The sequence below is a fragment of the Panthera onca genome, chromosome B4 (genome assembly GCF_046562875.1).
Source record: "Panthera onca isolate mPanOnc1 chromosome B4, mPanOnc1 haplotype 2, whole genome shotgun sequence".
Classification (NCBI taxonomy): domain Eukaryota; kingdom Metazoa; phylum Chordata; class Mammalia; order Carnivora; family Felidae; genus Panthera; species Panthera onca.
In genome coordinates this window covers 276,087-776,846 of record NC_138345.1, presented here as the reverse complement: position 1 = coordinate 776,846, position 500,760 = coordinate 276,087, and the positions used below count along the sequence as shown (strand labels likewise).

Below are 500,760 nucleotides of genomic sequence, written 5' to 3'. Positions count from 1 at the left end.
TTCTGAGAGAGAGAGAGCTGGGGAGGGGCAGAGAGAGAGGGAATCTCCAGCAGGCTCCCCGCTGCCAGAGCAGAGCCTGACTCCAGGCTGGATCTCACCATCTGAGCTGAAAATCAAGAGTTGGAAGCTTAACCCACTGAGCCAAACAGGCGTCCGCCAACTTTTAATTTAAATGGTTGCAAAAGGCCCCAAATTCTTCTGTCCCCCTGCCTGTGCAGCTTCTCACCGTAGTGGCTTCCAGACTTGAAAGTGCTTCATTAGAAAGTCTTGGGGCGCCTGGGTGGCGCAGTCGGTTAAGCGTCCGACTTCAGCCAGGTCACGATCTCGCGGTCTGTGAGTTCGAGCCCCGTGTCGGGCTCTGGGCTGATGGCTCGGAGCCTGGAGCCTGTTTCCGATTCTGTGTCTCCCTCTCTCTCTGCCCCTCCCCCGTTCATGCTCTGTCTCTCTCTGTCCCAAAAATAAATAAAAAACGTTGAAAAAAAAAAATTTAAAAAAAAGAAAGTCTCAGTAAGGAATCACGTGTGGTCACTTCAGGGAAAAACCATGATGTACAGAGGCTATGTTTTCTAAAGCAAGTCTCACAATAAGATTTTGGGAGATTTCATTTGGAAGTGAATATGTTTATTATGATGACTATTAACTATTGAAAAAACATAATCTTGGGGCACCTGGGAGGCTCAGTCGGTTAAGCGTCTGCCTTCAGCTCGGGTCACGATCTCACAGTCTGTGGGTTCAAGCCCCACATCGGCTCTGACTTTCTGCATGGAGTCTGCTTTAGATCCCCTGTCCCCTGTCTCTGCTCCTCCCCTGCTTCAGATCCTCTTCCCCCCACCCCCGTCTCCCCCATGCTTCAGAATCTCTGTCCCCCTCTCTCTGCCTCTCCCCTGCTTCAGATCCTCTGTACCCCCGCCTCTCCCCTGCTTCAGATCCTCTGTCCCCCCCACCCCTCCCCTGCTTCAGATCCTCTGTCCCCCCATGCTTCAGAACCTCTGTCCCCCTCTCTCTGCCCCCCCCCTGCTTCAGATCCTCTGTCCCCCCCTGCCTCTCTTGTGCTTCAGAATCTCTGTCCCCTCTCTCTGTCTCTCCCCTGCTTCAGATCCCCTGTCCCCCCTCCCCGCCTCTCCCCTGCTCCATATCCTCTGTCCCCCTCTCTGTCTCTCCCGTGCTTCAGAACCTCTGTCCCCCCTCTCTTTGCCTCTCCCCTGCTTCAGATCCTGTGCCCCCCCTCTTGCCTCTCCCCTGCTTCAGATCCTCTGTTCCCCTCTCCATCTGCCCCTCCCCTGCTCAAAAAAAAAAAAAAAAAAAAAAAAGAAAAGAAAAGAAAAAGAGAAAAAGAAAAGAAAAAGCTCACAGTCTTTTCCCCCAGTTCCATATCCTGCCACCAATGTCCGCAGCTGGCCCCGGGTGCCCCGCCACAACCACCGCCATCCAGACACAGGATTAGCTGGTCAGCACCCACTTCTCTACCTCTTCAGTCTCTGTTTCCATCCCATTCTGAAGTGAATATGCTTTTTAAACAAATTGTCAGCTCCCGTCTCCTAAATTCTGTAGCAGAACCGGGCAGGTGACTTTTGAACCGAGGTCTATGCAGCCAGGGGTCTGTCCACACCTCATCCTCGGTGGGCGCCTCCTGCGGCCGTGCGAGGTGAGCCGGGAGGTCCGGGCCGTGATCTGCTCCACGGGGCAGGTGTGGTGGTGAGGGGCAGGTAAGGGGTGGCAGAACAGTAAGATTTCTGTGTGTCCAGGCCGGGCCACCTGCTGCCTCTGGGTGGCCGCTAGAGGAGGCGCTGAGTCTTGCCGGGACGGCGGTGCTGGCGTCACTGGGTCCGTCTCCACATTTGCCGCCGTCTGGTTGCACAAGCAGGCCGACCTGGCTGCAGCGTGACATTTACGGGGTATGAGGTGAGAGGGAACCCTGCAAAGTGACCGGGGATGTCTGGGCGCAGAGGTGGGGAAATGCCAGCGGTGGGACCATGAGCCTCCAGAGTCGGCCTCGCTCCTAGCCGCGGACTTGAAGGCTAACAGCATGATCGGGGAGGTCTTACCGGTGCCGGCAGCACACAGAAAGGAAGGCCCTTTTGCAAAAGTTTTAGAGAGCTTACCGTTTAACGTTTAGGTAAGAAGACGGTTCTGGAAGGTGCCAGATACCCAGGGCAGGCGGCTGCCTCAAACCCCTTGTCGGTTGGGGCGGAAGATAGAGCGCAGAGCACAAGACGTACCTGGGACGTGCCACGGATGCAAGGGCAGCTTCTGCTCAGCACCTGGCTTCGGTTTAGCTCACAACACACTCGCTGTGCTCTCTCTGGTCCAACAGTCAGCAGAGGAAGGAGGTGTTCTGGACTTGTGGGCGGGGCCAGGAGCGCAGATGGGGCGGGGGAACAGGCCTCAAGTGACATCCACCCAGGCTCTTCCAGCCCACGAGCCCCGCCTGACTGCTGGCCAAGTTCCAAAGGGGGCCTGGGGAGGCGTTAGCGAGCAGGTCAAGGGCATGACCTCTGCTGTTGGTGGCAGAGGCCGCCAGGCAAGCAGGTCAGCTGCCGGTGGGAGCCCTGGGCAGCCGAAGGACACTTTGTCCACTAGCTGCAGTGTCACGGGCTTGAACCCCAGCCGCACGGCCTGGGCTGGGCACGTCTGTCTCCACATTCTCCACACTGCCGTACAGCTTGTGTTTGCAAGTGAAGTCTCACAGGATGCGGAGCAGGTGCTGGGGCTTGGAGCCTCTGTCCTCCCTGCCTCCCGCCCCAGGCACCTGAGCTGGGCCACAAGGACCCCTGCCTGCCGTGGGCCCGGGGAAGTGGCCCCTGCCGCTCAGAACAAGGGATGCGCTCTTCTTGGCCCCCTTCCAACCTTCCACAGTCTGTCTCGTTTTGTCTCACTGCCATCGGGAGGCATCATCTGGGGTCCAGCCAGCAAACAGAATCGTGTCATTTCAGTGATTCTGCATATAAGTTAAATGCTCTGGTCTTTGCATTTAAAACTACGTTGTACAATATAAAGATGAGTGGTAACACTCATGCTAATAATTGAAATTTTTAGATTTTCTAAGAACAATGATAAATAGCAAATAAAAATAACACCAGTCCAGAGAGGGTGTTGGCAGAAGAAAGCCCAGGCTTTAATGCAGGTTTCGGCACACTTCCTGCCTGGGTACGAGGGGCCTGCATCGGTCAAAGATGCCATAACACGGAGCTTGGGCCCCCGTGTCTGCCGACGGACGCACGCCTACATCGCACACCCACGCACACACGAGAGGGACGGAGACCACCTTGCCAGAGCCGCACATTCATACGTGCAGATTCAGAGACAGGGCTCTCCAAGGTGTCTTCCCGAACTTGTGCACCGATCCAAGAACTGAAAGTATATCAGATTTCAGTGCTTGACCTGAACCACGGTCGGGGCTGCAGTCACTTCTGAGAGAGGCGAGCTTCACTTGGTGATGTTTTCAAAAGGAAAATAGGTTTTCAACCCAGGTGTCCATTGACAGATGGATAAACCAAATGAGGTCCGTTCGTACAGTAGAACGTGACTCAGCCTCGAAGAGGCTGCGACATGGGTGAACGTGGAGGGCACAAATTCCAGTGACATAAGCCAGAAGCGGAACGACAAACACTGTGCTCCCACTGTCGAGAGATGTCTGGGGCGATCAGATTCACGGGGATAGAAGGCGGAATGGTGGGTTCTGGGGAGGGGGCGGGGGGGCAGTTATCGTTGAACGGGGACAGGGTTTACTAGGGAGGGTGATGTGCGGAAGGATGGTGGGGGTGCGATATGGCAGTGAGTGTGCTTCACGGCACTGAGCTGTGCCCTACGAGCAGTTAAGACGGCAGATTTTTGGCATGTGTATTTCACCCCCGTAAATCCAGTGGCACGTATGTACCACACGAGTGAAGAGCGGACACCGTAGCAGAGGCTGCAGATGGGAAGATGGGCAGGAAGGGCCCACCAGATGCCGGGTCTGGCTCACCAGGTCCCCCTGAACCTGCCAGGGCCCTGGACCGCACAGGACAAGGACCCGTCAGCCTTCCTTGGGCCGGGGTCCCCGGCTGGGTGGCGAGGGTTGCTGGCGAGCCGTCCCGCAGGGAGAGTCCTCCACAGCGGGGTGTCGAGTCACTGTTGAGGTGTACCTTAACCAATTCCCAGTGTTTAAAGACACAGGCATTGGCTTCCAACTGGGCTCGTCCTAGCTCCCAGAGGGCCTGCGGGCACCTGCCAGCTTTCCCAAAGGCCGTTCTCTCTGGAAGCATGGGGAGGACTTCAATTTTGCAGAGATGAGGGGGAGGGTGCCCCTAAGGTACTCCTCCCTGGCCGCACGGTTTACCTTCATAAGAAACTGCCAGGCTGATCTGCAGGGTAGCTGTGCCATTGCATTTCCCACAGTGGTAACCGGCTTCGGGTGCCCACGTTCCCATCAGCGCTTGATGTTGTGAGCATTCGAAACCTCAGCCACCTAGGAGGTGCTTAGTACACTCTCCTCACGGTTTTAATTTGCACCATGTTAGGCATATTTTCTGGTACTTACTGACCATTTGCATACTTTATTTTATGAACTGTCTGTCCAAATATTTTTTCCGTTGGAAAAAAAACTGAGTTGTCTTATTACCGAATCGTAAGAGCTGTTCGTACATTCTAGGTGCAAGTTCATTGTCAGATAAATGTGTTAGGTATTTTCTCCCAGTCCGAGGCTTGCTCTCTTCACTTCTTCATGGAGTCTTTTTAAAGTGCAGAAGTTCTCTCCCCCTCACCCCCCTTTTTCTTTGCCAGTTTGCTGTCGGAGTATCCGTGTTTCAAAAGTGGGCTCTACGTCCAACACGGGGCTCAAACTCATGACCCCGAGATCAAGAGTTGCACACTCCAGTGACTGAGCCCATCGGGCCCCCCACAAGTGTTCATCTTAAGTCCAATTTATGCTTTTTAAAAAAACTGCTGTGTCAATTTTCTTTGGTTGCCTTGAAGATTTTGTTTCTTATCTCTAGTTTTTTTTTTAACTTTTTTTTTTACATTTATTTATTTTTTGAGAGACAGAGAGAGACAGAGCACAAGTTGGGGAGGAGCGGAGAGAGGAGACACAGATTCTGAAGCAGGCTCCAGGCTCTAAGCTGTCAGCACAGAGTCTGATGCGGAGCTCGAACTCACGAACCATGAGCCGAAGTCGGACGCTTAACTGACTGAGCCACCCAGGCACCCCTTTTATCTCTAGTTTTAAATGCTTTTATTATTTTGCTTTGTGGTTTTGTGTTTATACTTGTCGGGGTTTTGTTGAGTTTCTAGGATACAGGCTTATACACTTTACCAAATTTGGAAAATTACATCATTAATATTTTCTGCACCTCCGCCACTTTCCAGCTGGGCCTCCGACCACGCACCTGTTTGACCACTGGATTTCCCCGTTGGTGTGCTAGGCTTTGCTTACCATTTTTCTCTCTGTTTTATTTCAGTTGCCTTCTTTTGCTGTATGTTTGGTTCACCGAGCTGTCCTTCTTCATATCCCATCTGGTGTTAATAACATTTCATATAATTTTTGTTTTAGTTATTGAATTTTTCATCTCTAGAATTTCCATTTGGTTCTTTTTTTTTTTTTTTTTTTCATCTTCCATGTCTTCCTTTCTTCCCTCCTCAGGCACGTGTGCTCTGTCACATTCTCGAGCATAGTGAGCACATCTGTAACTTTTACGTTCGTGTGTGATAATCCCTTCATCTCTGTCATTTCTAGGTGTGTTTCTATTGACTGACTTTTCTTCTGATTGTCTCACATTTTCATGTGTCTGTGCATATGTAGGAATGCTTTCATTGGATACCAGCCATTGTGAGTTGAGATTCTCAATTACTAGATTTTGTTGTATTTCCTTAAAGTGTTGAAGCTATTTTCAGTCCTGTCAGATTCCCTCACGGCTTGTTTTGAAGCTATTTTAAGGCAGGCCTAGATTAGTCTTTCCTACAGGACTATGTTAGCCTCACTACTCAGGCCATCTACTGGTTGCCCATGTGTTCAGCAAGGTCTGTCCGCCCTGACCACAGGGAATATGAGCAATTGCCAGCCCCGAGTAAGCTCTTGAAATTGTTCTGCAGTAGAGTCTCAATACCCCTTCTTTCTCTGGGATTTGCTCTGCACGAAGGAGTTTTACCTTGATCATGAACAAGTGGTTTCCAGCAGAAGACTCAGAAAACACATTTCTTTCTTTTTTAAAATTTTTTAGTGTTTATTTATTTTTGAGAGAGAGAGAGAGACAGAGCATGAGCAGAGGAGGAGCAGAGAGAGAGGGAGACACAGAATTCCAAGCAGGCCCCAGGCTCTGAGCTGTCAGCACAGAGCCTGATGAGGGGCTCAAACTCACAAACTGTGAGATTGTGACCTGGGCTGAAGTCAGATGCTTAACTGACTGAGCCACCCAGGCACCCCATCTGGTGCACATTTCTAAGCCCTTGGCTTGTGTCACCTTCTCTTCCTCCTCAGTATTTTGCCTCACACACTTCGGCTGCATCAGCGTCCCTGGGTCCCCAATCTGTGCCTCCCCAACTCAGTGCAACCCCAGCCATGCTTTTCCTCCCATGCCAAGACCACACCTTGCCTTCAGGGAGAAATCCAGGTTGCTGAAGGCTCATCTCCCTTGCTTCCCTTGTTCTAGGAATGACAGTCCTGCATGGTCTGTTGTTCAACATTCAGAACCAATTTTATGTACTGTGGCTGTTTGCAGATGGTTTGTTTAACACGTTACGTCTAATTTTTAGCTGTTACAATAGGAAGACAAGTCTGGACGCTGTTACTCCCTTACAGTCAGAAGTGGAAAACTCAGTTTTATTTTTTAAAATATTTTTTTATTAATTACAAAAATAACACATGTTCATTTTAGAAAATTTAGAGATCATAACTAGATACACAAAAATAAAATAAAAATTACATATACTCCAAAAATTAACCACTAATGTTGTGGTATACACCTTTCTGATGGAGTGCGTATGCATATGCGTATATGCGTGTGACTGTATACATGTGTGTATATATACATGGGTGCATATATACATGTGTGTATAAAAAATATATATTTTTTGCAAAAATAGGACATCATTGCACATTCTATTTTATAATCTGATTTCTTTCACTAATGTTCTATCATGAATAAGTTTCTGTGTCATTAAAGTCTTGAGACCCTCTGCCTCATGTCTTTTATACCCCTCCATCTACCTTCCCTCCTGGTGTCTGTTCTTCCTCCTGCCCTAATTCTTCCTTAAAACTTGTCTGGGGGAGGGGTGCGTGGGGGGCTCAGGTGAGCCTCTGACTCTTGATTTTCGCTCAGGTCATGGTCCCAGGGTTGTGGGTTCCAGCCCCGCGTCGGGCTCCACACACTCAGCATGGCACCTGCTTCAGATTCTCCCTCCCACTCCCTCTCCCCTCTCCCCAGCTCCTGCTCTCGCTCTCTCTAAAAATAACCTCTCCGTAGTGTCTATCCATCCCTAATAGCACTTACACACTACAGTGCACATGAGGGGAGGCCATGTCTCTGCCCATCTGCACAACACCAGCAGAGCAGTGTAGACAAGCTCCACAGAGAGAAGTCTTTCACAGCAACGGGAAAGATTGTTGAAGAAGGAGAGTCCCAGATTGAAAAGAAATTCACTCAGAGATCTCACAAAATTCCCCACTTTGGAGAGTTTTTGCCGTATTGGAGCAATGGAGCCAATCATCAGTGTGTGGGATTTCTAAAGCTTTGGACTTTGGAGAGTTTTTCTCTCTTCATAGGAAAGATGGTTTTGCCTCGCCCAGGCTCAAAATCTGCCATGATCCTGTTGCTTAAATTAGTAAAATATAAACAAACAAACAAACAAATAAATAAATTCATAATCCTACTAATTTCTTCACTTAAAACAGTGCACTATAGTATCTTGATAACACATTATTAGGACCCCTAAAAATGTGAATGTGAGACTTTTGCTTGTGGGATGTTAATCACGGCTAAATTAACAACAATAAAAACCAACCTCCCGATTACGTGGGAGGTAAAGTAAGGTGAAGGGCTAACATTCGGAAGGCTTCTCTTTCCTTGTGGTGTATTCTTTGATATACTAATTAAATTTCTGTATTTTTTAAAGCTTATTTATTTTGAAATAGCATGAGCCGGGGCGCCTGGGTGGCTCAGTAGGTTAAGCGGCCGACTTCGGCTCAGGTCATGATCTCGCGGTCCGTGAGTTCGAGCCCCGCGTCGGGCTCTGTGCTGACAGCTCAGAGCCTGGAGCCTGTTTCAGATTCTGTGTCTCCCTCTCTCTGACCGTCCCTGGTTCATGCTCTGTCTCTCTCTGTCTCAAAAATAAATAAACGTTAAAAAAAAAAAAAGAAAAAGAAATAGCATGAGCATTGGTGGGGCAGAGAGAAAGGGAGACAGAGAATCCCAAACAGGCTCCATGCTGTCAGGGCAGAGCCCAACACGGGGCTTGAACCCACGAACCACAATATCATGACCTGAGCCAAAATCAAGAGTTGGATGCTTAAGTAACTGAGCCACCCAGGGCCCCAAAATTTCTGTATTTTTTAATGGCTTTAATAATTTTTAAAATTTAATAATTTTCATCTTGCTCATCAACCACCCAGGGCCCCAAAATTTCTGTATTTTTTAATGGCTTTAATAATTTTTAAAATTTAATAATTTTCATCTTGCTCATCAATAGGTATTCATATTTTAAAATTACAAAAATTCTAATTCACAAATATGTACAGTTCTACTTCTGAGCTCTCTTTTCTGGTCCATCTGTCCATCCGTGAGCCAACACCACCACACGGGGCTACATCCTTCAACTTGACAAGTCTTGATATTAGGCACATCTCTATCGGGCAGGTCTTCAGGAGTGTCCTAGCTGTTCTTGCCTCTTTGCCCTTCCATACAAATTTTAGAATGAACTCCTCAAATTACCCAAATCCCTCTTGGAATTTTGATTACACTCATATTGGATCTACATAACAATTTGGGGGAAAATAACATCTTTATGATCTTCAGTCTTCCTAGTTGTAACTATATTTCTCTCTTTTAAGTCATTCTGTAATGGTTTTCAAATAAGTTTCAAGATTTTCTCTGTAAGTCTTGCAAATAATTTTATGGGCATATTTGGAGTGGCTAGAAACGCATCAAATACATTTTTTGCCAAATAACAAATAGCCCGCTGTCAAAGCAGATACTTGATCAAAGCCACGGCTAAAGCTGAACATCAGAGGGGCGCCTGGCTGGCTCATCTGGTGGAGCATGCAACTCTTGCCATCAGGGGCGTGAGTTCAAGCCCCACGTTGGGTGTGAAGCCTACTTTAAAAAAGGGTAATTAAAACCAAGGTAATACAAAAATAAAGCTGAACATCAGAAAACTGATATCTGAAACACACGGACAAACATAAAATTTTATCAGAAAACTGATTCACTCAGCGTCATGTCCTCAGGGATCATGCGTGCTGCAGCAGGTGGCAGAATTTCATTCCCTTTTAAGGCTGAATAATATTCCACTTGAGGTAAACACCACATTTTGTTTCTTTCCTCGGCCATTGATGCTTTGCCCCCCTCCTGGCTGCTGTAAGTCATGCTGCTGGAGCCCCTGTTTTCATGCCCTTCGGGTTTAGACCGAGAAATGGGATTGCTGGATTGTAAGCTCATTCTAAGTTTTTCATTGTTTTGAGGAATCGCCATATTGTTTTCCACAGCAGCTGCACCGTTTTACATTCCCATCGGCAGTGGACAAGGATTCCAATTTCTCTGTATCCTGCCACCACGTGTGTGTTTCTATGACAGTAACCATCCTGGTGGGTGTGAGCTGGTATCTTACTGTGGTATCGATTCACATTCACCTAGTGAGTAGAAATGTTGAGAATATTTTCATGGTCATTTGTTATCTTCGGAGAAATGTCTATTCAAGTCTTTGCCTATTTTTTTGGTTGGGTTGTTTTTTGTTGCGGGAGTTCTTTGTATATTCTGGGTATTCACTCCTTATCAGATATATGATTTCCAAGTATTTTCTTCCATTGCATGGGTCGCCTTTTCACTCTGCTGATTGTGGATTTTGCTGCACAGAAGTTTACATTTTAATCAGCCCTGTTTATCTACCTTTAAGTTTGTCGCCTATGCTTTTGGTGTCATATCCCAGGAATCATTGCCAAATCCAAAATCATGAACAGTTCCCTGTGTTTTCTTCTAAGAAAGTTTTACAGTTTTAACTCTTCATGTAGGTCTTTGGTTCATTTTGAGTTAGTGTTTGTATATGGCATATGTTAGGGCCCAGCTTCATTCTTTTGTTTGTGGATATCCAGGTTTCCCAACATCATTTATTGAAAAGCCTGTTCTTTCCCCTATTTAATGGGCTTGGCACCCTGTTGACAATCGCTTGACTATGAATGCAAGGATTTATTTCTGGGCTCTCGACTGTTTTATCTGTGGGTTTGCCACTGTTTGGAAAACTGCAGCTTTGTAGTAAGTTTTGAAATCAGCAAGTCTGAGCCCTCCAGTTTTTTTCTTTTTCAGGATTGTCTTGGCTCTTCAGGGACCCTTGGCATTCCATACAAGTTTTAGGATGGATTTTTCTGTTTCTGCAAAAACTGTCATTGGGATTTTGAGAAAGATTTTGCATCGAATCTGTAAGAGGATGTAAATCTTGGCGCAACTCGGGTCAGGGTCCTCTTGTGTTGGCATTTATAAGATTTAGAGGTCAAGGACCTCTTATGTTCCAGATCTTACGCTAGGGACTTGGCATGTGTCACTGTTCTGGATCCTACACTAGGGACATGGCTTGTGTCGCTGTTCTGGGTCTTATGGTAAGGACATGGAGTACTTGTATCTTAGAAGCTCCTTTTTGTGTCGTCTAGAACTCACATACTTACTTTCAAATAATCTTCTGTGGAATATAACAGTCTTGATGTTACATATACTAATTGCTTGTCCTGGGAAACTGCATTTTCTGCCACCTCACTTGTCTGTAAGGAGATTTGTAGCCTTTTAGTAACAAGAAACCTTCAAGACCACTGTCCGGATTTCCCAGTTCAAGCTTGACTGCAGCAAATTGGGAACTCGTCCTGATTTTAGCTCTTAAAAGTCCATGTGACAGATTTTTGTTTATACTCTCTGTCATGTGAGGGAAGCTCCCACCCATGCCCAGGTTGTTGAAAGACACTGTCATAAATGGGTGTTGAGTTTTAACAAATACTTTTTTTGGAATTTGCTGAGAGGGTGACATGAGATTTCTCTCATTTAACTTCTAAAGGTGGTAAATTGCATTAGTCAATTTTTTTTTTTATTTATTTTGAGAGAGAGGGCATGAGAGAACATGTGCAAGAGCAGGGGAGGAACAGAGAGAGAATCCCAAGCAGGCTCCGCACTGGCAGCGAGGAGCCCCACGTGGGGTTCAAGCCCACGAACCTCGAGATCATGACCTGAGCTGAAATCAACAGTTGGACACTTAACTGACTGAGCCACCCAGGCGCCCCGCATCACTTGATTTTCTATGCAAAACTACTTTACAACCTCAGAATAAGTCTAACTGGTTCACCATTACCTTTCTTATATGGTGCTGAGTTCTGTTGCTAAAATTCGGTTTAGAGTTTGTCCTCTGTGTTCGTAAGTGATGACGCCCTCCTCGAAGACAAACCATGTCTCCCAGAACTCACGCCCCGTGTCGCTGGCCCCTTCCTGTCAAATCTGGAGTGGTGCTACAGCTCAGTTTAAACATTCCAGTGCGGGGGCACCTGGGTGGCTCAGTCGATTGAGCGTCCGACTTCAGCTCAGGTCATGATCTCACAGTCCATGAGTTTGAGCCCCGCGTCCGGCTCTGGGCTGACAGCTCAGAGCCAGGAGCCTGCTTCAGATTCTGTGTCTCCCTCTTTCTCTGCCCCTCCCCTACTCATGCTCTGTCTCTCTCTGTCTCAAAAATAAATAAAAACATTAAAAAAAATTGAAACATTCCAGTGCTGCAGAATTAACGTGTGCTGGTTCTGGGCGCAGGTCTTAGAAAGGATTTGTAGGTTCGGTGGTCTCGCCTTTGAGAACATCAGATGCCATGCACCACGCCTGGCTAACTTGCTGGAGAATCCACAGAGAGAGGCCACGTGGTAGAGTACAGGCTCTGAGACCATGTGGTGGGGGGGGTCCCGTCGTCCCCTCACACCAGCTGACCCGACCTTGCAGGCACCACTCCCCAAGCCACACCTGTGCGATGGAGCCATCTTGGGCATCACAGCCCCGTTGGGCCCTGTGACCGCACAGTCCCAGGAACCTTATGTGGAGCAGGAGAGCCCATGTGAGTCCTGCCGACCATGGAACGATGAGAGATCATAAATGTTTGGTGTGTCAGCCACAAGGTTTTCAAGTGGTTTGCTAGGCACCAATATACCACCTAAACACTGTTTTTGTTTGTTGTTTGTTTTTTTTTTTTGTATTAAAAAATAAAATTAAGTCAGCTTCATGAAATTAGTTGGGAGTATTCTCTCTCTCTTTTTCTGTTTCCTGGAAGAGTTTATGTAATGTTGGAATTAACTGTTCCTTCCCTGTAGGTTTAGTAGAACTTGATTATAAAACTTCCTGGCTTTGATATTTACTTTATGTGAAGATTTTTTAACCATTGGTTCTATTTGTTTATTGATTAAATCTGTGGTTCTCCAGCTGCGCACAAAGCCTTCCCAGAGTGCTGCGGGGTAAGTCATAGCATGGGATTTTGCAATTTTAGAGGGAAACATACTGTTATCTGACAGCTGTAGGACACTGCACATACTTTTTTTTTTTTAATGTTTTTATTTATTTTTGAGACAGAGACAGACAGAGCATGAGCACAGCATGAGCAGGGGAGGGGCAGAGGGAGAAGGAGACACAGAATCTGAAACAGGCTCCCGGCTCCGAGCTGTCAGAACAGAGCCTGACACGGGGCTCAAACTCACGGACTGTGAGATCATGACCTGAGCTGAGGTCGGACGCCCAACCGACTGAGCCACCCAGGAGCCCCTACACACTTCTAACTTGGAGTACTTTATGGTCTCAACATCAGATCGCACTGTATTCCTACTGATGACATATCTTTATGAAGCTGGTTTTAGGATGTGGAAGACCCTGTGTTCCTCTCTGTTATCTTTGCCGACCTGCTAGAGGTTTATGAGTTTTACTGATCTTTTCAAAGAACCAGCTTTTGATTTTATTGACGTTCTGTGGCGACTTTCTATTTTCAGTTTCTTTGATTTTCTGGCTCTTATGTTTTTATTTTCTTCCCTTGACTTCCCTTGGGTTTATTTTGCTCCTTTTTTTCCTCATTTCTTATGGTGTAAACTTTGATGATTCATTTGAGAATTTGTCTTTCTCTAATATAACCATTTAATGCTTTCATTTTCCCTCGAAAGCACTGCTTCAGCTGTATCCTACAAATTTTGGTCCCTTGTATTTTCATTTTCATTTAGTTCGAAACATTTTCTAACTTTGAGACTTGATTCCATTATTGTCAGAGAGCGCATTTAAATGATTTTGCTCTTTTAAGTGTGAGATTGTTTTCCACAGCAGCACCAACATGTGTGAGGGTTCTATTATCTCCACATCCTCACCAACTCTTGGTATTTCCCGTTTTTGTTAGTCATCTTCGTCACTGTGAAGCTGTGTCTCATAGTGCTCTGGTCTTGACTTTCCTAATGACCAAGGCTGGGCATCTTCTCATGTGCTTATAGGCCATTTGTACATATTTTTTGGAGAAATGTTGACGTTAGTCCTTTGCTCACGTTTCAGCTAAGTTCTTTGTCTTTTGGTGTTGGGTAATAGGGGTTACTTATATGTTCTGGATAGTAAATCCTCATCAGATATATGATTTGCAAACATTTTCTCCCATTCTATAGGTTGTCTTTTCATTTCTTGATGTGTTTTGATATACAAAAGTTTTAAATTTTGATGAAGTACAACGTATCTCTTTGTTCTTTTGCTGATCATTCTTTTGTTGTCCTCTCTGAGAATCCATCCCCAAAGTCAAGACCGTGATGATTTACCTCACTGTGTTTCTATTGGGAGTTTTGTGGGTTCAGTTCCTGTATTCAGGTCACTGATCCATTTTGAGTTAATATTTATATCCGGTGTGAGGTAAGGGCCAAATTCATTCTGTTCTGTGTGGAAATCTAGTTGTCCCCACTCCATCTGTTGAAGAGACTGCTCTTTCCCCATTGAGCAGACTTGACTCCCTTGTCCAAGGTCAGTCGGCTGTGGACACACACCTAGTTTTATACCTGGACTCAGTTCTGTTCCCTTAGGCCCCACGTATTCCTCCTGTCTTATGCAAATGCCACACTGGTTGGATGACTATAGCTTTGTAATGAATTTGGAAATCAAGTAGGAGTCCTCTAACTTTGTTTTTTTCAAGGTTGTTTTGGCCTTTTAGGGTCTACTGAAATATCACACAAATTTGAGGATCACCTTCATTTCTGCAAAAAAGACTGTTGGAATTTTTTTAAAACTTTTTAACATTTATTTATTTTTGAGAGAGAGAGAAAGAGAGACAGAGCATGAGTGGGGGAGGGGCAGAGAGAGAGGGAGACACAGAATCTGAAGCAGGCTCCCGGCTCTGAGCTGTCAGCACAGAGCCCGACATGGGGCTCGAACCTATGAGCCGCGAGATCATGACCTGAGCTCAAATTGGACCTCAACGTACACCCAGGTGCCCTTGTATGGAATCTGTTTAGGCATTTGTGTGTTTCTAGGAATTTGTCCATTTCATTTAGGTGATGCGGTTTGTTAGCAAAGAATTGTTCATAATGTTTTCTCCTAATCCTTTTATTTCCATAAGGTCAGTAGGACTGTCCCACTTTCGTTTCTAATTTTAGTGATCTGCATCTTCTCTCCTTTGTGTCTATCTGTCTAGGGTTGTTAATTTTGTTGATCTTTTCAAAAGAACCTTTTTTTGTTTTGTTGATTTCATTGTTTCTCTATTCTCTGGTTTACTTACCTCATCTCTAATCCTTATTATTTCCTTTCTTCTGCTAGCTTTGGGTTTAGTCTCCTTCACCTGTTTTGTCCCTCCCAATACCACCTCCCTTCTGGCAACCACTAGTTTGTTCTCTGGGTTTATGAGTCTGTTTTGTTTGTTCACTTGTTTTGTTTTGTTTTGTATTCCCACGTATAAGTGGAATCATACAGTATTTGTCTTTCTCTGACTGACTTATCTCAGCATAATACCCTTTAGGTCCATCCACGTTGTCACAGATGGCAAGATTTCATTCTTTTTATAGTTAAGTTTCCAGTGTGTATACACACCACATCTTTTTTATCCATTCATTCATCGATGGACATTTAGGTTGTTTCATACCTTGACTATTGTAGATAATACTGCAGTAAATACAGGGGTGCATATATATTTTCAAATTAGTGTTTTTATTTCCTTCAGTGAAATACTCAGAAGTAGAATTACTGGATCATATGGTAATCCTATTTTTAACCTTTTGAGGAACCTCCATACTGTTTTCCACAGTGGCTGAACCAGTTTGCATTCCCACCAACAGTGCACAAGAGATTCCTTTTTCCCACATTGTCGCCAACACTTGTTATTTCTGGTCTTTTTGATGTTAGCTGTGTAAGGTATATCTCATTATGGGTGCTTTTTAAAGTTTTTACTTATACTCCAGCTAGTTAACAGTGTTCTACTGGTTTCAGTTACACTGCAGTGAGTCAACACTTCCATACATCACCCGTGCTCATCACAAGTGGATCCTTCGTCCCCATCACCTATTTAGTTCACCCCCAGCCATCTCCTCTCTGATAACCATCAGTCTGTTCTCTTTAAGAGTTTGTTCTTGGTTTGCCTCTCTTTCTTTTTCCCTTTGCTTCTCTGTTTTGTTTCTTAAATTCCACATATGAGTGAAATCATATGATACTTGTCTTTCTCTGGCTGACTTAATTTCACTTAGCATAATACTCTCTAGTTCCATCCATGTCATTGCAAATGGCAAAATATCATTCCTTTTTATGGCTGAGTAATATTCCATTGTGTGTGTGTCTGTGTATGTATGTGTATATATATATATATATATATATATATATATATATATATATATATCACATCTATCTATATCTGTATCTATATCTATATCTATATCTATATCTATATCTATATCTATATATCTATATACACATACATACCACATCTTTATCCATTCATCAGTCGATGGACATTTGGGCTATTTCCAGAGTTTGGCTATTGTTGATAGTGCTGCTATAAACATAGTGGTGCATGTATCCCTTTGAATTAGGATCTTTGTATCCTTTGGGTAAATATCTAGTAATGCAATTACTGGACCACAGGGTGGTTCTATTTTTAACTTTTTGAGAAACCTCCATACTGTTTTCCAGAGTGGCTGCACCAGTTTGCGTTCCCACCAGCAATGCAAGAGGGTTCCCCTTTCTCCTTATTCTCACCAATATCTGTTGTTTCTTGTGTTGTTAATTTTAGCCATCATGACTGGCGTGAGGTGGTATCTCAGTGTGGCTTTGATTTGTGTTTCCCTGATGATGAGTGATGTCGAGCATCTTTTTATGTGCCTGTTGGCCGTCTGGATGTCTTCTTTGGAAAAGTGTCTATTCATGCCTTCTGCCCATTCATTAACTGGATTATCCACTTTTTGGGTGTTGAGTTGTATCAGTTCTTTATATATTTTGGCTACTAACCCTTTATTAGTGGTTTTGATTTATATTCCCCTGAAGTCTTTTTTTTTTAATTCAGGCATTTACAACTATACATTTCACTCTGTGTACTACCTTTGCTGTGTCCTGTAAGTTTTGGTGCATTGTGTTGTGTTTTCACTCATCTCTAAGTATTTCTTCATTTCCTTTTTGATGATTTCTTTGGCCCATTGATTGTATAAGACTGTATTTACCACATGTTAGCGGATTTTTCCTGTTTTCTTTTCTAGCTTCATTTCTTTGTGATCAGAAAAGATACGTTGCATGCCTTCAGTTATTCTATTTATTGGGACTTATTTTGTGGCCTAATGCATGCTTTATTGTGGAGCTTGTGTTCTGTGTGCTGTCAAGAAACATGCACTCTGTCATTGGGTGGAATGTTCTGTAGGTATCTGTTGCAAACAGAGTGTTGTTCAAGTCTTTCCTCCCTTTAAGTCTGCATTGTCTATGCTTTGTTGCATTTTACTGTGTAGTCCTTTATGTCTCCTTTCAACTCCATCAGTGCCTGTTCTGTATATTTTGGACCTCTGTTGTTTGATGCACATATTAATATAGAATGTCTTTCTCTGTCTCTTTTAACAGGTTTGAAATTTTAAATATTTCCACCATGTAAACATTTTTATTGTTTTCATTTTTAAGTTTATTTATTTTGAGAGAGAGAGCAAGAGAACACGTGTGTGTGGGGGGGGGGGGAGGGGCAGAGACAGAGGAGAGAGAGAATCCAAAACAAGCTCCACACTCTCAGTGTAGAGCCGGACGAAGGGCTTGATCCCACGAACTGTGAGATTATGACTTGAGCTGAAGTCAAGAGTTGGACACCCAACCAACCCAGGTGCCCCCATTTTTTTTTTAACTTTTATTTATTAAATAATCTCTTCATCCAATGTGGGGCTCCACTCATGACCTTGAGATCAAGAGTCACATGGTCCACCAACTGAGCCAGCCAATAGTCCAACGTTTTTTTATTTATTTATTTATTTATTTAAAAAAAATTTTTTTTCAACGTTTTTTATTTATTTTTGGGACAGAGAGAGACAGAGCATGAACGGGGGAGGGGCAGAGAGAGAGGGAGACACAGAATCGGAAACAGGCTCCAGGCTCCGAGCCATCAGCCCAGAGCCTGACGCGGGGCTCGAACTCACGGACCGCGAGATCGTGACCTGGCTGAAGTCGGACACTTAACCGACTGCGCCACCCAGGCGCCCCAGTCCAACGTTTTTTTAATTTGAAGTCTGTTTTGTCAGATGATAGTATACCCATCCAGCTCTCTTATGGTTGCTATTTCTATGGAATATCTTTCCAATATTTACTTTCAATCTATTTGTGTCTTTGGATCTCAGGTGAGTCTCTTGTAAACATCATATAGTTGGATCATGGTTTTTGTTGTTGTTGTTTTTAATCCATTCTACCTATCTCTGTCTTTTGATTGGAGAGTTTAAAGTAACTACTGATAAGAAAGAATTCTGCCATTTTGCTATTTTCTTTGTGTCTTACATCTTTTTGTGTCCCTCATTTTCTCCTTATTGCCTTCTGTTGTGTTTAGTTGATCTTTTTCTTAAAAATAGTGAACCATTTGCTTCTCTTTCCATTTCCTTTTGTGTATATATTTTTAAAAAGATATTTTCTTTTGGTTACCATAGAGATTATGTTTATCAACCTAAATTTAAAATTTTTTTTAGTTGTTAGCAATCCATACTCAAAAGCACATACAACTGCTCCTGTACAATTCTGCCCTCTCCTGTTTATGATGTCACAAATTATATCTTTATACATTCATAAATTTAAAAAAATCCTATGGGAAGTAAAAAGTAGAAATACAAACCAAACCAAACACAATATACTCACTTTTTTTTTTTTAGCGTAGAAATACATTTGTTTAGCAACTTAGAAGCATGTTCTTATCCTGTAATATAAAAATAGCATGCTAAATAGATGTCTCTGATAATAACTCACTGCGTATGCCTTATTGGAGATAGAGATCATTTTATTTTATAAATTTGCATTTCTATAGCATTTTTAAAATTACATTTTAGTATTTGTATTTTTATTTATTTTTTCATTTCCATGGAATTATTTTAGTTCTTCTATTATTTTTTAAAAATTAATTTATTTAAATTCAAGTTAGTTAACATACAGTGTAGTAATGGTTTCAGGAGTAGAATCCAGTGATTCATCACTTACATATGACACCCAGTGCTCATCCCGACAAGTGTCCTCCTTAGTGCCCATCACCCACTTAGAGCACCCCCCACCGCCACCCACCTCCCCTCCAGAAACCCTCAGTTCTCTGTACTTAAGAGTCTCTTATGTTTGTCTTCCTCACTGTTTTTATCTTATTTTTCCTTCCCTGCCCCTACCGTTCATCTGTTGTGTTTCTTAAATTCCACATATGAGTGAAATCATATGATATCTGTCTTTCTCTGGCTTATTTAGCTTCACATAATACACTCTAGTTCCATCCATGTTGTTGCAAACATACGATGTCACTTTTGTGTTTGTATGTGCTCTTACCTTCACTGGAAGTCTTCACTTCTGTATACGGCTGTGAGCGGTTGTCTTCTGTTCTTTCATTTCTACCCACGTGGCAAGTCTAATAGTAGTGGATTCCCTCAGACTTCAGTTTTCTGGGACGGTCTTATTTCTCCCTCCTTTTTAATAGACAGTTTTGCCAGATATAGGATTCTCGGTTGACATTTTCTTTCAGCTCTTTAAATATGCCAACCCACTGTCTTTTGGCTGCCGAAGTTTCTGGTGAGAAATGGCCACTAATCTTGTGAGGATTCCTGGTACATGATGAGTCACTCTGCTCTTGCTGCTGTCAACATTCTCTTTCTGTCTGTCTTTCTACAGTTTAATTACAGTGACTCTCACGTATGTCTCTTTGAGTTTAACCTACTTGGAGCTTATTGAACATCCTGGATTTGTAGGGTTATGGGTTTTTTTTTTTAATCAAATTTGTACATTTTTGATCATTATTCCTTTAAATACTCTTCCAGACTGCTCCTGTCTGTATTTCTTTCTGGGATTTCTGTATGTGTGTACTGGTTCATATACATATATACATATAGAATATGCATATATACATATGTTGGCTGTTCCACCAAGTCCCTTCAGCTTTGTTCTTTACTTTTACTTTATTTTATTATTTTATTTATTTTTAAGTAGGCTTCACACCCAGTGTGGAGCCAACACAGAGCTTGAACTCACAATCCTGAGGCTAGGACCTGAGCTAAGATCAAGATTCAGATGCTTAACTGACTGAGCCACCCAGGCACTCCTGTTCTTTTTTTCTTTTCTTCTTCTTCTTCAGACTCAATAACTTTCATTTTCCTCTTGTACATTTGTTGATTCATCCACCTGCTTAAACTTGCTGTTGAACCTATCTAGTGAATTTTTTATTTTGTTTGCTGTATTCTGCTCCAGAATTTCTCTTTGGTTCCTTTTTATGGCATCTACCTCTTTGTTGATATTCTCTTTTTGTTTGTACATCATTTTCCTGATTTGTGTTGGCTCTTTGTATTCTCCTTCAGAATTCCTTGAGAATAGTTAAAACAGTTATTTTAAAGTTTTTGTCTAATAAGTCTGAAGTCTGGACTTCCACAAGATGATTTCTGTTGATTATTTTGTTCCTTTCAATGGCCCATGCTTTCCTGTTTCTTTGTATGCCTTTTGTTGCTGCTGCTGCTAAGAATGATACTTGATTATAATAAAGCGGTAACTCTCAAAATCAGAGTCTTTGCTTGCTTTTTTTTTAGGTTGTTGAAGATTAGGTTACTTGATTTGAGACTTTCTCACACTGCTGTTTCAAAGACATTGTATTCCTTGTTGATGTGCTCCCTGAAGTCTCTGATCCTCAGCTTGTGTGCAGCCAGTGTCTTGATGAGATTTTCTAGAACTGTGGGAATTAAGAAACAAACAAAAACAGAGAGAGAGAGAGAGTGACAGAGACAAAGAGACAAAGGGAGAGATAGAGATAGAGGAGACAGAGATAGAGAGAGGGAGACAGACACACAGAGATACAGGGAGGGTGAGCATGACCTCTCCCAGTCTTTGCAAATTGGTGCTGTGCCAAGACCCTCCTTCAACTGTTAGCCAGGCTTGCACTGAATAAGCCCCAGGTGAGAGTTTCGGGTCCTCTCAGGTTTTTCTGAGCACGCATCGTGCCGGGCCATGTGTGCTGCTTTCTAAATTTGCCAGTATTCATGGCTCCTTTTGCATGTCCTGGTTTCCCTAGGAAACCCCCCCCAGCTTATGCCTTAGGCAAGTTATTGTATATTTTATACTGCAAAAGTTTTATCCAGGTAGCTGAGGGCTTTTGGTTTGGCTTGTGGTATTTTCATGCATTTCTTATCATTTTTCTAGCCTGACTTCCAAGTTAGGTGACCCTGACTTAACTGCCTTGTGTTGGTCCTTCAGGTAGACCCCAGACAGGTAACACAGACATACACAGTAATTTGGTACTAAGGTCTGCTCTGCTCCTGCCAGGCCCCGGGAAAGGGTTCCCCAATGGGAACATGGGCTACTGCTTTAAAACTGCTGCCACGCTAAGATGGTTACTGACCCAAGACTGCTGCCGTGCCAGCGAGGGAGCGGGGCCAGGACAAGGAAAATCACCACTACCATTTGAAGTGCTGTTTTCTTGATTTAGTGTTTGCATAGCTGCTGTAAACTTTTACTATATTCCAGAGTTCTCAGAAAATTGGTTCCTACAGTTTCTGCTGGTTGTTCAATGTTTCTTTAGAGAGAGGAGAACCTGGAGCTGCCTACTCCACCACTTTCCGATGTCACTTTCAAGCTTTATTTCCATTAGAATTTTCATAGAATATTTTTTCCATCCATTTACTCTTCAACTGTCTATATCACTATATCTGAAGTTAATTTCTGGTCAGCAGCACATATTTAGTCATTTCCCCCCTATATTCTGAAAGTCTCTGTCTTTAATTTGTGTTTTTAAGTGACTTCATTTAATGTAATTATTGATATGCTTAGACTGAGGTCCATGATTTTATTAGTTGTTTTCTTATTTCCTCTGGTTTTTACTCCTCTGTTTCTCCTTTTCTCCTTGCTGTTTTTGTTATTTGAATACATATTTTTTTTAATTTTGAGAGAGAGAGTGAGTGCACGAGCAAGGGAGAGGAGCAGAGAGAGACAGAGAGAGAGAGAGAGAGAGAGAGAATCTTAAGCAGGCTCCATGCTCAACATGGAGCCCAACATGGGGCTCAGTCCCATGACCCTGGGATCATGGCCCAAGCTGGAATCAAGAGTTGGACGCTCAACCAACTGAGCCACCGAGACACTCCTGTTACTTGAATATCTTAAATATTTAATTTATCTGTTGCAGTTTTTATTTTATCTCTCTGTGTAGTTTTTTAAAAATATTTTATTTTTAAGTAATCTATACACCCACGGTGACGCTCAAACTCAACCCCAAGATCAAGAATTACTCACTCCACTGACTGAGCCAGCCAGACACCCCTCTCTGTATAGTTTCTTTTTTTATTATTAAAAAATTTTTTAATGTTTTTATTTATTTATGAGAGAGAGACAGACAGACAGACAAACAGAGTGTAAATGGGGGAAGGGCAGAGGGAGAGGGAGACACAGAATCCAAAACAGACTCCAGGCTTTGAGGTGTCAGCACATGGGATCATAACCTGAGCCCAAGTCGGACACTCAACTCAAAGGAATATTATAGGACTAGAATATACATAACTTTTCACAGTCAAGTTATAACTTGACTGCTTCAAATGGAACGCAGAAGCCTTATCACTACATGGGCCCTCTCACCCTCCCCACTTTATTTTGCACTTGTCATATGTATTACATCCACCTGTGCTAGAAAACCAATCAGTATTGTAATTTTTGCTTTCAACTGCCAAACACATTTTCAGGAACTGAAGAAAAATAGTCTATTATATTTACCCAGATGTTCTAAGGTTCTTTTTGGTATCATTTCCTTCTGTCTGAGGGATCCCCTTTAGCATTTCTTTCATAGCAGGCCTGTTGGCAAGGGATTCTCTTTGTTTTGTCATAGTCTTTACGGCATCTTAATTCTCGAAGGATATTTTTTCACTGGCTATATGGTTCTGAGGTGACAGCCTTTTCCTTCCAGCACTTAAAAAATGTGTCACTTCTTTCTGGCCTCTGTGGTTTCTGATGTGAAATCTTCAGTCATTTGAATCCTTGTTCCCATATAAGTAACGTGCCATTTTACTATGGTTGCTTTCAAAGCTTTTTCTTTGTCATTAGTTTTCATCTGTGTAATTATGATGTGTTTGAATGTGCATTTCTTTAGGTTTATCATATTTGGGGTTTACTGAGTTTCTTAAAACTCAAAAAGACACCGAGGCTTCTGTCTTTTGTCAAATGTGGAAATTTCCCAGCTATTACACTTCAAGTGCTTTTTTCTGACCGTGTTCTTTCTTCTCTCCTGGGACTCAGGTGGCACGAATGTTGGACATTTTGATGTTGGCCTCCAAATCTCTGAAATGATCTTTTTTTAAAAAAAAATCCTTTTCTGTCTGTTTTTCGGGTTGGAAAATTTCTATTAATTCTCCTTCAAGTTCACTGTCTCTTTCCTCTGTCATCTCCATTCTGTTACTGAGACTAACCACTGAGTTTTAAGTTTTTCTGTGATTGTATTTTTCATTTATAAATTATCCATTTAGTTTTTATTTATATCTTCTATTTCTTTGCTGTGACTTTCTATCTTTCCATTCATTTCAAGAGACTTAACCCTTACTTCTTGGAGCATTTTTGTAATAGTTGACTTAAAATCTCAGAAAGTCTTTTCCCATGCAACTTGAGATTTTACTGGTTCTTCTTATGTCAAGCAATTTTGGATTGTATGTTGCACAATTTGAATATTATGTTATGGGACTCTAGGTCTTGCTTAAATCCTGTGGAAATTGTATACATGTTTAAGGTCATATGCGTGCATATTTCAGAGGTGCACCCAGATGTTCACAAACAACTTTATGGATTCATTTTCCTGAGATTCTCCTTCTCCACAATTTCCTTGGCACTTTTCAAATTTCCCAGAGCTCTCCGTTTCAATCTTCCAACCAGAAAATGGGAGCTTTACTTAACAGTCCTCTGCTCTATGCTTCATGTCACTGTTCATGTGTCCAGAACCAATAATCCAGAGAAGAACAAGAAAAAGCAATAGCATTTGCTTTTGTCTATCACACCATCTCCAAATGGAGAGACGTGTCCTCTCCCTCAGTTAAGCTCCTGCAGTGGGCCCTTATTGTTGCTGTTGCCACTGCTACAGAATTGCTTAAAGATTGGGATGTGTGTAAATAGATAAAATAAAAAGTAGGAGATTTCTCAGCATTGGGACACTCTGGTTTTATTACTCATGCCAGAGTTAGACACCTTCTTCCAGAGCCCTCTCTATCTGCACTCTCTCTTCTAGATTGTAGGCTAGCCAGAGTCCAGGCTGGACAACACTGAAAGAAAACAGGAGTAAACTCACTGTTTATTGGTGATAATTCAGATTCCACTCTTCTTCTCAGTCTGCCTGCTACTGGCTGTTTTCAGGGACTTCAATTAGCTGCTCCATGCATTATGTTGTTGTTGCTGTTGTTTAATAGTTGCATTTAGTGGAAAAGACAAGGTAGAGCATGACTATTCCATTAGAACAGGAACCTGTATATTATGTCCTTAACTCTTCACATTGTAATTACAGTCACCGTTTTAATATGTCACATAAAATGCAGAAATCTTGTAATTATATAGGTCTGTATTTCTTGTACCCCACATCCTTTATCTTATAGCTGTTAGATATATTTTATCCACATGTGTTATGAATTCCAAAGGTACTGTTATAGTATTTGCTTTAAATAGGTGTTTGTGGTATATAGAAATTAAAGACAAAGAAAGCAAAGAAATACTTGTATTTAGCCAGATATTTATTATTTCTTATGCTCTTTACTCATTTCTGACAATCCAAGTTTCCATCTGATACCAACTCCTTTCATTGTGGAGAACTGGCTTTCTCATTTCTTGCAGTGTTAGTTTTCTGGTGGCAAATTCACTTTTTTTATTCTTCCTTTTTAAAAAAGGTTTTATTTATTTTTGAGAGAGAGGTGGGGAGAGAAGGAGGGAGGGAGGGAGAGAGAGAGAGAGAGAGAGAGAGAGAATGAGCGGGGGAGGGGCAGAGAGAGAGAGGGAGCCATAGACTCTGAAGCAGGCTCCAGGCTCTGAGCTGTCAGAGCAGAAGCCAACATGGGACTTGAACTCAGGAACTGTGAGATCATGACCCCAGCCAAAGTCAGACACTTAGCTGACTGAACCACCCAGGCACCCTAGCAAATTCATTTATATTATATGAGCAGATATTTTGCCTTGATTCTTTTTTTTTTGACATTATTTTTTATTAAAGTAGTTTTAGGTTTACAGTCAAGTTGAGAGGAAGGCACAGAGATTCCCCATACATTCCCTGCCCCCCCCCCCCACACACACACAAAGACTCCACCACTACCAACATCACTTCCAGAATGGTACATTTTTTCACCAGGGACAGACCTACAGTGACACATCATAATCATCCTGAGTCCACAGTTTGCCTAAGTAAGGGCTCACACGTGGTACTGTAAATCTAATGGGTTTGGACAGGTGTATAATGACATAAAACTGTTATTATTTCATACAGAGTAGTGTCACTGCCTTAAAAACCCTCCGTACTTTAGCTAATCATCCCTCCCCACTTCCACCCTTGGCGACCAGCGATCTTTTTATTGTCCTCATGTTTTGCCTTTTCCAGAATGTCATTAATTCACATCATACAGAATGTAGCCTTCTCAGATATGTTTCTTTCACTGAGTCACGTGCATTTAAGACTCCTCCATGCCTTTTCATGGCTTGAGAGCTCACTCGCTCTCGCTCTTGTTGGCTCTCTCGCTCTCTCTCCTTTTTTTCCTTAGTGCTGAATGATATTATATTTCAATGTCTGCATACACCAGTCTATTTATGCATTCACCTATTAAAGGACATCCTGTCATTGCTTCTTGGCCTTTTGGCCAAGATCAAGTGAAGGACAAACTGGTTGCTTCCAAGTTTGGGCAATTATAAGTAAAACTGCAGTTAGCATCTGGGTACAGGTTTCTGTGTCAACATGTTTTCATATCCTTTAGGTAAATACAAAGGAGCATGATTGCTTGGTTGTGCAGTAAGGGTATATGTCTATTTTTATAAGAAACTGTCAAACTGTCTTCCAAAGTGGCTGTGCCATTTTGCATTCCCATCACCAATGTCTGAGAGTTTCTATTGCCCCACATCCTTCCTAGCATTTAGTGTTGTCAGTGTTCCAGATTTTGGTCATTCTAATAGGTATACGGTGGTATCTCATTGCTGTTTTAATTTCCATTTCCCCGATGATATAAGATGTGGAGCATATTTTCATATACTTATTTTCCATCTGTTATATCTTCCTAGGTAAGGTTTTGGTCAGGTATTTGACCCATTTTTAACTGGGTGATTTTTTTTCCCTTACTATTGAGTTTTAAAATTTATCTTTGTACATATTTTTGATAATAGTCCTTTATTAAATGCATCTTTTGCAAATATTTTCTCCCAGTTGTGGATTGTCTTCTAATTCTCTTGATATTGCCTTTTGCAGAGCAGAAGTTTTAAATTTTAATGAAGTCCAGTTTGTCGATTATTTCTTTGATGGATCATGTCTTTGGTCTTATGTCTAAAAAGGCGAAACCAAACCGAAGGTCATCTAGGTTTTCTGCTACATTATCTTCTAAGAATTGTAAAGTTTGTGTTCTACATTGAGGGTGATCCAGGTCACTAATTGTAGTGAAGAGTGTAAGATCTGTGTCTACATTCATTTTCTGGTTGTGGATGTCCAGTTGTCCAAACATCATTTGTTGAAAAGATTATCTTTGTTCCATTGTGTTGTCATTGCTTCATTGTCAGAAGTCAGTTGACTATATTTATGTGGCCTATTCCTGGTTCTCTGTTTTGTTCAATGATCTATTTGTGTATTCTTTCTTCAGTACTACATTGTCATGGTTACTGTAGCTTTTTACTAAGTCTTGAAGTCAGGTTACATTAGAAGAACTTTGTTCTCCTTCAGTATTGTATTGGGTATTGTGGATCTTTTGTCTCTTCCTATGAACTTCAGAATTAGTTTGTAGATATCCACAAAATAACTTGCTGGTGTTTTTCATGGGTGTTGCATTAAATCTGTACATCAAGTTGGGAAAAATTGACATCTTGGCAATATTGGATTTTCCCATCCATGAACATGGAATATGTCTCCATTTAATTAGTTCTTTAATTTCATTTATCAGAGTTTTGTAGTTTTCCTCATACAGATCTTACATATGTTTTGTTTGATATATACCTAAGTATTTAATTTTGGGGAGTGCCAACGTAAATGGTGTTATGTTTTTATTTTCAGTTTCCACTTGCTCATACAGGAAGACAATTGACTATTGTATATTAATCATGTAACCTAAAACCTTGCTATAATCCTTTATTAGTTCCAGGGTTGTTTTTGTTGTTGATTCTTTCAGATTTTCTACATAGATGATTATGTCATCTGCAAACAAAGACAATTTTATGACTTTCTTCCTGATCTATATACATTTTATTTCCTTTTCCTACCTTATTGCATTAGCTAGGACCTCTAGCATGATGTTGAAAAAGAATCATGAAGGAAATTTCTTGCCTTGTTTCTGGTCTTAGTGGAAAATTTTTAATTTGATCACCATAAAGTATAATGTTTATTGTAAGTTTTTTTGTAGATAGACTTTATCAAGTAGAGAGAGCCCCCTGTGTTCTTAGTTTACCGAGAATTGTTACCACGAATACATTATTAGATTTTGTAAGTTCTTTTCCTGCATCTAGTGATATGCTCATGTGATTTTTCTTTTTTTGCCTGTTAATGTGATAGATTATGTCATTTGAATTTTGGATGTTGAGCCAGCCTTGCACACCTGGGATAAATCCCACTTGGTCATGATATGTATTTCTTTTTACATATTTTTAAAATTCAATTCTGTAACATTGTGCTGAACATTTTTATGTCCATGTCATAATATTAATGTCCATATCATAATATATATTAATAAGCCCATCAAAGGTAGTCTTTGTGTCTATTACAGGGCTTTTTATCCCCAGCATTTCTTTACTGGTTCTCAGGATTTCCATCTCTCTGTTTACATTGCCCATCTGTTCTTGCCTGCTGTCTACTTTATCCATTAGAACACTTAGCATATTAATCATAGTTGTTTTAAATTCCTTTCCTGATAATTTCAACATCCCTGCCATGAATGGTTCTAATGCTCGCTCTGTCTCTGTTTTTTTTGTCTTTTGATATGCCTTGAATTTTTTTTTCTTGAAATCTGGACATGATGTACTGCTCTAAATAGGCCTGTAGTGGTGCAGTGGTGAGGTGTGTGGGAGGGAAAGTGTTCCACAGTCCTGATTGGAGCTCAGTCTTTTGGTGACTTTGTGCCCCTGGACTGTGACCTTCACAAATGCTTCTCAGGGTTTTTTTTCTCAGGATGGCTAGAGTGGCTGGACTTGGCCATTTTCCTTCCTTAGGTCATTTAGGCTCTGATGAAACTCTAGCAGGTTAGGATCTGGTTAGCTAGTTTCCTGACACAAACCTTGTTCAGAACAGAGTATTCTGGTTCCTTTCCTTCCCTCCTGCTGGAACTGTGAGGGAGTGTTTCTCTGATATTTACTGTGAAAACCTGGTTGAGCTCCTGGAAGTGAAACTCACGCTGTTGTGCCCCACCCCCCACACACCTAGGACTGGATCCCTCTGGAGTTTTAACTCTCAGAGTTGTGCACACCGAATGGCTTGCACTTAATCACAGGTCAGGTCACAGGTCAGGTTTCATACCCTGGTGCAGTTTCCTCAGGGGGTTTCTGCTTGGGAGTCTCTCCTTGGCGGGTTGTCATTCTCCGTGTTCCATGCCTGTCTCTCCAATTTGGGGGCTGTGGTTTGTCCTGTTCCCCACACTCCCCCACAACCATGGATCCAAGAAGAGTGTTAATTTTTCAGTCTGCTCAGCTTTTTACTTGCTGTTAGGACCGAGTGGTGAATTGGAAGGGGAACTGGAAACTGGAATTTCCCAGATGCCTTTTTGCAAAAATAGACCCAATTTTGCCTTGAAAGACATTTTCACTAGAGAGAACTCTGGGTTGACAGCTTTTTTTTTTTTTTCCCTTTCAGCACTCTTCCTGGCCCCATTCATAGCCATGAAACGTCAGCCACTAATTGGAGCGTGGCTCCCCATATCTAATGTTGCATTTCTCTTGTTATTTCAAGATTGAGTCTTCATATTTAGCTGTAGCTGTTTGTGCCCCAGCACAGCCTTCTTTGTATTTATCCAGCTTCATGTTTACTGAGCATCTTCAATCTGTAAATTTATGTCTTTTATAAGATGGGAAATCTCAGCCATTATTTCTTCAAATACTTGTTCTGTCCCTTTATGCAGTTTTGCATAAGATCATTTGATGTCACCTTCTAGGTCCTTTGAGTTTTCATCTTTGTTTTTTTTTTTAATCCTTATGCTTTTTCTCACTATGCCATTTGTATTTATTGATCTTCAGGGTTACTTATCCTTTCCTCTGTCAGCTCCATTTGGCTATTAAGTCCACCTGTGAAATTTTTATTTCGGACAGGTTTTTTCAGTTCTAGAAATTTTCTTTTTCTTTCTTTCTTTCTTTCTTTCTTTCTTTCTTTCTTTCTTTTTTGTCATTTCTATTGTTCTGTGTTATACTTCGCTGAGGATAGTTATAGTAGCCATTTCAAAACCTTGGCCTGTTAGTTCCAACACCTGCTCATCTCAGGTTTTATATCAGTCTGTTTTATTTTCTCTGGAGGATGGGTTCCATTCGCCTAGGTGTGTGTGTTTGTTTATAAGGCATTTTTGGAAATCCTGGAAATTCAAGACGTGAACCTCTGCCGCCTGTTCATTCTCTCTGGGGAGTGCTGCTTCTTGGTCTCAGAAGGCAGTCATCTTGTTGGACTGCAAACCAGTCTTGGTTCAGACTTTCTGTCTTGAGCGGATATTCTTAGCTTCTGCCCACACATGTGCAGTTTAGAGACAGACAGGGTTTGAGGCTCCCCTCTGTGGATTTCCCTTCTGGATTCTCTCTCTCTCTTGTGGTTTCCCTGGACTGTTGTGTGGTGCTCCAAGCCATAAAGTGTGGGGTTTCCCGCCGGCACCCTTGGGGGCTGTGCGCCCTGCTTTTCGCAGCGGCCCCGTGTGGAGGCTGCAGAAACAGGTGTCGTCTGGTGTGGGCTGCTCCGCCCTCTATGTGCTTGTCATCGCTGGGCCTGCAGGCCGCCACTTCTGTGTGCTCTCCGAATGTTGTGGTTTTCCTGTGAGTGTGTTGGTCCAGTTGGATCTTATTAGCCACAATTAGAAAGAGAAGGACTTCCTGATCTCATAAGGATGCTCCGCAGTTTTTGTCAGCCAAGGTATTCACCTTTTTCTTTAAAACTTGCAAAGATGTTTTATATTTTTAGGTCCTGTCAAGAATGGTAGCACACTCATGCATGTGCGCTCTCTCTTTTCCCTCTTTCCACATTTTCTAATTAGTCATTCTTGCTAGTATCTAGGCATGCTATTGAATTTCTTTTTGCGAGAGAGCACAAGCGAGGTAGAGGACAGAGAGAGAAAATCTTAAGCAGGCTCCATGCTCAGCACAGAGCCCAACACGGGGTTCAGTCCTGCAACTCCGGGGTCATGACCTGAGCTGAGACCAAGAGTCAGACACAACCAGCTGAGCCCCCTGGGGGGCCCCTAATTTTAAAAGTTGATTTACACGCAGCCACTTTCCCCCCAGATTTTATTTTAATTATTTTAAGTTGGTGTTTCCCATTTCTAGAGGGAAAATTGTAACCTCTGAAAGTAGTGATTGCATCTTCTATTATTTTTATTGCCCTTCTTATTGGAATATCCTATCTTTTTGCTTTTTACCCTTCTCTGACGTCTGGGCACTGCCTCCACTCCCGGCCACATACCTCTCTCTGAGGCCATGCCCGACCTCCTGAAAGAAGGATGAGAGTTTGGAAGAGGCCATCCAGAACAGAGAGGAATTGAGACCCATTTTTCTTCTCCAACTTGACTCATTAGTTCAGCCAAAAGGGCCAAAAAGAACATGCCCAAATACAAAGCCTTGGAAGATTTCAGGTAAAATCAGTAAGAAAGGCTTTGTTAGACACACCTACTGAAATCAGAAGAGGTGGAATTAATTTCTAGTAAGGGGAATTTTGCTAAGGGGAAAATGGAGCGATGTTTTAGTTTTAAATTATTTGGTCTAAGTACAATGAAAATAATCTAGCTTTTGTTGGATGAAGCTGCAAATTAAGCAGAGAACTAAAGAAATTGCAGAGGTAATTCATATCAAAATTTGTCCTTGGAATATCCAGATAATTGAGTGCATGATGCAGATTTTATTTGCTTGAATTACCTGAAAAATTGTCTTATCTTTCATTTTGCCTTTATAAATAAAACAGTGGTCTGGGGAGGAAAATTGGGTCCTTGCTTTCCTGGAAAAAAAATTAAACATCATAAAAAACAATAGAGAAATAGGAAAAGTATATGAAAAGGCAATTCACAGAAGAAATATAAACAGCCAGTTTGCACATAGAAAAAAAACATATCTCACTAGTAGTGTGGGAAATAGAAATTAAAGTGATGATCAGTATGATTTTCTTTGCCTGCTAGATTAGCAAACATTTTAAAAGCTGATAATATCCAATGTTGATGAGCCTGTGGTAGAATACACGTTCGTTCTTATTTGATATTGGGGGACCGTAAATGTGCTCACACTATCTGAAGAGTCCAGTTCCACATTCCTCCCTAAATCAGCACCCCTTCTCTCCCAATTTTGTGGTATATCTGAGTCTAGGCTCAGTGTGTGACTTATGGCAGTCCACGGGGTATTGGCAAAACACAAGCAGGAACTCGACAGGTGGGCATTGGAGTTGCCCTCTCTCTGCACCCCTCCCTGTACGTGGAGAACATGCCAGGGCCAAACTGTTGGAGGGCGATATACAGGTAGGTGGAGTGGAGTGGCCCAGACCACCCAACCGGGGCCACCCAAGATCACTGGCCCAGGCTATCTGCGGACACACAGGCAAGCCAGCCAGCCACACACATGCACAAGAGACGCTCAGTATCAGATGCAATGTTTGTGGTACTTTGTTACACGGCATTACTGGGGGAGAAGGTAACTGAATCAGGAGGCAATATGATACTCCAGCAAGATTTTTATTTTTATTAGAAACATTTTTTTAATGTTTATTTAGTTTGGGGAGAGAGAGCGAGCAGGGGAGGAGCAGAGAGACGAAGATAAGAGAATCCAAAGCAGGCTGCAGGTTCTGAGCCGTCAGAACAGAGCCCGACGCGGGGCTTGAACACACAGACTGTGAGATCATGTCCTGAGCCGAAATCAGATGCTTAACCGACTGAGCCACCCATGTGCTCCCAGAGAGATTTTTAAATTTTTTTTTCAACGTTTTTTATTTATTTTTGGGACAGAGAGAGACAGAGCATGAACGGGGGAGGGGCAGAGAGAGAGGGAGACACAGAATCGGAAACAGGCTCCAGGCTCCGAGCCATCAGCCCAGAGCCTGACGCGGGGCTCGAACTCACGGACCGCGAGATCGTGACCTGGCTGAAGTCGGACGCTTAGCCGACTGCGCCACCCAGGCGCCCCCCAGAGAGATTTTTAAAATACATAACCCTGGCAATCATATTTCAAGGAAAAGGTAGAAATGCAGATAAACTTTCAGGCTTGCAAGATGCCCAGGGAGCATTATTTGTTATAGAAAAATTGTTAAAATGTCTTAAATTTATATCACTAGAGAAGGGTTAAATAAATTAGGATATATCTGAACAAGAGAATATTATATAGCTATTCAAAAGAATAAAGTAGATTTATATAAACTGATATGTAAAATGTTTATAATGTCTTTAAAAATGTTATCAAGCAGTAAGCATAATAAAAGAGCATTTTGTTTTTAAAAGTTACTTATATAAAAGCATAGAAAAAGATCTGGACAGCAGAAAAAAGCACCATTTCTAACTTCTAAGAAGTTGCATTTAAGGGAGTGACTTTATCTGTGTATACATTTAACATTTTTATAATGACCACGAATTACTATTGTGATTCAAAACAAATGAGACAAATAACTATCACATTTTTTTCAGTTGGTTTTTATTTATTTTATTCTTTTTTCCAGTCTTATTGAGATAGTCGAAATGCAGCCCTGTATTAGTTAAGGTGTATGGCGTAATGACTTGACCTACACATATTGGGAAATGATCATCACATTTAGTTAACGTCCATCCTGTATGGTTACAGAGAGGTGTTCTTGTGATGGGAACTTTGAGAACCTTCTCTTGGATCAACTTTCACATACACCCACAGCAGTGTTAGCCACAGCCACTGTGTTGTACATTAGATCCCAGTGCCCTATAACTGGAAGCTGATGTCTCTTTACCACCTCCTCCAATTCCCTCACCCCCACCCTCCACCTCTGGTAACCACAAATCTGATCTCTGTTTCTGAGTTTGATTTTGTTTTTTATTTCACATACAAATGAGACCATATAGTATTTGTCTTTTTCTTTTTTAAAAAAAAAATTTTTTTAACATTTATTTATTTTTGAGACAGGGAGAGACAGCATGAACGGGGGAGGGTCAGAGAGAGGGAGGGAGACACAGAATCTGAAACAGGCTCCAGGCTCTGAGCTGTCAGCACAGAGCCTGACGCGGGGCTCGAACTCACGGACCGCGAGATCATGACCTGAGCCGAAGTCGGATGCTTCACCGACTGAGCCACCCAGGCGCCCCATATTTGTCTTTTTCTATCTGACTTACTTTGTTCATCATAATGCCCTCAAGGTCCATCTCAAAATGGACACATTTCCTTCTTTTTATGGCTTTTTTAATGGCTGAATGGTATTCCCATATGTATATATAAAATATAGCTATATATATCCCATTTTCTCTATCCATTCACCCATCGATGGTCACTCAGGTTGACTCCATGTCTTGGCTACTGTGAATAACACTGCAGTGAACATGGTGGGACAGATATCTCTTTGAGTTACTAATTTCTTTTCCTTTGGATAGATGAGCAATGGTAGGATTGCTGGATCATATGGTGTTTACATTTTTAATTTTTTGAGGCACCTCCACACTGTTTTCCAGAGCGGCTGCACCAGTTTGCATTTCCACCAACAGTGCATGAGGGTACCCTTTTCTCCACATCCTACCCAACACTTACTATTTCTTATCTTTTTGGTACTAGCAATTTTATTTATTTAATTTATTTATTTATTTATTTATTTTTATAATTTATTGTCAAATTGGTTTCCATACAACACCCAGTGCTCATCCCAACAGGTGCCCTCATCAGTGCCCATCACCCACTTTGCCCTCTCCCTCACCCCTCATCAATCCTCGGTTTGTTCTCAGTATTTAAGAGTCTCTTATGGTTTGCCTCCTTCCCTCTCTGTAACTATTTTTCCCCCCTCAACTCCCCCCTGGTCTTCTGTTAAGTTTCTCAGGATCCACATATGAGTGAAAACATATGGTATCTATCTATGACTTATTTCACTTAGAATAATAAGCTCCAGTTCCATCCACATTGCTACAAATGGCCATATTTCATTCTTTCTCATTGCCAAGTAGTATTCCATTGTATATATAAACCATATCTTCTTTATTCATTTGTCAGCTGATGGACATTTAGGCTCTTTCCATAATTTGGCTATTGTTGAAAGTGCTGCTGTAAACATTAGGGTGCAAGTGCCCCTGTGCATCAGCACTGCTGTATCCCTTGGGTAAATTCCTAGCAGTGCTATTGCTGGGTCATAGGGTAGTTCTATTTTTAATGTTTTGAGGAACCTCCACACTGTTTTCCAGAGTGACTGCACCAGTTTGAATTCTCACCAACAGTGCAAGAGGGTTCCTGTTTCTCCACATCCTCTCCAGCATCTCTAGTCTCCTGATTTGTTCATTTTAGCCACTCTGACTGGCATGAGGTGGTATCTCAGTGTGGTTTTGATTTGTATTTCCCTGATGAGGAGTGACGTTGAGCATCTTTTCGTGTGCCTGTTGGCCATCTGGATGTGTTCTTTAGAAAAGTGTCTATTCATGTCTTCTGCCCATTTCTTCACTGGATTATTTGTTTTTCAGGTGTGGAGTTTGGTGAGTTCTTTAATCAGACAACAAAATGAAATCAAAGAGACTAGCAATTTTAACAGGTATGAGGTGATATCTTATTGTGGTTTCGATTTACATTTCCCTGATGATTAGTGATAACAAGCATCTTTTCATGTACCTGTTTACCATTTGGATATCTTCTGTGGAAAAATGTCTTTTCAGGTTGTTTTCCCATTTTTAGTTGGACTGTAGATTTTTTTTGCTATTGAGTTATATGAGTTCTTCATACATTTTGGACTTTAACATCTTATCAAACATGGTCTGTAAATATTTTCTCCTGTTTGTAGGTTGCCTTTCACTTTGTTGAAAGTTTCTTTGTTCTGAGCAGAAGCTTTTAGTGTGCTGTAGTCCCACCTGTTTGTTTTTTTATCTTGTTGCTTGTGTTTTAGGTGTCATATCTAAAAAAATCACTACTAAGACCCATGTCAAGGAGCTTTTTTCCCAATGATTTCTTCTAGGACTTTTATGGTTTCAGGCCTTATGTTTTAAATCTTTAATCCATTTCAAGTTATTTTTTTTGTGAGTGGTGTGAAAATAGGGGTCTAGTTTCATCCCTTGTGAATACCCCATTTCCCCAGCATCATTTATTAAAGAGACTGTTTTCTCCATAGAGTAGTCTTGACTTTCCTGTCCAAAATAGTAGTTGACTGTATATGCTTGGGTTTATTTCTGGGCTCATGAGTGTATTCCATTGACCTATGTGTCTGTTGTTATGCTGATACCATACTGTTTTCATGACTTAGTTTTGTAGTATAGTTTGTAAGCAGGAAATATGATGTCTTCTGCTTTGTTCTTCTTTCTCAGGCTTGCTATCACTATTCAAGGTCTTATGTGGTTCCATATGAATTTTAGGATTTATTTTCTTCTTTAAAAAATGCCATTGGAATTTTTATAGGGGTTGCATTAAATCTATAGATTTTGGATACTATAAACATGTTAGCCATATTCATTCTTCCAATCCATGATCATGGTATGTGTTTCCACTTATTTGTGTCTTCTTCAGCTTCTTTCATCACTGTCTTACAGTTTTCAGTATATGGATCTTTCACCTCCTTGGTTAAATGTATTCCTAAATATTTTATTGTTTTTGATGCTACTGCAAATGGAATCACTTTCTTTCTTTCTTTTTCAGATATTTCAATGTATAGGGATGCAACTAATTTTTGTATCCTGCAACTTTACTAAATTCATGGATTGGATTTAACTTTCAGTTTTTTTGGTGAAGACTTTAGGATTTACTATACATAAAATCATGTCATCTTCAAATTGAGACAGTTCTTTTTAAATGTTTATTTATTTTTGAGAGAGGGAGAGAGAGAGAGTACAAGCAGGGGAGGGACAGAGAGAGAGAGAGGGAGAAACAGAATCTGAAGCAGGCTCCAGGCTCTGAGCTGTCAGCACAAAGCTCAGTGCGGGGATCAAACTCATGAACCATGAAATCATGACCTGAGCTTAAGTCAGACGCTTAACCGACTGAGCCACCCAAGTGCCCCAATTGAGACAGTTTTACTTTTTCCTTTCCAATGCCTTTTGTTTCTTTTTCTTGCCTGATTATTCTGTCTAGGACTTCCAGGACCCTTTTGAACAGAAGTGGTGTGAGCAGGAACCCTGTCTTCTTCCTGATCTCAGAGGAAGGGCTTGTCATATATGGCCTTTATTATGTTGAGGTACATTTCTACTATAGCTAATTTGTTGATAGTTTTTTAATCATGAACAGATGTTAAATTTTGTCAAATGCTTTTTTGCATCTATTGAGATGCGCATATGATTTTTATCCTTTGTTGTGTTAATGTGGTGTACTGCTATTGATTTGCATATATTGAACCATCCTTGCATCTCAGGGAACAAATCCTACTTGATCATGGTGTATGATTTTTTTTAATAATATTGAACTATTTAAGATTTTATTTTTTTGTGTAATTTCTACACCCAGTATGGGGGGGTGGTGAACTTATAACTCTTAGATCAAGAATTTCATGCTGTATTGACTGAGCCAGCTAAGCACCCCTTGGTGTATGATTTTTATAATGTACTGTTGATTTTGGTTTACTGCTATTTTCTTGAGAATTTTTGCATCTATAATCAGGGATACTGGCCTGTTGTTTTATTTTCTTAAAGTGTCCTTATCTGACTTTGGTATAGAGTAATGCTGGCCTTGTAAAGTGAGTTTGGGAGTTTTCCTCCTATGCTAATTTTTGGAAAAGCATGAGAAGGATTGACATTAATTTTTCTTTAAACGTGTGATAGAATTCACCAGTGAAGCCATCTGGTTTTGGACTTTTGTTTCTTGGAATGTTTTTGATTACTAATTCAATGTCCTTACTAGTAATTGCTCAAACTTTCTACTTCTTCTGATTCAGTTATGGTAGGTTATATGTTTCTAGAATTTATCCATTTTTTCTAGGTTGTCCAATTACTTGACATATAATTGTTCTTGGTAGTCTCTTTTGATCCTTTGTATTTCTGGGTATCAGATGTAATGTCTCCTCTTTCAGTCATAATTTTATTGATTTATGTCCTCTCTTTTTTTAATGATTAGTTAAATATCAATTTTGTTTGTCCTTTCAAAGAACCAACTGTTAGTTTTATCTTTTCTATTGTTTCCTTTTCTCTATTTTATTTATCTCTTCTCTGATCTTTATTTCCTTCCTTCTGCTAACTTTGGGCTTGGTTTGTTCTTCTGTTTCTAGTTACTTGATGTGTAGACTTTTAAAATTATAATAAATTTAATAATTTAAAAGTAATAGATACCATATACACAAGTGAATTGGCTATTACTTTAAAAGCCAAAATATGATTTTTGTTTTATAAAAATGAAGTTTCATTATCTATTATTCTGCCAGTTTGTTTTTGCAATATACACCATAGATATTTCTGTCTCAGACTAGGTGTCATTTAAAAGTATTTCTTTAAAAAGTCTCTTTCAGGGTTTCCAAAATGCCACCAACTCATGAACACCCTCTAAGAGCCTAGCACAGTGCCTGGCATACAACAGGTAGCATGGGAAGCTGACTGAGTAAACACAATATTGATGATCGAAGTGCCTCAAAATGCCTCTTGTTAATTATTATTTACAAATCACGCAATCCAAACTGTAATGCTAAATGTAGCTTTAGTGGCAAAATTAAAACCCTGGTGTATTTCAAATACTTGTTAAAAAGCTTTTCTGGGGAGCCTGGGTGGCTCAATTGGTTGGGTGTCTGAATCTTGATTTTGGCTCAGGTCCTGATCCCAGTGTCATGGGAGGGAGCCCTGTGTCCGGCTCTGTGTTGAGCATGGAGTCTGTTTGAGATTCTCTCACTCGCTTGCTCACTTGCTGTCAGATAGGGAGAGGATGAAAAAGAAAAGTTTTTCTAAAGAGCTTAATGTGGAAGTATTCACTTAAAATGCATGGTTCACCTCCACCACATTTAGATTCTGGAATTCAGATCTGATTTGGAAGGATTCATTGTGCTCTCTTTCCCTTAGGTGCCCCTGAGGGCTCCCTTTGTTGATCTGTGGCTAGTAAGAGAGACAGTGACACTTGTGACCTAAAATTCTGTCCCAGGTCTGCACAGCGAATGAGGTTTTTACCTTTGGGGAAATGGCCGCGTTTCCCTTTTTCTCCTCTTTCTCCATGTGAGAGTGGATGATGAACTCCTTCTGAAGAGCTGGGATCCCGGGGTGGACGTCGAGGCTGCCTCTGCGGTGGGGAGCAGCCCCCCACACCTCTGCAGACCACGGAGCCCTGGCGCTGGGGTGTCCTGGGGCGTTGCCTTCTGCTCCCTCTGCCCCTACTGGCGTCCTCCTCTCTTCCTCTTTCTCCCTCCCTCTGTATCACTGTCATTCTCCCTCCATCTCCCTTTCCAGACAGCTGACAGCCACAGTGCCCCCAGGAGGGTCCCCAGGAGCCTTCCTCAGGTGTCCTCAGGTGTTCAGGTTTGTCACAGGTAACGTCGTGCTGCACAGCGGTATCCTTCACTCTTTTCAGAATCAACATCCACCTGCCTGGGCTGGCCATCCTGCACCCAGAATTCACCCCTCTGGGCAGCACCCAGGGCCGACTGGCCCCTTTGACCTCTGGCTTCTGGCTTGGGCTCAGGCTGTGGGGGAAACGGCAGGAGATCGGACAGTCCAGGAACATGCAGGAGGCCTTCATTCTCTCCCTCTCTCTCCCTCCCTCTCTCTCTCTCTCCCCCTCTTCCTCTTGCCTCTGCAGGACCATGATGGCTCAGCTTCCCTGAAGCTGCTGCCCTGCCCACCACCGGGTTTCACTCTTCTTTAACCGCACTCACACCTTTGTGATGGCCCCATCCGCTCACCTGACCCCCTGGCAGCTGCCACGTGCACGGGGGGAGCAGACCCTGAGATTTGCTTGGGGGGGTTGCTGGAGCGTGTTCTCGGGGACAGTTCCTCTCGGGGCGAGGGGCCCCCGGGCAGGCTGCTGGAGGCTCGCTGAGCGCCACATGGGCTATGCCTCGGCCACGTGGCGGTGTGGACGGTGTGGACGGTGGAGGCCCCTAACCTGTGTCTTTATGACGTGGTTTCGGCGAGCGGACCTGAGCCCCTGACAACTTCCGAGGGGCCTTTGGGGCACGCCCACCTGCACGTCAGTGGCGGATTCTACATCAGTCCCTGCCCACGGCTGGCCTGCGTGAAGGAATGTGCCCCCCGCACTGGCTGCCTCTCAGCTCCGACGATTCAGGCTCTGGGCCCCGTCCTGAGGTAGCAGTCGGACAAAAGCCTCAAAACTGTTTCCAGCTTCCTACTGAGAAGAGCTCCACCCGCCTGGGTTAAATCTATGAACCCGGCGTCCAGGCCTCGGCACCGCAGGGCGTTTATTGTGTTCTTATTTCAGTCATTAAACGCCAACAGCTCTGAGCGGTGCACGGCCTCGCACTGGATACTGCCCAGCAAACTTAGAATCCAATATAAATTATTTACTTATTACTCATTCTCTCTGCCCCAGGACAAACGTCTGCTCTTTCTTTTAAAAGTGATTAAGTTCTTCCCATGTGGGTTTAAAGTCTGGTGTTCCATAATTGACTCGATCTATCAGATTCCTGGAAACTCTGCCGTATGGGCGCATTTCCTCGCCGAGGAGCAGAGACATTCATCCTCCCTTGGTGTCTGTCGCCTGGGGCCCAGGAGGAGCGGAGACGGAGGCCAGTGATTCAGAGAGGGCTGTGTACCGCTAAGCTGGTGCCTGGACAGTTCAGGGGGCGTCCGGACAGGGTTTCTGGTGGAAATAACATGCGTGTCCCTCACAAGAGAATGATGTGTGCTTTCTGTCCTGGGTGCTCCCCAAAGATGTGGAACAGGAAAGCAGTGTTGACTGAATGTCCTGGGTCAGCTCGGTGACCATGACCTTGTTGCCACTTTATCCAGCGTGTCAGGCGCTGGGGGCCGTATGTCCTTTGCTCCGACCATCGGGGGGTGTGGTAACCTTGCCCGTCTGACATGACCAGTCTGACATTCCCGATGGTTTAACCACCTTTGCTTTGGGCCCCTTGCCTTTCCGTCTGGATGCCCTGGGAGCAACGAGCTGTCCCTTCACTGGGGTCTCAGTGGGGCCTTTCCGCGGCCTCCCCTTCCTCCTCCCCCTCCAGTCTCCACCGTGTGCACCTCCGCCTGCCGCACACGCGCCCTTTATGACAGAAGCTTCTCCCCAAACCCCCGAACAGAAGGAGCAAGACAGTGCTGTCATGTCACCACCGTTACCTCCGTGGCCTCGTGAGCATGTGCCCCATGCCGGTCACCAGAGGACGAGAGCAAACCACCCGTGTCCTGAGCTCCAGGAGTGTGAGCATGTAGACATTCCAGCTGCAGAGAGAGAGGCTGCAGGTGCAGGGGGCAGTAGGCACCCTGTGCGGGGTGCACGGGTGCGGAGAAGGGTCGGGCAACGGTGGCCGAGGGGCCTGGCAGGGAACCTGTCCCTGTGAAGCGTGAAGGCCAGTGTCGTGGGGCTGAGGGTGCCCAGACAGAGAAACGTCACTTCTGCGTGACTCGGTGGGCTGAGGAAAGATCACCAGCGGCGGGAATCAGTCAGTCCCTTGAGGGCTGAGGTAGAACCAAAAGGCGGACGAAGGGAGAAACGCTCTTTCTGTTGAGCTGGGCGCCCATCTTCCAGCCCTCAGGCACGCAGCCCTGTTCAGCCTCGGACCGTGGGCGCCCCTGCAGACCTCAGTCCGTGGGACTTCCCAGCCGCCAGAATCACGTGAGCCAGTTCCCATACTGAACGTCCCCTTGCCTGTGTCCGTATATGCCCCGTTGCTCTCTTGCTCTGGAGAACCCCGGCGAACACGAGGGTCTTCCTTATTGTCCCGACACCTGCTGAATGCACTGTGAGGCAGAGGTGCCGTGGGAATGTTCTCTGTCAGGTGAGGAGACGCTCCTTAGAGAAGGGAGCTCTCCGTGACAGCCGGGTCGCACCGCACACAGTGACACTCAAGGCGGTGGCGAGGACAATTCTCCTCCAGATGTAAGCTAAGGGACAGGGAGGACCCCAGAAGGAGAGCCCGTAGAGTCAGGCCAGGCCTGTTCCCACGGCCGTACCCGGAGTGTGAAGTAGGCGGGTCTGGGGGCTCCGCGTCAGCTGGCCCCCGTCCAGGTCTCCATGCTGAGCCCCTAGAAAATGCCCCCGGACAGGGCAGGTGGCTTCGCCTGGGACACGCCACACCACGCGGCAGCGGTCGGGGTCCCCCGTTCCCTCCGGGAGCAGAGAGCCCACAGCCACGTGGCCATGCAGCCGGGCAGGGCTGGCAGCTGGCGAGGCTGAGAACCGTGTGCGCATCACGGAAAACGTGGATGCTCATTCTTGAAGCGGAATGACACCTCAGAGCACCCGCAAGGGCGGCAGAAGGCAGACCCCGACCTCTTCGCACTCTCTAGTCCAGGAATCCGCCCGTTTTTCGGTAAAGGCCCAGAGATAATCATTTTGGCTTTTGTGGCCACGCGGTCTCCGTCGCACCTCAGCTCTGCCGCCCGGCAGGAGCGGCATAGATGGAACAGAAACTGATGAGGTGGCCCCGCGCCAGCGAAGCTGTATGTACAGAAGCAGGTGTGGCCCGCTGGCCCGAGCCGGGCTCACTGGTGCCTCGTCTCCTCTGCAGGCAGGCTGCTGCCAGGACGCGCCTTTATCGGGTCCTTCCAGAACATTTGACTTACTTTGGAGACGGTGCAACCCGTCAGCAAATGATGCCCCCGTGGAAACTGCCGCTTTACCAGGCGTGCCCTGCTCGCACCTCTGCATCTGTCCCAACCACGTGGTCCGCGTGGCCCTTCCTGGGCCTCAAGGACTCGCAGGCCACGGCCACCTGCACAACCTCCGTCTGACCTCTCACCGGCCCCACCCCTTCACCTGCAGCCCCGTCGGAGCCCAGGTCAAGGGCGTGTGGCTCAAGATGCTCAGCTCTGTCCTGCCTCTGGCCGGCTTCCCAGCAGAGACAGCTGTGGCCATGACGAAGGACCAGGTGCGGATTCACATTTGGACTTCGCAGCTCACACTGGTTCGGGTTCGGAGGATGCACCCAGGCTGGGCTCGGTGTGCCAGAGAGTGACGGTCACTGAAGAGTCCGAGGCTGTAAGTCGATGGGAAAGACGCTACAGGTGGACAGGTGCTGGGTCTGGGCACTGAAACACGCTGCTGGGTGGACAGATGGGCTGGACCCCACCAACCAGTGTGCTCACCACCCCCCTCCCCAGGTGGGTCCCCTGGACGAAAGGTGGGGTATGCACAAACTGGGTGATTGGAGGTCAGCTTAATAAATATGGGCTTTTCACCAGGGATGGTGCGGGAGCCCGAGGTACAAGACAGACCAGCAGAGAGAGCCACGTGATGTGACAAGAGCGGTCACCCCTGGGGGATACCTGGCAGGACTCCCGTGAGGCCCACACCACCAGCTGGCTGGTCGAATCCACATGGCTAGTGTCCTGGGGCACAGAGCAGGAAGCTGGAGAGTAGACGAAGCATTTGGGGTTGGGGACAGGGAGAGAGTGTCCCACATGAAGGAGGTCGTGGCCACCGAGTTTGGGGAGGCGATGAGACCCAATGGGTGACTGAACAGGGGCATCTGTGACCTCTGTCAGAGCTCTGAGCGGGAAGTGTAGACGTGAATCCACAATGTTGCCGATGCCAGTGTAGACAGCGAGGAGTCAAGAACCCTGGAACCACATACACTGACGGGTCAGGCTAGTGGGAGTCTGGGGGAGAAGCAGAGGCCGTGGGTCCAATCAGAAAACATGGAGGAAACTTGAAGAAGCCGGTGTGGTCAGTGACACCAAAAGGCTGTCCCACCCCCTACCACCACCCCCCTTCCCGCTGCTGTGAGGCCGTCCTTCCCCCCCCCCCCCCATGTGAGGCCCTCCCACCCCCCCTCTGGCTGTGAGATCGTTCCCCACCCCCCTGCTTTGTGGCCCCCCCCACCATCCCCACACCTGCCTGGAGCCCTTTCTCTGGCGGAGCCGCACCTCTGTGGCCTGAGCTCTGGGTCCCCATTCCCTGCTGGCTCTGCCTGTGCAGATGGGACACCTCCAGCTGCATCGTGTGAGGGCCCGTGGCCACGTCTTCTGGCGACAGTGCTCCCGCTGCACCATCTGAAGGCCATCCCCATGGTGGCGTGAGCCAGGACGTCCTTCCTCCGAAATCTGAGTACCCGCCATTGGATACACACTGGGGTCACCCACGGAGGCGTGGTGACAGAAAACCATCTGATATTTTCGGACAGAAAATAGATGTCCGAATAGATGGACAGAAACCATCGCCTCTGTCTGTGGACATGTGCCATCTGATGGTGGACACCTGCCATCTGTCAGTGGACACCCGTGCCTCTGTCCGTAGACACCAGCACCTCTGTCCGTGGACGCCCGCCGTCTGTCCGTGGACACCCGCCGTCTGTCTGTGGACACTCGCGCCTCTGTTCATAGACACCAGCACCTCTGTCCGTGGACACCCGCCGTCTGTCCGTGGACGCCCGCCGTCTGTCCGTGGACACTCGCACCTCTGTTCATAGACACCAGCACCTCTGTCCGTGGACGCCCGCCGTCTGTCTGTGGACACTCGCACCTCTGTCCATAGACACCAGCACCTCTGTCTGTGGACACCTGCCGTCTGTCCGTGGACACCCACCGTCTGTCCGTGGATGCCCGCCGTCTGTCCGTGGACGCCCGCCGTCTGTCTGTGGACACTCGCACCTCTGTCCATAGACACCAGCACCTCTGTCTGTGGACACCCGCCGTCTGTCCGTGGACACCCACCGTCTGTCCGTGGACACTCACACCTCTGTTCATAGACACCAGCACCTCTGTCCGTGGACACCCGCCGTCTGTCCGTGGACACCCGCTGTCTCTGTCACCCATGCCTCTGTCCATGGACACCCACCGTCTGTCCGTGGACACTCACACCTCTGTCCATAGACCCCAGCACCTCTGTCTGTGGACACCCGCCGTCTGTCCGTGGACACCTGCCGTCTGTCCGTGGACACCCTCTGTCTTTGTCACCCATGCCTCTGTCCATGGACACCTGCCGTCTGCCGGTGGACACTTGCGCTTCTGTCCATGGACACCCGTGCGTCTACACCTTGGGGCCTTTACTTTGAAGGGCTGGTTCTGGGAGTGATTTTCGCCGGTGCTGCCACAAATATCAGCTGAGCTCAGTAACGAGGGACAGTGTCCTTTAGTAATTGTGGCCTCCCCGCTTTGCATTTCCAAGGAAACTTTTTTTTTAAGTTTTTATGTGAATAAATCATAAGTCAATGAAAGTGTTGGTTGAAACACTTCCAAACAAAATGTTTCTGTTTTGGGGATTTTTTTTAAAAGGAATTTGTTTTTAGAGCAGTTTAAGGTTCACAGCAACATTGGAAGAAGGTACCGAGACTCCCACACATGTCCCCGCCCCCCCACCTCCCCCACCGTCAACACCCCCACCAGATGGTGCATTTGTTACAACTGACAGATCGTCAACGTTCAAAAGTAATCACCAAAACCAAACATACTCTCACCATATGATCCGGTAATTGTGCTCCTACTTTTGGTATTTAACAACAAAAAATTAGAAGCCTGTGATCACCCAGCTAGAAACCAAGATGTCCCTCAGTAGGTGATAGATAAGTCACCTGTGGTCCAGCCAGACGACGGGACATGATCCGGTGCTGGAAGGAGATGAGCGCTTGAGCCGTGAAGGGGCACGGAGGAGCCGTAAAGGAGTACGACCAAGTGGAAGACGCCAGTCTGAAAAGGCCGCGCGCTGCATGACCCTACCTCTAGGACATTCTAGAAAAAGCAGAACCGTGAGACAGCGAAAACATCAGGGGTTGCCAGGTGTTGGCAGGGAGGGGTGACCAGGTGGGACGCAGAGGACATTTGGGGGGCAGTGAAACCACTCCGTGTGACATCGTGATGACAGACACGTGTCCTCGTGTGTTTGTCGAAACCCACAGAACGCACGACGCCAGGAGCGACGCTAGTGTGAGCCACGGCTTCTGCTTATTTTTAGTTTTTAGGAATGTCCTTTACAGAAGTTAACTGGTTGCGTTGACTGGTGTGATGGAGGAAACACGTGGAACATCAAGCGAGGCCACAGCACAGCTTAAACGAGTGCAGGGTTCCCGGAGGCCCCCCTGGCTTGGGCTCGGGAGTATAGTGTGAATTCCCGTTGTCCCTACTGCCTGCGGGCCCCCGTACCACGCAGAGCTGGGGTTCTGGAGGCTGCAAAGCCAAGTGAAAGCACCGCAGGGCCTCAGGAGCTCCCCGAGGGGACGGTGGCAGCTGTTCGTGGTCGGCAGAGGCAGCCGGGCACCGTGTCAAATTCAAGGGACACCACCGGAGGCAGGCGTCACGTGACCATGCAGTGATGAGTCAGCGCCCAGATTAGAAGGACGGCCTGCGGGCGGAGGAAGCGCTTAGTCTAAATCGGTCAGCCGGCGTTTGCGAGTTCAAACACACACAGCAAGTCAGCGCCGGGCTAGCCTGACGGAGCCCTAGCCTGGGACACCCACCCCGTGAGCCGGGAAGTAAAATCAGCCCGCCAAACAGAAAGGAGGTGGGCCACCTCTCACCCACAGGTGTGGACGTTGGTGGCCGGCACAGAGGGGGCCACGGGCACAGCCTCGGATCCTGCCCTTGCCCCTCGACGCCGAGGAGCAGCCTGGGAATCCCCGCTAACGCCCAACAGCGGCGGGCGAGCAGACTGTCCGCCGGGTGGACCATCCGGCCGAGTGAGGCCGGTCCTCGGGAGCAGGAGGGGTAGGAGCGCCGGGGGCCCTTTCCGGTGCTTGCCAGCCCCGGAGGAGCCCTGAGGCCTGCTGGCTTCCAGAACTTTCCGCCAGGTTGGACACATGTCCTGGCTGAGCAGGGCGGGGGGAAACGTGGCTGGAGGAGCAGCCGTCACAGAGCCGGTTACCTGGACGTGGGAAGAGAACACGGGCCCCGGGCCGCCCCCCGGAGGTGCCTCAGAGCCCGGGGTGCTCTTCCCGCCGACCCCTCTGGCCCCACACGAGCCCACACGTGCCCCCGGCTGGACCGCGGCAGCTCCCGTGCTCCGAAGGAGGGGACAGCGGCCTCCGACGAGGTCGGGACGGTGCGAGAGCTCCCTCACGTGTGCGAGGGCAAGCGCAGCGCCGCCGGAGTGCGCGGCGAGTGAGGTGGAGACGGGAGCGCATCCCGGAAACTGGGGAAGGAGGGAGCACGGTGGGCCAAAGACCAGCAGCCCAGGCGAAGAAGCAAGCTCTCTGCAGGTGCTTCTTGCTTCCTAGGGAAATGCATAACTGCACGGACCCGATGAAGCAGAAGTTCCCACGAGGCGGTAAGACGACATGACGCGGAGCAGAGCGCCATAGCGCCAACCAAGCGAAACTTCGCAGACGAGTATCTTTTATTCGCAAAAAGGGAACAGACAGACGCGACTGAAGAGCCAAATTGATGGCATGGGGAGAAGGCTGAGATCGTCAGAGCGACACAGAGAGAGGTCCGAGCGGTTCAAGAGCTAGCGATGACGTTACGGAGAGATGTACATGATCCTACACGAGGGTAGCTTCCGTCCTGACACAGCCATCCCATAAATGGAACGGAACGTCCATTTAGTGACTTCAGAGGAAACGTTCTTTTCTAGAGACTTCCAAAATAATGTTTACCAAATGTCAATTCTGTTTATTTCTCAACGGAGGGATTTACGATGACATTTTTTTAAATGTGTATTTATTTTTGAGAGACAGAGAAAGAGCATGAGCAGGGGAGGGGCAGAGAGAGAGGGAGACACAGAATCCGAAGCAGAATCCAGGCTCCGAGCTGTCAGCGCAGAGCCCGAACTGGGGCTCGAACCCATGAACCACAAAATCATGACTTGAGCTGAAGTCAGATGTTTAACTAACTGAGCCACCCAGCCATGCTAACATTTTTTAAAAGTTTTGTTTTGTTTTTTAATATCACCTTTTGGTAATTTCTGTAAGTTGTGAATGTGCATAAATCACTTTTTTAAAAACAAAATTTCATTACTTAAAAACATGCGCAGGATATGGAGATAAAAAATAGACTTTGGATTATGAGAAAAGGTTTTTGCTTTTTTTACTTATCCCAGGAGATTGAGCAGAGCACATACTGAAATTTCTATCTCCATTAGTGCTGCTTGAAGCATATAAGAAAGTCCGTAAGGAATGATTACGTTTCATGGAACCCAAGATGCCTTCAACCACAAGGCACACCACTATCGTGTGAGTCACAAAGAAAGGAAACATTCTGCCAGCCAAACTACGACAGGCTATCATTTTAAGATACAGTGTATCACACAGAAGTTAAAATGTGAAAAAAAGCACTTAGATACAGTATCCAACTTCCGGGGCAGAGTAAAATCCGAGTTGTTCATCCGCCTCCCTTCTGCACATCACAGTGCCTCCTACCAACGTTTCCAACATGTTCACCTACATCAGAGAGTTGAGGAACTCATGGAAAACAAGCAGTTGGTAGGTACGTTACAGGCAGTGGCTAATGATTTTGACAAATGAAAGAACAACTTATGTGAGCAAGAATTTCCACAAATATTTTTACTAATTCCTAGTATATAGGGAATATCTACTTATGAAGCATCTACAGTGTGGACACTGGAGGAAAATAAGAAAATCTGGACAGCGATTCACAAGGGGCCAAAAGAGATGTTCCTCACTTGTACGTACCTCTGCCAGCGATAACGATTCAACATCCATCCACGGACGACAGTGTCTTTGTGGGAGCCAGGGGGCCAGCAGGGGAACCTTGGGAAACAGGTTCACAGACCTTGGTCCTAGCGGCGGACCAGCTCCAGCCCCTTTTGGCCACGGTCCTGGGGTCCCTGGAGAACACTGTCTTAGACCATCACCTGTAGACGACAGAGCCTAGTGGGCGTCCAGGAGTTCCGTGGAGAAGCTCCGGATACCAAAGGAGCAGAAAACTCTGAGACTGGTGCCCTGGGGAGGGGATAGGAACAGTTTACAGCCTCGCCACCACTCAGCAGCACAGCTCAGGCCAACGTCGCCTTTCTCAGCCCGCGCTTTCTTCTCGGGGGAAGCGAGAGGCTTGAGTGAGCAGCCAGCTCCCCTCCGTGCAGGAGCTGCCAACGAGCCCATCTCCCTCCTGCTCCACCCGGACGGCTGAGCCGGGAGCTACACGACTTGGGGTGGGGGTGGCTCGGAAAACCACAGCCAGGGCACAGATGGCACTGAGACACATAGATCCTACTGATCTTGTCAGGTTTTCATCAGGAGGCCTGCCTGCAGACTGCGGGGACACCCCATCCATGGACCCCCCTCCTGGCCCCTGGTGCCGCCAGCACTCGGTATGCCTCACCCGCAGACCCCCCTTGTCCATGGCCAGCCCCCTGTGCACACTCCTAGTGGGGAGGCTGACCCTTGCAGATAGCTAGTGAGCGTGCACAGAAAGCCGTCCTGAATCTGCGGGCCTGGGAGAGACCACAAAGCTGAGAATTAGCACCACCTCTGGGCAAGTGAGAGAGACTATGAACACCTGGCCTGGTGCACTGCAGGGGGGAGAGGAGGCACGCGAGCCTGAGGGTTTTGCTGTAAGAGTGATGGAGAAGCATGGAGCAGGCGTACGCGTAGGGGGTCTGAGACAGCATCGGAATCCCTAGCGGGGCTGACAGAAGGCATTTCTCTCCCGCAAGCAGGTAGTAAAGACCAGAACTGATACTTCAGATGTGAAGACGGCAATTCGGGAACGTGGACAAACAAGGAAACAGACACCCCCAGAAGATCACAGTGACTTCCAGTAACCGCAAGACGCCACAGACGTGCAGCTCTGGGATTTACGGATAAAAAATTCAAAATAGCTGTTTCAAGGAAACTCAGCGGCCATAAGAAAAGAACAATTCAACAAAATCAGGAGAACGATACATGAACAAAATTGGAAGTTTAGAAAAGATAAAAATCATAAAAAAAAAAAAAAAAGCCCCCAACCAGAAATTCTGGAGCGGAAGAATTCACTGAGTGGCCTGAAAACTGCAGCAGATTTGATGGGTCAGGTGAAAGAATCTGTGAAGTTGGAGGTGGGAACTTTGAAACTCTTCAGTCAGAGGAGAACGAAGAAGACCCATGTGAACCATGAGATAATCAAGAAAAGCTATCTGTAGGTTATTGGAGCCCTGGAGGAGAAGGGGACAGAAGCTTGTGTAAAGAAATAATGGCTGAGAACAGCCTAAATCTGGGGAGAGATCGGGACGTTTGAGTTCATGAAAAAAATTCAACCTAAAAATATCTTTTCTAGGGCGCATTATAATAAAATTAAAGTCAAAGAGAGAATCTTTTTTTTTTTTTTTTACATGAATGAATCTTTTTTTTAAAAAAGTTTTGTCCTTAATTTATTTTGAGAGAGAGAGAGCATGAGCAGGGGAGTGGCAGAGAGAGAGAGAGAGAGAGAGAGAGAGAGAAGATCCCAAGCAGTCTCCTTGCAGTTAGCACAGAGCCAGACATGGGGCTCGATCCCATGACTGTGAGATCATGACCTGAGCCAAAGTTAAGAGTTGGATGTTTAACCGGCTAAGCCCCCCAGGAACCCCTCAATGAGAGAATCTTAAAAGCAGCAAGAGAAGAGAACCTGACCTCCTACAGGGGAGCCCACAAGATTATCTGTGCATTTCTCTGCAGAAACCGTGAGGCTGGAGGCAGCGGGAATGTGCAGAAGAGGAAACGGGCCCCATGAACACTGTTCCTGGCAAATCCGCCCTTCAGAAATGAAGGACAAAGAGACGCTTGCAGACAAACAGAAGCAGAAGGAGACTGCCAGCAGACCTGCCTCAGGAGAAGTGCTGCGAGAGGGTCTCCAGGCTAATTAGCAACATGTGAGTGTTGAATATCTGAGAATGAGCTGCCCTGGCAAACACCCACAACCGTCTAGTCATGTGATCTGCTTGTGTGTTAGCCAACTCTAGTAAAGAGAAGATAAGTGTATTAAAAATATAGCTACGATCATGGACACACGCTATAAAAAGATATAAATTGTGACCTCAACAACATAAAAGGGGAGGGAATCCAAGGGCAGAGTGTTGGATATCAAAGTGAAGTTGTTACCAGAGCAGAATTCATTGTTCTAGGATGTTTTTTTTTTCTGTAAGCCTCATATTAATCACAAAGCCAAAACCTATAGTAGATGAATAGGACAGAAAGAAGAAAATCAAAGCATAGCACTATGGAAAATCATCCATTCACAAGGGAGGGCACCAAGAGATAAAGAAAGGGACAGGAAGCTATAAAGCACAAGAAACCAATGAATAAGACAGCATTAGTACGTCCTTACCTATTATTAATTACTTGAAGTGTAAAAGGATCAAATTTTCGATCAAAAGGCATGGAGTGCCTGAATGGATTTGGAAGCGTGAGACCAAACCATAGTCTGCCTACGACTCATTTCAGCTTCGAGGACATACAGAGGCTCAAATGGATGGAATAAGATGGTCTGTGCAAAGTGCAAAGCAGAGGAGGGTGAGGGTAGCCGTACCTCTATCAGACCAAATAGACTCTAACTGTAGTAAGAGAAGATTATTATATAATGATAAAGGGATCGGTGCATTAGGAGGATAAAATAATTGTAAATATCTATGCATCCAGCATTGGAGCACTTAACTATATTAAACAAATACCACCAGGTTGGAAGGCAGAAATAGCACAGTAACAGTAGGGGACTCCGGTACCTGACTATTGTCAATGGACAGACAGAAAATCAACAAGGAAACACTGGGATTGAACCACACTTTAGAACAAATGGACCTAACAGACACATACAGAACATTCTATCCAGCAGAATGCACATTCTTGTCGAGTGCTCACTGAAAACTCTCCAGGATAGATCATGTATTAGGCCACAAAAAACGGTCTCAGCAAATTTAAGACTAAAGTCATACCAAGTATCTTTTCTGACCACAATAATTAGAAATCATTAAGAGGGGGAAAGTTGGATTTTTACAGATGAGTTGGAATTTACACACCCTGGAGTCAAAGAAGAAATCAAAACAGAAATAAAAATATTGTAAAGCAAAAACAGAAACACAACATATGAAAACACATGAAATGCAACCAATACAGTTCTAAGAGCAAAGTTTACAGTGTTAAATGCTTACATGAAGAAAAATGAAAGATCTCAAATAAACAACCTAACTTGGGACCTCAATGAACTGCAAAAAGAACAAACTAAGCCCAAAGTTAGCAGGAGGAAGGAAATAACAAAGATCAGAGCAGAAATAAATGAAATAGAGATCAGGAAAATGATAGAAAAGATCAACAAAATTAAGAACTGTTTTTTTTTTTAAAAAGATAAACAAAACTGACAAACCTTTACCTAGACTAAGAAAAAAAGATGACTCAGATCAGAAATGAAAGAGGAGACCTCACAACTAATACCACAGAAATACAAAGGATCATAAGAATCTACCAAAAACAATCATATGCCCAAAATTGAACCACCTAGAAAAAAAGGATAATATTCTATAAAGATACAACCTACCAATATTGACTCATGAAAAACTAGAAAATCTGAACAGACCGAAATAAGTAAGGAGACTGAATCAGTAGTCAAAAATCTCCCAACAAAGAAAAGCCTAGCCCGGACGGTTTCCCTGGAGAATTTCTTCCCTGGAGAAACACTTAAAGATTTCATTCTAATTCTCAAACTCAAAAAATTAAAGAGGGAACACTTCCAAACTCATGATATAGGGCCAGCATTACAGTGATAGCAAAGCCAGATAAGGACAGTACGAGATAAGAAAACACTTTAAGATAAGACCAATATCCCTGAAAAACATAGGTACAAATAATCTCAACAGAATATTAGCAAACCAAATTCAGCGGCACATTTAGAGGATCATACGCTAGGATCAAGTGGGACCATCCCTGGGATGCAAGGATGATTCAATATACACAAATCAATGAATGTGACACACAGTGTTAACAAAATGAAGGATAAAAATCCTATGGTCATCTATTAGAACCAGAAAAAGCATTTGACAACATTCAGCATCTTTTCATGATAAAAACTTTCAACAAATTGGGTGTAGAAGGAACATACCGCGACATAATAAATGCCACGTGTGACCAGCCTACAGTTTCTATCATACTCAACAGCAAAAGGGTGAACGCTTTTCCTCTAAGATCAGGAACAAGAGAAAGATGCCCACACTCACCACTTCCATTATCATAGCACTGGGAGTTCGTCTCAGTGCTTAGGTGGGAAGAAGAAATAGACAACCAAATTGGAAAGAAAGAAGTAAAATTGTCTCTGTTTGCAGATGAGATGAACTTATATTTAGAAAATTCTAAAGACTCCACCAAAAAAGCCTGTTAGATCTAATCAACAGATTCAGTACAGTTACAGGATACAAAATCAACATAGAGAAATCAGTTGTGTTTCTATACACTGAAATGAAATACCTAAATGAGAAAATTTTTATTCCATTTATAACAGCATCAAAAGGAACAAAATACCCAGGAATAAATTTAACCAGGAGAGGAAATATCTGTACACTGAAAACTGTAAGACTTTGAAGAAAAAAATAAAAGAAAAAACAAAAGGAAAAATATCCTGTCTTCATGGAAGAGTTAATATTGTTTATTTTTTTAAGTTTATGTATTTATTTTGGGAGAGAAAGAGACAGCATGAGTGGAGGAAGGGCAGAGAGAGGGAGATAGAGAATCCCAAGCAGGGTCTGCACTGTCAGCACGGAGCCCGATGTGGGGCTCGAACCCACGAAACTGGGAGATCATGATCTGATGAAACCAAGAGTTGGATGCCTAACTGACTGACCCACACAGGTGCTGCGAGAGTTAATATTGTTTCAAATGTTCATATTACCCAAAGCTATCTGTAGATTCAATGCAATCCCTATCAAAATTCCAATGGCAATTTTCACAGCATTCTTAAAATTCACATGTAACCACAATAAGAGCAATCTTGAGAAAGAACAAAACCGGAGACATCACACTTTCTGATTTCAAACTATCACAAAATTAAGTCATCAAAACCGTGTGATACTGGCATAAAAACAGGCACATAGACCCATGTGAACAGAATAGAGAGCCTAGAAATGACCCCACACATATACGGTCGACTAATTTTCATTGTGGGACGATAGTCCATTCAATAAATGTTGGAAAAACCAGATAATCACAGAATGAGATTGGACACCTATCTTATACCACTCGCAAAAACTAACTGGAAATGGATTAAAGACTAAAACACGGGACCTGAAACAATACATCTCCTGGAAGAAAATGGGAAAATCTCCCCGACATCGATCTTGGCAACATTTTTTGAATATGACAATGAAGGCACAAGCAACAAAAGCAAAAATCATCAAATAGGACTTTTTCAAACTAAAAGCTTCTGCACACAAAGCAAATAATCAACAAAATGAAAAAGCAACCTACGAAATGGGGAAAACATTGGCAAACCATGTATCTGGTAAATAGTTAATGTACAACTCAAATCAAAAACAAATAGTCCAATTAAAATATGGGCAGAGGACCTGAATAGACATTTTTTTCAAAGAGGACATCCAGATGGCCAACAGGTGGTACTCAACATCACTAAACATTGGAGAAATACAAATCAAAACCACAATGGGCTATCACTTCACACCTGTGAAGTTATCAAACCGGTAAGAGATAACAAGTGTTGGTGAGGATGTGAAGTAAAGAGAACCTCATGCACTGTTGGTGGGAATGTAAATTGGTGCAGCCATAGTGGAAAACAGTATGGAGGTCCATCAAAAAAAATTAAAAATAGGAGTACCTGGCTGGCTCAGTCGGTAAACCATGTGACTCTTGATTTTGGGATTGTGAGTTTGAGCCCCACACTGGGCTTCACAAATTAAAGTGAGCCCCACACTTTAAAAATTAAAAATAGAGGTGCCTGGGTGGCTCAGTCAGTTAAGTGTCTGTCTCTTGATCTCGGCTCAGGTCATGATCTCACGGTCACTGAGCCCTGCATCGGGCTCTGTGCTGACAGTGTGGAGCCTGCTTGGGACTCTCTGTCTCCCTCTCTCTCTGCTCCTCCCACCTCAGATAAAAATAAAATAAATTAAAAATAAAACTACCATATTATCTAGCAATCCTAAATCTGGGTGTGCATCTGAAGGAAACAAGATCATGATATTGAAGAGATGTCTACCCGTGTTCATTGCGCCATTATTCACGATAACCAAGATATACAAACAACTTGAGTGTCAGTCTATGGATGAATTGATCAAGAATCCAGTGTGTGTGTGTGTGTGTGTGTGTGTGTGTGTGTGTGTGTGTGTTTAATGGAATATTATTCAGCTCTGAGAGAAAGGAAATCCTGCCATTTGTGACAACATGGATGAAACTTCAAGGCATCTTGACTTGTGAAAGAAGTCAGAGAAAGACAAACATAATAATATGATCTCACATGCGCAATCTAAAAAAGCTGAAATTAAAGAAAATTAAAAAGGTGAATGTGTAGAAGCAGAGTGTATGGTGGTGATTGCCATGGGCTGGGGGTGGGGGCAGTGGGGGGATGTGGGTCAAACAACGCAAACTCCAAGTTGTAAGGTGGATAAGTTCTGGGGATGTAATGTATAGTCACAGCATGGTGACTATAGCTAACAGTACAGTATTATATACTTGAAATTTGCTAAGAGCGTAGATCTTAAATGTTCTCTTCACACACACACACACACACACACACACACACACGCACGCACGATAATTATGTGAGATAATAAGGGTGTTAACCATTTAACACTACAAATGTGTATCAAATCATCCCATTTTACACCTGACACAATGCTACATATATATCAAATATATCTCAATAAAGCTGAAAAAAGGAAACCCTCCACAATATCTTTCCAATTTTTACTTCTTCCAATTTTTAAAATGACTGTGTAAGATTACATAGATGAGCTTATACATGGAATTTTATATATTTTGAGCACTTCCCATGTTAACAAAAATTTGGATGCCATCCCATCATCACTTTGTGTGAATACATCGTAAGTCATTTAACAATTACTCTACTATTGAGGATGTATGTAGTCTCCAATTTTTTCTCTCAAAATGGGCACATTCCAGACACATAAGTAATTTCCCTTGAGGGAAGCTCAGAGGACACAGATCTAGAACTTGTGTAGAATTTCACATGGCAGAATGTCATTCTGGAACCTTACGCTTAATAGATGACTAGTTTATAAAATATATACTATGGAGCAATGAAATTTCGTGTCCTCACAAGATAGCAAAATACTTGTCTATACGAATTTTGACAGTTCCTTAAAAAATAGAGTGTAGAGCATTGCATAACTTATAAAGAAGTCGAACCACTATGTTGGACACCTGAAACCGATATAATATTGTGTGTCAGCTATACTCAAATTTAAAAGTTAAACAAAGAGGGGCGCCTGAGTGGCTCAGTCAGTTAGGTGTCCGACTTCAGCTCAGGTCATGATCTCACAGCTTGTAAGTTCGAGCCCCACATGGGGCCCTGTGCTGACAGCTCAGAGCCTGGAGCCTGCTTCAGATTCTGTGTCTTCCCCTCCCCTGCTCATGCTCTGTCTCTGTCTCAAAAATAAATAAAAACATTTAAAAATTTTTTAAGTTAAATAAAAAGAATAATAGTTTGAATAGATACTTTTTCTTTAAAGTTTTTTTTTTTTAATCTTTATTTTTGAGAGAGAGAGTACGAGCGGGGGAGGAACAGAGAGAGAGGGAGACACAGAATCCGAAGCAGGCTCCAGGCTCTGAGCTGTCAGCACAGAGCCCGACGTGAGGCTGAAACTCACGAACCAAACCGTGAGATCATGACCTGAGCTGAAGTCAGCCACTTAACCAACTGAGCCACCCAGGAGCCCCAAATAGATACTTTTTCTTAAGTTGGAGGTCAACTCCTTCCTATTTCTATGGGTCAATCATGCACATAACCTGTTTCGTGGATTTAATCATTATTGCAGTTGTGCAGGAAAGGTAGAGACCAGTTGTGGTATAACATCTCCCCATTTTCATGGCCACGAGGGCAAGGGTATGGCGGTTGGAATGAAACGTGCCTCCTACCATGTGACATATGACCCTTTTTTATTCTTCTAACGTTCAAGAAAGGTCAAGGGGTGTGAATTAGAAGAACGTGGTCAGGGTGTGAAGGTTTACATACAAGGTGCTTATCTGAGGTTTTTGGGTGTCTGCGAAAAAACACAGGTACTGTGGTAGGAAATCAGTTGATATACTTTAAATTTTTATCAATGGACAAGTGAAAAAGAGCTGATAATTTATTACCCAAACATTCAACATTAAATCCCAGATGAATTTCATTTACATTCATAAGACCAGTATTAATGGGAAGAACAAGGAGAAGGAGGTAAAGGTGTCCCAAATTGACTTCTTTGAAGCACTAACCGTATTGGTATTTGACCCTTCCCAACGTGGTCATGGCCCTCCCCTCCCGAGGACGTATCTGAGGTCCTGTCCATGCTGGAGCCACGGAATGAACTGCTGTGTCTGAAATGGAAAGACGTTTCCTCCAATGACATTGTCCCTACGTGTCTGGATACATTTTGGAGATTCTGCTTTTTATGTGCCCCCTCAGAGTTTCATTTCACAGTAGCATATACAAATATGAGAAATTCTCTAATTGTAAGAAAATCATTTAAGTTTGTTCAAGCTAGCTTATTCACACTTGGTTGACCTGAGAACCATCTTCTTCAGTTCTCCTGTTGGCATTTCTGGGACCCCTGCTTGGGAAGAGCTTTGCCCCACTGCTCCCACCGTGGTGTGTTTGACTATGGTACCGTGGTTGCTTGGCAGCCATGGCAAATCACACCGTGGGGCATTTCAACGACGGACACTCACTGTCCCACGTCCTGGAAGCTGGATCCAGGCATGGGCAGAGCTGGTGTCTCCCAAGACCTCTCTCCTAGACGCGCAGATGCTATCTCTTCCCGTGTCCTCACGTGGTCGGCCCTCTGTGCACGTGTATGTGTGTGTCCTGATCTCCTTTTCTTACAAGGACACCAGTCACGTTGGATGAGGACCCACCGTAGTGATCTCACTTTACCTTATTCACCTCTTCCGAGACTCCGTCTCCAGATATGGTCGTATTCTGAGGTCCTCATGTGAATTTCGGGGGCACACAAGTCAGCCCGTAACAGGTATGAAGAGCTTCGGAGTAAGACCCAGACGTTTGCTAGCTGTATTCACCTCCTTTGGTCTTGGTTTTCTTCTTTGAAAAGTGGGAATAGCATTATCTCCTTCATAGATTGTGTGAGGATATCCACAGCGTGTATCCACAGTGCCAACTTCGGTGCTTGACACGGAGAGGGTGAGTACTCAGTAAATCTCGGTCCCTTGACCTACGTTCCTTTTTTCTTACCTCTTTCTCCCAACGTCCACCTACCGCCTTCCCACATATCCTGAGATGTTAGTGTCAGGAGATCAGCCACAGCACCGTCATCTACATGCATGCCTCCCTTGGGCCTGCGTCCAACTCTGCATGTGTTCTTTTATGTACGCATTCAGAGGGTGAGGGTGTCTCCTTTTATTTATTTTTGTTTTTTTAATTTTTTAATGTTTACTTATTTTTGAGAGAGAGACTGAGTGCTAGCGGGGGAAAGGCAGAGAGAGGGAGACACAGAATCCAAAGCAGGCTCCAGGCTCTGAGCTGTCAGCACAGAGCCCGACACGGGGCTCGAACCCATAGACTGTGAGATCATGACCTGAGCTGAAGTCGGATGCTTAACCAACTGAGCCACCCAGGTGCCCCAAGATGATTGTTTTAAAGTTTTTTGTGGAATAAATCTCATGTGTAAGCTTTCTCAGGGATAGTGAATTCTGTTCCTTTGAATGAGCCGTGTTTTCCTGTTTCATTCTATGCCTTGTGAGTTTTTGTCCTTGTTGCTGAGAATTGGGTGTTTGATTTTATTTATTTATTTAAAAATGTTTATTTATTTTTGAGAGAGCGAGCACAAGCAGGGGAGGGGCAGAGAGAGAGAGAGAGAGAGACAGAATCTGAAGCAGGCTCCAGGCTCTGAGCTGTCAGTACAGAGCCTGACTCGGGGCTCCAACTCATGAACTGTGAGATCATGACCTGAGCCAAAGTCAGACGCTTAACCTACTGAGCCCCTCAGGCGCCCAAGCATCCAACTCTTGATTTCACCTCAGGTCATGATCCCAGAGTCATGGGATCGAGCCTGTGTCAGGCTCTGTGCTGAGAGTGGGGAGCCTGTTTGGGATTCTCTTTCTCTCCCTCTGCCCCTCTCCCCTGCTCACACACTCTCTCTCAAATAAAACAAATTTTTTAAAAAAGAAAACAAAACATCTCTTCTAAATTGATACTCAAAAAATAGTGCAAGGGCAGGAAGGGGCCAGAGGATTTCACATATCCCAGGAAGATATATGGTTGTCTAAAAAAACCAGTAAGTCTCTTCATTTTTCCAATGGAAAACTATTTTAAGAACCAGACATGATAACCCTTGTAAATTGTCTCAGTTAACTGCTTGTGGTCGAGCTTGTGAGGCGTCTCACCAGAAGCAATTTTAGTCCTAAGAGCACGTGAACACAGATCTTTGACAGACCTGAACCAAGCCTGTTGCTTGCCTGGTGCAGTGGGCAGGAGAGAGGGGAAAAGAGGCTGCATTATGGGTGCCGCTCTCGGTTTCTGCTTCATGAGAAGAGAAATCATATTTTATCCAACAGCTTTATTCATCTTGGCTTCAGAAGAGAAGATTCAAGGTCGGCTCTGAGTTTACTTGGTTCACATGCTGAAGAGCGGCCTGGTCGGCTGGTGCTCCCGGCTCGTGTGGCTGTAACCACAGGGAGGTGGTCGGGGGGGGGGGGTCCCCGTAAATAGCGGCAGAGAGGGCTCGAGCCATGGCGTGGATAACACGCTCCTCTCAGGGAGAAGCCACTTCTCAGGTTCTGTCCACGTGGGCACGAGGAGCTTTGGAAGGAACGTGAATCAATTGCTTATTCAGGGTGTGAACTGTCACCGTCTCCTGGCAAGGCCCCTGCTGCGGTTTGACAGGTGTCCCGTGTCCTTTCCTGCTGAGACACACAGGAAGCTTCTTGCCACGTGGACCTCGTGTCCGCCACAGTGCGGGCATGCTGTTGGGCATATGGTGGGCGTCAGGAATGTTCCTTGCCTGCTATCGTTTGGCTGGTGTTCACAGCAGCCAGGATTGATCAGAAGTGGCTTGTACCTGGTTCAGAAGGTTCTTACTCCGTGTTTTTCGAGCTGTGTTCTGCAGAGACTTACGGGATCTTTGCTGAGTTGCTGGGGTGGGGAGGAGAATGACGCTGCAGAAGAGGGTGCTCAGAGCAGTTGGGAGTGTCCTGCACATACGGTCGTGAGGGAACGACCTCACAGTCCCACAGGGGACGTTCGCCTTACAGACACCGCAGGCCAGGGAACACTTCATGACAGTTTCCCAGAAAACCTCAGTGACGGGTCTCGTTGTAATCCAGGCAGTTCATCGCAACCGTTCTCTGCACAATGCAGGCGGTGTCTTCGGGGAACGGCCCCGTCCGTGGAGCCACCCTCCCTGCCGTGTCCGTGCCCTGGTGGAGCTCCCTCCTTTCCACGTTGGGACAGCAGCCAGCTTGCTCACTCTGTCTCTGTCTTGGGGCTTCTGGGGTCCAGCTCTTGTGGGGAGAAGCCCAGCTGATCTTCCGGAGACACACGGCCCCTCCGACAGCCAGAGCCAGCTTCGAGCGTCGGAATCCACGCAGCCACGGTGCGGCTGGGTGTCCAGCCAGGTGAGCAGAGAAGGCCCTCAGCGTTTGGCCACGGCGCCGGGTTGCGGGGCGGCAACAGGCTCCCGCCGTCTTTCTGACTCGCACGTCGGTGCTGACGGGGCTAGAAATGGACATCTAATCAGAGCTCCTCAAACAGCGCTGCGCAGCCCGAGTTCTGCTTGGAAAAGCCGCCCTGGTCAATCGTGCGTACGAGACATTTCTAGCGTAAGTGATCAGCTGTTTGGAGAAGTTGAGAACTGATAATGTTCAAATACGGCAAAATGCATAATACGGGCATCACACCGAAGGGGTCTCTGGTTCTGCGGGATGCGGCACTTTGATTTATTCATTTGGTAACCGTTACTTAATCTTCCTCAACTTCCGCTTTTCGTTGGTGTGTGTGTTTGACCATTTAGCTCACTGATGGCTTTTTGTTCTTTTGCTTCTAACTGAATACATTTTCCCCACATCTGCTAGGATACCCCCCCGCCCCCGCCCCCCCCGACGGTCGAAGGTTTTAACTCCACCTGTGTTTGTCCCCTCGCTAGCCCGAGGGGCCCCTTGGAAGGTTCAAATGTGTTTCAGAAACTCCTGCTCTGAGTCCTGCCCGAGCTCTGCCACGTCAGGAGCAACTGTCCTCTGCTGAGCTTGTGGCTCCTCTTTGGCTCTGTGTCTGCGGGGGGCTCACTGCCGTCACACATGGCCCCTCAGGAGCCATGCGGGGAGCCACAGCGTCTGGGAGGCCCCGCCGGTTGGAGCGACCCCAAGGCTCACCGAAAGGTCTGTCTCTTCCAGGTGCCTTCCCAAGGCATGGTGTTGGCAGAGCCGTTCCGTGCTTGTCCTGGGAACGCCAGGGTTACATGTGCATCCTGACAGCCGTGTTACCAGGCACACCCTTCCCATATGTGACGTTGCCTTTTTCTTTCAAGGTGAGTTAAAACATGTTAAAATATGTTAAGATACGCCCTTTTGACAAGAAGGTCACACAGAGTCAGTTTCCATTGCAGTGGCAGGAGGAGACATAAAGGGTGATGGGCACACAGCAAAGGCAGTGTGTCAAGACAGGGATCCAGGAGGGGCCAGCGAGGGTGTAGGGCAGTGCCCGTGGGCAGGGATGAAGCCCAGGGGCCACGGGCCCTCATGCTCGAATCTCTTGCATTTTTCCTTTGGTGCAAACGGCTATCAAGAATGCTGTGTTAACATGCAAACGCTCCCAGAAGGAGAAGGATGCTTTCCCAGGGATCTGACTGCAGAACATTCAGGTCCCCAAGTGGCAGCTGCCTGACAGGGGGCTCGGACCCAGATCCTGAGGGGCTCGGAGGACCTGAGCGCTTGGGCAGGTTTGCTGGATGGGGCTTCTGGGGCCAAGCCCAGGATGGGGACCAAGAGGGAAAGGGCTACAGATGGCGAGGACTGTACAGGTGGCCAGGGCTGACCCGGCCGTGGACAGTGGACAGGGGTGAGCATCAGGAAGGCCTTGGGACCCTGACATGCATCCAGTTAAGGCTCCTCTGTGGTTCCGTCCACAATGTGTCTACTATAATATGCCCACTTTCACGCACAAACGGGTCCTATCCTCTTGGAATCTCCAAAGGAGAACCGAGGTGACTTCTCTCCCTCACTCAGGCACTGTAGATTTCAACATATAGGGACAGTGTGCCACAGGGCTGTTCTAAGAATGGCCCTTGATGGGGCTGAGCGTGGCCTGCCGGTTTGGGTTTTGTGCACAGGGGCCGGGACTGGGCTTGGTTGGGCTGAGTTGCTGAGGTCACGGCACAGCTGGTTTTACAGCAAAGCCTTTGCCACCGTGGCCCTGGAGAAGAGTCTGAGCTCACGGGGCCTCGTAGGGTGGGGAGGTCTGCGGACGGCAGGGGCTCTGTCGTTTCCACGTCCACATTCCTAGGGCTGAGCACGATGGCTTTAATAATAAATGTTGCACAAGCTCATACCATTCCGAGGCTTTTCTGATTGGTGAAGCAATGCTTTCTCATTTCCAGAACTCTATTTTCAGAAAACAATCAGAAATATACATAAAGTATCACATATAAGGATTTCATTGTGGATTTATTTATAAGAGCAAAGAATCTGAAGGAAGGAAAAGTGAATTGCTATGCGACTGATAAAATTGCGTGTAGCAACATCGCTCATCATCAGGGAAACGCAAGTCAAACTTGCAGTGAGATATTACCTCCCACCTGCCAGAGTGATAGTATCAAGAAGAAAGAAATAACAAGTGTTGCTGAGGATGTGGAGAAAGGGGACCCTCCTGCCCTGCTGGTGCGAGTGGAGTCGGAATGTCCACTGCAGAAAACAGTAATGAGGTTCCTCACAAAATTAGAAATAGAACCACCACCCAGTAGAGCCACTCCACTTCTGGGCACATGTCCAAAGGAAATGAAAACAGGATCTCAAAGAGATGTCTATATTCCCGTGTGCTTTGAAACATTATTCACAATAGCCAAGAAATAGAGGCAATTTAAACGTCCATCAATGGGTGAATAAGGAGGATGTGGTATATGCACACACTTACTCAGCAATAAGAAATAAGGCCGTCCCGACATTTGCAACAACATGACGGACTTGAGGGCGTTACACTAGGTGAGATAAGTGAGACAGAGAAAGACTGACTGCACAGTGAAATTACGGAAACAGTAGGGGCACCTGGGGGGCTCAGCCGGTTGAGCGTCCGACTTCAGCTCAGGTCATGATCTCGAGGTTTGTGAGTTCGAGCCCCGCGTCGGGCTCTGTGCTGACAGCTCAGGGCCTGGAGCCCGCTTCGGGTTCTGTGTCTCCCTCTCTCTCTGCCCCTCCCCTGCTCACGCTCTCTCTTTCCCTCAAAAATAAACATTTAATAAATGAATAAATAAAAAGCATCCACCAAATGGTGTCATGCTTTCTGTAGCTGTCCCCTGGTGACATAACCTCCAATAAAGGAACGCGTGTGTGAGTGACATATCCTCTCAGAGAACACACGGGCCCGTCTGCTCTGCACCAGCCCTTAATAGGAGTGGGCTGCGATTTAGAAAACCCACTGCACGTTATTTCCAGAACTCCCTTCCTGACTCTTTCTTTTATTTTAAATAACAATGACTTTGGATTCAGACTGAAGAAAGTCCATGTTCTTTTGTCGTGGAAAAAGCAATAATACCTTAGTGTTGCTAAATTTACACAGGTCTCTCACAGCAAAGTGGAACAAAGATTCAGACACATCATCATATTGTTTTTCTTTATTCAAGGAACATTGAAAATTGTGAATATTATAGACACTAAACCCCAGGAACGAAAACAGATAAAATTTACGGGCATTTTGATGAAAGCCAGGCATAGCTGAACATTTTCTTTCTCCTTGCAAGCACATGAGCAAATATGCAGTCGTAGACTTTGCTGGTACTTCTGACTCTGGTTCTATTACTCTGAGATGTGCATCTTGAAGACATTTATTACAGGACTTTCTCAGATCAGACAACTGAAACTAAGCTTTCCATTTTTATTCATTTAAGGAAGGACACGAACACATTTGCTAACTCACAAAATGTTTAAATATGAGCTTTTTTCCCTGCTCAGCCTTTGCCCATTTGATTGGAATTTGTGATTGGGTGTGAAGACAGACCTGCCTCCAGCCTCTGCTGATGTTGTTGCACAGAGAAGAAAAAAGAGTTACCGTCCCACCTCCTGTCATGACACCAGGGTACAGACGTACCTCTGACATGAAAAATGGGGAAGCATAGATGATGCTTCTGGTGTCTGGCTCACCCTTCCTGCTGAAGGGAAAGGAAATGAAAAGGAGCACGTTTAGGGACAGAAAATACCATGGAAGTGCTAAAGATCTGAAGCAGTGGGAACTCCGAGGTCAGTTTTGGACACAAACAGAAAGCTACGGGAAAGCCAGAGTAGCACAGCCATTTCTGTCCCAAGGTGCTGCCCTCTGCACCCCCACCTGGGGCAGCAAGTCCTGTCGGGGGTGTGTGCACGTCAAGACGGGCTGTGGTTCCTGCTGAAACCCTGGCGCTCCTGAGAGAGATGCCTCAGTGCTGAGCCCCCAGCAGAGAGAAACAGGCTGCCCTGAGAGCCACCCGGCCAGCATTTGCTCCACTGAGCAGCCTTGACCTTGGTGAGCTCTCGGAAGCCTTTCGGGAATGCCAACACCGACCTTGCACACATGATTTCAGGGAACAGAAAGAGAAGAAACACCCGCAACCTGCTGCACAAGCCTGGCACAACCTTGGTATAGAAACCAGAGGAGGGCTTCCCCAGAAAGGAGAAGTACAAGCCAGTTTGTCTCCGGAGCTCGGATGCAGGCAACCCGGACAAAATATTGAGGAACTGAGATCAGTAAAACAAGCAGGAAAGACACCTCATCACCAAGAGGAATGTATCCCAGGAAGAGATTAGCATTAGAAAATCAATCAAAATAGTTCATCACATTGACACATTAAATTAGAAACATAAGATGGTCACCTCAGTAGACTTACAAAAAGCATTCAATAAAGTTGACCATGCATTCATAATAAAAAAACCAACTCTTAGCAAACTAAGAGTAATCAGGAACTTATTTAGTCTCATAAAAGATAGCAAGAGGGCCTCCAGCAAGTACCATACTCAATGGTGCAATGTAGCAAGTGGGCCTGAGAGCTGAAAACCGGATAAGAGTGTCAGCTCACACCGTCTCAGAGGCCTCGGCCAATGCAATCAGGACTAAAAGACATGAAGGTTATAAAACTGTAAAGCAATAAATGAAAGTGATTTATGGTCATGGGATGTGTGGCAGATCAGTGGGGTTTTTCCATAAACACTATTGGGAAAATTGACTAGCCAAACAGGGAGGGAGGAAGAAGAGATCCTTACTAACACTATATACAAAAGTTAATAGAAAGACCAAAGACTGAAGTATTAAATTTCAACATCTAGAAGCAAACTTGGAATCCAACTCAACTGATTTTCTTTTCTCTTGAAAATGTGTCCTCTTTCCTTGGTTCTTCAGGGTTGGGTAGTTTTGGATTGTATTTGGGTCTTTATGAAAATTAAACTGTGGGCTTCAGAACTCTGTTACTTTGGCATGGGTACTGCTTTCTCTCCCTGGTGGGTAGTTTTCTTGGCAGAAATGGGGCACAGACGGCTTCAATCTGTTTGGATGTTTTGTCTTCAGTGGGGGGACTTCTGCTGTGTGCATGCGTGGTTCGGGGTCAGTGGCCATATGGGAAGCAGGATATGGGGACCCCGTCTGGCCTTCTCATCTATGGGGCTCCTCTGCTGTAGTCCTGGCTACACGTCTCTGGTTCCCCATGCCAAAGAGACTATGTTTGCTGTGTAGACCACACTCAGTCCCAGATCGAAAGACCTGGAAACATAGCTTCCCATCTCCCTCCTCCAAAGAGCATGAACCTCTATCAGTCTGTGTGGGGTCCCCCCAACAGTATTTGCTTCTTGCTTTTGGTAATGCTTCCAGGTTTTATGATTGTTTTCTCCAGGGGAGGGGAGGCCATCCCATGGGTCTTAGTCCATGATTACCAGAAGTAGAAAACATAGCAGCCCAGATGGGGAAGTAAAAGCTTCTAGAAAGCGATTCCAGAGAATATCTTCGTGGCCTTGGGATAAGAAGGATTTCTTTTTTTTTTTATTTTATTTTTTTAATTTACATCCAAATTAGTTAGCATATAGTGCAACAATGATTTCAGGAGTAAATTCCTTAATGCTCCTTACTCATTTAGCCCATCCCCCCTCCCACAACCCCTCCACTAACCCTCTGTTTGTTCTCCATATTTAAGAGTCTCTTATGTTTTGTCCCCCTCCCTGTTTTTATATAATTTTTGCTTCCCTTCCCTTATGTTCATCTGTTCTGTGTCTTAAATTTCTCATATGAGTGAAGTCATATGATGTTTGTCTCTGACTAATTTCGCTTAGCATAATATCCTCCCATAATACCCATCCACAAAGGTGACAATGGCAAAATTTCATTCTTTTTGGTTGCCAAATAATATTCCATTGTATACATATACCACATCTTCTTTATCCATTCATATGTCGATGGATATTTGGGCTCTTTCCATACTTTGGCTATTGTTGATAGTGCTGCTATAAACATGGGGGTGCATGTGCCCCTTCAAAACAGCACACCTGGGCGCCTGGGTGGCGCAGTTGGTTAAGCGTCCGACTTCAGCCAGGTCACGATCTCGCGGTCCGTGAGTTCGAGCCCCGCGTCAGGCTCTGGGCTGATGGCTCGGAGCCTGGAGCCTGTTTCCGATTCTGTGTCTCCCTCTCTCTCTGCCCCTCCCCGGTTCATGCTCTGTCTCTCTCTGTCCCAAAAATAAATAAAAAAAAGTTGAAAAAAAAAAAACAAAAAAAAAAACAAAACAGCACACCTGTATCCCTTGTATAGATACCTAAGTGAAATTGCTTAGTCATAGGGTAGTTCTATTTGTAATTTTTTGAGGAATCTCCATACTGTTTTCCAGAAGGGCTGCACCAGCTTGCATTCCCACCAATAATGCAAAAGAGATCCTCTTTCTCCACATCCTCACCAACATCTGTTGTTGCCTAAGTTGTTAATGTTAGGTGTGAGGTGGTATCTCATTGTGGTTTGATTTGTATTTCCTTGACGATGAGTGATGTTGAGCATTTTTTCATGTGTCAGTTGGCCATCTGGATGTCTTCTTCGGAGAATTGTCTATTCATGTCTCCTGCCCATTTCTTCACTGGATTATTTGGTTTTTGGGTGTTGAGTTTGATAAGTTCTTTATAGATTTTGGATACTAACCCTTTATCTGATATGTCATTTGCAAATATCTTCTCCCATTCTGTTGGTTGCCTTTTAGTTTTGCTGATTGTTTCCTTCTCTGTACAGAAGCTTTTTATTTTGATGAGGTCCCAGTAGTTCATTTTTGCTTCTGTTTCCCTTGCTTTTGGAGACGTTCTGAGTAAGAAGTTGCTGCAGCCAAGATCAAAGAGGTTTTTGCCTGCTTTCTCCTCAAGGATTTTGATGGCTTCCTGTCTTACATTCAGGTCTTTCATCCATTTTGAGTTTATTTTTGTGTCTGGTGTAAGAAGGTGGCCCAGGTTCATTCTTCTGCATGTCGCCATCCAGTTTTCCCAGCACCACTTGCTGAAAAGACTGTCTTTATTCCATTGGATATTCTTTCCTGCTTTGTCAAAGTTTAGTTGGCCATACATTTGTGGGTCCATTTCTGGGTTCTTTATTCTGTTCCATTGATCTGAGTGTCTGTTTTTGTGCCATAGGAAGGATTTCTTAAACAAAATGCAGTAAGCTCTAATGACACACACACACAAGAAGATTACTAAATTTAACACATTAAAATTAAGAACTCTGTTCATCAAAGCATGCTATAAAAAATAATGGAAATGCAAGCTGGCCTGTGGGAAAAGATATTTGACAAAGGACTAGTATCTAGAATATACAAAGAACTTCTGCAAGTTAGCCAGAAAAACCAGAATGACCAAAAAGTCTCTAATGAACATATCACAGAAAGGTGATCCAAAGACCAATGAACATATGACCATGTGCTGAATCTCATCAGCCATCAGGGAAATAAAAAATAAAACCTTAAACACAACACAGATATACTATTGTTTTGCTATCTTACCGTAACGCTTAAAGTTTGGCCCCATCAAATGTTGGCAAGGACATGACATGTCAGGATCTGTCACCTGGGGCTGAGGGGAGGCTGAGTGGGTGCAATCGCTTGGGAACAGTTTAGTATTATCTAGTAGAGCTGAAGATAATCATACACTATTACTAAATAACCCACCCCCAGATGAGCCTCCAAGATATGAGTGCTTATGTGTGTAAAGATACATGTGTAAAGATGTGTGTACAAGCACATTCCAAGTGGCATTATTCAGAATAACCCTGAATGGAAAGAACTCACATGCCTGCCAACAGCTGAATGGATATATAAGTTGAAGATTATTTATCCAATAGGATTCTAAGCCACAATGAAATTAAACAAACACCAGACACAGATAACAACAGGATGACCCATATAAACAATATTGGGAAAAAAACAAGTTCCAAAAGAATATGTACAGTGTCGGGGTGCCTAGGTGTCTCAATCGGTTGAGCATCCGGCTTCAGCTCAGGTCATGATCTCATAGCTCGTGAGTTCGAGCCCTGCGTTGGCCTCTGTGCTGACAGCTCGGGGCCTGGAGCCTGCTTTGGATTCTGTGTCTCCCTCTCTCTCTGCCCCTGCCCTGCTCACGCTCTGTCTCTCTGTCTCTCTGTCTCTCTCTCTCTCACAAAAATAAATCAAGATGAAAAAAATTAAAAAAAAAAAAGAATATGTACGGTGTGATTAATTTATATAAAATCCCAAAACAGACAAAACTAAACTATAGATTCTGGTAATAAGTTAGACCTTTTAAGACACTGCATCACCTCCTGCTATCCGAGATCAGAGCAAGCTGAAGCAGTGGCCCAGGCTCCTCAGTCGTTGGCTGCCATTGTCATTCCTCTTCCGACCATTAAGTGTTGGTGGTCTCTAGATTCATTCTGGGGTCACCGATCTTATTTCACATGACCCAGCGAGGCTTCCCAAGGTTTCGGTTACCAGGGGTGTAATCTAATCACTCTTAAGTCTTTTCTCTCATTCCAAGTATTCTTCTGAGTTCTGGACTCGTAGATCCGACGGCTTCCTCAAACTTTCAGTTTCACAAACTCTGTGTGCTTCAGATATGACTCAGCTTCTTCCCTCACAAGCCACTTCTCTTCTCTCAGGGTCCTGGTGATTGGCACCATCAGTTGTCACAGGAAGGACCACAGGGGTGCAAATTGGTTGGCACCAGGACTTTCATTTTAGATCAAAAACCAACCAAGGGGCCAAGACCGCAAAATCAGAGGGTGATTGCTGTGAGGGCTGGTGCAGGAAAAGCCTTCCTACTGATTCTGATGAGTGGGGGCAGGGCAGAAATGGGGGATGAATTCACATCAGGTCAGTGAGGAGGCAGTGACCACAACAGGACCAAGTCAGAAGGTATCCACGCTCAAGAGCCTCCAGCTGTCCCTGTGAGCTCCCGGCTGCAGGATGGAACCTCACCACGTGGCCTCCCTGACTGTGCTCTGCCCCACACCTCTTGCTTTTGCATTTGCTGCTGACTCTTCTTGGGTCCACATTTTCATCTTTGTCTGGATTTTTGTTCTCATTTTCCAAGACTCGGCCGAAGACAGTCTCCTTCTCTACACTGTGTCTGTCTCGTTCATAGCTCCTTCTCTGCAGTCCACACATTCTTTATGTCTGTGTATGTGTCTCTTTTACTTTTAGTAAAAGAAACATAAAAATACTTTGAAGTTCAAGAGTGGCTTCTGGTTTCCAGAAACACCAGTCTGGATTAGTCAAATTAATCCTCCAGCTAAAAACAATGAAAAATATTATATGACCCAGTTTTCCATGTTTTTCAAAAATTACTTTAAATGTCTCAAAAATCTGAAGACAGTAGTAAATTATTTTATGAAAGTCTGTAATGAGAGCTATAAGCACGAGTATACACTGTTTATACATGAGAGCAAACATGGCCATCAAAAGTACTCATGCCCTGAGGACATTTGTTATACTTACATGTGAGTTTTACTTTGGTGAGCGTTTTGTTCCTACAAGGCAGAAGGAAGAGAAGAAGTCAGGCCCGATATCCAAGCCTTTAAAGGAGACGTCCAGACCTTAACCTGGGGCCCCCAAAAGGGCAATCACACTTAGAGTAAGAATAAACCATATCTAAACCCACTCTGTACCCTAGCCATGGGTGATTTTAAGGAAGCTGCCTTAGAAGGAAACAGAGCAGAGAAAAAAAAAGGCAAGAAAAAAATTCTGGGGAATTTGGGGCCACAGATCAGCTCTTTGTACTTGAATACACATGATCTGGAACACAGAAGCCAAGAAAAATGGGGTTATAGAATTGGTTTGAGATGGTTGCAACTGTTAGTATCCCCAGCAATCTTAGGAACAAAGATGAGCTCTGAGGGAAGACAAATCCATTCTAGATCTTGGGTGACCAACAAACAAAGGTACTTTTCAAGGGCAATGACAAACAGGATGTCAGAGATAGCAAGACACCAGAGTGAGTGTTCTTGAGTCATTCTTGGTAGAATCTCCCCCAAATTGTCCACCTCATCTACATCTTCATTTTTTGGGTCAATCCTCAATTTGTGAAGGAAGAATAAAGTAAGTAATGAAGATAAGAGCAGTAATTAAGTAAAATAAAACCAAAAATTAAATAGCTAAAAGTTTGGTCTTTAGTAGCATTAATAAAACTGACAAAACCACTTGTGAAACTGATAAAAAATAGAAGTTGCAAATAACCAACTATAAAACACTGATGAAAAATTTTAAGATGACACAAACAAATGGGAAGATATTCCATGCTCATGGATTGGAGGAATTAATATTGTTAAAATGTCTATGTTAACCACAGCAATCTATGGATTCAACGCAGTCTCTATCAAAATACCAACAGCATTTTTCACAGAACTGGAACAAAAGATACTAAAATTTGTGTAGAACCACAAAAGACCCTGAAGAGCCAAAGCAATCATCAGAAAGAACAAAGCTGGAGGTATCACAATCTCAGATTTGAAGTTACACCAAAAATTTATAGTATTCAAAACAGTATGGCACTGGTACAAAAATAGACACAGATCTATGGAACAGAACAGGGTGCCCAGAAGTAAACCCACACTTTTATGGTCAATTAATCTACAACAAAGGAAGGAATGGAGGAAAGATGGTCTCTTCAACAAATGGTGCTGGGAAAACTGGGCAGCAACATCCCAAAGAATGAAACTGGACCACTTTCTTACATCATACACAAAATAAATTCAAGATGGATTAAGTGTAAGACCTGAAACCAAAAAAATCCTAGAAGAAAACATAGGCACTAATCTCTTTGACATTGGCCTTAGCAGTATTTTTCTAGATATGTTTTCTCAGACAAGGGAAACAAAAGCAAAAATAAACTATTGGGACTACACCAAAATAAAAGGCTTTCGTACAGCAAAGGAAACCATCAACAAAACAAAAAGGCAACCTATGGAATGGGAGAAGATATTTGCCAATGATATATCTGATGAGGGGGTTAATATCCAAACTATATAAAGATCTCCTACAACTCAACACACACAAATCTGATTAAAAGATGGGCAGAATGTCTTTTTTCAAAGAAGACATTCAGATGGCCAACAGACATGTGAAAATGTGCTCAACATCACTCCTCGTCAGGGAAATGCAAATCAAAACCACATTGAGATATCACTTCACGCCTGTCAGAATGGCTAAAATCAACAACGCAAGAAACAACAGGTGTTGAAAAGGTTGTGGAGAAAAAGGAACACTCATGCCCTGTAGGTGGGAACGCAAACTAGTACAGCCACTCTGGAAAACCGTATGGAGGTTCCTCAAAAAATTAAAAATAGAAGTACCCTGTGATCCAGGAATTGCACTGCTCGGTATTTGCCCAAAGAAAATAAAAATATTAATTTGAAAAGACATGCATCCTGATGTTTTTTGCGGCATTATTTACAGTAGCCAAGATATGAAAGCAACCCAAGTGTCCATCAGTAGATGAGTAGGTAAAGATGAGTAGGTGTGTGTGTGTGTGTGTGTGTGTGTGTGTGTGTGTATCCCAGCCATAATAAAGAAAGAAATCTTGCCATTTGCAACAATATAGATGGACCTTGAGGGTATTATGCTAAGTGAAGTCAGAGAGAAAAATGCCATATGATCTCACTTATATGTGGAATTTAAAAAACAAAACACACAATAAAATAGAAAGAGAGTCATAAATACAGAGAACAAATTGGTGGTTGACAGAGGGGGAGGGGTTGGGAGGTGAGCAAAATAGGATTAAAAGGTACAAATGTCCAGTTATAAAATAAATAGGTCATGGGAATGAAAAGTACGGCATAGGGAACATAGTAGATAATATTGTAATAACTTCTTATGGTGACAGATTGTGACACCACTTGCCCTGGCGAGCAACAAGTCATGTATAGAATTGTTAAATCACTGTGCTGTGCACATGAAACTAATATAACATTGTACATCAACTATACTTCAATTGAAAAAAAAAAAAAGAATATCACCACAGATGCCTCACACACACCCACTTTAGAAAGAAGGTATTATTAACAACTTTATGCCAATAAATTTGAAAATGAGAGGAAGTGGACAAATTTGGGAGGAAGTATATCAAGACTGACTCAAGAAGAAACAGAACTGCAACAATGTAAAACCCGTAAAGAATTAAATGGGCACCACCTGTGTTCCCTTAAAAGAAAGCTCCAGGCCAGCTGGTTTCACTAGATAGTTATTTGATATGCTCAAGGAAGAAAGGATTCCATCCCTACCCTCCTCCAGACAGCAGAAGAAGCGCTTTGCAACTTATTTAATGATCTGGTAAAACTTGATCCCAAGGACAGATGCATAAGGAATATTTCTAGGCTAATTTCACTCATGGACACAAATGTAAAAATTTTAAGAACAGGCTAAAGCCCCACCACAATGGGGTAATGAGATCCCAATAAATCCTTTGTATAAACACACATCCCTTGATTTCTTCCAGACTTCTGGGGAGGGCTATGGAATTGCAAATATGCCTCAGCCCCTGCTGTTGTTTTATGTGTGGGGTATTTTTCATCTTTTATGCTTTCCTGTCTTTTCTCCCCCCCTCCCCTTTTCCTTTCTGTTTTTGTTTGTCAACTTTTGGCTTATCAGTGGGGAAAACTCTGATAGCTATGGCACCTGGACTTTCAAAGGTGCCTACAGATTAGGATTCAGGGATCTCTCCCCTACTTCTCCACCTCTTAGGAAACGATGCAGTACTGACAGCTGCCCTAACCCTGTCCACAACCCCTGAAGAGGTTAAAAACTTTAATCAGCCTCTGAGAAAGGAAAAGGGAAAAAAATGACCAAGTATTACTTTTAATTTCAGTTTATTTTGGGGGGAGTTGTTGATGAGTTTTACTGTAATATTAAGCCAAATTCAGCAATTATGTTAAAAGGATAATAGACTTCGACTAAGTCAGATTTGTCCTAGGAATACAAGGTTGGTTTAACATTTAAAACAATCAGTTAATTGTTTTCCATATTAGCAGGTCAATACAGGAAAAACTGTAATCCTCCCAATAATGCAAGAAAAGCATTTGCTAAATTTCAGTATCAGCTTAAAAACTGAGTAAACTAGGGCTTTCTTAATCAGATGAAGAGAAGCTACAAAAATCTACAATCAACACTGTATTTAACAAGTGTTTGAAAACCTCCCCTTTGCAAGGTGGGCAAGAAAAGGACGTCTCCTATCCCTGGGATCACCACTGCCATGCAGCACTAAGCAGGATGTCCTGGCTGTTACAGTAAGAGAAGAAAAAAATCAGGACTGGTAACTTAAAAAAAATTTTTTTTTTCAAACTTTACGGAGAAGAGAGAGAGTGAGAGAGCGTGCGCACAAGGAGGGGAGGGGCAGAGGCAGAGAGAGAGAGAGAGAGAGAGAATCTTAGGTTCCATGCCCAGCACAGAGCCCAATGTGGGGCCGGATCCCACAACCCTGGGATCATGACCCGAGCCAAATCAAGAGTCAGATGCTCAATTGACTGAGACATCCAGGCGCCCCAGGACTGGTAACTTTGGAAAGGAAGACAGCAAATTATCATTGTTTTCAGATGAAATGATTGCATATATATTAAACAAAAATTTCTTGCAAATAAAATATTAGAATTAATAATATTTAACAAAATATAAATTATAAAAATTATAAATAAAGTAATTTGATAAAAATAAAATTGTTCAATTGTTTTTCTATATAAGAGCAACAAATAGAAAATGTAATTTTAGGGATGCCTGGCGGGGGGCCTCAGTCGGTTAAGTGTCCGACTCCTGATTTCAGCTCAGGTCATGATCTCACAATTTGTGGGATCAAGTCCCGCATTAAGCTCAGTGCCGACAGTGTGGATCCTGCTTGGGATTTTCTCTCTCCCTTTCTCTGTCCCTCACCTGCACGCGCTCTCTCTCTCAAAATAAACTTAAAAAAAAAGAAGGAAATGTGAAATGTAATTTTAAAATATGCCATTTACAAATAGCATACAAAAATGGCAAACAAAAGAAGTATAAAAGGATGACGTGAAAGATCTTTATGAGGAATATTCTATAACTTTACTGAAAGACATTATTGAAAAACGGAGAGATACGCTGTTTGTAGAATGGAAGTTTCAAAATGCAAACAGGCCATTTATCTGTATGTTGACTTCCAGGTTGGGTGCAGCCCCACTCAGAATCCCAGGAGTATTTTGCAGGAGTGACACAAGAGAGAGAGTTTAAAATATAAACAAAAATGCAGGGAGTAGTACAGCCAAGCTTGAAGAAGGAGGAGAGCAGAGGAGGGGAAGGAAGAGGTGAAGCTCAGTGTGTCAGATGTTTAGGTGTCGTATCAGTACTGTGCTCTATCAGTGCAGGGACAGACCAATAGATGAGTGGAACAGAAAAGAGCCTATGTGTGCGGGTAACATACGGCACAGGGAGCAATTCAGAGCAGGGGGGAAAGTTGCACTGTATTCACCAGCATATCATATCTGAAATAATGTAATATTTGATCATAGATAAGTATAACTATTAAACAACATTAATTATTAACATGTAACAATCATCAAACAGCATTTATTAAATATAAATATTAAATAAAATGTTTAATAATAATAGGGTATATTATATTGCTATATTTTTCTCGTAAGAGCCCAAACCTGGGAGCAGCCCAAGTGCCCACCAATGAGTGGAATGATAAAATGGATCAATAAACTCTTGACACATTCATTCAAAGAATATTTGCTTAGAGGAAAAGAAAAAGTAGACGACATGGAACAATATGGATAAATCTACAAACCTACAGTTGAATGAATAAAAACAAAACATATAAATTATAATTATGGTATAATTCTATCATATAAAGTTCAAAAGTAAGCAAAATTAGACTGTATTTTATAGGGATGCATCCAATGCTGGTTAAGAAAAGCAGAGAAATAATTACAAGTCAGAAGAATGTCTTGGTGAGAACGAGGGCATTGTAGTTAGGAGGGACTTCTGGGAAGTACATAATGTTTAATTTCTTGAGTTGGTTCACAGTTACTTGGCTTTCTAAGTAGTTGAATGTTACCAATAACATTTATGCACATTTCTGTATGTTACATTTTGCAATAGAAATGTTTAAAAAATGATCTAGTTAGACTTGCAATGAAAATCAATTTTCTAACATAGTTGAGAATTAGTTGGCTTTCTACTTTCTTTGTTAAGTGCCAAAGCATGTATGCACATTTCTGTAGACGTTACTTTTCACAGTGAAAGTATGTGATTGTACCAGGAGACTTGTGATAAAAACAGGCGTCCCCAGAGCCTTCCCATCTTCCTTCCTGAAGGAAGCACAGTCACATTTATGGTGATGCTTTTGGTGTTTCCCTCTGTATTTCTAAATAATAAGCTTATAGTGCTATGTCTGTATTTTTCACCTTTCCATAAAACTACTTATTGACGGGGCGCCTGGGTGGCTCAGTTGGTTAAGCGTCTGACTTTGGCTCAGGTCATGATCTCACACTTTGTGGGTTCGAGCCCCGCAGCACACTCTCCATCATCAGCACGGAGCCTGCTTTGGATCCTCTGTCCCCCCCCTCTCTCTGCCCCTCCCCTGCTGGTTCTCTCTCTCTCTCTCAAAATAAACTTGGGGCGCCTGGGTGGCTCCGTCAGTTGAGCGTCCGACTTCAGCTCAGGTCATAATCTCATGGTTTGTGGGTTCGAGCCCCATGTTGGGCTTTGTGCTGACAGCTCGGAGCCTGGAGCCTGCTTTGGATCTGGTGTCTCCCTCTCTCTCTTCCCCTCCCCTGCTTATGCTCTGTCTCTCTCTCTCTGTCTCTCAAAAATAAATAAAAAATGTCAAAAAATTAACATTAAAAATTAAAAAAAACACAAACTACTTATTGATATTGACTGTCTACATCCACAAGATGAGGACCTAGCTTTCTTATCTACCTCTTTTTCTCTAAGCTGACACACATTAATGTCCTGCTCTCTTCCTCCCCAACTATATTGCTTTTTATGCCAATTTTCAGAATTTACATTATTACAACTATGTAAATCAAAATAAATCACCAAAATAAATCAATCTCAAACTGTTATCAGTGTGTTCATTCTATTAATTAATTTATTTTTCCCCCTGGAACCATCCCTTTAGAATCCCTCATTCTTTGTCTCCAGTTTGGACTGGTGTGTACATTATTATGCTTACGAAATATTTTTCAGAGACTCCTACTACCAGCCATGACACAGCACCTGATGCCAGACTTTCTCTCCACTGACAACTACATAATACAGCCGAGACACTGACTTCTGTTCCTCTTGGGGGTGAGCCGTGTGCTGAGAACACACGCGGGTACCGTCCACGTGCACCGTCCATCTCTGGTAGACCCTACTTTCAAGAGGAGGCCTGTCCCACCATGCTGCCTCTTGCAGTAGTAAGTTTCTGTGGCCAGTGCCAGGAAGTCCACTTACCTGCAGATAAAATACGTTCACTATAATACAGTGATATTATAATAAAAGTTAATGGTTTGGTCTCCTAAAAAATTGCAGAACCAGAGGCCTTCTTCAAGCAGGTTTCCATCTGCTAATGTGACTTAAAATGTGGTGACATTAATGTGAAACTCTTAGGTGACAAAGAATAGTAGCTTTATCAGTTGGTCAACTGATGATAACCACCGAGCACTATTAGGAAGAAACCTACACATCTTCCTTGACTTACAATGTCTCTCAATAGACCTATTGTAACTTGAACACACTGTCAACTCAAAAATGCATTTAGTACACCTAACCTCAAACATCACAGCTTAGACTAGCTTATGTTAATGTGCTCAGAACATTTTCATCCACCGACAGTTGGGCAAAATCACCTAACACAAAGCCTCTTGCATAAAAAAGTGGTGAATATCTCATGTAATCTACTGAATATTGAAAGTAACAAACAGAATGGCGGTGTGGGTGCAGGACGACTGTCAGTGCATCGGTTGTTAACTCTCATGATCACGGGGCTGACTAGAAGCTGCTCACAAGGGAGAATCATCCCACACGCCGCCAGCCTGGGACCAGGTCCAAATTCAAAGTTCGAGGTGTGGTTTGTACTGAATGCGTGTGGCTTTTGTGCCCTCATAAAGTGTAAAAGCTGGAAAATGATACGTGGAGCCTCTATAAGTTGGGGACTGTTAACAATCCCTTTTTAAAATTGTGTTTCGTTGCTTTTGTTTTAGTTTATCGTTTCTTGTTATTCAAAAATGTTTGAACTTACATATAAGGTGTTACTTAAAATTTCTGCTGCTGCTTCAATTCCCCAATTTTGGCTTGTTGGTCTTATAATTTGCTCCTATGTAGTTAGCCCTTTGTAATTTCTTGGTGTTTGGGATGTAAAGTTTTCATCTAGATTGGTTTTTTTCCCATATTAACATCTGTTATGGTTGGATGTGTGACCCAAAATATGTGTTGAAGTCCGAACCCCAGGACCTCAGACTGTGACTTGGTTTGGAAACAGGGTCTTTGCAGTGTCAACCAAGTTCAGAGGAGGTCACTAGGGTGGGCCCTAATCCAACAGGATTGGTGTCCCTATAAAAAAGGGGAATCCTGGAGAGAGACACAGACAGAGGGAAGACAACATAAAAATGCCTGTGTGACAGTGGAGTCAGGAGGGATTGTCCCCCAGCCATCAGAGGGCATGGCTTTCCTGACACCTAGACTTCAGACTTCCAGTCTCTAAATTAAAAAAAATTTTTAATGGTTTTATGTTTGTTTGTTTGTTTGTTTATTTTTGAGATAGAGAGAGCACAAGCAGGGGAGAGGCAGAGAGAGACACACACACAGAAACCGAAGCAGGCTCCAGGTTCTGAGCTGTCAAGCACAAGCCCAATGAGGGGCATGAAGGCACAAACCGCAAGATCATGACCTGAGCCAAAGTCAGACGCTCAACTGACTGAGCCACCCAGGCGCCCCCAGACATCCAGCCTCTAGACTGTGAGACAACACGTGTCTCTTGTTCAAAGCCACCCAGTTTGTGCCACGTTGTTAAGCCCTAAGAGCCTAACACAACATCCAATTTCCACAGCAATGTTTCAGAATAGTATTTCGCTTGCCTGTTTTTAAATTTTTTATCGGATCTGTCACGTCCTTAAAATCACTGGTTTGGAGCTCTGTCTGCCTGCACCTGTGTTTTCTTCTATCAGTCTCCCTTTCTGTTCTAACACGGTTCTGTTTCCTTGCACGCATGTTCCTTGGGAGGGGAGGGGTCCACGTGTTACTCTCCCTGGCTTCTCTGCTGCCTCCTCTGTTTCTTTCTCTTACCCTTCCTCCACCCATTATCTTTCTCTTTCCACCTTTCAACCTTTCTTGTGCTTAAGAGTGAGTTGACCCTTGAACAATGCGGGGTTAAGGGCATCGACCCCTGCACAGTCGAAAACCCATGTATAACTCTGACTCCCCCCAAAACTAATGGCTACTAGCCTACTGTTGGCCTTACTGATAACATGAACCGTTGACTAACTCCTACTTTGTATGTTATGTATAGTATATAGTGTATTTTTATAATAGAGAAGTGAAAATGCTGTTAAGAAAAATCATCAGGAAGAGAAGATACATTTACAGTCCTGTCCAAAAAATCCACATAGAAGTGGACCCGTGTAGTTCATGCTGCACAGACAACTGCCCCATCAGTCTATGGATTGGGCCACTGTAGTCTGCTCTCTTCCTTCTGCCGTTATGTGTTCACTCCCTACAGGTTCTTGTAACATGCCTTCAATCAAGCAAGTGCCTCTGGATCCTTGCCTCAGGCTCTGCTTCTTGGGAACCTGCCCTACCTCACCCCAGTCCATTATATGACTGTGAGCATGGCAGGAAGAGGAAATACCAGCACCAACTAGGGTAAAATTTCTACTGTAACTGGGATTTGGCTTTCCCTGGATTGCCTGTGTCCTCCTGTTCCTGCCTAGTCCCATTCTCAAAGGATGAACTTTATCTTGCTGTGCAGGGAAAGGTGATGGTGAGGAAGCTGAGTCCTTGGGATTCTCTCAGACTGGTGTACCGTCTTCTGTGGACAGTATAAGCATCATGATCTTTGTTTTTACTTACTTTTGTAGGGTGTGTGGGCAAGCCAGTACAGACTCACTCAAAAACACTGCTTTTAATTAGCTTCCTAATAGCAAGATTCTGGATTTTACACAAGTGGATTTTTTAGAGTCTGCAACAGACATTGTGGTAGAATGTTACCTGGCATAGTGGAAGCCATTCAGGAGTGTGCTGAACTTGGTATATACAGATATTTTCCATTTTGAAAGGATGAGGTCAATTTGAAAATTTTCTTTTATGATGCTGTTTCACTTTGTGGATTTTTTTTTATTTTTTATTAAAAAAAATTTTTTTTAACGTTTATTTATTTTTGACACAGAGAGAGAGCATGAACGGGGGAGGGTCAGAGAGAGGGAGACACAGAATCTGAAACAGGCTCCAGGCTCTGAGCTGTCAGCACAGAGCCTGACACGGGGCTTGAACTCACGGACCGCAAGATCATGACCTGAGCCGAAGTCGGCCGCTTAACCAACTGAGCCACCCAGGTGCCCCACACTTTGTGGATTTTAAAAAATATTTAAGTTTTCTTTTTTTTTGAGAGTCACAGAGAATGCAAGCAGGGGCGGGTCCTGGGGGGGGGGGGGGGGACAGGGGATCTGAAGCAGGCTCCAGGCTCTGAGCTGTCAGCTGAGCCCGATGTGGGGCTTGAACTCACAAACCGTGAGATCATGACCTGAGTCGAAGTTGGACACTTAACCGACTGAGCCACCCAGGCGTCCCCACTTTGTGGATTTGATGGCAAGATTAAAAAAAAAAAAATTTTTTTTAATGTTTATTTTATTATTTTTGAGACAGAGAATGAACGGGGGAGGGGCAGAGAGAGAGGGAGACACAGAATCGGAAGCAGGCTCCAGGCTCTGAGCCACCAGCCCAGAGCCCGACGCGGGGCTCGAACTCACAGACCGCGAGATCGTGACCTGAGCCGAAGTCGGACGCTTAACCAGCTGAGCCACCCAGGAGCCCCTGATGGCAAGATTTTAGTCTTCAACCACTCTCCTCTCTTCTACCTCCAAAACTTATGTTTTAAGCCCTTAAAAAAACCTTATATCTGAGAACACTTTGTAAAACCTTGAATAAAAAAAGCCTATGTGTGACTTGTCTCAGCAATTAATTGATACGATTTCTGGGAATGACAATTAATCTTGACATTAGCTTAATTAAGCTAGACATTAGTCAATCATAATTGGCAGAGGAAATATGCTATAAAAATATGATGCGATCTAAGACCAAACAGGATGAATCTTTGGATAATTTGTTGTTTTGTGTTCCCACATCACCTTTAGTAGAAGTGATTAACAATTCACTAAAATGATCAGAAATAATTACCTTATTGATAATTGCAAATTGATTTGTAATAATGAATATAAGGAAACACCCGGGCTGTTTGTCGAGGATAAATTTCACACACTTGTGTTTCCATCAACATCTTTGACTCAGGTGAATCGTCATCACTTCCGGCAATGGCAAGGAAAAGCAAATTAACTGTGCTGTGGGGTTCTTTGGGATTACTTCTCTCTTCTCCTTCGCCCACACTCTTGTTCTTGTGTCTTCACTTCCAGAGGAGGACAGTCAGCACAGGCGAGATGCAAATACCCGTGTGGTTCACCAAACTTAGTCACATGCATATAATTTAGTTAATTCTGTAAGGATGTAAGAAAAATCATAAAATGTTAATGGCTTCTTGCTTGCATAGAATAGTCTCATTCAAGGTTTCAAGCTGCTTTCTAAGTACTGACTAATTAAACCCAAACTTTCTGTACCAGATTATTCACTTTTTTCCTTTCTTTAAACCCAACTCACTTCACCCAAGTTGAAGTGCTGATAATATGGTAAGACCCAAATGAAACTTGACCCCACACAGAAATTGCCAGGCATGTTCTGTAGGAGGACTTCAGCCGTGGAAGGCTGGGGCATAGGAGGGCTGTGGGCACCGCAGCCCCCAGGATTTATGATAGAAAAACTTGGAGAAAACCCACCGTGGTATTTTACAACCAGCAATTCCTAGTGGCTTTGGAAAAGGTAAAAAATTCACAAGATTGGGGTATGCAGGAGAAAGCATAGGATTAACAAATCCCTCATGAATCTGATGAGGAGTGAACTGATCAACTTTTATCAGCAGTAAGGCTTCGGAAGTCGAGGTACGAACTCTGAGATACGCATCTGTGAGCGAGGCTGTCACCTGCCTGTCTTTACCTACAGTTACCTCATTAATAAGTAAGCCCTCTCTGCCTGGTTTAGTACGTTCCTTTACTGCTCTCTTCCATCCCCACCAGATTGTCTGAAATCTAGAGCCGAGTGATATGTGAACGGTTGAGTTCTCACTCAGAAGTGGCTGGGAGCTCGGCGAAACAGAAAACAGTAGAGGTGAGCTGTCATACGTGGGCAAATAATTGTGACACATCACCCATGGCAGGCAGTACAGCAAGACACAGACAGAGGCCCCCAAATCCTAGCTGGCATGATGGTTAAGTAATTAGGTCTATGTAGCTGCCCCGCATGGAACTCCAAACACTGTCTCCGGGACGGGCCTCACTGGGACGGAATGGGAGCAGAGAGCTGACCGCTTCATGTTTCAGAGTTTCTTTAATCCACTGGCCTCGGCCAAGCTGCCTCCGAGTCGGCCAGGATCACCACTGTGGGGCCGCTCTCTCCTCACCCGGGAATGTTCTGTGCTGTGTCTCAGACCCTCTGGGTTTTGTTACGTAAAGATGGCTTGTTTGGTAAATTAAACCATGCCGGTGTGTTAATAAATGCCATTGATGTGTAACCACTCTCAGGTAGCTGTCTTAAGATTTTCCAGTGACTTTTTGAAAATAATCGACCGTAGTGCAAAGATGCAACTCAGATGATGGAATTTTCAGGGCTTTTGGCAGACTTTTGAAGCAAATAACCCTTCACGCTTATTCAATTCATTCTAATAAGCCTCTGTTGGGTATTGTTATGTCCACCTCGACACACATTTGAACCCGGTTTTTATCCATAGACTCACACACATACATACCCACAAGCATAACAGAAACAATATGCTGTTTATGTGTCATTAAACAACACAGTGGGAAGGTTGTAGACTAGCTGTCAGGTAAGACGCACACATAGACTATGAATCCAGGTGGCACAGGTAGAAAAAGAGGCGTGTGATTCAAGAAGTGGGCTCGAATCTTCCCAATGAGGAGGTTAGGAAGGAAGCTTCACGGAAGAAGTGGCATGTGAAGTGGACAGGAACGGGTGCGATCGGAGGTGTGGCTGTGACACAGGTGGGGTGAGGGAGGCTGACAGGAAGGTGGAGGAACTCTGCAGGTGAATGCAGGTGCGTGGTGGGGAGTCGTGGAGCAGAAGGTAGGGAAGGAAACCGTGCCAGGCCTGTGAGCCTTCAATGTCAAAACAAGGAGGCTTTCAGCTTGCAGGCAGAGAGTCAGGATAGATTGTAGAGCAAAGGGACTCTGGCCTGTTCGAAGTGGCACTTGGAAAGATCACTGTAGCAGCCGTGGTAGGAAAGATTAGAAGGAAGAGACTGCTGGGGTGGGGGGGGGAGTGTGCTGGAGGCCTGACTTAGGTGGTGGCAGCGCACAGAAGCGGGGGAATGTGTGAGGTTGCTAAGAGGCAGGGCTCAGAGCACGGATCACTAGGAGCGAGGCTGCATTCGGAGGTCATGAGCAGAGGTCGAGGATCGGCAGTAGGCGGGGTCGGATTTCGGACATAGCGTGCTTTGAGGACATGGCAGGATTTCCAGATAAAATTGTCAGGCCGTTGGAAAAGCCAAGTGTACACCACCCCTTGTGTGTGTGTGTGTGTGTGTGTGTGTGTGTGTAGGGACACAAGAGCCTGCTCAAGCGAAGAGCCATCAACTCAGAATCGAACTATCAGACCGTAGTCTTCTTTGGAGCTGACCTGAGTTCCAGCGTCATACGTGAATGACCCAGACCCATCCATGCATTAAGAAGGGAATCTGTAGTCTTACTGGGACATCATCCTGCCCTCCACTGACTTGACCTCACTTACTGTTTGAGGCACAGCCCCACTTTGCTGTAAGGGACCCAGGGCTTTGCTCTGCAGACGGGCTGTGAATCCCAGTTCTGCTGAGCGTTATTTCTGTAAAGCCTTCCACCTGCAGCATGAACAGACTGGACTGCAGGGCTCTCTGCAACATGGTGGTCTGTCTATCATGAACAGGGGACAGGAATGGCGTATACAGGTTGGCTCCCACGGTCCACTGGACTCACGCCCGTAGAACATGAAGCAGAGGAGTTTGGGGTTCACCCTTCTCAGGCTTGTCATTGCAGATATCTGCTGCTCCCTCACAATTCCCCACTGGCAAGACAGCTCTGTGTGAGAAAAGCCAACACCTAAGTTGTCACAACGGCCACATCAAGGGAAAGGACAAAGATGAGGAGGAAGCCTTGGTGTTGAGGGGCCTCCACCAGTGAAGAAGAGAAATAAAAAGGTCAAATATGATAAGGGCAGCAAGTCTCAGGAGCACAGCAAAGGAGGAAGAGATTTTCTGGGGTTGATGTTAGGCATGCATGTGGGAGGGTGTGGGCAGAGCAGGGGAGTGGGTGCTCAGGGAAAGCCACACCATGAAGAAAGGCGCTAAAGAGAAGAAAGAGCAAGCCTCCTGAGGAGGAGCACACCAGCTCCTTGGGATGCACTGCCTGTGGGATGCAGCCGGGACTGCAGGGTGGAGCTGGTGGCGGAGGGTCTCCAGTCTGGCAGAGCTGGGCTTGTGTTCAGTAGATCGTTCCTGGGCTGGGAAGGAATGGCAGTGTGCTTCTGGGAGCCAACCCCAGCCACAGCGTGGAGTGCGAACTCGCAGGCGAACTGAGTGGGAAGGCTTCAGGGGAGCAGCAGGGGGCGACCAGGAGTGACCATGAGCTCAGTTGATTCAGTCCTTGTGCCAGAGCCTTGAGAGGACTGGAAAGCAGAGGGTGCATGGAGACTGAGGAAGAGAAGTGTCCAGGACTCTTCCCGGTGGAAGTAAACAGTCAGAAGGAGCTGGCTTACTTTGGGTTTTTGGGGTTTGGGTATGGGGGCATCTCAGCAGGCTCTTTAGTTGGACAGTGGGATGTGTGAGAGAGCCTCTCAAAATCAGGACAGAGGCACAGACTTGGTCATCAGCGGTGCCACGGTGACCCCGATGTGGTGGGAGCTGACCCACCAAGAGGAAAGCATACAAGGAGTGCAAAAGAAAAGGGCCGAGGGCCATGTCACAGGACCATCGTGGCCAGGGCGTGGGGAAATACAGGAGCCGAGGGTCTGAGGACGGCCGGGTCCCCCTGACCATGTGCCACCGGGTCACAGCCTGGTGGCGCTGATGTGGGAAGTGGGGGCTGGGCCACGCCGTCGCTCCTCTTTTCCTCAGGTGGGGAAGTGGAGCCCAGTCTGGGACGCTGATCACCCCAAGGGCACGGGCTGGCAGGTTCTGGATCCAGAATTAGGAACTTGGCATCTAGCGCCTAGTCCACGGCCGCACTGTCATTACACCCTCACCCCCAAGGATCCACAGAAAATCGTTCAGCTAAGACCCAGAACACTTCAGTGTTAACTGCACGTTAGGCCCGGGCTCCAGCAGGCATTTTTGTCTTAAGCCGGGAGGAGGCGGAGGCGGGGCTGGGCCGGTGCGCGCGCCCCGCGCCCCCGAGCGCGCCCCCGGAGCGCGCGCTGCGCCGGCCCGTCCGGCCCGACCCACCTCCCGCGCGCGGCCTCGCGCTCATCCCCGCGCCCCCGCCTCATCCCCCGGTGCGCGCCCCCGGCCGAAAGCTCACCACCCCCCACCCCTGCCGCCCGCGGACGCGGCCCCGCCAGCCCCTCCCTAGCCCCCGCGCGCGTCCTCGTCCTCGTTCTCGGTCCCCGGTTCCCCATCCCCGCCCGGCCCCCGCCCGGCCCCCCGAGCGCGCCCCTACCCCCACAATCGTTCCCCATCACCGTCTTCTGCCAGGCCCCCCCCACCGAGGGCGCTCCCCCCCCATTCCCGGGCGCCCCCCACCACTCTTTCCCCATCTCCACCCCCGCGCGCCCCCAGCCCGGTCCCCGTGCGACCCCCGCCCCGGCCCCCCCGAGCGCCTTTCCCCCTTTCCCGGGCGCCCCCCTTCGTTCCCCATCTTCGCCCCCGCGGCCCCCCTTTCGCGGACGCCTCCCCACACTCATTCCCTATTCCCGCTCCCGCGCGCCCTCCGCCCAGCTCCCCCCGAGCGCTCCCCCTCGCCGTTCCTGGGCGACCCCCACACTCATTCCCCATCTCCGCCCCCGCGCGCCCCCCCCCCCCCCGCACCGGTCCCCGAGCGCGCCCCCCCCCACTCGTTCCCTATCCCCGCCCCCGCGCGCCCCCCGCCCAGCCCCCCGAGCGACCCCCCCCCCCTTCTCGTTCCTGGGCGACCCCCACACTCGTTCCCCATCCTCACCCCCGCGCGCCCCCGCCCGGACCCCGAGCGTCCCTCCCCCCACCCCTCCCCCCACCCCCGCGCGCCCCCCGCCCGGGCCGCATTCCCCGCGCGCCCCGGGCCCCCGCCCCGCCCCCGAGCGCGCCCCCGCCGCCAGCGCGCCCCGGAGCAGCGGCGGGTCCGGGGGCGCGCTCGGGGGGCCGGGCGGGGGCGCGGGCGCGAGGCCGCGTGGCGGGGCCGCGCCGAGGAGGCGCCGGGGGAGGAGCGCTCGCTGCGCCGCGCCCGGCCTGCCGCTCGGTGCGGGTCCGCGGGGCGCGAGGAGCGGCCAGACCGCGGCCTGCGAACAAAGGGAGGCGGCCGGGGCGGGGGCGCCGCGAGCATGGCGGACCGCGGCCTGGAGGGTACGGCGCTGCCGCTGGAGGTGCGGGCGCGGCTGGCCGAGCTGGAGCTCGAGCTGTCGGAAGGTAACAGGCCCGGCCGGGCCGCGCGGGCGCGGGGGCGCGGGGGGGGGGCCGGGGCGCGGGGGGGAGGACGGGGCGGCGGGCGGCGGGCGGGGGGGAGCGGGCGGGGGGCGCCGGGCGGGGGTGCGCGCGGCCCTGTTCCCGCCCCGGGCCCGGGTCCCCTGCGCTGCGGGTGCCTGCGGGTGTCCGCGCTGCGGCGGGGCCTGGGGCGGGGACGGGGGGCGCGGGGCGCGGGGCGCGGGGCGCGGGGGGCGGGGGGGGGTGCTGAGCCGTGTGGGGGGGGAACCTGGGCCGCGGGTCGCCCGCCTGGCGGGGAGCCGTGTCCTTGGTGCGCGTCCGTGCGCTCGCCCCGCGGCCGGCGCTGGGGACACGTCCGCGTCGCGCGGCCTGGGGTGCCGGCCGGCCTGGTTCTAACGCGAAACTTGGCGTTGCACTTGGGGGCTGGAGGCGGCGCGGGGCGCGCACTATTGTTCCGTGTGTCGTGCTGGGCAGGGCGGGGGCCGCGGCCGCCCCCCCCCCCCCCCCCACAACCCCCCCGCAGCAGCTCTGCTGTCGCGCGCTCATCTCGCACATCCACACTGGTGACAGATTTGCTACAGGGACCGCACGGAGTGTTAGATGCGGCTTCTCATCTGCTGTTAGTGGCGGGGTCATGTGCTCAACTGTCATAAGTTTAGGTCGCGTTTTGCGGCCTCTCAAGAAAGGAACCACCAAAGTTCCGAAATGTGAAGTGTTTAATATGTATTTCGTGTCCCCGGCTCGCCCTGCAGAGGCCACCCCATGATGTGGGGTGGGGACAGGCCGGCCGGCTTTGAATTTACATTTGGGGCCCTTCGGCCTGGTGAACTTTTGTGTGTGTGAGTGTGTGCGCGCGTGTGTAACGGTTCTGTTAGGGCGGGGAGCCAGAACGCACGTTCACTCGTGCCAATTTTCATCGGCAGGGAGGAGCTAATGTTGACTTTATGTTTTCCTTTTTAACACGTTCAGGGCAAGGGAGGGATTGGTGTGGGGGCTGTGGTGTCGTGTTAACTGCCTTTTCAGGGTTACAGGCACTGGACGCCTTTCTATTTTTCTGTTTCAAACTTGGGGTTCTGCAGGGCACTGTAATGTTCTGTAATGTGAAGCAGCCCCGTGGGAGGAGAGGAGGCTGTTTCCTGGACTGTGTGTGCTCAGCAGACACTATTCTGGCTGCTGGAAGGCGAGAGGGCTTTGCTAGTGCCTCCCAGGACCCCAAGGCAGGGCACACGAGGAGTAGCCTGCTGAGAACAGTATTTAGACTCAAACTGGTGGATAAAGTGTGCGGTGTGGGCAGATTGCTTGAACGGATGGAGTCTCCACTGGAAAGTATTTGCCCAAGTTCTGCGATTTTGTCAGTGTTTAGATGGGGTTCGCCCCACTTTGAGGCACCCCCCCCCCCCCCCCCCCCGGCCCTAGTCATGTTTGCCCTGCTCAGTATTCCTTATGGGACCCTGACATTCGTGCTTTACCCCCACACACTTTTGCTGTGTCTGCGTTCCCCTGACATTTTGTGTCGGTACCCCATCTGTGTTAGCAAAGTGGGAAGCCGTCTGAGCTCCACAGGATTGCTCCACCTCCCCCGTCAGCCTGGACATCAGCTTGCGTTTGCTCCTCGAGTCTGGGACAGTGCTGAGGACATGTGTCCTGGCCCCGTGCTGCACGGGGCTGTGGCTTAGGCACCCGAACCTGGGGGCACGCTTACCTGTTAGATGACACTCACCTGTCACCAGCCATCACTCTTGTTCCCGCTGACCAGAGGGTGGCAAAAACACTTTAGACCAAGGGTTGCTCAGTCTGATTCTCCGTGAACACCTTCTGTCTGTACAGGTTTTTCAAAGGGGCTTCGTCAACTTCCCATTGGGTGTCAGGGTGGAGAGAGGGGTATGTGTCTGCATATGGGAAGTACATTATTGTCTTTCTGTGTAAGCCTTGTGAGACTTGGCCTGAACACTGAAGAATGAAACAAGAGGGTTGGCGCACTGACCTGTCCAGCCCTACCCCCTCTGCCCTGGCTCGTTAGCCGTGTCGTGTTTGACTTGCTTTGTTCATGCTGAACTGGTGGAGTCTTCTTTGGAATCTCGGGTCTTGTAACCACATAGAGTAGTTGTTCCTGGCTTAAATTGGTGAATCAACTTGTTTTTCAGTATTGCATCAGAGAAGCCAAAGATTGGAAGGGTCAGAAATCTGTCTTTTTACATCGTGGAACTTAAAACTCCCTCAGCACATCCGCTTGCAAAGTGAAATGTTCAAATAACTCTGATCACATTTAACCCTCGGTCATGATTCATGTGGAGAGAATTCTGTGAGTTAGTCTTCATCATTTTATTGTAATATCAGAAAATATTGTGGAAACACATGCAATCTCCAGTGCTCGGTTCCTGCTGAGGAGGGTGGAAAACAATGTGTATATAGATTGAAGAAACACGTTCCTGTATGGCCTGCCAGCCCCTAATGGGAGTCTTGGTGTGGACTTCTCTGCACCAGTGCAGTATGGGTTTGTGCTGTCTGCTGGGCGTTGTTACGGATGCTGGTGCTGTGTTGTTTTCGAGGGTCACTGTTAAAGGGTTGCAGATTGACTTCTCAAGCTTCAGAACTCCGATTTTTCCGTCCTGCTCTGCTGGTTGCCTCCTTTTTTCTTTCTGCTGTGTGTGACTACCCTGTGCCTCCCTCGCTGGGGAAAGCCTCTCACTGTAGAACGGCATCGTCAGCAAAGTGCAGGAGTTTTCTGTGGGGAGATGTGGCAGGCGGCCCCTCCTCGGGGCACTGACAGCCTCCGGTCCACATGTCTGGGTAGAGTCGTGGGTGTGGGCCGTGTCTGTCTGCTCAAACACGGGCCTGCAGGGGAGATGCCGGTGAGCTGGCTGGCTGCAGGGCACCAGGTGGGGTGACCGGCCGAGGCTCCTCTCCCCTCAATCATTTCCTCTTCCCTCCCCTTCGCGACATCTCACCTTTTGGAATGGTGCGTTTTTACTATTTGGCTTTAAGAAGGCCCCCAAATAATTTCATTTTGGCTTAAGGAAAAACTTTAAATGGAAACACCAAGAAAAGTAGAGAAGAAACGGAAAACTTAAAAAAGACTCAGGTCTTAAAAAAATTTTCAGTTGTTGATCGAAATGTAGCAATACGTTTGTGTGTTCCCTGATGGTTGTGTCCCGGTCTGTGTGTACCCTGCGCTTGCCACAGATGGAGGCCTTCTCTCCCCCAGGACTGGCTGAATTCTTATTTTGGTAGAACTTAGGGAAACCACCTCCCGATACAGCCTGTGAAAATTGGTTGGTGTTTGTAGAAGAGCAGGTTTTAAGAAATCCACGTTCTACATTTTGTGGTTGTTGTTACTTTGCTCACTTCCTAATTTTTGCTTATGGGGTTACTCAGTTCATGCTCTGCTTTGCTAATTAATACACCAAATTACTTTACCTGTTAGGATCTGGAGCAGAGTCTGGTGGGACACTTTCTTAGTGAGTGGCTACCTAAGGAGGCAAGTGAAAGGTAATCTAACGTCGGTTCTTTGTGTCGGTCAAGGGACCAATGACTTTTTTTTTTTTTTTTAAGTAATTGCGGGCGAGCAGTTCATATGCACATTCCTGTCACCAAAGAATAAAATCTGAAAGGGATGGCCAGTCGGAATGTTTGTTGACTTTCAGTGTGGCATTTTCGGGGCCGTTGGGCACAAGATAAGAGAGGCACTTAGCTCTGGAACTCGAGTCCTACCCCTGTGTTCTCGGAGGCCCCGCTCTACAGACTTCAGGGCTCTGCCCTGGCTGACACCTTTAGGACCACCCTCCAAAGCTGTGAGGCCCGGCCATCTCTAATGCGACCCACACTTTGTGTACGTTACCCTCATTGAAAGGATATAGTTGACTCTTCAGAACAAGTGTGTGGAAAAACTGTTTTCCTTCAGGCGCTCATTGATAATTTGTTGTCATTGGAGGAGAGGAAGGGAGGGGTCCCCAGAGTGGGGAAATGACAGCTGTGAGGCCACGTGGACCACACCCTGAATCAGACCTCAAATTTGGTAACAGAATTTGTTTACTTTGTTACATCTGCCTCAAAGTTGTCAAATACCTATAAGTATTGTGGTGAATGAAATGGAATGCTTGGCATGATAAACCCACAATATTGTTACCTGTATTTAAAAAAAATATTTACAAAATGGCAGCGTTGATATGTGTGGGATTTGAAATGTGTGGATTTAAATTATAAGAGTTCTTCAGAGTTAGGAAAATAGTTAAATTTGAGTGTTCTTTTCTCGATGAATAAATATAGATGTCAGATTTAGCCCGGAAGCTGGAAGAGTAAACACGCACACATTAAAGGCATAGACCTGTAAAATTGTTCTGAGTGCTCATAACATATTTGCAGCGCTGTAGTTACGCCTAGATCTGAGCTTTATGAGGTCAAAGCGGTAACAATGACTCTATTTTGTTTTATACTGGGCCCACTGGTTTTATACTCTTGTTATGGTTTGGAGGCTACAAGCTGTTGGATGTTATGAGTCACTCTCTGCCTCTTCCTCATCCCAGCCGTTTTCACATGGGTTGTCGCTTTTTTTAGAGCTGGTTTTTTTTTTTTTTTTTTTTTTAAGCAGTGATTTATGGGATGAGTTGTATTCTTCTGGATGGTAAAGAGAATGTGTTGAATAATCTTCGTTTTGATGGCCTATATCTATAGGCTGACTCACTAGTTCAAATCCTATATTATTAAGCTCATTTCCAGTCCTTGTCATAATCGCTCAAGCATGCTGAAGAAGAATCAAATTCTTGGCTGCAGGTACTTGACTTGGTTTTGCGTATCGCTGTTGACCCTGGGAGCGGGGGACGTTTGATCTGTTGTAACATGCGCCTTGGGCGCCGCGGTGGATTTCTGGACGCTTTACAGGGTTGGCGCTCCCCTGATGCTTCGCTTTCTCCTTCTCCACCTCTGCTGTCAAGGTCTCCAACTTGAGTTTTTTGTGATTTTCTTTCCTTCCTTCTCTTTCTTTCTCTCTATTCTTCCTTCTTTTGTGTTATTTCTTTTCTTTCTTTCTCTTTCCTTCTTTTCTTTTCTTTCTTTCTTTCTTTCCCTCCCTCCCTCCTTTCTTTCCTCCCTTCCTTCCTTCCTTCCTTCCTTCCTTCCTTCCTTCTTGCCATTCAGAGATGACCTATTGTTACCAGTGCTCTGTTCTTTTCTGCTAAGAGGGTCAAAAACTTGTCATGTCTCAAAAGAAGTAATTGCTTCCGTTTGCTGGTGATGATAATAAATAGCGCTCTCAAAGAGGAGACTCTGGGAACCCCAGCCGGTGTGGGGTAAGAAAGTAGGAGTCAGCATGCCGGAGACACCAGTGTTTGTCCTCCGAACACACGTAAAGTGCACTCCTTTCTTCTGGACCCAATTGGGGTTTTTAATGTTAATAATCCCTCGAGACAAAGTGGGGAAGCGCTAAGGTCCTGAGTTGTAAAAGATAACACGGCAGCAAGCAGTCCCCTTGGGGGAGGAGGCTGCTAGTCAGTGCTGTTGCTGTTGAAAATCCTGGAGAGTAAAATGGGCTCTCTGTGCTGTGTGCTTTGCAAATCGAGAGCGTTCCTTACTGAAGGGCTTTGTCCAGTGGGTATTAAAAATCAGAAAAAAAAAAAAAAAAAAAAAAAAAAAAAAAAAAAAAAAGACCAAACTATCCAAGATAAAGAGAAGTGAAGGGATTCTGTGATTGATACCAGGTTAGAAGTATGTCTTTTTCTTCTGGGCTGATGGTTGTAAGTTGGGTGTTTGCTGATTGGGTTGGAAATCTGTGTCCTAATGAAAAGATTGGAGCCCACGGGCCAGATCCAATCTAGTTCTGTCAGCTCCAGAGAGAGGATTCCTCACATACTTATTCACAATTGTGAACAGCTAATTTTTTTAACTCAATTATCTGGTTAGTCAAGTCATTTAATAATTTAATAACACATATAATAACTTTTAAGCTATTTAAAAATTACGTGTAAGCTTCAGATCCACCTGGCTCAGGGCTGAGTGTCTGGTTTGGGAGGAAGGCGTTCACAGCTATGGCTCCTGCTCTGGGGACGTGGTCCTGTGCCGAGGAACACCTGGTTCCAAGAGCGCAGGAAGGGTTCTGCTTGTGTTGTGACCAGACCTCACACGGGTGGGGCTTGCCCTGTGCCAGGAGTGCATGGGACAAATGAAAGCCTGCAGAGGGGGAGGCCAACATGTCCCAGAGTTTCTTTAGCGAGCACACTTTTGTCCCCTGATGTGGGAGGTCTGATCGTGCTCTCATTCTGACCCGGAGCCACGTACCCTGACTCCGGCACTCTCGAGAAACACAGGAGCATCTATTTTGAATCCTGTGTTATCCCCTGTTCCCCCTCTTCGCCAAGCTGAAATTCCCTTCTCGATAAAGAGGAAGTTGGCACGGATTCACCCTGATGGTCTTTCTGAGGAAGTATCAAGAGATACTTCTTGGGAAAAATAGACTTTGTAGGCTGCTCTACCTGAAATGAAAACGGAAATGTAAACTGTATCGTTATTAATTAACCTTCTGGGGAGATTCCGAAGCTGCTTCATGAATAAGTTAACACAGATAGAGATTACTTCTTAAAAAAAATTTTTTTAATGTTTATTGATTTTTGACAGAGACAGAGCATGAGCAGGGGAGGGGCAGAGAGAGAGGGAGACACAGGATCTGAAGCAGGCTGCAGGCTCTGAGCCATCAGCACAGAGCCCGATGCGGGGCTTGAACTCACAGACCGCGAGATCGTGACCTGAGCCGAAGCCGGATGCTCAACCGACTGAGCCACCCAGGTGCCCCTAGAGATTACCTCTTGTGTTGCAGACAGAGCATGGCCAGTCACTTCGGTGTGACAGTTACCTGTATGCTGACAAAATGTAGCTTACAAATCCTCAGGTAAGGATGTCAAGTATATTTAAGAGCAGTTGCAAAGCCTGCTCTTGTCAGAGGAAAGGAACAGATGAAATATTTTAGTTGGCCACGTGCTTTAGAAAGGACAGGTTTGCTAAGGAGCCATCAGCTGGAGGGGGCTGGATTTTAGTAGAGTGGGAATTCAGAGCACAAAATTCCATTTTTAACTTATGGATGACCTTCTTCTATGCTTCCTGAATCTCTTTGGATGTTTTCCTAAATCCTATTTGTAGGGCTTTGTGGGAGGATCTTGAGGTGTGTCTGTTGAGAAGACCTCTTCCTGATCTCCGTCCAGGTGGAGAGGATGTGTGGGCCCATCCTGGGTGAGCTGGCTCGTCTCCCTAGCCTCAGTTTCCTCAGCTGTCAGGGGGAGCACCTGACCCTACCTCCGGGGTGGTATCGAGGCTCAGTGAGGTGATGACGTGTTATCTGCTTGGTAAACATCCGGGTCTGCTTTCTGTCCCAGGTGTGTCCACTGGGCTAGAGCACCTGGTGCTTGTTGGCCCTGGCCGGCCGTGAGTGAGTTTATCCAGGTGGACTGAGGTTAGAGTGACTTCTGAGCAGCCTTGTGAGAACAGAAGTGGAAGGAGGGTGTGGGAGGGCACACTTCTTAACTGATGTTACCTGAGCACTTGCTGTGAACCAATGGTGTCAGAGCCTAATGCCCCCCCTTTTTTTAAAATTTTTTTTTAACGTTTTATTTATTTTTGAGACAGAGAGAGACAGAGCATGAACGGCGCAGGGACAGAGAGAGAGGGAGACACAGAATCGGAAACAGGCTCCAGGTTCTGAGCCATCAGCCCAGAGCCCGACGCGGGGCTCAAACTCACGGACCGCGAGATCGTGACCTGAGCTGAAGTCGGACGCTTTAACCGACTGAGCCACCCAGGCACCCCAATGCCCCCCCCCCCCTTTTTAAAGACAAAACTTCTTCCTTCCTGATGGGCTCTTTGGTCAGTACACCTTTAAGCCTATTTTTGGGGGGGGAAGTAGGAGAGGCACATCCTATTTAGGTTCTGGTCCAGGTGTTCCTGGGAAGCACGTCCTACTTACGTTCTAGCCCAGGTGTTCCTGGGAAGCACGTCCTACTTACATTCTGGCCCGGGTGTTCCTGGGAAGCACGTCCCACATAAGTTCTAGTCCCACCGCGTCTCTGCACTGCGTTGGGCTTCCAGTTGGAGTTATTCCCAAAGCTTCCTGGAGGAGTGGCCTGGATCTGCCCCCTGATGACGAGGCTCAGAGCCCCACTGGCTGTGACTTTGGGACTCTTTCTTCTGGACACGCGTGTTCGTCAGCCTTCAGCATGTGGGGAGGTGCTGGGCTGAACGTCCCTTCTCATGCCCTGTGTCTGGTGATTCGTGAGTACAGATATCGTTTGACAAGCCCCACAGGTGAGACCCTGTGGGCCTCGGGTCGTTCTGAGAGGCCAGGCCCCTCCCAAGATTCAGAGCTTGGCATTGGGGATGGGCAGGGTTGCTGTGGCGATGGCCCTGTGCCCCGCTTGCTGAACGCCCGAGGGCTTCACCCTGTGTGATGACATCTGTGACGTTTTGGGGCTTTGGCCTGCACACTTGCCTTGCCAGTCACATGGATTGAGCACTGTTTCGGTTTGTGTGTCGGCTCTCATAAGCATCTTTTACTTTTCCTGTTTTCATAAGCTGCTTTTAAAATAAAAACTAGGGGTAGGGTTTTTAGGCAGCTCCCCCACCCTGGTACCACATGGACTTAATGCTATCTCGAAGTTGTGGCTTCAATTATATACAATGACTACTTAAAAGTAACATGAAACAAGGTACAGATGGGCTTTGTGCTAGATTAAGTGAGCGTGACCAGGCTTCAAAACAATTCTTGTATTCCAACATAGTGGATGTTAAGAGCTGGTGAGATTTAGTAACATAAAGCAGTCTTTAAGGCACTCTTTAAGCAAGGGCATGATTAAATTTAAGTCGTTAAAATACACACCTTTAAAATTCAGGAAATAGCCTACCAGCTTTCCAGGACTGAAACTTTGTTACTAATGTGCGTTGTACTGTCCCTCCACGGCCACAAGTTACTGCGGTGGTGTGATACCATGTCAGGAAATTCGTAAAAATAAGGTTTTGCGGGTGGATTGGGAGTTCATTTCGCTTTTTAGCACAGGTGACTCTAGGCCTCCTTTGATGGCCACGCTTTCCCCGTGGACCACAGCAGGACGCAGTCACACGAGCACTCGCCCTTGGGGCTGTTTTGCTGTTGATATCAGCGTGCAGACTTCGAGACGTTTCTCTCTCACTTGTACACAAATATGAAAAGTAGAATTTGCTTTTCTTTTTTCATATGTAGATGTGAGCAGTTATTATTTAGATCCCCGATGAGGAAGGGATTTATGACAGTTGGTAATTTAGAATTCTTCCCTTGTATTAGGAAGACCTGGCCCCGGACCCAGGCAGGAAGTAGCCTTGACTTTGTTTGATGACTTTGTTTAGTGTTTGGCACAAATAGGATTCTGGGTGAGGTCTGCCCTTGATGGAAAGCGTGTGAGCGAAAGGGGCGCTCTGACGGTGTTCTGTTCTGCGTCCCGTGCTTCGAGAGGGCAAGGCCTTGGGAAAGGAATGTGCAGGGCGGATTGCGCGGGTGGGCGCGTTCCGTGGCCGTTGGGCAGGTGACCGGCCGCTGGTTGGGAGTGCTGTCACCGGAGACGGGTGGCTCACAAGGTAGTGTGGGCCGCACAGCACTGGGAACGCTAACGTTCCTGGAAACCGGGGTGCGAAGTCAACTTCGTAATTCCTTGGTGCCTTGGAGGCTTTGTATTGATGGGTTTGAGTCCTTTTAAAACAGTTTCTGAGGGGATGACCTCCTCTTTGAACAGACGAGGAGACTAGATTGCTCATGTTTAGAAGCTCATTAGTAGCGTCTTCCTGACGGTTCTCGGTATCCTCGACTGTGGGTCTGCCTTTCCCGTGAACCACGCCTGGGGATCCGGCCTTTGATCTGGGCTCCGATAGAGGAGCTCTGTGGCGCCCGCGGGTGCTCTGGGGCGGGGGGCCCGGCGGTGGCCGTCCCTCCTGAAGCCGCGAGCCGGGGAGGACGCTCACGTCCTCGCCCTGCTTGGCGGTGATGGGGCGGGTTCACTCCGGACATCGTCTTAGCGGGCTGCCTCCCCGACTCGGCGTTTAAAATTGAATCTGCCGCCCAGGGGCGGATACAAGGGTGTCTGTTACACGACCCTGCACGTTTTCTGTGTGTTCGCAACTCCCGTCTCGTGGCAAGTGGACAGAAAACGCAGCCCCTCTGCAGAGGCTAACCTTTCTGTTCTGCATCCGTTAGAACCAGGAGGCTGCGTGTGTGATTTTTGTCAGAAATCTTCATTGTTTTGGTCAAGAGACCATGCTGTTAATTCTTGGTCCTGTGTCTGGGAAAAGTCTTCTAAGTGAGGATCCAGGAGTAGTGTCTTCAGCGTCTCTACAAGGAAAGGGTGACCTCTCAGCTTCCCCGTTACCAGGAGGGCGTCGATTGTGTTTAAGCCGCCAGCGGTCGCTCAGGAGGCGATCGGTTTCTAGCTTCAGGTAGAGAACTCTCGCTCCGAGTGCCCCTTCTGATCCCCAGCTCTTGCGGGGCTGAGGGCCACACCTACCGAGCCGTGCTTCTCTCTGGTCCCCAGAGAATTGGAGTCTTGTCAGTAGGAACGGGTGGTGCACGGTTTGGACGGTGAAATCTGACGTTGCAGACGGAGCTCTGTTTGGACGCGGGCGGTCCCTCCATCCGCGCCCAGCGGTTGCCCTCTGTGCGCTAGGCCCCGCTCTAGGCGCCACTTTCTCAGCACTCCTGACCCGAGTTACACGTGCCTCCTGAGAAGCCACCCTGCTCGGGAGCTTGCTCGAAGCCAGGTGGCTGGGGGTTAGGTCCGCGTCAGCCTGCTTTGCCCTTCAAGCCCTTCCTGACCCTGGTTTTCACTCCCGCCTCCCTGACCCCAGGCCCACCCTCATGGAGAACGTTAACCAGGTCCAAAGTAGCAAATACGATTTTTTAAAAGATGACAGGTTTCATGGTATCCGTGGTTTTTAAGAGCTATTTACTCCCATAGAACCTGAATATTTCTTCCACCTGATGTAACCATTGCCAGCTGGTACAGTTCTTCGAAGGATATTTTAGGAATGTAGCCTCAAACATCCTTTATTTTCATAACTATAATCTGCTTAATAAAGTCGTCAGGATGTGGCTTTCTTTTGTTCTCCTATTTTTAGTTTGGGATCCTTGAGAGGAAGCTATTTAGTGGTTACTCATAATTGTGAAGATAATCTAGTGATTAGAGAATCTTGTTAGGGCAAATCTTTTTTTAATTGAAGTATGGTTGACATACAATGCTATATGAGTTTCGGGTGCACAGTACAACATAATGATTTGACAATTCTATGCATTATGAAATGCGCACCATGATAAGTGTAGTCTCCTCTGTCGCCAGAGTTATTACGGTATTGACTGTAGTCTCTGTTGACTTCTCCTCCCTGCAAAGACTTGTTTTATAGCTAGAAGTGTGTACTCCACCCCCCCCCACCCCCCTCCCCCACTGACAACACCCAGTTCTTTACTATGTCTCCATTTTGTTCATTTGTTTTTTTAGATTCCACTCATAAGTGATATCGGGATATGGGCGCCTGGGTGGCTCAGTTGGTTAAGCGTCTGACTTTGGCTCAGGTCGTTATCTTGCGGTTTGCGAGTAGGAGCCCTGTGTTGGGCTCTGTGCTGACCGCTCAGAGCCTGGAGCTGCCTCGGAATCTTGTGTCTCCCTCTCTCTGTCCCTCCTTGGCCCATGCTCTCTCACTCTCTGTCAAAGAACAAGTAAACATTAAAAAATTAAAAAATCAGGACAAATCTTCCAGCTTCCTTTGCTGTATATAAGTAAGTCTTAATCCAGGTAAATGTTGGCAGGAATAACCGTGTTTAAAACAGGTAAGATTTTTGTGTGAAAATGTGTGGCTATCCTGGGGATACTGTCTCAAGAAATTTTCTAAAACATCCAGCTTTGTTTTCACTAGTTACACCCTCCCCTATTCCCTGATTATTCCTGTTTGCATCAGAATTTTGAATGTATGTATCTAAGCTGGTGCTTAAACAGTGTGCATATACAGGCATGTAGGCCTTTTCCTAGAATGTGGGCCATTTGAGTATTTTTGGACAGTACAACTTCCCATTTCCTTGGTTAGAATACATGTAGCTCTTCATTAATAAAGATAAATGTTCTGGTATCAGAGACCCTTGACGACTTCTCTTGTTAAATAAATGCCAGTGCCAAGGTGGTTTTCTGTGCTGTGTGTTTAGAGATATCTCTTTCTCCCCCCCCATATATATACATACATACACATACATATATGTATATATATATATATATATATATATATATATATATAATTTTAATGTGTGTTTTTGAGAGAGAATGCAAGTGGGTTAGGGGCAGAGAGAGAGGGAGACACAGAATCCAAAGCAGGCTCCAGGCTCTGAGCTGTCAGCACAGAGCCTGACGCGGGGCTCGAACTCATGAGACGTGAGATCATGACCTGAGCCAAAGTCGGACGCTGAACCGACTGAGCCCCCCAGGCGCCCCATGTGCTGTGTGTTTACCATAGACTTGTCTTGTGAGAGTGCCACTACTGTTAGAAGTCCCGTGACTTGTTGGGACAGGACATGGAGCATTCATTCTGTCTTTGGGTCATTTGTGCATAGCTGGGTTGCACCTGTTCTGTAAGCCAGGAAAGCTGCTCTGCTTTGGACTCACGAGGGCCGTGGTTATCAGAACGAAGGGAAACAAGATCATTTTCTAGTTTATCTTAAATCTGAAATTGCCCCCGAGCTGCAGAATAACCCAATCTTAAAGAAAGATACGATTTGACTTTTAGTAGATTATACTAATTTGGTTAGTCTGGCTGAGTCATTATTCTGCATTGTGAATTGACTTTCTCTTTCGATTTATCCTTCTAATGGAGTGGTTCCAGATCACCTGTAGGCTCAGAATTAAGTGTGAATGTTGCTACTTGTAATTTAGACTAACTTGGTCTCTGAGATAACCAGAGGCCTGTATTTAATTTCCATTTATGCCTTTGTTGTAAACCCTAAGTTCAGTCCTCTCTTCCTCCTCCCTTCTGTCTTCTTTCTGACCCATAGCTGTCATATATGGGGGGGGGGTGTGGGTGGGGAGGGGTCCAGACTGTCTGAATCCTTGACAACCTTTGGAAAGGACCTGTTTTGAGCAAGACACCTTGAACAAACTTCCAGTTGTCTAGGCATCGCCAGTTTTGTTGGCCTCTGGAAAATCGTAACGCTCTTCCCAGGCTTTTGGCTGACCTTTCGTGGCTGTGCCAATGCTTCCCCACATGGGGCCACGCGTATGGAGGCTCTGCAAGCCTGTTGGAGCACCGGCTGTATGCAGAAAAACTAAATAGTTCTATAATTAAGAAACCATACGTTGCTATAGCGGGGGCACAGGGGTGCAAGTACACCTGGCTCTGGGGGTCCCCAACACCCCAGGTTTTGGCCCCTTGCCGCTGACAGAATCCGAAGGCAGAGAAGTGAGTAGTGGTGAGATAGGAAAGGAATTTATTTCAGCGAGGCCAGCGTCAGGAAGACCGAGGACTAGTGTTTCAAAGATGGTCTCCACTCTTGAAAACTGAGAACAAACTGAGGGTTGATGGGGGGGTGGGAGGAAGGGGAGGGTGGGTGATGGGTATTGAGGAGGGCACCTGCTGGGATGAGCACTGGGTGTTGTATGGAAACCAATTGGACAATAAACTTCATATATTGAAAAAAAAAAAAAAAAGAAATTTGGCATAGAGGGGGAAAAAAAAAAAAAGATGGTCTCCAAAGTGCCAGAAATCCTTCCAAGTTCATGGCGGGGGGGAGGGGGGGTGCAAAGGAGGGTGGGCACCTGCTGATGGTAGTGAACACTAGATCAATCCCTGTCTTGGGGTCTATCAGGGGAGGGGTCTGCTGGCTCCAGGTGGCCCTAGTGCCTCAAGGGGTAGTGTCTGTTCCCTCAGGAGATGCTCTGCCCTCAGGGTCCCCTGTCTGAGCCCAGAGACCAGCTGGGAAGTCAGGTCTGCATGGAGGCAGTGGGGGGCCTGTTTCCCTGCCATAAGTCCCCTCCCCTGGCTTGGAGCAGGATCGTATTTTGTTCCTGTGGGTGACCGTGAGGGTCCTGGCCTCGGTTTAGCGCCTTGTGCTGAAGTGGGTATAAAATGGAAGATTGGCACATGCTCCATGAGCTACAGGGACCAGAGGTGCTCTAATCTGGTGTCGGCTGGGATGTTGGACGACCTTTTTGTCCTACCTTGTGGGGTTTCTGTGGTTCCTAAGGGAGGTATAGTGATAAATGTGAAGATTGGGGTTGGGGGAGTTCGCCCTGGGACATGTGTACTGTTTAACACCAGCTCGAGTGGACTTTTCGGCGGAGCACGCCCGGCCCCACCCCGGGGGAAGGGCGCGTGTGCACCTGCAAACCTCCATCCTGGGAGGCCAGTTACACCTGATTCCAGACTCAGCTGGAGGCTTCCTTTGCTGCCCGAGTGCTTCTGAATTGTCCTCCTTTTCTTAAGCATTCATTCAGTTGACTGTGTGAGCGTCTGCACCGGATACTGAGGGAGCGGTGAGAGCCGTTCCTATAACCCGGCAGGACCCGGAACCTAAGCCTGTCGATGGGGCAGAGAGCCTAGTGGGACCCGCCACCAGCCAGCGCAGGGTTAGGTGAGGATTGAGCCCTCCAGGGAGTGGAAGAAGGCGCTCCTGGGGCCCAGGGTGCTGGCTGTGGCTGCACTCTGCCCCCGGGGCTGCTGGGTTCCGCCTTCTCCTGCTCCCCTGGCTGGCCGTCTTCAGGCTGAGGCAGGGGGCTTCTTGGGCCAGGGGTCCTGGGCACTGAGCCTAATGAGAGGTGGCATCTGGGGCTTTCCTGGTTTTCAAGAGCACGCGTGAGTGGTTGGGGGCCCTGCTTGTGTGTTCTCTCCACGTAAGTCCTAGCTGGCGAGCTGACTGTACAAGGCTCAATGTGTACTTTTCAGCAGGATGACTTTTGAGTAGAAAGCTACACCGAAGCATGAGGCCACATCCGTGGAGATGACCTTATCCGACCTTCCTACTTTGTATGCGAGTTTACGGAAGTGCAGGGACTTGGGACCGGCCTCCTTCCAGCCCAGCCCAGCCCAGCCCAGCCCAGATTGCTTCCTTCCAGGTGCTGGACTCGGGCAGGGGTGAATCATTAACAGCAGAGCCGCCAGCTCCTGAGGCTGTGGGCGTGCGTGGTGCACGGACTGTGTGTGCGGAATGTGTGCAGAGGGGAGTCTGTGCTGTGTTTCGGGTTCCTGTGGACGCTGGGCCCTCCCCACCTGGGGGGCAGCGGGGTGGGGTGACTCCTGTGCCCTGGCTGCTCCCTCCTCCGGCCATCCGGCTGGCGCCGTCCTCCCTCCGCCCTGTAGCACCACCCTCGCTTTGGTGGAGAGGCTCGGTGTTCTCCCCGGCTGCTCCCTCGTCCCCATGGCCGGGTGGTCCCTGGTCACTGGGGAGCCACCGAGTGGTTTCTGTGTAGGGAGGTGCTGTGTCTAACCTCAGGGACCCCCTGGGTTCTCCGTGTGGCCAGCCTGTCCCCTCCCACCCTGGTCCCTGGCTGTGGTCTGGAGCAGCGGAGGCTCTGTTACTGTGCGCAAGACTGAGCTAAGCCCTCAATCGTCTGGGCTGTGAAGGAGAGACTGTTTTGTAAGATCAGAGGTTGTCTGCCTCCTTGTTAGCATGTGAATGTTTGTTTTAGGTTCTACTTTTCCTAGGTGGGGAGGAGAGCCCTGCGTGGGGCTGCTGTCGCCGTTCTGTTAGGTGCAGATGGGGAGTCTGCAGGCTGGTCCTGCAGCTCCGAGGTGGCCACGGTGTCACGTGTGACTGACGACCCAGCTGTGGCTGAGGACTTGCAGGGTCGGTTCTGGCCCTGACAGCTGAGGCATTACTCTCCGTAACATTTGACACGTAAACATTTTTAAGTCTGTAAAACGGAAAAGGGCAGTAAGTGGCCTAGACCTCTCTCCTTTGCAGGTCTGCGAGGACGGTTGGAGAGTGTCAGGGAAGCTTCCCGGTGAGCCCTGACCTGCCATCCACTCCCCACCTGTCCTGCCTGTCCTGGCCTCTCTGCCCGGAGGGCCCCAGTTTTCCTCTGCTGTGGTCTTGCCCATCTGCTGGAGGACTGCTGTACCTTGCTGGGGTCTTGGTCTTTCTAAAGTGTATTTGTCAGCAGAGACTAGTAAAAATGGACTCTAGTGCAAACACTTGTTATGTGTTTCACAACACCAAACCTGTGACCCTGTTCTTGGTAAGAAATTTCCTCGTGGCAGAATACGATGTACGTTGTAATCCCACTTCTATAAGCAATCTGTAAACTGTTCCTGGTGGTCCTGTTAGGATACTAGTGGTGAGAGCATTTTTCCCTTGCCTCTTGCACATTTCCATATGTATTTAAAAGTTTTTTTTAACTGTTTGTTTTTGAAAGCGAGACGGAGAGCTGAGAGCAAGTGGGGGAGGGACAGAGAGGGAGGGAGACACAGAATCCGAAGCAGGCTCCAGGCTCTGAGCTGTCAGCACAGAGCCTGATGTGGGGCTCGAACCCATGAATCGTGAGATCATGACCCAAGCCCAAGTCAGACGCTTAAAGGACTGAGCCACCCAGGCGCCCCTTTCCACAGGTATTTTTAACCAAAGTACTTCTGTATTCCAGTAGAGTGAAAGTTATGATTAATGTCATTAAATCTTTTGACACGGTGCTGAAAAGGTTGATAATAAAAAGCACAACAATAGTTGGTCCTTACAAATTAGCATTTTTGTTCAAACAAATTTTTCCTTGTCTTCCCTGCTGCCAGAGGAAGGTGCTGTGGCCGCAGACGTCCTGGGGACTTCCGCTCTTTTTTGGCCTCTGGAGGTGTGATGGCTCTGGTCATGCACCTCAACAAAGGCACTGTCACCTGGCCCGTGAGCCGTGTCCACACCCAGCTGGCAGTCTGACGGCCAGCGGTCCGTGGGACACTCCTGCAGCCACCTGCAGAAAGCCAGGCCAGTGGGAACTGCCATTGCGGTTGAAACTTTGAACAGGTGCAGGCAAATACTTGGGCCAGCACGTTGGCCTGAGCTCTGCTTTATTACCTGTCTGTTCTGCGGTGCGGAAACCTGGCCATTTGTTGCAATCACTTGGGAAACTGGTTTCAGGCCGTTAACCCTGGCCTTTAGAACCCAGCCCAGGGGCGGGGCCGGGGCGTGGCTCCGTGAGGGTTTCCAGCGCAGCTGGCCAGCCTTTGGGAGCCAGTGGCTTCTCCCCCTTGAAGATAATCCTCTGTCTTCCTGTAAGTGTATCCTGCCAAGGAGGCAGGTGTTTTGACCGGTGGGCTTGGCTGTGCCAGCCTTTGGGGGAAGGTAATGGTGTCCTCTGCTGTGTTTTCAATTTTCCTGGTAGGTACTAAGGGAGAGGCTGTTCGTAGAAGACCACTTGGAAGAGAATGGATTTTCAGGTGTCTGTTGGGTGAAACTTTCTTTAAATAAACGCACCCCTGCCCCAGCGGCGGAGGAAGGACACGAGCGGTTCCTGTGCTGTGACAGCTGTGTGTCATGTGCACAACAGTGACCCCTGCCCTTTTCCACCACACTTACCCCCAGGGTCAAGGGTCAAGCACCGGGGGAGCAGGAAGGTGAAGGCCCGCACCCTCTGCAGACCTTCTGTGGGTGACCTCCACCTGATGACTTCCCTGGGTCAGCAGGTTCTGTTCAGGGGTTCGTGGGTCCCAAGTAAGATTGGTGGGGTGGCTTGGCATTCAAGCCCTTAGAGGAGCCTAGCTGCTGTTTTCACTTTCCTCTGGGGCACCTTTTTGCTGCGATTGGTTGCCTTTGTGGGAAACAGTGTGAGGCCCTTGCTCAGGGAGGGTTCCCTCGTGGGAAGGACCCAGCCCTGTCCCAGGTTCTGCAGCATTTCGTATGGGTGCGTGGGCAGGAGCAAGGCTCCCTCAACTTGCGCCTTGTCACAGGTGTTTGAAAAGGTAGAATCTACCAGACTTCTGTTAAAGAAAACTCGATCTTTTGAACAGTTCTGAGTGTTCCTGTTTTGGAAAGCTAACTTCTATCCTGCTGTACTTAGAGTTTATTTAGTGTTTCTTAGGTGAATTTTCCCCATTTTCCCAACTAGATATTCTTACTGGACTTCTAGGATTAAAAGTCTTTAAATTGTGGAGGGGTGCCTGGGTGGCTCAGTTGGTTGAGCGTCCGACTTCAGCTCAGGTCACGATCTCACGGTTCATGAGTTCCAGCCCTGTCTCAGGCTCTGTGCTGACAGCTCGGAGCCTGGAGCCTGCTTCGGATTCTGTGTCTCCCTCTCTCTCTGCCCCTCCCCTGCTCATGCTCTGTCTCTCACTCTCTCGAAAATAATAAACATTAAAAAAAATCATTTGTAATCTTAAAACTGCAAAATTTTTATTTCTACAATACCGTTTTATTTTTCCATAGCGTTTTAAAGTTAATTCGGAAGATTAACGATGATAAAACAATGTTTTGCTGGCTAGTTTACAACGTAGTTTCAGATGTATCATTTTATTGGATAATCCCTTAACCACAGGAAACAAGTAGTGTTAAGAAGGAAAACATAGGGTTAAAGGTTAAATGTCCAGGCCTCATGGGTGGGAAAGGTGGCTTGGGACCCACATCCAGGACTGCCAGCTGGATGATTTCTAGTGAGGAAGTCACAGAATTTCAGTGCATCTCCCCAAACCACGGTTTTCTCCCACCCGGAGCAAAATGTAATCGCTAGGTCCTTCTATTGAATCTCATAAAGGCTTGTCTCCTGCAAAGCACCCCACTTTGCAAAAAAGAACTTTACATATTATGATGCATCTGAGTTGAACTATGTTGAAAACAAAATGTTGATCCTTTCTATTTTGGATAGAAATCCTTGTCCGGTAGAAGGATGGAAAATCCTTTCTCCCACTCTGGAGGTTGCCTTTTCAATTCCCTGATGCTTTCCTTTGCTGTGCAGAAGCTCTTATAAGTTTACTCCCAACTGTTTAATTTTACTTTTGCTTTTGTTGCCGTTGATATTGGTGTCTTATCCACGAAATCGTTGCCAAGGCCAATGTCAAGGATCTTTTTCTCTGTATTACTTGTAGGGGTCTCACCGTTTCAGGTCTTCTGGTTTTGTGAGGGACACAAGGGAAGGGTCCAGTTTCCTCCTCCTGTGTGTGATTCTCCAGTATACCCCGATAGTACTTACTGAACACACCCTCCTTTCTCCATTGTATGTGTACAACTCCGTAGCAATAAGCAAATAAGCCAGTTAAAAAAAAAACCAGCAAAGGACCTGAATAGACATTTTTCCAAAGACGACCTACAGAAGGCGAACAGGTCCATGAAAAGACGCCCAACATCCCTCCTCATCAGGGAAATGCAAATCGAAACCACAGTGTGATATTATCTCACACCTGTTAGAATGGCTTTTATCAACAAGTGTTGGCAAGGATGTGGGGAAGAGGGATCCCTCGTGCCCTGTTGTGGAAACGCAGATTGGTTTGGGACCCTGTATGGGGAGGGTAGCCAGGCCTCCTGTTAGCCTGTACTTCTCCATCTGCCCAGGCCTAAATTTGTGTGCATCTTTGTTTCACAGAAATGGCAGCCTTTTGATGCATGGATCTTGAAGTGTTTGCACAGCTCTGCTGGCACATGGGCTAGATGCTTCTCCATCTGTGTCTCTGTGGGCACTCTGACCTTCCAGCTGCCCAGGATGCAGGGCTATGGGGGTTTCTGCTGTGCTTTGTGAAGAAAATTCTAGGGAGGGAGGTTCTGAGATCTCTTTACATGCTTGGACCCACCCCAAACAGCTTTTAGTCAGGGGAGCTATTCTCCCTCCTCTTCTCGCTCTCTGTTCGGGGGCGCGGGGTGAAGAACACCATCCCCCGTGTAGCGGCCTCGACTATGTGCCTTTGGCCTTGGTTGTCCCAAACCAGCTCTAGCCTGTCCAGCCTGCCTTCTGTGCTGTTCTGTTCATCAGTTTGGTTGCTTTCTTTCACCGTGTGTGAAAATTCTACCCTTTCTTGAAACTGCGATTCAAAAGCTGGATGTCGAATTACAAGAGAGACCCAGCCCCTCCTGTGTTCGGTGAGGAAGCTACCCCAAGTCCCTCTCCGCCCGGACCATGCTGGCCTCCTGGAGAGGACCAGTCCATTCATGTCAGTGCCGACAGGGCCAGGATCCCGTGACGTCTTTCCTGGACAGTAGGAACTCTTCTGTCTGATGTTTTGTGAGCTGAAGAGGTCTGAACGATGAATCTTGGAGATGGTACGTAGATACCTTACCTCCAAAGCCTGGACATGACTTTCTTGCCTAAACCATGCCTGTGGCCGTGCCCTCTCATGTCACAGTTTAGAGTCCCAGGTTTTAATAATGTATTTCCCCTAACGTTTTACTGTGGTTTTCTCCATACCTAATTTGAAGGCACTTTCTTTTTTTTTTTTTTAATTAAAAAAATAAATTTTCCTATATCTAGTTTTTGCCAAACATCCTACTTTTCATTGGATTAGTTTCTCCTCATGGGGTTGTAGTTTATCAGTTGAGTAATCTAACAGGACGACTGGCGCAAACAGCTTTAGGACCAGACCCGTTTCCCTGTCACTGTGTGGGTACGCTGGCGCCCAGGTGGCGGAGGTGAGCCCTCTGTGGCGGCCGGGGGATGCCAGCTGCCCAAAAGGGTGGGCTCTTCATGCCCCTGGTCCTCGCCTCTTGCTTCTCGGCATTTCATGGCAAGGTCCCGAAGTTCTCAGAAAGGCGTTTGCTTTAAGAAGGCATGTTCACCTACACTTAAAGGTATGAAGTGCTTGTTTGGGGCACGGGGCCACCACCCCTGTGGGGCGATAACCTCTGTATCGACAAAACTGAGGCCAGAACACAGGAGTCCTCAGCTGTCAGGTGATTGGGGCACCACGAGGGGTTTGGAGGTGTTCCCAGGAGAGGAGCCGGGCTGTGCTTCGGGTGGAGAGTGGGCTGGGGGGCCATGTCCTGGTGCAGTATCAGCATCACTGCTGATCAAGGCCCGAGCTGGCTGGGGGAAGAGGAGGGAGCGTGGGGGTGGGGAAGCAAACGAAGGAGCCTTAACGATGAGAGTCTGGGGGGAGAAGGGAGGCGTGGGCTGGGTGGTGGCGGTTTCCAGGCCGCTGGTGGTGGTTGTGGGAAACGAGAGAATCGGGGAGGTGAGCTCGTTTTGGACATGACCTTGAAATGCTTCTGGACGCCATGTGAGCTGGGAGTTTGAAGACGGGGAGCTGTGCTTGGAGAGAGCACACGGGCTGGAGTGGGTAGAGGACCAGGGTGGACAAGGGCCCACGCGTGGAGGCAAGGAGGCCAGAGTCCGTGGAGGGAGGAAAAAGCCCTGTGTGAGGGGGAGGGACCTGGACGGTGTAGCTCATCAAGGCCCAGAGGAAGGAGGTTTTCCAGAAGACAATTTGAAGCGTGGCTGAGAACCAGGAGGGCAGGGACTCGTTTGTGCCTGAGCAGAGCAGCTGGGTGGGGGCCGGGGGTGACCACCCGTCCAGAGGGTGTCCATTCCCTTGGGGAGGTGCCGTGGGGGAAGACGCTAGTGCGGGTCGGGGCTGAGCTGGTGAGGCAGGAGAGGAGAGGCCACGATCCGTGGAAGAAGGGGAGCTGGTGGAGCCGGGCCCCACATGGACACGGTCTTTTCCCACGTGTGTCTGAACTGGGTGCTTCTGCAGGCTCACAAACCGGGCAGAGGGGAGGTTCCAGAAGGGCCTCCAGGTGGGGGTTGGACCACGTGCGCAGATTCTGGCATTGCGCCGATGCTAAACTCCGAGCGGGCCCCGTTGGGGTCTGCGGGCAGCCTCCGCCAGCGTGATCTGGGAGTGCGTGCAGCTGGCTGGCCACCGCCCTGCCGTTTGGAAGGGGCACCTGCCGCTGGGAATAGTGGGGGTTTAGTGTGAATGTGTAATTCCTGCATTTCTGGAGCCTCATCTCACCTACGTGGTGGATGAGTGGGGAGGTGCCCTTGTGGCACGGAGCTGACAGCGTCCGCGGGGACCAAGGCACCTCTTGCTCTCGGGTCCCGCCTGCAGTTACTGCCTGCCTTTCTTCAGTCCTGTGTGTCTGTCCTAACAGATGGGTTAGCAGTCAGGGCTGTGACGCAGGCCTCAGCCCCTCGCTCAGGGCTCTGAGAGGCAAACAGAAGGCGGAAGATGCGGGGAGGGGACGCTCGAGCCCCTGGGGGGTGAGGGGAGGGGGGGACACACAGAACTTTTATAGTGCAGGTGGGAGGTCCTTCTAGAAAAGAGAGTCTTGGCATTTCCACTAAAGTATTTAACTATTGTGACTGTGATCATCGTTGTTCTATGGGGGTGAGCGTAGCTGAAGGGGAAAAAAAAAAAGGGTTTTTGAAGAGCTTTAGGATATAACTCTGTTCTTCTAATTCCAGGGTTTTGCCTGAAATGCCACTTTTATTTTTGGTTAGGTTTGTTTTTTTTTTTTTTTTTAGCACTTGTGCTACAATGTTCCAAATGCTGTATTTTTGTGATCTGTTAGCTGTGAAGATGTTTAAAATTAGATTCCTAGAAATCAGGTTATGGGAGCTCTTGGCCATGCTGCACAGGTCATGTTTGGAGCACCTGGTACTGAAGTCTGTACTCGCTGCCCCTCGTGTTGGTAGGACAGCTGAGTCGTGATGCTGTGAGGGCGCGGTTTTCTCCGTGAGCCCAAGACGGCCGTGTGGCCTTCGAGGGCTCTCTCCTAGGCACTCTGGTGTCCGGTCCCTCATAAAGCAGGTGCAGGTCTTAAAATTTACCGCCCTGCGGGGGCGTGGCATGCGTGTGTCTCCGTCTTTCTTCACTGCTGCTCCGTGAATGAGTAACACAGGACACAGTCGTCGTTTTGTGCCCACGACGCCGGGCTGGGCCGCACGCTGGTCCCCATCACGTCTGGGCATCTCTGACTTGAGAGGGACCCAGGGCTCCTGACTTGGAGTTTTGTGTGTTTCCGGAGAACGTTCCTCTGTCCCTGGCTCCTCCTGCTGTGGTATTAGTTCTGAAGGCTGTTTCTTTGCCTTTGGTTTTGACAACTATGATTTGGCTTCTGAGATGATGAAAGGGCATGGAAAGAAAGAGCAGGAAGGGAAGGAATTATCTCATGATTTTAGTCAGGAGGAAATCACTCAGACAGAAAAAACATTGTAAGTGGGTCAGATCCCAGGAAGTACTATTGAATAAGTGACCCCATATTGCACAGCCCTGCTTCGCAGAAGTGCTGTTACCCAGGGAACGGGGAGAATGAATACATTCAGTCTGGGGTCAAAACACACGTCTTTGCGGACTCTGACTAATCAGCAGAGTCTGCTCGATTCAAGTTTGAGAGACCGTGGAGAAGACGGTGTTGGCCTGGCCTCGTTACCTGAGAGCGAGCCAGGTGCAGTAAAGTGGGCTCGTTAATTTCTAGAAGACCCTCGGGGAGGATGCGACGCTTCTAATACTCGGCCCTCCTCTGAGTGTGCGCGACTGCGTGCGTGTGCGCATCTTTGTGTGACTGTGTGAGCATGTGGTGTGTGTGATGTTGTTTTTGTCTCCATGACTTAATTCTCTTACAACTGGAACTTTGTACCTTTTAATTCCCTTTATCTATCTTGCCCATCCCCCACCTACCTCCCCTGAGGCAACCACCAGTTTATTCTCTGTAACAATGTTATCTTTTTAAGATTATGTATGAGTCGAATCACATGGCATTTGTCTTTCTCTGACTTCTTTCACTTAGCACTGTGCTCTCTAGCTCTCCGTTGTCACAGATGGCAAGACTTCATTCTATTTATGGCTGAGTAATATTCCATTGTAATTATAAGCCACGTTTTCCTTATCCACTTGTCTACTGATGGACACTTGGGCTGCTTCCGTATCTCGGCTATTGTCAGTAATGCTGCAGTGCACATCAGGGTGCACGTATCCCTTTGAATTAATGTTTTCGTTTTCTTTGGGTAAATGGCAGTGCAATTGCTGGGTTGTAGGGTAGTTCTATTTTTAACCTTCTGAGGAACCTCCGTCCTCTTTTCCAGAGCGGCTGCACCAGTTTGCATTCCCACCAACAGTGCACGAGGGTTCCCCTTTCTCCTCATCCTCTCCAACATTTGTTATTTCTTGTGTTTGTGATTTTAGCCATTCTGACAGGCGTGAGGTGGTATCTCATAGTGGGTTTGATGTGCATTCCCCTGATAATGAGTGATGTTGAGCTTCTTTTCATGTCTCTATCGGCCATCTGAATGTTGTCTTTGGAAAAATGTTCAGGTCCTATGGCCCATCTTTTAATCAGATTTGGGGGTGTGTGTGTGTGTGTGTGTGTGTGTGTGTTTTAGGAGGTCTTTATATATTTTGCATGTTAACCCCTTATCAAATACAGCATTTGCAAATATCTTCTCACATTCTGTAGGTTGTCTTTTTTTGTTGGTTTCCTTTGCTGTGCAAAAACTTAAAACAAAATTTTTTGTTTATTTTTAAGAGAGACTGAGCATGAGAGGGGGAGGGGCAGAAAAAGAGAGAGGGAGACACAGAATCTGAAGCAGGCTTCAGGCTCTGAGCTGTCAGCACAGAGCCCACTACAGGCCTGGAACCCATGGAACTGTGGGATCATGACCTGAGCGAAGCCGGATGCTTAGCCAAGTGAGCCACCCAGGCGCCCCCTGCTTTTGGTATTTTGATAGGGAGTGTGTTACATGTGTAGATTGCTTTGAGTAGTATGGACATTTTTTATTTAAAATTTTTTAACATTTATTCATTTTTGAAAGACAGAGTGTGAGTGGGGGAGGGGCAGAGAGAGAGGGAGACACAAAATCCATGGCAGGCCTCCAGGCTCTTGTCAGCCCAGAGCCCAACACGGGGCTCGAACTCACAGACTGTGAGATATCATGACCTGAGCCGAAGTCAGACACTTAACCCACTGAGTCACTCAGGCGCCCCGAGTAGTATGGACATTTTAATAACATTTGTTATTCCAATCGATGAGCATGAAATATCTTCCCAGGTTGTGTTTTCAGTTTTTTTCATCAAGGTGTCCTAGTTTTCAGAGTGTAGGTCTTACACCTCCTTGGTTATGTTTATTCCTAGGTATCTTACTGTTTTTGGTGCTGTTGTAAAAGGGGTTGTTTTAATTTCTCTTTCTGTTATTTTTAGTGTATAGAAATGAAACAGATTTCTGTATATTAGTTTTGTATCCTGCAACTTTATAGAATTCATTTACCAATTCTAGTTTTTTGGTGGAGTTTAGCGTTTTCTACATAGACTGTCATGTCGTCTGCAAATAGTCAAAGTCTTACTTCCTCCTTGCTGGTTTGGATGCCTTTGATTTCTTGCTCTTGTCTGATTGCCGTGGCCAGGACTTGCAGCACTGTGTTACGTAGTAATGTGAGAGTGTACATCGCTGCCTTGTTCCTGACTGTGGAGGAAAAGCTCTGTTTTTTCCCCATTTAAGATATTAGCTGTGGGTTTTTCATATATGGCCCTTTGTTGGGGTATGTTCCCTCTAAACTAACTTTGTTGAGGGTTTTTATCATGAATGGATGTTGTACTTTGTCAAGTGGTTTTTTTCTGCATCTGTTGAGATGATTCTATGGTTTTCATTCTTGTTGATGTGATTTATCACATTGATTTGTGAATATTGAACCACCCTTGCATCCCTGGGATAAATTCCACTTGATCATGCTGAAAGGTTTTTTTAATGTACTGTTGAATTTGGTTTGCGAATATTTTGTTGAGGATTTTTGCATCTATGTTCAACAAGGATATTGGCCCGTAGTTTGCTTTTTTGTAGTGTCTTTATTTGGTTTTGGTATTTGGGTAATGTTGGCATCATACAATAAATATGAAAGTTTTCTGTTTTTCAGAGTAGCTTGTGAACAATAGGTATTAACTCTTACCTATTACAATAGATATTAACTCTCAGTATTTGGTACCATTTTTCTGTGAAGCCATCTGGTTCTGGACTTTTGTTTTCTGGGAGTTTTTTGATTACTGATTGAATTTCTTTGCTGATCATTGCTTCTGGACTTTGTTTTCTGAAATTTTTTTGATTCCTGATTCAATTTCTTTGCTGATAATAGGTCTGTTCAAATTTTTTATTCCTTCCTAATTCTGTTCTGGAAGATTGTTTTTAGGAATTTATTTCTTTTAGGTTGTCCATTTTGTTGGCTATAAAAAAATTTAACCAAATTTGTTGGTTAAAAATTTTTTTTTAACGTTTATTCATTTTCTGAGAGACAGAGACAGAGCATGAGCAGGGGAGGGGCAGAGAGAGAGGGAGACACAGAATCCAAAGCTGGCTCCAGGCTCTGAACTGACAACACAGAGCCCAATGCAGGGCTCGAACCCACGGACGGTGAGATCATAACTTGAGCTGAAGTGGGATGCTTAACCAACTGAGCCACCTAGGCACCCCTGTTGACTATAATTTTTAACAATATTCTCTTCTAATCCTTTTGTTTTCGTGCTGTCAGTTGTTATTTCTCTTTTATTTCTGATTTGGTTTGGGCCCTTTCCCTCTCTCTCTCTCTCTTTTTTTTTTTTTTTTTCTCGCTAAGTCTGGTTAAAGGTTTATCAATTTTGTTTATCTTTCCAAAGAACCCGCTCTTGGTTCTTCCATTGATCTGTTCTATTATTTTATTTTATTTTTTTCTGGTCTCAATTTATTTCTGCTCTGATCTTTATCTCTTTCAACTAATCTTGGGCTTTGTTTTTCCTTTTTTCTAGTGTATTTAGATGTAAGGTTAGGTTGGTTATTTGGAGGTTTTTCTTGTTTCTTGGGATAGACCTATATTGCTATAAACTTCCCTCTTAAAACTGCTTTTGCTGTGTCCCAAAGATTTTGGACTGTTGTGTTTTTTGTTTTTTGTTTTTTAGTTTTTTTAATGTTTACTTTTGAGATGGGGCGGGGGGGGGGGGGTGGGGTGGGGTAGAGATTGAGCGGGTGAGGGGCAGAGAGAGAGGGAGACACAGAATCTGAAGTAGGCTCCAGGCTCTGAGCTGTCAGCACAGAGCCTGATGCAGGACTTGAACCCACAAATCCTGAAGTATGACCTGAGCTGAAGTCAGATGCTTAACCGACTGAACCACCCAGGTGGCCCAGGACAAATTTTCATTTGTTTTGATGTATTTTTTGATTTAATCTTTGATTTTCTGGTTAACCTATTCATTGTTTAGAAGCATGTTGTTGAAACTCCATGTATGTGTGTTGTTTCCAGGTTTTCTTACAGATGATTTTTAGTTTCATACTATTGTGGTCAGAAAAGATACTCAACATGATTTCAATCTTTCTGAATTTATTGATATTTGTTTTGTGGCCAAACATGATCTATCTTAGAGAATGTTCCATGTGAACTTGAAAAGAATGCATATTCTGTTTTTGGGTGAAATGTTCTGGATGTATCCATTAGGTCAGTCTGGTCTAATTTATCATCCAAAGCCATGGATTCCTCATTGGTTTTCTTTGTGATGATCTATCTATAGATGTAAGTGGGGTGTCAACGTTCGCTACTCTTACGTTACTGTCAATTTCTCCCATTGTGTCTGTTGTTATTTAGACATATCTTTTTATTGGATTGATCTCATTATCGTTATATAGTGTCCTTTTTTGTCTTTTGTTCTAGCCTTTGTTTTAAAGTCTGTTTTGTCTAAGTCATGACATCCTGGCTCCCCCGCTTCCATTTGCAGTGTATGTTTTTCTAGTCCTTCTTTTTCAGTCTGTATGTCTCTTTAGGTCTGAGGTGAGTCTCTTGTAGGCAGCATGTAGATGGATCTTGTTTTTTTTTATCCATTTAGTTACCCTATTTCTTCTGGAGCATTTAATTTATTTACATTTAAACTAATTACTGATAGGCATGTAATTGCCTTTTGTTTTCCAGTTTTTGCAGTTCTTTACTTTTCCGTGTGTGTGTGTGTGTGTGTGTGTGTGTGTGTGTATGTGTACAAGAGAGATTTGTACACTCCTGTCTGGTAGGGGCCTCTCACTGGTCAGCCCTTGCCTGCAACCCCTTGGCTCTCTGCTCAGGGAGGGAGGGATAGCACATGTAAACAGCCCAGCCATTAGGCAGAGGTGCCTGAAAGTATGTGAAATCTGTATCTACCTGTGTTGTAGGAGTTGATGTTGTAATGGTGGAGAGGCATCACAGACATCAAGAGAAAAGTAACATCCTTAGTTGTTATGAGCTTTGCATGTGATTTCCTGCACACATGATAGAGTATGCTGTACAGAATGCAGATGGGTTAATGGTAGTGTTTGCCAGGGAGGACTGGATAGTGGTTAGTGTTCCTGGTAACAAACAGACTGTATGATCTTCAACGCTTAAAGATTTCCCAGCTTAACAACTATACCGGCTTAACAGCACAGTTTCTGTTTCTTCCTCCTCCTGTTGGCTTTGGCTGGAGCTGGGACATCTGCTGTCAGGTTCTTTCACTTTTCCCTATAAATCTACAGCGTTGGTGTCCCTTGAATCCAGTGGGAGGTCAGTGCTCCCTTCCAAGGGGCCCCACTTTTGAAGCCAGTTGTCAACACTTGTAAGACCGCCTCCTGCCGTCTTCTCGGTCTCCTTAGGGCATTTGTGATTTGAAGCAAAGCTCCACGCTGAGCTGGGGTTTTTGATCAACCCTCTGCTCAACCCAGAGCATTGGATCCCCCCTCCATTCTGCCATTTTGGAGTCTACTGTGTGCCTGATGCCCATCATCCGCCGACCTCCTTGACATGGGGCCACGGGGGTACATGCTGATGATTCCGGGTCAGTGCTGGTTTTCTAGCATCCCACTGCATGCTGTATGCCTTTCTTCACTAGGAAACCAGACTGCAAAAGACAGGCGAAAGCCCATAGAAGCTGGCTGTAAGAAAGAGTTAATTCTATGAGGTAGGTAATGGCAGTGGTTATAGTGAATATGCATGTGCATATTAGCAAACATTCTTTAAAAATATAATGAAAAATTGCATTTGGATATTGTCTTTGAAAAGAGCTTAGAAAAAAGGTATCATAAAATCATAACTTTCGTGAAGTGTGACCCCAGTATATGCTAGCAGAGTCAGCGGAGCACGGTGTTCTATAGAACAGACCAAATAGCATAGCGCTGTACCGTGTGGTATAAAACAGACTACTCTAGCATTGTATAGGATACAACAGACCGCACAGCACAGCAGAACACAGCATTGTGTAGCGTAGTATAGAAGATAGCACAGCACGGTATTGTGTAGTATAGTGTAGAAGAGTCTAGAACAGCACAGAGCCACAGAGCACTGCGTAGTACAGAACAGACCAGCACAGCACAACTTTGCGTCTCTGCCCTGGACGTTTCTGTGGTGTACTCAGACTCAGGACTGAGAGCCAGGAGTATGACAAGGCTATTTTCTAGGAGCCATTTATATACTTCCTGGGGTCATTTGACGGCCCTGTTTATTTGGTAGTCCTCTGTGTGGCCGTCTGCTCTGAGTGGTAGGGTTGGTAAATGGGGAGTTTGTAAATCTAGGCATCGTGCCTGGCATGTGTCCAGTGCTCGGTGGAGTTTAGTCATTGTTAATACTCTAATTACTTCTAAAGTATGCTTTCTCTCACCCGAAAGCAGGCATGCCATCCGTACCACAGGATGTGGGAAATCGGCCTTTTGAGAACGAGGGCTTCTTTTGAACAAAAGTAGGACTTTATTGGGAAGGAGCCCCGCTGGATTCTGAATGCTGGGGCTCTCTGGTGCTGTGCACGGGATGGTCTCCCCTGCAAAGGACTCGTGGCTCTCTGCACCCTTCATCCGGCCGTCCTTACAGGGAGACTGAGTTGTTGACGACACGCCCATCGGCACTGGCAGGCAGTTGTGGAGCGTGCAGGGGGGAGGCAGCATGTCGCCACCGTCCCTTGGCTCGTCCCTGGCTCGTCCTGTGGCCGTGTGGGCTCCTTGTGGCCTCTGGCCGGAGCCCTCCCAGAGGTGGGGGTGGGACAGCCAGTGTCCGGTGGCCCCGGGAAGTGCACACGATGCTGTAGTTGGTGGTCATCGCCTGTCTGAGGAGCCCCGTCTCGAGTTGGGACAGCCCAGACCCGAGAGCACAGGGTCCTTTCGGGGCGGAGTGCCGCACGTCCCCTCCGAGCCGGCCCTAGTCTCATCCCTGCTGGGTCTCAGGGAAGGGAACTTGGGTCCCTGGGGCTTGAGAACCCTTAAGGGTCGTTGCTTCCCATTCAGGGGGACACTTCTTTTCTCCAAAGTTGTACCTCCTCTCAAGTTTCTGAATTGGGAGATTCTAGAGACACAGTTATGGTTTGAGTTTGTGACTGGTGATTCCCCAGCAAGCCTCCGGGTCACAGTTGTGGCCGTTCACAGGCAGCTGCCCTGGGAGCCCACATCCTGGCCTTGAGCCCGAGCTGTTGCCCGGAGGCCTGACTCCCTGGGGAAGTCCCGTGCTCTCAGAACAGCCTCCCCTGTCTGCGGTGCTTCTGATTGCCCCCCAGCACTTGGGCCTTGCTGCTCCAGAGGCCTGAAGGGCAGGGCGGCTGAGACCCTGGGGGAGTCCTCAGAGCTCTTTGGCTTCAGGGATGTGTGCCGGTCAGGACCTCGCGTCCTGAACTTAGCCCCGACCCCAGGGATTGTTCAGTGTCCTTGCTTCCTGTCACCTTGATTCAATGGCACCGGCACGTCTTGCACCTTTTCTATGGGCCCCAGGCTGTCGATTAGTCGTTGGGAGCTTCACGTGTAGGCTCCTGGTGGTCTGGTCATGTGGTTCTCAAAGCACATTCTTGAAAAACTGCCCGCGGCCCAAAGTGTCCACGTGGGAAAGCTCACCTTTCCAGGAGCAGACCCCGTGGTGGAAACAGGCCGTCACGCCGGGGGGCAGGGCGGGGTTGGGTGATGCTGGCCAGGAGGGCTGCGGGCTCGCCCCCCCAGGTTTACTGATGAGCCTCTGATGGTTACTGATTTGCCACGCAGGTTGTGGGATCTCTTAACTGTGACACTTTTAGGCTGTGATGGGCATAGAACGAGGGTGCCCCGTGCCCGTGCTTACTCCTGGCTGACGGCCGGGTCCTGCCCGGGGGCCTGTCGCTGCTGCGTCTTCTGTACAAACACGCGCCTGGCCCTGATCTCCGTCCTCTCGAGTACCCTCCCTGGGAGTCCTCTGCTGGGTGCATCCTGTCCAGCGGTTGTCCCACGCGCTGGACGGCATCCAGGGCTGCCTCCGAGTCTGAGGGGGGGCGTCTCCTGAGTTCCCGGAGTGCTGAGCTGGGTGCTTTTGGGTCTCCTGGTGGGAAGTGGGGTGGGGTCACAGATGGGGGCCCTTGCCTCCCCCTTTAGCTGAGGTCCAGAGGGCCTGGGGGTGGGCTCAGGTCAGCATGTGGCTCCCCTCCCCTCCCCGTGCCCATCCGAAAGCGCAGGCCTGGAGAGCTGCCTGGGATAAAGTGGAGGGGCTGCTAGGAGGCCTCCCCGGGCCGTGCTCCTCCTGCTACTGCTTCACGAGAGGAGCAGGGCCCCTCCCCTGTGCTGTGGGCAGTTTGGATCGTGAGCACATCTTTCTCGGAAAATCGTTGTCTCCAGACAACCAGATGTTGGCTTCTGACAGACGGGTGGTTTAGAACACGAGGAAACACGAGTGCTGGTTCTTAGTGACGTGCCTGAACCAAGGCCTTCCCAGCTCCTCCCCCCCCCCCCCCCCCCCCCAAGCCTGGAGTATTTGGTGTGGAGTGGGGCCACGTTCCCAGCTGCCCCGGGAGCCACCACAGTGGACATGTTTGGGTGTTCAGCTCCCACGCCGAGCAGGATAGTGGAACCAATCACTCGTGTTAGAAGAGAAAACAACTCGGCTGTGAAACGGGAGCATGACAGAAACCCCTACCCCGGGTTTTGACCCGTAAATCAGTCTTGAGTCAACATGAGCATTGGAGCTGCAGGAGGGGATGGCCGCTGGTGGCAGAGACACCAGCTTTCCCCCTTGGGTCCGGGCCGTGCACAAGACACTGGTGAGGACAGCACGTTTGTGACCACAGAAGGGACTCGGCTGGGTGAAGGCCCTGGGGAAGGACGAGCCGGGCGGGCCCGACCCAGCACCGTCCTGGGCGAGGCTGTCTGAGGGCCACGGCCTGCAGTCCTGGGAGGCACCGGGCCCTGCTTTGCAAGGAAAGATTCTTGTTTTGTTAGGAAAGGTGACCGATGTCCAGCACAGAACTTTCTGGTTCCCTGCATGTGTTCATGGAAGTTTGTGAACGTCACCTCAAACGTCTGCGTTTCCCTTTGCTTTTTTTTTTATTTTTTATTTTTATTTATTTACTTTTATTTATTTATTTAAAAAAAATTTTTTTTTCAACGTTTTTTTTTTTTTTTAATTTATTTTTGGGACAGAGACACAGAGCATGAACGGGGGAGGGGCAGAGAGAGAGGGAGACACAGAATCGGAAACAGGCTCCAGGCTCCGAGCCATCAGCCCAGAGCCCGACGCGGGGCTCGAACTCACGGACCGCGAGATCGTGACCTGGCTGAAGTCGGACGCTTAACCGACTGCGCCACCCAGGCGCCCCTCCCTTTCCTTTTTAAGGAAATCCCAGCAGCGTGCCCGGCACGTCTGCTCACGGTTTGGGCCGTGTGGGACACAGGCGGCTGTTGGGTTGGACAGCCTAGCTGAGGGTCTGGGCCGCGCACCTGGAGCGAGGGTGGCCAGCGGCTCTCTCCCGCAGGTGCGCCGAACCCCCTCGGGTGCGCGGCCCAGAGGCCGCCAGGCACTGGACGCACCCCGGGAAAATGGCAGAAGTTACAGCCCGGCTCGTCACAGACCACGCAGAGCCGGCAAGAAGGGAGTGGGGTGTGGATTTGCTGGTCTGCACAGGTGCCGAGAACGAACGGCTAGCAGCTCAACAGGGTCCTCTGCCATGATGCCGTCTCTGTGCGAAAGACGCGGCCCCGCGTGGGTTCTGTGCTTTCAGCGTAGACACACAGAGTCGGGGTCTGGGCACGGCGGCTTGCCCTGGGAGGGGCTGGGGGTGCTTGGGTCACGTGGTTTTTATTTCTCACGGCGGGAGATCAAAGTTAAGTGTGGGTGCTGGGTCGGCCTGGCTGTGGTGGCCAATCGCAAGCTTGTGGTGGCTTCAAGTGACGGCGGCTTGTTCCTTGACCACAGAGCGAGCCGGGGGTCCCAGGTCTCCAGCGTGTCTGCGTCCTGCACAGTCCGGGGTGGCAGCCTGGCCGCCCTCTGTGGCTCATGCGGCCCTGCCTGGGGCTCAGTGCCGCCCGAGGGGGCGGGTGGAGAAGGAAGCTGGTCGCGTCTGCAGCCAATGGCTTCTTTACCGCCTGTGGTGCACGTTCAAGACTCTTGCTGAGGGGCGCCTGGGTGGCGCAGTCGGTTAAGCGTCCGACTTCAGCCAGGTCACGGTCTCGCGGTCCGTGAGTTCGAGCCCCGCGTCAGGCTCTGGGCTGATGGCTTGGAGCCTGTTTCCGATTCTGTGTCTCCCTCTCTCTCTGACCCTCCCCCGTTCATGCTCTGTCTCTCTCTGTCCCAAAAATAAATAAAAAACGTTGGGAAAAAAAAAAAAAAAAAAAAAAAGACTCTTGCTGAAATACGACTGTTCCGGGTTCTGATTTGTCCGTTTTATTTACTGCGTCGGCTCTGACACGAGGGCATCACAAGCTGGGATCCGGGTTAGCTAACGTGAGCTAGCGTGAGCAGGGTCGATAGCATCTTCCTCGGGATGCGGCGGTGTCCCTTTCATTTCGTACCCCGAGGGGTCTGCGGATTACTCCTTAGGCGGTTCTCTTTGCGGTTCCTCCTCCCGCTCTCCCTTTCACTGTGGCGACGGGCCACCTGGTGGAGATCCCACCTCGCTGGTCCAGCAGCTACGTGCCCGGTGCGGCTTTCGACCGAGACTTTTTTTGTTCCGAGGACGGTATTTAGAAAACTTCGAGGATGTGAATGCGTGTGGATGTTCAGAGTTGCTGTCAGAGGCCTGTGTTCTTATATTGTCAAAGCTGTACATCCTGGGGAAATGTTTTTTTTTGAATACATTTCATTGGGAGGCATGAAACAAGTTAAAGAAAAATTCCGTTTTTTACCTAATCCCTTTTGTAGGAATACGTAGCCTTTAACTGCCTCACGTATTTTTTATTTTGTGTTTTTAAAAATTTATTCAGTCATCCATGCATTCGTTCCAGCTGTCTGTGGTGCATTCTCCCAGGCAGAGGGCAGAGTGGGGGACAGATATGGTCCCAGATCTGTGCTGGGGGTGCTGACTGGTGCTCACTGGGGTGATGCAGGTGGGGCAGAGGCTGGTGGTCGTGGAAGGCAGCGCTGGGTGCAGAGGTGAAGGCCCTGGGCTCTGGTGGGCGTCAGGGCCAGGAGCTGGCTGGGAGGAGGTTCCAGGAGACGCAGCTGGAGGGCCAGCAGGTGAGGCTGGGAAGGGTGTCCAGGGGGTGCTGACCCTGGGCGGTTGGGGGGGGGGCATGTGTACCGGCCCGAGGTGGGGGCGGGGGAGGACAGCAGAGCACAGCCCAGTGTCTGTCCTCTGCAGATGCTTGTAGGACTCTGGGACTTCAGGTTTCCTCTGAGCACACCTGTGATGTGCCTGGAGGTCAGGGAAACGTTGGGGGGTCTGCAGTGTCTTCGGTGAGCAGGTGGGTGTACGTGCGGAAGACCTGAGCTGTGGTGAAGCAGAGTCCTGGCTGCAGGGTGGTGGCTTTGAGGGCTCTGGCGGCAAGATGCAGAAAACAGCTGAGCCAGGGGCCCTGGGTGGCTCAGTTGGTTGAGCGTCTGACTCTTGATTTCAGCTCACGTCCTGATGTCGTGGTTCGTGGGTTTGAGCCCTGCGTGGATCGGGCTCTGTGCGGACAGTGCAGAGCCTGCTTGGGATTCTGTCCCCTCTCTCTCTGCCCCTCACCCGCTTGTGTGCGTGTGTGCTCTCTCTCTCAACATAAATAAACTCAAGAAGTGAAAACCGCTCAGCTAACTTACACAGAGAGCAGGAGTGAGCTTGAGGACAGGGATGACCCAGGAGCGGTCCGAGGCAGGACCCACTGGCTCCAAGGCTGAGACCCGGGTGTGTGGCCTCAGTGGGCGGGTGGCGTCGTGAGTCCTGTGTGTGGCCGTTTCCTTCTCTGCAGACCACAGCCCTGGCCCCTGAAGGTGCCTGCGGTGTGTTGTCCCAGTGGGAGCGAGGTCCCAGCCCCCACCTGGAGCAGGGGCGCCTGGCACGTGCTTCTGGACTTGACTCTCCGCAGGCAGGCAGCCCACGGGAGCGTCTCCTTGTGGAACCAGGAGGCGGTGGGCGCGTGTGTGTCTCTCCCTGGGCCTGTGTCCTCCGCGACGCGGGATGCCCTTCCCGGTAAGGAAATCGTGTGCCTGTAGACGGCGGGAGTCCATGTGAACTTTGGACAGCAAATACGGTCTAAAGTTTCTCTTAAGTTTCGACGTGTTGATGGTTCAAAGCGCCAAACGCTTGAATGTGGGTGACAGATGGTCCCCTGCAAGGGAGCCGTGTGCGTGTTTGTTACGAGAACAGTGTTGCTTCTCTTACCTCAGATACAAAGTTTGATTTTCTGCCAGAAAGAACCTATACTTTATGTAAAACAGAGTATCGTTTGCCAAGTGACTTGAGAAATTGGTTTAAACTATAAATTCATTTCATCTTCTAGCATTCAACATACTCTGGTTATTAAGAATTCAAATAACACATGCTGTGTTCTGACTTCTGATTTCCGTCTAATTCACAGCATTTGCTGGAACACGACACAACCCCAAATCTGAAAATTATTGGGTAACATGAGGAAAGGAAAGCTGCTTCTGGTATTTTGCTTTACAGAAGATACATTTTATGCTTACTTTATTCTAATAAGAAAATCATTTCCTTATTAGATAGGAACTTCAGTTAAGTAACACAGCGTGCATATAATTATGATAAATATAATACTTCTAATTAAAAAGTATCCTATTGCTATAGAATAATTGTGATGTTCGTGTCCTCTGCCCTTCCCCACCCTGCCACTATGGGTCATGTTCAAATTGGCTGGTGAAAAAGCAAACGTTACCGTTCATACATGTTAATGCAGTGGTTTTCAGCCTCAGGAATATGTACTTCCGGTGAAGGAAATTCTCAACTGAGTGGGTCTGTGTGAAGTTAGGAAGAAAAAACATTTTTAAACTGCCCCCTCTAATGCCCCCATCTAGAGAATCAGATTTAATTAGCTTAATTTCCAATTTAAAGTAATTTGACAGTTTAAGAAAAACCTCTTTCTATAAAATTTTTCTGGTGTGTTTTGTATTTTTAAGTTGCTTGGCTAATCATAAATGCAAAATGAAATGTTTTGGTAACTGCTGTAAAAATGTTATGACCCAGGGGCACTTGGGTGGCTCAGTCGGTTAAGCGTCCGACGTCAGCTCAGGTCACGATCTCACGGTCCGTGAGTTCGAGCCCCGCATTGGGCTCTGGGATGATGGCTTGGAGCCTGGAGCCTCCTTCCGATTCTGTGTCTCCCTCTCTCTCTGCCCCTCCCCCGTTCATGCTCTGTCTCTCTCTGTCTCAAAAATAAACAAACATTAAAAAAAAAATTAGAAAAAAATGTTATGACCCAGTATCATGGAGTTAACGAAGTGGGGAGAAAATCCTGCCTGTCGCTCCGGTGGTGGTGCAGAGACCGTGGGCCTGCCACCCTTTATTTTGGGTCTGTAGATCGTGGTGTGTTTTCTGGGTGGTGGGGTCGTGGGCGCCTGTGCTCTGGCACAGAGGCAGGAACGGTGGACCCTGGACATTGTCACCGTTGAGCGAGGCGGTGTGGGGAGCAGTGAGGGGCCGGCCAGGGTGGCGTCTGGGCATCAGGAGCACAGCCTGGCCACCGTGCTGTTCCAGGGCTCCAGTCGGGGCTGGTGGGAGTTGGCGCAGGCCAGAGTTCGCTGGAGAACGTGATTCCCGTTAACTCCCCCGTATCCTCTTTCCAAAATGTATCTGGTTCAGCATGAATGTTAATTCGCTTTAGTCTAAAAAGTAATTACACTATGCGTAATTTTCTAGGGGGAAAAACCCACTTGATTTAAAAACCAAAACCAGAATGATGGGTGGGAAAACATTTTGAGGGAGCTTATGTGGTGGTGATTGACAGTGTTTCCTAAACTATGGCGTTTGTTTTCTGTTCGCATTTGAAATAACATTTGTCACACAGGAGGATGGAGGGGAAAAGGCATCCCCAAGCCCTCTGTTGGGGGGGGACGCAGTACTGGTTCGCAGTGCACTGCCTTCTGGTGCGTTCCGTGTTTGGTTGCGCGATGATTGTGTGACAGGTGAGCAGACATTTAAAAGGCGTGTTTACGGTTTTCGTTGTGGAAAATTGAGACTTGTTTAAAAATTACTTTTAACTGCCCCCGTCCAGTCCGTGTTTGGTAAGTTTTCCCGGTCTCCTTATGCCCTTGAGGATGAGCTGGTGTGAACGGTGCATCTTCTTGGCTGGGGGAGGCAGGCGGCCCACGGGACCAAGTCCTGCAGCGATTCGGGACAGGGAGGCTCCCGGTGTGCCGTGCCTCCCGCACCCCATTCCTGGCTTTGGTGTCCCTCTGGATGAGAGCCCGTCCTCGCAGGGACGCGGACCATGGGGCTCTGAGCCCCTTCCTGCTGCCTCCAGTCCCGCGTGACTGCCGCCACCCACTGCCCCGTAGTTCTTCGCGACGCCCGCTCGATGCTCTGCCGTCCTTTTGGATTCTGTTTGTGGACGGAAATCCGAGATTTTTGTCTCCTGGTACGAGACCTGTTTTCCTCCTGAACGTTTTTTGCAGTTTTCTCCCCCTTTGTCGTCACGGAAAGCTGACGTTTAGCTTCAACTTGTTGGGGTCTTTGTCGTGTTTTCTGGAACGTTACCGCCCATCACAGGTGCCTGGTTGGGTCGTGAGCCCCGTGTTTTGTGTCCTTTCCTCCTGAGTGGTCTGTTTTACTTTCACGGTTTAAAGTTTTGATGCCGACCATCCTGTCCGAGGCCTGGCTGTCGCTTCATTGGTGCTGCGGTTGCGACGTTTTCATGGCCTGACTGTGTGTCTCAGGTTGTGGTCGCTGTTCTTGCTCCTCCGAGAATGACTGGGGGTGGGGAGGTTACAGCAGGGCCGTGGACTGGAGGGGCTTTGCGGCCCCGCCTGGCCCTCTGCAGGGAGGTGGCATGGGGGGGGACCCTGAACCCCCAGGCCCCTTGTGTGTTGGCCGAGGTGGAGCTGGTCCCATCCCACATGGGAGACGGGGGCCGTGTGCGGGGCAGGAGCAGCTGTGACGGCCCCTCTGCTCTCTGAAACCTGCCTGCAGACTTCCCAGAGGGTCTGTGGGGGTCTCCATCAGCAAGCCTCCCTTGGGGTGGAGACCTCGGCTTGATTCGCTGTCTCCGCCTGTGGACTGACCCTCCCGTGAGGCCTCCTGCCCCGCACCCCTGCCCTCTCCCCAGGGCTCGTGCTCTACCCCCCTGTGGCGTGTCGTCGTCTTTTCAGCCAGGAGTGAGTGTAGAGAATCCTGATCTTTCACCTCGTTTCCCCTTGAAAACTTGGCTTCTTCCTAAGGCTTCTTGTGTCTCTGCACTAAGTGCGAACCTCTCGTCCTCTCCCCGTGAGTGCACGCGCACCCTGGGGTCCAGGCGGTGGGCGAGGGAGAGGGGTGCCTGTTTCCATTTCTTCCCCTCCCCCTGCAGGCCACCCCTGTGCTCTCGACCCTGCGTTCCAGGTCTGTGACCTCCCCCACTCATCCCTGGAGCATCCCAGTAATTGTTCCTTGTAATTCAAAAGTGTGCAGTAGGATTTAATAAAGCAAATGCATCAAATGAGAGTTCTTTTAAAAACTGGGGGAAAAAAACCCAGAAGTGCTGATATGTGTAACATTACAAACCAGCCAGAATTCAATAAAAAAATTTTTTTTGATGCTCTGAATGGATAGCCCGGAACCCTGCAGGGAGGGGATTCTCTATGCATCGTCGGTGCCTAATGCACGTTTATCGAATAAAACGGGCCTAATGGAGGGGTAACGATGAAGGCCAAGCCCCTTCCTGCTCAAAGTGCTGTGATTTGAATAACAAGTAGTTTTGGTGAGCTGGGTTGCAGACTCCCTCCCTCTGCACATCATAGGTGACCTCATGACCTCACGAGTGTGGGACTGCACTGGCCCTTTGCCCGCACTCCTGCACTGGGTTGTTGAATCTCTTTCTCTGGCGAGCACGTGGGGGGAGTTCAGCGCGACTCACGTGGATTCGTATCACATTCCTTTCTTAAATTAGCTCCACGGACACCAGCTGCAGTTGACAGAAGGCGGAAGGGACTGTCCTGTCCGTGTGAGAACACGGGGGCCTGTTGTGTCTCAGGTGCAGACGTGCGTGCCCCACGCGTGGGGCCCGTGTGGGGAGCCTTGGGCCCCGACCCTTCGAGCCGGTCTTCTGACCAAAGTCGCAGTGGGGCGGAAGACACGAGTACGACTGATGCGTATGTGCCCGAGTTGGCCGACGTGTCCCTGGGGACGTAAATCTAGTCAACCAAGCCTGCGCGGCCATTTTTGTTTTTAATTTGGGAATCGGCAGTCATGGCGTCGGGGCATTCGTGCCCTAGATGTGCCCCGCCTGGCATACCCAGGTGTATCCTAGTGTGTCCAGAAATGCGGACTCCTCAGCCCCACCCAGAAGAGCAGAGATTCTAGGGAGGGCGTGCCCCGCAGACGATTCTGGTGGAGTTTCCAGAACCTCCCGTATGCGGGCTGCCAGTGAGTGGTGCTTGCTGAATTTTCAGCGTGAAACGGCCAGGTTCTGAAGTAGCCATTTGTAGTATTTGTGCAACAGGAATAGAAATGTTTTCTTAAAACGGGCATGGTCAGAAAAATGATGTCCTTCATCACATTTGGCAAAGACTACGAATTAGTAGGCACTATTTCTTGTCTTTGCTTCTTGCAGCAGGGATATAAACCCATTCATCTAATCGAGTTAAATACATGTTGATTTTTTTTTTCCCACTAAGTAATAGGACTTTACGCCAGTGATGTTGGCTACGATAGCTTTGATTGACTAGTAGATCACGTTAAAATGCGGTCCGTTTTGGGGTGCCTGGGTGGTTCAGTTGGTTAAGCGTATGACTTTGGGTTTTGGCTCAGGACATGATCTCCAGGTTCATGGGTTTGAGCCCTGCATCGGGCTCTGTGCTGAAAGCATGGAGCTTGTTTGGAATCCTCTTCCTCTCTCTCTGCTCCTTCCTTGCTCATGCTTGTGCTGTCTCTTACACATTTTAAGAAAAGTGAATTCTCTGCAGTTACACAGAGTGAGTAAAGTCGGTGAGGAGAGTCTCACTTCTGACCCGGCATGAGGTACTACCTAGAGATCCTTTGGGACCAGAAGAGATGTGACTGACCGTGGTCTGTTGTGAATCATCTTGGACCTGTATTCCCCCCTCTTCTGATAGAACGGAGGAAGAGAGTGTCAGCGTGCCAGCCAGGTGCGGCTGGGAAAGCCTCAGAAGAGGAATGTGGCGATCGGGTTGTGTAACGATGCGTGTGCAGCCCCGTTGGCATGTCCAGTCAGGTGCCAGGCCTCGTGGGCTCTCTGCTGCCTTGCCACGAGGCCCCAAGGGCCTGAAGGCCGTCTCAGGAGTGTGGGCCTGTGGGGGTGCAGCCCTGTTTGAGTCGGGCCTTCCTGGTTTCTGTCCTCACTTGAGCACCTCTGCCCCCTGTCAACTGGGAGCTGACGTGTGTTGCTGCTTGGAGGCCGCTTGGCTTTTTCTGTGCCGCACGTGGGGGTGGGCTTGCCCGTCGGTGCCTTTCCCCTACCTGTAGGGGTCCCCACACTGGCCGCCGTGTGTGCCGTCCCTGGGGGGGTCCTGAATGTGGACACCACGCTCGTGCAGCGGTGGTTTTGCAGCAGGAGGCAGCCTGTTGCGCGGCCCCCCCCCACCCCGGCACGGGTGCTGGGTGCCCTCCTGTCTATGGGGCGGTCAGGTGGGGGCCGGGCCTGGCAGGACGGTGACCCCCTGGCTGTGCGGTTCACGGCGGGACCGACCCCTCACACGGGGAGGATGAATTCTAGCACTGCTTCTCATGTGTGACTGTCCTGGGCCTCCGTGTGGCCCGTGAGCAGGTGCACTGCGGAGAACGCTGGGTGCTCGCCAACTGTGAATCCCAGGCAGGCCCATGGGAGCTGAGTGAGCCCCTTCGCACGCTGGTTTCTGTACAGACCATGCGTGTGCCGGGAAGCTCGAGGGCAGGGGAGAGGACGGTCCCGTGTGTCCCTTACGGGCCTGGGAACAAGTGGGCCACTACTGTGAGAAAGCGATGAGGTTGGCTCTCTTTCCTTATTTTGCTGTGACAAATAGCGTCAGTAACCATAGCCCAGCAGGCCCTCGCGTCCTGGTGGCCCTTCCTCTGCTCTGGGGGGTCCCCGCAGGGTGAAGCAGGAAGGACAAAAGCGTTTCTAAAGTGGGAAATGAACGGTGTGGATTGCTTCGTGGCATAAGAAGAATTGCTTCTTTTGTGACATCGCTGACATGGTGGCTCCCTACTTTTCGGGACGGGGGACCTTTCTCACTTAGGCGTGAGGTGACCTCACCCAGACCTCGGGAGGGAGAGCTTAAGTTCAACGCGTGGGTTTTACAGTTCCTTTTCCTGAGCTGTTCCCTCCCGGCGGTCACGGGTCTGCCTTGAGGACATCTCACGGAATAATCCCAACATGACGTTGGAATCTGCACAGTAGATGATGCCTCCCCTGTCCGCACTTTGCACCAGGCAAGTGTTGGTGTGATTCTAAACCTGCACACCCTGGAGACCTCCAGCTTTCTAGCTTTCTGGGGTAGAAGTGCTAGAAACCTCCAAGTGGCCGTAAACCTGAAACCCTAGTCTCACTGCATGAACAGGCTGTAAGAGGAAGAGCCTCTTCTACCTGGATGGCCCTTTCTTGTGACTCACAGTCCAACTGTCACCTTCTGGGAGAAGGCGGCCTTTTCTCGCGTTAAGGTGATTATTTGTGTTAATGTCTCATTTTGCAAGAATGGTGCTTCAGGAATTTAAGCATTCAGGCTACGTTGTCCTGTGTGATTGGATCTGCACTGTACTTTTGCTCTTGGTAAAGCCTTGTCTTGCCGTTAGAATGTCGTCTTCTTGAGTTAGCTGATGCGAGATCTACCCGTATGAGGAAGCAGCCATGTAGTAGAATGTCATAGCAGAGAGCGTTTTCCTAAACAGTGCACGCTCTTCTCATAAACGTTGGAAATTCATTCATGCGTCATGCATGGGTTCAGTGCTTTGTCCCAGTTCCCCAGTCACGCTGATGTCTCTACAGAGTCCCTTCTGACTGGTCCTGCAATAAGGTCACGTGTAGACCTGGGCTGGGGTTGATCAGGGAGGGTGCAGCCCTACAGCACACCCTCTAAAGTTTGCAGAATCTACTCCTGAGATGAGGCGCACGGCAGGGGTTGGCCCTTCTTGCTGGCACTCTCCCATTCTGCCCGAGTAGGCCTGTGGCTCCCCGTCTTGTGGAAGGAAGCATCGGTAGATACCTGGCCCTTTCACATTTCCGTGGAGGGATTAGTCCTGGGCAAGAGCTTGGGTTGTTTTCCACTGGGTTGGTTGTTGCCTCTGAGTTAAATCTCTCTTGTTCGTCTTTGGAAAAGAGAGAATGAATTGGAATCGTGAGTACTGTGGAGAGCTGGCCCTTGGAATAGCGAAAACACGAGAACTCGGGAATCTGTAGTCAGCAGGTCTGGGTACAAGTGGCGGGTATGAATGGTTTGTCCCTCGGGGAAGACACCCAGTTTACTTCTCTAGGGCTTCTCTCCGTGTGGTCCTTTGATGGTCCCATCTCTGTGGTGACCTGGTGGCCTTTTCCATCAGGAGTTGACTCTTCCTCTCTTGAGGTGTGTGCCCCTCCCACCTTCCCTCCCCAGTGTGTGGATCCTTCTGGAGTCCAGTGTCACAGTGAGATTTGACCCAGTTCTCACCCCGCTTTGAAACTTGATGCTTCATTGGATGAACATCTGATAACCTGTCACAGAGCAAAATCAAGGCAATGTCCTATCAGGTGTGTAGATGTATTTTGAGGATTAACGTGTGGATGAAATCTGGCAGCAGCCATTGGCGAATATGGAAACCCTCCGCAGAAGGTGGGGAAAACTCACAAATTCTTGTGGAGAATGAAGACGTCTTGCCCCTTCAGTGTCGGCCTCGTAAGCATCCCCCAAACGTGGCTGAGGCTATGGCCTCGACACTGCTGTGTCTCCACAGTTTTGTGGAAGAAGGAATGTTAACCACTCAGATGTTAGGAATGTAGGGAATGGATCTGGAAAAAAAACCCAGCCCAAAGTCCTGGAGAAATGTGGGTTAGGATGATGTAAACCATCTTGTGATTCTATAAAGTCTTGTGAAAATAATGTCAATCGTCACCCTATTGCATATTAGGTCTTCCCAGCAATATTTACATAAGAGCAGAAGTTAATGCCAAATTTTGTGTCAGAACAACGATTACTCACCACATCGCACTGAAGAGATAAAAGTCTACAGGGTAAATAAAGGGAAATAAAAATCCATAAGCTCAAAAACAAGGTTGGGGGAGGGAACTTTTGTTGGCCGGAGGCAGCGGACCAAGGGAGCAGGTGATGGAAGTAGACGGTGTCCACCTTTAAGCCCAGCGGTGCTGAGGCCGGCTGGGAGGCGTCTTCACTGGACTCTGGGACCTTGGGAGCTGGTTGGCCAGTGGTGTTCCTTGCCGATGGAGCGGGAGGATGCCCTTGTCCACGGAGAGGTTGCCGGGCACACCTGTGCGCGGGCTGCAGCGGCGGCTCTGGGCTGAAGGTGCACCTGCCCGGCGTGGGCTCTGCGGCCAGAGCCTCCCTGGATATGCCGTTTTGGGGGCTGTGAGTCTGCGCTCTGCGGAGAGTGCGTGACCTTAAGCAGCAAGGTTACTGAGCCACATTCTGGCCACAAAGCATTTGGGATCAGGTGGAGTGGGGAGCCTCATGCCCCTGAGAAGTCGGGGTGGATAGAGGAGCAACTCCTGACCCCGCAGGAGACACCCGTGGATCGGGCCGCTGACCTGGATGCCTGAAGGAGTGAGGATCCTGAAAACTAAGTGTGGGGTGAAGGCTGGGGGCTGTTGCAGATGAAAGAGAAGAGAGAATGACCAAAGGCAGTGCGTGACCTTGGCTGGGTTGGTTTGGAGAAGAAAAAGAGCTGTAAGAGCCGTTTTTTGGGAACAATTGAGTTAATTTGAATATAAGCTAGACCGTGATAATAGGAAACTGTTAATTATGTGTGATGATGGCTTCCGGTTGTAGCTTCCTTGTCCCTAAGACTGTATCTGGCTGAGTAATTAGGGGTGACAGCGGGCAGCGCAGGTCGATGCGGGCGGGCGCGGCACGAGAGTGTTGGCGGCTGGTCCTCGTGGAGAAACGTGAGGCATTTTCATGGTATCATTCTCTCAACTTTAAGTATGTTTGAGACTTTTCATGATAAAGAGTGGGAGAAAATCTGGAAATTAAAAGGGAAGTCCAGATCAAAGCTACTGTTTCTGGATTCAGACGTGAGGAACTTGAGCGTTCGTGATGTTCTCGTTCGATGTAGGATTTCATCCCTTGGATTCGCCACCTAGTTTGCGTTTGGTGTGAAATCTGCATCTCTGGAAGAAGGGGGGGGCACGTCCAGTGAAAACCTTATCCTTAGTGTCATTTTGGACTCCCTTGAGCTGATGTCACGTGAGTCGGGAGTGACCTCGTGGCCGAAAGTGCAGCTGTTCGATGCAGGCAGGTTAAAAATAACAAATCATCATAACAGGCCAGTAGGATGTCGAGAGAGGTTAGGATAGGTGTGTTCCCTTGGCTGGCTATTCCTGGGAAGTCTGACTGTCTGAAGGACCGTGTTTCTGTAGATGCTAATGTTTCTGTTAGGGTTCCTTCCCACGAAATGCTGCTAGTGTGGCTGGTAAGCCGGGGTTGCCCTGACCGATCGCTGGGGTTTGCAGCACGGCTCAGCCTGGCTAACCGGTGGGAGTGTGCAGTGGTGCCGACTGGGAGGTTCTGCATGCTGGGGCTGGGGGACTGTCCCTTCAATAGGCAAGGCTGGGAGAGAGCTTCCAGAAGAGGTTCTGGGAGGAGAGCTGTACTTGTGTCTGTCTGGGGAGTCGAGTGTGTTTTCCCACATCACTTCAGAGATAGTCTTGGCCGCTCACTGTGCCAGCTGCCCTGCTGGGAGCAGGGTTACCCAGTGAAAAAGTTGCAGTAAAATTCCTCTTCGGTAATGTCACTGAGACACTGTATGTATATTTGGTGCCTATTTGGCTTTTCCTTGATCGCAGCTTTGGTTCTGTTTTCTTAATCCACGGTATTACCGTCATAAGTCCCAGATTTTAGCAGTTGTTTTTGTTTTTCTTTTTTTAACAAGTCTTTGTTTTTTGTGTGGAGAGCGGTCCAGTGGTGAGGGCATTTTGTCCCCCTGGGGCCCACTCTGCAGGTGGCTCGAATGCCAGGGGTCCAGACAGTGGCTTTGGGTGGCCGGCTGGGTCTGAGGAGACTCCCTTACCTGGAATAGATGAGGAACAGCTTTGTGCCCTAACCTTTCACCCTTTGCCAGTGACGTGAGCACCTGCACGTGTAGTCTGGTTATGGGAGGACAGGGTTCGACTGCTGACAGGAGACGCCCGAGCCTTTGTTGTGATCGTTGCACAAATGAGAGGCTTATTGAGGTGGTTTTGGAATGTGTCTCCTTCAGACTTTAGCACTTCTTTGGAGGCCAGAGTCCAGCTTTATCAGCTTGGTAGAGCCATTATGTTTGTTTTGTTTAAAGTTTATTTGTTTTGAGAGAGGGAGGGAGAGAGTATGCAAGCAGTGGAGGGGCAGAGAATCTCAGACGGCTGATGGTGCAGAGCCTGACATGGGCTCAAACTCTCGAACCGTGAGATCATGACCTGAGCCGCAGTCAAGAGTCAGACACTTAACCGACTGAGCCACCCGGGCGGCCAGGACCATTATATTTTAGGCCAGGGAGCCAGGAAGTAGGCAGGCAAGGTGTTGCTGAGTGCAGTCGCTCGTGTCTGCCATCAGGCAGGGCCTAGTAGACTCAGCTGATGTGAATAAACGTGGAAAGGGCCGTGTTTACCTCGGGGGACTGAGGGCGGCCCCGAAGCCGGAGGGAGAGCTGAGCCTCAGCCCGAGCCGTACGTTACGGCCGCCGTGGTGGGGGTCTGCTGTCTGTTCTGGAAGGGTGTGACGTGCGGCTGGTGTGGAGAAGCCCTTCTTTACACGAGTATCTTAGTGAGCATCGAGCGAGGATATCGGTTCCGTCGTGCAGCCGGCAGCCGGGTGAACCCGACCCTGGTTCGCTCCCAGGCCGGCCGGATTACTTTTAACGCCTCAGCGCTCTGGGAGCGGTGGCAGGTGGTGGAGAGGCCTGGCCGTGTGATGGGAAGCGGTGGCCGCTCCTCCCCTCCGTCGTGCTCAGAGCTCCCGGTCGGATCTCTTGAGGGCCCGAGTGCGCGTCCTCGCAAAGGCACCGCGCGGAGGTCAGACTCGCCAGAAAGCTGCCGCGCCGCCTCCCGCCTCGAGTGGCCCGCGCCCCTCCCTGGTCTCCGAGGGGACTTGGGGGAAGCACGTCCGGGTCGCGTGGGCCGGCGGGTGCCGCTTCAGGCAGACTCGGGTGGACACGTGCTCTCCCCCAAGTGACCGCTGCTTGCGCCACGAGCCGGTGCGCCCCGAGGTGTGGGAGGCGACTGCGGAACAGGAGTCACGGGGACACAGGTTGTCCCCGTTAACTTTACCGCCCCTCCAGCAACCGTCCAGACGCAAATTCCGATCCTGCCGCACCTTTCTGAGAAATTAGAACCGTAATTTGCCCCGAGGCACCACTTTCGAGAGTTTATTTTCTCAGACCTGGCGGCAGAGGGAACCCTCAGTGTTTTTTATGACTAGCTTTGCCTTTTTGGGGAGCTCTTTAGGTGATTTTTACAGAATGGCATGGACTCTTCTGTTAATCCTGTTGTATTCTTTACTTAAATCTGGGCATTCATGCGCTTTGGTGCCTTCCCAGAAACAGGTTCTGCTCAGCTTAACAATTGAAAACATTCTTAGTCTGTGTGCTGCCGGCAGCGAGCGCGACAATTAAAAACATTCTTAAATCATGTTTAGTTTCTAAAGGTTTCAAAGTCCGTTGGACTATTGGTTATTGAGTATTGGTCCTTCACTTACTAGAAAACCACATCTTTGAGTATAAAGTGGAAGTGAGGATTGGATCCTGTCATGGATTCCTGTGAAGTAGGAAATGTCTTCACTGAACTGTGTACAAATGCCCAGCTCCCCTTGTAGGCCCCGGCCCGGAGTCACTGGGGTCTGCACGCATTTGCCGTTCATTCCTAAATTTTCGATTTCTCTGGCGGGGTTGGCTGGAGAAGGGGGCTGTTCAGCGCTGGGTGAACATTTGATGAAGATGTGTCCCCGTGTCAGATTAGAGTTCCCTCTACAGGTCTGCTCGTTAAAGACCGCTCCCGTCAACACGTTTTACGTGTTCTGACCTCTCCGGGTACTCAGTACTAACGGTCCCACCCTGTTGTCACTTGTCACAAGGTGACACATTTAGGCAGCATTGATGTTGATGGCTAACCATGTATCAGATGCGATCATAGGACTCCGTTTTGAAGCAGAATCCAGTCCCTGCAGATAACCTATTCTTACACAGATTTAATTAAAATGAAGATTGCTACAAGGCTATAAGCGCCCCAAGGGACCGATAAAAGGATGGGAACATAAGACTCCAGAATACTCGCTATTCTTTCCCTAAAAGATGGGAAATGGAGTAAATACAAGATATTTTACTACATCAAATATTTTCCTACATTAGTTAAAGTAATAAAGTAATAGCATTAATTTTAATTATCTTCAGTCTGTAAATGAAATAATTGTAGTTGTTTGAATTATTTGAAATACTTTGTTATTTTCAGTAAGTCATCCAGGAAATAACTTTAATTGTTGATTTGAACTGTTTGGATTGCTTTGCCCTCCTCGGAGACCTCGGGTTCTCGGAGGGTGGGCATCCAGCCTGAGGCTTCTCTGCTCAGTTCGGTGCCCCTTTCCTGAAAGTTTTTTCGTGTGATAAGGTGTTCCCATAACACAGTACAACAGAAGGTAAACAGAGTCCCAGAACGCTTGTCACAAATACGTTGTGTCTGTTCTGTGCCACGAGGCACTTAAGTCATCATGCCTCATGTTTTGTGTATCTAAGTATGCAACCATTGGAAAATGCGCAGCCCTGTTTTTGAGGCAGGGTTAAATGCTTATTAAAAACTGCTTTTGGTAGCAGATATGCGATTTATTCAGGAGAATTATCCCTGTACCAAAGAGACAGAGCCTATTAGCGCTGTGTCCCTGGTCTCAACCAGATCAAAGAGGCCTTATTAATTATTCATTATGACATTTTATATATTATTTTACTTTTCATAATTACTCCAGTCTGTATAATTAACCTCTCATTTAGTTGAAGTGCTTAACGTTAAGTATGGTTATAATTACAACTATTAAAAAAAGTATATGGAAGAATTTAAAAATCTTTAATTAGAAAGAAAACTTTTTTTTTTTGTTCAGTTTTGTAGCGCATTTTTTCCTTGTCGACAAGTGTCTTGAATTATGTGAACAAAGGAAAAGCGGAGAGCCCCGCGGAGGGAGTGCTCTGGCAGGAGTTGAGTGGCCCATCTCCTGGATGGGAGGCGTGGTCAGCCCGTGATCTTGTATCACGCGTTTGAGTGTGGAGCGGGGTGCAGCCAGCGGTGCCGTTTCCTGCAGAGAAGGTGAATCCTCGGCAGTTGGGCCCTGGGGTCCCCGTGAGCGGTGAGCCAGAGGGCCAACTGGTGCCATGCCGGGGCCACTCCCCTCTGCCAGGCTCTTTCTCGTGTGCCACAAATTGGAGAGAGTTCAGTCCAGATCTGGGTCCAGGGGACCCAACAGAAGCAAGACGGAACTGATGGCAGATGGCGAGGTTTCTGTGAAGCAGTGTGTGTTGAGGGGAGACCATCACCCCTCCTTGGGGACACGTGCCGCCTGGAACTCTGGCCACGACGTCTCCCGTTTGGTGACCTTCATGCTGAGTCCCAGTAACGAGATTCCGTGGAAGGGCAGTGTGGTGTGTCAAGCAGGGCTGAGTCCACAGAAGCGTGGTGGGCAGTCTTCTGTGTCATCAGAGCTTCATCCTGTGGACGCTGGTTCTGTCTAGAACAGGTCCGGTTCTGGAGTTTCTGTGTGGGGCATCGCCCTCGAGCTGACATTTGGGGCATGGAGCCGGGTGCTTGCCAACACCCAGACCTTGGGCTTCACCCTCCACTCCGGTGGCACCAGGGTGGCCCTGATGCCCCGTGGGACCCAGGCTGTGGAAGGACCACATATTGTGCTCCTGTTCATCTTGGATCTGCTCCTTTGTCAGGAGAGGGGCGGCCACGGCCACGTGCCCACATTATTGTCAGAATTCGTACATCGGCAAACAGCCCCTGGCTTGGCATGCCTGAGGGTTGGGGTCTGTCCCCCGTGGCCTGCTGTTTCCTACTGCTGCCGCGTGGCAACCATGTGTCTCGTGCTCCGTGGAACCAGGCAGTGAGAAGCCTCTCTAATCCGTCCTACACGCTCTCCCAGGGAGCCCTGGTCGTGCTGTTCCTGGGATTGAAACCCACAGAAACAAAACCCGACTCCTGGTTGAGCTGTCGGGAGCCGTGAATCTGCTCGGTGGCTCCCAGCTCGGCAATCTTGACCCCAGGGCAGGGCGTTTGTGCTGATGTCTGGAGACAGCTTTGGTCACTGGGACAGGGTTGGGGTGGTACGGGAGTCCATGGAGAGAGGGACGCTGCCGCTCCCCTGCCCTGCAGAGGGCAGCCCCACACGATGACCAAGCACCGTGGCACCCTGCGGGGCTAGTGAAAGAAGCGTGCTCATTCTCCTGCCCTCCCCACTCCCACCCCCACCCCCATGTTCTTCTCTCCCTCTGAGGCAGGGTCCTGCTTCTCTTGTCTTGCTGGTTAATGGTTTGCCCGTCCTTCAGGGCTCCTGCAGGGTGGCGTCGCCTGATAGAGGGCAAAGCAGGCAGGATCTCAGTGCCGAAAGTAAGCTTGTTTGGGCTATTTAAAAATTCTTGGGGGGCACCCGGGGGCTCAGTCTGTTAAGTGTCCAACTTCAGCTCAGGTCATGATCTCACGGTCTGTGGGCTGGAGCCCCACACGTCGGGCTCTGTGCTGACAGCTTGGAGCCTGGAGCCTGCTTCGGATTCCGTGTCTCCCTCTCTCTGCCTCTCCCTCTCTCTCAAAAATAAACATTAGAAAAAATTTTAGGGCCGCCTGGTTGGTTCTGTCGGTTGAGGGTCCGACTTTGGCTCAGGTCATGATGTCACGGTTCGTGAGTTTGAGCCCCACGTTGGACTCTGTGCTGACAGCTTAAGCCTGGAACTTGCTTCGGATTCCGTGTCTCCCTCTCTCTGCCTCTCCCTGCTCTCTCTCTCTCTCTCTCTCTCTCTCTCTCAAAAATAAACGTTTAAAACGATTCTGGGGCATGTGCACATTTGAGTTTGGCGCTGGGAGGCTCTTGAACACACGGGTGTCAGCGTGCAGTGAAGGAGTAAACCACCCAGGGCCGTGCACAGCGGTCCTCTTTGGCTCGTGTGCAGCAATGTTGTATGTCCTTGAACCTCGGGTGTTACTTCAGCCTAGAGAGAGGTCGGCGCGAGGTCAGCCTCCTCATCTCGACCTCCGTTCTGCTGCTTACTCACCAGATAACTCCCTGCAGCTACTCAAACGTACTGTTTCAGACGCTGATGACCTTTCAGGTTTGTGGTTCTGCATGTTCGTATCTGGGTAAATCCCCAAATCGTGAACAAAAACCAGACTGCATGTGCCATGAACTTGCGGTGGATTCGTCATGGCCGTGGTGAGGCGGACAGCAGATGAGCTGCGTGGGACCCCGGCATCCTGGCCAGAGCTGCGACGCACTGCCGAGGGGGGCCTTCCCGTAAAGGTCCGGGGTGGTTGGCGGGGTCGGGGGGCCCGTCCCGTCCCTGGGGGGCTCTGCCTGGTTTGCACCTGCCCCGAGGTGGCCATGCTGGGGCCGAAGCAGGCAGCGCTCTCGATCCTCCTGGGCCTTCAGGGAGGCCGAGGGATTTTCTTAACCCAGGTGAAGTCTGATGTGCTTGGCAAACCCATGGTTTCCTGGGTGGTGTCCGAGTGGAGGCAGGGTTCGTGCCTCCTGGTGAAAGCATCAAGTGACCATGGTCTGGGTTGGAGATGTTCCTGTGCTCAGATGAGATGCTCGCGGCGACTCCTGGGTTTGCCGAGAACCAGGATGCCAGCACTGCTGGTCTCCACGATGACAACCATGTGTTTTCCCCCAGCTTTCTTCCTCAGAATGCTCCGGTTTTGTTTGGGGAAGAAGTGGCCCCACCTGAAAGTCCCTTACGCAACCAGGGGTGGCTGGGTTACCTTCCTAGAGAAGGGGATGTCGATCAGAATTCCTGGGGTGGAGGATGTCCCTCTCTGGGTTAAAACGTGTAACCCTCCCCCTCTCTCCTTGCCGGGGCCACGGCGCAATGTCTGGTGAAGAAGCAGCCTCTTGGGGCGCCTGGGTGGCGCAGTCGGTTAAGCGTCCGACTTCAGCCAGGTCACGATCTCGCGGTCCGTGAGTTCGAGCCCCGCGTCGGGCTCTGGGCTGATGGCTCGGAGCCTGGAGCCTGTTTCCGATTCTGTGCCTCCCTCTCTCTCTGACCCTCCCCCGTTCATGCTCTGTCTCTCTCTGTCCCCAAAATAAATAAAAAACGTTGAAAAAAAAAAAATTTAAGAAGCAGCCTCTTGGTGCGAGGAGGAGCAGGTCCTGGAGGTCTGTCCTGGGGCTGCCGCTGCATACCAACCCTTCTCTGGACCTTTACCGCATGAGGCAAACGGATCCTTGTTGACATCAGCCACTCTCAGATTTTCTCTTAAAGCTGTGAGAACTGTCACAGTGAGAGACTCGATCAGATCTCACTTTAATGATGGGGGCAGAGTCAGAAGGAAGGACACGAGTTGTTCTGTAATAGATGGGACTGTTGATCTGGTTTCTCATGAGTAGTTTGTAGGAGAACGTCCCCTAAGCGGAGAGTAGATATGAACAGTTATTAGGGCTAAAATCAATGGGTTTGTTTGTGAATAAGACAAGTTGAGGGTTCTGTGATGAACAGAGACGGGGGGTTTGCTCCTGACACCCTGTCTGGTGGGACCTGAGGTGGTTTTGTCCTTCGTGGGCTCAGCTCCTCCAGACGTGAGGGTCACCTGGATGGTCTCCTTGTCCTGCTCGGGCACCTTCCCAGCTCTGGCACCTTCCCAGCTCTGGCACCTTCCCAGCTCTGGCACCTTCCCAGCTCTGGCATCCTGGCCTGAAGAGGCAGACAGAGTATCTTCTGTCAGAGGGTCAGCACGGACCCTCTTCAAACTAGTGGAGCCATCTGAGGAGCTCGTGGTAAAAAGGAAGAAGGTGAAACGTGCCGGGAGAAGAAAGGGCAGAAACGAGGGAGCAGAAGGGGACTGTAGCTGTTCCCGGGTGCTGCTGGACGAGACGGTGCATGGTCCCACCCCAACCCCATCTTGGGCACGGTCGCTGCTGAAGGTGCACACAGGGAGTTCTGGCAGCAGGTGCAGTTTGAGGTGATGCTCAGGGGCCCTGCAGCTGGTGGCCCAGCGGCCCTCATCACCGGTGTGACCTTGGCAGGACCCTTGACTATTCCTTGCCTCTGTTTTGCCATCTGTAAAACGGGGATCGTAAGTGTAGCTCGGTCAGAAGGTGGTCATGAAAATACCACATGCTGTGCACTGAAAATACCCAGCACATAAGCACTTGATAAGAGTGACGTGATTGAAGTTTGGCAAGAGAGCCCCGTGGAAATAGTAGCTCCGTGTTAGTAGGTGGTTTTCATCTATTCATAGCTTACTGGCTTTTCTTGGTGAACATAATGTTTAAGTAGGTTCTTATTTTGGAATGATTTGTCGTGTGTTTCATTTAGATGCAGTTATTCTAGTTTTCCAGGCTATGAAAATGTCTTCTGACATGTCATTTAAGAAAATCTCGCTGGCCCCTTTTCAGGGAAATTCAGTGGTAATCCTCCTTGCTTTATTCCACTGCCATCTGATGCCATGTCCTCCAGTATTTAATTACCTTAAATTGATGGGTTGTCACTTAAAAACTTATAGACAATTTCACATTAATTTTCCTAGAAAATTTTTGGCATTTTAGGCAACTGTTGCCCATCTGTAAGTAATCAGAGATTCAGTAGATTTAAAAGGTGGTGTATTTATTTGGATGTAGCAAGAGCCGCTGAGTGCAGTCACCCGATGGAAATGACAGCGCGTGTGTGTGAGGTCAGACGTGGCAGGAGTCCTTGGTGTTCTTCCTGTTCTTCCCCAAGCCTTCTCCTCCTGCCCCTCTCCTCTGTGCCAACCCAGCATTCCGGAGCCGGGTGTGGTGTGGCTGGGGCTGGCCGGGCCCGGGCATACCCGCCCCCTAACGGCCTTCCCGACCCCGTGGAGCGCCCTAGCCCGTCGTCAGCGCTGTGCAGACTGTGAAGGACGGCCTCTGAGCCGTGTTTGATCTAGGAATTGGCTCCTACCAACTGCCCGCTTTTAGGACACATTTAGACTTGATGTGCTTTTCCTCTGCTGAGCTAGTTGTGGCTGTTAGTTAGCCTCACGAGACGCACGTCAGTCTGCCTGAGGCCGGCAGACATGGGAAGGCTGCCGGTGTCGTTGTTGAGGAATCCCCTTGGGCCGGCGGGTGGTAGAGGGTCTGTCTCCTGGTGCTGTCCCAGCTGTTTGCTGATGCTTAGCACGAACAGTGGCCAGAAGCGGTTGTGATCGAGGCCCGCGAGTTTTACTGTTCATAGCTGACCTCGGGAACCCAGATGGAAAATGCAGGAGGCTGTCTGGCAGAAGGGCGTCCACGGCAATCTTTCCCCGGTGTCTGCCTGGAGGTGGGAGCGGTTCTCACTTCTGTGGTTCTGCTCGTAGAAACCGGGGTGGGCAAAGGTGGGTCCCGCCTGGGTGCATGCCAGAGGAGTGGCGGGAGGAGAGCGACTGGGGTTTTACCCGCTGCCTGGGACCCAGCCCTTCTGCCCCAAGGCTGACGGTCCCCCAACCTGTGTCGTCGTGGCGATGTGCATGCAGGCTGCCTGGTCCCGGGGCTCACGCTGCCACTCTCTCCTCGGCCCCTACTGGGCTCTCCCTCTCTGCATTCTCTTCAGCTGTACCTGTGAGCAGGGCAGCGAATCCTCCTTGAACGGGCAGGCGGCCTGGTTATGTGTCTTGTGTCATTGAGGTGTTTATGAAGGGCTTTCTCGGGGCTTTGCAGCCAACCTGAGGAGGCTGTCCTGGAAAGGCCGGTGCATTGGAGTGGGGTCCGGGTCACTCAAGGACATGCTGCTCTGACACCAGTACTCCATAAAAACGCAATTGGATTAAAATCTAACATAGCAGCTCTTTGTGCCTTTTGATGTGGTGTGGACCAAGTGGAACGAAAGAGCCGGGTTTCCAGACGCAGCTGAGTGGCCAAGTCAATATCTGTCCTTCTGTCCTGTCCATGCTCCGAAGCTTTCAGGAGAACTCCGTGTTGACCGTGTCATCTGCTCTGGGGCCCGTCGGCGTGTGCTGGCGAGATGTGTTCTCCGCTTACGGGTGTGATTTGTGGCCTCCAAGGCCGTGCCTTCTCCTTGAAGCACGCTGACGCTGGGAGGGGTGGCACTGAACGTGACCAGTGAAATGGATGTCCTGAAGAAGCTTTACAGAAGCTTGCTCTTCCCTGACGATCTTCAAACAAACGGAAAGCTATTAGCAAGTCATGTTAATTGAAAATTATTTGGCAAACCCCACAGGTGATGCCACCACTGGAAATAACTGTTATTAATATTGTAACGCGTATTCTTGCAGGTTTTTCCCCAGGGTCTGTCCCCCCCATCCACCTGTCTGTATTTTAAACCAATACTTCTGTGTTCTGAAATAGTTTCATCACTCGTTTCTTATCAGCTGTTTTTTCTAGCCAGTAATCTATCCTGTAAGGTTTGTGTTGATAAGTGTGGTCGTGAAAGGTCCTTCTTAATGGCTGCTGACCTGGGGCCGACCTGAGTCATGGGCATGACTGTTTTAGACCAAGTAGATGGGGCAACTGTGGCTGGGAAGTTGGGGAGAGCGTCTTCACATGGTGCAAACTGTACAGAGTTAGCCTGGGGCCGTGTGGGGACGGACCTGACGGAAGCCTGGGGTGTGTGTGGGGTGGGGGGGGCTGCCAGGAGCACCAGCATCTCCTGGGAACCTGTCAGAAGCACACGTGACTCGCCCCAGCCCAGCCCAGCCCTACTGACCAGAAGCCGGCGAGGGGAGGAGAGGTCTAGCAGTCAGTCGTGTGGCACCAGGAATTCTCTGGTTCCCGAGCTGACTCAGGTTTGAGGGCCACGACTGCAAGTCGGGCCAGCCGGGTGCAGACCCACCGGGAGCAGGAGCTGCTTGGCCGCACCGTGTCTGCACGTGTGGTGTGAGTGCCGTGTGCACACACGGTGCAGCTGACCATGTCGGAGAGCGAGGTGTGGCCGGGCAAGTCGGGGGGCCGGGGCGAAGGCCCAGGCAGGTAGAGAACCGTAAGTGACGGTCGTGCCTGTGCCCCAGGAAGAGGGCCTGTGGGCTTGGGGTCCAGACCCATCCGGCCGAACAAGATTTGAACACTCCCTGCTGTGCAGCGGACGCTGAGCGAGAGATTGTGGCCGAAGCAACTGAGTGGAAAAGGGAGAATGCGTTCGCCTGGAGCGGCTTCCTTGCCCGGAGGTACCTCAGCCGCCGTGGGGTGAATCCTGTGACGTCAGCACGTGACTTCCTGGAGTGCTTACATCCTGGTGCTCTGCGCGGGCAGCCAGATGTCCCAGCTTCAGGATGGGAGTCGGTCCTACGTCCTATGTGATCAGAAACGGATTTAACCCTTTTGGATATATAAGGAACTCGTACAAATGATGGCCAAAAAAAAAAAATCACAATCCGCTAAATGTGCTCAGCCCCCCTGATTAGGAAATCAAACTCATAGTGAGATTGTAGCCATTCTAACGGGTGAAGACGGTAATCTATCAAAAAGATGAGAAATAACTAGTGTTGGGGAGGATGATGGAGAAAAAAGTTAAAACCAGAAACCCCATATGATCCAGCGGTCCTACTTTGGAGCATATATTCAGAGGAAGTCAGTCAGTAGCCAAGACAAGCAATCCACGTGTCCATCGAGGGGATGAATGGAGAGAGAGAGCATGTTGCACACACACAGGCAAGAATATTAGCCACAAAGAGAAGGGAATCCTGCCATCTGTAACGACATGGACAAGTATGAAAGGCTGAGTGAGATCAGCCGGGGAGACAAATTCTTCGGTGACTCCATATGCACTCCACGTTCAGTCTAAAACTGAACAAGAAGCAGCATATAATGGTGGTTGCTGGTGGTGGGGGGATGGGGAGAGGTTGGTTGAAGGGGATAAATTTCCAGTTGGAAGATGAGTAAGTTCTGGTAACTAGTGTGCACCGTGGTGGCTTAGTGATACTGCATTATGTTTGTGAAAGTTGCTGAGAGTATCTTCCGTGTTTAGGCCACACACACACACACACACACACACACACAAAGGGCACCTGTGTAAGGTGAGGGAAGCATTGACTAGCCCTCGCTGGTGATCGTTTTGCTACACATACACACATCAGATCATCATGTTGTACGCCTGAAGCTTTGACAGCATTTGGTCAAGTACATCTCAAAGCTGGAAAAAAAACACCGTGTGAATTTGTGTCTCAGGAGCCCCCGAATTACAGCCGACCAGCGACAGCCCTGCTGCTTCCTGAAGGGGCTGGAGTCGGACGCTTTGGTTTAAACCATTTGGCACCCATTCCTGAGGCCAAGTTCTGTACACCATGGCTGAGAGGGTCCAGGAGAGTGGATGCCAAAGAGGAAGCAGGCCTGTTCCTGTTATGGTCTAAACATCCTACTTAGAGTGTTTCCTTTGTGATCTGGTGGCAAGCATGAAGTGAAAGGTTCAGATGTGTCTCTGAGGCCTTTTTCAATCTTAGGATTTGCGGTAATACAAATAATTCCATCTGTTTGCTGACCCTGTGGCTGGTGGACCGTGCTCCTGGGGCGTGCGGCAGCGGCCTCACCTGGGCCGGTTAGAGGTGTGTGTGCAGGTGAGAGGGGGAAGTGCTGAGGGAGGCAGGAGAGTGGACTTGCTTGCACACAAGGAACTCAGGTGCAAATGCACGTGGTTGGTGGGTCCAGTAGCAGAGTAGGGCTTTGAGCTCAACCGTTCTGGCTTGGTCTGCTAGATTTCTTCTTGGGATATCCTCTTGCTGTCGTAGACACTTTCAGAGATTGATCTATTAAAGTACGTTTACCACGGAAACAAAGTCTGGGGGCTCATGCTATTTACTTGTGCCTTCTTCCCCTCGGAGTGCATTCCGGCTGCACGGAGAAGCTTCTGACTAGCGGCTCTTGCTTTCCTGGCATCCTGCTTCTGTGGCCTGTGTCTCCTCTCCCCTGCCTCTCCGCCAGCTGCAGCCACGACGCCCCCCTTCTCAGAGCCGGCCGCATCCAATGCCTACACACTCGTGATCTCTTGATGTCTAACGTTGTTTCTCTTGGGTGGTTTTGGCTCTTCCCATACTTGAGCTTTGTCCGATTCAATGCTCTGGGGACCCTTGGGTAGTCCCGCACCCCATTCTTGCTGAAGCCTTTCTATCTGCTCAGTGTTCTGAACGGAAAAATGACCCGGTGCGTGCTGATGCTTTGCAGTTTAGGATTAGAATACGGGATCTAAATAGTGCGATCCTTGGGTTGATGTTGGGTAACGAGCTTAAGCACTTCTAGGAAATTTGCGATCTGGAATTTACGTTGAGAACATTTAAGCTGCTCAAGGTCTAACTGACTGTCTTTGTCCCAGCAACAAATACAGCTCCTGGTCTAGCGGTTTCTCGATAAATGCTGGTGTACTTGGACCGAGTGCCATCTGCTCCCGTTGCCCTGGTGGACTGACCCCGCCCCCGGTGGAGCCGGAGCTGGGGGCCAGCCGGCTCGCCGCCCACCCGTCCTGTCCCTCCTCTCCCATCCCTCCCCGTGCATCCAAGTGACGCGTGTGTGCGTGCGTGTTGTTTCATAGACCGTTACTGTTCCGTCAGGGTGGTCGTGCTCTCGGTGTGAACCCGTCAGTGGCCCTCAGGCTTGTGTCTCTCCCAGTCTCCCCAAAACTGAACACAAGCGTCTTGAAGGTTTTGATTCTTCCTCTCTGGGGACCTGGGTCTCCTCAGAACCAGGTAACTGCAACCATGAGAATGTTCACATGCGTCTTCAGTGGGAAAAGCAAAACCAGAAAGTCTAGTGTAGTTTGCCACAATGACTAAATGATTAGTCCCATCCCTATGTTGATAGGAGAGCCAGTGAATAAACTAAGGGTCCAGAGAAAACACATTTATTTAAAAATTCAGATACTTTCTACTCTGCTTCAGAACAATCAAAAGTAGTAAAGTGACTAAATTCAGTTTTGTCCTACGAGACCCATCACAACAAGGAGAAAAACATAAGAGGCCATTTTTCCTCTGTTGTTCCGAGCACCGTTTTCATTCCGTTCCTCCCCTCCCCCTCACTTCCAGGTATCCATTCTCTTTAGACAAAAACTGTTGTGGGTGGTTTTTATTCGTGCTTCGGTTAATCTAAGTCTGGAGCCCGAATTTACCCAAATGGCCTTGTCTCCGAGTCTGGCGGTGCTGTAGCCCCACTGCCCTGTCTCCACACGTCGCGGTCTGCCCGGAGGGCCCCGCGTGTAGGTTTTGCAAGTGGAGACCCTCCGTACGTGTTGTTGTTTGGAGTTCAATGTGGGTTTGCTGTGCGGGAGGAGACGGCCTCTTCTCCATGTGCCTCTTTGCTGCTTTCTTGTCGAGTACGGAGTGATCGAGCGCAGTTAGAAGCTACTTTTGTAAACTTATGGTTGAAGTATCTCCGCAGTTGAAAGAGTGGGAAATACTCCCATAAAGCAGACGGGGTAAGAAGCCACAGAAACATAACGAAACACGCGTGAAATCTTTGGTGTTAGAAACAATAGAAAGTCCATCGGTCCGGCTGAGTGGCCTTCCAAGCCCTTGTGTACCTGGGTCTTAGCTGCACGTGACCCTGATGATACCGGGCACAGAACATTCTAGTGGGGCTCACCCTGGCTGTGCAAGCACTCATGCTGGGCACGGTTACGGTGATTTATTCCAAGTGGCAGTTCCCGGGCCGGCGGGGCTGCAGGTCTGATATCACAGGTGTGATGGCACATGGTTTTCAGTCCTGTGTGTGGTGTCACTCAACCACCTGGGCATTTATTATTATTTAAAAAAAATTTTTTTTAACGTTTATTTATTTTTGAGACAGAGACAGAGCATGAATGGGGGAGGGTCAGAGAGAGGGAGACACAGAATCTGAAACAGGCTCCAGGCTCTGAGCTGTCAGCCCAGAGCCCGACGCAGGGCTCGAACTCACGACCCGCGAGATCACGACCCGAGCCGAAGTCGGGTGCTTAACCGACTGAGCCACCCGGGCACCCCCACCTCGGCATTTAAAACCCTGCGAGCCCCTCTGTGAGCAGATGGCTCTGCTGACGTTGCCACTTCTAACCCTGTGTCGTCCTCTGTGTAGAGCCTGGGCCGGGGTGAGCTCCGGTCCACTGGTGGCTGCTGACCTGGTGCCACGCTGGGTCTTGCGGTCGGGGGCATGAGTGTGCATGTCCCAGGCCTGCTCTTGGTGTCCCTGCGTGTCATGGAGTAGCTCCTGGCTCCTTGGTTCTGGGAGCTGGGGCATGGGCTCCTGCCTCCTAGGGAGGCTGTTGTGGGTTCCTTCAGGGTCCAGGGGCCACAGGCTGCCTGTGACCTACTGGCTGCCCTTCCACACACACCGCATCCTCCTTACCCAAGTCCCCTGTGGCCTGTCGACTTCGTGACCTATCAGAAGGTCTCTTTGCTCAGTGCCGACTTTTTCCCAGTAGAGATTGAAGGTGTACCGAACGTGGCTGTGAGGCAGCTGTGTTCTCTGTGAGTGCCCTTTGGATGTGGCAATGGATAGATCTTTTATACGTGCACGCAAACCCTCTCTCACCTGGTCTGACCCCTTGCCGGGTAAGCGGGGGCACCCGTCTGTCAAGCCCCCTTGTTCTCAGCACCCATGTGCGGGAGTGGGAGGTTCTGTTTGTGATGGCAAATGGAGCCCTGGGTCTACAGAAAGTAAGGGACTTCCTGTGCTTTGACACAGAGTCCTTATAAGTGATTATTATTCATACATTAAAAAACTGGAACTTTGTCACTGAGGATGGCCTCCGACATGCACGTCCACCCTGAGTAGCCCGTGCCAAAGGGGGACAGAGGTTGCTGGTCAGGTGACCGGCATGGACCGGCCCTGATTGCTGGGATGAGGGTCCATGAAGGTGGAGAGGGGGGCCGGGGAGGCAGATGGAGGGGGACGGGACTGGGGAGGCACCAGAGTGTGATCCCTGGGGCATCCGGCGTCGCTGGCTGTGAAGACGGGTGGAGGGTGGGCACCCACAGAAGTGGGAAGAGGCACGAAGACCGGTTCTCCGTGGAGCCTCCGAAGGACCAGCCCTGGACGTCGGCCCTGAGGCCCACCTGTACCATCTCCAAGCTCCAGAGTTGTAAGATAAGCTGGTGGTGTTTGAGCTGCTCCGTTTCTAGCAATTCCTTACAGCTGCGAGGAAACTCCAACACCAAGGTACACATACAGAAATACAATTCGCCAGACGGCTCACACCCAAGCTAGGTAAATAGCATGATGAGACGTTCTGGTGACAACATGCTTTTCTGATTCAGTGAGGGGAGCTCACTGTGTTGTCCTTACAGCAAAGGTTTTCAGGGTTAGAGAGAGTGTCTGCCCCAGCCCCGGAGGCAGTCACAAGGATTCTGATTTTCTCCATTTCGTGGAAAAACAGCTGTATTAAAGTGATCATGACCTTACTGAATTCTGAATTGGAAAAAAAAAATGGAATTGTGATTGTGTGTGTGTGTGTGTGTGTGTGTTAACGTACATCATCCTTTCAGATTTAACATTGTGGAAAAAGAAAGCTTGAACTTTAATGAAGGAAAGTGCTTCTGGGCCATAATGTGGCTGCTGTTCAGCTGTGTGCACATGTGGGGGCTCTGTGCCCAGCAAAGCCCTCTGGGGTGTTTCTCCTGATGGGCATAGGCGGAGTGTGGTTTTGTACCCAGGGAAACTGCTGGGTGATGTGCTCGAGTGCTGATAAATCCCTAGAGAGGCTTTGTTCCCCAAATCAGTTATTCCATGGTTTTGGAGTCTATAACATTATAGTTTTTAACTTACTTGCAAAAAAGCAAACAGAACCTGTGATGACTTAAAAATTATTATTCAGTAGTCACAGCTATAAATACACATAATTTATGGGTATGGCCGCGGAATCAGCTGCAGTGTGGCTTTAACCCATGTGACCTGTGACACAGAGCACTCATTGGCAGTATTTTTAACACGGGGCGGGAGTGTGCACATGCCAGGGCTCCATCTAAAATGTGAGCTGCAGCTGTGTGCGGGGCCTCTGAGAAACGTGGGCTGGCCGGCTGAGCCAGCCCGGGCCGTGCGCTGGGAGGGACCCGGACGAGGCCGCACCACTGGCCAACAGCTCCGTTTTTGTCTCCGCAAACGGACCATCTGCTTTGACGAGCCCGCAGGTCTGCCAGAACTCAGCTCAAGGCTTGCCTTTGCTTCTCTCGTGCCAGATACACATGTCTCAGAGGGATATTTGTAATTCACGTAAATGTGAGGCATTTGAATACCCAGAATGCATCAGATGTTATCAGTTTAAAAACTGCAAAAAATCTTATTTGGCAAATTTGTAACTTTGTCATCATTACTTATTGTGTAAACAATTTGAAGGCATTTGTTTTACATGTCAATTTTTAGCAATTTATGCACAAAGTACATTTCAGCATTTTATTCTAAAATTTTTATTTTATTTTTTATTTTTTAACGTTTTTATTTATTTTTGAGAGATAGAGACGGAGTGCAAGTGGGGGGAGGGGCAGAGAGAAGGAGACACAGAATCAGAAGCAGGCTCCCAGCTGTCAGCACAGAGCCCAACATGGGGCTTGAACTCACAAACTACAAGATCATGACCAGAGCCGAAGTCAGACACCCAACCAACTGAGCCACCCGCATTTTATTTTTAATAAATGCAGGTGACCCGCATTTTATTTATTTTTAAATTTATTTTAGAGAGCAGGGGAGAGGGGCAGAGGGAGAGAGAGGGAGAATCTTAATCTCAGCGTGGAGCCCAACACAGGGCTCAATCCCACAGCCCTGGGATCATGACCTGAGCCGAAATCAAGAGTCAGATGTCCAACTGACTGAACCACCCAGGTGCCCCCCAGCAGCATTTTATTTATTTTTAATTTTTTAAAGTTGGTTCATTTATTTTGAGAGAGAGAACAAGCAGAGGGGCAGAGAGAAGGAGAGACAGAATCTCAAGCAGGCTTCACGGCATCAGTGCAGAACCTGATGGTGGGGCTCAAACTCCCAGACCATGAGATCATGACCCGAGTGGAGATCAAGAGTCGGATGCTAACCTACTGTGTCACCCAGGATCCCCCTGTCCCCACAGCAGCATTTTAAAACGAAATATTTCGGATTGAAAAACAGAATCTTAGGAGAGACATGGTTGGGGGTCTGTGTGCGCGCTGGTCAGCGACTTGCTGTCCTGGGGCTGGCAAGCCAGGACACTGCCATTCTCGTAGCGAATGCACGCTGTGCTTGAAAGCAAAGTGAAATTGCTTCAGCAGTAGGATTGATCCCGCTACACGCCTATTAGAATGGCCACAGTCCTGGCCCGACAACGGCAAATCCTGACACGGGTGTGCAGCGACAGGAACTCTGTGGCTGGTGGGAACGCAGAATGGTGGAGCCACTTGGGAAGACAGTTTGGCCGATTCTTAGAAAACTAAACATGCCCTTAGCGCACGATCCAGCAATCACAGCCCTTGGTAGTCACTCACAGAGTTGAAGACTTACATCCACAAAAACTTGCATGTGAATGTTCCCAGTGGCTTTAATCAGAATCGCCCAAACTCGGAAGCAACTAAGATGTCCTTCAGTAGGTGATGGCTAAATAAGCTTACATCCAGACAGTGGAACATCAGTGAGTGATGAAAAGGAATGGGCTGTCAAGCCAGGGGGAGGCCTGGAGGAATCCGAAGTGCACGTTACTAAGTCAAAGATGCCAATCTGAAAAGGCTCCGTGCTGTGACCCCAGCTGTGTGATCTTCTTGAAAGGTAAAACGATGGAGACGGTAAAAGATCAGGACTTGGGAGGGAGGGATGGGTGGTGGAGCACAGGGGATTTTTAGGGCAGTGGAACTACCGGTGTTAATACTACAGTGGTGGACACATGCCGTCACGCATCTGAACAGACCCCAGAATGCAGGGCACCGAGAGCGAGCCTCATGTAAACTGAGGACTCGGGGTGATGAGGCCGTGTCCATGTGGGTTCATCCTTGATAACGATGTACCATCAGGTGGGGATGTGGATAATGGCGGAGGTTGTGCGTATGTGGAGGACAGGAGGTGTGTGGGAAATCTCTGTACCTTTTTCTCATTTTTTCTATGAACCTTAAACTGCTCTAAAAAACTCTCTAAAAAAGGAGGGGTCGGTACATGCAGGATGAGCAGACAGGCCTACACAGGAAGGGAATATTTCCCGGAAAGGGTGTTCTTGTCGCGGAAGGGGGTGCCTGAGACCCGGGAGCACAGGAAGGGAGCCCGCATGTGTGAGCTGGGTGCACTGTGTTCTTGTCAGGGGCAGTAGGTGAGAGTGGGGGTGTTCAGGATGGGATTGGGGAGAGGGTTGTGGTAGGCAGTGTTTATGTTGACGGTTGGTGTGTCACGGTGAGCATTGCCCTGTGTCCGCGCGGTTCAGGTTGTATTTTCGGTGGCGGTGGGGAATCCTGACACATAGGCACCTGTCTCGTTAGCATGCGTGGAGGGCTGTGATGTCATCCAGGCTTCACACAACCCTCTGAGGGAGGCTCAGTTGCCCCAGTTTACATTTGAGAAACCCAAGAGTCCAACTTGTCTTTAAGGTTCCATAGCTGGTTAGTGGCGGAACCAGTATGAGGGCAGGTCCTGACTCCACACCCTCACCTCTGTCTACGGACAGTGTAGATAGTCACAGGGGCCTGGGGGAGGGGCTTCGGGGAAGGGGCGTGGCCGCGGCCTGGGGAGGTGCTTCGGGGAAGGGGGCGTGGCCGCGGAGTGAGGCCGGCGTGTGCCAGTCATTAAAGCAGCTGGTGGCTGCGTGGAGGGGCGCACAGAACGTTTATGGGGTGTCGAGCAGACAGACCACGCTTGGTGGCTGTGTGGACTGAGGGATGAGAAGAACAGGAGTGCAGGATGAATCGCCGATCTTCCGTCTGGAGAAGTTGTGGTCTCTGCGGAGCAAGGGCTGCCCTAACTGGCTCGTGTGCACAGGAGTGTGCCGCGGGGGGGGGTGTGTGGGGGGGGATGTGCATGCACGCTGGCATCCCGAGGATGTGTGAGCACAGGGAACGGGGAGCCAGGCGGGCCTGATGTTTAGGGTTGGGAATGTGCTGATGAGGCCTCCAGTGTGGCCTCTGCGGCCTCCACAGGCACGTGCACTACATGTGTATCGCGGTGACTGTCTTTGATCCGGCCTGCCGACGTGTGCACAGCTCTTTAGCTGGCGCCTGAGATGATCAGAATGATGGCTCCTCAGCTGTGATAACGTCTTTAATCCCCAGCGTTTGTGGACCCACGGTTAGACCTTTCTCTCCTTGTTGGCTTTCTTGAAGTGAGGTTCTTCCAACCAGACTTGGGCTCGGATAACTGTAACTGGCTTCTTAAAATTTATCATAGGAAGAGACCGTCCTCTCAGATTTAAAAAGAAAATTTCTTTGGTAGGTCTCCTGTCCCACGGAGGCACTGGATAGGTTTTGTTGATTTTATTTGCTTCTGTCTGGAGTGAGCCCGACATGTGTTCTGTCTCAACTGTCATTTTAAAGTGCTTGGATCTGAATGATTTTTAACCAGTTTCCCCTGATCCAGCATACCTGAAGGACACAGATTTGCTAAGGCAAGGATTTTTTTGCAAAGGGAATCTGGGATGTGTATAGTTGGACAGAGCTCTCCAGATAATTCTGCTGTTTCCCTGAAGGCTAATCTCTTACTGTTGAGAATAACCACACAAAAATGGTGTGGGTTTTCCTGCTCAAGGTTCTCTGAGCTTCTGGAATCTGTGGTTTTATGTCTTTCATTAGTTTTGGGGATCCTTGGTGGTTGTCTCTTTAGATATTTCCTTTCCCTACTTTTCCCTGTTCCACATGGATGCCCCCACGTGGACACCCTCCTTTCACTTCGAGCTTCAGTTGGGTGACTCTTGACCCGTGTTCAGGCCTCCCCCTCACTTGGGTTGAATCCACTGATGAGTGTGTGGAAGGCCTTCTCCATCTCTTACCATGGGTTCCTTTTCTTGCCTCCTTATGGTTTCCTCCTCATTGCCAGAGTTACTTATCTGTTCATGTGTTGGCCGCATGTCCCGTTAGAACCCTTAACACATTGATTGTAAGTTTGAAAACTTCCCCTTCTGTTGGCTGTGACTTCTGAGACCTCTCTGCTCTGGGTCTGTGCGTTGTTTTGTTTTTTGGTTGTGGTGTTTTTTTTTTGTTTGTTTGTTTGTTTTTTTTAATTGCTTTCTTCATGTGTCTTCAATTTTTTTTTTCTTTTAAGTTTTTAAGTTCCAGTGTAGTTAATGTAACGTGTATGTTCTTGATGGAACACCAGCGGGGGAGGGTAGAGACTAAAGGGAAGGGTGTTTGTGCTGAGATGGCCCCACTCTCCCGCACAGTCACTGCTGTGGGAGGGGGCTTTGGGGTCTGTTGTCACAGCCCCTTCAGTTCCTGTGACCCCACCTTGTTCTTGGGCTGGGGGGTCTGGAGGTTTTCCCAGTGTTCCTGATCCAGCCTCGGGCCAGAAGCTAGGGTGTCTCTCCATGCCCTGCCTCCATAGGCTGCGGCTGCTGGTCACGGGGCAGGGGAGCGCCGCCTGGCCCATTCTCAGCCCCCAGTCTCTTGGGGGAGACTTTCTCATGGCAGCCAGTCTCCTGTTATTGTTGGCAGGAGATTCCCCCCGCCCCCCACCCCTTCCCGGGAAGGGACCTGTTTTTCTGCCTTTTCTCTTGGCTCTGGGTCTCACCCTGTGCCGTGGGGGTCCACAGGGCAGCTGCCCTCCCGCCAGTGGCTGAAGACACCACTCTGTTGAGGGTCCTGTCTCCCCTCTTTGCGTTCTCCCGGCAGCCTGTCCCCCAGGCCCATCCTGAGGGCCCCAGGGAGGCCCGCGAGCGGGGTCCCTGAGCCTGGGGAGGCCTGTGCAGGCTGTGACTTCAGCACTTTGCTACTCGGTTAGGTGAGATATTCTGTCTCTCTGGCCTGGAGCAGGCACCTTTCCCCTCGGGCCTTGCCTCTCCCTGGAGCTTCTGTGATTGCCCTGTCCAGCCCCCCGTCTGCCTCCCAAACCTGCCCTTTGGGGTCTGGTACACGAATCACCATCCTTTCAGGGCATGAGGATGATCGAGTCCAGTCTGGCAGGGCTGAGTTGGATCAACCGCGTGGTGCTCGAGCTTTGTAGCCATAGAATCAGTAACATGCAGGTCACTGGGAGCCCCACAGCATATCTGTGTGTGCGCCCGAGTATTGTTTGTAATGTTTGTTTTTGTGAGAGGGAGGGAGGGGGCAGAGCGTGAGTCGGGGAGAAGGAGACACAGAATCCCAAGCAGGCTCCAGGCTCTAAGCTGTCAGCACAGAGCCCAATGTGGGGTTCGAACTCACGAACTGTGAGATTATGACCTGAGCTGAAATTGGACACTTAGGTGCCTGGTGGCTCAGTCGGTTGCCTCGGTGGGAGATGCAGGTTCAGCGAGGTTTCTTTCTTTGCCTCAGGCCGATGGTCTCTCCAGTGTGGGGCTGGCTTCCCGTAGGAGGGTCCCATCCGAGAAGGCGGACACAGGCCTACTCAGGACAAACACACATTTGTGAATTTTCCCTAACGCTAAAATTCTTACTGGAAAAGAGAAAAAAAGTCTTTCATAAAGAAAGCAAATTAATTTGCATTTGACTGAAAACACTCATTGATTGAGTAGTTGGTTTGTTTGCGAAGCCGTCCTGTGAACTGATCTACACATTAGTTGGCGCTCTCATCTGGGTTTATCTGTAACGTGAATTGGACCTACTGTTGCAGCCCAGTGAGTTGTGAATTTTGCATCAGTTTGTAGTTCAGATCATAAACTGCTGCTTGAAAATCTAATTGATGAAACTGTTAGAAATTCAGTGCTTGTTTTGGAGCCCAAAGTGAGAAATGATTTTCTTCCCCCCACAAAAGCGTACAATTCAGGGTTAGACTGGGTGGTGGGGAGATGTGAGCCTGACTTTCGCGCTAAAGCAGGAGCAGAGCTCGGCTGTTTCTCCGCGGTCGTTGGGGACGACGCTGGGAGAAAGGGAGCCCCAGGTGAAGAATTCCACCAACCGTGTCTTTCCCTAAACCCTGAGCCTCTCCTGTGGTGGTAGAAGCCGACTCTGGAATCCGGAATCCGGAATCCGAGCAAGCAACCATCCTGCGCTCATAGAGGAACTGATTTGGAAACAAAATAGCTGGTGGCGTTTGATCTCTGGATAGCATCTCCTCAGCCCTTGGGGACGATGCGAGGGGGGGTCAAATTTCTGCTGCTTTGAGGATGAGTGTAACTTGATGCACCAGGTCTGGGTTTTCGTTGCCAACTAAACTCCAGTGAAAATGGCAGAAAGGGATTTTCAGCGACAGCCTAGCATCTCTTCCCAGCGGGTGGCTGTGTGCGGGTGTTTCCTCCACTGGTGAAGCGATCGGCACGTGGTACATCTCTTCACATCTCTCCTGGGACTGGATGGGAGTGACCTTGATGTTGGCGCTGGTTGGATGTATCTGGGGAGGCAAACCCTCGGCGAGGAAGCTGTTCCTTGGTCCCGTCCACCCGCCTGCAGAGCTTCTGCACGTTTCCAGGCCTGCGGAGGCGGCCATGGTAGTCCTTGGTGATTAGGCTGAAGATAGAAGCTGTTTGCTCTCTTTTAACAGCTGTGCAAATGGTTTCTCCTCAAAGGAAGAAGCGAGTGACGCACACGAGATTTCTATTTTGGTCGCTTGGATTTTGGCAGAAAGAGCCGCCTGCAGGAGCCCACCTGGGGCTGTTCAGATCCTACACCACTTCACTGTGATTTCCATTTATGTTTCATTGAGGAGCACGGGAAACAGTCTCCCCAGTCCTTCTTCTTGTGACAGTCTGGGGCAGCAGTTGCCTGGTTTGCAAAGGGTGACAACTGGGAGTGTGTGGCGGGCAGGCTCCGTCATCCTGTCCTTCCTTCCCCGGTGCACTGTCCCCGCTTTCGGCGGGAGTTGGAGATGGGTCGTGTACATGTTAGGACTGGGATTCAGAGCTAGGCGCTCTGACTGTGGATGGGTTCTTCCCATCACACCTGTTGTCTCCTGTTCCCTGGGGACGTCCTTCGTGGTGACGATGGGGTGAGCTACTTTGGAGAACCGGATGAGCTGCTGGGCGTCCACCTCCTCCCACACGGACTCTCTCCAGATGCGGTGTCTGCTGTGGTGGCCAGTAGCCACCGGCTCCCTTATATTTAATCACGTGAATTGAATACATTGCGAAAGAAGCTTGTTAATCAAAAGTTCAGTCCCTCAGTCACACTCAGTGTGTTTCAGGAGCTCAGCAACCCCGTGTGCCCTTTGGCCTCTATTTGGACAGAGCAGGTAAGGGTCGACTCTGTCCCGTCAGGCTGTCCCAGTAATGACACCTGCACAGAAGGGCCGTGGGCGCCCCGAGGTCTTTGCTGGCTGGGGCAGGGGTGGACAGCTGCAGCCCTGCTCCGGCTCCTCAGGGCACACGCAGGTCTGAATGGCCTCTTTTCTCCTCTGAGCCGCTCACAGCATTTTTGTTTATTGGTCTCAGGTGGGGGCTGCGGGCAGCTCCTGGCTTCCCTCCCGGCCCCATCCCGGTGAGTCTCCAGTAGTATTTTGATGGGAAGCCCCAGCCCCCATGGTCTACACCATGTGGTGTTGTGTTGACCTCGTACTGCGAACACAGGTGGAGCCCTGCTTTGATTCCTGGCCAAGTACAGAACCCTTACACCTATTAGTCCGTATTACTGGTTCTGTAAAATAAATGTGTGGTTGCTACTTTGAATTCAGAAGTATGGTAAAACCTTGGATTGCAAAGAACCTGTTCTGCAAGCATTCCACAAGATGAGCAAATATTTCTAATAAATTTTCACTTGATGAACGAGCGATGTCTTGCAATACAAGTCGCATGTGATGCTGAATGTCACGTGATCACAACTGAGCCAATGGTTCTGGAAATTCGCTTTGGATTATAAGTATGTTCCCAGAACGAATCATGCTCACAAACCAAGGTTTTACTGTAGCTGTGTTTTGAAATCCTGGATTTCAAAATTGAAATCCAGAGATCCTGGCAGTGATAACTGAGCTAGCTCTTCTGGTCCTCAGTGCTACAGACTTGGTGGTGGTGTAGGCATTGGCATGGGGTGACCCAGGCCTCTTGGCCATCTGCGTGGAAAAACAATGTCCCTGAGTCTTAGGGTGGAGGAAGGCAGGGCGGGGGCCCGGAGTGGGGAACATGTTGGGGTTGCAAAGGGCGAAGGGCAGGTGCACAGGGAAAGCTGGGATCTCTCTGCTCGGGAGACTCTGGGCCTGAAGGAGTGGCTGCAGTGGCCACATTTCCAGCCACGAGGAGAAGCCTGGTGGACCCCATTTCCAGGCACAGTCCCTGGTATAACGTCCACTTTTGTTAGGACTCTGTGGCTTTGAAATTCAGTAGCAAATTGTGCACTTGCTCTAATTCCCTGCTGTTAAGTTCCCATCGCAATGATCACGAGTTGGGAACGGTGAGAGTTAATAAAAGGTGAGGAATCCACGCCATCAGGGTGAGGAAAGTGGGTGCCGTTGTGTGCTCGCTCCAGCCTCGCCAGGAATGTGAAGCCAGTGGAACCGTGTTCGGTGCCTTGACTCCCCTCCAAGTGGGATTCCTTCGCCAGCTGGTATGACCTCAGCTGTGCCGTCCCTCCCACGTCCGCGGGCACATTCCACTCGGATGCCAGGACGTGCTGCTTATTTATAGAAGCAACAGCACCTTATTTTACCTGTTGGACTGGAATTCTCAGAGACACGGAGGCCGAGGGGAGATGCCCTGGCTGAGTGGGGCGGGGGGGCTTTCCAGGAGAGGAGGTGAACAAGGAGGTTACGGGTGCCTTCCGACGTGCGTCTGCTGACATGGCCTCTGTTACTTGAGCAGAGAGTGCCGGTGTCGGCCTGGGGTGTGGGGCCGTCTGGGGACCGGCGACATGCATCTGTGTGGATCTCTTCATGACTTGTTAGGTGAGCTGCAGTCTCCTTTGGTTATCTGGCAGGTCTCACACTGAGGTACTGCCCGTCCGAGGACAGGGTATTCTGCAACTGGACGTCCGTCCCTGGCTCAGCCTGAGCAGACCTCCGACGTGAAGTGCTGAAAGGTTGGGTTTCTGTTCATTAGCTTCTGGGAATCCACACACCCTGGCGCTCATCAGTCACCACCTTAGGGCCTGAGAACCGCCCCGGGGCCCACACCCAGAGGCTCAGCGTCCCTGGCGGTGGGAGGGGTGGGAGCGGTGGGAGCGTGTGCTGACTGCACAAGCTCGGGGACCTCCTGTCCGGACCCCCTCCCACTGGCTTGTAGGGAGCAGGTACGCTTAGATTTCTGCACCCCTGCTCCTCAGAGTCCTTCTGGAATGGAATCAGAAGTCTTATAGTCGTCTGTTCTAAATGCCATCTATAGGCGCTGCCTGTGCAAAACCGGGACTGATGTCCTCCTGTAGAGCAGGCAGCACACAGCTCTGCCGTTGACCATCCCAGTGTCTGTCCCGTGCCACCCTTTCACAGGTGTGAAGGTGCATTTTAAGGACAACCAGGGCAAAGCATGGGGCCGAAACCTACCAAAGCGTACATCGACCTGCAGAGAATGGTCACTAGTCACTTCAAATTCTAAGTTTATTTAAGGATGAAACCAGCAAGGAAGCAAGTGTTTCTAATAACAGAACCCCGTGTCTCCTGTGAAACCTGGCCCTCTTGACTTTGAAGAAACACACCCTTGGCTCTGGAACTTGACCGTTGGTTTTGTTTCTTGAGGGTTTGTGCAAGTTCAAGGCAGTGAGCAGCTCCTTGTGAATGATCCTTTCTATCAGGTATGCGTGGAGTTCTGTCTGTAGGATGGCCAGGATGAGAAAGTATGGCTTTGAAGGTGCTGCCTTGATGTGACCTGCCTGTCGTGCTCCTCGGATCTCCTCGGGGCGGGGGGGGGGGGGGGGGTGTGCAGCAATACAGAGTACAGATGACAGCTCATTTAGGCACCTCTGCTCTTTTGAAATCAAAACTCGGAGAACAATTTTGCCTTGCAGTCCTACCCCATACTTGACTCCTTGAGGTTTTAGGTTCTCTGGTAACTGAATCCTTGGGTGACTTCTTCCCAACGTCACATCCTCATTTAAAGATCGAGCTACACTCAATGTACCGGATTTAAAAATACCTTCACATGTTATTTGTCACCGTCTTTTTAAAAAACATTTTTTAATGCTTAGAGCAAGCCAGCATGAACAGGGGAGGGGCAGACAGACAGGGAGACACAGAATCTGAAGCAGGCTCCAAGCTCTGAACTGTCTGCATAGAACCTGACATGGGGCTTGAATTTACAAACTGTGAGCTCATGACCTGAGCCAAAGTCAGAGGCCTAACTGACTGAGTCACCCAGGCACCCCAATTTGTCACCATCTTTTACCTGATATATTTGACATTTTATTTGTGAAAAGTAGGTGAATGGGTTTATTCTTGGTGGTAAGTGATGTAAAAGATTTCTTAAAACAAAACAAAATAAAGAAACCAAAATAATAACCGAAGCAGCTGTGTCTGGAAAGCCCTGAAATGAAAAGACCCATTTGGACAGGATTTGGAAACCACTTGTGAATGGCCCCAGTGCACACTGTGGTCCTGTGGGCGCCTCAACCCATGGATCCAGATCCAGTGGTCTGAAGTCACAGATGGTTTTCAACCTCTACACAAAATATTGATCTTAATTCAGCTAATAACTGCGGAGTGTCAGGCCGTTCTCGGAGGTGGGAGTCAGTCATGAGTGAACAAGTCCCAGGCTTCTTTTTACCTTTTAGTTAAATAGAAAGCATAAACTGTTTTGTTGCCCAGAGTAAGTGAATGAAAGTAAACGTTCAGATTTTCGTTTGATAAATCGAGGAAGGCTTCATGAAGGAGAGTTTTAGACATTGTTGGTGAGAGGACTCTTGGCAGGAAGTGTATTTTAGGGACGTGGTTCTTCTTTGACAAAGACCACATGGGACCCAGAGGGTAGGCAGGCCTGGTTCCCTGGGATGGGAAAAGTAGACTTCCTGGAACAGCCTCAGGAATTCTGGCAGAGGGCTTCCAAAAAATAGGCGGAAACCAGCAACTTGACAGTTGTTGCAGAGAAGAAGAAAAATTTGCCGATCGTGGGGCGTTTTGTCCCTTCTATGCACGTCAACCAGTTCTGCCTTTAGTTTTATTTACTTACATTTATTTTATTTTTTGTCATTGGTTCTCTTTGGGAAATATTGGCCACTGTAATATTAGCTCAAGCTAGATACCCACTGCCCAACACTTGAAAAAAATGTCAATTAAAAATGGGCAGAAGACACGAACAGGGACTTTTCCAACGAAGACATGCAGGTGGCCAACAGACGCAGGAAAAGGTGCTTGACATCACTCCTCATCAGAGAAATACAAATCAAAACCTTGTTGAGACACCACCTCATACCTGTCAGAATGGCTAAAATTAACAACACAAGAAACAACAGGTGCTGGCGAGGATGTGGAGAAAAGGAGCCCTCATGCACCGTTGGTGGGAATGCAAACTGGTGCAGCCACTGTGGAGAGCAGTATGGAGGTTACTCAAAAAATTAAAAATAGAGTTACCCTATGATCCAGTATTTCCACTACTGAGTATTTACTGGAAGAAAACAAAAACACTAATTGGGGAAGATCTATGCAGCCCTGTGTTCACAGCAGCATTATTTACAGTAGCCAAGATATGGAAGCAGCCCAAATGTCCATTGACTAATGAATGGATAGCTGTGGCATGTATACAATGGAATATTAGCCGTAAAAATGAGATCTTGTCATTTGCAACAAATGGATGGATCTAGAGAGTATAATTGTAGTGAAGTCAATCAGAAAAAGAGAAATACCGTATGATTTCACTCCTATGTGGAGTAGGAGAAATAAAAGACAAAAACAAAACCCAGACTCTTAACTCTAGAGAACGCCCTGATGGTCACCAGAGGGGACGTGGTGGGGACAGGTAAATGGGTGAAGGGCGTGAAGAGCACACTTGTCACGAAGAGCACTGAGAAATGTATAGAATTGTTGAATCGGTGTATTGTACACCTGAAGCTGATAGAGCTCTGTATCTTCAGTTAGAAAAGCCAAGGAACATGAGAGTATCCTGTTAAATAGTCTCAACTTTAGATTAAACAGAATCATTTGAAGGAAAGGGAAACTGTTGGGGGGGGGGGCGGCGGAAGTTATCCTCTTTTTTTTTTCCCCAAGATAAAAGAATGACTTATGTCGTTTTCTGAGTTAATTATCAGATCGTATGAACTCATTTTGAAAAGGCATCATGGAGGCTATTATTCATTCAGGAAACCACCTTGATCTTAATTTGAGTATCGGCTTTGTTACAAAACCCTGCCCAGTGTTTCCAGTCCATTTCACTTTGCTGCCTGGGGTGAACAAAGGGCATGGATCCTTCCCTTCTTTGATACTTCACAAACGAACAGTTCCTGACAGCTGAGGGAATAGCCTTCTGCGAATTTCATCTCGATTCCAGAACTGGAAAAAGTTGTCGTCTTGTTAAGTCTAGAGCTCACTTTTGGGAAGTTTGTACAATTAGAGAAAAGGTCACAGTGCTTAACAGGGACTTGAATTTAGGTGGAAATAGTTAAATATATTGTAGTCGTAGTTGTCTCTTGATAATTTTAGATGTTTTACGTTAAATTTAGAGCAGTGAGTCATGGCAGCTAAATGTGTTCTTACCTTTTCCTTTTCTGGTGGAATATTCTGTTTATATGATGACCATGATAAGGAATGATGAGGACTAGGCTTGCAGTACAGGGTTTTCTGTTTTAAACATGTTCAGAATTTCAGCAGAGCAAGTTAGTCATATTTTTAATAAATATTGTGCTGTGTGTCGGGGTAAGGAGTGCGTTAATTGTGTCACGGGGATGATGATCTCATGAAATGGCCATGTTTTTATACACGATCACCTGTGCAGTGAACCTGCTTGGGTTGTGTCTTTGAAGGTATGCAGCAGGCTTGAGGGAGGTTTACCTCCAGAAAGTCTGTTCTGAGTGGCAAGAACCGAATGCGAGTGCTAACATGTTTTCCAGCCGAGCTTTGTGTGTGGTGACTTCTTTTCCGGGTGACGGGAGGGAGACGGGTGTTCTGTCAGACTTGCTGGCGAGCATTTGTGCGTATTTCAGGGAGAACCTGGCACCGGGGCTTCTGTCTGGCCCTGGTGTCCTCTGGAATGCTCACCCTGTGGGATAGTGGCAACAGCCGTAAGGACCCTGCAGGTTCGTGTGGCTTAGTGACGTGGCGCAGAGGGCCTTCAAAACCTCTTTTGACTTCGTCTGAACCCGTAAAATGCTCAAATCCAATTGTCGGTTTCCCCCTTATCTGCTCTGAGGAGTGTAAATCGTGATTCCCTGGGTCTCTGTTGATGAAGGCGGTAGCTGTAGTTTATCCACGAAAGTAGACACCGTCTGGTGGGGAGTCCTGGACATAAATGGTCGTGAACAGTCCTCTCCACGTCTGCCTGCAAACCTGAAAGGGGTTGGTGTGGTCAGCTCCTGGTCAAGGATGCAGACTCTTGATGTGTCTTTGCCCTAATCCCAGCTGTGTTTTCGTTGAAGCTCGGTGGGTTAGTACGTGTTGGGGTTAGTACATGTTTACGTTAGTACCTGGTCACTCAGGTTAGAGGTACCGTCGTCTTCTGCCTCAGAGTCGGGCATATACTTGAATTGTCTTGTGGATCCAGGTCGAGTCTGTGTCCTCAAGGCCTTCTGGGATGAAAACGAGGGAAGATGTTCCAGAGCCTTAAACACCAGGCTGAGCACCAAGCACCCTCCTCCCTTGGGCTGGAGAACCCAGTCCAATAGGGTGCTGTGGGGCCTGCTCTGTGCTTGGCCCTGTATTGGGTGTGATTAAGGGCTCATAAGATCAAATCAGTGTTACCTCTCGGTGTGGGGCTCGTGTGTGTGTGTGTGCATGTGTGCATGTGTAGCAGAAGATTGGGGATGTCATGAATACAGGAACTTGTGTTTGGGGATTTTTTTGGTAAGTTCTGGCTGTCTGTCAAATTATTGCTGAAAACCCTTTTCAGATTCTAGTTGGGTTCTCTGCGGTAAAGCTCCGAAGTGGAAATGAGCCGTGGTGATCTGAGATAGGGGATGAGCTAGGGATCCCACAAATCTGTGTGCAGGTGTCTTTTTTGATCTTGGGATGAGTCTGATTTCTGAAACTGGAGAAACATTACCCTTATAGAAGGTTGGTCTAGGGAGGGGGGGATAGCAAGATCTTGAGTACTGGGACACTCCTCTTCATTACGGAGAAGTCAAGTCCCAGAAGGGAAGTCGGGTGGGTGGTGGCTGCAGGGGTCCCTGCTGTGCCTTCTGGAGGCAGAGGGGAGCCTGCCGGCATCTAAATGAGGACCCTGAGTGTGGAGCTTGTGAGCTGATGTCCGGGCTGTGATGGGCGGGTCTCACGCGGCAGGCCCTTCCTCATTTACACAGAATTCGCCTGGAAGAGACCACTGAGCATTTGCAGAGCAGAATGAAGAGAAGGGACTGGTTGGTTCTCCCTTCCTGAAACTTCCCAGTGGGGAACTCTGCCTCTGGCTCCCGGGGTCCATGTAGGAAGACCACGGCCTTCGGGTGTTACCAGGCGAGTGTGGGACCTGGCTGCTGTGGGGCCTGGGACAGACCATTGGGTTGCTCGGGGGAGGGGGTGCTTCCCAAGAGGGGACCCGTGAGATGGGCCCAGAATGGCGTGTACACAGAACTGGTGTATTCCTGGAGGGCTGTTGTCCCCGGGGCTGGGGAGCAGAGAGCCACCGTGCTCTGGTGGTTCCGCTCGGTGGGGGATTCCCTGCACACCCCCGCCCTTCCTCGTTTACTTCCGAGTGTGAGAGACACTCCCAAGAAGGCAGTTTTATGGCTTGATCATTGTGTAACCTTTGTGGCTGGGTCAGTGACCCGCAAGTATTGGTGGACTGTGGTTTGCAGTCGTGGGAGGAACCAGTTCCCCAAACAGAGGGGGCTGTGAACTAAAGTGCATATCCTACTTTAGACACGTGTGTTCTGAGACTCCGAGACCCGGTTCGGCAATAGCCTTCACATCCAAATCGGAAAAGGGGATGATGATGAGATTTCACGGCTTCTGGTTTCCGCTGAGATTTTGCCTCAAGTACCATCTTGTACAAATGACGGTTTATATATTTAGACCAGGGCTGAGGGCAGGGCATCCATTCATCTTGTGATTTGTGGTGACGTGATGTTTTGGTCAGGGATTTAGACTTCACTGGATTTGGCGAGAGAATCCTGACTGGCAAACTGAAAGGAACGTTTCAGGACATTCTGGAATCTGGTGTGAAACTGACAGATTCGGATTCTCATGATGTCCTAAGATCCCTGAGGCCAGTGGTTGAGATGGTGGTAGAAATCCCATCATGCGGCCCTGATTTCCCATTTTAGGAAGAAAACATTGCATGGATGTGAAATGTCACGTGTTTGAGTCCTGGCGCCTGACTGCCCGGAGTCCCGACACTCTGCATTGGGGGGTGGGGGGTGGGTTGTAATTCTCAGGTCACAGGTCAGGAGCGTACCCCCCCCCCCCCACACCCACATCCCTGTTCTCAGGGTCCCCGTGAGCACCCACAGGCAGCCGTCCGCCTGGGGTACTTAGATGTTCTGTCTTGTCGTAAAGCAGTTGCACTGTCTCTCTCTCGATTGGCCCGCACCTATGTTTCAGATAGTGATGGCCATTTCCGTGCCCTTGAACTATAATTTCTGTGATAGACTGGTTTTGAGAATGCCTAGGAAAAGTGGAAGCCAGCAATTTGATAGAGAAAACCTGGAACATGTGGCCTGGGCCTGAGTGAGATCATGTGTTCCCCCCCCCCACCCCCCACCCCCCACCCCCGGATTGGGTACTGCTGCTCCCTGACTGGCCAGGGGTACGTCCTGCGTGGCCAGGTTAACTAAATTAACTCAAGTTAATTTAACTAAATTAACTCAAATTAACTAAAAAGTTCTTGTCCTTGTTCTTTGCCTTTTTAGTTAATGTGGGACCATAGAATTGAGAAATGTGTTTTGTGGAGGCAATTCATGTCTGTAATTGTGGAGAACTGTGTGTGTGTGTGTGTGTGTGTGTGTGTGTGTGTGTGTGTGTGTATGTATGTATGTATGTGTATGTTATAGTTACTTATAAAAGCTCCAAACTGTAGGGGTGCCTGGATGGCTCAGTTGGTTAAGCATCCAACCCTTGATTTCAGCTCAGGTCATGATCTCATGGTTCATGGGTTTGAGCCCTGCATTGGGCTCTGTGTTGACAGCTCAGAGCCTGGAGCCTGCTTGGGATTTTCTCTCCCCCCCCACCTCCACTCATGTGTGCGTGTGCGCGCGCGCTCTCTCTCTCTCTCTCTCTCTCTCTCAAAATAAAAATAAACTTAAAAAAAATAAAAGCTCCAAACTGTAAACATTTATATAATCAGACTCTGTTTTATTGTAATGAGATAAGATTTAGCCGCACTGTTACAGGGAGGGCAGAGGTGTGTGAGGCCTGCTGTTAGTCAAGGAGTCTCAGGCATCCCTAGAGCCTGGAAAGGAGGGGGCCTGGTGCTCCTGGAGCTTCTGGAGGAACCCGCCCTGCCCGCACCTTGAGTTTAGCCTGGTAAGATTTCTGATCTCTGCAACTGTAGGAGAAGAAATTTGGGGGTTAGAAGCCATTACGCTTGTGGTGATTTGTTACAGCAGAAGTAGGAACTAATACAGCATTTCTGCTCTTTACCTCTGAGTGTTTTAGGAAGAACTACATTGTGTCAGCCTTTCCTGTGCCTTAAATGATCATGAGAGGTGGTTTCTAAGAAATAGGTGTTTAAACTTTGCAAAAGAAAATCGAACAGACTACTCTCATCTTTGCGTCTGTTGTTTGAGCCTTTAAAAAACCCTACGCTGTGTACACAGTCCATTCCTGCCGTTAACGTGCGTTGTACGGGATCACTGGGAGACTAGGCTTTCACACGTTGTGTGTTAGAATGAAAAATTAAAGCATATTAGGGATCCACAGAAGTCCTGAGTCGGCACTGATCCAGGTTTGGGTATCGGCGTGCAGAACTCACCCGCTTAACTGTTGAGAAGGGTAAAAAGGCTTGTTGAATGTTCCTGTTTTCCTGGTTTATGTACTTGGCACTCAGGTTCACGTAGGTCTCATGCGTGCACCTCCACATCGGAACTGAAACGTGAATGTCTGACATCTTTGCAGCAAGCTGGGGGTGGCGCATTCCTGGGACAGGTTTCGGCTTGTTTCCGAGCCCCCCCCCCCCCCCCCCCCCCCCCCCCGCCCGCCCTGAGACAACAGTCCCTACAAATCAGCACGAGTAGGTCTCCCACTTCTGTGGGTGTGTCTGCTTGCCGTTCCCCAGCGCTCTGCCAGCCTCTGCCGCAGAAGCTCCGGCCCTGGTGGGGGGCGCACGTCTCTGCGGGCCCCCTGCCACGCTCCGGGGAGGCTCGGCTGCGGCTGTAGGGTCCCCTTGAGCCCCGGCCCGTTGAGAAGCCGGGTCTGGGCTGCAGAACACGGTCTCCTCCTGCCGTGCTCCTGAAGGGAGAGTAGGAGCAGCTTGTGTGGGTTGAGGGGTTAGAGCCAGATGCTTCCATGGAAATATGGCATGGGGACTTCGTGCAGGTGGCCGTAGGGGTCTGTCCGCTGCTCTGTGCTCCAGACCTCACAGACCTTCGTGTCTGACACCAAGGAGCTCTCCCGAGCCCTGTGTCCTGCAGGACAGGTCGGCTAAGCCGTGCCGACCCCAAGGAACCCCGTCCCCAGAGACCTAAGGACCCTGACGCCCCTGTGCACCCTTCTCACTCCCACCTTCGCACGTGTGATGAGGTCCGCCGCTTGCCCCACTGCCCGGGGGTGGGTAGAGTGCCTGCTAGCCAAGCTCGGAGCAGGCCTCCCGCCTTCCCATGGCCCCTGCTCTCCCTGTTGTGGTGCTTGCTTCCCCCACCCTGGTAAGCCCTCCGCGTAGTCTCTGCTTAGCACATTCCGATTTTATTTTTACCTGATGTGAGGCTCTCAGAGCAGTGAGCTGCATTCCAGACCGTGTTGGAGCACACGGGGAACCCGCGTGTCTGGGAGGCATATTTTTAGTTTTTAGCTTCAGCTGGAATTGAAATCGAGCGAGCCAATGCACAGCATCCGGCTGGATCCACAGACTTATTGTAGTTCTAAAAGTAGCCATTTCTTAAAACTGTAAAAAGTGGTCATTTCTGTTTTAAGAAAAATCAAGAGCATTTCCACTTTTCTCATGCAGTTAGATGTCTAAAATGGGAATGGTGATTTTCAAAGCATGGCTGTATTTATTGGAGAGTGTTGTAAACCTTAATGTAGCTTTATTTTTGATTTTTACCTGGTTATCTAGAAATTTACTGAAAACTTGAAGTGGTGACAATACTAGTTGCATTTGTAGGACTTTTTTAGAAGGAAAGTGTTGTAATTTAAACTATGTACAGTTGACCCTTGAGCATCATGGGTTTTAAGTACGTGGGTCCATTTCTATAGATTTTTTTTCCCCATAAATACAAAACAGTACTGTAAATGCATTTTTAAAGTTTATTTTGAGAGAGAGAGAGAGAGAGAGAGAGAGAGAGAGAGAGAGAGAGAGGGAGACCACGAGAGTGGGGGAGGGACAGAGAGAGGAGACAAAAAATCCCAAACAGGCTCCGTGCTGTCAGCACAGAGCCCAGCATGGGGCTCGAACCCACAAACTGCGAGATCCTGACCTGAGCCGGAATCAAGAGTGGGAGGCTCAACTGACTGAGCCCCCAGGAGCCCCTGTAAATGTATTGTCTCTTAAAATTTCCTTGCATTTTCTTTTCTCTAGCCTACTTTATTGTGAGAATACAGTATGTAATATCACATGTGAAGTCTGTGTTAATATTATCAGTAAGGTGTCCTGTCGACAGTAGGCTGTTTGTAAAGTTTTTGGGGGAGTCACAGGAGGGGGAGTCCTCCACGTGGGGGAGTCACGTGGATATTTCGGAGCACAAGTGTCGTCAGCCCTGACCCCCACGCTGTTCATGGGTTAACTGTAGTGCAAAGTAGGATGATTGGCTAGAAAGAAAGAAAACTCTTTGGTTTTCTTTGTGAGCAGGCGTGGGGCCGGGGTGTGGACAGGCGCGGGGGGCCGGGGAGCAGACAGGTGTGGACAGGCATGGAGATGGGGTGGGGGGTGGCCTGGTTTCTCACGTGCACGTGCAGCACACTCACATGTAACACGTCACACGTAAATCTTGGCAGGGTGGGTTCTGGACACGCGGTTTATCATGCAGTGAAGGCATGGCTGGAGGCTTGGGAAATGTTCGTCCACATCACTGCCTGGCTTTGGTCCTGAGATGGCTTCGAGCCTGTTGTGACCCTGACTCGGCCACGGCACGTTTCGTGGGAGCCAGCTGGTGTCTGCCCAAGCTGGGCTTTGCCAAGCACAGACCAGAGGGATGTGTGTGGGGAAGTGCATCGTGCAGCAAGTGGCTGAGGGTGCGGAGGACGTCCTTGCTACTGAGACGGTCACACGTGTGCCCCATGCAGGCTCCGGTGGCCGTCACATGTTGCCCGTCCCTTCTGCTCTGTGTCCTCCCCAGGCTCTGGGCCATTTTTGGCCCGGGCGGCCCTTCTCTGGGGCTGGAAGGGAGCACGAAGTGGGGAGATGGTTTCGAAGCTCAGCTGGGAGGTCATGTTGATTTCTGCTCCGGTGAAAGTGGGGGGAGGTGGGTGGCGGCCATTGTGTGCGGGTGCAGTGGCCCCTACACACAGGCCCTTCCAGGCGTCAGCTCGGGCCGCAGTAACAAAGGACCCCAGATGGGGGCTCTAGCATTGGTGGCTCGTGGCTCTGCAGGCTGGAGTCCACGTGTGGTCAGTTCAGGTGCAGGAAGCGGGGGTCCCTCTGGTTCTCACTCTGGCTGCACCTGCCGGGGCGGGAGGGAGGGGAGCCTGAACGCAACCTCCAGCGGCCAGCTCCCTGGCCTCTTCTTACACGGATATTAACCACCAAATCAGGGGCCCTCACGACCCCCCATTACCTCCCATGGCCCCCCCTGACTTCCTTGCCTCCCACAGGCCGCCTGTGACTCTGTCACGTGGGAGGGTGGGCTTCAACACCTGAATTCTGGTAGGATGGACACTGGATTCCATGGCACAGGCGTCTGCCTGCCGACGGCGGGAAGGGAGGACGGAGCCCTCCTGTGACCCAGCGACAAGGCTGGTGTCCCTGAAACGCGCGGCACTTCGGAGGGACCGAATCCTTGTGTGGTCTCGACAGGTGGTGCCATGGGGGCTCATGTAATCATCCAGGCGTGGCCGTGCCACGAACTGAGGTCCTCTGAGTGGGGTCCTCTGCGTGTTGGGGTGCCTGTGGACATGTACACCAGGTGCTCTGAAAACAGCACCTGGGGGCGGCTTCCAGTGACCCTACACGTCCTGAGGTCACCAGGTGCTGTCCCTCTGCCACCACAGTGGACCCCTGAGACACACACCTGGCAGAACGGTCTTCATGACGCCTCTGCCTGAAATTCTCAGGTGTCCAGTGTTCCTGCCTGGCATCAAACTGGAGTCCCGACGGCGCTAGCACCTTGCTTGAGCTGCATCTTACGGGGAGCCCGGAATACCAGGACCAAAGGCTTCTGGCCAGCGCCACGCACGGGGTGTCTGTGCCCTCTTGTCTGTCTGATGACGAGAGCCCGCCACCCACCCTCGGTCGCTGGTCCCAGGCTCCCTCTGGAGCACGTGGTCCTCCCTGGACTTGCTCTGCAGTGGGGGTGGTTTTCCCAGCTCAGCCCTTCCTCTGGATTGGGGGTCAGCGTGAGTCTGAGACGAGCGGGTGTAGACCAGTCTTAGTAGCGGCCTCAGGAGCACACGACCCAGCCCAGCCGGTAACACATGGTGGCCCAGGACGGCAGCAGCTCCCGTGTGCCCTACGCTCTGCTGCGCCCCACACGAGGCTGGTTTCCTGGAGCCCTCCGGCCCTCCTACCTGGGTGCTAATATTTCTGCTTCAGTTTAAGCAAGGAAGGGAAGGCCAGGACGTGAAGCGCCTTGAGCCCAGCAGATGCGGAGCCACTCAACAAGGGATGGGGTCCAGGCTGTGCTGCACGTTTCTGAGATTCATGTAGATGGTGTGTGGGTGTGTGCGTTTGTGTGGGTGGGTGGTGTGTGGCTTTTTGTTGAGAACGCAGTGACCTGGATGGTCTCCCTTCTCTTGAAGCCCCATCCAGACTTTATCAGCTATTAGTCATTTCAACCAAATGGTTTCCCTTGTTTTGCTTGTGGCCTCGGTGCTGTGCCTTTCGCTAAGGGTGTGTCCGTAAACATGCCCTTGTGAGTGAGGGGACCAGCGCCCCCTTGGCAGCCCCTGCATGGGGACTTGGGGCCTGAGAGGGGAGCACAAACGGAGACGAGCCAGCACAAATGCATATGGCGGCAGCCATGTGACATCTCGGGCAGGTCCAGAGAGAGGGTGTCCCCGCTAAGCTGATGGGCGTGCACGTGGGCAGTGGCGGGAGGAGGGGTCAGGGTCAGCGGTTGTTTCTGCATGAAAACCATTTTATCTTCTCTAAAAATCATCCTCCCCCTTCCCAGACAACCACTGTACTCCTATCTGAGTCCTTAAAAAGGACTCATCCTGTGAGTGGAGAATTTGGGAATGTGTGCAGTTTGTGGGTTTACACATATGCCTCTCAGCCCAACCTCTGCATTCCACAGCAATTACTGGAAAACTTACAGAAGCTTTATGGATGTGTCTCTCAAAGAACATTCTAGAAAAGTTCAGGGTACCCATAATAAAAGGAGCTAATTTCTGTTAGAGTCCCGCATTTGGATTCTAAAGATAAACCATTTGTAAACCCTTCAGCTTAGTTTCAGTGGAATCAAAGATAAATATGTTGAAATTATCTTGCAGGTTTTGTTTGGTTGATGTTGATAAGAAGGAGGTGGTTAGAAATCACTCGTGTGAGGAATACTTGTTTGGGGGGGGGGGGAATGGGACATTTACTTAGCTTTTTTTTTCCCCTCTGGGTGACAGCAAAGATAGAATATTTAGGTGACCTACACTTTGCTGTTAAAACATGTGTTCTGTGGGTTCTGAAAACTCAGACTGAGTGTTTTCTGACTTTCCCATGTCTGTTCACATAAATGCTGTTGAACAGAAGCTGTCCTGTAGATGCTTGAAGTTGAATAGGCCTTTTATTATAAGGCACAGAGATGAATGAGAATGTGGTGTTTTGTTGTATGGACTTTAAAAATGGTTTCAGTCTTTTCCCTGAAACGAAATAACTACTTACTGGATTGTTCATCTATTAAGAGGGAAAAGGGAACTCTGTAAACCCAAGTGAAACTTTAAGAAATGGTTGAGGCTGAATTCGTCACCTCTCCTTTGGGAGGGTTGGTGTGTGAGTTTGGGGATTCAGTAAACCATATTTGGGAGAATTTGCAAAGCTTCTTGGCCATTCATCCTTGCTTTTTTAGCTTCCGTCTTATGCTCTCAATCTAAACGTGTTATTTTGAAACCTATGATTTTTATATTTCTTTTAGTACTCATAAATGCCATGAGCTGGGAAGACAGGTGGAGGTGGGTGGTGGGGAATCGGGTGCCTGGTTTGCCCTTCATTTCTGCTCAACGTCCAGTGAGGGACTTAGGGCTCCACGTGTGGTGGCTGGATTTGGTGGCCTGAGGGCGTGTGTCAGCCCCTGTTGGGTTTTCATCCCTGACCTACTGACTGGCAGGCTGGCTCCAGACCACTAGATTTGTTGCTAAGTAAATACCTTCCTGGCAGCAGGAGGAGAAAGGCACTCGAAGGAGTTGACGTTTCTGTGAATCCTTTTAAAAATGTCTGTTTTTGTGGGTGTTGTGTTCCAATGGGAACGCTCCATGCACACAGTGGACTAATTCTAATCATTTCAATGAAGCCTCGCTTCTCTTGGCATTGAGCAAATGAGAGGCTGCTCTTCCCTGCCGCCCCCCCCCCCCCCCCCCCCCCGTCACCGCCAAAACCAGGGGGCAATGGCATTTATTCTGTTCAGTGGTGAGAAGTCAGGGACTCTGGCTCTGGACTTCGTTCACAACCAGGAAAGGTGTGGTTTGCGGGCTGACTTGTTCCTTCTTATTTCTGGGGTCCTGGTTTCACGTGGCCTGTGTCACCTCCGTGTATGAAGCAGGGATGAGGCTCCACGTGTGTGCCTGATGCAGACATTTCTAGGTGTGGGAAGATGTCCCTGGGTGTGGCTGTAGAGATTTATGCTCTGTAAACAGAAAAGCTAATGTCCACGAGCTTCTGTTTTGCCAGGAGTGGCTTAAGATAAGCTGCAGATTTACCACTGGTGTCAGAGATCCCAGTAACCACCTCTCCCTGGCCGCAGAGATTTTGCTGTTTCGACTGCTGTCACGTTCCCATCAAATGAGGATTCTTTGTTCTCACTCTTAAGAACGTCAGCACATAAGCGAGGCATGGGGTGGGTTTTCTTTTACGCCCCCGTACCCTGCTTTGCTTTGGATTTGGGGACTGAGTGGCTTCATTGAGCTGTGCGGCCCCAGTGGCCCCTGGGGGTGCAGGATGGGAGGGGTCTCTGGGGCACAGCTGATGGTGGTGGGAGGGGACAAGGCGTCCTTGTGGTGTCTGGATGGGATCTCAATGGTTTCCTCCAGGAAATGTGTATCGTAGTTGTATGCTTTGTATGTTTTTTGCGGGGGAGGGGTGGATTTAGATTTCGGGAGAGAAAGTCCATGTTGAGATTCTTTATTGATTTCAAGGCTTGAACCAGAGGGTTTGGGCACAATTTGGGGATCTCTGGGAAAGGCAGCAAAGTGCTCCCTTGTAGTGGTGCTGGAGGGCAAGGGCAGGGAAGACGCCCCTGCAGTGGAGGCTGGAGCGTGTGTGTGTGTGTGTGTGCGTGTGTGTGTGTGTGCGCGCGCGCGTGCGCGTGCCACATTGGCCCAATGGCGGCTCTCACCTGTTCCTTTTTTTATGTGTGAGCTAAATGCTTTACCCTTAAGTTGATTCGCTGGACACCCGTGGCTCCTTGTCTGGAAGGACGTGTGGGTCTTCTCCACGGAGGAGTGGTTATCCGATCGGCTTCTTCTACCCTTGACCTGCCTGCAGGCTAACAGTGTTCTCTGGCACCTGCTGTGGTCCTGAGCGGTGACGTGTGCAGAGGCTTGAGCTCTCTGGAGCCGTGAGGTGGGGCTGGGGGCGAGCATCCTGGCTGTGGGTCTGTTTGCCGGGTAGCGGTGACCCCCCGGGATGCTGGCAGTCAGGGGCTGGTCCACACTCCTTCCTAACTCCTGGATTCTTGGTGTTTGCGTGTGAGGGAAGGAGAGGAATTGGGGTCAGTCCCTTGTGGGGGCAAGTCCTGCCCTCGTCATCTCAGCTGCTATCAGTGGTATTTTTTGTGCTCCTCTAACCTTAGGCTTATTGTATACAAGAATAAGAAGGGACAGAAACAGTTCAAGGGTATTTGAAGACTTACATAATAGAAGCCTAGTTTTATCATGTCTCATTAGGAGCAAATCATGAGACAAATCCATTAAAACAAATTTTTTTTAACATTTATTTATTTTTGAAGGAGAGAGAGAAAAAGTGTAAGCAGGGGAGGAGCAGAGAGCGAGGGAGACAGAATCCAAAGCAGGCTCCAAGCTGTCAGCACAGAGCCCGACACAGGGCTCGAACCCATAAACTGTGAGCTCATGACCTGAGCCGAAGTGGGGCACTTAACTGACTAAGCCACCCAGGTGCCCTGAGACAAATTAATTTAAATAGTTAAAAAATATCTTTACTATTTGCATCTGTGGTGGCAAGCATTGATTATTGATTGATACTCAGTAAAAATGTTTATCACCTTTGTCACTAAAGCCGTTGTGCACCCTGTCTGCACGGGGGCTCCTCACTCTGAGTGGCCCGGGAGGGGTGGGAGCACTGGGTCTCGGGGCGAGGCCAGGCCACGGGTGGTCTTCCCTTCAGGGGGGTAATCTGGGCCAGGTCCTGGGGTGGATTTAAGTGCGGTTTGCTTGTCTGTCTCCGCCTTCCTCCCCTGCACTGGCTTTGGGAGCTCGTCCAGGGAGGTCCTGCTGTGTCTCACGTGCTGGTCGAAACGCTCGGGAAGCCGGTTGTGGGCAGCACAGGTGGAGCAGGAGGCAGTGGGCGAGGACGCAGGCGGGTTCTCTGGATGCCACTCGCCCTCTGACGGGCTGCCTCACGTGGCTCAGTGAGCGTGGGCTTTCCACTTGGGGTTTGGTCTTCCTTCAGGGGAAACTGTCTTGTCGTGTCTCCTAATGTATAATTTTCTCAAGAGTTGAGTAAATACCTATGGAATAAACAGGTAAATAAATGCTACGTCTCATGAAGATGAAAGTTTAGTACCAAGTGTTACATGACTTAGTCAATATTTGTATCGATACAGTGAATTCCATTAAAAGGCAGGGATTTTTTTTTTTTTATGGGATCTTTTCCGCAACACCTTTCACTCATGTCTCCATGCTCGTTGGTAGTGTGGGAAGGTGTTACTGTCCCGTCACAGAAGAGGAAACTGAGGACCCACCGTAGTGACCCAGGCACTTGAAGCTGGTCAGTGACCAGGTTGGGGCCTGGGACCCTGGGCTCTGCGAGTTCATGTTTGTGATCTTTTATTTCGTTGTCAGCCTGATGGTAAGCTTCTCCTGCGTAAGCGTTGTGGATATGCCAGTTAATCTGTTAGGGGCCCGTCCCCTCACCTTTCCCTCTGCCTTGAAGCTCGGTAAGGTCCTCTGAAAGGTGTGCGGGCACGTCACGGAGGCACATGCTGCAGGCTGCTGCGGTTGGGGAGCACTCGGCTGCAGATTTGCTGTGGATAGTCTGTAGGGGGAGCCCCCACACGTGTGTTAAGTCAGACGGAGGAGGGCACGCACCGGATTGGGCCTGGTACAGCGGTTAGAGGAATGTTTCAAAAAGTGAAAGCGTGACTCCTACAGATAGGATGTTTGACGGTGAAGTCTTGCTTATGAAACCCGTAAGATTTACGAGCAGTGCGGAGGGGACGTTGCAGAAGCACCTGTGTGTGGAGTAAAGGACGGGGGGAAATGAAGGGCGGGCTTGTGCTGTGGGAGGAGGACGACGTGTTCGCGTGTCTGTGGCAGGATCCACGTGCACTGCTTGGGGCCCCTGCAGTTCTGGGAGCTGCAGATAGCTCCTTGGGGCAGAATCCTCGGACCCAGAGGGCCAGCCCCCTGCGCTCTGGCAGTCGTGGGGCCTCGAGGCGGGGTCACCCGGCACAGCCCGCCCTGGCCGGCTCGCCCACGAGGCGTTCTCTCTGCGGCCAGCACAGGTGCCGGTGGCCGAGAGGCTTCAGACACGTGCCGGGGAGCGATGGTCGACGCGGGAAGCTCTAACAGGAGCCTGCGTGCCCTCCCGCCTCCAGCGATGCCCCCACCCCACGCTGGGGGGGCTGTGTGCTCACACCCCACCAGCTGGCGTCCAGCTCCCGTCTGGGGGTCGGCAGTGCCTCTGGGGCGCTCGGCTTGCTGACTGTTGCCCCGTTGCTGGTGCGTTGAGTCTCTGCTGTGCTGAAACTTGACGGGCGTCAGTTCCAAAGTCGTTTCAGTCATTTTTGTGTTTGATGCTTTGAAGACCGTTTCCGGTTGCTTCCCTGTATTCAGGATGGACCTAGTTTTTTACCCTCACAGGGGAAGCTGGACTCTTTCAGGGGGATAGCGATGTTTCTAGTGTCCTGGGGATAGAAATGAGCATCGCACGGCGTGGGGTGGGCCAGGTGCTGTCCCGAGGGAGCTCAGCAACCCCGGGACGTTTCCTACATCATGCTGGTTGCTCCAGCAGACGAGAAAGGCTGGGGTCAGGCAGCCTCCTGAAATGCAGCAGCCTGGACACGATTCTGTTGCCCCACTCACGGCCTCCGGGTCAGACCCGGGGCCACGGGGCCTCACCCCACATCCGCCCTGTTGGACAGAAGAGCCGCCCGACATCGTGGCTGCTAGAGCACGTGGGCTGCTGTCTGGGGTGGGCAGGACAGTGGACAGACGCTTCTGGTTTGGGGGGAAGCCCAGTGAGGTCCTGGGGGGAGTGCCGCTGGGGGTGGGTATGATGGAGTCCAGTCCTGTCACACAGGGCACAGTCTGGGGTCTTTGTGATGTCAGTTCTGGAGACTAAAGCTAGTTTCCTCAATATCAATATGTGAAAATATTCATATAACTTGTAGCACAGGGAAATACTTAGAATTGTCAAATCATTATTTTGTGTACCCGAAACTAATGGAACGCTGTATGTTAACTCTGTTTGAATTTTAAAAAGTCCACCTTTTAAGACGTTCATTTCTTTAACATTATTTTCTTTTGGGAAGGTGCCTTAAAAATTTACTGTGTGAGCTCAAGCAGTTTTGAGTGAAAGCGGTCTTAATGAAGACTCATCTTTGCGGCAAAATCTAACTTGTGTCGTGTGCATGCTGCGATGCCAGACTCGTCATCCTGACCCTCCAGCTTAGGGTTAAGTGTCCGTGGGGACAAATGACCCAGTGCCCACTTGATGACTCTTGCAGGTGTGGCTGTGTCCTGGGAACAGCCAGCCCTCCGTCCCTGCACGGCGGCGTCTCCCCCGGCTGCCCTCCGACGTCGTGCCTGCACAGAGCCAGGCTGAGGCCAGGCCCTCCCTCTCCCTGGGCCGGGGCTGCGTCAGGCCGCTGTGTCACAGCCTTGGCCGCTTCCCCGCGTGATGCTGTGGGTGTTTGCCTGCCTGTGAAACAGAGGGGCATCTGCAGGATCCTGGGGTCTGGCCAGCTGTGAGCCAGCCTCGAAGCACCACTTGGGTTGTGTGGGGACAGGCTTGCGGTGCTTGGAGCGGGGTGGCCCCTGCTGATCTGCGAGCAGGTGGGGCACACAGCAGTGTCTCCACTGGTCCTGGGCCGCATGTCCAGGGGCCCATACACAGCACCGGCAGGATGAGGCTCCGTGGCTGTTTCTACCCGGTGGTGTTCCTCACGCTGTATGCACACAGGTCTTGTCCCTCCACATAGAGGCCAGGGGACTGAGCACTCGCGGTGTCATCATCCCGTTCCTTCTGACGGTCCGAGGGACCCTCTTGAAGGAGGTGAGCTCACTGTCTTGCCTTCTGCTGTAGGAGCAGGCTCTGAGTCATCCCTGTTCACATGCGTCTTCTGGGTGAACATCCCACGAGGGTCCCAGACGCTTGCTGTGAACTCACCGATGGCTGTGTGTCTGCAGGGGTGAGAAGGTCTGTCTTCAGCTGGCCTCTGTCTTCCCCGCAGTCATGTACCTGGCTCCGGATGTGACTCCAGTAGAGGACACATGCCGCTCCCTCAGAAGCCTGTCCAGAGAGCTGGGGCTGCCCCGCCTGGAGCCTGGAGGGGATCCCGTGGGACTCCTTTCCCGGCATTCTAGAGCCTGCGTCCTGGCTGCCCCCAATCCCATGCATGGAGAAGTCTCCCTCTACCGGGTCCCGGACACCTCTCCATGGCAGCCCCAAAGTGGCCGATACTCGGGAAGTACGGTGTCAGATTTAGGGCTGTTTACAGGGCAGAGACCCCAGCATCTTCTGGGTCACCGGGTGTTGAAGCCCAGAGGATCCAGGATGGCCATCTCTCGTGGCGTCAGTGGCACCGAATAGCGTAAATGCAGCTCGACCCCAGAAAGCTGGGCGTCAAGGCCCTGCTTCGTGGTTCAGCGCTTGTGTGATCTTGAGAAAATACCTAATTTTTGTACTCGTTTTCGTAACTCTGTGATGGGGCCTTTCCCAGTGCTGAGGACGTCGTGTCAGGAAGCACTGAATACTCAGGAATGGCTCCTCTTGTCTCCCCACGCCCTTGTGTGTGAAATAATTGCTCAAAGAGCCCGTGCAGATCGGGGTGGGGTCTAAAATGGGAAGTTTCTCCTTGGGTTGTATGATACCTGTTAAATTTTTTTCCTCATGTAAACGTGGATGCAGGAAGATTTGGGAATTTGTGCAGTTAAAAAAGGCTTTTGTAAGGAAGGGTGTTGCTTTATAAACAGTTGAGGTGGCCCATGACCTTCACGGCGTCCATTCCTGGCTAGTGCTTGCAAAATGCGACAGGAGTTTTTAAGTTATCTTACTATATACAGTGAGCTCTTTCAGTTACCGTTACTAGATTCTGTATAGGATTCGCGCACTGCTGCTTGGTTACAGCGAGCTGTGATGAGCCGAGCTGGGCGCATTCCTGCACTGGTGACTCAGCTATGACTGTTGTCAGTAATAAATGGGGTGTTTTGATTGCTGCAGGAAGGGCCTGCTGCACACTGTCCCCCAGCCCGTCACCCCTGTGGGCCCTCGTTTGACCTTGGAAGTTCACAGGTGAACGACAGAACCTTCTCCCATGGAGTGGACCTCCAGTGGGGAAACCGAGGTTGACCCCCAAATGCACCACAGTCGGGCTGTCCTTCTAGGGGATCGGCATGGGCTTGATTTCTGCAGCACTTGCTGCCCTTAGGGGACCCTCTTGTGACTCTCCTGAAGACCCTTAGCTCTCTGCAGAGACTCGGTGATCACGGGACCACGAGATCATGACCTGAGCTGAAGTCGGACGCTTAACCGACTTGAACCCCCCAGGCACCCCTGGAAATTACACGTTAAGAACAGAAAGAAACTGCATTTTAATTCATATCCCAAATATATGACCTGTTAGTTTTTTCTTCTTCCTATGTGACCACTGTGTTTTTTGCTAGAAATGTAAAATTATATTTGAATATAGTGTTCTAGCTCTTCTCCAAGACTGGCACATAATTTTTGAATGAAATGTAAAAATCAGTTGTACAGAACCTTCACCATTTGTGGCCCAGAATTTCCCAGTAAGCAGCGTGTTGTATGTCTCTACATGGTTCCTCTGCATTGCGTGACCTGGTGGTTTGCCCCTCAGGTGGCCTTGAACTTGTAGGGACTAAGGTTTCTGATGACCCTCTGAGTCTCACTGTCCCGCAGTCCCTAGATGTGGGGGCGGGGAGTATGCTGCTTCTCCGCTGAACCCAAGTTTTATTTGCCTGACGAGTCTTATTTGCCTTTCTGTCCTGTGGACTTTGTGCTTTTTCCAACCTGGAATGTAAATAAATGAAAAGGGATGTTCTCTTCCATCACCAGCCTCTGTTTATGTGCAGGGCTCAGATCAGCTGGGTATTTGGAAGTTTCTGTGCACATCGATGGCATTTTTTGTTTTTAAGAATAATTTAAAAGTGTGGTTATTTGTCCTCCAAATGGGTAACTATCTGGTTCTATCAAGAAAAATGTAGCCATGAGACTAGTTTTATGTATGTATGTATGTATGTATTTATTGAGAGGGCAAGTGGGGGAGGGGTGGGGAGAAGGGGACAGAGAATCTTAAGTGGGCTCCAGGGTGGCAGCAGCGAGCCTGATGCGGGGCTTGAACTCATGAACTGTGAGATCATGACCTGGGCTGAAGTCAGATACTCAACCGACTGAGTTGCCCAGGTGCCCGAGACTAGTTTTAAAAGATGCAAGTGTGGGTGTGCACTTGGCTTACCAGTTACACTAATAATGCAAAGCACCTGCACGGTCTCTGATAAATGGAGATCGTTGTTTTGTTTTTATGACAAAACGTGTGGAATCCATGTTGCAGTGCTGATCTTGACCAGGGAAAGGTGAGAGCTTGAGCCTGGACATTCTTAGATGACTTCCTGGGTCCCTGGAGCTCAGCTCGGGGGTCTGGGACTAAGGAGCAAAGAACAGGCACACGGGAGGGCGATGACCATCTCCAGGTCTGGGCGGATCCAGCGGGGCCAGAGGCAGATTCCTTCTGGCCCCTGGGGCTCAGCGTGTGCGTTGTGACTGTGTGACCGGAGCCTCCAGAGGTGCCTGCAGGTGACTGTGGGGGTGGAGGGGGCCTGGTCACGGATTCTGGTCACGGAGCCCCCAGAATAGGACGACAGGGCTGGGGTGCCAAGGGCAGAGAGCCATTGTTTCCGGGGGGAGTTCGTGGAAGATGGTCCCAGCCAGAGGCAGTTGGGCAGGATGAGGTGAAGAATGGCTTTGGGGCTCCACTTCCTTCCTCCTCCCGGGTCCAGGGAGGTGGAGGGAACTCCAAGAGGCCATCTCAGAGGCTGCCTCTCGGTCACCAGCCCCAAGGAGGAGGCGCAGTCTCAACCAGGGCTCCCGTCGTTTCCACGACACTGGCTGCTTGCTCCGTCTTTAAGTCCGGTTTCCTCAGGGGTCAGACTTCGAGTTACTTTCTTCCCTTCAGTCGTTCCCTTTGTCCAGCTTATTCACCATGCGTTACAAGCCGGGACACTAGTTTAAGTCACCAGAGATAGTTTGTCTCACTCTCGATTCTGTATAAAAATCCAGTTCTTAGAACAAAGGTGTGTCATTGTCGGACACAAGACACAACATGCCAAAGGGCCACTGGTTTGGGGACCCTGTTATTTTACGTCCTACACTAACAGTGAAGATTTATGGTTAAAGAAGGAGATGCCTGACGTCTTTCTTAGTGCAGAGATTTTTATGAATTTTGTTTCGGGCTGTTTGGGCTGGAAGGGAAAGGTGGCATCAAGAACAGTTCCAGAGGGGCGCTTGGGTGGCTCAGTCGGTTGAGTGTCCGACTTCGGCTCAGGTCATGATCTCATGGTCCATGAATTCGAGCCCCACATCAGGCTCTGTGCTGACAGCTCGGAGCCTGGAGCCTGTTTCAATTTCTGTGTCTCCCTCTCTCTCTGCCCCTCCCCCATTCATGCTCTGTGTCTCTCTTTCTCAAAAATAAATAAACCTTAAAAAAAAAAAAAAAGAACAGTTCCAGAGATGTTTGGGGCCATGCCGTTCACTCCTTGGAAGATGGTGTAATGTTCCCTGGTGGCTCTTTCCAAAGAGACAACACGTGGGATGCGTGCCCTTTGTTATGTTTGCTACGGAAACATGGCCGCCCCGCGGGCTCTGCGCAGTGGGCAGGGGGCATTGCTGTGCAGCGTTGGTGACGATGGGGTAGAGGGTTTCCCAGACCAGCATCTTGATAGCAGTTGGTGTGGACTGATGTGTATGCTACTCCCTTGAGGCGGGAATGGTCCCCCTCCAAGCGCTTCCTCAGGATGACGTGTACTGCTGGAGACTTCATTCTCGTGTCCTACTAGTTTCCAGCTTCCTTCTCCTATTTCTAACTGAATTTCTGGCGCTGTGAAGGCAAAGGCGTGGGGAGCATCCCGTCTGACTCTCAGGGACAGGACACCGTGGACAAATAGTGAGGAGCCGCTCTCGGTGTGTGTCTTTAAGGACTAATGAGCCCTTCTCTCAGCCGGTCAGGGCCTGAGGTGCTGGCCCTAGATAGGGAAGCCTCCAGGCTGGCGTGTGCATAGCTCATGGCATGCTAGGTTTTAAAGGAGAGCATTCTGGGGAGAAGGGTCGGTGTCCGAGATCTTGTTGGACTTCTGGGTTAGAAGGAAGTGAGGGCCTTGCCATCCAGAGCCGTCATCCAGGGAGGGGAAGGCCGGCACTGTGTGGGCGTCAGTAATCTCCACCTTTCTGGGGCCGGGTAGCAGCTGTGTGTCCGTATGCATGTTGTGTCTTGAGGCCATGTGTCCCCCAAGGCAGCGTCCGGTCCTAGGCCCTTACAGCACCACACGCTAGTTCTATGCTTTCCCCCAATAATTACTTGTTTTTGTTGTTGCTCTTGTCCCAGCAGTCGAGCCCTCTCTTCAGGGGACCGGACAGGCCATCAGGTCTGAGGCCTTCAGGGGGCAGGCCCTCGGCCACCACTCTGGTCCCCAGTTTGGTTTATAAAGTTACTCTCAGGATCGGTTTAGAGATAGTGTCTGTGCTCCTGCTCTGTCAGGTTCGTTCCTCTGGAAGCCACTCCCAGCTTCTGACCTGTCTGTACTGTCCTTGTAGGCGTTTATGATCTAGTCTGCATAGATCCCCCAGTCTTCATCTGCGAATATGTTCGTATTATAATTTTAATTAACAGATTTTGAGTAGTTCCTTATGACTTTCAGGCTGTTGCTGAATGGATGGTGTTTGCGCGGAGAAACTGGCTCCACGCTGACAGCCTTTGGAAGCTATTTTGAAATGAATTGCTTTCACCCTAAATGTTTTCAGGTTTTACATGTGTATGTGCCTGAGAGCCATGAAGGCATCTAAGTGTTCAGGGCTTTGCACCTTCCTTACAAGAAGAGTAATGTCATGTAGAGCGTTATTAGTTTGTTTTTGCTTCCAGACAATAATGTTATTTTTTTTTTTCCACAAAGAGACACTTGCTAAAGTAAGTCGCGAATTATAATATACTCAGGAAGGAACATGGATCAATAGAGCATAGAGTTTATAAATAGACCCGCATAAATGTGGCCATTGATTTCTGACAAGGTGCAAAAGCAGTTCAGCGGACAGCAGAGTATCTCCTCCACAAATGGTGCAGGAAGCATCGGGCGTCCATGTGCAACAAAGTGAAAAGTGCCATATCCACGAGTCAACTGTAATGGGGTCATAGCTCCAATGTAAAACTCTAAAGCTTCCAGAACACAACATCAGAGGAACTCTTTTTACCCTGAAGGTAGCATTCTGGACATAATACGGCGGCTCACAAAAGAAGAACCTAAGTGTAGTTCGCCAAAACGAAAAACTTCTGCTCTGTAGAGACATTGTTAAGGAAAAAAGCAGAAGCCACCTACACGCTGGGAGAAAGTATCCACAAACCACACACCCTACGAAGGGCTTGCTCCCGGAGTATGTAAAGGACCCCACAGTTCCATACAAAGAACACAAATGAGATAATTCACACACAATATTCGAATGGATGCTTGATCAACAAGGACATAAGGACATAAGCACAGGAACTGTTGGCCATGACCAGTCCCACAGAGAGGCACATGACAGCCAGGGCATGACGCTTTTACGTGCCGAAGCGTGGCTGGGACGGAGGCACGGCCGGTACCGAGTGCTGGCGAGGATGGGGCTACTGGTATGTGTGGTTGCTGCTGGTGGGAACTCAGGCTGGCACGGCTGCTCCAGAAATGGCACTTTCTTACAAAAGTGAACATGTGCTTCACCTGTGACCCGGCGGTCTGCGCCTGGATGTCTCCCCAACAAAAACCTGTCCTGGAGCCCTTACAGAAGCTCCGTTCGTAGTTGCCGAAGAGAGATGAACAGGCCAACTGTGGTACGGCCATCTAGACCGTGGAATACTAACTACCCCGCTGTCAAATGAAACAAGTTATTGACACAGCAGCTTGGATGATTCGCAAAGGCTTGGTGTTGAATGAAAGAATACGGTCTCACACATTACATTCTATAAAATCCCATTTACATGGCATTCTGGAAAAGACAAAACCATAGAAAGAGAGGACGCATCTCAATTTGAGTTTTGCTTTTTTAGAGTCCACATGGGGGTGAGATGATCCAGGGGTTGCCTTCCTCCGTCTGGCTTGTATTGGTTAGCACAACATTTTCCAGGTTTATATATGTTATTGCAAAGGACAGAATCTCCTTTTTATGGCTGAATAATACTCCACCGTGTATGTGCCCAGTCACCCCTTCATGGACTCTTGGCTTCTGTGAATAATACTGCAGGGAGTGTCGGGGCACGGATGTCTTAGACCCAGTGTTTTTACTTCCTTCAGAGGAACACTCAGATGTGGGATTGCGGGGTCATAGGGTAGTTCTGTTTTTAAGTTTTTGGGGAACCTGCACACTGTTCTCCAGAGCAGCCGCACCAGTTTGCATTCCTACCAGCAGTGCGAGACGGCTCCCCTTTCTCTGCATCCTCACCAACACTTGTTTCTTGTGTCGTTGAGCTTAGCCATTTTGACAGGTATGAGGTGGTACCTCATCGTGGGTTTGATTTGTATTTCCTTGATGAAGAGTGATGTCCAGCATCTATGTGTCTGTTGGCATCTGGATGTCTTTGGAAAAAGAAATGTCTGTTGAAGCCTTTTGCCCAATTCTTAACTGTTTTTTTGCAGTTGAGTGGTAGGAGTCCCTTCTGTATTTTGGATATCAGCCCCTTATCGGATGGGTGACTCACCAGTATCTTCTCCCATTCCGTGGGCTGTCTTCATTTTGCTGCTTGTTTCTTTCGTAGCACAGATGCTTTTAGTTTGTGGTCCTCTTGTTTGGTTTTGCTTTTGGTGTCAGGTTAAAAAAAAAAACAAACAAAAAACCTGTTGCCAAGATGAATGTTGAGGACCTTTTTCCCTGTGTTTTCTTCTAGGAGTACTGTAGTTTCAGGTTTTACATTTTAGGTCTTTGATGCATTTTTGAGTTAACTGCTGTGCGTAGTGTAAGATAGGGATCGAACTTCATTTTTCTTCGTGTGGACGTCCAGTTTTCCCAGCGCCATTTGTTGAGGAGATGATACATCCCCCAATTGTGTGTTCTTGGTGCCTGGTTGAACAGTTGGGTGTATGTGCATGGGTTTATTTTGGGCTCTTGATTCCGTTTTCTTGATCTTCTGTGTCTGTTTTTGTGATGATGCCATACTGTTTAGATTGCTCCAGCTTTGTAACATAGCTTCCAATCAGGAAGTGGGATGCATCCAGCTTTGATTTTCTTTCTCAGTATTGCTTTGGCTATCCTGGCTCTTTTGTGGTTCCATACAAATTTGGGGATTGTTTTTTCTATATTTGTGGAAAATGCATTGGGATTCTGATAATCACACTGAAAGTATAGATGCTTTTGTGTAGCGTGAACATTTTCGCAATATTCTTATCTGTGAATGCAAGGTATCTTGTTTATTTTTCTCGTTTCGCTCATCACTGCTTTGTAATATTTAGGAAATATGTGTATTTCCAATATGACAAAATGGAATTCATGATGATTCTATTTTTTTCTTTTTCTTGGAGTCTTAGTTGATAAGGGAAGATGGCATAAAAAAACAGTTTTATTTTTTTAATTTTAAAATCTTCATCTTTCTATTTATTTTTAGAGAGAGCGAGCGAGTGAGTGCAAGTGGGGGAGAGGGCCAGAGAGAGAATCTTATGTCTCCCAAGTGGGGCTTGATCCCAGGACCCTGGGACCGTGACCTGAGCTGAGTCACGACTCTAAACTGACTGAGCCACCCAGGTGCCCTGAAACAAATTTAAAGTCACTTTTAACAGCAATGGCAATAGTTCTGGTGAAAGTTACCCTAAGTTACTTTTGAAAAAAACTTGTTTCCTTAATATAACTGTGTATGGAGTTTTATTTTTATGTTTTGATGTGGTGAATTGAAAGAAAAGTCACAAATACTGGGGGAGGGCTGTCGATGGGGGCTGTTGAAGGGGACGCAGGCTGCCCAGTGGTCTGGAGTACTCGGTAAACCGGACTGTGCTGTTGGAGGGGCTGTGGTCAGTGCATGTGAGTCAGTGCATGTGAGGCGGCACTGGCCTAAGGTGACCCTGTGGCTTTGGTACTTTCACGAGGAGGCTGTGTAGGTCTTGGTACCCCCAGCACCTCGGTGTCGTCCCTGGCAGTGGTCCGCAAGCCTGGGTGCTTGCACCTGCCTCCAGGAGGGTCCTTTCCACTCTGGACATGCAGAGCCTTGGCTGAGAGGGGTCTTGGCAAAGGTTTCCTTGGGGAGAGGGTGGGCGCACAGCCCTTGGCCCTGGCAGCATGCAGCACCTTAAGCCCTGCAGACAGCATCTTCACCCGGTTATTGGGGACACGTATGTGCATTGAGTGCACAGCACTGACTTCAGACTCAACCCCTTTAGCTTAAATCCTGAAGCTGCAGTCCTGGCCCTTAGTCTGTCCTTCTGCATCACTGGAAGTGGTTTGTGGGATGTCACACGGAGAAGGCTTGATGGGCGGGGGCTTTCCTGCTTGGTTGGGGGGGTGGTCAGACTAGAGCCTATGCACAGGACGACTCTGTATTTGCTGCTTAACAGCTCAAAGGTAAGATTGATGATTTTTATAGACGTGTAAGACTTTCTGGTTTTCGCTAAATCCTCGGTGTTGATTTTTCATACATAATGCTGATGGCCTGCTCTGTTAGCGCAGCCCCAGTGAGTTGCGTGTTGACAGCTGACGCTGTGTGTTAACCCTGTGACCCAGGAGGAAGCTACTGTCATCCACATTTTACTGAAAAGGAAATTAAAGCTTAGGAGATTCAGATAATTTGTGTAAACTTCACAATGACTTGGGTAGTTGGGCTTTGGAATTCATGCCCTTGACCATCCCCAAGCCCCTGGGTTTCCCCAGCTTCCAGGTAGCATTTGTGGGTTTGTGGGACAGGACCGGGACTTCCTATTAATGGATGAGATGTTAGCATTTTGAGATGCATGCGTTCCCTGAAACAGGCATGTCTGGGATGGGGAACAGAGGCGATGGAAATGTGCTGGATATGTGTGTGTGTTGTATTTCATCAGAGCTCCTGAAAATCTGTTTTCCACAGTAGGAATTTTACTTGTGAAGTTCTGTTTACTAAATATTCCGTACAGGAACAGGTTTTTGTGGGTTCTAGTTTGAAAAGTTTTTGGAGCGACGTGGGTGAATGGGCTACGCATGATATAGCCAAGCGGGTTCTGCTCACAGGTGACTTCGTCAGCTTGGACACAGTCTCCCCAGGGCGTGATTCACTGCAGGGGTGGCCCGTTTGCAGCCTTGTCCAGCGTGGTCTCGTTCCTCCAGAGCCGAGGGCTGAGAGCGGGGTCTCTGGTCCAGCCTGCAGCAAGAACTCCCAGCAGGAACGTGGGACCCTCAGGTTCCCTACCGAGTTCACCACCATGGACCTGACTCCCCCTTTACAGTCTGGGCTTTCTGGGTCTCACACATGCTTGCTCTCTAATCTTATGCCAGTCTCTACCAGTTTGGAAGGAAATTTGGGGTTTTAACAAGAATACAGTACTGGAACCCTGTTCTCAGCCTTTGCAGAAGCTTAAGTTCGGTGCTTTCCTTTTGTTTACCTGTTAAGAGAGGCTCAGGTGATTGAATTCTCATTCCCTCCTGGAGATGGTTCAGAGCTAATTAGGTGGAAACCTAAAAAGAACTGAAGAAGCGATGGCAGACAGACCCTAGTAAGGATGGAGTGTGGTGCCGCTTTGCTGAGCCCTCACCAGGGTGGCAGGGCCATTTCTGTCCCATCCATGCTGTGATCGCCCTGCCCTCTTGGTTTCAAGGCCATAGTGTCTCAGGGGCCTTTTGGGTCTCTAAAAGACCCTGTTTTCTGGCTGGGCAAATTGCTTTCCCCTCTCATGTGACAGTCAGAAATGTGTGATGCGAAATGAACAGTGAACGTCCTCTCTCCCCCAATGTTTTAATGTGGTGATTTAGGTGTGTTTATGTGTATTGAGGTGTGGGTCAAGGTCATTCTTCAAGGGTCAGGGTTTTTTCATCCTCGGGTCTTGCCGTTGGTGCCACCCCTGATGAATGCACTTTGCCACACTCCTCACGTGTGGATGACTGTCTTCTCAGACCTGCCTGGGATGGCGTTGGCAAGCCCAGGGACGTGAGGGTGTTGCCATGTGAGCAGCACAGGCTTCGGGCCGGCTTCCTGCCTCCCTGGGCGCTGACCCGGCTCAGTTCCCTGGCCCCACTGCAGCAAACAGGGCTTTGGGACGTATGCCATTGAAGCCAGACCCATGGCCTGTGGAGCTAATAAGGCTGTGGTTGTTGGTTTTATGGAATTATGCACTCTAGGGTAATTAAAAGCAGTCGCGCTGAGAGAGCTTTGGATGTTATTTGCTCGACGTAATTCAGGTCCAGTTTTTCAGGAACATCCTGACTCGGGCGACGGATGCTCCCCTGTACTCACACACGTGCTGGGCAGCTCCCTTTACATTAGGCTGGACGTTTCTTTAAGCGAGGATTTTCTGGTGTTCTCCTAAATTCTGTTATCGTCCGAATCCCTAAGAGGATGCTGTTTTATCCTGTGTCTTCTCAGGTTCCCTCTTGTCTCAGCTCAGGCTGCTGGGCCCCAACACCACAGATGGGCTCAGAAACCAACTGGTTCCTCACAGCTCTGGAGGCTTCAAGGTCCAGGCGCCAGCAGATTCTGTGTCCGGTGGGGACCCTTCCCGGTTCACAGCATCTTCTCCTGGGTCCTCACATGGCAAAGAGGCGAGGGAGCGTCCTGGGGCCTCTTTTACAAGGACACTGATCCCATCATGGAGGTTCCACCTTCAAACCCCCCTCCCCTCCCAAAGACCCCCATCTCCTAACATCATCACCTGGGTGTTCAGTTTCCACATAGGAGTTTAGGGGGAACACAAAGACTCTATAACATCTATGGTCTTTTAAAAATTTTTAAAAATTTTCGAGAGACAGCGCAAGCAAGCAGGGGCAGGGCAGAGAGAGAATCCCAAGCAGGCTTCGCACTGTCAGCACAGAACCCGACTTGGGCTCGATCCCACCAGCTGTGAGATCATGACCTGAGCCAAAATCGAGTCTGATGTTTAACCGACTAAGCCCCCTAGGTTCCCCTCTAACATTTCTACTTTAAGGACTTCCCTTGTCTTGTGGACATGATAGGCCCAAATGTCTGTGGGATTTCCTATTAGAACCTCCCACGCCTCACTTGTCATGTTATCTGGATTCACCTGGGCATCTGCTGGGTGCCCCGGGTAGGGGTCGTGTCACCAGTGTTTTGTAACACGATGCTCTGGGAGAAAGTAGGTCCCTAACAAACACCGTGAATGATCCGTGGCTAACTGTCCGACTTTTCTGGCGGTTAAAACAGGCTGAGGCCTGAGCCTTACTTCAAGATGAGGGTTGAGAACCCCAGTTCCCGCGGAGGTGTGATCCTGTGTCCTCTCCGGCCTTCCTCAGGGTGGGTTTGGGTGTCGTCAGCATCCGGTTCTCTTGGTGCTGGACCATCGACCACCTCCTCGGCCTCGTGAGGACGGCCCGTCGGCCGCTGGAGTCATCGGGCCCTTGTTGGCAAGTGGCTGTGGCCTCGGATGGCTAAGTCGTCCTGGTGGCTGCTTGGTGGGAGCTGTGGCAAGGCCACGTCCTCCCTCAGCCTCCTCCCTGGTGCCACGTGTCCTGCTCTTCTCGCTGGGGAGCAGGAGTGCACAACTGGGTGTCAGCCTGGAACCGGTGTCCTCTCCAAGCAGACGCTTCTGCAGGGGAGGTGGGCCACATTCGGGGTCCCGCCCCTGCCATTGGTGCTGGGAAGGAACCGGCTTCACCTAGGTGGAGGCTGGAATGCGTGGCTGGACGATGCCTTGGGGGAGAGTGAGTGGCGTTTGCTGGTTCCTCTTTCTGCGCCATGGCGGGCCGTGCTCCCGGTGGTGCTCCTGGCGAGCTCGCCTGCGAGCTGAGAGCCAGTGACTCGTTTCCTCCGTGTGGCTGTCATGCTGGGGCGGGTGTGGGTGGGCAGGGGTCTCCTCCCCCGTGCTCGTGGCCCGCACACGCGCCTCTTCCCGACAGACCCATCGGACGGCCGGGAGGGAGGGAGGGCTCCGCGTGGGCCGCCTCCGTCCCGTCCCAGGGGCATGTGAGTGCGTCCCTTAGCCCCGCACTCGCAGACATGGCCTCCCTCCCTGCACAGCCTGAGCTGCTTTTAGAGGTTTGGAGATGTAATTTAACTCGTCTTCGATTCGGAGTGTTATTAAATTTTAATGTTTAAATTGGTGGCTGTATTTTATGGCCTTTGCGTTCTCTCCCGATTGATTTTTCTTTTCCCCGTAAGAGAGGAGGTGTGTGCAGGAGAAAGCTGCATGAGACCCCCATTCTGAGGGTCGAAGTGAATTCTGAAAGCTCTTCATCCAGGTAGCGAGCCGATCCAGAGCCTCGATTCCAGTTGGGCCTGTCAGCTCAGCAGAACCGGGCCCTGTGGGGAAAGCAGCCGCTTAGCGCTGTTCCGGATCCTTCTCCAGAGAGACGCTGGCCGGCCGCCACCTGCCTATCGCCCCGCTGTTAGCGCTCGGTGTGCATGTCTGTCTGCCGTCCCTGAGGTGGCCGGGGCTGTCCTCACTGACCCATGTGTGACTCCGGCTCCAGGGTGTGGGGTGCAAAGTGTCACGCACAGCCTTCCGAACGGGAGTCAGTCGTGAGCTGATTCCAGTAAAACTAAACCAGGGAGTGGTTCTTGTCCCAGCTTCGGAGCCCCCGGAGCCTGTAGACTGGACCCTGTAACCCCAAGGGCCATCCAAAGAGACCTCGAAGCTGCCGGGATCACAACCCCGACCCACCCTGGCCGTTCCCATTTTCACCTACTGTAATTGCACACATGTGTAGACGCTGCTCAGTGGAGCCAGGTTTTGGGTGAGCTTTGCCCTGGAGAGAGTGGCAGCTCCAGCTCTGGAGCCTTGGGGGTGCAGACCGCAGACCCTGCTGCCTTCAGTGGGGGACTTGCAGGCCTGCCCTACCACGCGGGAGGTGACGGCCGCTGCTCCCCGTGGGAGCTCCCCACCCGCCGGTGGTTACTGATGTGTCACTGCTCGGGACGTCTGGGGCCACAGCTGGGCGTGGGCAGACCTGGGGCCCAGAGCCACCTGGAGGCCGCTTCCCTCCGCGCCTGTGGCTGAGAGTCCCTTGTGTGGCGGCTTGGTGGCTGTGGCTGTGGCCCTCCCCGCGTGCCATCACATGGCTCCCTGGGCCGGTGTCCTGGCCAAAGTGGAAGCCACGTGGTCTAGCCCTGGGGGGTGCGTCGGGTCCCATCCCCAAGCCCAACGTGGATCACGAGGCGGCAAATGCACCGTCAGGGAATCTGTGACCCTGGGTTAAAGCGATCCTGCTAGGCCCCTTCTGTTTTTTAGTTTTTAATAAAGTGTATTTTCTCCTTTCAAAATCAAATAGGAGCCCCAGCCCAGCTCGGCTGGTTTACGTATCGAGTGGAGCACAGTTCTTCCTGCCGGACGCTGAGAAAAGTCGGCCAGAGCTTGAGAATGTGGCAGAGGGGAGCACCGTGCCTGTCAGGTGGGGCGGGACACATGTGACAGGCCCACTCGTGGCTTGATAATCCAAGCTTGGTTTGGCCCAGTGTTAGTCGCTGCCGACGAAAGGCCAGGAGTGACGTTTCCGTCACTTGTGCGTTTTTTTCCGGTAGCGACACATCTGGTTTGTGTCCTGACCCCAGCCTCTGCCCCATCTAGCCGGCCCTCTGAGGCCGCCGTCATTGTCCCAAGTGCCTGTAAGTAATTCCCCAAATGTTCTTTGAACCAGCTTTACCACCTGGCGGCTGCCCATTAATGATCGAATACGCTTTTGAAGGTGTTCATCCCAATGTTTTTTTTTTTTTTTTTTTTCCTGTGTGGGGATTGTTTTTAGCTTTTTGAAAATTCTCTGGGATGTAGAACACTCAAGTGTCTGGAGCCTGGCGTTTCCATTCCTGCTTCTTGGGTTGGGCTCTGCTGACGTTGCAGTTCAGAAGAGCGGAGCGTTCAAGAGTCTGTGTGTCTGTGTGTCAGCTTTACAGCCCTGTGGTCGGTCCGATCGCGGGCGAGCTGCGGTGAGCGTGGGAAGCAGAGCCCAGGGCACGGTGGAGGCGCTTTGGGAACCGCGGGTGACGGGTCAGAGCTTCCGAAGCATCGGTTCCTGTCGAGTAAGCCAGCCAGTTGGTACTATGCATACTGAAAAAAATCCTCTTTGTCTGGTAACAGGATGTGTCTTAAGTAAGCAGGCCTTTATCCTTTAATTCAGAGACACCACGTGCTTCATTTGTTTAAATCGGCCACAAACTGTGGTGAATAATTAGTGTGTCAAGCACAGTTTAGGTGCTAAGGAGACCAGATAAACAGGAAGTCCTCAGCAAACAGGCGGGCTCGGAGGGCGAGCCGCGTGGGCGCAGACGTGTATAACATGCGCTGGGAGCCGGAGGCGCGAGGCGGGCCTGCAGGTGGGCAGGGCTGGCCGAGTGGAAGGGCTTGGGGTGCCTGTGGACGGCGGTGGGAGCAGGCCCACCCGCACGATGTCCCACCGGACCCTGAAGGAGGCCAGGCGTCTCCACGAGCCCGTCAACAGCAACACGGTAGAACAGCGTGCCGTGCAGGAGAGAAACCGTATTGCTGCTGCTGGAGGAGTAACCTGGTCGCCACGCACACACGCAGTCACACGTCTGCGCACACGCTGCTCTTAGTGGCATTTTAAAAATCGTATTAAGTACAGAAGACGCCGAGGAGACGACACTCGGTCCTTGTTCTGTGGCGAGTGTCGTTGATGTAAATCAACACCCCTGTTACTCAACGGAGGGCGTCCGGCCTCCCTGCTCGGTGGGTGGGGTGGTCTCTCTGGAGGAGGGAGGGTTTGCACAGTGCTGGAGAGCTGTAGGCAGCAGAGGATCCAGAATCTTTGAGGCCTCACGTCTGCACGTGTTCGAACCGCGTCGCGGGTGTGTGAGGTGCCACCCCTGGTTGGCGGAGCGAGCGCAGGACGTCCACGATGTGCCAGGTGCTCTTGTCTGTGCCTGGCATCACCTGGGTCACGTCGAGAGTCGTTGGCTACTTAGATTCGTGTAGTTTTCTCAGGAAACGCACTTTTCGGTTTAGGTTGCAGTGTCTCTAAGAGCCGCGTGAAAGTGGCTGAAGGGATTCCAGGAGGTAATCGTCTGCCAGGGAGACCCTGACCGTGCCAGGCTGGGAGCAGAGGGCACCTGTCTCACGTTTATAGCTGTATGACCTTCGGGAGAATTTTGACCCTCTCCTTTGTTTTAGACCACTTAACTAAGCCGCTGTTAAGCAAGGCAGTGGCAGAAAGACTTTTCTGTTACAAAAATTCCCTTTACAACTTCAGAGTCAGGGCAAAATATACCCAAGTTAGTGTTACATTAAATCTTTCTTTTAATTGTTAATTTTTTTTCTTTTTTCTTTTTTTTGGAGAGAGAGCTTACCTGCCTGAGTGAGCAGGGAAGGAGCAGAGAGAGAGAGAGAGAGAGAGAGAGAGAGAGAGAGAGAGAATCCTAAGTGGGCTCCACACTATCAGCAGAGCCCCGTGCGAGGCCCGAACTCAGGACTGTAAGATCGAGCCCCCAGGTGCCCTGGTGTTACATTAATTCTATTTGAAGTTTGTTAGACTCTTAGAAAGTAGAAAAAAACGGTGTTATCTGCCACTTTGGAATTCGGCCAGTAATGGAGGTCATACCCAGTCATTTTAATGACTGTAAGACTTTTAACTTTTTTTTTTTTTTTTTTTTTTTAACCCTGTAATAAAAGATATTGAAAAGGCAGAACAGAGCATCCTTTCAGGTCAAAGATCTGTTGCTCAGAATTTGTGGGGACCAAGCAGGAGAGTAGGGTCTGGAGACCCCTCCTGCCCTTGACCTGCAGGGCTCTCAGACTAGGGCGTTTCTTGCTGCCTCTGTCACACACTTGTGAGGACCGGCCGCGGTAACGCACGGGCAGGGTTCAGCCCAGCACCGTCGGACATCGAGTGCCCAGCCACGGCCTGCACCTTATCCCTGGCAAAGGCAGTCTTTCTCCATTTTAGTACTAGAAAAAGTACAGTTCCTAACTTAAAAAAATTTTTTTTTAACTTAAAACTTTTAAGGGCTGTGGTGTGTTACTCTATGGAAACCAAAAATAAACGATATTTTTCTAAATTTTTATAAATTCTGTTTGGAGTAGCTCTTACCTATTATTTTCCGAAGGACTGGGGAAAGCTCTCAAGCCCTTCCTAATCTCCGAATTTTGTATGTGTGGTTTAACAGTAGATGTTTCTTTGTAGTTCCTTTTTTATCAGAAGAAGGAAATGAATGATGAAATGTTTTTATTTATTTTTAAAAGAGACCGAGTGCAGGCAAGGCAGGGGCAGAGAGGGAGACCCAGAATCCCAAGCAGGCCCCACGCTGTCAGCACAGAGCCCAATGTGGGGCTTGAACCCACAAACCACGAGATCATGACCTGAGCCGAAGTCAGCAGTCCTGGGCTCGGGCTCCGACTCCGTCACGTCCTGTCCAGCTTTGTGCTTTGCAATTTGCTTACTCGTTTGTGCCTTTTCATAGAAGACGATGGTTCTCTGAGGGGATGGAAAAGTCTATCTGGAAACTCTCCGTTGCACAGTGAAAAAAAAACCTTGGTGAAAGTGTTCTTCATAAGCACCCTCTGTGCGCAGAGTCCCTGCCCTCATCCCGGGGTCATTGCCACCGTGATGGTTGTCATCCATGCTGGGTCTGTACCAGCCCAAGTGCGGGGCAGTCTGTGGTGGGACTGTTCCTTTTTGCATCACTTACAAACATAATGATGGACCTTTAGGCTGTGGGGCCACTTTATGAAGTCTGATCAGAGCTAGACCAGCTTCTTTTCAGGTTGTGGTAATAATTTTATTTTCATTTAAAGTGGTAGAAGGCCAGTGGAACAACATTTTTAAAATTAGAATCCTAGGGGCTCCTGGGTGGCTCAGTCGGTTGAGCATCTGACTTCGGCTCAGGTCACGATCTCCCAGGAGTTCAAGGCCCATGTTGGGCTCTGTGCTGACAGCTCAGAGCCTGGAGCCTGCTTCAGATTCTGTGTCTCTCTCTCTCTCTCTCTCTCTCTACCCCTCCCCTGCTTGCACTCTGTGTCTCAAAAATAAATAAACATTCAAAAATTAGAAAATTAGTTAGAAGTCCTAGGAAACTTAAAATCAGATCATACCTAATGGTTTTGTTTTCACATCAGTATACTGCCTTATCTTCTTGATTCTTACAAATTACTCTGCCTACTTTTCTGAGTCCTGGCATAATGGTTAAGGAATTCCCAAGAAAAAAAACTCCAGAAATATGTGTGTCATCCTCTCCTCTTTGTCTTTTTTAATAGTCCCCAAAAAAGGGAAGTTTTTCCAATAGTGAAGTAAGGTGTGAGTGGTGACAGATTCTTTCATCCCGCTGTATCTTTCCTTGGGTGTTGACACAGCTCGGTCCATGGTTTTCTCTCATTTCCTCGTTGCAAGGCAGCATGAGCTGGGACTCGCGAGGGCTGGTGTCTTCTGTGCTGAACCCCAAAGAACAAGCCACAGTCCTGCAGCTTCTGGCCACAGTCCTGCAGTGTCAAAGTCCCGGTTATTAAATGGTCTCCAGAGACACCTTCATTTTTTCCGTATCCTAACAGAGCTCTCGCACTGTGCTGAGACGCACCTTCAGCTTGTGGTCTTAACTTTGTGTCTATAGTTTATCCTGAAGTACATGCCAGCAGTCATAGTTTGAGATGATAGCTGTGCTGGCTGATATCCTTTGGAGGATATTATTTTTCCATTTCTATTCTTCAAATCAAAGCTTTGCGATAAATAGGCATTTCACGATGCATTTCAGGTGAACCTCACGTGATCTCGTTCAGATGTTCATTAAGCATTTCATAATTTAACATAGAATTCATTCTGAAAACAGATTTGGCCCAAAATCTTCCTGATAAAATTTTTTATTGTTTTTGAGTACCTGGTACAAAGTCCCAGGGAACAGTCAGTATTCACGATTGCTGATAAATGCGATGTTTTGAAGCTGATGATGGCAGCAATCGTACGTTGCCTGTTCACAGAAGGGCTCTGTCGTGAAGCGGATGGAAAGGCCGAGTCCCCACTTGGTCCCCCGTGTAACCTTGTCTCTGGCGTCTCAGCTCTAGGACATAGCTGCCGGCATCCACACACCTCGCTGCTCCCTCCTGGCCTCTGTACAGCTGGACGCGTTCTTGATTCTGGAGACCTGAGCGGGTCTCCACAGCGGTTATTACAAGCTGCACACCTGCAGTGGCCTGTGGTCTGTGGAGAGACTGGGGGCGGTGGCGTCCAGCCAGCAGGCAAGCAGCCACTGGCGTGGTTCTCCTGAGGTGACCCTCACTGCCTGCAGCAGCACATATCCAGTGGCCCGGCCAGGGAATGCCGAGCTCCCGTGGGTCATCTCATCTCTGGGGCCCCGTTCTGTCCCCTTTCTCTTGTTTGGGAAGGTTCCAAGCAGAGCCTGGGATGAGGCCATCCCCAGCTTCCTCCTGCCACAGCACCACGTGCGGTGATGGGGTGGCCTCGCCAAGCTCTTGTCACCGGCTCCCGAGGGGCAGTGGGTCTGGCCAGCCTGCGGGACTGTCCTGGGGGTGCCCGGAGGAAGCAGCTTCGGGAAGTGCCAAAGTCCGAACCAAGCACAGAATGGATTCTCCCCAGCCTTGCTGTTTTTCTGGAAGTATTAGATAATCAGAAATTGAGTTTCTCTTTTTTTTTTTTTTTTTTTTAAATTTTTTTTTTTTTTTTTTCAACGTTTATTTATCTTTGGGACAGAGAGAGACAGAGCATGAACGGGGGAGGGACAGAGAGAGAGGGAGACACAGAATCGGAAACAGGCTCCAGGCTCTGAGCCATCAGCCCAGAGCCTGACGCGGGGCTCGAACTCACGGACCGTGAGATCGTGACCTGGCTGAAGTCGGACGCTTAACCGACTGCGCCACCCAGGCGCCCCGAGTTTCTCTTTAAAAACTGTTTGCTGAGTATCGTCCTGATGTTCCTGATGGGCAGAGTTGGGGTCTTTGAGGAGTGGGCCTCGTGTGACGTGAATTTGGAGAATCAGGAGGTATCTGTGAGCTTCGTGCCTCCCTAGCTGGAGACACTTCTCACAGGAGGAAAGATAAAGTGTAAATAGTAGCATTTGTTTGTTTAACAAGGTCAGTGGGAGACTTTAAAAACATGAACGTAGTTATTCTTTGAGCTTGGAGAGGTCACATGTTTTGTATTGTGGAGAGGGAAACCCTCATGTGTCCTCAGTCCTTGAATAGAGTCCGTGGCTTTTCCACCACAAAAGGTGATCTCTTTGAGTGAGGGTCAGCGTGCAGGCTTTGAGATCACGTGGGACCTGTCGGCTGAGTTCCTAAAAAAACATTCTTGGTGAAGATGGTCCTGATCAGCTGAAACATTTCAAAAGCACACATTAGATTTTTTTTTAACCTTTTTTTTTTTTTGAGAGTGAGAGACTGAGCACAAGCAGGGGAGGGGCAGAGAGAGAGGGAGACAGAATCCAAGAAGCCGGCTCCAGGCTCTGAGCTGTCAGCACAGAGCCCGACATGGGGCTTGAACCCACGAACCATGAGATCGTGACCTGAGCCGAGGTCAGACACTCAGCCACCCAGGTACCCCTCAAAAACACATGTTAAATGGTTGTTGCTGTTGTTTTAGTGATTATCATAACTTTCTCGTTGTTTTAGGAACAAAATGTCTCTTGAGTAGGACAGGGTTTGCAGGTGTTTTTCATTTCCTATCTGAGTGTTTGGTTTTTGTCCTTGTTGACAGTTAGGTGGGACTGTAGTTAAGATGATTTAAAACCAGCATTTGGCCCCAGTGGAACCTACTGTGGGGAAAAGGCAGAGTCGGTGCTGGGGCACTAAGGGCCGTGTGCGGACTGCTGTGCGGGACGGACGCTGAGGCCAGAGGCCAGCGATTTTACACACGGTCAAGAATAACGGTGGTGGCAAACCACAGCCAGTGCCCTGGTCTTCACACACAGGTTGCTTCCATGCTTCATGGGTGATACCAGAATACGTGGTTCTTCCAGAAGAGCATCTGGCCGTGGTCGTTGATGACGGCCCTCTAGATTTCTGCATTTTTAAGTTCACAACAGATTTCTCAGTGAATTTTTTATTGGGGTGATGAATAAACTAGAATTTGGCTTTTCTGACATTTGGCTCTACACTTCATATTTGTTAATTTTTTGTATTTAATATTAATATTAAATATAATAATAATAGTGAAATAAATTACATCGAGAGCTTCTTAGGAGCTAAGCATTTGCACACTTTTAAACTTGATCTTCAGAGAAACCAGTGAACTAGGCAATGTCATTTTCATTTGACTTACATAGAAAATGAGAGTTCTAGATTAATTAATAAATCTGTCCAAGGCATGTAGCCGGCCCCGTGTCTCTGCCCCATAGCACGTGCCTCACCTCCTGGCTGTTTTCTTTCTGAACTTGTTACAGCGTCGCATCTACAGATCTTCCTCAACCTACGGTGGGGTCACATCCCTCCAAAATCCTCCCTAAATACCGTAAGTGGTAAGTGCATCCAGTGCCCTAACCTTGAGCGCTCACCGCTTAGCCGGGTCTACTTAGACGTTCTCAGAGCACTTACCTCAGCCTAGGTTTGGGCAGAGTCCTTAAAGCCACGCCTGTTTGATGATGACGTGTTGACTGTCTCACGTAGTGGGCTGAATCCTGCGCTCGCGGTGAGGAGCAGAGTGGTGGTGTGGGCGTGGACGATTGTCATTGTCCGTGCATCCGTTGTCACTCTCGTGATCGCGGGGCTGACAGCCACTCGTGAGGGGGCATCATCCCACATGCCGCTTACCCGGGACAAGATCCAAATTCAAAATTCAAGGAATTGTTTCTACCGAATGCATATTGCTTTTGCGTCATTGTAAAGTCTAAACATTGAAAAATCGTAAGTGGAACCATCACAAGCCATAACCAGAGTATTTAAAATTATAGCTCTTACTGTAAATCTTGGGTAAAGAGTACTTCTACAGAGTACTTGATTGGCTTGTGTGTTCTGTAGTTCCTAAATAACTTCTTCCAGGTGAACCTTTCCTTAATCTTATTCCCAAAGTAACTTTTATGTGCACTGGACACTCAGAAACTTCCTTCCACTTGTGTTCTTGCAGTCTTGAGCCAGACTTTGCAACTGAATCATAGACACATACATACGTTTGTTTCTTTTTGATAAGCAGGCAATCCGAGAGCCTAGGAAGACTTCTCACAGCTGGCGTTAGGGCAGTGTTGGGCCCCATTTTACCTAAAAAACAAGAATAGGTGGAAACCTGCGGCCTTGCCAGTGACTCCCAAGGACAGGACAGGGTCTCATGGCCAGTTGGCTGTGCACACTCCATTTGGAAACCTGTTGTTATTAGTATAAACTATATAACATTGTTTTTTTCCTCCACTTCAGGGTCACTAGGTTTCCTTAGGTTTTTCTAGGGAATTGACTGTGGGTTTTTTTTTTTTTTAAGGAGAATTTTCTGTATCTATTAAATTGGATCAGGCCCAAAGAGAATTGCCAAGATCGGGAGCTCTCCCTCGGATTTCCCTCGGACCAGTGAGGGTAGCAGGAGACATCTTGTATGGGCTGTGGTGGGCTGAGTTTGTTGGACGGTCTATCTTGTCAGAGTCCGTGTGGACTCTTCTTTGAGCTTCTCGGGTAACTATACACACTTAATAAGCGCATGCGGGCTCGGATGTTAGTAGATGGGCTCAGGCCGCTTTTGGAGAAGCTAAATTGGAGAGATTTGGGAGATCAATAGCTTCTAAAGCTGGGTTCTCTCTCTTGTAGCCTGGCAGAGCCTGAGGATGGAATGCACACAGAACTTAATGACCTCAGGCTCAGGTGCAGCTTCCTGTCTGCGTCCTGCAGACATGACCTTACTCCCTCCTGGTTATTAACCCCATTCAGAGCTTCAAATAAAGAATAACCAAGTCCATTACCTACAGGATTTGGTTTTATTTGTATCAAAAACACACAAAAACAACTTTGTAGGAATCTTCCAGGTACTGGTATATTTGTTCCTAATTTTCACCCTCGGTGTCCAAATATTGCAGTGAGAAAATGTTGAAAAAAATCTCCAAGTACATATTTGACTCATAGCTTTGATGAATAATTTGATGGACAGGTTTCCTTAGGTAAGTTTCCTTGATTTTTGTATTTTCAGAAGCTTGTTTATGTTTGGAGACTTTGAGCCTTTATTTCACAGGGGCCACATTTTTAGTGAATGTTGATGGTATACTGCTGATGGATACCAGTCTTTGGTTTAGAAAGTTTTAATTTTTTAAAAATACGAACATGTGGGCTGTTTTTATTCATTTATTCACTCATTTCAGATTGGAGGGAGTGAGCATGTGCATGAGTGGGAGAGGAAGGCAGAGGGGGAGAGAGAGAGATCCCACCACCCTGGGGTCAAGACCTGAGTCGAAATCAAGAGTCAGATGCTCAACTGAGCCCCCCAGGCACTGGGCTATTCTTTTTTTTTTTTTTTTTCTTGTGCAATTCAAGAAACAAGGAGGTATAAAATAAAAACAGAAATATGTCAGAATAGTTACTGACGCTGAGCGGCTGGCAGCAGGCCCCTCAGGACAGAGCCCTGCCTGGCTCAGGCTGCGCTCTGCGTTGTGTGGCTGCTGGCCGTCAACTCTGACGCCTGGCAGGTGGCCTTGTTCTGGGACATTTGTCTGTTTCATCAAAAAATGAAGAATAATCTGACACAGAATCTACAGCTCAAGCAGCTTAGTAGGAACTTTATCAAGTATGAGGGTTTGTCTCAGAAGAGGGGGACAAAATTATTTTTAAAAACACTGAGTTCTGGGGGCGCCTGGGTGGCGCAGTCGGTTGGGCGTCCGACTTCAGCCAGGTCACGATCTCACGGTCCGTGAGTTCGAGCCCCGCGTCGGGCTCTGGGCTGATGGCTCGGAGCCTGGAGCCTGTTTCCGATTCTGTGTCTCCCTCTCTCTCTGCCCCTCCCCCGTTCATGCTCTGTCTCTCTCTGTCCCAAAAATAAATTAAAAAAAAAAAAATACTTTAATAAAAAAAAACCACTGAGTTCTGGGGGCACATAGGTGGCTCAGTCAGTTGAGCATCTGACTTCAGCTCGGGTCATGATCTCGCTGTTCGTGAGTTCGAGCCCGTGTTGGGCTGTATGCTGTCAGCACTGTGCCTGCTTTGGATCCTCTGCCTCCCTCTCTCTGCCCCTGTGCTGCTCATGCTCTCTCTCTCAAAAATAAAAATAAATTTTAAAAACTTAAGAAAAATAAAAACAAAAAGCAAAAAAACATTGAGTTCTGATTTGGAAAAAAGTCACTTACATAGAACTGGCAACTCTTGTATGGAATGTAAAAGGGTGACATTTAAGCAAGGACCTTCCATCGGGTTGGTGTATCTGCTGTGCGTGTGCATGTGCGTGCATGTACACCGCATGTACTTATAGCTGCATGTGTGTGTACGTTGTATATGTGTACTGTGAGTGTGCATGTGTACCATGTGTACATTGTGTGTGCATATACACTGTGTACATCATTTACACGTGTACTGTATATGACCCTATGGCTATAAGCTGTATGTACACCATTTGTATGTGTGTACATTATATGCATATGCCTTATATATGGATATTTTACATATACTGTGTACACTATTTATATATGTTATACATAGTTTGTATACTGTGGGTATATATGCATTCACTGTAAATGCATGTGTATACACTATGCATATGTTTTTTTGCTGTTTTTGCCTATATATATGCTGTATGTATGTATGCTATGTACACTGTATATATATGCATCATGGATACATTATATGCATGCACACTGTATAGACACAAGTACATACTCTATGTGTAGGGACTATACATATGCATAATATTTACGTATATATATAAACTATTATACACTACATGGACGTGTGTATTATATACACATACACTATGGGTTTATATGTGCATATACTGTATATGCATACACTATACACTATTTTTGTGGACACTGTGTATTTACATAGTGCATGGATATATATTATGTACAGATACACTATGTGTGCAGTATGTGTGTACTGTGTATGTGTGTGTGCTCTGTAAGCACTACGAATTGTGGACATCGTATGCACTGTATATGTATATATGCTATATGGTTAAAAGCTATGTGTACGTACGCTACATACACTTAGGCACTGTACGCACGTGTTCTCTATATGTGCATGCGCTCTATGGGCACCTGTGTGTGTACGCGTATGGTCAGGCACCGTACGCATGTGCTCTGTACATGTGCATGTGCTCTATGGGCGTGTATGTGTTTACGCATATGGTCAGGCACAGTATGCACGTGCTCTGTACATGTGCATGTGCTCTATGGACGTGTATGTGTGTACGCGTATGGTCAGGCACCGTACGCATGTGCTCTGTACATGTGCGTGTGCTCTATGGGCGCGTGTGTGTGTACGCGTATGGTCAGGCACTGTATGTACATGCTCTGTACATGTGCGTGCGCTCTATGGACATGTATGTATGTACGCGTATGGTCAGGCACTGTATGCATGTTCTCTGTACATGCGCGTGTGCTCTATGGATGCGTACGTGTGTACGCATTTGGTCAGGCACTGTACGCACGTTCTCTGTACATGCGCATGTGCTCTATGGGCACGTATGTGTGTACGTGTATGGTCAGGCACAGTACGCACGTGCTCTGTACATGTGTGGGCTCTCTATGGACGTATATGTGTGTGTGCGTATGGTCAGGTGCTGTACACGTGCTCTGTACATGTGCGTGCGCCATATGGACGTGTATGTGTGTACGCGTATGGTCAGGCGCTGTACGCACGTTCTCTGTACATGTGCGTGTGCTCTATGGGCGCGTATGTGTGTACGCATATGGTCAGGAGTTGTACGCACGTGTTCTGTACATGCGCATGTGCTCTATGGGCAGGTATGTGTGTACGCGTATGGTCAGGCACAGTACGCACGTGCTCTGTACATGTGCGTGCGCTCTATGGACGTATATGTGTGTATGGGTATGGTCAGGTGCTGTACACGTGCTCTACATGTGCGTGCGCCATGTGGACGTGTATGTGTGCACACCACGCATTAGCAGGAACGTGGCTCCAGTAGGGCTCTGGTGAGGCACCAGGCGGCTAGCGCAGGCATAGTGTAGGGTAAAACATTTGTTCTCTGCCGGCTGCATACAGCATGGAACTGGGCGAGGTTTTGTACCTTTGGAGTAATGTGGGAACGATCCCTATCACGTAATTGACATGCGGGCGTGTGTTTGCTTACTCTTCGTAACAGCGCTACGAAGTGGGTTTTGTCCCCAGAAGGGAAGACCGACTTCACCGTGCCCGGGGTAGCTTGTAGACGCGAAGGGACCGATCAGCTCTCTTGTTCCTTCACTTCTTTGTCACACAACCTTTGTTGGTAGCCGCTTAACAGTTACCAGCTGCCAGGAAACGTTCGTCTTCCTCCTGCTGCTTTTTGTTCGGAGGGAGACGAGTGTGCTGTGCTCTGTCACTAAGTAGCAGAATCTTTGTGATGTTGCTCATGGAAGCAGTTAAAAATCAACACAGTTATCACTGTGTTGAAAATGACACATAAGCTCATTTTTAGGGATTGTTTGGAAGGAGGAGTAGGACTTTCAGGATGAGAGAAGGGTGGAGGGCATTTAAGTAAACCGGGAAAATAAGAAGTTTGTGTGAAAAACATGTCCAGGTCTGAGATTTGACAGTAGGATGTCTCAAATCTTACAATATTTGTCTGAAGTTTTCTATTTTTAAATAAGTAATGTCTGTTTGCCATTTCTTGGGGGAACTGTGCTTTTGACGGACTACTGCTAGGATATTCTGCTTTCTTAGAACAAAAGAACAGGCTGTGTCAGAGGCAGACTTCAGGTTCTGCTTCTGGAGAAACAAGTTACAACATTTTAAAAGACGCCATCTCAGCTCCTTTCTCCGACAGTGAAAAATGATCTTTATGTTTAGTTATGGCCAAGTTCACCTTACTGAACGTGTGTTCCCAGTCTCTTAAAAAAATTGTGCGTGTGTGTGTGTCTGAACGTTTCACAGAAAGAAAATCTTAAACTGGTTAAATGTAAGTACCTTTGAGGCAGGAAGGTACTCTACGTTTCATGAGCCCCAGGGCCGGTGACAGCGTAGCAAACCCTTTATTCATCCCTTTATTCCCTTGACAGACATTCACAAGCTCTTACTGTGTGCCTCACGTGGTGCTTGCTGCTTGGGGCACAGAGACGAGCCCGAGGTTCTGTTCTTGGGGAGGCCGTCCTCACACACGGCACATCACAACCAGTGTGTTCAAGTCTAAGAAACCGGCGTGCGGGCATCTTTATGGCACAGGGAAAACGGCATTGACCTGAATGTGACAGATTTTTCAAGTTTCCATTTGCCTGTATTAATTCCTATTTATAATCCCGATGTTTCCCTTTTCTCCCTTTAAAAACAAATCATTGCTAATCACTGATGGATGTGCCCTAAAATCTAGTGGTTTATTCACTTCATTGGATACTATGGTCCGTGATCGGTACCTTTTAAAAACAAGGCTGCCTCGACCAGCCAAAAGAAGTTTCCGCAGATATACTTAGTGCCAATTACTGCTGGTATTTGAGACCATCAGTTAATGTACATGACCCTCAAATGAGAATTTACTTTCTATAAAAGCAATCCCAAAAGATCTTGCTAAATGTTTTATATATACTTAGTGAATTATACTCATAATAAAGTTTGTTGTCTAATTCTCTGAGTTTCAAAGGCTTTTAATGTTTTTTTTTTCCTAATGTTTATTTGAAAGATAGAATGTGAGCGGGGGAGGGGCAGAGAGAGAGGGAGACACAGAACCCGAAGCGGGCTCCAGGCTCTGAGCTGTCAGCACAGAGCCTGATGCGGGGCTCGAACCATGAGATCATGACCTGAGCTGAAGTCAGATGCTTAACAGACTGAGCCACCAAGGCACCCCAGTTCTCTGAGTTTCAAATAAGTGTTCACAACGTCATGCTCTAGTTTTTTACAAGGTGAAGTTGAAAACACAGCCATATTGGATGGAACAGGTTTAGTTCCATCCTGGGGTCTGTTTCTCTGTAAGCCAGGCCTGCACACTGATGGGTGGTATCGGTTCTGAGTGCCCAGCATCAGAGCAGCTCTCCTGGGTCTCCCCAGCTCTGCTCAGTATATTGAAGCCATTCTGCCATGTTGGTGAGAAGAATTGGCATGTCGAATTTCACAAATCTCTTCTCTGGTGAATGGAATCCTATTAAACCAAGTAAGTTTTAAATTTTTTAATGTTTATTTATTTTTGAGACAGAGAGAGACAGAGCATGAACAGGGGAGGGGCAGAGAGAGAGGGAGACACAGAATCCGAAAAAGGCTCCAGGCTCTGAGCTGTCAGCACAGAGCCCGACACGGGGCTCGAACTCACGGACCGTGAGATCATGACCTGAGCCGAAGTCGGATGCTCAACCGACCAAGCCACCCAGGCGCCCCCCAAGTAAGTTTTAAGAGCTGACTTTGTATATATAAAGCACCAAGTGCTGGGAGAGGCCGATGACCAAGGAGGTTCTACTTGGCCTGCATGAGACCTTGGTGTGATAGCAACTTCACGACAACTGGCTTTGAGCATTTGAAAAACTGTGTACCTTCCACACTCTGGTTTCCGAGAACCTGCCTGAGAACCTCTGTGGTTGTGCCATGTTTTGTGTTACTAAGAGCTTAAGGATGTTTGCAGTGGGGCAGATTGTTTTCCTTTTTTATCCATATCTCTCAAAAAAGAGTGTTGCTTTTCCCATCAAGAAGATGGAGGAATTGTTGCCACTTCTCCCGGTTCCCAGCCTGTTATGATGACCCTCTGGGCCTAGTGCTTTTTTTTTGTGTTTCTCAGTTAATAAGCTTGGGTTTGGGACTGGGTACTTCACTTGTCACATGCCACGTGAGGCTGTCACCTGAGGACTAGTTTTCTATTTCACTGTTCCCATTACTGGAAATGCTGTTTTCCAAAGCATAACTCTACTGAATTTTTTCATTTGAATTTATGTATATGTAAAACAACACAAGCGTTCTAATAAGCAATATGTAGTTCCCTCTTCTTAATTATTTAGTTGTGGAAAGACTGTTATGGAGTTTTTCTTGCTATAATCTGTGCTAGGAGTTGTGCAAAGTCTTTATGGAAAATGATCAGTCTATTACATTACTGATGTTAATGTGTAAAAGAGGAAGTTTTATTGCTAAAAGGAATGGTTCTCTTTATTGATGTGGGTAAATGTTTAAACATTTTTGACCATCTAGTCAGTAAGATACATTATAATGTGATTTAATATAAGAAAAGCATCAGTTTTAAAAAATTATCTGTGACATTTTCTTAGAGTCCTCTGCAAAATATTTGAGTGGAAAACAGAATCAAGAGTCATCAGGAGGACCATTCAGAATGAGTTCAGACCTCCAGAGCATGGCCCGAGTTTTCTAGAAATAGTCTCGTTACTCTTGAGTTTGTAGTTGCTACTGGTAGGGTCCACAGAATGACTTCTGTAGTAATTTCAGAAAGCTGCTTTCATGAATAAAATACAGCTTGTTTTTTCCTAGCATGTCAATTGTGAGGTTTTGTTTTAATGTTTATTATTTTTTTTAATACTTATTTATTATTGAGAGAGAGACAGACCATGAGCAGGGGAGGGGCAGAGAGAGAGGGAGACACAGAATCCGAAGCGGGATCCAGGCTCTGAGCTGTCAGCACAGAGCCCGATGTGGGGCTCGAACTCATGAGCCGTGAGATCATGACCTGAGCTGAAGTCAGACGCTTAACTGACTGAGCCACCCAGGTGCCCAAATGTTTATTTTTGAGAGAGAGACAGAGTGTGAGCAGGGGAGGGGCAGAGCGAGAGGGAGGCGCAGAATCCGAAGCAGGCGCCAGGCTCTGAGCTATCAGCACAGTGCCCACCGCGGGGCTCGAACCCATGGACCGCGAGATCATGCCCTGAACTAGTCAGATGCTTAACTGAGTGAGCCACCCAGGTGCCCCTTCAGTTGTGAGTTTGAGATGTGTGAAAACTCTGTTAACAGTTTCTTTCTCTTATAAAATTACTGTACTTGGCTTAGTTTGGAAAATGTATGTGAATGCCATTAATAATTTGAAGCAGTTAATCATAAAATAGATATATAATAGAATTCGGATGTGAATGAACTGTATCGGATGTGATACTCTGTATCATTTGAGAGTCATGTAAATTTAACAATGTTTAGTCTCTCACTAATATTGGAAATTTCATTATTCCAATTTCTTTAGTGTATCGTTGTTTATAGTCTGAACAATTGGACCCCTTGAGCAGGGTTCTTATATGATTGCTAATAACTGGGATTATTTTTCATTTCCTTGGATGTGAGTTACATGACTTTGACTTTTGGAATGATATACTACATTTGATAACAGAAGCAATGAAACCCGAGGAGTTCACGTTTGTTAAAATTTATGTGCTTTAAAATATCTCCCTTGTAGAATGACAGCGGTACCTTTTATGGGTGATTGTCTTGTTTTCTGCAAATATTTTTATCTTTACATCTTAGTATTCGGGCATAATGCCCTGTTGTTTGTAGAAAAATCCACAGTGGATAGGACTTCTGAGAGGTCCCAATCTCTGGCCTACTTAGTTGGTCTAATAGGATTGGCTACTATTTAGTTGAACATTGGACACAGTGGGCTTCTGACACACTGGTCGCAGAGGGTGGTGGCTTTCCAGACGTTCACCTGTGGGGCTGGAGGGAGCCATTTTCTCACCTGGGCTCACACGTTTAAACCTTGCCTACTGGTCTTTTGGAGCTTTATGCAAGAAAACGTACATATGCCTGTTGGATTTGTAGAAGTTACAGAAAAAGGGTGCTCGATTATTTTGTCTTGGGGGCCACTGGGAAGTTTTATCCTTGGTAATCTTAAATCCACTCCACTGTAGAGCTGATCTGTCGCAAGTTACAGACACACCTTGGCGATACCTTGGGTTCGTTCCAGACCACCTAAGTGACGCAGCATGCAAGTTAAATAGCAGAACTGTATAATCTCCGAAATCAAGGTCAATTTAAAGGACGTTTTGCGGAAATAGCTGCTTGCATCTTGAGTGTGGTTGATCTGTCCCTTGTGTGCCCTGTGCCTCCCCAACAGCTGCCTTAGCAGGTGGGCCTGTGCACATGTGACATGGCAATCCCAGGGCAGAAGTCGGTTACGGGCAGCTATGGGGGGCGGGGCTGGAGCATGCATATTTAGATTAAGGTTAAGGGTGATCATTGCTGTGAAAACACAGGAGGAAAAGCATTTCCCAGCGAACCTGGTGGATCCTGCCAATACCCTGCCTCACTCGGACTGAGAAATTGATCCCGGGACAAGTGAGAGACAGAAGAGGGGAGAGGCTGGGGAAGGGAGAAGGGAGAGGGGATAGGTGGAGGGAGGCGGTAAAAGTCACCTGTTCTGGGAAGTGGGCAGCGTGGTGGGTGTGGTGCCACCTGTGGAGGTCGCTCGTGAGGCCAGCTTGAGGAGTCAGGCTTCTGGCGCATGTGGGGAGGGCGCTCTGATGAGGGTTTCTGCTTCATCAGTGGGCGACTGTTACGGGGACTCAACGGTGATAAATGTCCGCCAAACAGATGATTGCCATGGCGGTTGTCACTTGTTGCGTCCGCCTGGGAAGGGCTCTCCTCCCGGTGGGTCATACTTGAGCGGCGATGTTTACCCTGGTCAGCTGAGCAGCTTCTCCGTGGGACTGTCAGGGTTTAATGATGTCTCTGTATCATTGCACACCAATTGGCCAGTTCAGATTCTTGAATTCTTGCTGGAGAAAGTACTGAGGTTTGTTGGACTCAGGCCGGTCCAATTGTGGCAACGCCGAGGTGATGTATGATGCCCTTGTTGTACAGGAATCCTGATAAATGATTTCTTTTGAAAAAATAGGCTCTTACCAAAGCTAAATGAGGAATAGTATGTTTTCATCACGATGTAGCAAACAATTTTTAATGACTAATGGAACTTTTCAGTATTACTAAAGTCCCTTGTGATCTTTTCTTTCTTTGAAAGGGAGTATTTTGCTGATACTTAATTCTAGAATTAATTGGTTGCTTAGCTTGTGTAGGGCAATGTTCTGGGAGGGATAGGAATTTGTGGAGACCAGTGTCTCTGACTCTATCCAGTCCCATGGTGCTGCACAGGAATTTGTAACAACCCCTGTAATGACCGGAAGGCCGTGGATCATACTGAATACAGGGGAGGGCCTGTGGATCATGCTGCGTACAGGGGAGGGGCTGTGGACTCATGCCGTGTACAGGGGAGGGGCCGTGGACTCATGCCGTGTACAGGGGAGGGGCCGTGGACTCATGCTGCGTACAGGGGAGGGGCTGTAGATCATGCTAGTAGAGGGAAGGGGCCGTGGATCATGCTGCGTACAGGGGAGGGGCTGTGGGCTCCTGCTGCGTACAGGGGAGGGGTGCCGCCTCTGCATGGGGTGGTGCTGGGTCCTTGTGGAGAGTTGGAAACGTGTGGGTGTGGCCTGTGCGACAGCAAGAATGGGAGCTGCAGGCTGTGTTTTGGGAATGGCAGGGGATGGGCTCATGTGGTTGGTGATGGGTGTGGAGACCGGGAGGCCTCGGACAGAGGTCCCCCTCCGGCCCAGAGTCAGCAGGGCCTCTGCTGGGCTCCTCCGTGTGTCATTCTGGACGGCACTCTCAGCGAACCGGAAGGCCGTTTCCGTGTCTGCAGAGGACACAGTGCACCTCTGGAGCAGGTGTTTTCCTCTGTGGCACATATGGGCGGGCCAGGAGGTGGCTGGGCTGATGCTGGAGCTGTGCAGGGCAGGGGAAGCGCATGGACTCGTTGGTGCAAGACTGAGTCTCTGCCCGTTGGAGGGACCCCCTCCAAGTGGCACCGAGGTCACTGGTCTGTGGTGTGCATGGTGCGCGACTGCCGAGAGGCTGCAGAAATAGTTGCAGGAGTGAGCGGCTCAGGTACGTGACGTAGGTCCAGGCAGAGGAGTCGCAGGGAAGGTCCGTGGGTGAAATGGTGGGACTTCTGAGTGCTGGCACTTGTCGGCTCATAGACATGGGACGTGAGGGGGTTACACTGGCCACAGGGTCCTGCACGTCAGACGTGTGGCTTCACTCTGATGGCCGTGTGCAGGTATGTTCGCCTGCATTACAGTGATGCCCAGGTCACCCTGAGCACGGACCGTAAGCCTTCAACCTCGGTTGTGCCGTCCTGCCACTGGGCGTCGTCCAGCCGTGCTTTGGGTGGTTGGGCACTTGGCTTTGGGCTGGTTATCGCCGCACAGGGACACCTGCTCACTGCCTCACCAGCGCATGCTCTTATGGGTCCCGAGCTGTACTACTTCTCAGATGAACCGCCTTCCTTGTAGCTTTTACAAAAATCAAATGTGAGCTAAGGATGGGACCTTATGTACCTATTGAGGGTGTTTGGAAGCGTCTCCTCCAGCCCTAGATGCCCCAGTGCTTTGGTTTTAGAGAGTCGGTGACCTTGTTTTGTAGAAACATGGTGGCTGGAGCTGGGAACTTTCTGTGAGGACGCAGAGGGCACATGTCTTAGGCTGTACTAGCCACGTCTGGGTCTCTTATGTAGTCATGTTTGTTGTTTGCTTTCAAGAACCCATGAAAAATGTAAAACTCACTCTGAGCTCATTGGATTTCTTCCAGGGACCATAGTTTGAAGACCTTTGGTCACTCAGGTTTGTTCTTGGTGCTGGGAGCAGTAGGGCCATTGGCTACTTTGTTCCTTGACTGCTTGGGCTAAGAAGCACTCGCCCTGGGGTGGGAAGTTTCCTGGGCAGCCCCCTTCCCTTTCTGTGAGGCCAGTGTCGCTCCTGAGTCTGGAGGGCTGCTGACGCCCACACTGTCTCAGGCCCAAGAAACTACGGGCAGGCCTTGGTGGTCTAGCCATGCTGTTCACTTCTCCCGGGAACATCTCTCGGAGGCATCTGCAGAAACATTCTGGAAGATCCACAGCTGATCTCTAGGTCAGAAAGGAGCTTAATCTTCTCCCTAAGTACACGTGTACCTTCCTGCTCCCATTTGGATCTGAGACTTGTTGAAGATAGGCTTTTTCTGCCTAACTTAGACCTTGAGCTCTGATTTCACAAGTGGGTTAGTATTTACTCTTTTTTTTAGGGCTATAGAAATGAACAAAAACCATTTTCCTTCCTCCACGCCTGAACGTGGAAAAGGGACCATGTTCCTTGTTGACTGTTCCCACGCTGCCGTGGGTCTCCCTCCTGGGGTCAGGCAATGTCATGTCAGTTTGTAGAGCCCCGTCCTCCTCCTTGTGTCCCCAATAACTCTTAAGCTCAGGATGGCGACTGATGGCCCAGGACACCCCTTCTGTGCCATAAAGCTGACCCCAGAACTGTGCTCTGAGCCTTGATCAGAAACTCTTGCTGATGCTCAAGGCATGTAAGTGAAGCTGCGAACAGTTTCTCCAGAAACACTCAGACGACTTAGGAAGCACTTTTGACCAAGAGGAACCACAGCCAGGTTAATTTTCTGCTGTTTCTCCCCTTTGTGTGTTAGCTACAGCCTCACAGATGCCAGGTTACTGTCCTTGGGCCAGAGTTTCTGATATCGTGGGTCTGGAATGGGCCCAAATATGTGCCTTTCTAACAAGTTCCCAGGCTTGTTGAGAACCACTGATCTACGCTCTGGGAGCCCACTTTGTGGTGGAGTTTAGCGTCTTATTTCCATTTACTTAGAATTACTTTTCCAGAATAGGTCAGTTATCACAAATAGATTTAAACTCCTGGAGCGTCAGTTCTGAGGCTGTGTGGCTGTCATTTCATGGTTTGTGGAGGAGGATGTCTCTCATCTGAGTCTTGATTCAGAGGAAGGGCTTTGGGGGAGCAGGGGTGTGGTGTGCAGAGCCCCATTCTCATCTGGCCCTCAGGTTCACCCTAGCTGCCCTGTTAGCCTGTCCACATGGCCCTGGCCTGTCCAGTGAGCGGCCATTTCTGCAGATGAGGATCGACAGAGGCCACAACTACACTCCCGTTTGGGCCGCTCTGTGGTGCCCGTGGCGTCGTAGAAGCCTTGTCTCTGTGGTGAGATACTCAAGGACCCTGAGCCGCTCGCTATTCAGACAGGCTCCTGTTTTCCACCTGCCGCTGGCCTGGGAGCCTACTGTGGGTGCCCACAGCTGGAACCGGCCGGCCCGTCCCCTCCACACCGAGTGTCACTGCTGCCTTCTGAGTGTGACAGCTTCAAGTCTAAATGAGCTGTAAAAATAGCAACTGTGCCAGAGAGTTAGCACTGTTTATTCTTGGAATGGTTTTTAAAATAAAAGAAGAAAGCCAAGTGTAGAAGTAAAGGCTTTGGTCGTGTCTCCTGGTGGCCAATGTTTGTGTATCATGTGAACAGACGAGTAATAGTACAGCCTTCTAAAGAAAAGCATATTTGTAGGATTCCTTTTTTAAAGGTCTATTAAAAGTAAGCTTTCAATAAATAGTAGTCATGATTTAGTTTCCAATTGGCAAAAATTACATGGCAGCTCTTTTGAGAAGTGACCAGGTAAGCTGTTACATTGTTTGGACTGAAGATTTTAATATAAGAATGCTCTAAAAGAAGCACTGATTTTAGAACTTTTTTAGAGGGGCACCTGGGTAGCTCAGTTGGTTAAACGTCGGCTCAGGTCGTGATCTCACGGTTTGTGAGTTCAAGCCCACGTCTCAGCCTGTATGCTGACAGTGTGGAGCCTGCTTGGAGTTTTCCCTCTCCCTATCTCTCTGCCTCTCCCCATCTCTCTGCCTCTCCCCATCTCTCTGCCTCTCCCCTGCATGCAGGCACCTGCTCTCTAAAACAAACAAACAAAAAAACCCTTTTAATGTATCTCTTAAAAACGATTTCGGATTTTGAAAAGCACCTTCTTGTTTCTCTGATGTGGTTTGGAATCTTCTTTCTATTTGTAAAGTTGCAAGGGTGTCAGGATGGAGGTGTGCTGTGGTGACAGGCGAACCAGCAGAGGAGGACACGTGCTGCTAAGGCAGCCACTTGAGTTTAACAATAAGTCACAGACGCAGCTTTTGTGCTAAATGATGTTCCATTTTCCTGGATGTGTTGTAAGTACTAATCAAGTTTCTTTGTTTATTCAGACTCAGCAATATTTTTTTTTCTTTTTAATTTTCTTGAATGTTTATTTATTTTTGAGAGAGAGAAAGAGTGTGAGTGGGGAAGGGGCAGAGAGAGGGAGTCACAGAATCCGAAGCAGGCTCCAGGCTCTGAGCTGTCAGCACAGAGCCTGACGCGGGGCTGGAACCCACGAACTGTGAGATCATGACCTGAGCTGAAGTTGGACACTTAACCAACGGAGCCACCCAGGCTCAGCAGTATTTCTATTACGTTATTAAGCTATTGGATACTTGTGAGCAGAGCACTGTGTTGGAGTGTGTATAATTCCCGTGTTAAAGTTTTCTTTGCGATGGTGAGTTTCTGTGACTGTGTGTAACAGTGCTTCTCTCTCCATGGGTTTGAAATTTAAGTGCATTTGGTGATGTGGTAGAAACTAAACTTGCACGTATCAAGTGGAAAAGCATGGTTTTGTGTCTTGGTGCTTGTGAATTCTGGGTGTAACCAGCATAGTAGGCTGTGGAAAATGCCTTCTTTTAAAATGGGAAAAACTGATTACTCCTCATATTCATTGTTTAAAAAAGCAGAACCAAGATGGAAAAGAAACTTTCTGGGCTAATTCTAGTTGAAGGCCATTTCACTCATGTAGAATGTATATTTTTGAAAGTGTAGGTGGTGACCTTGCAGTAGTGTGCCTTAAGTGAATTAAACATTTTGGAGGACAGTACTCACTTTATACTTACAGATGTGCGAATACTCTAGTGTAATTCTTGGTGCAGGGATGTTCCTGACCGTCAACACTTGGTCAGTTGATGGAAGGCTGTGTTCCCCTCCTGGCCCGTGGGCAGCCGGGGCCCTAACGCCGACCAGGGCGGCCCCGGGCTTGAGCTGGCCCAGCTGCCCATAGGCGGGGGTGTCCTTCCAGCTCCCCAGTGACGCTGCGGTCCTGTACCTGCAGCATAGGGCAGCTTGGTGCCTTTCCCCTCAACAGCAGTAGGCAAATCTGTAGCAGATAAGGGGGCAGGTAAGTTTTTTCCTCTTCTCTTCACCTTCAAGAAGGCTCTGTGTGGCATTGCCAGGCTTTGTAGTAGAAGACTGAACTGAGTCGCGATGCAGTTTTGCTCGAATATGATAGAAGGGCAAAATGAGAGAGAGAGAGAGAGGAAAATAACTTTTGTTGTCTGGTTGTTTGAGTTTTCCAACAAGTCAGGGTGAAAATATATTTCTTGTTTTCTTGTTTATATCTGTACGTTTTTAAAATGTCAAATGCAGTAGTGCCTGGGTAGCTCAGTTGGTTGGGCATCCGACTTCGACCCAGGTCAGGCCCCACGTCGGGCTCTGTGCCGACAGCTCGGAGCCTGGAGCCTGCTTCAGAGTCTGTCTCTCTCTTTCTCTGCCCCTCCCCTGCTTGCACTCTGTCTCCCCAAAATAAATACATATTAAAAATCTTTTTAAAAAAATGTCAAAAGCAAATGGGTGGTTTTAGCCGAAGTGGCCTCCAAAATAGCAGTTTTTAATGTAATACCTGCTATATGTCAGGCACTGTTCTAAGTGCTTCGTAAAGATGTCATTGATTCCTTTAATCCTCCTAAAAACCTTAACAGGCAAATACTATTACCTGTATTTGCACAAGTGAATTGTCAGTGTAATTGGGATAGTCGGCTGTGGAAAACGCCTTCTTTTAAAATTGGAACTCACAGGTAAAGACCATGATGCCAAAAGGTTCAAACATGCCTTGGAGATATTGTGGGTTTGGGTCTAGACTCACTGCAAGAAAGCAAATATTGCAACAAAGTGAGTGAAATGAACTCTCTGGTTTCCGAGTGCATACCTGTTATGTTTACTCTATATGGTAATTAAGTGTGCAGTGGCATTATGTCTAAAAAATGTAAACACCCAAGTTAAAAAATACTTGATTGACAAAAAATGCTAATTATCATCTGAGCTTTCGACAAGTCATAATCACCGATCAGGGGTCACCATAACAAATATAATAATAATGAAAAGTATGAAATATTATGAGAATGACCAAAATGTGATAGAGACCTGAAGTGAGCGAGTACTGTTGGAAAAATGGTGCCAATAGACTTGCTTGACACAGAGTTGCCACAAACTTTCAATTAAAAGAGGAAAAAGAAAAAATCTAGAGAGTTCAATAAAACGAGGTATGCCTGTCCTTGCAAAAAAGATGACAAAGCAGAGGTTTAACACAGGCGTCTGGCTTTGGAGCTGGTGCAAATCACTGAGTAACCGTGGACTCCAGCTTCTATCCAAGGTGGGGTGACCCCCCCCCCCCTCCGGCAGCATCACCCTTCTGCCTCAAAGCACAACAAAGGATGTGGACAATCAGTTTCCAAAGGACTTGACCTGACAGACGGGAAACGAGGCAGGTGAGCCCTGTGGTGAGCTCCTCCTGCCTTGAGGTCCCTGGTCCTCCATGTGCGGAGGGGACCCAGGCAGAGCCCAGGGAATCGTGACCGAGGAGACTGGCTGATCGGCCCTGGACACTAAAGGACGGAAGCTGGTTCAGCCCACGAGAGCCAGAGAGGTTCACGTGACCCCACTCCTCCGCTAAAGCAGGAGGGATTAAAATCTTCCCCCAGCATAGCTGCAGGTAAATGATACAGTGAGCACCCTGTACCTTAAATGCTGGGTGATTCCACAAGCCCCGTAAATTTGTCCTCCGATGCCTTTCCCTTGCACGCCGTCCCCGCGATGACTTCTAACACTTCTCAGCAGATCCCACTTCAGGTTGTTCTGAACAAGTGTCATCTCAGCTTTGAAAATACCGTCCTTTGTAGTTGGTCCATCCAGAGTATTCCTAGGGGACAGTTCTGGCATCTGAGACTCCGATCCTTTGAATAAACACTGAGCAGTGTTGGAACTATTGGTTCGTTAAGAGCCAAGGAAAACTTGGAATAATTTGCCGTGTTAATTGTCGATGTTGCTTCGTGTTCTGAAGCGTCAAATGGCTGCTGTTGCTGGAAGGTTGCTGCTCTTTACAAAGTTTATTTTCCTCTGGACACAGGTCCTGAGTCGCTGTGGTCAGACACAATTTATCTCACTGCTGCTGACCGCCTTTCCCTGCCTGGCTGACAGACGTGCCTCTGAGACATCGGCTGCAGTTTCAGTTTTGTTCTTGGTGGAATTCTGCTGTGATGTAGTTAGTGTTAGAGTTTGGGCACGTTGGCCCAGCTGTCGTGTGCTGGCCTCGTGAGCACAGTGCTTTGTCATTCATCTCTGTGACTAAGTATTGCCCGCTCTTCTGTGCTGAAAAGGATCATATTTATGTGTGTTTAAAATTTTTTTTAAGTTTTATTTATTTAGAATCTCTACACCCAACATGGGGCTGGAACTCGACCCCGAGATCAAGAGTTACACGCTCCTCTGACTGAGCCCGCCAGGCGCCATAAAAGGGGTGCATCTGAAATCCACTTTACTCTTTTTGTTTTGACGTGATGATGTAAGATATTACACACAGGATTTACGTGGCACTCGAGGTAGAACCGCCTCCCGTGCGTCGTCGTGAGGCGCACGTAGCTCCCGTCACAGCACTGCAGAGTGACAGAGTCACGTGCCAGGCACAAGGAGTGTGGCTGTGCCCCAGGGTGACTGCGGTTAGGGACACTTAGATTTGAACTTGGTAGAATCTTAATGTGTCACAAAATAATATTCTTCTGATTCTTTCCACCACCTGAGAGTAGACGCCCAGTTTTCAGCTCATAACTGTGCAAAAGCAGGGTGTTGACTGGATTTGGCCCCCAGGCTCAGGTTTCTTGGTCCCTGACTTAAATAGTTTTGAGAAAGTCTGTTGAATACCTGTGTATAATTCTCATTTTCTCCTGAAGATCGGTCTGACTCAGTTTGGTAAATTCTGTTAATTAATTTCCTTTTATTTACAGGGGGTAAAACACAGCTGCTATTGGTAGGAGATGTTTTAGGATGAAGGATACTTGAAAACTTTCTATTCTCACTAAGGAACAAATACAAAAAATAGGGAAAGCTTGCAGCTTTAAGAACACTTAAGTATTCACCTATAATGGGGGAAAAAATAAACCCCAAGCCAGACCTTATAACCGTACGCATAGCAGAGCCAGCCTGCAGGACGCCTCAGGAAAAGCTGTGGGTGTTGGTCGCCATTGGCCGTGAGCCCTGAGGGACTTGCGGGCTGGATGACGGGAAGGCATTTGACTCAGATTTCAGTGCAGTAGGTGGATCTAAGCCTGGGACGGTTTCCAGGAGGTGGATGCAGGGGGTATGGAGGCTGTAGTGTGTGGTTGTTAGGCGGGTCCACACGGGCCAGAGCCCTGTCCGTAGACACCCTGCAGGTCAGTGGGGGCTCTGCCCAGGTCGTGTACAGATCAACACATGCGAACCTTGACCTGTGTTTGTTCCTTTTAAAAGCGGGCAAGTTGAGGGGGCACCGGATGGCTCAGTTGTTAAGCGTCCGACTTCATCTCAGGTCACGATCTCCCAGTTCGTGAGTTTGAGCCCCGCGTCCGGCTCTGTGCTGACAGCTCGGAGCCTGGAACCTGCTTTGGATTCTGTGTCTCCCTCTCTCCCTCTGCCCCTCCCCTCCTCAAAAAAATGAATAAACATTTAGTTCTGCCCTATTGTTAGAATGCTGCTGGCCTGTCATAATTATGTTCACTGTTGAAAACTATTTTGGTTTCTGGAATTTTCTGCAGTGGATTGTTTATCGATGAAAACATGAGAAGTTGGTTAAGCAAGAGAAAATGGTTTGGAATACATTGGTTTTCAGTGAGGAAGAAATCTGGAAGACTGTTCACACAAATCCCATTACAAATGTGTAGTAATAGAACATTTAACATTCGAACAATGTTTAAAATGGAAAGCATCTTAATTTGGGATGGTCAAGTTAAAATTGCAGTCATAAGTACACGTGTATACTCACGTGCTCACACACACACATGTGGGGTGAAAAAAATGGTGGTATCTGCTAAAAAAAAAAAAAAAAGGGAATTTTGTCTGGTTAGTAGAGATTTTATAGTTTATCCGGAGTCTCTTCATGTGTCAGATACTTGAAACTGAAATTAGAGAAAATGATAAATCACATTTCTTTACAGCAAAGTGATGTCTTTGAATAGAGAGCCACCATTCTTAAAATAACGATTCACAGACAGAAACATCCATACACAACTTCGTCAAGAGCATAGTTGTGGTTCTGGAGCTCCGTTTTCTCAACAGGAAAATTTACCTTGTTTGGTGTTACTGACAGAAAGTTCTTGAGGGTGGACCTCTTTACAGCGTTTTAAACATTAGAAAATAGCCTGATGCCTGTCCTTTTGTACTTGGGACCCTCGCGGCGAGGATCATTTTTGGAACCTTGGGAAAATCAAAACTGGGAATAACAAAAGATACAGCAGACTTCCTGCAGTAAAATTCCTGCTTTTTTGTAAAGAAATATCTTGCTGAAACATGCCCGCACCCGACCCTGGTGGTGTGCCTTCTCTGTCCACAGTCCCGTTAACAGGAGTGGGGCGGGCACGCGGCTGAGCAGACAGCAAGAAGCGTGGAGAACCAGGGGGCGCGAGGAGACCAGGAAGAGACCCTTCTGTCATCACTCAAGGTCGTGGTGGCCACCAAGCCCGGAATGTGGCTTCCGTGCTGGTCATGTGCAGATGGTATTGACAACGGTGAATCGGTGGTTTCGCAGGAGGGCGAGTGTTAACTCCGGAAGGACTTTGTCTTCCAGTGGTTACAACCGGAACAGGAACCTCCTGGTGTCTGGAGGTTCCTTCCCAGCAGACAAGCTGCACTGGCACCAAGAGTGAGGGGCTGCGGTCACTTGCTTGAAGAGGTTCCCTGCCCGTGAAGTCCAGTGTGAGTGCAAGGAGACTGCGGGGAACGGGACCACGGGACCACGCTCGCGAGCCAGGGAGACTCGCCGCGGGTGCGGGCCCACGCGTACAGCTGTCTGAGGTGTGGACTCCAGGGGAAGCCAAAGAAGAAAAAATACACAGTAGGCCTGAACAGATAGCCTGCCATGTGGTCAAGTTCGGGGGCTTTATTACTGGGGCTTTGAAACGAGAAACCCTACCAGGTGCCGATCCGCCAGTACCCCACCGAGTGTGTGTGTACATGCATGAACACGTACGTACACGTGTGTGAGAACATCTCCTTCAGGCGGTGTGGAATCCCCTGGCCAGATGCTGATCATCAGCCCTACTTTGTGAGGCTTCTTCCCCTCCAAGAACAAGAAAACACACGTATGAAAAAGAACCAGAAAGCCATTTGTTGCTGAGGGCACTGTGTGGTAATTAATACTTGCTGAAATTAGCTGATCTTTCTGGCCATCAGTGGGTTTTCAAGCATGTTAGTTATTGAGTTACAGCCAAGGGGCTAAGTTTGCTTAGAAACCAGCCTGAGAACTCATGACGCATCGAGTGGGCCTCTTCCCGGGAGCGACTCGGGTTGGTTGCCAGCAAGTGGAGGACATCGGAGAAGCTTGCACGGTGATACGTCAGGCGGTCAAGAACTTAAATCCTGACTGAGTCTTAATTAGCAGCGAGGTGTCCTTTAAAGATGAGTGTTTGTGGGACTCACATGTCACCGGCTCTTCTTTGTCCCCAGTGCCACCCACTGAACGCTGCTTAGCTCTGCTGTCTGCCCTCAATTCCTGCGCCGTCTCGCGGCCTTCCTGCCCGGCTTTCCTTCTTGCTGTACGCGTGCCCCCTTCCTCACGGGATTTAGCCCTGGGAGCCCAGTGCCGTGTGCGGTGGGTGCTTGGGACACACTTGGGTCGTGTGGTCCCTTCGTGGGTCACCGTCGGCTCCAGCGACTGCACTGTCTGGGCCTCCCAGCGCCCTGTCCCTCGGGCCACGTCAGGCACAGTGGCAGACGGGGTGCCAGTGGATGGAGCTGGGGGATGGGGAGGGCGTTTGGTCCAGGGCAGAGATCCGTCTCGAGGTCTCTGTGTCTCAGGTTGACGGGCTAATTGGTCGAATGAGCGCCTGTTTCTCCCGATGTGACTCTGGGACTCAGGGACGGTGGCCACGCTGCCCCTGGCGGTTGGGAGGGAAGCACACAGGTGTGAGCGGAGCACGGTGCGGGGGTGGGGGTGGGCGGGCAGGACGGCCACAGCCTTGGCGGGTGTGCAGTCCTCGTGGTGGGAGGTTCTCGGCCGTCACCCGTGGCTGGAGGACCGTCAGGAGCTCTGTGCGGGATGCGTCATCATCAACGTGAGGCATGACGCTGACTAAGCCGCCAAGTCACAGGCTTTGAGGATGTGCGTGGGGCCCTGAGGCGGGAGTGCTTGTTCTGGGCTAAGAGCTTCCTTCTTGAGTAGAAGTTCTGTCGGGGAGAAAAAGCAGTCTTCCCTCTACCCTCCTGAGTTCTTAGCTGACACCCCCGTAGTAAACAAGATGGACGAGAGAAGAGAAAAGAAGTTTGTTAATCTGTGTTACCTCGTGTACACACGGGAGATGCCCAGGGAAGCTGGTCCCTTCCCGAGATGGCTTAGACTTGGGCTCCTGTGCCATCCTCATGGGGGGGGGGGGGTGCAGGCCTCTCGGGGAGTGAACGGGTTGGGGGGGATGGCTAGGTCCTCAGAGGAACAGATGGGAGGGGGACAGTTTTTGACAGTCTTCTGGGTGTGAGCCTACTTCTCAGTTCGTCTCCTGTGACGAGAGTCCGTCCTCCTGGTTGGTGGGTCTCCCGGGGAGGGACCGAGGATGCAGAGGTCTTTCTGGAGGATCTGTCTTCAGGCATCTGAGGGGAGTTCAGGAGAAAGTCTCTCCCTGCACCTGCTGTCTCCTGAGTGCCTTCCGCTCAAATAACCATGTGCCATGGCCACCCATCTGCGGTGTTGTCCTCTGGTCCTACCTGGCCGTGCCATGCCCTGTCCTGTCTGGTTCTTTGCTCCAGGGCTCCCCCACAAAGACGAGACACCCAGGCCTGGCTCTGTGCCCAGTTACGGATCATGTCTAGGGTCTGGTGGCCCACATGCCCAGGCACTCTTGTCATCATTAGACCCCTCATCACAGACACAGAATTGCCTTCCAAACTTGTGGCCACCAGGAAGTACAGCCAGTGCTCACACAGTGCATTGATGATAATTCTCGAGGAAAGGAGAAATGTCGCTTTTTATTAGCTTGTGTGATCTCACAGATGCAAATAGACCATTCTCATAAATGTTCAAAATCTTGAACGGTCTCCCTCAGACTCCTGGTTGGCAGTCACTGGTCTGATCCCACCACCTGCCTGTCTTGCTGAGCGGGAATTACAGGAAGAGTCGGGGGACGTCTCTGGGGTCTCCGTGAAGGCTCTAGGGTTCTGTCTCCTTCTCTGGGTTCTTCCCATTAACGTGCTTAATGGGACAGCCGTGGGGGAGCGTTGTGACAGGTCCTGAGCTATTAGCTGGCTAAGTGAGTTAACAGACACTTTTCATTTTGTTCCAGTGTTGCCTGAAGTAACTTAGAGAAGTGTTTACCAGAGCCAGATACACTTGGGGCTTGGCTTTGCATCTCAGTGGGTCTCTTCGTTCTGAATGCCTTCTATAGAGAACACCCTTTGTTGCGGAGAAACCTGAGTCCCAGAGCTGGAAAAGTCTTAACGGGCTTCTTGTCGTAAGGGTTAGTCTCTGACAGAACCTCTGACTTTTGAAGCATTGTTTTTATTTTATTTTTGAGAGAGAGACAAAGTGTGAGTGCGGAAAGGGCAGAGAGAGAGAGAGGGAGACACAGAATCTGAAGCAGGCTCCAGGCTCTGAGCTGTCAGCACAGAGCCCAACGTGGGGCTTGAACTCATGGAGTGTGAGATCATGACCTGAGCCGAAGTTGGCCGCTTAGCTGACTGAGCCACCCAGGCATCCCTGAAACATTGATTCATATGCGCCTTATCAGTCTGAGGTCATAGCGAGGGAAAGTGACATTTCCTTAACCAGAAAGGGAAGAGTCCCTTGATGATCCTTTGACAGTGGATGGCTTGAGTGCTGGCCAGCTGTGCCAGCCTGCACCTTGGCCCCTGCCCCACATCTGAATCTTGGGGCATTTGTCTTTCCATTCTGACAACTCAGACCTCTCTTGACTACTTAATCTAGAGTCGTTATTCCCAGGTGCCTCCTACCTTTAACTCCTACTGATCTTTTATTGTTTGCTCACTGTTTTCTCTGCCTTCTGGCTCCTTCCACCAGAATGCTCCCTGAGAGCCAGTTAACAGTGGCAGATTCTTAGTGGGTGTTTGATAAATGTTTACAAATGGATTAATGAATGACATGGTCATTTGTAAGTGCAGAAGATAATTGGTTGGTTATCCAGAACTCTGTGAGCTCATGGTTTGTAGCAAAGCTGTCCTGTTTCTGCTGGCTCGTAACCCTCACCAGATTGCGCATCGATGGTTTAAAAATGTATGTGTGCTGTGTGTGGCTGTATGTAAAAGGAATACTCGTTTTTGGAATAGCGTGATTGATGGAAAGATGAGGAAAAACTGCTTCGTAGGGAAAAGGCTGCTGCACAAACTCTCTGCTAAGGGTTTCTAGAGGAAACAGTCAAAACAAGTGTTTCCATAAAAACCCAAACCGAACACTGACCACTTGTGGGAATTAAGTATGAATACCAAGCAGTACCTAGAATCTTTGTATAAGGGTCATTTCACAAAACATTAATGGTTTATCCCACTTTTTTAAATAGATGGAGAATAAGGTTCTCTTGGAAAGCACACTGATGAGGTTAGTAGTTCATACTTCCCATTGTCCTTTATCCAGCAGTGACAGATTGTGTGGTTTCCGTGCACATTCATCACATTTTAGACCTGGTTGGAATATGCCAACAGACGGCAACTTTCAGACCTGTCCAGTCGCTACCGTACGTTTGACTGAGCGTCTTCACCATTGGGTGGAAAACGTTGTGCTCTGTTGTTTAGGCCCCGCTGAGCGGACGTGAGCGGAAGGAATGGTGGAGCTGGTGGAGGCAGAACCGGTGATGAAGGTGTCGTGTTTTACGAGCCAGCAAAGACCTTTCCTGTTTGTAACTTATAGTTTCCCTCTGCCACCGTCTGATGCTGATGTTGACGGGTTTTGTGGTGCTGAGCCGCCTGGGTCCCCTGTTTTCTGCTGTCCGTTTGCTACACGGACCCCCCCGTGGGCTGGCCTGCCTCCCTGTTCCACAGCCTGCCACGGGCCGTGTGCTCCGTCGAAGGGCCTATACCTACCCCTTTGGAGAAACTTTGGATTTTCTACTGCCGTGCTTTGAAATTAAATGTAATTAAATAAGGCCAACACAGGCAAATCAGTCCTGTGTTTCATATGGCAGCTTATCCTCAAATAATCCTACGTATCTGTATACTTTTTTTAAGTAGGCCTTACGTCCAGCATGGAGCCCAATGTAGGGCTTGAACTTGTGTCCCTAAGATCAAGACCTGAGCTGAAGTCGAGAGTTGGACGCTCACCCAACTGAGCCCGCCAGGTGCCCCTATGTTTATATGTATGCATTTTTGAGTAAGGAGAGGGTTTTGGATTCAGGGGTTGAACATCTAAGTTCAGAGGAGTGTAACTCGTTACTTGTGTGGACAGTTTGGGCTCGTCCTTGCAAGGAAAGAGTGAGGAGAGGGCCGGGCCTTCTGGGCTGGCTGTGTAACTTTGGGCACGTGCTTTCTTGGAACCTGTTTATCGGGAAAGAAGGGAAAGGAATTCCTGCCTCGAGGGCTGTGTTGAGAGAGCTCACGGCCTGCGGTGTGAGCTGGGTTTTATTACGTGTGTAATTCTTTGGTAACAGTGTATCTGGCAGCAAAATGCATTATCTTGCAATTTGTAGAAAATTACGTAAGGGAGAATGCAAACGAGGACACTAATGTAAGAACTGGTAGGCGCTAGAGCATCTTCCTTTAAGTGTTGTTACTTCAGCTCTGGCTGTGTTGCCAACTCCTTATGGAGCCGAGACACCAGTGTCTCCCACATTCTCTCCCTCTGTCTCTGTGTCTCTGTCTCCGTCTTTCCCTCACACTAGAACAGAGGCCCAGACATCGATACTTTCCAGCTGGCCCTTTTTAGCAGTTGGCTGGGGAAGCGGAGGGAAGGGGGCCCGTTACTACAGAAATCAAGGGAATTGAAATAGAATGTGAGCTACTTGAGTGTCTTGTTTTTTGTTTTTTTTTTTTAATTTTAATCTAAGTACAAAAGACAAGTGTCCAAACACAATGCCTGTTAATCATCCCGCATGGACTCCGAGTCTGGGGTCCGCGGTCAGAGCGTCTTGGCCTGAACCCACTGGTATTTTTGCCAACTCTGCACCAAACATTTAGAAGTACTACAGGAAGAATAATGGAAACATTTAATTACGAGATCTCTGATAAAAATTCCAGAATCGTGTTAACGACCATTTTTCAGATTTATCCACAGACGGGTCTTGGTTAAGTAAATATTCGTTGCCGGCGTCTGTTGGACGCTGAGAGCAGGTGGGGGAGGTGCAGCCTCCGCTCTGGAGAGGCCTCGGACAAGGGCTGGCGTGGGGGATGGCGTGTGCGGTGCAGAGCAGCATCCAACCGGGTCTTGGGAGAGCGGACACCAGGTGTGATTGTTACCGTCTTGGTGAGTCCATACGTGTGCAGGCATTTCTGCATACCTACTCAGATCACGTGATCACATAATGCTTCTTCACTGAACGTTTCTCGCGTCTGCAGATATTCTGTGGCAAAGGGAATCTGGCAACGGTGAGTCGCCGAGAGTGATGCCGCGTTGCTGGTGGGCAGAGCTCCACGCGTGACGCTGGGAGAGACCAGAGAGGGAGCCGGGAGCAGGTCCCGCACCCCACTAGCCTGTGCGTGTTAGTCGTCCATTGTTGTTTTAACAAGTTACCCCAGAACGTCGTGGCCTCAAACAGCGAATCTTTGTTCTTCCCGTTTTTAGGGTCCCGGGTCCGTGGGTAGCCTTGACCCGGGTAGTTCTGGCTCCAGATGTTGGCGGGGCTGCATACACCTCAAGGATCTTGTCCCCCTCACCACCTGAGCGTCCCTGGAGGTCCTCTCACAAGACCTCCTCTTCTCACAGCATTCCTTGTGCCAGGTTTCACTGACAGCGGAGGGAGGGGCCCCGGACGTGGGGTCACTGGGGCCATCTGGACCCGGCTCCCAGGCCATGTAGGATTTGGGACATGATCTTAAAGTTGAGTTAGGCCTGAAAGAGTTTGAACTGGGGTTTGACATAATCTGGAATACAGAGAAGGAGCAGAGAGGCACAGGGATAGCTAAAAACACCAGGGTCCTTGGGGAGCACAGACAGGTTTCTGGTTGGGGGGTCGCAGAGTTCTGGTTGTCTTGGGACCGGTTATATGGATGCTCACTCTAGAATAATTCATTATGGCACACACTTGCTTTCGGAGGTCGTCTGTTCTGTTTGTAATGAAGAACACGGAGAGTTCGTCGGGAACTGTCCAGGGGTACCCTCAGGTGGGGACGCGGCCGTGCCATCGCGGGACAGTAGGGAGCTTTGAGCACCGGGCGGACGGTGCTGTTTCCTGAGGTGGTTTTGTGGGGGATGAGTTTGAGGGCAGTGGGACAAACTGAGTTTGTTCAAGGTCCTTGGAAATTTCCCATGGAGTGATCAGGTGGCTGGTGGGTTGTCTTCAGGGAAGGTCCAGGTGGACATCCGCGGACACTCAGGATGGAGGAGAGGGGCTAGAGGGGACCAGCCAGAGAAACTGAGGCACCGTTTCCCCTCAGACTCTGCTGTTTTCCTTGGTGCTCCATGTCCTGTGTGAGATCCTCCCAGGATCTCTAGGAAGAGGGTAGTCGGGTCACCAAAGTGTCTGTGTCACCCTGTGTGCTTATCTGGGTCTTTCATTTATGTTTCTTCCTTTTGTTGTCCTGCAGATCTGATAAAAATGATTAAATTTTGAAATTAATGTGACAGAATAGGAACAGGAAGGCATGTGGCGTGGGTGCATAAAAAGGATGAAGAAGTGGTTTCTGGGATGGGAGTCCGCAATGCCACGTGGGTTTGCCAGCGGCAGCCGTGGCATCAAGAGTCAATGGGCCTCCGGTCACGTGCTCAGGTGGTTCCCTGGGTGCCCCTTGGCGTGGAGCTGTGCGTGGGGACGGTCCTGCCTGCACCCGTTCCTGTGTGCTGATTTCCAGGACGGGCTCAGAGGTAGTTTCCGAGCGGCCTTTCCCTCCGACGGCCTGTCCACGCCCCGGGGCCTCCTGCGGTTGCGTTTTGGTCATTGCTGCCTGTGCTTGGGGCCCCTTCACCTTGGTCCCTCAGGCCTATTCAGGGATGGGTCGGCCGTGAGCACCAGCTTAATTGTTTCCGAGTTCAGGTACAAAGCTTTCCAGAGTCTGAATGAAAACCTTATTAGGACAGTAAGTATGTTTGTGATGCTGAATGGGAAGGGTGTTTTAAAATGAGCCTTGTTGGGGAAGGAATAGCCATCGACGTGGGGGAAAGTCAAGGGAACTTGAGTTTAGAGTAATTATTCTCAAGTCAGACTGTGGAATTAGTCTGAGAATTTGGGACAACGTGATTACAGATGGGGGACTGGGAGGACAGCTGCCCTGGCCTACTGGCCATGTCTGTGCCGACTGGGGGCATGTTCCTTGGGGCAGGGCTGTGACCCTCGTGTGCAGGTGACCGTGGCTGTGGCCGGCTGGGTGTGCCCGGATGCAGGCCCCGCAGGCTCTGGGTGCCAGTGCCAGGCTGGTGGCATTCACAGGGCGTCTACCCTTGAGCTTGCTCGCGGGGCACCTGGTAAGTGAGGGTGGGAGCAAGGCTGTCCTGCTCGCCCCTCGGCCTGTTGAACACCCTCATTACGAGACCTTAAATTGAAGACAGGAGGAGATACAGAAGTCTTCTGATCAACGCATTTCAGCATGTTTCGGGCTTCACGCAGGTGCAGGCTCTGGGCTCGCTGAAAGGTAGAGGGGCCGGGACTTGGGGTCGGCTGAAGCTGGGGACCCTCAAGGGGCGGGGCCACATGGGGCTCCAGAACGCGTCCTGCACACTGATGTGTGGTGTCCACGTGGAGCGGGAGGTGGGGAGCCTGCTCAGGAGGGAGAAACCTCCATGAGCTTCACCAGTTTGCTGCCTCCCAGGACATGGAAACCGTGGAGGTCACTAGTGGTGGAAAATACCAGCTCATTGAATCGTGTTTGCCTGGGTCACTCTGTAAGTGACGGGTGACCTGGTGCTTGGCACCAGCCGGAGCCCGCGGTGGGGAGCGTGGCCGGGTTCCACCCCCTCATGCTGTGAGCTGGGCACAGACCACTTGGCCTCTCTGGCTCTGGGTTTGCTCCTGTCCAAAAGGAGGGTTTTCACCCCAGTAGCGATCCACAGCCTTCTGGAACTGAGGCGCCGTGGCCCATTCCATTCAAGAACCTGTGCCAGCACAGCACCCTGTGCCAGAAATGTGCCTTCTTTCTTCCGGATACACTGACGAGGGACCGGCTTTCCTGGCAGGTGCTCTTCTAGGTCCCGGGCTTACGGAGACTGGAAGGCGGGGCCCCTTCTGAGGAGCCAGTCCAGGGAGGGAGGGCGTGACTGGGTTCGGTGAAGCAAGGAGGCTCCCTTTTAAGCGTGGGCTGGGCGCCCCTGTAAGACGGGGCCGTCTGGGCAGCCCTTGAAAGGTGTGGAGGGAGACGATGGAGCCCGGGGTGCACAGTTATGAGGCAGCAGGCCAGGCACTCACCCTCCTCTACACGGGGCGGCCCGAACGCTACGTGCACTGCTCTCTCCCTCAGAGAAAGCGGAGCACGGACACTTGCCCCCCAGACCTCGAGGTGTCGAAGGCCGGCTAGCAGGTGGGAACCTGTCCTGGGAGCTGCCACGGGCGACTCACCTTGGAAATGAGCGTGTTTGGTACCGAGACTGTATGTGCGCGTTCTGAATACTGAACGGAGGCTCGCAGAGCCCAGCGTGGTCGTCCCGCCCTGCCCACCTCCTTTGGCCTTGACCTGTGTTACTTCACTTTCTTTATCTGAAAAGTGATGGAATTAACAGCTGCCTTCTGGTTTGTTGTGAATTGACAAAAGGACCTGTACTTTTGTCCCAGCTGCGTGAGCGTGATGGAAGAGAGCTGGGAGAGGCAGGTCTGTGGGGCCCAGCCTGCTCTGGGTTGTGGCTGGCTCACACGACAGGGCGTGTGTGTGTGTGTGTGTGTGTGTGTGTGTGTGTGTGAGACTGTGTGACGACCCCACTTCCAGGGATGGGGCCAAGGGTCGGCGGTCTGGTGCTTGTCAGCGCCCTCCCCGGCCACCGTGGCCTGGGCTCACCTGCGGGGTTCCTTGGCCGCATAAAGACCGAGGGCCGGTGCTTTTTACAACACCAATTTGTGCATGTTTGTGTCAACCGTAGGTTCCGACTCTGGGTCTGGCCCAGAGACCCCAGAGTTTCTGTCCCTGCAGCAAACCTGGAGGGTGGGGAGACAGTCAGCAAAGGGGCGGGCAGACCACTCAGGCTCGTGGCCAGACAGCGGGTCTGTGAAATGAGCTCGCTTGTCCCACGAGGTGATCGCAAGAGTTAAACCCCGTTCGACTCCGAGTATGTGGGAGAGACCGTCTGTGTTAGGTGGACGTGACGCTGAGGGCGTGTGCCTCCGTGGCCAGCACACTCCGCACGGGGGGGATCCTTGCCGCTGCCCCCTGGGGGTCGAAGGGGAGTGAACGTCCAGGCTCTGCACAGACCCGAGGCCACGTCCTGTGCAGCCTTCCACAGACCCAGAGTGTGTCCTCTGTGGCTTCGTGTGGGCCCAGCACCACGTCCTCTGGGGCTGGAGCTGCAGCCAGCTTCAGGCTTCTACGGCGACTCTCATGCCGGGTGTCGCTGCCTTGACATCTGCATCAGTGTTTCTTCCTCTTCGTCGCTATCCGTGTCAGTGTGACCGAATCCCGATGGCGGGCAGTTTGCACACTGAGGTTTATTTCTCTATCTGGCTCCTGATGGCCAGCCACGGTCCCTGCAGCTGTCACCGTGACTGTCCCTTTGTGGTCTGGCTACTTTTGGTGGCCGAGCGGGGCCTGGACGGGGCAGGGCGGTTCTGCATCCTCTCCCATGTGAGGCTCGCCTCTGGGACACGGGGACACTCAAGGGGCACAGGAGCCCTCTCGAGCTACCGCGCATTCCAGATCTGGGGGCGGGGTGACTGGTGGCAGCTGCTCTGAGCCCCTGTCCTGGGTGCTGAGCGTGGTCGTCCAGTGGTCCCCAAGGTCGCGCGGTGGTCACGTGCAAACCCCGTCAGGTACAGGCTTATGTCTACCCCACGCATGTCCCAGGGCTCCTCTCCTGAGGAAATCCTCTACCCGTCCTGCTGGCCTGGTGGGAACTTGAGGAAGCCCCCGGATGGGGAAGGTGTTACAGCGGGAGGTGACAGGTCCCTCGGGGCCTGCTGGGTTCTGTCTACCTGGCCTCGTGGGGTGGTGCCTCCCCAGGGCTTCTCCGGTTCCCTGCGTTTCCCCTGTCCCACAGAGAGCCACTTCTGTCCCCTTGGGGAATGAGCGTCCGAGTCGAAAGAAAACAGCGAGTAGCTGAAACGACAGCAGGATTAGTTGAGCTGGATCGTCAAGGAATTTTCCCAAGAGTTGGTCTGGGGAACTTAGAGCCCTGCAAAGCTGAAGCTATAGGATCCACGTGACTTGAGACATTCTAGGGGCAAGAGCGTTTTCCAGGGGGACGCGGTCTTGCAGGGCGCTCGGGGCTGCCGGGTGCTCCCCCCGCGGCCGCGGAGCCGGGGGAGGTGCCGGGTTTGCGGCTGGGTTGCTCAGGGCTGCCTGGGCTCCTGGGATTGCCACAGTGACCCACCTTGGGGGCCGTGTCCTGGCCCCCGGCTGCTGCCGCTCTGGAGGCTCACGTGGACACGGGAGCAGATGACCGGCCCTCGGCCCAGCCGGGCAGGGGTGAGCTAACCGCCCCTGCCCCTTTGCTGCCCGTACGCCTGGCATCCTCACAAGCTGTGCCCTGTGCACCGCCTCAGACAGGCTCCCTGGAACTTCTCTGCTTTGCCTCCAGAAACAGCTGAGATCAGATGGCCCTTCAGACGTTGGCACAGTTGTCACATCTCTCCAGCCTTCCCTCTTTCAGAAGAACGGACTTTTCTTCAGCCATTCATCACACGACGCCCCTCCCTGCACTTTGCTGCCTTAGTCCTTCTCCAGGCAAGATTCCTGGAGCGTGCCCCCTGGAACTTAACCTGTAAGAAATTTCCTGTTCAAATTCCAGTTTCCTTTTGTCAGAAAGCCGTTTAGTTGTGCTGGTAAGAGGGCAGCAAAGGGTATGGACTGTCGGCACCCGCCACCGCGGTGCAAACCTAAGCTTGCCGCCTCATGTTCCACGCCTTCTGATGTCACTGCTCTGGGCCCTGTGTGCATGGTGGACCTCCAGTGGCACCTGCCTCCTGGGGCTTCGGTCAGGATGAAACTGTGGCAAAACCAGGCAGTGCTGTTCACAAGTAACGTTAAATACAAAGGTGTCTGAGGATAACATGGGATTGAGTGAGCTCAGCCCTGGGCTTGGAAGGTGAAATCACGTCCGACCAGAAGGAGGGCACAGGGGACTCCACGAAAATGGGCTGATCGAAGGCGCAGCTTCAGGCAGGAGCCTACGAGGTCCTGCCCTCCATGGACAGAGTCGGTAGGATCTGGGGGGGGGGTCATCAGCATCATGTGGGAGGCTATTCTCTGAAGACTGTTCTTTCTCCTTGAACAGTGGGGTGAGGACTCCCTGTATGAAAGTCTTGCTTTGAGCCACATGCAGTTGGTTCAAAGCAGGTGGGTCTTTTAAACTTGGAGTACAAAGTGATTGCCCTGGGAGCTCGTTAAGCCCCCACATTAGAACTCGGATGTAGCAGGTCTGAGTCCGGCAAGGTGCTTGTGTGCAGGTGGCCGGTCCCCAGACCACCGTGCACCTGAACTGTCCACATCTCCTGCTTAGGAATCATCCGCCTTCTCTTCCTTGTTTTTGTCGCTGACATGTGACGGGGTCTGTGCTGTCAGCCCATGTCACTTCTTGGGAGCTGGGAGTGCCTGGGGCTCAGGACCTGGTGGCCAAGGAACTTTCTGTCCTAAGTATCCAACATTTCCTTATTCTAGCTTGTCACAAACTTGAGTTACTTGAGTTTTGATGCACAGCTCTTACTCTCTTTATTGATGTCAGGTTGGTGGTGGAGGAAACACAAAGCTGATGGGGAAATCATGCTGCCGTTACAACTTGCAGATGGTCAGACCGTGGGGAAGAAGTCCCTGTGCGTAGTGGGTAGACTCCTCGTGCGCAGGAAAGCGAGCACATCTGAGGACGTAGCTGATGGGGACAGTGTACGCGGTAATGAAGCGCTGATAAAAACACACACCGAAGGGGCGCCTGGGTGGCGCAGTCGGTTAAGCGTCCGACTTCAGCCAGGTCACGATCTCACGGTCCGTGAGTTCGAGCCCCGCGTCAGGCTCTGAGCCCCGCGTCAGGCGCTGGGCTGATGGCTCGGAGCCTGGAGCCTGTTTCCGATTCTGTGTCTCCCTCTCTCTCTCTGCCCCTCCCCCGTTCATGCTCTGTCTCTCTCTGTCCCAAAAATAAATAAAAAACGTTGGAAAAAAAAAAATTTAAAAAAACACACACCGAAGTCGGGTATCTAGGGTGTGGAGGGAGGGTTGCGTCTTGTAGGTGCACGTTTGCATTTGCTTTTATTTGCATGTTGCATTTGAATTAGCTGATTGTAGTTTGCACTGGTTTTCGAAAATATGCCAGAAGGTTACCCAGAGTAGGCATGCGCGGTCTGATCCTGGAGGCATCTGTGCACGGTCCCTGGGTGGGGTTTCTCTGCCTTGAGGCTCCACGTTTGAATGGGAAGCCCAGAACCTGTGTCTTCAGTGAACGAGGAGGAGCGGACCTCAGGGTTCACGTGGTCACGGAAGGCGGGTGTCGAGGTGCCTTCGTGGTGACCGGCATGGGGAGGCTGCTGGAGGCGTGTCTTCCTTCTTAGCAGACGTGGTTGGTCCCACTGTCCACATAGGGAGGGACGAGCTGTTGCCTGAGTGCCGTCTACAGCTCCCTCCTGTCACCTGCACCCCCCCTCCAGCTGTCACCCACTGTTCCTGGTTCCAGGAATCACCTGGGACAGTTTGCTGTTGGCTCCTGCTCTGCCCTGCCTTCTAGGGTCGGGTTCTTGGTGAAAAGCCAGTTAACATGATGATTTCTCCCCCCAGAGGCTTTTATTTTAGTCACAGATCAGAAAGGGTGTGGCGTGGGCCCGGGAACCCTGGTTGTCACACCCTCTGTCATGAACACACGTAGTCTGCTTCCCCGACTATTCAGGCACGGAACCCCCGTGGACGGACTGTGCGTCCAGCCCCTCGGCCTCTGCGAGGAACCAGGAGCCCCTCCCCCGCAGGGGCCCTGAGAGCATGGGCCTCCGTGTGGAGGGAGAGCCCCCTGCTCACGGGGTCAGGGCCCAGGGGAAGGTGGGGAGAGGGCTTCCTGCAGCACCGAGCCTCTGCTTGCAAAGTGGCCCTAGCTCAGTGTTGGAATGGCCTCCGTACACCATGGATAAAATAGCAAACGTGGGCTCCCTCTGTGATGGCCGTGCGTGTGGCGGCCCAGCCACTCGTCCGTGAACAAAGGCCGGAGCCGCGGAGGCTTCTGCGTGACGCTTCCCGAGACCTTTGTCGGCTTCACACGGGCCAGTGGGGTCAGACCCAGCTGGTCCAGGGTGCTTCGTCATCCTCACAGTGGCATTATAGGAATGAAGTAAACCAAATGTGACTACTTATTTTGAATATTTAATACATTTAGTGTACCAGAATACTTAAATACTGAATATATCAGAATAATAAAGGAGGACTTTTCCGCTCCGTTTCCAAAGCAAAGGCATAAACAACCCTTTTACTTGGCAAGGACTTTACTATGTTTCTAAAAAGGCAGCAAGCACTGTTCCTAAAATAGTACCATCTGTTCCTTTGCATAGATCCTATTAAAATCCCAGCTATATTTCTACTATCTCGATGTGACAGATTGCAGAGAAAATTTATTTCCACTAGAACCCCATGATGCTTTCCATCTAAATAGTGAATAGAAAATATGGAGAGTAAATCTCAGAAATGAGCTGTAATTCCTGGCCTTTCGAGAGCTTCCATTGATAGCCTCCGTTGGCTACGGCAGAGTGCGCGTCCCCATGGCAACCGGCAGCGGCCCGCACAACTGCTCCCGAGTCACGAAGACAATGTGCAGCCTCTTGCTGCAGAGATGAGAGGGTCTGCCCTCCAGTTCCCAGGTGTGGCCTTCTTGGGGTGGGGGGATCCAGGGCGACACCCTCCCTGGAGACACCTGGTGGTGGCTCCTGCAGAGTGGCGTCATCACGTCCGGATGAAGGGGTGGCGAATCGGGAGGCCCGGAAGGCTCCAGCCTGCGCCTCGGTCCAGTGGTCCCCTGGGTGCACCCAGACTTTTGCCGGAAGAACCGGAGTTGACCGGTCATTTCCCTTCCGAGACCTCTGTGCTTCTGCTCCGGCACAGTCACATGGTGCTGATGTGTTTGTACCTCCATGAGAGGGAGGGAGGACGGGGTGTCTACAGCTGTCAGGGACTTGAGTCTGTTCCTACTTCTTGCTGATGCTGTGCTGGTGAAAAATCTACACGAACTTTTCTCTGTGGTCCCTGGAAGACGGCAGGTGTACGTTGTCCCAGAAGATGGTCCTGATCAGTGAAGACTGAGCTTTAGTCTGTTAACACTGGGAATGTGGTCGAGAAGTTTGAAAGTTGTGCCTTGGGGCGCCTGGGTGGCTCAGTTGGTTGAGCGTCCAACTTCAGCTCAGGTCATGATCTCACAGTTCGTGAGTTCGAGCCCCGTGTCGGGCTCTGTGCTGACAGCTCAGAGCCTGGAGCCTGCTTCGGATTCTGTGCCTCCCTCTCTCTCTGCCCCTCCCCTGCTCATGCTCTGTCTCTCTCTGTCTCAAAAATAAATAAAAAAACATTAAAAAAAAAGTTGTGCCTTGAGTTCTGGTTCTCTTTGCAACATGCTCTGGGCTCAGCACATACTGGGGGTGGATGTTGGCGCACAGCAGTCCTGAGCATCGCTGCTGGCCCTGATCCAACCGGGCAGGAGGTTGGAGCTCCAGCCATGGGTCCTGAACCAGGGCTTCCTTCCCTCCAAGAAGTCCACGAAGGAGCTCGGGATCCAGCTCAGAGAGCACCATGCTTGCTCTAGAACGGAGGCCAGGACAAGCCGAGCGTAGGTGTGGAGGTCAGACTCCTGGCCTGCCGTTTTCCCTGTGTGCACAGGACATTGTGATGGTGCAGCGAGGGCATGAACTGGTGCTTGTCTGGTGACCTCGGGTGGTTTGCAGGGTGGCCTGGCCTGTCCTTCACATGTGTCTTGGGCACATGCTGGCTCTGTGGGCAGGAGGGGCCGCTCAGCATCAAGAAGAGGCAGGGAAGCCCTTGGCGAGATGAAAGGAAAGAGGACAGTGTGTGGACCTGAGCCGGGGGTGGAAGCCACAGGCCGTGTCTGAGCAGAGGACCTGAGCTGTCTGGGTTCCCCATTGCCACATGCCCTGGGGGTGTCTGTTGTTGCTACCCTGGTGGTTATCCTGGATTTTAAGGGGAATTTTCAAAACTTGTAGGGGAGGGGGTTGGGACCTTGATCTTGTTTCTGATTTTCTACAACTTGGGTTTCTATGTCCATTTTCCTGGGTGTGGAAGGGGGCGCCCTGCAGATGGCTGTGATACAGAAGAGGAGGGACTTTGAAAGGACAGAATCAGCACAGATCCGTTTGTGGTGACAGCACACTTACTTACGTGGCAGGGATGCGGAGAAAGCATTGGTGGTTTCAGTCTGTGGACATCAAGAGGGTCTGGAACAGTGCTGTCCAGTGGAAGGTTCAACAGTGATGGACACACAACTCTGAGCTGAGCCCCCGTGGCTGCCGAGTCATGGGAAAGGGATTATTGCCCACAGAGAACCAGACGTTTGATCTGGATTTCAATTACCTTTAGCTACTTGTCACTTGTGGTTACTGGCCTGGATGGACAGGGTCTGGAAGGTAAAGTTTTTTCTGGTAGAGATTTGTGGAGGGCACAGTATTAAGTTTGGTGGTGTGGACTCCTTTTTTGTAAAAAAAAAAAAAAAAAAAAAAAAAAAAAAAAAAAATTTATTTTTCAGAGAGAGAGGGAGAAGGGGGAGAGAGGGGAGAGAGAGAACGAGAACACAAGCAGGGGAGGGGCAGAGAGAGAGAAGGAGACCCAGAATCCGAAGCAGGCTCCAGGCTGATGCAGGGCTTGAACCCATGAACTGTGAGATCATGACCTGAGCCACCTGAGTCAGATGCTTAACCGACTGAGCCCCCCAGGCGCCCCTTGACTCCCTTTTTTTAAGCACCATGTGTCCCTGGTGGCCTCTGCCCATGTAGCAGGTATTAGTGATCTGTGTTGCGGCCAGACTCTCGGGTCTGTGGGTGAGTACCTGCGCTTGCCGTGAGCTTCGGGGCAAGACGGAGGAGCAGGGTGATCAGGGAAGCCCCCCCGGTAGAAAGTAAAACCGAACAGCGAGTTTACGTCGTTTTCCCACTCCCCTCTGGGTGGGTTGGACACGTGAGCTGCGGAGCCCCCCCGTACTGACCTGGAATGACTTGTTCTGCCCCCCGTCTTTCTGGGGTGAGCTGAGCTGCTCTGTATCTTCTGCCAGCCTCCTGTTCTTCGGTTCCGGAAGTGCCGCTATATTTGTACCGCTTTAAATGTGCACAGTGACCTAAATTGCTACTTTTCTTTGACATTAGGTATAACATTTTAATTACGACGTCGCCCGCAGCTCAGCTCAGACAGCCCCTGCATCTGTTCTGGCACAGGGTTTGCATCGGGTTTGCAGGGCGGCCACTTGCTTCCCTCCCTCAGCTCGGTGTCCCCGAGGCTTGTGCTCCTGAGTGGTGCTCGGACCTGGATGCTCACAGGACGTGGAGCTTGGCCTCCTGCTTCCTGCAGTGCGGGGGGGGGGGGGGGCTCTCCCCCGGGGTGCAGACCTGCCTGGGGGGGACAGTGGAGTGGGGAGGAGGGGCCGCACCCCAGCTTCTCTCCTGAGCAGGTGTCAAGCTCCAGGAAAGCACTTCCTAGGTCGCTGGTTCCAATCATCCTGCAGACTCGGTGACTCGTCATAGTTGTGAGTGGGAAACACTTCGCTCCAGGAGTGGCTTCGGGGCTGTGCTTGAAGGGAGAGCAGGCGGCCCTGAAAGATAGGGGCGTTCCAGGCCCAGGGAGGTGTGTGGTGTGGTCAGGAGGGGAAGCGTGGGTGGGAGGGGAGGGGCCGGGCAGGGCACCGAACCCCCCCCACTGGAGAGTGGCCCGGACGTGAGCCCGGTCTTGCTTCTGTCCTTGTGTGTGCACACGCACAGACGTGACTGCCATGTGTGTGTGCACACATGTAAGTGTTCCTCGCAGTCTGTTGGGAGAGCATATGGCCGTCTTCAGTTCTCCGGAGCTTAGTGTTCGTGTTTATGGCACAGCGGCAACAATAACACCTCTGTTCATGTCATGAGCTGCGTGTGGAGTGCCAGGTGACCGTCTCGTGCTCCCGTCGGTGTGTGTGTCCCGTACCCACCTCAGGTCCTGCTGTCCTATCACAGAGTGGCATTGCTTCTCTGTGCTGCCCTGCTGTGGCCACCTGACAGTGATTTGACTAAGGAGTAAAGGGAGGCTTTTAAGGTGTGGCCATCTGCTTTCCCTGGTGGCCACCACGTCCTGGAGGATTGGGGGGCACACCTAGAGCTCTGGTTTTGTCCACGTGAGCAGGCAACACCCCTGAGTATTGTTGAAGCTGCTGCAACTTTGAGGTTTTCTGTTCTGATCAGTGGAACTGAGTCCTAATGCGTCCAGGTCACATGATCTAGTAAACTTGTTTATAAAATTAGAAACAATCTAGAGAAAGGAATTTGAATCAAGCTAATGTGTCCCCAGGAGAAGAGGTCTTCAGCCTGCTTCAGTGAGGACGGCAGAGATGGGCAGGCTTTGTCTGTTTGTAACTAGCTCAATGCGTGCGTGGCTTCAGTCCAAAAACAGTCTGCTCTATAAGTAAACGTTCTCCAATGCTGATTATCATAATGTATTTATAGATTGAATTATTTTTTACTGATAAGTCAGGGTCATTCTCTGTTCTTGTCTCAGTGGCCGCACATGGCACTGAGCCTTTTCTCTGGTTTAATTTCTGACTTTGTGCAAGGTGGTCAATGAGTTTAAAAGAATTGAGCATGTGGCACAAAAACAGACACAGATCAGTGGAAGGGAACAGAGAACCCGGAAATGGACCCACAAACATATGGTCAGCTAATCTTCGGCAAAGCAGGAAAGAATATCCAATGGAATAAAGACAGTCTCTTCAGCAAGTGGTGCTGGGAAAACTGGACAGTGACAAGCAGAAAAATGAACCTGGACCACTTTCTTACATGAGACACAAAAATAAACTCAGAATGGATGAAAGACCTGAATGTAAGACAGGAAGCCCTCGAAATCCTCGAGGAGAAAGCAGGCAAAAACCTCCTCGATCTTGGCTGCAGCAGCTTCTTAACATGTCTCCAGAGGCCAGGGAAACAAAAGCAAAAATGAACTACTGGGACCTCATCAAAATAAAAGCTTCTGCACAGCAAAGGAAACAATCAGCAAAACTAAAAGGCAACCGACAGAATGGGAGAAGGTATTTGCAAATGACATATCAGATAAAGGGTTAGTATCCAAAATTTATAAAGAATTTATCAAACTCAACACCCAAAAAACAAATAACCCAGTGAAGAAATGGGCAGGAGACATGAATAGACACTTCTCCAAAGAAGACATCCAGATGGCCAACCGACACAAAAAGACGCTCAACATCACTCATCGTCAGGGAAATACAAATCAAAACCACAATGAGATACCACCCTACACCTGTCAGAGTGGCTAACATTAACAACTCAGGCAACAACAGATGTTGGTGAGGATGCGGAGAAAGAGGATCTCTTTTGCATTGTTGGGAATGCAAGCGGGTGTAGCCACTCTGGAAAACAGTACGGAGGTTCCTCAAAAAACTAAAAATAGAACTACCCTACAACCCAGCAATTGCACTGCTGGGTATTAATCCAAGGGATACAGGTGTGCTGTTCTGAAGGGGCACATGCACCCCCATGTTTATAGCAGCGCTATCAACAAACAATAGCCAAAGTATGGAAAGAGCCCACATGTCCATTGATGGATGAATGGATAAAAAGGATGTGGTGTGTGTGTATGGATGTGTGTAGACACACAGACACACGGACACACACACAGTGGAGTATTGGCGATCAAAAAGAATGAAATCTTGCCATTTGCAGCAACATGGATGAAACTAGATTATGCTAAGCAAAATTAGAGAAAGACAAAGAGCATATGACTTCACTCACGTGAAGAATTTAAGATACAAAACAGATGAACATAAGGGAAAAAAATAATATAAAAACAGGGAGGAGGATGAAACAATAAGAGACTCTTAAATATAGAGAACAAACTGAGGGTTGTGGGTGGGGGGATGGGCTAAATGTGTAAGGGGAATTTAGGAGGACACTTGCTGGGAAGGGGATGAATCCTTGGATTCTACTCCTGAAATCATTATTGCACTAGATGCTAACTAACTTGGATATAAATTTAAAAATTAAGTAAAAAAATAAAAGACATTGAGCACAAAAGATTCCCTGAAAAATTTCAGATTCCACATTTCAAATAACCTTTAAGGAAAGAAACAGTCGTTAGATTTGATGTAGCATCATAAACAAATACCAAAAATTGCCTGAAAAACACTGTTCAGTGTCTCTCTTCCTTTTCCAAGTCTCTACTAGCGTGAGGCCCAATTTTCTTCATGACCCTTAAAACTACATACACAACAAACTGCTACAGAAGCAGGTGTGAGGTCCTACTATCTTGTATTAAGTCAGACATCAGAAATGTGCAGCAAAGTAGCTCATTGCCACTTTAACCCTTAACCTTGGTGTTTTTTAATTTTGGAAATTTTTTTTCTTTAGGAGTGTGTTGATTAGCATGTAGTGGGCTTATTTTAAAGTGAGTTAGTACAAACATAAAATTGTTATTTCTAATATGGTGACTAATAATAGATACTGTCACATAAAAGCTTTTTGTGATCTTCAGTAATTTTAAGCGTATAGTCTGAAAGCCACTGGCCTAGACGGATGGCAAGTTGTCTGCCATTAACTTCTTTTTCTGGAAAATCATTGAAGAGATTACTTTTTTCCTTTCCTATCTCAGAATATTGCATATCCTGGACACATTTTGAAAAATAGTGCTGGTTGTGTAAAGGTTCTTTGTGGAATAAGTTTTCTGTAGAATATGGTTTGGAAAATACCAAATGATGCCAAACGACCAGCAGGCTCACATCACGTAGATTACCTACGTAATCCCTGTCAGCTTGGCGAGGATCCAGAATGGGGCTTTTCAGTGTGAACAATAGAACTTTGGAATAAAAGTTTATCAGTGCCTAGAGAGCCTTGCTTTTAAATTTGTGCAAGTCAGATGGTTTCTAAGACCGTCCTTAGGTTCAGTGATCTGCTAGGACCCACAGAGCTCAGCCAAGCTGTTATCTTCACATTTAAGGTGTCTCACAGTGAAAGGAAACAGGATAAAATCACCAAAAAGAAGTGCACACAGGGCAAGGTTGGGGCAGGTCTAGGCGTGGAGCCTCTGGCTGGCTCCTCCCAGTGGTCTGTGGACAGCTCAGACCTCCCCCCACACACCGAGTGTGGCCAACAGAGAGCTCCCCCAGCCTTGGGGTCCAGGGCATTTCGTAGATGCAACTGACTGCCTGCACGCCTGACCTCTGCCTCCAGCCCTTCCAGGGGTTGAGACTAGCCTATGACCCATCATGACCCATACTGTTGGTGGGCATAGCTGGCGCAGCCTGAGCCCCCAGGCAAACCGGGATGCTCGACCAGGTAAGAAATTCTAAGGGCCCAGCAGTTACCCCCAGGAGCCTGGGACAAGGGCCAACCCTTTCATTGTGCAAGGTCAGTCCTTGACTGTACAGTTTTTAAATTCCCTAGAAATGAAGTAAAAAGCCAAAATAGTCTTGACAGAGAATAAAATTGGAAGACCAACACTTTCTAATTTTAAACCTTCCTACGAAGCCCCACTAATGTAGATAGTGTGGTCCTGGCATGAGGACAGACAGACTGATGGAAGAGAACTGAGACTCCAGAAGTAACCCCTATGTCTCTGGTCAGCTGGATTTTGATGAGGGTGCCAAGGTCACTCGCCGGGGATGGGCTGGTCTTCTCGGCTAGTGGTTCTGGTGTGTCCTGTACCCACGTGCAGAGGAAGCCAGTTGGACCCTATCTCACCATACATAAAAAAAAAATTACTAAAAATTTCTCAAGAATGGATCAAACTTAAGAGCAAAAACTATTAAAAAGAAAAGAAAACCTTTGTGTTGGCTTACTAGGGCTATTGTAACAAAGTGCCCCAGACCGTGGGGCGTAAACAATAGAAATTTATCTTCTCACGTCCTGGAGGCTGGAGGTCCGACCAGGGTCGGAGCGTGGGCAGGGCCGTCCTCCCCATGTGTCCTCTCCTGGTCATCCCTCCATGTGTGTCTCTGTGTGTCTGTGTCCTGACCGCCTCCTCTTATAAGGGCACCAGATTGGATTAGGACCCACCCAGTGACCTCATTCTACCTTCCTTCTTTAAACTCACTCTCTCCAAATAGTCACATAACTATGTCCTAGGCATTTAGGACTTCCACATATGAAATTTGGGGGATGTGTTTCAGTTCAGAACACCTTTAGGACACAGGTGAAAATCGTTGTGACCTTAGGTTAGACACTGGTTTCTCAGAAGGTGACCTCTGAGGCAGAAGAAACCAAAGAAAAAATAAATTGGGCTTCATCAAAATTAAAAATGTTTGTAACTGTTTGAAATGACATTAGCAAGCAAGAAAAAAGCGTACAGAAAATTATTTGCAAATTAAATCTAATAAGAGTCTAATATCCAGAATACATGAAGAACTCTTACAACTTAACAGTAAAAAGAAAACCAACCCAATTTAAAAATAGGCAAAGGAGTTGAATAGACATTCTCCTAAGATATACAAGTGCCTTAAAAAGCACACGAAAAGATGCTCAACATGACTTGTCTTTATAGAAATGCAAATCGAAACCACAATGAATTAATACTTCACACCCACTGTGAAGGTGACAGGTGCTGGTGGGACGCAAATTGGAACCTCGTGCATTGCTGGGGGGGGGGGGGGGGATGTAAGTGTGTAGCTGTTTTGCAAACTTCAGCATTTCCTCGATATGTTAAACGTCGAATCCCCACGTGACCTAGAAATTCCATTCCTAGGCATATGCCCAAGAAACTTGAAAATGTACGTCCACACAGAACTTATGCAAAAACGTTCACAGCACCATTATTCATCATAGCCAGACAGTAGAAACAACCCAAATGTCTACCAGTGGATGAAGGCGTAACCAAGATGTGGCCCCTCTGTACAATGAGATAGTTATTCAGCTAGAACAAGGAAGGGACGTGGATGAACCTCGTGCTAAAGGAAAGAATCCAGTCCGAGGAGGCCACCCATTGAACATCTCATTCATATGAAATGTTTAAACAGGTGCATCTATGGAGACTCAAGAGGGGAGTGCTGGCCAGGTGCTGGGGGGCTTCTTTCTGGGGTGGTGAAAACGTGGGGGATGGGTGCATGACCTTGAGAACACCCTAAAAATCACTGAATTGCATGCTTTAAAAGGAGGGATTTTGTGGTTTATACGTTGTATTTCAGTTAGGGAAATTAAGAAGCTCTTTGCTGGTGTTGATATTTGAGAAGGAAATATCTTCCTTTCCACTAGTGGAAAGTGCTGTGTGTGAAGCTGTTACCAGGGAACTCCTGTGCTAAAATGTCTAAACTTGCTCTGTCATCATAGCGTTTTGAACTGTGTTTGCGTATTAGACACAGTGAGCCACCCTATGCCGTAGCTCACGTTGTTAATCTGCCTTACGCAAAACTTACTGCTGGCCTTCTTGCAGAGGGAAAATGGGTGTGTAAGTGCAGGCTGAACGCGACGCAAAGGAGATGTCTTTTACCCAAGTGGCTGTCGGTGCGGCAAGAGGTGCCGAGTACGGGAGTTTTATCTCCACGGCAACACGAATTCGGTACGTGTATCGCTGACCTCCTTCCCACAGCCTTCCCGACAGGGTTGCCCCCCTCGTGGGCCCCGTGTTTGCCCACTGGAAGCAGTGAGGACACTTGGCACGGGTGTCCACGCAGAAGGGGCGTGGGTCTGGCTAGGGCAGGTGTGCTGGCAGGACGGCTCCCGGGGAGCAGGAGTCCAGGGAACCTCGTGGAGACTGTCACGCGCAGTGGCTTGAGCCGTGCCCAGAAGGTTCGGGAACTGGAGCGTGCAGAGGGCCCTCGCTGCTCCTGGCCCTTGACGGGTGGTGCTCGTGTCTGCAGCTGTTCCACTGTGGCCGGTGCCGCACGTCAAGGTGGCTGCCGTTCCTGGTACGAGCGCTGAGGCAGCAGCCCGTGCCCACGGCGAGGACGGTTCCGTGCCGCCCGCGCCGGCCTGTCTGCGCTGTTGGGGTAGACCGTGTCTCTCGAGTGCGCTGCTGGACTGGGGCACTGCTGTGCGGGGCTGCCTGACCACCCCCAGGGCCCCCCGACCCCGCCGGCCGCGGCCTGGAGATGCTTGGAGGAGGGTGGCGTGTCCGGCACCGTGGAGCTGGTCCCTCGCGTGGTTTCCGAACCTGGCCGCCGTCAGAGACGCGCGAGGGGATTTGGGAAGTCCTCTTCTTGGCCCTCTCCGGGACCTGAAGCCCCAGGGACCCCGGGCTTTTACGGAACGTGCTCTCCAGTCAGTGAAGGCCGGTAGCCAGCGGCTTGATTTTGTCCGGGAGACGCCACGGCGGGAGACGTGCTGGGCGAGCAGGCCCGGCGGAGGCGAAGCTGGCATTGGAGGAGGTGGGCTTCTCAGGACGGCGTGCTCACTTGGTTTCCTCCACCTGAAAGCCATCCCTCCCCTTGTGCTGCTGAGGAAGCGGGGGTTGCTGCTGCCTGGCGTCTGCTGTGAGCTTAATCCTTCCTGGTCCCCCGTGCTGTTCACTTCAAACCGTCCCCAGACTGACTGGGTTGGGGTGTCCGTGAGCCGTGGTCGGCGGGTCGTTGGTACAGCTTTGGCTCAACAGCCTCTTCCCGTAAACCGTTTTAAAGTCAGCGTAGGGTTTCCTCCCCAGGATTTTGTGGGACTGAGTGCCTTTTCTCTGTCGGGAATAAAGACCCATCCTAGTGATTGGCTGAAATGTATCTAACCACGAAACTCACGATGGTTCTTAAATGGGGTAGAGAAAAGTGCTAATTTAAAAAAGGAGTTATTTGATTATCTGAGCTCTTGGTAGGGACAGAATCAGAGGACCCCGCACCCTTAGATTGTTTTCATATGTTGTCATGTGGCTTTGTGGAGTCTTTCTTTTTAGTATCACGATTCACATTTCCTGGGCCCGGCAGTCCGCAGTAGGGGTTCGGGTTTGCACGCGTGTGATTCCCGAACGCATTTGATGGTGGCGTCCGTACTTGCAGCTCTTCTCTCCCGGTGTTGCGGGCAGGAACTCTGAAGGGTTAGTCCCCTTCTACCGTGCAACCCCAGGAGAAGAGAAGCAGGAGGTATGTTTGTCAAGGGATGCAATGTTCTGGGTGCTGCGTTGTGTTAGAATTCTGAGGATGTGCCTCAGCCCTGCTGTCCGTGCAGTCTGGTAAAAGGTTAAGAAACCCGTCGCAGAGTGGAATTTGAATCCAGTGGCCGGTTGTGACTGTAGCTTATACGCACGGCCTGGCCTGGAAAGGTAAAATCCAAAGTGGCTGTGTGGATGCTCAGTGGGTGAGCCTTTGGCGGTGCTGTGGAGTGAGAGCAGAGCGGGGTCTCTGAACTTGGAGGTGCTTTCTTGGAGATGCCAGCGGACAAGGAGGTCATCAGGGCCAGGGGGCCGGGGCAGGGGGGCTGCCAGGTGTGAGAAGGGCCGAGGGTCCTCTTGGAGCTGTAGCGTGGAAGCAGGAGGGCTCTCACAGCTGGAAGAACGCCTGTATCTTTTGGGAAGGGGCCTCCCAGGCCAGCTGTCCCCAACATCATGGGACCAGAAGGCCCACAGACTAGCCACACAGCTCATTAGGTCAGTGGCGAACACGGCAGGAAAGCAGGGGCGGAGGTAGGCTACGATCATACCCCAGGGTGGGGAGCGGCGGGGTACCTCTCTGCCTGGGTCCTGTCCCTCTAAGCACTTGGGGTTCTGGCTCGCCTGGCCACAGTTGTAGTTTGCCGGTCAGCCTAATGTGCAGCCATCGGATTTATTGGTGTTTCTTGGGCAGTGAAGGTGTGGGGCCAGATGGATGGTGGTCAGAGTTGGAGGGACAGACGAGGCCACCTCAGCATCCGGGGAACATGTGTGCTCAGTGTATCTTCAGTACGTCCCATCAATTGAGGAGCTCGGTGGGCGTTACTTCCAATAGGCCCTTTGCTTTCTGGCTTTACCTCAAACACCTTCAAAGATTTTGTGTGGGTTTTACAAACCTCAGGTATGTTCATCTTTCATAACCGAGCCAACTATTTTCAGGACTTCACACGTCGTACAAGATGTGAGAAATGGAGACTGTGAGTTATAGATTATATATTACTTGACAACTTTTTAATTTTTAATTATAAAATTATATGGCTTAAAAGCTACCATTTTGGGGGCACCTGGGTGGCTCACTCGGTTCAACATCTGACTCTTGATCTCGGCTCAGGTCATGATCTCACGGTCCATGGGTTTTAGCCCTCTGTCGGGTTCCTTGCTGACAGTGCTATACCTGCTTGGGAGTCTCTCTGTCTCTGCCCTTCCCCTCCTCGTTGGAGGTTTGCGTGGAGGGTGGAGGTTTGCGTGGAGGGTGGAGGTTTGCGTGGAGGGTGGAGGTTTGCGTGGAGGGTGGAGGTTTGCGTGGAGGGTGGAGGTTTGCGTGGAGGGTGGAGGTTTGCGTGGAGGGTGGTCCTGTGGAAGGTGGTCACGTGGAAGGTGTAGGTTTGTGCAGAGGGTAGTCACGTGGAGGGTGGTCATGTGGAGGGTGTAGGTTTGCATGGAGGGTGGTCCTGCGGAGGGTGTAAGTTTGTGTGGAGGGTGGTCACGTGGGGGGTGGAGGTTGGCGTGGGGGGTGGAGGTTGGCGTGGAGGGTGGTACTGCAGAAGGTGGTCAGGTGGAGGGGTAGGTTTGGGTGGAGGGTGGTCACGTGGAGGGTGTAGGTTTGGGTGGAGGGTGGTCACGTGGAGGCTGTAGGTTTGTGGGGGAGTGTCCCCACTGGGGCTGTGGGGGCCATGTGGGTCCGCGTGGGGGGTGGTCCCACAGAGGGTGTAGGTCCACGTCAGGGGCAATTTCTGCCCGGCCACTAGGTCTACGCTAATCGCACCAACCGCAGGAAACGATGTCGTCTCTGCCTGAAGATGTACTGTGCCTCCGGTGCAAGTTCCCGGGAGGAATGCGGGATACGCGTTAACGACATGGCACGAACCTACGCACCCATCCGTGTGCAGATATGTATGTACAACCTTCATACTCTGACCACGGCTTTAAGTCTAAGAATTTACCACCATGGCAAGTGTGACCTAAGAGGCCACGCTTCCTGAGCACGGCCCAGTGATTTCTTAAGCGAGGCTGTGCGTTCTCAGGTTCGATGTGGAAGGTGTGATCCAGGTGGCCCGACCCCACGGGGGCTGCCGTGGTTTCTGTGACCAGACGGACCCATTTTGTCCTGAGTACTTAAAACAGAAATAATAGTAAGTGAACAGGAGTAAATAGGGAAAAAGTAACAGGGAATCATGGTCCCCAGTCGGCGTGGGGACTTGTGTTTGCACGTCCCACTTCGCTGCAGGACCTAGCACGGGGACTGTTTATCGCTTCAGGTCAAAGAGGTGACAGAAACAGCCGTGGGATGCACAGGAAGTCCTGTGTCACGGGTGCCACCAGGTGTCGCCCTCTTGTGAGGTGTGCTCTGTGAGGAATCCTACGTGTTGCCGATTTCAGGGTTTGTTAACTTACACGTGCCCTCGAGGAATTGAGGTCAAACGACCAGTGAGGCACTGGTATGCCGGTGCGCATCACGGGTCCCCTGTGTCCCCCTGTGTGACTCGGGGACAGCAGGTGAAGATCTGAAACCGCTCATTCCCCTGCTGCCCTCCTCTCCAGGCCTGGCTCTGAACCAAGAGGCTGGTTCTGGAAGCAAAAGGTGTTACTGTCTGGGCTGGGTCGTTGGTGGGGAGCCTGGCCCTCGGACACAGGTCTGTTGGGGCCCCTGGGCTTTCGTCTCGGGAGCGCCGGCGTGAGAGTGGGGACTGGCCTCTCCGGTGCTTGACAGTGGCTCTGATCCAGCGGCCTGTGACCCGCGTTCTCCGGGACTGAGGCGGCCGCACCCTGTCCCCGGAGGAGGGCGCGAGGTAGCCGCCAGAATCCCCATACCAGAAGCAGATTCTTACCTGTTTTGTGAGAAGGCCTGTAATTTAAGCTCACGGACCATCCACGGGGCACGTGGAAAATATAGGCCGGAATTCGGTCTCCTAAGCCAGCAGGGTTCAGTTTCCTTCTGTTAGGTTTCGATCCCAAACCCGCCACGGAGTTAGACACTGCCAGTCGGCAAACACTCCTGTCCTATTTCTCTCAGGTTTTGCAAACAATGGAAGTAAACTTTTTTTCTGTAATAGACCCCAGGTAGGGGGTCTGTCTCCACCCCCGACTCGCCTCTCTTGCTGCTCTGCCACGGGCCTCGGGCCCAGCCAGCAGGAAGGACAGGAAGGTGGGTGGGACGTGCCTGTCCCCGACGGGACGGTGTTAGTGCCTGCCAGTCTCAGTCCCTGTGGGTTCTCCCTGAGCACCGGGCTCAAGCAGTTGTGTGAGAGGCGGTGTCTTGTGTGGGATGTCAACATGACAGATCCACTCTGCCATCGTCCTGAGCACCCAAGAAGTGAGTTTGGACTTCATGATGTTATTAAGCATCAGAAAGGACTTTTATTTTTATTTATTTTATTTTAATTTTTGAAAACTTAAAAAATTTTATTTTTTAGAGTGAGGCGGGGAGAGGGTCAGAGGGAAAGAGAGATTCCTAAGCAGTGCTCAGGCCGACACAAGGCTCAATCCCATGCCCTGGGATCATGGCCTGAGCTGAAGTAAAGAGTTGGATGCTCAACCGACTGAGCCACCCAGGCATCCCTATTCATTCATTCATTCATTCATTCATTCATTCATTTTTAAAGTAAACTCAACCCCCAACATGGAGCTTGAACTCACAACCCCAAAATCGAGAACTGCAATCTCTGCTGAATAAACCAGCCAGCGCCCTTCCATAGGATTTTTGAGACATTCTTAGTACTTCAAGCCCTCAGTTTCTTGGACTTCATGCAAATGACATTTTGTAATTCCACAAGCTTCTGTCTTTGTATCTGTGTAGAAGGGAACGTTTGCTGAACACATCGGTCCCATACACAGTGTTTTAGAAGGCTGTCTGCTATGTGGTTTTGAGAAGAACAAGCTAGTTGGAAGGACTCAAGCATTTTGTTTTAGCCCCGGGGCCACAGGGTTTGGTTGTGTGTGGCTGTTTGCATATCTGTGGGCCCGGGTGCTGCTCTGAGAATCTGCTCAGAGGGGACAGGGTTGGCTTGTGGAATCTCACAGCTTGACTTGCAGAAGATAGCATCAGTGGGTGCTTACGAGAGTGACCTACTTCTTACATCTTGTTAATTAGGATTTGAACGTCAGAACTTCACTATGTGGGGGTTTTACTGCATTTGCCATTAGAATTTATGGAGAGAGAGGGTCATTTCTGATCCTTTCTTAGGTATCGTCACTACACCAAAATAGCCAAGAATTAGAAAAATCTCTAAGCTGTAAAGGCGGACTGAGGTCCACGTGACCAAGTTCACATGGCCAAACTCAGGAATCTTGAGTTCCAAAGATATCACTTCTGGTTTTTTTTTTTTTTTTTTTTTAAATGTTTTTTTTCAAATATATTTGTTTTTGAGAGAGATAGAATGTGAGCAGGGGAGGGGCAGAGAGAGAGGGAGACACAGAATCCAAAGCAGGCTCCAGGCTCTGAGCTGTCAGCACAGAGCCCGACACAGGGTTCGAACTCACGAACCGCGAGATCATAACCTGAGCTGAAGTTGGATGCTCAACCCACTGAGCCACCCAGGTGCTCCTGTTTTTTTTTTTTTTTTTTTTTGTAAGTTTGTTTGTTTATTTTGAGAGAGAGAGGCAGAGAGGGGGTAGAGAGGGAATCCCAAGCAGGTTCTGCACCATCAGCACAGAGCCCAATGTGGGGCTTGAACTCACAGAACCACAAGATCATGACCTGAGCCGAAACGAGGAGTCGGATGCTTAACCAACTGAGCCACCCAGGTGCCCCTAAAAAAATGTCACTTCTAAACGGACAAAGACAGGGAGGTCTTTTAAGTGGGGAAGAACCACCCTGTTTTGGTTGCCTTGCACAAGATGATGATTTTGACTTGTTTGCCAGTAAGAAACACAGGGGCAGATCACCTTCTTGGAAACAAACTTTACAGATGAAGCTGGTTTTCTGCTGCAGCTCCTGGATGGGGGGGGGGGGTAGTTATTTTGGGCTTCCTGCTCTGAGAGGCGGGTGGTGGGCACAGGGCTCTCCAGGGGAGGGCTGGGACGGATGGATCGGGGTCCAGGAGGCTGTTGCTGTGACCATCCGTGTCTGCGTCTGTCCAGTGGGGAAATGAGGCTCGAGATCTGAGAGCTTCCTGTTGTGGTTGTGCACTGACCTTTGGGTGAGAGTGTTTTGAAAGAATCTCTTCAAAGATTCTGCTCGAGGTAGCCTCAGGCTTCTTGTGGTTTAAGAAGTGTGTTTATTCATTTAGATCGAGAATTCCCACACTAGAGAAGAGTGACTAATAGGAGAGGCAGCTGCCTCTGTTCTAGATCACAGGTTCTGGGCTAATCTCTTGGAGTCTCAGGGAACCCTGTATTCACCCAATTGGTTATGTACGTTATGGGATTACAGCTAGTTATGGCCTGCTGGTAACTTCAGTCCCAGAATTTGGCACTTGTGGCTGAGCACGGCCAGGAGCCCATGCACGTGGATGACTCCTCGTGGTTATCAGGAGCTGTGGTGTGATTGGGCCCTTCCTCCCCAGCAGCCTGTCTTGTGGATGATGGGGCACAGCGCCAGGCTCTGCCGTCAGACATTGCCTTCCGTGCGTGCAAAGCTTTACAGACCTGGTGGTCTGCACAGAGGACGCAGTACCTGGTTGCATCCTGGTTTTCCACAAGATGCATGTCAGACCAGGAATTCCTCACATACAACTGTCAGTTTCCTTTAGTCTGCACCTGCCGGGTGGAAACGGCCTGTCTTGTTGGTGGGCGTTCCCAGTCTCCACCTGCCGGGATTCACCACCAGAGTGAGCTTTCAGGGAGCTCAGGAAGCACCGGGCTATTACTCGGCCCCAGCACGCAGGAGGCCCTGTGCAGTTAGAGCAATCGCCATTCGTTAATCGTGTGATTGGTTGTTACCATTTTAGCAATAGTATGGGTTTTTTTTAATGATTTTTATTTATTTTTGAGAGACAGAGGGAGAGTGAGAGAGAAACACAAGCATGGATGGGCAGAGAGGGGGACAAAGGGTCCCAAGAAGGCTGTGTGCTGACAGCCGCGAGCGTGATGTAGGACTCGAAGTCGTGAACTGTGAGATCATGATCTGAGCTGAAGATGGCCGTTCAACTGATGGAGCTCCCCAGATGCCCCTGTAATAGTATGGATTTGAACTCAGAGCGATGCCCTGCCTCTCTCGACCCCTCAGCACACTGGTCAGCATCGTATAAACATCTGTCCCATGATGCTACCCTTTGGAAGAGCAATTATGAAATGGGTGATTCTTCTGTAAATAAAGCCAGAAGCTAACCCATCAGGATGTTTGTCCCCGGTCCAGAAAACTATTTTCAATCAACCACATATCCAATAACCAAGGCACCTGATAAGCCCTTCTCACACTCCACTTCATATCTGAGATATGCACTCATTTCCAACACATTTTATCCATTGTGACATGTGATATCTAATCACAAGAAGCGGAGTTACACTATGGGATAAAATAGCATCCACGCTTAGCAAGGCGGAAATTTCGCCGTCTCTTGGCCTGGCACGTAGGTCAGCCTCGGCCACGGGGGCGCTCTGAAGGTAGCGGCCAAAGGGCACGGCACTGTTTGCAAAGCTTTGGCAGCCCTGCAGTGTGAGCCAGGTCCTGGAGGCCGACTAGTCAGGAGGGGGAGATGTCAGGATAACTGGGGGCCTAACCTGCCAGCGTGCAAATAAGAGTTTGTTAGCGGAGAAATGGAGCTCAGCCTTTCTTTGGTAGCAAGGAGAAATTAACAGTTAAGAATAATAGCGGCAGAAATCCTAACAGGTGTAACAAGAAGTCGTTAAGTGGGGGAACTTAGGGTACACCACTGGTTAATGGAAGAAGTGAGAAAAATGCCCGTTATTACCTCTGACGCTCTTGCTAACCTGTACGCCTGTGGGCATCTTCTCTCTAATCTGGGTTTATGATCATTCCCTTGTCTCTTTCCTCCTTTCCTGGTCTCTGCCTTCTGGAGTACTCAGCTACTTTATTCCTAAGCAGGAGTAAAATAGACCATCTGTTGAGAAAGAGCTTTTATATCTTCTAAGGACAAAAACCAAAAATGACACAAATGGGCAGCCGTATAAGCAGAAAGGAGGGTGATTTCTTTTGAGAGGGAATAGACTTTGGACGCACGAGGGTACCAGCAGGACCTCCTCTTTGTCGCTCATTAATTACTACCTCCCTCTCCTCCTACCGAGACGACTTGCTCTGGCTGGGCTGTGTAGCTTGGAACTGAAAAGAACAAGAAAAGTTTCGGTTAAGCGGCACTGAGTGGATTTGCCTGCGGCAGGGGTGCTCACAGGCCACTGGGGTCCCACTTAGAGGAGGCGCCACGAGCCCACAGGCGTGGGCGTGCACCCCAGTCTGCCGCTGGGAGGTAGGGGTGCAGGCGCACACGCCATAAATGTGAGGCTCCCCGGCCCGGGAAACTGTTCGCAGGTGACAGGGACATCTGTGGCCTCCTGGAGAGCTTCGAATCTCCTCCGACAGATTTTCAGTGATTCTCACAAAGGTACTCACACCTCAGAAGCTGCTGACGGTGTTTTCATTAGGACTCCTGGCCATTCCAGAGCATAGGCAGATGTGCCGGGAGAGGAGCACGGCCAGGCTGCCTCCGTGCCCACGTGGGCACGGCCTGGGTGTGAGGGGTTCCAGGAGGCGTGGTTTGCAGCTGAGAGTGTTGCTGCTCCTTCCCGCCCTGCCCCGCCGTGCAGAAGTATCAGGGCAGTGCTTCCTGGCGTGTGTGCTTGTGACGGGAGGACCGTACGGGGCTGAGGTTGGGTGTCGGCTGCTGAGTGGAACAGCGAGTGACACGGAGAACCGTCCTGCAAGGAAGGTGGTGCCTTGCTGTGATATGTTGCTAATATCTGGTCTCCACCTGTGTTCACCTGTCAACTCACTGTGTACAACGAACATGCAACATGTATCTCCAGCAGAAAGCCATCTATTAGCAAACTGTAACAGTAATTCTAGTGGATTATGATATGAATAGAGTTAATGTGGACAGTGGGTCTTCTCCTCTGGTCTTAAATTGAATTATTTATATAAAATTGCCATCGTGATTGTTTTTAAGTGTGTGGTTTACTGGTATTAAATTCATTCACACTGGGGGTACCTGGGTGGCTCAGTTAGGTGCCCAGCTCTTGATTTTGGCTCAGGTCATGACCTCACGGTTTGTGAGTTCGAGCCCCACATCCGGCTCTGTGGAGCCTGCTTAGGATTCCCTCTCCCTCTCCCTCTCCCCCGCCCCCTATCACGCACACGTGCTCACACTGTCTCTCAAATATTTACAAATAAATACATTCACGTTGCTGTGCAGCCGTCCCCGCCATCCATCTATCCCTGTAATTCATTAAACACTGAGTACCTCAGGGAAGTGTAGTAATGTAGCTCATGTCCTCTTAGGTCTGGCTTACTTCATTTACTGTAATGTCCTCAAGATTCATCTGTGCTGTAGCACATTGTGGGATCTCCTTGCTGTGTGATACTCCACTGTATGGATGAACTACACCTTTTACCAGTTTCTGTCCATCACTGGGCACTAGGGTGGCCTCCGCTTCCACCTCTTGGCTGTTGTGAATGAAGCTACGAACACGGTGCAGAAATCTCTTCAGGACCCTGCTTTCGGTTTTCCTGGGTACAGACCCAGACGTGGAGGTGCTGGATCACCTACAGTGGATTTTGACATGGATGAGTCCGTGGTGTGCCCGACCGTCGCTGCGATGTGTGCTTGTGCCTCGCACAAGAAGCGAAGGGACAAGCAGCCCGAGTATTGGGGTAGAGGCAGGTGCTGCAACGGAAACGCAGTAACACAATAGCTTAAAGAACAAAGAAGGTTGTCTCTCACGTGAGGCCGATGATCCAGGTTCCTTCCACATCCCTGCTCTGCGGGCCTAAGACTGGCATCCTTCTTGGGACGGACAGCGGCTGGGCGCCCCCTGCAGGAGCTCACGCGCACGCGCTTGAGCAGCACAGGGCCTGACGTGCCGCGTGAGCCCTGGAGGAGCAGCCACCGCCGCTGGTGGCGTGAGCGGGATAGAGAAAACAGCTCGATTCTGCTGTGAAATTCCGCCTTTTCCCTTTCAGGTAGACAGAATTTCCTCAATGGCTTTGCACTGTAAGGTTGAGAGAGCCTCGTTCCCAGGCTGGTCACTTGCTGATCTCACGACAGTGTTTCGTGTCCCTCAGGCAACGTTTATGCTGATTTTGGAAGCACCACGAACTGGCGTGGACTTCTCAGCCTGCTGTAGCCGTCACACGTGGTGTTCTGTCCACGTAGCTGTTAGCTGTTCTCTAGGAGGCGGGTCACAGAACTCTCTTCTGGGGAGTCTGCTTCCAGCAGACCCTTGCTGAGAGCGGAAAGAAGAGTGAACCCAAATCTTCCCATCGTTTTATAAATTTACTGTCCCCAAAGTCACCCCGGAAGTACCAAGATCATTAATTTTTAAACAAGCTGTGGCAAGAATGAAGGAGGGAGATTCCAGCCATCAGCACCGCCTGCCGACGAGCCAGCTGGGAACCCAGGTCAGGAAGGCGACGAAGGCAGGTCTGCTCTTCGGATGCTGTGGAGAAAAAGATGCCACAGGCGTCCCCTTGCCAGGACACCAAGGTCGTTTGGGACTGAATTATGAATTGGGCAAAGGTCACGAATGTGTCCGAATGGAGACCAAGTGAGTATCGCTGAAGGCTAACCGGGTCCACAGGGCTGGGGCGACAGGTAGGGGAGACCCAGGGAAGCCCAGCGGGGGGACACGACCTTGTGTTCCCAGAGGCAGAGCACCTGCTCTGTGGCTGCTGTGGTGGACCTGCTTTCGCTGTCCTTAATCCCTTCAGAGGCTCACTCCTCCCTCTGCCTGCTGCGGTAGTCTGTATCCTGAGTGCATGGTCCGAAAAGATTCAGGTTAAATTACTGTTCCCGGTCACTGTTGGAGCAGGTCTGATGGCGTCTCCCACGGTGAGGACACCTCTCTCCCTCCTCAGGACGTAACGGGGTGATGTGGGGACAGGTGTGGAGCGTTCCCCACCTCAGAGCCAGGGCCTCACCTGGAGGAAATGGTGCTCCAGCGCGATGGAGGCACGAACAGGCATAAAACGTCCAGGAGTCACTATCAGTTTGCTGTTAGAGTGTAGACTGATACTTCGATGTAACACATGAGTGAAATGCCCTTGGAAGTTATCCGCGTACAAATAGTTACAGTCATGAGTGTGGATGCATTCTTGAAAGAGCTCAGAAGGTACTTTTATTGTGAAATTCGTTACATGAGGCAGTCTCTGGGGGAGAATTTTTATCTCTAAAAACATTGTCAAAGTACTTCTGTTACAATTTGAATGAAGAAGCTCTGACTAGGTTTCTGGGCCATGTGGGTCTGTGCCCATGATGGCGATCGGACCACAGGCGGGCAGGTACAGCTGTAGGAGACGGGATGAAAACACGTAAACACCTGGATTCTGTAATTTAGCACGAACACAGTTAGGGGGTGCCTCCGTCCCTTCCACCAGTCGGAACTTTCCAAAGCAGTCCACTCGGCGTTGATGGGGCTGCTAGGTAGGGCTTCACCTCTTCTTGTGAGGGTGTGCGTGTATGTCCTGCATTTTGTCTGCATTTGACCGCAAGCCCCAGTTAGCGCTCTTTCAGGTCCACCCCCTTACACACTTGCATAAGCTCTGTGTTCCTCCCTGTCGTTCTGCTGGTGACCAGTGTGGGTCGTGAAGGAGAGTCCAGCACCAGCTCTTGTGGAGAAGGGAGTGTGGGGCAGGGCACTGTCCTCCCCTGCTGCCCACTGCGGGTGCCCGGAAGTGCAGACCCTGGGCTCTGTCCTCCTGGATGAGAATCTGGGTTCATCCAGCCCCAGTTGGAGAACCACTGACTACACAAGTCCTGTCTGCCCTTGGGTATGGATTCTTCCACCAGATACTGACATTGGGATTAAATATGTGAACGGGGTGGCTTATGACAGGTGCTCAGTGTTGGCTCTGTTTTCCTGGCTTTTCTTTTTCCACTTGCCAGGCTTTTTATTGGGTGCTCTCCTGATATTCTTGACCTCTCAGGTGGGCAATCCAGAGGTCTGTCTCCTCGTATGGAAGGGGAAACCCCAGAGGGAGCTTTCTGTCCAATCCCCCTATTGGAGTCGAAAATGTTTCCTCAAGCGTCCGCCCCCTGCGTGAGAAGCACCGTGTTCATCTTCCTGTTCTGTTGAGTACTTTCTCCACTGTTTTCTGTCAGGATGCACTCATATCTGTTCTGTTACAGGTTAATCTGCCTTTGTGGTCCCCGGGGGCTTCTGTCTCCACTTACAAAATCTTCATCAAAAGTGGCATTCTGTTGCTTCTGACGCAAAGGCTCTTTGTGATGTGGAGACTGCCTAGCCCAGCCAAAGTCTAAGTTTGGTTGGAGGATATAAGAGCTTTAGAAATCCTGAAACTATGAAATGAAAATGACCATTTAATTAAATTTCAAATTTGATATGAAACGATCTGTCACTGAGCCATTACACTGGTTAGGAATGCTTTCCTGATATTTGTTCCACCCAAGTCCCAGATACGTGGGATATTTTAAATGACATGGTATAAAGTCCCAGATATGTGGGATGTTTTAAATGACGTGTGTAAAATGATCTTATTCAGCATATTCTGCGTTCATTCTTGACCTTCTGCCCTTGGGGATGTGATTCTGTATGTTCACCATCTGGCTTTGAACCTGTCTGCGGGCACACCACCTTGTTCACGAGTCAAAGGAAGAGACAATGTTATGTTTTAAAACCTTGATGGTCCTTCAAGCAGATTTCCTAATCATATTGTTTCCATTAAAAAAATAAATCAATTCAGTAATGCCTGAACCTATTAACTATTAATTTTAGCTATCAAGTTAGCAAGTTCTGGAATTTCTAAGTAAAAGTGATTATTTAAAATGGAAGTTCAAAAGGGGAAAGAGGATAATGTCCTTAGTGGTTTGGGTTTTTTTTTTTTTTAATATTTATTTTTGAGAGAGCAGGGGAGGGGCAGAGAGAGAAGGAAAGAGAGCGCATATGTGAGCAGGGGCGGGGCAGAGAGAGAGAGAATCCCGAGCAGGCTCTGCACTGTCAGCACAGAGCCTGACGTGGGGCTTGAACTCACAAACGGTAAGATCCTGACCTGAGCGGAAACCAAGAGTTGGACAGTCAACCGACTGAGCCACCCTGAACACTAGGACCCCAACACGTCCTTAGTTTTAAAAAACAAAATGCTGACACTTGAGAGAACTCTGTTTTGTTGCTAGACCTTCACATTTTAATCTCTACATGCAACTGGAGAGTAGTCACCTCCCTCAGACCCTCAGAGATCTTTCATCGGTGAGGTAGTGTGACTGCCAGATCTGAAGATGTTTCTGTTCGTGGCTTATTTTCTATCACATGTGCTTTATGGTCAGGTATACGTCTAAGTTACTGTGATTTCCTCTGTGGCCCGAAGGGCCGTAGAGATTGTCCTGTGGTCTGCGCTTCGCGACTCCTCCCAGATCTGAGCAGGTACATCTTGTGTGGACTCTCCCACATTCTGCATCTTACACAGCACGTTTCAGTTTTGAGGGTTGCTCAGAATAGCACAGGATCGTCTCAGGGGAGTCTCTGGTCTGTCTGGACTAGCGTCCCTTGGGTAGACCTGCCTTCCCTTAGCATGGACACTCAGTTCTGCGCCAGGGGGTCACTGCAGGGCGGTGTCTAGAATACCCCAGAGTCACAGCTTGTAAGAGTCGGGGGATGGGGGGTGGGCAAGACTAGCCCCACGCTGCGCCTTAGCTGCCCAACTCTTACCACATGGTCAGGGTCCTTCCCTGGGGACCTCATGGTCCTACCCCCCAGGTCCTCAGAGGAGTTCTAAGGTCCAGGCTAACACCTCCTAGTGTATGAGCTCCTTACATGAGGGAAAACACACCCTGCAGCCATGCAAAGAATTCGGAGCTGTATGGGTTTCTCATTCAGGGCATTGCACTTTTGTTTCTCAATTTAAAACCTGCGACAGTGACGGGCCTTTGCCCCCGGTTGGTGGAGCTTCTGAGGCTCTCCTGTGCATCCTGTCCTGGTGCGGAATGGGAGCTCTAGCGGGGACCCAGGCTGGCCTTTCTCCCGGCTCCGCCAAGTGTGTGTGTGTGACCTGAGGGCAGCTGGGAAGCCTCCCTGTCCCAGTGTGACTGTGTCACCAGCCTTCACAGCCTCCTTCCTGCCTGATCAGCCCCTTGCAGATGCCAAGTCCTGTCTGACTTAAGTTACTTTCCTTAGAAAGTTGTAAGGGGCTAGGGACACAGTGGAAAATCCAGGCCCCTGACACCACCACATGCTGGTGAGGACACGTCTCTCATGCACGGCAGGCGGGCACGCGGATGGGGGCAGCCACTCGGGAGGACCGTCTCGTGGGTTCCTACAGAACTAAATGTACCCTCACTACAGGATACAGCAGTTTTGGTGTTTACCCAAGGGAGCTGAGAACTTACATCTACACGATGGTTGTCGCCAGCAGCTTTATTCAGAATTGCCAAAACTTGGAAGCAGCCACCATGTTCTTCAAGGTCAATGGACACATAAACTGTGTTACTCCAGACAGTGGGATCTCATTCAGTGTTAAAAAGAAATGCGCTTCAGGCTATAAAAAGGCAAACTGTACGTGCATGTTACTGAGTGAGGACATCAGTCTAAAGAGGCTCCATCCTGTATGATCCCAACTCTAGACATTCCGGGAAAGACAAACCTATGGAGATGATAAAAAAGATGATAAAAAAAGATAAAAGATGATGAAAGATGCCAGGGTGGGAGGTGGGTCGGGGGTGTGTGTCATTATACATGCGTCCAAACCCACAGAACGTACAGCGGCCAGAGTGAACCATATGCGAACTATGGACCTTGGGTGACGATGACATGTCCATGTTGGTTCACGGATTGTGACACATGCACCGTCCGGTGAGGACGCTGATGGTGGGGGAGGCTGTGCATGGGAGAGTCTATACCTTCCACTCTTTGAATCGCCAGCTGTTTTAAAAATAAGGTCTATAATGGAGGGGGGCTGAATACTAGTGAAAATCTGTGTGAGGGAGAAGAGGCCTGTGCTGTTTTGTCCAGGACTTCCATGTTAATATATTCATGCCCAAATGACTTATCACTTAACCCTTTATCATTAGCTCATTCACTGAGAAGTAAATCACAGCATCGGCAAGGTCTCTAGAGCTGGCAGGATGCAGAGATCATCTTCCAGGCGACGTGACTGCCAGGGTCACGCAGCTGGAGTGTGGCCAGGAACGGGCCTGGGTGGCAGGGATGATGTTAGACCTGGAACAGGGTTAAGTTTTTTTACCGTTTTTTTTTTTTTTAAGTTTAACGAGCTGATCTGTTCTTGGGCACCAGGGGCCACATAGCGTCTTCTTCTTTGACACAGGGACTCAAAGAGCAAAGGCAGTTATGAGCAGTGGTCCCCTGAAACCAGAACCACAGTAAAGGCTCCTCCTGTCAGCATGACTTTGCCCGGATAGTAGGGGCTGGGACTCTGCAGTGCCTGGAATCAGTTACTCGCTTTCAGGAACTGATGCTTTGTTCCCTTTCATCCTATGTGGATACTTATTTACCTGTGGTTATGAAAATTAGGGAATTTGGGCTCAAAGATTTGTGAGAATGCTAAGTGGAAACATTTATATATTAGCGTGCACACTGAGGGAAACAAAGCCACAGGATCTGTATTGAACCCTGTCCCTGGTTTTGTAATCGTCCTGTGCAGTATTTTCAGTTAACGGTTGTCGGGGGCTTAACTTTTGAGTGATGTCTCAACTCCCCGAGTTAAAACTTCTCGTTTAAAACGATATCACGTGACTATTACACATGGTCAATAGCGTATGCCCTGTAAATGTTGATTAAAGGACATAAGTATTTCACAAGTATACTTTAATATGCAGAGGTAGGCAGCAAACCACAGAAGCAGAATCAGTGCCTATCATATTACCCTTTCAGATCATTCGTGTTAACTGAAAATGCAGATTTTTAAAAAGCTAAAGGTTCTGTGATTTTCCAATTTTGACTTGTTTCCCCTAAAGCCCAACTTCAGTGGCTAAGGGTCAGTGGCCACAGAACAGAAAGGTCGTGGGGTGCTGGGATGTTGCCTTGTCTGGCTTGAGCACAGAGGGGCACGGGCTGCCTGGGGCCTGGTGGCGGGGCAGACAGGACAGCACGTGGGCTGAAACTCCTGTGAGGCTATGGCGTTCACGTGGTTTCTGGAGAGAAGTGGTCTCTTCCCACGCAAGACACACACTGTTTAACTTGGGATGCGCAGTTTGTGGGAGTCCTTAGCCTGTGGATGTGGAAACGTTATTTTTGTAAATACATTTAAAATTGTTTCTAATTTTTCTTCCCCTGTTACATCCCTAATAATTTTCTGTATGTGGGTGTAGGTCTTATACCTGATACACATTACAGTTGTTGGAAGCTACGTAGTATTGTTTAAAGATCATTTGACGCTTCAGTTTTACTTTTTGATAATTTTGTCAAGATATCTCTGTTTTAAATTTCACCGTGGGCTTCCTGGTGTGATCACCCTAAATACTATGCCGCTTGTCGTTAAGCTGTGTTCATTGAAGGTCCTATGTAAAAACTACCCAGTATCTTAGCTTACTGAGTTTAGCTCAAAAATCTGTGCGTCTAGGGAAATTCCGTGCAGCCTTCTGAACTCTGTTGCGTGACCTTTCCACGTCAGTACTGTTGAGATTTTTTCAAGGTGTAAGTACAGTTGGTGGGTGTGGTGGTGACGCCAGAGCTTGCTCGTGACTGTTTTGGGGAGAGATGTCGTCGTTGTCTGAGTTGAGCTTCACGCTTTCTGTTGCCCTCCAGGACTCCTGCAAGGCTCTCTTTGGGGAAAGCCACCCTTCAAGGCACCCTCTGTGTTGGGGGTTCAAGGTCTCTTTTCTTGGTGACGGAGCCCACCCCTCCTCTGACACCGCGTGGAGCAGCTGCAGGGAGGGGTCTGGAGTCTTTCTGTACCCCAGGCCGTGTGTGTTAACTGCAAGGGGCCGTGTCCCTCCCTGATGTGTCCACGCGCTGTCAGGCACTTGGGAGGGCTCGAATTCTGTTGGGTAACGGGCCTGATGCTCACTGGCTTTGGCCGTGAAGGGGATTTATCAGGCCCACACCTCTGCTGAGATGTGAGGTGTGGGCAGTGCCGCGTATTGGCTGGGCGTCTAACTGCGGGAGTGGTTTGCACAGGTGTTTCAGTGCCGTAGCCACTGCCTGTGGCCGGCTCGGTGGCGTCAGCGATTGAACGACTGGGCCTGATAGCCGGGACTTTGTCTAGCGGCTCTATGCCCCATCTGTGGTGCCTCCCTGTGGCTGCGGACCACTGATGTAGTTCTGGAAGGCCCCTGGATGTGCCCTGAGGACCTGGGGACAGGCTGGGGATGCCGAGTGCCTGCCAGAGGGTCAGTCCTTACCCTGTGGCCATGAGAATGGCCTGTGCATGGGCCCATGACCATGGCAGGGGCCGGATCGGGAGCGCCTGGGCTGGAGGGTGGGTAGATAATGAAGAAAAGTCTGCACGCTGTAAGCGAAGTGGACAAAGAGGTGGGGACTGAATATGACTTGGAAGGTCCACGTGACCCCACACGCAGAGCCTAGGCTCTGGGTCGGTGGGGGCGTTTGCATAAAGTGATGGCTGTTGAGGCTGTAGTCTTTCGACGAACAGGGAGTCTCCTTTCTTTTAACAGTAATAGCTGCTTACTTAAAGGCTGAGGGCAGTGAAGAGCTGCCTGCTGGAATCAGAAATTTTGTTGTCGTGGGGGTGGGGGAGAGCAGTAAGGAGTTCTGATCAGACCAGGTCTACAGCCTCTCCTGGGACAGGGGCAGCTGTCCCCGGTGAAGTCCATCCTGTGCAGAGGTTCCTAACGTACGTGTGGTTTTCTGTCAAACTGGGTACTTAAAGGGTGGAGCCTGTGCCTGGACATAAGCAGGAAGTGCCCCTGCAGGTCCTGGCGAGCCCAGGAGTCAGAGCGCCGGGCTGCAGGGTCCCCCGGAGAGTCCTGTCTGGATAAACACCACTGCTGGGTCTTGTGACAGACTTGACTTACTCTGAGATTTCGTCCGGTGGGGAGCAGAGCTTGGAGCTGCGGGGTGACTGGGGATTGCTGTTTGCTGTTCTGTGAGGGTTCGGAGCTGTCCTGGGGCTGCAGCCTGAAACAGGGTCATACTTGGTCACAAGGGTGGCTCTGATGGGAGCTGGGCTGTCTCCTGAGTTAGAGGGGAGGGCAGAGGTTAGTGGCTTCTTCTGTATGTGAAATCTCCTCAGCACCGCTAAGGAGACCTGTTTCTGGAGGTGTCCGGGTCCCTGCGTGGTGTTTGCAGTGAGCATTTCATCTGGTGGTGTAGGGAGAGCATGACGTCATGATGTTACGTTTCTTTGCCGTGAAACTGCACTGAGGATGCTTCTAGACTTGCTTCAGATGACATCTGAGTGTTGCAGGGTTTGCTTTCTTGCTGTTGAACGCATCAGTCGGGGTGGCTGTTGATTGTTAGTAGAGTGACCTTTTATGTTGGCACAAATAGGATGCCTTGAGATAAATTCAGTGTAATGTAGGAGTATTAGTGAGCTGTCAGAGAAAGGAAAGGGCATCTCTGCCAGGGGCAAATCTGTTTGAAATATTGATTTTGTTCTCACTCTGATGGAAAATGATGAATGGCCTTCAGTATAATCTTTTAAAAATTTATCTAGAAGCCGTCCCCATTTTGTTTGGTCTCATGATTTGTTTCTCCTCGTGGTCTAGGTATAATGAGAAATTGTGTTTAGTCATCATCACCAAGAAAGCTTGTGTGGAGCACCTGTTACTTTTGGCCGCTGAGATATAAACAGGGCCTCGTGAACTCTCAGACTGGGGCGGGGTAGGGTGTGTGAGGGGGTGCGTGGAGGTGGGGCATGTGGAGGAAGGGTGTGGGGGAGGCGCACAGGGGGTGCGTGGAGGAGGGGACTTGGGGCCATGGCAGCAAAGGAGCTTCATGGAAGGGTCCTAAGGCCCCCCTGCAGTCTCCTTTGTTCTTTCATTTAGCATCGCTGAAATGGTGATGCATCTTCTAAGTGGCAGCATAGCGTAATTAGCACGTCTCCATCTCGGTGGCAGGTAGGTTAGTGGTGCCTTTGCCTTGAGTGGTGGGATTACACTCCGTGAAGATGGCGGACTGCAGACGGGGAGGGAGGGTGGTTGAGGAAGAGGCACGTGCTTGGCAAGGTGGGGGCTTGTGTGCGGAATGGGGGCAGCAGAGTCCAGTGTCAGGCTGCTCTCGTGGAATCCGCCAACCACAGACTGCACTGTCCGCCCAAGGCGGAGGACAAGCCCCAGCTGTCTCTGGGAGGTGTTCCAGACAACTCTTTGTTGATTTGCTGACTGCCTTGGGCCTGGGAAATGGGGTCCACGCTGAGCCTTGCTTGGGGTACAGACTCTGCAGGGTGGGATTGGGTGTCAGTGGGTTTGCGCTGTGGGTTGTGGGGCTCAGTGCAGTCACCGGAGATCCGGGCCTTGGCAGGGACAGACTCAGCGCATCACCCTGTGGTGCCCTCGGGAGCCCCTGCATCAGTCTGTGGACGTCTGTGTCTTCTTCTCAGCTCCCAAAACACAAGACTTATGATGTGGCCCCATATCCCCCACAGGGTGTGAAGACACCATTTGCCTGCTGATTGGATGCTTGCTGCTTGGGGTTGTTTCTAGGACAAGGCGTGCGCCCAGGGGACAGTGGGTGTACTTGCTATTGGCAGAAAGTGATGGAGGTAGCCCATGTTCCCTGTTGTGTCTTAGTTCCCAAGAAAACCCTGGGGCCCTGTCGGGCTTGCACGTGTGGGGTGCAGCCAGTGCTCCTGCTGCTTGTGTTTGTCTTGTGTTGAGATCCTGAGTTCACACAATCCCTGTTAATCTGAAATCTGAATTTGCTTCCTGGTTTTTAGAGTAAGTCCATTGATATAAACACGTGTTGCCGATGAAGCAGAAAGCAGGGAGTTTGCTGATGGATGTATTGGAAAATAACACCCTGGGCAGGGTGGTGGGACCCACACCCAGTTCTCGGTGGGGAATGCTTGGCCCCTCTCCCATGTCTGCGTGCCCGGCCACAGATGTGGGTGAGGCTGGCAGCCTCCTGCCACCGGATGCTGTCTCTTCGAGGGTGATACACGTGACGCCTGAGCCAGGAGGGCTAGTTCGCTTGAGGGGGTGAACAGCCGATTTCAAGTAAGGACAAGGGACAGCTACAGGGTGACTTCTGCTGGCACTTCCACACAGTCTGGTGTTTAAAATTCACCTATGTGCTGGGTTGTTGCTAAAACAGAATAAATCGCGTGTTCTCACTGATTTCCAACGCAAGTGGGTCTCTAGGTGCATTACTGGACCTGGAAGGCTTTGGCCCCATTGCGCTAGTGGACAAGTCCTGGCCTGCTGGGGAAGACAGGGAAAGCCACCCCACCTCCCCCTGCTCCACCATCTGCTGACCTGTGACAGGCAGGCTCCAGACAGCAGTGTCCAGTTCACCTTAGAAACAGAAGCTTCTCCACCCAGAGGATTCTCCCCTGCCCCCAAATCAAAGGAATCTAGTTTTGAGCATAAACATGGTCTTAAAGCCACAGCTCGTATAACTGAATGCTACCTATGAGCCCGATGGTTTTCTTTTAGTCCAGTGTTAGCGCTGATGTTTCTCATGCTGCTGTGGAGCGTTGACTATCGTGTGTGCAGAGCGGGGCGAACCTTTATCTGTGGTGCTGACATCGGATGTGAAGCTGGCCTTGCGACCCCTGGGAGAGTGCTTACCGCTTATTTTTAGATGTCCCAACCTCTTTTAAAACTGCCTTTACTTACTAAAAATCAGCCTCCCTATGAAAATCAGTCTTGGGGTGGAGAGGCTTATACTTTAGCTGAGTAAATAATAACCGCGTATGTTAAAAATAACAGCCCAGAATTAACCCTGGTGCCAGCTTGCTGGCTTGCATTTTATATCCATTTATGGTTATTCTTCGAGTATCAACATTTTGAAAGATTTTTGTGATACTTTTAATTACAGACAAATTACTATTGAAATTCACCTGCATTTACAACATTTTAAAGAAGTAATTGGGTTATGTTATTTCTTAACTTTTCTTGAGGTATTTTGCATAGTTTTACATATTTATCTCTTTGCCAGCAATCCATTTTTTTTCCTGATCAGAAACCTGACAGGAAACATTCCTGTGTGACTATCAGTTGGTGAATGCGAGAATGAGATTATTATGCATTTTTAAGGATAATTCTTGCTTCATAGTGATAATAACAGTAAATGTTAAAATTCCTGAACAGCTTGTTTCTCTGGGAATTAGCACTTGTGTGCCCACCAGGTGGGAAGTCTTAAACACGTGGATGTGAAAAAATTAAATTGTATTCAGTTTGTGTAGAAAGACATTAAAACCCTGTGCTTTGTGTCACCACTGTGGTTGCTTAGCTACAGACATGGGGTCATCACATGCTATTGGAACTTGATTGGTCCATTCTTGGAGGAAATACTCCCAAGTAAGCACAAGCATCCAAAATTCCGACTGTCAGGTCTGGTGGGACAGGTGGTAAATAGGACGGGCATGTGTGTTGGCATTGGCTGTGTGGAGTGACCTTGTTGCCTGACCAGGTCAACCTCCGGGAGAGGTCTGATGCGTCATGGAAGAGAACTTCCCTGCTGGAGGCTGGGCAGGCATCGGAATCCATCCTTCACACGTCCGTAAAGATTACACAGTTCTCAGTCTTTAGGAAATGGGGAAAATGAGAGGGGTTTGGTTTCGTTTCTTCAAAGTAAATGCCATGCTTTGCCTGTTTTAACTTATCTGAATAGGATCCCGAATAGGATCAGTAAGTAGCACATTGGCCTGAAAACAAAATTGTTGTTTATTTTACATTGAATTCTAAGATTAAGGTTGTTTGGTAACATTTTTTTCCTAAAAAAAAAAAAAAGAAAAAAAAAAGGTGGGCACAATTTTTCTCATGTGTAACTCTGATCAATCTGCCAGCCCCTCATTTTAGCTAAGCCACTGAAAGCACTTCTTCAGCAGAAGAGTTGGTGACTAAGAAGTTTGCACAGGGCACACTCTTGTGTACACATAGAAACGCTTTATAGGCAGTACTGCACCCTGTGCTCCAGGCACTCCTGACCATTCCTTCTTGATTAGACTGCTGTCACTCTTCGCTGCCCCTGATGGCAGGTTGGGTGACAGCCCCCCCAAAGGGCTGTGCACTGGAGACTGTAGGGACACTCGGGGCAGGATGCCCTTGGTCATGAGGTGCTGCGTTCCAGAAGCAGCTGTGCACCAACGTTTGTGTTGAGAGCAGCAATAAAGATTTCAATGCACATTAGGTTGCTAGCTCAGAGCACGTTGATGTTGAGAATGTCTACAGGATCACAGTGAATTTGGCCGTGTTATGCCTCTTGTCTAGGAGAAAACACTGGGTTTTGAGGAAGGAGGTGTAAAGAACACAGGAATGGAAAGAGGGTGTGTTTTGTGCCCCAGTGTGACTAATCCTGGTCATTCTGTGCCGCCATATTAGAATGATCAGAATGTCCACATTGGGTTGATTGAGTTACCAATGATCTATGCCACAGGTTTGATCAGCAGCCCCAGAGCAGACAGGTAATAATGCTGCCTTCAAACCTGCTGGCTCGTGGGGCATCTGAAACAGTCCACTATCATTTCTACTCTTGCTCTTTCACTGGGGGTTTCTCCTTGTCCTTCTGGACTTCAGTCTGTGTTTCAATGAAAGAGTTTTTGTCCAATTTATCTGTACTGTTGAACTGGCAGTCCTGTTTAAAATACCAGCCACTGCTTGTTTGTGCTGGTTTCAGTGCTGCTGTGTCTCGAAGCCTGGCAGGCAGGATCAGAGAGCAGACCAGGAACATCTGGAAGAGGGAAAGGTCACGGTTAACTGGCATGTGCTGGTGCACCTGTATTACTTAGCGAGTATGCGTATATTCAGGGTAAATAGGAAGTTCATGAAAAAAAAGTTGGAGCACAATAATGATTTTTAAAAGCAAAACAAAAAAGGTGGGAGCAAGGGTCTCAGAGGTGACAGATGTGGTATACAGTCTGGTTTTCTCACTTAGCCCTTCAAACCCCACTTTCCTGGTCCCCAAATTAGGGATGATCACATGTAACTTCCTTCACAGATTTGCTGCTACTGGTTGAGGTCATGCACAAAGTCCTGGTGTAGTGCTTGGAAGCTAGGTAAGAATTCAGTAAATATTAGTCATCCTTAACGTTCTAAAGATAATAATTGGTACAGATAAATATACATAGTAGATAGCTCTGCTGCTGAGCGCTAAAATGGTAACCTGGCTTTTCATTTGTCTGATACATAGCAAACTTGTGCTCAGTCCCCTGTTCCTTACCGCTGGGCTAAGACATGTCACACTGGCGATCACCTTCTCGTCTTGTTGCTATGAAAGCAAGAACCTGGGAAGCATCCGGACACCCAGCGGAGGATGATGAAATGCCATGGAGGACCTGTCCCAGGCACGGGCTGGAGCGTCTCTGTTTCTGAGCTGATCTTTAAGTGTGGACTACAGGTGTGGGGTTTGCTGGAGTCCAGGTTCACATCTGCCCACCACTGTCCAGATGCTCCTATGTAAGGAACGCTCCTGCCCCTGATCTTTGTGGTACACCCCGGCTTCCTCCTTCTATGCCTGGCTTCAGGGCCCCTGATCTCCAATTACTGCTTGTTCATTAAGCTGGTGATCTGTTATGCGTGCTGATGGCCACTAAGAGGCCAGTCTGACTCCTTAGCAGTGAACTGTCCCAGTCTTACTGTTTCTGGGAACCATGTCCACTGTGAAGGAGATCTGCAGGGAAGCCTGGATTCCTGTTCTGTCACCTCAGGACTGGTAGCTCTTAACACAGTGATGGCATCCAGTTGGTACATAATAAATGGCACTTGAACTAACTAGCTGTCCATCTCGTGTAGCTCTGTCTTGTCTGGTTGTGTGAGCCCCGGAGAACAGCCTACATCTGTGACTTTGCAGATGAGTGTGTGAACATGTTCTGTCCCCAGCAGTGGAGTGTGGTGTGGGGCAGGTGGTGGGAAGGGCAGGCTGGGGGAACATACCACTTCCCTGGAGCACCTGCTTCTGGAGAGCGAGCTGGAGAGGAGGGTCTGGGACCCCAACCCCTGCAGGTCCTAGCAAGAAATCCAGGGAGGTATGAGTGGGGCACCGGCCAGGCGGGGGGGGGGGGGTCTCCACTTGAATGAGGGTGTGCAGCAGTGTGTGCCTGTCGCCCAGATTTCTGAGCACAAGGGAGATCCTCTCGGAGCTGATTGCATGTGGTCCCCAGAGTTCAAGTCTGGCTGAGTTTCTACCATTAGGAGCTGAGTTGTGCGTCGTTACATGTTGGTGGATGGTGGGCACCGTCCTGCATTCCATGTCAGGAGCCATCGTGGCATGGGCAGGCCGTGTGACGGGAGTGTGGACTTTTACCTGTTGACCTTGGAGCAGAGCCTTAGTGTCTGTGAACATAGGTTTTCTTGTTTGTAGGACAAGGTTGTCCACAGCTGAGTCTGAGATGTTAGCGTGTGTGAAGGTGATGCTAGGTGCTTGAGAGGGCAGTCCCGAGTCTTCCCTCTCTTCCTCTTGGTTAGTCAGTGTCTGTGGGACGGTTGACAGGGAGCCAGGGGAGAAGAGATCACTGAAGCAGGTGGGGCAGGGGCAGGTCATGGAGCCCTTTGTGGCGGTCTGGGGGCTGGACAGCTGGGCCCACACCAGAGGTCATTTGCCCTACTTTTTTGGTCACGCCTCATTGACATCCTTGCCAAGAAATCCCCTAAGCTGCCTTTCCCCTGTTCATCAAGCGTGGATTTTCACAGGGGTCCCTCGCACGAGCTGGTTCACGGTGTGGGGGTCAGGTTGTCGGACTTCCAGCTGGGAGAGACTGCAGTGAGGGGAGCGCAGAAGGGGCACCCAGGCCAGCAGGGATGAGACGTGGTGGGGATCTCCTCCTCTGCCCACCTGTGTGACGGTGGCTCTGAGTGTCCCTGTGCGTGCTGTGGGCGCTTGGAGTCTACTGTTCCGGGCCCACCTCCTGGTTGCTCTGCTCTTCCTGGCGGTATGTGCTGTGGAAACTGTGGTCCTGGAGGGAGCGCTGCAGAATCCGGCATCTGAAATCCGAGGCCCTGCGGGTGTTGGAGGCCAAGTGATGTAAGTTGGGTGGGGGTACGTGCATCTCTTCCTGGACGCGTTAGAAATCAGAGAGCAACAAAATGCCTGCAGCGTTTTCTCATCCTACTGGCCAGAACAAATGCTATTTTAAGATTAATCTCACGATGGAGCATCATGTCACCATCTACCATTCATTTGCCAGAGGTCTTGCCCCCTGAGGACATAAGGACAATGGCCTGGCCCTCTGCCGGGCCCTGTCCCCACAGGGACTTTCTGTGATGGGCTGCGAGGCACTGGGGGAGCTGGAGACACGGGCCCTGACAGCAGCCCCACATAAGAGCTGTCACGAGAGCAGCACATGCTCTGAGCAGTGATGTGTGTGGTGCCCCTTCAATCCTACAGTGCCCTGGGCTCCTCCTCCTTTATTCATTAGGGGATTGATGCCCAGGAAGGCAGTGGCAGGGAGCTGGGGACACGGGTGCAGGGCCGGGACCCTGATGCCTGGCCAGCCCACCATGTGCGAGGGACGGTGTAGTTGGCAGGCGCCGAGGGGTTTGGGGAGAAGGTGGAACCCCTTCAGATATTCCCAGAAACAGAAAAAGAGTGCTTTCCGTTTTAGAATGACAGCGTGTATGGCCGGGTCAGGGCAGTGAGCCAGCCAGGAGAGTCTCGAAGGAGGAACGGGAGGACAGCAAGATGTGGCGGATGGCAGCGTGACAGGCAGAGGCATGTGGCAGCCCTTGTGGGCTTGGGAAGGGGAGGCGAAAGGAATGTAGTTGGCAGAAAAATTTGCTTTCAGTTCCTTTTCACTGTTTCTTTAAAATGTAGCCCATTTATACTTGGGAGCCTCAGCTGGCAGCGAATGGACAGCTTGCCGATGGGGAAACTGAAGTTGGAGGTCACGAAGGCTTCCCTGAGCTGCATGCCCAAGTACGTGGGGCCGATTCTGTGGTCGAGTCCTGGGAGTGTGGGTAGCGAACACGAAATGCTGCCCACAGCAGTCCAGGCAGCCTGTGACCCTGTGGGTAGAGCTGGTGACTTCAGGTTGGCACCACCTTCCCGTGAGGCTGGAGTCTGAGGGGCCAGTCTTGTGGTCTCTGCTGTGACAGTTGGGGCCAAGATGAGGCTGTCTCCGATTTCTTTGCTAAAACCCCAGGCACAAAGTGTTGCACAGACTGTTGGTCGGACAGATGACCTTGAGTTGCAGTCATCGTGGATGGAGATTTGGGGTCTGGGGCGCAGGACTGCAGGGACCCCACTGTGGCCCCCAACGCCTGGACACACTGACTCCGTTTCTGGATGAGACAGGAGGGGCTGGGTGTGGAGGCTCCGATCTTGGACGCTCTGTGGAGGAACAGGTGGCACTTTGAAGGGGGTGAGCTTCCACAAAAGCCCTGAAGACGTGAGGTTCCGAAGGAGGCCGAGGTAACACTGAGAGTGATGGCTACGGCCACACAGTCGCATTCCTGTGCCATCGTGCGCAGCCAGGCAGTCTGGAGATCTGAAGTGAGAACTTGTGGCAGCTCGTGCACTAAGCTGGAGCCTGCAGGCGCGGCCGGCGGTGCTGTGCCGCTTGGAGGCACCGGGCTTGGCAGCCGACTTGCTCGGTGGGGGTGCCCGCGGGGCGGCCCTTCCCGCGTCGTTGTCTGCGCGTCACTCGGTAGCCTCCATGGGGACTGCGTGAGCGTGTTCGCCTTGAGCTGCGCTGTCGGGGAGCCAGCCCACCCGGCGTGGGCCACGGCCAGGCCTCCTGTGGCTGCGGGAGCTGCACGCACGCACGGCGGCGGGGTCCCGGGGTGTGAGCCTGAGCCCCAGACACAAGGGAGGGAGCGTCTGCGGGCCCGCGGTGCTGCTCAGGAAGAGGACGCGGGAGCCCCAGACCCAGCGAGCTAATGGGGCTGCTCCAGTGTCCGTGCTGGCGGCGACCGCAGGCCCAGGTGCCCCCGGCGGACGGTTTCTGTCAGTCCGTGGGGCTTGTGATTTGGGGCAGGCGGACGGGCTGTGCGTGTCCTGGCCGGGGCAGCAGGAGGCCGGAACCGTCGCCCTGACGTCGTCTGTGCTGCCCGCGCGGCCCCGCATTGCCCGACCTGCCTGCGGTGTCAACGGTGGTCCAGGCCCGGGGTGGGGGTGGGGGTGGGGGGTGGTTTCCCAGCGATTCCGGGGCCTCGAGCAGCAGACGCAGCTGACGCATCGTCTATTTCCTGCCGTGTTACCTTTCTGGAGAAATTGAAGTCCTTTATGCTTCTAAGGCAAAGTTTTCATGGGAATGGCTTCGTTTTCCAATGAAGTGAATCTCCATACCAAACCGTAGAACAGCTCCTTGTGATTGCGCTACCGGCTTCCCGCGGACCCCACACTTCCTGCCCCTGGCGGACGCCCCACGCGAGCCGGGCGCGTCGTCAGTCTCTGGGCGCGTCCGTCCCGCGAGCGGGGCGCCGCCCTCACTCTGCCTCCGTCCGTCCTGCGAGCGGGACGCGTCCACCACTCCTCGGGCGGGTCTGTTACGCGAGCAGGGAGGTGTATCCCTGACGCGAGGGGGTGGTGCGTCCTTCACAGCCAGCAGACGAACACTTTGTCGGTAAAGTCAGCGCTGTCGGTGATTTTCTCGTCGTCCCCGGGGACGGTTTCCCGCCCCCGAAGCTTGTCCGGGACAGCACGTGACGTGCCGGTTGCCACCGCGTGTCTTCCTCGTGGCGCCTTCGGCAGCTCTGAGGGGAACGGGTCAGGAGCTGGGGTCCCTGTGTCGCGCGCTCACGCCCACCCCGGCGCGGTGGGTGTGGGGAGGTAGACCGGGGGCCGGCGCCCTCCTGGGGACGTCCCGTCGGGCCTGGGCTTCCTCGTTCCCCGCAGGGCTGGGGCCGCCCGCCCTTTACCGCGGGTTTGCAGCCCAAACCGGCTCTTGAGCGCCCGCCGCCCGGGGTCTCCGCGGGGGATGGGGCGGGGTGAGCCGCCTGCGTCTCCTCGGTCGTGTGGCGTTGTTGGGGGGGGGGCGCCTTTGCAGAGCCCCCCTCTGCAGAGGGGCTGTGGCGCGGGTGGACGCGCGGAGGGCCCTGGGCACAGACCGCGCCGCGCTCACTGGCTCTCACGCGGTACCTGCGCAGCCGGCCGACAGGGGGCGTCGCCCCGCGCCCGCAGCAGCCCCGAGCTCCAGGGGTCCCGGACCCACGAGGGACGGCGTGGGCGTCCCCCCCCCACCCCCCGCAGGGTGTCTGTGCCCCCGGGGTCCATGCAGCCCCGCGGCGACGGCTCCTCGGAAGGAGGGCGGTGCTCGGCCGGCAGTGCGGTTCCAGGGCCGGCGGGCCGGCGCCGAAGAGAAGTCGGGAACATCGTCTTCCCGGTGAGCGCTCCCGGCCACTGAGCGCTGGGGGCGGGCCGGGGCGGTACCGGAGGCGCGGACACCTCCGTTGTCACTGCTGAGGACGTGGGTATGCCCTTGGGGAGCCCCGGCGGTGAGTTTGCGGGGAGGGGAGGGCGCAGGGAGCGGCCGGAGAGTGGCGTGGTCCCCGCCCCGTCGACAAGAGGGCTCCGGGGCTCCGGGTGTGCGTCCGGAGCCGTCGACCCCGGGGGGGGGGGGGGGGGGGGCTCCTCTGGGCGTTGCCAGGGCACGTTGTGAGAGGCCGAGTTTGCGCAGTAGAGGTGGGGCTGGGTGTACGCCGGCAGGAGAGTTCGCGGGACCTCTGAGCGGGACGCTGGCCCACGTGAGGGCTCGCCCCGGTCGGGGACGGCATGGGGCGGGACGCGGTGCGTACTGAGCTTTGCACCCACGCTTGAGCGCGGCTTCCTCCCGGGGGCGGACGGAGGCGTTCTAGCAGCGGCTGTGAATTTTAGACCGTTGCGCCTGCTCTTTTACGGGCCGTGTCTTGTGGGTACAGCTCAGACGCCAAGTGGGCGTCCCCTCTGCGCCTGCACGGAGCCGAGAGCTCTGGGCAGGCAGAGCCTCACGCTGAACCCCACGCTGCCGTGTGGTTACGGGCAGGTCCGTGTTGTTGGGCCTCCGTCCCCCTGACCGGCGGGAGCCCTGATGGGTTCGTCATCGGTGAGCTCGGCGGGGGTTTCCGTTAATCATTAGCAACATCCACGTTGTGTTCATTTGTCCTGCACGTGTTGAGGGTTTACTCTGCGGAAACGCTGGCGAATGAGATTCCACTCCTCACCTTTCTGGGCTTCAGTCCTCTCATCTGTGCAGCAGGGCTGTTAGCACTGCCTTCTGCACAGTGTGGCTGGGGAGACAGAGTAACGCATTTAAAATGCTGTTGAAAGCTTTGGTAGCGCGTACGTGGCGGCGACTTTTTCACCATCGTAGCCTTTAGTGTATTAAAATTTGGTAACACCCCGTTTTCCCCCCAGTTTATGTATTTCCTTGGTTTGGTGTTCCTTTCCTTTGCAAATGACTGAAACAGAAGATTTCGGGGTGATCAGGCACTTCAGGGGAAAGCTTAATGTCACAGGCTGAGAGCATGGCGTTTGCTATCAGACCGGCTGGATTCGGACCCTGTGGCCCCCACCAAGCAGTTAATGTAATTTTCCGCCTTGAGCCCCAGATCTCTCCCATACTGAGCCCTGCCAGGTACCAGTGGGATCGTTGCAAGGATCAAAGAAAACAGCATACAGCGAGTGTTCACAAGCTGCAGTGCTTATCGTGTGTACAGGACCCATTAGGGAGGGAAGGCAGTGGCGTCCAGGGCCCCAGCTTGTTGGCTGTAAGGTGCTCATGCTCAGGTGTGTTTGGATCTCAAGTCCACGGGTGTCTAAAGCAATCTCACATAATTAGGGTCTAGTTAAAAAAGATAATTGGTTTTTGGATTAATCTTCATAATTCTAGCTGTTACAACAAGTCCCAAGATTTTAACGGCCTAACTCCAACTCATGTGGAGTTCTTGGCCAGCAGGTGGCCTTTGGGACAAGTGCTGGCGGCCGTGGGTGCACCCACCACCTTCCTGGCAGTCTCTACGTTCAGGCATTGTGGGGAGGGACAGGATGGGCCAGTGTGTCAGCTGTCATGGCGTCACCACGTGTCTGATGTAGCGGACTGGTCTCAGCCACAGCTGGCATGCCTCTGACACGCCTGACACCTTTGACCCTGGAAGAAGCTGGGACCAAAGTCCAGCTGTGCAGCAAGAAGAGCGAGCGGGTTTGGGTCTGGTCCGTCTCCAAGTAGAGGGAGGATTGAAGGCTCTGTGGATGGTTCCATTAAACTGAAGACCACGAAGGCACTGCGTGGTTCTCTGCTGCCTCAACTGTGGCAGTCCTTAGGGTTGGGTGAGGAGACGAGGTTTGCTTCTGCTCGGAGGAGTCCCTGTTTGCGTGTTTTCTGTTTCTGCCGTGGCAGCTTCGTGGACCTCCTGTTGAGTCTTTGCCAGGAGAAGAACCCAGAGCTCAGAGATGAGGTTTCCTGAACTGAGTAGGAAGTAGAGCCATGATTTTTCTCAGTTCCCTTTCCTGGTCCACAGTAGCTTTTCCTTGTCTGTATCTCTCTGGTCTCTCTTCTGTTTCTTGTCTTGGCTTATCTCATTTTGTGGGCATTTTAAATATTTTTATATTTAGTTCCTGTTGACGCATCTTCCTTTTCTCCACTTGTGTTCTTTTCCTGGTCTCACCACTTATCACTTTGTAACGACCAATGTGTGTGTCACTTTCCCCCTTGAGGACACAAGTTGTCATAACTGGAATTTGACACCAGAGATCAGAAAAGTCCTCGTATTGAGAAGTGTGGACTCTGGTGGACCTGTCACAACTGGTTGTCCAGAACTTACTGTGACCGTGTTTAAATCGACTCTGTCACGTAATGCCTTCAGAAGTGTGTTTTTAAATAGTGTGTGTGTTTAAACGTGTTTGTTGTTCTGCCCAGGGCTTGGTGAACTGAGCCTGTTGCGGCCGAGTTGTTGCTCCCCCATCCTGCCTCGGGGCGAGTGCATGTGGGGAGTGTGTGGCACAGCAGTTGGGAGTCGAGGTGCTTCTCTCCTCATGTCCCAACACACCATGCACCCCAGTGCTGTATGCTTTACACAGTCATTGTTACAGGGCTGGGTTAATGAGACATTCCAAAGTGTAAATTAAAATTTTCAGTTTTCTCTTCTTTCCTTATGGAGTTACCAGCTCCTGCTGCAGCCAAAGTGTCAGCCAGCCTGGTTTTTCCATGACACTGAGTTAGTAATTTGTTTCATTAGAGGATTTTAAAAATGCTTGCTATACTTTATTAGCTGTCTGTGCCTACAAAATGCCAAGACGTTGGTAAATACACATGATCCAGAGAGAATTGCTTTTTCTGAACGCTTCAATTTAAATGTACACACACACGCAGGCACACACACATGCATACACAGACACATGCACACACAGGCAGGCACAGACATGTATACACATGCATACACGTACATATGTGCACATAGAGACGTGAACACGCATGCACATACATGCAAGGACACATGTTCACAGACATGCACACACGGGCATGCACATGCACACAGACATTTGCAGATACACACAAGCACATAATGCACACATGGATGCACACGTACACACAGATGCACACACAGGTAGGCACATACGTATGCAGACACACACAGATACACATATATACAGACACAGACACATACAGAATTGCATCCATACACACCTTTTTTTTCCTCCCAGGATTTTGAACTTTTTAAATTTTAGTACCGAACTTTATAAGACTCTCTGTGCCCAAAGATGGGAGCAGGAAAATAGTTCTGCTGTGGTTTCTTTGAGTCTCAGTGAACCTGTGTGCTTTTTGTAAATCTTACACACTTTGAGTTGTGTTGGCTTAAGGCTAAAATCCTGCATTCACGGGATACAGGGGTTAGAATACTGGCTTGTGTTCGTCCTTGGTCGTGCTCCAGTGAGTCATGAATTTATCTGGATGTGTCTCCCGAAGGTACTGTGTGTGGAAAGCGCATTGGAACGTGGACAATGGTAGCTCTGTTAAGAGCAGTCGTCGTCCAGCTGCACCCACCACGCGTGACCAAGTTTAACTGCCATACCTCCCCCCTAATCTCCTTGTGCCAACAAACTGCTGTAGACGCCCCATGGTGTCTCAGCACTCTCCCTTTTCTTTGAAAAAGAGAATTGCTCACCAATACTCGTGACTCTTTAGAGTGATATTTTTGTTGAGGTGTGATTGCCTTTGGATATCCTATTAGCTTTGGGTGTATTTGATGTTTTTACACATCATGAGCTGATCCCCATGTTGTAAGTGTAGTCACCATCGAAAGTTATCACATTATTAACGACTATATTCCCTATGCTGTCCATGACATCCCCACAATTATTTATTATTTTATAACTGGACGTTTCTACCTCTTAATCCTCTTCACCTATTTCTCCTGCCCCCAACTTCTGCCCATCCTGCTACATTTGTTCTCTGTACTTGTGAGTCTCTTTCTAATTTGCTTTGTTTAAATTCCCCACTGAAGTGAAATCATACGGACTTGTCTCTGACTTACTTCATTCAGAATTATATTCTCTAGATCCATCCATGTTTCAGAAGTGGCCGAGCTTTCATTCCTTTTTTATGGCTGAGTAACATTCCTGTATGTGTGTATGTGTGTAAATGCCCCACATCTTCCATTTATCTATCTGTGGACACTTGGGCTGCTTCCCTATCTTGGCTGTTGTAAATAACGCAGTGAACGTGGGGTGCAGATACCTCTTCAGATTGGTGTTTTTGATCTTCACATAAATACCCAGAAGTAGGAATTTCTTACGATAGTTCAATTTTTAACTTTTTGAGGAACCTCCGCACTGTGGTCCGCAGTGGCTGCACCAGTTTGCGTTCCCACCAACGGTGCCTCACTATTGCACTGTCAGCACTCGTTTGTTGTCTTTTTGATACTAGCCGTCCCACAGGTGTGTGGTGATACCTGATTTTGATTTGTATTCCTCTGATGATGAGTGAGTTGAGCAACTGTATGCCTTTGGGAAAATGTTTACTAAAGTCCATTTCCCATTTTTAAAGTTGGGCTATTTAGTTTTTTTGATACCGTGTAAGTTCTTTATGTATCTCGGATATTACCCCTTACTGGATATGACTTATAAATATCTCTTCCCATTTATTAGATTGCCCTTTCATTTTGTTTCCTTCACTGTGCAGAAGTGTTTCAGTTTGATGTGAGCCCATGTATTTATTTTTGCCTCTTGTTGCCCTTGCCTGAAGGATACAGGTGCAAAAAATATTGCTAAGACCAATGTCAGAGAGTTTACTGTTTGTGTTTTCTTCTGGGAATTTTATCATTTTAGATCTTCCATTTAAGTCCTTAATCCATTGTAAATGTATTTTTGTGTATGGTGTAAGAAAGTGGTCCAGTTTCATTCTTTTGCATGTGGGTGCCCAGTTTTCCAGCACCATTTGTTGAAGAGACTGTTTTTTTCCCCATTTTGTATTCTTGCCTCCTTTGTCATGGATTAATTGAACATGTTAGCCTGGGTTTATTTCCAGGGTGTTTCTCCTGGTCTGTTGATGTGTGTGTCTGTTTTCATGCCATTTATCATGCTGTTTTGATTACTCCAGCTTTAGGAAGATAGTCTGACACCAGGAAGCATGATGCCTCCAGCTTTGTTCTTCCTCCCGATTACTGTGGCTATTTAGTGTCTTTGGAGGTTCCATATATTTTTAGGATTTTTTTATGTTACTTCTGTAAAAATGCCCTGGTTTTTTTGATGGGTATTGCATTGAATCTGTAGATTGCTCTGGATAGGCATGGACATTTCAACTCTAGTAATTCTGATCTGTGAGCAAGGGGTGTTTGTGTCATCTTCAGTTTTTTTCATCTGTGTTTCAGAATACAGGTCTTTCACCTCTGTGGTTAAATTTACTCCTGAGTATTTTATTCTTTTTGATGTAATTGTAAATGGGGCTGTTAAAAATTTCTCCTTCTGATAGCTTCCTATTAGTATAGAAATATAACAGATTTTGTATGTTTTGTATTGTACACCTTTATGGAATTCATTTATTTTTAGCGTATTCTACGTACAGTGTTGTGCCATCTGCAAATAGTGATTGTTTTACTTCTTCCTTTCTGATTTGGTTGCCTTTAAAGTGATTTCCACAGGTGGATGGTGGGGCAGATGGAGGTGAGACCAGGTCTGTGTTCTCAGGGTGGGTCCAGTGTCATTTGAGGAAATATATTCAGTATGGTTACTGTTGTCATAATACACAGCAAGAAAGGGAAGCTTGACACATTTTTTTTTAACTGGGGATGTGCTGCAGAGAAATGAGATTCATAGATTGAGGGGTTAATAGATGAAGAAGCTTGGGGTGGCTCAGTCGGTTGAGCATCTGTTTCTTGATTCTGGCTCAGGTCATGACCCCAGGGCCATTGGTCTCTGTGCTGAACATGGAACCTGCTTGAGATTCTCTCTCTGTCCCTTCTTCTTTCTCTCTATCTGTCTCTTCTTCCCCCACCTCCCCCCACCTCCTCTGGTCTCACTCTATCTCTCAAAAAAAAAAAAAAAAACAGCTTGAGAAGCTGACAGGCCGTGCCCTGATTGTCACGGGCACACGTGCTGTAGCCGTGGACAGTAGAGGCAGCCCTGTCTGCAGCGCGTCTTAGACTCCCGGACGGCTCATGTTTTTGTGGCTATATAATCTTTGAAAGGGATTGAAGGAATTGATGGAGTGTTACTAATCCCTTCTTTACGTATTGGTTGTTTCCTTTAAATGTTTGGAGTTGTAATGGCTCCTCAAAGCACTTGGGAGCCACGACTGCTCTGTGCGGCAGGACATTTTCTCCCTCCAGGGCGAGCCCAGGTCCAGTGAGGCGGCCAGAATGCTGCAGAGGCAAGGATACAGTGCGACGACGAGAGCCTGGTCTCCTGGGGCGGGAGTAGGCCCTATTCACCCATGGAATCTCCTAAGTCACGCCTGTAAGATGTTTGCATGACTGAAGGTATTAAACCCACTACCCGCCAGCCATTCGCATGAGCTCACAAAGGAATACGTGAGAGTAACTGTGTCAGGAAACAGATGTAAACGAGCTTAGCTGTGCTCTTTCCCACCTCTACCTGGAGTAGGTTCTGTTTGGTGAAAGTGAGGGTTTGCCCTGCAAGAAAGGGGACCATGCAAATGTAAGGTGTGCTACCTTTGTCATTTTGGTTTGTTTCCTCTCTTTGACATGAAGCTGGAAAGAAGCAGGTTAGCTGGCACATCTTGTTAGTCTTTATGCTTTTTTTTTTTTTTTTTTTTTAAAAAGAAGATATACAGAATTATTTAGTTGCCAAGTAAGGTAACACAAAATACCAGGAAAAAGTTTCACTGTCTATAATTTAGATCACTGAGATTTCAGGGTATTTTCTTCTGAATTGGCATCCTGTAGCTTTAGGAACCTATTTTTATTCATCTTTTACTATCTTGGTCCTAACATGGAAGCTGGTAATGAAATCCTCGGTTTGAGGCAGGATCACTCACTGCATTTCCACCCTAAAACTTCAGGGGAGTAACAACAGGGTGCAGTGTGTGTATCTGGGATGACTAGCCCTTGTCCTTCTGCATGAAGGGAATCTGGAAGCAGCTCTGACCTTGGGTGTGGGAGCACAGACCATCATCCTGCTGATAGCTGTTCTCGTGTGTTCAAGTGTGGGCTGTATCTTCTCCACAGCATGTGAACAAATTTCTGCCCAGTGGTGATTTGACAATGATTTCTATACGTCACAGAGACTTGGGGATAAATATTCTCTGTTGTTCACCCTTACTCTGGACACTGGACAGGCACGCTCTAGTGGGGAAGGCTGGGGTACTCCATCTGTAAACTACAGGGAGTTGAAGGGGAGGTCTTTCCATGAATTCTTTCCTTTTTTTTTTTTTTAAATTTTTTAATGTTTATTCATTTCTGAGAGAGAGAGAACGAGAATGGGAGGGACAGAAAAAGAGGGAGATACAGAATCCAAAGCAGGCTCCGGGCTCTGAGCTGCCGCACAGTGCCCGATGTGGGGCTCAGACTCACGAACCGTGAGATCATGACCTGCGCCGAAGTCAGACGCCCAACCAACTGAGCCACCCAGGTGCCCCTCCGTGCAGTTGTTTCTTAGCTCACAAAGGTAGGCCAATTTTACCTCTTACCCCCAAATAGAAGGAAGTTTCCATGTTCAAGTAGTATGATCAGGAAGCTGTAGTTTAATTCTTGGGTGAAATAATCACTATGTCAATATGCCTTTTGACTTGGCTTTGAAATCAGAATGACATGGAACTTTAGGCTAAGTCCCTGTGATGGGTCCGGACATAAGCTGTTATAGCTACAGAGTTTATCAGGTGTGTAAGAATCTTTATGAAAACCTTGGCGGGGGGGTGAGAATGGACAGGAAGATTCTTCTCAAAAGGAATTCAAAAGTGTTAGCAATGCCACCTAATTTTCTGTAGAAGGTCCATCAAAGTGTGGCTCCTTTTCCAGTTTAACAGGAGGTTAAGAGCTGGAGAAATACTTCTGAATGTTGCTGCAATTGCGTTTTCTCTTTCACCTTGTGTGTAAACTGTGGGTTTCCAGGTTGTTGCTGGGGGCTCGCGGGGGTAGTCAGGTGGTGCCGTGAGTGGGGGACACCTAGTGGTTTTCTTCAGGCTGGTACACTGCATGCCTTGTAGGCTGTGATGCTGTCTCTACTTTTCGTAGGAATTCTGTCTTGTTTTTAAGATTAACATATAGTAAAACTAACTCTCTGGTGCCCAGATCTGTGCGTTTCATGGTGCTTATTTCGCAAGCTTTTGTTCCACCCTGTTGACATGTCTGTTCATGTCTTTGCCAGGCTCTTAATCAGGATGCTGTCTGTCCTTTGTTAGAGGTGTGGTTTGAAAATATTTTCTCCCAGTCACTAGCTTAGTGTTCATTCTCTGAAGAGTGCCTTTTTCAGAACAAATTTTTAAATTTTGATGAAGTCCATTTCATTATTTTTTTATGGCTCATATTCTTTGTTTAACCCAAAGTTATGCGGATTCTCCCCTGTGTTCTCTTCTAAAATTTTAGTTTTGCTAATACATTTAGCTCTGTCATCTATTTTGAGTTATTTGAGGGTTAGGTTGAGATGACGATGATTCTTTTTTTTGCATATGGATACCAGTTACTCCAGCCATGTTGAAAAGACCATCCTTTCCCTATTTAATTCATTTTGCACCCTTGTCAAAAAGCATTTAGACGTGTGTGTGGTCATATTGTTTTGATTTTTGTAAATTTGTGATAAATCTTAAATATGGTAGCATGAAACCTCCAACTTTATTCTCATTTTTTTGCTATTCTGGTTTCTTTGACTTTTCATATATCTTGTAGAATGGGGTATATCTAAAAGCATTCTGCTAGGATTTTAGTTTGATCATGTTAAATGTATCCATTAATTTGGAGAGAACTGGCATCTTTATGTTCACGGACATGGTATGTCTCTTAATTTGTATGGATCTTCCCTGATTTCTTTCTTCACTGTTTCATACTTGTCAGCATACAGATTCTGTAAAAATCCTACAGATCCTATACATGTTTTGGATGTTTTGTTAGGTTTATATCTAAGTACTTCTCATTTGTATAGCTACTGTAAATGATATGTAAAGGTAAAATGTTTTTAAAAATTTAGTCCCAGATACTCATTATTAGTGTATATTAATATGATTTGATTTGGTATGTTGTGACCTTGCTAAAGTCAGTTAGTAGGTCTAGCAGTTAATTTTATGGATTCCTTGGGATTTTCTTTGTAGGCTTTTGGTTTTTTCTGTTTTCTGTTTCTCTGATTTCTGCCCTTTGTTATTTCTTTCCCTTCACTTGCTTTGGATCCCCCACCCCCAACTTTCTTAAGGTAGAAGAAGGGTAGATTAGTGATTTCAGACCTTTCTTTTCAGATATGAACTTTCAATGCCATAAGTGTACTAATCACTATTTTGGCTATATTCCAGAAATTTTGGTTTCCATTTTTGTTCAGTGGGAAATATCTTTGACTCTCATTTGAGAGGTCAAGGTACTTTTGTGTAGTTCATCCAGATCTCATTTTGGCTAGCGATCACGATTAGGATTTGTGCAGGTTTATTTCCAGCATTCCCGCCTGATATTCTCATGGTCTGTGCCTTGACCGGCCACTAACAGCAGTGGAGCTTGTCAGGGAGGTTGGCTGATGTGTGGAGTGTTGGTGATGTAAAAGTCATTACCGTGTGGGAGTTTGAACTTGAGTGCCATGACGACAGGGATGACAGGGGTCTTCTGGTTTGTATTCTGCTGTTGCCTCATACCAGGACCAGGGCTCGGCACGCAGCAGGCATGTGAGGCTTTTTATGTGTTTGGCGTTGTACTTCTTACGCATTGATCAAGTGTAATTTCACTTTTGTACTTACCCTGGTCTCTGGGCTTATGTCAGCTGCTTTGCTCTGGAAGCTATTTTGCAACATGACCATGTTTTCAAGCCAGTTTTTTTTTTTTAATGTTTATTTCTGAGACAGAGAAACAGAGCATGAGCAGGGGAGGGGCAGAAAGAGAGGGAGACACAGACTCAGAAGTAGGCTTCAGGCTCTGAGCTGTCAGCACAGAGCCTGATGCGGGGCTTGAACTCACAAACTGCGAGATCATGACCTGAGCTGAAGTCGGACGCTTAACCTACTGAGCCACCCAGGGGCCCCTCAAGCCATTTTATATGTTGATTTAAGCTTTAGTTACTTGTTATTTTTTCTTATTTTATGTAAAAGTTGTTTGTTTGTTGTTTTGTTTTTTTTTTTCTATTTTGTCATTCTGTGTGCTCATCTTTCCTCTATTGGGATGTATGGTGCCAGTGTCTGTTATTTTGTAAAGATTAAAAAGTTACCTTTAATCATGTGTGTAGTCAAATATCCAGCAGAGGTTTGTTGATTCCAGCAGTAAAGCAGATACCTCAAACAGTGCATCATCAGGTACAAGATTGTATACATTATGCTTTATTATTGGCCTTTTGAATAAAATGTATTATTAATAATTGCCACTTGATCCAAGTTGGGCAGAATGTTTAAAAAGCACAGTGTTTCCGTGAGTAAAAAGTTTATATTTTCATGTTTCTTTTTAAGTAGGTAGTGGTTCATCAGAGTTTTATCATGCACACATTAGGTGCCGGGGCTGTGAAGATGTTTTATTCCCAACAGTTCAGAATAGTTTTGGTCTTGTTCGCAGGTGGATTTGTGCACTTCAGCATGTTTTCTGGAGGGACTCTCATAGGTCATCGGTCTCACAAAAAGTATACATCTTTTTTAATGATTACATAAAATTATCCAAATAACTAGTTTATCACATGTGTCTCCTGGCATATCTGCCCTCTCCTTTTTCCTCCCTGCCTCCAAAATCCTTGAAATTAACAGCAAGACTTTACAGGACTGAGCCATTATTTTAGAAAGCAGGATTAAAAATATATATACAATTTGAAGATAAAATGATTTAAAAAATCTTGACATATTCTGTCTCTTGACCCCAACAAGAGGGCCATCATACTTACCCATTCTTATTTCCCATTACTCGGCCAGATGGGGCAATTTAAGAACGTCATTAGAATCATTAACTTAGTCACTACTTTATTTCCACCTTTAAAAAGTTTCAAAAACTTTTATCTTCGGTCCAGCAGATGATGGGGCCATGTCTCTCTCATGTACCATCCTCTACCAACTGCTTGGCACATAGTAGGTATTAATACGTGTTTGCTGGACGAATGAATGAGTGAATGGTACTAAAACTCCAGACCCTCTGATGGCATTAGGAAATTCCGAGCTCAGGTGCAGGCCAAAGCTTCAGTGTTACTTTGCTGCTGTTTTAGGTGGGATGCCCTACTGAGCTGTAGATTTCTGCATTTCCTGAAGGTCAGAGTGACTCCTTGGTGCTGTTTTATTCAGTCTGAAAGAAGGGGGCGGGTGATGGGGCTCCTTATTTCTAGGGAGGAAGACTGGGCTTGCATCACCATGCCTGATGTGCGGTGCTCACCAGCATCTCCACGCTCCCTGAAGTGCTCCTGGGGCCTGCAGGTGGGGCGGGTAGGTGTGCTGCAGGGAGTGAGTGTGAGCTCACTTTGGGCCCTAACCTCTGACCCATGGGCAGGTAGCTGTGAGGGGAAGTAGGCCCCTGTGTGTGGATATGCAGAAGAGGGCATGACCCCGCCCAAATGTCCTATGAAAGTTTGTAGGTGGCCTGCGCTTGCTGGCAGGTCCCCAGTTGTGTTCCCTGAGTCTGAACCTACTTGGGTCCTTTGTGCCCCAAGAGCCCACCTGAGTTGAGAGCTGGCCACTCTCCAGCCATGGCAGTGTCCAGTCCCAGGCCACCCCTTAGGTCATTTTAAGCTTTAGGGGTTAACGTATCAATGATTTCTTTAGGATGACAGTGACACTTAGAGAATGACATCTGGACGTTGAAGGTGTCCTTGGGACAAGTACTCATTAAATCCCAACAGCCCAGAAAGCAACACAGCTACATAAGCATGCCACATTAATTTTTGACCAAGGAGTGAAAGCAATTCATTGGGGGAAGGATAAGCTTCTCCAGAATCATGTTGGAACAGTTGGATGTCCGTAAGAAAAAAAATCTAGATCTGAATCCCACACTTACACAAAAATCTGCTTAAGGATCATAGATGTGAGTGTAAAATGTGAACCTGTGAAACTTATAGCAAAAAATCATAGAAGATCTTCAAGATTTAGGCTTAGGCAAACAGGTTGTAGACTTGAATCTACAAGCACAGTCCTTTCAAAAATTAAGAGAGAAATATTGATGAATTGGATTTCATGAAAATTAAAACCTCTGTGAAAGAGGGTGGACAGACCAGGTACAGATGTGGATAGTATGTGCAACCCACATGCTCAACAACAGACTGGCATTCACAATACATAAAGAACTTTCCGAATTCAACATTATCACTAGAAATCCAGTGAGAAAACAGGCTAAAGACATGTACAGACACTTCACTAGAGAGGATGTGCATATGGAGAAAAAAAAACAAAACAAAACACGAAAACAGGCTCGGTATCATTGGCTGTTAGAGAAAAGCAAAGTAAAACCATTTTGAGATGCTGCTGCCTTCCCATCAGACTGGCCCAAGTAAAAACAGCAGTGGCACCCAACAGGGTATGCAGTAGCTGTCTTTGGGGACCCTGCTTGGAACCTGTTTCCGTGTTGCCTTGGGTCTCTTTGGCAGGGCACAGGTGGTCAGGTCTCTCACCTCTCTGTGAGCTTCCTCTCGTGACGCTGTGTTGGGGCAGACCAGGCGTCCTCTCAGATTGCTTTGCCTTGTTGGTATTGCCACAAAAACAGCCGAGCAGACTACCATAGCTGTAGCGACCCTCAGTGGAGCTGTTTAAATGATTCCAGGAACACTTAAGACCAAACTCTAGGTGAGTGAGGGTGTGTTTATGAAACAGGGAGATAGTACTTTTATGTTTGTGGAAAACTAGGACAGCCTCTCTTTTGGATCCTTTTCTGCTGGCACTCCTGTAACTGATGTGTATAAATAATGGTTCTGAGTTTTGTTTCAGGAACACGATTTTCTGGGTGTTGGGGTTTCTGCACTGGAATGAACTTTTGTATCTACTAATGGGCCTGTTTTCCTCCTGTTGTTTCAGTATGAAGCCTTTGGTAAACTCCATAGTTTTCTCGTTCTCCTTTGGTGCCCACGTAGCCCTTTCCGACCGGGCACCGAGGGGTGGAGTTCATAACCACTGCCGGTGCTTGGCCCACACACCCTGCCTTTGCTGCCTGCTGCGCGCTTGCCACAGGCCACGCCTGAGACCGTCCTGGTCCTAGGAGTGACACGGACATTGTTGGTTCTGTTTGCCCTCTTTCCACTTCTGCAGAAGGTGTGGACACATTTCATGGTGGGACAGTGGGGGAGCTTCAGAGGATGGGCACCTGACGGTCCTGGGTGGTGCCTTCGGCGGGCCTGTGGGCAAGTGCGGTAGCCAGGTCAGGCCACCCCTTCACTGGAAGATGAGCAGGAGGATGGTTACGGGAACTCTGAAGTATAAATGCCTTTATTTGTAAGGTGCCCAGGAAGATCCCGAATCATGAGACAGCCCGTACCCGTCCTTTTCCCTTCTGTGCTTCGTCCCCTCCCAATCCAAGGTACAGACGCTGTCCCTGTCGTTGGGCAGGAGGCTCACTCATGGGGTCTCTGGGGCTTGGATGAGAGAGGGGGGCCAGCCGGGACCCTGCCCTCAGCTCCTTCTGAATTTCTAGCTAGAAATCATGAAAAATGGTGTCCATCACCCAACCTTACCCCTTCCTGCTCTCCCACAGAGAAAGAGTCACAGCATCTAGTAAAACCTGCTTACCTGTGGGACTCGGGATCCACAAAAGTGAGTCCCGTCTGGAAAGCGGGAGCAGCTGTGTTTCAGACTTCTGTGGTCTTTTCAGGAACACTGTTCTTGGAGTGTGAGACCGTTTCCTCCTTTTCTGAGGGAAGGATCTCTGAATCTCAGAAAATACCAAGAAAGGACGCTTGTTTAATGTATTTATAGCAAGTGATCACAGCAAGTTAAATGTTCTGGACTGACCGGGCAGGAGGGAGGCCTTGCAGCCAGAGAACAAAGCAGCCTCACACTTACAAAGCCTCCCTCACCTGCATAGCAGACCTACAGCATCCTAAGAATTTGACAGGTTCTTTTGGGATTCTTGAAGAGCCCTGGTGTCCTGTCTGGCTGGGGGGGGGGGGGGGGTGCTGGTACAGGGCCCCCTTTACACCTGCAGCTTGGTTGCATGTCTGCTGTGGGGCTGGGCAGACGCCTCCTGTGTGGTTTGGAATAGAACGGACTTCCAATGGGTTATTTTCTTTAAACCTTCATGCAGTTGGAGTTCCTGACAAACCAAAAAAGGCAGCTACAGGGGCCACATGATAATATTTACCAACAAAAAGTAAAACCTTAAGTGATAATATCTGAGACCTTATTGGCTAGGATTAGGATTTTATCACAGTGGCACATTTATGATATTTGTCTTTCTGGTCATGGCATTAGCTGAATGCCTTACGGAAGTTTCTGGTCATTCACATAAACATAAAAATACCAATTGTGTTAATTGGTAGTTCTTCAGAGTCTTTTCCCATCATACTGAGGGTTTAAATGGGCCTTGGTGATTTTGCATTCATACAGAAGGGACTGTCTTCACCCCAATCACCTTACTTAAAATGCCCTTTGGAATTCAAGTTTCTGAACTTTACACTGGAAGTGTGGCTTCCATCTTAGAAAACTTGGGGGCAGTGAAAGCAGCCCTGCATCTAGATGGCGTCAGAGGAAGCGTCGTGGCTGTGGGGTGTGTGTTGGCAGGACGTGGGGCCACACTCTGTGAGGACGTACGGGCCCCGCCAGGGGGCTTGGTGTCCACCCTGAGTGCGGTGACCAGCCTTCCGTGTGCTGAGTACTGCGGTCCCATGGCCGTGTTGCCCTTTTAGTGGGGACAGGCACTGGGCTGGAGGTCATGGGCTGCAAGTGGCTGTCCAGACGATGTGGGACCGTTGGCCCAGGTAGCGGTGTCAGGGAGAGAGGAGAAGCAAGTGGACGTTTTAGAGGGCGTGATGTTGCGTTTCCTCAGTGTTTCTGCTTCTGTAAACGGCCTTTGGCCTCCTCTCCTGGGAGGGTCCTTTTATGGCTGCCTGCTGCCTGTTGGCCGCATGCTAGTGAGCTGAGCAGGTGCTTGGAGGTCTTCCGGGGTGGGAACGCTGCCTGGGCACCCCAGTGTCCCTCACAGTATGAACGGGTCACAGATCACAGAAAGCATTTGTGGGGCTGAAAGTACCTTCTCCCGTCTACTGGTGCTCACTGAGACCTTTCCCGTCCCTTGTATTTGACCTTTTCCACTGCAGTAGAAGGTAGTAGGTATTATTTTTTTTTAATTTTTTTAATCTTTATTTTTGAGAGAGAGAGTGTGTGTGTGTGTGTGGGGGGGGGGCATAGAGAGAGGGAGACACAGAATCCAAACCAGGCTCCAGGCTCTGAGCTGTCAGCACAGAGCCCAACATAGGGCTCGAACCCACAAACCGTGAGATCATGACCTGAGCTGAAGTCGGACGCCCAGCTGACTGCACCACCTAGGTGCCCCGAAGGTAGTAGATATTATTACCGGTATTTTATAAAAGAGAGGTGAGGCCTGGGGAAGTAAACTGACCCTGCAGGTCCCCCAGCTGTGTTCAGGGACAGAAGGGGTCCCGGGTCTGTGTGCTCCCACCACCTTGGACAGGCGGGTGCAAACACAGACGCCGCAGTCTCTTTCTGCAGAAAGAAAAGCTCAGCACAGAGTGGCTAACACGCCTCCAGCAGCCGGGCCGGGGGGGAGAGTGCCTTCCAGGGTGCTCCTGATACCTTATAAAGCCATCGGCCTAGGAGAGGGATGTTAGGAAGGTTCCTGACAGCTGTAAAATTCCAAACATGGGAATGATTGCTTTGTTACATAAGCATTCGTTCCAGCTTCAGATGAAGAATCAAAGTCCTAATGCTGGGAATGGAAACCATCCCATTAAGCTGGTCTGTTTACTCTGATCCCAGCCTGGCTCTGTGGCCTGAGTTTCACTCCTAGGGAGCATCCTGTCACCTTGAGATGTCTTGGTGGTCCAGGCTCCCCCTTCCCAGCCAGGCATCACAGGGCCAGTGGCTCTGCACAGACCCTCGTGGGGCCTGAGTGTATGGTGCGAGGCTGGGTCAGAAAGATGGGGGCCTGCAGTGTCTCCTTCAGCCCTGCATTTGCTTGGCTTCTTTTCTTTTTTTTAAATTTTTTTTTTTTAACGTTTATTTTTGAGACAGAGAGAGACAGAGCATGAACGGGGGAGGGGCAGAGAGAGAGGGAGACACAGAATCTGAAACGGGCTCCAGGCTCTGAGCCATCAGCACAGAGCCCGACGCGGGGCTGGAACTCACGGACCGTGAGATCGTGACCTGAGCCGAAGTCGGATGCTTAACCGACTGAGCCACCCAGGCGCCCCTGCTCGGCTTCTTTTCAAGGACTTGGGGGTTCAAGGAAACTCTGGGCTACGATGGTAATAAGAGGATGCTTCCTTTGGGGAAGGTGAGAAAGGTCTCTGCTCAGTGTTGCTCAGCTATGTATTGGTAGTTCTGCCTTACTTGGCTTTTCGTTTTAGGTTTAGAACTTGTCTGCAAATCTTTTTTTTTTTTTTTTTGGTAACGAAAGACATAACTTCAATTTCTTATGAAACTTTAAGTTTTATTGAGCTTCTTGGAGGATGACAATATGGAAATTTTTGCTAAAGTGGGAAGTATTTCAAAAGATCGGTTGCGTTTTCTTCTCACTGAGAAAGGATGATTTCTGCACTTTTGTGTCCTGTGTTCTTACTCCTGAAAGGAAAAAGGCGTTACGTGGACAGGTGTGTTCAACACAGGAGTATGGAAGTATGCCGTTTGGATTTTATGTGGCAAATACTTGAGCAAGGGTTGGTGTGGCAGGAAGGAGTGGCTTCTCCCAGGGTGGCCCTTCTACTCAGAGTCACAGTTTTACCCTGAAGGCTGCATGCTCACCACAGATCCAGGGTGAGGAGGAGAGAGGAGTGCCCATGGAGCCTTCAGCCTGGATGATGAGAGAAGGAGAAGCATGTTTTCACGGTGGTGTTACATCATGGCACGGATTGTCAATCAGCTTTGGGCAGAGACTGGGGAGGCGTCCTGGGAGGACGGAGTCGTGTGTGAAGCCAGCCAGCTCGTGCCGTCCTGTGTACCCCTTCATCCTTTTTCCTTCCATCGCTCCATCCATCCTCCTTTCATCGGTCAATCATCTCTCTCCTCTTTCTCCAACTTCCGTGTCTTTGTTACTGTATCAGCGCAGAAAACCTCACTGGCAGAACGTAAGAGCCCCTGGCGAGAAAATCTGCCTGTATAAACTCACAGTGAGAGGTGGCTACAGATTGATGCTAAAGTAGTTGCAGAGTTCAAAGTAACTGGACTTTCTCCATGGAAAAGCGGCAGCGTTTTTAGCCCTGATGCTTGGGGCGCCTGAATGACCCTGGGCCCTTGGCACAGATACTGGATCCTTTCGGGGAACACACACTGAAGCTGTTGTCTCAGACACCCTAATAATGGAGTCATTGAGCATCCCTCTCTGCCTCTTCCCCAAATGATCCCCAAACAGTTAAATAATCACCCTCTGTGTGCCCCGATGATGAGCACAGACTCTGTCCAGCTGTTTATTGGAAGTCACTCCGTGACATTCCAGTGCCGGCTTGTGTGACTAAACCCACTGACACACGGTGCCTGTTTGTGAAACGGTGGGTCTGGGGCTCAGCAATGTAGGATGCTAGTCCTGACGGCATTGCCCGTATTCTGAGGGAGTCACTTGTGTGTGTGACAGGAGTAAGCTGGCAGCAGCTGTCCAAGGCCTCGTGAGGAAAGCACTACCATGACTTGTGCAGAGTTCTCTGCGGCTGGAGCCCAAGGCCAGGATGGTCCTGCGGGGGGGTGGGGGGGGGGCATGTCGTGGGCAGGTGGCCAGAACACTGACCACGTCCGTGGTGGCTGGAGTGGACGGTTTCAGGTGTGGCTTCGGTGGGAAGTTGTTTGGGATTTGGTCAGAGTTTGTTTTCTTAGATCTGGGGACCTGGGCCAGAAACAGGAGCACCATTTGCCTGTCAAATCAGTAGTTCTAAGGATTAAAGGCTCTTTGGGACGCGTGGGACAGGGGCTGTGGAAACTTGTCTGTCGTGGTAAATCCCTCTGGTGTGGGCCGTGCGGTCCGGGCTGTGGTGCACACAGGGGGTGCGGCTGTGTGCCAGGAAAGCGTTGTGTGCAAAAACAGTCTGCAAGCCGGATTTGTAGTTTGCCGCCCCCTCATTTAGGTGAAGTTATTTAATAAAAAGTGTCTCTCTTCCACGCCTGTAGGTTTTAAGAGCTGGTAGCAACCTGGGGTCTCTGAGAGTGGGATCTGGAATCCCCTGTGAGCCCGGTGCTTGCGAGCATGATTTCATAGTGGGGCTGGAGCGAATCACCTGCTCAGAAGCACTGACTCCTCCCACCACCCAGCTCCTTCTGAGCCAGGCCAGGAACGTGGGTAGAGATGCTCTGGAGAACAACACTGACGTCTTCTGACTTCATGAAGAGTGTGTTTTCACCTGGAAAGGGCTTATTTTCCTTGAGGCCTAAAGTCTTAATAATGGGAGCTTCCTGAAGTAACACAGAGTTAAAACTGAGTTTCCTTGTGGTTGGTCTCTGCTGACAGGTGCAGACTTCCTTCCCCCACACATAGATGTTCATCTGAGAAGTTTTTGAAACTTGAGCTGAATTTTGGGTACAGAACACACCATGAAAAGTGCTGGCCTACCCTGCTGGGACTCAGGTGTAGGACCCTGCAGAGTACAGGTAAACAGCAGGTGTCTACCTCGTGCTCAGGAGGCTGTGTGTGTGGTGGTCCCAGCCGTACACCTCACCTGTGCCTTCCTCTTCCTGTCCCTGATTTCATCTCCCCTCCCCTCCCTTGCAGGGAGCAGACGGGCTCTGAGTCCGGGAAAGGCTGACATGAGCCACGGCGGATGCAGGAGCCGTAAATTACAAGGGAACTGGCTTCCTCGATAGCGTTCTTTTCAGAGAACGTTGGGGAAGCATGCGTGGTGAGGGACAGCGAACCCAGGGGCTGAGAGAAGGCGTGGTGGTCCTGCTGTCCTGTCATCTGTCATCTAAGGTGGGGGGGCTCCTCCTTGTCTCTGAGCAGGACTGGGAGCTTCAACCATCCCCTGGGGCTTGACTGCTTTTCTTATTCTGCCCTCAGGCAGATTGATGTGAAGCAGCCTGGAGGGCCTGGTTCCCCATGGACCACCCTCCCCCTCCTCGGCCGCTGTGGTCCTACCTTGACCACACAGCTTCCAGGCATCGCTGGGATTCCTTCTGCAGATTGGTTTTATCCGTTTTTCCAAAGCCAGATGGCTCCTTGCCTTTAATGTTTGTTTTTTTTAAGTTTATTTATTTATTTTGAGAGAGTGAGTGCTCGGGCACACAAGCAGGGGAGGGACAGAGGGAGGGAGAAAAGGAGAGAGAGAATCCCAAGCAGCACTGTCAGCCCAAAGCTTGATTCATGGCTCCAACTCCAGAACCGCGAGATCATGACCTGAGTCGAAATCAAGTGTCGGATGATTAACTGACTGAGCCACACTGGTGCCCCTCGTCTTTAACATTTAAGAGGCGTGGTAGTCGTGGGCAGAAATCAGAAGACATGGCCGATGACTGCCACTTCTCGGCCAGTCTCGGCCGAGTATCCTAATTCGGTAACTTACTCTGTTTTCCTGGTAAATCACAAACATGCCCCAGAGTGTGTATGTGCACACGGGATGTTTTGGTTGTTGAGATTTTAGACAGCCTTTTAAAACGGGGGACCTGATGGAGCGTCTCCAGAAGCAACTGAGCAGACTTGGTGCTTAACTGTGTTATGTGTGCGGCCGTAGCACATACACCTAAGGGCCGCAGACCGTCTGTGTGTCGACAGTGGCCGCTGACACGCCGTCAGCATCGGAATTGCTCATCGTGGATGGTGGGATACGTTTTCCAGAAACTTTGGTTGTTTAAAAACTAGGTGTGTGTTTCACCTGGCACACGGCCTGCAAAGTGAGCTGTGAGTTTGTCGGGTCGGTCACGGGCGGTCTTTATACAGGGTGCTCGTGGTTTGCTCAGATTCAGTGAGCATATGTCACTAGGAAAAGCAAATTCACCAATTTGTGTATGACTCATAACTTCTCATTTGCTGTATTTTTATTAAAACTTGAGTTTTTAAGCTCTTCTGGGAATGATGGCTTGTTCCGAATATTAGGAAAAAAATCACAAAACGTTCAGGGGCAAACCCAGCATTTTGTGTGTGTTAGTGCTTCCACTCTGTCCTTGGTACTCCGCATTTGGGGAAAAGGTCAGCATGGTGAGCCCCCCTGCTCTTCTGTGCGTGAACCTATGGCTTTAAAATTTTAATTTATGCTTTAAGGATAAGCACCTTGCTTGCATACTTTGGATTTTTGTAGGTCCCACATTTTCTTGCTCTGTTTTATTTCATGTTTCATCTGGTCTGAGTCATTTATTTCATAAACACCCTAGCAGTTGAGTGTCTGTGGGACCAACAAGCAGGTCAGTCAGTGGAGGAAAATACTAATCAGCAATGGTTTTGGTGGACATCTATCCCCAGCGTAGATGCCTGCAGTTTCCTGTTGGCTAAGCTATTGGGAGCCAGGTAGACTGGGGGCCTTTCTGCTCGGCCCATGTGAATAAAGTCACAAGACTCACTCTGGGTCCAGTCAGAGCCGGAACCTTGTGAGGAGGGTCTGGGACAAATGTGAGCCTAGCGAGGATTTTCATGTGTCTTAGATGACTCTGTGAGGGTGGGGAGGGCCAAGGTGAATGACATATGGTGCTTTCTCCTTTGAAATATAAGTACAAGGCAAACAAGACACAAAGGAGGTAACTTGCGACGTCTTAGAGTCCATTGAGTGACCCACTCGTCACTGAGACCATGCTGAATGCCTCTTTCCTTCTCTTACAGGTGACATCACCCAAAAAGGATATGAAAAGAAGAGGTCAAAACTAATTGGAGCCTACCTGCCCCAGCCTCCGAGTACGTACCTTCCATGAGTACATAAAGCGTCTAATTTTAAGAGTTAAGTGTGACATGAGAGAGAAGCTTCTGAGTGCAGACCCTTCCTCTAGCCCAACTTGCACGGAAGTCACACTTCTGATGTGCGGGCCACGTCAAACTCTTCTGTGTGGTTGCTCATGTTTTGTGGATACAGGGGGGCACACGTGACTTTTCTATAAATGTGTGCAATAAATTTAGTAGGTATTTCATCTGTAGAAGGCAAGAATATGTTGATTACTCTAAAATGCTTCTTGTAACCATAAAAATACGAACATTATGATGTAAACATAACTTTTGGTTTAGTGAGTTAAAAATTATTGCTATTGATTATAGTTTATATTAAGCCAAGGTTTTTGTTGGTTCACAGGGGGGCAGATCTAGAATCTAGAAACTGAATAACATCCTGCCTGGGATTATGAAATGGTAAAGGTTGGGTGTGTTCTGAAATGTGATTGTAAAATGCTGTGGATCTTCCCCTGAAGTACAAAGTCTGTTTCACTCAGGTGTTTCCTGTGCGGAGGTTTGTAGAATCTCTGTGCACTTGAGATGCATTCTGCACATTTCAGGGAAAAGAAAATGCTACCAGGCTGGAGTTCCAACACGTTAGTTCTGATGGAGGTGTGGTTCAGTCAGAGGTGACCTTGAAAATCGGCTAGGCTTTAGGAATGGTTCCAGGCTGACCCAAGTCCTCAAGAATAAAGGATAGCAACCTAAATCTCGAAGGTGCTTCCTGAACTCCTAGTTTTCACTGTTGAAACAACATGTGTAAAGCCCAGTGAGAGGTTCAGATCTGCAGGTGCACACAGCGTACAGACCCCCGCTCTGCCCCTCTGCTCTCCAGGCTATGACATGTCCAGCTGGTGTTCCGTTAGGTTGGCAAGGGGCGCGTCCCACAGAGCACGTTCCAGGGAACTGAATTCGTGTGTTGAGTCTCCATTGTGTTTGTAGTTTTGTTTTGATTCTGTGTATTTTTCTTTCCTTCCTTGATACTTAAGAAGTTAACGTAAAGGTGGGCGTGTTGTGTTGGCCTGACTTAGCCGATGGGCTGGATTTTCCTGTTGTCTGGCTCATGGAAGGAAGAAGCTCGGTTCTATTCAGTGAATTAAAAACGAATCCGATTTCTGGCTGGCTGACACCCATGTGTGAGAGGCTTTCAGAGTAGATGTGGGCAGATGGCCAGACGGTTTTCTAACAGAACCGCCAAGCTGTTGGCCGTTTCCTTGGCCCGTCCTTGTGAATTCCTTTCTGCAGGAGGCGCCTCCACGTTTTGGAGGAGGGCTGCTCAGGGGCAGATGTGGGCTCTTGACATTGTTGGGTTTTAATTCCTGTGACGGTGCCGCCCGTCCCCAGAAGGCATTCTTGAGCCGCGGTGGTGCAGAGGACATGGTTGACCCGTGTTGGCTGGGCGTTGAGGGTGGCCCTGCGTCGCGTGGTCCTTTGGTGTTCTTTGTGCCATTCTGCATGGGGTCGGCAGCTCTGCTCAGTGCTGTAACAAATTTTAAAAAAACTAAAGTTTGCATTAATTAGTTTTTTTCAACTTGTTACAGCAGCGAATGGAGCTGCCGTGGTCCGGTGTAGACTGCAGCACAGTGAAGGAGCCCCGGGAAGAGCGCTGCACTCCGGCAACATCGGGGTGTGTGACATCCGAGAAGCCGCGGTCAGAGAGCGGGCGGCCAGCACCGCGGGGAACCGGCCGCTGTTTTACTTTCGCTTCGGTGAGCGCACTCCACTGAGAGAGACCCGGAGGGGGGCCTCCGGGGCCGGCCTCCCCCTGCCGCCGCCGTGCACGCCCAGCGTGGGGGACCGGAGCCGCGTGCAGGCTCAGGCGGGGCTCCGGGCTTGAGCCCCAGCCTCCAGGCGAGCTCCTGTGACTCAGCCAGGGCCCCACCGCCCCTTGGTCACAGAGCTTGTCACGATCCCCGGACCCTGATTGTCCCGCTGCCTCAGGGCCCAGTTCTGAGTCTTTCCTGTGAAAATATGATACCGTGTTTTATAATCCTATTTTCGCAGTTGGAGCACCATTTACAAAACACTAGAGAAAGAAGAATGCGTGACAAATCATAAAATTCTAGTTGAAATGGTTGGTCCTCCGCCACCCTATGTCCCTGGCCTCAGCGAGGGTGTGCTGGGCCATTCTGGCCCTGAGCTCTGCTTGGGGGCGAGTCTGCACTGCAGCACCGTCAGGTTTCCAGAGGGCACCATGCCACTGGGAAATAGGAAAACCGAGCCAGTGATCCTAGAGTGTATACTCAGAGGTAATAAGCCTATTCAGAGGCCGCAGTTACTCCAGTGGGCAATATTTTGAATATGAGAAGCCCCAAATTTGAGTTCGGTGCATCTTTTAGAAGAAAAAGAAAACAAATGTTCGTAAGCTTTAAGTTTACCCTTAGGGTTTAATCCCAAATAAAAGCCATTATTTGAAAATCAGGAAGAAATAGAGAAATGTAATGTTGCGTTGGCCCTAGGGTCTCAGAAGAGGCCTTGGCTGTGGCTCCTGCCCCTCTTCTCTGGACCAGCTTGGGGACAGAGGCGGGGAGTGCGTGGAGGAGTTGGCTCTAGCTGCGGGGCCCACATCACGGTTTACATAAGCCGCGTGCGCCTGACCACAACGTGGGGAGGCAGCACCTGTCTGGGGCCGCTGCTCTGGGTGCCTGGGTCCCCCACCTCCCATGCCCTCAGGGAAGGGAAGGCAGGTCCCCCATGGTTCTAAGCTCGGGGGACCAGGTTCCCCGTCAGTTTTGCAGTTTTCTCTGCTCATCTTTGTTTCTGAGAAACTGCTGGGGTGAGCAGTTGTTCATTATGTGGAACTTTGGGGAAGTAGCATGGAAAGAAGCAGCTTCTCAGAGTGTTATTCCTTGACGAGCTCAGTCTGAGAAGTCATTGTTTTGGGTAGGATCTCATGAAAAGCATCTTGTTTGTAGTGACCCTAACCCACCCTCTGCTTTTTTACAAGGGGATTTGTGTTTTGATGAACTTTTTTTTTTTTTTTTACACATTATTTTTACTTACCAGAGAAAATATTAACACTTCTGTAACGTATGCTACAAATATTCCTAAGATGTGGTTTGGGACGCACAGTTCTGAACCAGAATGGCTTGTGCATCCAGCATCTGAGCCCTGGTGCCAGAGTCCGGGGACTGTGCTCCCTACACAGGCTGCTTCCTGGCCCCGTCTGCCCAGGAGATAACTGTGTTTTTGAGGAGCGGTGTTGAGCCCTGCCTTAAATCCAGATGAGAAAAAGTGTGCCAGAAGCTAGAAGGAAAGATGAAAATTGTGTGTTTAACGAAGGGTCAGAAAGAATACGTTAAAGATCATTTGCAAGGAGAAAATCTTAAGACATACTCATTGGGTACTAGTGCTCCGTTACGTAGCACCTCTTTCACTCATTCCTAAACCTGATGAAACTTAAAAAACGGGAGAAGACTCTGCTCTACCAGTCTCTTCAGGCATATCTTCTATCACTGAGTCTTCACGGCCCCTGTGACAAGGCCATGGGGACGTAACGTAGTAAAATTCCGGTTACCATAAGTAGTGAAACTTTCTCAACCAGATATACTTCCTCTTTCTAATAACGTGTATGTTAGCTGGATTTTACTTTCCTTGGGACTGTCCGGGCATATTTCCCCGTGGTGAGTGGTTTATGTGGGTCTGGTCTACTCTGTGCCCAGCCTGCCTTTCCTTCAGTGGCTCAATTATGAGGATTTCCCGTGACTGCGTGGTTGTGGAAATCTGGGTGAATTCTGATAATGAGAACAGGGAGCTAGTCTGTCTGCTGCTTTCCTGCTCCCTGGGAATCGGCCGTGGGACCCGCATGAATGGCCCCCTCGCAGGGGGATCCTCTCTCGGTTAGGTTAACTGTACCACGTTTGCTCCTACCAGAGACAGCAGATGGCCATGCGCAGAGTGTAGCCGGGTCTGGGTCAGGAGGGCCTTGCACACGGCAGTCCCAGCTGCTCTTCAGCTCCACGCACCTTCCTGCTGCTGGACTCTGTCTGACGGCCACCCGTTTCCAAGGCCGGCTTTCTGCATGTGCCGGTGCCCTCTGCCTGCATCTGCGCATCATTTGAAGCTCATGTCAGGTGTCACTTCTGCAAGGATCTCTGGGGTTAGAACAGGCCCCTGAACAGCATCCTACTTCTGAAACGATTACGAAGTTGTAGGTCAGTGGTGGTTGAATATGAGATGATTCCACCCCCACCAGGATGAACGAGTAACCATCTGCACGTTACAGGCCATTTGCTGGGGGGGCAGGCCACCTATACAACCACGCAGGTAGCAGGCAGGGCCCTGCCCCGTGTCCTCCTGGCCACAGACCACATGTGGCAGCGAAGCAAATGTGTCCGGCAGGTGCTGGTGCTCAGTGGGTCTTGGGGAGCCCAGCTGAGGGCAGAGCTGGCGGCCAGTGTGGTGCTTAGCTCTGTGTGATGCCTCGAACATCCAGACAAATGGACCTGTTAGTGCCGTAGCCGTCTCCTATCTGTGAGCACAGCTCTATTTGATTTCCAGTTTGGGTACATTTAAGTGGTAAACGGTGACACGTAGTGCTCTCCTTGTTTCCATACCTTAGTGGTTAAAGAATAACACGATTTGGGGCCTCTGCACACTAGTTAGTTGAATTGTGTCTTATTATTATCATCGTGAATCCTGGATTTCAGCTCAACAACCCCGGTGTTGAGAGCTTCAACTGCAGACCCACCATCCTGTTGACAGGCCTGTGTGGAGGCAGCTGTAGCTGAAACCCAGCTAATGAGGAGTCTGCTGGGTTTGCAGGTTTGTGAAGGAGTCTCCTGCAAGGGGCAGAGCTCCTAGCTTGTGAATTGTGCAATTTATAGTCTCACAGGAGATGAACTTTCTCGTCCTGTGTTGAAGGATATAGACCGGAGTGTTTTGCCATTGTGTTCCAGAGTCAGAGGATCAAGTGTGCCAGTGCTGTGGTCTCCCTGAGACTGGGGGCGGCCGGTTGTGGTTCTTCACACGAACAACTGCTGTGCTTCTCTGGTGCCCGGTGCACGATTTGGCCCAGGCCGTCTTTCTGTAACAGGAGTTAGAGTCTCCCAAAGTGCATCCCTCGGCCCAGAAGCCATGTTTGCCTGTCCCAACCTGGGCTTCAGGGGCACAAGCCTGTCCCTGGGGGCCTGCTCAGCCGAGTCATGCTGTGCCATTTGTTGATGATGGGTGGGGTGTAAGCTGCAGGGTTAACTCCCAGAGGAAAAAAAGGGTATTTAAATCAGGTTGCCTGTCTGACTTAGCATGAATTCTTTCCAGATTGACTTGCAGTAGGAAATAAGTTTCTCTCAACTAGAGGTAAAGTACCTGTGTCTTGGGGAAGCCATCCATGATCTTGATCTTGGGACACAGTTTGTTGCTGTCATTTGCCTGAGAAGTACTCTTGTTTTCTCACACACAGTTGTTGGTTTGGTCAGATGGACTTCCCATTATGTTTAGTGGTGTTTTACCAGCCGGATTTTTCCTCCCCAGTTATCAGTGGTTACAGCAGCAAAGCTGTACAGCAGCAAAGCCCCTGGAGCTTGAGCAGAGCTGCTGGCAGGATCTCTGATCATTCACCTGGGCAGCTGGAGATGCATCCCCTCTGGAACTGGCTCGTGTGGGTTTTTGCAAAGAGCATGTGAGGTGTCTGAGAAACGAACATATTTGAAGCCCTGCTCCTGACTTTGCACGCTCCATCCTTCCTGAGCTTCTCTTACCCGATGGGCAGAGGCCGAGAGTTTGGGTGCACTTAAAACTCCCTAAAGTTCCAGATCTTCTGCACTTTTCCACATTATGATATCTAATCAAATTAAAACACATCAACAAGAATATTGTAGCAAATTCATACTGATTTTTGGCAAGGACTTCTGTTTTGAGGGGTAGAAACAACAGTGGCAGAAACATAAGACTCGGGCCGATGGTTGGGGCAGATGTTAAGGTGACAGAACTTGTCTTTCTGTGCTGTGTTCTCATCTGAGTCAATACAAAGCAGATGCAGTAAATTTCTTACCTGTATGTGCAATGATTGTACTGGTTATTTTCTGGCAAAGGCTTGATTGCACTTGTTTTAGAAGTAAGTGCTGTTTTTTGAGAGTATAATTAGATACTAGAAGAGTAGGGGACAACCCAGAAATTGTTCTTGTGCAGACTTGAAATCTGGAAAAGTCCTCAGCAATTTTACCAGGTTCCTGAAGCAGGATCTGTGTGTGTCAGAGCCCCGTGGATGTGGCGGGCTCTGCTAGGTGCTGGGATGTGGCTGGGCTCTACAGGCACTGTCTGCCAGGGGATAGGGCCAGAGAGGTGTCCGTTCCAGCAAGGGTCCTGGGGGATGTCACAGGTGACCGTGTCCCCCAACATACATGGGAGCTGAGGTAGCAGCTGAGGGATTTGTCCAGTTGTGCATGTGGTAAGAGTCAGACCAGAGTCTGGATCGAGGTCTTCTGGTTTTGACTCCCATATACGTTTTTCTTCAAGTCCTCTTCTGTGTATCTTTCATGATTTCTTTTGAAAATATGTTGAAAACCAAGATTTATCAGTGTCTTCTTTCCCTTGCTGTCTGGAAAAGTCTTGATGTTTTCTGGAACATTTGCCATCCTGAATGACCCCGTGTTGTCTACACCACAGGTCTCCTGGCCCATGGCACATGGTGCGTCAGAGTGCTGGAGCCCCGATGGCCATATTTCCGGGTTACTGTAGGGATTGTTGTGGTTTCTGGTGTCTGGTTGCCTGTAGTGATGACGAATTCACTGGGTGTATTTGTATTTGAGGGTCTGGAATTGGTGGGTTGTTGGAGTGACAGAACTGCGTTGTCAAGAATTTTCTTCAGTGAGTCCTTTGTTCATCATGTGTTGGAAGTGGCGTCGCTGAAGGTCAGGGGCCTGGAGGCCGGGTCCCTCTCTCCCATCCTGGCCGCCCCTCTCCTCCCCCCTTAGGCTACTGGGGTTCCTTCCTCTCATGAGTCGTACTTGGCGTCCCTTTGCAACTCGAGGAAAACCAGAATCTCATGGTCATGGCTGAACTGAAGCCTTGCAGGAGCCTTGCGAGGACCCGCACGTGCTGTGAAAACATCCCATGTTGGTTCAGGAACATCACTGAGCCCCTCCTGCGGGCCAGGGGCCATTCGGCCCAGGGAGGAGAGGAGCCCACAGACATCCTAGCTCCTGACCACAGCCTCCTGAGTAAGAAGATGAAGACCACATTGTTGTCAGATGACCTCATAGCTCTCAGCGGCCTGGATTTAACTCCTGGGCAGCACTGTGTCCTGAGGAGATCACTGGTGGATGAGTAGTCTGGCAGTGAGATCATGAAGGCACTTCTTGGTGGCTTCAAGGTACCAGCTAGATTCAGCCATGTGACAAATGGCCATTGTATCAAGAGCGCAGCACCAAGCAGCACACGGCCTCTGCCACGAGGACCCAGCCACCAGAGCGTTGTTGTGAGCCTGGAGTGCTGGCGGGGTGGATCTCGAGAGGGAGAGAGAGGGAGAGCGAGAGGGAGAGCGAGATCCCTGGTGTGGGGGGGCACCCATCTCAAGGGAAGGGGCAGCTACCCGAGAACATTCACGTGCTACTTGAAAGTGTCGTGGCTGTGTACAGATGGGAAACTGAGGCCCAGGGTCACAGTGATGGGTATCCGAGAGGATGTTGTCTCTGGTGCTCTTTCCCTCAGTTCACGTGGGACCTGATGCTTACTTAGTAAGTGCCCAGGAGATAGCTCCTCTCCATCCCTGTCATGTTTTCATTTCCCCCCCTGAGATTTGTGTGTGTCTGGAGGGTTACCCCGCCTCCCATGAGACGGCTCACCTTCCAGTGACGTCTCTCAGATCCGACTCACGCATCCTGTTGTAGGCACTCTGGTTGCTCTGTGCTTTTCCTGAGAGCTGGTTTCCAGTTGTGGTGTGAACATGGGCCCTCGGCTAGCTGTGTGCCGAGCTCTGTGTGTTTGAGTAATGATTCGTGTACTCACTTTATGGAATTCAACAGGAAGGACCCTCAGTTACTACCTCTGGGTCCTCCTGTGGTGACACGTTGGAAATTCTGATTTCAGCTGCAGATTTGACTGATGGCTTCTTCCCGTCAGAACATACCTTGACAGTACTTCAGATTTCATTCGCAGTGAGGTCAGATTAAAATTAATGGTGGGTATGCACATGCTCCGCTAATATTTTAGTTTGTTTTAAATGCTCTGTTGCCAGTGACCTGTTGAAGCTGTTTTTCTTTTATCAAAATAACTCATTCCTTTTAAAACTTGTGCTGTAAGCTGTGAACTTCAGCCTGTGAAGCCTGTAAACGTGCACGGTGTTTGCATGCGAAATTGGTTGAAGACAGATGTGCACCTCTGTGGACGGGCGGGCACTGGTCTGTGTCCCGTGACTGCATTTCCCAGAAGTACGTGGTCACCTGGGGACCCGAGCGGGGTGAAAGTTAATTCCAGGAAGCGTGTTTGAGTGCACTAGGTCTGTGGCACGGCTGAAGTTGAACGCCAGACTTGAATACGTGCATAAATCAGGCACTGTTTGACCTCAGCGGCTTGGATATGCACATTCAGCTCTGCTTCCCGGAACTGCACTGAGATGTCTGCAAACGGATGAAGTGTCATCCACAGGACGAAAGAGTGGGAGAGTCCGTGACAGGGTTTTACGATCTCTGGGGTTGACGACTAGGCTGCCAAGTGTAGCAGGGGGGAGGATGTGACAAGTGACGGTGCTGGTTTCAGGGCACCATGAGAGGGGGAGGGGTAGGCTTAGCGCCTTGGAACCGAGTGGTCCACGTCTTCCCCACTCCCCCAGAGATGTTCGTTCTCTGGAGAAATGGAACTGAGAACCTTTGGAGTCGGGGTGCCAGGCAGTGCCGAACTGGAGCCTGTGCCCTGGAGGGTGAGAACAGCTTCAGCCCCAAATGACAAATGCTTCTGTGTTGACAGGTGTCTCACAAGACAGGGGACTGGGGAGGGCTCTTCTTTGGGTAAATGGAACAGCTCACATAAAAGATCTGCTGCAGGTAGATAGGGTGATAACCTCACCACAGAAGACACAGGCTTGCAACTCCTTTGGTGGCAGGAAAGAAAAAATTGTGAAAGTAGAGGAGAAAAGAAAAAAACAGATTTTTCGTAAAGAATATACCGTCAGAATGACATGTAACTTGAGAACAATACTTGAGAGGTAATGAATGCATATAACTTAAAATTTTTTTTTAAATTTTTTGAGAGAGAGAATGTGAGCGGGCCGGGGGGCGGGGGTGGTTGGGGAGGCAGAGAGAGAGGGAGACAAGGAATCTGAAGCAGGCTCCAGACTCTCAGCTGTCAGCACAGAGCCTGATGTGGGGCCTGAATTCAAGAACCACAAGATCATGACCTGAGCTGAAGTTGGAGGCTTAACCGACTGAGCCACCCAGGCGCTCCCACGTAACTTTTAAATAAATCTCTTCATACACATTTTCAAGATTTCAAATTTATACATGATCTTGCTTAGTCTTCTAGGCGAAAGCAAGTTCTGGGAGGCAGGAGTGCTTCCCTGGTGGTTATGCAGCAGGTGTGGACCAGCCAGCTGGGGTTAGAACAGGAGGGGATCCACCAGGAGGGTCTCTAAGGAAAAAGAAAATCAAACTAAGACTGTTACCAGGTTATCAGTGATTGCCCACAGTGAGGAATGCATTGGAAAGATTTTTTCATTTCTGTTGGGATATTTTGAAGGATTTAACAAGTACATCGAAAACCAAGATGATGGAGCCCAAAGATAGATATTAACCCCAGAACAATAAAAGCACATAAGATTAGAAGGGTATTTGCAACACACTACTGACTCATGATCCTAATAATGGTGTAGTGACGGCTACACTGGTGTGAAGAAGTCATGTATTGTCTAAAATGGGTAATTAAGAGGGATTGTTAAATCCATGCTTATAAATACGACGTAAATGCCAAGTGACCAATTTTCATTATGACTTAATAGTACTCCTTGATGTCATAAATTCTGTGTATCTCTTTAATGAGAATCCAGAGTAGTTTTTTTAGAAAGATGATTTGTAGACTACAACTGGGTGAGGTTTGGTAGCTGTGGACTGTTGCGTCGTCAAGAAGCGTCAATACGCCTGCTAGACGAGGAGCTCACAGAACCTCACCAGGCGACTGTGGGCCGGGTATCTTCCGCACAGTGCTTAACGCAGTTCACCGAGTACAGTTAGTCCGTAGTGAGGTTAACCTAACCTGTCATCTACCACAAACATGCCACCAGGAATTAAGGTGCAGAGGGGTGTGCAAGTCTTGATATCAGGGTTGTGAGTTCAAGCCTCACATTGGGTGTAGATCCTACTTCAAGAAAAAAGAATTGGGGTGCAGAAATCACCAGCACGAGAGAAGTATTAAATCCCTGATGGAAATAACTCTCGCGGAGCCATCGTGGAAAACCACAAATAGTTTCTGATAAAGCTGCTGTCTCTGGTTTACTTTCTCTGCCAGGTTTTGCCTGGTCCTTTTCTGAAGAAGCAACAATCGCTGTTTGCTCAGTGCTCAGAACGTCTTTACTTCCGAACTATAATGATGAAATATTCCCCGTCAACTTACTTAGTTTTATCTAGACTGTGCTTCTTGCTGCTCTAGTTCCGAGGTCCAACAGGTATCATGGTTGCCAGATTTAGGTCAGCTTTTGACAGATACCTCTCAAGTCGTTTTTATCTGACCATTTTATCATTTTAGGTAATTCATCAAAGCCATATTGAAATAAAAAATTTTCAGCTATTTCACATCAAATGGAATAAGGTTTCAGAGTTAGAAATTTTGAATGAACAAAGATGAAAACTTATGCTCAATCCTGGTACCTGAATTGTGGTGTTAAGATACCCTATAAAATTTATTTCATAGGTAACTTAATGATAAACGTGATTTTAAATTTCCTTGAGAATTAATATAACCCTTCCTGTATGTGTATTACATAAAGAAAATCACAACTTGATTTGTTGGGCTCTAGTTTTCTTACCCATGTTCTAGAGACTTCAGTCTCTTCACATGACCTAATAGACATTTGTGCTGTAAGGGAGGCTGTGCTGGTGTCTGAAGGCTGTAGTGTCGGGGTATGAGCCTGCCCCTGCCCAGGACGCTTCTCCCTTTCCTGTCCGTTGTCCCCAACCCTCCCCACCCCGGCCATGCCCTTGTGAGCTCTAGCTTGGCTGTAGGCATGCAGTGAGTCAGGGCTTTATTCTTCCGAATGATTTACTCTGCAAAGTGGATGAACTTTGGCTGCCAAGTAAAGCCTTATCTCACTTTGATGTTTCCCTTAACCCAGGGGTGGATCAAGCTTTGCCTCCTGAGCGCCGGGCTCCAGTCACTCCTGCCTCTTCCACTCGCTATCACCGCCGAAGGTCCTCAGGGTCACGAGATGAGCGCTATCGGTCGGGTAAGGCACCGTGCGGCCGTGAGGTCACTGACCCCCTAGTCTGTGCTGTGATGCTGGAATGGGTGGGTGGGTGGGTGCATGTCTGCAGCAGCTGTGTGGTGACGAGGCAGAGGTGCGGTGTGTTTGAATGTCCTTTGGTTGGTTGTGTGATCATAGCTGGTGACATTCTACCTCATAAACAAATATACCCTCGGGGGTACACATTAAAGCTCAGTAAACAGTGACTCTTTTCACATTCTTATAGATACTGTCTGCTATTTAGAAATTAGTGACAATTGAACAGTAATCTCCCGGGAGACAAATTTTGCAGTTTGGTTTTTATTATCTCAGTTCCTAGTATAATTTTTCATTTTAACCTCAGGATTTGTTTTTCAAAACAGTAGTTTTCAAAAAAGAAAATTCTTAAACTTTTCTATGTTCTCTGTTATTTCTTTTGTGTTTTATGGTGCTGTGTCTTAGTAATTCCGTTCTGTTGGAGCCATCACCTGGGTTTGGCTGGCTTGCATTTCTTTCATTAATTTAGCATCAGGAAACTTGCACAGTGATGAATTTTTTAATTATGTTTTGAGAGATTTTTTTCCTGACACCTACATTCCAGTTGCTTTTTCCTGCTTCCCTCACTACAGTTTTTAAGGAAAATTGTCAGTAAGTGTCATTGTTCAGGCCACATGTGGATTGCTAATGACAGCAGTCAAAAGATCATGTTTCTGCTTTACTTTCTATTCAGCAGAGCACTTTGACAGGCTCTGTCTCCTGTGGTTTTTGTAACCAACAGGTGACTTACTTATTGTGCCTTCATGTTGCAGACAAGGAATCCGAGGATACGGCACGAGGCAGCTCAGGCAGTTCACCCTAGGGCTGGGCTGGTCGACCACATAAGGCTCTCGGTTCTGTTTTCACGCCTCCTCCCAGTAGTGGGGGTGACAGGACGAACCCTCACCCCCCACCCTTTCCTGTACGGAGCTGTCTCCCTGACATCTTGGCTGTGCTCCTTCCCAGGAGGGAGGAAGAGGTAGGGCAGGTCTTAGGGTATCACTGGTCATCATCTGCGGAAGAAGAGTGGGCTTGAAAGGCAGCCAATGCTGAGGGCTGCCCCTTTGCCACACACCCCAGGACGCCTGGATGTGGGGACAGTGTGGGGATGGAATGAAGCGGGAGCTGGTTCTCAACCCCACCTTCTGTTTTCCAGAGGTGTGTGAACAGCCAGCATGTGTCAGGAACCCATCCTCATTCTGGTGACCAGGCCTCTTTCAGATAGCCGGGGGGGTGGAGGCAGGCACACACGGGCTGTCAGCTTTCTATGAAATGCTTCAGCTACCTCACTGTCTTAATGCTACTACGTTAGTATTGTACGTGTGTATACAATACAAGTCATGCGTACAGTAAACACAAGTAGGTTCACATAAACATACACATGGTCACATATAGGGGAGACTCACAGGTATAGACACCCACGTAGACACAGTCACATATACAGTAGACACACAAGTACTGACACATATAGATGCATACAAAGTCACACGTACATACAGTGGACACAGGTACATACATAGACACACACTCATACACACACCAATGTACATATAACCCCACAAAGTAAATATGTATGTAGATACACGTGTAAACACAGATGCATGTAGACACATAGGTATGCAGCACACATGTAGACCCACAAACGTAAACACATAGGTACACACATAGATACACACAGGTGCATATGTAGACCCATAGACACACATGTGTAGGCACATGTGTAGATCTGTACACAGACACACACATGTAGACGCATGTGGACACCGACACGCACAGACACATGCGGATGTGTAGACATGTACATGTAGACACACGTTTACTATCACCGGTATCTTCAGTTCTCACAGACTAGTTAAGTGTTCTTTTTTCCATCTTGTAGATGAGAAACTAGAAGTTCAGGGGGGTATGTGATTGTTAATGATAGCCCAGTGAATAGCTCATCAAAACGGTGCAAGTGTAGCTTTGTCTGGTCTGTTATCTGGCTTCTTACCACATAGAAGACTGCAACTTGTTCTCCAGGCTCTAACTTTCTGTGTTAAATTTTTTTTTAATTGGAAATTAAGACATAGCACAGCCTATTTCCTGTGTTACCTCTGTTTCCTAATGAGGAGGGGTGGGGATGATAACCCTAAGTTTACCTGGCATTTGCTAAGGTATATTTTGCTAATCCTCCTGGCTATTGTAGGAGACAGGCAAGGTGCTGCTTGCCTCATTGTTTTTCTTTTCAAAGAGAAAAGAAAACCTCTGTCATTGAGAGAGGTTGACAAAGTAGGAAACGGTGCTGCCTTGGCCTCAGGTGCATTTCCGTGAGCCTGTGTAGGGAGAGTGGAGTAGATGTGGGAGGGAAGCGTGGGTGGAGGGTGGTAGTGGAGGAGACTGCACCTGTCTCCATCCGGGCCACCTGGAGCCCTCCTTCGGAATCTCTGCTCACATCAGACAGCATCACCATGAGGTGGTGTAACACCTGCTGTGCTTGGTGTCTGCCCTTTCCAGTTAGAACCCAGACTCGGGAATGAGCTCAGAGCTCAGCTTGCTTTGGGCAAAGGAGCTCACAGTCCAAGGGAAGAGCTGGACCAGTGACCTAGTGTTAGCTGGTGACACTCCTCTGCTCTGTATTCCTGTAGCTTCCGTCGGTCTGAGAGTAAGATTCGCATCTACTGTGTGTGTGGTCTGGGTTCCCGTTATTCCCTGGTCTTTCATATCATCCTCTTCCCACAGCTCTGCTGGTTTCTGGATGTTTCTTGAGCACCTGATTGCTATGGGGCCTTTCACTCCCTGCTCCTGCTGCCTAGAATGTCCTCTCATGTATATACATTGCTTGTTACCTTTCCATCAGATCTGTGCTCAAGGGTTACTGCTTTTGTGAGGCATTCCCTGACCACCCTGTTAAAATGGTAAGACGCGGTATCACCTTGTGTGTAGTCCCTACCCTTCCCCTCCTGATTTCATGTGTGTCCATTGAGTTACCAACCCCAGCACTATCAGCCATCTGTCTTCCTGCCTACCTGCCTGTCATCTGTCCATCTATCTGTCATTTTGCTACCTATGTTAGTAATCTGTATACCAATTTATCCACCTGTCTGTGTACCGTGGGAATGTAAGGCTCACAAAGACCGGGGTCTTTTTTGTTTGTTCATGTATGGCAAGCATTGAAAATGGTGCCTAGTTAATAGTACTGGAAGGAAGGAAGGTGAAGGAGCATAGCACATTTGGGGAAAAGCAAGAAGTTAGGTGGGATGGCCAGATTTTAAGATCTGTTGTGTACTGTGCCTGAGAACTTAGACATTATATTGAAGATGACAGGGTACTCCTTGAAGATTTTATGCAAAGGCACAAGAGGAGAGGATTTAGGGTTTGGGAAGGACTTTGGCAGCTTTATGGCCTGTGGATTGCATGTAGAGGAATTGGAAAAACTCTGAGATTGATGCATGTTTAGGAGAGGCATCCATGCCAGTGAGATCTGACATCTGTTTAGAAGGTGACAGCAACAGGACCTTGAGGCTGGGTCAGCATGGGGGCACGTGAGGTGGGAATTCCTGGTGACTGGTGCCCTCCAGCTGTGTGGGTGATGGTCTCCAGTTCTGCTTTAGAGGATTAAGGTTTTTGTAAGTTAAAGATGGTGGGATTTGTCCTGCTGTTCACTTACTGTGTAAAGAATACTATGAAAATGTTATTCCTTATAGACTTCTAATTTTTTAAAATTCATACTACTGTCAATTTTGAATAAATAATAACTGCTTAATTTACATATAGGGGAAACCTATCCAGAAGCTCTTCGCATGTGCTTGTGAATCTCAGCGGGGTTTCATCAGGACTGTCATCTCCTATGACCCACACAGAGCACCTCCCCAGTGTCTCGTGGTGGCCACCCTGGAGGAGTGCTCGTGAGGGCTCGTGGGTCACGATTCAGCCCATTTGATGGTCTCACTCATGACCTTATTCTCTGCTATTTCCTGTTGTTGAAATAGACTAGTCATGAGTTTTCTTAATTTAGACATTTCACTAATACACTGTAAGTTACTTTCTCTTACAGTATATATTCACATATCATTTTTTAAAATATGATGTGAAACTTTAAGAGCTTATTGTGGTCTATGGCCAATGTACAGGTGTCAGGATTTTCTGGTTTGTTTTTTCCTGAGCCAGCTTGGAAGATTTAAGAGACTCAAAAGAAAAAGTTTTGTGGCCCTCAGGAGATTTTGTTTTCTAAAATTCTTAGACCACTCAGCTTGCAGCAGAGGTACTTTGGATGCTTTAGTGATCAAATGACGTCAACCAAGAAGTAATTCTATTATCTCATTGATAATTGCCCTAATTAACACTCAATCCAGTCAACCACATAGCCTCAAATTTAATCTCTCTTGGCTATACTTTTCCATTTCATTCCCAAACCCATGGTCTTCCATTGTAATGAAGTCCTACTGGAATTCTTTATAGTAGTGTGTACCTCTCCTCTTTTTAAAATAACTTTATTTGGAAACTTAAATTTGATTTGGAAAGTGAATGAATGCATGAATGAACAAACAGGCATTTCCTGAGTACCTAGAAAATGTCAAACTCTGTATTAGGAACTGTTACTTTTACTGAATAAGTCTTGGTTGGAGCTTAAAGGGAGTTTAGCTGTTTTTTTACACCCTTTTCCCCCAACCCGGAGTCCTAGAAAAAACTTGAAGATTTGTGTTGTTTCTGTTCCTCCCAGGACCAGCTAGGATACATTAAAATAAACATGGAGCATACAGTTTCCTACTATGGTATGTTTAAAATGACGGTTTTGTCTCTTGGTGAGCTGACACACAGCTTTAAAAAGCACATCCCAGTTCACATGTGTGCATGGACCAGAGAGGTTGCCTTCCAGGGGCCCGACACTCACTCCGGGTGGAACACCACAGAGCCCTGTCTCCCTCCTGCGCAGCAGACCGAGACAGGTCCAGGGACCCAGGGGGACCCCCACCCTCCAGGGACATCTGTGAGGTCAGACTGTTGCCAGAGTAACACTGTCACGTGATCTGCTGTGTCCACACCCATCCCCTCCTGGTCGTACGCGGGTTGTCCTGAGGCTGCTGGACACGTGCCGCGTTCTGACGGTGCAGATGGTGATTGCGAAATCTCACATTTTAAAAAGTTTTTCAGTTTACTTTCTAATACAGTAAACATCAAGACGTCAGTCCTATAAACAAAAGCTTTTAAAATGTTCTCGCCCCTTTTTAACAGTTTAAAAAACGTCCTTTGGGTCTAAGAGTTTGAGAACCACTGCTATGTGGTAAAAATGAAATCGCTCTTTCAAACTTGAGAGATGATATGAGCCACAAACTTCCACGCGCGAACCCCTTCCCGAGGCTGGCTGTGCGCTGCTGACGGTTTGCAGTCTGACTTACTCCAGTGTTCAGCTGCTGGTGTCCTGGCCCCCGTTCAACACGTGTGCAGACGGTTTCGCGTGCTGCGCTTTTGCTGTGCACTGTCGGTGAGCCAAGAATACAGAACACACTGTATTTGCTTCCACAGAGTGTGTTTGCCCCGTAGTGAGTCCTTCCTTGACATTACAGTTTAATTTCCTACATGGAGAAGGTCTTCCTTCTCTAGTCAGCTTGAATTCACTGATTTTAACATGCTTCCTGACTCTGAGATCCGATTCTGTCTGAAATAAGTTTTTTCATTATTTAGTATACGTCAGAACATATTTTGCACAGCAGAGTAAGAGTAGAAGGCACTAAATCAGACCGCATACCTGGTTCAGTATTCCCCGTGAAAGACAGGCCCAGCTGTGTCCAGCTGCACCACACAGTGTGGTAGCCAGCACCCACATGGGACCTCTTACATTTAAGTTAATTAAAATTAAAATTCTGTTCTGCTTCGCCAGCCGTATTTAAGACCAGCGGCTGCTGCACTGGGCAGTGCAGGCGTAGAAAACTGCCACAGCAGAAGGTGTCATCCCACGGAGCCACGCTAGAACCACGGCTGTGAGAGACTTGGAAGATGGAAGATGTGGTTGAAGACAGACCATAAAGGCCTATTTGTCCAAAACCAATGAAAACGAACTCATTTTTGATGTCTGGGCCTAGTCATTTTAACAGAAAATGACAGTCAGATGTGCATGTTGGAAATGTCCGTGTGTAGCAGGTAGTGTGGGATAGGTTGGTTGAATTGGGGTGGGTTCCTGTCTGAAAGCAGGGAGACGTTAAGAGGCTATTATATTTCAGGTGAAAGAATAGTCAAACTTTGTCGGGTACAGCGAAGTGTTACCTAGAAAGTGATAGCCTAAAAGATTTACATTAGGTAATATGAAATCCTGGAAAGTGAAGAAATAAGGATTTAACTTAAGTTGGAAAAGGAAGATTGAGTAAGTCCCGGAGAAATGAGAAATAACAGAGTAAAATGGAGTAGAGGAGATAGTTTCGGCTTCCATGACAGCATGCACACTTCACATGGGTCTGTACAAGAAAGAAGCTTAGCAAATGGAAAACCAGCACCCCCTGTTTGGTCTGTCAGCAGAATGAAGTCACAGGGAAAACTAGGGGTGGGCCTTGGAAGCAGAGAGATGGGCAACCTGGAAAGAATGGAAGGGCAATGCCAGAAGTCAGAGACAACTGTAACAGAGATGATGAATGGGCTCATCAGTAGACCGCAAGTGGCGGGGTCAGAAATTCAGATCTACATAAAGGAGGAATGTTAGAGAAGGGTTACGTGAAGATGAAATAGAATCTGTTATTTTTACAAATCTTACAGATTAAGGTCTGTTCAGAGTAATAATAGGAACAATGTACTGGGTGCAAGTGCATGAGTGACATGAATGGTAGTGATGTTATAGGGGGCAGGAGGGAGGAATTGAGAGTACTCTGTTATAAAACATCTGTACTACCCTTGAAGTCTTATAAAAGCGGACTTGGGTTATTTATAAATGCATACTGTGAATTTAAGGGCAACTACGTAATAAAGTAAAAAAAAAAAAAAAAAAAATATAATTGATGTGCCCAGAGAGGAGTAAAAGTCAGATCATAGACAACATTCAGTTAAAACTGGAAAGGGCAGAAAAAGAGTAGAAGACAAAGAATAAGTGCAATAAATAGGTAAGAGTAACTACCTGTTAAACAGTAACCCAAACATACAAATCACTTTAAATGTCATTGACCTGCCTGCTCCACTTACACCTTCAGAGTAGACAAACCCACTGTATGTGGTCTATGAGAAATGCCCTTTAAATATAAAGACCTAGGTTGAAAGTGAAGACATGGAGAAAGATACACCATGCTAACTGATATTTTTTTAATATTTGTTTATTTTTGAGAGTACGAGTGGGGGAGGGGCAGAGAGAGAGAGGGAGACAAGGAATCCGAAGCAGGCTCCAGGCTCTGAGCTGTCAGCACAGAGCCCGACGTGGGGCTCAAACTCACGAGACGTGAGATCGTGACCTGAGCCGAAGTCGGACACCCAACCGACTGAGCAACCCAGGTGTGCTCCGCATGCTAACACTAATTTTTTAAAAAGTTGGAATAGCTACATTTTCTTATGGAGCCGACTTAAGAGCAAGAAAAGTTATCAGGCATTACATGTGATAAAGAAGTTGATTCTCTAAGAAGACATAGTTCTTAATGTATACCTGCCTTACTAAAATATCCGATACATGAGGCAGGAACCGTAAGTCTGCAGGCCTAAATAGACAAACCCACTACAGTGAAGACTTCAGCATCTGTGTATCCGGGTGGACAGACCCAACGGGCAGCAGCTCAGTGAGGACATGTTGAACTGAAGAGTTCAGTGGGATCAGCTGCATTTGATCGACGTTTGGAGTGTGTTCCGTGCAGCAACAGCAGAGTACGCCTCCCCAAGCTCACGCGGAACAGTCACCAAAACAGACCACGTTCTGGGCCGTACAACACACCTCAAGTGGAAGGGAACAGGAATGAAAATATTCTCTCAGACCACAGTGGACTTATCCTAAAAATTTCTGACCCATAACCGGAGAACTCCCACTTTCTTGGAGAGTAGACAGCACTTTTCTGAATAATACACAGATCAAAGAAGCCTAAGAAATTTGTAAAATACTTCGAACTAAAAAAGAGAAAATAAAGGTGATCAAAATTTGCGGGATGCAACAAAACTCATGATCTCACAGTCCGCGAGTTCGAGCCCCACGTCGGGCTCTGTGCTGACAGGTCGGAGCCTGGAGCCTGCTTCGGATTCTGTGTCTCCCTCTCTCTCTGCCCCTCCCCCGCTCATGCTCTGTCTCTCTCTGTCTCAGAAATAAACATTAAAAAAAAAAAGAAAAATAGTAAAACTTAAGAGATAATGCAATTGAAAAGCAAAAATCAAAGAAGACAAAAACTGGTTCTTTGAAAAGATCAATAAAAATAAACTAGGTTAACTAAAAAGAACTAGAGAAGATAAAAATTACTAATACCAGAAATGAAAAACTGATTATTACTACTTATAGTAGGAATAAAGGACAATAAAGGATGATGAAGGAATATTATGAGCAACCCTATGTCCACAGATTTGATTATGTAGGTGAAATGGACCCATTCCTTGAAATACACAATCTGTCAACAGTCACACGAGAAGAAATGGACAATCTGAATAAGGCTGTGTCTATTTAAAAAATCAGTAATTAATTTCCAAAGCAAAGCACCAGGCTCAGATGGGTTACTAGTGAGTTCTACCAAACATCTAAGGAAGAGATTGTATCCATTTTTACATTCAGTTCCTGTAGATAAAAGTAGAGGGAATGCTTCCTTATTGTTCTGTGAGACCAGCATTTAACCTGATACCAAAAACTGTAACAAAAGCATTACAAGAAAGGGAAACTACAGGTTAGTATCTCTCCTGGAAAGGAAAACTGCAGGCTGTCTCCCATGAATATATAAATTTCTGCAACAAAATACCAAATAAAATGCAATAATGTATAAAAACTATATACCATTACCAAGTGGGATTTATTCCAGGTATGCAAGGCTGATTTATTAATGTTTGGAAATAAATTAATGTAATTCATCACATCAGCAAACTAAGGACAACAACCTATATGACTCTACCAATAGATACAGAAAAAGCATTTCACAAAATCTAACAACCGTTCATGATTAAAAACTCCCTGCAGACTAGGAACTCAGGGGAACCTCCTCAATTTGATAAAGAACATCTAAAAAAAAATTACAGTTAACATCATACTAAGTGATTTACCACCAAGTCAGGAGCAAGGCAAGGATGTCCCCTCTCGCTGTTCCTTTTCAATATTGTCCTGGAAGTCCTAGCTAATGCCAATAGGACAGTAAAAGGGAATCAAAAGTATATCCCAAGAATCAAGAATAAATCTGGAAGTAATAAGTGATTATAACAAAGTTGCAGGATATAAGGTTAACATACAGAAACCAATCGCTTTCTTATATATCAGCAACAAATAATCGGAATTTGAAATTCAAAGGCAATGTCATTTACATCAGCCCCCCCAAAATAAAATACTTGGATGGAATTTAAAAATGTACGGGGCCTATATGAGGAAAATGATAGAAGTGATAAAAGAAATCCTAACTAAATAAACGGAGAGAGATTCCATGTACGTGGATAGGAAGATTCAGTATTATCAAGATGTCAGTTCTTCCCAATTTGATGCATAGATTCAGTACAGTTCTGGCCAAAATCCCAGCAAGTTATTTTGTGAATATCAACAAGTCAGTTCTAAAGTTTACATGGAAAGGCAGAAGACCCTAAATAATAGTCAACAACAACAAAGAAGAACAAAGTTGAGGACTGATGTTAATTGACTTCAAGACTTACTATAAAATTAGTGATAGTACAGATAGAGGTATTGGTGTAATAATAGACATATAAATCAATGTATCATAATAGATAGCCCAGAACAGACGCACACGAATATGGTCAATATTTGACAAAGACACAAAGACAATTCAGTAGAGAAATGATAGTCTTTTCAACACATACCATTGGAAAATTAACTCAGAATGCATCACAGACCCAAATAAAACCAACAACTATAAAATTGTTGGAATATAGGGGAAATATATATATATTATATGTATATATAATATATGAAAAATGTATATATAATATAAAAATATAAACCTTGGGTTTGGTGATGACTTTTTAAGTACAATGCCAAAAGCATAATCTCCGAGAGACAAAAAAATTTGATAAGTTAGGCTTCAATAAAATTAGAGATTTCTGCCTTGCAAAAGACAGAATGAAAAGGCAAACCATAGACTGGGAGAAAAATCTTTGCAAAACACATTTCTGATAAAAAAAAAAAAAAAAAAAACAACAAACCCTGGTGTCTAGGATATACGAGAAACTTTTCAGACCCTGAGTAGGAAAACAACCCATTAAGAAGTGGGGGAAAAATCTGAACTGACACCTTACCAAAGAAGGCATACGGATGGCAAATACACAAAAGAAAAGATGCTGAGTGTCATTTATCATTAGAGAATTGCAAATTAATCATGAGATACCACTATTAGAATGACAAAAATCCAGGACCCTGACAACATCAAATGCAGGCAAGGATGTGAAGCCACAGGAACTCTCATTACTGCTGGGAATGTGGACTGGTACAGCCACTTAGGAATAACGTTTCCTAGTTTCTTACAAAACAGAACCTACCAGTACCATATGATCTAGCAATCATATTCCTTGGTATTTACCCAAATGTGTTGGAAATAAATCCATACAGAAATTTGCATATGAATGTTTATAGCAGCTTTATTCATTCATTGCCTAAACTTAAAAGCACCAAGATGTCCTTTAACAAATGAATGGATCAGGGTGCCTGGGTGGCTCAGTCGGTTAAGATTCCGACTTCGGTTCAGGTCATGATCTCACGGTTTGTGGGTTCGAGCCCTGCGTCAGGCTCTGTGCTAACGGCTTGGAGACTGGAGCCTGTTTTGGATTCTGTGTCTCCCTTTCTCTCTGCCCCCTACCCTGCTCATACTCTGTCTCTCTCCCTCTCAAAAATAAACAGTAAAAAAATAAAAATAAAAAATAAAAACAGTGCATGACTGGAGGGGCACCTGGGTGGCTCAGTCAGTTGAGCGTCCGACTTTGGCTCAGGTCATGATCTCACAGTCTGTGAGTTTGAGCCCCGCGTCGGGCTCTGTGCTGATGGCTCGGAGCCTGGAGCCTGCTTCAGATTCTGTGCCTACCTCTCTGCCCCTCCCCTGCTCATGCTCACTCTCTGTCTCAAGAATAAATAAAAACATTAAAAAAAAGTTAAAAATTAAAACCCAGATGAATGGATAAATATATTGTGGTAATCCATTAGCATAGAATAGTGCTAAAATGAAATTATCAAGCCTTGAAAAGACATGAAGAAACTGTAAATGCATGTTACAAAATATAAGAAGCCAATTTGAAAAGACTCTATGGTGCCAAATACATGACATTCTGGAAAAGACAGAACTGTGGAGTCAGCAAAAAGATCAGTTTCCAGGTGCTTGGGAAGGAAGGGATGAACAGGTAGAGCACAGAGGATTTTTAGGCAGTGAATCTATTCAATATGGCACTGTGACTGTGTATTCATGTCCTTCTGCATTCATCAAAACACAAAGAATGTACAGCACCAAGATTGAACCCTAACGTAAACTATGGACTTTAGTTAATAACGTACCAATATTGTCTCATTAGTTGTACTAAAGTAATACATCAGTGTAGGGGGGTAAGTGTGTGCAGAGGTGAGGGGGATAATTGGAACATGTTGTACTTCCAACTCAGTTTTTCCCTAAATCTAAAATTTCCCTAAAAATAAAAATCTGTTAAAAAAAAAAAATGAAAGGATAATGATAACATTTAGAGGATCAACAAAGATGAAAGTTATTTTTGGAAAATACTAATAATGTTGGAGAATCTGCAGTCAGAAATATGAAACAAGACAAGTGAATGGTATAAGGAATTAAAAATGGGACATGTTACTACAGATATATTGGAGAAAACAAGATAATTAGAATAGTGTAACTATAGGACAGTAAGTTTGAAACTTAAATGGACAAATTCCTAATATAAAATCTTATGAAGAAGTGGAAACCTTGAGTAGTCCCATGGCCATAACTAAAAGGAAAGAGTATCTAGAAACTTTTTCACAAAGAACACAGCAGGCTCAGAAGGCTTTGTATTTAAGTTATATCCCACTATCAAGCAATTAACCAGTCTGATTCTCTGTAGTTTTAGAGAGTGGAAAGAGGAGAGAAGGACCCTTCCCAGTTCATTCTAGGACAGAATAATGTGTCAATAATGGATGCTGACAGTGATGGGAAAGGAAAATTGGACGATGTTATCTACATAAAAATTCCAAAGTAATATCCAGGCTTTAGAAATAATGAGTGTTTAGCAAATGGATCAATATACCCTGAACAAACAAAAATCCTATGTCTACATACTTAAGTGTCAAAATGTGATTTAAAAAGTTGTATGTACAGGGACATCTGGGTGGCTCATTTGGTTAAGTGTCCCACTTCAGGTCATGATCTCATGGTTTGTGAGTTCGAGCCCCACATCAGGCTCTGTGCTGACAGCTCAGAGCATGGAACCTGCTTCAGATTCTGTTGTCTCTCTCTCTTTCTCCCCTCCCCACTCTCTTCCCCCCCCCCCCCACTCATGCTCTGTCTCAAAAATGAATAACATTAAACAATTTTTTTTAGTTGTACGTACAGTAGATTTTAAAATGTAAAAATTAACGGTGCCTGGGTGGCTCAGTCAGTTGAGTGTCCCACTCTTAATTTTGGCTCAGGTCATTCTCTCTCTCTCTCTCTCTCTCTCCCTCCCCCCCCCCCCCACTTTGCCCATGTGCTCTCTCTAAAAAGAAAAAAAGTTAAAATTAAATGGAGCTTTTAATTCTGTTGAATATTTCTGTTGTTTCCTGGTGATCTTGTTTCTTAGTTTTCTTAAAAATTTTTCCCAATAAGTAATACGAAGATTCCATAAACTAAAAAACAAAAAGCAGCTTATAAAGAACCTAATGAAAATTGAAACAGAAGATGTGTAAGACTTCTATGGTGAAAATTATAAAATCGTATATAAAAGTGGTGAAAGAAGCTAAATGAATGGGTGCCCTGCTCTAAGGGCCCAGGAGTCGTGATCCTGTATAGGTGTCAGCTCTCCTGTATTCAGTTCTAATAAAGATTCCCACAGGGTCCTCTACAGAGACAAACTGGCTGGAATTTATGTGTGAAGCGGAGGGCCAGGGACAGGCAAGAGGTAATAAGGACAGATGAGCCATGGTGGATGTGCTGGATGGGTCTCCGCATTTTGCTGATAGAAGGAAGCCAGATACAAAGACTAATCGTGCACAGTTCCGTGTCTTGAAATTCTAGAAAATGCAGAACAGTAGCAATGCCTGGCACGCATCGGTGTTCGACCAGGGCCTCTAGCACACGGCAACACTTGGTGTTTGCTCCAAGTAGTCCTGGTCCTGACAGTCCGCATTTATTCGAGCACTTGCTTCGTACCACACACTGCTTTAAGTGCTTTTTATGGGACTCATGGAATCTATCACACGATTCCAGAGTGTCACTGCCTCGTTTTGTATGAACAAGGTTATTGGCCTTTGTTTTCCTGCTAACTTTTGGTGTCTTTCCTGGGTAGTTTATAGCTGTTATAAAGTTTTATCTCCCGTGCCATTCACTAAGGACAAAAGCATTAGTTCAAAGTGCTAAACATGGGGATGAGTTTATAATGAATAAAGAGAATTTATGTCTAGAGCAGAGCCTAGCACAGTGAAAGCACTTGGTACATGTTCACTTACTGGCTGAATAGTGACATTGTTCTTTCTTCCTTGGAAACGGTTCTGCAGACAAAAGTGCAAGCAGTGACCCAGGAGAGTTTCAATGAATAATTGTTGAATGGGCAGCTGTTGGACCAGAGCCCCCTTCCACGAGCCGTCCGTTCCCACCCCATGTGTTCTGGGACTTCCTATCTTCACGGAGCTGAAGCTCAGGGAGAGGAGGAGTGGACGTGCCCCGGGGATGACCCTTCCTGCTGCTCTGGTGGACACCCTCGCTGGAAACGCACTCTGCCTACCGTCCCCATGTTCTTGCTTTCACTCTTCATTTTCACTCAGTGTGCCGCACCTCTGCCTCTGGGCGCGCGTTCTACCCAAAGAACAAATAGGGCAGCCGTGAAAGAGATGCGCTGGGACGGCTGCTGGCTGCGAGGACAGGGTAGCAGGACAGTGGTCAGAGTACAGGCAAGCTTGCCCCTCTTGGCTCTCGGCGCAGGTTTGGTATCTCCAGTGCTTGGCTGTCCTCCCTCGGGCTGACGTTAATCCTGAGCAGTGGCGGGTTGAGACATGAGGGCGTGGCACAGGTGTCACCCTTACTGCGGGCCACGCTCTGCCCTGAGGCTTTCGGGACCCTGACTCATTCGTTCTCCGAGCCACCCCTGTACGTAGGTGCACATAGGGAAACTGAGGCATGGATGGGTAAATAACGTGCCCACACTCCTCTAGAGGAATCCAGGTAGTCAGGTTCTGGAACCATGGCCTTCACTGCCCCGTTTTTGTGAAACAGCATTGTTGCAGAGGCTTTCTCGTGGCTTAATTCGCTGTTGGTGTGAAGTTGGGCAGCCGTGCCCTCAGTGCCCACATGCGTGTTACTGACGGTAGGACACTGACGACTCCGTGACCGGTGGGAGCTCCAGGGGATGGGCAGTGGTTTTCAGCTTCAGCACGGAGAAGTGAGGGGGCCACATGTCGGTTTTTCTTAAGATTTAAACTCCCAGGTGTACATAGATATGCCCTCCCTCTGAGGGGTAAAGGTGTTCTGATCGCTTGTACTGTTATTTTCCAAATACCCCGTTGTTCGCCATATTGCAAGATAGGACTTTCTTCTAGGCAAACAAATGGGCTACTTACTGCAGGAAACCAAAGGGCAAGTGGAATTTTCTGTGTGAGATGTTCCTGTTCAAGGATCTCCCTGAAACTTTGGAAGAGGCTTTTCTCTTGTGAAGAGAAGGCCCTGTGACCTTCGAGAGCATTCTAGCAGCTGCAGGGAGAGCGGGTACTGTCCGCAGGCCACGTGCAGGGTGGGCGCAGGGAGCCTGTATTCGTGCCTGTGTCTCTTCCTGCTGTCTGTCGCAGGGCCCTGTGACATGTGGCTTGCAGAAACGCCAGTACTGTGACAGTGCTGCTTTGAGAATTCACGCTCTTGGTGTGCAGGGACGAGGTGGAAACCACCAGCGGTCAGCAAGCTATTACCGACTTGGAATCCCAAACTGAAATCGTGTTCGCCTTACGTGAGATGACAGAGTGCCACTTCCTGGCCTCTCTGCGAGCAGCCTGGAGTATCTTTGACCTGTTTTGGGTACCCGTCTCCTTTGATCCTTAGAAATTGTAGAAGATAACGTTCTCTGACCTGTGGAAGTAAGAGTACGGCTCTAGAGCCAGATGGTTTTCTCCTGGTGCGCGTTCTGATCTCTTGGTGCCTGTATTTGGGCCCCTCACTGGGGCTGAGCTCGCCCAGTGTGGTCCGCTGTTGTCGCTGCTGCCTGCTACACTCTTCACTCCGGCTGTTGCTCACTTGTACCTGGCACGTCCCACCGCCCGGGCCAACGCCTCGTGTCTGAATCACGTGGCTGGGTGAAAACGATGTCCAGGGCCTTTGTGGTGAAGGTTCAGCAACACTCGATTGAAGGCTGTAATGGATCTCCTGCGCGTCGTAGCTGCCGGACTTCGTAGTCTCGCTTTAGGAGATGTTGGGCTTTCAGGGGGCGATTGGTTGTGTAGCCACCTACCTACCTACCTACCTGTATTTTTCTAAAAGGTTTTAGTTTTGTGAGCTCTCGTAAGATTGGTCTGGGTTTTAGGCTAAGAACTATGAACTTACTCTCAGCAAATACCCCTCTCCCATCTTCTGTGCACCTAGTGTGCCCCTGTCCTGTGTCCAAGGGCCCTCGGAACTGCCCAGGGCTTCCCAGAGGTGCCCACTGGTGCTGGCCCACAAAGGAGGAGGACTTGTCCCTTGTCTTCTGTGAGGACCCCAGCCCCATGGAGGGAAAAGGGAGAAGGAAGGTCAGGAGGCCCCCGAGAGGCACGGTGACGTGGGTCAGTCTGTCCCCCACAACTCACTGTATTTCAAAACATTTTTCCAAAAAGACCTGGTCACTCTGTGGAGGGTTAGCAGTTGAGCATCTGAGTTAGCAGTCGAGGACACTAGGGGGTTAGAATGGGACAACACCTTAACACACAGAGGGAAATTTTGATCTAAAGATTTTATTCTTATAGGGCAGGGAACCCTATTTGCCATCATTACCTCACATCCTCAAGAAGCTCATCTTCAGCTACAGGGGAGCTCATGTCTTTCCACATATTGTCCTTGTTTAGTTTTGATCGGATTAGCATGCCTCTCCCAGGGGTCTGGGTGCTAACACCATGGTGCATTTTGGGAAGGGATCATCCTGTTATTTTACCTAACATTATTATTCAATACGTAGTCTGATGGAACCTTCTGAGTGCTATGGATAGATATTTTTAAGTATTTATTATGCCATTGTTTTGTCATTAAGATAACACATAGAGTTGCCTCTTTGAAAATAGTCTGAAGTTTAGTTACTCACTTGTATGTATTGTTCAGTTTTGCTGTAAACAAACAACATCTTCATGACTTACAGCAAACATTTCTTTCTTACTCCTGGTCAACTATAGGTAAACTCTTGTTTTCATTCTGGGGCATAGGCCAGAAGAGCAGCCCCTGGCTGGGCGTGCTGGTCTCTAGGTGACTAGAAATATTCTACTTTTCTATTTTCTCTCAATTTTGTGAAAAAACTTAGCAGACTCGTGTGTAGTATGAGCAATTTTTAAAAAGTCTTTTACTTTTATGGGAAAGATACACAATTTATTTTAAAAAAATTTTTTAATGTTTATTTTTGAGAGAGAGCGAGTATGAGCCAGGGAGGGGCAGAAAGAGAGGGAGAAACAGAATCTGAAGCAGGCTCTAGCCTCCGAGCTGTCAGCACAGAGCCCAACGAGGGGCTTGAACCCACGGACCGCTAGATCATGACCTGAGGCTCAGCCACCTGAGCCACCCAGGTGCCTCTATACACAGTTTATTTAAAATGTACCTGTCCATCTTCACTAAAATCATTTTATATTAAAAGTATATTTTTATTGGGTTTTCAAAGTAACGTATCCTCAAAGCAAAAAACTTAGCAAACGTCAAAAAGGATGAACAAAAATCAATACATTGTAATGTCCTTATTCTTTTTTTTTAAAAAAAAAGTGTTTATTTTGAGAGAGCATGCATGTGTGCACGAGCAGCAGAGAGTGAGAGAGATTCCCAAGCAGGCTCCACACTGTTAGCACAGAGCCCAACAGGGCTCGAACCCATGAACTGTGAGGTTGCGACCTGAGCCGAAGTCAAGAGTCGATGGCTTGAGCAGCTGCACCACCCAGGTGCCCCTATCATTTCATCATTCTTAAATGACTACTGTTAATATTTTGGTATGGTTCATTTAATTGTTTAAAAGTAAAATAACTTTAAACACAAGAATTTTAATTATATTGGCCAAATCACGGTCAGATAGGAAATGAGGAGAAAATGAAAAGCACGCCAACTTTGAGGCAAAAAGAAGACCGTATATAAAAAGCATCTAAAACTTTGTAAAACTTCTAAGACATGCTGGATATCCATTGTGGTGGTGGAGGTGGTTTTATGTTAAGCACAAGAGGTGAATTGTTTAAGCACAACTCAGGGCACTGAGGAGGGAGGTTCGTGCACTAGAGGTTGTGTGGATGTGTGTGTTCCGTTTGCATGTTGTGGGGCTTTTGGTGTCCCGTGGCAACCCCAGGTACACATTCTCTCTCTCTCTCTCGGTAGAGCAAGAGTGGGTTTCAGGGTTGTGGCTTTTGTTTTGGTTACTTTGCTAAAAATTGGGCCTTTTGGAGGAATACACTAAAGAAAGATTAGGAGGTAAATCTGAAGGAGCTTGAATTGGTCAGTTCAGTCCAGGAAGGGAGTTTTGCTAGTCGGGTGTGCATCCCTGTTCATAATGTGAGACAGAAGAAACAGGAGAGGGAGGATTTGTTGCTCTCATTGGCCACCTTCCACAGGCACCGGGCAGATGAACAGACGCCTCTCCAGGCAGCAGAACCTGGGGGACAAGATCCCTGCCCACCACCTATGAGCTCATAGGCTCTGTGCAGTAGATGCCGTCTGTTTGGCTCTCCAAACTTGATTGCACTTCCATGGAAATTTTACAAACACACTGTCAATTTCTCTAAACCCCTGCTATGGCAAAAAGAGAACAGAGTTGCCTTTTTGAAAAGGAGAATTGAATAGATCATTAAATAGAACCTATGTGTTGCACATAGGTCCACAGAGGTTGACGATTTGCCCCAAGTTAGTGTGTGTGCTGACTTCCTTAACAAACGGGAATTGCTGGTAGTGCCAGAAGCTGCCAGAAACTAAGAGTAGTGAGGCTGCATCTCCCCTTGCTCGTTGCTGATTCCAGGTGAGCGCATCCCAGGTACTTGTGAGAAGTTCATGGAGTAGCTGTTAGCTGGATTTGCACTTTGTTGACTGTTTACTAATTAGAGGAAGAAACTCTGTGTAAAAAACTGAATCACTCAAATGGATTCTTAAAATTTGTTTTCCTTAAGTTTAACTTGCAATCAGAAAACTAAAGTATTTTTCTTAAAGCGGTGAGCTGAGCTGTGGAGCCACAGTGAAGGTATGCAGCTAGCCTGCAGTTTTAGTAACTGCCTCGATGGTATAACCTAAAGTTGTCATATGAAGAATAACAACCACAAAAAAAAACATAATTTGTGCCTTTGACTTGAAATTTTGGGAGTCACTTGTTTCGACTAATTTCCTTTTAGGAAGCATATGGCCAAGTGGTGGCATTCCCTGTAAGCCTTGGGTGTTTTCAGTTGATCCTAGTATTTAAAGTTTTTTTTTTTTTAACGTTTATTTATTTTTGAGACAGACACAGAGCATGAATAGGGGAGGGGCAGAGAGAGAGGGAGACACAGAATCTGAAGCAGGCTCCAGGCTCGCAGCTGTCAGCACAGAGGCCGACGCAGGGCTCACACTCACAGACTGTTAGATCATGACCTGAGCCGAAGTCGGATGCTTAACTGACTGAGCCACCCAGGTGCCCCTGGTATTTTTTTTTTTTTAATGTCACAAATTTTTAAAAAGTCACTTTATGAAGGGTTTAGTTTAGGTAAGAGTTGTCCATTAACTCATTCTCAACTGAGTAGAGTTTTTTTTTTTTTTAATGTTTATTTAATTATTTTTGAGAGAGAAAGAGAGGGAGGGAGGAAGGGAGAAAGAGAGAGTGAGGGTGCACAAGCAGGGGAGGAGGGAGAGAGAGAATCCCAAGCAGGCTCTGCACTGTTGGCCCAGAGCTCACAAACTGTGAGATCATGACCTGAGCTGAGATCAAGAGTCAGATGCTTAACTGACTGAGCCACCCAGGTGCCCCAAGTAGGTTTGAACTTATATTTTACTTGACTTGGACAATCCTATTAAATTCTTAAGGAATGTAGGATCTGGTTCTGGAGCTGGTATGAGACCAGCCTTTTCACATATTACAATAACAATTTGACACAATATTAATAATTACTTGAACTGGAGAGCAACTCCCAAACCTTGGCTAAATATGGAGGGACCACTTGAAAGAAGGGTGTGGCGCAATGTGAGATTCTTATTTGGCTTTTGCCTTGAAGATACTCCCCGTTTGCATAGTCTGGGACTTCTAAAACCCAAGCTGAAAGCCATTGAGTTACTAGCTTAATGTGTCAGAAAAAAGAATTCGGGACTTTCAGAACAGCTGGAGATGAGGGAAAATTTTGGGAGAGAAAGAGCCACAAAGCAGGGGGCCCCCAAATCTGGGTGTAAACTCCATTCAGATTTGTGGCAAACCCTGGACTGTGGTTGCCTGTGGGGACTTGAATTCCACTCTGCATGGGTTCCAGCTGCTAGTGGTGGGGCCATAGTCTAGAACCTGAGTCTGGCCAGCTTTAATTGACTGCTGGGACAAAAATCAGTACTCAGCAGAGAACCTCATCTTCATGAAGTGTTATCCACAGGCTCCATTGTTCTACCAAAATCTTCTGGACATGTGAGGAAATAGGAAAACATGACCCATAGTCAAGAGAAAACAGTTAATAAAGCCAACTGCAGACAGGGATGTTAAAGCAGCTATTATAAGTTGTATAAGGAGTTAAAGGAAAATATATTTAAAATGAAGGAACAATAGGGAACTGAGCACGGTAATGGAAATTATGAAAGGAGCCAAATAGACATATTATCTGAAAACATACATAAAAATCGAGAACTTTGGGTGGATAGGCATAATACAGGATTGGACAGAGTGGGGTACTCAGGAAACCTGAACGTAGGTCATAAAAGTGATTCGGTCTGAGTAACAGAAAATAGATCAAAAGCACCGAAGAAAGTCCTAGTGATCTATGAGCCAGTAGACAGCCTGACACAAATATAGGTGGAGTCCCCGGAGGAGACGGGAGGAGGGGCAGACAGAATACCTGCAGAAATAATAAGAATCTCTCCAGATTTGTTGTAAACCTCAGATTTAAGAAGAGTGAACCCCAAACAGGTTGAAGACCAGGAAAAACACTCCTGGGTACATTGTGGTCAAGCCGAAGAAAACTGAAGATAAAGAGAAAATCTTGAAATCAGAACAGATTATAGGAAAGGAAACAATGATATATTGTACAGCTGACGTCCCTTTAGGGACAGTGTCATTACAAACGATGAGTTAAAACAGTGTCCACACAAAATTCTGTGACAACCAGAACACATATCTTAATGAAGCAGGAGTGCTTCCAGCTCTAGCCTGGTCACACTGGGCTCGCCGATATCCATGAGAAGGTCTAGCGCTCTCCCTCTCCCCTGTTGTTATATTTTGGGAGAGGAATCTACCCCTGAAATTTAGGAACTGACCCTGGTAAGATTGGCAGTGCTCTTCCTAAGGGCGTTCTCCAATCCTCACGTGACTAATGGCCACTGAAATCCAGTCTTTCTGGCTTAGGGCCAGCAGAGAATTGATGGTTAGCACCTGAGCTAGGACCTCAGCCTAAAGGAAAAAACAACAGATGGAATTCATACAAAAGAGTGAAGATACCAAGTTTTTGTTAACTTCATTAAAAATAACTGCTTTTCAAAACCTTTTTAGTTAGTTAGTCCCACATGTTTGTCTTTTGTTGTCTTTGCCTGAGGAGACAGATACAAAAAATGTTGCTGAGACCAATATCAGAGAGCTTACTGCCTATGTTTTGTTTTAGGAATTTTATGGTTTCAGGTCTTACATTCAAGTCTTCAACCCATTTTGAGTTGATTTTTGTGTATGTTGTGAAGAAGTGGTCCAGTTTCCGTCATTCTTTTGCATGTGGCTGTCCAGTTTTCCAAATACCATTTGTTCAAGAGACTGTCCTTTACCTATCGCATATTCTTGCCTCCATTGTTGTAGATTAATTGGCCATATATGTGTGGGTTTATTTCTGGGCTCTCTGTTCCATTGATCGGTGTATCTGTTTTCATGCCAATAACGCACCACTTTGATTACTATAGCTTTGTGGTATAGCCTGAAATCAAATACCATGAAATCTCCAGGTTTTTTCTCTTTTTCAAGATTGCTCTGATTATTCATAGTCTTTTATGGTGCCATACACATTTTAGGATTCTTTGTCTAGTTCTGTGAAAAATGCTGTGTGAAACAAAAATTATAGCATTGTGTAGTGGTAGTTATCAATGCAGTTGTAAAATATATGATAACAATAGCCCTAAAGATGGAGAGAGGTGGAATTCTATTGCAAGTTGGTTTCTTTGTTTCCCCATATTGCTTTATTTCACAGACTGGCACAATATTAACTCTAAGTAGACTGTGTTAAGGAATCATATAATAATTCCTTTATCAGCCATCAAAAAGAATATGTAAAGTTATGATAGCAATACAATGAGGGAACTAAGATGAAATACTTAAGGAAAAAACTTGATTAAGACAGAGGTATAAGGGGGGGGGGGAGAATGAAAACCCAATGAAACAAACAGAAAATAAATACCAAAAATAAGACTTAAGTGCAACTGTTAAGTATAAATGGATAAAAGTCAGTGAATTTGAGAAAGTAAAAACTCAACTGTATATTGTGAATAAGGGGTTTACTTTAAAGAGAAGGAAACAGGTTGTAATTAAAAGGTTCTTAAAATACAAAATATCAAAATTTGTGGAAAGGAACTAAGGCAATGTATAGAGGGAAATACACAGCTTTAAGTGCTTATGTCAGAAAAAAGAAAGGTCAAAATCAGTCAGTGGTCGAAGTTTCCACTTTAAGGGGCTAGAAATTGAAAAGAAAATTAAGCCAAAGTAAGTAGAAAGAAGGAAATAATAATAGTAGAAAACAATGAAATAGGAAAGAAAGAGAAGATTGTTTCTAGCAAGATCAAGGAAGAAAAAATAAATATAACCAGTATTACAAATGAGTAAATGTATGTTACAGTCCTTATAGACACTAAAAGGAAGGTAACACACACACACGCATATATTTATATTTATATATATGTGTGTGTGTATAACTTTTATATATTTATACATAACCTTTATTTGTTGAGGTATGTTCCCTCTAAACCCTCATTGTTGAGGGATTGTATTGTGAATGGATGTTGTAGTTTATCAAATGCTTTTTCTACATCTGTTGAAATGACCGTATGGTTTTTATCCTTTTTCTTGTTGATGTGATGTATCACATTGATTTTGCGAATATTGAACTACCCTTGCATCCTGGAAATAAATTCCACTTGATCATGGTGAATGATTTTTTAAATGTATCGTTTGGTTCAGTTTGCTAATGTTTTGTTGAGGATTTTTGCATCTGTGTCCATCAGAGATACTGGCCTATAGTTTTCCTTTTTTGTAGTGTATATTGTTTTGGTATTGGGGTAATGCTGGCTTCATAGCATGGGTTTGGAAGCTTTCCTTCCTCTCCCATTTTTGGGAATAGTTTGAGAAGAGTAAGTATTAACTCTTCTTTAAATGTTAGAATTCACCTTTGGAGCCATCTGGTTCTGAACTTTGGTCTATTGGGAGATTTTTGATTACTGATCAATTTTATTGCTAGTAACTAGTCTGTTCAAGTTTTTTATTTCTTCCTGATTCAGTTTTGGGAGATTGTATGTTTATAGGAATTTACCCATTCTAAGTTATCCAATTTGTTGATGTATAATTTTTTATAATAGTCTTTTATAATTCTTTGTGTTTCTTTGGTATTTATTCTTTCATTACTGATTTTATTTTTTAGTCCTCTCCCTTTTTGATAATTCTGGCTAAAGATTTATCAATTTTTTGATCCTTTCAAAGAACCAGCTCCTCATTTCATCAATCTGTTCTATTGTTTTGGTCTTGATTTCATTTATTTCTTCTCCAATATTTATTATTTCCTTCCTTTTACTGGCTTTTACGCTTAGTTCTTCTTTTTCTGGCTTCCTTAGGTTTAACGTTAGATTGTTTGAGATATTTCTTATTTCTTTACATAGGCCTGTATTGTTATAATCTTCCCTCTTAGAACAGTTTTTGCTTCATTCCAAAGAATTTGGACCATTGTGTTTTCATTTTCATTTTTCTCCATGTATTTTTTGACGACTTATTTGGTTTCTTGGTTGGCCTATTCACTGTTTAGTAGCATGTTTTTTGACATCAATTTGTTTGTGTCCTTTCCAGAATTTGTCTTGTTGATTTTTTTTTTTAATTTTTTTTTTTTAACGTTTATTTATTTTTGAGACAGAGACAGAGCACGAATGGGGGAGGGTCAGAGAGAGGGAGACACAGAATCTGAAACAGATTCCGGGCTCTGAGCTGGCAGCACAGGGGCCTGATGCGGGGCTCGAACTCACGGACCGCGAGATCGTGACCTGAGCCAAAGTTAGCGCTCAACCGACTGAGCCACCCAGGTGCCCCTGTCTTGTTGATTTCTAGTTTCATACCACTGTGGTCAGAAAAGATGTATGATATGACTTCAGTCTTTTTGAATTTCTTGAGACTTGTTTTGCAGCCTAATACGTGATCTGTTCTGGAGAGTGTTACATGTGCACTTGCAAAGAATGTGTATTCTGCTGTTTTGGGATGGAATGCTCTGGATATAGCTGTTAAGTCCATCTGGTCCATTATATCATTTAAAGCCACTGTTTCCTTGTTGATTTTCTGTTTGGATGATTTATTCATTGAGGTGAGTTGGGTGTTAAAGCCCCCTACTATCATTGTATTACTTTCATTTTTTTCGTTTATGTTTGTTAATAGCTACTTTATGTATTTGGGTACTTCTATGGTGGGTGCATTAATATTTACAACTGTCACATCTTTTTTTTTTTAATTTTTTTTAATGTTTATTTATTTTTGAGACAGACATAGAACAGACAGAGCATGAACAGGGGAGGGGCAGAGAGAGAGGGAGACACAGAATTGGAAGCAGGCTCCAGGCTCTGAGCCATCAGCCCAGAGCCCGACGTGGGGCTCGAACTCACGGACCACGAGATCGTGACCTGAGCTGAAGTCTGACGCTTAACCGACTGAGCCACCCAGTCGCCCCACTGTCACATCTTTATGTGGGTTGTTGTCTTGATGATTATGTAGTGTCCTTCTTTGTCTTTTGTTATAGCCTGTTTTAAAGTCTCTTGTTAAAGTATTGCTACCTCAGCTTTCTTTTTACTTCCATTTGCGTGATAAGTGTTCTTCCACCCTTCACTTTCCATCTGTATGTGTCTTTAGGTCTGAAGTGAATCTATTACAGTCAACATATAGATGGGTCTTATTTTCTTATCCATTCCATCACCCACTGTTTTTTTGTTTTTTTTTTTAATGTTTGTTTAGTTTTGAAAAAGGAAGAGAGACAAAGCACAAACGGGGAAGGGGCAGAGAGAGAGGGAGACACAGAGTGAGAAGCAGGCTCCAGGCTCTGCACTGACAGCAGAGAGCCCGATGCAGGGCTCAAACTCACGAATCAAGAGATCATGACCTGAGCCGAAGTCAAACCTCAACGGACTGAGCCACCCAGGTGCCCCTTTCACCAATTGTTTTGATTGAAGCATTTAGTCCATTTACATTCAAAGCAGTTATTGACAGTTGTCTACTCATTGCTATTTTGTTATTGTTTTATGGTTGTTTTTGTAGTTCTTCTCTGTTCCTTTTTCGTGTTCCCTGCTGGCTTGTTGTTTGATGGTTTCCTCTGTTGATACACTTGGATTCCTTTCTCTTTATTTTTTGCATATATATTACCAGTTTTTGATTTTTGGCCACCATTAGGTTTATATATAATATCCTGTGTATACAGCAGTCTATATTAAGTTGATGGTTGCTTAAGTTTGAACCCATTGTAAAAGCACTGAATTTTTACTGCCTCCCCCCAGGTTTTATGTATATGGTGTCATACTTCACATACTCTTGTGAATCCATTGACTAATATTTATAGATACAATTGATTTTACTGCTTTTATGCTTTTACTTCCATATTGGTTTTATAAGAAATTAATGTACTTGTGTTGGTATGTACCTATGAAATTTTTTTCTTCCCTAATTTTCTTATTCCTGGTTATGATCTTTACTTTCCACTCAAAGAATTCCCTTTAGTATTTCTTGTAAAGCTAGTGTCGTGGTGATGAACTTCTTTGCCTATTATTTGGGGAACTTTTTATCTCTCCTATTCTGAATGGTAGCCTTGCTGGGTAGAGTATTGTTGGTTGCAGGTTTTTTTTTTTTTTTTTCTTTCAGCACATTGACTATATCCTGCCACTCCCTTCTGGCCTGCAAAGTTTCTGCTGAAAAATCAGCTGATAGCCTTAAGAGGTTTCCTAAAATGTAACTGTTTTCTCATGTTGCTTTAAAAAATCTCTATCACCATTTTTTGTCACTTTAATCACTGTGTCTTGATGTGAATTCTTCAGGTTAGTTTTGCTGGGGACTTTCTGTGCCTCCTGGATCTGGATTTCTGTTTCTTTCTCCAGATTTAGGAAGTTTTCAACTATTATTTCTTCAAGTAGATATTCATCCCCCTTTTCTCTCTCTTTGCCTTCTGGGACCCCTATAATGTGAATATTAGTATGCTTGATGGTGTCACTGAGTTCCCTTAATCTGTTCTCATTTTTTATTGTTCTTTTTCTTTTGCTATTCAGCTTGGCTGCTTCCATTACTCTGTCCTCCAGGTCACTGATCTATTCTCCTTCTAGTCTACTGTTTATTCCCTCTCATGTATTTTTAATATCAATTATTAAGTTCTCATCTCTGATTGGTTCACTTTTATATTTTCTATCTCTTTGTTGAGTGTCTCGCTGAATCTTCCACTCCTTTTCAAATCTAGTGTCTTTATGACCATTACTTTGAATTCTTTATCAGGTATATTGCTTATCTCTGTTTCATTGAGCTGTTTTGCTGTGAATTTCTCATGTTTTTTCATCAGGGCATATTCCTCTGTCTCACTTTGTCTCACTCTCTGTGTCTGTTTTCTTTTGTTAGGAGAGTCAGCTATGACTCCTAATGTTGAAAGTAGGGGCCTTATGAAGAGTTATTGTGCCTCCCTGTTCAGTGTCCTGTACAATGTCCCCTGTTGGCCAGAACCTGGTACTTCAGGGGTGTCACCTGTGTGTGTTGCATGTGCCATGCTGTTGTGGTTGAGCCATGTTTGCCTTCCAATTGCCCACAATGACTCTCTCTGCCTGTTGTGGGCAGGGTTTGGTTCCTGTGCTATCAGAGGCCAGTCTTGGCTGCCTTGGGTCAGACTAGATGCTTCCTCTTAGCCTGTGTGCTGGGCTTCAGTCACACCTTACTGCAGGGTACTCTCTTGTGCTGGCCCCTAAGGGGCTTTTCTTGGAGATGAGGCCTGCAGTCTGCCCCCACTCTGACTGTTGGGGTTGCAGTGACTCTGAACTCCAGGGCTCTCTCTCTTTTTTTTTTTTTTTTGCTGCCCCCCTGTGAGCTTTTTGCTGGTGGGTGGGGCTAGCAGTCAGACCTGATGTCTGCCCCCAGTCCACTGCTGGGGCTGTGGTTGGACTGGTGTGTGTGGTGATCTTCCCCTCTCCTGGGGCAGGAGTCACTTTGGCGTGGTGCTGGTCACTGTGGGGTTGCTTGCAAAATGAGGTGAGGCAGGCACTGCTTTGGATGGACTCCTGTTCAGTGGGCAAGCTGGATGAGGTGGATCCAAGGGTGGCAGCACCTTGGGTGTTAGCTAGATGTGCTGGTCTGGTTGCAGAATGGGAACTGGAGCCACTTCGAGGGATGCCTGCAGAGTGGGGCAGGTTGGGTGGAGTGAGGCCGAAGGAAAATGTGGGGGTCAGGTGTACTGTTAGCAGAGCTAGGTGGCCACTGTAGGTGCTGGTTCCTGTAGGTATCCAGGTAACTGGGCTGGGGGGCGGGGAGAGAAATGGTGCCCGCCAGTTGTTTTGTTCTTAGACGAGTCTCCTAAAGACCCCTGCCCATCCTGTGTGTTTCTGAAATTAGTAAATAAATATCCTTCCTGTGTACCTCAGGAGTTTTTCATACTGCTGTTTTATGCTTCATCTCTGGGGTTGTGTGTTTTGCTGTCTCTTCAAGGGCAGAGACTCAGTTTCTTGTTGGCCTCAGGCTCTCCCAGAAGTAAGCCAGCTGAGTTTTAAAGTACCCTGGGTTAAGTCCCACTGATTGTAAACACTCACAAAGTTAAGCCCCATTGGTTTTCAAAGCCAAATGTCTCGGGGTCTCATCTTCCCAGTGCAGGGTCCCCCGTGTCTGGGGTGGCTGGTGTGGGGTCTTTTCCTCTCCCTTCTCTACACTCATGTTCTCCTTCCTGTTTGTGGTTAGTCTCACAGGTTAGTTTGGTTCTGGAAGGGTCTCTGCCCTTCCTTCTGTTTTCACTTTGGTTTCCTGTCTACCATTAACTGTGGAGAGCTTGTTCTGTCAGTCTTAGGGTTTTTTCTGGGTTAGTTGCAATGATGTGCCTGTTATCTAGATGTGTTCATGGGACAAGGTGAGAGTAGGACCCTCCTACGTCCCCACCTTCCCTGGAAGTCTGAGCAATCCCAATTCTGGGTGTTTATCTGAAAGAAATGAAAGCAGGGACTCAAACAGATATTTATACACAGGTGTTTATAGTAGCATATTCACAACAGCCAAGAGGTAGTCAAAACTTAAGTATTTAATGGTGGATGAATCAATAAAGAATATATGTTGTATCCATATAGTAGAACATTATTCAGCTGTAAAAAGGAAGGAAATTCTGATAAATGCCACAACATAGATGGACCTTGAGGACATTATGTTAAGAGAAATGGGCCAATCACAAGAAGACAAATTCTGCACAATTATACTTACGTGAGGTATCTAGGCTAGTCGAACTCAGAGAAATAGAAAGTAGAATGGTGGTTGCCAGAAGCTGAGAGAGGGGGAGGTGGGGTTGTAGAGTTTCAATCTTGTGGGATGGGGAGCTTTGAGAATCTGTTGCACAACCATGTGCCTGTGGTTGACAATGTTGTACTGACTACCTGGATTGTTGGGAGGGTGAATTTTAGTGTTTTTGGCCACATAACATAAATAACCATCAACTGGAGAAATGCAGATGATGATACATTGATATGTTGTAACAGTTCTCATCAGTAAAAACCTATGAAGTGCTGATCCATATAGCACTATAGCAGAGTCTATATATGGTTATATAAAATCAGTGTGATTCAATTTATATTAAGGTCAAGAACCAAGGAAAGCTAGTCAAAATATTGAATAGTAGCTGTTTATTCAGGGTGGGGTTTGATTGGAAGGACACACGTAAGTACTGTGGGTTGATAGATATGTCCTGTGTCTTGATTGGGGTAGTGGTTCTATAGATACATTTCCATGCATTGAACTTTATCATTGTAAAGATCTGAACATTTCACTGCATGTATATTTTCTATTTTCTCCCCCACACCTGTAAATGAATACTTACCTCTGCTTAATAGATTTTTCTTTTCACAGTGTCTTTTCACACTTTGTATAAGGAGAGACGCAGGCTGCAGTTGGCCCGTGGGAGTGGCTCGGTGGCCTCTTCTAAAATGCTAATCTCTTAGAGTCTTCATAGGAGCAGCTAGAGTGTGGTGTGGTTGATGGTGAAGGGTGTGGGCACCAGAGTTGTTCACACCTGGGTTCACACCTAGCGTTGCCACTCACGCTTAAATAACTGGGAGAGCTTCATACCTCTGCTTACTCATTTGCAAAATACTCGGAGTCCCTCCTTTGTGGGATTGTGTGGAAGGTTGCGTAGAGCCATCTGGTGCCTGACCACCCACTGCCTTCTGGTTGGTTCCCTGCTCCCACTTGTTCTCCTGTGGCCGCCTTCACGGCAGCCAGATGACCCCCTGACATGGAGTCAGATCATGTCATCCCCTCTTGAAAATCCCCAGTGCTCCTGTCACACTGAAAGTGGGAGCCAGGTGCATCCCTCCGCATGGTTCTGTTCTCTCTGCTGGCACCTGCTCCGTCAGCTTCCATACCTGGGAGCTGGGTTTTCTCTCTGTCCTGGAGATCCTCATCTTGCCAGAATGGCTGTTTATTCTTACTGCTCACATGTAACATTGACTGAACTCTTCCCTGGCCTCATTGTTAAGTAGGCCGTATATTTACTCTGTTTTAATTCCTGCCCTATGCGATTGTCTTTTGTGTGTGCCTTACCTGTTAGCAAGTAAGCTGCGTGAGATACAGTACCTCGTCCACCTCGTTCTCCACTGTACCCAGCCCTGAGGCGCTTACAAAGTAGGCATTCAGTAAATTCTGTGGGGTGGCTGCAGTTGGTTTTTTTTTTAAACGTTTATTTTTTAATTTTTGAGACAGAGACAGAGCATGAACGGGGGAGGGTCAGAGAGAGGAAGACACAGAATCTGAAACAGGCTCCAGGCTCTGAGCTGTCGGCACAGAGCCCGATGCAGGGCTCGAACTCACAGACCGCGAGATCATGACCTGAGCCGAAGTTGGACGCTTAACCGGCTGAGCCACCCAGGCGCCCCCTGCAGTTGGTTTTAATACACTCAAAAGGCCGAACACAGTGACTGGCCGTGAGTGCTTGGTAAGTGTTAGTGAAAGTCATTGCCACAGCCTGTGAGGAGTACGTGCCTCCTTTAGCAGAGCATCAGAATGCATTACGAGGCTTGAAAAATGTATTCTTCAGAAATTTCTTTCTGAAGAAATAGAGAAAGATCAAGACCCACTCACCTAAGAAAAGTCACACAGCACTCTGCAGCCAGTGTGTGATTATTTATATAGATTCTAGGGTAATAAAATGAATAATTAAAAGCCCGAATGAATTTGAATGTCATTTCACTGCAGCTTTCAAACCAGCAGGTTTATCCTTCTTTTCATTCCTTCCCCACACATCTGTTTGTAACAGTTTCTGTAGGGTAAACTATTTCACAGGACCAGACAGAAAGGAAAAAAAAAAAAAAAAAGCCTGGGGCCTTCAGGATGTCTCTGAACAATGGAGTGATTGAGCTCTCTTTTTGTTTTAGATGTCCACACAGAAGCTGTGCAGGCAGCGCTGGCTAAACACAAAGAAAGGAAGATGGCAGTGCCTATGCCTTCCAAACGCAGGTCCTTGGTTGTGCAGACCTCGATGGACGCCTACACACCTCCAGGTGAGAAGCAGGCCCGCTGTCTGCTTCCCAAAGTGACAGGAGAGCCTGGGGATTAATTCACTGCTGGCTTCAGCAGTCCCGGTCCTTGTAGCTTTCAAAGTAATGGTGCTGTAATTCAGATTTTCGGAACTAGAAGTCCAGAAATGGTGTATACGCTCTATATTAAACTCGGAGGGAAAATTTATGTTACTAGGTATGTCTATTCAAATAGTATTTTAACCTTTTCATTGAGACTAGTAAATGATGCAGACTTTCAGTCTTATGAAATTTTACTTAATTCTTCATGTAGCGAAAGAGAAGAGTTTGTGCCTCCATAGTTATAACTGAATTTGGACTTCTCTTCTGCTTGGATAGATGTATATGTATTCTCAAACTCTTAAAACATAAATATGTCATAAGGTTATATTAAGAAACCAAATGAATTGAAAAATGTATCCTGTTACCTCAGTTTGGAGTATGTAAAGTGCAGGTAGTGTTTTGGTTTCTGGACAATGCAGTGTCTGTCACAGCTGCTTATTCTGCTGTGGTGGTGTGAAAACAGGCAACATGTCAGTGAGTGGCTGTGGCTGTTTGCCAATAAAACTTTATTTATAAAGGCAGGCAGAGGGCCAGTTTGATTCACAGGCCTGCTGACCTCGATCTTAAATGGTTGAAGGTAATATCCCATTCATATTTATGCTTTTATTTAGTCTTGAACTTTATATAACTAAGTTCTGTTCTTTACCCAAATAATTACAGTCTGTGTTTTATGATCTTCAAAACCAAAGTAAAGAGCAAAGTTAAATTACACAGGTATCTATTAGAAAACGTGAAGTATTGAGCCTAAGTTACGTGTTTTTTCTGTGTGTTGGGTTCCAACATTATTCATGTCCTTGTTGCCACTCTCCCTTCCTGCAGACCCTAGTTACCTTGCACAGTAAGAACAAATGGATGTGTACAACGTTGTTTAGAGTGTTTTGAAGTTGAGTCCTGAGTGTTTGCAAGCAGTGAGAGTAATAGAAACACATACTTCAACTCAGAGATGTGTACAACATAGTGATTCAGCATTTATGCACATTACTCAGTGCTCCCTGTGATGTGTGGTCACCGTGTCGCCATATGAAGTTAGTGCAGTGTTAGTCACTGTATTCCCGATGCTGCACCTTCTGTTTCCGTGACTCTATTTCATAACTGGAAGTTTGTAACTTCTTTTTTTTAATGTTTATTTTTGAAAGAGAGAGACAGACAGAATGTGAGCAGAGGAGGGGCAGAGAGAGAGAGGAAGACACAAAATCTGAGATGGGCTCCAGGCTCCGAGCCGTCAGCACAGAGCCTGATGCGGGGCTCAAACTTATGAACTGGGAGATCCTGAGCTGAGCTGAAGTTGGACGCTTAACCGACTGAGCCACCCAGGTGCTCCTGGAAGTTTGTAACTTCTAATCCTCTTTACCTATTCTGCCTATCCCCCAACCCACCTCCCCTCTGGAACCACCAGTTCTCCATATTTGAGTCTGTTTCTGGTTTTTGTTCATTTGTTGCGGTTTTTAGATTCCATATACAAGTGAAATCTTACAGTATTTTGTCTTTCTCCGACATTCCACTGAGTATAATGCCTTCTCGGCACACCCATGTTGTTGCAAATGGCAAGATTTCACTCTTTTTTTTTTTTTTTTTTTTTTTTCAACGTTTATTTATTTTTGGGACAGAGAGAGACAGAGCATGAACGGGGGAGGGACAGAGAGAGAGGGAGACACAGAATCGGAAACAGGCTCCAGGCTCTGAGCCATCAGCCCAGAGCCTGACGCAGGGCTCGAACTCACGGACCGTGAGATCGTGACCTGGCTGAAGTCGGACGCTTAACCGACTGCGCCACCCAGGCGCCCCAAGATTTCACTCTTTTATATGACTAACATTCCATTGTACGGATAGCACATCTTCATTCATCATATGCTGGACACTTAAGTTGCTTCCATATCTTGCTTATTGTAAATAATGCAACAAAAGACATAGGGGTGCATTTATCTTTTTGAATTAGTATTTTCATTTTCCTCTGATAAATAGAAGCAGAACTGCTGGATCATATGATAGTTCTGTTTTTTGAGGAACCTCCATACTGTTTTCCACAGTGGCTGCACCAGTTTGCGTTCCCACCAAGAGTGAAAGAGGCTTCCTCTTTCTCCACATCCTCGCCAACATTTGTGATTTATTGTCTTTTTGATACTAGCCATTATGACAGATGTGATGTGATACCTGATTTTGATTTGCATTTCCCTGATGGTGAGTGATGATGAGCATCTTTTCATGTGTTGGCCATCTTTTGTCTTCTCTGGAAAATGTCTTTTGAGGTCCTCTGCCCATTTTTACTCAGATAGTTTGGATTATTATTATTTTTTGGTCTTGAGTTTTATGAGTTCTTTATATATTTATTTGGATATTAACCCCTTATCAGATACATGATTTACAAATATCTTCTCCCATTCAGTAGGTTGCTTTTTCTGTGCAAAGCTTTCTTTCACTGTGCAAAGCTTTTCAGTTGTATAGTCCTAATTCCTTATTTTTGCTTTTGTTTCCCTTGTGTGGGGAGACATGTCCAAAAAATATTGCTAAGACCTATGTCTAGGAGTCTACTGGCTGTTTTTTTACAGGAGTTTTATGGTTTTAGATGTCACATCTAAACATCTAAGTCTGTAATCCATTGTGAGTTCATTTTTGTGTGGTATAAGAAAGTGGTTTAGTTTCACTCTTTTACCTGTTGTCCAGTTTTCCCAACACCATTTGTTAGAGACTGTCTTTTTAGGGCGCCTGGGTGGCTCAGTCAGTTAAACACCCGACTTCAGCTCAGGTCATGATCTTAGGGTTCACAAATTCGAGCCCTGAGTTAGGCTCTGTGCTGACAGCTCAGCTCCTGGAGCCTGCTTCAGATTCTGTGTCTCCTTATCTCTCTCTGCCCCTCCCTTGCTTGCACTCTGTGTGCATCCGTCCGTCCGTGTCTCTCTCTGTCTCTCTCAAAAATAAACATAAAAAAAAAAAGACTGTCTTTTCTCCATTGCATATTCTTGCCCCCTTTGCAATAGATTAGTTGACCATATAAACAGGGGTTCATTTCTGGACTCTCTGTTCTGCTAATGTGGTGAAAAGTTTTATTTTATATGTGTTTTTGTAACAGAATGCACTTACAAGGATAACAAACCCACTTAAAATATTTTAACTAGATGTTTGGAACTAGACAGCATTCAAAGAGATTGACATTTTTCTGAGCTACATTTTTTATGAGAAATGTTGAGTTTAAAATGCAAGAAACAGTGTGATTATGTATGTGCCTTTTCACACATTGAACCCATCCTCAGAAATGGTATTTTATTGTACATGATGAAAGACAAAACTTTAGGAAATCAAACATTGTACGTATATCTTTACGAAATATAAAAGAACGTTACTGGGAGTATAATTTTGGTGAAATATTTCCATTTAGTTAGCCCTTTCTTGTATACCGTGTAATACATTTTGTAAACTGTCATTCAGAGGTCCTGGTGATAATATCACATGGGATAGTTTCATACAATCAAATGCCAGCTCCATCATCATAAAATTTTTATTTACAACCTGTTCTGTGCGTAGCAGTACTCTACCTGTTTATAACCATACTTGCTTGACCAAAACCTTGGGGCTGAGCTCTATTTTCTCTCATTCTTTTTTCCTTTGTTGCTTTAACACTGATGAGTTAAAACTCATCTCATGTCCTCTGATCTTCAGAGCATATTCCTGAAATACATAATTTCTCTGTGAAATGACTGGTCACTGACCAGTGTAACCAACCAGTATCACTGTTACACTGACAGTCTTTTACAGGTGAAGCTTTCCTTTAGTTTTCACATTAAAAAATATAAGAATTTGCCAGCAATTGTTTCTATTCATAATGAAATAACTGTACTGGACTAACCCATGCACTGTAAATAACTATAAAACTGCCCCGAATGAATGGGGCAGCTGTTTTTAAGCCACGGACATCCAGCAGTGAGAGACTAACCTGAGAGCAGGAAAACTTGTGAGGTGAGCCCCACAGTTCACAGTTTTCTTTCTGCCTGGAGAAGTTTTTAGACCATGGCCCAGTGATTGAGATCTAAGCAAGGCCAGTAGTTCTGCTAAGTTGAGGAGGCAGAGATCTGAGTTCAGGCAGATGACAGGATTGGAGCTTTCTGCAGATCCACACTAGCAAAGAATCACTCCACGTCTGCTCAACGTCCGACTGCTTCCTAAAATAAGAATCACGAGGCTTTAGAGGAAGATTATAGAATCCAGAGTCTCCTCCACATACCGTCCACGATGTGTACCGCTCGGTAAACAGTCACTAGATATGAAGAGATACAGGAAATGTGATCTGTGGCCACAGAAAAAGGAGTCAACATAAAATGAACATAAGATGGCCTCATTGTGCTCTTGGCAACCACTAATCATCTGTGGGTGGTGTCAGTTGTATTTGCTGTAAGTGTGAAATTCATGCCAGATTTTGAAGAGTTAATATGAAAAAATCACTGGAAGGTATTTAATTTTCATATTTATTATTTATTAAAGCAACAGTATTTGGAATATTCAGTGATAAATAAAAATACATTTAAAAAGTTAATTGTATCTATTTTTTAACGTGGCTACTAGAAAGTTTAAAACTATGTTATAAGACTCCTATTTCTGTTGGAGAGCTCTGGTTTTAGATGTTTGATATAGTGGAAGATGGAGTTTTAAAATCTGATTATAAACATTCAGGGAATCAAAATATGTTAAAGTACTGAAGGAAAATATTGTCTCAATATGTAGCTGAGTAGAGAAAGGGAAAAATACTTTTTTTTAAATTAATGGAGACTCTAGAACAGTAAAGTTCTCACGAAGGTGAGACTTCACTGGATTGGCTTAACATCAGATTGGAGAAGGAGGAAGGTGAAGATGTCTGTAAACCTGAAGAGACATGAAGAGAAATTAACCAAACTGAAGAGCGGGGAAACATAATTAAGGTTAACAGAAGAACCTCAAGTATTATGGTACAATGTTACCCACTTATTTGGAACCCAAGAAGGAAAAAAGGAGAGGGCAGAAAAAAATATTTGAAGAAACAATAGTCGAGAACTTCTCAGACTGCTATAAAATCCACCTTATAGATCCCAGAAGTTCAGTGAACCCAAAGTAGGATAAGTTAAAAAAAATCATACCTCAGTTCACAATGGTCAAAGTGCTGAAATCCCATGATTAAGAGGAAATCTTGAAAGTAATTGGAGGAAAACCTATACTACATACAAGAGCACATCATATGAATGATGAATGACCTACATAAAGACACTATAGAGACTGGAAGACAGTATAAAGACATATTTAAAGTCCTAAAGGGAAAAAACAAAACTCATATTCAGAGAAAATATCCTTAATAAACAAGGATGGAATGAAGACATAATGAGACATGAAAAGTGAGAGAATATAGTGCCAGGAGGACTGCGCTGCAAACACGCTAACGGATGTCATTTAGGCTGACGGGAAATGATGTTAGATGAAAAATGTAATCGGTAAAAAGGAAAAACACTGGAAATAGTAAATAATTGGGCAAACAGAATACTATGTTTTCCTATTGTAATTTGCTTTAAAACAATAAGGAGGGGTGAGTGGAATTATACTGTTGTGTGGCTATTACTTTTGTGAAGTAGGTAGAATGTGAACAGTAGAAAATGAGTAGTGTCAGGTGTATTGGGAGTAGAGGTGAAAGAAAAAGTTTATAGTGTCAGATTTGAAGAATAAACAGAATATTGACCCCGTATAGACCCATTAAGGATGCATACCTGTTAGTCTTACATCAACCACTAAAAAAAAAGTACAAGTAAGATTTAATAGAAGACATAAAATGAAACTAAAAAAATGTGGTTAAAGAACATAGGAAAAATCAACAGATACAAAAAATAGGTGGAATGAATGAAAAATAGCAAAATGCTCAATTTTAGCACATTTATATCAGTGATTATGATAATTATAAATGGACCAAACACCCAATTAAAATATTGAGATTGTCAGACTGGATAAAAAAAGAAGATACATCTATATGTCTTCTATAAGAGATACAGTCGTATTTTTTAAAGTAAACTCCACCCCTCACATGGGGCTCGAACTCACAACCCTGAGATCAAGAGTCACATGCTCTACCCACTGATCCAGCCAGGACACATTTAAATCAAAAATGAAGATAGTTAAAAATACAAGGTTGAGACATTAAATATAAAGCATACAAGTCTTTCTTAATACCAAAATAGATGGCAAGACATAGTAATACAAGATATAAAGTGGGGCCTTACGTAATGGAAAGTGAACAATTTATCAGTAGGATGTAATAATGAATACCTGCATACATAAAAGAGCAGTATAACTTAGAAAGCAGAAGCTGGAATAGTGAGGGGGAATAGAAGAGTCAAGAATAATAACTAGAGATTTAAAAAATACCTGTCTTAATAATTGGTCAAAACAACACGGTCATCCAGCTTGATGCAGTTGCCGTTCACAGAATATTATACTCAACTACTGTGGAACACACATTCATCTTTAATACATTTTTTGAGGTGTAATTTGCATTCCACAAAATTAACCTATTGTAAGCGTGTGACTCAGTGATTTTTAACAAATATATAGATAATGCTGTCATGGCCATAATCTAGTTTTAGAACATTTCCACCACTCCACAAGTTTCCTTGTGCCCATTTGCAGTTAATTCCCCTTATAACATTCGGTCACAGGGGCCTCTGATCTGATTTCTATGCCTCTGTAAATATTCTGGAAATTTTGTAAATAAAATGAAAAGATATGTTCTTTTGCATCTTCTTTAGCATCATTTTTTTTTTTTTTTTTTTTTTTATTTATTTTTGGGACAGAGAGAGACAGAGCATGAACGGGGGAGGGGCAGAGAGAGAGGGAGACACAGAATCGGAAACAGGCTCCAGGCTCCGAGCCATCAGCCCAGAGCCCGACGTGGGGCTCGAACTCACGGACCGCGAGATCGTGACCTGGCTGAAGTCGGACGCTTAACCGACTGCGCCACCCAGGCGCCCCATTTTAGCATCATTTTTTGAGCATCTTCCATGTTGTAGCATGCATCATCAGTTCATTCCTTCTTGTTGAATTGTATCCTGTTAGGTACACCACGTTTTGTTTACCCATGACTAGTTGGTAGATATTGAGCTTGTTTCCAGCTTTTGGCTGTTATGAATAATACTGCTCTCCCCATTGATGTACACATGTTTGCATCAACATAGATCATTTATTAACGAATCCTATAGTTATCTTATGCTTAACTTTCAGGAAACTGCCAAATTGTTTCTCTATGGGTACTGCCATTTTACATTCTCACCAGCAATGTAGGAGGATTTGTTTCTCAACATCCTTACGAATGTTTATATTGTCTGTATTTTTTATTGTAGCCATTCTGGTAGATAGGAAATGTTATCTCATTGTGGTTTTAATTTGCATTTTCTTAATGGGCCTATTTGCTGTTTGTATATATTCATTGGTTAAGTGTTCACACTCTCCCATTTTTTGTATGAGTTGTCTCCTCACTAGTTAACAGTTCTTCATATAATCTGAATACAAATCCTGTACCAGATTCACAATTTTCAAACTATGCTTTGTCTTCCATTAATTGTGTCTAGTATCTATATAAAGATATTTTGTGTCTTTATCTTGTATTCTGTGACCTTGCTAAAATTTAGCAAATTCTTAATTGAAGAATTTAGTGTGTTCCTTGGGACTTTTTACATAAAAGATCATATTAAATTGACTAAAGACAGTTTCAATGTTTCCTTTCCAATCTGGATGCCTTGAAGTTATTCTTTTTGCTTTATTTCACTGGCTGGAGGTTTGCAAATAATGTTGAATAGGAGTGGTAAGAGGGGGCATCCTTACCTTAGTCTTGATTTTAGGGGCTGCACGTTTAATCTTTTAACATTAAATACAGTGTTAGCTATGAGTTTTCACAGATGCCCTGTGTCAGGTAGAGGAAATTTCTTTCTATTCCTGCTTTGTTGAAAGGTTTTATCATAAGTTAGTTTTAGATTTTGTGAAATGCTTTTTCTGTGACTTTGAAAGTTAACTTGGGGTTTTTGTCCCTTTATCCTACTAATATGGTGCATAACGTTAATTGACTTTTGAATGTCACCACTTGGTCCTGATGTGTACTATCCATTTTATATTTTGCTCGATTCTGTTAGCTAGTATGTTTTGAGGATTTTTGTGTCTGTATCATGAGGGATATTTTTCTGTAGTTTTCTTGTGAAAGGGCGGGGTGGGAATGAAAGATTGACAGTATGCCTTTGATTTCCTTTTGTTGTCTGATTGCTGATGCTAGAACTTCCAGCACTATGTTAAACAACAGCGGTGAGAGTGGGCATCCCTGTCGTGTTCCTGATCTCAGGGAAAAAGCTCTCAGTTTTTCCCCATTGAGGATGATGTTAGCTGTGGGCTTTTCATAAATGGCTTTTATGATCTTTAAGTATGTTCCTTCTATCCCGACTTTCTCAAGGGTTTTTATTAAGAAAGGGTGCTGGATTTTGTCAAAGGCCTTTTCTGCATCGATTGACAGGATCACAGTAAAGAAGCATAAGAATACTTTTTGGGGGGATAATAATATTTGGATGGATGTAGGGGTATGTACGTTTCTCAAAAATCATAAGTCTGAGGACTTGAACGTTTTTCCAGATGAGATACAGATGGCCAATAATAGCATGAAAAAATGCCCAGCATCAGTGGTCATTAGGGAAACACAAGTCAAAACTGCAATGAGATACGACCTCACACCCACTGGAACGGCTACTGTCAAAAACCAGAAAATTACCAGTGGTTGGTGAGGATGGGGAGAAATTCAAACCTTTGTGCACTATTGGTGGGAACACCTCTATGGCAAAAAGTATGGCAGTTACTTAAAAAATGCTACATGACCCAGCAATTCTACTTTTGGGTCTGTACCCAAAGGAATTGAAATATCTTAAAGAGGTATTTGTACACTGATATTCATAGCATTATTCAAAATAGCTAAGACATGGAAGCAACCCCTTGTCTGTCCACAGATGGACGTGTAAGAAAAATGTGCTACATACGTGAAGTAGGTTATCATTCACCCTTAGGAAAGAAATTGTGCAGTGTGCCACAATATGGATGAGCCTTGAGGATGTTACGCAGAATGAGATGAGCCACACACAAAGAGACAAATACTGTATGAAAACACTTGTGTGAGGTACTTAAAGTGGCCCCAGTTGTATAAGGAGAAAGCAAAATGGTGGTTCCCAGGGCCTTTGGGGAAGGGAGAATGGAGGGTCATTGTTTAACGGGGACAGAGTTTCAGATTTGCAAGATGAAGAGAAATACTGAAATGGTACAGTTGCACAGTTGCACAGATTATAAGTGTATTTGGTATCACTGAATTTCTACTTAAGAACGGTTACAGTGGTAAATTTTATGTTGTATTTTACCACAAAAACAAAAACGAAAGAAGCCTTAAGCCTGAATACAAAAAAATGTGTACATTTTCTTTAAATTATAATCCCACTATTTCACAAAGCAGAGCAGAGGGAGAGAATTTGTTGGTCTTCTGATACTGCTGCTTTTCTAACAAATTCCTAACAAACTTCCAAAAATTTTCCAGAGAGCTTGTCCATATCACAGTGATAATAAAATATGAATGTAAATGTCCTTCACAAATACTGTTGTGTTGGAAAAAACGAGTCCGTGTCTTGATTTAAGACACATTGTCATTTCCCTTGTTCTCCTTAGATGTTCTCGAGCTGCTCCGGTCTCTCCTTCCTCCTGGTGTACCTCACCCGTGGTAGGACCCAGAAGCTGTTCTTACACGAGGGTTTAAATTACAAGTATACCAGTATTTCATTCTTGAAAACGTCACGGCTGCTAGGGAAATCGTGTTACATAAAAATAGTTCTATCACTTTTAATGAAAAAAAGTGACGTGTTTGATCTCAATCCAAGTTGCACAGTATTCAGAGAGGAAAATAAATCAAGTGAATAGTGAAAAAATTTAACAGAAATGAGCGTTAAAGCAAATACGTTTAGTTTACTCATGTAATGTGCTGACATACTATCCTCACCAGAGGAGGAAGCAAAGCCTTGGTGGGAAAGAGATGGGAGTCATTCTAACTTCTACACCACTATCCTTGCTGACACCTTACTCTTTGGGGAGGGACGTGGTTACCTTGACTCACACGAAATTTAAAAATACAGCTCAGAGGGCACCTTGTTGGCTCAGTCGGTTGAGCGTCCGACTCTTGATCTCGGCTGAGCTTATGATCTCGCGATTTGTAAGTTCCAGCCCCCGTGTCAGGCTTGCTGATATCAGCACGGGCCTTCCCCCTCTCTCTCTGCCTCTCTCCAGCTCATGCTCTCTCTCTCTCTGCCAAAAGTTAATAAACATAACAATACAGCCCAGAGAAGTACCTCAGGTCTAAACAAGGGCTATAGTCACACTTTGAAACACATGGAAGTTCAATGCCTCTGAGAAAATGCCGCCCCCATCCTTCTCGCTTGCTGTAAGCATGCCTAGAAACAGTTGGCTTCTTCGCAAACTGAGTGAAGAAAATAGGTGAGTATGTCTCTGCCCAAGATTGTAATGTCAAAAAAACAAAACAAAACAAAAAAACCCTTTTTGTAGCATATTTATTTAAGGTGTTTTCGATGAAAAAAATCATTATACCAAAAAAGAATTCGTTCTCTGAGATGTGTGACTTCTCAAGAGTGTCGAAACACAAAGCATCGGCGGTTAGTGTGTGCTGGTGGTGTTTGCCCTGGTGTTTGTCTCTTTGCCGTGATGCATAGCAGATCTGTCTCTCGCAGATACCTCTTCTGGCTCGGAAGACGAAGGCTCGGTGCAGGGAGACTCCCAGGGGACCCCCACCTCCAGCCAGGGCAGCATCAACATGGAGCACTGGATCAGCCAGGCCATCCACGGCTCCACCACGTCCACGACCTCTTCCTCCTCCACCCAAAGCGGGGGGAGCGGGGCCGCCCACAGACTGGCCGACGTCATGGCCCAGACGCACATAGGTGAGTGCCTCGCTGTGGTCGTCCCGAAGCCGGTGGCCATCTAGTAGCCGTGGTCTTGGTGTCTATGGATTCATCTGTGCATCTCGGCCGCGGAATCCATTCGAGGGACGGCACAGAGCCCGGCTCCAACCCTTCAGCTGCTTTGCTGCTTTCGTTTTTCTGTTTTGTGAAGTTGGCTTTTCACTGCCCCCAGGGTCCCTGACAGCGAGGATGTCGGGCTTCCTGCTCGTAAAGGAAACGTTCTCAAGCGTTGCTTGAGATGTTTGAAAATAGTGTGAAAGGAGGGTAAGAATTACTAGCAGGAAAGAGAGGGCGTTGGATGAGCCGCAGTGCTGTCTGAATCGTAGACACAGGAGATACGTGCCGCGAAATGAGGCCTTATCCAGTGTGGACGGGAGGAGTATGGCATCCAGATCTGTTCTCACCCAGTTTTAGTTGTGGATTAAGATTTTTAAACTCCCAATAAAAATCTTCCACAGGGTGAACTACATGCTTTGAATGTGGTTCCGGGATAGCTCAGGAAGGTCCCCATTAAAATAGCGATGTGGGCAGGGCTCACCTCGCTCACAGGACACACACTCCTCACGGTGCTTGTCGACACCATGCCCTCCTCGCCACAGCAAACCTCATGTCTGCAGAAAGCCCAAATTTAGGACACAGGTAAAGGTAGTGAATTAAGTACTCGACAGACATCTCAGACGCACAAGCTTTTATCGCTAGATTATTAGCTACTTGGCAGAGTTCAAAGAAACTCAAACCACTTTCTTAGGACTTTGCCCCAAGAGCACTCGCTCTGAATGAAGTTAGAGTTAACCTCGCTGGTAACAGTGTCAGCAGTGCGCCCTCGATTTCTACTGTAGATGCTCAGGCAGCCGGTCAGGAGAGCTGGCTCTGGCCTCTGTTGCCACATGAATGGCTGCTGGCAGCTTCAGAAGCCCCTTTTCCTGCTCTAGTTGTTTAGTGGGGAAAAAAAGAATAACGATTTCCTTCCTTTGTTCCTCTCAGAGCTGTTGTGAGTACAAAGAAAATAGGAAAATTCTGCCTTTTAGTAAAGTAACAGTCCAATGCCAAGTGGTCGTATTAGAGTTCACTTTTCTATCCTTGGGTGACAGTGACACAGTTTTGTGAGCACCAAGAACTCCGTTTGGGATCAGAGTAAGCTAAAAATTACACAGAGACGTGTGCCCGTGAAAGAGATGAGGTTTCATCGTGCGTGTTGCAGGACCTGAGAGGGTGTCTGTGCGTGTCGCGCGGCTCCCGTGTGGGTGGTGTGATGTGGAAGGCAGTCCACCTGCACTGCTCACCCCGACCTGGGGGAGTGTGTACGGTGTGACTCACCTCCCTTGTAAAGAAGCCTCAGAATTTTACCGTGAGACACACGGACCGTCCCCGCATCTGGCTGTCCCTTTGTGACGTGACCTGTGACGTCCTGGAGGAAGGTCCGGTTGCAGGGTTAGATTTATCCAGACTGTAAGAGGCTGCATGACTCACGTGCTTCATGTCTCAGCAGAATCTAAAAACAGCTGCTGGGAGCATGACGTCACAGTCCTCTCTAATTTGGCGCAAAGATCAGTTCCTAGGGTACCTGGAAATTTTCTGTCAGTGTGAAAAATTTGAAAGAAAGCAGTGGCAAAACAGAATAAAACGAGGAAGAGGAGACCTACAGCTACATGGCGAAGCAGACAACGTGGAAAGTCCTAGAACTGGCAGCATCTACCCTCTTGTTGAGACTCTGAGAAGTCTAGAGTGTGAGGGTGTGTGAGAGTGTGACCGTGCGTGTGTGGGTGTGTGAGGGCAGAATGTAAGAAGGTGCATGAGTGTGTTGGGAGTGTATACGTGCATGTGCATGTGTATATGAGCGTGTGTACATATGTGTGGAAGTATGTATGAGAGACTGCGCGTGTGAGGGAGGGTGTGCACAAGAGAATGTGCATGTGTGTGTTGTGAGAGTGTGTATATGTAAATGTGTGTGCACCTGCATATGAGACAGTGTGTGTGTTCACAGAGTAAGCCCACCAGCGCCGTACCCCTCATCCCGCTCGGTGAGATACTTGCTGGAGGGACAGGCCCTGCTGCTCCCTGACTGGGGGAGGAAAGCCTGGTGGTTACAGACAACAGAGGTCAACAAGGGTCTGCCACAAAGTGGGCTGTTCTACCTTGTTGTTGAAGCAAAATCCCACGGGTTTTCACCCTGACCATGTACATAGGGACCCCACACGTGTGTCCCCAAAGTCAGGCCCGCTCCGTGTATGGTGTAAAGCCCCCTCCAGGAGATTTTCCTCCCTGCGGCTCTGCTTCCTGTGGGTTCTCGCGTGGTGTGCCGTCGCGAGGATGGAGGCCTCCAGGATGCAACGCAGAGGGCCCCGGGTGACGTCGCTCCCCGCTCCTCCGGCAAGGGCTCTTGTTCCAGTGAGTACCAGAATGTTTTGGATCGTTACTAGGCGGTATTCATTCAGAACTCTGTGCATGTCACATGCTTGAGACAACGGGAACAGGCAGGATTAACACCCCTCAAGTACTGTATCAGTATCGAAAGTCGAGGAGCGTCACTCAGTAGGAAAATTAGCGGAACGCTTTTAAACTCCAGGAGGCTTGTTCACAAAAAGCGTGAGAGGAAAATGAATTAGTTACTACACGGAAGTGGAAAATTTGGGCAGAAACTATTGGTACGTTTCTAGACGAAGAAGTAAGAACAAAGCAGAATAGATAATGTAGTTGTACATTTATAATAAAATTTGTACGTTCAGCAAATAGACTTTGGCTTGAGCTCTTGTCTCTCATTTTGTGGCCACAGGTACCGTGGTGGTGAGGTCTGTGTCACCCTTTGCTGACCGACACAGCGGAGGCATCATCACTGGGGTTCCATTAGCGTATGCTGGGTGTGTTGTCATTAGCCAGAGGTTCACAGAAGTACTTGCCGTTTCCAGAGTGTTTTAGGATTCGTCGACGTGAACACTGTGTTTGCTGTGTACCACGTAAGCAAGCTGGTTCTCATCAGGTTTCCTGCATCTGATCCTGCTAAGGTGGAGATCAGAGGGCGCTCCCACTCCCACACGCTTGTTGCGTGATTAGCCCGGAGTGTGGCTGCTGTGTATTTGTATGTAGACACCTCTTTCCTAGGGGATTTATTCTGAGCGCTTGATAACTTACCCTCACGTATTTATGTATAATCATCTGAAGTACTGAATTCTCTCATAATCTCTGCATTGATACTTTTCAGACACTTAGTCTTAAAACATCAAATACCTGTCAAGGATGGTGATGTTGGCAAAGCTCGCTCGCTTGAGCTGGGGTCCCCCTGCTCCGTCTCCCACAGCTAGACTACACAGCTGGCTCAGCAAGCTTTTCCTTCACGGGGCCAGAGAGTAAATGACTGAGGCTTTATGGGCCCAGCAGTGTGCTCTGATACTTCTCCTCTCTGCTCTCTAGTACCAAGGCATCTGGAAACATGAGGGCATGTCAGTGTGGCAGTAAAACTTTATTTATAAAAATGGGTGGCAGGCTGTCCTATGATCATAATTTTGACACTCCTGTTCAGAGCGTTGTAAACCATGCTTCTGAGACGGCCAGAAGGAGAACCCGGACCATGTGTCAGATAACTCTGGCAGAGTGGAGACTCTGGTATCCATTATAGGTTTTGGGGGGCTCCTTTGGTGATTTGGGGCTGACAATCCCGGCTTGTGAGAAGGACCCTCCTCTCTTGTCAGGCTTCTCACCCCTGTGTCACGTTTAGGTGACAGTAAATAAAGCTGATACCTGCAGAAATACCAGGGGCGTGGAGCTAATGTCACCGCCCATGTGTTTCCATCTCCTTGGGGAACATTCTGTAACCACGGACACCTTAGCAGCAGATGTCTCGTGTCTCTGCTGTGTCTTCCTGTTTCCTTTTCTGGACAGAGGTGCTCGCTCTTCGAAGGCTCATCCTCTGCTCTGATGCTGGGTCCCAGGAGGTCGGTTCTTTCCCACCCAGCTGGGGGTGTCACTGGCACTCATAGCCTCCTGTCCCTACCCTCCCCCCAGGTGGCTCCTGTCCTGCCCTTGTGTCTCCACATTCTCGCTGACATCATGCACTCACACATGACTTGCGGTCTTCAAGGCCACCTGCTTTTCACTGATGCTCAGATCTGCATCTCCCACCAAGAAATCCTTCACGGCCCCCGTTTCCAAGTGCCTCCCGACACGGCCCACTGGCCCCTGCACCCCAAGGCCAGCGTGCCAAAGAGTTGGTCCCTCGAGGAGCAGGCTCCAGGCATTAGCATCCTCGGCTCCTCATTCCCATGAACCACGCGTGTCCACGTTCTGGGTGTTTGGCTGCCACATGTGTTGTACACCTTCTTCTCTCGTGACTGCTCCTGGCCCCTCACCCTCTGTCTGGACCGTGACGGCCCCTGTGCCCTCGTGTCCTTTCCCTCCATGCTGTTCGGAGTGTGTTGCTCCTTCAGTGTTACTAGGACACAGGTCTGCTCCTGTCTCTTTTGCAGAAGTGTGCCTGGGACCTCCACCTCTCAAAATTTTGCTTATTTGGATTTTATACTTAGAATGAAAGTAAAGATTTTTGGATCCCAAAGTGTCGTAACCCTTCATGCGCTGTGTGTGCCATTCAGCAGGAATACCTCCCTGGCCTGCACAGTCACTCGGTGCTCACGAGAGAGATGCGCCTTTTCTGGTGTTTCGCAACATTTAAAAACATTTAACTCTTAAAGTAGTAACACAATTATTTATGGCTTTATGCACAAGAGTTTCACAGGTTCTTTCCCGGGGCAGGGTTCCCACCTAAGGGAGGAAAAGGTGGAGGGAAGCCTGCAGCAGGGAGTCAGGGTGCCCTGTCAGTTCCTGCAGCCCGGTGAGGGGTGGTGGCCGCCTTGTTCTGCAGTCGGGAGACTAAGGCTCAGGACAGTTGACATGAGACTGCAGGGCACCCAGCTGGTCAGTGGTCAGCGGGACCAGACACAGACCTGTGGGATGTGGGGGTGCCTGCTCATGGTGCCGGTTCCCTGTCTCCTGTGGTGTCTCCGTTCGGGTGCGGCCCTGCCTGTTACAACAGAGGAGAGCTCTTTTCCAGACAAAAGCCCAGTTAAACTTTGCGTGAAGAATGAAGACTTCGGTGTCCCCATCACACCCCCACAGGGCCCGAGGTCTGTGCGGTCTTCCTGGCAATTCTCGCCTCTCATCGCGGACTTGAAATTATGCATATAAAAATCCAGAGGCTCCTGTGTGAAGACGAAGGCTCCCATTCCGATGTTAGCGTGCACTTCCAGAGACCTGACGGTGGCTCTCACGCCTTCACGGAATCACGTAGCATCGTGTGGGAGGGAGGCGGTCCTAGGTCGGCCCCGACTCGGAACTGTGGCCGGAGAGGTGCTGGCGTATAAACCGCCAGGCTGTCCTGCAGCCATGTCCGGGTCCAGTCTGTGGATGTCGTGCCTACCAACTGGAAGGCAGGAGTGGGTCACCACCACCAGGAGCCGGTCAGCAGACTCCGCAGGTGAGACCGCGGGGAGTCCTCTTTCCCAGTCGGTTGTGCGTGGAGGACGGACCCAGACGGGAAGCTGATGTTCTGACTCTCGTGAGGGCCGGCCCCTTCTCTCTGGGAAGGTCCTGTGTGGCTCCCCACCACCGTTTCATCGAGGAACCACCTGGAAGGCGCACAGGCCGGAGTGGCGGGGTGGACAGAGTGGTCTCAGGGCCATGGAGCAGGGATCCCCACTGCTCCCTTCTCCACGGTAACGTTGTCAGGTTGGGGGGACTCCGGGGGGAGCATTCTCCACGAGTGGAAGCCCGTGGTGTATCATCTGTGTCGGTCAGTGGCCCTGAAGCACGTTGCCTTCTACATGCCAAAACCAGGTTTTCTGCCGTTCCTCTCTTCACTTAGAAGCTGTCTGGGGACTGAAAAATAGTTAATATGGTTTAAAAAGTGGGGTCTATCACCATTTACCCTGGGGATCCCCAGGCATACAGTCAGAATTAATACGTCTGCCGGTGTTAGAACCAGAGGCATTTTCTCTCGGGTTGTCAGGTGTCCTTAATTTACTTCAGGTTCTGTTCATTCATTCTTTGAAGTCTTTCTTCAGCCTTGGCCAAGTGCCGAGGATGCGGGCAGGTGGAGTAACCTCAGCGACCAAGGACCCAGGGGTCTGGACCTTGAGAGCTGGAAGGAGCTAGGTCAGGAGGCAGGGAGTTTCCAGGTTCAGCCGGAAGACCAGCCTCCCTCCATGCCCCCCTCCTTTCCCTCCCTCTCTCTCCTCCCTCCCTCTTTTCTCACTCCCCCACCTCCTCTCTCCCTCCCACTCGTCTTTCTCTCTCCTTCCTTCCTCTCACTCCTCTCCCAACCCCCTTCCTCCTCTCGCCTATCCCTTCCTCCCCCTCCTCTTCCTCTCTCCCTCCTTCCTCTCCCCCCCATCCCAACCCCCTCCCTCCCACCCCCCTCCTCTCTCCTTCCCTCCTCCTCCTCTTTCTCTCTCTCCCCCTCCTTCCTCTCCCCCCTGTCCCAACCCCCTCCCTCCATCTCCCTCCCTCCCCCCCTCCTCTCCCTCCCCCCCTCCTCTCTCCCTCCCCCCCCTCCTCTCTCCCTCCCCCACTTCCTCTCTCTCCCTCCTTCCTCTCTCCCCTGTCCCAACTCCCTCCCTCCCACCCCCTCCTCTCTCCCTCCTTCCTCTCCCCCCCCCCGTCCCAACCCCCTCCCTCCTCTCTCCCTCCCCCCCTCCCCCTCCTCTCTCTCTCCCTCCCCCCCTCCCCCTCCTCTCTCTCTCCCTCCCCCCCTCCCCCTCCTCTCTCTCTCCCTCCCCCTCCCCTCTCTCCCTCCCCCTCCTCTCTCCCTCCCCCTCCTCTCTCTCTCTCTCTCCTCCCTCCCACCCTCTCCTCTCCCTCCCTCCCACCCTCTCCTCTCTCCCTCCCTCCCACCCTTTCCTCTCTCCCTCTCTCTCTCCCTCTCCCTCCTTCCTCTCTCTCTCCCTCCTTCCTCTCTCTCTCCCTCTCCCTCCTTCCTCTCTCTCCTTCCTCTCTCCCATCCCAACCCCCTCCCTCCATCTCCCTCCCTCCCACCCCCCTCCTCTCTCCTTCCCTCCCCCTCTCCTCTCTTTCCCCCTTCTCTCTCTCTCTCCTTCCTCTCACCCCTCTCTCCCCCCGTCCCAACCCCGTCCCTCTGTCTCCCTCCCCCCTCCTGTCTCCTTCCCTCCCCTCCTCCTTCCCTCCCCCCCTCCTCTCTCCTTCCCTCCCCCCTCTTCTTTCTCTCTGTCTCTCTCCTTCCTCTCACCCCTCTCCCAACCACTCCCCTCCCGTGCTATCATGCATTGCAGATTCTGAAGCAACCATCTGCTGCTGGGGACAAAAGTCCTATGGCATGGATGATACAGAACCCACCTGTGGGGGCAGCTCTGGGTGGGGTTCACAGCAGAGGTGACCCTTGACAGGTGGCTGGAGGATGGCCACCATTTTTTCTTTATTTTAAAAGTACAGGGAAATTGATAAGCAGTGAACTCGCTTGCGCAGAAGATGGAGACCTGGTCTGACGATCTCAAAGTTCTCCTACTGCAGGTGGCCATCTGTGGCCTCACCCCAGGAGCGGATGAGCCTTACAGTCCTTGAGCCGCGCTTCCAGCACCTGTCACACACAGGCTTCGAGGCAGCCTAGTTAAGTCCCTGGAGCCCCGTGTCACGGCAGTGCGGCGTCCTCTGGTGCCCTCCCGGATGCCGGCTGCGGGGGCAGTGACCCCACCATGGCTACATGTGCGATTTGTGAGCAGGTTGAGAGGGAGGGGAGATGATGTAGAAGTAAGTTTGGAAGGCATTTTGGAGTCACCCAACTGTCACCGCTCCTACTTCTTAGTCACCAGATGCATTGGAATTGTTACTTCCCTGTTTCAGAGTGGAGACCCTGTAATGTTCGCGCCTCGCTGCGCAGCCCTGAGTGGCCACTCCCAGTGATGTGGCCGCCTGGTGACGTGGCTGTTTGGTGACGTAGGCACACGCGGACATGAGCCTGCCACGTGGCTGCCTGGTGACGTAGGTTCACGTGGACGCGGAGCTGGCGACATGGCTGCCTGGTGACCTGGCTGCCTGGTGATGTAGTTTCACGTGGATGTGAGCCTGCAACGTGGCTGCCTGGTGACCTGGCTGCCAGGTGACGTAGGCTCAGGAGAAAGTGAGCCAGCGACGTGGCTGCCCAGTGACGTGGCTGCCTGGTGACGTAGGCACACGCGGACATGAGCCCGCGACGTGGCTGCCTGGCGACGTAGGCTCACGCGGACGTGAGCCGGCAACGTGGCTGCCTGGTGACGTAGACACGCGCGGACGTGAGCCGGCGACGTAGGTTCATGCGGACGTGAGCCGGCGACGTGGCTGCCTGGCGACGTAGGCTCACGCGGACGTGAGCCGGCGACGTGGCTGCCTGGTGACGTAGACACGCGGACGTGAGCCGGTGACGTGGCTGCCTGGCGACGTAGGTTCATGCGGACCTGAGCCGGCGATGTGGCTGCCTGGTGACGTAGGCACACACGGACGTGAGCCGGCGACGTGGCTGCCTGGTGACGTAGACACACGCGGACGTGAGCCGGTGACGTGGCTGCCTGGCGACGTAGGTTCATGCGGACCTGAGCCGGCGACGTGGCTGCCTGGTGACGTAGGCACACGCGGACGTGAGCCCGCGACGTGGCTGCCTGGCGACGTAGGCACACGCGGACGTGAGCCCGCGACGTGGCTGCCTGGCGACGTAGGCTCAGGCGGACGTGAGCCCGCGACGTGGCTGCCTGGCGACGTAGGCTCACGCGGACGTGAGCCGGTGACGTGGCTGCCTGGTGACGTAGGCACACGCGGACGTGAGCCCGCGACGTGGCTGCCTGGTGACGTAGACACGCGCGGACGTGAGCCGGCGATGTAGGTTCATGCGGACGTGAGCCGGCGACGTGGCTGCCTGGCGACGTAGGCTCACGCGGACGTGAGCCGGCGACGTGGCTGCCTGGTGACGTAGACACACGCGGACGTGAGCCGGTGACGTGGCTGCCTGGCGACGTAGGCTCACGCGGACGTGAGCCGGCGACGTGGCTGCCTGGTGACGTAGACACGCGTGGACGTGAGCCGGCAACGTGGCTGCCTGGCGACGTAGGCTCACGCGGATGTGAGCCGGCGACGTGGCTGCCTGGTGACGTAGGCACGCCCGGACGTGAGCCCGCGATGTGGCTGCCTGGCGATGTAGGTTCACGCGAACGTTGAGTGAGGCCCCAGCGCGGTGAGCGCCTCTCCGCTTCCGTGCTAGGTGGCTGGCTTGGATCTTTGTCATTTCGCTCTGCCGCCTGCTGTGCCTTCATTCAAGATAGGAGACCCCAGCGAGCGTACCGCTTAGCCACAGAGTCAGCGTTCTTACTGCCAAGGCAAGTCTTTTTGGTCGAAGCGTGGGTAGGGCTGAAAAGGAGGGTGGAAACGGCGTCTCAGACGTTGAAGAGGCGACACGAGTCCCCCTGCCACACGTCGCTCGGTGACCGGACAGAGCTGCCTACTCGCCCTTGTCAGAGGTGTTCCTTTTCTGAGCTAAGATCCAGGAAATTGTCCTTTGGGGGTGTGTGAGGCCGCTTTGGCTGCCGTGACAAGCACCCTGGACTTGGAGCTTAACCAGCAGAGTTCGCTGCCCTGCCTGCTGGAAGCGGGGAGTCTAGGATCCGGGTGTGGGCAGGGCTGGTTCCTCCGGAGGCCTCTCTGCTGGACGTGCAGACGCCACCCTCTCTCCGTGTCCTCTCGTGGTCGTCCTTCTGTGTGCGTCTGTTCCGACTACCTCAAGAGGATACCTGGTGACCCCTCTAAGACCCGTCTCAGTGTGCTCTCGCATTCTGAGGTCCTCGGGGTGAGGACTGGCACGTGGGACTTAGCGGGGACACAGTTCAGCTCATGCGGGGGCAAACGCTCCTGGAAAAGGGAGGTGAGACGTGGAGAACCCAGCTGTCTGCTGGGGGCTGTGCTTGGCGCTCTCGTCCGCTTGTCTGCCGTGCAGAGATTCCGGGTTCAGACTGCACGACCGCTGCCATCTGGGGCTCTGCTCCTGCCTGTGCTGCCCTTGCAGGTGTGTTCACGGGCTCCCTTTGGCAAACATCTGTGCTGTGCGCCTAATGGTAGCAGCGCTTGGGTGCCTCTGTGTGTTTACCGCTTAAGGTAGGTGTTATCATCACCATCCCCATTTTACGGAGGAGGACCCTAAAGCATAGGTTGGTTAGTAACTGGTCCTAGGGGATCAGCGACGAGCAGACGACCAAACCCTGTGACGCCGGCAGCCCAGCTCCCAGGGCCATGGGTGTGTCCGTGTGCCTGCAGGGTCGGCATGCCTCGGACCATCCAGGCACATCGGGATGTGTTGGCCGCTGGGGGGTTGCCCTCATGAAGCTTGCCTAGGGGTGCGTGTTAATCTCCCTCCGCTGTGGCGTCCCCTCGTGATGGGAGATCACTTGCGTAATCGGTCACTCTGCAGTCTCCGTGCGTGCATAGTTGCAGACCCGCCTACTTGGGCAAACTATTTGTAACTAAATCGGTTCTCTGAGGACATGTGCAGAACGGCTAAAGTTTGAGTCCCCGGCATGCGTGTTCCCCGCTGAGGGCCAACAGGGTAACGCTCTACCTCTTTTATCACCTTGGACTATAGAAGGTGTTCTTTACACGATCTGTTTGGCACCGTGTTTGTCGTCTTTCTTGTGCTTTTGGTTGGTGGTTTCAGTGCTTAAACAGTCCTCGTATGTGGTGCTGAAGTGGGGCAACATCCAGAGGAGACAGGCCGGCTACGGAGCATGTGCTTCTAATCATGCGGAGCCACAGAAACCCGGTCAGGCTGCTGCCTAGTAAGGATAGCCAAATCAGAGTTAATGGTGTAATGCGCGTGGTTAGAACTGAGGGTATGCAAAATGTCATTGATGGTCTCCTTGACACACTTTTCTTAATGCCTTATTTAGTAAATACAAAAATTGTGCTTCCCCCACTTAACCAGTGAGTGCTTCCCTTCGTAGTGACTGTCGCGGTGGGGAGGGACTGGGGCCAGTCTCGTGGGTGATACCGCGCTGATACATGCTGGTTATAAACATACTTTGGAATGATTATTCAGTATCATGCGTGCTAAAACAAATAGAACAGCTAATACTTCTTGGATGCTTACCTTCTATCATAAAGTATCTTAAGAGCTTTACGTGTGTTTAATCCATTCACTGTACCCTGCAGGGGACTGGCCATGTCATTCCCATTTAGTGGAGGAGGGCACCGACACGCCCCCTGGGGCCTGGAGGAAGCTGGGATACAAGCCCCAGGCTCTCTACCTGTAGAGCTTGAGCTCCTCACTGTCTCTGTTAGGACAGACAAGGAAGTTGCCCTTTATGAACAAACCCGTAACTTAAAATATTTCTCTTTCCACTGGCTGTTTGAAAACGTCATTTTAAAGTGCTGCGTTGATGCGGCTCCAGCTGTAATATCATTGTACCAGTGTGGTTCCATCTTGAGAAGTATAAATTGCCTTAGACGTAATCTTTGTCCTGATACTTCTGTGGCGCACTTGGACTCAGATTCTTGGCCCTTTCTTGGGACGTGGCAGTTTTTGAAGCCCCCTTGCTCACTTACCCTTCAGAATAACTCCGTTGCGATGATCCGAAAACTTGTAATTTGCTTCTTTATAGAAAATCACTCTGCACCTCCTGATGTAACCACTTACACCTCAGAACACTCGATACAAGTAGAAAGGCCACAAGGCTCAACGACATCACGGACGGCACCAAAGTATGGCAACGCGGAGCTCATGGAGACTGGCGATGGTAGGTCTTCTGACAATCATTTTTCCTTCTTTATAAATCCTCGTTTCTAGTAGGTTGCCCTTCTGTACGCAGGATTGGATGTGTTTCTTGTAGACACAAAGTGACTCACGGAACCTGGTTTATCACCTTCTTTACGTGGCTCCCATGGAAGGTGGCACGGGGACAAGAAATGCAAATGATCTCCAAGTTGTCCAAGAGTGTTTCCTTGTAGGAAAAACTATCAGTGTGGGGGGAACTCAGTCATGAGAAGAAAACAGAAATTTTGTGAGTCTGACGTGTTCGCTAATCAGTAACAAATGTTGGTTCGGCAGTTAAGAAATTAGCATGGAAGTGTTAAGACCACGAGCAGTTAGGAGAAGGATAACGTGAAGTTAAATGTAAACCGATGATTGACATGTATGGGCTAGTGTGATGCTTTAGACTTCTGAAGAAAGAGGGTTTTTTCCTGCATATCGGGAAAAAAAATGTCAGCGGTGATCAAGTACAGTAGTGGGGGCTCTCCCTCATTCCTCGTCCTTCTGTGTCAGTACATTCTGAGTGTGGTGGCCGTTTCTGTGACCCGGTCTGGAGAAGCAGACTTGGGCGTCAACCCCATGCTCTGTTCTGCTTTCCATGTGCTCAGCCCTTCCCAGGCCGCGGTAGACCCAGGGGTGATGTAAGATGTGATTTTCGTGAAGGCAGCCAGAGTGGCCTTGGTGTGCTGTCCATCCCTCTGGGTGTGTGTCCTGTGGCACTGTGTGGTTTGGGGCTGGCGAGGAAGGCCCCGACCTGTGTGTCGGGTGGCATGCCCAGTCCTCGTTCCAGTCCCACGCCCCTGGGGTCGGTGAGCCGCCCTGGTTTCCCTGGGGTGCTCGCAGTGCCAGTGTTGCTTTGTGTCCCTGTTAAAAGTCATCCTGTATCCAGTCGGTTGTTACTGTTATTCTTGTCACCATTTAATAGCTTTGTTGTCTGTGAAGTCTGCCTTTGTCTGTTCCCCTAGGTAAATTCATGTTGTCCCGTTGACACCACGTGAGTCCTCCGTGTCCTGTGTTTCTCTGTATGCAATGACCCCTGTATCAGAGTCACCCAGGACCTTGTCAGAAAGCAGATTCTGGAACCCTCCCAGCCCTAAGCCATCACAGGCTCGGGGCGGGGTCCTCAGGAGGACTCTTGCGTGTTGTGGCCGAGCCGGAGCACCAGTGGCAGTGGGAGACGACCTTCCGTTCACCCGAACCTACTCAGTGGGGCACTTAATGGAGAAATACTGTGTTTAGATATTGAGAATTCTGGGTGCTCTATCTTTGTATGTTTCCCAAACTGTAAAATATTTAATGTTTCAATTCTGCAAGTGCCCAATATATTTTGAAGCTATCTGTGAAAAAGCTTTTTATTTGATAAAAAGCTTCCTTGAGATCTGTCATATTTGTTCCAGACACTGAGATCTGTCTTTATGATACGTGACCATCAGTGGCGGAGGGGGAGGAGGAGGAGGAGGAGGAGGAGGGCAGCTCTGCCAGGGTTTCGGGAAAGCCCCTTCCAGCCTGGTTCCCTTGCAGGACCTCTCCGCGGAGTAGAATGTGCTACAAGGACACTCTTGTCTGGCTTGAGGATGTCAGCACCCTGATGCTCCTTGAATTTGTTAATTTGGGGCGTTTAAAAATCTTTCTGCCTTTTTGGCAATCATTTATTCAGTTTCCAAAATGATGTTGTTCGTTGTTGTAGATAAGAAATACGTTGTTATGATACGGAGTTTATTTTTGTGTGTACATGTGAATATGTGCCGTATCCTGGTGTTTTGGGTTATGCAAAAAATTAAGAGCATTTAAATTGCTGTGCTCAGGAAGCACTGGCTGAACATGCACTCAGGTGAGCAGAAACTGAGGCATGGACGAGGGCCACTGGATAGTCAGAGTGCAGGCCTGCCACGGAGCCCGCAGAGCCTGAGTGCCCCGCCCTCGTGTCAGGATGTGCCTGGCACATTGGGCAGGCCACTCTGGCCCCAGAGAGGGCAGTGCTGGTGGTCTCCAGAGACAGCTCTCAGAACTCCATCGGAGAAGGACAGGGGAGCAGATCCTCTTTCAGGAATGGGAGGTGTGATTGGGTGCAGCCCAGGGTCTGGTGCCCCTCCCCCAACCCCAGCAGGACATCTGCAGCATCGTTCCAGGGGTCTCTGCAGACCCTGTGGTGCTGGTGGGGCCACTGCACCCTGACATCTACTCAGGGGCAAGCTCTTGCCGGGTGGGGTGTCCTGGGTGGCAATTGCGGGACCCTCAATATGGGGCCCTGGCACTGGTGTCACGACCATTTTTCCTGTGGCTGCTTGTTCAGCTGGTGAGGTACTGACTGGTCCTTCTTCTGTCGGTGGTTCTGTTTTCCAGGGGTGCCAGTAAGTAGCCGGGTGTCAGCGAAAATTCAACAGCTCGTCAATACGCTCAAACGACCGAAGCGGCCGCCGTTACGGGAATTCTTTGTTGATGACTTTGAAGAATTGCTGGAAGGTGAGAGGGGCTTCCGCCCCCCACTTACTCTGTCTGCGTGATCCCAGGGACTGTCATGACTGGGCTGTTAAGAGTAAAAATCTTGGCACCCCTGCAAGACAAGAATCTTCTCTAGAGACTGTAGGCACTGTTCCCAAAGCCGCCTTTAAAGACAGGCTAAGTGCGGGCAAGGCAGGATAGACACCCAGGCTGCATGTTTGTGGCCCTCCCAGGGTGCAGTCACGGCCGTGAGCCCGGCCTCCACCAGGTAGCAGAAACGCGGGGAAGCATACAAAACCGTGACTCAAGGTGACACGTGCTCTCTGCGTAAGCTCATTAAGAGGAAGGCAGAGTGTGCATGCGGCTGGGCTCATTTCCTGCCCCTCTGTGCAAATTCAGGACTATGTCAAACCCAGATTCCTTATTTTCTTGTTCTTTGTACCACAAGTAAGACACTGCTGATTCTCTGGCCAGCAGGGGGAGATTGTCAATCGCAGACTGTGAGGGAGAGAGTCCTTTTCTAAAAGTGAGAAGCGTAACAGTTGCTAACGTAAACTAAAGAGTTGGGAAGATTGTATTGCATTATAGGCCATTTTTTGTTTTACTCAAGAAAATGTACTTGGGTTGGTTATTGATAGTAATTGTTGCAAATTCAAACTTACATCCCCATATTTAAGGGCAAAATATAATTTAACAAAATTTGAGCTCTGGAGTCCAGAATTACTAGTGTATGTACATCAGGAGCTGATATTTTGAACAGCTGTTGCAATCCCAGAGTCCAGGCATGTTAAAATACACAGTTCATCTGTCGGTTTACAGATGCACTCAGGTCTCCCTATATTCACCATCCCAACATTGCCTTAGAAAGTGTAAGAATTAAGTGCTTCCGTTACGTCCGTGAAGCTAGCATATAGGTCCTGGCTGTGATTCTAGAAAAGCACGTGTGCATGTTTGTAGTCCACCAATAAACATGTGTAAGTCTTCTACCTTCTTTAAAAGGAAGAGAACGGTGATTGTGCTAATATGCATGTATTTTTTTAAAAAAACTTCCAATGGGGCGCCTGGGTGGCTCAGTTGGTTAAGCATCCGACTTCAGCTCAGGTCACGATCTCGTGGTCCGTGAGTTCGAGCCCCGCGTCGGGCTCTGGGCTGATGGCTCAGAGCCTGGAGCCTGCTTCCGATTCTGTGTCTCCCTCTCTCTCTGCCCCTCCCCTGTTCATGCTCTGTCTCTCTCTGTCCCAAAAATAAATAAACGTTAAAAAAAAAAAAATTAAATAAAAAAATAAAAAAAAATAAAAAAACTTCCAATGTATTTAGTTCAGCAACCGGATCCGAACCAGCCAAAGCCAGAGGGAGCGCAGATGTTGGCGGTACGTGGGGAGCAGCTGGGAGTGGTGACGAACTGGCCGCCATCGCTAGAGGCTGCATTGCAGCGGTGGGGGACCATCTCCCCGAAGGCCCCATGCTTGACCACGATGGACACGAACGGGAAGCCCCTGTACATCCTCACTTACGGTAATTCCGTATGCCGCTTCACCTTCCTGACTCTGCCTGCATACAACAGCCACTTTTGGGGTGCTTCACTTACGTTTGTAAATCCAGTACAGAAACAAAATGGACTTAGAAAGGAAATATTTTAGGGAAAGTACTTAATTTGAATATGAAAAGTTACTACTTATTAAGCGTTTTTGGAGTAAAATCCAGAAATGGGTACAAAAAAAATCAGTCATAACCCTAATAAGATAGTGGATTTTACCTCTTGGAACATGCATGTGATGTTCTTGAAAGTCGTGCCTTCAGGACGGATGGGTAATTAAAGAATATGTATCTAAACTCTTTTATGTGTATCCTTCAGAAAAAACAAAAACCATTTCCAAAGTGATTACTCAAAAAAGCAAGAGAAACAGGGTTTTCTTTAGTTCTTCATTCAGTACAATTAATGAAATCTGTGAACTTTTGGAAGTAGTTTTCTGTACCAGAAAGATTTCGTTCTCTTTGTTCCCTGGGTAAGGGGCCAAGGAGAAAGCAGGTGGTTGGGTTACTGTCACAGCACCTGCTGCAGCTTTGCAGAGAGACCAGCTGAATAACAGAAAGACCAGAGCCGACCCTCCTCTGTCTGCACGTGTGAGATTAGGTGACCTGTGTCTAGATCGAAGTTTTGTGTCCCTGGCAGCAGTGCTCTTACGTGGAGTAGGAAGGTGGCTCATTTCTACATTGGCCCGTGTTACGATAAGCGACACAGAGTCCAGCCTTTTGGGATGTGGGGCCTCAGGGGGTACCTGCTGTGGACTCCAGCATCACCTGTGCGTCTCAGGGACAGAAATGGGTTTGGGGTTTAGGAGCATATGTCTCCCAGCTTTGCCGTTTTCTGGCAATGTTGGGTATTTCTAAGTGGATAAAGAGCATTTCACCCATGGTGAGGCTTAGCTGGATTTTTTCATTATGCTCTTTGGAAATAGGTGTCAGCCAAGTAAGTGGAAGACTTTCCTTAGTGACCCCCGTCCCTGGCCAGACCCAGCCCTGAAGCTGGTGGTGTGGCTGGAGCTGTCACTCCTTAGCTTCTTCCAGAGATCATCTGCCACGTACGGGGACTCCCAGGACCCACCGTGTGCACACGCAGCGAAGCGCCCACCTGGCTGCCTACAAGCGTGCGCTGAGATGCGCGAGGCGCTAACTGTGTACCTGCCCGGCGCAGGGCAGGGCATCGGAGAAGGGGACACGGTTCTCCAGGCTGAGGACTCCGGTCGGAAGGGCAGCCCTTCTCCTGAGGGAACAAAGAGCAGAGAAGCGCTGACTTTGCCTCAGTGCACGTTACTGCGAGCTGTGGTGTAAGATGGACGCCGGAAGTTGTCTGAGGGAATTCGGCTAAGGGAAGTGTGTCTACACCCCAGCATCACAGCCCCTGCTCTTCAGTCATCTGCGTTTTCTTGCGTTTACTCGTCCGTATGAGGCATATGCTGTGGGTCGCTCTTGGTTTTGACCTGTTGAAGAAATGTAAGCAGTGCGTTTCCAAAAACACGGCGATAGTTCATCAGGATGTAAAAGGGGAGTGTTGGCCAATACGAGAAAAACCGTAGAAAAGTGCTCTATAGGTAGAAACACTGAGATAGATGAACCTGTGATGGCCGGGTGTTGCTCAGAATACAGAGGAAAGCTCACTGAATGAGAATTGTTCTCATACCAAGGAACTCGGTCTCATTGGCAGACTGGACTGTTTACAGTCTTGTAGTTCACTTTCGGCTCTCATTTAACTTCCCGCATTAACTTCCGGATGGTAGCTGAGAAACTTGGGATCTTTGATGGAAAATACAGGGAGTGAAGGTTAACAACCCTGTAGAACAATCCACCGTTCTCCATTTACCAATACAAATAAAACACATCTTACAATCTTCAGTTAATAAAAACAAATCATGCTAAGCAACTAATTTCCTTCTATCATGAATCTTCGCTTCCTCCTGTTCTCAGCACGATACCTGCAAATTTATTCTACTTTGCTGCAGTGCGCTTCTATTACCAGGCAAACTCCCTCTCCTCTCTCCCTCCCTCCCTCCCTCCCTCCCTCCCTCCCTCTTCCTCTTTTTCTTTTCTTCCTTCTTTCCTTTTGTGACTTATGACTTGGCTTTTGCTCCAGATATTTTGAAATATTCAGGTGCTTGAGCTACAAAAGCGTTGGGAAACCTTTCTACGTGGTTTATGCTTTGCATTATTGCCGATGTGTTTCTCAGGCTCCACTGCTGTTCGCAGGTGACTTAGCCGCTGTGCTGAGCGTGAGCTCTGAAACCCCTTCCTCACCCACCTACCCGTTTCCTCAGACCTACACTCTTCTTATGGTTGCGTACTCCTCACAGAAATCCAATTGAAATTAAAATTAATCTGTAGTAAGACAGTGCGTGCATCATGTCCGCATCTCTTTCTTTTTTCTATATGCACAAGATATCTTAGAGTCTTAATATCTATTTTCTCAGTTAAAATACCAGTTTAACTTGGCAAAATCAGTTGGGACTTCGTGTCCCCCACCTTCCAAATACATAGTACGGAATTATTATTAACTGGTATTGGCCATGGTCACCATTTTATACGTCTCATGACTTATTTTATAACTGGATGTTTGTACCTTTGACCCCCTTCACCCATTAATGCCTCCCTCTCCCCCCGCCACCAGTCTGTTCTCTGTATATGTATGAGCTTGGGTTTTAGATTCTGCAAGTGAGTGAGATCACAAGGTATTTGTCTCTCTCTGTCTCACCTGTTTCACGTAGCATGATGCCTCCAAGTCCATGCATGTTGTTGTAAATGGCAAGATTTCATGCCTTGTTATGGCTGAATAATGTCCTGTGTACATATACCACCTTTTCTTCATCCACTCATCTGTTGATGACCAGTTTTAACCCCCATACTGGTTTTTCCAGAGTGGCTGCCCAGTTTGCCCTCCCACCAACAGTGTAAGAGGTTCCCCTTTCTCCACATCTTCGCCAACACTTGTCATCTCCTGTCTTTTTGATGCTAGCCATTCTGACCGGTATGAGGTGGTAGCTCAGTGATTTTGATTTAATCTCCCTGGTGATGAGTGATGTTGAGTACCTGTCATTGTCTTTTGGCCATCTGTGTGTCTTTGGAGAAATGTCTATTCAGTTCCTGTGCCCATTTTTGAATCCATTATTTTTTTCCATTGAGTTGAGTCCTTTCTGTACTTAGATGTTAACCCCTTATTGGATAAATGATTTGCAAATATCTTCTGTTCTGTAATTTGCTTTTTCATTGTGTGGATGGTTTCCCGTCCTGCACAAAAGCTTTTTAGTGTGATATGGTCCCACTTGTTTATTTTTGCTTTTGGTGTCGGATCCAAAAAATCATCCCCAAGATCCATGTCAAGGATCTTAGCACCTGTTTTCTTCTAGGAGTTTTATGGTTTCAAGTCTTAGGTTCGATTTTTTTTCATTCATTTTGAGTTAATTTTTAGGTGTGGTTCAGTGCCATTCTGCTGCATGTGACTGTCCAGTTTTCTCACTACTACTTATTGAAGAGACTGCCTCTTCCCTATTGTGTATTCTAGACTCCTTTGCTGTAAACTAATTGACATATGTGCATGAGTTTATTTATGGGCTCTCTGTTCCATTGATGTGTGTCTGTTTTATGCCAGTGCCACACTGTTTTAATTACTGTAGCTTTGTAATACAGTTTAAAATCAGGGAGCCAGCTGCCCCCAGCTTTGTTCTTCGTACTCAAGATTCCTTTGGCTGTTTGGGGCCTTTCGTGTTTCCATACAAATGTTAGGATTCTTTGTTCTACCTCCATGAAAGATGCCATAGATATTTTGGTAGGGATTGCATTAAATCTGTAGATTGCTTTGGGTAGTATAGACATTTTAACAATATTATTTCTCCCAGTTCATGAGCATGGAATGTCTTTCATTTGTTTGTGTCTTCCTCAGTTTCTTTCATCAGTGTCTTATAATTTTCAGAGTTTAGGTCTTTTAGCCCCTTGGTTGAAATTTTTCATGGTACTTACTCTTTTTGATGCAACTCTAAATGTTTTCTTAATTTCTCTGATAATTCATTGTTTCTAGAAATGCAGTTGTTGAATTTTGTGCATCAGTTTGCACTCTGCAACGTTACTCAATTCTTGGATTAGTTCTAACGGGGTTTTTTGTTTGTTTATTTCTTTGGTTTTGGTGGCATCTTTAGAGTTTTTCTGTATATAAAACCCTATCATCCTCAAATACAGATAGTTTTACTTTTTCCTTTCCAATATGGATACCTTTTAAGTCTTTTTCTTGCCCAAATACTCTGGCTAGCACTTCCAAAACCATTGAATAAAAGTGGTGAGACTGGACATCCTGGTCTTGATTCTTTTCTCGGCACACAATACTAGCTGTGGGTTTTGAATGTATGGCTTTTATTATGTTGAGGTATGGTCCCTCTGTATTCCCTTTGTTGAGGGTTTTTCATCAAAAAATGTTGAATTTTGTCAAATGCTTTTTTCTGCATGTATGGAGAAGTGATTTTTATTCTTCATTTTGTTAATGTGGTGTATCATGTTGATCGATTTGACAGCGTTGAGCCATCCACATATCCCTGGAATAAATCCCACTGATCACGGTGTATGATCCTTTTACTGTATTGTTGAATTCAGTTTGCTAATATTTTGTTGAGGAATTTTGCATCTATGTTTATGAGGAGTAAGGGCCTCTTATTTCTTTTGTGTGTCCTTGTCTGGTTTTGGTATCAGGGTAACACTGGCTTCATAAAATGAGTTTGGAATCATTCCCCTCCTCTAATTATTTTGGAAGAGTTTAGGAAGGATAAGTATTAAATCTTCTTTGAATGTTTGATAGAATTCATAAGGAAAGGCTTCTGTTTGTAGGGAGGTTTTTAAATTTCTGATTAAATCTCCTTACTAGTAATCATTCTATTCAGATTTTGTTTCCTCATGATTCATTGGTGGAAGATCGTATGTTTCTAGGATTTATTCATTTTTTCCAGTTTGTTGGCATATCATTGTTCCTGGTGGTCTCTTGTGATCCTTTGTATTTCTGTGGTGTTGGTTATAACTTTCATTTTTTATTTTATCTGAGATTTTAAATGAGAGTCCACTCTCGTTTTCTTTTGGTGAGTCTATCCAAGGGTTGTCAGTTTTGTTTACCTTTTCCAAGAACCAGCTCTTGGTTTTGTTGATCTTCTCTATTGCCTTTTTTAGTTCCTATTTTAACAATTTCTGCTCTGATCTTTGTTACTTCCTTCTTTCTGCTAGCTTGGGCTTCATTTGTTCTTCTCCTGGTTCCTTGAGGTGTAAGACTAGGCTGTTTAGTTGAGATTTTTCTTGTTCATTGAGGTACACCTGTATTGCTATGGACTTCTGTCTCAGAACCGCTTTTGCTACAAATCGTAAGTTTTGGTATGTTGTATTTCCGTTTTTACTTGTCTCAAGGTATTTTTTTAATTTCTTCTTTGAATGTTTTGTTGTCACACTGGTTGTTCAGTAGCATGTTGTTTAATCTCCACATACTTGTGAATTTTCCAGTTTTCTTCTTATAATTGACTTCTCACTTCATACCATTATGGATCAGAAAAGATGCTTGCTATGTTTTCAGTCTTGAATTTATAGAGATTTGTTTTGTGGCCTCACGTATGATTTGGAGAATGTTCCATGTGCACTTGAGAAGAATGTGTATTTGGTGCTTATGGATGGAGTGTTTGATAAAAATTAAGTCCATATGTTCTAACGTGTTGTTCAAGGCCACTATTTCCTTACTGGTTTTCTGTCCAGATGATTTATCCGTTGATGTGAGTGGGGTATTAAAGTTCCTACTATTATCATATTGCTGTTAATTTCTCCCTTTAGGGCTATGAATATTTGCTTCATAGATTTAGGTGCCTCCATATTGGGTACACAAATGTTTACAAATGTTATGTCTTCTCAGTGGACTGATCCCTTCATCATTAAGTATCTCCCCTTCTTTGTCTCTTATTACAGTCTTTGGTTTAAAGTGTGTTTTGTCTGATAGAACTACAGCTACTCATCTTCCTTTATGTCCCCACTTCTGTGGAGTGTCTTTCTGCAACCCCTCACTTTCCTCTGTGTGCATCCTTACGTCTGAACGGAGCCTCTTGTAGGCAGCAGATCAGTTGTTCTTGTTTTTTTGTGTGTGTGTTTTTTTCCCCCATTAACTCACTCTGTGTCTTTTAATGAGAGAATTCAGTCCTTCTACGTTTAAAATAACTATTGATAAGAGGTACTCATTGCCATTTTGGTAATTGTTATCCGGTTGTTTTTGTAGGGCCTCTCTGTTCCTTTTCTCTTCCTTTGTGGTTTCATGACTTTCTTTAGTGTGAGGCTTACATTGCTATCCCTTTATATTTGTGTATCTGCTAGAGGTGTTTGCTTGGTGGTTACCATGAGGCTCACATACAACAACTTATATTTATAACCATCAGTTTTAAGTTGGTAACAACTTATGTTTGAACACATTCTAAACCCGTGCATTTTTACTCTCCCACCCACATTTCATGTTCTTGATGTCACATTTTACATCTTGATATCTTGCGTGTCCCTATTTACTACTTTTGTCCTTTTCCTTTTATACTGGCTTTATATAGTCCACTACCTTTATTCTAGATTTACCTTTCCTAGTGGGATTTATACTTCTATTTATTTTCTTGTTACTTATTAGTGCCATTTCTTTTCAGCATGAAAAAGTCTTTTTAACATTTCTTTTTTTATTTAAAAAAATTGTTTTTTAATGTTTGTTTATTTTTGAGACAGAGAGAGACAGCATGAATGGGGGAGGGTCAGAGAGAGAGGGAGACACAGAATCCGAAGCAGGCTCCAGGCTCTGAGCTGTCAGCACAGAGCCTGACGTGGGGCTCGAACTCACAGACTGTGAGATCATGACCTGAGCCGAAGTCGGACGCTAAACCGACTGAGCCACTCAGGCGCCCCATCTTTTTAACATTTCTTACACGTCTGGTTTTGCATTTGCTTCTGGGAATATGCATGGTCTGCCCTTCCATTCTGATTGATCCCTTTCCCAGTAACTTCTCTTGTTTGGAAAGTTTTTCATTCTCCTCTGTAAATCAGTAAAGAACCATTGTGTCTCCTGCAACTTAAATCAGCAAAGCTTTTCTCCTTGAAAAACAGCAAGTGGTATTTTGCCAAAAGTATGTTGCTCTTTTCAAGCTCCCGACTGTAGACTGGCTTCTGTATGAATATATGATAATATCCAAACAGAGAATGACGTTGAAAGTGTAACAAAACGTAACTTTGCTAATCATCTGACTGTAACGGATTTGTTCACAAAGCCATTGGGTTTTTCAGTTACAACAAATTGATTGTAATTGTTTATTTAATTGTGGTTCCCTAATATTGTTCACATTAAAAAGATTTGAAGGCACAAAATACTTGTTTTCTTTAGATGAAAAATCACTGAGTTATTTCTAATAGCCAGTGGCTGTTTTTGTGGAAAAAATATAGCCACCTAACAAAATACCAAATGCTTGTAAGGTGGCCACTCTTGAGGACTGCAGTGTTGAGGCAGATCTAGAGAAGAGGGTGGAGGACAGACAAGACCTTCGTGTCTGATAATTAGCCTAAGTGCTCAAGAAGTATGGCCAAAGAGCATACTGTCATTTTGTCCTTTTTAGGTTGCCTATGACATCAGTGAAACGAAGGCCATGTATTGAGCACATACTGTAAACCAGTAATACCCTAGGAGTTAGAGAAATTAAGATAACAACATTCCTTTTGTCCCCTTATCGCTAAGGAGGAGATAAGTTGATAAATCCTGTGGAAGATAAACAGTAACCCTAATTTAGGTTGCTGCAAAATCCAATGTGAAGTAAAACAAGTGTTATAAACATAAAACTTCTTAACTCTTACATTTAAAATAGGAAGAAGATGAAAACAGTGATTGTTTTTACGGGAAAGTTAAAGTTGCTCCTAACTGTTGTTACGATCATGTTAATGTAACTTCTAACACCTCGCCTGCTTCTGAAAGCATGTGGAAGCTGATATCATGAAGCCCTTTAGGTGTCTAAGAGCTCATATTAGGTGTCAGAGTCACTTTGTCCCCTGCCCTGTCCTCCTGTGCAGGAGCGTCTGGTGCTAGAATGGAGGCAGGGGTGGGAACCCTGGAGGTTCTTCCAAGCTGGCTGTCCTTTCTGGGGTGGGTGGGTGGGTGTGTGTGTGTGTGTGTGTGTGTGTGTGTGTGTGTGTTTTCAATCCTGTTTTTAATCCTCCTTTGTGGTCAATTTTTTCTGGAGTTCAGAACTTTAGCTCTGAATACTTACCGCCATCTTTAAGTTCAAACATTACTCTCAAAAAATCCTGAATCCCCAAGACAAGCAAGATGTGATGCTGAGAAACTCAAGACTTGGGGAGGGAAGGGGGGGTCAGGCCTTGCAAAGTGTGTCCTAAGTACCTTTTGCATTCATTTCATTCATTTCATGAGCAAGGCCCTGATAACAGTGGAAACGTGTCATTTTGCGTAACATGAATCGGCAGTGACACACTATTGCCCTTGTCCCTGCTCTCCTCCCCAGAAATCTTCCCATCTTCTGTGATGATAAATGTTCTGTGGCTTTGCTGTACCTGCTTTGCACACTTAGAGTGTGTATCCGTACCTTGTTCCAGTGTTTAGGCCTCTCAGAGCTTATGAGTCAGAGTTTCTGGCTGTTATTTTCCTTCAGGGTTCCATGGACTCAGGGTTACTTGAAGGCTTAAAATGAATGAGTACCGTCTCTAGTTATGTGCATGTTGAGACATAACTGAAAATGCATGTGTCCACTTACTTATATCTTTATCATTTTTATTAATAGGCAAACTGTGGACAAGAAGTATGAAGGTTGCTTACAACATTCTGCATAAATTAGGTACAAAGCAGGAACCTATGGTACGACCAGGAGACAGGGTAAGTGCACGTCTGCAAACACTGCATCGTATGCGACAGAGACACCTGCTGTTTGAAGTTCTAGAGTTCAGTGTCTCCTAATGCTAATGCTGCTAAGTCAGGCTTTCTTAACATTAACTATGAATCGGGGTTAGTTACACAATATGTCATTTAGCCTTTACAACAACCCCGTAAGTTCAGCTGTAGTACTTCTGTTTCATCCATGAGGACGTGCAGACTTGAGAGTGTCACATCAGATGAAGGCACATAACTCATAAGTGGCTCAGCACTCGCAGCTGTTTCTGGCAGACCCCAGAGCCACATTCCCAACCTTTGTCCTCTCGTCTGCTACTTTGAAATATTCGTGTGTCATCTACCTGGGCCGGCAGGACAAATTATACGTAAAACTTTGTTTACATCCATCAGTGTACTGAAATCTTTATAGCACGCTGCTGGTGCCATTCCTTTCCTGGTGTTAAATTTCTGGATAGAGGCTACTATGTTTAACCGATAAGCAAATTTTTATTCTTCCTGCAATCTGATTAAGTTACAGATTGAATATGTTAGTATTCCTTTGCAATGTTATACTCCAAGAACTTAATACCCTTGTCCAAGCTTTGTACCCCAATTTAGATGTGAGGCAGAGTTAGACCCACATTTTCTTGCCTTCAAATGTAGCATCTTTTTTTTCCATTTGCTGCTTTGTATCTGAGACCCCAACACTGGGTTATCCTACCTGTGCCCAAAGAACTCCCAAGTGAATTCAGTAAAAATATCAGTGCTGAGCACCATAAACCAACAAGAACAGAAGCTGTGATTTACTTAAGATATTATAAAGACAGGGGCCCGTCATGAGGAATTTTTTAGAAGATTACCAGAGGCCCAGCCTTCTGTGGTGGACTATGATTCTTTCCATTTTTTTATTGAACAAGTTTGACCTGTGGCTTGTAAATCTCAGTTATAGGTCTTAGCACTTCCCTGATTATAAAACTACAAGGCTACAGTAATCAAAGCAGTGCAGTGCTAACATAAAGGCAGATGTGGAGAATGGAGTAGAACAGAGAGCCCAGAAACAAACCCTCGTGTGCACGGTGAAGCAGGTTCATCGAGGATGTTAAGATATGACACGGGGAAAGGACAGTCTCTTCGATAAATGGTGCTGGGAAAACTAGACCACCCACAAGCAAAAGGACAAAGTTGGACCTTTTACACCGTCTATTAAAAAATTAACTCACAATGGTTCGGAGACTTAACAAAAACTATAAAACTCTTAGAATAAAACATGGGGGAAAGCTTCATAACACAGAATTTGGCAATGATTTTTTTACGTGATACCAAAAACACCGTGGAACAAAAATAAAAACATAAATTGGATTTCATCAAAATAACTTCTGTGCACCAAAGGACATTATCGAGACTGAAAAAGAAACATACAAGATGGGAGAAAATATTGACGAATTCTATATCTGATGAGAGGTTAGTATCCACACTATGCTAAAACAAACAAACAAAACATAAGTTTAAAAAACGGGCAGAGGACTTGAATAGACATTTCTCCAGAGAAGCTTTGCAGATGGCCAGTGAGCACCTGAAAAGACGCCCCATGTCACTGTCGTTAGGGCGCTGCATGTTAAAACCACAGTGAGACCGCACTCCACAGCCATTGGGGTGGCTGTTGTCAGAAAGCAGAAAGTAAATGTTGGCAAGAATGAAGAGATTGAACCCCGGTGTGCTGCCACTGCAGACAACAGTATGGCGGCTCCTCTAGAAATTGAACATAAATTACTGCTTGATCCAACAGTTTCCCTTCCGTTTCAAAAGCACTGAAATCAGGGGCTTGAGCAGATAACATTGTTCACAAAACCAAAAGGTGGCGGTAACTCAAGTGTCCGTCGGCAGACGCACGGAGACACATACTAAAACACGATGGGCTCGAAGACTACGTGACATGGAATATGGCAGCTGCAAAGGACAAATGTACCAGGTACTTAGAGTAGTTAAATTCATGGAATCAGAAGGGTGATGGTAGCTAGGGGGCTGGCGGGGGCTGGGAAGTTCCTTAATGGGACTGAGGCTTCAGTTTAGGAAGATGAGAAGGTCGGGAGATGGTTCTGGTTGTGAATGTACTTCATGCTGCTGAGCTGTGCACTTTATTTTCAAAATAAATTAATAAAATAAATGAATGGTCAACGTCGTGTATGTTTTACCCCAATAAAAAATCAGTTGTATGTAATATCTCCCTTAACTATAATTTCACGGATAGTGTTAGTAGAGTGATTTTGTTAAAAATTCTTATGGAGCATGGCCTCCAGATTATGGAAGTTCCCTTAAAATAACAACTACAAAATAAACCACCTCTGTTCAGCTAAGACGTTAGTAGGAATTTGCGGGGCACAGTTTTGAGAAAATAAACTATGTAAAGAGGTTTGTCGGTAGAGGTTGGTTTGACCGTGTGAGGGAGACTACTTTTCTAAGTTATTTAAAACATCATTCATGTAGTTAATATCGGGCACATGCGTACCGATACTTTTATTAAATAAATATACACGACCATAGCAGTAAATTGATCATAAGCTTATGTTGCTATAAACGGAATTTTTTGCCCTCTTTGAAAATCACTTTTGAATAAAACATAATTTTCCCCAGAATAGTGAACATTCAGTCCTTAGCATAAAAATTTACATTTTGTGTGCGTGTGACCTTACTAATGTTGTTTGGGGAATTACCTTCTTGGGCTTCCGAAAAGGGCTTTATGTGCCGAAGCTGAATAGGGTTTGGGGATATCTCGTCAGAGCTTTGGAAGGCATGAAGGTGCGTCACATCTGAAGGGAGCCTGCCAGTTGTATTAAGATATAAATAGACACATTACTGATAATCAGCTTTTCTATAAAGGGAAAGTGATACAAGTCCCCGAAAGAGGGGTAAGAGGTGGAGATGAACTATCTGGAAGAAGAGAGATGTTTTTCATTTTGAGGAGCATCTGGGGCCTGAGAAGTCTTCCCAGAGAGGAAAAGGGAGCCTGTGAGCTGTAGGCTAGGCTCCAGGAAAGCACGGGAAGGAGCTGACGTGGGAAGTGTGTGCAGCAGCTCCTGGTGTGAAGAGCGCTGAAGGCAAGCTGGCCGAGGGGCGTCCCTTTACCAAGAGGAGACCCTCCGAAGCACGGCGGTGGGTTGCGCCTTTGCCTCTTGGTTTGTGGATGCCTGCTGTGCCCTGCGGGGGATTAGGTCCAATGACATCTCAAGGAATCCGTGGAGGAGCGAATACAGGGGAGCTGTGTGGGTCCCTCAGAACCAAGCACCTGCGTGCGTGCGTTGCACGGGAATCACTGTGGAGCTGCCAGTAAGACAGGGCTTGTGACCGACTCCGAAACGGAAGCAGGAGTTAACGGGAATGACTGAAGTACAGACTCCCCTTCCTTAAACTGCAAAACAAAACAGCAACAAACCTTCAGTTTTTATTCTGAGCCTTCAGAGGTATCTGACCCTCCCTGTCCCTTACTTTTATATCATTGAGAGATACAATATACAATTTCATAGTCTGCTTTTATTCACTTTACGTTGTAACTTAACGTTTCATCCTATCTAACGCAATTCTGCCAGGTTTATACAGTGTGGCCTCACCAGCATGAGCTGCAGCAACAAAGCAGTGGGAACTTTCAATCCCAGGTTCGGTTGATCTTCCTTTGAACGGAGCCGGAGTGGCAGCCAGACCTTGTTCCCAGTCTGGGGGTGCCCCATCTTCTCGCTCTCGGTTCTGTGCTCCTGGCAGGGACTCCTGCATCCAGAGCAGGTGCTCCAAGAAGACTAGCAAGTCGGTATTTAACTGGTCCTTTATGAATAGGTGCATCCATTGGTTTGGGATGGAACAGCAGTATGTCCTGTGTTTCCCTGCAGTTTGAACGACTTCCTCAAACATTTTGGTCCGTTTCAGGGAGAGACGTCTTGTGGCAGCGGCACCCAGAAGCTCACAGATACCCGGAAGGCTCAGTATTGCCTTGCCAGACCCACATCTAAAACCTGTTGCTCTCAGCTCAGCTGCCACTCGAAGGCAGAGCCCCTACAGCTACTGCGATCCTCACACACTTTGTTAAAATAATTGCTGGTGGTTCATATGTGTACGTGTGCAAGTCAGTTACTTCTGGAAAGCCCTGCTCACGGCTGAGTGCTGTCAGGATGGAATAAGTTGACATAAGCAACAGTTAGTTACCTCTCAGGGTTCTCAAACACAGGTCGTCGGTGGTGCAGAATGGCTTTTACTGGCCTTATGGGCTCATGTGTCTCTCATTTAGCTGATTTCAGTGAACTGCAGGGGTGCTGCATGGAAAGGAAACCTTCATTGAATCCCAAGCTGATTTCTTCCCCGCCTGCTATCCTGTGTCGCTAAGTTTCAAACATGGACAAATTTATGATGTGGCCTGTTCTGTTCTCAGCTGCCGTCTGCGTCCCTTTACACCAACCTGCTTATTTGTATATTGAAATTGAGTGTGTTACCCACCTGCTCCTGGAAAAACTGGCAACTTCTAGTTAGGACATTTTGAGAGAAAAAAATTGGTTAAATTCCTGAATGAGTAATGCAGAAGTGACCTGTGCGTGTTATGTCATGGGATCTGGGTGCCTGTGAACACGCAGCAGACTTGTCCGCAAGGGGGGAGTGGAACCCCGATGCCCGATCAGGACATGGGGGTGACGCGGGCTACAGCAGGAGTGGGGTCTGCAGGGCGGAGCGGGCAGTGCAGACACGCAGCCACGGGACAGCTACTGCGGTGTCCTGAGGAGGCAGTCTGCCCGAGAGGTGGGCACGGCTGCTCCAGGAGGGGCTGCAGTAACAGGAGAGCTGGCTGGTGCCAGGTGAGCTACACGGGAGACCCTGGGACGAGCCCCGGACGGACTCACGTGGGATGACATACTTGTTAAGTAGTAGGCACTGACAGAAAGGGGCGTCTTGACAAACGTCCAGTAAAAAACGCAGCGATAAAAACCAAACAGTACTGCAGCAAGAAGTCTTTGCATCAAGCGTAAGAGTTAATGCTGTCAAATATATTTAAGATCCATCCTGATTTTAGGGTACTTGTCAAAACACTGATGGGCTAAATAGGCTAATAGGTGAAAAGCGGAATGAAAAGCATTTCACGTGAGGAAGAATAATTACAAGCCATCCCATGGAAAAATCATTCAATGTTAAGATAACCTCAGGCCTATCAGAAAACATTTTAGAAATCATATTACCCGGGGCACCTGGACGGCTCAGTCAGTTAAGCATCAGACTCTGGATTCCGGCTCAGGTCACAATCCCAGGGTCATGGGATCAGGCTCTGCGCTGGGCTCTGTGCTGGCTGGCAGCATGGAGCCTGCTTGGGATGCTCCTTCTCCCTCTGTGAGCTGGTCCCCTGCTCTTGCATGCACAGGCTATTTCTCTTTCTCAAGATAAATAAACTTTAAAAAACAAGTCCTACTATTCAGGGTAATTTTAAATCAGCCTGCCTCTTATAACTCCAAGATTATTGTGCTTTTTGTCCCTAAGGCCGAGCAGGAAGGCGGTGGGTGGAACCAGGGCAGCAGGCGTTCGTGGAGCCTCATCTGTGAGGGTGCCACGGATGGACTGACAGCCCCGGCTGGCTGGCATTCAGGGCCGTGTGCTGTGCGCCGGGCCTTGCACCGAGCCCTCACCACTTTCTCTGTGACCTTCACCGCAGCACTAGGACGTAGGCAGGAAAACTGAGGCCTGGAGGGGCTGATGCTGACCTGGGACCAGGATGGAGCCCTGTGGTCAGCACCCTGCCAGCCTTGCCCCAGTGAGGAAGCACACAGCGCTCGGTCACCCCTGTGAAGGCTACGTGGAAACACGAGTTCTTACCGAGCCCAGCGAGGATGATGCGGTTCACCCTGTGTTAAGTACGTGACAGGAAGATGACGAGCGGAACATCCGGGTGTAGTTGTCTTCTGGGGGCAGCGTTAGGAAGGACTGCGGGCGATACGTGTCGCTTCCACGTGAATCAAAGGGAAAGTACACGGTACTTGAATGCATCTTGCTGAAGTGTAGTTTCAAGCGTGCACCTAATTTTTGTTCCAGCCTCTGTTCTCACTGAGAACATGAGCCCTGCTGCCCATGGCGGTTTGCATCGTTTTTCGGTATTTTGAAAGCTGGTGGCATCGATTTGCTGGTTAATCCCTCCTGCTCTGTGTCTGTGCAGGTGGCGCTGGTGTTCCCCAACAATGACCCCGCCGCGTCCATGGTGGCCTTCTATGGCTGCCTGCTGGCTGAAGTTGTTCCCGTGCCCATCGAAGTGCCACTCACCAGAAAGGTAAAGAGCATGCTGTTGCCATCAGGGAGGGTCCGGCTGGGCCGCAGAGGAACGTTCTGTGGTGAAGTCAGAATGTGTAGGTGGCTGGTTTTTAAGTGGCTCTTTATCTCAGCGGGAGGTGGACCGAGAAGCACAGAAGTGTTTTTGTCATTGGGGAGGCTCTACAGGTTCTTGTCACTTGTGTCAGTAGAGGGGACGGTTACTGGGTGCGCAGCTCAGCGGAAAGATGAAGCAGGAGCAGCTTTTCAGGGGTGGGGCTGCCACACCCCGGCCTCCGAGCGCTGATGGGGGGCCGTTTGAGACGGTGGCGCAGGGGATGCAGAGCTGGCCTCTTCCCCTGGCCCCGCGGCTGTGGCTGCATGTGGAGCAACTCCCTGTGCAGAACACCCAAGAACCCGCTGACCAGCTCCTCCATTTCAAGGGAGACGGGGGATTGGGGGGGCCGAGGCAGGGACACTGTCTCACCAGATGCCCCAGCCCTGCACTGCCACCACACACAAGGGGAGTCTCACACATTCAGAGCTTCTCCTTGAGTGGGGTGTTCACGTCACCCATCAGGCATTTCAGCCCTTGGGGCCTGCACCAGAGAGATGAACCCCCAAAACATCTGCCTTTGGAAATACTGGGGCTTGTGTCCAGCACACCCACGGGGCTCATGCTCCACTCACTTTGTCCCAAGGCCCAGCACAGAAGCAGCAGTTTAGAAAGTGATTCCACTGTGTGTGAAGAGGGTTCATTTGCTGACCCTAAAGCATCTGCCAGAGGGGCAAGGGCCTGCTGGAACTCCATCTGGGGATAGAGGTGCTGATGGGGACCATTTCTGCACATTGCTTCTACCTTGCCAGTGCTGTTCTGCTATAGCCAACAGGTGCACCCCAGCCCCGTGCCCTCCTCCTGCGTCACCGAAGCCAGTAAGTGTGCTGCAGCCCCACACTTGCCTCCTGCCTTGCTAGAGCTGCAGGTGCCCGTAGACCGCACAGGGATACCCATGCACGCCTGGCACTGGGAGCCAGGGGCTAGGACACCTGGGCCCCTTAGGTCTGTATCATGGGGAGAGACTGTTCTTGACAGATGGCTTGCGGGGCACTGCACAGACGACAGACTGAAACACAGCCCAAGCTTTCTGGGAGGAAGGTCTGTTTACCTGTCCTAGGCTTCAGGTTTGTCACATCTAGAGACTGTGGAGGTGCTCCCAGGGAACGTGGACAGGGGGACAACTTTGCACTTTCCCTTGACTGTGCTCCAGTTCACTGGCACCTCCATGAAAGGGGCCCTAATTTTTGCAAGTGTAACCAGGAGACACCTCCAGACATCCTGGTCTGGAGGCCAGCAGGATTTAGGACTATGGTCCCACAAACTGTATGTATACGCATACTTTAAAAGCTGCTGCCTGAGGGCCTGGCTGCCAGTCAGCCTGTAACTAGTGCTCAGTGGGATTCCTCCCTTTGGAACTTGGACAGGTCTCGGCACGCCCTTAACAGTGGGAACATATCTGGAGTACATTTGGCTGTGTAGACAATCAGAAGGGTTCAGGAGACAACCAAGGGCAAGGCTGAACGAGGAGATTCATTACTTCCACAGCCCACTCCTTCCAGACTGGGAGAGGTACCTGCTGCACTTAATACAGAGAGGCCAACAAAACGAGCAGACAGACGAACGTGTTCCAGAAGAAAGAACAAGATAGAACCTTAATGAACAGAGATCAATACTTTACCTAATTAGGAGTTCAAAGTAATGGTCATGAGGAATCTCACAGAACTCAGGAGAAGGAAGGATGAACACGCAACTTCAACGGGGAGATGGAAAATAGGAGGGAATACCACTTAGGTCAAGCCACTTAAGATACAGTAAAGTGGGGCGCCTGGTGGCTTAGCCGGTTGAGCGTGCAACTTCAGCTCAGATCATGATCTCACGGTTTCTGTGTTGGAGCCCTGTGTCGGGCATGTGCTGTCAGCTCAGAGCCTGGAGCCTGTTTGACATTCTGTGTCTCCCTCTCTCTCTGCCCCTCCCCTACTTGTGTGTTTTCTCTCTCTCTCTGTATCTCTTTCTCTCTCAAAAAATAAACATTAAAAATGTTTTTAATTAAAAGACAGAAAAGAATACAGTAACGGAACTGAAGAATGCCCTGTGAAGTTCCCACTAGAAAAAAACAGAAGGAAGCAGCAGCCATCAAGAAGACAGGACAATAGACCTCACACAGAGCAGCAAAAAGAAACCAGGAAAAATTTAAGATAGCTTGAGGGACCTGTAGGACAGCATCAATCAGAACAGCATTCACAATATGTGTGTCACAGAAAAGAAAGAGAGAAAGGAACAGAAAACATTCCTAACCTCGGGAGAGAAACAGACATCCAGGTCCATGGAGCCTGGAGAGCTGTAAGATCAATCCAAGGAGTTCACACCAAGACATGTTATAATTAAAATGTCAGAGGCTAACGAGAGAATCTTAAGAGCAGCAGGAGAAAAACAACTTGTTCCATACAAGGAAACAGCTAAGATGGTCAGCACATTTTCAGCAGAAACCTTGCAGCCCAGAAGGGAGCGGCAGGATATATTCAAAGTACTGAAAAGAAAACCTACAACCAAGAATACTCTGCCCAGCAAGGGCCGTCATTCAGAATTGAAGGAGGGATAGTTTTCCAGACAAGCAAACCATAAAGGAGCTCATTGCCACTAAACGGGCTGTGGGAGAAATGTTACAGTGAGAGGGCCTTGATTAGTAGCAAAATACGAGAGAGTATAAATCTCATTGGTAAAGGTAAATGTACAGTAAAGATAATGGATTAATTACTTACTAAACTAGAACGAAGGTTAAAAAGACAAAAGTAGTAAAAATCAGGAAAACTACGATACTTAGTTACGGGATACACAACATGAAAAGATATAAATGTAACATCAAAACATTTAATTGTGGGGAGGGCAGGTAAAAACTCAAGAGTTTTAGAGTATGTTCAAACTTAATATATAAATACACACACACACACACACACACACACACACACACACAAGATTAAATGTGTGTGTGTGTGTGTGTGTGTGTGTGTGTGTATAGGCTGTTATGTGTGAGCCTTATGGTGACCAAAAAGCAAATACCTCTAATAGATACACAAAATACAAAGGGAAAGAAATCTAAGTGTAATACTAAAGAAAGTCATCAAACCACAAAAAATCGAGGAAAAGAGGAACAGAGAGGCCCAACTAAAAAACCAGAAAACAATTACCAAAATGACAATAAGTACATACTTATCAATAATTACTTTAAATGTAAAAGAACTAAATTCTCTGATCAAGAGACACAGAGTGGGTTAATGGGAAAAAACAAAAACAATCGATCTGCTGCCTACAAGAGGCTCCGTTCAGATGTAAGGACGCACACAGAGGAAAGTGAGGGGTTGCAGAAAGATACTCCACAGAAGTGGGGACGTAAAGGAAGAGGAGTAGCTGTAGTTCTATCAGACAAAATACACTTTAAACCAAAGACTGTAATAAGAGACAAAGAAGGGGAGATACTTAATGATGAAAGGATCAGTCCACTGAGAAGACACAGCATTTGTAGACATTTATGTACCCAATATGGAAGCACCTAAATCTATGAAGCAAATATTAACAGACCTAAAGGGAGACATGCGATTCAATAGTAGTAGGGACGTCAATACCCCACTGACATCAGTGGACTTAATTTATACTGAACACTCCATCCATAAGCAATAGAATACACATTCTTCTCAAGGACATTTCCAATGTTCTCCAAGATAGATCACATGTTAGGCCACAAAACAAGTCTCAATAAATCAAAGAAGGTTGAAATTCTATCAAGCATCTTTTCTGACCCATAATGGTATGAAAGTAGAAGTCGGTTACAGGGAGAAAACTGGAAATTTCACAAGATATGTGGATTTTATGCAGCATGCTTCTGAACAACCAGTAGGTCAATGAAGAAATCAAAAGAAAAGTCAAGAAACAGCTTGAGACTAACTTAAATGGTAACAGAACATATGAAACCTTCAGAACTCAGCAGAAGTGGTTCTAAGAAGAAAGGTCACAGCAATACAGGCCTACCTCAGTCCATCAGAAAAATCTCTAATAATCTAATTTGAAACTTTCAGGAACTAGAAAATAAAAGCAAATGAAGCCCAGTTAGTAGAAGGAAGTAGCAAAGATCATTGTGGGAATACATGATATAGAGACTAAAAAGAATATAGAAAAAAAAATCAGTGACACCATGAAGCTGATTCTTTCAAAAGATAAACAAAATCCATACACATTTAGCTAGACTCAGCAAGAAAACAAGAGAACAGGACTCAAATATAATCAGAAATGAAACAAGTTATAACTGATGCCACAGAAAAAGGGTTAGGGGATACCACCATGAATAACTATATGCCAACAAATTGGACTCCTAGAATTGGATAAATTCCATAAATGTACACTCTTCCAAGGCTGAATCATGAAGAAGTAGAAAATCTGAATACGGGTTAGTAGTAAGTAGATTGACTCAGTTATCAAAAACCTCCAGTAAACAGAAGTCCAGGATCATCAGATGGCTTCACTGGTGAATTCTGCCAAACATTCAGAAAGATTTAATACCTCTCCTTCTCAAACTCTTCCAAAAAATTGAGAGCAAAGGAAACTTTCAAATTCATTTTTACAAGATCAGTGTTGCCCTGATACCAACACCAGGCAAGGATACCATAAGAAAATAAGATTACAGACCAAATATCCTTGATGAACATAGATGCAAAAATCCTCAACAAAATATTAGCAAACAGAACTCAATAATATGTTAAAAGGATCATATTCCATAAGTTAGTGGGATTTATTTCATTGATGCACAAATGGACCAACATTTGTGAATTAGTCAATGTGATATACCACACCAACAAAATGAAAGGTAATCATATGATCATAGACACAGAAAAAGCACTAGCAAAATTCGACATTCTTTTTTTTAAAGTTTTTATGTAAATTCCTGTTAACATATAGTGTAATGTCAATTTCAGGTGTACAGTGTAGTGATTCAACACTTCATACGGCACCCAGTGCTCATCACAACAAGCTCGCTCCTTAATCCCCATCACGTTTCCCCCATTCTCCCACCTACCTCCCCCCCCCCATAACACCATCAGTGTGTCCTCTGTAATTGAGAGTCTCAGTCTTGGTTTGCCCTGACAAGACCCCCCTCTTTTTTTTCCCTTTGTTTTATTTCTTCAATTCCACGTAGGAGTGAAATCATACGGTATTGTGTTTTTCTGGCTTCACTTAGCATAATGATCTCTGGCTCTATCCATGCCATTGAAAATGGCAAGTTTCATTCTTATGACTAATTTTCCATTGCATATATATACCCCATCTTCTTTATCACCTATCAGTTGATGGACACTTGGGCTGTTTCCATAGTTTGGCTATTGTAGATAATGCTGCTGTAAACATAGGGGTGCATGTATCCCTTTGAATTAGTATTTTTGTATTTTGGGGGGTAAATACCCAGTAGTGTGATAGCTGCATCATAGGGTAGTTCTGTTTTTAGCTTTGAGACTTCCGTAGCTTTAGCTTTTAATTTCCATACTGTTTTCCAGAGCGGCTACACCAGTTTGCATTCCCACTAACAGTGCAAGGTTTCCCTTTCTCTACATCCTTGCCAACACCTGTTGTTTCTTGTGTTGATTTCAGCCATTCTGACAGGTGTGAGGTGGTATCTCATTGTAGTTTTGATTTGCATTCCCCTGATGACCAGTGATGTTGGGCATCTTTTCTTGTGTCTGTTGGCATCTGGATGTCATCTTTGGAGAGATGTCTATTCGTCAACATTCATTTTTTGAGTAAAGAAAGTCAGCAAAGTGAGTATAAAGGGAATGTACTTCGACATAATAAAGGCCATATATGACAAGCCCACAGCTAACCTTTCATTCAGTTGTGAAAAGCTCTAAGTTTTTCTTCTAAGATCAACCCATTCTTGCCATTTCTGTTCAACATAGTATTGGAAGTCCTGGGCATAGCAGTTAGGCAAGAAAAAGATGTATAATGGCATTCGATTACTAAGGAAGAAGTAAAACTATCTCTATTTGAGGATGACATGATTTTATATATAGAAAACAATAAAGACTCCCCCCAAAAACTCTTAGAACTTTTTAGTGAATTGAGTAAAGTTGCAGGATAGAAAATCAGCATATAAAAATTGGTTGCATTTCTATACACTAACGGTGGTCTATCAGAGAAATTAAGAAAACAATCTCATTTATAGTTACATCAAAAAGAACAACATATCTAGGAATAAACTTAACCAAGGAAGTGGAAATACTCTGAAAATTATAAGACCTTGGTGAACGAAATGGATGAAGACACACACACACAATGAATGGAAAGACATTCCATACTTAGGAATTGAGAGAAGTAATATTGTTAAAATGTCTGTATTACCTAAAGCAATCTACAGTATTCAGCAATCCCTATTAAAATTCCAATGGCACTCAATCTAACTGTTCACAGAAATAGAAAAAACATTCCAAAAATTTGTATGGAACTACAGGAGAACCCAAATGGCCAAAACAATCTTGAGTAACAAGGACAAAGCTGGGGACACCTGGCTTCCTGATCTCAAGCTCTATTACAAAGCTTTAGTAATTAAAACAGTATGGACACATAGGTCAGTGGAATAAAATAGCCCAGAAATAAACCCACACATGCATGGTCAATTTAGGACAGAAGATCCAAGAATACACGACAGGGAAAGGACAGTCTCTTCAATAAATGATGTTGGGGAAGTTGGACAGCTATGCGCCAAAGAATGAAACTAGACTCTCATCTTACCCCATACACAAAAATTAACTCAAAATGGATTAAAGACTTGAATGTAAGACCTGAAACCGTAAAACTTCTAGAAGAAAACATAGGCAGTAAGTTCCTTGACGTCAGTCTCGTGATGAGTTTTTGGATTTGACACCAAAAGCAAAGGCAACAGAAGCAAAAACACACAAGTGGGACCACATCAAACTAAAAATCTTGTGCACAGCAGAGGAAACCATCCACCGTCAACCTACAGAATGGAAGAAAATACTTGTACGTTGTGTATCTGATAAGGGATTAATATCTAACGTACGTGAAGAATTCATACTACTTAATAGCAAGAGAATCCGATTAAAAAATAGGGAGAAGATCTAAATAGACATTTTTCCAGAGGAGACACACACACAGGCACAAAGATGCTCAACATCACTAATCATCATAGAAATAGAAACCAAAACCACAATGAGGTCTCACCTCATACCTATTAAAATGGCTAATATCAAAAAGACAAGAGATAGCAAGTAATAGCAACTACGAAAGTGCCTCAAAAAATTAAAAATAGTATTACCTTATGATCCAGCAGTTACACTAGGTATTTTTCTAAACAAAGGTATAAGCGCTAATTCAAAGAGATACATAGACTGAACATTCATTGCAACATTATTTATAATCAGATACGGAAACAACCCAAGTGTCCATCAATGGATGAATGGATAAAGAAGAGATTATATGTGTAGACCAACGGAATATTACTCAACCATAAAAAAGAATGAAATCTTGCCATTTACAACGACATGAAGGGACCCTGAAGGTGTTATGCTAAGTGAAGTAAGTCAGACAGAGAAAGACAAACACCATGGGATTTCTCTTAAATATGGAATCTAAGAAAACAAATGGACACCAGAACTTCAAGAAACACAACGGACAGTGGATGCCAGTGGTGGTGGTTGTGGGGCGGGTGAAATGGCTGAAGGGAGTGAAGAAGCACCAACTTCCAGTGATAAAGAAGTCATGGGGGTATAGTCACAAGGGTGACTACATTCAGCGATACTTCACGCGCATTTGAAAGTTGCCAAGAGAGTAAATCTTAAAAGTTCTCAACTGTTTTTGTGTATTGGTAATTTTGCAGTATATGCAAATATTGAATCATCATATTATACACCTAAAACTGCTGGAATGTTATATGTCAATTATATCTGAACCTTTTGAAAAAAGAACACTGAGCCTAGTGATCTGTCAATAACTAAGTGTTTGAATATCTCATTCCTCGGTTTCATTACACTAGAAATCTGGATAAATTAGAGGGTTTTGATTTTATTTTGGGGGATGTCGGTTGTTGCTTACGTTTTGGTGTTTGGACGCGATTGAGTCCCATGTTCACTATGATTTGTCAGATGTAATTCCAAATCTTGCTCTCACAGTGTATTCGAAAATAAGAAACATATGTTGTACGTACCCCACATATCAGTGTCAGGTTTTTTGTCCAAGGCTTACTTGCAAGTGCTTGCTGCCAGGGTTCCAGGCTCCACCCCCGAGTCCTAGGATATTCACAACGGAGAAATGTGGAAGAGTTTGGGGACTGAGTGAATGGATAGCCACGTTCTTCTAAGCGATTCTTTGGCACTGTGGTAAATTCCACTACGGTTCACCTGAAAGCCTACTCGGGGCATATGACGCTCCTCCTTCAATTGGTATTAAATTCAGTGGGTTGAGGTCTTTTGGAAATGCAGAGGGCTGGTTACCTGACTTCAAGGCTCAAAGCCCTCTGAGTTCTGTCGTCAATAGGGTCAAAACGATAATCTGGAAGAATTTGTAGGTTGCTGTTCGTACAGAGACTGGTTCTTAGCACTGCAATAACCAGACGGTTATCTCTGTGATGTTCTCATGTGATCGGTTGCTATTATTTATGTGCTTCTCATCACATAGAGGGTTTAGACTTTTCTACTTAAGTCTATAGCCTGATGTCTCCCAAAGCAGAGCTGGTTTGCAGAGGAAAATCACGTGAACAAAGAGACACGTGCCTCTGCCCTTTGGGTCACGTGACGACACAAGCACGTCATTTCGAATACTGCTGATGCAAACGTGTGCCACCGTATAACATTTCTTAATACACACTTGGATGTATATTAAATGAATAAACATTTTTCATTTAAATAACGAGGTTAAGTATCCTTTGGACGTTTGACAGGCACGTAAGCTGTTCACTTTAATTGTACTGGAAACCTTCCTAACTGTGTGAGTATTAGGTTACTGCAGTAATAATCAACGGGAGGGGAGATGTCATTAGGTGTGTTTTATCCTAGGCCCTGGGGCCCAACCATCCCCTTTGAGGCTGAGAGCTCTTCGTGGCAAGCCTGGTGCTTCGGCAAGGGTCCGTGCAGGTGTGAGCACCCACAAGCGAGCTCTGCTGGTACAGGCGTGGGCAGGGGAGTACAGTCTCACCTATGCCGTGTTGGCCCTGCTGGGACTGGGCTGCCTACTGTCTTGGGCATCTAGGCTGCAACCTGCCAGGTGGTGTGCCCTCACCTCCCCAGCCCACGGAGACCCTCGGGTTATCGGCCTGAACCAGGGGACCAGAAGGCACTTGTCAGAGGAAGATGCTAGGTTCCTCCGTCCATAGAGCATCTTCTGCTGGGAAACGGGACCGGGAGATGACTTTGTCTCAGTGACGCCAGAAGCTGCGTGCCAGGCCTCGGGCTCTGAGCTCAGAACGTGACATTCGTGCCTTGGAAGACTTTTCTGAGTTTTGAACAGAAGCCCACATTGGTCCTTTGCAGGTCAGCATGGGGTAAGGTGTGCACGGAAGCGTGGGTGATGGAGTCGCACACTTGCTCTGCCACTTCAGTGCCACTGGGTTTGCCACGAAGGGCCTGATGAGAGCCGTTTTCCAAATCCTGAATGTCGTTTGATGGGCTGAACGATTTTGTGTCCTGTGTGTTTCTTTACTCTCCCTCCTAGTTCTTGGGTGGGAGGAGAAAGCTCCCCTTTCTGTGAGGGGTTTGCAGTAGGAAGGGCTGGCGTTCCTGGATCATTTGGCCAGGGGGTGTGGGGGAGCCAGAGGGGAGCCTCCAGGGGCCTCCTGAGATGGGCCTGGCAGGGTCGCAGCAGAGCTAGGACAGCCCGGCGCTGTCACCCTCCTGAGGCGGCCGCGCTTCGGTTCATGCCGGCTGTGTGCGGGGAGGCCCTGTCGGCCCGCGAGCAGGCCCAGCCAACAGTCCCCCTCTGCCGACACAGGCTGCTCCTCAGGCGTGCAAATCTTACAGGAGAGTGACAGGCTGTTAGGAGGGGCCGAACTGCGTGTTCCAAAGTACCACAGGACCGGAGACACAACGGCCCGTGGGCCACGGGCATCAGCAGCACCGTGCACGTGTGAGACGCCTTTGCGCTTCTGTCCTGCTCCACCTGCTGAGAGCCAAGGAGCTGCTCAGCTGGCAAAGGAGAAACTTGGGTAAACTCAAGCCTCGTGGTGAGGGGCCCCAGACGCAGAGTGAGTTCACGAAAGGGACTTTTCTGTGAGCCGTCCTCACATTTGTTATTCTGTGTGTGGGATTGCTGCTTCCTGCCTGGGAGGCTGGGGCGGAGCAGACCCTGGTTGAGACGTGTACAGCCTGGCCTGGTGGGTGCTCCAGGGGTCGTCGGAGAGACCGGGAGGCTTCCCACGAGGCGACCTAACGTGGCGCCTCTCTGTTGCAAGAGGGTTGGAGGTGACAGGCTTAAGTCAGGTGCGGTCTGGCTTTTCTTGACGAGCCCGAAAGAATCGTCGTCAGGATGTTGTGACCGGGGAGGTGGTCACCGGCTGCCTTGACAGCACAGCTCTTGAGAGGGTGGAGCCCCAACCGAACCGAGGAGGAACCACGGGCCAGGCGTGTGGGCCTTCCCTGGGAAGGTGCACGCGGAGCGCTGAGTCGGGGCCAGAGTGCACAGGCTTCATTCAGTCTCCCTGAGACGGGACGGCGGCTTCCCGAAGCCAGCGGCAGGTCGGGCCGCCTGGAGGCGGCTCTTTCCGCAGGCTGGGCGGGAGGCCCCATGTCGAGACGGGGCCCAGGGAGGACCGTGGCTCTGACGTGGTGTTGAGAGTGTGTCCGCCCACTCTGGGCTCTGGGGTCAAGCACGTTCAGCTTCAGCGTGTGAAGGGGACACACAGGCTTTTTCGGGAGCAGGCGCTGGGGTCTCGTCTGCGCCGCTGGGGTTGGGTGGGCAGAGCTGTTTCTGCACAGCTGCCTGGAGCTCCAAGTAGGAATTTTCCAGATGAAGAGGACAGAAGCCCCTTGGAGGTGAGGTCTGAATTTGGGGCTGAACTCTGTGGCATTCTGTCCATTACTCTTCTCATCTGCCGTCCCCTGCTGCTGCTTTATATCAGCTGTCTCGTGTGTGTGAATGTGTCACTTTGGACATCAGTCTCGAGCAGGTTGTAGAAAGGGCGCAGGGACGGTGTCTGCCAGGAAAACCGAGATGGGTTGCGAGCCCTTGGCACGGCCGTGGGCCCTGGCAGGTCCCAGCCCACAGACCCGTGCTCACTCTCCCGAGCTGTTGGCTCATGTAGCTCTGAGGTAGTGAATTCCGGCTCACAAAGAAATGCCTCCCTGCCACCAGACGTGACCTCAGAACTTGTCTCGATGTTTGGCAACATGACCTCCAAATTCACATTGGAGCGAGTGTTAAAAACTCCACTTGAAAAAGCATTGCTTGAGGGAAAAGTACTGTGAGGGTCCTGAAACGGGAACATCCCTGTCCGTCGGGCGCCAGCCCCCTGCTCGCCTCTCTGCGCTGCATGGTGTATCGGGAGGTTGGCGGTGCGATTCCGAGTGAGGAGAGCTGGATTTCACCGTAGGGTTAACCTGTGAACCAGTTGCTTGACGGGCTAGTTTGAAGACATCCGTGCTGCTGATTTTACCCACTGGAGACCCCGTCATCACACACTTTCTTAGTGAGGCATACGTGGGCGGAGCGACCGGAAGGCGGGGCTGGTTGTCCTGGGTTGTCCACGGGTTCAGGAAGAGCCCGGTGGGAACAAACCAGGGTGGCCGGTTCACCGTGTTGTTTCAGTTGTAGGAATGTCAGCTCCTTGCTGGCTTTCGTTTTATTTTCTAAATCCTGGCTGGTTTGACTGTGGGGGTGAAGAAAGCCGGTTGAGCAGACCTGCTGCGGGCAGCCAGATGTGGTCAGCAACAGAACCACAGGTTGGCGGCCCCTGGACCGCCCTCCGAGGAAAGCTCCATCCCGTGGGGTCCGCGGGATGCCGTGCTCCCAAGTCAGTGCTGGTCATTTGGGGCTTCTGGTGCTCTGGCCCGCCAGCATCCAAGTCCTGCAGCAGGCGCCTGTCCGGCTGTGGCCTTGGTCACAGACGTACTCTGGGCGCACAAGGGTGGCAGGCCTTTTGGTTGGGAACGGGCGTCTAGTTCGCCCACAGTGGATGTCAACAGACACAACAGGGCCATGTGCTCTGAGTAAAGTCAGGCTCTGTGTTACGGAGGAAGACGAACCCTTTCCGTTCTCCACGACGGTTACGTTCTATGGTCACAGTCTTAGGGAACTGGAGGGAGACGTAGCAGCAGCTGTTTAAGGGACCCACTGTGTGCCAGGCGCACACTGGGCACTGTCCACGCTCCTCCAGTTTATTCCTTGCAGCAGACCCACTCGAGGGCTCTGCTCTCACCCCATGGCACAGGTGAGGAAACTGAGGCTGAGTGACCTCGCCGTCCCGTTCGAGGTCACACAGCAGCAAGCGGCAACCGGGGCTGTGATCCCAGTTCTGCAGAGTCCGGGGAGGTTCCCTCCCTCCCAGAACCCAGGGACAAGGCCACGTCTTGCCAGGAGGGTACCCGTCCTTCCCGGCTTTGTGACTTACGTGTCTGTCGCCTCTCCCAGGATGCAGGGAGCCAGCAGATCGGGTTCTTGCTTGGAAGCTGTGGAGTCACTGTGGCCTTGACGAGCGACGCCTGCCACAAAGGGCTGCCGAAAAGCCCAACCGGGGAGATCCCCCAGTTCAAAGGTAAGCCACAGCCAGGAGCCTAGTTGGGCGTCTGGCTCTTCACTCAGGAAGGTCCTGCGTCTCCCCTGGACATGCTCTTCTGCACACGGAACGCGATACGTCTGCTGTTGTCAGCCTGCCGTGTGGCGTGGTTTACCCGGCAGCATGCGTGCTGTTGACGTCGTCTGAGGCTTGAGGAAGCACTGGCGATCCCCCCTGGCTCGTGTCACGTGGGCCACAGGAAGGGGGACGACGTGGCAAGCCTGGTTTCTGGGTAGTACGCCTCTCAGAGGGGTCTGTTTGTTTGTTTGCAAGGTTGGCCAAAGCTGCTGTGGTTTGTCACAGAGTCGAAGCATCTCTCCAAGCCCCCTCGAGATTGGTTCCCACACATCAAAGATGCGAACAACGATACCGCGTACATAGAGGTGAGTTGCAGCGCTGCCCACGGGTGTCGAGCAGTTGGGCCGACCTTGGCCTGACTGGGGCAGCCGCATTGTCCTCTCTGTACCCCTCTCTGCACGTCCCCATCTCATTTCAGTATAAGACCTGCAAGGACGGAAGCGTGCTCGGGGTGACCGTGACCAGGATCGCGCTGCTGACCCACTGCCAGGCCCTCACGCAGGCATGCGGCTACACGGAAGGTATGGGCAGGGCCCTGACCCAAGACTGCGTCCCTGGGAGGCTCATGTCAGCTGTGGAGGGACTGAGTCACTCCCCCTGGTAACGGAAGGAGTGATGTCAGGTTTGCACGGAGCTTGGCAGGCGGTGCCTTCTTGTTGCCCTCGCTGTGCAGGGAGAGAGAGCTCTGGTGTCTCATCTCCCCAGGATGTGGGTCCTGATGGGATCAGACCCGCCCCATGACCTCACCGAACCCTCATGACCTTGGCAGAAGCCGTATTTCCAATGGCAGCCATGCCGGTGTGCGGACTTCCACCCGTGAACTCAGAGGGCACGGCTCAAGCTGTAGCAGATAGTTAATTCTGTGGGTGTTCATCCCTGGGTGCAAGTTAGGGTCTCTGGGATCTTCAGAAAAAGCCCATGTTCAGCCCACCCCTAGCAGCTCAGGGAGAATCTCTGATGGGGATTCTGCGAGCTTCTCAGGGTGGGCAGCAGCTGCCGAGGGTGTGGTTTTTATGATGCACACTCTCTCTCCCGAACGGGACGATCCTGGAGGCCAGGAGGTAGGTGGCCAGAGGTAACCGTGGCCACGGTGCTGGCTGGGGCTCATAAAAGGCAGGGTCCGCCCAGGTAACCAGCTACCCCCTGGCTGGGGCTTCTGTGACCAAGGCCCTGCCCTGGGGACTTGGACGTGAGCGCAGCCCTGGGGCTGGTGCCTGAGGAAGCTGGTGGTGGCATCTGCGCTGCCCTGGGGGTTGGATGCTCCTCTCCTTCTCTGTCCCCAATGCCACTGGCAACGTCCCTCTGAAAAACAATTCATTTGCGTCCTGGGGATGTTCTGGCTCACGTTTGGTCCCTAAACTAGTTTCCAAGGTACTTTCACCTTGAGACACGTGACTGCTAATCATTTCTCACAGCCTCAGGACTCGTGTTCCTTGCCCTGCTTTCTTGAAGGTCCAGGGCTGTCGCTTTCACAGGTGCCAGAGAAAACACACACACACACACTGGCTCCTTATTTCTAAAGTGAAAATGCTCGTAGGACGTGGAACAGAGGCTGTTTCCTTCACGTGGGGACGCCTGCCTTCTCTGTGAAGTGGGGTCAGGTGCACGATACCAAAGCTCTGGCGAGCAGCACGACAGCGTACGGACCTAAGAGGAGGCGTCAGGAAATGCCTGGTGTCAAGTGTGGCTTCAGAAAAGTTTTTCCACGTAGCTTCCACGTGCCACTGTGGCCCTTGTTTTCAACTGTGTATCGTTAGCAGCCTTTCTTCCCGCTTCACGAGGTGTCCCCCGTAAACCTTGAACACTGTTCTGTCACCGTCCTTCCAAATCCCGTGCCTCCTTTATGACTCCAGCCACCCCAAGGCTTCTAGTGATGTGACGCCCTGTGTTTGCTGGAAAGCACTTCCCTTTCCTGGGGGATCCCATGATGGAAATGAAAAGAATCTTTAAAAAGTTACAGGCAGGGAGGGGCAGTAAGGACATAAATAGAAGGAATAAAATGTTTTAAGTGGCCTGTGAAGCCGTCGCTGTTAACTGATATGTCAGGAGGCTAGAAACACTTTTCCAGGTGGGCAGCGTTTTTAAATGGGTTTGCAGGCTGCAGGATGTCTGCAGAGGTACTGGGAACCATTTTTCCAAGGTCCTGTACTGCCCCTGACATGATGTTGGATTTTCTTTGCCCTTTGGGCTGTGCTACATGAAAATCTTCCGTTTTTATTTGTTCAGCGGAAACCATAGTGAATGTGTTGGATTTCAAGAAGGACGTTGGGCTCTGGCATGGCATCCTAACAGTAAGTGTGACCCTTCCCCTGTCCCCCCGGGCCACAGCCAGAATTAGGGTCTGTACACACGGCCACTCGCCCAAGCCCCTCTCGCACTGGGGAGAAAAGCTGTTATTGCTGGAAGCTTTAAGCTGTCTGCTAACGCGACTTCCCAAGCCCAGGAAGCCTGCGGGAGTCAGCCGCTCACGGGAGTCACAACCACCCCCCCCCCCCAACCATATAGAGGCGCAGCTGTTGAGGAAACAGGGTATCTCTCTGCCCCCTTCTGGAATCACGACTGCGATGATGTTAGTCACATCTCCCGTCTGGGTCACTTTTCCTTTGCATTTGGTTTCACTCTGACACTGTTGTTCTTTTGCCTTTCTGTGAGTCAGTGCTTGTGAATATTTTGCAAACCTGCCTGGTTATGCCACAGGGGAAGCGCTTTACAGGTCCCCCTTGTGCTGACAGTTCCACTCCCGTCATAAAGAAATGCGTGCCGCCTCCTTGTGGGTGCTGCAGGCAGTTCAGAGCTGCAGGCGCTTTGATGGAGACCCAGCCTGGTTATCTAAGGTCTGCACAGCCCTTGCGGGTTTGCATAGCTTAACTGCTGGAGCATCGCTGTGTCGGTTTCACAGGTGGTGATCTTTACTCCCCTGTTTGTAAGTTCCTTATGCTAAGCTTCATCTTTCCTGAGGTAGAAAATTCTAGGGGCTTTTGCACGAGTGATAGGATACGAGTAGACGAAGTGTGATTTGTCGCCTCTTGGTGAGGGCACGTGAGCAGCACATGGACCGGAGGGTGGGGGCTCCGTGGCTTCCCTGTGGTTGGTCTCTGCCTCTGGGTCCGGGAGGTGCCAGCCTGGAGAAGCCAGGCTGCCCGTGTGCGCTCGTGAGGCGAGCAGGTATCGTGGGGAGAGCGCGGGCTGCCTCACCCCAGCCGACGCCAGTCCTGCCTTCTGCAGCTCTGTGCCCGCAGGCCCGTCGTCTGCCCCCAGGACCTCCTGAACCACAGGGTTCCTGCCTGTCAAGTGGGGTGATGGTCCTGTGTGGTGTCGTGAGCACTCAGTCCACCTCCCTGCCCGATGGTCGTGGCAGCCGCCTGGGGGCTGTTGCCGTTCAAGCTCCTCTTTGATGCTGTTGCTCTGCAAAAGTCTTGTTGGTGCTGTCACCCAGCTGCTCGCCGTTGCTTTGGATCGGCAGTTTCTGAGTCTCTATTTCACTGCCACCTCCTAGAGCAAGGCCTGGCTCCTGCTGGATGCACACGCTCCTCTCTGGCATCTTCTGTGTGGCCAGTGGTGCCCTTGGCCCCCAGCGTGGAGCAGGGAGCAAGCCCGTGATGGGGGCCCGGGCCTGTCGTGTCCCCGCGCGAAGCCTGGTGGGGCGGGGTGCCTGTCCTGCTAGTGTGTCGGCAGTCACCTGGTGCGTTGTTTCCAGAGCGTCATGAACATGATGCACGTGATCAGCATCCCATACGCGCTGATGAAGGTGAACCCGCTGTCGTGGATTCAGAAGGTCTGCCAGTACAAAGGTAGGCATCCAGAGGCCTCGGAGCCCCGGTTCCCTCCTTCAAACGGCTCCTGGTCTGACAGTGTGCATACTGACCCCTTCCTCTACTGTCCCCACAGCAAAGGTGGCTTGTGTCAAATCCAGGGACATGCACTGGGCATTAGTAGCACACAGAGATCAGAGAGACATCAACCTCTCTTCTCTCCGGATGCTGATCGTGGCTGATGGTGCAAATCCCTGTAAGTGATCTACCTGCTGCGTGGGGCGGGCAGGCGGGCGGGAGAGAGCCTCATCCCCTTCGGTCTGTTTCTGCGCTTTGCTTCTCCTTTTCCGGCCATTACTGTGGTTAGGAAGCGGTGTCAAACTCATGACCTCACAGTGTGACTGTCTGAAGCCTGAAGGCACCACGACCGGTGGCGGGTAGGGGACCAGGAGTGCCTGGCTCCCGCCTGGGGCTTGAGTACTGCTGTTGCCATTTCCTCATTCTGTGCAAGAAACCCTAACCTTCTGATCTCAGTCCTTCTCCTTCTTTTGCTGAAAACGGTGCCTAAATCTTGAGTTTATGAGGATTGAATTAAGTCGTCCCTGCATGTATTTCCTTGAGTGATGCTGCGTGCTCAAGAAATACTAACTGTAATTGGTTTATGGTCTTTAGTAATTTTATTGGTCAAGAAATTAATCTGTCATTTTAAGGGAATTTCATTATAAAATTTTATGGGAAAAACCACCCAGGTAAAGTGAATTAGGAGTCCCACAGAATGCCGTAAACATACCTCGGGAAGTACTACCCTGGGTTGGAAGAGAACCCAGCTGGCTTGTTGTCTGTGAGGGGGGCGCGTGAGCCGGAAGGAGAGTGAGTGAACGAGGCATTTGTTTCTGACCGTTGTTGACATTTGTCAATTAAAGCAGAACACGTGATGTGTACGCACGGACTCCCACCCACGTGATTCGGTGTTAGTTGTGTACATGGTTCTTCCGTTTCCCCAGTGGCTCCATGACTTGTGAGCCACTCTCGCACATGGCTGCTCTCAGGCAGCAGTCGTGGAGGAAGCCAGGAGTTTGCCGATAGGCTCCTGGCGGTTACTCCCGCACTCCCGTATCTCTCCGGTGGGGTTAACACGGGAGAGTTGTCTTCACTTGGCTTAGATATAGTCCTCTTGCGAACACGCATATCAAAAATGGGGGAACAAGCCTCAGGGAAGGTATGCAGGCTCATTGGCGGAAGTTACACTTTTAAATCCTTGAGCTCAGTCGGCCTGAGGGGATCATCTTTCGGGGTGACATAAGTACTAAGCGGTATTGAGCGAAGTGGGTTCCCGCACCGCCTGCCTCGCACCCTCACTCGAGGAGCACTCGCGTCTGGCTGGTTTGGCTGGTTTTAGTCAGTCCCGAGCTTCCTCTGGCTGACTGTGGTCCCCTTTCACCTGCAGGGTCTATCTCCTCCTGCGACGCGTTCCTCAACGTCTTCCAAAGTAAAGGCCTGCGCCAGGAGGTCATCTGTCCTTGTGCCAGCTCCCCAGAGGCTCTCACCGTCGCCATCCGGAGGTACAGCTGGGCCCCTGCAGCGGCGCCTGCGTGGTGCCACCGCGTGGGGGGAGGGCAGGACCCGGCCCGTTTGCGGCCAGCTTTGCTTCCCTGCGTGTGCCGGCACGGATTCTTCCGGATCCATTAGTCTGGGGAGTGACTGCGTGAGGCCCGTCTGGAGGTACAGCGAGCAGTGACGTCCCGTCCTTGGGGGTCTCCCACATTTCCATGTGCCCGCGTCTGGCCTGGTGTTATGCGGGGGTGGGCTGCGTCGATGCTGGGTGGGGTGAGGTGTTCACGGCAGGGCTGGGCCTGCCGACGTGCAGTTTCCACGAGGTCCTGGCTTTCTGAGCTCTCGCGCTGTGGTGGCACGTCCGAGGGCTTTCGGGTCTGTGCGTGGACACAGGGCCTGCGTCACTCATGCTCTCGGTCGTTCATTAGTCAGTCGGCCTCACCGCCTGCTCTGGTGCTGGGCACGCTTGTGGGGGTGGCGTGGATACGGGTGCATAAAGCCCATCCCACCCAAGCTGAGAAGTGCAGGGAGGGCCTGTTTGATCGTCTTCCACCATCTGCCATCCGCACAGTGTGGGAAAGGAATATTTGCACCACCTGCATGCTTGCAGCTTGGGACCCGACTCGGTATCTTTGCATTCCCTCGCTGGCGAGGTTGTATCTCGCGTCACACAAATGTGCTCCGTCATAAGAATGGACGACACAGCTTTCAGCACGCAAAAGCATGTGATTTCTGCCCTCCTTACTGAAAGGTTGGGGTCCCCAAAAATACTCCGTGGAAGAGTGTAATACAACTTCTGACGGTTTTACTTGTTGGTTAACGTAAAGTCAACCACACTGCCTAACAGGTTGAGAAATCGAAAACCTTTAAAGTATCAACAAAGTTTTAATTTTGATTGAAGCAGAAATTAGAAGTCTGTCGCACATTTTAAAATTGATGAGGGAATATGGCGCCACTAACCAGAATCCAATTTCCAATTTTTAGAAGGTGTCACTGTTCTAACAGGAGGCTCTCCACATATAATCTCCCGCTATTCGTGTCTGGCCTTGGACAGAATCCTGGAGGCTTTGGGAGCAGGTTGGATACCACCGTGCTCTCCCAAGATCAGTATTAAACCATGTCCAGTTTGAGCCTGAGTGTAGACACTAGGGAGACACCCCTGGGAGATACAGCCAGGGTCTGGCCCACGGGGTCCTGGGCATGTTCCTTATCTCCAGGGCCTTAGTTTTCTCCACCAATGAGTTGAGGGGCTTGGACTCAGGACTCTTAATTTCCTCTGGCCTTGAAGTGTTAAGATTGTGCAGTTGTGTGACGTAGCACCATTGCCACAGATAATTCACAAGATAAGTAATGATGCTGACACATAGAAGATCCAGTTGTTAGCATCAGATGATTTGTGTATTTCCTAGAAGCTTCCTGTGTACATTGGGATATGTAGAGTGGCTTATGCCAGACTTGATGGCAGAGAGAGGGAGGGTCAGTGAAGGATTTTTTTTTTTAAAGGATAAGCACACACATATATGTGTGTGTGTGTGTGTGTGTATACATATATGTATGTGTGTGTATATATATATATACACACACATATATATATACACACACATTTATTTTATTTTCGAGAGAGAGACGGTATGAGCCGGGAGGGGCAGAGAGGAGACACAGAATCCGAAGCAGGCTCCAGGTTCTGAGCCGTCAGCACAGAGCCTGATGCAGGGCTCAAACCCACGAATTGTGAGATCATGACCTGAGCTGAAACCAGAGGCTTAACCAAGTGAGCCACCCAGGCGCCCCATCAGCTAAGGAGTTTTCGCTGTTTCTCTAAAAATGTTTAAAAATCTTTAAGAAGATTAAAACTTTAATACCCCAAACAGACAAAGTAAGGGGTTGCTCTTTCCTGGGGTTGTGTTGAATGGCCTCTGCTGCAGTTCCCCTGTGGTCAGTGCCTCAAACATCCCCAGGCACCCGCCGCGTGCCCCCTGCTCCTCCCCCATGCGCTTTTCCATGAGCCTCCCCCAGCTCCCCACGGCCCCACACGTGCCCCAGGCCTCCCCGTTTGCCTCCCCCCCCCCCATGCGCCCACGCCTCCCCCCATGCATCCCCACACATCCCCTGCACAGACCTGCCTTGGCTGAGTCCACGCCATCATCGAGGGCTGGGAATGGCAGCGTTAGAGGCTCTCGTCCTTCTCTGCCCTGCGGCTGGCAGATGCCACTCCTCTGTGAGACCGTGGGTTGGTCAGCTCCTGCTCGGAGCAGGCGGGAGTGTGGTTATACTTGGAGAGACTTGATTCCATCTGCCTTGCTTTGAACTGAGCTGGCATCTCTTTGCAGACCCACCGGCTTCTCTCGCACCCAACCACGACCCTGGCCGCCACTCTCACACCTTCGAGGTCTGCTGTTTCCAAAATAACCAGAAGAAAATCAAGGGACTGGGATAGGGCAGTGGATACAGGTGACCAGGGCTCCTTGTGAGCCCTCTGTCCTGTAGCCCTCCATAGCTGGAGACGGCTGTCATGTGGGCAGGGGTCGGGGTGGCAGGCTGGCAGAAAGATTGCCACCAGAAAGGCTCAGGACCATCCACCTGCCCCCTGCACCACCTGTCCTCACTCCACGTGTCACAAGTGGAGCTGACTTAGCAGAAATGACACATGAGGTTACCACCTCGGCCAAATATCTGCCACGCTCTCCTCACAAAATCTTCCGTAGCTCATATCAGTTATCGGGCATCCTTAATAGTCCAAAGGGTTAAAACGGAAAAGGTTTGTGACTGGCTTCAGCAAATGTCAGTTTCTAATACCAAACTGGTTTTACTGCAAACATTTCCTAATCCTCAAGAGCGGTATTTATTCACTTCACTTGCACTGTTTGTGGGCGCTGGTCCTCCTCGGGCTCTTAGCTCAGCAGGTGTCCATGGGTGCCTGTCCCCCCAGCACAGTGCTGTGCTGGACACAGAGCTGTGAGCAAAGTGGGGCCCGCATGGGCCTCGGAGGGCACACCACCCACGTGAGGCAGTGAGAGGATTTGCCCTGATGCTCTCATTGAGTGAGGGGAATAGAGCGCGAGTCCTTGAGTCTCACACGGGCCGTTCTGAAGCGTCGCTGGCGCACGGCGGCACCTGCTCGCGTGGGGCCGGCACCGGCAGAGCTGCTGGTTAATGGAAGCCGGCAGGGCTACGGGGCCCGGAGTATACTGGAAAGGCAGTGGATGAGCTGTGTCCGCCTGTGCTCCCAGCTTGCGGGGCTGGCCCGTGGTTCTGGTGCACGGGAAGGCTCACTCTGTCCTCAGACACCGTTGGCCATCTTCCTCCCAGAGAAACCCAAGCTCGCCAGCCACCTCCTGTCACTGTCTTCAGCACTTGAGTCACCAGGAGCGCATGTTAGCCGCTCGCTGGTGCTGGGATGAGTGGCAGTCACCACTCGGACCTGCTTAGCACGGAAACAGCTCCCTTGATGCCTCACAGGGTCAGTGGTGGCTCACGTGTCTGCCTCTGGTGGCAGCAGCAGCGTGGCTCCAGAGGAGCAGACTCCCGAGTGAGGCAACGGCCAGGCCTGACGTCTTCTGTGTCACCCTGTCCTTGCTGAAGCTGTGAGGTTTAAATGTTTCTGCTTGTTTTGTCTTAAAGCTTCCGGGCTGCCTGTTTCAGAATAAAGATGTGAGCCCTGTGCTCAGCTTGCACTGTTGACCACCGTTTGAACGTGTTGGGATGGCCCGGGTATCTCCCGAGGCTTCTCGGAAGATGGTCCCCTGGCCTGTGGCCTCATGGTCACGCTTGGTGACAGATAGTGAAGTGTGACCCCTCCATTTTGCTTCTGCATCAAACAGGGAAAAGCTTTTAGTTGGAATTCTAACATACTTGATCATCAACTTAACAGTTGTAGCCAAATAAAGATAATTTTGGGGAAGATCCTTGTAAGGTATTTGAAAGCAGAGGGTTCTTAAAGATCATCGTGTGATCCATTGGAGGTTCTCCTGGGCCCCAGAAATGCCTCTGCACCGTTTAACTGCCTTCGTTCTCAGATTTCGCGTTCTTCAGTGTCTTGGACCAAAACTGAAGTAGGAGGATGTTTCTGAAATTCAGATGAAAATCCCCGCCAACACACCTGACACGAAGAAGCAGGCTGCAGGTGATGTTAAAAGCCGTGTTGCAGTTTTTAAAACCCGTCGTTTTGGGTAGCACTGTGGTCTTGGCTGAGTGGTTTCCTGTCCTCAAGACGTCCTGGGTCCTGGAGAAACGCAGCCTCCGATTGCACACTTCTGCACGGAGCGGCTTGGGAAGACAGCCCTCTGCTTGGTCATGATGAGCAGGGGTGAGGGATCGTGACGTCTAGCCCCACGTGCTGAGACGCCGCATGGTGGGCAGTGCTCCCGGGTGCTTCCCTAAGCCCCTCGTTTTGGGTTTGATGAGACTTGAAATCACGAACTGTGTCCCCACTGTACCATCTGGAAGGGAATCTGGGTCCTGTGGACAAGGTTCAAGCTGCATTTCGAGACTGGGTAGCTTGGCAGGTGTCTGCCGGGCACGTGCTGTGCTGTCACCCACCTCACGTTGTCTGCCCAGAACCGTATAGATCTGGGAGGGCACTTTTTAAGTGTCATTGTGATCTCATGGCCACGCTAGGTGACAGAAAAGGCAGATTTTTACACTGACCGTCTACTTGCGTCACTGTAGACCTGTTCACCTCTGAGACACTCAGTTTCTCCCACCTGTAGAGGAAGCAGATGCGACTAGCCGTGTCTGCTAACGCGCACACCCCAGACCCTGAGCCCCGGCCCACACCAGCTACGCCTCAAGGTGAGTTAGCGCCCTGCCCATCAGCCACGGCCTGGCCACTCGGTCACGGAGCTTTCCCCTCACACCAGCCCGCTGCTGTAGCTTCTCTATGAAATTTTAGGTTAAATCCAGGACTGTGCAGAGACCAGACATGACTCCGTTCTCCTGAGTATGGGAAGGAAGGAGGCAGAGCGGAAATGACTTTCGGTACAAGCATCGTCCAGCCCCAGGGTGTGCTCCGCTTACCGTTCAGAGGAGGCCGTGTAAACACCCTGAATCCCCCGTGCCTCCCACCCCCCTGCCTCCCCTGGCCCCACTCCGTGGCAGCTTGTGTGCAGGGGTGCACAGGCCACACGCGCCCCCACCCTGCACACAGCCCAGCCATGGCCTGCTTGCCCTTTCCCCACCTGCAAGCACAGGGGCTGGGTCCAGCCCGTCCCTGCTGGCCTCGCCGGGGGCCTGTCCTGACCGTGGTCCTCCAGACTTGCCGCCCTCCCTTCTTCATGTTCGCTACCGCCCCGTGTGCCGTGTGATTTCCTGGTGTGTCCATCGTCGATTGTGTCCTGGCCTTGTGTGTAGTTTACAAATAAGCAAGTGAAACAAGTGAAACAAAAACGTTAAGTATGTGACCCGAGATGCAAAGGTCCTTCCCGTGCACATCCCGCTGACCACCCTGTGCGACTCACCAAAAGCAGACGCCATGAAGAGTCGGGGCTTTGCCCAGGTGTCTGTGCAGACGAGCCCACACACGTGTGCAGGAAGGTTTCTAGCTTGCGTTCTGACTGAGTGGAGTCACGTGTGGTGTTAATGTCTGCTGGTTTGTGTTTTCACGTGACGATCCAGCTGCAGTTTGGTGTCATGTCCGGGTCCACCGAGAGAACAGCAGCAGGAAGGCCGTGCGTCCTTCCTGCTTTCCGTGGGCGGCCCTTGAAGGTCGGTCCCGTGATAGACTGAGGCAGGAGGACACGCCCTCGGGGGTGAGGTCTTGAACAGCAGCTGCGCGTGTCCCCAGTGATGTGCTAATGCAGGGCAGAGAAGGCAAGCTTGGGACCCCAGAGCGTGGGCAGGAGGCCTGCTTCCCACCAAACTTGGGGAGCGCGGCACAGGATTTAAGTCGCGTGCAAAGCTGTATAAGGTCAGGAGTTGATGAGAACAGAGATGGCCATCGCCCTGCCCAGCTCTGAGGAAGAACCCCTGCAGCCCTCCCAGGGCCCCCACCCCGTTGGCTGGGACGTCTCCTCAGACATCACAGTCCTGTGATGGGCATCCTCTCCCAGGCCCACAGATAAGTCTGGGGACAGGAACAGATAGGAACACGAGCCACGACTGCAGGGTGCCAAATGGAATTGGGAATGACGGCGCCATCAAAATTAAGTTGGCCTCAGGGCACACCCACATGTTCCACGCTACCTTTCCTTGCGCCTCAGTCTGGTCACCAGGATCTTTCGCGTGAGGCCAGCGATGCATATGGAAGCTGTTACACGCCAGCGGTCACACGGAAGAAGCCTTCGTAACCAACTACCACGTGCCTCACGTGGGTGGTCACCAGCCATCGCATCAACCCCGCATGGATGGTCACTGGTTACGCTGTTCTTTGGTTGACCTGGAATATTTAAGTCATTTTCAAACAGATATGATGGAAACGCCAGTCACTTGCATTTTGTGAACATGTTCCTTTCCGTGAATGGAAGGGAAAACTCCCCATTCCTAATGTTGCATGTGAACATGCACATGCATGTTCCCAGTCATGTTCAGGGTCTGCGCAGAGGTGGTAGCAACTCTTGCTTTTGGACAGTGAGTCTGTGCACTTGACTCCAAGCACGCTGAAGACTGGAGGGGATTTTCCACACATAAAAGGTCAGAAGCTGGGTTACTGAGTAAAGATGTCTTTATCCATTCTATTCAAGCCGTTCTGCGTGGGGATCCAGGATGGCTAATGGACACTCTTGTGGGTCCAGAGTGAGGACAAAATGCACATGTTATTTTTTTCTTCTTTTAAGTTTTTTTAATATTTAATTTTGAGAGAGAGAGAGACAGGGCACAAGTGGGGGAGGGGCAGAGAGAGAGGGAGACACAGAATCCGAAGCAGGTTCCAGGCTCTGAGCTGTCAGCACAGAGCCCAACATGGGGCTTGAACCCACGAACCATGAGATCGTGACCTGGGCTGAAGTCGGCCACTCAACCGACTGAGCCACCCAGGCGCCCCAAAATGCACCCATTCTTAGCTTCATGAATTCTAGTGTGGGAGGTGTTACGTCCTCACATTTTGCTCCTCCCCTTATATATAATAATTTATAAAGAAAAAAGTGTTTGGCTGCTAGGTCACCCCATTTTGGAAAGAAAGGCCTGCCCCAAAGGGGACTGGTTTCCCCTTGTTCAAATGGGTTTGAGATCTGACCACCTTCTTTCGTCTAAGCTGCTCTGTCCTATGCTTAATAATCTTCTAGGGACAGGTGCTCTGCCCTCATAATGAAAAAGAGATTGAACTTCCAGGAAACTGCCTAGAGCAGCTAATGGCTCGCTTGGCTTTTAGTCCATTTAACTAAGAAATGATGCCCAGTTCCTGTGTGTGGTCAGCAGTGAAGGTGAAATTGGAGGTGTGTTCCATGGCTCACAACTTGTAGGACTTCAGGCCCTTTCTGGAAGGTCTGTCAGTCTGTGGTTCTCTTCTGTAAGAAGCATCCATGAATTAGCCAGCGGAGTAGCCATGGCAAAACTGCCAGACCCCCATGGGTTTGGGCTGTGAGGGCCAGCCGTGCACACTGGTCGGCTTCTCTGGCTGCCGTGAGTTTGCCTGTCCAGAGCAGAGAGCCGGCCTCACGGTGGGTGCCGTGGTTGTTAGGCATCTTGATGTCCTTGCCCTGGTCAGTAGCCGATCGCCTGTCACCAACACAATAGTGAGTGTGTTAGAAGGTTCTGGGCTCACAGTTTTCAGTGGAAGCCTTAGACGTCCCCCCCCCCCCACCCCCGAAACACAGGCAGGATGCAGATGTCGTCCTGAGAGACAGTGGTAGGACTGTGGCCATGATCTGGGGGCAGTGGCTGGTGCCCTGGCCCCTGGGGCAGAGAGCTGCCCAGGCCATGTCTGATCGGTAGGACCAGCCCTGTAAGCAGCCCCCTAGGAACAGCCACTTTTCCCTGAAAGTCAGGGAACTTGAAGGGACAAGGGCAGGAGGGATGCCTGTCTCCACACCTGTCTGTTTCTGCAGTGTCACACCCTGTACAGCATGGGTGTCTGTCCTCAAGGGTGTCTGTCTCTGGGGGTGTCTGTCTTCATGGATGTCCATCTCTGTGGGTGTCCGTCTCCGGGGGTGTCTCACTTCATGGGTGTTTGTCTCTGTGTGTCTGTCTCGTGGGTGTCCGTCTCCGGGGGTGTCCGTCTTCATGGGTGTTTGTCTCGTGGGTGTCCATCTCTGGGGGTGTCCATCTTCGTGGGTGTCTGTCTCCATGGGTGTCTATGTCCGTGGGTGTCTGTCTCCTGGGGTGTCTGTCTCCTGGGGTGTCTGTCTCATGGGTGTCCGTCTTCATGGGTGTCCATCTTCATGGGTGTTTGTCTCCGTGTGTCTGTCTCGTGAGTGTCCGTCTCCATTGGTGTCCATCTCTGGGGGTGTCCATCTTCGTGGGTGTCTGTCTCCGTGGGTGTCTGTCTCCGTGGGTGTCTGTCTCCTGGGGTGTCTGTCTCCTGGGGTGTCTGTCTCATGGGTGTCCGTCTTCATGGGTGTCCATCTTCATGGGTGTTTGTCTCCGTGTGTCTGTCTCGTGAGTGTCCGTCTCCATTGGTGTCCATCTCTGGGGGTGTCCATCTTCGTGGGTGTCTGTCTCCGTGGGTGTCTGTCTCCTGGGGTGTCTGTCTCCTGGGGTGTCTGTCTCATGGGTGTCCGTCTTCATGGGTGTCCATCTTCATGGGTGTTTGTCTCCGTGTGTCTGTCTCGTGAGTGTCCGTCTCCATTGGTGTCCATCTCTGGGGGTGTCCATCTTCGTGGGTGTCTGTCTCCGTGGGTGTCTGTGTCCGTGGGTGTCTGTGTCCGTGGGTGTCTGTCTCCTGGGGTGTCTGTCTCATGGGTGTCCGTCTTCATGGGTGTCTGTCTTCATGGGTGTCTGTCTCCGTGTGTCTGTCTCGTGGGTGTCCGTCTCCATTGGTGTCCATCTCTGGGGGTGTCCGTCTCCGTGGGTGTCCGTCTCCGTGGGTGTCTGTCTCCGTGGGTGTCTGTGTCCGTGGGTGTCTGTCTCCTGGGGTGTCTGTCTCATGGGTGTCCGTCTTCATGGGTGTCCGTCTTCATGGGTGTTTGTCTCCGTGTGTCTGTCTCGTGAGTGTCCGTCTCCATTGGTGTCCATCTCTGGGGGTGTCCGTCTTCGTGGGTGTCTGTCTCCGTGGGTGTCTGTGTCCGTGGGTGTCTGTGTCCGTGGGTGTCTGTCTCCTGGGGTGTCTGTCTCATGGGTGTCCGTCTTCATGGGTGTCCATCTTCATGGGTGTTTGTCTCCGTGTGTCTGTCTCGTGAGTGTCCGTCTCCATTGGTGTCCATCTCTGGGGGTGTCCATCTTCGTGGGTGTCTGTGTCCGTGGGTGTCTGTGTCCGTGGGTGTCTGTGTCCGTGGGTGTCTGTCTCCTGGGGTGTCTGTCTCATGGGTGTCCGTCTTCATGGGTGTCTGTCTTCATGGGTGTCTGTCTCCGTGTGTCTGTCTCGTGGGTGTCCGTCTCCATTGGTGTCCATCTCTGGGGGTGTCCGTCTCCGTGGGTGTCTGTCTCCGTGGGTGTCTGTCTCCGTGGGTGTCTGTGTCCGTGGGTGTCTGTCTCCTGGGGTGTCTGTCTCATGGGTGTCCGTCTTCATGGGTGTCCGTCTTCATGGGTGTTTGTCTCCGTGTGTCTGTCTCGTGAGTGTCCGTCTCCATTGGTGTCCATCTCTGGGGGTGTCCGTCTTCGTGGGTGTCTGTCTCCGTGGGTGTCTGTGTCCGTGGGTGTCTGTGTCCGTGGGTGTCTGTCTCCTGGGGTGTCTGTCTCATGGGTGTCCGTCTTCATGGGTGTCCGTCTTCATGGGTGTTTGTCTCCGTGTGTCTGTCTCGTGGGTGTCCGTCTCCGTTGGTGTCCATCTCTGGGGGTGTCCATCTCCGTGGGTGTCCATCTCCATGGGTGTCCCTGCTCACGAGTGTCTGTCTCCACGAGTGACTATCTGTGTGTTTGTCCGTCCCGTGGGTATCTGTCTTCGTGTGGTCTGATTTCATGTGTGTCCTGTTTGTGCCTGTCTTCATGGGTATCTATCTGAAAGTGCCTGTGTTCACGTGTATCTGTCTTCACGGGTGTCTGTTCATGCATGTCTGTTTCCATGCATGTCGACCAGGTAATGGCAGTAAACCACACTGTTCCCCTGTGAGGTCTTCCCTGGCTTCCTGAGCAACCAAGGTATTTGTCTTTCTTGTTTTTAAAACTGTCATCACCCAGGTTCATGTTTTCTGTTTCCTTTTTCTTTGAGGAATAGTTGTAAAATCAAAAATATTGGAGAAATATGGTTTCATGATACCTAAAGTTATCTGTAGAATTATTTCAAGAGGGCAAATTGCAGAATGAAAACTGGCAAATCATTCATGGCCCCATGTATCTCTGGGATTGCTGTCTGGTTCTGTTTCCATCACTGAAATATAGATGCAGAACCTGCTTTTTAAAGCTACATTGTGGTAATGTTGACTGAAATAAAAAAAATATTTTGTAGGCTCTTTAAGTAGGCTTCACACCCAGTGCAGAGCCTGAATTCATGACCCTGAAGTCAAGACCTGAGCTGAAATCAAAAGTCAGACGCTTAAGTGACTGAGCCACCCAGGTCACCCCTCTGTGGGCTTTTTATCTGCAGGATGTTCTTTTAATACCTTGATGCTTTAGCAATGAAAGGGTAATAATTATGTAAAGCAGTAATTAAAACAGCAATTCCAGAGGATAATAAAGTTGCCCCTTTGCCACCAAAATCATTTTGCATGTTGAAATGTCCCCCTGGAATTTAGAGAGCTGGGAGGGGCCCATGTGGCAGGATGTCTGTTGGGGGCCAGAATCGGACAGTTTTGCTGGGGACACCCCAACCAGTGACCCAGAATAAAAATAGTTAACAAGCCTGTGAATTGAAGTGGGGTTTTCACGAATGGCTTTGCCCCATAAAAAAAAAGTCAGACATGAAGTTCTATAATCTTGTTTTTATAACACAAGATAAATTACATTATCAGAAATTTTAATCTGAAAGTTTTAAATTCAGACAAAACTGTAGAACTTGTCTAAGTGTAAAATAGTTTGAAGATGAGAATCACCATATCTAAGTGGAAATATGGACTAATCAGGTAGCATTGAAGAGCCCAGTGACTCGAGTTACCTTGTGTGAGTTGTTCTGACCGCCCACGTGCAGGAGCGAACCGTGTTCTGTTTTGTGTTTGGTTGGACTGTGTGCTTGGTGTGGTGGAGGGTTAGCTTGCAGAGAGCAGGTGCCGCTCGGGGCGCAGCCCCACCCTTGATGTACATGCTGACACTTCCCTGCCGTGCACCCTGATCGCCTGCCCTGAGATGCGGAGAAGTTGCCAGGGCAAATGAAACCAAAGTTTGCACACCGCTTGTATGGTATGATCCCTTTTCCGGCTGAAAAGAATTCTCTCTAAAGTGAGTAGGTAAAATAATGGAGGAGAAAACATTCCCTTTTTATATTACATAGCTCTTGAAGCAGGCTTTTTTTTTTTTTTTTAAATCAGTGTGCAGGCTGCCTGGGTGGCTCAGTTGGTTAAGCGTCCTGCTTTGGCTCAGGTCATTATCTCATTGTTCCTGGGTTCAAGCCCCGTGTCGGGCTCTGGGCAGACAACTCAGATCCTGGAGCTGCTTCAGATTCTGTGTCTCTCCCTCTCTCTGCCCCTCCCCCACTCCTACTCTGTCTTTTTCTCTCAAAAATAAATAAACATTTAAAAATTTTTAAAAAATAAGTGTGCGTTGCTCTCGTCAGAGAAAGGGGAGGAAATCACACTAAAATAACTTAGAAATTAAAGGTGTGATGTTTTAATCTTGTAACTTCCCCTGTCAAAAATCATGAATTTTAAGGGCACCTGGGTGACTTAGTTGGTTGAGTGTCCAACTCCTAATTTCGCTCAGGTCATTATCTCACAGTTCGTGGGATCAAGCCCCGCGTCGGGCTCTGCACTGAGCACGGAGCCTGCTTGAGATTCTCTCTCTCCCTCACTCTCTCTCAAAAAAAAAAACCAACAAGAATTTTACTGAGACTTTAGCGTGGGTGGTTTTGAACGTCTCCATCTCAACGTGGAAGAAGGGTGCACGTATCCACGGATTTGGCTGGCTCTGTCCCGAAATTTGCAGGAGTGTTCCTAAAAATGTTGTTTCTGTTACAAGCGCGCAGTGTCTGCTGCTGCACTCTCTTCAAAGGGCGCTTTTACCGGGTGCTGTTCGGTTATCGGGGGCCAGCTGCCACGGTCAATGAGGTTACGTTCAGCTGTAGAGAGACTTCAGTCAAGGACGACAGCACCAGACAAGCGGGGCAGGGCACCTCTCCTGGAAAGAACGTCCTCCATCCAGAAAGGAGCGCCTTGCTGGCCACAGGCACAAGGGCGCCCCTCCCTCACACAGACTGATGGCCCTGTGGCTCCAAGTACGTATTTCCTAGGGAGGTGGTGTCACAGGAGCCACTCTCATGCCCGTGTGTGGACCCCACGTGTGCACTTACACCTCCTTACGCTCTGGGTGCAGTGAGCCTGGCCCAGCGCCCCCCCCCCCCTCCCCCCGTGCATTTCAGAGTCTGTTGACCCCGGGTCACCATTCTGGCTTGTTTGTGCTTTGCTTTGCCTCTTGCCAGCTTTGTCACTCGGCATAGGGCCTCCTTCAGTCCTCGGAGTCCCCATCTGTGAAGGGGCGTGACCACTGGCCTGTGTCACAGGACGGTGTGAACATCTGTGCGTGTAGAGTGCCGAAGGTCTGCGTGGTGCCCATAAGAATTCAGGGCTCAGGCTAATGTTAGTGTCATTACGACAGCGTCACATGTACTTGGGCGTGTGCGTCCCATGACAACATGCCCTTTGGAAACGTTGTAGTCAACCCTGACACTGGCAAAGGAAAGGGCTGTTTCCTGAGACTTGACCCCTTTGCTCTCTGGATGTTCCTGAGTCAACCGTTCCTGGAGTTGGGGGTTGCCTCCATCTGATGGAAGCAGGGAAGGACCTTTGCTGTCACACCTGCAGGAGGCTGCAGTGAGAGACGGTGGCACTAAACCCTTAGAGATGTGGTGGCCACTTCCCCATTACATCCTGAGAATGCAAATTGTCCCAAATGCTTGTGGCTTATGTGACTGCATTTATTTCGTGTGGGTACGGATTTGAGCGTGGCCAGTGATAGCAAACTGTGGACGTGTCAGTTGAAAATTATAGCTACCTCTTCAGGTGTCACACAGCGTGATTACCTGAGGGTTATCTAACATCTCGCGGAGGCAGGACTGGCATGGCCAGGGAACAGGTGCGCACGCTATCCCGTTGAAGCCATCGGCCATCAGGAACATTCCTCCTGAGGCCGAGGCCGGCACGCACCTTCCGGCTTCCGTCTCTTCACTTAGGTCTTTGTGCCATTTGCCCGCGGTCGCGGGGCTGGCCGCTCACAGCTGCGTTCCTTCTGTATCTCTGTGCGCAGAGACCCCCTCGGCAGTCCTGGGAACTGCAAGAATTGCTCTTCCACGCCGTCAGCCCTCCGCGTCATCTGGGCATTGAACCTGGGGGGACTAACGGCTCAAGCTCTCTCAGCCGTTGTTCGTCGCACTGTGTTTGATTGTGAAACCACATCTTTTTGAAATCTCTGGGAATTCTTATTGGGATCATTTTTTCACTTCCTCATCTAGTTTAGTCTACTTGGACTTTTTGTTTCCTAGGAAGGTGTTAATGGAGAGAAAGATAAGCTGACTTTGTTAATCACTCAAATGCAAACCAAAGTAACAGAGAGGAACAGGGTTTCACCACCAAAGCGGGAACACTTCTAGGGTTGTGTGGGCACGGGTGTGCGGAAGTGGCTGCTGGGAGGCCGCCTTCCCCGTGGCCACGAGCGCGGGTTTGAGGCCAGTCTGCGCTCGATGCCAGGGTCTGCCCCACAGCTGTGCCCCAGATGCCACTGCCTGACACACTCCGCTTCTTGCCTGTGAGTGGGGACGACGGACATGCGTGTCTCAGAGCTGCTGTGAGATACTTGACGTGCACAACATGCTTCCGGTGGCCTCCTGCATAAAACAGTACCCTGTGCCCGTCTGGTAGATTGGAAAACAGTACTTAGAGTGGACGTGCAAGGTGATAGTCTTTTGGGAAGTTATATAGGCTTTATTAAAATTTTAAACGTATATATTTTTTGATTCTTCAGTTCTTTTTCTAGATATGTGTTTTACAGTCATACTTCTAATTGTATAGAAATGAAATAAAGTGACTACATGTCACTGTTATCGAACACCACCAACAGTTAAGACCGGTCGGGTCATTGGCATGTGCGGTATCCATAGTGTTTATAACACACACACACACACACACACACACACACACACACACACGAAGATCCACAAGATCCATTTGGTGGAAAAGCAAGTTGCAAGAGAACATGCTTATTGTGGCTTTGCTTTTTTTAAATACAGGTGTATTTACACATGCACCTATTTTATGTAAATACAGATTAAAGGAACTGGTGGATCATCTGTTGTGGCTGCCGGTGAGGCAGGGCTGGGATGCGGTCAGGCAGGTGCTTTTGCCTTTGCTGTGACTTTTTGTGCAGTGCCCCATTTGCCCCTGTGTTACTCGTGTCATTTGTCCTAAAGTTCCCTCAAAAGAAAAGTGTGCCGTGAACTAAGAAGTGCTCAGTCTTTGAGGCCAGAGGCAGGAAAGGGAGATGGGAAGCTGTCCCTAACTGGAGCTGTGGGTCTGTATCCCACCAAGCCCCACAGGGATGCAGATGATGAACTGAACGTGCCCAAGCCCGCAGTTGTGGTCTGTAAAGCAGAGGACAGTGGTGCCGTGCGGGTGTACCTGCCAAGTGAGTGAGTCTCTGTGTGCAGAGGGCTCTGGACAGTTGGGCACACCCAGGTGCCAGCTGAGCAGAGCTGTGTCATCGGGAGGCAGGGCTGTTGGCTGAGCGTGTCTGAGATTTCTCTGACGAGCAAGGGACTCTATTAAATATAAACATATAGCTGTAGATCAAAGTAAAACCTGAGTGGTATCATTGGTTCACGTTTTAAGTGCATGTACCCAAGTTTCCATAGTTTCGTTTTACACCTACAGTTGAAGGGTTCCTGTAGCAAACACGGTTCATAATTGTGCTCCAGTGAGTCTTGTTTCTAGGAAAGCAGGTCTCGTGCCTAAGACCCCAGAACTCGCATCCGTGAATGTTAAGAGAGCCTTTCCCTCTTGGCGCACGGGCACGGCCCATCCCGGTCCCCCTGTATCCCTTGCTTGGGCTGAGTCATGGCCACGCCAGCCTTTTGCTATCCTGTGGTCATTCCAGCCAAATACGTGTACCTTTAAATCCCGTTCCTTGGTGCGTTTGTCTCCTGGGGCTGTCGTAAGTGCCTCCGCCCCTCCCGGGTGGTGTGACACAAGGGGAACCTGCTGCCTCAGAGTTCTGGGGGCCAGAAGCCCGGGGTCAAGGTGTCTGAGGGCCGGGTGCTCCCAGGGGCTCTCACGGCCCATCTGCTCCAGGCCCTCCCGCTGCTGCTGGCACCCCTCTCCTTGCAGTACGGCTGCTATTGTCACATGACGCCTGTGTCTCCTCTTGTAAGGACACCGATCATTGCATTTGGGGCCCGTCCCGATTCCAGGATGATCTCATCTAACTAATGACGTCCACAAAGATCCTCTTTCATGTTAATACGGTGATAGTCAAGGTACTGGGACCAGGACTGGTCACAGCTTTGGGGACACAACTCAGTCCACAACAGGCACTGAGCATTCTGATTTAAGACTCTTGCTTTGTGTTTTGGCCAAGGACAATAGTGGGGTCAGGGATTCGTAGCAGCAGAGGGTTGCTGCGGGGCTCCTCTCTCACCCTGCGGAACAATATAGATTCCAGTGTTTGGGGCTCATTTCCGGGTAGTTCTGGGTGGACCTTATCACTGGGCAGACTTTTCTTCTGTCTGGTTAGCGCTACCCTTTTGGATGCTTCACAGACAGAACCATTTCAATTTCCAGACTCTCTTATGCTTCCTTTTTATTGTTTACTTTTATTTTTTTTTATTTGAGGTATAATTGACCTATAATATATGCTTCTTTTTATAATACCTAGTTACTTGATTCAAATGAGATATTTTGCACATTGTTTTTTTGAGAGAGAGTACAAGTGGGGGAGGGCCAGAGGGGGAGCAAGAGAGAATCACAAGCAGGCTCTGTGCTCAATGCAGAGTCTGACGTGGGGCTTGATCCCATGAACTGTGAGATCATGACCTGAGTTGAAATCAAGAGTCAGGTGCTCAACTGACTGAGCCACCCAGGCACCCCTCCTTTTGCACATTTTAACCTTTAATGTTTCTCTACTTGTATTTCTAGGTTCATTGTAAAGATATTTTCTTGAAACATTATCAAGATTTATCAGTTTTAAAGCTAAACAGCAAACTTCTGTTTATTTTCTAACTTTTAGATCCTAAAAGGATGCTACCCATGTATATACAGAAAATTAGAAAAAGAAGTGCGGTATTTCCCTAACGTGTGCCTCACTTAGCCCACGTGGAAGATTCTTTAGTTACAGGGACAAAGTCCATGTTCTTGGAAATATTTTATTTATTCAGTAATTAGTCAGCAGACCTTTATTACTGCACACTTGTCCAGGGGTAAGGCTATGCAGTGAACAGAAGGGAACCCTTGGGGAGCAGAGACTCTGATGCAGGAGGCCTGGTGTGGGTAGTCAGGTGGCCCTACTGTGCCGTCTTGGGGGGTAATGAGTACTTGCGTATTTGAGCTGCCAGGGGGATGTCTGCTCCGAGAACATTCCAGATGGAGGCAGGGACAAGTGTGAAAGCCCCCAGAAGGGGTGGGCTGGGTGCTGGATAAAGGGCCTGGGGCTGGCGTGGAGTGAGCTGGAGTGGCGGGGGCCATGGAGAAGACGGGCTGAAGATGGAGTGAAAGCATTTCACCACATGCCTTCTGCGAAGAAAGACTTCCCCAAGCTTGTCATGCAGAATGGCATGGCCTGTCATTTCAGATTCCTGCACCATGAGCTTCTGTCTGCCCAGTGCACGTCTCAACTTGAGCCCAGGCCACCCCACCTCCCTTGTTTCTGTTCCGTGCCATCATCCGTGTTCTTGGAGACATTGTGGTCCCTTGTTAGCCACTTTCAAAACTGGAAAATCAGACCTGCGGAGAGAGGGGAGGGAAGGAATCAGTCGATGGCTGATACGTGTAAGGGAGGGGCATTCCAGAGACAGAGTTAATGATGTTGACGTCTCACAGACAACCAGCACCCCTTGGCACGCTAAGAACACAGGACAGTGTGGCATTCAGATCTGCTTCGGGGATCCTTGGGATCCCAGACGTGTCTGGCTGCCTCTGGTGTGCGTGCACTTGAATGCCTCTCTGGTGATGGTGGCTTGTTTGCTCCTATGTGTTCAGACAAAACTGCTCTTTCAGGCCCACAGATGACAGCAACCAGCCCCCGGGCCGGGGTGTCCTCTCCATGCATGGGCTTACCTACGGGGTCATCCGGGTGGACTCCGAAGAAAAGCTGTCTGTGCTCACCGTGCAGGATGTCGGCCTCGTGATGCCTGGCGGTGAGTGTGGACGCTGGGCTGCACACGTTGGGGGCGGGGGTCGAGTCAGGAGCCCCAGCCGTGTCCAGCGGGCTGCTTCCCACCGGGGACCACCGTGCCCCTCTGGCGCGAGGTCAGACGGAGCACTTAAATCCGGGCTTGTCACTGCTGCCTCTCCTGATGAAAGAACGTTCAGGAAGCTTCACGGGGCATCTCTGCTACCTCCCATGCTGGGATCCCGGGGTCCTTTCCCCTAGGGGGCGCCGTGGGCCATGCCGTGCCCCTGCAGCCCATGGGGGGCTTCTCTCCCTGCAAGGGTCAAGTTCCCGCCGGCCATCCACCTTTTGGACAAAGCTGGGCACTGAGGCTGGTAGCAGATGGTATAAAAATCCAGGGACGGGGCTCCAGACGATGAGCAATGCTTGGTTCTAGCAGAAGAGCCCGTTTTTAAAAGTCAGGGAACCGTTCCCCCAAATGCGCACACGAGGCCATCAGGGCGCTGCACACGCTGCCTCCTGATGTGCCGGCCGGGGCTCCCGGATGACTGGAGGGGGAGCGCGGGGCTTGCAGGGAACAGAGGGGCCGTGTGCGGGGGGGCCTTGGGCTCCTCCCAGGTGTCTCTTGGTCCAGATGGGAGAAGTCCCCATCCCCTCAGTACGATTTGCACATTAAAGTTCAAGCTGTCAGAATCTTACACCACAGCTGTGTCAGTGGACGTTTTCTTGGAACATGAAAGCTCATGACTCCAGGGAAGACCAGGACCGGCCTGGCCTCCCTTTTACCTTCACACTCCTGTTCCAAATGCGGTTTCCGCTCACTGTGCTCTCCCTGTGTTCAATCATTTCTTCTGTCCCCCTGCCCCGCCCCTGTCTCCCTCTCTGCCCCCCGTCCCTCTCTGTCCCCTTGTCTCTGTCTCTCCCCACCCTGTCCCTCTGTCTCTGTCTCCTTGTCCCTCTGTCTCTCTCTCTCTGTCTCTCTCCCCCTCCCTCCCTCCCTCCCTCCCTCCCTGTCTCTCTCTCTGTCCCTCCCCACCCTGTCCCTCTGTCTCTATCTCCTTGTCCCTCTGTCTGTCTCCCTCCCTCCCTCCCTCCCTCCCTCCCTGTCTCTCTCTGTCCCTCCCCACCCTGTCCCTCTCTGTGTCTCCCTCTCCCTCCCCTCTCTAATATTACCTGTGTGTCCTGTTTTGCTTCTAGCCATCATGTGTTCAGTGAAGCCGGACGGCATTCCTCAGCTGTGTAGAACGGATGAAATCGGGGAGCTCTGCGTGTGCGCCATTGCCACGGGCACGTCCTATTACGGCCTCTCGGGCATGACCAAGAACACCTTCGAGGTAGGGTCATGGAGCTGAGCCCCAATGCCAGGTGCACAGACATGTAAGATAAGGTGGTAGTTTCTCAGCTAAATATACTCTTAGGAACTAAGATGGTTGCACTTTTTGCTGCCTTTTTTTATTTTAATAATTTTCAATGAATTTAGCTTATCAGCTTTTTTTCACCTCATAGTCAGTGTTGAAAAAGGGCAAGAACAGTTTCTTTAAAAAGGGCTTTTTGGGGGGCACCTGACTCAGTCGGTTAAGCATTGACTTTGGCTCAGGTCATGACCTCGTGGTCTGTGAATTCCAGCCCCACATGGGGCTCTGTGCCGACAGCTCAGAGCCTGGAGCCTGCTTCGGATTCTGTGTCTCCCTCTCTCTCTGCCTCTCCCCTGCTCACGCTCACGCGTGCTCTCTCTCTCCCCCTCAAAAATAAACATTGAAAAAAAGGCCTTTTTTATGTCGTGCTGTTCTTACGGTAACCTGTTTAGTAAGTACTGCAGCTGATAGGCTGAGGAATGAGGGCAGAGCACACCTGTCACAGACCTGCCCCTCCCTTGTGGCCCGGCCCGCCCACTGAAGCCAGACTTGGCCAGGTGTGAGCAAATGCACACATGAAGTAACTGTCTCCACAGCATGAGCGGGTGTGTATGCACACACGTGTGGCATATGCTGTGTGTGTGTGGTAGGTGTCCACACATACTTGTTTCTTGTTTGCACGTGTGGGTGGCTTGCTGTTAGTGCACTCAGTGCGTACGTACACGCACACTGGCCTTGTTGGCGGTTAAGTGGTAAACTCTGCTGCACCTCAGTTTCCCAGAATTGCTTTCATTTGACCACGTGATACTTAACCTTGCGAGGAGCACACTTTCGAATAAATTGTGCACGAGAAAATGTGGGTTGCTGGGGCGCCTGGGTGGCTCAGTTGGTTGAGCATCTCTGACTTCAGCTCGGGTCATGATCTCATCATCCGTGAGTTCAAGCCCTGCGTGGGGCTCTGTGCTGACAGCTCAGAACCTGGAACCTGCTTCAGATTCTGTGTCTCCCTCTCTCTGTGTTCCTCCTCTGCTCACGCTCTGTCTCTGTCTCTCTCTCTCAAAAATAAATTAACATTTAAGAAAAGAAGAAGAAAATGCGGGTTGCTTAGGGGTTCATTTCTTAGAGCATGATGCGATGAGGTGCTTTGTTGAATGTGGCTTCCAGGTTCTAAAATGTCCCTGAAGCCCAGCTAGCCGGAGTCTGTAGAAAACCCCTCTCCTTTTTCCTGTGACTTAACCTGCAGGGTCTGAGGAAACAGGTGCAGGCTTAGAACACTGTGATTTGCCCCGTTTGTATTTTCCCTTTTTGGTGTAGTCCTCATAAGGAAACATTAATGAATAGGGATCATCTTACAACTTATGTACATTTTTGGTTTTCCATTCATCACTTTTACACTGTGGATTTAAAGCAGAATAATTAATTAGCATTTATTAGATTATCATCATGATCTCGGTATCGATTCTTAGGTGTGGATGCTGTGGAAGGAAACTGGTGGACAGCCTTGCATGTGGACCGTGGGGGATGAGCATTGGGGGGTGGGGGGGGGCTTCTCCAATGGGCTCCAGGGAGGAGTGTGGCGGTGGGCACCCCTGGGCACTCACTGCTCGTGTGTCTGCAGGTGTTCCCTGTGACGAGCTCGGGGGCCCCTGTCAGCGAGTACCCCTTCGTAAGGACAGGCCTGCTGGGCTTCGTCGGCCCCGGGGGGCTCGTCTTCGTGGTGGGCAAGATGGACGGGCTCATGGTGGTCAGCGGGCGCAGACACAATGCGGACGACATCGTCGCCACAGCGCTGGCCGTGGAGCCCATGAAATTCGTCTACAGAGGAAGGTGGGTGTGCGTGTGCCCTCTGGGAATTCAGCCCTGGGTTGTCTGCAGACAACATTGGTTATATAAAATTGCACAAATTCCTTAGTTGTGGGAGTGAGTGACCTCTGACGTTCTGTCTAGTTCTGAATGCCCAATTTTATAGAAATTTCCTGAGCTCCATACGTAATTTTCGTCACTTCTCCTCTGAGTCAAATAATATCTGTTTGAAAAACTTGTGTTTTAAAGAAATACACAAAGGGAACAGCCAAAAATTCATGTTGGAGCAGATCATCTCCAAAGACCCCAAGGTAATAGTCGAGCAACAGTCATGTGGGAGAATGGAGTCCTGTGGCCTCTTCTCCCTGATGATCTGGGCACAGTAAATACTAATTCACGGTGGCGGCTCCCCGGGTTTTGGCTCATGTGAAGGAGGTCATAACTCCTGTAGAGCCTTACTGCCGCCCGGCAGGCCACTGACAGTGGAAGTGACAGACACGTGGATGTAGCGTTGCCCCGTTTAACTCACTGAGACAGGGCAGCCTCTGTGTGACGGGGGGACTCTGGGGGTCCGAGTCACGTGGTGCTGTGCTTCCCGAGAGAGAGGCAGAAACTCGTTCATCCCAGAGTTTCCCTTGATGTGGAGACTTACTTCACAGGTGCAACCCAAGATGTGGATTGTGCGCGGTTCTGACGTCCACAGCCCAGCACCTTCCGTCTGCCCCGAGAAGTGGGGCCTGTCCCCTCACAGGTTTGCCGGAGCAGAGGCCGGCGCTGTGCTCTCCTGGGCTCTGCCATCAGTAGCGGAATGAACAGTGCTTTGGGCGGCATCTACAGCACGTGCTCACCGCACCTGCTCCTTTCTGTCCTCGCAGGATAGCTGTGTTTTCCGTAACTGTCCTGCACGACGAGAGGATAGTGATTGTGGCCGAGCAGAGGCCAGACTCCACGGAGGAGGACAGCTTCCAGTGGATGAGCAGGGTGCTGCAGGTATAGCTCTGCTCCCGCCCCGGGGCCCCTCACCTGCTTCCACGCCGGCTTCCCTTAACCCCCACCAACGGTGCTCCCGTGCTCCCCGACCGTTGCCCCATTGGATCAGAAATTGCATCGACCGGGAAATGTGTATTTCATTCTTGGAAAATAACTAAACAGACCAAGATTAGGGGTCACGGGTCTGCAAAACTGGCTCCCACCATTCACTTGGGGATGTCACAAGGAATAGTTTTTGTTCTGATCTCAAGAGTGTATTTTTTTCCTCAAAATTTCCCTCCTTAGTGCATGTGGTACTCCACAAATCCCACATAAAATTAGCCAGTTTGGCTGGATTTGGAGAGACACCCCTTCTCTTGGCATCTTCACCCCACTCGGATGGCGTGTGCTTGCTCATGTTACAGACGGGACTTTGCACCGTCTGAACATTTGCTTCGTGTCTGTGGCACCTGTTCTAACCCACTTCCTCCCTCGTGACTTTCCAGGCAATTGACAGCATACATCAAGTTGGGGTTTATTGCCTGGCCTTGGTTCCAGCAAACACCCTCCCCAAAACCCCACTCGGTGGGATCCACTTGTCAGAAACGAAGCAGCTCTTCCTGGAGGGCTCACTCCACCCCTGCAACGTCCTGATGTGTCCCCATACCTGTGTCACAAACTTGCCTAAACCTCGACAGAAGCAGCCAGGTATGTCCCGTGGCCTGGAGAGTTGTGTGGAATCTGGGTGGCTCTCTGGAACCAGGTGCTGTTGGTGCCCTGTGGACCAGGCCCCATGCCTGTAGGTGGTTCTTAACCCCACTCCTGTCCTGGTCTCCACACTCCCAGGGCATAAACCTGCCCCCCTGGATGGTGGATGAGGGGCTCTCCTGGGACAGCATGGTTGGCTGGGAGCCCGGCACCTGGGGGCATGTTGGGAAGGAGCCCTATGTAGATCCCAGTGGAGTAGTTGACCCTCGGTCTGGCCGGGTGGCATTTTACCAGGCATGGAAGCTCTCAGTCACGGTTTCCTTCAGATGAGAATAATGCTTCCTTACCTGTCTCATGGGTTATTTAGGTGTCAAAGCCTAATAAGTGTGGGAAACTCTTGAAGCCTGTGCGGAAGTCTAGAAATTCATTTGTGACGTTGTAAGAGTGAACGTGTGTCTAGCGCTTGGGGGTTTGGGGAACATGTTCTTACCCTTTATCTGACTTGGATGCCTAGCAACTAATCAGTTATGTTCTTTCAGGCTGCATAGTCATCAGTGGGAGAAAATTTATCTCCAGACCGTGGGAGGTGAGGGCCCAGGTTTTCTGCTGGTGCAGTGACAGGAGGTCCCAGGGCGTCCAAGCAAGGAGGGGCAGGCGGTGGGGTCACACACTCGGGCTGTGCTGGCCCCACGGCCACTGTTTCAGCATGTTGTACTAATTAACGTGTCTCTTCTCATGGAGGCTTGCGTGGTAGGCACTCTTCTGTCCCTGTTTCACAAATGAGGAGAATGGGTCACAGAGAGGCGGGGGGTTGATGGGGCCAGAGAGTGACAGAGGCAGACCCAGACCCGTTGACTGTTTGTTCCACCCAGTACAGCGTGGCTGCAGGGCAGAGCCGACGACGAGTCAGCCAGACACCGTTGGGTCACCTCTGGGCATAGCCCACCTGGTGGTAAATGTAGGGACTGAGGCCGACGCCCCGTAAGTGAGATCGGATGAGAGGGTGGGTGGGTGGTCCTCAGTAGGGTGAGGGGAGGACGCGGATGCTGCAGGAGGAAAGGGTTGCCCCACGCATGCAGACAGACTTGAGTCCAGATCTCGAGCCTGTATCCCTTGTCCTTACCCCCTCCCACGATGCACATGTGTTCGTGAGGACGTACACGTTGTAGCCTTGCGGTTCTCTCCTCTGCGTGGGTTCTCATGGAAAGTATGGAGTCATTGTCTGCTTTCTGGGCACCTTGGCTTTGCAGTTATCTCTGCTTTTTGGTTTTCTTCGGATTTCTGTGCTGTTTGTTGTTTTCTCCCATTCTAGGTTCTAGATCCCCTGATACCTCCCTTCGTTTCTTTTTCCTCTCAGTCCTTGGCTTATACAACTGCAATAGCAAAACATAAAGTTACCACTGACGAAGTATCCATTTCTTTTACGTTTCGCGGGCACACTGGCTGCAAGCGACGAGCCCCCCAGAACACAAAGCATTGCCTTTCTGTGGGCATATCAAAACGATGGAAAGTCACCTCTTTATCTCCTACTGTCTCAGGGCATAAACAGCCGTGGGAAGGTCAGAGCAGTGGCTCCATGTGGGTGTGTTGGTGTCTGTGAATGGAATCGATCATGGTGTCAGGCTCCTTAGTGTGTCCTTGCACACATTCGGCAGTGACTGACTTCTCCCTGTCTCCTGCCCACCTCCGTTCGCCATCAGACACCTCCACTGGGGGCCTGGCCACCAGTGGTCCCGGGTGCAGAGAAGCTCACGGCAGAATTCAGGACAGATACTCATGGTGGGGGTCATTTGCAAAGGCCCGATGTGCTTCCAGAACTACGGGGCTCAGTGCACCTGTCGGATGTCAAGGCAAAACCTGACTGAATGGAAAGGCCAAGGTGCTTTGCTCGAGAGCAGTGTCGGGGCACCTGAGGACAGCCTTCTTCCTCTGGGAAGAAAGGATGAGCTGGGAGGTTGGGGCAGTTTAGATATCACGGCTGCAGCATGGTGAATGAAGCTTTATGTGATTGATTATTGTAAGGAAATAATTTTTTTTTATTTTTTAATGTTTGTTTACTTATTTGTTTTTGAGAGAGAGAGTGAGAGCGCGCAGGGCAGGGGCAGAGAGAGAGGGGGAAATAGAGAATCTCAAGTAGGCTCTGCACTGTCAGCACAGAGCCCGACACAGTGCTCAGTCCCATGAGTTTGGGATCATGACCTGAGCCGAAATCAAGAGTTGGAGGCTTAACTGACAGAGGCACCCAGGTGCCCCTGAATAAAAGCTGTTTTTAACAAATATTAATGACAGCACGAGGTGCTGGTTCACTTCCCTACCTCAGCTAACGACCTATAACGTACCTCAGACAGGTGACATTTCCCTGAAGCCTCAGTTTCCATAAATGTAATGAGGGGGTTGGATGTGGTGAGTTTTAAGTCTCCTTTGGAATAGACACAGACTGTGAACAAGTACTTGTTGTGGCCGAAGCATTTAGTGAGGCCATTTTTCCATGAGGGTGTTGCTAGATGCTTGAAACAAAGCTCCTAAAACTTAGTTTGTAGATGATCTAGTTGCCTCTTTTAGCAGATGAATTCATATTTACTGAGCTAACAACGTGTGTGTGAGAGTATCTTAATGGAGCACAAAATGTTAAAAGCCCTTTTGGGGCGCCTGGGTAGCTCAGTCGGTTAAGCGGCCGACTTCGGCTCAGGTCATGATCTCTCGGTCCGTGAGTTCGAGCCCTGCGTCGGGCTCTGTGCTGACAGCTCAGAGCCTGGAGCCTGTTTGAGATTCTGTGTCTCTCTCTGTCTGACTCTCGCCTGTTCATACTCTGTCTCTCCCTGTCTCAAAAATAAATAAAACGTTAAAAAAATTAAAAAAAAAAAAAAAAGCCCTTTAACCCATCAGTTGGGGTACCAACAGTATTTAACAACTTGAAATACAGCTCCCAGTGTTACCAGTCCCTGGGACACAGTGTATCTGAGCAGCCAGAGGGCAGCAGGGGGAGCAGCCGCAGACAGCACTGCACCTGCTGGGGAGAAGGGGAGGAGCGCGGCCGGGCTGGCGGGTTCTGCACCCAGAGGACACAATATGTGCTGTGTCCCCTGCGTGACACAGTCGGGTAGTAATAGGAAGAGGACAACTCTGATATAAAACTCCCGACCTGCCCATTTCTGCATCTGTAAGTGGGAGGGGAGGGAGAGAACGCAAATGTGAACTTCAGTACCTATTTTTGGGTCCATCTCAACCTTATATTTTCTTTTTTTTTTTTAATGTTTTACTTTATTTTACAGAGAAAGTGTAGGAGCAGGGGAAGGAGGGAGGGAGAGAGAGAGAGAGAGAGAGAGAGAGAGAGAGAGAATGAATGAATCCCAAGCAGGCTTCACACTCAGCGCAGAGCCTGATATGGGGCTCGAACCCATGACCCTGGGATCATGATCTGAGCTGAAATTAAGAGTCAGACGCTCAGTTGACTGAGCCACCCAGGCGCTCTTCAACCTTATGTTTTCAAATCATGAGGCGGTGAAGTCTGTGAGGATGTCTTGCACCACACCCACCTCATTTGGCAAGGCGGGGGGAGACCCTTGGTTCTTGGGAGGGGGACAGATTTTGCAAATAAATGCCACAGGAAAGCACCTGTCTCCCAGCACCATTTGGAAAAAAATAATTCTTAAGTCTACCTCGGGGGAGAAATATGTGAGGTCTGAGCTTCGCATCCAGTAGAGACCAGCGCTGGGGAAGGAGGGACGAGCTGCCAGCGCCTCAGAATAGTGCTTCTCCCACCCTAGTTTGAATTCTTAAAAAATTACGGAGAAGACTTCAAGCCAGTTTAGGCCAGATGGGCTTCTCAGAAGAGCCTTCCTGCCCACCGGCGGCACCAAGGAGAACGCCACAGACGCCAGGTCAGGAAGCGGAGGGCCAGTCGGCTGGACTCCGGGTTGAGCCTGTGCACCATCCAAGCAGCAGCCACATTCGCTTCCCCGTACGCCATGCTGCCTTGTCTTTTCATCCTGTTAAATATGGAAAGACCGCTCCTCTGTTGCAGAGTCTTTATTACCAGCTGAGAAAAATGCAGGCAGTCCCAATCTGCCACACCTGACCATTGAGACCTGCTGTAGCAGAGCATGGAAGGTGTATTCTGTGATTCCACAGAAATAGCGTCACGGCGCCTACAAATTGCCTACGATGAAGCCAGTGAGCAGGGGCCCAGAAATCTGTGTCATGGGCTATTTTCCCGATTTCAGTCCTGCTGGAAGTGCCTGCCTTCTCCCAAAACGTTGAATGCTTTACGGCAGCCCAACTCTGGATGGGCATGTGTCTGCAGAGAAGAATGTCACCTGGAGGCGGCAGCCCGTGCCCTGCCCATCTTCCCAGGGTGCCTGGGGGTCATCATCCCGGCAGCTGCTGGCCTCTACCCCTGAACCTGAACCTGTCTTACCTGCTGACACACGGCTCTCCATGTGCAATAACAGAAGGCAACATATGCCCTGATTCAGAAGCTTGTAAGGTGGCCTTTGGCAAAGGTGAAACAAGAATTGGATTCAGTAGTGACCTTCAACTTGTATTTTATTAAACCATGGACTAAACACACATGGCTGACGTCTTTGTTATTTCCGCTCCCTTCTTTAAGCTCCCTGCCTGACTCCTTGCCGCCATCTGTGTCACACACACACTCACAGCTGACCCTTCCCTGGTAGACGTGCATACGTGTGTGTGATCAAAACAAAGTGAATGATTGTGTTTTGAGAAACCTGGGGGGTGCCCAGGATTTCCTGCAGCTAGACATTGCGAAAGAGTTTCTGCAGTTTTTTAGGAAACTTGTTTCTTTCATTGAAACAGAAGAGAAAGCTGTCAGACTAGATTGCATCTGTTTTTTTTTTTTCTTGTGAAATGTTTCATAAACAGTAAAAGGAGTGCTGGTAATTGAGTCTGTGATGGTGGTGTAAGAGGAACTTTGGCCCGACAGGAGCCTCTGGGCTTGGTCTCCCGTATCTCTGCGGGGCCGGCGAGAGCCCAGAGCTGTTCCATCAGTGAGATAGGTGACTGTGCCCGTGCGGCGTTACCCCCTGCATTATAAAGGTATTTATAAAAAATGTGCGATAGTTTATGTCAGTGGTCGCTCAGTGACAAGCAGGGACACTGGGGAACACCACACAGGTGATCCCAGAGTCCTGACTGCTTAGCAGTGAGACACGTCATGGTTTACTGCCTCATCTTCAGCATTATTTCTCACAATCATCCAAGTGGATAGATCGCAGCATCCCACCAACTGGCATTAGAGTAACAGCAGCGGGTTTGGGAGATGCCACCGGGATCTGGTGAAAACGTTGTTTTACCCTGTAATCGAGACTCGCTCGTGTCTGCCATCATTCTCATTGTTGGGACGCATTGGAAGCCCTGTTCCGATAAGATTTTCTCAGAGCTCAGCCTTTCAGAGGGTTTCCCCGAGCCAGCTCTTTGCCGAGGTGGGCGGTCATGTTTTAAGTTGACTTGTTTCCTCACATTCTTTCCAGAAATTGGCCCTGCCTCTGTGATGGTGGGGAACCTGGTGTCTGGGAAGAGGATCGCGCAGGCCAGCGGCAGAGACCTGGGCCAGATAGAGGACAACGATCAGGCCCGCAAGGTGAGAGGCGGGCGGGGTTCCTCTCCGAGCCCTGTGCCCGCACACGGCTCCAGACGACACCGCCGGCCGGCTCAGCGCCTGCCCCTGAACTTGGGCGTCCTGCCCTCTGGGTCCCGCGCGCACGTCCGTACGGTCTCACCACAGAGACGTGCGTGGTGGGGGTGCCGTGTCGCGGGACGCTGCAGAGGGTCAAGGGGGTGGGAGGAGCCACGGGTGCGCGAGCTGAGGCCCGAGGCCCGCTCTGTCCTGGCATCCTGGGGCGCTCGTTCCTGATGAGCCTGCCAGCCCTGGCGTGACACCCAGACGGCCTCACGGCAAAAGGCTTCGGCCCTTTAACTGGTGGAATTCAAGAGAACAGAAGTGCGAAACCCGGGTTGGCAAACTGGCGTCCTTAACGTGACCTCGGGGGCTAGAGGAGAAATCTGGGGCCACACCCAGCATACATGTCCCATTTTGTCATGCGTACTGCAGTCCCCATTATCACCATGCAGACTTGAGGACTCTGATGATTCACCAAAAGGTGACCCCTGTCTGTATGAGCTACCAGGAAACATGACAAAGTCAACCGTTCAAAATATTGTCAGTTTGGTAACAAATAGAAATACGTTTATTTAAAGCACTTGGTTACCGTGTTCAGCCCTCACAGTACATTTCTATTAAAAAAGTGGATTAAGGGATCTACCCAGGTGTTTCCTGTGATTAGACCTGAGGTGGGGCTGACCTTCCCTCTCCACACTGACTCGGTAGAGTACACGTGATCTGTGTGATTTGCAGTGCTGTTGGGAGACCTCAGGGAATGACCATTTGGAAACAACACGTGTGAGAGAGCCCAGTTCAAAAGCAGCATGGGTCTGATCTTGCCATCACAGCCCCCAGAAATCACCGTCTTCTGGGAGGCCGGAAGGGATTTTCTGTGCTGGCTGCCCCTTGCATTCCGGGAACGCGCCTCCCAGCCTTCGGCAGGTTGTGGGGAGACGTCTCTGAACAGGCGCGGCGCCGGCCCCTGTGACTTGCGAATCCCAGCCAGACGTGGAAATCCAGGTCACGCAGGAAAAACCCTCTAAGTGCTGGATTCTTCTTCTAATTGTGACGGGGAGGCCCTCCTTCCTCCACGGAAAAGCGATGCTTTAAGTCACCTGAAAGCACCGAAGCTAGCCTGATCTAGAGGTGTGAGTTTAAATCTGAACGCAGGGTGCCGGGATGGCCTGGGCCTAACGGCTGTGCTTTGTTCCAGTTCCTGTTTCTGTCGGAGGTCCTGCAGTGGAGGGCACAGACCACCCCCGACCACGTCCTGTACACGCTGCTCAACTGTAGGGTGAGGCACGCTGAACTCAAATTTCCCGGTCGCTGTCCTGTGGCTTTGTCTTCTTCCCGCCGTAACCCTTTGACTTCAGTCTTATGTGATGTCCTTCATGTTATTTATTTGTGGCTATTTTGACTGAGATCTTTATGGATCGTTTCAGCAGTATCTTTTTTGCATTATTTCCCCCCCAAAATACAGGGAATGGGTCAGATCTGTGGCACGTTTTTGTCTTTTATTAGTGAACTACTCTCCTGTAAGTAAGAAGTTGTGCTTTCATTGTAGACTTCAGTCCTTGGGAACGAAAGTCTTTTCTATTTTCCAAGTGTAATTAAGGTTTGTGTTGGCGTCTCACATTGGAAAAGCAAGCTCTTCCAGTATTGTTTCATAGGAGGACTTAAGAATAAGACCTTATATATACTAGTAAGTAGTATTAACAGTAAAATTAGATGTGAAAGCCTTAATATACTTAACTTTTATTTTTCTGCCGTGGAAATAAAGTCTGAGAAATAGAAATAGGTCTCTTGACAAGTATGGGTATATACAGTTGTCAAATTATGGCTATTCAGAGTTGCAAAATACCAAAATCTTAATGTGCAGAGGTACCTCTTGCCATTTAAAGTAATAGATCAGAGACCAGTAAAAGGCAATGCCAATCACGTAACTGGGTTTCTCATTTGGATACCCAGTTATCAGGCCAGCGTCCATGTGATGTGGCTCCTGGAAATGACCACGGATGCTCTGATGACCTTGAGTTGCCATGTGGGCTGAGTTGACCCGGTGGGTCATTTATTCTTGTGTCTGTTCAAGACTGTCCCCCAGGAAGAGTCTTAGAAAGTGCTCCTGCTTCCCTGACCTCTGTTAGGGCCTAGTGGACCCCATTCCCTGGATTGACTCTTCTGCACTCCCAGGTGTGCTGCAGTAGGAAGCATAGTGCCTGGGCTCCTGAGGGTCTGTTCAGTTACCCGAGGCCCTGAAACATGTCCACCCTGCTTTTCTCCTCTCTTTCCTCCATCGGCTCCTCCCTCAGCTTTCCTGACAGTGTTGCCCAGCGGACAGTCTTCGGCTCTGTGCTGCCATCCCGATTTCTCCTTAATCTTTTGTGCTGACTTTCTCCACCCTCTACGCATGACATTCATTTGTCCTGGGGACTGTTCCTCCTCCGTGGTCTCTCAGTGGCCCTCCAGAGTGATGACTGTCACCTGTCCTGGGAAGGACCTCTCAAGTCCCTTCAGCTACAGTTTCCCCAGCTGCTGCAGCAGTGCCGACACGCTGGGTATGGTGTGTCCTCCGTAAGCGCTAAGCTGCGCAAAAGTAAGGGACAGGTCCGCGTCACCTTTTTGACCCTCCCCAGTGTGGCCCCCATGGTCTCTCCCGTTTGCAGTGGGGGTGGGAATCTGCCCGGACCCCTTGGAGGCACAAATAGGCAGCGTAAGGAGGAGGAGACCACCCTGCAACACACACGCAGACTCAGAGATGATCCGGGCATGTTCACAGATGCCCCACCCCCGCAGGGGAGGAAGACAGAGCTGTTCTAACCACATAGAATGACAGGAGTGGCAGCATGGGGGCAGAGCCCTCAGATGGTCGACTGGGGTGACACCGGGACACTGGGCTCCTCGTCAGCTGATCTGGTCTGGGTGATGGCGCTCCCATCCCTGACCCCATGGTCATGGTCATGGTCATCTGCTGTAGCTAGACCCTGGATCGTTTGGGAAAATGAGTCACTCGAAAAAGGGCTTTGTTAGAAACAGAAAAGTGGACAGGGTGGGGAGGAGATCAGAGCCATGAGTGAATCCACTTTGGGTCAGCACAGAGAGAGGTGGCTCACTGGTGGCTTTCCTTTGGACATGGCTCTGGACGTGCAGGCAGCTGTCTCCTGAGCCAGTCTAAGGGTCGGACCTGTCCCCCACCCCCGGCCCCACGTAGAACTTACAACAAACGCTCAGCCGTGGCTGAAGGTCGTAATCACCATGTTTATGGTGGTGGTTTGTTATTTCCACATCAGTCGCCCTGCTGGTGCCGCACTATCCCGTGGAAGTATAGTGCAAGCCACACACGCCGTTTCACGTTTTCTAAAAGCAGTATTTTAAAAAAGATGGAAACCGGTGAGGCTAAATGCTGATGATGTCTAACTTAACTCCGTGTATCCACACCATTGTCTTCCCAGCACGTGGCTCACCACGTTTTCAGGCTCGCCTCCATCCTGCGTGGCACAGTCTGTGGATTGTGAATTTGGCGACTTGACAAGGCTCGTAGAAGCCGGTGAACCATTTGGCACCTGCGAGAGCAGCTCTCTTGTTGCAAACAGTGTCCACTCGTATGCTCTTCACCACGGCCAGAGCTGTCGATAGAGCACAAGCTGTTATGTCAGATTTATAGTAGGACATGGGGACATAATTCATTGCAAATCATGGAAAACTTACATTTTGGAGCTTGTTTCCATACAAAATACCATCTGTTACTCCTTTTAACAAACATCAGCCAACTCTTTGTAACTTTTTGTTTGTTTATGACAGTTCCTTCAAATTTTCAAATATAAATCACATTTGGCTTTTTCTTAATTCCTTAGTATTTTTTTCATTTGTTATTTAACCTAATACAAAACTTTAAAGTGGTGCCAAAATTCACAGTCCCTAACACTGAAATCTGCAGACTTTAGAACAGGGGTTGGATTCTGTCATGATTGCACCCAAAACTTATTTTTGGAAAAGTCAGCCCTGATTTCTCCAGTGAGGTGGTTTCACTAGAACTTTCTTTCTCTGGAAACGTCACCCTTTCCTGTGGCTGGGGATGGGGTAGCCAGGCAGCCGTTGACCAGGGCTACTGGGCTGCCACTTCTTGGACTGCTCGCCAGTGACCGCTCCTGTTCTGCAGAGCCGGCACCGGGGCCATTTCCCCAGAGGTGGGGGTTGTGCTGAAGCTCCCACAGGGAATCTGGGGCTGGGTGTGGCCTGTGCCCTTGTGGGCTCGTGAAAGGTGGGGTATGGACATGTTCAACCCTGCATGTAGGGGAGGGGGCGTTGAGAGAGGCTCTGGACTGCCTGGGAACCAGTGCTCCTGGCCCCAGCGTGGCACCTTCTGGGGGCTTGAGGACAGTGTGGATCTCCAGGCTCCCTATCGCTGACTCTGGAATTGGACGCCCCCCCGCCCATGGTTACCACCTGTGGCGGGAGCTTGTCTGTTCACCGCCGTAAACCCAAAGAACTGCAGACGGTGTTGTGAAAGCTGTTTCAGAGATCAGTAGGGCTGAAGGACAGCATGCCAATTAAATTTCACCTTTTTTAAGTATGTCAGTGGGAATTTTCACAGACTAGGACCAAAACATCTTTTCAGATATGCTTAGGCTAATGGTTCTGAACCACTGATACCTGGCAATCTCTTAGGTTTTGTCTCGTGATGGAAAAGTTGATCATTGATAGGGGATTGGCATCGGATCTCTGAAACTCAGGAGGTCAGCTCCAGAATCTGAACAGCCCAGAGCGGGAATATTTGCTACTTAAGACAAGCAGACCGTACCAGCGGCCAGAGGGTGGGGACAGAAAGGAGGGCCGAGCTCAGTGGTAACGTACAGATGAGCCCTCTGTGCTGGCACTGCCCACCGTGGCACACTGCCACCCACCGGCATCTGTGGCTGGCCAGGAAGGTAGTGCTGGCTGTCCTCCAGGACAGCTGGTGCGTGAGTGTCTCGGCCGGCAGGATGGGCTCCCCCCACCGCCAGTCTGGGGATCAAGGTGGTCCTGGGCCTCCCCATCAGCTGTACCATCTCACTTTGAAATGTTCAGAGGACACTTGGCTCAGTGAGTGTGTTCATTTCAGTTCCTTTGGACAGGTGTGGTCTCCAGGAGTGGGTGCTTGGGAGTGCCTGGTTTTGGGGGCACCGAGCTCTCACGATTGGGCCGCATCTTGCACCTCAGCCTCCCGGGTCTGTCTGGTTACCCAGCTTTGCCACATTCCGCCGTGGCTCTCTCACCTTACGCGTGCCTCCATTTTCTCATTTTTTAACCTTCCTCGGAAGGAAGACAAGGAAAATGTGCGATGAGAAGGCTCGATTCAGAGAATCGTCACTGACCTGTCCCCACGGAAACCAGTCCCAGCCGGTGGGAAAGGGCAGGAGCCCTTGCAGTCCCAAGCGCTGCTTGTGGGTCAGGTCATGAAGGGGAATGAGTTGCTTCCTGGACCTCCACACAACAACCAGTTATCTTGTGGACGATTTTGGCAAGCATCAAGCACCGGTGTTTGTAATCCTGATCATAAAAGGTGGTCCCACACACCCCACCCAGAGCAGGTGTTTCCAACAAACAGGCCATTTTGACAGGAATTCTAATGTGTTTTCCCAGCACCTCCAGTCGCTAGGCCACCACTGCCTGTTTTTAAGGGACCCCAAGGGCCTGGTCACTTCTGTCCACGCAGTGTGACCCCCTTCTACACTAGCACTGCTCACTGCCCTTCCCTTTGGACTTTTCTCTCCACACATGACCTTTGGGTCCAGGACGCCTACCGCACCCGCAGAGTCCCCGAAAATCACCCGTGTCTTGCTGTTCCTCCTGCTGCTGCTGGCTCGCTCTATCTGTGGGAGCAAACGGTGTCGTCGCAAATTCCGTGGCGTGGAGTCTTCCTGGCCCGAGACACAGAGGGCGGCCTGCCCTTCACCCTGTCAATTGCTTTAATATAGGGTTTCATCATGAAGAGCAGGGTTTAGATTTTATTTATTTTCCTCAACTGTTTACTTTGAAATAATTGGAGATTAGTAAGAAGTTGCAACAACAGTGCTTTTAAGGTATTTTTTAATCCAAATGTGTTTTCCACTTGTTTCTATGTGTGTGATGTTCTACATAAAATGAATTTGATGAGTTCGTTTTTCACTTTACTGGTTTTTTGGTTTGTTGCTTTGTTCATTTGTTTTTTTGACCTCGACTTTTAACGTGGTGTTTCTTAAAAACGTGTTCAAGTTGTTTTATTTTTCCTGCTGGGTCACCACTGACTCTTCCTGCCCTTGGCAATTGTACCAAAGTCCCAGAATTACCAGGTTGAATTTTTTTTTTTTTTTTTTTTGGTACGTTTAGCTATTCTTTAAGTCAAAGAATTATTCTTGAAAACATCTTTTGTTGACAGAAGTACATCTAGATGTCTCTTTGGTGCTGCCCTTCTTGGCCAGTGGGAAGGAGAGGGAAGGGACCACTGATAGGGGTCTTTGGGGGATGACCAAAGCGTGCCAAAACCGATCGTGGATGGCCGCACAGTTCTGGGGACACACTAGTGCCCGTTGAAGTGTGCATTTGAAATAAGGTGCCTGGCTGGTACCTGCAGTACATCTCAGTAAAGCTGTTATGTTAAAAAAATCCCACCTGCTCATTCTTGCAACCCTCAGGGTGCCATAGCAAGCTCACTGACATGTGTGCAGCTGCATAAGCGTGCCGAGAAGATCGCCGTGATGCTACTGGAGAGAGGGCACCTGCAGGACGGGGACCACGTGGCTCTCGTCTACCCACCAGGTGAGAAGGCAGTTCCCCAGCCGCGTGCGGGGTACCTTGTCGCCCACGCCCTAGCTGACAGCCGGCATCGTGCTCTGTGTGGCTCCCTAGGTCTAGTTGCGGCCTCTTGCAGGGCGGTGCTGCATGCTGGGTGCCTCCTGAGGTCATACATGGGGCGAAAGTTCGCAAAGACATTTGTGTCCAAATTTGTTTTGTTCGATGTCTGAGCTAGTTCATTTAAGCAACAATAATTAAATCCTTCAGTAAACTGGTGACGATAGAGGTGTGAGTAATTCCTTAGAGAAATGACAGAAATCAGCCACCTGGGCCGCTTGGGCATCTCATGCCGAAAGGACAGGCGGCGGGAATTGACAGCACAGACAAGAGTCCGTTCCTGTCGCAGCCCCAGGCTGACACCTCTGTACCGGGGGCTGTCACCTGAGCACTTATGCATTCCTCCTGTCTAGGAATAGACCTGATTGCAGCTTTTTACGGCTGCCTGTATGCGGGCTGCGTGCCCATAACCGTCCGCCCCCCGCACCCGCAGAACATCGCCACCACGCTGCCCACCGTGAAGATGATCGTGGAGGTAACCACACCTGGAAGCACTGGGGCTCCCCCGACTCCCCGCCCCACTGGGGTTCTTTTCCTCCTCCTCCACCCACTCCCTGGGCTCTCCTCCTTCCCCCTGGGGTTTTCCTGCTCCCCCCACCGGGGCTCTTCTCCTCTTCCCTAGGGATCTCCTCCTCCTTTCCCCTGGGGCTCTACTCCTACCCCCCCACACCCGGGGTTCTCCTCCTCCCCCCACCCCGGGGCTCTCCTGCTCGTCCTCCTCCTGCTCCCCCCGGGGTAGGGCCCTTCCTCCCACCTGTGCCCTGGTCCAAGTATAGGTCTTCCAGATGGCAGAACCAAGGCAGGGCTAGCTCTGGGGCTGGTGGGGAGGATGCGGCCTCTACCATCTAGTTCTGGAAATGGGATTTCATGATTTCACTCACTTGTGGCATTAGGGGCTGGGGTGGCTTCCCTCATGCATTAGAGTCGCAGGGCCCTCAAGAAAGTGACCCCTCTCACGGGCGTCTGTAAAGACAGTGGGAGTTTTTTGCACCAAACTGATGAAGAAGTCATATATTTTTCTGAAGTTCTCTGCTGAAGATTTAGAAGTGTCCCATTCCTTTTTGAAAGCGCAGATTTATTTTAACTTTTCTTATGCTTGGGGAAGTTGAAGAGGATTAGAAAAAGGTTTTCTCCTTGGAGGAGAAACCACGAGGGACAGCTTAGTTTGGGGATAGCACACGTGAATTCTTTTTGTGGGTGTGTGGGAGTACTGTCCAGGCCACTTCTCTGTTTAGAAAGTCGTGGCCGTGTCTGTGGAGACACATGGCGGTTTTTGTAGATCAGAGCTGACAGAGTGGTTGGTTGGGACACTCCTTTCTGAGCACGCTCATAACCGTGGCTACTCCTCGGCTCCAGGAATTTCCAGGGGCCTCAGTGTCTGAACTCTGGGTCCGCGATCACATCCTGGCCGTCATGCTGGCTCCATGGGAGGCAGCCTGGCCCGCTGTGAAAGCCGCTGGCCTCGGGGTGTGTGGTGAGCAGCTGGCCGTGCGCGACCACTCACCTCCTTCCTCCACAACTTGTTCTCTCACCTCAGGTGAGTCGCTCTGCCTGCTTGATGACAACACAGCTGATCTGTAAGTTGTTGCGGTCCCGGGAGGCAGCTGCGGCCGTAGACGTCAGGGCGTGGCCCCCCATACTGGACACAGGTCAGTCCTCAAACCAGCCAGACACCTGTACCTGCTTGTCTGCTTTGCCGTTGGCTCAGACATGCTAATGGCTTTGTTTTGCTCCAGACGATTTGCCAAAGAAACGGCCTGCCCAGATCTACAAACCTTCCAACCCAGACACGCTAGCTTATCTTGACTTCAGTGTGTCCACAACGGGGATGCTGGCTGGAGTGAAGGTTAGTGACACGGTCTGCACGGTGGCACACGTGAGGGGTGTGTGCTTGCGCTTCACTGAGGCCTTAGGATGCACGGTCACTTCCACGGTTACCTCGGTCAGCCGACTCTTTCCGAATGTCCCAACTATCTGTGTGTGTGTGTGTGTGTAAACACAGCCTCACCAGCCCCTGATAAAACACTGCGTGCGTTTCTTCCTTGCTGGCTTTCGAATCCCAGTGTTCTGTTGTGAAACTGTGTGCTCTGGGATTTCTAGCTTTTGTACTGTGGGTTCTGTTGCTGTGTGCTGGAGGACGGCTCATGCTGTGACCCGTGTTCCTATTAAGGCACGGAACTAGAGTGGACCCCTGAGCAACTCGGGGGGTGAGGAGCGCCAACCCCCTGCACACTTGAAAGTCCACGTGTAACTTGGGACTCCTCCTGACAGCCTGCTGTTGACTGGAAAGCTTACCAGCGACCTAAACAGTCGGTTGAAACCTATCTTGTGTGTTATATGACACATCATATGATGTTAGGCGTGTTACGTGCAAGTGTGCGTATCACGTACACATAGTACGTGGTATGCAGCGTAATATGTACTGCATTCTTACGTAAAGTAGTAAGCCAAAGAAAATCGATTAGGAGAAACATAAACGATTACAGTCCTGCACTATAAAAAGTCTGTAAGTGGGCTGGGGCACACAGACCCGTGTTGTTCGTGGGTTCGTTTGCTATGCACGTCACCTCATGAGGACCCTCACAGCTCTGGCAGTGTCCTTGCCAAGGTACTGGTACATCCTCAGTAGCCTCAGGAAGTCCTTTGCCCACCTTTGGGGGTCTGACCACTCAGTTTGTGTTATTTACTGCATTGAGTTCTCTTTCTCTACCCTTTTCCCAATTTTTTTTTATCGTGGTTGTACATACATGACATAAGTTTACCACAATAACGCACCCAAGTGTGTGGTTCAGTGGCGTTGAATATTCTTACACTGCCGTGCAGCCGTCCCTCCCTGCCATCCATCCCCATGACTCATCTTATCTTCTAAAACTAAAGCTCACTACCTATTAATAACTCCCCATCCCCTCTCATCCCCACCCCCATCTCTGTGATTTTGATGGCTCTGGGGACCCCGTAGAAGTGGAGTCATGTGCACTGTCCTCTTGTGACTGGCTCGTTTCACTCACCGTAATGTCCTGGAGGTTCATTCACGTTGCCGAGGGCAACAGAATTTCTTTCTGAGGCTGAGTTAATATTCTGTTGAATGTGTGTACCACATTTAACCTGTCCGTCGATCCCTCAACGAACACTAGGGTTGTCTCCAAGTTTTCGCTCTTGCAAGCATTGCTGCTGTGAACACAGACATACGAACATCTCTTCGGGTCTTCTGGGTATATACGGAGAAGTGGAATTTTGGGGTCGGGCGGTAGTTTCCGTCTTTAACCTGGGAGGGAGTTGCCATACTGTTGCCCACTGTTGTTCCTAATGATTAGTGATGTTAAGCATTTTTTTCACGCAGTTATTGGCTGTTTGTAAGTCTTCTTTGGAGACATGTCTATTCATGTCCTTTGAATCAAATGGCTTGGTTTTTTGTTGTTGAGTTTTATAGGCTCTTGGTATATTCTGTATATTAATTTTCTCCTCTTCTTTGGATTGCCTTCTTACTCTGTGGATGGTGTCTTTTGATGCACAAAATCTTTAAATTTTCATACAGTCCAATTCTGTGTCGTTTTTGGCCTGTGCCTTTGGTCACATCCAAGAAATCATTGCCAAATCCAGTGTCATGAAACCTTTGTCCTTTGTTTTGTTCCAAGAGTTTTATTGTCTTAGGTCTTACATTTCTGTCTTTGATCCAATTTGAGCTAACTTTTCTGTGTGGTGTGAGGTAAGGGTCCAACCTCGTTCTTTTGCATTTGGAGATGCAATTTTCTTAGCACTTTGTTGAAAAGACTGTTGTTTCCCCAACTGAATAGTCTTGGCACTCTGGTCAAAAATCAGTTGGCCAATATATGCAAGGGTTTATTTCTAGGCTCTCTGTTCTGTTGATCTGTATGTCTGTTTTTATGTCAGTACTGCACTACTTTGACTACTGTATATTTGTATTAAGTTTTTAAATCAGGATGGGGGAGTCCTCTGTGTTTATTTTCAAGATTGTTTTGGCCATTCAGATTTCTTTGAGATTCTGTATGAATTCTATGCATTTTCTACTTACACAAAAAAGTCATTGAGATTTTAATAAAGATTGCACTGAGTCTGTTTTGTTTTGGGTAGTATTGACATCTGTGAATATGGTGTGTGTTTCCATTTATGTGTGTCTTTATTTTTTAGCAATATTTTATACTCTTAATTGTACAAGTCTTTCACCTCCTTGGCTAATTCCTCAACATTTTATTCTTTGATGCTATCGTAAATGGGATTGTTTTAATTTCCTCTTCAGATTTTTCACTTAATGTATAGAAATGCAAATGATTTCTGCATGTTGACTTTTTATCTTGCTACTTTAGTGAATTTACAATTTTTAACAATTTTTTGTGTACGATATTTAGTGTTTTCTACATACAAGTTCATTTAATCCATGAAGAGATCATTTTATTTCTGCCTTTCTAATCTGAATGCCTTTTATTTATTTTTCTTACCTAATGGCTTGGGCTAGAACTTCTAGTACTATGCATAGAAAGAGTGAAAACAGGCATCCTTGCCTTATTGCTGATCATAGAGGTAAAGTGTTGAGTCTTTCATGGCTGAGTATGATGTTTACTGTGTTCTTTATATATGGCTTTTATTCTGTTGAAGCCCTTTTTTTCTACTCCTAGTTTATTGAGTGTTTTTACCATAAAAAGATGTTGTATTTTGTCAGATTTTTTTTGCATCAATTGAGATATCATGTGTTTTTTCCCCCTCGTTCTTTGAATATGATATATTACATTGATTTTTTTAAGATTTTATTTTTAAGTAATCTCTATACCCACTGTGGGATTTAACTTTATGGCCCCAAAATCAAGAGTCACATGCTCCTCTGAGTCAGTGAGGTGCCCCCATTGATTGAGTTTTCATTTGTAGAGCCTACAATCCCTTACAGAAGTAAATCCCACTGATGTATAAGCTTTTTAATGTGCTACCGAATTGGGTAAGTGCTTTGTTGAGGATTTTGGCATCAGTGTTCCACAGAGATACTGGTCTGTAGTTTTCTGTTTTTATAGTGTTTTGTCTGGCTTTGGTATCAGAGTTTTACTAATCTCATAGAATGAGTTAAGAAGTGTTCCCTTCTCGGGGGCACCTGGGCAGCTCTATCGGATAAGCGTCGGACTTCGGCTCAGGTCATGATCTCATGGTTCATGGGTTCGAGCCCCACATCAGCCCCTCTTTCTTTTCCTCCCTTGTTTGTGTGCACATTGTCTCTATCTTAAAAATTAGTAAGTAAACTTAAAAAAATAGTGTTCCTTTCTCTTTAATTTTTTGGAAACGTTTGAGAAGGACCAGTATTAGTTCATCTTTAAATGTTTGGTAGATTTTAGCAATGAAGTCATCAGGTACAGGGCTTTTCTTTGCTGGAAAATCTTCTTTACTGATTTGATCTTGCTTTACTGCTTTTGGTCTATTCAGATTTTTTATGCTTTATGATTTAGTCTTGGTAGGCTTTGTGTTCCTTTTTTTTAATTTTTTTTAAACTTTATTTATTTTTGAGAGAGACAGCACGAGCAGGAGAGGGGCAGAGAGAGAGGGAGACACAGAATCTGAAGCAGGCTCCAGGCTCTGAGCCATCAGCGCAGAGCCCAGTGTGGGGCTTGAAACCACAAACCTGAGATCATGACCTGAGCCAAAGTCTGACGCTTAACCGACTGAGCTACCCAGGCACCCCAGTTTTGTCTTTCTTCTTGATAATTTGTGTTTCAATTTCCATGAAACGGAATTTCTTCATTTCATATAGGTTGTGCAGTTTGTTGGTGTACGACTGTTCATAGTACTTTCTTCTAATTATTTTTGTTTCTGTAGAATCCATAATGTCCTCACTTTCATTTCTGATTTTAGTATTTTGAATTTTCCTTCCTTTTTTCTTAGTCCATCTAACTAGAGGTTTGTCTGTTTTGTCGATCTTTTTGAGGAACCATCTTTTGCTTTCATTAAGTCAACTCTTCCTCTACCCTCTGTTTATTTATGCTCTAATCTTTATTACTTCCTTTTTCTGACTTGGGGTTTAGTCTGTTCTTTCTGTCATTCCTTAAGTTGTAAAGTTTGGTTGATGTGAGATCTGTTTTGTTTTTTAGCCTAAGTTTTCATGTAAATTTCTGCAGTCAAACTGCTTTTGCAGGGCACCTGGGTTGGCTCAATCAGTTAAGCGGCTGACTTTGGCTCAGGTCATGATCTCATGGTTTGTGGGTTCAAGCCCCACATCGGGCTCTGTGCTGACAGCTCAGAGCCTGGAGCCTGTTTTGGATTCTGTGTCCTCTCTCTCTGCCCCTTGCCAGCTCGCACTCACTCTCACACACACTCTCTCTCTCTCTCTGTCTCTCTCTCAAAAATAAATAAACATTAAAAAGAAGTTAAAAAATAACTTTTCTGTTACTCATTTCCTGCATTACTGTCTTGTTTTGTACTTAGTTGATTTTTTTTGTAGCGAAACATTTGAATTCTTTTTGTATATATTCTACAGCTTGTGTCACTCAGGTGACAGTGGGGGTTGAGTTGAACACCCTACAGTTGCAGTACTCCAGTTTGGATTATACTCGCTTAATTTCAGGAACACACAAAACTGCTCCGTGCCCGCCTTTCTCAGTTGCTGATGTCACAAAGTTATATCTTTATATACTGCATGGCCCAAAATATGTAGTAGCAAGTCTTTTAAATGCATTTCTTAAGTCTCAAGTTATATAGGGAAAAAAGTGGAATTTAAACCCAAAGTTACAATAACAATCATTTTTTCAGCTAATGATTTTTTTTTTACCATATTAGTGTCTTAAATCATGTAAAAAATGAAAAGTGGAGTTACAAAGTATTGCTACAATTATGCTAGTATTTATAATTGAATTGTATTTACTTTTGCTGAGATCTAAATTTATTCACATGACTTTGAGATATGTCTAATATCTTATTATTTCAGTCTGCAGGAGTCCCTTGAGCCTTTCTTTCATGGCAGGTCTGAGTGTAATTGAGTACATTAATGAGTACTTAAATGTGATGAGCTCCCACAACTGTTTTTTTTTTTAAATGGGAATATCTTACTTTTTCCAAAATTAATTACCATTGATTGCCCAAACTTTCCTCGGGAAGTTATAAGACTTAAACGGATTCCAGAACTCCAAAGAGTCTCATCATTTTCTGACACAGTTGTTGTCTGGTTGCTATGGAGACAGTCTTCCCAGAATCCTCTCCTCTGCTTTTCAGTAGAATCTGAGGTGACACACCAAATAAAGTGTAATATCAAATAAAAGAATTCTTCAAAAGCTTTTTGGAGTACAGATTTCTTTTCATACCAGGGTGAGTGGCTTTGAGCTGCCTCCTGTCATAGCCAAACAGAAACACACACTTGTGATTGTACCATTTTCATGGTCTACAGAAGTGGGGGCTATAATGTTACATCTTGATTTGATAAAGATACTTACACGTGAAACAGATGAAGTGACGTGACTCTTGGTAATTCCACTTAATAGAAATGTAAACCCTAGTAATCCCAGAGGGATAAATAATTAGACTTTTCTCTGAAATCTTCGTAAGTTTTTATTAAACTTCTGATTGTTTGTTTGATGAGTACCTGAGGTAAAATATGTTGTGATGTCATTTAATGAAAACCCATTTGCCTTAAATACTGAGAGGCGTAAACAACTGAAATCATCTGGTCATGGTCTTCTCATTGAATTCTCTTCTACCTCTTTGGTTGCACATGTCCTCATGTTTCTCAGAAATTTTGATTCGGTTTCAGCTTTTGGTCCAAATGTCATTAAGTATTCAAATATAGAATGAACGCTGAGAGAGTCTTAGCCAGTCATCTGTTTTCCCCCTAACGGGCACTATTTCATGTCTGATTTAGTAGAAGGCCCATGAGTATATGTTTATGTGTTCAATTTAAGTTTTAAAACACTAACCATTTAAAAGTTTAATTTGAACTCTGAAGATTTCTGATAGACCCTGGAGAAACGTTTTCACTTCAATGGGGAAGTCGTGTGGAGGACCCTTCCCTTCAGATCAGTGGCCCTCTGGGCTTGCCCACAGGACCCTGTCATACTGGTGGTGGCTCTCCCTTCCACCGAATGTGCAGCTGCCGTGTGCCCAGGGAGTGGACACTCACGTTAACGTCAGCTAAAGCAAAACTGCTCTGGAAGGTAAACCCACCCAAGAGAAGAGCTGAGGCACATCCCGGAAATACATGTAGTTGCCCTCATCCCTGCTTCCTCCCACTGTGTCTGCTCTCACCATCTGTTTCAGAGTAGGGCATTAGAGCTTGTTGTCTGGGGCTTTTCAAAACGACTTATCCAGGTACAAGTCTGACTTCCTAAGAATTGGGAGTTTTTCTTCCAGCGTGGGCTGTTGGGCTGTGTGTTGGCAGGTCCAGGACTGGTGCTTGGAGACGAGTCCTTTAGCTTTCCTGGTTGCGTTTTTCTTCATCTGTCTGTGCTCCTGTCACTCTGATGAGTTCTGCTTGTGCTTACTCAGCCTCAAGACCCAGAGCACACTGGGGTCCCCCAGGGTGATATGAGAGCCCCTTCTCTGCCCTCCTTATGCTCTCTGCACCCATTGTGAACGCGCTCACAGGCCCTGCAGTTACCGGAGTTCTCTCTCAATTTTCCACTGGACCCAAACTCCTGAGGTCAGACAGAGGCTGTGTTTTATTCTTCTTTATATCCTGAGCACCTAATACAATGCCTGAGACATAGCATGTACTCCATTAACGTATTCGTATTTGCCGAGCTGAACTCTTCTCAAGCTATAAATAACGCCTGCACAGAGTAGGGGTTCAGGCAAGGTTGGTTTTAGTGGCGAATCTGGGAACGTGCCTTATTTCGGTAGCTAGGATTTTGCTCACTCCTGATCTAGTGGGCGGGCAGAGGTTGAAGGCGTGTTTCAGAAACCCAGCCTTGTTTCTTCTTTAAGCAAATATCGTGGCCTTAACAGCAAGTGAAAATGAGCTGTACGGGCTCACGTCTCGAGCACTTGTGCATCACCTTGTGTGGATTGTGCGGCGGATCCATCGCGAAACCTCCCTCCACCCACAGCTTCCAGCAGGGCTCCCACGCTTACCACAGAAGCGGCCCTGGCCCTGGCTCCTCGCCTCTGTTGCCGGCGCGACTCACGGGTGCTTCCCCCAGGCATTTGGGCGGGTCGCCCTGAGTATTAGGGTGCTTGCTCCAGCCCCCCACACGGTTGGGCTGCATGGGACGTTCACTTCATGTTAACTCCAGATGTTTTTCAAACCACAAACTTGGGACCATTTTCCTTTTCCTCTTAGGCTTGATTGGCTAGAAAGCTTCTGTGAGAAAACTGATTTTATGAGATATATTTTATGCCGTTTGGCAATAACTTCCATCGCGTGGGAGTCCTCTTACTGTCACCTCAGTGATGCGGGGAGACGGGGGCTTGGCTGTCGTCCTGTGACTAACACTGGTTCTGGCCCGAAGCTGTGTGACCTTCAGCAAACTACCTTCTCTGAGCCCGGTTCCTGTCGCTGACATGGGATGTTCATCCACGCGCCCTGCCGGCCCTACCGCATGACGGGCGTGCGTCGGGCACACACCTGGGAGGGGCCGTGAGCCGCAGCGTCTAGGGTCTCCCCACCTCCTTCCCTGGGCTGCGGGGGCGCCGGAGGACCCCGTGCGTGCCCACTTCCTGTCGGGGTGCGGGACGGGGTCGCTCCAGCTTGGGCACTGGGTGCCGGCCACGTGGACTGAAGGCGGCCTTGCTGTCTTCCAGATGTGCCACGCAGCCACCAGTGCCTTCTGCCGCTCCATCAAGCTGCAGTGTGAGCTCTACCCCTCGAGAGAAGTGGCCATCTGCTTGGACCCGTACTGCGGACTTGGGTTTGTCCTGTGGTGCCTCTGCAGGTGAGTGTCCTCCTCAGCGTCTTTACAAGGACGAGGAAATCAGTCGCGTGCGCCCCCCTTGAGACCGTTGGCAGAGTAGACGCTAACGTCTGGGGAGGACTTCCACTGGCAGAGGGGCTGGCTGCAGGGGGCCTGCACGGGTCCCTGCGCCAGCCCCCCTTGGATTCCCCGTCCCGCAGCGTCTGGAGACCGTGGTCTCCGTGAACTTTGCTGACACCCGCAGGGATGACAGACTCTGGGCACATTCTGGGAGGCTCTCTGGTGGGGCCCCCTGTTTTCCAAGCGCAGGACTCCAGCCCGAGGCTCCCAGCAGTTTTCCTCGGCCTGGAGTTTGTGTCACATCGGCCGGTGAGAGCTCAGGCTCGCTCTTCCTTCAGGCTTGTCCCTGACGCGGGTGGGGGAGGAACGTGAGCTGCAGGAAGGCCGGGAGCAACCTCCATGAGCACTCCCCTCACCTCCCAGCCGCGGTCACCGCCCCCCAGCCAGCAGCCACCCAGCGTCCAGCCCAGAGCAGGGTCAGCAGGTGCTCGTGGCGAGGATGAACTTGGGGAAGTTCACTGGCGTTTTGTCCGACTGCATCTGTGTTCCCCGAAGAAACTGTAGAAAATATGCAGTAACGTAAAGACCTCAGTAATCATGCTGCCCAGTGATACCAGTTAACAGGCACTATTAGCGTTTTGGTATACCGTCTTCCAGTTTGATTGCTGGTGTAGCGTACTATGGTTTTGTCGTTAGCACTTTGAACATCTTTAAGTACGTGAAGTGCCCCCATCCAGCTCCCCGTGGACCAACATTTGGCCCGCTTTGTTTCACGCCCCCTTCCAATTTTTAATGCAATCACCAGACAGCACGCTTTCACCATAAACCTTCAAGTACGCGTACAGTTTTTTTGTAAGCATGCGCTAACATAGGTATAAAACGGAGATGCTACAGTATGAAAGTGATTAGGATTTCCTTTTTTCTGGCCGACATTCTCTAATGTCTTTAAATGTGCCCCTCAGCTATTCTAATGCATTCATAATATTTAATAATATGAAGTTGGATTAAAACCCAATCCTATATTTTTGAAAAACACATTTCAGTTAGAACAGTTAAACTTTTTGAGAGAGCAGATGGAATTGAGTTAAAATACTTAATGATTTCTGCCTCCCTGTGAAATGCAGTAGCCTTGTGGGTGACTTTTCCTCTCGGGAGATAGTTTAGGATGTGGTATTCCAGCAGTAGTGCCAGCGACCGTAGACATGCGTGGCCAACTAGGAAGGAAGCCGCCCTGACCTACCTACTTTATAGGAGACCGTCCGTGTGTCTGTCTGTGTGTCACTTGGCAAGGTGCCGGTAAAGCTGAAGCCAGCAATGGAGCGCTTCGCCAACGCCCATGCACCAACACGGGATGCTCACTAGTAGCGGCGAGGGCATGGTGGGGGCTCTTAAAAGGAGTTATAAGGAACCTTTACCTAATGAACACATCTCCTGCAAATTCACTCGGCAGTCACAGAATCACAACGTTCTGTCGATTGCCCCTGCAACACTAGAAATCAGTATACCATAGCTACAGACTTCTTCCTTCTGAGGTCCTCTATAGAAACAGATCCCATCAGAGTTGCTTAAAGACCAGACCTGGGAGCATCCCCCCCACCCCACCCCCAGTGGTGATGAGGATGCCCAACACCCATAAATCCCGCACATACGGTTTCCTCTCAGATGGGCTCGCGTTCCTTCAGGAAATGAACAAGATGAACCTGGATGTCATTTTGTGCAAGAGAGTGCTCACAGTGGGGCGGTGACATGTCCTTCAGAGGGGCTCCCATTGGCCAAATTGGGGGAATTTCAGCATCAAGGTAAAGATTATGATAGGTGATAACGCTTTGAATAAAACGGGAAATTATTTCACTATTCAGACAAACAGATGAACAGATTAAAAGCTCCATTGCTACGGCAGACGTCTAGAAAATAGTAGTTAATTACGAAGGGAAGGAGAGAACCTTCATGGTAGAGACTTGGGGCAGGGGTGTGTCACCCAGAGGGTTGCAGCGGGGAAGACAGCATGCCATCCGGGGTCTTCCTGGCAAAGATACTTCACTGACTTCAAGCCAGGGAGCATCAGACACAGACTAAGGAGGGACGGAAAGCAGCATGTGGACACCGGTGTCACAGAGGCCTGAGGACCCCACTCCCCCCCAGGCAGGCCGATGGCATCTGTGGCCTTGTCTCCCAACGGGCTCCTTTTGCTGTAAAAGACACCATCAGGACAACTGGCAAAACTTGACTGAGGGTCCCAGACTTGGGTGGAAGAAACGTATCTGTTCCCTGATTTTGATGCCTGAATCGGCTTTGTGGAGGAAAATAAACTTGTTTATTGGAAATACCTGCTGAAGTATTTGGGGTTGATGGGGCATCAGGTCAGTGACTCACCCTCAGATGATTCGAGAGGGGAAAAAGTATTTCTATTCAAAACTTTTCTGTAACTTTGGATTGTTTCAACATTTTTAAGAAGTTGAATGAAACAATTAGAGGATTGTGTATCTGAGACTTGAGATATAACAGAGTTGTTTCAAAATATTCATTTGTTTATTTATTTTGAAAGAGAGAGTGCATGCAAGCAGGGGAGGAGCAGAGAGAGAGAGAGAGAGAGAGAGAGAGAGATCCCAAGCAGGCTCTATACTGTCAGCGTAGAGCCCGATGCAGGGCTTAAACTCACGAACCATGAGATCATGACCCAAGCTGAAACCAAGAGTAAGATGCTTAACTGACTGAGCCACCCGGGCGCCCTTGTTTCAAAATATTTTTAAGATCAAATGTGTCTTTAAAAGCATTCAGATAGTTGATATTCATGGATTAAAAGTTTTAATATTGTTAAAATGGAAATTCTTTGCAAATAAGTTTAGAGATTTGATGAAATTCCTGTCAAAAATCTCAGCATATTTTTTGTTTTGCAGAAATTGACATTGTCCTAAAATATAAAGGAAGAACCCACAATATCTAAAACAATTTTGGAATAGGATAACAAAGTTGGAAAACTCAGACTTTCCGTGTTCAACCCTTACTATAGTAGCCAGGACAGTGTTATACTGGCAGAAAGGTAGGTAGGAAGGTAGATACAGGAAAAATAGTCAACGAAACACAATAGAGAGTCCAGAAATAGCCCTGTTGCATATGGTCACTTCATTTTTCAGCAAAGACAGTTCAGTGATAAAAGGGTAGCATTTTCAACAAACGATGTTTGGGAATATTGGGCATTCACCTGTAAAAAGATTAATTTAAACTTTATTTTGCATCATATAAATAAATTCAAAATAGGTTGCAGACTTTAATGTAAAAACTAAAACTTTTGGAAGAAGACAAATCAGTAAATCTTTATAATCTCAAGTTAGAGTTCTTAGATATGGGGCAATACATAAAAGAAATATTGGTAAATGTGGCTTCGGTAAAATTAAAAACTTGGGCACATCAAATGGCACTTGATAGAAAGTTGGAAAGACAAACCACACACTGGGAGAAAGTATTTGCAAATCATAACCTGATGCAGTCCTTCCAAACAGATACAAAACGAACTCTTAAAACTCCAGAAGAAAACATGCAACATGAATTTAAAAACGGGCAACAGGTTTGAATAGATATTTCACCACAAATACACAAATGACGATAAGCGCATGAAAAGATGTTTCACATTCATTAGGAAAATACAAATTAAAACCAGTGAGCTGACACTTCATACCCACTGGAGCAGATACAGCCACAAACCCCAGAAAATAACATGGTTGGAAAGCTTCTGTTTTCCAGTTTCAGAACTGCACTACAGAGCAACAATAACCAAGGGTGTTCAGAAACTGGAATTCTCATATGTTGTTGATGGGAATGTAAAATGGTGAAATTTTTAAGTTTGGCATGCTCTTAAAAATTAAGCATAAATTCGCTACATGACCCAGCAATTCCACTCCTAGGCGTCTACCAAAGAGAAGGAAAAACACACAGAGACTTGATGTCCGTAGCGGCCTTCATAAAAAAGAGGAAAAGAAGCAGTGCACACGTCCTAGCTGCTGGATGGACAGTGTTGGTCGTATCCCGTGATGGAATACAGCTACAGTGTGAATAAACGTCAAAACGTCACACTGAGAAGCCAGGCTCCAAATACCACGTATCACACATAGGACGCCATTTACACGAAATGTGTGGAGAAGACAAGTCTATGGAGGCAGAAAGTGGGACAGTGGTCAACTGGGGCTGGGGTCAAAGGACGATCGAGCCAGGTGGACCCAAGCCATACGTGTGTGTGATGGAAGTGTTCTCGAACTGCGTTGTGGTGATAATTCTACAACGCTGCAAGTTTAGTAAAATCCTTTCAATTCCGTGCTTCAAGTGAGTGGATTTATGGTACGTGCTTTATACCTAAGTGAAACTGTGTAAAGAAGAAGACCGCCCGTCATCAGGATAACTGAAGAGCACGAGACAGTAGCCCGCAGGGCGCTGTGTGTCGTCACGCCCCGCGTCTGCCATGCTCCAAGTGCCCGAGTTGTGATAGCTAACTGAGCCCCCCCTCCTTTTTTTAAACTTTTTTTTTTTTTTTTTACCCCCATGTGTCTTTTTAACCATCTTGTTCTCTTGGAAGTTCAGATCTAAACTAGAATTTTTCAGGTTCCAGAAATTCTCAGAGGTTAAACATCTTCAGTATAAGCAACCTGCTATCACGTAGGTCCGTTTCGGAAGTATTTGGCTACTGCCAAGACGTCAGTGCTGGCTAGTAGATGAAACCGTTCATCAGCATCTGCTGGACTGAGCAAGGAAAGGGCATATAAAAAATTCATGAGTCGGGCTTCCTGTCTGTCCTCTGTTATCAAGATGTCATTATTTTCTTAATGTTGACTTCCATCCTACTTGTGGGAATGAGGAGAACGGTGAGCTGTACTTAATTTTCATAAGTGTGCTTGGCATTCTCTAGCTTTGAATTCCGCACAGGGACCCAGCTCTCTCACGTGTGAATGGTTCAGATGAAGCAGATCACTTGTCCTGATGTGTATTCTTGAGAAAAGTACTCATGGGTGCTTTGTATTTAATTTTCTGCATTTGAGTCTCCCTACGATAGTATTTGTAAAATAAAACCCTGGGAACAGTATGGAAATGATAAATTGCCATCATTAAAAGGAATATCATCATAAAGTTTTACCTGCATTGTGATTCCCTAAGAGGTGTGGCTCAAACGTCACTGACCGTGTTTGGAACCTGGCACTGAAAACGTAAAAGTCCTTGGTGAGAAACAGCCACCGTGTAAATCTGAGCTGCAATAAAAATCATGCAGGGAAATTAGTTAAGTTGTATTATTAAGCCTGATTCATGAACAGGTTGAATAACATTTGCTGTTAACAGAAAACCGTGCCCCATCACTTCTCCAAGAAGTGAGATGCTTGCTTCCTAGTGGATAATTATCATTTATGAGGTTCGTAATGTGCAGGCTCATTAGATCTTAGGCTCTTGGCTGGTGTATGGTCCCATATTTGATCCCGGTTTTGCCCCTGAGGTTCTTCTAATGTTAATTTCATGGAGGTACCTTTTCCATTATTTTTATTTCTTCCTGTTTCATGCTGCCTGGAGGCTTTTGACTGGAATTAACACATTATCTCCCAAGAAGGGCTGTAATTCAGAGAACAGCAGGTGTGTGTGAGTTGATTCTGGAGCTCTGTGATACAAGGGACAGAAAGTAAGACTGTGCCCAGAGTTGCCGAACGAAACATCACTTTCCATCAAGTCAGGCCACTTGGCAGTGCCCTCCTGCTACGTGTCCCCATTTTCAGGGGCTTCCCGCCTCTAGGAAAGGGTCTTGGCAGCAGAGAGGAGAGCGCTGTGCCTCATGGCCGCTGGGAAAACATGTCTAAGAGTGGTCGGTGGTATCATTGGGCCCTTAGACATATTAGTACAGCAAGGGGGGACGTTTGGTTGGTGTCAGACCCCAAGTGTGTAATTCTTGGAAGGTTACTTTGAAAATCGCGCCGTAGGCCCCAAAAGTGAGAGCACAAGACGTGCCAACTTCCTATACCAGAGGGAAACTTTTTTTTTTTTTTTTTTTTTTTTTTTTTAATTTATTTATTTTTGGGACAGAGAGAGACAGAGCATGAACGGGGGAGGGGCAGAGAGAGAGGGAGACACAGAATCGGAAACAGGCTCCAGGCTCCGAGCCATCAGCCCAGAGCCCGACGCGGGGCTCGAACTCACGGACCGCGAGATCGTGACCTGGCTGAAGTCGGACGCTTAACCGACTGCGCCACCCAGGCGCCCCGGGAAACTTTCATTTTAAAGAATCTCAGTTCTGTGTAGAACTGCTGGAAAAGTTTGTTTTCACAGACTGCAAACTCGAGGCCACGTTTGTACAGAAATGTGTGATGGGTTGCTACCTGCAGTTGTAGTGGACAACTTGTAAGCAGCTGCAGGGACGGGGTGCCTGGGCTTCGTAACGCGGGTAGGTTTGTGGGGATGTTATTTGATCTCCCGAGTAGTATGTTTAATGACCTAAGTTAGCTTCCCAAGGACAAATCTTACAGGAATTCGGAGCACTATAATCATCAGAGTGGGTCCTCAGTGACTTTGTGACATTGACTATAGAAGTAACTTACTGCACCTTGACTGGGGACCCACTGGGGTGTGCCACTCGCTCTGTGTCGCCGCGTGCCCAGCGAAACTTCCCCATCAGCAGGATTTCAAAGGAAACGTCAAAGTTGTGGGTGCGCTATTCTTTTCTCCTGGTTACTAAGAACAGTAGTGGGTCCTCAGAGCTCTTGAAATTTCATCTAAAATCAGATGGGAACTGGTTCTGATTCTAGTCCCACTTTTGGTTAACCCTTTAGATACAGAGTGTCTATTCTCATACTGACTCGGAAGGATTGAGAAAGATCCAAACGTTCTCATTAATAAACTTATCTCTTAAAAATCTGCTCTCACTTGGGGCACTTGGGTAGCTCAGTCGGTTGAGCATCCAGCTCTTGGTTTTGGCTCAGGTCACAATTCCAAGGTCGTGGGATTGAGCCCAGAGTCCAGCTCTGTGCTGAGCATGGAGCCTGCTTGGGACTCTCTCTGCGCCTCCCCCGTGTGCTCTCTGTCTCTGTCTCTCTCAAAAAAAAAAAATTGCTCCCACTTGGCTATCACGCCTCCTTCCTCAAATAACACTTAGGTTGTCTTCCCACACACGCTGGTTGTCGACTCATGTTGTGATAAATAGTTCTCCATTAGAAGTACTGAAGTACTCCCAGCTTCCCGTGGTTTGTCATCTTGATAAGAAATGTATGATTGGATGTTTCCGGGTTAGAGATCATGCGTGTGTGCGTGTGTGTTACATTCTATAGAAATGAATGAGAGTATTCTAGAAAATAATAAAGGGCCAGAAAAACACCCCTCGTCCCACTCGTGTGTGCCACCTGTGCTGGTACTTTGGCGTGTGTGTTTGCTTCTCCTCACAGATGTCACTGTGTTCAGATGTAGTTACATATCCTGTCTTCCCTTAATGAGCAGTTTCTAAACACATGTCTTGGATGTAAGATTTGTGGGATCTGCCTTGAGAACCCATCTATTGGCAGTGTATGACCTCTGAAAGCTGTCAGGGGTTGGCATTAGCAGAAAGGTGTGGGGGCCACACCTGTGAAGGGTAGAGAGGTCACAGGTCAAGGTGGGGGGGTCATGCTATCCTGAGCCCTGGCAGCTGCCGGGCAGCCCCTTAGTCGTCACACTGCATCACAGCAGGTCCTTCCTGAAGGACCGTCGGAGGGGTACCTAGTGATGGACTAAGGCGCTTTCTGAAGCAAAAAAGGGTCTTTTAAGTGGTATTGATTCTAATGCATCCAAAGGTTATATCAGTTACTTGTTAAGTTCTTGCTTATGATTTTCACTTCTCCGCTGGCATGCCCAGGCACGTGGTGGGGCCACGGCTCCTGGTGTGGGGTTTCCTCCACACGCTTCCCCCCACTCTCTCGAGTCAGTATTTGTTCCTCCCTGGAGGAAGTACTCTCCTTTGAAAGGAAAGATTGGTTTACGTGGGACTTTGTTACTCACCAAAGTAACAGTGGCAGTTGAGTGAGCTCGGAGATGCCCGAGTGCAGCCGATACAGCGTGTGTGCACATAGTGAATGGCGTATGGTTGTTGAAACGAAGTATGGCGGTGCTCTCTTTTACTCACTGTGCTGTTCCTTCCTAGGCGATCAGATTAAGGAACATTCCCAGCTTACAGGTTACTGCTAAGTAATGAAGTAAAAGAGAAAGCCGCGCAGCTTTACGACAGCGTGTGTGTGCATGTGAATTACTCACCGTCGGATGACTCTCATACGTCTTGAATTTTGGTTTCAACATACTGGGGTTTAAAATTCCTCAATCAGTAATGCAATAAAAGCCAGTTGAAAAATAAATGGACAAGGGGCCTGGAGGCGCCATCAGTGGAGTGTGTGACTCTTGATCTCAGGGTCATGAGTTCAAGCTCCACGTTGGGCCTAGAGATGACCTAAGAAGAATGGACAAAGGACTTGATTAGACGCTCCGCTAAAGAAAGCATACGGTTTTATAAATTCATCCCCACGTTTCCTACATTTTGCTAACGTAGCGGCTTTGGGAGAAATGTAACAGCCTCTCCGCTTTTACATTTTCAGACGAGTGCTCAAAAAGGCAGCCACTGAACCATGATTCCTATAGTTCTTTTGTGTCTCCGTGAGCTCGCTTTCATTTTGTGTTTGCAAACCTGGAGGGCCGAGTGCATGTCTGCGGCCCCCTGCTCACCCGGCCCCTCTGTCTGTCTCTGCAGCGTGTACTCTGGGCACCAGTCCATTCTCATCCCGCCTTCTGAGCTGGAAACCAACCCTGCCTTGTGGCTTCTTGCCGTGAGTCAGTACAAAGTCCGGGACACGTTCTGCTCCTATTCAGTGATGGAACTTTGTACCAAGGGGCTGGGCTCACAGACAGAATCACTCAAGGTAAGCAGCCTGTCACCCGGCTTCCAGGGGAACACCTGCCAGCATCCTAGGGAAGCTCGCTGTCAGAGGGCATGGGGAGGGTTTGCTGGTGCTAAAATGATTGTCCACAAAAACCGAGGTATAATCCGCTGTCACCGGAAGCTTCCAAGACTGATTTCATGTGAAAACCTTAGTTTAGAAGATGATTTCCCACTGCCACCAAGAGTTACAGGTCAGGGTGTGTGGCACTGATGTCTGTGATTCCATTAGGTCTGCCTGAAAGGCCCTAAATTGCCTTTTCTTCTGTTGGTGAATTCCCTCGTTCAGTGGAGTTAATTTTACTGTGATGCTGGTGTTCAAGTGATAATTTGAATTTAGCTGTTCCTTTTTGTTTTCCTCGATCACCCTGATTTATAGGTGTGCATCCTAATCAAAATATTAGCATTTCCTTCCACTTAAACCAATAACATTTGGATAGACATATTTTCATGGTAAATGAAGTAGTCATTATCCAAGTAAGGAGGGAGGAGAGAATAGTCATACACCTGTGTTGATTTATATTCTGATACTATCCATTGCTTATGTCTTTTTTTTGTATATATAGGTTATATCGTGTATGTATGAGTACATGGGTGTACATAAATTGTCTGTATATATAAATAAGTATACATAAATACTTACGCAATACGTTTATATCCTGAATTTTGTTTTCCTGTTTAGAACTAATGCATTAAGCTTAAACAAGAAAAGAAATACGAGATAACATTCACATTAAGTTATGTAAATAAAGGTGTAGTTTCTTAAAATTATAAATATATATAGGAAAAGAAATTTGTAAGACCTACTTATCACTTACATCCACCCGTATTGTTTTATAAAATCATGGAGTACCTTTCACGAATGATGACACAATTGAGTGCTTTCTAAGCACTTTACGTGTTGATTCATCTAACCTTTACAATGGGTGTGTGAAATGGAAACTACTGTCTCCATTTTAAAGATGAAGACACTTACGTGACAGAGAAATTAGGCACCGTTAGCAAGTTCTTACACTTAATAAATTTTGGAGCCCTGTTTGGAATGTCTGGCTCCATCCAGGTCCGCCATCTCGAGATGTGGGCTGCGCTGCCGCCCCAAACACGCAACTGTGTAAATGATCGTTGGTATCACCCAGTTTTAATGTTTTCCGTGTGATTTTTGTCTGTGAGGTCCTATCTGTGCACGAGCTCCCGGTGCCAGAGTGACCTGAGCTGGTGTCTCCTGCCTGTTCAGGAGCCTGTGTCCGTGCCCTGTGCTCAGGCCACTGTGCGGGGCGGGGGGGTCCGGGAGGGCTGCGTGGCTCTGCCTGTGCCGCACGTCCTCCCACTGCTCATGTTCTGCTGGGGACCATCGTTCGCCACTCGCCTCCCACATAAACGCGGCTCCTTCCACCCCGCGGGCCCCCAGCCCCGCCGGGAAGCGCCCTCCGCACAGAGTCTCGTGCTCCCCTCATGGGAGGCCCTCCTCCGAGGCAGTTCACTGCATTTGGCGCAGAACTGAGGTGTGCTCAGACATTCTTAATCGTGAGAATTTGGCGTAAGCTTTTAAGTCTCATGGGACCCAGAAGGAATGTGTCTTTTCCACTGTTACGTTAAACATAGGGTTTCTCACTCGTGGGCAGCGTGTGCTGCTGTGTATCCGTGTCTCACGGGCGTGTATCCAGGTGCTTCCTTGCTTCCGCACACCCTGTCCCTTAATTACTTTGTCCAGGACCTTGCTTGGCCTCCTCGTGCTCCTTGCTGCTGCATCTTGCTGGTTTTTAAGATCTGTTTCTAGTGGCGTCTTTGATAATCTGGTACCTGAATGATTTCTTTTTCCACGCGCATGTCCTAGGACAGTTTAATTAGCAGCGTGGACACCAGCCCCTGGGAATGAGTATCTGTGTGGAGTGTGTGTGACTTCCACCCATCTGGTTGAGAAGGTCACACCCTTGAGCCCTGAAAGGCTGACGTCTCACCGCTGTCCTTGCTTCTAGGCACGGGGCCTGGACTTGTCCCGCGTGCGGACCTGTGTGGTCGTGGCAGAGGAGCGGCCTCGGATAGCGCTCACCCAGTCTTTCTCAAAGCTCTTTAAAGACCTGGGTCTCCACCCGCGGGCCGTGAGCACCTCCTTCGGCTGCAGAGTGAACCTGGCCATTTGCTTGCAGGTGGGTTCATGGATCCCTAAGTGCCCCAGTCAGAGTGACTTGTAAATGTCAGGCACACAGAGTAGTGGGGGTAGTCTCCTTGGCCGACGCTGAGCTACGCGTACAAGACACGCTTTAATCAAATGCATGTGATTGGTACACACTTGTTTGTGGTTTTTTTCTTTTTCTTTTTTTTCACTCTGCATTTGTCAGTAGCCATGACTCATAACTAGCATTCGTAGAACTTATTCTGTACAAAACAGTTTAACTTTTGTTAACGTGAGTAGCCGTTGGCCCAGACTCCTGAAGTCAAGCTTTGTAAAGATGCCATACTAGACACAGGTTTCATTGTGGCAAGAAATCCTGTACAGGCAGTAATTTCTGTAGGAAGAATGCCAGGTACTTTAGCAGACTTGGGAATTGGCTGCTGGGATGGCAGTCTGGAAGTGATCAGTCGTGATTGGCTGCACCTCTGTGGCATAGGTGTGAGGCAGTCCTCGTAAGATACTCTTGTGGCAACTGTGGCTAAAAGCCCACCTGTGACCATCCTCACTATTCCTTTCTTTCTTTGAACCCTGAACACGGGCATACCCGTCCATGGAGATTCTGTACCAGGTCAGGGCTGCCTGAACACGAGGACAGGGAAGCCACATAGGAATTCCATCACAGGGCACAGCTGTAGACTTTGTTCCTCGAACATATTGAGAGATAGAAACGCCAGTCACAGCAGGTGCTGGAAGGGGGCATGTTGACACAGGTCTCCTCCTGACTTGCCCACCCACTGTCCTGCATTTCTGACCCCAGAGGTGGTTGCTCACAGTCACCCCCACGGGTGACCTCAGAAAGCTCCGGGGCGGCCGCGTCCTCACCGGCGCTCTGGGTGCTGCTCTGCCTCGGATATTGGCCAAGGAGGGCCTCTTACCATGTGACTGGTCTGATGTGATTGCTTCAGAAACATTAGCTGCAGATGGATTTTTCTTTCTTTCTTTCTTTCTTTTTTTTCTTTTCTAATTTTCTACTACATCCAGAGGGGCATTGCCATCGTGGGCATGGTGCTAGTTTGGAATCTTGGCAGCATCTTGAAATATTCTCGTACATTTTACGTTTTTTTCCACTTGTTTGTTTGCTTTATTCTCAACTCATTTTCAGCCACTTTTCCTTTTTCTGAATGGTTAGTATCAGTGAAAGTCGGCAGAGATCAAGCGTATCCTAAAAAGCAATGCAGGCTCATGGTCCCTTGCCAAAACACGTGGGGCCACGTATGCTTCAGGATGGAGGGGTTTTCTGGCTTTGAGGAGGCAGCACCCCACCTTCACACACAGCAGTGTCCCTGCAGCTCAAGGGAGGGCCCCCAGACGGCAAGGAGCCTTGAGTCACCTGAGTCAGACTGCCCTCATTGGGCATTTCCTTATAATCAGTGAGGTACAGAGTGAACATGCAGAGGCTTTTTCAGTGAGTGAAGCGACTTGGACACGGGGGTCCAAGAAGGCCCCCCCCCCAGCAGGTGGTATCTCAGCAGAGTGCCCCAGGAAGCCAGAGAGGCAGAAGCCTGAGGCAGGGCCGGTCAGTGGAAACATTAGTTTTCCATGAGTCGTAGCACAGGTTACAGCAGGCGTGGGGGACGGCTGCGAGCAGAGCCCACGGTCCGAGGGGACACCCGTGGCTCCCGCTCCTACGGCGTTTCTGTAGGGCTTGACCCACAAGTGCCTAATGAGATTTGTCAGACACACAACACTGAAGTTTATGAATGTTTACACACATAAGGGAAATACCCTGAACGTTTCTGAATTTCTTACAGATTGAATATTTTTATAAAGGAGTATTTCAGAAAAACAGAAAATACAGATTAGCCAGTAAATAAATGATTAAGTCCATAATTCCATTTACCCAGAAGTAATACCATTAATGCCTTGGTGTAAAACTATCAAAAGCACAAAAAGCTGTAATCCTCCCTCAGTTCCAAATACTGGACTTGAGTGTGTAAAGGCGTTGGGCGTTTTAGTTTTCCCCTTGGAGCAGAACTGGCAGAACCAGCAGCACACGTGCAGTCGCTGAGCGGGGACGCTTGTCTTCCGCTGATGCGTTACTGTCTGGCACGCCTTCTCAGGAGGACTGATGGCCGTCCTCACTGTGGGCCTGCCGGTTGGCGCATCGTCCTCTAGACCAGCCCCGGCGGGAGCAGGAAGGAGCCTCCCCTCTGCCAGGTGCCTAGTGGGTGGGGAGGGACACTGCCAGACAGGGTGGGGCCTTGGCCGTGCAGTCACAGGCCATGTTCTGTGGGGACACCTGCCACTCTCAGAAGGGGTCCCTGCTCTTCGGGGGAAGGGCGAGTCGCACGGTGGGCAGGTTTTTATGACTGCACACTAAAGTGGGATCTTAATGTTACATGGAGATACGGGGTAGGGGATCGTTTTTACTTTGCAAGAATGGTTTTCATGGATGGCGCTCTGACTCTTGTCATCTAGCCCCAAGCATCCCTCCCAACTCTGCGCTTTTACACTAAAGGCCATTCTCCACCATAGAGTCTGATGCTTTTACTCAAGGACACCGCCACTCGTGCTGTTCTTGGCCTGACTGCACTTCTGCCATCTTCATGTGACAAAAACCTCTCTCCGTGGCCCTCTGAGTCCTCGGGCTGGAAGTATTTTCCTTGCTCTGACCTCCCGTGGCACTTCACCCCTCACACCTGACGCTTTCTGCCACGGCTTATCCCTTTGTCTGTAAACAGCTTCTGGTCCCGCAGTCAGTGAGGGACTCAGCCCAGGCAGGATCTCGTGTGGTCGCACAGCTGATGCTCGGAGCTGACTCAACCTTGTCGAAAGGCCAGAATTCGATCCCTTTAGCTGCAGATACCAATCACTTTGGAGAAACCAGGCGCGGTTTTTCGTTAAGAGTCCAGCCTCCGGTGTGAAGTAGTTCTGTGGCAACGATGAGTCCCCTGCGCAGTGAGCCCGTGGCGTGAGTGTCCACCAGATGGAAGCCATGGCCTGGCTGTAGCTCTCCCTTGCCAGCGAGAATCAAGGGTTCCCCGTCCCTCAGTGTAGTTAGCTCAGGTCGCAGGTCCCGGGCCTGCAACTTAGGAGAGAAGACGTTCACCCTCAGGACACAAGCGTTCTCTGACCAGAGTATTGGGCCCTGCGGTTCAGGTGGCATCTGGTGGGATCTCCCCACACCTCACTGGGGGTGAGTTCATCATTTTGTTCAGATGGAGGAGACTGAGGCTCAGACGAGTTAAGTGAACGTCCCCCGTCGACCCAGCAGGGAGGTAGAGACAGGGCCTTCACTGCTCAAGGACCACATGATCCAAGCAGGCTCGGACAGTGAACACCAGGAGAACCTGAGCTGTTTCTAATGGTGTCCTCCTCTCTAGTGTCTTAAGGCAGACCCGCTGGTTCTTGCGACCTGAGTCGCGCACTGTGAAAGCCGTGTTTTTGTGGGTAGGAGGCCGCTGAGGGAAGCGTTCCAGTCTGTTGCTGTGGGGGTGGGGGGCCTACAGGGAAGGCGTCTGGGCAGCTCAGAGCAGTGCTGGCCGCTTGCTTACACTGCTGCATGAAGCCCTGCATGATTTAAGACAAAATCAGGAAGATTGACAGATGTATCATTGTCAAATATACAAATGGGCAAGTATAAAAAATTTCAACGTGAGACCGTCATAAAAATAGAAAATTGAGGTATAATTTCCATGCTGTTGACTCAGCACTTCCGTCTCAGAAGCCAAGTGATTTATTTACCCGCTTATTGTTCTGAGGCAGGACCTGCCACTTTATTTGTTTTGGCACATCCCCCTTGAGCTCCACGTCCTAGCTCAGTGGTGGCAGAATGGACCCATAAAATTAAGTGTGGCTGCCTTGGATTTTACACGAAATACTGGTATATTGTAGACAAGAAAGAAACGCAGAAGTATGTGCCATTTTTTATACTTAGAGATGACATTTCCCAGAATCTTTAGCCATAAAAACAGCTTTAAAACGATTGGATTTGTTAAATCTATGACAGAAGCGGACATTAGGTCAAATTATGACTTCTCAGTTTAATGAAGTTTGACATAAATTTCGCTTAGTGCTGTTAGGAAGTGTCACGTGCTTATTAACCTCTTTTGAAAAAGACATCACCTACAGTCACAGTTGCTCTTGTCAGAAGTAGAAGCTGAAAGGTCTTCGGTTGTATTCGAGTAAGAAATTTAGCTCACTGCAACAGAAAGCTGAGCATTCTCCTCCCCAGCAGAAAGAAGGGAGGGAAGATGAGGTCATCTTTTTTCTAAGACTTTAAAGTCACCTTAAGCAGAAACTTTGATCTTTATTATATTTTAGAAAAATAACAATTAACTATCTGGGAGGAAAACTCATTATAGATAGCTGTATGGGACTAAATCAATAGTAACAGTTATAGCCAACCTTAAATCTTAAAACTCACAAATGCAGGAGAAATACAGCCACTGTGATAATGAAAAGTGAAGTCACTGATTGTTGGAAAGGAAAAAAAAAAAAAAAACAGGAAGATCAGAGGCCAATATAAATCTTAAGTAATTCTCAAACTAAAATTAATAGCTATAATACTTTCATTAATTTGAGCTCTCAATTCATTGTTCCCCCTCCAGTGCTTTTAGATGGAGCAAAATAAAAATAAACGAGAGGCCGTAGGGGGTTGTATGCTCCCTGGAATTAGTCATATTCAGTGGAAACTCACACACCCTTTCCTGCTGATCTGTGTTGTCCCAGATCATGAAGATGAACACTGGAGACCATGGACTGTACTGGTTACCAGTGCACCAGTCAGTGTTCTGATTTCCACGCAGCAGGAACCTTCTTTGGCAATTTAAATGAAAATGCATTTACCAAGACACCATGGGTCATGCTCACAAGCAGCCCAGGAGCTCGAGGACCTGGGTTGGGACCGTGCACCCAGGAATAGCTTGTGCCCCAGCGCTGTTCCTGGGAGGACACTGGTGTTGTAAACTGCACCACTGAGCGGCTGGTCCTAGATGCCAGCCCCACTTCCAGCACATCTGCAGGGAGCTCAGACTTTGGAGCCGTGAGTGGACACGGTTACCTGGTCACATGCTGGCTTCTGGGGTGGTGGGGAGGACAGTGTGGGCCGTTCTTAGTTACTACACAGAACGGGGGCCTTGCATCCCTCACAGCTCCAAAGGTAGGGGGAGGGTCCCCCAAATACAGGAAAAGGGTTCAGATGGTTGGTGACCAAAAGGGGTGACTGATTGCTGTTTCAGCCTATCCCTCTGTCTGGCCAAATCAGCACATACTCTTTGTCCCATTCTTACATGTCGCCTGCCCCCTAAAAAATTCTAATGTGGCTTTCACTTTTAGAACCAATAGTAACACACCCACCATCTGTCCAAAGAAGAAATGAGCTGAAGCGTCGGCACTTGAGCTATTTCTAGGTGGTAGCCCTTCCCTTGCTGATAGTGAAGCCATGCACTAGGTTGTAAAGTCCACCACCACGGACGGACGGGCTCTGTAAGATCATGGGTGGAGGGACAGGGGAGGCACATTCACACGTCCCTCTGTAGGGCTGCTCTGGGCGTGTGCTAGGCATGGAGTGACCACGGTGACAGGCAGTTGGTGTCAGACCTGCCGCTTTCCACGTGTGTCTTCCCCTCTGGACACTCTGGAGCTTTGGGGGTAACCACAGGGAGAGCGTAGGGTCCCAGACACCCTGATGGGCTGTCCACCTGCGGGTGAATACCTGTGACCACCTCACTGTCAGTTCACTTTGGCCTGAGTTGGTGCATTGTCAGTCACAGGAAGTTCTAGGTTGTAGCCTATGCCTTGAACCAGGAACATGGGCTTAGGAGCTCGTTGGTCCTTCCACTTGAGCTGCGCTCACAGACACAGCCGCCCTGCTTCCCAGTCTGCACGCTTTCACGCTGGGGGGACTGGCAGCCGTCTGTCCTGAAGCCTTCATAGCACTTTGTCTTGCAGGGTTGAGAGCAGGCAGCCTGGGCCTGTGGCCCGTATGGCCAGTCTGCACAGCCCTGCTCTGCCAGCATAGCTCCAAGCAGAAGCAGGTGGCATGTGAGCCAACGGTCATGGCTGTGTTCCTGGGAAATTCTGCAAAAGCAGGCAGGCTTCTTTTCTGCACGTGGGTTTGCTGACCTTGGTGAAAGTTAGCTAATTAACTGGTTAGTCAGTACGCGGCACGGACTGCCACAGTCTGGCCTGGCAAGTGAGCTGGATTTTCACTACCTCTGGTCCTAACAGACCCACTCATTTCCCTGCCAGTCTCTCACTGCGGCCACTCCTGATAGCAATTTCTGATTCAATCAAGTGCTTAATACCAACCACAGAAACCGGCTCTGCTTGATGTTAGTAAAAGATACATTTATTAAAAAGAACTCTGGGCTTCCATTTTTTACTTGGCTGTAGAAGTCACATTCCAACCCTAACAATTAAAACAATCTGGTTAATATATACAAGTTAAAAGGTTTTATGATCCATCAGAGAGCTGAAGCTTCCAGAAGCGTCAATGAACCGAAGTCCTCTGTGGAGAGAAGAGACCCAAGTTTTCATCCTGGCACAGGAGCGGCAGGAGGAATTCGCCAGAGAGACCAGCCAGAGCACTGATGTGGCGTGTAGTGTGGGGAGGAGGGTGAAAATCCCAAGGAGCACGGCTCCGTCACTCTGCATCCCTGCACCAGCGCTGTCCAGAGGGGTCTGCAGGGCAGGAGAGCTGAGAGAATCATCTAAGGTTCTTCAGGCCTCCAGTAAAAGCAAAGCAACAGGATTCTGAAACCTCAGGAGGGGCCCTGGAAGGGAAACCATTTCCTCTGAGAGGCTGTGGGCCTTCAGTGGGTGGGAAGCAGAGGGACTGAGGGCTGAGCAGAGAGCAGGAATCGAGTACCTTCCTTTGGGCAGCCCCACACTGCTGGGTGCAGTACTCTTGTCCTCTGAAGACGGAGGTGTGTCAGGAACACGTGCCTCTCAGCCCCCTGGGCCTTCACCAAACACGGCACATTTGCCTTCCAAAGGCTGGATGTTGGGCTGCAGAATGGAGACAGCTGGGGAGAGGCTGGACAGAAGGGAGAACCACCTCATCAGGCAAAAAGCTGGTGTCCAGAGTCTCAGATTCCAACTCTCGGTCCTGCCCTGTCATGAAGCCAGCATTGAATGGCACCTCACTGGAGCTGTTGGGAGAGCCCAGACCACCTGCAGCATACTCACTGAGACACCCAGACGAGGTCAGAGAAGGGTGTGCCCTTTCCAGGAGTAGCATGTTTGTTACTTCAGTCTCCACTGGTCTTTTAAATGCAATGCTTGCCTTGCAGTAAAAAACCAAAAGACCTACAGAAAGAAAAGGAAATCTAGTATGTGGCCATAAGAAGAAATGGTCAGTAGAGCAGACATGCTGGAATTTACCAGCGCTCTAAAATAACTATGAAATGTATGTTAAAGGATCTAATTGAAAAGGTATACACCTGGCGTGAAGAGATCACCAAAAGACAGAAACTGCAAAAAAGCAAATGGAAATGCTAGAAATGTAAGCTGCAGACATAGGAACAGAGGATTCCATATGGTTCCAGCAGCAGGGGAGAGGGCCAGTGAGTAAACTTCAAGTCCAATCAGTAGAAACTCTCCCAAGTTGAAAGACAAGGAGAAAAGGAAAGATACAAAATGGACCGGTCTCTGAGATCTCTGGGGTGACCTCAGGTTGTCTGACTCCATGTAGTCTGATCCCAGCAGGGGAGGGAAATGGGACAAAGAGCAGTTTGAATAGATAATGGTGAGGACTGATGGGAGGTGTCAACCTACACACTCAGCATCTCAGTGAGGTCCAAGTAAGTAAAAACACACCTGGTCGCATCCTCATCAAATGCCAACATTAGAGATGGTGTTAAAGCAGCTCTAAAAGTGAAGGCAGAGTGCATAAAGGACAAGAAAAGACAGAAACAATACAAGTCAGAATCCAGTGGAGTGCTGTCTTTAAAGTGCTAAAACCGTTTATCCAGCGAAAGTGCCTTTTGGGAAGAAAACCACAGATTCTGTAGACAGCGCAAAGCTGAGAGACATCATCTCAGCAAAGTCTGGCTGAGTTGCTCAGGTAGAGCAATCACACGAGGCAGGTCAGACCCGTAGGAGGAAGGGAAGAATGCTTGGAAAGGTAAACACAGGTAAATGTGTGATCTTTTTTCTATCACTGTATAGATATGTAAATACCTTACATTTCTTTAAAGACTATTAACTACCCAACACACAAAAAGACGGTTGAGGCCTCTGAGCCTGAGTAGAAGCAGCACATGGGGCAACAAACCTCAGGGCAGGCAGGGAGGCAGACAGAAATACGCTGCTGTTCATTGTCATAAAGCAATCTTATGTGAAGGTGGGTTGTGGTAAATTATGCAAATTTTAATGTCTACCTCAACAACTAAAACACAATGGTCAATAGAGCAGATAAAACGCTATACCCAAAATACTCTGTGCCGGCGGGGGGGGGGGGGGGGGGGGGGGGGAGGAAGAAAGGAGGAACAAAAACAAAAGGGACCAGGAAACAGTTATATCAACAGTTACATTAAATGTAAATTAAGTAGGCCAGTTAAAAGGCAGAGATTGTCAGGCTAAAAAGATTGAGCTGTATGTAGTTCCAAGAAGCACACCTTAACTTTGAGGGTATTGACAGATTGAAAGTAAACACAAAGTCTGCAAAAGACGAAACAAAACAGATGAACATGGTGCGGGGGGCGGGGGGGGGGGGGTGGTGCAGGAAGAGGGGGAGGGAAGGAAAAACAAGATAATAACAGAGAGGGAAGCAAACCGTAAGGGACGCTTAACTACAGAGAATAAACCCAGGGTTGCTGGAGGGGAGGTGGGTGGAAGGATGGGCTAAATGGGTGATGGGCGCTAAGAAGGGCACTTGCTGGGATAAGCACTGGGTGTCATATGTAAGAGATGATCACTGCGTTCTACTCCAGAAACCAGATACCACTCTGTATGTTAACTAACTTGAATTTAAAACATAACAAAAAACAACGTGTTAGACATAAAGGTTACCAAAAAGTGAACAGGTGTCCATTTCATGATAGTTAAAGGGTCAATTCACCAGTAAAACGAAAATCCTAAATGCATGTGCACCCAAAAACTGAGCTTCAAAATACGTGAAACAAAACTGACAGAATTCAGAGGGAAGGGAGATAAATTCAGAGTCATAATTGAAGACTTTACATCTCTCTCCCATTAAAAATCAGCACGTAGACGATTTTAACAACACTGTGGTCTAACCTGATGTAACGGAAGTTTAAGAACACTGTACTCAACTTCTATGGACTGGATTGTATCCCCACAAAATTCACATGTTAAAGCCTTAACCCCATTACGACTTTAAACAGAGGGCCCGCAAAAAGGTAATAAAGGCTGAAGGAGCTCATTAGAGGTGGGGAGTTAATCTAATAGGGTCGGTGTCCTCACAAGAGGGGGGGAACTCAGGGCTTACACCCCCCTGCACACACAGTAAGGAAAAGCCATGTGAACACACAGCAAGAAGGCAGCTGTCAGCAAGTCTGGAAGAGCACACTCACCAGAACACAACCTTGCCGGTTCCTTGGTCTCTGACTTGTAGCTTCCAGAACCATGAGGAAATAAGTTTCTGTTAAGGCACACAGTCTGTGGTATGTTGTTATGGCAGCCCAAGCAGACTCAGACACCAGCATCTGTGGAGTTGACATTTCTTTCAAACCTGAAAAATTCTCCGAGAAAGACTAGAAAACAATTTTCAATGAATATTAAAAGACTGCAATCACTGAGTATATTCTCTGTGATGTAATTGAACTAGTAATCAATAATAGGAAGATGGCCAGAAAATCCTGAAATATTTGGAAATTAGCACACTTATGAATAAGCCATGAATTAGATAGAGAAGAAGTCATGCGAAAAATTAGGAAACACTTTAAAAGGATTGTTAATGAAAATATAGCATACAAATTTTGTTGGTTGCACCTAAAGAAGTGTTCAGCAGTAAATGTTTGTGTTAGGGAGGAGGAGAGTTTAAAATCTATTTAAGCTTCCACCTTAAAAACTCTAGGGAAGAGAAAAAAATTAAAACCCAAAGTTGAAAACAGAAAATAAAAATGTGGAAATGAATTAAATAGAAAAGACAAATGGAAAACTCAGTACAATTAAAAATTGATTCTTTACAAAAATAAGTTTGGCAAACTGCTACCAATACTGATCACTAGGAGAAGAGAGAATAATATCACGTGCTGGCAAGGACTGGGGCAATTTTTGAAGTCTTTGTGCATCACGGTTGGGGTGTGGGACAGTGCAGCAACTTTGGAGAACAGTTTGTAAGTTTCTTGTATGGTTGCACATGGACTTCCCATATGACCCAGCAGTTCTCTCCTGGGTGTTCACCCAAGAGGAGTGACAGTACCCATCCTCTTCAGGGCTTATACACAACGTATATAGCAGCTTCGTTCATAATCATCAAGACCTGGAAACAGCTACATATCTATTACCTGAGGACAAGGGGCAGGTTGTAGTCTGTTTATGCAGCAACATATATCATCATCATCATCATCATCATCATTACTGTCATTGTTCCATTATTGAATGGGAGGAATAGACTCCTGCAGGGAACAGCATGGACCTCATGAACAATTTTCTGGGTGAGGGAAGCCAGACACAGAGGTCTGCATACTATATGAGTTTGAGTTTGTTTACATGATATCCTGGATAAGGCAAAACTGTAGGCACAACAATCAGATCAGTGCTGCCAGGTGTTGAGGGCCAGGGGAAGGAATTGACTGCAAAGAGGCAGGAGGGACTTTTGGGGTGATGAAACTTTTCTGTGTCCTGTGATGGTGGTTACATGACTATATATTGGCTAAACTCAATCAACCTGTAAACTTAAGGATGAATTTTATTGCATGCAGATTATACCTAAATATATCTGAGAGATGAGGAGTGAGGGAGGGGGGAAAGTACATGTAATAGGGATAGGGATTTCTTCTATTGGCCAAGATGGAATAGCAGGGTCCAGATTTATCCTCTCTCCTGAAACAAGCAAATAATGGTCAAATACAGGAAGCATGACACTAGATACCAGGGAACAAAGAAGGAAAAGCCTTGAGAGAAGCAAGGTTAGCCCTGTGATTTCTCCAGATCACTGCTTTGAGACAGCTTCCAGGGCACAATAGACAAGGGCTGAGGGAAGACAGAGCCTGGTGAGCTCTTTGAGTGGAGAGATGGAGCTGTGTCTGAGGAGACAAAGGTGGCTACAGGTAACAGGACAGGGTGCTGCAGAGGAGAGAGACACGGAGAGCCCTGGGGATTCACAGAGGACCTGCCTCAAGTGTTTGTAGAGCATCCTCAAGTATCCCTCTGAACACCAATCAGCATCAATCCTGTTATAAAAGTACTCAAAACCATGAAAGAACCAGCCAAAAGGACTGTAGTGAATACTGCTTGTTCCCAGCAACTACACTGAGAATCTCATAATTTATGAGGCACTGGTCAGGTCCCACCTAACAAATATTTAAAGCAAGAACCAGGAAGATCAAGCTCTTTCCAAGTAATTTGACTTAGAACAAAGCTCAAGAAGATTTATAGGGATTAAAAAAAATACCCAGCACCCAGTAAGGTCAAATTTAATAGATGTCTGATATACTATTAAAAATTACACAAAACAGGTAAATACCACAGTGAGGAGAGAGAATAGTCCATCAAAACTGAAGTAAACTGATGCAGATGTTAAATTTACAGACAAGGACACTAAAAGAGTTATTTTAACTATGTTCCAGATATTCAAAAAGTTAAGAAGAGTCATGGAATGTTAAAGAGGGGGAAAAAGCCAATTGAACTTCTAGAAAGGAAAACTACAATATTTGGGATGAAAAATATAATGATGGAATCGATGGCAGAAGAAAGTATTGGTGAACTTGAAGACATAGCAATGGAAACTTTGCAAAATAAAACATAGAAAAAAATTTAATGGTAAGAACATCAGTGAACTGTGGGGTAACTTTAGGTGACTTAATATAAGAAGCTTGGAGTCCCCAAAAGAGGAAGAAGGAGTCTGTACCCAGAAAAAAATATATGAAGAACTATTTTAATTTTGATGGAACTATAAACCCACAAATCTCAAAGCTCAGCTACCTCCAATATAACATGAAGGAAACTGCTTACATTGCTCAAAACCAGTGTTACAGGGAATATCTTAAAAGCCTCCAGATGGGGGGGAAAGGCAAGTTACATACAAAGGAACAATGATAGGGATCATTTCATATTCCTTATCAGAAATGATGTGAAAAAGACAGTAGAGGACATCTTTACAGAAAGAAAAGAACTATCAACCTAGAATTTTACACTCAGTGGGTATATCTTTCAAGAACACAGGCTAACTCCTTTTTTTAGCCACAGGAAAAAAAGCTGAGGATTTACCATCAGCATACCCACGCAGGAAGACATATTAAAATCCTTTCAGAAAAGAAATGATACCAGATTGAAATCTGGATCTGTACAACAAATGAGTAGTGTTGGAAATGGCAGCTACATTGGTAAACATATAAGACTTTTACCACTACTTAAATCTCTTTAGAAGATTATCGATGGCTTATACAGAAACGGTAATATGTGGTGAGGTTTATCATATGTGAAAATCAGTATGACAACTGTCCAGAGGTTGGGAAGGGAGAAATGGAAGTATAAGGTCACAGGGTTTCCATACCATACATAAAGTGGCATAATATCACTTGAAGGTAGGCTGTGGTAAAGATGTGTGCCATAAACCCAAAAGTGACCATGAATTTTGTTTTCTTTAAGCAGGTAATAAACTAATAAGCCAATAAGGGAGATAAAATGCACCTATAAAGCAATACTAAATACAAAACAAGTCTGAAAAGAAGGGCAAAAATATAGATGGAATGAATAAAAAAAGATGGATTTAAACTTGACCACGTTAGTAATTCAATAAATATAAATGGTCTAAACACCCCAAGTAAGATGCAGAGATCATGATATTGGATTTTTAAAGCACAAAACCTAACTATATGTAGCCTACAACAAACACGTTTTAAATTTTTTTTAATGTTTATTTATTTTTGACAGAGACAGAGCATGAGTGGGGGAAGGTCAGAGAGGGAGACACAGAATCTGAAGCAGGCTCCAGGCTCTGAGCTGTCAGCACAGAGCCTGCCGCAGGGCTCGAACTCACAGACTGCGAGATCATGACCTGAGCCAAAGTCTGATGCTCAACCAACTGAGCCACCCAGATGCTCCCTTTTTTTAAAAAATTTTTTAATGCTTATTTATTTTTGGCAGAGAGACAAACACGTTTTAAACACAAATAGATTAAAAGGAAAAGGACAGAAAAGTTGTACCATACTAACCTTAAAGGAGAGCTGAAGTGGCTATATGATTATCTAGCAATATTAATTTCAAAACAGAGAATACTGCAGGGATGGAGAAGGTAATTATAAGAAGGTAATTTAGTATATACAAGAAAGAAAGTGAATCTACAATCCAGAACCTTCACAGGAGAGAGAGAGAGAGAGAGAAAAAAAAAGAATGTCTAGGCTCAGATGATTTCACAGAAAAAAATACCAATCCTAGAAAAACTTGTTCAGAAAAGAGGAAAATGGAACACTGTCAAACATGTTTTATGAAAGGAGCATAACCTAAATGCCAGTATCTGACAAAAATTCTCAAAGTGGGGTGCCTGGGTGACTCTGTTGGTTAGGTGTCCAACTTCAGCTCAGGTCATGATCTTGTAGTCCATGGGTTTGAGCCCTGCATCAGGTTCTGTGCTGACAGCTCAGAGCCTGGAGCCTGCTTCAGATTCTGTGTCTCCCTCTCTCACTGCCCCTCCTCTGCTCATGCTGTGTCTTACTTTGTCTCTCAAGAATAAACAAACATTAAAAAAAATTCCCAGAAAGTAAAATCCAGGCCAGTATCCCACATAAAAGAAATTCTCAGCAAAATACTAGCATATTAAATGCAGCAACATATACAAAGAGTAGTACATCAGGAGTACCTGGGTTGCTCAGTCAGTCTAGCATCCAACTCTTGATTTTGGCTTGGGTCATGGGCCCCACATTGGGCTCTGTGCTGAGTTTGGAGTTTGGGATATTCATTCTCTCTCTCCCCCCCTTCCCCTGTTCGTTCTCTCCCTCCCTCTCTCTCAAAATAAGCATTTTTTTTTTTTAAGTTAAAAGTGCATCCTAACCAAACATGTTTTAGCTCAGGAATACACAGTTGCTTTATCATTTAAAAACAGTGTAATTCATATTAACAGAATGAAGGAGAAAAATAATATAGTATGATGTATCCATATATGCAGGAAATGCATTTGATAGAATTCAGTGCTCATTCATGAGATAACTAGGAAGACAATCTGAGAAAATTATTCAATCTGAGCTAAAACATAAAAAAGCTGGAACCTCATACTCAGTGGTCCACTTTGAGAGCTTTTCCCCTAAAATCAGGAACATTAGCATTGTATTAGAAGTCCTAGCCAATGTGATAAGGCATAAAAAGCCCAAACTCTGGAAGTGGAGAGCTAAAGTTTGTTTTTTTTTCAGACTGCTGGATAGTGAATGTAAAAACTCCCATGGAACTACAAAACTACAATTGTTAGTGTGTGAAGTTACAAAGACACAAAATAAAATTTATACATGGCACCAAAGCAGACACTCAGATCAATGGAACAGAATAGAGAACCCAGAAATGGACCCACAAATGTATGACCAACTAATCTTTGATAAAGCAGGAACTAATATCAAATGGAATAAAGACAGTCTCTTCAGAAAGTGGTGCTGGGAAAACTGGACGGCAACGTGCAGAAAAATGAACCTGGACCACTTTCTTACACCATACACAAAAATAAACTCAAAATGGATGAAAGACCTAAACGTAAGATGGGAAGCCATCAAAATCCTTGAGGAGAAAGCAGGCAAAAACCTCTTTGACCTAGGCCACAGCAATTTCTTATTCAACACATCTTCAGAGGCAAGGGAAAACAAAGTAAAAATGAACTATTGGGACCTCATCAAAGTAAAAAGCTTCTGCACAGCAAAGGAAACAACCAGCAAAACTAAAAGGCAACCAATGAAATGGGAGAAGACATATCTGATAAAACAACATATCAGATAAAGGGTTAGTAGCCAAAATCTATAAAGAACTTATCAAACACCCAAAAAACAAATAATCCAGTGAAGAAATAGTCAAAAGACATGAATAGACACTTCTCCAAAGAAGACATCCAGGTGACCAACTGACACATGAAAAAATGCTGAACATCATTTATCATCAGGGAAATACACATCAAAACCACAATGAGATACCACCTCACATCTGTCAGAATGGCAACATTAACAACTCAGGCAACAACCGATGTTGGCAAGGATGTGGAGAAAGAGGATCTCTTTTGCATTGTTGGTGGGAATGCAAGCTAGTGCAGCCACTCTGGAAAACTGTCTGGAGGTTCCTCGAAAAACTAAAAATAGAACTACTCTATGACCCAGTAATTGCACTACTAGGCATTTATCCACAGGATGCAGTGTGCTGTTTCAAAGGGACACATGCACCCCCATGTTTATAGCAGCACCATCAACAATAGCCAAAGTATGGAAAGAGCCCACATGTCCATTGACGGATGAATGGATAAAGAAGATGTGATATGTATACACACACACACACACACACACACACACACACACAATGGGGTACTACTCGGCAATCAAAAAGAATGAAACTTGCCATTTGCATCTATGTGGATGGAACTAGAAGGTATTATGCTAAGTGAAATTAGAGAAGGACAGATCTAGGAGTTCACTCATAAGGACTTTAAGATACAAAACAGATGAACATAAGGGAAGGGAAGCAAAAATAATATAAAATAGGGAGGGGGACAAAACACAAGAGACTCTTAAATCCAGAGAACAAGCAGAGAGTTGCTAGAGGGGTTGTGGGAGGGGGGATGGGCTAAATGGGTAAGGGGCATTAAGGAATCTACTCCTGAAATCATTGTTGCCCTGTACGGTAACTAACTTGGGTGTAAATTAAAAAATAATCTTTTTAAGTTTAGACATAAAAAATTGTATTTCTATGCATCCTGATGTTTATGGCAGTGTTATTTACAGTAGCCAAAATATGGGAACAGCTCAAGTGTCCATTAGTAGATGAATAAAGAAGATAATATGTGGTATATACGTACATACACACACACAATGGAATACTAGCCATAAAAAGGAATGAAATCTTGACATTTGCAGCAACATGGATGGATCCTGGAGGATATTCTAACTGAAATAAGTCAGTGAAAGACACATACCATATGATTTCATCCATATGTGGAATTTAAGAAACAAACTAACATGGCGAGGGGAGGGGAAAGACAACCCAGAACACAGAATTTTTTTTTGAGAGAGAGAAAGAGCAAGAGCATGAGCAGGGGAGGGATAGCAGGGAGAGAGAGGATCTCAAGCAATCTCTGTGCTCCGTGCAGAGCCTGACTCAGGGCTCGATACCACCAAGCTGAAATCATGACCCGCGTGAAAATCAAGAGTCAAACCCTTAACTGACTGAGCCACCCAGGTTCCCCCCAAAACACTCTTAACTATAGAGAGCGTCTGACGGTTATCAGAGGGGAGGTGGGGGTGGGTGATGGGGATTAAGGATGCACTTGTGATGGGCACCAGGTATTGTGTGAAACTGTTGAATCACTGTATTGTACACCTGAAACTAATATAACACTATATGTTAACTATACGGCATTTAAAACACAATAAAAATACAGTATTTCTATAGAGTAGCAGTGAACAACCAGAGAATGAAATTTTTTAAATGCCATTTATAGTAATACCCAAAACTGCAAGTACTTAAGAATGAAAGGCACACTTAAAGGTGTACACTAAAATCACAAAATATTGCTGAAAGAAATGAAATTCTAATAAATGCATGGATGCACCATATTCATGGGGTGGGTGGGAGACTCAGTATTTTTATGATTACTTTTTTTCCCCCCAAATTGATCAGTCTCATCAAAATCTAAGAAGGCTTTCCTGAAGAAAGTGACAAAATGGTTCTAAAGCTGTTACAGAATTGTGAAACAGGATAACCAGTCTTGAAAAAGAACAGTGTTGGAAGGACTTACCTATCTGATTTCAAAACTCGCTCTAAAGCTGTGGTGATCGACACAATGTGATAGTGGCATCGAGGGAGACCTGCAGGGAAAAGCAAAACAACAAAAACAAAGTAACCTGAAAAAAAAAAAAAAAAAAAAGAATCCAGAAATAGACCCACCATGTTACCACGTCCATTGAACAGGGAAAGAAAAGGTTTTTTGACCAATGGCCCTGGAACGACTGAAGATTTATATGGGTATGAGTGACCTCAATCCCTTTCTTGGACAATACATAAAATTCAGCTCTAGGTGGATCATAGACATGAACGTCCATAATGAAACTTGTAGAACACAGCTTCCAGGGGCGCCTGAGTGGCTCAGTTGATTAGGCATCCGACTTTGGGTCAAGTCACAGTTAGTGAGTTCGAGCCCCGCATTGGGCTCTGTGCTGACAGTGCAGAGCCTGGAGCCTGCTCCGAATTCTGTCTCTCTCTGTGTCTCTCTGCCCCTCCCCCACTCAAGCTCTCTCAAAAATGGATAAACATTAAAAAATTAGAATAAAGCTTCGAGGAGATACAAAAAGACTATGATGTGGGATATAGAAAGATTTCTTAGGGCACAAAACACTAAGCATAAAAGAAAAACAATTTACTGGACTTTATCAAAGTTAAAATTAATTTTAATATATTAAAGAAAATTAATAGAAGACATACAGACTGGGAAAGTATATTTGTAATAACATATCTGACAAAGGACTTGTGTTTATATATTTTAAAAACTACAACAACAAAAAGGAAACCTATTAAAATAAGCAGCAAAAGACTCAAATGAGCACTTCACAGAAGGAGCTGTACAAAGGTCCAATGAGTGCATAGAACATGGTCAGCATCTGTAGTCATCAGGAAAGTGCGGATTACAACCCCGTGGTGTGCTTGTGTAGACAGCACATGCTCTAAAATCAGGACAATACCAAACCGGTGAGCACAGCCCCTGCGGGGTGACCTGTGGATCTGGGAAGCATTCCATACTCTGTGTAATTCCTGAAGTCCTTCCTACCTCGAAGAAAAAGGAAACGAGTCAAAGCACAACATGCCGTATTCACACAATACGAAATTCACACAATTGAAATTGTGATTTTTCACTACCAAAAAAAAAATTTGGTGATTCCATTTATCACCTCCTAGAATAATTAAAATCCAAAAGGCTGACAGCACTAAATGTTGGTAAAGCTGCGAACCAACTAGAATCCTTATTCGTTGCTGGTTGGAGACACATCGAGCAATTTTTATAAGTGCATTTCAGCCCCGTGAGCCAGCATGTCTCCGTGCGCGCCCAAAAGATATTAAAACACGTCTACAAACATATTTGTACAAGCTTTTTCATGACAGCCCGGAACTGGAAATAACCCAAATGTTCAACAGCAGCAGGATACAAGAATGTGTGATAGAGGACTTACTCACACGATACTTCCCCCAGATCTTGGAGGAGCGAGCTGCTGGTGCAACGGAGGACTCCAGAATCCTCATGTTCAGTGAAAGAAGCAAGACTCAGTACGCACTGTATTACTTTGTATGAAGTCCAATGACAGGTTAAACTAGTCTGTGGTGTTAGAAATCTCAAAGCTGTAGCCTCTTAGGGTATGGAGTGAGGGAATTTGTATACACTGCCTGGGGTGGTAGTTACAGGGGTGTATACGGTTGTCAGAATTCACATAACCAGATATGAAAAACTTGTGTATTTTGTTGTGTGTAAATTATACCTCAACTAAAATGTTGAAGAAATCATTGTTAATACACAGATTTGCTTGGAGGGCCAAACATCCTGGCTGGGGTCCTGCAGGCAGGAACCCTGCTCCAAATTCAGCTGCCAGAGTGGCCAGTGATGAGCCCCTGTGCTGTGCCCAGATGCCCCTGCATGCTCCCCGGAACCCACCCCGGGAACCTGCCTTCCATGACCTCCATTTATGGAAAACTTCCTCCAACACGCAGCACAGTGGATATGCTCAACATCAGTGCTTTGGAATTGTGACTGTGTTCCACACATTTCCAGTGAGCAGTTTATTACTTAGGCTTTAAGGAATTTATTACTTTCAGCTTTAAGGGGCTGTGTGCTAATATTAGATTGTGCTAACTGTGGTGTGTGAGTGCCTGGCTGAAGCATTCAAAGTAAGTTCCTTGTCGGAGTTTTGTTCAGGGTGTGAGTCTGTATATCTTTAGCTGACATTGAGATATAACTCATTTGTTCAATTAGTGCTTAATGCCTGACTGATAACTGTACCTCTAGAAAAAATGAGTTTTAGTATGAATATGTCTGTACATGACATGTCTATTGTACAGTGGAACCTTAGAGTGAGTCCTTTTTCCTGATTCACTTAAAATTTAAACATGCTTTGTTTTCATTTCTGAATAAGCTTGATTGGAATGGGTGCATTTTCTTTCCTGCCGGTGCTTTCTGCTTGATGATCTCTAAATTCTTGAGGGCACTTTTACCCATTTGGGATCTCCTTAAAGCTCCAGCTTGCATCCTTTGGCAAAGTGAAATTAATTTTGTGACAGTGAGGAAATTTTGCTAGATGTACGGTCCCTCATATGTATCTTGAAATCTCGAATCTGTGTACCTTAGGGCTTTTGAAGTTTGGAAACACCTATATACTAACCCTTTACCTATTCCTTCCCATAGCCCTCGTTAATGTAGTACACCACTTTTGCTCCTGGTGCTGAGTTGTTCCTTCTGTGCTTACACAAGTTGGGAAATCCATTCCTAGTCATATGTATTGTTCTCCGAAATACTGCCTTGAGCAATCGCAACAAAATCTGTGAATTAAAATAATTTAGAGAGAGTATGGGTTTATTTTGCTCCAGTTAGACTTTTAAATACGGAGAACAAACTGGGGGTTGATGGGGGGGGTGAGGGATGGGCTAACTCGGTGATGGGCATTAAGGAGGGCACTTGCTGGGGTGAGCACTGGGTGTTATATGTAAGAGGTGAATCACTGGGTCCTCCTCCTGAAGCCAAGACTGCACTGTATGTTCACTAACTTGAGAATAAAAAAAATATGTTTGCGATTCAAGGAATCGTGAAGGGATTTATTTAAAACATTGCATTCGGCTGGAATAGATCCCAAGTCCTGGGTTCCTTTGAAGCGCACATGCCTTTACCTGGGTCTTTCTTCGTGTCCTACATCAGCTCCCTGTCAAGAAGGCAGCAGCCGTAGATACCAGTGGGAGGCAGTGACAGGAGCAGGGAAGCCTTGTTTTAAACCTGGCACCGTTGCTGTTTTTATAGGCTCGCCCCGCCTCCGTGTTGAGCGGTGATAGCTTTCCAGTCTGGCTTTGTGTGCCACTGCCCACAGCCCAGGAAACCCAGCTGATGACTACTTTTTATTGCTGCTGTCGTGGAGTCTGGCTAGAAGTGGTGGTTGCGGGGTGGGGTTGGCGCCAGTGGCTGTACGTCAGCGCAGTGCTCGTGGGATGGTGTCCACTCTGTGCTTCTGGGCACATCGGATCAGACCCCTCGGTCACCTGGGGAAACACGTGGCACTACGGGAGCTGACTCCAGGCGCTTTCTGGAGTGTTTCTGTCATGCCAGTGTAGGTCATTTAAAAGGGGTAGAGGCGGGCACCAAAATCATGGAAGATGAGAGAAAAATGGAAGGCAGTGTCTTTGAGGGGTTGACCCAGGGTCCTGGGAAGACCCTCATCAGACAGCTGACCTGGACCCTGTGCAAGCCTGGTGCTTGGTTCCTTCATGCTTCAAGTGTACTTTGGCCTCTTGCATCCTGCCTTGTGGATGAGCAGGGCTAGGCACCCTGATTTTAGATGTAAACGTGTCCAGGCTCTCCTTCGTGATTGTCTTGGGAGACTTAGGGCTGCAGTGGACCTTGAACAACGTGGGGGCTTAGGGGTGCAGACCCCCGCACAGTGGAAAATTCACAGAACTTCGGACTCCCCCCAAATTTACTAATAGCCTGCTGTTGACCAGGAGCCTTGGTGATACCACAGACAGCCAATTAACACCTATTTTGTGTATTATGGGTATTATATACTGTATTCTTGCAGTAAAGCAAGCTAGAGAAACAAAAACGTTACTAAGAAAATCATGAGGGGAAAGGAAATACATTAGCAGCACTGCCCTGTATTTCTCTGAAGCAGCCCGCATGGAAGCTACCCTGCCTAGTTTAGACCCGTGCTGTTCAAGGGGCAACCGTGTTTCAGTGAGGGAACGTTCAACAGATTGGGCCAGTAAGATTCATATTTCCAATTGCCTCAGAAAAGAAAAGAAACTTAGAGCACCATAAAATTAAACTGTCTGGTAATACCATCGACCTCACGTATGAAAGAAACTACTCGGGTCTGTGTGTCCATGATCAGTCATTCTGTGGCTCTCTTCCGTTGCTCTGTGGGTATGTTGACATCTAAGATTTTTTTCTTTGTTTTTTTTCTTTAGCCTTTAATGGTACAGTGATTGATTTTAACGATTTCCATATTTGACATTGTTTTTGATCTTCTTTTTACTTTGTTCCCTGCTTTTTGCGTTCTCCTCCCCACCCCCCCTTCCTCATCCCATTTTAATTGTTGGGTTGTTCTGTTTGCGTGTCTGTGTGTCGCTTCCCTGTGGTCCTGTTGGTGTGGCGTTCTCTCCTTTCTTCTTGTTCCCGCCCTGCTGCTGTAGCCCCACAGGCTGTGGAAGGCGGCCGAGCAGGTAGGGGACCTTCCTGTACGTCCACACCAGTGCCCCCCTCCCCGCCGTCTGGTCAGCTTCCAGCGGTGGGACAGACTAGAAGTGGAGTGCGGAGCCTGGCTGGGGTGTGCGGGCCGCAGGCGGAGGACTGGCACCCGGCATGACCTGCTCTCCCAGACCTCTTCGAACGTCGCGCACTCGCGACAGACACTTCCGTGTACACAGTCAGTGGTTTCCCTGCCGGTTTGGGGGTTCTGTCCGTTTTGCTCCACTTCCTGTGTTTAGTGACCCGTTTCCTGACTTGTTTACTTCTGAATCGGCCTTCTGTGGCGCTGTGTTCTGCGTTACTCAGAACGTCAGAGCCCTTCCCCACCCAGCGCTGGTCTGTGACACGGCTCCCCCGGGGAGTCCCAGGTCTGCATCACACGGGGTGGAAGCTCCTGCCGAGGCCGGCTGCGTGTGCTGCTCCCCATGTCTGCGGGGGGAGACCGTGACCAGGAGGGGTAGGAGCAGCACGTTTTAACGGAGGTGTCTTTATCTTAGTCCCGTGCGGCACATGGTTAAGATCTGCCGCTGGGGAATTTTAGCATACTTCTTCAAATAAGTTGTGAGGGCTGTGGCACTTTTTGGAAACGTGTTTTGGGCCCCATCTTTTTCTACCCAAGGTACCACATTGCCTTCCCAAGAAAACAGGTAGAATTTGGGTTTGTAATATAGCTTTAATTACGTAGCTCTTACATAGAAATCGCTGGTGAGAAGTCAACCCAGCATGTTGTGGAGGGATTCACGGTGCCGAGAGAAGATCTGTGGGCCCCCCTGTGTTAGATAGCACAGTTCACAGGGTGCTCCCGGGCTCACTGGGCTGTTGACACACACACACAGCCTCCCTGACCTATGTCCCAGACAAAGATGACCTCCCTCTGCTGGAGGAGAGCCAGGGCACAAGCAGAGTTTCCTTCTCGAGCTGTGAGTTCGTGTCATGTGTTCTGCTTCTACATCCTGACCTCTAAAAATACATCTTTTGGGGTGCCTGTGGTAGGAACTTCTCAGCAAACGAGGCTTCCTATCCCTGACAGCCTGCTAGCCAGACGTCTGGGCAGTTCCAGCCCTTTTCCGTTGCGCAAGACGTGTGGCACGTGTCTTTTCCTTCTTATTTTTGTGAATGTGACTGATAGTTCAGCTGTGTGAAAGTCCAGCATAATCCTAGTAAGGTGTTCCTTTCAGAACTGAGGTTATCAGACTGGAAGTTAGCAGGCATCTTGGAGGGAATTGTGCACTTAGTGCTTTTAGTTTGAGGTTTTAGCAAAGAAATGCTCACTAACTGGTAGGAAGCACAGCCCCAGTTCCTCCCGCACAAACTTGAGCTAACCGCACTGTCTCCTTGCTTGCAGGGGACCTCGGGACCTGACCCAACCACCGTGTATGTTGACATGCGAGCTCTGAGGCACGACAGGTATGATGAGCTTCCGGGTTTGTGTCTTTTTTTTTTTTTTTTTTTTTTTTTTTTTTTTTTTTTAAATTTTTTTTCAACAGTTTTTATTTATTTTTGGGACAGAGAGAGACAGAGCATGAACGGGGGAGGGGCAGAGAGAGGGAGACACAGAATCGGAATCAGGCTCCAGGCTCCGAGCCATCAGCCCAGAGCCTGACGCGGGGCTCGAACTCACGGACCGCGAGATCGTGACCTGGCTGAAGTCGGACGCTTAACCGACTGCGCCACCCAGGCGCCCCCGGGTTTGTGTCTTGATGGCCCCGCGTGCAGGGCTGTCGAGAGGGGGAAGGAGCTCGGTGTCCGTCCTGTCTGAGCATGGTGGCCCCGAGCCAAGCAGGAGAGCTGGGCCAGCCTGAGCCGCGGCATCCCTCCGCTTGTGCTCTGTTCCTGCGGGGCAGGCGACTCTGTGCCTGGACCCTGAGGTCTGCAACGGGGGGTAGGGGCGGGGGGGGGGGTGGTGACCACACATGCTGCTCTTCCTTCACCATTCTGGCTGGGGACAGAGTCACACCTTTTCAAGTCCCCAGTGCTCCGCCCACGTTCCTTTACTTGAATTGTAATTTTCTGTGAAGACGTTTCTGTGGAAAATTAAAACAGGACTGAAGTTACCTTCTGTGCAGCTTCCCAAGCAGCCTTGAGCAGAAACGAAAGGGGGTCCTTTTTAAGTTTGCCTCAGACTGGGAGGGGGCAGTGGGGGGCGTGGAAGCAAGGTGAGGACCTTCCTGGGAATTTCCTCCCCAGCCAGGAGGAGGATGCGCTGTCTTTCCTACAGACTCCCCCTCAAATAGACTGTTTCTTTTTGGTAACGAGGGACATGCCCGGTCGTTGTTGCAATGGGACAAGTGAGCGTAGACCTCATACGGGTGTGACCCATAAATGACCAGTGGGGGCCGATGGATGTGTGGTGATGGCCAGAGGCCGCGTGTCTCCTTCCCTTGCCTACGAATGTGTGTCCTCGTGCTGTACAACAGTGGGAAGAATGGAGTTCATGGTCACAGCTGGTGGCCTGGGCGTGCTCCTGGAGGAACACGGAGTCGTCGTGTGGGTGTGTTGGGAGCGGGCTTGTGGAGACTGAGGGGCGGCCCGTGCACGCGCCAGCCAGCCTGGAGAGGACCACCCCGACTCTCGTGGGCATTCCCAACAGGGCTTGTGCCCCGTGGATGTTGGGCTGTGCCTGCTGAGCACAGTTTGGGGAGTAGGGTGGCCGGCATCCAGGAGATGGGGGCTGGGGACACAGACGAAACTCTCCTGTTGGGCACAGTCAGCCCCCCACGTGCGATCGCAATGGGCTGATGTTGGGAGGCACCACCTGTGTTCAGCCAGCCATGTCCCACCTGGTGCCCGGGGCCCTCGTTTCAGACCCTTCTGTTCAAGGGGCACCAAGGTTAGAGCCCTCTGGCGGAGGCCCCTCCCGGAGGCCGAGGGCAGAGACTAGCACGTGCCCACTGCCCCTCGCCGGCTGCCCCGCCACGAAGTCTCATCTGGAGCATCTTCATGGTTCAGAAACTTGGCTTCGAAGCGTTCACGTAACTTGCTCCAGGGGCATATACACGTTTTCACGTAGTAACTTCTGGGCTTTAGGACAAATAGACTTTCCCCCCTAGAAAAGTAACCTGGAAATAATATGGTGATACTATTATGCCTCTTATACATTCTTGGACAGGGGCTCGTCCAAGAATCCCTGTTTGAGTAACACACCGTTTTGTGTGTGGCCTGGAGCTCGAAACACATGGGGAGCAAACCACGGCCCTTTCCCCCAGGAGGGTGGCCTGCAGTCACGGAGCCATCAGAGCAGAGGCTGTCATCTTGTGTCCACGGGTCCCAGAGCATCGGGGGTGGTGGGACTCGGGGGCTGAGTTTTCTTTCCTGGAGAAGAGCAGAACGGTAGGCACTCCCTGCAGTGCCCGTGACCTTGCCTTCCAAGGTCCTCGGCATATCTTTCCGTGGAGGAAACGTGCCACGAGGCAACATGAGGTGGAATCAGGAGTGGGGGCGTGGCTGAGGGGGGTGGGGGGCGCTTCAGATGCAGGAAGCGCTCCGTGGAGACTTACCGGCTCTCCGACCCTGGAGTCCGGCGGCCTCTTAAGTGACACTTCTGTCCTAACCTGTAATCTCAGGTGCTTTTCTCTGATGAGGTCATCTGAAAATGAAGGAAACGTCCTCGTGAACCTGCTGGCAGTCGCACGTTACAGAGAGAACTGGGTGGTGCTGCTGATCACCATGGCCCGTGGTCACGTGGATTCGTGTCGGGGCGCCCAGCTGGCTGCCGGGGTCAGGATGCACCGGAGGCGCCCGCGTGTGCCCTGCCCAGGCCGCTCCCAGGAGAGCCCCGGGCTGCACACTTGTCGCTCTGGTTTGGCCGCCCGCCCGCCAGTCACGCTGTCTCACGTCCTCGCCTCTCTCCCTTGCCATCCAAAGACACAGGTGGCCCAGAGCTGAGGGAGGTCTTCAGACCCCAAAAGTTTTGTGCTGGACTTAGCTCCCCTGCCCCTCTTTCCGCCTTTGACTTCCGGAAACCAAAGCCAAGAGGCCCTGGAACCTGACGGAGCCACTCCTGCAGGGAGGCCTGTCCCCGGAGGCTCCCTGCGGGCGCTTTCTCGGGGTCCTTCGCTGCCTCTTCCCGAGGGCCGACTTCCCACGACCTGTGACCTGTAATCGACCTTGCAGCCAGGCTGTGGGCCGGTCAGGGTGCCGCCCGGTCCCTGCTTCTCTGAAGCAGAAAACCTCCGTGGCACCTCCCCCTCACCTGTCCGGTTCCTGCCTCCTGGGCCGATTCTCCTCCTGTGCGGTGAGCCGTGCCCCCGGGGCCTCCGGTCTCCACGCCAACCCCCGACTTTCAAGTCCAGTCCAATTCAAACACCATCAACCCTGGATATTCCCTAGAGAAGCTGTCCTCCAGCGTCAAGTGTCTAGCCTCACTTCTGACCTTTGTCAACATGTAACACGTGTGCCCTACGCTGCAGCTGATGGCGACGGAGAGGCTCTGCGGTCCAAGTGAACGGGGTTCACCTCTGGGCAGGCCCTGTGACCTCAGTGTCCCTGTGCTCAGAGGGGGTGTGGTAAAGCCAGCCTTCCCAGGGACCCGTGGGGCCACAGCACCAGGGTGACCGGGGGTCCCGGCGGGGCGCAGGTGAAACAGAGCTTTGAAAATATTGACTCTCTGTCTTGTCACCATTAGTGTTAAAAAAAAAAAAAAAAAAAAAATGGGGCTCTTGTCCTGACTTCCACTGTATGAAGATTCAGTTGTGGGATTAATTACTCTTCCTGCTGCTCTGGAACACTCACTGGGAGCCCCAGGACACCTACGTAATTATGATCTAATTAACTTGGAGAGGGTTAGCCTGTCAGCGTGTTAAGTGCAGTATCCCCAGAAAGAGACTGCATTCGCATATGCACGCATGGAAAGACAGGTGACAAAGGACAGCCACATTGTGGAAACCTGTGATCAAATAGATTTCCCAAATTGATTTGATTTGTACTGGACTTTCTGTGTCTATTTTTTTATTTATTTTGATTTTTTTAATGTTTAGTTTTGAGAGAGAGAGAGCACAAGCAGGGGAAGGGCAGAGAGAGGGAGACAATAATCCGAAGCAGGCTCCAGGCTCTGAGCTGTCAGCGCAGAGCCTGATGCGGGGCTCGAACTCAGGAACTGTGAGATCATGACCTGAGCTGAAGTCGGACATTTAACCAGCTGAGCCCCCCAGGCGCTCCTCTGCCTCTGTTTTTAATTCCCATTGTTTTCTATGAACCACAGTGTTTGGGAGGTCACCATGGAGAACATTTTTGCCTCAAGTGGCAAGGATAATCCTGCTCCTACTTCTGGAACAAATTTAGTTCCACTGTGCACAAGGGAAATGATGGCATGGCTTTGGGACTACTTAAAAGTGTTTTTAAAATATTGTTTCTAATATGTTCATGTAAGATGAGTTCGTGGTCTCTCAGTCACCTCTAATTGGATCTTAAGCACTTGGATTTTGCAGACTTGAGATAGGACGGGGCGGGGGGGGGGGGGGGGGGTGGGGAATTTTTCAGCACTTAAAGTAATAGTTTTAGGAGTTTCATCTTATGGATACAATGTTATCATAAAGCTTTCTTAGCTTCCTTACTCCTCCCAACCCGAAGTGCTAAGTCTCAGGAAAGCAAGGATAGTCCATTAATCCCTGGTCAGTGGTTAACCAAGGGTCAGGATCCCGTGGGAAGTAGGCACAGAACAGAAGTGCACAGGTGAGCTTTTGACTCAGTCTGTGGCAGGAGGGGGCTGGATGAAGACAGACCAGCTGGAATGAGACCCTTCTTTTGATTGGCTCCTGGTATGATTGGCGTGAGCTTCTTCGCAGAACCTCACATTACACTTCTTACTGAATCTCTGATTTCTGGTCCCACGGTCCTCTGTGGCTGTCCAGGAGGTGTGCCGGGCACCTGACTTGCCCAGACCCTTTGTGGACTGAGCTAACCCCAGAGGTTCTGCCCGGAAGCAGATGACACAATAGTTTCCCTGCCGTTCGATTGGACGCAGGACCTGTTCCTCCTGGGTTCGTGGCCACCCCTTGTGGCAGGTGAGCCTGAGCACGTGTGTTCTTTGTGTTCTGTTCCCTGCGTGTCACACAGAAACAAGGGTACCTACGTCGTAGAAGCATTGTGATGATCAAATAATTTCATCCGTGTAAACAACGTATCGTTCTTGAGGGTGTATAGATAGATAGGAGCTTGTATATGTAGTTACAGATTGGCTTTTTCACCTACTAGTATGTATCGTCCACCCTTATTTCTGCTTCTGGCTGTCTGCAGGCAGGCGCACGCTCTTTGAATTCATTGTTTAGCCAACTAAGTGGCTGCTTCATAATCGAAGATTTAATTGATCAGAGTTGTGGTGTGGGTTTTGTGCATTCCTGAAATACTTCTTACAGAGTATTCTTGAAAATCAGACGACTTTACCTCTGGAGATAACTGGATAAAAAAAAGAAGAGTTCACACTTTGCAAAGTGTCCCTTACATGGTAATTTCGGGGTGAATTTCCAGCCTCCATCTACCCTGTAAGGCCAAAATCTTCTCTGGAGTTTGTGGCTTCCTTAAAAAGACATTATTCCCGGGGCGCCTGGGTGGCTCAGTCAGTTAAGTGTCCGACTTCAGCTCAGGTCACGATCTCGCCGTCCATGAGTTCGAGCCCCGCGTTGGGCTCTCTGCTGACCGCTCAGAGCCTGGAGCCTGTTTCGGATTCTGTGTCTCCCTCTCTCTCAGACCCTCCCCCATTCATGCTCTGTCTCTCTCTGTCTCAAAAATAAACGTTAAAAAAAAAAAGACATTATTCCCTTTTGTCTCCTTCTCCTCTCTTCAGAGTCCAACCCAATGTACACAGCCTCTCGAAATCTCCTTCTGGGCTGGGTGTGCAGGCAGAGAGCCCCAAAGCCATATCTGAGGAGGCCATGGGCAGGTGTGGGAGGCAGGGCAGCATCCCAGCCTCGCACTAAGGAAACTTCAGGAGATGGGGGAGGCAGGCTCTTCCCCTTGACTGCTTTCTTTATTTACTTTCCCCCATCCGTCATCCCTTAGAGACTGTACCCCTTTTAAACCCAGTGCTGTTTCTGCTCTTTGCACCCCGTTCTGACACCTGCTGTCCCGTCAGGAGATCCTGAGAGGAAAAGGAGGAACCACAAACTGAGGCACTGAGACCTGGGCACAGTTCTGCCACCACCTGGAAGTGTGACCTGAGACCCAGTCCCTGAACCTCCTGGGCCCTCGTCCCCAGCACGAGGGAGGGAGTTCCGGAGGAACATGCCAGTTCCAGCCCTCTTTCTGGCTTCCCCTTCCCACCCAGTTCTGAATGATTGGGACAGATTTTTGAGTCCCTTCCGCAATTCAACACACTGTTGAGTTCTGATTAAATGTTCCTTTACTTTTCTAGAACATTTTAGGTTCTTCTGAGAAACTGTTCTGTGGTCTTTTTTCAGTAAAGACCAAATTTAAATAATTAAATACAAATAAAAAATAAGTAACATAATGACTAGTTTTTGTTCCACGGGCTTATTCATTAAATCTTACCCTGAAGACCACCACCAAATCCTGTAAATTGGAGTTGCACATAAAATACAGGACAGCCAGTTAGATTCGAATTTCAGATAAAAGAGGAATAATTTTTTTAGGACAAGTATGTCCCAAATATGCATGGATAGACATGTACTCTAAAAATCATTGTTGATCTGAAATTCACATTTAACCAAGTGTCCTGTATTTTTATATGCTAAATCTGGCCACCCTGCCCTAAAATCAGACATCTGTTCTCACAGCCACGGTGTTACCAGTGCTGTGTTTCTTCTCTGACAGTTGAGGGACTCAGTTCACTTCCTGCCTGTTCCATGGGGGAAATCTCCCGCTGCAGAGAGCCGCCTCCTGCAGTTTCTTTTTCCAGAAGAAGTTGTTCACAGTCTCCCGATTACTCGTGAGCTGTGAGCCCGCGTGGCCAGAGTGCCTTGAGCCCCTCCTGGGCATGCCATGCAGGGGGTCCGTCACTGCCAGCTGGTAGGAGCTCTGTGGCGTGGGTAAGGCCCCCTCACGCGTGGTCATGATCTCAGGCCTCGAGAAGGAGAAAGGGTCCAGCAGAACCCCCGCAAAGGGTGGGGCCTCTGTTCTTACTGTACCTGCTCCCTTAGACGAACTGCTCAGAAGGAAATGCCGGCTGTCCCCCGTTAGGTGAGCACCCCGTCACCTCCTTGTCCTCTCTTCCCTCCTCATCGTGTTAATGTACACACACATGCCGTGTTATTTAATTAAATGGCCAGTAGTGTGTTTTGGTAGGTGTGGAAAAATACAGGCCTGTGAAAACCCTCTTTCTTTCTTCCTGGCCTGCTCATTCAACCTGTGTCTTTATATCCTGCTAAGTTACCCTGCTCTCACTGTTAACAAAATAACCACCATAACAAAATGTTTGGATGCCATTTGATGATAGGATCTTAATAGGTTTCACATGTCCATGTAAAGCCAAGGGCATCCACCTAATTCTTTCACATGTGGCTGTCCTATTACTGTCTCAGTCTCATTAGAGACTCAGTCACTGTCTCATTAGAAAGTGAAAGTTATTTGAAAAGGAATGAATCCTAGATACTTTTTCTTAGAAGTGAAGCATCTCTTTGCTTCAGTAAACTCATTCTTTGATAGTCTTTTTGTGGAGGAAAACCTGGCTGCTTGCTCAGACGCAGGCCCAACCACTGCTCAGGGCTGGTGCAGGGACCACGGGGCCAGAGCTGAGGGCTGCGTGCGTGACAGGCGCCACGAAATGATGGGATTTGTTCGTGGTCAGCTTGTTGAAGTGACATGTGACCTCCTCCCACGCCTCCTGCTTACCTGTGATTTTACAGAAAACTGCAAGCAGGCGTGCAGCTTGGTGAGTGCTCTTGCCTTCGTCCTTGTGTGCTGGAACATTCTGCTTAAAGGGACAACTGACAAGCTCAGAACAGACCCCGGGGGAGCCAGCTGGACTGATGGACCTCCAGACAGGATCCTCCAGACAGACAGGCATAGCCCTGTTGAGAACCCGACGAATTAGAGTCCCCAAAATAATGTCCAAATGATTAAATTTTACCTGAGAACCTACCCTCGTACCACCTTCAGGTGCACAGTTCGGCTGCATTAAGTACGTCCACGTTGCTGTGCACCCTTCCCCCCCATCCGCCTCCAGAACTTCCCCTTCTTCCCAGACCGGAGCTCCGTCCCCATGAAGCACTGACTCCCCTGCCCCCAGCCCCCCCCCCCATTCCACTTTCTGTCTTTGTGAATTAGACTGCTTCGCGTACCTCACCTGTGGAATCACACGGTGTCTGTCCTTCTGCGACTGGCTTATTCTACTGAGCGTAGTGTCTGTTGTGTACAACCCTCCCAGGAGCTTCCCAGGTGCAACCCAGCACGGCCCGAGGGAAGATGATGCCCCTCCAGGGGGGTGAGGGAGGTGGCAGTTAGAAGGAGCATGGGAGTTCCCCTCGAGGCTTGTCTTGGGTGACAGCCAGACGACTGCATCCCCACATCTGCCCACCAGATCTTAAAAGATTATAGAGAGGCCCCAACTGAGTTCAGTCATATTCCCAGCACCATGTCACCATCCAAGGCCATGTCCTTGGAACAGCCACTGGGAGCAGGAAAGGCACGTGGAACCCGCATTCCAAAGACAGAGGAGGGGTGAAAAGCCTCCGAGTGCCCGGGTCGAGCTCACAGGTCAACGAGTGGTCACATCTTTTTGACCACATTCCCCAGCATGTCCTCAAGGCCCATCCGTGTCGTAGCATGTGTCAGAATTCCTTGTGTCTTAAGGGTGAATAGCGTTCCATTGTAGGGATGGACCACGTTTTGCTGATCCGTCATCCAGTGGTGGGCACTTGGGTGCTTCCCACCTGTCTGCTATTGTGAGTGAAGCTGCCGTAAGCACGGGTGTGCGGTTATCTCTCCTAGACTCTCCTTGCAAACGCTTTAAGTATATACTCAGAAGTGGAACTGCTGGGTCGTTGGGTAGTCCTATCTTTACCTTTTCAAGGAACCGCCAGGCCGTTTTCCACAGTGGCTGCACCATTTTACGTTCCCACCAGCAGTGTCTGCATCCTCGCCAACGCCAGTTAGGGTTCCTGTTTTGATAGAGTAGCCACCCCAGTGGGCGTGAAGCGGTATCTCGTGGTACTTGTGATTTGCATTTCCCTGATGACCAGTGATGTTGAGCATCTTCTCGTGCTTCTTGGCCATTCACGTGTCTCCTTTGAAGAAATGCCTGTTCCAGTCCTTTGCCTAACTTGATTAAATTATCTTACTTTCGAGTGGTAGGACTTCTTTATATTCTGGATATTAGTCCCTTATCAGATAAACGACTTGCACATATTTTGTGCCATTCCATGAGTCGCCTTTCGTTCTGCTGACTTTATCAGTCACAGAGCTTTTAATTTTGACGTGGCCCAATTTATCCATCTTTCGCTGCCTGTGCTCTTGGTGTCGTGGGATTTTTCTTTTTTTTTTCTTTTTATCAAACCCGATGTTGTAAAACTTTTACTCTCTCTGTTTTATTGTAACATTTTTATACTTTTACCTCTTGCATTTAGGTATGTGTTCCATCTTGAGTTAAAAGGTTTTAAATGACATTTTTAAAAGGCAGGGGCTGTGTTCTTTATAAATGTCAATTTCATAAAGACAGAAAGGGCTTGGAAATGTTCCTCGTTGATGGAGGTTAAAGAGACATTACAACCAAATGCAAAATGTGGTGCTGAGCATGTCCTATACTTGGGGAGGGGGTGGGGGCGCAGGAAGTGCTGTAATGGCCATTATTGGGCTAATGGACAAAATGGGAATGGGGACCGCAGATGAAAATATCAGATCAATGTTAACGTTCTTAAGTTGGCAACTGTCCTGTGACTGTGTATGAGAATATCCATCGTTGTAGGAAATGCATACTAAAGTACTTAGCAGTAAAGGGTCGTGTGTGCATGTGTGTGTGAGTGAGAGAGCGAGCGAGCAGGGCAGAGAGCACACAAATGGTTAAGCAAATGAGTAAAATGCTAGTAAAATGGGTGAATCTGAGTAAGGGATATTAAAACAGTTCTTTGTACTGTTTTCATTTTTGTAAGTTTTCCACCGTTTTGAAATAACTTTCAAAGAGGAAAAAGTTTTAAAAACAAAACTCTTAACGTATGAAGTCCAGGAATGATTTTTCAGGTCACTCTTTTCTCAAAAGGGAAGGGTGCACGTAAGTTAACTAACCCCTTACTGTGGGAGGGAGCAGAGCCAGAACCACTTCTGGCAGACGCGGATCGACGTAGAAAGGGACCAGAGGTGTCCCGTGGGGCGTAGAAGCAAACTCCAGAACAGCCGGAGGGACTCCCACATTGCCCGGTGCCTCTCAGCGCCCAGCTCCATGCTGACATCTCTGTGTCTCCCTGGGGGCACATTACCAGCCCGCAGCCCTGAGCTTCTTGCACTTCCTGTGTTAGAAGGACAGCCTGTCTTAAGTCCATGTTCCTGGGGTGTGAGCTTGGCCAGTGGCAGTGGGAGTCGTGAGCCCCCTCGAGGCCCATGTGGGCACGCAGAGCAACATCTTTCCCTAGACGGTGGGGAGGATGGGGAGAGGCACTCGGTGAGGCACCTGGCAGCCCCGTGGCAGGTCAGGGTCGGCACGGGTGGGGGTGTCCCGTGATGAGAGCGCTTCCTCCCCCAGCTCACAACCGCGGTGTAACCCCGTGAGAAATGCCAGATGCTCTGCACAGCACCTTGCCCCTGCCCCCACAACTACCAAGGTCGTGGAACACGAGGATGTTCTGAGAAACTGCAGCAGCTGGGACGAGCTAAGGAGACGTGGGAACCAGCTGTCCTGTGGGGTCCAGAAGACAGTCGTCAGCCAGAAGCTGAGGAAACGTGGGCTGGTTTGGCTCCCGGACCGCGGTCGTTGCTGGGGGCCCAGAGAAAGAGGCTGAGCTGTTCCTTCAGGTTTCCTGTGCATCAAACACTGCTGCCGAAACATGTTAATTCCTCAGATGACTTTGCCATCAAAGCCTTATGAGCAGACACGGGGTCTTGGCCTGCACCTCCGGCTGGGGTGTCCGCTGACAGACCCACCAGAAGAGGAGGAGTCTGGGCTCCCGTCAGCCTGAGGGAGAGACGAGGAACTGCACTGACCGATGTCTGGGCCCAGTGGTGGCAGGGGACCTTGGGGGCAGGAGCGTGTTAGACCCGTGATTGTAGAAGGGGCACCTGGGACGCTCGGTACTGCTTTGTCCTGTGGCTGTGTTAGATAAACACGTCTTTTGTTGTGCCTGGTGTCACTCATTTTGTGTGGCTTTACGCGGTTTTGGGCTTCCACGTCACCCCTGCCACTGCTGGCTTGGTGGCAGTGCCATGGGCTATGTGTGACCCGGAGCTCTGAGTGCGGGTTCCAGGGCAGAGCTTCCGTTAGGGGCAGCAGTGCTTGGGGAGTGTTCTGTTGCCTCGCTCCTGTGGGGGCATGACCGTGATGCCCCTTCTGTTGGGGGTTTCCTCGTGCCCCTAGCGGTCCTCTCTGGTAGGGCTTCACCAGCAGCTCAGGAAGCACCACGCTGTTAGAATCCAGACTTCGACCGACTGTGAGACTTGTCTCATTTTTCCTCCCTTTGCCCCAGCTGCCGGGAAGCTGGGGACAAAATCCAACCCTAGCACCTCGGGTCACTGAAGCCAGGGTTCGGAACATGCATGACATCCCGTGTTTTGGAACTTCCCCTCCCTCTCCTGGGATTCTGAAAAATTTGTGCCAGCGGCCTTATAGTCCGTCTTTCAGATGCTTCAGGCTGTTTTGGAAGACGCTGCCGTGTAGACGTGGGCCTGGAAGGCCGCCAGTTTGCAGCTGTGCGTCTGTGGCATGCTAGGTGCGGGGGCAGACCTGGGGTCCCGTTTCCTCCTCTGGCTGGTGTGGCAGAGCGGGTCGTGGTGTTGGGAGGTGTGGATGCTGCACACCCTCCAGGTCACGGAGACCTCCCCGGGTGGCCGGGGCCGGGCAGCGGCACAGCTGGCAGGGACGGGTACCCACCCTCGGCCTCTGTCTGTCCCCCCTCAGGACACATCTGCACTGGGCTCGTCCGTGTTCCCGAAGTGACATTTCTGGCAGCAGCGGTGGCAGCTGCCGTCATTCTTACAGGGACAGATAGTGTGATTTCTCGATTGTTTCCCATCTCCTGAGCCGGTGGTGTGATGGGCACCCTGCCAGCGGGTGACGGTAGCTGTGCAAGTGGAGGTGCTCACCTCCCCTGGGTGACAGTCGTGGTTTGTCACCCTGTGTCAGGGAGAGGAGGGGGCAGCGTGCCGGGGGGTGGTGAGGTTGCAGCAGCCCCCCCCCCCCCAGCCTTTTCCACAAGGCCAGAGGAAGGAGCCCTTTGCAGACGGACCTCCTGCTTCAGCGCCCTGTGTCTGTAGCTCCTTGACGTCACTCTGGTGGCTGCAGCTGTGCAGGGTGAGGTTCAGATGGGAGTAAGGACAGCGCACAAGGGAGGGATTGTGTAGGGAGTGACCGGTCTCCCCACGTGAACTTTCTACCTTGCTGTTTCTTCTTTTCTAGAAAAGCCTAAACTTCCAAGTCCGTATTAACAGCCTCAGGGGAAAAACATGTTTTCGGAAGTCCAGGGTTGGTGCTTGAGTTTGGAAGCGTCGGAGGCAGGCCCTTCCTGACGCTGCACAGCGGGCTGGAGGGGGGTGGGGAAGCAGGTGCGCTGACGGCCAGCAGCAGTGGACAGGGGGCAGCAAGGGAAGGGGCGGAAAACCCTGGTCCCAGGGCTGACAGGTTTAATCAGGTCCTGAATTGTGTCAGACAGATTCTGCCGCGTCCACACGAGTCCCCCGGAGAATGATCTGATCATAGGCTCGGTCTCTTTGTAACCTCCCGGGAGACAGGGTTCCGTTTACCATCTCACTTCACTGTGGGACGGAGCCAAGCCCACTCTCGGGCAGGGCGCCCACCTTTGCAGCCTCCCACGTGAGCTGCAGTCTGGCTGTGACCATCCAGGCTGCTTCCAGAGAGCGGTGCTGATGGCGGCACAGCACCCAGGGCATCTCACGGACCCTGCCTGGCAGGTGCACAGGATGTACGGAGTTCACCCGACCCGTGAGCAGCACCCTCCCACCCTGGGAAGGTCAGGCCAAGCAGGGCTTCGCCCGGGTGCCCGCTGTCGCCCTGCCGCCCGTCCAGCGCTCGGTATCAGCATCTCTCTTACAAGCGGGGAAGATTCCTCCTTCCATGGGCTGCAGATGTGCATCCCGGCTCTTTGAGGACACAGCTTGCCTTTTTCCGTAAGGCTGTTTTATTTTTCATTTTACTCTCTGGATATTTTTCATGTGGATGTAGGACCATCCTCTGTGGCATTTGCCAGTAGGATCTGTAACTTTTTCACAGCAGAGCAACCTGAGTGATTCCAGCACCCCATTCCTGCGTTCCTGGGAAGCTCTAACAAAGGCCAGAGAAGAAATTCCTCGTGGTAGATCCTCCTCTCTGCCACATTTGAGAAGAAATGCCTGCTTTCTCAGAGGCTCAGGGCCGTACAGGGAAGGACAGGACACGTGTAAACTCTTCAAGCAGGAAGAGGGCCAAGGAGGCCACCGTCTGGCAAAGCAGATGCCAGCCAGCATGCACGTGGCCAGGAGCCCCACTGGCTAGAGGAGACCCACGCCCGTGTCATCTCGCCCTAGATTGTCCAGGCACAGGCCGAGGTAGAAGCCTGCACGGAGGGAGAGAAGGAAAAGCCATGGACATCCTGGGCACCAAATTGCACAGTCCGGGGACATTGCTCTTGTTTCCTTGTTTCAAGCGTCTGGCTCAATTTGTGACTCTAGGTGCCCTGTCCAGGGTCCTCACCCTCCTAATGCAGCAGTCACAGCTGCTGGATACATCCAAAATGCCTGACAGGGGTTTCCCACATCCTAAGGTTGTGCTGGCTTTGCGTGGACAGCTGGCAGAGTGGGAGTGTGTCCAAAACAGCCCTAACTTTTGGCTAGGAGTTTTGCTGCCCAGCCTGACCCGCTGGGCTGTGGGGAAGCCCGGCCGCATCGCGGGCCCGCCGCCCACCCCCAGCCAGACGGCAGCAGCCCTGCTTGCGCAGAGATCGGGCTGTGTGGTGGTGGGACCTCATGCCAAGCCCACCCCCTCTGGGCCCCTGCTCCTTCATTCTGTCTCTCCCCAGCCACACGACTCGCAATTTCCCACCCAGGTCAGCCTCCTGTCCCTGCAGCTTTCTCCGTCTGTAGCTCGTTGCTGACATCCAGAAGCCACAGTTGTGCGGCCAGCCACTGGACACAGGCGTGTTCACGTCACCTGACCATTCAGACGAGCTTGGCTTTAGTTGAGGGTAGCGGTCCCAGCCTCCTGACCCGGCCTCTGTGAGCACAATGCCGCCTGGGTCCTGAGAGCATTTGTCGCTTACAGTTCTGTCGATGCATCGGGTAATTTATCTTGGATGCTTCATGTCATTAAGCCTGTTGGCATGTTCTAGAACCGTTGCAGCGGTGTGTAAGATCTGGGCTGCTTTCCTCGGATAGCCCTCATTTGCTGTCGTCAGCATCAAAGCCTTTCCCAAGACCAGCACCAGAGATCTTAGTGGCTGTCGTCCAACCCGAACTGGGGATGGTGAGCTCTTGCACATCATCGCGTTGCTGCCGCCACCGGTCAGGTGCTCTCCCTCCCGGCCCCGCCCCTGACCACCCTCCCGCCCCCGTGGCATCCCACTTGCACGTGCCGCAAAGGCCGGCTGTGAGGGGGCCTCATGCGCCCCCACACTGTGACCAGGGGTCCCCTCTGAGGCCTCCTGCCCCTCTCCCCTGTCCCCTCCCGTCTCCAGAGCACGTGCCAGTCAGCAGGAGGATGGCTGTGACCACGCAGAGGGTGGCTCAGGGGTGGTGAGCATCCCTCCTCCATGGACACAGAGACACAGCCTCCAGCACCCCTCACTGCTGTGCCCCGAATATCCCTAGTATCAAGCATGGCACCCTGTAAACAAAAAGTGCCCCCTAGGCGAAGGAACAGCATCCCAGTCTTGTACCATGGCAGAAAGAACACCGCGGGGGTTTAGCCAGCTGTGGTTGTGACCAGCACCAATGTCATCCACGGTTCTTAAGATTAAACCACCATGAAGTATTTTTTAGTGGAAAAGAGTTTCTTTTCTAAAAGGTTTTGCCATCTAAATTGGCCAGTCCTTGTGGGGGTCAGATGCACCTGGTTCAGAAGGTAGATTCTGTGCTCTGCGGACCTGGGCCACCATCCCCGTGGCCGGCAGCTCATTCGCGCTCCAGTCTAACCCGTACGCCTTTCCTTTTCTGCAAGTGCTGAGTTGAGTCCTGGTTCCTGTCAAGGCAGAATCCTTTTCCCGGTGGTCGTGCATGATTGGCGAACGGGACTTTGCCTCTGTTCTCTGTGGCCCCTCCTGTGTCTCTCTCCGTGTTCCTGCTGGAGCACAGCTACTGTCCGCTGTGGGATCACTTTTTCCTTGGACATCTAAACAGTGCATTGCATTGGACAGTGCTCCCCAGCAGCCTGACCAGCACTGACCAGGCAGGTGCTAAGTATGGAGGAAGGGAACCACAGGCTCAAGAACACGGCCAAGTCATACCTTCTCTTTCTCTTTGTAGAGTGCGTTTAGTGGAAAGAGGCTCTCCTCACAGCTTGCCCCTGATGGAATCAGGAAAAGTAAGTATTGAAGGAAGAGAGATGTATTTCTCCATAAACCTGAGTCTTAGCGTATGAGCTTTGACATTTTAAGAAATGTATTTTTTAGAATATTTTTAACAATAGGTTTGGCCATGAGTACAGAAACTCAAAACAACAGTATTTTAAACAAGTTAGGTTTTTCTTCTCTTTCACAAAAAAGAAATGAAACCTCCAGGGGCCCCAGCACTTTCTGTCTTGTTCTACTTTGCATGGATTCTGTTCCTAAGGGTACCTCAGGGTCAAAAGTGGCTGCTCTAGCTCCAGCCATCGTTTTCACATTCTGGCCAACCGGAGAAGAAACAGAAAAAGGAGGAAAGGAAAGATGCAGATGAAGTTTTCTGAGTTGCCTTGTGCACACTTAAGTACCGCCACCCGAAGTCCGGTCACACGGTCACACTGGCTGAAAGAAAAGTTAGAAACCTTATATTGGTTCTGAGTGTGTATGGGCCTCGCTATAAACCCAGGTATCGGTTGCTGTGAAAGCAGGCAAGGAAGGGTTATGGTGGGGTGGGGGGAGGAGTAGTTCCTGCCACAGTGGTTATGTTTTGTTTGTTTGTTTGTTTGTCTTTTTTTTTTTTTTTTTTTTTTTTTTTTTTTTTTTTTTTTTTTTTACAAGTTGAGGGTGAGAAGTATATTTACACCAAAGCGAAGATTTCTTTTTTCATTTTTGGCCCCAGTTGTCCTATCTCTTCTCCACTTGACATAATTCCAGAAGCATCTTATGTCAGCTCTGGATCCTTTATCATCTGTGTCAGTGTGAGTGCCAGTGAGAATTCTTGCTGCTAAGTTGGTTCTCATGGCAGGACCCTGTGCTTACCTGCCCTAACTCAGCCTTGAGCGAGACAGAGACCAGAGCCACCGTGTCACGCTTCAGACTAGGGGACAGGACACCCCTTCCAAGAGCTCTTACTGAAGCTCAACCCTGCAAGGTCCGATCAACTGAACCCACACGGGCTGCATTCCAAATTTGCAGAATCAGCTTTTGCCTCCAGATGCATGTGGTTTCAGTGAAATTCAAAACGCTTCTAAGCCAAACTTCCATTATGAAGGAGATGGTCAGGGCTCCCGGGTGGCTCAGTTGCTTGAGCGTCCGGCTTCGGCTCAGGTCACGATCTCGCGGTCCGTGAGTTCGAGCCCCGCGTGGGGCTCTGTGCCGACAGCTCGGAGCCTGGAGCCTGTTTCGGATTCTGTGTCTCCCTGTCTCTCTGCTCCTCACCCCCTCATGCTCTGTCTCCTCTCTCTCTCTCAAAAATAAATAAACATGGAAAACCATGTAAAAAAAAGGAGATGGTTGCTACGAATATTACGATAAAAGACAGTGACAGGCAGGAGAACGTTGGAAGCATGATTGAGGAAAGAGAGGGCTGTCCAGGCTCTCTAGTCAGAACACGCCTGACAGCACGGCAGGGGCCACCACCCTGCTCCCTTCCACCACACCTGCCTCACTTTTCGGTCCACACTCATCTCCGAAACCTTGATCCACGAGTGACTTCCTTATTTCAGCACCGACTGCAAACCTCCCCCTTCATCCACATTCACGCGCCATGATGTCAGGCACGATACTAAACACAACTGAAAAGTTGATTGAAATGTCTGAAAATTCCTATTTTTCACGCATCATGCTGAGTTAAGTTGTATCAGTCATCATGTTTCTATTCACATTCTTAATGTTTTTAAGTGTTTACACTTATTATTAAGAGAGAGCAAGTGGGAGAGGGTCAGGGAGAGACAGAGACAGAGAGAGAATCCCAAGCAGGCTTCTCGCTGTCTGCGCAGAGCCTGATGCAGGGCTCAATCCCAGGAACCATGGGATGAACTGAGCCAAAACCAAGAGTGGATGCTTAACCAACTGAGCCACCCAGGTGTCCCCAGATTCTTAATGTGAAGATCACTTTAATACAGGCACTATCATTGTAGTAATAATTACAGTAAGATGCGGTTGTCATGCAGTAATTATGTTATGGTATGTAATTTTGATTTAAGGCCATACCACTTTCTAGACAGTTTTAGAAAGGAAAACGGGCATGTGGCATAAAGGCCACAGCAAGGTTGATTAGTGTGGCATCTGCCTGTCTGTCCACTGACCAGAACGTTCTCCTCTGCCACATAGATCCTCCCGGGGGTTCGGATCATAATTGCCAATCCAGAAACAAAAGGACCGTTGGGCGACTCCCACCTGGGTGAGGTGAGTTCCGGGGTGTCCGCCCGGGGGAGGCGAGCTGCGGGGCGTGCTCAGAGATGGAGCCTCTGAGACCAAATGACTGCCCTGCTGGACGCACCGGGTCGTCCTCAACACCTGGAAGCACCGCTAAGCCTCAAGTCAAGTCACTGGCCGGGAAGGAACCTGAAATAAGCTTTACCGCTAGAACGAGTCACCGAAGTTCAGGGTTGCAAAGCAGATTTCCGTGAGCAAGTGTGAATGGCCCTCTCCAAAGACTTTAGGGCAGAGGATAGTGAACATATGTGGACTGAGTTTCCTTATGTCCTAGCTCTTGCCTTTCCTGCACGCTTGCCGACTTAGTGCTGAGAAGCGCATCTGGACAGCCATGGAGAACGTGCCCAGGGCACAAGGCCACAGCCTAGAACCGTGGAGTGTCAGTAAATGGTCGCAGTTTAGGGAATGACAGGCATTTTCTCTGTCAGAAACTCAACAGTGGCCTTGACCCATTCGCTCGTATTTAGGAGGAAACCCACGCTGGTTGACCCCCCTTCCTGCTGCCCTAGATCACCCCCTCCCCCACTCAGCCAGTGGGAGGGACATCAGAAAGGGGCACGGTGCACTTACCTTCCCTCCTGTTCTCGGCAAGGCCGAGCCCCTCACGGGCACTGGGTCTAATGCCCACGTCCTTGCTGCCGTGTCACCTGCCCCACATGGTCAGCTTCCCTCCTCACAGAGGTTCCCCAGCTGCCCACAGACCTGCTGCCGTCGCTAACAGCTTATTAAAAACACCACTGCTCAACAAACAGACTCTTTTGTTTTAAGTTTATTTATTTGAGAGTGTGAGTATGAGTGAGGGGAGGGGCAGAGAGAGAGGGAGAGAGAATCTCAATCAGGCTTCATGCTGACAGCACAGAGCCTGACGCGGGTCTCGACCCCACGAAACCGCAAGATCACGACCTGAGCTGAAACCAAGCATCGGATGCTTAGGCAACTGTGGGTGTTAAGCCTGGTGAGCCACACGGGCTCCCGTCTAGGAACATATTTAAAGGAGATTCCTAAGTAAGACCTGTACAGTATTTTATCCCCTCAGTTCTGATCTTCACACGTGATTGAGAGATTCCCACGAAGGGCTAAGCAGCAGCCCAACCAGAAAAGGCATTTGGGATGTGAGCAGTGGTCAGGACTCACCACTGTCGTTTCTTCAGCCACCTGTGATGTGTGCTTGCGCCACTGCGCTGGGGCACCAGGAAGAGGGGTGCAGCGGCTTTGTTTACTTGAAGGACCGTTGATACACACAGTGTCGTGTCAGCGTCAGGTGCACAGCACAGTGATGTGACTCTTGACCAGGACAAGTGTGGTCACCACACAACATGATGACGATTCCATTGCCTGCATTCCCTGTGCTGCGTTTTTGATCCCCGAGATTTGTCGACTTTACACCTGGAGGTTTTTACCTCTCAATCCCCTCCCCCCACTTAGCCCCTGCCCACTGCCTCCCCTCTGGCACCACAGTCTATACTCTGTACTTACGAGTCTGTTTTGGGGCCCCTGGGGGCTCAGCCAGTCAAGCGTCCGACTCTTGGTTTCGACTCAGGTCATGATCTCATGGTTGGTGGCTTCGAGCCCCACATCAGCAAGGAGCCTGCTTGAGATTCTCCCTCTTCCTCTCTCTCTGCCCCTCCACCACTCTCTCTGTGTCTCTCAAAATAAATAAACTTCAATCAGTCAGTCAATTCCTAGGAATGAAACTGGGAAGGACAGTGTGCTGTCCTGGGTGCCTGGAGAGGGGTGCCAGCCTGTGCCGCTGTCTAGCCAGTGGCCTCGGCTCCAGCCGGGCATCAGAGCCCACTTCACCCTGGTTTTTTGAACAGGAGCGTGTCTTCACAAGGAAATTTTGTGTCTGAGAAGAAGGAACAAGTTTCATCGCCCTTATACGATGGTGTCGCTTTTTTCTTTACTCCGGGGTTGGGTTTGTTCAGCAGGTACTGACTGGGTGGCTGTGGATGTGCCCACAGTGTCTGAGAGCCAAGGGACAGTGCAGACAAGGTGGACCGTCGCTCACGCGTCCAGTTTTCAGTGTAATAGAGTAATGAAAACAACCCAGCTCAGAACGTCTTTACTGTAAACACTGTGTAGTCCAGAAGACCCTGACTTCTGGTTCTTTTCTCTGCAGAGACAGAATTGCATGCAGTTTTATGCATGTTTCAGGGACTTAACTGGCTTAACCTCGAGTCTTTTCCATGGCTCTGCATGACTCACATGGTTACCACTTTGAGTCAAAATGTTGTTCTTTCTCATTTGCCCAAGTGTCACACACACAGGCTGTTTTGTTTCTTGATATTACACACCTTTCCTTCTTTGAGTCGGTTTTGGTTTCTGCTGTTGTGTTGGAATAGGTTCCCAAAAGTGTGCAAACCACGTGAAAGGGAAAAATAAATCATAAAAGTTTTCAACATTTTTCCAAATTGCTTTTTAGAAACAATCATTATATTTGAATAAGTGCAAGGAAACTGGTTAGTACAACATCGTTCACTTGATGTGCCTCCTTTCAAACCCTTCCTGTTCTGACGAGCTTCTCCATAGGTGGACAGCTTGGTGGTTTGCTTCGCGCCTCTGCGTTCCCCCCCAGAAGCCTGCGTGAGACTCACGTGGCCTTGTTCGTGCCTTGAGGGCACCTTGATCAGCTGCTGCCTTGCGCACGTACTTTCTTCCCCAGGGATGTTCCCAGGTGAACTCACCCAATTCTGTTGCTTCCTGAACAGATCTGGGTTCACAGTGCCCACAACGCCAGTGGCTACTTCACCATTTATGGAGACGAGTCCCTCCAGTCAGACCACTTCAACTCAAGGTTAAGTTTCGGAGACACGCAGACGGTCTGGGCGCGGACGGGCTATTTGGGGTTCCTGCGGAGGACGGAGCTCACAGACGCAAACGGAGGTAAGAGCTCAGGCAGGTGGGTCGAGAAGCCGGGTCCCCAGGCCCTGAGAACTTGTGTGGGTTTGGGACCCCAGCCCCAGGAGCTCCTCGCACATGCTGGCTACAAATCAGCCAAGAAGCAGCTGAGTATGGAAGAAAGGATGGCGGGTGTGACAGTGTCCACGCTGAAGCCGCGCGTCGTGTCCTGTGTGCTCTCACAGGAGCCAGAGTGTGCCCTGCCTGTGACACCGTGCCCCTAAGTGCAGTGGACAGACCCCCCGCCCCTCCTGCAGCCGCCCAGTCCCAACGAGGCCCGCCCGCAACCACAGCTGGGCGGTGGCGGCAGGACTTGACGCGGTGTGGCCTGTCAGGAAGGAGAGGTAGCCAGGCGCTCAGGCCGTGGTCGCATGGAGGCTGCTGCTCCCGCCTCTGAGGGCGGCTGGTGCCAGGCAGGGAAGTTACGAAAGATGAAAATGTAAAGTCCTACTTGCTATTAAGGTCTCAGCTACCGGTCCTACTCAAAACAGAGGCAGGACTCCGTTATTTCAAAGGATGGGAGCAGAGATTTCTTGGTGAGATCCTGTCAGACCCCAGCCCCAGGAGGTGACTTTCAAGAAGGCTTCCAGACACAGCTGCATGGCGGGAGCTCTATGAGCCTGGCTGAACTGGCATGAATTTAGGGGGAAAGCAAAGCACAAAAATATTTTGGCATCGTGTTTGTATCATGTTTGCAATTTGGGAAAACCATAGGCTATTTTATTGGAGGGTGTTATCTGGGATTCCCAGGACCTCCTCAGGAGGTGGGATAGGTCCCACCCTGTGGCATTTGGGTCGGGGGTGCTGGGACAGCGCTGTTGTCCTCAGCTCTGTGACCCCCCCCAAAAGACTGGAGTCCTTGCTGTATTAATAGTTAGAGGCCAGCAAATAAATGTCCTCATCTCATCTGACTTAAAACTGGAAAAGACTTCTTTTCTGGTATTCTGTATGTCGATCGCTTCTTTCAAATACTCTCGGATATACTTACCACCCTAAAGATTGAGGGTGTCTCCTTGCTTTTAAGGAAAGACGGACTGACCTCATGTTGCCACTGTCCGAGGTTTGCATGAGTGAGAAGACATTTCACGGTTACATGAGCTAAGGAAATCTTTGTTTATGAGCATTATCAGAAACTCTGCTTTTTTTCCTACTGAGAGGTAGAATGAGTTTAGACCTCATGTGATGACATCAGAGGGAACCAGGTTTAATTTTGGCTCTGCTGCTGCACCCTGACCCTAGGGCTTTGGGAGAGCACTCTGAGGGTTGGGGCGCGTCTGCCGGCCCCACTGGGGCTGAGGGCTGCAAGGAACGTGGGCTGGCCTACTGCAGGTGCACAGAAGCTGGTCCGAGAACGCACTCTACTCCGTGGTGTTGAGGTGCGGAGCGATGTTACAGGTGTGAGAGCAGCCCTCCCAGGAGACTGCATGCTGGCCCGGCCATTTCCTTGGGAGCACAGCGACCCTGGTAGAAAGGAGCTTGCTACCCTCGCTCAGTGGCCCCACTCCTTTGCATCTCGCAGTCAGGAGTAGTTTTAGACTTTTGTTTTTAAGCAGCTCGAGCACCCTTGTGGCGAAGTTCACACACGTTTTCCGTTCCCTACACAGAGCGCCACGATGCCCTGTATGTGGTGGGGGCTCTGGATGAGGCAATGGAGCTGCGGGGGATGAGGTATCACCCGATAGACATCGAGACCTCAGTCATCAGAGCCCATAAAAGCGTCACAGAATGGTGAGTAGTGGGCGGGTGTGTGCACAGTGGCACGGGACAGAGACTGTGTGGCATTGGGAATGGACGGGGGGCCTGTGCAGGAGAGCCTCGGCTTTGGATTGTAGACCTTTACCTTCGGGGCTGATAACTTAGCCGCAAAAGGGCACGCTTGGCATAGAGTCCACAGATTGCGTGTTTTCCTGAGAACGATGCGCCTGGAGAGCGAGTCGCGGAAATTGTCACTTACTTGCGTTGAGTCTGCGCGAGGGTCACATGGGGAAAACGGACTGCACACAGGCGCACGAGCAGGCACTTCAGAGTGACGGTCCTTCACAGGCCGTAGGGCTCAGACGGGAGGCAGTTACACCAGATGCCCTCCGGCAGGCCGGGGGCCCCGGGGCCTGTCCTCCTGGAGCTGGGCTCCCTCCCTCCCTCCCTGGTCCATTTGGTTGGCGGTGCTGACGGTGGCCCACAGTGCCTGGGGCTGGCCCGGAGGCCGCAGCGTGGAGCCCTTCCTCAAGCTCACGGAGCGCCTTCACGTGGTGTTTAAGAGTGAAAAGTGGCTCAGCACCCGTAGCTGTAGGTTTGTGCGCTTGGTGGGTCCCGGAGCCAGCAGAGGCCTGACGAAGCTGCTCTCGAACCCAAAGGGAGGCACGTTCCGAACTGTCTTGTGAGCAGTTTTTCCTCGTGGGTAGATTGGCCTGAGATCGTTCATTGCGTCATGTGAGCGGATTGCAGGCTGGTCATCTGTTGCCGTTTACTGAACGGGAACACGGAAAGCTTGGCAGGATGGAAGAGATGGGAGGGCCATCACTCCCCGCACGGTCCTGTGCTTCAGACTTGGACGCGTGCCTGCTCTCCCTGAATCTGCGGAAGCTGCCTGTCCGCTTGCGTGTAGACAGGAGACGGAAGCCCTAGAAAGACCCCGGCCCAGAAATGGCACCGGGCCGCACCCCGGTTACAGCCTTCCAGCTCTGTGTCTGTGAGAAAATACTGCAGACTGGTTTGCCCCGCCTCCCTCTAGCGTTTTCTGTGTAGTTGCAAAGGGCTGTCTGCCCCTCACAGGTCTGTGGCAGGTGCTCCTTGCTGCCCCTTGTGGGTTTCTGTTCCAGGGTTCAGGGTTTTGTTCTAAGCACTGCTGTTGCCACCTGCCGTGTGGCCTCACCCGAGGTGTGTCAGGCCTCGTGCTCCGCTCTGTTCACGTGTGCACCAGAAAGGACAGCGGCTTGATTGTGCCGGGCTTTGTCCGCCGGCAACCGCCCAGTGCAGCCTACTATGTCGTTCTTGCTCCTTCTTCCTTCCCTCACCGGGCCTGTGCTGCTCCGCCAGCGGGCCCTGTCAGGTATCTCGGACCAAGGCCGACACGTGTGTCACTCGATGTGACTGTGCACAGCGGCACCGTCCCGCTAGCCACGTCTTTCGCTTCTCATCCGTCGTCTCCAGAGGTTGACATCTCTGGGCCTAGGAAAGCTCTGATGGAAGGAGAGAGATGTTGGCCCGCCCACAGCTTCCTGGCAAAGCCCTGCCCCATCCAATACAGAAATCCAGCCTGGTTCCTAATACTGTGTCCTCAGTGTCAAATGCTATAATTAAATTATGCCCAAAGTGGCTACTATGTGTATCTGACCTGTGATATCACAAACTCAGGATGGGCTCACTTGGGCTATGCAGAGCAATATTTTAGAGTCACAACGACTCCCAGCACATCTTGGGAACAGACCTCGGCAGGACTGTTTCCTTGGGTACACGCGCTTATCACCAGGCCAAACCCAGAAGCAGTAATCTGTCGAACACATTCTCTGCTCTTTCCTTCCACATTAATATATTTACTGGTCATTCTGAACAAGATGTGTCGAGTTTTTTTTCTGAATAAATGTGTTCTGAAGCTATTAGAAAACATAGTGAGTTTCGCAAACACTTGCTGCCCCGTAGAACCTCTGTGCATCTGGCTGGAGAAGCAGATACCAGCAGCCCCCTGCAGGCCCCTGGAGCCTGGCCTCCTCCTGCACACAGCCCCTTCGCCCTGGGAGCCTTCTGACCTCCGCGGCCAGTGGAGCGTGTGCACCAGGAGCAGTGGCCACTAACGCCCTCTTACTAGCACTTTCTAACGACCAACCGTAAAAGTTCAGGTGGCTGGCATTGTAAAGCAGCACCAAGCTTCGGCTTCCACAGACTGGCCGGACCAAATGCTCTGGGTGACCTTCCATTGAAAGATCCCAAATAGAATACTTCTGGGTCCATCTCTGATGTTCTTAAGGAATTGTTCCCCATACAGGTCACCTCTTGCTGCGTTAGACTCATCCCAGACTCAGTACTAGAAACAGTTACTGTGCCCCCGTGTGTGCAGTTGCCCACTGGGTTAGCCGGCCCCAGTGTGACGGGACCCGTGGTCAGCTGCACACAAAGCTGGCGGTTCTTCTCCATGCTGCTCGTGCTCCCTCAGTGCCCTCTCCCTCTGTGGCACAGGCAGGGCAGGACCAGCCCCAAAGCCCCAGCTGTTCTCCAGCCTCTGCTGACTTACCCCTGGCCTCATCGCATACCAGCCCCAGGCCCGGGGCAGGGGGGGGCAGGGGGGACAAAAGGCTTCACCTTAGGGGCACAGCGCACAGGTGGTGGGGCTCCTGTGCTACCCGACCGCGGCGTGTCCCTCGGCAGCGGCTGAGGGCAGAGGGCAGGGCCGCTGTCAGGGTGATGCCGAGCACAGAGATCACGTGCACGCGCAGCAGCCACCATGAGTGCCGCCGTTAGAAAACGCCAGCGACAGGCTTGTGTGCGGCACTTAATGAGCTGACGGCCGTGGGCTCAGAGATGGTCAGCGCACAGGCACATCCAAAAAGAGCCAGATGGATGGGACTTGTTGACAAGAAAGCGTAGTTGTTCAATAAAAACCTCGCTGTATAGTGATGATTTTCTCTCTCTTCCAGCGCTGTGTTCACCTGGACAAATTTGCTGGTGGTGGTGGTTGAGCTTGATGGGTCAGAGCAAGAAGCCTTGGACCTGGTCCCCTTGGTGACCAATGTGGTCCTGGAGGAGCACTACCTGGTGGTGGGGGTGGTGGTTGTGGTGGACATCGGTGTGATCCCCATCAACTCCCGGGGAGAGAAGCAGCGCATGCACCTGCGTGATGGGTTTTTGGCTGACCAGCTGGACCCCATCTATGTGGCCTACAACATGTAGTGTCGTCTCTGGCTCCCATGGACCTTTCCAGGGAAGGAAACGTTTTTCTCAGTGTCACTGAAGTTTGCAGACACGAGGGCAACATTCACTGGGATGGAGCCTTTGGTCACGCCTCAGCGAGACTCCACAGCAGTCCTGGTTGGCATGGGGGTGAAATGTGAAATGTGAATTTACCACTGCAGTTTGCTCAGAAGGACTTTGGATTACTGCCTTCAGTTTGTTGGAAAACCCATTTCAAAAACTTTCTTTTCTTTTCTTTTCTTTTTTTTTTAATTATTGGATAAGTGCTTTCTTCGTAAATGTGGTATTTTGTTAAGCCAAAATAGCAATTAAAAAATATTCTGCCCTCAAGATGGGTTCTTTTAAACAATTTATGTAGTGTGACAAAGAATTGTTTTCTCTGTTTAATGTGTCATGAAATCTTAATGACATGGACCTTGTTACTGATTTAAGCCATTGCTAGATCTTATCCTTTTAGGAAAGTTTGTTGAGGTACGAGGAAACCTTCCAAATAGCACCTTCCAATTAGATTTTAGCAGCTTTCTTTGTCGGAAATGTACTGAAGAAACAAAGGCTAGCATACGGCCTTGGAAGTTAGCATAGAGTGAGAAGGAATTATACATAAGGTGTATTTCGGCAACTATCTTGCAGATAACTTTGTACTAAACTAAAAAGATAAAATAAGTTAACTTCTTCATATGTAATTATGTACAAAACGTTTAATTTATTTTGATCTCTTTAGAAGTATAAAAGAGAAAAAACATTCAAGAACATTAAAGTCTTGTAATGTTTGCTAATATAAAAAAGTGTTGTATTATCTTGCGTGGATAGTATCACAACAAATATATATATATGAAATATAAATTCACTAATGAACAAAGGAGATTTTAAAGTTTAAAATGCAGAACCTGTCACTTGCATGGTGTCCCCTCCACTGTACTGTAGATAAAGAGAGATTCTCTCACACCCACTTTGCTGACGTGAGCAATCACAGATTGCCGGTAGCCCGGTCTAAATGTTTCTTCTAGAACCAGAGACCAGCAAGTGAAATTATTGCCATCTCAGAGATGGGGAAGGAATTTGAGGCTAAATGTGCACTATCTTTCCTTTGCTGTGGGGGCAACAGCGAACGGTGTGCCAGCATGTGCTTAGTACGCGGAGCGGGCATTAGGGAAGGCAGGTGTGTGTGGCACTGTTCTCTTAGCTGCAAGAATTCGCTGCACAATGTTCTTCATCATTTTTGTTAGTGTCACCCCTTTTGGTCCTTGGTATGAAAAGGAATGATATTCTGTGGTCATTTGCACTGGGTTGTGTCGATTCCCCTCAGATGGCCACTGTATGGAGTGGACAGAGTGTCCAGAACAGCTTTAAGGGAAAAGACTCACCTAGGAGATCGTCTCCTCGGCCAGCTCTCTGGGGTTCCCTGCCCCGGCGTGAGCAAAACCCACAGGGAACTCGCATGAGCTGCCCCCGGACTCCTAACAGAGCCACTGGCTGGAGCAAGAAAGCCTCACAGCTGCCTTCATCTCGCCACCTGTGGATAACACGTTTCTGATTTCCGTCTCTTGCTGCTGCTGCTGCTGCTGCTGCTGCCGCCGCCGCCTCACACGCCTTCCAATTTTCATGTCTCACCTGTACACTCCTTGATTGAATTGGCCCATCTGTGTCCAGCCAAGAAGAGGTATCAGCTGTCCAAGCGTGATCTTTCTCGTAACTGCCCCAATATGACCCCGCAGTGGCTCTCGTTGCTAGAAATGCATGACCAAGATTGTTGCTGGGCAAACTTTAGATTCTCTTTTCGTTATATTGTAGGCAATGTCTTCATCTGCCTTTGCTATATGCGCCAGCAGTAAGCCCTTTGCTAAAAGAGAGTTTTGTTTGACTTCCGAGATCCAAGGCTACTTGTTTTCTTAAAATTTTAAGTGGCATTTTTAAAACTTTGTCTGCATGTGGGGTGCATCCTTCCATCTCCACAAATTAGTTGATTTTTAAAATATTATTTGACTTCATTGCTGTGTGAATATTTCTACACGCTTCAGATACACATTCCTACAGTCTTCTGCTTCCTACGAGGGGCGGGGGGAATCCCCACCACACACGGAAAAAAGACATTTTCTTACACATACCAACCTTGTTTAAGGGGAAGGATGGTTTAAGGCTTCAGATCATGTACTGATTAGGAAACACAGTTGCAGGATAACTTGTGAGGTCTAGCTGATGTCGGAAGCAAACAAATCAGGTGTCACTTCCAGTAGGACCTTCACATGCAAGGCGGTGCGGTTGTGAACATGGTTAGTGACGTCCTATCATCTCTCATGTTAGAGTTGAGGTCAAAGGGTTGGGGGCTGGGATCAAAGGTCATTTGTGCAAGAAAAAGGAAAGGAAACCCGTTTCAGCAATAAAGAAGGATCGTTCTGTATTAGAAATTGTGCTGTAGATAAATCATTCATGAGAATGTAACAATGTTTGTCTTGTGACCTTGTGCTTTTGAAGTCAGACAAAACCGTGTAATCAACTTGCACAAAGAAGGGTACACAATGAACATTGAAACACAGACCTAACCCAACAGGGAGGCTTCCTCATGGTGCTTGTTTATTATATATATTTAATCCTGCTTGACACTTTACCCAAGGGAAACTGTCCCTTTTATCAGTTGAATGTTAGCAGCGTTATTTCATAGAGTGTGGTGACTGGTTAGAGAAATTCATGTACTCAACCAATCACGGTTTCAAACAAAATTTTTATGTGCAAAGGACGGCAACCTTCTCGTATGTTAAACCACCAGTAAGCTTTGTACATCTGTGATAACGCCTGTTTTATATTCAAATGAACAAATAAAAGCTTTTATTTTTGTTGCTCTGAAAATAGCAGTTTCTTAATTGGTCCCCTGGAAAACTGTCTGGGACAGGTTCAATCCCAGGAAGGAAGTGACTCCTGCAGGGAAATGGGAAATGTATCTGACTCTGTTTACATAATTTGTTGCATTACTTATTAGTACAGATAATCATACTTTGAACAATGTTTAAATTTTGATGTGGGCATTTATTGCTTAAAAAATTCCTATGGCAACATGTTTTGTGAAATGTTTTTTTTTAATTCTTTTAAATATATCTAAATATATTTGTTCACATTTGCTGGAAGTGTACAGATTCTTGCTAGATTTGGGGGACAAAGAGTAAGCATGAGTCCTGTGTGCAAATACTTTCTGTCAGCTGTATGACAGGGGACCTCTGCATGTCAGGAAGTAGGACCAGCTGACTCTTCCAACCCAAGTTATCTTTGTTCATCTGACGACCAGAAGCTCTTGTCTTTTGCCCAAGATCTGAGAATTCTTTCAGGTTTGTGTCGCAAGGGCAGGGGCAGGCGCACGGACCTGCAGCCTGATGGTTCTCGAGAACTCAGCTGTATACACACCAAAACCAGTAGACCTCAAACGTGCGCCGCGAAGCGCCCGCGGGGCAGCGGCCCCCGTGCCCCGCCGTTCGCCCCTGAGCACCCCTGCCTGTGGCGGTGGAGACGCCCCACGCAGGCGCCTCGGACCTCGCGAGCTGGGCGCCCGAGACCCGCTGACAGACACGTGGTCCTGGGGGGGCCATGCTTCGGACGGCGCGTGCGCGAGTGTGCGTGCGTGCGTGTGTGCGTCGTGCTTTCGGCTGTGGCGGCCTGCGCGCGCTGCAGCTCCACGGCGGTGGGTTCCTGGACCCGGCCGGCGACAGCCTGGGGCAGCTGGGTCTCGTCCCCGTGCGGTCTGCCCTGCGGCCTCCTGCGCGCGCGGACGGAAGGCCCCCTCACGCGTGCCCCCCGTGTGCGCCCCCGCGCCGTAGTAGCGTGTCGGGCCTCTAGACCCAGTGGGGGCGGGGGGGGGGAAGGGTCCGGAGCCACAGGGCGGGACAGAGGTCGGCCGCGTTCCCGACGCTGTCACCGGGGCGTGAGCGTCCCGCGCACCTGCCATCCGGGCTGGCAGTGGGTAGGGGAAGCCTTCGTGGTTTGGCTGTGTCTGCCGCCCCCACGGCATAGATCTCCAGGCACACGACCCCTGCAGGTCAGCCCGTAGGCCTTCCTCCCCTGAGGCTCCGTTCTTGCGCGTGTCGGGACCGAGCCCCGAGAGGGAGACCGTGTGTGGCAGGCGGGAAGGTGGGGCACGGCGTGTGGTGTGGCCGGGGGAGCTGCGTCCACCGCCCCGAGGACAGCGTGCAGGCCCCGCCTGCGCTCCTCCAGGAGCGGGCTGGAGCACTGCCCTGGGAGGGAGGAGAGTGAGCAGGAGGAAGGGCCCGCCGGCGCCCAGTGCCCAGAAGGGCGGGGGCGGCAGCTCCGCTGTGCGCATTGCTGTTCCCTGAGCCCGTGTGGACGCGCGTTCTCCGTCTTCACCTGCCCGCTCGCCATGCTGGCTCCGCCGCGGAGCCCCGCACAGAGCGGGCGTTCTGTAAGCGCTGGCCGGACGCAGGACGTCCTGGGGGGGAAGGGTCTGAGGATCCCTGTGCCCG

The 500,760-nt window shown here is 48.5% G+C and overlaps 1 protein-coding gene and 2 long non-coding RNA genes across 8 annotated transcripts; 2 read left to right on the top strand and 1 right to left on the bottom strand.

The window, feature by feature from the left end:
- Positions 1-85,713: 85,713 nt before the first annotated feature.
- DIP2C (DIP2 acetate--CoA ligase C (putative)) lies at positions 85,714-499,141 on the top strand. 6 transcript variants are annotated; one of them, XM_078450506.2, is made up of 39 exons: positions 85,714-86,025; positions 289,901-289,972; positions 291,541-291,708; positions 301,260-301,370; positions 331,847-331,972; positions 342,808-343,017; positions 354,654-354,788; positions 357,146-357,265; positions 358,562-358,759; positions 367,558-367,649; positions 373,819-373,929; positions 386,581-386,704; positions 386,999-387,108; positions 387,222-387,324; positions 389,030-389,094; positions 390,501-390,594; positions 390,692-390,811; positions 392,003-392,117; positions 409,485-409,624; positions 410,797-410,933; positions 412,573-412,781; positions 413,633-413,747; positions 414,233-414,434; positions 419,927-420,036; positions 421,271-421,351; positions 426,708-426,831; positions 427,278-427,399; positions 428,462-428,573; positions 428,661-428,770; positions 436,648-436,778; positions 445,549-445,717; positions 447,711-447,881; positions 469,598-469,627; positions 470,998-471,059; positions 486,201-486,258; positions 488,390-488,464; positions 491,203-491,377; positions 492,997-493,120; positions 496,024-499,141. In XM_078450506.2, the coding sequence occupies exons 1-39, from the start codon at positions 85,941-85,943 to the stop codon at positions 496,274-496,276; spliced, it is 4,869 nt and encodes a 1,622-aa protein (XP_078306632.1). In that variant the 5' UTR covers positions 85,714-85,940; the 3' UTR covers positions 496,277-499,141. The 6 variants fall into 6 exon arrangements, with proteins under 6 accessions (XP_078306632.1, XP_078306635.1, XP_078306633.1 ...); XM_078450507.2 differs by lacking the exon at positions 85,714-86,025 and adding an exon at positions 177,473-177,606; XM_078450508.2 differs by lacking the exons at positions 85,714-86,025; positions 291,541-291,708 and adding an exon at positions 177,474-177,606.
- On the top strand, positions 263,473-264,265 carry LOC132695170 (uncharacterized). Its single transcript, XR_013557001.1, has 2 exons — positions 263,473-263,550; positions 263,685-264,265. It is a non-coding gene; the product is annotated as an uncharacterized LOC132695170 (long non-coding RNA).
- Positions 342,990-351,884, bottom strand: LOC144616983 (uncharacterized). Its single transcript, XR_013557002.2, has 3 exons — positions 350,377-351,884; positions 345,174-348,903; positions 342,990-344,613 (listed from the first exon to the last, which is right to left on the bottom strand). It is a non-coding gene; the product is annotated as an uncharacterized LOC144616983 (long non-coding RNA).
- Positions 499,142-500,760: the final 1,619 nt, after the last annotated feature.

Excerpts from the sequence above, each read along its gene's own strand:
- DIP2C (XM_078450506.2), top strand. The coding sequence starts at position 85,941 with ATGGCGGACCGCGGCCTGGAGGGTACGGCGCTGCCGCTGGAGGTGCGG. Across the intron at positions 289,973-291,540 it reads CTACCTGCCCCAGCCTCCGA|CAGCGAATGGAGCTGCCGTG; the intron begins GTACGTACCTTC and ends AACTTGTTACAG. Across the intron at positions 471,060-486,200 it reads CGAGCTCTGAGGCACGACAG|AGTGCGTTTAGTGGAAAGAG; the intron begins GTATGATGAGCT and ends TTCTCTTTGTAG.